The 561,552-nt window shown below is 51.8% G+C and overlaps 23 protein-coding genes and 2 non-coding genes across 42 annotated transcripts in view; 15 read left to right on the top strand and 10 right to left on the bottom strand.

Annotated features, from left to right (window-relative positions):
• cacna1ba (calcium channel, voltage-dependent, N type, alpha 1B subunit, a) overlaps positions 1-52,810 on the top strand; it is a 65,698-nt gene extending 12,888 nt beyond the window's left edge. Inside the window, exons 4-48 of the mRNA XM_051931453.1 lie at positions 5,841-5,932; positions 6,025-6,177; positions 6,927-7,114; positions 17,495-17,598; positions 18,835-18,950; positions 19,247-19,303; positions 19,536-19,625; positions 27,090-27,299; positions 27,749-27,861; positions 27,980-28,092; positions 28,324-28,455; positions 28,650-28,722; positions 29,002-29,119; positions 29,320-29,387; positions 29,729-29,835; positions 30,551-30,613; positions 31,291-31,959; positions 32,061-32,257; positions 32,347-32,473; positions 32,813-32,942; positions 33,019-33,078; positions 33,165-33,271; positions 35,445-35,541; positions 36,376-36,536; positions 36,626-36,763; positions 36,838-37,039; positions 37,659-37,823; positions 37,958-38,068; positions 38,517-38,604; positions 38,863-38,864; positions 40,192-40,308; positions 40,386-40,451; positions 40,530-40,621; positions 40,771-40,921; positions 41,109-41,236; positions 42,374-42,470; positions 47,365-47,470; positions 48,323-48,430; positions 48,681-48,811; positions 48,894-49,003; positions 49,095-49,215; positions 49,295-49,405; positions 50,146-50,362; positions 50,587-50,819; positions 51,649-52,810. Of these exons, the coding sequence (XP_051787413.1) occupies positions 5,841-5,932; positions 6,025-6,177; positions 6,927-7,114; positions 17,495-17,598; positions 18,835-18,950; positions 19,247-19,303; positions 19,536-19,625; positions 27,090-27,299; positions 27,749-27,861; positions 27,980-28,092; positions 28,324-28,455; positions 28,650-28,722; positions 29,002-29,119; positions 29,320-29,387; positions 29,729-29,835; positions 30,551-30,613; positions 31,291-31,959; positions 32,061-32,257; positions 32,347-32,473; positions 32,813-32,942; positions 33,019-33,078; positions 33,165-33,271; positions 35,445-35,541; positions 36,376-36,536; positions 36,626-36,763; positions 36,838-37,039; positions 37,659-37,823; positions 37,958-38,068; positions 38,517-38,604; positions 38,863-38,864; positions 40,192-40,308; positions 40,386-40,451; positions 40,530-40,621; positions 40,771-40,921; positions 41,109-41,236; positions 42,374-42,470; positions 47,365-47,470; positions 48,323-48,430; positions 48,681-48,811; positions 48,894-49,003; positions 49,095-49,215; positions 49,295-49,405; positions 50,146-50,362; positions 50,587-50,819; positions 51,649-52,143 (6,334 nt within the window). The 3' untranslated portion in view covers positions 52,144-52,810. The remainder of the gene's footprint in view (positions 1-5,840; positions 5,933-6,024; positions 6,178-6,926; positions 7,115-17,494; positions 17,599-18,834; positions 18,951-19,246; positions 19,304-19,535; positions 19,626-27,089; positions 27,300-27,748; positions 27,862-27,979; positions 28,093-28,323; positions 28,456-28,649; positions 28,723-29,001; positions 29,120-29,319; positions 29,388-29,728; positions 29,836-30,550; positions 30,614-31,290; positions 31,960-32,060; positions 32,258-32,346; positions 32,474-32,812; positions 32,943-33,018; positions 33,079-33,164; positions 33,272-35,444; positions 35,542-36,375; positions 36,537-36,625; positions 36,764-36,837; positions 37,040-37,658; positions 37,824-37,957; positions 38,069-38,516; positions 38,605-38,862; positions 38,865-40,191; positions 40,309-40,385; positions 40,452-40,529; positions 40,622-40,770; positions 40,922-41,108; positions 41,237-42,373; positions 42,471-47,364; positions 47,471-48,322; positions 48,431-48,680; positions 48,812-48,893; positions 49,004-49,094; positions 49,216-49,294; positions 49,406-50,145; positions 50,363-50,586; positions 50,820-51,648) is intronic.
• Positions 52,811-53,566: 756 nt separating this feature from the next.
• Positions 53,567-90,517, top strand: LOC114657725 (collagen alpha-1(I) chain-like). Its single transcript, XM_051932260.1, has 69 exons — positions 53,567-53,670; positions 57,027-57,171; positions 57,253-57,411; positions 57,547-57,742; positions 58,095-58,214; positions 58,858-58,935; positions 63,183-63,321; positions 63,838-64,355; positions 64,900-64,944; positions 65,036-65,155; positions 67,323-67,361; positions 67,476-67,529; positions 67,794-67,847; positions 67,987-68,094; positions 68,176-68,229; positions 68,309-68,362; positions 68,448-68,492; positions 68,846-68,899; positions 68,980-69,024; positions 69,113-69,166; positions 69,253-69,297; positions 69,468-69,521; positions 69,673-69,717; positions 69,809-69,862; positions 72,520-72,564; positions 72,649-72,702; positions 73,775-73,882; positions 73,962-74,015; positions 74,095-74,148; positions 77,962-78,006; positions 78,085-78,138; positions 78,269-78,313; positions 78,772-78,825; positions 78,933-78,986; positions 79,133-79,186; positions 79,749-79,802; positions 79,894-79,947; positions 80,047-80,091; positions 80,689-80,733; positions 80,816-80,923; positions 81,010-81,063; positions 81,149-81,202; positions 81,291-81,344; positions 81,432-81,539; positions 82,179-82,232; positions 82,330-82,437; positions 82,523-82,576; positions 82,657-82,710; positions 82,951-83,004; positions 83,093-83,146; positions 83,253-83,360; positions 83,443-83,496; positions 83,657-83,710; positions 84,300-84,353; positions 86,425-86,478; positions 86,582-86,635; positions 86,718-86,771; positions 86,853-86,906; positions 87,580-87,633; positions 87,870-87,923; positions 88,444-88,497; positions 88,583-88,600; positions 88,678-88,731; positions 88,811-88,873; positions 88,945-89,110; positions 89,186-89,289; positions 89,457-89,537; positions 89,613-89,795; positions 89,869-90,517. Exons 1-69 carry the CDS (start codon positions 53,568-53,570, stop codon positions 90,022-90,024), a joined length of 5,430 nt encoding a protein of 1,809 aa, XP_051788220.1. The 5' UTR covers position 53,567; the 3' UTR covers positions 90,025-90,517.
• Positions 90,518-96,647: 6,130 nt separating this feature from the next.
• man1b1b (mannosidase, alpha, class 1B, member 1b) lies at positions 96,648-104,629 on the top strand. The gene is made up of 13 exons (XM_028808829.2): positions 96,648-96,865; positions 98,520-98,659; positions 98,740-98,848; positions 100,272-100,366; positions 100,652-100,832; positions 100,910-101,095; positions 101,889-102,037; positions 102,136-102,324; positions 103,022-103,212; positions 103,326-103,446; positions 103,528-103,722; positions 103,808-103,939; positions 104,018-104,629. Exons 2-13 carry the CDS (start codon positions 98,555-98,557, stop codon positions 104,219-104,221), a joined length of 1,857 nt encoding a protein of 618 aa, XP_028664662.2. The 5' UTR covers positions 96,648-96,865; positions 98,520-98,554; the 3' UTR covers positions 104,222-104,629.
• Positions 104,630-104,676: 47 nt separating this feature from the next.
• Positions 104,677-113,703, bottom strand: dpp7 (dipeptidyl-peptidase 7). Its single transcript, XM_051931513.1, has 13 exons — positions 113,540-113,703; positions 112,031-112,160; positions 111,561-111,700; positions 111,114-111,277; positions 109,902-110,037; positions 109,704-109,785; positions 109,464-109,630; positions 109,314-109,374; positions 105,476-105,602; positions 105,223-105,380; positions 105,070-105,134; positions 104,914-104,984; positions 104,677-104,818 (listed from the first exon to the last, which is right to left on the bottom strand). Exons 1-13 carry the CDS (start codon positions 113,666-113,668, stop codon positions 104,731-104,733), a joined length of 1,518 nt encoding a protein of 505 aa, XP_051787473.1. The 5' UTR covers positions 113,669-113,703; the 3' UTR covers positions 104,677-104,730.
• Positions 105,598-109,020, top strand: LOC127529076 (kelch-like protein 13). Its single transcript, XM_051931512.1, has 4 exons — positions 105,598-106,806; positions 107,985-108,237; positions 108,326-108,486; positions 108,577-109,020. The coding sequence occupies exons 1-4, from the start codon at positions 105,766-105,768 to the stop codon at positions 108,961-108,963; spliced, it is 1,842 nt and encodes a 613-aa protein (XP_051787472.1). The 5' UTR covers positions 105,598-105,765; the 3' UTR covers positions 108,964-109,020.
• Positions 113,704-119,558: 5,855 nt separating the features above from the next.
• Positions 119,559-131,526, top strand: LOC114657080 (dual specificity testis-specific protein kinase 1-like). Of its 2 annotated transcripts, none has more exons than XM_028808840.2 (10): positions 119,559-119,731; positions 123,154-123,295; positions 126,273-126,457; positions 127,376-127,497; positions 127,595-127,643; positions 128,773-128,922; positions 129,592-129,765; positions 131,032-131,115; positions 131,203-131,289; positions 131,385-131,526. In XM_028808840.2, exons 2-10 carry the CDS (start codon positions 123,265-123,267, stop codon positions 131,481-131,483), a joined length of 981 nt encoding a protein of 326 aa, XP_028664673.1. In that variant the 5' UTR covers positions 119,559-119,731; positions 123,154-123,264; the 3' UTR covers positions 131,484-131,526. The 2 variants fall into 2 exon arrangements, with proteins under 2 accessions (XP_028664673.1, XP_051787539.1); XM_051931579.1 differs by having other exon boundaries at positions 119,697-119,739; positions 123,163-123,295.
• Positions 131,527-133,959: 2,433 nt separating this feature from the next.
• On the bottom strand, positions 133,960-191,807 carry LOC114657062 (tenascin-like). The gene is made up of 23 exons (XM_051931874.1): positions 191,498-191,807; positions 179,778-180,322; positions 178,381-179,694; positions 177,859-178,122; positions 177,656-177,771; positions 175,631-175,784; positions 174,852-175,121; positions 173,746-173,931; positions 165,328-165,417; positions 164,406-164,669; positions 154,879-155,151; positions 140,394-140,666; positions 139,318-139,440; positions 138,252-138,395; positions 137,204-137,323; positions 136,333-136,476; positions 135,813-135,943; positions 135,594-135,726; positions 135,362-135,513; positions 134,726-134,822; positions 134,484-134,645; positions 134,187-134,350; positions 133,960-134,106 (listed from the first exon to the last, which is right to left on the bottom strand). The coding sequence occupies exons 2-23, from the start codon at positions 180,235-180,237 to the stop codon at positions 133,996-133,998; spliced, it is 5,145 nt and encodes a 1,714-aa protein (XP_051787834.1). The 5' UTR covers positions 180,238-180,322; positions 191,498-191,807; the 3' UTR covers positions 133,960-133,995.
• Positions 191,808-214,362: 22,555 nt separating this feature from the next.
• LOC114657073 (TNF receptor-associated factor 2-like) lies at positions 214,363-234,517 on the bottom strand. Its single transcript, XM_028808831.2, has 11 exons — positions 234,383-234,517; positions 229,817-230,013; positions 226,063-226,141; positions 224,870-224,968; positions 220,292-220,453; positions 220,112-220,186; positions 219,954-220,028; positions 218,281-218,730; positions 216,566-216,743; positions 216,321-216,469; positions 214,363-215,272 (listed from the first exon to the last, which is right to left on the bottom strand). Exons 2-11 carry the CDS (start codon positions 230,002-230,004, stop codon positions 215,054-215,056), a joined length of 1,674 nt encoding a protein of 557 aa, XP_028664664.1. The 5' UTR covers positions 230,005-230,013; positions 234,383-234,517; the 3' UTR covers positions 214,363-215,053.
• Positions 234,518-234,784: 267 nt separating this feature from the next.
• ndor1 (NADPH dependent diflavin oxidoreductase 1) lies at positions 234,785-251,145 on the bottom strand. The gene is made up of 15 exons (XM_028808830.2): positions 251,060-251,145; positions 247,706-247,841; positions 247,529-247,606; positions 247,328-247,425; positions 247,144-247,242; positions 243,593-243,694; positions 241,932-242,129; positions 241,707-241,828; positions 241,405-241,622; positions 239,618-239,725; positions 239,419-239,533; positions 239,181-239,327; positions 238,978-239,096; positions 238,804-238,898; positions 234,785-237,136 (listed from the first exon to the last, which is right to left on the bottom strand). Exons 2-15 carry the CDS (start codon positions 247,838-247,840, stop codon positions 236,992-236,994), a joined length of 1,779 nt encoding a protein of 592 aa, XP_028664663.1. The 5' UTR covers position 247,841; positions 251,060-251,145; the 3' UTR covers positions 234,785-236,991.
• A 204-nt stretch (positions 251,146-251,349) lies between these two features.
• Positions 251,350-270,382, top strand: LOC114657065 (FK506-binding protein 15-like). 4 transcript variants are annotated; one of them, XM_051931843.1, is made up of 31 exons: positions 251,350-251,633; positions 257,641-257,750; positions 257,848-257,926; positions 258,004-258,073; positions 260,070-260,144; positions 260,241-260,339; positions 261,929-262,078; positions 262,249-262,317; positions 264,914-265,057; positions 265,135-265,271; positions 265,358-265,406; positions 265,510-265,629; positions 265,702-265,789; positions 265,877-265,986; positions 266,058-266,145; positions 266,225-266,337; positions 266,424-266,522; positions 266,647-266,741; positions 267,290-267,392; positions 267,482-267,514; positions 267,802-267,973; positions 268,051-268,187; positions 268,275-268,433; positions 268,510-268,662; positions 268,737-268,799; positions 268,864-268,965; positions 269,042-269,149; positions 269,224-269,670; positions 269,722-269,783; positions 269,857-269,941; positions 270,025-270,382. In XM_051931843.1, the coding sequence occupies exons 1-31, from the start codon at positions 251,584-251,586 to the stop codon at positions 270,100-270,102; spliced, it is 3,447 nt and encodes a 1,148-aa protein (XP_051787803.1). In that variant the 5' UTR covers positions 251,350-251,583; the 3' UTR covers positions 270,103-270,382. The 4 variants fall into 4 exon arrangements, with proteins under 4 accessions (XP_051787803.1, XP_028664648.1, XP_028664650.1 ...); XM_028808815.2 differs by having other exon boundaries at positions 269,224-269,783; XM_051931842.1 differs by lacking the exon at positions 251,350-251,633 and adding an exon at positions 257,009-257,070 and having other exon boundaries at positions 269,224-269,783.
• Positions 270,383-272,688: 2,306 nt separating this feature from the next.
• Positions 272,689-289,795, bottom strand: lrsam1 (leucine rich repeat and sterile alpha motif containing 1). 3 transcript variants are annotated; one of them, XM_051931845.1, is made up of 26 exons: positions 289,647-289,793; positions 282,169-282,213; positions 281,749-281,908; positions 281,558-281,614; positions 281,433-281,477; positions 281,261-281,338; positions 281,080-281,148; positions 280,907-280,991; positions 280,708-280,829; positions 280,539-280,629; positions 280,327-280,457; positions 280,210-280,239; positions 280,011-280,133; positions 277,349-277,488; positions 277,207-277,251; positions 276,447-276,517; positions 276,259-276,358; positions 276,091-276,178; positions 275,800-275,874; positions 274,258-274,338; positions 273,905-274,000; positions 273,721-273,819; positions 273,514-273,645; positions 273,356-273,431; positions 273,136-273,269; positions 272,689-273,053 (listed from the first exon to the last, which is right to left on the bottom strand). In XM_051931845.1, the coding sequence occupies exons 3-26, from the start codon at positions 281,818-281,820 to the stop codon at positions 272,931-272,933; spliced, it is 2,163 nt and encodes a 720-aa protein (XP_051787805.1). In that variant the 5' UTR covers positions 281,821-281,908; positions 282,169-282,213; positions 289,647-289,793; the 3' UTR covers positions 272,689-272,930. The 3 variants fall into 3 exon arrangements, with proteins under 3 accessions (XP_051787805.1, XP_028664656.1, XP_051787806.1); XM_028808823.2 differs by having other exon boundaries at positions 281,749-282,213; XM_051931846.1 differs by lacking the exon at positions 274,258-274,338 and having other exon boundaries at positions 281,749-282,213; positions 289,647-289,795.
• Positions 289,796-290,112: 317 nt separating this feature from the next.
• On the top strand, positions 290,113-297,059 carry rpl12 (ribosomal protein L12). The gene is made up of 7 exons (XM_028808842.1): positions 290,113-290,280; positions 294,303-294,376; positions 295,799-295,897; positions 295,996-296,077; positions 296,341-296,427; positions 296,684-296,796; positions 297,015-297,059. The coding sequence occupies exons 1-7, from the start codon at positions 290,244-290,246 to the stop codon at positions 297,018-297,020; spliced, it is 498 nt and encodes a 165-aa protein (XP_028664675.1). The 5' UTR covers positions 290,113-290,243; the 3' UTR covers positions 297,021-297,059.
• Positions 295,564-295,691, top strand: LOC114658311 (small nucleolar RNA SNORA65). Its single transcript, XR_003717358.1, has one exon. It is a non-coding gene; the product is annotated as a small nucleolar RNA SNORA65 (small nucleolar RNA).
• LOC114658312 (small nucleolar RNA SNORA65) lies at positions 296,488-296,614 on the top strand. The gene has a single exon (XR_003717359.1). It is a non-coding gene; the product is annotated as a small nucleolar RNA SNORA65 (small nucleolar RNA).
• Positions 297,060-301,944: 4,885 nt separating the features above from the next.
• Positions 301,945-314,139, bottom strand: pole3 (polymerase (DNA directed), epsilon 3 (p17 subunit)). The gene is made up of 4 exons (XM_028808843.2): positions 313,975-314,139; positions 306,332-306,417; positions 303,294-303,412; positions 301,945-302,389 (listed from the first exon to the last, which is right to left on the bottom strand). Exons 1-4 carry the CDS (start codon positions 314,038-314,040, stop codon positions 302,196-302,198), a joined length of 465 nt encoding a protein of 154 aa, XP_028664676.1. The 5' UTR covers positions 314,041-314,139; the 3' UTR covers positions 301,945-302,195.
• A 62-nt stretch (positions 314,140-314,201) lies between these two features.
• On the top strand, positions 314,202-320,760 carry LOC114657074 (uncharacterized). 5 transcript variants are annotated; one of them, XM_028808833.2, is made up of 12 exons: positions 314,205-314,415; positions 315,590-315,754; positions 316,022-316,148; positions 316,663-316,747; positions 318,525-318,643; positions 319,019-319,085; positions 319,268-319,699; positions 319,777-319,918; positions 320,015-320,086; positions 320,172-320,266; positions 320,347-320,410; positions 320,487-320,760. In XM_028808833.2, exons 1-12 carry the CDS (start codon positions 314,334-314,336, stop codon positions 320,660-320,662), a joined length of 1,626 nt encoding a protein of 541 aa, XP_028664666.2. In that variant the 5' UTR covers positions 314,205-314,333; the 3' UTR covers positions 320,663-320,760. The 5 variants fall into 5 exon arrangements, with proteins under 5 accessions (XP_051787809.1, XP_051787808.1, XP_051787811.1 ...); XM_051931849.1 differs by having other exon boundaries at positions 314,202-314,415; positions 319,271-319,699; positions 319,777-320,086; XM_051931848.1 differs by having other exon boundaries at positions 314,202-314,415; positions 319,777-320,086.
• A 10,150-nt stretch (positions 320,761-330,910) lies between these two features.
• LOC114657081 (LIM domain transcription factor LMO4-A-like) lies at positions 330,911-335,899 on the top strand. Its single transcript, XM_028808841.2, has 5 exons — positions 330,911-331,044; positions 332,555-332,801; positions 334,157-334,253; positions 334,334-334,492; positions 335,326-335,899. The coding sequence occupies exons 2-5, from the start codon at positions 332,563-332,565 to the stop codon at positions 335,332-335,334; spliced, it is 504 nt and encodes a 167-aa protein (XP_028664674.1). The 5' UTR covers positions 330,911-331,044; positions 332,555-332,562; the 3' UTR covers positions 335,335-335,899.
• A 26,449-nt stretch (positions 335,900-362,348) lies between these two features.
• On the top strand, positions 362,349-368,206 carry LOC114657724 (sodium-dependent phosphate transport protein 2B-like). Its single transcript, XM_051931847.1, has 13 exons — positions 362,349-362,365; positions 363,285-363,421; positions 363,510-363,617; positions 363,699-363,827; positions 363,917-364,060; positions 364,144-364,255; positions 364,350-364,545; positions 365,332-365,427; positions 365,504-365,621; positions 365,714-365,881; positions 366,879-366,995; positions 367,274-367,398; positions 367,486-368,206. Exons 2-13 carry the CDS (start codon positions 363,349-363,351, stop codon positions 367,999-368,001), a joined length of 1,902 nt encoding a protein of 633 aa, XP_051787807.1. The 5' UTR covers positions 362,349-362,365; positions 363,285-363,348; the 3' UTR covers positions 368,002-368,206.
• A 4,849-nt stretch (positions 368,207-373,055) lies between these two features.
• bcl2l16 (BCL2 like 16) lies at positions 373,056-373,793 on the top strand. The gene is made up of 2 exons (XM_028809601.2): positions 373,056-373,531; positions 373,636-373,793. Exons 1-2 carry the CDS (start codon positions 373,070-373,072, stop codon positions 373,774-373,776), a joined length of 603 nt encoding a protein of 200 aa, XP_028665434.1. The 5' UTR covers positions 373,056-373,069; the 3' UTR covers positions 373,777-373,793.
• Positions 373,794-374,988: 1,195 nt separating this feature from the next.
• LOC114657078 (tubulin beta-4B chain-like) lies at positions 374,989-380,862 on the bottom strand. Its single transcript, XM_028808838.2, has 4 exons — positions 380,673-380,862; positions 378,014-378,122; positions 377,815-377,925; positions 374,989-376,311 (listed from the first exon to the last, which is right to left on the bottom strand). Exons 1-4 carry the CDS (start codon positions 380,727-380,729, stop codon positions 375,251-375,253), a joined length of 1,338 nt encoding a protein of 445 aa, XP_028664671.1. The 5' UTR covers positions 380,730-380,862; the 3' UTR covers positions 374,989-375,250.
• Positions 380,863-392,187: 11,325 nt separating this feature from the next.
• On the bottom strand, positions 392,188-410,257 carry LOC114657077 (tubulin beta-4B chain). Of its 4 annotated transcripts, none has more exons than XM_051931852.1 (5): positions 410,090-410,257; positions 408,151-408,259; positions 407,381-407,491; positions 406,699-407,168; positions 392,188-392,879 (listed from the first exon to the last, which is right to left on the bottom strand). In XM_051931852.1, the coding sequence occupies exons 1-5, from the start codon at positions 410,144-410,146 to the stop codon at positions 392,289-392,291; spliced, it is 1,338 nt and encodes a 445-aa protein (XP_051787812.1). In that variant the 5' UTR covers positions 410,147-410,257; the 3' UTR covers positions 392,188-392,288. The 4 variants fall into 4 exon arrangements, with proteins under 4 accessions (XP_051787812.1, XP_051787813.1, XP_028664668.1 ...); XM_051931853.1 differs by having other exon boundaries at positions 392,188-393,180; positions 407,000-407,168; XM_028808835.2 differs by lacking the exons at positions 406,699-407,168; positions 407,381-407,491; positions 408,151-408,259; positions 410,090-410,257 and adding exons at positions 395,091-395,201; positions 395,292-395,400; positions 396,443-396,608 and having other exon boundaries at positions 392,188-393,349.
• An 18,621-nt stretch (positions 410,258-428,878) lies between these two features.
• glipr2 (GLI pathogenesis-related 2) lies at positions 428,879-445,664 on the bottom strand. Its single transcript, XM_028808824.2, is given in 14 exon segments — positions 428,879-430,922; positions 431,006-431,083; positions 433,476-433,694; positions 433,797-434,027; positions 434,155-434,232; positions 434,318-434,530; positions 434,793-435,005; positions 435,093-435,114; positions 435,116-435,139; positions 435,141-435,172; positions 435,261-435,554; positions 442,629-442,787; positions 445,154-445,231; positions 445,370-445,664. Coding segments are annotated over 14 exon segments (2,106 nt in total). The 5' UTR covers positions 445,650-445,664; the 3' UTR covers positions 428,879-430,737.
• Positions 445,665-449,994: 4,330 nt separating this feature from the next.
• On the bottom strand, positions 449,995-479,253 carry ddr2l (discoidin domain receptor family, member 2, like). Of its 2 annotated transcripts, XM_028808819.2 has the most exons (17): positions 479,067-479,253; positions 467,274-467,402; positions 467,086-467,188; positions 466,752-466,980; positions 466,524-466,671; positions 461,705-461,810; positions 461,379-461,565; positions 459,681-459,927; positions 459,467-459,583; positions 459,047-459,204; positions 458,763-458,967; positions 458,171-458,478; positions 457,971-458,098; positions 457,687-457,884; positions 457,369-457,603; positions 452,713-452,862; positions 449,995-450,650 (listed from the first exon to the last, which is right to left on the bottom strand). In XM_028808819.2, exons 2-17 carry the CDS (start codon positions 467,332-467,334, stop codon positions 450,519-450,521), a joined length of 2,712 nt encoding a protein of 903 aa, XP_028664652.1. In that variant the 5' UTR covers positions 467,335-467,402; positions 479,067-479,253; the 3' UTR covers positions 449,995-450,518. The 2 variants fall into 2 exon arrangements, with proteins under 2 accessions (XP_028664652.1, XP_051787804.1); XM_051931844.1 differs by lacking the exon at positions 452,713-452,862.
• Positions 479,254-488,413: 9,160 nt separating this feature from the next.
• The window catches only part of LOC114657054 (lactose-binding lectin l-2-like), a 561,576-nt gene continuing 488,437 nt past the window's right edge, over positions 488,414-561,552 (top strand). Inside the window, exons 1-7 of one of the 4 annotated variants that reach the window (XM_051931858.1) lie at positions 488,747-489,142; positions 490,164-490,236; positions 492,074-492,391; positions 494,551-494,651; positions 499,570-499,704; positions 499,835-499,946; positions 501,644-501,835. In XM_051931858.1, coding sequence (XP_051787818.1) covers positions 490,176-490,236; positions 492,074-492,391; positions 494,551-494,651; positions 499,570-499,704; positions 499,835-499,946; positions 501,644-501,714 — 798 coding nt within the window. In that variant the 5' untranslated portion in view covers positions 488,747-489,142; positions 490,164-490,175 and the 3' untranslated portion in view covers positions 501,715-501,835. Of the gene's footprint in view, positions 488,618-488,699; positions 489,143-490,163; positions 490,237-492,073; positions 492,405-494,550; positions 494,652-499,569; positions 499,705-499,834; positions 499,947-501,643; positions 501,836-561,552 lie in introns of those variants that run through there. The other 3 variants (XM_051931856.1, XM_051931854.1, XM_051931857.1) reach the window with 3 other exon arrangements.
• The window catches only part of LOC127529150 (lectin-like), a 31,988-nt gene continuing 826 nt past the window's right edge, over positions 530,391-561,552 (top strand). Inside the window, exons 1-4 of the mRNA XM_051931872.1 lie at positions 530,391-530,470; positions 554,755-554,855; positions 560,522-560,656; positions 560,782-560,893. Of these exons, the coding sequence (XP_051787832.1) occupies positions 530,392-530,470; positions 554,755-554,855; positions 560,522-560,656; positions 560,782-560,893 (427 nt within the window). The 5' untranslated portion in view covers position 530,391. The remainder of the gene's footprint in view (positions 530,471-554,754; positions 554,856-560,521; positions 560,657-560,781; positions 560,894-561,552) is intronic.

Genomic DNA, 561,552 nt, shown 5'->3' with positions numbered 1-561,552 from the left:
GCCAGGAGGGGTAGTGAGCGGGTCTGGCTTTGTCTGTCACGGCTGACCGCGGACCCCCAGGGATGCTGCTGACCGAGTTTTTCTTTTCCTCTCCTCAAAGTTCAATACTAACGGACGGACAGCGCGAGGGGGGCTGCGCTTACGTTATTCGCTTTGGAGCCCTTTGTGTGGTTGGGACCCAGAAATGAGTTGTGTCGTGGCGGCTGTGTGTGCCCGCTGAGCCGCCCTCGCTGAACGGCGTATACTGAGAGGAACGCAGCGCTCTTGACGTGCTCTCATTTCACTTAGCACTTGTGTTTGAGCGACTTTTCTAATTACGGTGCCCCCTGGAATGCACCTGTTCAGGGAATGTGGCGCCGCCACTCGGCGTGCTGCCAAGCGGACGCGTCGGCCCAATTTCAGACGTCTCCTGTGCCAGCAGTGGCCTACACAAAGCTCCTTCTCGGGACAGTTGAGAGTTCGCATGTTGAGCTGCGCTCCGTTTTTGCGCACATCGCCTGTCCGCTGCAGTCGACTTTTTTTCATATTTAAGCCGTTATTACTACATGGCACAGTCGATGGGAATAAACAGAATGGCACTTGGCACAGGCAGGCCAGCTTCACTGAGGTAGCCAGGGAGGGCATTGCGGCGTTTTCAGCCATCGCTTCTGTTTAAGGTCAGCTTGGTGGCTCACAGTTGGTCCAGGAGACGGAGGGTCCAACCGGCAGGTCTCCCAAGGTTCTGGACCAGGCCAAGGGGATGCCCACATAATACCTGGCTGTGGCAGACAGAGGGGTGGCACTGGACTGTGTGTCTGCCATGGCAATGCTCTGTACCAGTGAATGCTCCCCAGCCTGACCTGACCTGACATATTGGATATATACGTAGGCTATGCATACATAATTCGTTATATTTTAACATGAATAAAGCAGGATAACGCATCGAAAATGGAGAATTCAAATTAGACGTGACGTCAGAGCATGACGTGTACACGCGGACCGTGCAGCTCGTCGCGACTCACCAGTCGAGGAGGCCGACGACGGCCGAAAGACTTCGCGCATGCGCTTTAGCACTCCGGCGGAGCGCTACTGAATCCGTTCGTCTGATTTCCTAAAAATCGCCGGTCAGCAGAGTCGTTCAAAAACAACGGTCTGCTGGTGACTCGTCCATCACTACACGTTAAAAGGACCTGCAGGCCGCTTTTGTAACAAAGTTCTCGGGCACATGTGAAGATTCCCTAAAGATTACAAAGAGTAAACACAAAAACAACGAAAATGACAACCTGAGTTTAACGAAGAGCACCTCCGAATTTCACGGTAAAGAACCTTCTGGACGCCGAACGCGACTTCAGCTCCGTGCCGCCCGCGCGCGCATTTTTCATGGAGTGGACGTGAGAGGAGACACTTCCGGCTTCCAGCCCGCGCGCGCCAACCTGCAGCAACGAGGCGGGCAGCGGAGGACGCGGCACGAAGGTAACTTGATTGTTTATTGTGTAAAGTTTTATTTATTTGTGTTCGAAGTCCATGAAATAATTAGAGTAGACACACGCGTAGGTATCGAACACTGGAACTTGCAGCGTACGAAACGAGGCCGGTGAGGTGATCCGAGGCGGAGGGGGCTGCCGTCGCTCAGCTCTGATGCCAGCCTCGGAAACTCAAACAGACCCCGTAAAGGGAGCGCCGTTTGTACACAAAGTTTATTAAAGCAAACAGACGGAGATTTGCGTGTTTGCTCGTGTAATACGGGAGGAGGGTGCAGCAGGGCCACTGCAGGGCTCCTTGTTCATTTTGCGGCTTCTTTCATGTTTCAGGTTCTTGTTTGACTTTCTCTTTTCTCTTCTCTGTTCCATTCTGAGCCTTTCAAAGTTTCCAGACCCCCAATGCTTGTGATCTTTCTGTGCTCCATTTTACAAGAACAAGGAAAGACCAAAAAGATCAAGAATCTAGAAACGGGCAGGCTTGAATGGTCCCAGTGCCATCTTAATGGCGTTATGAGCCCCCTCTGGGCAAAGCAGAGCACTGGGACCCCCAACCTACACAACCACTCAGCAAGTCACAACGTACAGAGACTAGCAATGGTAAGACGGTCCTGGGGGAGCGCTGGCAGAATTAGGAAGGGGGCGAGCGGACAGCAGTGTTCAATGGAGAAGGAGGAGAGTAAGCAGTGAGTGAAGCTTTGGGTCGGGGTAATGGAGAGGGGCCTGAGCTCCTAAAGGGACCGAGGAAGAGTTGGCATTACAGTCAAAGCTGGCACAAGGCGTGCCCTTCAAACACCAAGCAAGTCCCGTAACTTCACAAACACAAAGCAGACTTTGCCAGCATGGGCCGCACGTCAGACTGAGCGAGTCCTTTGGTTGGGCGGAATGTCTTCTGCTTTCTGAGCGATTTGCAGCGTTTTGGTTTTCGATCTTCTGCTTTGATGTGTCTGCTTGGCTCTTTGTCGAAGACTAATTTAAACCAGAGGGGCTTCTGTTCCTGGATACCATCTGCCGGCGTGTCGAGGGCCCTGCAGAGGAGACGCATGTTCATTGTCAGTCACACCAGCGGCTCTTTGATAGCACATCTGCAGACATTTAGAAGAGAGGAGCGTGAAGGTACCTGTTAGAGCAGCTGGCTGTGAGTTTAGCAAAGCATCCTAAATGTTCAGACCGTAACTGCAGAGTAACGATGGAGTCCGGCTACGGTGGAGTGCTGGCGTCACTGTGACCCCTCCATGGACTGAGCTCAGCCATATTGGCCCATTCCAATGCCAGGCCTCGGACTGGAGACATTTAGGACTTCAGAAGGACCCAAATCTAATAAAAGTACACTGTAAACAATGGCAGTAAATTTAACGGTAAAAATACTGTAAATGGGGAAAGTAAAAGACCTTTTCTGGAAAAAAGGAAAGTTACTGTACATTCTACTGCAAATCACCTCAATATCTTAAACAATACATTTCATTATTTTTTACAGCAAGTTCTATAATATCGATATTTTTCTACCTTCAAAATATGCTAAATACCGTTTACTGGTGCATTACAATTACACTGAAAAAATCTGTTAATTCTACAGTGTAAAACTGTTAAATAGTGAAGGAAAACAACCGTAAAGCGCCGTTTCAGTAAAGCCGGGTATGACATTTGCATAAGGACACGCCCCCTTTTACCATGTCGTTCCCGGTGAGCCGCAGACCTGAATAGTCGGGAAATAAAACTTAAACTAAATTAGCTGACGGATTTTTCTCAGCGTGCTGAAGGTTTTTTGAGGTTATGGAAGCTGATTTCTGGTGGGTTGTATTCGCTAAGCTGGCACACCAGTAGGACACCAAACACCACCAAAGCAAACTTTACTTCCCCACCAGACAATGTGCCCGGACTTCCTTAAACATTGCATTGTTTTCCGTGTGTGTAATTCAATGGTCCTTGTTTGCTGTTGGTTGTTGTTACTTTACTGATCCCAGCTGTGTACCCTGACGGTACGTTCTGATGGCGTATTGATTGATTGGCATATTTATTACAGTGTGTGAATTTCGGGGTTTGGTTAAACATTCCCTTCTGTTGGAATGCGTTGCAAAGAAAAAACAGTTTTTACTACAAAGTTATACAGCAGACCTAAAAATACTGTCACCTTATTTATTACAGTAAAATTTTGTCAACCCAGCTGCTACTATTTTACTGTAAATTTAACATTTTTTTTTTTACAGTGTACCCATTTACAGTAATTCTTGTAAAACGACCCCAAGACGACTTGTGAAGGTCCATAAAGTCCTCCTGTCTACCTCATTCCACGTGTCTGTGGTTCTCCGTGTGAAGACACCTTCCTAATGTTTGTGTCAAATTGACCCCTAAGTTTCCAACCGTCCCCCCCCCCCCCCACCCCCCATGTTCTTGATGACCTCACTTTAAAGTCACAGTCACTCGATCCACCGGACTAATTCACTTCATCATTTTAAACACATCAGGCAGATCTCCTCTTCATCGCTCTCTTTGAGTCTCCCCTCATCACTCATCCCCTGTAGCCCCCCGTAATCAGCCTCGTCGCTCTTCTCTGGACCTTCTCTAGTGCTGCTGTGTCTTTATGGAGACCAAAACTGCACCCAGGACTCCAGATGAGGCCTCACCAGTGCATCTATAAGTTCTAGGTGGACACGTAGCCACCTGAGAGCCCCTGGACCTCAGACTGGGATACCTTCTGTATTCTTGCAGTGCTCCCCTCCAGGTCTACTTTTAGAAGTTGCCATGGAGACAAAGTGAAGAAGGATGCAGTCCAGGGTGTCCAGGGGGTGTCGGTGGCAGATGTTTGTCATTTGTTCTTCTTAACTGGTTGTAGATAGTGAAGGCCATATGTGCAGCGTGAAAAACGCAGAGAGAAATCCCACGTGCACAGCATGGCACTGATAAACGACCCAAAGTCAGCGAGAAGAACGATGATGGCTGAAGACACAATCGCCGCCCGCTGTGCTAAAGCTAAAGGTGTCAGAAGGTCCCCAGGAGTCATAGCGGAGTTGTCCGATCCAAATCGACTTTTGTGGAGGAGACAAAGTGACACGGTGCAGCATTTTCTAGCTGGGGCCTCTGAAAGGGTCTTTGCTGTGACTGGCATATCTGCCCACAAATGGACAAGCAGTCTTTCTCCTGGGCATGGGGACATGCTTGCTTCCTTAAATAAAGTTATTATAATAATCTGACTTTACCTCAGTCCAGCACCAGTTCATGGGCCAGAGGACCCCCGGGCCGTGTCCATTTGGATACCCCATCAGGCTCGACTGGTTTACAGCGCACTTGATATTCCCACACATGGCTTCTCCACATTACTGATGTCACACAGATGAACATTAATGGCAGTTTTCAGTTGTGCCTCTGTTATCCGTTACGGTGACACGAATATCAAAATGGCGGCCCAGAGCCCGGAGTGTGTCAGCAGGAGTGTTTAATTTGTAAGGACGCCCTTAGTCAGGACACTGCGTGTTCATCCCATCTGCCAACCAAGAGCAGTCAGTGCTGGGAAGGGAGTCAGAAGCCCAAATAACGGGACGCCATCTTAAGAAAGGCAGCCATTGTGTCAGACAGGGAGGACCTAAAGAGTCTAATGAGCTTGAAACAAACTAGATAGGTAAAGAAAAGAAATAAAAGAAGAGAAAATGCCAACCTCAGCAGTGCCAGAGGAGACACTGGGACAGCTCAGTGCAAAGACGCCCAAATGGTGAAATGGTCGCCGCTCTTGCTGGTCAGCACATGGGTGAATAACTGCTGTCGCCTGACCCATTCTGCACTGGGCATCGCTGTGCATTTACCTAAAAGCCAAGTGGGTGGCACACACGTGTCGTAAACGAGTCTGGGATCGCAACCAACCTCAAGGCCAACAGGCTCTAGAAGCGGCACACGCCCAGGGCCGCTTACAGATATACCATGACGTTCGGCGCCCCTCTGCGCTTGAGGTGAACTGAGATGCCGCCTCCACAATTGTGGGCCTTCACTGTGTGGCATGGCACTGCTCTGACACACCAGTGGGCAGACCACCTCCCATGCCAACCCCTGACGCTGTGTGCACCTGAGTCAGGCCTGGCTGACTGGCAGACGTGACCATCATAACCAACACAAGCACATGCTCCTTGCCCAGTGAGAGCGCCCCCTGTTGTTTGGCACCGCCGTGTCATTTCCTTCTGGCCGTTCATCAGCCCTTTGTTTGTCCCCTCGGCCCGTGTGGACTTGCTGTGTAGTCGCCAGTCAGCACACAGGGGGGGTCCCAGCAGTGCCAAGAAGTGGTGGGAAGGCAGGTCATGAGCTGAGGAGGTGAGGGGCGCCACTCTTAGAGGGACACGTTGGTGGCACTGCCCTGTACTGGCTGCCTTCATTTATTTTTTTGTTTCTTCTTTTCAGAATTCTGGCCACAGTTGGGGCAGACTTTGACCTCCGAACCCTGAGAGCCGTGAGAGTGCTGCGGCCCCTGAAGTTGGTGTCTGGAATTCCAAGTACGTGTGACCCCGATGCCACATGTTTGTGGGTGCGTGCGCATATGCGTGCTGCGCGATGAACGTCCCCCTGTCATTTGTCTCCCTCACAGGTCTGCAGGTTGTCCTCAAATCCATCATGAAAGCCATGGTGCCCCTGCTGCAGATTGGCCTTCTGCTCTTCTTTGCCATCGTCATGTTTGCCATCATTGGCCTCGAGTTCTACATGGGGAAGTTCCACAAGACCTGCTTCAGAATCGAAACAGGTGAGAGTCTACATGTGGCGCTGTACTTGTGAGGACCTCCCACGCCCTGGCCACTGTGCCAGCCACCAGGTCATTCTGCCAGCCGTCTCCTCCTTTGGCGCTTTGTCTGGTGGCGACGCTGTCTGTGAAAGGCGCTGTATAACATGACGATCAGACTGATCCGACGGTTTCTGTCTCCCTATGCTGCCGTTTTGTTTCTTTTTATTGCTGCATGCCCGTGGTGGTGCCATGCTGTGCCCGTCTTCTTCTGGCCCTGCGGTTTCTCCCTCTCCTTTGAAGTGCTTTTCATTACTTTGTAGACGACTGCTACGACCTGACAGGCTGCCCACTGGGTGAACTTTCAGAGGCTCCATGGGGCACCTGCATGTTTCATGTTCTGCCGGCCTTTCATAAAGCAGTCTGTGCGCCCCGCTGGACCCTGCGGGTAAACATGTGATGTGAGGAGGGGCTTGGCTGGCTGCCCCCATCTTTCTGTTGTTGATTCATTGCTCGAGACGTCACAGGACAGTCAGAAGTGGGCGACATGCAGGAGTAGGAGGTGTAAACCCTGGCACCATAGCTGGGGTGCCAATCCATTTCCTTGAAAAGCTAAGCCGAGAGACCACTGGAGGTCCATTGGCTGGGCAGTATGGCCAGTATTGTTGTGTGCATTGACTCCTTGTCCTTCAGTATGCCACTGATGCCAGGGGGTGAATGGGCAGCACAGTGTGGCACAAGGCAGCTGATGACATGTCGTGTTGCTGTTACAGGGGAGCGAGCCGTTGACTATCCATGTGGAGTTGAGTACCCGGCACGCACTTGTCCGAACGGGACAGAATGCAGGGAGTTCTGGAGTGGACCCAACTTTGGCATCACCAACTTTGACAACATCCTCTTTGCGGTGCTCACAGTGTTCCAGTGCATCACCATGGAGGGCTGGACTGAAATTCTGTACAACGTGAGTATTGCAACTGGGCCTCTGGGGGGCAGCAGTGTGCGGCATCATGCGTGGCACAGGATGAATGAGAAAGGCGCTATATAACAAAGACTGGCCAATGAATTTAAAGACGTGGGCAGAGTTGCAGATTTAGCATGGAGACACCATGGAGTTGTACAACGTTGGCGTTCGTCACCATAAGCAGGAGCAGGCTGACCTGCCACACTGTGGGACACGAGGGACTTGAGGAAGGAGCTCAGTTGTCCACCACAGGGGTCTGCATTGCATGATCCCGACACCACAATGGTTTGTGAAGCTGGACCCTGGACGCCTGGGCGGCAGTTCACCGAGGTCAGCCATGCTAAGTCTGAATGAAGAATCGAGAGGCGAGGCGGCGGTTAGTGCCGTCACTCGGTTTAAGGGGGCAGTGTGTGTGTGTGTGTGTGGACTTGAAGTGACACGCGGCCTGGCTGAGGAAGTGAAGGAGGCGAGATGTGAATTGACGAGCGCTGACTTTGTGGATTTGAACAACGATATTAAAAGGGGGGATTACAAATCAGACCGCCATAAAGACTGTGCAGATACTGAAGGGGTCTCCTCCGATGAAGACTCGTTAGCAGAGAGGACAACAACTCAACAGAGTCAGCCGTCCATTCACTTATGCAGGACGGCACACGTTTGAGTGCAAGTTGAAAGGCACTATATAAAGATGTGGAAATCTGTAGGCTTTGATCGATCGATTGATTGATTGATTGATCGGCGTGTCGATTGATCTCCAGGCTGCTACATAACACAAAGACCGAGACAGACAGTGCAGTGGTCCTGACCGAGGGTCATCCTGGGCCCCCAGAGGGCTCCTCTCTTCATTCCTTTGTGTCTCACACTGGTGACCATTTTCCCAGTGTGTACGTTTGGCCACTTCCTGTGGATTGCAGCTGTTCTTTACATTAATGCTCAAGATTCTGGAACAATCCGTCTTGTCAGCACATCACAGCCATTTCTGTGAGTCCAAGAATCCAATTACTTTCCCGTGTCCCTTCTACGCTCACGGAATTCCGTGGCACACGGAATTTCAGTCAAGTTCTTCCTGGCAGCCGCTGGCGTCTGTAACGGGCAGAGGAGGGCTGAGATCTCAACAGCTGGGTGACACTTCTAGACAGGCCTGGTGCAGCTCAGATGCCACACCACCTCCCGTGGGGCGCCCTGCTGTGCCCACAGTAGCGGAGCTTGAGAGACTGGTACCTTGGACAATGCAGGCACATAACACGTGATGCCCCTCGAGGAGGACTAATGGTTAGTGAATCGTAGTGCTGAAGCATGGCATGGGCTGGGCACCCTTAGAGGATCTCCAGGCCCTGATTGTGACCCCAGCCTGACATGCGTCTCGACCGGACTGGCGCCGACTGGGGAGATCGAGAGAGTGAGCAGGGATGGTGGGATGGCTCACGGTGCCTTTATCCTTGGACTGCCACCATTCACATGGAGTTTCCTCCGCTACTTGTCTCTGCTATTATTGTGGAGTGGGCCCTTGGGCCGCGTCATTGTTAGCACAAATCACGGGGAGGGCTGAGCAGAAGATGCACTGCTGTAGAGATGGGACCCTCGAGGGAAGGACAGGAACAGATGATGTCATGAGATGTCATCTGAGCAGCTGTCACCAGAGACCTTCTATTGTTCATGTCCTACTCACTGCTGTGAGACGCTCCACACAAAATGTCTCAGCGAGCCTGTGATTCGTGATGTCACAACTTCTCTGGTGCTCAGGCGGCCCTCCAGTGCTGGTCTGGCAGCAAAGGGCTGGTGGTCAAGGACCCCGTGTGTGAAGGGCACAAGCAGAGCTGAATAATCAGACAAGCCACGTAATGGCACCCGTCCTAGAGGCCAGAGCTAGTCCCGTGTGCCCACGTCCAGTGCCCTTCTCGTTGAGCGAGTCCAAACCCCGTGAAGTTAGAAGGCGTTACTGTCACATCTGTACACCATATGGCAGCAGACAGTGGCAGCGGTGTGACACCTTACACAAACACAGGACAAGTGGCAGACCAGTAAAGAAGTACGCTGTTGTAGATCAAAAAATCAATCAATAATCAATAATGTATAGACAGTAATTCACTCAAGCAGGCTGTGCTGAGCTGCTTTCTGATTGGCTGCTGCCCCTCTCTCTGCATGCATTTCCTGTACGTTGGCATCACCCGTTGTCATGACTTTATTTTCTGTTTTCTGTTGTTTCTGATTCTTATTTGATTTCTCTTATTGTTTGTCTGTTCTTTCACTAGAGCAGCGATGCCATTGGGTCGACATTGTGCGTCACAGTCACGTGTGCTTCTCCTGACTTTAGCCTATTTGTGTGTAGCGACGGCGTCGATTGGCACCCCATGACTGCCAGCGTTGTGACGCATGATTGGTACAGGAGCTCAGTGTGTTAGCAGGTTGTTTCTAGGGACTGAGGTGGTTTGACCTTTCAGATGTTTGCTCCTTGTGGTCCGACTTGCTGCCCACTCTTCCCCTTTGCTTGGCTCCAATTCCTGCTCTCTTACACTCCGCTGCTTTTACTCTTTAGCTCGTCTCACTCTGGTGACTGACGTCTTGCTGTCCCCCATAATTGATGAACACTCGTGGGAGGTCTGGTTTTAACTGAACAACCTGCAGGTCCCCAGTTGTCACTTGGCTGTGTTCACCTCTTCATAGCTGTGGTCACATGTCCTCAGGTCGGTCACCTTGAGTGTGCTCTCCTGGTCAGCTCTGTGGCCAATTAAAAGCCACCATGTGACCTTCTCTTAGAAGCACGGTGCCCATTCAAGGGTCTTGTTCAGGATCTTAAAGACGTGCCACGTCACGATGCAGGGCTCTGGTCATCTGTGTCTGTCACTATGACAGGTACTGTGGTGTACAGCTGAGACCCCTGGGCTGAAGACCACAAGTCTGGCCTGAGTAAGTCGCCTGGGCTTGAGGTGTAAAAAAGATGGAAATACAAGTAAGAAGTCTGTGTGTGTGTGAGTGTGTGTGTTTGTGTGTGTGTGTGTCTGTGTGTGTGTGTGTGTGAGCACTGAACATAAACCTTTAGAGCGAAGAGGGCGTCAGAAAAACATTAAACATCAGCTTACAAGGAAAGGCGCACACCACACTTAGGCTTAGGCTTTCTTTTTCTTTCTTTCTTTCTTTCTTTCTTTCTTTCTTTCTTTCTTTCTTTCTTTCTTTCTTTCTTTCTTTCTTTCTTTCTTTCTTTCTTTCCGCATGTCTTGTGGTTATTCACTTTTAGGGTTTTCAAAGTAGGATTTGTACTCATGGAGCTGATTCAGGCACAGGTGGTAGCCTTGTGTGCCCAGTGCCCGAGGCAGGAATGTGGCAGCTGACATTAGGCCAGACGTAGGCACTTGGCGAGGGCACAGTTCTTGAGGTTCACGTGTGAATCTGACTTGAGGCTCACCCGCTGCTGTTAGGATGCAATTTGCAGTCTCAACCTGGCAGCCTCTCTAGGTTGTGCGGTGCCCTTCCTGCCCTCGCATCAGGCGGCATGCATGTCAAGAAGTGTGAAGGTACCAGTGTCTAGCTAGACAAGGGCACTTGCCGCCTATCATCCCAAATGAGGAGTAACAGGGGAAGTGAATGCTGCGGCCCCTTCATCTCCTGCGTGCAAGGCTTGTGGGTAGCCTGTGCCAGGGCTGCCTTGTGCACGTGCTCGCTGATCTTCTCCTAACGAACGGATGCCAAGGATCTGTCTGACTTCCCGGCCTCGTTACTCGCCTCTCAGCCCCCTCTCGTCCTGGTCTGGTGAGCATTTTTAATGAAGGCTCAATAAGAAAGGCGATGCACAGAGAGCTGCTGTTGCCGGCGGCCCTTGCGGCACTCGCTGAGCCCAGCTAATCGCGCTCTGCTCTGAGACGCTGCCAAGCCAGCGAATGAGAAAGGAAGCTCAGTGGCCGCAGCCTGCAGGGCTCCTCTCCATCCGGCGACGATTGTGTCCGCTGTGCCCTGCTGGTGCCCACGTGACGTGGCTGTCACTTTTGCTACCTCATACTTACTCTTTTCTGTTTCCCCCCAAGTTCTCCCCCTCACTGTAGTCTGGTGCCCTCCTCTGTAGAATCGCTTTACTCTGATTGTGTTTAATGCCCGCCACACAAGAGAAATGCTTTTTGTTGTTTGTTTCTAATTCCTGAGAGATTCGTCCGAATCTCACCCACCTCAAGGGTGCACGATGAAGAGGAGTGACACTGAAATCTCGTCGTTTATAAATGCACCATAACGTACAGTACACACGGCGCCAGCGCTCACAGGCACACATTCCCAAAATGACCCTGAGCTAAGCGACAATGAGCTTTGAGCTCACTGGTCCCATTTCCTAATATTCAAAGCAGGCAAAGCCAGCAGCCGCTTGTGAAGTAGTGCCAGCGTGCCATTGTCTTCTGTGTTTTAGGAGTCGCTTACAACCATAGACTCAGACGCTTCAGAAAGAAAACGCTTACGGCAGCACATCGCGACGCTCGACACCGGCGTGCATGGCGGGCCGTGAAGCTGTGGACCTGATGGGGGTCTCGCCTGTGGCTCAAGGCTCTTAAGGTGGTCTGTAGAGGAGGAGATGTGATGAGTTCCATCTTCTCCTGCGTCAAGCTAAATAGAGCAGCAGCAGCAAGGCAGCGTGGGAGGTCACATGGTGGCCGTGAGTGGAGTGTGCAGCTACTTGGCAGCTCTTACTGGACCGTTCATCTTTAGTTTTTATCATTCGTATCAACGTCCAGGTCTTACAGGGGCTCGAATGTTCAAGGTTTGCTTTCTTTCATTTGAAGAAAATGACAAAATGACTGTGAGAAGTCGGACATTTCTGAAGAAATCTCAGCGTAAGCAGCTCTTCATGTGTGTATCGGACAATTCTGATGGGCACCTTAAGTCTGTCCGTCTGTGTGAATGTGTGGCACAAAGAGGCGGTGATCTCGCTGACCTGCTCATTGTCCACCATTGGCGAACGCGCCAGCGCTGTGTGACGTCTACGGCTCGAGGAGTTCATGTAAGACTGACGCCAGGAAGCACCCCTTCATGCAAAGGACTGTGGGAGTGTGCAGATGAGGCAGAGGTCTTGACAACCTCACAGGCGTGCCACTCTGAACAAGATGGCCGTACAAACGGGCAGGGTGGACTGATATATTTGTTATGCTCTTCTCTTCAGGCCGACCAATCAGGAGCCTCCTCGCACCATTTAGTAATTTACTGAGCGGACCACCGGCCTCCACCAGGGGCCGGCCTGGTGAGCCTCCTTGGTTTACTCAGCCGTCACTGCAAACCACATGGGGTCATTAAGGGTTCAAAAAAAAAATCAGGGTGGTCTCCCCGTGACCTTCTCGTGTACTCCGATATGGGGAGGGATATTTGAGGAGCAAACCGCAAGACGATAACTAATGTACAGAATATAAAAATCAACTGTAAATCAATCGAATCAAATGAATGAAATATCAAACAATTATTAGAAAAGGAAAGTGGAAGAAATGGGACAGTGCAGCACCAGGAATAACAGGAAGGGGAGCGGAAAGAAAGAAAGAAAGAAAGAAAGAAAGAAAGAAAGAAAGAAAGAAAGAAAGAAAGAAAGAAAGAAAGAAAGAAAGAAATCGACGTTTGGTACCACAGACCTGTGGGCAGAATTTGGTGGACTTCAGTGAAAGTGAACTCAAGGTATCGTGTTTACACACAGACAGGGAGAGACAGACAGACATAGACGAACAGAGACACACACATAGACACACATACACACACACACACATAGACGCACAGATGCACACACAGACTGGGAGAGACAGACAGACAGACATGCACACACACACATATACACACACACAGACAGACATACACACAGACGGAGATACAGACAGACACAGACACGCAGACAGACACACACACACATACATAGACACACACACACAGACATGTAGACAGACACACATAGACACAGACAGAGACACAGACACACTCACGTACACACACACAGTCACGCAGACAGGCAGACAGACACACATACATAGAAACACACACAGATGGGGAGAGATGGACAGACAGACACGCAGACACACTCGCACACACAGACAGACATACACACATAGACACACATAGACATTCAGACACACACACAGACAGGGAGACAGACAGACATAGACACAGACGGACAGACAGACACATAGACGGAGATACAGACAGACACACACACATACATAGACACATAGACACACAGACACACTCACACACACACACATACACACACACAGACAGACATACACACATAGACACACACAGACAGGGAGACACAGACTCACACACATGCATACACACACAGACACAGTTCCTAAAATGGCGTTTTTCGGACTCCGGGGGTCTTGAACATCGAGTTTCATCCAAATCTCGACATTGGATCTTCGGTCGACTCCAGTGCTCTCCCCCCACTTGGTGTACCAGAACGTCAAAGCCGCTCCTCTTCCCTCTAAGGCTGATAAACAAAGCGCTTCGTGAAGTGGCCAGGCCCTTCTGCCGAGGACACAGGAGAACGTAAAGCTCTGGGGGTCCCGGGCCAGCCCTCTTTACGTCAGGGCTTATTGATTCCAGCAATATGAGAACAGCTTTGCGTCGATTTCTTCATTCGTTCTTCCCAGCCTCCCATGTGGCCGCCCTGTGCTTTAACCAGCTGGCAGAAGATACCAGGGAAAGAAAACACCAAAAATGTGATTGATGACGGAGCAGAGTGGGACCAGCGCATTCGTGATGAGGGTCCATCGGCCCAACGCACTGAGAAGAAAGAAAGAAAAGAAAAGGAAAGCCCGGCGATTTGTCGTTGATGTTTGTTTGCTGCGATGCCCGCTGCACTTCTCTGCTGTCCCTCCGTCAGTCCATAAAAACCCAAAGTTGCCGCAGCAGCTCTTCACTCAGGGACCCTCGGGCAAGCCTGTGGTGGAGTTTGGTGGCTGTACGCCGTACCCTTCACGGTGGCTGTGTGTGACAGTGTGCTGCTGGCCCCATGGCATGTGGACGATGGCCGCTCACAGGATTTGTCACTTGTTCTGTGTTGCTCTGTGCGTCTCGGTGTCCTGTACTGGACGATTGTGCCGCTGGGTGCCACTGGTGAAACTGCACAAGCAGCAGCACACGTGTAACTTGTCACCGGGGGTCACCCAGATATGTCTTAACAGTCTGAGACCCTTTACGGCGAGCGTTTCTTAAACTCGGTGGGTTGTGACCCATTTTGGTCCTCGTCCTGAATAATAAGGGTAAAACAATCCCCCCATTCGGCGCTCAGTGGCGCTTCTCCATGGGGGATGCAACGGGCGATCGGGACACGACGACACACAAAAGTGGGTCACAAGAAAAAACCCCAGATTTCGATTATCCTGAGCATCCAGAAACTGCGACTGGCATCCCGAGGGGCCTCTTGTAGTTGGGGGTGTTTTGGAATTTTCTCACGTATTTTCTTACTTTTCTCTTTCCTTGTGGGGTCTTTGGAGTGTGTAGAATTCGGTTCTTTAAATTGGTTGAAGCGTTTAGTGTTGTTATTTAATGCCTGCACCCGATGGGCGTGTTGGTCCCCATTGCTGCCTTGTGACAGCCGCGATGTCCCCTGTCGTGACGTCACACACTTCCTGGTTGTCCAAGATTCCGCCTCTCAGACAAGTCAAGTTAGCGTTGGTGTGTCTCGTCGTCGTGATTTCCAGTTATTTCAGTTAGGACCCTCGCCTGTGCCTTTGCCTCGTCCGCCTCCTGGTCCTGCCAGATGTGAGCGAGGGGCATCGACAGGGCGGGCAGGCAGGCAGGCAGGCAGGCAGGCACAGAGCAGATCACCACATGCCAGGTGAAGACACACAAGACGAGCCGTCATGTTGCGTGTGTCACATGGCCACTGCGTGTCACTCCCCGTCTCCAAGCATCCAGACCCCCAGTTGGCCCTCCTGGGACTCGGTCCGACTTCCTGTCTTATAAGGTGACTTCAGGGCCCATTGGCACGACGTCATTAAAACATCCAAACCACGACATGCCGACACTCGGAGAGCACATCGTGTTCACCCCTTAAACAGTTAAAAGCAGAGAATCTCGACCAAAGCCAGGGGGTCTCGCCTCTTGATTTACACCCCTCTCGGGGCCGCAGCTGTCGAGCGCCACTCCCTCCAAAGTTTGGGGCGCAAGATGAGCTTCAGCGGGACGAGGGGCTCTGAAGGCACCACCGAGAAACTCAAAGGGGGGGGTCACATCTTAAACATCTGGAGGAACTGGGGGGGGGGGGGGACACACAGTGAAGAAGGACACCATCTGCAAGTTATGTGCTGAAAACCACTGAAGACTACCAGACAGCACGAGAAAAAAAAAACAGAAAAGGTCAAAGTCACAACGTCCCTGCAATCCAAATGGAAAGGCGCCACTCATGAGTTCACAGTCGGACCAAATGGAGATCACATAAAGACGAGCGGCTGTACAAGATGTCTGCCTGCGACACCCGAGACGTTTTCATGTTCAGATGCAGAAAACCCGGAGGAAGAATCCAAAAGTAAGAAAGAAATCCAAGCCAAGAAAAGCGTAAATATGAGACTGCAAAACTTTAATTCTGAATAAAACACAAGTAGACCAACATGGGCTACCAGCAGGGGGCGTCTTAGTGAGAAACACAACGCTTCATCCGCGCAAAGTGAGGCAGTAAGGCGAGACCACCAAATGTAAATGTCAGGTGGGCTACCGATCTCAATGTCTTTAGTAGCAGGAGTTTGGGGGTTGACTTCCAGAGGTCCTTCACGACCAAAGTGCTCGTTCTTGTGGCCCTTTGAAGCCCTGACTTTATGTAAGGCCCGTCTGTCAGTCACTTTGTATTTCATATGGCGCCTTTCACAGAGCACTTTACACACCCGCCAAAGTCGAAGGGGGCCCAAAGCCAGACGTGGCCATCACCGCGTAATGCAAAATGGAAATAAATATCGAAGAAAAGTGACGGGTGGCATTAAAGTGACCTTACAGGCCTGGACTGGCATGTGACGACTGTAAGCCCTCGGCTCGGCTCCATCTTGAGGTCATTAAAGCCAGAAACGGCCCCTGAGATTCTCCAGCTCTTCGTTGTCTCGTTTGCAGTGGTGTTGCTCATCATCATCGCCCCCCCATACCCCCCCCCGACCACACAAGCAGTAACTGACACCTGTCTGGTCAGGCTGTCCTGTAAGTCACTGCATGACACTTCACTTGTTAGCCCCTGGGCACAGACTGTGGTGTGTCACAGGAGGCTGGGGGTCAGACCCAGCCGGGACGCCTGGAAGGACTGGGAGGTGGTTTATATGTCCCCCGGGCCACGAAGGGGCAGCCGCCCTGGATGTTGAGGGGACCACGGGAAAGGAACAGGGAGGCTCAAGCCCACTGGGGCCCATGGCCACCGCCAGGGGGCACCCAGAGCGTCGTGGAGCCCAGGAGATTCCTGGGAAGGTGGAGGGAAGGACCTTCCAGGAACGCCCAGAGTGCTAGTGGGTGCAAGGGCAGCACGTCCTTCACACCGCTGGAAGGACATCATCAAGCACCTGGAGCACAACCAGGTGGAAATACAATCGGGGAGCGAGAGTCGGGAGCAGGATGAAACTCCTGTGAGGAGAGGACAGGTGACAGGTGGCCCACGGAAACTGAGACGGAAGCCCGTGAGGAGGGTGATTGGTACTGGGAGCACTGGGTGCCGTGTCGGACGTATTTATTTAATAAACCCGTGTGTTTTGTGTAAAGTGCTGGTGTCTGGTGGTGGTGGTGGTGTTCGGACCCGTGTCTCACAGGTGCCACCTCTGGCCCCTTCCCTGGAAGACCAGCTGTCCACATCGGCCAGTGGCTGTGATTTGGCTCGGTCGTCATCTTCATCTTCTTATTTAGATCAGAGGCTTTTCATTTGCTTGCTGGCTGATGTGGTGAGGTGACATGCCCAGGGTTCGTTCCACATTTGCTGATTTGTGACGACGAGGTCACCCTGAGGGGGCTCTTGTCGGCGGCTGCTTACTTTGATTTGCCTTAACTTTCACTTCCTGGTGGCCATTCCACTTTATGCCAGGGCTGCTAACATTCATGAGGACTCGGCCTGTGGTCCGTCCAGTAGCCTGGCAATGATGTTAAGAGCGGGCTGTGCCCCAAGTGCGCCTGGCAGGCCACTGTCATTGGCTGCAGATCGTGTCTGTCCAGCATGAGGTGTGGCCTGGCAGCGGATATGAAGTGGACACTCCAAGGGACTACCGGTCAGGTAGATATCCAGGCTTCATTTACATAATAACCTTTGCTATATAGCGCCTTTCTGCTTGTGTACTTTTAGCCCCCTTTTGCCCCCTGGATTGCCCTCTGCCATCCTCACTTGGTGTCTGCTTCACGTTGTTCTCTTAGTATTTGTTTGAAAGGCGCTATATAGTGATCAGCTGATTATTTTCCCTGCAGGCAAATGATGCTGCTGGAAACACTTGGAACTGGCTCTACTTCGTGCCCCTCATCATCATCGGCTCCTTCTTCATGCTCAATTTGGTCCTGGGAGTTCTGTCCGGGTAAGGCTCTTCTGATCTTCACTCTTCTGCCTTTCCTAGCCGCCTCTGGCAGGGGGGCCACCGAGTGACCTTTCTGTCGTGGGCCCACTTCCTTGCTGCTCAGTGCCTGTAGGTGGCAGCAAAGGCCCTCGATCCACTTGTGTGCCCACTCCTCAGCGCTCTCCGCTCTGAAGGACACTCTGTGCTGTGCCCGTTGGCCTCGCTGCTCACAGAGATAAGAAGGAAGACCCTCAGGGCACAGGCCAGTGCAATGGGACTTCATTAGGAGGGGCTCGTTGTAAGATGTGGGGTATTGGATTAGTTACTGGCACAGGAGCAGTAGACCCCCACTCTGAGCGGTGAACTGAATGGAGTCCTGTCTGGGAGCGGCAGGCTGACCAGGAGGGGGCACCAGGACCCCCCCCCCCCCTTCTAGACCCACAAAAGTTTGCTCAGTTCCTTAGTGCGACGGTGGGTTTGAGTCCTGGCCTGGCCGCTGCATGTCCTCCCCAGTCTCCAGGTGCTCCTGTTCTCCTCCCACCTTCCAGACACAGGCAGGTTTCATTACCTGACATCTTTAAGTTGTCCAAGTGTGTGCAAGGGTGAGTGTGCCCTGCTGTGGACTGGCACCCTCCCTGCTTTGCGCCTTAACTCGATTAAGCTGATTTTGCACCTGGATGCGTGAAATGGGTGAACTGGCAAATTGGCAGCTGCTGGTGTTATCAACTGGAAGCCGCAGGTTCAAAATCTCACTGTTGCCCCCAGGTGAGAACTGAATGTAGTGCCAACGCCTGTGCCACATGACTTTCCATCGTGGCACTTGGCGCTCTGGCTGATATTTGATTCTGACCCTTTTACCATCTCTCGTTTGTCACGATCATTGAAACCTAAAAGGGACAACTAGAAGTGAGGTCCTGGATCCATCAGATGGTCCTGGGCTCTGAATTACTCACCATAACGTAAGGCAGGTGGCTGAGAACCCTCTTGGCACTGCCACCTCACAGAGAGAGCTCATGCCAATGACAAGTGAGCCTGCAGCGCAAGGGCAGACTTGGTGGCTTCTGAAAGCTTTCACTGCCAACCTGTACAGCTACATGCCAGGGTGGGGTTGGCACCAGATAGTAGGTGTATTTCTGTTCCTTGCTGTGCCCGGTTTAATGAGCCTTAGTAGAAGTTTAACCCCTTTGGCCCGGTCACTGGAATCTGTGCAAGGGGCGGTGATGGCCGACTAACGGAGCCTCTGTTGGTTTCTTCTAGAGAGTTTGCCAAAGAGCGAGAACGCGTGGAGAAGAGGCGCGAGTTTCTGAAACTCCGTCGGCAGCAGCAGATTGAGAGGGAGCTCAATGGCTACCTGGAGTGGATTTGCAAAGCAGGTGAGTGGAGCTGAACTTGATCACTTCATGGACCTGCTGCCAGCGCCTGCCTGCCCGCCCTTCTCCATTGTGTTGGCACCGGGGCAGTGCTTTAAATGGGCTGCCACTTTTCTTGAATTTCAAAAGTAGAACTATAAGGACGCCCTGGGCACTGCTGAGTGCCAGCTTAGACTCTCAATAACTCTATGATGAATTTTGTGTTGCCTGCACTCCCCCTTCCCATGTTGATCACATGGTGCCCTCGGTGGGCACTGCAGGCCCCGCTCCACTCTTAATGTGCTTCTTGTTCATTCCAGAGGAGGTGATGCTGGCAGAAGAGGACAAAAACGCTGAAGAGAAGTCCCCTTTGGATGGTAAGATGGCACTTACCCACTGCTGAGCCCCCCGGTGTCTGGTGTGCTCATTGTTTGCCAGCTTTGGCCACCCCAGGTTGTCTTGACGTGCTGTCGTCCTGCACGGGGCCCTCCTGAGACACACACCCACACACACACATCTCAGGGAGATTCCTACAGTTCAGAGTTACAACTGTGGTCTGCTGGGGTCTTCTCGGGGGGCTCACACTCATACGTGTTCTTATTTCTGCAGTTCTGAAAAGAGCAAAGACAAAGAAGAGCAAAAATGACCTGATCCACGCTGAGGAAGGAGAGGACCACTTCACTGACATCTCGTCTGTGGGTGAGTAGCACTAGTGGGGGGGGCTGGCCGGCTGGCTTCAGGGGCGTGAAGTGTCCAGTAATACTGGGTACTTGGTGCGGGTGGACTCACCATTATGTCTGGATGTCACGGTGCGTGGTGGAGGCCCATGGTGTCATGGTGGCTGCCTTGTGTTATACACGTCACTTAGTGCCCGGCGGGTACAGGTGTTTACTTCTGATCTTTGTCTTTGTTATGTTGCTCTGATCTTCTTGTTCCAAGTCTCTTTTGGCTTTCAAATTGCAGCCTTCAAGATGAGGCATTGCCTCCTGATATCTGGGCTCAGGTTGATCCAAAATGGACTCTCTCCTTAAACTATGAGCAGGCTTTGGCCTACATGGGCACATAGAGGGGGAAAGCCCAGTACTGAACCGAAATGAGCGTTCAAAACATACAGAAGGGTCTAAAAAGAGGGACAGGAACTGAAAAACCTCCGAGTCTTAAATGACAAAATTAAGGACCTTGAATTTCAAACGTTCAGTTTCACAGTATAAGTGCAAAACAAATGAAATCAAACAAAAAGGTATTGTAGTCTGCAGTTCAGTAACGCAAAACCATCAAACAGCAACAGTAATAACGGCTCTCTGAAGGACCGTCACCGTGTATAGGATGAGGGCGGTCCTTCCACCGTGATGTCATGCTGGACACACCTCCTGAGGGCCCGCCCACAACACACAAGTCAAGTGGCTTTATGGTCAAAGTGGCCATACGCAGCATTTCAGTGGCACCAGCTAGCGTGCCCAGAGCAACACATGCAGGAGCAGAGAAGAGCTGGACTATAACTGGAGTGACAGCAGCAAATGTCTTCTATAGAAACGTCTATGTGTGTGTGTGTCTGAGGCTCTGTCGCCAAAGGGAGACCACCCAATAGACAGAAACTCACGTAGCCACTGATAGACAACGGGGGGCAAGCACATCGACAAAACGAGACCACTGACTCGGCGTTTCAGTCATTTCTAGGACCTCGGGCTCACACAGCTGGTATCAGCATCCAGAAGTTGATTTAAATCCAATATGTGGGGCAGCACGGGGTTCAGACAGCCCAGGGGTAGAAAGAAGTTGTGGCAGAACTGGTGCAGGTGCTTTGGCATGGTGGCAGGACATAGAGACCACCATGGGGGGGGGGGGGGACCCCCAGAATGCCGTGGGCTCTTTAATGGAGGGTAGGGAGGTCCCAGCGATGTCTTCTGATGAGTGGCAGGACCGCAGCAGCTGGTCAGAATGTGCCCCCTGGGATGACAATGGGGGGGGTGTGGAGGAAGTGGAGATGCTGAGGGTCCTTCTAGACTTTGGAGGGGCTGTTCATGAGTCACAAATGAACATTCAAATACATGAAAATACAAAAGCAGCCGGCAGTGTGATATGCGAAATGAGACAGAAATGACGACAACAAAAGAAAAGAACTGGCGATGAGGGAGGTGTCTGTCCTGTAAGTACACAACAAAAGACCTCTGAAAGACCCCTCCGAGCAGAAACTTCTGTCTGGGGGTCTGCATATTCCTCTCGTTACAGCTGAAGAGTTGGCCGACGTGTTTATTTCAGACATCTGATTGACCTCCCCAAGTTGGGTGGCATGCGTTTACTTTGCTGTCCAGTTGGCACCCTGCATCATAGAGGGGCTTAACTGCGATGTCCTGGACGATTGGCATGACGTGTGAGCACCGGGGGGATTTGCTCCTCGTGTGTTTGTTTTATTCTCCTGTCAGAAGGTCTCCTTTGGACGATGATGTGGCTATGATTTGGCCTTAGTGTCTTCATCGGTGCCTTCCTACGTTATGTGCTACTTATTGAAAGACCACCGGTACCTGTGCTAAGTGGTCCAACAGTTTAGGGTTTAGGCACAAAAAACCAAACAATAAAGATGAACAGCTTTGTTTGTGGCTCTTCCCGCCCCGTGAATTTCAGTTACTGACCTTGTTGCTTCTGTTTGGTCTGAAGATCCTCCTGATGAGCCCTGAAAGGAAAAGCAAATGAGATCTTTGCCAGTCTCCTTAGAACTTGTATGGAAAGCTCATAAATCGAGACCACCACAAACTTTAGCAGCCCCTCAGCCTCGACTCTCTAAGAAGACAAAGAAAAGACCCTTTTAGGGAATAAAAAATGGAAGAAACCTCAGGAAAGGCAGTTCAAAGAGAGACAACCCTTGTCCAGATTGGGTGGGTGACAAAAAAGGAGGTCAATACAACACAACTCACAGGACAGGACAGAAATGTTACAAGTGCAGGAGATGAGACCACACAACATGATTTGGATAAGGTTAGCAAAAGGCGGGCACAGATGCACCAGGGGGGTCCCTGCTGCCACTACTCCTACGTTAGAGAGCCACACCCGGCACGTCGATCAAGTCCTTAGTTGGCGTCACCGATGTCACCGACGTTCAGAACTTCAGCTGCGTTCTTTTGTGGCAGACATCACTGGAGTTGTTTTTACATTTTCAGTTTAATTCCGGAATCCTCTGGAATGGGCAACTGAAGTTGGTGCCAGCAGTCCATTATAGGAAAATGTGTTCTTAAAATTGGGAATCTCTATGTATTAGAAAAGTGGGCTCTTTATTTAACGAGGCATTAGGATGGAAGACTTAGAATTAAAAAGAGTTCTGCCTGCATCTTTTTCTTTATTCTGTATGAGCCAGAGACCACCGATAGTTCACTGAGCCAAAGGTCAGAGGTGCAGGAGAGCTGGAAAGGGTGGGCATGTGGACTGTTAGGCTGTAAATAAAGGGAGCGAGTGAAGAGCTGGGAGGGACAGAGAGGGGCTTTGAGACCCCCTCAGGTAAGACATATTGGTAGAATGAAGTGGAGTCAGACGAGGATGAGTAGCGTGATAAGATGTGTAATGACAGATGGCTCACGTCGTCTGAACTGAGTCTACATGTGCGCCGTACAGTAAAGTCCGACTCTGCCGTCTGTCCCGAGACCCTTCACTGGGGCTGAGGGGGGTCTGCATCAACCTAATTCAGGAGGACCCCTTCAGTGATTTGGCTCAGACTCTGACGCCCACTGAGGTGAGAGTCACGATCAGGGAGTGTCCCAATGTGTCCGCTGACTCGGGATGGCCCCCCACCCACAAAGCACATGGGACGTTATCAAATTAATACAAAAAATATTCACAATAAACAAAAGAAACTTGAATACAAATAAATGATACAAAACCGGACAAGAGAGACAAGTTTGAAATGTTGGCTTCGACGTCCCTGGGACATCCTGAAAATCAAGATCCTGGTGGTGCTGTGGGTCCCTGGGGGGCCGCAGTTACAAATCGCTCCGTTCCCACCTACTAGAAGGCCACAGCCTGAAGGGGACGAGTAAGGGGGGCAGATCCTTCAAATCAGGAGGACTTCATGAAGAGGGTGGTCCGGCCTTGCCTCTGTGGCTCATCCCCTCAGTGAAGTGCCCGGGGGGGCCTGTTCCCAGATCTTATCGTTTGACTTGGAGGCATTTGAACGGGAAGTCCCCACTCTTGCTCGCCCTTCGGGTCGGACATTAGCTAAAGCTGTGCTGCTGAGTGGCCGGCAGAAGGGCTGATGGGAGGACACACACTCTAAAGGGGGGTCAGAGGGAAATGCAGGGGTCTTGTACACAGAGTGTCTGTGTGTCCTGGTCACCTTGCATGGTGATGGTCAGAACTACGAGGTGGCTTAGTCTTTAGATGGCTTTAGTTTGCGTCTCTTCGCTTGCTGTGATTGGTGTCCTACCTGATCGCATTCTCCGTAGCTGACATTCCACAATACCAGAGGAAGATCTGGAGTGCCAACAGGACCCCCGACTACCGCAGAGGGTTTTGCCTGCGGCTCATAATCCATCATTTGTGTTCCTGCCAGCTTATATAGAAGATACAATGACAGTAGCGTCCTCTTTGAACTGGACAGCTGAAAGAACAGCAGTATGTGTTACAGCAGGGGGCGCCAGCGCCGTGTTGGAACGAGTTCTTTTGTAATTGTGGCGTGTTACATAACTTGAAACAATATAGATATGATATTAAAAGGCGAGACCCCTCCCTTAGTAACAAATCACTCCGCATGACAAAAACCCAGACGTTATCTCCCATTTGTCCATCGTCTTCAAAGGTGGGCCGGGCAATGTTCCAAGGTTTTATGCCCTTTCTCCATGTGCGGACCCCCACTTAGGTGAATCCTGCCATTCCAAACAAGGCCCAGAGGGTCCAATGTCATGCTGACTCTGCCCATTTCGTGTTGTCCCCATCTGGTCTTCTAATGCTGGATGAGCCCCCGTGTGCTAAGCCTGGCCTTGTGTCAGCTGTACATGTGAGTGGATTTATAAAATATAAAATATATAATACACTGTGACATATTAAACTTTTATATTTATTACAGTATAATAGAAACATGCTTTCAACAAACTAAGAATACGATACACATTGCTCAACATGGCGGGTAGGGGGGCATATTGGCTCTGGGGTCACTGACTGTGTTTGCTGTGCCCCTTAAACTGACCACTGGACGACGAGTCCATCAGCTGGTGAATTCCTTCCTCCTCCTCCTCCTCCTCCTCCTCAGTTCAGGACCACAAGAATTGTCCCACCCGCTCCATCTGCCGGCGCCTTCTCCATCTCCAGCATTCCCGAGGAGATTCTCTGATTTTTCTAAAGCGTTCAGCAAATAAAATAAAACAGCAAACCAATCCCTAGGACGACCCCCCAGCAGGCAGGCCCCCTTTTAAGTGGCGCAGTTCACCCGAGGGAAGACGGCCTTCAAAATAAGGCAGCGGAAAACTTCTATCAGGGAAAATCTGGCTAATGGTCTGGCTTGTCTGTCAGGCGATGCCACTGGGGGGTCTGGGGTTCTCTCTGTCAAGACGCTTCACGCAGTTAACCAACCGTAAGACAATCAGCCGCTCACCTTCTGAGTCCCATCAGTCCCTCATACTCTGCAAAGTGCCCACCACCTCCTCAGCTCTTAGTTGGGATACCCCTGGACTTGCACCATTCGTCCCGGCCAGCGTCCCAAGAACTGAATGTGCTGTCCTCACCTGAAGCCCCCATACGCTGACCATTGGTGTGCCATGTTGGGCTTTGGTGTCCCGAATGTCTAGAAGAGGATGGCATGTGGGCACAGCAGCAGGTTACTGCACTAAAGAAAGTTCAGTGGCTTGCCAGCCATTCTCAATATTTGATGAAGAGTTCTGAGTGACCATCGCCGCTGTCCGCACAGTCGAGTAGGACTTGAGCTTGAGGTGTGTGGGGACAACGTGTGGGGACACTGAGCCTGGCAGAGCAGACAGGCATGTTGGCCGGCTTGTGATGCCCAGTTTCTTGCACTGTTTCAGGTTACGTTTTGTCACCGTGGTGCCATTTTATGTCCCTGTCAGTGGCACCGGTCGTGATTGTGTGATGTCGAAATTGTGGAGACAATTTAAGTGGTCCACCATCCACGGGTCAATGGTGGACTCTCACGGGCAGCCGACTTATTTAGGAAATACCTCATTTGCACATGTGACGATCGATTTTTCACCCACCGTTTCTCTTTTCTTTCGACGATTCGTCTGCCTGCCCTGCCAAGCACTTTCTCTTCCGTGCCCACATATCGGGTAAGCCTTCCACCAGCTTACAGCAGCTGCAGGGTACAGAGGTGCCATTTCTGAGATTCACTGACCGTAAAATGAATAAATGCCAGGCAGGAAAGAGGGGCTTTGCTTTGTTTTCTCTTAGTTGAATAATTCAGACCTGGGGATGAGAATATTAAGGCGGCTGCTTTTCACCATCTCTTTGGGGTCTCTGAATCTGTAGGCCGCCAGCGCCAGTGGGGTGCCCCCCAGACGGAGTTTCTGAAGGTCTGGCCCTGTTAGTTTGATTTCTTATTGTCATGCATCTTGAGGTATTGGTGGTGGTCTTCAGTTTATCAAAATGTGCTGCTGAGGCTTGTGAGTCGTGTAAGGAAGCCTTTTATGGGCCTTGGGGACACGTGAATGTGGGTGTCATCGTGTTTAACAGCCATAGCGGGGTGGTAGGTGGGCACCCCAAGGGGGCACATTTTATAGCACTGAAAAAACAGAATAAGTGTTAAATGTCAGTTTAATTTTTCTGTGGTGTGAAGGTGAAGACTTGAAGTTACTGTCCTGAGTCTGGTGGTCCGGCCTGTCAAGCTGCAGTTCGTCCCTTGTCTGAATGCTCACGGAGTGTTCATAATCCACGTGAATGTCGTCTTTCCTGTGCCTTATGGTTATAAACTAAGCCCCCCATATCGTACGTGGCCCTCACCTCAGATACTGGAACCCTCAGTCAAGAAACCCAAATATCATGTGGGACCTGAAGTGGGGCTGTCGACTGGTGGTCTCCCTTTGAGGGTCCCACGCGTCCTGTGCTATCATTCAATCAATTGGATTCTGTGTCCTGCTGGCAGGATTAGTTCCATGGGTGGACCAGGGTCACTGCTGGGTAATGGGTGGCGGGAAGGTCACTCTGCTTATGCCACAATGGTCACCAATCCCAACAGCGATGACCACCACTTTATACTCAACAAGGGTGGTCCGGACGCTCGATCTCGGCCTCTCTCCGTGGCTCCGTCTTGGTGCTCGTGCCCGGGTGTGCTGGCACTTTTTAGAACTGTAAGGTGTCATTGTTTACTACAATGGAAAACAAAGGAGCCTCCAGACGAGCGGCTGAGAGAACGTAACGTGCTGAAGACAAAAAGACAAAAGACAAGGAATGGAAACGGAAAGGGAGGAGCAGACAAGATGGCGAAATAAACACGAAAAGGTCGCCTTTCATAAGCTGCTCATCAAACACGCCAGGCCAGTCGCTCATCTGCACTGCTGCCCGCAGGCCCCTTACACGTGGGCCACTGTATGGCGCTGTGGTGCCCATTGTGCTCGAGACCGTTTTGTGTTCTTTAGGAGAGACGTGGAACTTCTAATTCTGGCTCTGGCTTGGCTTTGATTTCATCTTTCATTTCGTCCGCTCGCCGAGCTCAGCTTCCTGATACCCCCTTAAAGGGCAAACAAACCCGATGTCTGTCAGCCATCTTAAAACTCACCAGGGAGCCCTTGACTGGCATGACGTGTACGGTCAAGTCGAGGGTTGGCACAACAGTTGGCAGCCAGCAGTGTGCTGTGGACATTTTCTCGCATGTTCCAAATCTTCAAGCCAAGAGGTACCCACATACAAAAGGGCACTCCCAAGTGCTGCAGACTGGTGGTGCCACTCCTTTGGATTCTCACCCTCTGCCTGCCTGCCGCCTGCCTGTTCTCCTCCATCACGTATTTAGCTTGTGTTTCTGTCAGGTTTTTTAACGGTCTCTTTGTTTGCCCTGTTTGTGTGCCACTCTTGCCCTGGCACTGTACATTCCTATGTATGTCTGCAGGCCCTTTGTTTTTTCCAAGCTGGCTTTGATGCCCTACAGAGGTGGTACAGACCTCACCTTCTCAGTGCTCTCCTGCCATGTCGGTGGAGTTTGCCAGGCTCATTGTAATTATCTTTGTGTTCTTGCAGGCTCCCCCTTTGCTCGTGCCAGTCTGAAGAGTGGGAAGAACGACAGCTCCTCATACTTTCGGCGCAAGGAGAAGCGACTGCGCTTCTGCATTCGGCGTATGGTCAAGGCGCAAAGTTTCTACTGGATTGTGCTCTGCCTGGTGGCGCTCAACACCCTCTGCGTGGCCATCGTTCACTACGACCAGCCGCAGTGGCTCTCGGATGCCCTCTGTAGGTGCCATTGTGCTTGTAGTTGTGCATGTCTGCGTGTAGTCTGAGCAGAGGGCTCCCTCAGTGGTCCCTTTAAGGAGGTGCCCATCACTGGTTCAAGAGATGAAGATGAGGTCAAGCTGCTGCTCGCTAGAGTTAGTGCCAGATAAATGAGGGGCCAGTGGGACTCCCCATTGCTGTGTGTGTGACTGTAGGGGTGCCATTGTGTGACAGGAGTGCCCTCCCCTCCTTCATTACCAGCCGCTGTCTGTGCCCATTCTCCACAAGGCAGCGCCAGATCACCCTCCGTTGGCACATTCTAATGTCAAGTGCTTTGTTGGTGGCGCTATATGCACAAGCGTATGGCAAAAAGCCCAGTGAGTGCCAGACGGGTGCCCACCTTCTGTCCCAGGTTTCCTCTTTGACATTTTCATGCCAGTCCTCACCTGCCATGCTTTTCCCTTTGCTAGATTTCGCTGAGTTTGTCTTCCTGGGCCTCTTCCTTAGCGAGATGGCACTGAAAATGTACGGCCTCGGTCCTAGGAACTACTTCCACTCCTCGTTTAACTGCTTTGACTTTGGTGTAAGTACAGAAGCCCCAGTGCCACCCTGGAACTCCTGCGCAGCCTGCCTGCCTGGGTGGGATTGGCTGGGACTTGCAGCGCTTCAGTCCGTCTGTCCCTTTTCTTTGTGACCCCCAGGTCATCGTGGGCAGCATTTTCGAGGTCATCTGGGCGGTGGTGAAGCCGGGAGCCTCTTTTGGAATCAGCGTCCTCAGAGCACTGCGATTGCTCAGGATATTTAAAGTGACCAAGTAAGTAGGACCCCAAGACTGGCATGCTGGGGCAGAGGGCCTGTCGTGGCAGCAGGTAATGAGCGCCGCCTGGGGTGAGAGCTGGGGTCCCCTTGCGTTTCACACAGATATTCTGGAATTGCACATGACACTGTGACCTGTGCCTGGGCACTGACTGGCACACGGTCACCCTGCGATAAACAGCCAGTGTGTGTGACGTGTAATGCTATGTTTCTTATCTCTTGTTCCCAGATACTGGAATTCTCTGAGGAACCTGGTTGTGTCACTGCTCAATTCCATGAAGTCCATCATCAGCCTCCTCTTCCTGCTCTTCCTCTTCATCGTAGTCTTTGCCCTCCTGGGGATGCAGCTCTTCGGAGGACAGTGAGTGTCGTAAGGCCACGTGATGGCCGCTCAGATTCGGTCCCCCCTTTGACAGGGTTTGCCTTGTCCACCACGTGTAGGAGGATCGTACCCTCTGCAGATAGACGTCTAGCATACAGACTGTAATACAAGTGGACCCCCAGAGTGGACTCCAATGGCCGCACGTCTCATTGATCCTTTTCTGCCCTCTCCAGGTTCAACTTTGCAGATGAAACGCCAACGACCAACTTTGACACGTTCCCAGCCGCCATTCTGACTGTGTTCCAGGTAAGAGTGTGCGTGATGTGCCCAGCCGAGGGGAACTGGAAGGGGGGCACGACAGGGAATGCAGTCAGTCTTAGGGTGGGCATCCTGCTACTCCAGCTACGGACTCACTGAGGTGATCTCTGCACCTTTTGGGGGCCGCAGTCTTGGTGAGGTGAAAGGTGGGGTCAGTTGCCAGCTCTTGTTTTGAGGTTCAGCACCATGCCAGGTGGAGCTCAGCCATGCCACAGCTTGTATGAATTTTGCTCTAACTGGCCCACTTGTCTCCCTCTCTTTATGAAGATCCTGACTGGCGAGGACTGGAATGCAGTGATGTATCATGGGATTGAATCCCAGGGTGGCGTCCAGCGAGGAATGCTCTCGTCCATCTACTTCATTGTCCTGACTCTGTTTGGGAACTGTATCCTTTGAGAAGACGCGGTGGCCATTTGGCACAGCATTTGGAGACATTGTGGCACTGCAGAATCCTGCCAAGGCAGAGCTTAGTTCCACATGGGAATTAAGGGGTCATGCTGAGCAGGAAGTGCCACGCCGGTCTGCCGTGGTTGGAACGGGGATGTCACATTGTTCGTCCAGTTTCCTCAGCTGCCGTCTGAACAGATACTCTCCTCAACGTCTTCTTGGCCATCGCTGTAGACAACCTGGCAAATGCTCAGGAGCTGACAAAGGTAGGAAGGATCGGCCTGAGGCTGGCCCATTTATTCTGCCCACTCTGGCATGTCTCGGCTGCCCTACGCCCCTCTGCTTTGTCGCTTCGTCCATGTCCACCTGTGTCCATCCATCCTCATTTCACTCCTTCAGTCCTTGTCTGTCGCCTTTGGTGGTCGGCACTGTAACTTGTGAAAGGCGGAGGTTGCTCATTCTTGCCCCTGTGGCCGTGGGTGGGTACTGTAACATCCCGGGCACCCCTCTCCATTTGCTGGGGTCATTGCTGGCTTTGCCCGCCGGGTGACTGGTAGTGGGTGCCCTGCCCTCTCCTCTACTCACATTTCATGTTTCTCCTGTTAAGGATGAAGAAGAACTTGAAGAGGCGACCAGTCAAAAACTTGCCATTCAAAAGGCCAAAGAGGTGGCTGATGTGAGCCCTCTGTCGGCAGCGAACATCTCCATCGCGGCGTAAGTCAGAGTGCCCCCTGCTGCCATGCCTGTTCTTCCCCCATGTCTCGCTGGTCAGGATGTCATGTTTTCTTTTTCTGTGTGGCATTGTCTTCTTCTGTTGTCTGTGGCTGGGATCTTAAGTCCAGCCTGATGGCCTTGTTCCATTTGTTGGTCCTGCCCCAGTTTCCTCCTCAGGTGTGGCAACCCCCACCCACCCCACCCCATCCCAGGCCCTTTGAGGAGCTTCAGAAAGGCAACAAGGAGAGCAGGACACTGGTCGGCACTCAAAGGCGTCACTGTCTTTGACCAAGGCTGGCATGGAGTGGCCTGCCTTGGCTTTCGAGATCCGGCCGCTGCACACCTGGTGGGACAACAAGTCCAAGGCTTCCGAGGAAAGCACCCCCTGTGGGCAGCATTCTCTCACCCTTTTCCTCCCAGTCTTCCTCGATCGCTTGCTCTGTTTTGCAATTGTCTTCCTCCTCCTCCTCCTCTTCCTCTGCCTGTCCCCACATGCAGTTGCAGGACAGTGCCCTCTGCTGGCTGCTCGTTGTTATTCTGTGTCAACTTGTCACTGTCTCTTATCTCACTAGTTTTTCTTTAGCAGTTTGGCTGCTGGGAGGTGCCCGCTGGGAGGCTCAGGACCATTTGCTGGCGCTGCCATCTGTTTGATCTCTACCCAGATTTTGTTTTTTTTTTTTTTTTTGTCTCATTCTTTTTTTTTTTGCATGTGCAGTTTTGTAAAGCAAACTCGAGGTGCTGTTTCTCGCAGTTCGTCAATCTCCAGCGTTAAATCACCGTGAGTTGGATCTGTTATTTTACTAAGTCATCCTCATGCCATGTGCAGTGCCCTCTGTGTGGCAGGCATCGTCTGTGAACATCAGCTCATCTCTGTGTCTCCCCACGATGACTGTGCTTGTGTGTCCGTGTCTGTTAGCCTGGTCACCAGCTGTCCCGCTTACTTACGCCAGTGGTCCACGGGGTCAGTGCCACGTCAGACTGGCTCTCATGTCGCTTCACAGCTCGCCGCTAGTGTTGGCTGCCTGTGCTTCTGCCCCCCGTGACCTGGTTGCTGGACGGACGGACGGACCGACTGACCCTCTCTGCCTTTGACTTCTCCATCTCTTCACTGACTCTTCTTCCCTCGAGCCGCATAGAGCTGCCTGACTTGTGACCACACGCTCATTTCTCCGGATTCAATCCGTACCACCCAGCCAGACCTTCCTTAAGCCAGCTTTGCCCAAATGACTTGCCACGTATCTGGATGGCTGTCATGTGTTTTGCTTTTCTTCTTTACTCTTCTGCTTCTGGGGGCCTGGCTGCTGAAGGGTCCACCCATTTCACTTCATTCTGGGGAGCGGAGTTGTACTGTCAGGGTCACATGGGCATCTCCATCCAATGGCAACGGTGGCACTGCCTACTCTTCCGTCACTGCCAGGCCCTGTTGATGCTGACACGCGTCCTTCCTTTTTTCAGAAAGGAGCAGCACAAGTCCATGAAGATGATGTCTGTGTGGGAGCAGCGGACCTCCAAGATCCGACAGCAGAACCTGCGTGCCAGCTGTGAGGCGCTATACAGCGAGCTGGAGCCGGAGGAGCGTCTGCGCCTCTCCTCCATGCTGCACATCCGACCCGACATGAAAACGCATCTGGACCGCCCGCTGGTGGTGGAGCCCCGCGACGAATCGCACAACAGCATCGACGACGACGCTCAGCCAGCCGACCTTCCGCCTCCGCCAGACGGCCAGCAACCCGCCCCCCGCAAGCACCACCACCACCGAGACAAGAGCGGAGATCCGCTGGCACCCGACAACGCCAATGGCAAGCACCGGTCGCACCATGGCAGGAGCAAAGAGCACGAGGGCAAAGGGGAGCGCAGCAGAAGTCGAGAAGGAGGCAAGAGGCACCATCACCAGGGGGCACCGGAGGAAGGCGGCGAGAAGGAGCATCGGCGCCACCGCTCTCACCGCCACGTCAAGGAGGGCAACGGCACCCTGAATAATGGGGCGGCCAAGAGCGAGAAGCGCACCAGGCATAACCGTTCGGGTGAAAACGGAGAGCGGCCTGAGAAGAGGCACAAGCACCGCAGCAAGGCTCTGTCCACCTACGAGGACAACTGTGACAAGGACGGAGAGCGCCGGGCAAAGTAAGGGGGCCTTGGCAGCAATTGGCACACTCCACGCCACTGTCCACCTGACTCCTTTCTTTCTGTCTTTCTTTTCTTTTTTCTTTTTCCACTCTTACCAGAGAGAGGCAAGCCAAGCCAGAGAGCGTCACCCAGGAGGGCACGGCACTGCAGCAGTTAGGGGGTCTGGAGCCAGTGGACGAGAAGCCCGAGGACTCGGACAACCAGAGTAACATGACGGGCATGGCGGGCACCACCAACAGTATCGCCATTCCGGTCACCGTCACTGCTCCGCCAGGGGAGACCACTGTCATTGCTAGTCAGTACCATTGGGGGGCACTACGGGGTGGGGGAGCCTCACAAAGCATCCGTCCGCCGCCGTCCAATCACAGCCTGCTTCTGTTTCAGTTAACAGCGTCGACTTCTCGGCTCCGGCGCCCACGGAAGAGAAGAAGAACCTGGAAGACCTGAGCAGCAAGGGGCCGCGGCACATCCTGCCCTACAGCTCCATGTTTGTGTTCAGCCCCACCAACCCGTGAGTAGGGGGCACCAATCTGTGGAATTTGGGTACAAACTGAAATGTGTGCGCAGTGAGGCCTCGTGCGGGAGGCGTGTTGAGGGAGTGTCCTTCTGTGAGTGTGTGTCCACTTGAGTCTATGTGTGTGTCTATGTGTGTGCGTGTGTGTGTGTGTGGGGGGGGAGGACGTCATCATGTCTACGCGTGCACGAGTGTGTGCGTGTGTGTTTTGACGTGTGTCTACATTTGCGTGTCTGTGTGTTTCCGTGTAATTCCGTTCACGTGTCCCTCCGTGTGCGTCTTCGATGTCCCAGGGCCCCGCTCCGTCACTCCATGGGTGTCCTTGTTTTCTCCCAGGGTTCGAAGGCTGTGCCACTATGTCGTCAATTTGCGCTACTTTGAGATGTGCATCCTGGTGGTCATCGCGATGAGCAGCATCGCCCTGGCTGCAGAAGACCCTGTGCAGGCGGACACACCCAGGAACAACGTAAGTGTCCCGGGACCTCTCGAGACGGCCCTCTGCCACTCTGTCCCTCCGTTGATCTTCGTGGTTGTCTCGGCAGGTCCTTAAGTACCTGGACTACATCTTCACTGGCGTGTTCACCTTTGAGATGGTCATTAAGGTCAGTGGCGGTGGTCCGGGGGGGGGGGTGGTGCTGTTTGGCCAGCGTAATGGCCTCTCATCTGCTGCATGTCTCCACCTTTCCAGATGATCGATTTGGGTTTGCTGCTCCACCCGGGGTCGTATTTCCGTGACCTGTGGAACATTCTGGACTTCATCGTGGTCAGCGGTGCTCTGGTCGCCTTTGCCTTTTCGTAAGTGATGCAGTGGCCCATTCAGTCCAACAAGTGCATTCTGGGGTGTCACCGTGGTCACAGTCCTGCTGCCCCAGGGTTAGATGTGCTAGTGCAGGGGATGTTGAGTGGGGCGGGGTGGTCTGAGGTGGTGGATGTGTGGACTCGTATGGCACTGCTAGGGGGGCACAGCTGAGTTCAAGTGGTGGTGTGCCATAGCCACTGGATCTGTTTCATGGGGAGGCGGGGCCTGGTGCTGGACGACACTTTGACTAATCACGTGACCTCTTGCTCTGTTTGTTTGTTTATTTGTTTGTTTGTTTTGTTTTTTTTTTTTTGCCCGGATCTTTCCAGAAGCTTCATTGGGTAAAGCACTGGCATCATCGTCTCTGTTGTTCTGTGAATGTTGATGCACGCCGGCTCTGCGCCCCTCTGCCACCACTGTTGGGGCGCGTGGCCCGTCTGTGCATCTCACGCTCATCCGACTGCCCGTCTGCTTGTCTGTCTGCGTCTTTCTCACTCGGGGGGCTCATTTCTAAAAGCACTTTGTCCATCCGTCCGTCTAACTGTCCATCCATCAGTCCATCCGTCCGTCCGTCTGTCTGTGTGCTGAGAAGGAGCCACGTGGCTCTGGGGCCTGAACCTGAGACTTGCATGAACGACATCCACATGGAGCCCGTGGGGTGGGCGTCTCTTCAGCTATCCTGGGGGGTGCTGGGGGTCCTGTATCTGACATGTCAGTGACAGGTAACTTGTCTGTTTTTCTTACCTCCACTCACTAGATCGCACCAAGGCGTTACCAGGTGGGGTATCACCCTGTGACACTCGTCTTTTCTGCCTTTGCAATCTGCCCTGGCCACCACCACGCTGTTTCACCTGCAGAGTGGCACTGCCACCGCCTTCCTTTCCAGTCCCCCCCCCCCCCCCCTTTAGTGCCTCACCTTCGTGCTCCCCTGGAAAGAAAGATCCACAGTCGAGAGCAAGAAGGAGAAACAGCGGCCGGGTCCTCATTGCAAAAGTCGTGTGTTCCTGTGTCCTTCACTCGGCCATCTGTGCATGCCACACTAACGGGGAGCGCAAAAGCATGGCGCGCCTGCATGACTTGTCCTGCCATTCCAGTCCCTGTCCGTCCATCTTTGGGCTCTGACCACACGTCAGGGTCTGCCATCCAGCACGCAGCAGAGTCTCTGCAGTCCCCGGGCACAGCTGACCAGCGTCTGGGCTCCACACTCCCTCTCTGGAGCAGACGATGCCCAGATGGCTCATGCCAGTTCTCCTTTCTTAAATGTATGAGTGCCCTTTGTGAATCCTCTCCTCTTCCATTCGATCTTGACCATGGTGGGATTTGCCCGGTCACATCAGTGGCAATGGACCTGAGTGCATTTGAGTGGTGCCGCCCAGAGCACCATTTTGAGTTGAACCCCAGATGGCGTTTCTGGAGTCAGTAATAAGCGTCCTTTTTCATGACCTCCCTCAGGCTGTGCCAGTCCCTTAAGGCATATCGCACACAGTGGGCACCCCACACCATCCCACCAGGTCTCTGGTCCTCTTTACTTTTGATTCTGGTAGAGCTCTTATGATGATTGCTCTTCAATTGGAGACCATCTGCCCAGTGGCAGGCACTCACCTGGTGCCATTCCGTGGCACTGGGCAGTTCTTGATTGATGGACCAGAAGCACAGCAGCCATCAGGTCAGAAAAGCTAATCAGTGTGAAGAGTATGGCAGCTTGAACTGGCACCTGAGCTGGCACTGCCACACACATCAAGAAGAGCATCACTGTAAATGAGGGCACCCGCCATGCCCTTTGAGGGTCGGGCCCAGTCGCCTCCCAGCTGACAGGTCTCAGCTGGTCTTCTGCATGCATTAACAGTGCCATGTAAGATGGAGCCCTTACATGTGCATGCTTACCAGCATGGGGCGTAACGGCCCAGAGAGCCACACGGTGTCTGGCAAACTTTGCCCTGAGTGCCAATGGACGGCTGCCAACCCTGCCTCGTTTCCCAATGTCTCTCCCGCACCGGCCTGCACTCTCAGTCAGGCTTGCTGGTTCAATGTTTGGCCGCTGTGGCTCCGGCTGGCATCACCAACCACTGTGCCATACGATACTTGGCACTCACCTGTCCGCTGCTGGACACTCAACATGGACGTGGGCCAGTGGGTCAGTCTTGGCTTACCAGTTCTTCTTCTTTGCAGAGGAAGCAAAGGCAAAGACATCAACACCATCAAGTCTCTGCGAGTCCTCCGCGTCCTGCGGCCCCTCAAGACCATCAAGAGGCTCCCCAAGCTGAAGGTGCGGCGTGCTGTGCTGTGACCAGTGTGTGTGGGGGTGGGGGTGGGGTGGGGGGTGTGTGTGTGTGTGGGGGTGGGGGGGGGGGGTGTGTGTGTGTGCTGTGACCAGTGTGTGTGTGTGCTGTCACCAGTGTGTGTATGTGTGTAAGTGTGCTGTGACCAGCGTGTGTGTGTGTGTGTGAGTGTGTGTGTGTGCTGTGACCTGCGTGTGTGTGTGTGGGGGTGTGGGTGTGTGTGTGGGGTGGGAGTGTGGGTGTGTGTGTGCTGTGACCAGTGCGTGTGTGAGTGTGTGTGTGTGCTGTGACCAGCGCATGCGTGCGTGCATGTGTGTCTGTGTGTGTGCGTGTGTGAGTGTGTGTGTGTGTGTGTGTGCGTGCACTGTGACCTGTGTGTGTGTGTGTGTGTGCTGTCACCAGTGTGTGTATGTGTGTAAGTGTGCTGTGACCAGCGTGTGTGTGAGTGTGTGTGTGTGGGTGTGTGTGTGTGTGTGCTGTGACCTGCGTGTGTGTGTGTGGGGGTGTGGGTGTGTGTGTGGGGGGGGGGTGTGGGTGTGTGTGTGGGGTGGGGGTGTGGGTGTGTGTGTGCTGTGACCAGTGAGTGTGTGTGTGTGTGTGCGTGTGCTGTGACCTGTGTGCTGTGACCAGCGTGTGTGTGAGTGTGTGTGTGTGGGGGTGTGTGTGTGTGCTGTGACCAGCGCGTGCGTGCGTGCATGTGTGTGTGTGTGCGCTGTGACCAGCGTGTGTGTGTATAGTGGTGTGGGTGTGTGTGCTGTGACCACCGCGTGAGTGTGTGTCTTGCGGTTCCCGCCCTGACGATGTGCCCCTTGTGTGCCCAGGCGGTCTTCGACTGTGTGGTGAACTCGCTCAAGAACGTCCTGAACATCCTGATCGTCTACATGCTCTTCATGTTCATCTTCGCTGTCATCGCAGTCCAGCTCTTCAAGGGCCGCTTTTTCTTCTGCACGGACGAGTCCAAGGAGCTGGAGAAGGACTGCAGGTAGCCCTCCCTCGCTTGCGTGGGGTCTTAGCCCCCCTGGGGCGCTGGCGCTGCATCCTTCTGATGCTCTCCGCCTTTGTGTCTTTTAGGGGTGAATTTCTGGATTATGAGAAGGGGAACGTGGAGGCGAAGCCCCGCGAGTGGAGGAAGTACGATTTCCATTATGACAACGTGCTGTGGGCCCTGCTGACCCTCTTCACCGTGTCCACTGGAGAGGGCTGGCCAACGTGAGTATTGGGTGATCGGGTGTGCCAGGCGAGAAGCGCCGTAGGTGACTCTGTGTCTCTTGTGCTACGTGCAGGGTCTTGAAGCACTCTGTGGACGCCACCTATGAGGATCAGGGTCCGAGTCCCGGCTATCGCATGGAGATGTCCATCTTCTATGTGGTCTACTTTGTGGTCTTTCCCTTCTTCTTTGTCAATATCTTTGTGGCCCTGATCATCATCACTTTTCAAGAGCAAGGAGACAAAGTGATGTCGGAGTGCAGCTTGGAGAAGAACGAGGTAGGAAGGTGGCTTCGGGGCGATGATATCAGGACAGAGGGGTATGACTTGGTCTAGATGGGGGGGTATTGCCCTGTTTGCGGAGTGCTGGGGGTTCTCCTATTGCCCTCCACAATATGACCCAGATTGGGACTGGTGACTGGCACTTAGCTGGCAACACCACACAGCGAATACCCAGACTGGTGTGATGTGGGTGGAGCTAATGTCTAACTGTGGTATCCTCCTGGAGAGATGGGATTGGCTTAAAGGGTAAGGCCATCATTGTCATCATCGTCTTTAGGGCCTGCAGGGTAGGAATATTAATATGTCTTTACTGAAATCAGTAAAGAATGGGTGACAGGAGGGGGACTGAGAGGTGAAGGGACAGACACTAGAATGTGTGACAGGAGGGGCTGAGAGACTTCAGGAAGTAAAGGAACACGTGAGGGAGTGGCCAAGTGTAGAATGGGCGGGGCCAATCATGTGTGCTGGTGTCTGAGTGACATGGAGGCGGGTGGGCGAAGCTATAAAGGGGCCGAGGACAGGCTGGGATAAGAGGGCTGATGAAGCGAGGGTCCCAGCAGAGTGGGCAGAGGGGATGCCAAGTTATCTTTCTAATCGCCCCCTTTGTGTTTTGCAGCGAGCCTGCATCGACTTCACCATTGGCGCCAAGCCTCTGACTCGCTTCATGCCTCAGAACAAGCAAGCCTTCCAGTACAAGATGTGGAAGTTTGTGGTGTCGCCCCCGTTTGAGTACTTCATCATGACGATGATCGCACTCAACACCGTCGTGCTGATGATGAAGGTATGGCACATCCAGTGCCCGCTCCTTTGATTGGACATGGCACACAGTTGGTGAACTGGGCTGGGTGGTTGGTGGCAGTGTGCCCTGGCGGCATGACGATTCTGTGTCGTTTCTCCATCTTTTTAACCTTCCAGTTCCACGGAGCTCCAGAAATCTACGAGTCCATGCTGAAGCACCTGAACATCGTCTTCACAGCTCTCTTCTCCCTGGAGTGTATCCTGAAGATCATCGCGTTTGGTGTCCTGGTAGGTGGCGCTCTCTAGAAGCAGCCGTCTTTGTCACCACACACCTTCCCGAGGGGCCGGTGACATCGGTAATTGAGTCTGTCGTTTTCAGCACAGCGCTCTGGCAGGCGGCCAGCGCTTGTCCCTTGGATTTCTCGCCCCAGAACTCGTGGCAGAGACGGAGATGTAATCCAAGGAGACGCGCGCACATGCCCAGGACTCGCTCGCTTCACGCTGCCTGCTGTCCTGTCTGGCTGTTGGATGAATGGGCAGACTGACTGGCAGTGCTGGCCGGTCCAGTCATGCATGCCTGCCCAGAGGAGCGCCAGTGCTGCCGCCGCAGTAAATTCACATCGGTGGCCATCTCGTCACCGTGACGGACAGGTTGGAAGCCTGTCCCGATAAGGTGGCCGCTTTACTCGGTGACAGTGTGAATGTGTCACCTATCATGGTGTCTTCTTTTGAACAGAACTACCTGAAGGATGCCTGGAATGTCTTTGACTTTGTTACGGTGCTGGGAAGCATCACGGACATCGTGGTCACCGAAATCATTGTGAGTAGCACAGAGGGTCGTGCCAGGAAGCATGGCGGTGGCAGCCTCCTGGCATGATTTCAGCTTGACAGCCACCACTGTGTAGACCAAGTTCTAGTGCGGCTAAGAAGTGGCCCTTAGGGTCCCCCGTGTCCCTCTCTGATGTTTTTTTCTTTTTCCCCACTTTGCTCTTCCCTGTTTGGGTCGATTCCATCAAAACCGTCCCCTGCTGATGTGGATGCCGTGGCCCACTTGACTGGTGACATCATTTCCACACAGACAGCGGTAAGTGGCTGCCGTCCCTCCCAGTGGCACTGGTGTACTGTCATCTGAGTGCCGTGGCCGCTCCTGGGTCAGCTTTGGGGTCTTCGCTCTTTATTTCAGTTGCATACATTTTTCCATGTTATCCCATCACGCCACACTTAGTACCCCATAATGACAAAGTGAAGGCACGTTGCCAGAGAGGTTGGCACATTTAGGAAATCGCCTTCCTAGAAGTATTGAGACCCCACACTGCTGTTATTACCCTTGAGATCTTTCTAGGACTTAACTGGAGACCACCTGTGGCAAAATGAGCTGACTGGACATTGTTTAGAAAGGCACCTGGGTATGGGGGGTCCCACAACTTACACGGCATTTCAGGGCAACGGGGTCAAACCAACTGTACAGCTTCAAGGGTCCCCAGGAGCACACTGGCCTCAAGAAGACATTTGGAACCACCGGGACACATCTTAGAATTGGCCATCCAGGCAAATTAAGTAACCGGGCAAGAAGAGCCCAGCGGTCACTTTAACAGCTTCAGGGCTTCTCCGCTGAGCAGGAGGACAGTCAGGTATGACAGAGGGGCTCGACGGGTGGCACTCGGAGAGTACCAGCTGAGAGAAGGTTCTGGTCTGGTGAGACAAAAACGAAACTCTTTGAGCGGAACTGCTAGCTGAAAGTCAGGCAAGGACCTGGAACTGCTCATCACCCACCTAATGCCATCCGTATGGTGAAGTGGCATGCTGTGGGCACCCGGAGTCTGGTCAGAATCGAGGCAGGAGTGAGTGCAGCCAAATACTGAGAGGAGTAAACCAGCTCCAGAGTGACCATAGAGTGACCTGAAGATGGCAGTTCACAGGCGCTTCCCACCCAGTCTAATCGAGCTTGAGAGGATCTGCCCAAATCCAAGTGTGCAAAGCTTGTAGAGACCACCCAGAAGACTTAGAAGCTGGAATTGCCGCCGAGGGGCTTCTACAAAGAACTGAATGAATGGATGGTGGGCGTCGGTGGGGGGGGTTTCAGGTTGCAAATTTCTGTTTCTGAGCAGCTCTTCACTTTGTCAGTACGAGTTATCGAGTGTAGATTGATGGGCACAAAGTAAAGTGTGCAGAAGGTGAAGGGGTCTTCTCAACCTGCGCCCTCCTTAGTTAGGGGGGTGTCGTGAGAAGTCGAGCACAATGACCCCTTTTATTGTTCTAAGTGAACAGATTACAATATGCCAGGCTTTGCGGCAGCTTCTGGCAGGATGAAGAAGGGGCCCGAGTTGCAGTTAAAGGGGTCATTTTGCCCGATGTGTCATCTCTTGCACCCTCCTTACAAAGTCCCCCAATGCCCGCTCTTCTCTCCACAGAATAAACTAATCAACCTGAGCTTCCTGAGACTCTTCCGGGCGGCTCGCCTCATTAAACTTCTTCGGCAAGGCTACACAATCCGTATTCTGCTGTGGACGTTTGTCCAGTCTTTCAAGGTGGGCTCGGCGAGCTGGTGACGCCTTCTCTGGGACTGGCGGGCCGACTGACCCAGCGTCTTTTTATTTTTTTACAGGCCTTGCCCTACGTCTGCCTGCTCATTGCTATGCTCTTCTTCATATACGCCATCATTGGAATGCAGGTGAGGCACGGGGCACTCAGCTGGCACTTCCCGACGGTTTGGATCAGGGACTCACTTGCCCCCCATCCTTGTTTTCAGGTCTTTGGCAACATTGAGCTGAACGACGAGACGGCCATCAACAGGCACAACAACTTCCAGACATTTTTCCAGGCTCTGATGCTGCTGTTCAGGTGAGAGGGTGGAGGAGCGCCAGGAAGACCCTAATGCCAGTCACTGCCCATTTGGGTGGTGATGTTCACTAAAGGGTCCTGCTCTGTAGAGTAAAGATCAGTCGGCTGACTACAAGCCAATAGACACGTGTGCCATTCTCTTTTGTCAGGAGCGCCACAGGTGAAGCGTGGCATGAGATCATGCTGGCATGTCTGGCCAACCGCATGTGTGACCGGAATTCGGGCTCTCATGGCAAAGAGTGTGGCAGCGAGTTTGCTTATTTCTACTTCGTTTCCTTCATCTTCCTCTGCTCTTTCCTGGTAAGACAGCCCTGTGATGGATGGGCATGCAGATGGGCACAGATGGCCACTGGATCCCGAGCATTTGTGATACTTGGCTGTGCTCGAGTCCATGGCGCCTTGTGATGCCATTGGGCAGGCTGTCTCTCTCCATGCCAGGAGTGGGCACTGGGTCACCGTCTCTTGTACTCTTGCCCCCCCTCCCCAGATGCTGAATCTCTTTGTCGCTGTCATCATGGACAACTTTGAGTACCTGACGCGAGACTCGTCGATCCTGGGACCTCACCATCTGGACGAGTTTATTCGGGTGTGGGCGGACTACGACCCGGCAGCCTGGTATGTGTCCACTCTGCGCTGGCCGGGGCAGAGCCTTTGTCTGTCCGCTGTGCTCTTGTAATGTCTTCTGCAGGTTAGGCCCGGGGTCTCGCTGTTAAAGACCGCTGGAGGATGCTTCATTGCTGGATGTTTGCCTCCTCCTCTTCCTCCTTGTCTTGCGGTCGATCACTTGGTGCTGAAAACCTGTGATGGGCACAGCAGTTGCCCGCTCCTCTCTCTGAAGAGTAGTCAGCAGCTTCTTAGCTTTATATAGTGCCTTTCATAAAAATAGTGAGATCGTGTGGGGGGCCGGCTCAGAGGTGAGGTTACCCTCCAGGGCCCAAGTGCTTAGCCCCCCCGCCCCCCATGTGGTAGGTATCTTTGAGTTAAGGGGGCTCTGCTCTGCTACTCTTGTCTGCTGGTGTCTGCCGGCCCAGCTGAGGAGGGGTGGTCTTTACCCCCTCGGTGTACAGGGTGGGCCGCTGCAGTCGGGTTCTTCTCTCTCTCTGTTTCTGTTGAGAGGTCGGCAGCTGCTGCACTTGTGGACGGACGGACGGACGGGTCAGCAGCTGCTGGCCGGCGCTCTCCCTGAATGTCCTCTAACTCCTCGCCGTGTTCTCTTTCAGCGGCCGCATTCATTATAAGGACATGTACAATTTGTTACGTGTCATCTCGCCGCCCCTCGGCTTAGGAAAGAAGTGCCCTAACAGGGTCGCCTATAAGGTTTGAAAGCCTCAGCTGCCTTGGAATGAGTGACCACGTACTGGCTGGCACGGCCGGGCTTGTGGGCAATTGCATCGAAGCAGAAAAAAAGCCTTCTGGGTCTTTGTGCAGCGTGGGCATCGGTCGGCAAGTGGGCATTCGGTCCGCTTTTGGGGGTCTGGGAAGAAGAAGTCTTTGTTTCTGCCTTCCACACAATTGCCCCCAGATGCCTCCCTCTGGCATGTGAAGCTAGGCATCTGAACCCGAGCAGGCCTGCACCCCCCCCACTCCCGCTCACTTGTGTGTCCGCCATTCCCATTGCTTCTGGGAAATCTCACTAACACGGATTTCTCTTCTCTCTCTCCGTCACTCACCCTTCCCCAATCCCACTCTTCATCCCCTCATCCTTCCGACTCCACCTGCGCCCATCTTTGTGGTCCTTCCATCTCTCCCAAGCGGGCGCATCACTTACCTCGATATGTATGAGATGCTGAGGCACATGTCTCCACCTTTAGGCCTTGGGAAGAAATGTCCAGCGAGGGTCGCCTACAAGGTAGCTGGACAATCTTGGTGGCCGATTTCTCCACCACCACGGTGGCTTCTGTGCTCTCTGGTGCTTCTGTCTTCTGCTGTGCTGTCTGTGCCATGACGTCTGTAACAGCGGGGGGAGGTGGTGGGGGTCTCCCGGTGGCAAGTGATTGACCCGGGATGGGGGGGGGGGGGCTGTTTTCCAGAGATACACAGCTGCTGTCCCCCAGATTCTGTCCTCCTTGCTGGGCTTTCTTTGTCCCTTTGGTGGCTCTGTGTCCTCCTGTGCCTGCTGTATGCCTGGTGACCTCTGCATTCCCCGATGTGTCCATGCTGCGCAGTGAAGAGTCCGTCCTCGTGGCCGACGGCCCACCCTAGTCCTGAGTCTGGTGGGGTCATTACGCCTTCACAGTCCACAGCTACGTCTTCCCAGTTCAGAAATCCCAAACCGCAGACGTTACAATCCCAGCATCCTGCTCCTTCCTCACCTCGACCTCAGATGTCCCACTTTGGGGTCTCTTTACAGACTCAGTTGTCACTTTCCACACCCTTATTCTCAGAATGTAACTACAAGATAGTTAGATAGATAGAGGGGGTGTGAAAGGCGCTCTATACATAGAGATGGAGTATATTTAATATAATATAATGTGTGTAGAGCAGAGGGGTGTGTGTGAAAGGCGCTATAGAGGACGCGGGAGCAGCAGAGCTCAGTGAAAGTCTCCAGTGCAGTCATAAACAGAGAGGTGAACTGGAAAGCCCCTCTAAACGCACTGTTGCTTTAAGCAGATGATGAAGTCCCCTTTGCCACATCTGACTGTGACCTTTGGCACACACTTGAGGGGTCTGCTGCCAAGTGTGCGGCAGCTGGGATGAAGATCCGCACCTCCAAGGCTGAGCTCATGTTTCTCTCTCAGAAAAGAGGGGCTTGCTCTCTCCAAGTGAGGGGGCACAGCTGCCCTTAGGAGAGGAGTTTGAGTGTCTCGGGATCTCGTTGACGAGTGACAGCTAAAGGGAGCGTAAGCTCAAAAAGTGGGTGGATGCCCAGCCCTAACCCTAATGAAATCGTATCGATGGATAGATAGAAATGTGAGAGAGGCGCCACAGGTTGGAAAGGCTCTCCACCACAGATTAATAGGCAGATAGGTGGGAGCACGCTGTGTCTCTAGACGGGTGTGAAAGGCGCTATACAGTAATCCCTGTCCTCCGTGCCAACTGCAGTTAAATTCTTACATCCAATTTCATATGCAGGGTTTTTTTAGTTCAGTGTTTTATAAGAGAAGAAAAAAATAAGAAAAGACATCTGCATGAGACTCTAATCAGGTGGTGGGCATTAGCAGGGCACTCCTTACAGCATTATAAGGGGGGCAAAGCAGTGCAGTGGGGCCCCTGCCTACACAACCACTCTGCCACTCACTACATACGTAGATTAGCATAGGGCCCCTATGGTTGTGGGGCCCCTGAGCTGCTGTCCAGCATGCCCATGCTTTTAACTGGCCCTGGGTGGCAGCACAAAATGCCACCAAAGCGAAACCGGAGAAGAGCAGAGCTGAGTAATGACTGGCAAATCCATGAAGAGTACCACCGGTCTGTGCACATGTGATCTGCAGAAAACAGCAAGGAAACGAAGCCAAGTGAACAAAGTGGGCAGTGCCAGCGCTGTGATACCTGAGCATGGATTCCATTTAATTAAGACAGGCTGGCATCATACTTTATAATACCTGTGAAGCAGAGCGCAGCGCAGCACCCTTTGCAGTACAAGCAGCTGTCGTAACATGCAGAGCCCGGTGACCTTTGAGTCCCACCGATGTGCCACTGACGTGCTGACCTTCATGTTATTAAATTGATGGCGGTGCCCCCTCGCCCGCTCCCACTTCGACTTTGTTGCTCCTGAACATGAAATTCCTGATAAGCTCCTCTGTTAAAATCCCCGTCTTTGTTACAGTAACAGCGTCGTCTTCACAGACTGGCGGTCGCGGTGCTGCCCTCTCCTTCAGATTAACAACACTCACTACTAAGGCTACCGCTTTCCATCTCAAGCACATTTCAAGGCTGCGTCCGTTACTGTCGGGTGCTTTTGTCACCTGGCGACTCGACTCTTACAAGGCCATGCTCTTTGGTATCCCTGCTAAATAAGTGACAACCTGTTGAGCAGCTGGAGTGGTCACCCCCTTAGGCCGCATCACCCCTACACTTGTAAAACCGTGTCGGGCACCCGTGCCCATCGGTATTCAACCCAAACTCCTCCTTTTAGTTTCTGAAGCTCTTCATGGGTGTCTTTAATCTGCCCCTGTGCTCCGTCCTGTTCACTTTGCTCTTCAGACTCCCCTCCGTCATGCAGACTGCGAAGGGTGGGTGGCAGGGCTCTTAGGGTGATGGGGCTGTTAGGGTGGCAGGGCCCTTGGGGCTCACTTTCTGTTTTTAATTCTAGACGTCTCGTTTCAATGTGGCTTTTTGTCATTTGGATGTTTGCTGTGCCTTGGGTACCTTTCAATAAAATGTCTTCTTCTTCTTCTGGAGTGGGTGATTAGGTGGCACCACAAACCAAGTGAGGAGTTGCTCGGCTCCTTCTCAACATGCTGAAGGCTCCTTTGCCAGCACTAAGCCCAATATGAGGTTGGCTGAAATGGAAGCCCAGTGGACCCCCAGCTATGGTTAGGACCCCCTGCCCGTGTCCTGTGCTTGTTGGTTTCAGGTGTTGCGCTGCTGGCTTCGTGATCCTAAAAGCGACTACTGATGTCATTTAAAGGGCGCCTTTCTCAGCACTCGAGGTCACCTTACACAGAGTAAAAAAATCAAACGAAATACCAATAAAGGCCAAAAAGGGTTCAGTGGCGAGGTCACAGTCTGAGGACATGTGGTATGGGGTCCGGCTGATGCAGGGGTGTGACAGGGAGGTGCCAGCGTCCCTCAGAGCAGAGTCTGGTGTGGGCTATGACAAGTGGAGCTGCAGGGGACCGAGGGGACATGTGAGGGGGGCATGTGCACCGATGGCCACACCCACCACACGACTGGGACCCGAGGGCAGCATGTGTCACCTCAGCACCACACTGTAGGTGACAGTAGGGGGTTTATTATGGTGGCTGTAGGGACATCTTTAAATGTGTGTAGACAGGGAGAGAGTGGGGGGGGGCAGTCAGAGGGGGCTTTTTAGGAGCTGTAGACGTGTTTTGGGGGCATCACAAAAATATAATGTCAGGCGACTCGGGCATCGGCCAGTACTGGCAGGACGGAGGAGTAGGGTTAGTTACGTGGGCAGAACAAGAGGGGCTGCTGTCTGCAATGAACCCCACGGGGATGAAGATGGAAGCCCCGTGAGCCTCAGCAAGCGTAGATTTGGAGCCAACGAGGGTCTCCTCGGCTTTATGGCTGGTTAGCTGGAGGAGAAGATTAGGAGTCGTCCATAACTTGAGAACATCTGGGGGGACAAACGGAGTTAGGGGTAGTGGGCAGATAAACTGAAACTGGATGCCATGGTGCCCGAAGATTCTGCCCAATAGAAAGATGAGGAGCGACCCCAACACAGAGGCCGTGTCACTACTGCACTCTGGGACTCGCACAAACTGCCCAATCCCCATCCATCCCCCCCCCTTGGTGCCCAAGGCCACACAGTGTCACATGCGGAGCGGAGGTCAAGCGCTGGATTGTCTGTTCAGTGAGGCTCTTTATTTTAAGAGGGGAGACTGGAGGTGGGCCGACGGTCACTGAGATCATTGGGGTCCAAACCTGATTTTTTATTTTCAGAACTGCTGTAATTGAGGCCGTTTTTCAGGAGTGGGGGGCCGTGCCAGGGGAGGGGTTAATGATGGCACTTATCCGATATCTGCGGACGCTGGCTCCAGCTGACAGGTGGGATTTCGTCCTAAGCTGGGTGACGGGTGGCATTACACGCAGGTGCCCCCGTGTCCTCCTCTCTCGGCTCCATTTAGTTGAACCTTCTTAGTTTGGAAGTCCTTGTTGATCCGTTGCCAGTGTTAGGGGTCTTCCCGCTCGCCAGCCCCCCGTTCGATGACATTCCCAGCTGCTAATGTTCCATGTGACTTCAGTGGGGTCCCTCGGCGCATTTCCTGTTTTCTCTCCTCACAGCTCAGCTCCGTGTTCCCCTCTTGACCCTTCGTCACGGCCCCCCTGCTGTTGTTTTTTTCCCACAATTCCCACGTTGTCCTCGTCTCTCGTTAATCGCATTCCCATCTCCTAATTGTCCAAATGATCTCTAAGAGTTCACATCCCTAGCGCAGCCTTCCGCTGAGGTCAGGGGGTCCCATTCCCAGCTCCTCCTCTTCCTCACAGTCCCAGCACACCTTCTTTAAAAGCCATTTCAGCGAGGCTCTTAGCGCCACCCCCCAGCCGTGACTCGAGACCCCCATTGGCGGGTGAGCCTCCAGGCCGGACTCTTCCTCTCCGATGGCGTCACCTGCTTGTGACTTGTCATGCTCTGTGTGTTCTTTCTCTTCCTGTCTCCCGAGGTCTCAGTGCCCCTCTCAGTGGGTCTCTGATTCCGTTTCTCCATCTGCTCATGAAGCGGTCTTAGCCTGGCACTCCCTGGCATCACTAAGGCCGTTTCGTGTCCCCTCCCCTTGGCCTTTGCTCTCCTTCATGGTCGTGTCGAAGGCTTTTGTGTGCCAACCAGCAGGCCGCATTGTGGCAGTGGAGGTGGCCAAGTGTGCCAGGCCTGTCACCCTACTGCCATGCTGCTTAAGAACAAGGGTGGGCTAAAGGGGGGGTGGTCAGATGATTTTGTCACTTATGCCCTTTAGGCTGACGCCATGTCCCCAGGCAGAGAGTATGTGTTGGCATGCCGTCAGGCCTTTTGGCACGTCCAGGCTGTGGTGATTGGCGTTGTTGGCACACACAAGGCTTCCTGCTGCACTTGGTGCTCCCAGCACTGCGCCCTCTGACTCTCCCTGTGCTCCTTCCCTCAGCGCCTGGTAAAGATGAACATGCCCATAGCGGAGGACAACTCTGTGCACTTCACGTCCACTCTGACGGCTCTCATCCGCACCGCCCTGGAGATCAAGCTGGCATCAGGTATTTGTAGAGTGCCACCTGCCTGCCCTTTGCTGTAAGGGGCTCTGCCAATTTCCAGCTTTCTGCCCCCCCCCCCCTTATCCCACCCTTCCTCCTTTTGGTCCCGTCTTTTGTTTTTTTCTTGCCCTTCAATGTTCTCCTTCTTCCTCCTTGTGAAGTTCCTCTTCCTCCTCTTCTCCTTTGTGTGAGGCCGAGCTGCACCCATGTCTGCCCCTTTACCGCCTGCTGTTGAGATGGCGAGGTGAAGATGGAGTCGAGGGAGCAGGTGCCCCCCACTGTAACACTGCCCTCTGCTGGCCACCTGCTTTTTTTTGGACTCTCTTTATCCCGGGTGATCAGTGACATCAGGAGGTGACGCGCCTCACTCAGGGTCACACGGTGACAGTCGCAGCGTTAAGACTGGCAAGTCCAAAGCCTTAAGCCCTGTGCCACCCTGCCTGCTCCATCTGTGGGGCCAGCAGCTTGGACCTTACAGGCCACCAACCTAGGAGCTGAAGGCACAGCGCCTGCCATTTGGGGAAGTGGCAGAGTGCCACACGGACCCCCGAACCCACCTGCTTGGCAGAAACGGGCCAAAGACGAGTGTCTGCCTCCAGAGGGTGCCAGATCTGCCTCATGTAGCGCCAGGTCAAACACAGACGGACACGACAGAATGGACCCCCAAGTGCCCACTTCAGCGCTCCTTGGCAGACTGTGGTGGGGTCCGTCCAGTCTTGGTCAGGTGGCAGGACCACGTCGGTTCCTAGCTCCTTGGTGATGGCCCACCGGCCCCCCTCTGGGTCTCTTCACATCAGTGCCCACCCGCCTTGCCTCGGTCTGCTCTCTGATGCCCACCCCTCCATCTCTCCTCAGGAGTAGCAAACCAGCAGCGTTCAGATGCCGAACTCAGGAAGGAGATCAGCAACGTTTGGCCAAACCTGTCTCAGAAGACGCTGGACCTGCTTGTGCCCCCTCACAGACGTAAGTAAAGCGGGTGGGTGCCATCTCCCTGACCCTGCCTCCGTTAGACTTGATGTTGGCTGGACTGTTGGGGGTCCACGCTGTCCCCTTACATCACAGTAGTGGCCTTCATCTTACATGCCCACTGCCTCCATCATCAGCCCGTCCTCTGAGCTGCGGGTGCCCAGGTGACGGGCCCATCGCAGTGTCTTGTCACTCCTCCAGACCCGATGTCGGGTGTCCTTCACGTTACTATTTTGTGCCCTCATAGCGAACGAGCTGACGGTGGGCAAGGTGTACGCTGCCCTGATGATCTTTGATTACTACAAACAGAACCGGAGCAAGCGGGTTCAGCAGCAACAGCAGCAGCAGCAGCAGGCGCCCCCCGGTGGACTCTCGCAGGTAGGACCTCGTTCTCTGAGCTTGGTGGACAGCCCTGGTAACGCGGGCTGCTGTGCTGAGCTCCTCCAATGTTGCCCTGCAGAGCAAGGTCGGCGCCCTCTTCAAGCCAATGCTGCCCTTGGCTCTGATGCAAGTCCAGGACCCCACCCTGAAGCCTGGTGGAGCCGTCCCCCTCAACAATGGTGGTGCGATGTGAGTGCGGTCGTCCTGCCACACGCCAACGGGTGTTTACTGGCCTTGTGGTGGGCTCACCTCTGTCTGTCTGTCTGTCTCTCTCTCTCAGTCCCAGCCCACAGTCTCCTCCAGGTGCCCCGGACAGCACGCAGGGGGCAGCACGTCGCAGCGCCAAGAAGCCAGTAGAGCGTGGGCGCTCAGAAGAAGTGGCAGGTGGCACCAGTGCCCAGGTACGCCAGTGTATCGGGAGGGCGTACGGAGAAGGTGGGCCATGGCGGAGCCTGACCCTCTGTGCCTTTTACTGTGCAGGAGTCCGTGGAGATGAAGAAGATGGAGCCGGGTTCTAGTGGGCACCAGCAGCCAGTACTGGAGAACCAGGGCCGCGCCGCTTCGATGCCCCGCCTTAACACGGAGAGCCAGGTGAGCTGCACCCCGGGGGCACCGCTGTTGGTAGCGGCCCCTCTTCTGCTAGTCGGCTCCTTTTAGGGGTCCTCGGCACGTCTAACGGTCGGTGAGGTCGGCTTGGCAAAGGCACCCACCACATGTGCCTGGCGCTCCGACGAGGCATTTTGACAGATCATCTGACATCCAAGTCCAAGCCAAGGGGGTTGCAGGGGTAGCGGGGCTCGGACCACCCTGTCACATGTGGCCCACCGGCCAGCTCGAGGTCAGAGCAGGACCAGCAGCTCGGGTGGTCCGTCCAAACGGTCAGCCTGTGGCACGCTGGGCCCAAGCCCCAGACGACCAGCTGGCAGACAGGCTGTAGGAGTTGCCAGCTGGTGTGAAGCCCACCTGTGGTGTGTCCCCCCTTTGTCTGTCTCACTGTCCTGTTTTCTCAGGTGCTTCTTCATCTTGTTCATTGTCTAACGATGTCCTTCATGTCTTGTCTCGCTCTGCTCCCCCATCTTGTCTCCCGCTTGCCCCCCCCCCGTCCCATCGCCCACCTGATGTCCTCCATGGCTGCTTTCCATGTGTCCCGTGTGGCTGTGAATGTTCCCAGAAGAGCAGGCCACGAGCGCCGGGGAGCCCCCTAGCCGTACGTACCGTGTGTGTGTCGTCCGTCCACTCGCGCGCCCAGCAGCAGTAGAGCCCGCCCGGTCAGAAGGGCACCTCCGCCCCCACCCCGTCTCTCACCCGCCCCTGTCTTGTGCCCACTGCAGCCCATCCCGGACTCCAGCCCCATGAAGAGGTCCGTGTCCACCCTGAGTCCGCAGCGGCCGCAGGAGGTCAGCCTGAAGGACTACTCCCTGCAGCGGGCGGCACCTGACCGCGCCCACCATCACCATCATCACCACCGATGCCACCGCCGGAAGGACCGAGAGAGGAAGCAGCAGTCGATGGAGAAGTCGCCAACCCGCCAGGCCAGCACGGACGCAGGTCAGCATGGATCTTCAGGGATCCCACCTCAGTCATTCCCGACTCCTCTTTGTTCTGTGGACCAACCCCCCCACGGAATGAGGCCCATTGGGGACCACCCTAAGCTGAGCCCCTCTCAGACCCCATTGCCTCTGGGGGTGTCCCGCATGGTGGTGGTGGGCTGGTGGGTACTGAGCCCAATGGGTGCCACCTGCCACGTCTCAACGTTTCTCCCCCAAATTCAGGTACGCCAGGTGAGCCCAGTTCTTCAGCAGTCCCGGGTGGACAGATGGCACGAGACAGGGGGCGCGAGAGGGGGCGCTCACACGAGAGGAAGCACCACTCGTGTTCGTCGGAGAAGCAGCGCTACTACTCATGTGACCGCTACAGCAGCCGGGACCACCCCAGGCCAAAGTCCAACAACCCCAGCCGGTCAGCGTCTCCGAGTGACGGACACGAGGGACACCTGAACAGACAGGTGAGGGGGGGGGGCAGGAGAACAGTGGGAGACAGACAGGTGACAAGCAGGACGACAATGGGAGAGGACACAGGTGAGGGTGTCAGGGGGACAATGGGAGGGAAGAACAGACGCTGACAGGTGACATGCAGTATGTGGGCGGCTCCAGTGACGTCTAGTAGATGACAGGAGGACATCAGTAGAGCTGGAGAAGAGCCTGGCAGGAGTGTAAAGAGGAGGTGATGTGAACATCCTGGGCAGGTTGGTGCCAGGTGGGCGGTCACCTGCCCAGTAAGGACGTAGGAAGGTTCAGGTGACCCACGCATGGAAGCTGCAGTCTCTGTGGTGCCACCGGGGTGTCACTGGGGTGCAGCAGGTGAGAGAAGATCGGCTGGCAGGAGTGGAGTGAAGGCTCACTGACAGGACTAAGTAGCAAAGATATTTGGTGGCAGACATTTATCAGCTGAACAGGTGGTGGGCACACTGAGTGGCACGAGGAGAGAAGGTGCACCAAGAGGTGTGGAGCAGGTGGGTGACATTAAGGGACGGTGACAGAAGTGAGCTCTCGGTGCGGATTGTCAGGTCAGCGCGTGGCCAGCAGTCAGGTGTGCAGCTGTGGGGGGGCCGTTAGAGCCAGTGTCACTAGTCAGGGGGGGCTGTGGCGGTGGGCCGTGTCCTCGTCCTTTATCCTGCTCCCCGTTCTTCACTCTCTCTCTCTCTCTTTCTCTCCCCCCTTACCCCTCTCACCTGTCTGCCCGCTCCCCTTGTCGTTTCTCTTCTCAATGGCGCCCCCTGTCTGCTGTGTGTGTTTCTGTCTCGTCTCATCTGCTCTGTTCCCATTTTCGTGTAGGGCAGTGGTTCGGTTAGCGGGAGTCCTGTGATGCTGACCTCCGGTGCCAGTACGCCCGGGCGAGGGCGCCGCCAGTTGCCGCAGACGCCCACGACCCCTCGGCCAAACGTGACCTACAGGACGGCCAACTCGTCGCCCGTCCACTTCGGCTCGTCCGGCGGCTTCTCTCCGGGCCGGCTGAGCCGAGGCCTGTCGGAGCACAACGCTCTGCTCCGCGGCGGGACGGACCCTCAGAACCACGCCAGCGTCCTGGTCAACCGCATCAGCTCGGACCCCTACCTCGGGCAGCGGGACGACTACGACAGCCTCACCGAGGACACTCTGACCTTCGAGGACGCCGTGGCCTCCAACGCGGGCCGCCACTCCCGGACGTCCTACCTGGGCCAAGGGGTCCCCAACGGCTACCACTACAGCCTGGGGGTGAACGCCGGGCCCGGTCCCGGCGGCAGGGGGCGCCACTACCGCGCCGACGCAGACGAGGAGGACTGGTGCTAGCAGATGGCTCTCCCGCGTCAGGAGACATTGATGAGTTTTATCATCGGGGGAGGGGGGGGTGGGTGGCGGGCAGTGCCCCCCCCCCCCTCCTTCCGCTCCCCTAGCGGGCAGAGACAGCGTCCAAATACCAAGTGCCTAAACTACTGGGGTGTCAGCAGGGCGGCGAGGCGCGGGCTCTGGGGGTCTCGCCCGCTGACTTCCCTCGCTGTGGGCTCCAGCGACAAACCCGTGACCAAATGTTTTGTAGAAAGCCCCCCCTGGCTGGGGGGGGGGGGCGTACCGAGTGCATGCGGGGGCGGGCAGGTGGGCGGCCGCCGCGCCCTTCAGTGTTTGCATGTCCAGGAACTCGGCGCTGTGCATGGGAGACAGCCGACCGACGACTGTTGCGCATCCTCTTCGTATTTTTTGATATTCATCACTTGTTCATTTTTAAGGATCTTTGATAAAAAAGGAAATGGAGTTTTGTCGGAAGCTTTCTACTTCAAACACACCGTGCTGGGCGTGTAGCCGGCGGGTCCAACAGGCAGGGCGCCCGCACTGGCCGCGCTCTCGCCTTGCCGTCTGATCCCGTTACTCCGGTACTCCGTCACTCGGCTCTTCACTTGTTTCTAAAACTCCATTTTTGTACCTGAACGACAAATGAAATAAAAGCGAACTTCAAACGTGACTCTCGGCTGTGCCGCCTGCTTTGTTCTGCACGGTGGCGCCGCCCACAGGCCTGAGGGGGAACTGCGAGCACACGACCACATTGGGGGGGGGGGGGTTTGGGAGTTAGCATGGCAGGAACCAATCAAGGAGGAGCACAAGGCAAGTGACACAAGTGGTCCTCAGGTGGTCCTCGGCCCCTCACTCTGCTCATGTCCGTCTCCCGTCTCTTTGGTGCTAGGAGATCACAAGACCCCCCAAAGATGAAGTGAACAGTCTGAGGCCACAGCTGCTGCCCATTGTCGCTAATTGTTCCCTCCAGCAGATGACCGCAATGAGGGGCTCCTTGACAGCGGGTGTTCTGTGCCAGGGAGTCGTCCTCACAAATCACTCGCCCGCTCCTTGGGGGTCTCCATGTTACACTGGTGGGAGGCACAGTCAAAACTCAGGTGAGGTGGTCGAGGTAACCACGACAAAAAAAATAAAAAAAAAAAGACCTGGGCGGCGGTGCCCGTGGTGTGCCATACGACCCCTCACAACACGACCCCTCCCGTGACCCCCGTCAGGTGCTATACAGACTCCTCCCCGCGTCCACTGGCTGCGCTCTGAAGACCCTCCCTGCCCGGCCCAGGGGCTTCGACTCTGCGGCTCAACGTTCATTTCTCGAGTCGGGACGTCACGACCCTCGGGGGAAGGAGGAGGAGGAGGAAGAGAACGGCGACGGGAAGAGTGAGGAAGGGGCGGCCGAGGCGGACAGGAGCGCAGCACAGCGGGCAGGCATGGAGCGGCGCACGGGGCTGGTGATTCTGCTGTTCGGACTCGCCGTGGCCGCGCCCGGCCAAAGAGCCGCTGAGCCCACCGAGGAGGGCTCCGCTGCGTCGGGTAAGTGTGGCGCCTCGGCCGAGCGCGTCGGGTCTCCTCCGGGGTGCGCAGGTGAGCTGAGGGGACCAGGGGTGGCGGGGCTTGGCGACCTGCGCCACCGATTATGTCCACGCAGGACGTCCCGTCAGCACGTGGGCTCGCACAGGTGACCGCCGAGCGCGCTCACTCGCCCCCGGTGCACGCGCCGGGCTGGGGTCTGGAGGTGGAGACGCTGTGCAGCGAGCTGGAGTACCTGGTGGTCGGAGGTGGCACGGGGCGGGGGGCAGTAAAGACCCCTCAGGAAGCCGCCTGGCTGGCCAGCGGACCTGAACTTGGAGGGAGGGCTGCAGGGCTGGCAGGTGGTGAGCCGTTCACTGCTGGCCTCCGTCCCAGTTTTCCATGAGGTCCTCCCTCAACATCTCGAGAAGATCGCTCTCTGGAGGAGCACCAGAGCAGATGGCGTCTGGACGGCGGAGTGGCCGCAGCTGCGGGAGGCGCCCCCTGAAAGGAGCTATATGTGGGGGGTGTCGAGCAGGAGACGGGGGTCGTGGGATGAGGGGTCCAGGTACTGAGAACTGAAAGGGTCTGATTTCAGGGCTCATCAGCCGGCTCTTTTTGGGGTCCAACCCTCAGAGAGTTCAGTTTGGGGTTCAGTCTACTGACATTCGGAAGGTTCTGATTTGGGTGGTCCATTTTTGACCAGGTTGGCCCAGACTGAGACCCCCATATCCCAGCCATGAGATGTGAGCCTCCAGCAGCTAAGGAGAAAGGTTTTCTTGGAGGAGCGTCCATGTTGGGTCCTAGTGGGGGTCTGCACTGCCCATCCCTGTGCATGTCACTTTGGTGTAGCCTGGCACTCTCACACTCTGTACCCATGCAGGCTGATGCCCTGTGTTGTTTACCCCAAAGTCATGCCGATTCCAGAAACTCCAGGGTGGCCACTACCTTGTGCCCAATGCTGCCAGGGTCTGCCCTGCTGCCCCTAACTTGGATTAAGTGAGGTCTATGACGGACAGAGAGGTGTAAAGTCAATGCCATGGAGTTGGCACTGCAGATGTCTACCCTGGCATACAGTTTTGAGGTCACTGGCCAGCCGCCCACCTGCACCCTTCTGTCCAGCCTGTGGTTCATCCTTTTCCAGCACCTTGGTGGTCTTGGGTCAAACCTGGCATGTGGAAACCTCACACTGCTGGAGCAGTTCGGGCACAGCCCCTCAGTGCCACCTGTGCTGGACCAGAAGGGGTGGTGCTTGACCTGCGTGTTCTGGTCAGCCATCACCTTCAGAGGAGCCCCCCCCCATAGAGATGCCACTCATCAGGTGTTTGGTGGCTCGTATTCCTCCCCCCCACCGACGGGTTGGCGCGTGTGCCGACAGCTGTGACGGATTGGGTGCCGTCCTTCCTCCTGAACCCTCCTGGAGAAGCTCGTAAAAGTGGCCAGAAATGCCAGGAATGCACCAATCATGTGGGGGGACCACAGCATACGCACCTGCCTGTCTGTTTGCCATGCCATGCGCTAGACCAGGCAGTGCCCATGTCCGGAGGATGGCTGACCGGAGCGTCTCACTTGACCCCAGCTGTGGTGTGAGGACGATTACGAGTGGGCGGCTCAGGGTGCTGAAGACCTGGACACGATGGTCCGGAGGCTTGTGATGGCTGCACGATACCCAGACAGCTGGCACCTTTACCCGAGTTCACAGTTAGGGAGCAGCCTGGTCAAGTGGCTCCCAGGCCCGATTTGAACCTGTGCAGGGTGCAGGGGGCCATAGAAAGGAGGGTCTCGGCCATTTCTCGTGTCCTCACGTCGGCCCGCCTTTCATTCTTCCATCTGCTCACATCTGGCCGGTGACCGCGTGGCCTGACCCTGAGTGGACGGGGTGCCACATCCGCACGTGATGAGCCCCTTCTGGCCGGCCAGTGCCCGTGGGGACAATCCGTCACTTGAGCAGTTTAATGGCAGCACAAGTTTCCTGCCTGAAGGACCCCAAGCACAGCTGCCAGCCCCCTTAAGGCCACTGGCCACTCATTCACATTCTTCACCGGGGGGCCGTTGGGATTTTAAGAATTAGGGGCTTGCAAGTGTCTGAGTCCTGCAGCTGGGAGGGGGCGCCACACCAGGATGACATGAAGATGGGTTGCATGGCTTGATTTTCCTGGTGGTCTTCGAGCTGATGCCCCCCTCCTCTCTGGTGCCCGGGTAATGTGCTGCTTAGTCCTCCACACGAGGGCACCCTGCTCAACATGCAGCACTCTGGTGACACTTAGTGGCTCTTCGGTTGCATTACTGCACCACACCGGCAGCTCCCCCCTTGGGACACTTTATGCTGGTGGAGTCTGAGGTGGGCGTCCCGTGAAGGGCAGTTTTGGGAAAGGATTCAGCTGTCCACTTGTCACCTGCCTGCCCTCCAGCACCCCCTGTGTGGCCTCCTGGACTTCAACCCTACACGGCAGGGCACTGGGCAGCCTAACATCTCGGAGATCTCCTTTATCAAGTCACTTGTGCCCATGGAGTGCCCCCCCCCCCCCCCAGTCCTTCCCTTGCCATTCCAGATGCCCCTTTGTGTCATTTTCCCACTTATCTGCCCAGTTTCAGGGTTTTGCAGACTGGAGACCTGATAGCCATTTGGCCCACTGTGTGACACAGAGAAGCCCACTAAGAGCCCCTCCAGTGGACTCCTGGCTAAGTGGTGACTTGTGACTTGCCCACCTCCTCCTACTGCTCTGCCAGGACCGCTGCTGGTGACACCCATGGCTAAATGACCAAACCTCGATGACCTCCTCGGCCTTCACTTCCAGGGCTGAGTGGGGGTCTCAGATGGCCCCTCTGTCTCGTCCCCCCAACCACCTCTCAGAGTGCACTTGGCTTGAATCTTTGTGCACTTTTGCCACTTTAGCTTTTATGGCATCTTGAGGTCCCTGAGCGTCACGCCAGGTCACTGTGGCACAGGTGGCTCATCATTCAGTTTCCACTCAGGTTGTGCTTTGATGCCATCGGCCTCGTGCCATCTGCTTTTAACATCACAGGGTTATGAGGGATGAGAGGTGGCACCACCCGGTGGCAGGGCCATGGTCACTGCACTTGTGGACGGTCTTTTTTCTGTCACTGTTCCCAGTGAGTGACAAGGGACATGTCACTTTCACTTGTGTGCCACACAATAGTGGGCACCACAGAGGCGAGAAGTTGAGTTTCTAGAACTTTCTATGCCCATCACTGAGTTGCCCTACCAAAACCTGAGTGATGGAGGGCCAGCCACCTCGGGGGCATGGGGTTGTCCATCAATTAACTTAATATCCATGGCTGACCAGCAGTGGGCACAGCTCCTCAGACCAAGCAGGTCGCCCCCTACAGGATGGCTCATGGCCCCCTTTATGTTCCAGGTGATGTGGACTTACTGGATTTGATCTCCACACACGTGCCAGCTCATGCCAACTTCTCGCTGTCCTCTGAGCGGGCTTGCCGTGTCCTGCACATCGGGCACTACTCCACCCTCAGCCTCCCCGCTAACACGGCCTTCTTGATGGGGTAGGTGCTTCTGCTTGGCACTCCATGTGGTGAGGGCATACTGGGCACATTGTTTGCTCTTTCTCTCTTTCTCTTTCTCAGATTCTCAGATGAGTTCAGCCTGCTGATTCACATGCGGTGTGTGCCACAGGACGATGCCAGCCTGCTTGCTATCCTGAACCCACTTGGCACAGTGCTTCTGCAGATCCGGCTCAGCCCCAGTGCTCTGACCTTCATCACCACTAGGAGGCGGCATTACGAGTGAGTCATGCCACCTAGTGGGTGGAGCCAGTGATGAGTGGCGTTTGCCACAGTGGGCACTAACCTCTCTGACTCTGGGTGCGGGTGGTTTCTGGTTCCAGGCATGCCTGAAGTGTTTTTATCCTCTTCTGACAGGTTTCCAGTCTCCATACTGATGGATGGCTCCTGGCACCGTGTGGCACTGGCTGTGACCTTGGGAAGGCTTGAGTTCTATGTGGACTGCCAGCTGGTAGAGACCGTAGACTGGAAGAACTACATTGGCATGGAGATCTCACGTGAGAGCCTGCTGGTCCTTGGTGGGATTATTGAGACATTTGACGTACCCTTTGAGGTGAGAGTGGCATATATAATGCCACCATGTTCAACTACTGGCACAACTGCCCCTTCAAAGACCTTCATGTGGATGCTGTGCCCAGCTCACCTGGTGACACTTAGCACTGCCAGTCTGGGCCTCATTCCACAGAAACACCCTAAGAAGTCAGGCACTGACAAATTCCTCCAACAGATGGCAGCAAAGTGCCATCCTGGTGCCTGACCAGAGCCTCTCCCAGGCTGGCAGCTCACTGGTTTCTCATGCAGCATCCCTGGGTGCCTGCTTGGTTTTCACCAGGTGAGGTGCAGGCTGGCACCACTCTGCTGCCAGCTCAGTAGACCCCTTGATTGTATGTATCTTTCCTTCCCAGGGATCTCTGCAACAGCTGACCTTTGCCCTCGGGGACCCCGATGCGGCCCGCCATCAGTGTAGATTGGGCAGTGCCCGCTGCGGAGGAGCCGCCAGGAGCAGCCGATCCCAGACGGATGAGGTAGGAGGCGACGGGCACGGGCGCCGCTTTTCTGTGACTCAGAAGCTGTGGGGCCTCGGGGGGCCGTCCTGTTGATCAGATGATAAACACAGGGTGCCGTGTAATACAAGAGCTTAATGTGCCCCCGAGGGGCTGCTGCCAGCGCACAGATTTATTACGCCAGCCTGTCTGGGGAATTTCACACTTGCCATTTGTCAAAGACGAGAGACAGGCGGCACCCGCATCTGCCTCACGTGGCACTGGACCCTCGGGTCACCACCCAGAGTTCAGATGGCGAGGTCAGAGTGCTGCGTGTGCGGGAGGTGGAAGGCACTCTATTAAGAAGCCAGAGGTGGCATCTTCACTGGCACCTCGCTTTTTTGTGCAGTGACCTGAGAACGTAGGCATAATATAGTGCCTTTCATTACAGAGAGAGCATTCTGAATATGACATAAGAGCATGGCAGGAGTTCAGTTAGGCTGTGCCAGTGGGCATGAAAAGGGCACCACAAAGGGGGGAGTTCATCTGAGCTGCACTTTAACAGGGGTCTGATGTCACTGAGTGGGTGACTCGAGAACTGGGCAGCTGGCCACACACACACACTGTGACCCCTGCACTGTCCTCCTCTGCCCTGTCACTCAGGTCATTCTCATGTCCCCTTTAGGGTCTCCTGCCCTTGTCCAATGACCTTGAAGACCTGCTGCGCCTCCCGGTGGTCACCTCTGCGTCTGCCCAGACCACGGTGAGTAGCCCTGAGCTTCTTGGATCGGGGACTTCTGCTGCCCCATCGGAGTCGTGATGCCAGGCGACCAAACCGCCGGTGAAATCGTGTCTCAGAGAAAGGCGCTATATCAGCGGCTGCTCCAGAGGTCAGGCCCCCTGTGTCAGATGCCCCCATGCCCCCCCTGCCGTAAATCTCGGCCTGCTGTCAGCCTCTCCCTGGCCTGGCGTGGGGGCTGCTGGGTGGAATGATAAACACGGCGAATTCCTTTGAATTGTGTGTCATCAGCGGGCGAGTGACGCATCGTGTCAGGAGTGAAGCCTCGGCATGTGGCGACTTGCAGCTGGTGGGCAACGCGCACACACATGGAGCAGAAGGGCTAAGACCCCCATGTGCCCGTGCTGTGGCGCCCTCTAGTGGCCAAGGGGTGGCCCACCCTGGGCTCCTCGCCCGCTGTGCTGGCAGCCCCTCAGCGCCGCTCTATTTTAAGTCTGATAATTGCTGGCTTGAGGTCGGTGACTTTGGTGGAAGTGACAACAGTGGGGAGGACGAGGCGCTGCTGTCACGTAGAAGGGGACGCACTGACTGACTGACTGACTGACCGACTGACTGACCGACTGACTGCCCAGGGGTCCGACTGGGCTGGGCTGCCATTTCTGGACCTCACCTGGCTGCCTGCCCACCCGCCTGTCCACTCCTCAGCTTGACCCTGGTCCAGGTGGGCACGCCAGCCAGCGTTCAGCACCTCGGTGGGCACTCAAAGACCGGCCAGCAGCCGTCAGCTCATCGTTTGGCAGTGAAAGTGTTAAGAGGGGAAGCTGAGGGTCACAGGAATTCCTTGTAATTGCGGAATGAGCGACGTTGACAAATGAGCCCCCCGGAGCGGCCAAGATGTTCCGTCATTTGTCAGCTCGAGGAGGGCAGAGGAGCAGGAAGAGCTGCAGGGAGGAAAGGAAACCGGCGGGCCTCGGCCTGCTGAGGCCTCTACAGGCAGATGGCGAGTCCAGCGCAGACCCCCAGTGTGTCCGTACCCCCCTCTCTGTGTCACTTTGGACTCCCTGGCGTCTCACAGCCCCCTCTCACTCCACATAACCCCCCCCCCAGCCTTTCACTCTTAATGTCACAATGTCAGTTTCAGAGCCCCCAATGTGTCCCCCATTTCAATCTCGGAGTCCCCAGTGTGTCAACAACCCTCACTTTGACCTCTGACCCCCCCCGCTCAGCAGTGTGCCCCAAAGTCAGCATTGTCCACTCTCGTCGTGACCTTTGGCACTGCTGGACAGTCCTGCCCAGAGGGTCTTTGTCTGGGTCTTCAGGACCACCAGCGGACATCAGCAGAGTCCTTGTCCCCTGAGGCCTCTCGTGACTCCCGTCAGCCTCTGATCCTTCCGTCTGTGTCCATCTCAGGGCGCGGCCCTCCTCAGACGGCCGTGCCAACTCCTCAGGCCGCTCGCTTGTGGCAAGTGGGAGTGGCCGGCCCACCGCGATGCTAAATCGGTCACTCTGGCCATGCCAGCACCTCGCCCAGCGGACAGCCCTTCTAATTAGGTGCCCTCAGCGGAGGCGGCTGGCTGCTGGCCCGTGTTGAGGCTGTGGTGGGTGGGACCGCCATTAATGCGCTTGACCCCAAAAGCTGACTGCGTAATTACGAGCGAGCGAGATGAGCTGAGGGCGGCCGCCGAAGTCGGGGGGCTCGTCCTGCTTCGCTTTGAATTATCTCTCTCGTTTCTGTGGGAAAACGCGGCTGATTGGAAACAGAGCCCGTCTCCGGGGACTGGCCGGTCTGGGAGTGATTAGCCCCCCTGCATTCCAGTACCGGGCACGAGGGTCTGCGTGAAAGGATCTGGACTGGGGTCCTGAGAGCCCACCTTCATTCTGGTTTATGAATAGGTGGATGTTTGACTATGTAGCGCCTTTCCTATCGAGCCCCATCATGAAGTCATTCCCAGCTGATTACAGGTACTGGGGTACCAACCGATAGGCAGGGCATCAAACGGCACCCGAGGTTCAAGTACGGCTCCAGTTAGGGGGCACCAGAGAGGTGCAGAGAGGTGGAGGGTTCAAATTTATCCCGGACTGCATGCCAGCACAATACGGCAAACTCATGCTGGGCATGGAGACTCGAGACCACCTGGCCATCAGCTTGGCAACAGATCTGAATTAAGAACGGGAGAGTGAATGGCCCTCAGGATGAAGAAGATGCCCACGGCCTGACCCCAGGACCACCATGGTCAGAGGAGCCAGCTGGACAGCCACCAAGGACACCACGGCCATCCCGTCCCCAGAGCCACGTGAAGATGAGCGGTAAACCCACACAAGCCTGGCCAGACAAGTCGGGGTTAATAATGGGAGGGCAAATCAGAATGGACAGACGCCCCCTTGTGGCTGCAGGGTGAACAGCACCAGTGAAGTCTCAAGGGGGCTTCTGCTGGGACGCCTGACCCCCACCAATGAAGCTGCAGCAGATACAAATGACAGCCCACCTCAAGCGGACCCCAGAGACCACATGACAATGGTGGAGATGACCGCCCACGTCGAGAAATCCAAGCACAGCCATGTAAAGTGGGCACTGAGGGGGTGCCATGGAGCCTAACAAACAGAATCATCTGGCGTCAAATCCCAAGATGGAAACTCCAGACTGGCACACCACCTGGACAGGATCTGAACTGCCCGGTCAGCACTCCGAGGGATCACAGTGAGTGCCAGGGTGTCACAGGGGGGCTCAAAACATGAGTGGTGGGGGTCATCAGGGTCAGTCTTGAAGTGGGGGTTAAGCTGGCGGTGCCAGACATCAAACCCGTAATGTGACAGAAGGACGACAGCCAGTGGGCTCAGGCTTCAGGCAAGGGGTCAAGCTGGTGACATCGGTCACTCGCCTGTGTGAGGCTGCTGCCCACTCCAACGGGCTCAGACCTGACGTCACTTGGCAGCGTCCAGCGGGGTCAGAGGTTCTGTATGAGTGCCATGGCCAGGGGCCGAGTGACGTGTCCAGCAGCTGCCAACCCTCTGTGCCTCCTCTGAGCTCACACTTGGCCGCTGTCCTCGGCGGTCTGCTGTGTGTGTGTGTGTGTTTGTGTGTGTCTGCACCCGCCTGCCCATCCGCCCGCCCGCCCGCCTTTGTGCGAGTGAAGCGCCGATGGCAGCCCAGAGCAGTGGGCAGGGCTTACTGACGGCCGTCTCTGTCTCTGCCTGCCTGCTTCGCTCTTCAGACATGTGGGACCCTCGCTGGATCGTCTGCTGCTCTCTTCTGGTGGTCTCGCGGTCAGAGGCCGACACCCAGGTAAGGTCTTGGATTGGTGTGGGGGGGGGGGGCTCTGTCACGTGCTGAGTGTGATGTGAAATGGGCTGGCATGCCGGGGGTCCGCTCGTGTCCGGACTCGACTGGACTGGACTGTACGCTTTGCCTCCAGCTGACCACTTTCCTGTTGTTTCGCTGTTTCCTGCACTTTCACTGGAGGTCACCCGGGGGTCGTGAGGCTTGACCAGACCGGGGGGTGGGGGGGGGGGGGGGTTTAGGGCTGAGGGGCCGTGTCAGCACCTGTCCAGGTGGGGGCAGACCTGAGCACTCGCTGTGCACCTGGTGGCCCCGGCATTGTGATAACAACTGAGCAGCTGCAAAAACAGCAAGGCGGCGGCGGGCAGGCAGGCGGCGGGCAGGCGGGCAGGCGGCTGATTTATGGCACGCTGCCTTTGTGTTGACAGCTCGCCATTCGGGGCTGCGCTAGAGCTGGTGGTCAGCTCAAAGTCTCCTGCCAGCTATCTGCGTGTCCAGGGTGGCACTTGGGCACTGGAGGAAGATACTGAGTGACCAGCTGACACGGGCACTGGCCTTTATAGCCCTGAGAGTGACCAGCTGAACGGGTGGCCTCACTAACCTCACTGGCACACCCACTTAAGCTCAGCTCAGCGACTACGGCAGAGCAGCTGATAGCTCAGAGCTGAAGTGACCACCACTGAATCACCCTGGGGGTCCAGCAGATGCAGTAAGCTCTTTGAATGACTGCCTGCCCTGAGAGGGAGACGGGATGCAAATCACATCCAGTGCCCATCCCTGTGCCACTGTCCAGTATGACTTCTACCCCCTCGTGCCCAGTGGTTGAGCAGTAGTGGACGCCACTAGCATGGGCTACAATCGACCACCCATTGCCTTCCTGCTTCACACTCTGAGATTCATCAGGCTGGTCGCATGGCGTGACCCTCCTGTCCAGCGGGCACAGCCCCACCAGCCACCCTCCCAAGGCCACTGACTCTATGTGTTCTTCTTCCAGGATTCTGCAGCTGAGTCCGTGAAGCCGCACATCTGGCCGTCACCAGACTCGCAGACCCCAGAGGGACATGAGGACATCTTCACTGAACAAGACACTCCAGTGCCAAGAGGCCGCGGGGACGTATTTGTCCTGGAAGAAGGTGCTTAACCAGTCTGCCCCGTGGAATTGTGAGGGTCCCCAGTCCAACCCCCCTCACATGTCTCACTCCCACTGCTGCCCCCTGCTGGGCTTCTTGCTGAACTCTCACCCCAAGCAGTGCCCATCCCACCAGCACATCAGCCCTAACGAAATTGGACTGTGGCCAACATGGAGGAAGTCTGCCCTCCGGTGGTTGTGCTGTGAAATGCACGTCGTTACCGAAAAGCCCTGCAGCCCCCGGCTTTGTGTCCAGTGTTACTGCTGCCCCCCCAGTGCCATGACCAGTGATGCTCCTGCTCTTCAGTTCCTCTACACAACTTCGCTGCTGTCCCCTAGTGGTCCTTTCTAGTATAATTAGTGCCCCCCCCCCGTGCTTCTACCCAGTTCATCTGCTACCCCCTTACACCTGTGCCCAGCAGCACTGCTGCCCCCTAGTGGTTGTTTGTGGCGTTACTGCTGCCCCCTTGTGGACGCACACTTAGACCATCGCTGCTCACCGTTTGTTTTTCTGTTTCAGACCAGACTGAACACACCCGCCCTTCCTCTGCGGGCACCGGACTGTCCACCTCCACAAAATCGGACCCTGCGTCCAAACTCCTCGACGAGAACGTCACCACTGACAAGCTGAAAGGTGACACGCGCTCCTCACCCAGCAAACCGTCTGGCAGTGTCCTCGATGCGGACAAGCAGCTGTCCAGCACTGGCTTCACGGGCAGCAAGACGGCGACGGAGGACTTGGGCCACAAACTGCCCCCCCAGGTGCCTGACACCTCGCTGCTACTGGAGGAAGAGCTCCTGGTGGCACCTCTGCTGCCCAGCACCCCAAGGCCGACTGCCAGGGAGGCAGAGCCCAAGAAGGGCAACTTCAGCCGCGGTGGCCAGCAACCTGAAAAGGGCAGAGTGGCTCCCACCGGGGTGCCCAAGAGCATCCCCTACCAGCAAGGCAGGAAGGACATGATGGTTGAAGGGGCCGATGGCAAGATGTACCACCTCAGGCCAGGGCCGCCAGGGCCAATGGGATCAGCAGGAAAACCAGTAAGTAGAGCTGGCAGTGCCATCTGGAGCACCAACTCTGGCTGGCCCAAGTGTCTGTCAAGCGCTCCATGAGGGCGAAAGGCGCTATACAGCCTTTGTGTTGCTCATTTTTCTGCTGGTGTCCCTCCTCTCAGACCACCACTGATGCTTGTCACTCTAGAGGTGGACAGCAGTGGACAGCAGTATGCAGGCTCAAGTGAACATGCAGGCCATTTAACAGGACAATAGTGTGCTGACCGACTGGCTGGCACAAAAGGTGGGCACAAATGTTAGGGTAAATTGACTCTCGCAGTCTTTAGGTTGGGCAGAGTCCAGCTCAAAAGGGGTCACTCTGGAGTGTAGCATCTGCAATGGTGTGTCCAGTCCATGTCCACTTGGCTTTTCCTGGGGGGCAGCACCTTGTACAGCATGACTAGTCTGTCCATAGAACTTTAAATGGGGGCAACACCTCTGATGATGTGTCCGGTCCGTGTCCCACCAGTTCGTGTCCCGCCAGTCAATGTTCACACTTCAACTCCCCTTCTTCTCACTCTTCTGATTACAGGGCTGCCGAGGCAGGAGAGGCCATCCAGGGTTCAAAGGCAATAAGGTGAGTGGACCCTGCAGGACCCCCGGCCTGACTGACTGACCAGCTATGGACACTTCCTGTCCTGTCCCTTCACATCTGCTGTCTATTGTAGGGAGACCAAGGGATGATGGGGCGACCAGGGGCCCCTGGAGATCCTGGCCCCCCTGGTCCAGCAGGACTCCCGAGTTTCTACCTGTGGAGGAACACCGCAGAAGAATGGCTGGCCTTCCAAGTGAGTAAATGAAGGGGGGGGGGGGGGGGCGTTAAGATGGCAGTGGGAGCCACCTGGGCATGGCTGAAGTCTAATTACGAGATATGGCAGCTGAAGGGCAGCCGGGTATGAAGTGAGCACTGCCACCCTGCCAGCTGTTAAATGGAGTGCGTTGCACTCTACGTGGCTATACTGTATAGTGCCTTTCTGATTTTCCCCCTGCGTTCTGTCGATGTGCAGTGGGACCACTGGGCCTGGCAGTGTGGCGTGTGATGGAGCCACCTGCTGGACACTTGTTGTAATTACATGTATTTTTGGTGGGACGTGTGATCGACATGACAGGCACGCAGGGTCTCGGTGGTACAGCCTGGCAGGAAGGAGTGCCAGTCCATTGCAGAAGATGACCATGAATGTCTGGTGACATATAGTGCCTTTTATTTCTTAAGTGTCTGTGGGTGGACAGTGAGGTGACAGTGAAGTCTTGAGATTTTCAGTGCACACACCGGTGGCTGGCTTGTTGGCACTCAGCTCTGATACTTTGGTGTAAAAGCCCTTGTGGGTTGTGCCTTGGAAGTCTGCTTTGAAAGGTGTATATCATGCACTGTGTGCCATCTGTGTGCCATCTGTGTGTCTTTAGGTGGTTCATCTGGTCTGCCCATCATATAGCACCATGCCCTCATGCTCTACAATCAAAACATCTGGGGAGAACACTGGGGCAGCAGTGCCAGCTGCTCACATGTCCACTTTTGGTCTTGGCTGTTGAAAGGCGCAATATAAAGAGTTGGATATGAGAGGCTCTGTCAGTCTGTTATACAGAGTCCTTCATACAGGCTTTGACTTCTATATTATATTATTATATAGTGCCTCTCATGTTAACAATCTTTGACTTATAACAATAAGATAACAATGGAGCAACATTAGCCGTGATGAGACTCCTGTCTGTCCATCTGCCTAAATATATTTACCTGTGTTGTATTTAATGCCTCTGTCTGTCTGTCTGTCTGTCTGTCTGTCTGTCTGTCTGTCGAAGACATCGATATGAAAGGCACGTTAAGAATAACAATCATTTATTTCTATAGCGCCTTTCCCATGTGATCAAGAAGGCTCCGATAGGTAACTAGATAAGAAAGGCGCTATACGTATAAGACATGTAATAAACAGCTTCATAGACAGAGCATTTGTGGGCCCTCCAGCAGCCATCATCCAGTGACAACTCAGAACCTTTGAGGGGGGTCAGCAATGTTGCCCACCCGGCTGTAGGCCAGCACTTTGCCGCACCCACGTTGCTCAGCCTGTTGCTGAAGGCGTGTCTCAGTGTCCCCGTGGGTGGCCACCAGTGGTCCTTTTAGTGTCCCATCCCAGGCCTGAGCCGGCCGTCCTCATCTGCGTGAGTGTACTGGCATCCTTGAGTGTCATGCCGCTGCCCCATTGAATGTGCCACCTGCCAACAGACTGACACTTCTCACCCTTTTTGTGTGGCGGTCCTGTCCCTGCTTCCAGATGCACCCCCACGTACTTGTTGGGTCCTCAGCATCTCTGAATAGGGGGGGCTTGTGCTTCATGTGGGCAGCAGCTGGTCTAATTTGCACCAAAGTCCTGCCCACCATCACCATGCCAACAGACCTTCCTGCAGGTGATGCCACAGAGGTGTACAGCTTGAACGGGGGGTGTGGGTGGTGAATCAGACTGTGCTTTGGACACCAAGGTGGCTTCTGTCCCAAAACACAAGATTGTCACCATGCTGACCGCTTTGTCCAGTTTGTTGTTGATGTGCTTCTGGAGTGTGGATGGGCCTTCAATGAAACAGTCTGGGCATCGTCTGAGCTGCCAGTCCAGTTTGAAATTATTTAAAAGGGCAAACAACAGGAAATTAAAACCAATGTAAACATCAGAGTCACTGGATCAGTGGGCACCATGCCAGTCTGAGCTCTTGTCACCCAGGTGTTTTGGGGGGATGTTGAGCTCCCTTCTACTTATTGCCATGTGTCAATGTCAATGCTTTTCTTTGTGTGCCAGTGAGTGCCCATCCCCAGATGCATCATCATCTGGAGCTCCTATGCCCATATGCCCATCCATACACTCCTGATCAGCTGCTGTTCCTATGCCCGTTTGCCCATCCCCAGACCAGTTACAGTGCCCATGTGCCCTATGCCCACCCCTAGACTCACGTTTCTTCTGTTTCTTGCAGCGCACCTCTTTCTTCCAGCTGTTACACGCAGGCTGGCCGGTGAGTATCTGAGTCAGGGAGATGTCGATGGGTGACGTCATGTGTGTGGGATGGCATGGGGCCATTTGGGGGTCTCCAGAAGCTCTTTATTTTTGTATTTTTTGTCTCCCGAAGAGGACGCAGGGGCCAGCTGGCCCACCGGGTACCATGGGAAGACCTGGATTGCCAGTAAGGAGCCATCATCACTCTCTGCCCATATGACTACTTGGTGACAGCTTTACCCAGCATGCAAAGAATGGCATGGAGGACAAGAGTGTGGTGCCTGGGGTCAAGGGTCAATCCTCACAAGCACCCCCTAGTGGCATGGCCAGGCATTGGGGACCCTCTGAAGATGAGGAACCCACACACAAGGCCAAACGCAGGCACCTCATGTATGCCAGCATGCAGCCCTCTTGCAGTTGGCAACTTTTCTGATTTTTTTGTATTTTGCAGGGCATCCAAGGTGATCCTGGAGAAAGAGGAGCCGCTGGTCACCCAGGACCCCCGGTAATTCATTTTCCATGGGTGACATATGTGAGGTGGGCCTGGCTTGGTGTCCCTGGCTTGGTGCCCCTTTGCTGTCCTTGCCAGCCATAGCATAACCCTCACCCTCACCAGCTCTGCCCTTTTCCTTTGTTCTGTCCAGGGACGTCTGGGCCCCAAGGGGATGTCAGGACGCCCAGGTTTTCCGGGTGCTCATGGAGATCATGGAGTGGATGGACAGTCAGGACCACCAGGGAAGCCCGGGCTGCAGGTGTGGACTCCACTGCCCACCCTATGAAACAGCCTGCAGACCACCACTATCTACTAAAATGTCTTCTCTTTACTGGCACAGGGCCTTCAGGGATACAAAGGGGACAGAGGAGCCAGCGGGGAGCGAGGAGATCAGGTCAGGCGGGCACTTCCTCCTGCTGCACCAGCCCTTGTGTGCCAGCTGGATGGTGACGCCTTATACTCTTTGTTGACAGGGCTTCACTGGGAATGCTGGTGATCCTGGGGACAAAGGGGAGAAAGGCCCCAAGGTGAGAGTAATGCCCATGCAGATCCCTCAGTGGGCACAGTGCCACTCTCTGTGAAGCCCTCTAATGCTACTCTATTCTGTTTCAGGGGACAAAGGGAGAAGCTGGCACGCCTGGCCTGCCTGGTGTACCGGTGGGTATTGCAGCCAGTCCAGCTGGTATCTCAATGGGCCATTGTGCCCACTGAGGGGCCTCAGACTGGGAGCCACCTGAGTGGGAATATGACTCACGAGTGCCAAGTGAGGGCAAAGGCCTCTCATTAGTGACCCCTTCTGATGGACCAGTCGATTCAATGCTGTGACTGTCCACTTATAGCCCACCTGAATGGCCCCTTAGACTGCCCTCTGTAGCAACTGAGCACTTGTGACATATGACAACTGGCCACTCATGAGTGACCCCTGTAACAGATGACTACTTGTGCCAACTCAGCCCTCCAGACACCCACCTCAGTTTTCAGCCCCCAATTCTCTTCTTCTTTGGTTTTAGGGGCCGCCAGGAGCCAGAGGCATGCTGGGAGTCACGGGGCCCAAGGGCCCACCGGTGAGTCTGCTGGGGGGGGGGGGGTTGTTGAGTGGGGGTCTCAGATCTGCCATCTTTCCTGACTTTGATCTTGTTTACAGGGTGCCACTGGCTGGATAGGACCACCTGGACCACCTGGCCCCCTGGTACGTTTGCCCCCAACATGCTTGGCTTCTGTGGTGCCAGACAGTCCAGTTGCAGGTGACTAAGCTGCTGTGCTTTCTCTGTCTGCAGGGTATTACTGGCATTCCAGGACCACCTGGCTTCCAGGGGGCTAATGGCTCTCATGTGAGTATGGTGGGCTGTGGCCAAGCAGGCTAGATGGCCACCGGATGCCCCTCACACTATGACGGCTCTTCTTTCTCTTTGGACAGGGTGATACTGGACCAGCAGGCCCCACTGGCCCAAGAGGCCCTCAGGTAGCAGTTTTCAGTCTGTATAGTGAACACCACCCCAAAGCCATGCCTTGGGTGGTCCTCTAGACCCAAAGTCCACCAATGTGGATTTAGTTGGCACCAATCCACTGAGGGGCTCTGTGCCCACCATTGGAGGCCCACCAACACCACTGGCTCTTTGCTCTTTCTTCCAGGGGCCCACTGGTTTGCAAGGAGTGAGGGGGTTGACGGGACCACCAGGACCACCGGTGAGTATCCCCCTGTAAGTGGCCGTTTGTCCACCACTGTCCAGTTCTGCTGTTCTTTCGCCCGTGCCACTCGCTTAGCCATCGACGGGACCCGCCATATGTGCTCAGGTGCAGACCAGGCTGACCACCACCTCCTGTCCTTCTCTTTCAGGGCATCCCTGGCAAGGACGGTAGTGCTGGACCCAAAGGAGACCTGGTAAGAGTGGGCCGCGGCCCTCCAAGCACATCTGAGCATTGGCACCTGTGCTGGTCCTCACCACCTTGTTGGTTTTTGCATTGCCTTTCAGGGTGAGATGGGCCCAGTGGGTGCCAGGGGGGACCCCGGATTTGAAGGCACGATGGTAAGCAGCTGCTGTGGGTACTGGGAGGGTGCAAGGCGTAACTTTGTGGTCAAACTGTAGTGAGATCAGGGGCTGTACTGGGCACCATTGGCCTGACGACCCACAATGCACTTCTTCCTAATTGGCCCCCTGCTTCAGTGTTTGGAGTCTGGCGCCCCCTGCAGGGTTGGTTTCGTTTAGTTATGCATGTAATGTCTGTCTGAAGAGGGCGCCCACTCACATGACAAAGCCACATGGAGGAGACCCTCAAATGCACTGAATTGCCAAGGACCCCAGATTGGAGTTCAACGTGGACCCATAAGCTGTCTTGCCATAACTGTGCCAGCTGTGCCACCGTGCTGCTGGGCCCAACAAGACTCCTGCCTTTAGCGTGGGACTGAGGAGCAGCAGTCATCCCTTGAAATGAGTTGATGACAGGATGAGTGACGGACACAGGGGGGGCCTGGAGCTGAGTGACAGGTGCCACAACCTCAATGGGCAGCCGTCAGCAAAGCTAGATAATAATGGGCAGACATTTACAGCCAAAGCAACTTACAAATGCCAGAGGCAGGACAACTCCTGGTCTGCGTGTATTCAAGGTGGTCACTCACAGATGGTCAGCCTTGTGCTTTACATGACTTTCTCAAGCCCATGCCATCTAACTAAGACTCAAAGGGGCATCACAGGACACATTCATGAAAACACCTGGACTGGCCAGTTTAGGGTCACCAGCTGACCTCTAGAGTGCCATTGGAGACATGAGAAGAACATGCAAACACTACATGGGCAGGGCCTCTAACCCAAGAGGTGGCAGCTGTGCCACCCACTTATGCCAAGTGCTCGAGCAGCCTTATGCCTTACAGTCCAAAGCCCCAAGTGTATAAATGAGCTCAGATGGATTGTCTGATTGGCGCCTTGGCTTTGTGCTGTCATTTATACAGTAGGTCATGCCAACACATGGCCCTGGACTGCAGTACTTGCTGCATTCCTGCAGGTGGCATGGCTAACTGGGGCCGCACTTTTTTTGTCACTAATGGGCCCCCTGGTGTAATTATTGTCTTGTTGTTATCTTTGAAATGAGGCTGTGCAGTGGGTTCAAATCCTGCCCTGTGGACCCTCGGGGTGCTCCAGTTCCCCTCCCACACCCCCAAACTGCAGGTCAGGTGAGCTGGCGAGCCCATATTGGACCAGCATGGGCGGGTGGGTGAGTGGTCCCAGTGACAGTCTGGCACCCTGGCTAGTGGGTCTTACCAATGCAGCACACTGGCACAGCGCCCCCTGCAGGTGGGACTGCTTCTCCCCTGAGGCTGAGCACATTGTGCCAACTTGCCCAGCTGAACGGTGCAGGCAGCTGTCTGGGGCTCTGGACGGGACGACTGCCTGCTTGATGCCCTTCGTGTTTTTTCCTCAACTATTTGCATCTTTGATGGGATTTTGGGGGATTTCGACTTCCAAATGTGAAGACCCCACGTGTGGTTTGGTGCTGTGAATATCTAAAAAGGTAAAAGCAGTCTGATGAGGGGCGGCAGCTGACTTTCTGCACCACAAATATCCCGATCACATAAACCAGAATCGAGGGTTCAAAGAGGATCAGGGCGCCGCTGTCCCGTCTGTCATCGATACGAGACCACCTCGTTCACTGCCGAGGATAACCCGGGATGGAGTGGAAGGCCAGGACATGGGGGCAACCGGAACGATGGAAAGGAAATGCCACTGTCTGACTGAAGGGGGCGGTGGTCCGTCACACAGCACACACACACACTGTACCTCAGGGATGTGAGAGCAAAAGCACCCGACACAGCACGCTAGGGGGTGCCCTCGGATTTGAACCTATGAAGCCCACTAGGGGGCACCCAGGACCTGAACCTGGTCAGGTGTAGCTGTTAGCTCACTCCCACTGCAGCGGCCATCTGTAATCCCTCAGAGACCCCCTAAGGCTCCAGATTTGTGTGTCACTCCAGTGCCAGTTTCTACTGGGCACTACTGGCATGGAATGTCATTTCAATGGAGAAGGCACCAGCAGGTGTAAAATCTACAAACAAGTGAAGGACCCCCCGGGTTCTCGTCGCTTTTCTAATTGCTTTGGGGCCCAGCAGTTAAAATGGCCGCTCCAAGGATCAGAGCTCGAGCCCCTGTTACCTCTGTGCCACCTTAGTTGGCATCCCGGCCTCATTGTCATTCTGTGCCAGGCTTGCAATGTGGTTCAGAAAATGGACAGACCTGAAAAACACGAGGCAGCAGGGTCACACTGTAGACGAGCCCACCTGACCGTCCGTGTGCCCCCGAGGATGGGGGGGGATTTGAATTCTTCACTACTGACATTTAAGCGAACGGCATGGCTGGCCTCCCCGGCTTGTGCCCCCCTGACTTGTGTCCCCGCTGCCCAGCACGTCTGCTACCTGCTGCGAGCCTCGGCCTGGGCGCAAATCATCTGCGGCCCCCCGGCCTTGGCAGCCTGACAAGGCGCTTTGAAGCCGCCGCGGCGCTCAGGTGCATCTGCTTTATCGGCGCGGAGGAATTCATCCTGTAAACGGCGGTTCAAAGAGCCGAGGTCAGACATCTGCGCCACATCTTTCACGTTCCATCCCAGAGGTGTGGAGAGACGCAGACTCACAACAGACACCCACCCCAGACCCTTGGGAGGCCCCCACTGACTCGTCTGATGTTGTGTTTTTTAGGGGCCGGCTGGGATCGCAGGACCGAAGGGGGTCCCTGGAAATCGGGTGAGTCCCTCCCTGAACCTCCATGTTGTGCGCCTTGGCGCCTCTGCTGCTTCACACTACAATCCGTCTTCTCTGTTCCTACAGGGGGCTCAAGGGCGCGACGGAGACAAGGGGGACCCCGGAGACAAAGGAGACCCTGTAAGTAGAACCCTGAGCTCTGCAGATCGCTGCGCTTGCATAGCTGTATGTGAATGAACAGAAACACTGCGGGGGTCTTGGGGGGGGGAAGATGAGGCAACATCTACTAATGGGGAGACAGCGCCACCTACTGCTCAACTGGCACTGTGTGGGGAGACAGTAACCACCAACTACTAATGTTAAGGTGTAATGCCCTCTGACTGGAGAGACAGCGCCCCCTGCTGTTAAAGTAAAGTAACCCTAGAGCAGCAGACACACCACTGGTATAGTAAAATAACTGTAGAGTAGTAGAATAGTGCCCCCTATTGTCAGAGCAACATAGCAGTTGAGCAGACCGTGCCCCCTACCACTAAAGTAAAATAACCCCAAAGGCAGCAATGGGTGCCAGCTACTGCTATGGCAAAATAATCTGAGAGGGAAGAAATGGCAGCATCTACAACTAACATAGAAACCTCTAGAATGGCGAGACAGCGCCCCCTACTGTTTAAGTTAAACAACTCTAGATAGGGGAGATGGTGCCTGCCTGGTATTGGGGGGCAGCACCGCTTCTGTAAAGTAAGGAAGACACAGTGTATGGAAACTGCCCCCCCCCCTACTGCTAAAGTAAAATAAACTCTGAGAGGGGAGACAAGACCACCTACAATTAAAGCAAAACTCTGCTCGAGTGGGCAGACAGTGCCCCCTACTGCTAAAAGAAAGTAACCTCAAAGGGAAGACATGTCAGCATTCTAGCTCCAGAATAGGGAGACAGTGCCCCCTGCTGTTTGGGTGACACAGTGCCCCCTACCACTAAAATAACAAAGGGAGGCACAGCAGCCCAGGGTGCCAAAGTAAAACACCAGTGGGGTGACAGAGCACCTGAACCTCACCATTGCCAAAGTGAGATATACCCAAGGTGGGCTCAATAACCCCTGACTGCTAAAATTAAATGCCAAAGAAACATGGCACACAGAGACAGGGCATAGGGTTGAAGGACATCACCCAGCTGGCTCCCTGCCCACTTTGTGCCATGATCCCTGGTGCCTTTTGCCCTCATGCTCAGTTTCTGTTCCCTTCTGTTTTGTTCTTGTAGGGTCCTCCGGGTCTACAGGGCCGAGCAGGTGTGCCTGGGGTCAGAGGTCAGATTGGTTTTCTGGGATTTCCTGGTTTGAGGGGACCCCCAGGTGTGTCAGGATCCCAGGTGAGTGTGCCGGCTGACACTGCGGTAAGGTGGGTACCCCATGGGCTACACTTCATGCTTAAAAGCTTTTTCTTTACAGGGTGAAGAGGGTCCAGCAGGAGTCCAGGGACAGGCGGGCAGCGAGGGGCCAAAGGTCAGTACCCCTGCACTTGGCATCCTGCAGATGCCCCGTGTCCTCGAGCTTTACTCATTCAGCTGTTCTTGTGTTTCAGGGTGACCGGGGTACCTCAGGGAGTAGCGGCAAACCCGGAGTGCGAGGAGAACGGGCAAGTAGACCTCTGGGTATCCCAGTGCCACTGTTAGCCTGCCACTCATGCCAATGAAAACCCCCACACAGCCATCTACAGGCTGGGTGCTGACTCTGCAGGTTGTGGGCTTGTGTGCCCAGTCTGATCCATCCATGTTTTAAACCATTCTGTCTGCTCAGCCTGCCCTCGTCAGACTCGAGTCTTCTGCATCTTTGACCTCTGAGTCTGAGCTGTGCCAGTCCTGTGTGGCGACGCTCCTCTTTGCTTTATGTGTGTGCGATTGCAGACCCCGGTCCTGGCCTGGCCCGCTCTCCAGCGGGTTTGTCTGCTTTGGACCTGGCAGCCATGGAGGCTGATCTTGTGAGGCTTATCTGGCTGGCAAGTCTCACCTCTGCTGGTCTGATCTGCAGACCCCTACTGTTGGCCGGACCCTGCAAGTCCATCAGCATCTCCAGGAGCCTGAGCCTGTCAGATCAGAGTATTTGGGACGGCGTAGACGGGGTGTGGTGGTCTCTCAGATTTCCTCTTTTCATCCTATTGTCCCGCTTTTTCTCCTGTTTGGCCCTGCCCTGCCTGAACATCTCGCCTTCTGCTTTATAAAACGTCGCCCTACTGGACGTGCCATCCTTCTCTAATGGTCCTTTGGTTTCTTCATTGTCTGCCCCTGAACTCGGTGGAGTCGGAAACCCGTGCCGTTTCTGTCGTACGCTTCTCTCTCTCTCTTCCTGCTGCTGCCTGATCCTGTTAACCTGGCAGATCTCACCCTCCTGTACGTTTTATTGTTAACCTGTTCCTGCTCAGCCCTCCTGTTGCCCTGACCCTGCCCTCTTCTTGGGCCTGACTCTGCCCGGCTTTTCTTCCCTCTCCGTGTTGTTTCTGTATCTTCTGCATTTCATTTCTTTGTTTCCCACTCCATTCCCCCGTGGGCCTGATCTCATTTGATCGTTTACTTCCCAATTATTCCTCTTCTTGGTCTGACCCTGGCCAGCCTCGGTGTCACAAGCTTTGTCCTCCGCATGGCTGATCCTGTCGGATGGGTGTCTCCTGTGTGTATCTGTGCCCGCTGGCTGCTCATTCCTCTCCTGCTGGCCTTCAGCTTTATCTTAGAACATTTGAACCATCCAGTCGAGAAGAGGCCATTCAGACCAACAAAGCCCACCGGTCCTATTTACTTAAACCCCCAAATAACATCAAGTCGAGCTGTGAGGGTCCCTAAAGTCCTGCAGCCCACCACACTACTTGGTCACATATTACACGAGTCTGTGGCTCTCTGTGTAACATGCTGACGTTTCTGTGACATTTACCCTTAATGTGTTTCACTATCCCACTCCACCGGACTGATGCCCTTCATCATTTTAAACACGTCAGTCAGTCAGGCCTCCTCTTCATCTCAAGGCTCCGCTCTTTTACTCTTTCCTCATCACTCATCCCTTGCAGCCCCCCACGTTGCTCCTCTCTGGACTTCTTCTAGTGCCGCTATGTCTTTCTGGAGACCCAAACTGCCTGGCAGACACGACACGTCAGACTTCCACCATCACGGGGAGATTGCTGGCTTCATTCAGGGTGCTCACTGGTGGCTTCTAAAGACTTGAGCAGACCCTCCTGTGACTTGTGCTGCACACATCATGGCGCTATATGACCTGACAGTCTGTGAGCTTCTGAACACGTCTGGCAGTTCAGTCCTCATGAGGTGGGCTCTCCATTTTCAGACCCCCCACCATCGTGTATTCAAACCTCACATTTTCACTTCCTACCTGAAATTCTTCACATTTGCTGACGTTCAATCTCATCGTCCACAGATCTGCTGTCCAAGTCCCTCTGTGATGACTCAATGGATTCTCGATTATCTGCCAGTCCACCTGACTTGGCATCATCTCAGACTTCACCAGCTTGCTCTTATATTCCTGTCCAAATCATGTATTGATAATAAAGAGAGCAGCGGCCCCCTCACTGACCCCTGCTGGTCACCACTCTGAGAAGGTTCTTCACCCCATCACCCTCTGCTTCCTGTGTCTGTGCCACTTGTATACGCCACACCCTGATGCCCACCCTTCTCTCATGGCAATGCTTTCAGAGATAAATCATCTCATCCGCTCCATTCTGGTTGTATGTGTTGCTTCCTCACAGAATTCCAGCGTGTTAGTAAAACTCGACCTCCTCTTCTGAGCTCATGCTGACTGCCCAGTAAAACTCCTGTGCCCGCCGTGTGCCACTCAGTCTTATCCTTAATAATTCCTTCCATTCATTTTCCTGTGATGCTCGTTAAGCTCACTGGCTTATAGTTGCTTGGATCTGCTGGTCACCCTTTTTATATTAATGGGATGATATTTGCCATTTTCCGGTGCTTTGGCGTTTCTCCAGTGCCCAGTGACTTCCTGTACGTTTGTGCCAGGCGGTTCTGTGTGCCCTCGCCAGCCTCCTGTAGTGCTCTGTGGTAAATCTGATCTGGTCCTGCTGACTTGTTTGATGTCAGCCTGTTTCATCTCTCTTGAATTTCCTTAGTAGTCCCTGTTACTGCTGTGAGGTTTTCACGACAGTGCGGGTTTAGGGGGTCTGCCGTCTTTGAACTGCTCTTTGCTGTTCTGATGCACTTCACCTCCTCCTTGGCTGGTCTGTTAATACTAAAGAATCTCTTAGGGTGGTCTTTCGCCATGTCTGCTATGCTCCTCTCCAGCTGTCTTTTAGCCCCCCTGATATCCTCATACGATTCACTTTGGAGTTATTTGGCTGTTTTCTTCTTTTTTAACTCTTTCCTAACCCACTGTGGTGTTTGTTCTTTTGTTTTCATTTCCAGCCGTTGGTCCCTTCCTGTCCTGCATTCCCTGTCAAACGTTTCTTACCTGCTCCTCGACTCTCTCCACACCTTTTCTCAGTCCATCCTCCTTCGGCTTTGACACATCTGCTCATCATTTGTCCTTCCAAAGTTAAACTTAACATCTGCGCTCTTCTAAAACACTCAGATTTGTGGAGTATTCTGGTCACGTGACCCTCACCGTCCAATCACCTCGAGACCCTCGGTTCTCTCCTGATTATCCAGAGAGTCGGTGTGTTAAGAGACGGTCGCTGATTACGTCTGTGAACTTCTGCTCTTGTGCTCCACCGTTTGCCAGGCTATCCCAGTTCACATTGGGTAGTTAAAGCCCCCCATGACTGTAAACTTGCCTTTTTACTATTACTAAATTAAAGAACGTCTTCGTTGTGTGGTCTGTCACACACTCCTGAAATGAGGCCTCATTCCTTAATGCTTTCCAGATGAAGCCAGACGTCCTCACTAAGGTGGGCTCATCGTCCAACTACAGAGGACTTGTGTTTAAATTCTGCTTGACGTAAACAGACCCCCCCCCCCCTTCTGTCCTGTCTGTCAGTCGTGTGCCCCTCCATGATTTGCTCGTCCTCATCTTTGTTCTTCATCCCGGTTTGCTCCTCATTGATTTCCCGCTCATTGCTCTCATCCTCTCTTCTCCCACTAACTCACAGCTTGGTCGTGGTCATGGCCAGCCTTGGTGGGCTTTGTCCTTCACAGGGCTGAGCCCATCAGAAGTTGCCTCCTTACCCACTTACTCCTGCTTTTCTGGTTGGTCCATTTTCGGCTGGTTGACCCCGTGTCCATTGATCCCGTTTTTGTCAGCTGATCCCGCCCAATGCCTTGTAGTTTTCACCCCGAATTCTGAATTTTGGTGACGTCTCGGCTCTGTGCCTGCCAGATGTCCCTCACATGTTGCTTTGCCAGGCTGTCTTGTTCATCCAGTCCTATGTTGGTATATAGCGCCTTTACTGGACAGCAGGACAGGCTTTGGTGGGCCTATTTAACTGGTGCACTTTACCTTCCAGGGTCGCACAGGACAGAGAGGCCTTGTCGGACCACCGGGAGTGCCGGTAAGTGACCTCCTCTGGCTGCCCACTCAATGAGAGTGCCTCGGCCTGTGGTGGGTGACCCCTTGTGTCTCTTTGCAGGGTCTGTCTGGTTTGCCAGGGGCACAGGGTCCAGAAGGAAAGCCTGGTACACAGGTTCCCATTGTATCCATTCTCATCTGATTGCATGCTGAAGAGACGTTCTTGCCACAGGCTGCTGTGCCCGCATTGGGAGGGCACAGAGTGTTTTTGCTTTGCTTTGACTGCCTCATCTTGTCCTTCACAGGGTGGCATGGGAATGCCAGGAAGCCAGGGGGCTAAAGGTCCACAGGTGAGTGCCACTGCTCTGTGTTACATTTCAGGGTGCTCCAGATGCCCATTGCCTACTAAACTCTGTCGTGCCCACTGCCCATTTTGTCTACCATAATTTGCAGATGGAAACTATCTGCAGTTTCTGCTGCTGCCCATTTCCTGCCAATTTCTACTATGTCCAGTGCCCATTTTTGTCTCTAGTTGTTCCAGGGGTTTGTTCTCAGGTGGCCAGTTGTGTGGTGGCACCTTCCATGTGACCGGCTGATCAGGGGCTGGCACCATGCCCTCCTGAATTGTGGCAGGGAAACCAAGAGAGGCTGTCCTCCCAGAATGCCACTTCAGCCAAACTGAGTCACATCATGGCAACACTTCACTCATGGGCTGAACTGAAAGCAGAGCTTCTCAGCGGGCACATGTGGTGCTGCCAACTGACCACCTGGTGAATTGCCCCTTATAAACTCATCTTGATTTTTCTAGGGAAACCAGGGATCCAGAGGAGAGCCAGGCGAGGCAGGACCCCCAGGGGCTCCGGTAAGAGTGCCATTCCACATGATTTGGGCACCAACTGGCACAGAGGATGGGCTGGCTGGCACATCATCTCTATGTACCCTCTCAGTGCCCTCTCTTTATTGTTTCAGGGTGTTTCAGGAAAACCTGGACAGGATGGCGAAATTGGACCACCTGGAGAGCGGGTAAGCGAGCATTGGCATCATTGAAGAGGAATGCTGGTAGAAGTGGCACAATGACATGTGCAGCCACAGGTGCATGGCAGACCAAGATGGACCCCCAGGTGTTCTGAGATTCATGTGGGCATCTTCTTGTCTTTGTTTCTTGGCAGGGCTTTAGTGGGAAGCCAGGACCAGAAGGACCACAGGGGCCAGTTGGCATCTATGTAAGTACCACCTTCAGCTTGGGCGACGTGCAGGGCTGTAGGAGGGGATGAGGAGGGCAGATGTCGAGGATCAGGGTGAGTGAAGTCTGGTGGTCTTCTGAATCAGCATGACAGTCAACATTATAGCGCCTTTAATGATGCAGACTGTCACTAAGAGAATGAAGGACACTTAAAGGGCATGAAAGTGACAGAGGGGAGGAGCAAAGGGAGAAAAGTGTCACCACCTCCAGCTGGCAGCGTCATGGCAGTACCAACAACAGAAGGAGCCTTAACCATCCTCAAATGCTGAAGAGCAGGCGGGCATCAACAGGATATCCAAGTGACCAGCTTCCACAAAGAGGGCATGGTGCCCACTCTCCCACTCCTGTGGATATCTGCCTTGTTCTGATCTCTCTTTGCTGCCACCTGCCAGTTAGACAAGCGCTCAGTATTTTATATAGTACCCTTCACTTTGTACTTAAGTTGGCACCATCATTTTATATAGCTCCTTACACACTAACTGCATGCCAACTCTACACCTTTAGCTCACTTGACTGCCTCATCTCTTCTTTTCCCTCCACAGGGTTATGCTGGTTCAGTTGGCGAGCGTGGCAGGCTAGGTCACATGGGGGAGAGGGTGAGTGACACTGCCAGCTGCAGCACACCCTCAGGGGTGACATGCTGCCCCCCTCTGCCACCTCACACTCTTTGGTTGCCTTTCTTCTTAGGGTGAAGCAGGTGTGAGAGGAGTTCTTGGTCTTCAGGGCAAAGCGGGCACCAAAGTAAGTGTGAAGTGAGATGGCAGGTGGGTGCAGTGCCAACTCTGACTGTTCGGGGGGTATCACTCTACAGAGAATACAGTGCATGTGTTTTATCTGCAGGGACCACCTGGACCTCCAGGGGAAAGAGGACCTGAAGGACCACAGGTAGGGGGTGCAGAGGGCACTCAGTTTAGCCACAGCTCCTTAGCAATCTCATGCCATTCACCGCCCTTGTCCACTCTGTGATCCAGTGGTCATTGACCTCTCCCAGATGGGTTCAGCTCTCGGTTAAGCAAATGACCACTAGGAGACCCCCAACTCCCTGCATTTCACAGCATGGCTGACCTTGACCCTGACCACCAGGTGCCCACCCTGGCTCTTAGTCAAACATTTCCAAGTGACCTTAAACCTTCTGAACTTCACTCGAGCCACTGACCTCATGTGACCCCAAGACCACTCAGTTGCCAGTGCTACCACTGACCCTACTTTGCTGTTATTTCATTTGTCCACTTCCTACCTCCATCTCTGGACCACCATACAACCCACCATCACCTCACACTGCTGTCTGGTCACTGAATGACCCCACCTCTCAGGTTAACCAAATGACCACTGACCCCAGGGCTGAGCCTTCATTTCTCAGCTCTACCATTAATGTGTGTCTCACCCTGACCATGCCCACACCTCACTATATCGTGCCCGTGCTGAAAGGCACTGGATGGCATCGCCACTCCTGCTCACCATGCTTCTCTCTGGCTCTCATAGGGTCGGCGAGGAGAATCTGGTCCGAAGGGAGAGCAGGGCTTGACGGTGGGTACGGGTTGTGTCTCTGGGTGAAGGGGTATCAGGTGCCCACTCCAGTAATGCAGACTCTTAACAAACTCCTTCACAGGGCTTGCCAGGTCTGCCAGGCACTGAGGGAAGAGTGGGTGAGGTGGGCCCCTCAGGAGACAAAGGACCACTGGGGCCTGTCGGGGAGTCAGGGACGAGCGGATATCCGGTGAGTGTGCCCTTTGACCTCCTGTGGTGACCACAGTCAGAGAAGATGTAAGCCGTGACGGGCAGTTGGGTTTCTTGTCCCTGTAGGGTCCAGATGGCTTACGAGGTGCTGAGGGTCCTGCTGGAGACAAAGGCCAACAGGTAGCTGGGTGTGCACTAGGGGGTGCCCTAGGGTGGGCACTGCACCTGCCAGTCCTGATGACAACGTTTTGTGACTTTGCTTTAGGGACTTGTGGGGTCAGAAGGACAAGAGGGAGCTGTCGGTCTGGATGGACCACAGGTAAGGGTCTGTCTCTTGGGTCATTTTGTGTTCTCTTTAAGTGGCAGCATCAGAGATGTGACAATTGAATGAGCTCTTTCATTCTCAGGGGCCACCAGGACCCTCAGGAACAGAGGGGCGTCCAGGTGCCAAAGGAATGCAGGTCAGTAGTAAGAAGTAGAAAGGCTTTGGGTGACCTCCAGGAGCAGCAGTGGTCAACCAGCATGGCTCTCCCCATTCTGTCTTCTAGGGGGACCCAGGACCACCTGGCCATGAAGGACACCAAGGAGTTGCTGGGCAGCCTGGAGAGGAAGGACTTAAGGGCCTGATGGGAGAACTGGGAGAGACGGGCAAAGAGGTGCGAAGGGCCAGGGTGCCAAGGATTAGATGTCAGATAGCGTCATTCAGCTGGCTGTGGTATGCCAGGAAAAGCGCCAGGTTGTGGAACGGGACCTCTGGGCTGTCCTCTGGTCACTCTGTGTGACAATGTCAGACATCCTGCAGTTTCTAGGGCTCTTTGTCCAGTGGCAAGATGACCGTTAGGTGTGGTGCCCAGTGGGCTCAGAGCTCCTATCTTGTACCCCAAGTGGTCTACACTCTGGAGCAACCAGTGTGACAGAAGGTGGGCTTAGACCTGAGCCCCCGCAGACTTGCTATTGGTAGTCAGACTCCACAGGATCTGGGCCTGTTGGTCACATGGCCTTAGATGACCACCTTAGGAGTCTTCATGTCTCAAGTCTTGTCTCATGTCTCTTCATGGCTGTCCGTGTGCCCTTAAAGTTCTTTACATCCTGATGGTCACACGGTCAGTCTGCTCTGGACATGCTGGCCATGAAGTCAGGACCTTTGCCAGAGCTGCTCCTCTGGCCCCTCATGTTTGTGTTTTAAGGGCTCGACCATGTGGTCACTCAGTGACCCTCTCCCATTAGGACTCCAAGGACCAAGAATGTGGACATGTGGTGTCCTGGTCTTAAGTGCTGTCCATCTCTGCTCTTAGGGGGATGTTGGAGACCCCGGAGACACAGGAGACCCCGGACCTCAAGGAGACAAGGTGAGTCCAAACCTGAGGCCACTTGTCCATACTTTCTTGGAAGTGACTCCAGCAACAGGTCACTGCACACTCTGGGTATCTCTTTCTTGTGAGGCAGGGTGACATGGGTGCCATTGGACCTCCTGGGCAGCCTGGACCACCTGGAATTCTCGGAGAAAAGGGCCAGCGGGGCCAAAAAGGGGAGAAGGGGCTCACAGGTCAACTGGTAGGTAACCACCGGAGTGTTTGTGGCCCCTGCTGGACGAGGCTGAGGGAGGCTTTGAGTGAAGTCACCTCCTTCCTACTTGCAGGGACCTAATGGGCTGCTGGGTGTCGCTGGCCGTATGGGGACAGTGGGACACAAGGTGAGTGCTGATGATTGGCATGCCCGTGGGCGTGGCACACACCCTGGGATGGTCACTCCAATGCCATATCTCTCTTTCAGGGCACAGAAGGTGCTGTGGGGCTTCCTGGGCCAGACGGTGTCCAAGGTGAGAAGGTATGTGCTGACCACCCCTTATACAGGCCTAACTCCAAAAGACCCCCACAGCAGACACACAACGAATGGGGGGACGGCGAGGCTTGTGCTGCGCACTTGTGTGTCTTGTGAAGCTCCGTCAGCAGGGTCACTGTGAAAGGGGCTATACAAGGCAAAGGCGGGGGTCACATTCTCTCATGACCATGTCCTCCCATTGGGGGTCTCCACTGTTCTTAGTCTGACCTCGTCTTGCTTTTGCAGGGAGACGCTGGACCCTTTGGTGCCCCCGGCCCAGCTGGACCTCCTGGACAGCAGGTACCGGCGTCACGCCATTGGGGGGTGGGGGGTTTTGGGGTGTCCACAGGCTGTGTCATCAGATTCCTCCTTTTGCTGCCTCCTGCAGGGTGTCCCTGGTGAACCGGGAGGGAGAGGTGACCCAGGAAATCCTGGAGCCAAGGTGAGAAATGCCACCATCTACGTCATTTCCTTTAACGGGGGTCCCTAGGCAGACAGGTGCTGTCACTTGATACACCTGGGCAGCCTCATTCTATCTTCTTCGGCAGGGTGCTGCTGGAAATCTGGGACCCCATGGTGATCTGGGGCCACGTGGGCTTCCTGGCCCTGAGGGAGAGAAAGGTGAAGGTGGCCTGCAGGGGGAGCCAGGAACTCAGGTGAGGGTCCATGGACTTGGCTCATGGGGGGTCTTTTAGTTGCTTCGTTGCCATCGAGGACTCAGCTGTGTTTGTGTTGCAGGGAGCAGAAGGTCTGCCTGGCATCAGAGGGCCGCCTGGTCTGCCAGGAATTGAGGTGAGTAAAACTTGTGCCAGCCATGTCTGCAATCTGCAACTCTGCCATGCCCAAGTCACCAGTGCTAAAAATAATTGAAGTGGCACTGAGTGTGCCTTGGGCATCACAAACAGCACTGCCAGTGACTGATGCCAATATCACTGTGTGCTACCATTTCTAGGGACAGCCAGGGGACATTGGGAAGCCAGGGGAGCCAGGAAAGCCCGGAGGGCAGGTAAGCCTGGCATCAGTGTGGGTGACTGTAGAAATGATGCCATGCCAACATGAGTGAGGGTGTGTGCTGTCAGTGCTGAAGATGGTGCCATCTAGTATGGGCATGTATTTGTTGTGTCAGTGGCACAGGCAGTGCCACCTGGTGTCTGGGTATGTCTATGCACTGAGTAGCCTGTGCCAGTTGTGCCACTCAGTTTGCATTGAGTTTACAGACAGCATCGCCTCATATTTCTGTGTATATGTTGTATCAAAAGATGCAAACAGCACCACCTGGTGTCTGGGTATGTGTGTGTGCCAGTCACAGGTGTAAACAGTGCTGCTTAGTGTGTGTGTTGAGTCTCCGGACAGCAGTTTCCAGTGTGTGTGTGTGTGTGTGTGTGAGCTGTTGTATGTTGGGTCTATGGCACAGACAGTGCCACCTGGTGTTTGGGTATAAATGTGCGCTGAGCCACTCCTTGTGCACAGCCCACTGCCTCAATATCACCAGTACAAACGATGCCACCTTGTGTTTGTATGTGTCGTTGCAGGTGCTGCTTCGCCAGGTGAGCTCTGTCTTCTTTAACTGATTTCAATTTCTCTTCTCTTGGCAGGGGCCACCTGGAGAGTGGGGTACTGAAGGACGAGTGGGGCTGAAGGGACAAAAGGTACAGTCACCACAAACATTGCACCCAGGTGGACCCCAGTGGTCAGCCTCCTCCCTGTGGCTCGTTAACTCTACCCACATACAGTATGTGCCCTAGAGGCTCTGTGCTACCCGGCTAGTTTACTGCCCACCTTATCAGTAAACTCCTCCCACTAATCAAATATTATAATGAGTTTGGCACTGTGCTGATGCTGCCATGCCAGTTAAGTCAGTCAGTCATAATGCAACCCGCTATATCCTAACTACAGGGTCACGGGGGTCTGCTGGAGCCAATCCCAGCCAACACAAGATGCAAGGCAGGAACAAACCCCGGGTAGGGTGCCAGCCCACCACAGGGCACACACACACACACACACACACACACACACACACACACACACCAAGCACACACCAAGCACACACTAAGGACAATTTAGGATCGCCAATGCACCTACTGTAACCTGCATGTCTTTGGACTGTGCGAGGAAACCCACGCAGACACGGGGAGAACATGCAAACTCCACGCAGGGAGGACCCGGGAAGCGAACCCAGACGGGTCTCCTGACTGCGAGGCAGCAGTGCTACCACTGTGCCACTGTGCTGCCCGGCCAGTTAAGTTCATCCAGAATTTAAATTTGACTCTGAGCCCCACCCACTACTTCTACTTGGCACTATGCCCCACCCACATACTGATGGTGATTGGTGTTGAGCTCCACCCTGACACAGATTAAACTCCGCCTGCACATTCTTTGACTGTAAGCTCCACCCACACCGTCTCCGTACACATGATAGTGTCCAGGAGGGTCTGCTGCCACCTAGTGGTGTAAAAGAGGCACAGCACAGGCTGTTGAGGAGGGCGAGTGGATGGTGCCATGTGCCTCAGCTTTGGTGGTGGGCAGCGGCTATTTGCCACTCAGAACATCATCCAGCTGTGCCACGCTGGACCTCTCGGCCATTTGGTTTGTATGTTTCAAAGTTTCAGTTAACGACTTCTTTTCTTGGCTGACTTTTTGGTGCCAGCGTTCTGGCACAGCCGTCGATGATTCAGGTTCAAGACCACCCTTCAACTGAAGGACTGGCAGCTATGCTCCAGGTTGTCCTCAAACCTGCCACTGACCTTCCAGTGCCCAGTCCACTGACATCATTGACTGGCATCAGCTCGTGAAACATGGTGCCATCACTGCCAACAACTTTTTTTGCATTTTGTGCCCCCAAAGCCTGAGCTTAAAGGTCAGCGGCATTTCAGAGACATGTGTCGCTCATGGGCCTGTAGCTGTCCTGGACCATCCAGGTCACTAGGTGCTTCAAGTGGTCCTCAGCCCTTCTCATCCAGAACTCACTGACCCCGGAGGGCCTTGCTGGTGGTGCCGGGATGGACAGAAAGAGGGCCACCATCAAACAATGCCATGAGCTCTGACCCCACATGCCACTCACTGACCACTCGTGGCTCCTCTTGACTTTTGGGACTGATGCCGTGAACTGGACTGGTCACTCCTTGTGACGCGAGTTGTGGCTGCCACTCCCATCATGCTGGTGCGTCACATTGTGAAGGCACTATATGGCTTACACCCTGGCGAGTGCCCCACTGACTTTACTGCTGCACCCACCGCTGATGACACTCAGTCCATTGTTCAGAGGGTGGTCACTCCTGGTCACTAAGAGGACTTCAGTTTCACTTTGATTTTACTCCATTCAGCCATGTTGTCATGTGGGGGCTTCCTTGACATTTTCCTTGGCAGAAGGAAGCCACCAAGGCAGATGTGCTGCCACCTGATGATGGCAAAGGAGAAGGGCAGACATTTGTGCTAGCCAATGATCTTGTGTCCACTTCAGTGGTCTGCATGGCGCCCCTGGACTGGAGGGGTGCACCCTGGTCATAGTAATGACTTTTCAGTTGGCACTGAGTGAATTGCCTGGCATGGCTCTGTCATGTTGTGCTACGCTCGGGTGGCAGGCGCCTTGACCACAAAAGCCCAGCCTGCTGTCTCTTTTCTGTGGTGGTCATGTGGCCCTGGGGTAGTGGAGTGTTTTGACGTTGGAGTAGACTGGCATCAGGGTCCGAGTCCTGATGCTGACCGATGCTCTCTTCACAGGGTGAAGACGGGGGCCGCGGTGATCCGGGGGCGCCTGGCCGTCCTGGCCGGAAGGTGAGCGTCAGCTTCCACTTGCCATTGGCTCTGTTTTTGAATACATTAGAAATTGTCCAATCAGGTGCTGCTCAGCGCTTTCAAAGTTCTGCTTTGCTTTCAGGGCAGAAAGGGCAAAGCAGGTGTGAGGGGGTCCCGTGGAGACAGGGGTCTTAAGGTAAGTGCTTGGCTTCACCCCCTAGTGGCTCCATGCTGCCATTGCATTGCTGCTTCACTCTCATCATCTGTGGTTTCTTCAGGGTCCCAAAGGGACAGAGGGCCCCTCAGGACCACCGGGCCAACAAGGACCATACGTGAGTAAGCATGGCATTGTGGGCAGTGGGGTGTCTGCGGCACCAATGACCCTTCTCATCTGTCTCAGTTTTCTTCTACAGGGGGTGCCAGGACTGCGGGGTGACAAGGGAACTCCTGGAACCAAAGGATTAAAGGTGAGGACCTCTGTGGTGGGCACACAAGTGACAGTGACTCTGGCACAGCAGCACCCTCTGGTGGAGAGTCTGAGTCTGGCAGGCCCTGCTATGCTGAGCCCCACACAGCTGCCTGCTTCCTTTGTCACTGTCACCATGCTTGTGTCCCTGTCCCCATTCACATCCGTGAGCTGCCACCACCCACACAATTGGCTCTCCGCATCATTCACTGCAGTCATTGGCTTTGATCACGGGTGCCAATCCCACTGCTGACAGTCACTAAAAAGGTGCCATAATGATTGTGTGACAGCGAGTCCTTATGCCAGCCAGCCAGGAGAGGGCGCTCAAGCTGCACCTGAAACTCCAAAGCACAGCAGAGACTGCTGTGTGCCACCTGGGGAAGCCAGCAGAGGGCACCCTGCACATGGCAGCCATTCATCCTGGCGTGGACGCTAAATACACCTGTGCCCAAAGTTGGACCCGGGGAGAGGTGACAATGTCTGCAGTCCAAAGGACAAAGTGGGCGAGGAGAGCCACCACAGGGTGATGCCAGCCTAACTGCACAGGCTGTGAATGCTGCTGCCCTGAGTGACCACTTGCTGGCCTCTCTTTATGTCCATCCTCCTGCCAAAGGCCACTGTGACCCCTCCAGCCATGGCCCATTTCACGTCTAACCTCCTCTTCTGTCTCACAGGGTGAAGATGGGGACAAGGGACCCTCAGGCCCCTACGGAGATGAAGGCTTTAAGGTACAGAGAGCCTGACGTGCACCTGACCACCACACATGGGGTGACCAAACCTAGAGAGTCCCAGCAGACCTCTCCATGGTCACCAGACACAGGCTGGACACATGGCTGGACATTCTCAGCTGACCGCCACATGCAGGGTGACTACAGCTGGACAGTCCCACCTGTCCAGTTGGTGCCCCCAGTGGTCTGTTCAGGCTGGCGTGATGCTGTAACTGGACTCCTCTGTTGCTTTGCAGGGACACCGTGGACCTTCTGGACCACCGGGACCCACCGGTGCCAAGGGTGAGCAGGTAAGATGGAAGGATTGAGCGGTGGGCCTGAGGGGGCCGGCCATTGTGGGTCCTCGTGTCTTGTGGACAGTGGACAGAGGAGTGCACCCTGGTGCTTTGCTTAGCCAGCTGCCCCCCTAGCTGTAGGGACCCGGGTTCAAGTGCAGACCACCTCCTTTGTCAGTTGCAGTGATGGTTGACTCCAAACTGGCCACATGGCTGACAGACTGGCGTCCTGTCCTGGGTGGGCTCCTGCCTTCTATTGGTGTGCCCCACAAATAACTGGCATCCCGTCCCGGGTTTGTCTCAGCCGGGCTGAGCGAGACGCTTCAGACACAGAGGGACACTGCTGTGACACATGACTTTAAGTGACATCCAGGCAGGAGCACACTGGAAATCTGCATCTCCTACAGCGGCGTTGAGGGGGCATCACCTTATGTACGATGACTTTCACCCACAGACTGGCCCTGTGAAAGGCGCTATATGTGCCCCCCCTGAGGTCCACTCCCACCTTCTCACTTCATCTCTTTCCTTTATACAGGGAGACATCGGTCTGTCCGGACCACCTGGACATCCAGGACTCCCTGGTCTGCCGGTGAGCACCTGTCCTCTGTCACCACCCTGTCCCCAATATTTGTCACAACCCCAACTGACTGCTCCCTTTCTCCTTTTTTCTCCAGGGTCTGTTTGGAGGACAGGTAAGTGATGTGGGACATGGAGACGACATGGGGGGGTCTGCCCTTCCCCTTCACCCATCTTCATTCTTCTCCTTCAGGGTCCCAAAGGCTTTCAGGGGCCACCGGGCATCCAAGGGCACAAAGGACAGCAGGTGAGTAGTGGCCTGACTGATGTGGCCAGCGCACCAGCGTCTCGTCCCTTACTAATGATTGTCTTGTCCCCAATGTCAGGGCACTCCTGGCCTCCCTGGACCTCCAGGTCCCCCACTGAACATCAGCGCCGCTCAGTTCAAGGTACGCCCCTCGCCCACCAGAGTGCCACCTGCCCAGTGGGCACACAACCTTAAAGCTTTTTGTGCCCTTAGGAGTTGATGTCAGCCTCTGACGGGCCCAACTACCCGCTGATCCGACACGTCCTGGACACGCTGAACCGGGAGGTCCGGCTGCTGGTCGACCCCCCTGACGGTACCAAGGAGCACCCGGCCACGACATGCCAGGAGCTGCAGCTGTGCCTCCCTGACCTCGCCAGCGGTAAGCCATGCCACCGTGGTATTGCCACCAGAAAAGGTGACCATCAGAAGGCTAAAGTGCCCCTCTGCCCCCCAGGGTTCTTCTACATTGACCCCAATCAGGGGAGCCCGGCTGACGCACTGCTGGCGTACTGCAACTTCACCACCGGAGAGACCTGCCTGAGCCCCGTGAAGGAGCGGGTAAGCAGCGGGCGACCCAGTACCCCCTGTGTCCCCTGCATACTCCTGCCTGTCCCTTACGTGCTCCACTCTGTCCCTTGTGTTCTTGAGTCTGTCCCTTGCGGCCACCTGCCTGTCCCTTGTGTCCTGCCCACTTCGTCTCCTCCTCTCCATCTCTGAACCCACAGATTCCGATGCAGGCCTGGCTGAAGCGTGACTCGTCCAGCCGCTTATTTAAGTGGCTCAGCTCCCTCGACGGTGGCCCTCAGGTATTGTCCATCAGCGTTGTGTCCATGAGACCCCCAAAGTGGCCCCTAGCTAAGCCCCGCCTCCTCTCTTCCCAGTATGACTATGGCCTCAATGTGGTGCAGCTCCGCTTCCTGAAGCTCAGCAGCAGACGTGCCAGCCAGACGGTGACCTACTCCTGCCGTCCAGACGCCGACGCCCTTCGTCACGCCGAGGAGGACATCAAATTCCTGGCCGACACTAAGAAGCAAAGCTTTGTGGGCGCTCTGCCACCCTGCCTGGTAAGTGTCCCATAGTGTCCCGGCGGGCCGATGACGGGGGGCGCTCAGTGGCTGACCTCTCTTGTCCCCACAGCCCCGGCATGATGGTGACCTGGTGGTCCAGGAGATGACCTTTCAGTTCGCCACAGATGACCTGTCCCTCTTGCCCCTGCGGGACCTGGCAGTTCTGCACCACGACGGTGTGGCGCTCGAGTTCGGCTTCACGATCGGCTCGGTCTGCTTCAGCTAAGGGGGGGGGGAGCACCACCCGCCGGAGACCTCCGCCTCGCCAGGGGGCCAGGGTCAGCCGCAGCTTGATACACCACTACGGAGGGACGACTGGACACTGGTCCTGAACTGACCACCCAAGCAGGACTGGGTGATCGTGTCCAGTCTCCGCTTTCATACTCTGGGGATGGCCCAGTGAAAGGAGCTATATAAAATAAAGTATCCGCTAGCAAGCTCCTCTCACGGAGCCCATTGTCACAAAGCACTTTACCTTCCGGGGTCGAGAGAAGATGAACATGACGCCAGTGACCGGGACCACACTGGTCACTAAGAACAGGACGACGGGCACAAACGAAACTTCAACGAAAGTCCCCGAGTGTCACTTTAATAGGCACAGCAGCCTATATGAAACTGCAGAGGTGACCGTCACATCGTCATTCCTGCTGCTGCCACCACCTCTATTGTCCACCATCTGTGCTGCCCGTTGTGTTATATAAAGCAGCTCATGCTGGTCACTCCATTGGCATCGACTCGTCTGTGTGTGCGGTGAGTGAGCGGCGCCTGAATGAACGTAGGGGTGAAAAATGAATAGCTTGGGCTCGCCTAGGGTGCCCGCCATGGGTGACAATGAGTGGGGGGGAGGGGGGGTAATTGGAATGACGTCTACAACGACTTAGAAAATGAAACCTGACCTTACATAACGAATGGACCGCATGGACGTGAACTGCAGGGATGGACCGGCCGTTGGCACCAACGGGGCAGGCGGGCCCGCCGAGCGAGCGAGAGAGAGAGAGAGAGAGAGAGAGAGAGAGAGAGAGAGAAAGAGAGTGTGCGATGTGATTGGCCCACGCTGCCTCCTCCTCCTCCTCCTGCCGCCTGTCTGTCCAATCACATAATTCCACTAACTCTCGACAGCCCCGCCCAGACGCTGAAAAAGTAAAGGACAGCGGGGACTGGTGGGAGAAATGACGAACTTCATTGGTGTGAGCGGCGACGGATCAACCGAAAGATCAGCGAGGGCTTCAGACGACGCCTCCTTGGGTGTTCACATTTTAATCTGCGAGGACGCCGACTTTCAGAGCTGGCATGCCATGGACAGACGTTTAGTTCGGACGACAACATCACGTGTCTATGTGGACCCTCATCCATTCAGTTTGTATAGTCAGGTAGAGTGAAAGGCGCCATATAACAGATAGATAGATAGATATGAAGGGTGCCATATGAAAGATCCATCGATTGTGTGTGTAGCCACGTAGGACAGTCTGGCACCAGGGGGGTGCGTCTTCAAATAATTCCACAGATCAGATGTCTTTGTTTTAAAAGTTTTAGTAAAGTTCAAAGCAAAACGGTTCACACAAAAACGGATGACAAGTCCTGTTTAAGGCTCACTTCTCTGAGGTTGGTGACACTTTGAGGTGCTGCCAGCGACGCGCTCAGAGGACTGGATGCCAGCCTCCTATCTGCAGGCTCATCTTTCTGGCACTGCTGGCAGTGAGACGATTTCCTGCCCGCCTGGTGTAAGGAACTGAGGAAGTTCTTATTTCATGTCACTTACGGGGTGTGGACAACTACACCATAGTTCAAGCAACCAGGAGAGACTGATCCTCGATTACTGAAATGAAGCAATTGTAACGTTCACATGAAACATTCTAGGACTGGCTCTTACAGCGTGAAAGGCGCTATATGATACATAGATAGATAGATAAATAGCGTAGTTGGCAGGATTAGATAGATAGAAAGGTGCTATATAATAGATAGATAGCATAGTTGGCAGGATTAGATAGATTGATAGATAGATCTGTGAAAGGCACTATATGATAGATAGCGTAGTTGGCAGGATCATATAGATAGATAGATAGATAGATAGATAGATAGCGTAGTTGGCAGGATTAGATAGATTGATAGATAGATCTGTGAAAGGCACTATATGATAGATAGATAGATAGATAGATAGATAGATAGATAGATAGATAGCGTAGTTGGCAGGATTAGATAGATAGATAGTAAGGTGCTATATAATAGATAGATAGCATAGTTGGCAGGATTAGATAGATTGATAGATAGATCTGTGAAAGGCACTATATGATAGATAGCGTAGTTGGCAGGATTAGATAGATAGAAAGGTGCTATATAATAAATAGATAGATAGATGTGAAAGACACAATAGAAAAGACAGAGAAAGTGAAAGGCACTATATAGTGGACAGATAAAGCATTGACGCCAGTCCAGCTTGTTGTGTCCACAAGTCCACTTGCCCTCTCCCATCTGTTCATTCTGATATCCCTTGGCGTCCGAGTGCAGCATCTGTGGTGGAGCGGAGTGGAGCTGGGAGGATGAAGGGGTCAGCGTGCCAGGGGGCACTGCCCATGTCCTTATGGCAGTTAGTCAATGGCTATCACTCCCAGGAATCCTGAAGGACTTTGCTGCACAGGACAGCAGAACATGTTGGGGCTGACTGGTGTAGTCATTTTATTAAAACACGTTGAGGAAGACCTTAGTGAGGAAACGACATTTAAAATCTGAATGACGTCTGTACCCGCTTGACAAGTGGGGACCTCAGATAACGGGAGGTGGACGTCACCGAGCTCATGGCACAAAGATGACGCAGTGTGCTTTGGTGTCACCGCCACATTTTAACAATTTCTATAGCGCCTTTCTCAGACGGTGTGGAGCCACTCCAACCACCAACGTTGTGCAGAGCCCACCTGGACGAGGGCACGGTAGCCATCCTTGTGCCAGTCTGAACCTGAGATGGTGAAGGGCTGTGAGGGGCAGTTAGGGGCGATTAGGAGGTCACAATGGATGAGGCTGTGGTGGGCAATTCAGCCAGGGCATTGGGGTGGGCTACTTTCACTTCATTTTATTTTTATATAGCACCTTTCACTGAGTGCCAAGGATCACACAGACGACTAAATACAGAAGGGGTGCACAAGATGACATCGAACTGTGAAAGCACAACAGAAGTGGATCACCGGAGGAGACGACCACCACAGCGAGGCAGAGCTGCTCTTTTCAAAACATGTCCAGGGGTCTTTGTGACCACAGAGAGTTGGCGTGGGGGGGCTCAGCTTTACATCTCATCCTAAGGACAGTGTCATACTAACAGCTCGGTGGCCCTGTCACAGCACTGAGGCATTGGGGTCCTCACACAGACCACCAGATAAGTGCCCCCCCCCTGCTGACATCACCCACATCTCTGAACAGCAGTGACCCAAGCGTGTCCTAGGTGGTCCCTTGTCACAGTACTGGCCGGGCCCATGTGCTGAGCTTCAGCTGGATTGTCACAGTGCCACCTGTACACATGACGATAAGGACCCCACAAGCCCACTATATAGTGCCTTCCACATTCCCCCACTCCACCCTTCATGTCTATCTTTAATCATGTCATCCGCGAATGGTGAGGTGTCTATCAGCACATGCAAGTGACAATTTGACAGGACAATAAGGGACACATAAGCCCCCGTCGTGTATGACGGAGGGGACTTTAGCGTGACATAAAACTCTTCAGAATCGTAAGCCTAACAGACCAAATATTGACAACAGAGACGGACTTCTAAGAAGAGTAAATCTGCACTCCACGCTGTGTCACATGACACTTGAGCAGAAGCTTCCAGAACTTCTCTGTGTGGGAAAAGAGGACCATGAAGACGTCACGGCACAGTAAAACACAGCAAGAAAGAACAAGTCAACACCTCTCGAGGTGGGAAAGAATTCCCTGGAAAATCAACAGCAAAGATAAAAGGACAAGCGTCTGTGTGTCCATCCAGTGGCTGTGTCTGTGTCATTCCAACAGATGGCACATCACAAACTTTGGCACTGCTTTCAGGAATCCCACGGAGACGCACCCAGCTGCACAGCTGCACCGCGAGTCTGCACCACACGCTAACAATACGGACCCCAACCTCAAGAGACCCCCAGCCTGCACAGTTTATACTGCACCGGCCGTGCTCCGCGTCTAAGACAGCTTCAAGTCCAAGTAGTCAACGGGGACCATCTACTGGAATGTGCGCCCTAATGCATGTGGTAATGAAGAGCATTGGTACAAAGGTGTGTGATGCACCATCTGTTGGAATGACAGACAGACACTTGTCCTTTATTTAAGGTGGATGATAGCCACACTAACCCCTGCGGTGACAGACGGTGCTGCGGCTCTGCAGTTGGACATCATTGACACCAAAGGGCGTATAGCAGACATGGCGAGCGGGGGGACACGCTGCACTCCAAACGTCCAACAGCTGCCAGACAGACAGACATCAGCTGATCCACCTTAACTAACGGACACACGTCTGGCCTTTAAAAACGGAGTTAAAACGCAGCCCCGGTGCAACCCTGGAAAATCGACGTCTAACCCTAACCCCATCTCCAAACGGGACCTTGCAGCAGAGAAGACCCCCATCCAGCTCCTATTACAAGTCCGGGTCTCTGCTGTCCCAGTGCTCCCAGCAGGACCCCCATTCCAGACCGCGACTTGCGAAGGCTCTGTGGCCATCTGTGACCCCAGCTGGGCTCCACTCCGAGACCCCCGACTCTCGCTGCCTGCCCAAACACAGACGATGGGTGACACTGCCAGGTGACAGCTCCCAAGTCATTCAGCTGCAGCAGCCTTCTGCAGCCCCTGAGTGTCGGCCACATTCTCCTTGGGGGGCTCTCCTCCCTTTACTGTCCTTTCTTCTGATCTGTCCCCTCTTCTGTCCCATGCAGGCTCCTTGACCCTCTGCTGTCTAATTGGGTATGGGTACGATGAACTGCGCCCTCCGTGGCATCAACGAGGCACCTGACTGATCGGCCCCCCTCTGTACGTGTATGTGGTGCAGCCAGCCAGGGTGTCAATCAATCGTGGACCAAAACACAATCACACACTCGCACACACCCGAGCGGGCACGATTATTTATTTAAAAATTGGCCACCTACTGCTCAGTCGTGCACCCGCTATTCCACAATGGCATTTGGTATGGGGTTTGTACAATCAGGGCTAATGTTTGTGCTGCGCCATCTGTTGGAATGACAAATTCAATTTTTACCACCCACACTCCAAAACACATTCCAGCCGATGGTGCACTGCAGATGTTACCACTGAATATGTGGAGGTCTGCGTTGACCTACTTGGCACGGCTGGCATGGCTGGATATTTATACAAAACTGTGACCAGCTGACCTGGAAAGTCCCAATCAAAGTCAATGGCCTAACCTGTCACCAGGGGTCTTCTTTAAATTGCAGGTCCTGTCCCAGCTTGACTTATTGATAGCATTTAGGACCCCGCTGGAGATGGACAGAGAAGGCTGCAGCTCTAATTTAGTTACACAAATGCCACCAAAAAGAAGAGACGTCCTCTCTTTACCAAAATGGTGTGACGTTCTTTACGTTTTAAGAAAGTTCAAGTTGTACTCCTGTGATGAAAAGGAAAGAAGGTCCAAGTGTGGCCTTCACCAGGTGAGCAACTGAATGGAAAAGCAGGTGACAAAACTGAGGAGGTCAAGGATGAAGAGTGACATTAAAAAGTTAGCCGGAGCTGAATGGAAAAGCAGGTGACAAAACTGAGGAGGTCAAGGATGAAGAGTGACATTAAAAAGTTAGCCGGTCATCGAGACGTGGAGGAATGGGACATCTCAGGCTGAAGTCCTGTGGAGGAACACAGACGGAGAGACCAGCGGGGCTGTGATCAGGGATGTGACGTGTTCTACAGTCGGCCTTGTGAGGACTGCAGTGCTCCCGCCGGTGGTCCCTCAAGTGGTCACCTCCCTGGGTCACCTCTGTAGACGGCTGGACATGTCCTACGAGAAAGGCGCCAATCAGATTTTAGATGTTTAATATTGAACTCAGCAGAGGGACCAGATGCAAGGACGTGCTTGGTGACACATTTACAGGTGACAGTGCCACCTTCAGTTATTGGTTACCAAATCTGATGATCTACTGATCTGATGCTCAGTTTTGGTCCCCCCTTTATTTTCACTGATGACATGTGACATGCGCACTCCCAACTGATCTGAATCAGGGACATCAGAGGTTAATCGTCCTCCCCCAGCTGCTCATGAGTACTTGGCGTGTGTGTGCTGTATGTGTAAGAACAAAGCCACCCAGACATTTATGTACCAATTGTTTCCATTTCTTTTCTTTTCCCAATTGGAGCACCGGCGGGTGAAGTGACCTGCTCAGGGTCACACAATGTCAGGGGTGGGATTTGAACCCACAGACGCAGGGTTTGAAGTCCAAAGCCTTAACCAGTACACCACACCACACCACAACGAGAGATGCTGTGGACGGGCAGTCAACTGGTAAGTCCGAGATGTATTAAGGCGCCCCCACGTGACTCTGCGTTCGTTTTCTTTTCTTCACTCTTTAAAGAATCGAGCAGTGCGCGCGCGCGCCGCTGACACCTGAGACTGGGCCGCGGAAACGCGCGTTCTCCTTGCTGTGGGCGGAGCGTTCGTGAGGGCGAATCGCTTTTCATTTTTTTAAGAGAATAGAGTTTGGATCTTGCGCTGATCCGTAGAGAAGGGCGTGGTTTAATATTGGTTTCTGTGCGAGCCCTGATCGTGAAACGTCCCTGATTTGGGGGGTTAATTGGCATTTTTGCCAGGGGGGGGATAGGGGGCTAAGGGGATAAGGGGTGACCGAACTGGATAAAACACCTGCCAAAAAAACGGGGGAAGGAGGGACATCACGTCTCACCCTCACAGTACACGTCATCGCATAGTGCATCACGTGGCCCGGAAGCGTTCGCGTCGGCGGGCGGCCACAAGCAGAGGCGTCTCAGTTTGCGGGGTGACGGCGAGTGGCTTTCCAGGATTTCGGGGGCTCACCGAGTCCTCCTGCTCAAGGAGGCGGCGGCCGCTGCCACGAATTTCATGACGCCGCGTGGGCAGGTGAGGCAGCTCGACGGGGTAGCGGAAGGGGAGACGACGGTGGCTTTTTAAATGTCCGTCGTCTGAGGCCCTTTAAGCGTCACCACGAGCTCCGTATAGCGCCTTTCATGAGGAGCGTCACTAGTGCTGGGCGAGTCTGCGGGGACAGTTGGGCTCCATGGGGGTGCACCGCGGCTTGGCTTTGTCCTGCCGGGCGCTTAGGTACAGCTGAGGGGACAAATGACACGATGTGGGCATGGGGCTGGCACCGAGTGGACCGCCATGACGTGCGGCTCAGAGGTCAGTCCGCGTGTCCGTGCAGTTCAACACGCAGGACGATACGGAGTCGTGAAACGGCAAGAAGAAGAAGAAAATGACGCTAAACGGCAACCCACGACTTTATAGACGGGAACGATATGCGCCATCTTACGATGATGATCAAAATACCAAATAAAGCCATCGGTACCCGAGCACGCGACCATCCGCTCCATGAAGTCGCCGTCCTCGTTCAAGATGGCCGTGGACTGTGAGTGGACTGTGGACAGAAGCGACTCCTCGGGCGGCTCAGCAGGCAGCCATGGCGCCGGGGCGCACGACCAGCTCTCGGCAGAGCCCCGTGGTGGCCCCCCATGCCAGGCGGTGACACGTCCTGTCAGGGTCCTTTGGATGGTGGACTGGGGAGCGGGGTGACCATGTCAGGTCCTGCCCTCTGTCTGCCCCCTCCACCCGGGTGCTGTTAATTCTGATTGTCTTGCTGGCATTATGGGGAGGGCAGCAGTGTCGCAGACGCCCCCAGTTTTAGATCGCTACTCCCATTTTGGCTCTGGTAAGGACACTGGCCTTGTGACCCCCACCACCCGTCTCACTCTAGCCTGCCCGGTGTGCCATGCAGTTGCACACTTAAGTGTGGCATCACCCTGCCTTGCCGGGGTTTGGTCACAGAGTATTTTGTCCCCCATTGGGTCCACAGTAATGCCAATGGGGGGGTCATCCCAGTGAAGTCTCTGGCAGGGGGGCATTGGTTGTTGGCCTGTGGCGTGTCGGAGAGCAGAAAAACAAAGCGCTGGGCACAAAGACATTTAAACCCAACGTTTACTTTCCACACCGAAAGTCTCAAACAGCTGGTACTGCACCAGTTTAAAAGTTGGGGTTGTCAGTGCCAGTATACTGGTACTTCTTCAGGATCCGCGTCCCACTTGGCTTGGGAGATCAGGCCCACCACTCCTGTGTTTGAGTGATGTGCAGCCATGCTAGTCGGAGGGGCTTGGCACACATCGCCCCATGGATCCCCCGTGTTGAGAGATGGCGAAGCGTGGCCACCCACTTGAGCCACCTGGGCTCTGCCAGTCAGGAAGTTCAAACCCAGCTGCCCAGTGAAGCGTTCAGATTCAGGTCGCCAGGCTTGGTGATGAGCTTTGAAGGGCTTATTGTCTTACTGGCAGAGGTGCCACGTTGGCAAACTTTATACAGAGTGAAGGTGTAGTGATGGAGGGCAAGTAACCATAAAATAAGCTTAACCACAGAGGGGCAAAGCAGCTGGCCGAAGACAAAGTGCGTGGGGGTTGGTAAGGAGTGCTATTGTGCCAACCAGTGAAACAGCTGGTATCAGGAGGGAAGGGCACTTCTCTTTTTTTTTTTTCACAACTCCTTTTATTTATTTATTTTTTTCTTTTAGTTTTTGCTTCAAGCATGCCAGTCTGAGTGCCAGAGATGTACCCACCGGCCAGAAAGGAGTTCATCTCTCTGACCCTGCCAGAGCAGGACCCTCGTAGCTACAACAACAACAAGAGCTGGCGAAAGCAGTCCTGCTGGCGGGTACGTCTCCCGGGGCCATGTGGCGGGGCCTATCGTGCCAGGCGTGCTGACCTTTGCGGTGTCCCCTCTTGTCATTACAGAAATGGAAGCAGCTGTCACGGCTCCAGCGCAGTCTCATCCTCTTGCTGGTCGCCTTCCTCCTCATTTGTGGCATTGCCACCTATCCGAACCTGTCTGAGCAGTGGAAAGGTAGAGTGGGACCCCTGGGGGGGACGGGCCCTTTAGAAATGCAGCACACATCAACCCGGGCTGTCTGGGGGGCAGCCCTGACCCACCCAAGTGGCCCACTTTATGGCCTTTCACTTTGTCCACTAAATTGTCAGAGCTGACCCTTAGATTAGGGTCCTTGTCATGCAGGATCTGCCCGTCCATCGATTAAAGGGTGCCTGGCAGCAGGCGCACCCATCTGTGTTTTTGGAGACGTGGGGAGCAGTAAAAGTGGCATCCCGATGGCCTGCAGAGGGCGCCAAACCCACAGCTACCTTGTCCAGTGGCCCAGGCTGCAAGTCCCCTTTGGTGGCTTTCTGGGAGGATTTATTAAGTAGGGCTGAGTGACTGATGTTGTCACTTTAAATGTGCCCACGGCCCTGCCCACTCAATCTTACCATTGTCTTGTGCCCGATGTGCTTGCGTGGCCTACTGTGTTTCTGCAGTGTATTTGCCGTTGGGCACCAGGGAGTTGCTCGTGATTCTCAATGAAATGTCTGCCATGCAAAATGTGATCCGTGCCATCGTGGACTGGCTGTCGGGTTTGTTATGTGCCACTGAGGATGCCACGTAACGAGTCCAGTATTGTCTGTGTCTTTTGGAGAATCTGGATACTTTGGATGGGAGTGGGCCATTGAGCCCCCTGAGCTCGCCAGTCCAGCTGGCCCACGACCTCTGGTGTGCCATCTAGCCTTGGCACGTCTGGATGTGGGCACTGACCAGTTCGACTTCCAGGTTCTTTGCACATTTTTATTTCTTTACAGGTCATCGCCCGTCAGTGTGCCCGCCTTGTGTTCTGCCCACGTCCCCCTCTGATGTTTTGGCTGATTCTTGATCATCTGCCATTGCGCTTAGTTTGGTGCCCTCGTCAGACTTCGCCAGCCTGTTCTTTATGTTCTTGTCTGCTCATTTAGGAATAGTAAAAAAAAAAAAAAAAAAAAAGCCCAGCAGCCCCCTCAATGACCCCTTTGACGTCACCCGCTCTCCCCATAGCCCTTTGTTTCTGCCGTTTACGCCAGTGCTGTGCCCACCTACACACTATGCTGCAGTGCTGTAAAGAACACCGGTGGTCTTGTGGAAGTAATCCTGTCCCAGTCGCTTTGTCATGTTAGGGTCTCGGGTGACCCCTTTAAGACTCCCATAACGGGGTGCCCCAAATCCCATCCTCGCTGCTAAAAAATTGCCGTGGACCACGAAGCATCTCAGCTGTGGTCAGCAGTGACCCCACAATGTTTGGCTCCAAAGTGAGACCCCCATCTCGTCAGCTGAGCGGAAGCTAAAGAGCGCCCCCTGGTGTTGCCTCAATTGATTTTCTGCCATGTTGATGAAGATCATGAGTATCGGCACAGGTGGGCACTGCCCCCTGTTCAGTGAGATGACGTGTGCCACTCTGCTGTCATTCCAGCTCTGACTGAGACGTCCCCAGATGAGGGGGGGAGGCCAGTTGCCCCCCGAAAAGCGGAGAAGAGACTGGAAGTGGAGCGCACCGCATCCCGGCAAGTAGGTGTCACTCTGCACTTGTTCAGCTTTTTCGGTTGTTGCTTGTGGCATTGGCTGGCATCCTGCCGGGAGGTGAACAGCAAGTGCCAACGTGGACGTCATGAAGGTGGGCTACATGCCGGGGAGACACGCTGCTTTTGGTGTGCATGCTAATCCCGTCGTGCTCTGCCGCCGGTGGCTTCTGGGTAATCGTGTGGATGTCTAGCACCCGGGCAGTGCCTCTCTTTCATCTGGGTGAGGGTGGCACCTGGGCTGCTGACCCGCTGTTCATTGCTTCCTTCGCAGCTGGGGAAGAAACGGGGTCCTCCGAGCCTGAAGCTCCAGAAGAAGGAAAACGTATCCGAAGTGCAGGCGGGCGACGGCCTTCCTGTCCACAGCTGGCGGGGAGCGATGATCGAGGCCGACCAGGTGACCGAAGCGCCGCCCTCGGCCGCCGAGATCGAGGTGGTGCCAGTGCAGGTGCCAGGTAGGTGCAGCCCAGTCTGGAGGGGGGGGGGTGGTGCGAGCCCGGGTTTCACCCCCCGTGTCCCTCGCCTCTCGCAGGAAAGCTGACGGACCGCCAGCGGGCCGTGACCGAAGCCTTCCGCCACGCCTGGGGGGGCTACAAGGAGTTTGCCTGGGGCCACGACGAGCTGAAGCCCATCTCCAAGTCCTACAGCGAGTGGTTTGGCCTGGGGCTGACCCTCATCGACGCCCTGGACACCATGTGGATTCTGGGCCTCAAAGAAGGTGGGTGTCGGGGACTTGTCTAGTGTCACTTGCTGACCCCGAGGGACAGAAACTCGCTGACCCCGAGGGAAATGGCCGATTTATGGGAGCGGCCCGCGGCGGCTCAGATACGGGGGGCAGCTTGAAACACGCGGACCCCACAGGGACAGGATGGGGACGTGGAAATCCCGATTCATAATAAGGATGCGAACTAAAGGATATCTGGGCATTATGGGGGGGGGGGGGGCACTCAGATTTCATCTGTGCAAAAATGTTGGCACCCCCAGTCAGCACAGTTTTGAGTATTTAATCAGCCTCTGCCATCAACCTTGAGGGATGTGTACCCGCTGCTTCTGACGGTACCCTGGCACCCAGCACGGGATGCTGTGATGTGACCCTGGTGGGCAGACTGCAGGGCCGCTGCTGTCCATCAAGAGCCCAACAGGACAGGCGGGCACACCGGAGAGTAAACTAGGGTGGCGAGCTCCTGTGTATCCCACCGGGTTTGACCGGTAAAGGCTGTTGAGGCCAAGATAAGCTGACGAAGTCTGTGATGGCAGTGTGGGGCACAGCCACCCAGTGCTGACTCCCACCAGGTACACCACTTAATACCCGGCCACTGCTCCACTTGTTCCTCATCTTCATCTGCTTAGCCCGGGTGCTCTTCTTCCTCAGCCCATTGTATGACTTTCCCTCTTATGCCCTTCTCTTTTTCTTGGTGGCATTCCCATCATCTGGAAGTCCTTACAGCCCCCCCAACCTGTCCCTGGTCACAGGTTGCCAGCCCGGATGACGACGTTCTTGTTTGTTGCAGAGTTTGAGGATGCCCGCCAGTGGGTGTCGACGGAGCTCTCGTTTGCCAAGAATGTGGACGTCAACTTGTTTGAGAGCACAATCCGCATCCTCGGTGGTCTGCTGAGCACCTTCCACCTGACGGGGGACGGCCTGTTCCTGGAGAAAGCCGTAAGGGGCTCCTTTCTGGGGCGGCCTGTAGTGCCCCCCACCGGTACCCCTCTTGATTCATTGGCAACTTGAGTGCTGGAACTTTGTTGTCATTTCAGAAAGATATTGGCAGCAGGTTGATGCCAGCCTTCAATACCCCTTCCAAAATCCCATATTCGGACGTAAACATTGGACGTGGCACTGCCCACCCACCACGGTGGACGTCGGACAGCACAGTGGCTGAGGTGACCAGCATCCAGCTGGAATTTCGAGATCTGAGCCGGCTCACGGGAGACATGAAGTACCAGGTGAGTGGGTACAGTTGGTGCCCTTGTTCTGTGTAATGGGTGGGTTTTTAACAGTGCAAAAAAAATGAAAACTGGTAAGTATGTGCCAGGATATTAGAAAAAAGCAGAGATGGCAGGTGCCAGTCTGTGCCCCACCCACTGAGAAGTACAATTGGGCATCCAGGACAGGAGGGCAACAACCCTGTGCCCCTGGTGGAAACTGTCTTGATGGGGCACCAGAGGTGGCACAGTTAACTAGAACACACTCCCATAATTGAAGGCCTTGAGGGTCAGTCAACACTTGTGCAAGTTGGGATGTAGCTGTGCCAGGCTTGTGCCAACCTCATTCTTTTTTTGTACTGTACCCATTTTATGCCAGGACTGTGCCCCCTTTTAATTAACATGGTTATACCCACTGTCATTTTCATGCCAGGCTTGTGCAGCCCTGTTCTTTATAATGCCAATGCCTGCTGACAGCAGGTAGCTGTGCCCTTTTTTTTTTTTTTTTTCTCCCCTTGAACCCACCGTCATGTTTTCACTTTTGCCAGCTGCTGGTACATCTAAAAACTGTGGGTATTATGTTTAACCTACTGATTGCTGCCCGCTTTGGCAGTCCTCACAGTCAAAGGGCTGGCAGATGAGCCCGATGCAGCTCTCTGCTTGCTTCCTCTGTGCCCGCCTAATACCACTCACCCACTTCTCTGACCGCTCTCCACAGACGGCCGTAGATGACGTCATGAAGCACATCCACTCGCTGGGAGGGAAGCACGACGGCTTGGTGCCCATGTTCATCAACACCAACAACGGGCAGTTCAGCCACCTGGGAGTGTTCACCCTGGGTGCCCGTGCCGACAGCTACTACGAGTACCTGCTGAAGCAGTGGATCCAAGGCGGCAAGAAGGAGAGCGAGTAAGAGCTGGCAGCCCACAGGGGGCACTGCGTGGTGGTAACACAGCAACCGGGTAGGTGGCAGCAGGCTTGGCGCTCAGCAGGTTTGCCCAGTTCTTGCCTTGTCGTCGCAGGTTGCTTGAGGACTACCTGCAGGCCATCGAGGGTGTCAAGAAGAACCTGCTGCGCAAGTCGGAGCCCAAGAAGCTGACCTTCGTGGGTGAACTGGCACACAACAACTTCAGCCCCAAGATGGTGAGCACTTGGAGGGCCCCAGCCGGCCTTGTACTTGGCAGTGCCCAGTATGTGAACACTCTTGTCTCTCCCTCTCTGCAGGATCACCTGGTGTGTTTTTTGCCAGGGACCCTGGCGCTTGGGGCACACCATGGCCTGGCACCCGATCACATGGAGCTGGCAAAGGCTCTGATGGAGACCTGCTACCAAATGTATGCCCAGACGGAGACGGGCCTGAGCCCCGAAATTGTCCACTTCAACCTGTTCCCACGCCAGGGAAAGGACATCGAGATCAAGGTGGGCAGGCGTGGCGGATGTAGGGGTGGGTGGGCATTTGATTGGGCATGGAACATCCCATAATGCTCTTGTGATGGCCTTCCAGCCCGCTGACAAGCACAACCTGCTGCGCCCCGAGACGGTCGAGAGCCTCTTCTACCTTCACCGCCTGACGGGCGACAAGAAGTACCAGGACTGGGGCTGGCACATCTTCAACAGCTTCATCAAGTATACCAAGGTGAGGCGGTGCCAGCAGTGCTGTGCTGCTCGGTGCCCACCATCACGGCTGACGACTCTTCTTAATCCCCCACCCCAGGTGTCATCGGGCGGCTTTACCTCCATCAACAATGTGGACAGCGCGTCCAACCCGGACCCCCGCGACAAGATGGAGAGCTTCTTCCTGGGCGAGACCCTCAAGTACTTCTTCCTCTTGTTTTCGGAGGACTTCAGCCTGGTGGACCTCGACCGGTTTGTGTTCAACACGGAGGCACACCCCCTGCCAATCTGGCCCACTGCGTAGAGGGCAGCGGGGGGACACCTTGGACCTCTCGTTGTAATGGTCAGCCGGTCTGCCTCCTCCTAGTTCCTTTGCCCTGAAGAAGCTGGCACGGCAGTGATCCTCTTGTTGCCCACTGTGCGGGCGTAGTGGCAGCAGGGGTGCCAACTACTGCAAGGACTGCCACCGTCCAGGACTTGGCGGGGCGGTCAGCATCTCAACTGTGAATGACCACTGCACAATCCTGAGAGTGAGTCTCCTCTTTGTCTGGACGAGGCACTGCCAGTGGGACCCGCAAAGCTCTCGCCAGTGCCCCACTACATTCCCATGATGCCTCTGTGCTTCAGTCTACTGTGAGTTTTGTGATTAGTGACTGGCATGGCTGCACCCGCACTCCTATGCCACCCAATAATGAAATGTAAATAAATTTTTATAGAACATGTCCCCCTGTGTCCACCACAACCTGAGACCACCCCAGCTTGGCTTACATGGTCACTTTATTTGAAATAAATGCTCCTTGGAAATGGGCACAGCTAGACTGTGCCCACCCAGCTGGCAATGATTTGGGCTTCCAGTTGGCGGGCTTTTGTGACAGAGGCGGGGTCGGCAGCATTGGAACCCCTGTGAGAGAGGGGAGAGGGGGGAGACTGATGAGCCACAAGGGAGGTATGCCAGGCATTTAACTCAAACATGCTGGTGCCAAAATAAGTACCCACCTCAAGTCCAGGTGGTGGGCTGCACCCTCCATGTTGATCGCCACCAGAGAAGGAGACAGACTGGTCCGCACCTGCCACACACACACACACACAGTGTAATTAAAGCTTGGACCTGTGGCTGTGGACCCCCCGCCAGTGACCTTGTGCCATACTCACCCCACCGTTGGCCCATGGGTCGAGGTCACCATTGGAGAAGATGATGTTGGAGGCCGAGGTGAGACCTGTGACAAAGCAGGAGGGTGTGGGCATTGACCATGTGAGACCACCAGTGCTGGCCCAGGTGGTTCTAGAAGGCGGCGGGCACCTTACCGTCAGCCCAGTACTGCAGCCTGAGCCAGTCGGGCCTTGGCGTGATGCCCCACTTGGCCCTGCAATATTCCTCCCGCTGGCGCTCGCTGAACTCCATGGCCGGGAACATGTCGGTCTCGTTGTTACTCTCGAAGCACAGGTTGACCTCGGTGCAAGCCGGGGGGGGAGGAAGAGGAGGGCAGTCAGGTGGGCCACCTGTTGTCGCCAGGCGTTACCATGGCAACACCCTCTCTGGGCCACGTGGTGACTCACCTGATAATCCCAGGCCTGGCTGTCTCCGCCCAGTCCGCAGCCCGTGGGGTCCGCACACTCCACAAACAGCTGGTAGAGGTCATAGCAGGCGCGCTCGCCTCGGGCACCACTGGCGTTGTAGAATATGCCTGTCCGAGAGAGAGAGAGAGACACTGCTGAGCTGTCACGTCCACCTCACCCACTGTTGACACCGCCGGCCGTTGCCTGGCACCCGGCTGGCCTGCGTGTCCAGACTCGCCCCCTGGCAGTGACTTCCCCTCACGCTGCTCGTCGGCCGCACTGTCGCTCAGGATGGAGCCCGAGCTGGAGCTGGAGGCAGAGTCCCACGCCCGCACCCTGCTGGACAGCGCCAGCGCCCTCAGAGGCCAACAGCTCCTCTGTGATGTCACGCTGGACGCCCAGGGCCAGGCCTTCCCGGCACACAAGCTCATCCTGGCATCGGCCAGCGGCTACTGCCGGGTCCTGTTTTTGGGGACATCTGGGACTCCAGACGACGGCGTGGTCAAGCTCAAGGACGTGAGCGCACGGGGCCTCGGCCTCCTCTTGGACTTCATCTACACGGGCAAAGTGCGCCTCAGCCTCGCCACCGTCGAGGACACGTTGAGGGCCGCCCAGACGCTGCTGGTCCGGGACGCCATCAAGCTCTGCCTGCAGTTCCTCGACGAGACCCTCGGCCCGGAGAACTGCCTCGAGGTGCTCAGAATCGCCCAGAAGCTCGGACCCGGTGAACTGCGCCAGAAGGCGGCCTCTTGCCTGGCCAGGTCGGCACTATCCCTGCCACGGGACCCCGAGTGGCTGCTTCGGCTGGACGGGGACACGCTGTGCGAGACCCTGAGGGCCGGCAACCTGCCAGCCCACACCGAGCTCGAGCTCTTCCAGTACGCAGTGGCCTGGCTGAGCCGTGAGGTGGGCCGGAAGAAGGACGCATGCCACGTCCTCGGGCACATCCGCTTCCCCCTGATCCCCATGGAGGAGCTGCGGGCACACGTCCAGGAGGCGCCCGTCGTGAAGACCGACTCGGAGTGCTTCAGGCTGGTGCAGGAGGCCCTGAGCTACCACTGCCAGCCGTATGCCCAGCCCGCCCTCCAGTCCCCCCGCCCTCAGGTCCGAGCAGACGTCCAGCATCTGCTCGTGCTGGGGGGCCGCACGGGGGATGACGATGGCGTGTGTGGCCACATGTGGGTGGCAGAGAGTGGCGGGTCAGAGTGGAGGAAGCTAGGAGAGCTGGGCAGGCCTGTCTACAACCACTGCGTAGCTGTACTGGGGGGCTTTGTCTTCATCATTGGTGGTCAATACACTTTTGATGCGGCAGGGAGACAGCCGACCAATGAGGTAAGTGGCCGAGGGGGCACTCCTCAACATCTGCTATACTGGGGTGGCACAGCGGGTAGTGCTGCTGTGGAACTAGAGTGTGAAACGCAGCCTTGGCGTCTATCCTCCCTGTGCCCAAGTGGCTTTCTCAGGTTTTTCTGCCCCCATGAGTGAGTGTGTCGCCCACCTTGACCGCGTGCCCAGTGCAGCCCAGAGGGGCTCCGCGCCGTCAGGCCTGGCATGTTCAGTCACCTACTTCACATTTACGTGTTCTCCCCGTGTTCACACCTGGGCAGGTTACCTTGACTGACAGCTCTAAACTGACTTGGCAGGAGTGCCCATGTGCCCCTTGCCAGACCAGTGCCTCATACTGCTCTTCTCGACCCAGCGTTTGATTATGCAGGTTTTAGTCTGTCGTGTCGTACTGGGCACTGGTGGCACAGGTGCCCAGGTCAGTGTGTGTGAGGGCAGCCTCTAATGGCTGGGCATGGAAAGTGCTAACCAAGCGCCCTCTTTGGCATCGCTACTGCATTACACTGGCAAGTGAGGACACTCCCAGAGCTGTGAGTAAGTATGTGCCCCCTGTCAGCTGTGGTGTATTTCATTTGTTGGGGAATGGGTTGCCATAAAGATGCCCACCTCAGCCCAGCTGTAGGGGCAGCTTAGCTAGCAGACCCACTGAGTAAAGGTGCCAGCACATGGGTTCAAGAGTTGTGTCATATCAGGAAGGACCAATGCTACAGCAAAGCAGACCACCAGGCAGCAGGCCGACACCAAATGGACGGTGTGCCAACTCTGACCTGTGCTTCGTTTCAGTAGGGTGCTACCCACTTGGAGCTCAAGCAAGCAGAGGACAAGAAAATGGGGGCACAGCCTAAAACTAACACCCGGGGCCAAAGTCAAAACATTTTGTCTCACAGGGCACAGAATTGGGCACAGCCTTCTGGCTTGTGCCTGCTTCAGGGTAGGGGCTGATGGCACCCAGACTCGTCCTTAAGCTCATTCAGTAATGGCTGGCAGAAGGTTGGGTGAAAGTCAGTGTGGGAAAATGTGTGCCAAGGGATGGGCCATGGTGTGTTTTAGCCCTCTCAGGTGGCCGATTGAGAACTGCCCGTCAGTCCCATTTAACACTCGCTCTTAACTTGGGGCATCATTTTTAGGACCCTCAAGATGATAACCGTTGCCCGCTTTGCCCCCAGGTCTTCCGCTTTGACCCCAGGAATGGTTCCTGGCTGCAGGTTTCCGGGATGTTGCACAAGAGGACGCGATTCCATGCCGAGGCCCTGGCAGACAGCATATTCTCAGTGGCCGGTGGTACCCTGCTGGGCACACTCACCAACACAGTGGAGGAGTATCAGCCCATGGAGAACAAGTGGAACCTCTGTGCCCCCTTCCCAGTGGCTGTGGCAGACCATGCCGGGGCCAGCCATAAGGGCATCCTTTACATTTCAGGTAAGGTTCAGATGGGCACTGCTGCCAGGGGCACACAGAGTACTGTAGGTGGTACCCCACCCACCCGACTGTTTTCTTTTCCCCAAAGGAGGTTTCTCTGCGGGCAAAGTCCTCAATGAGCTGCACAGTTACCTGCCCCGGTTGAAGCGATGGGTGGTCAACAGTCCAATGGTGTGTGCCCGCTGTGACCATGGCATGGCAGCACTGCATGAGAGCATCTTCTGTGTGGGTGGCCGGACGTTAAACTCAGTAAGTCAGTCAACTGCCAACGTAATGGCGACCAACACCCTGCCAAGGTCTCAGGGTGCCAGCCTAACCCGCCTCTTTTGTGCTTTGCAGCTGCAGGAGTGGGTCCACGTCAACGAGACTGAGTGCTACTGCCCGCTGGCTGATCAGTGGACCACCCTGACTGTGTCGCCCTTCGAGTGCTGCCAGTTCAGCGTTGGCACGTGTGGCACCAGGCTGTTCCTAGTCGGGGGAGCCTCGCTGCGCCACAGACTCAAGAAAAATGACGTCTTCATCTATGACAGCCTGGAGAAGAAGTGGCAGAAGGCGGCATCTCTGCCCCTGCCGCTGATTGACCACGCCGCATGTGTGGTCAAGCTGGACAGTAGGCTGCTGCGGGACTCGATGCTTGGGGAAAAAGGGGTCTCGGTGGTCAGCACCAAGAAGTCCACCCTGCAGCTGTTTGTGAGGGCCAAAGGGGTCGAGTCTGACATACGGTGAGTTGGTCCTTTAGCGGACCCCTGTTGTGGATGACCAGAATAAAGAAGGTCAGAGAGACTGCTGGGTAATTTGTAGTAACGTCCAGTGACTGGGCTGAGCTGAGTGGGCTGGGGGGTGCCATCTCAGTGACGCCAGTCGGCTGTGGCTCGACGATACCGAGTGTCCAGTGACGTCCAGCGGTGGGTCATTATTGCTTAGGTCAAGGACCGCATCACATCCCCACGACACACTGGTCCATCATGTGCCCTGCCCACTGACCCTCACTCCCTCAGCCACACCCATGGAAAAGGGCGTGTGCCCTACAGACTGACCACACCCCAGCTGGCGCCTGGCACATCTCACGTACTCACCCACTGCGTCCCGCATGCCCCTCAAAGCGTCTTCTTCAGACAGCAGTAAGTCACAGGCCACCTTGGGAAAGGCAAAGTGTGCAGAATTAATAAACGAGGCCAGCGTGGCATCCAGCAGGGACAATGAACGAGTCAAGGAGTGGGGCTCACCTGGACGGGGTTGGCGGGCAGGTGCCCGCTGAACTCGGTGCTGTACGGGTAGTCCAGCATGGCCATGAAGGTGAAGGCGTTGCGCACAAAGCCGTAGAGCTGGTGAATGTCTTTTCTGGATGAGATGGCATCGCACAGGGAGAGTCCGTCGGTGATCTTCTGGTAATCTGACAAGGGAAAAAGGGACATGTGTGAGAATGCCAGTAGTCAGTGTGCCAGTCTGGGTGTGTGCTGCCATACCTTGGGCCTCGGCAAGACTTTGGATCAGCAGGAAGGTCTTCTTCACAGCCTCGGCACAAGCTGGATTGTAGCGCCGGTAATCCTGCAAAAGGAAGCAGGAGAATGTAGGGCACATGCCCAGGTAATGCCCCACTTCACCCACACTGGCACGAGACTCCATCAAGAGACATCCCACACTGCCACTCACACAAGCCTTACCTCCGTCACATCGTGGAAGAAGCGCCACGAGTCTCCGATTCCAGCTGTTGAGAAGATGGGCGCGCTGGAGGCAAGGGCACCTTTCACCACGTTAGGGTATCGGATTCTCATGTAGGCACTCAGCATCCCGCCATAGCTGAAAGGGCACAAGAGAGCAGCATGAGGTGACTGGCAGGAGAGGGCAGCAGCTACTGACCACTCTGAGGATCAAAGGGGTAAAGGAATGGCAGCCGAGAGCTGAGCCATCCATCTTGCGGTGCCAAACGTGTAGCCCTATGCCAGTCGCAGAATCCACTACCAGCTGCATGGTATGTTACTTGGCAAAGGTCTACCGATAAGACAGATGGGCAACTATTGGCAACACAGCACAAACACCCACCAGCCACACATCAAGCAATGACAACTTAACAGGAAGACTGTGGGCAGCATGGGAGATGCGAACATCGCCAAAGGGGAATTGCTGGTGGCACAGCTCTACGATGCCCTTCACATGCAAAGCTAGAAAAACCAAAGGAGAATGTGCAGAGGAGCTGGGGGGCACTGGGCAGGAGCCCACCTGGAGTGGACACACAGACACCGCGACAGTGGGAGAACATGCAAACAGGACCCCTTTATATAGTGCCTTTCACCATGTGCCAGCTCACACGCATGGGGCAGCACAAAGCGCCGGCCATGTCGAGTCCAGCCGGCTGACCAGGGAGGGAGGGAAAGTCCTGGGGGTCCGCAGTCAGCTATAAGACCCGATGACCTACAGCGTCACCAGTCAAGCCCTGGCCAGAGTCCCTCGTCTGAGGAGATGCCCATCTGCCACTCCTAAAGTGACCAAATGCACGTCTGGACAGGTGTGGAGTGACCGGCCTCAGAGATGGCAGAAGTGCATCAACATCAATCCTCTAGAATGTCAGGGACACCTTGGCATGGGCATGGCTTTCACGCAGGCCCCTGAACTATGCAATGGCATAGTGTCCATTAGGTGAGGTGACCATAACCAGTGGGCAGTCTCTTGGACAGAACCTGAACCATTCAGAAGATGGCAGATCCGATGACCAGATGGACTTCATTTTCAAATGCCCCCTGGCATTTCTGGCAGCAGTGTGTATGTCTCTCAAGTACTATGGAAGGCGCTATATACGCTGACACCACCACACAAGTGGGATTGACCTCCACTGACCCAAACCAGACCCTCAACATCCAAACACCAGAGCCACTGACCTGCCACCGAAGCAAATGACAGGAGAGCGGGACGCGTTCAGCTGCTTCTTCAGCTCCGTGATGAGGATGGCGTAGTCGGCCAGCGCCTGCTCGATGGTCAGCAGCCTCATGTTGTCCGGCTGGAAGGAGGCTGCGCCGAACGGGAGAGATGCTCCATAATAGCGCTGGCAGAGAGAGAGAGGGCAGCTGTGTGACTGAATGGTGACGGACAGACAGACAGACAAGCTGATAGGTGGACAGATTGTGACAGATGGACAGGCAGGCTGTCACCAGGTTTCACTTTTCCCAGGGTTGTCACTCTGGCCATCCATCCAGAAACACACAGTTGTTGCAGGACAAGACCCCGCAATGACCCACAGGGTGAACCCGCTATTGGTCATGTGAACCCAAACCGAAGTCACTCGTCCACCGAGTCCAGCGTGACACAAGCGAGGTCCCCAGGCTTACGTGTTCAGCGAAGACGAGCAGCGCATGCAGCTCCTGCGCCAACTCCAGCAGAAACAAGGAGTTCTGGGCAAACTGCCAGATGTTGCCTTCATTACCAGTGTAAAAGAAGATGGGGCCGGTGCCTCGTGTCCAGTGGTCATCTGAAAAAGACGAGGGGATCAAAGCCATGGTCAGCAGAACAGGAAAAGTCATCTGAGAGATCAAGGAACAGAGGGAGAAAGGGCAGTCCAGTGGGCGGGCAGCGACTGGGCAGTCCAGTGGGCGGGCAGCGACTGGGCAGTCCCACAGAGTTTGGGCTTCATTGTCCATCTGGACCAGACAGCCTTACAGAGGGATGACCCCCCGCTGTGTGCAGCAAATGACAGGAATGGGGGGGAACAAACTTGTGAGTTGGTCCAAAAGAGCAAACTGAGCAGGAGGAAGCCGAGTGGCCGGAGGTGTGACCTCGACACCCAGTGACCTTGACTCACCTAAAATCAAGTAGCGCTGCTCAAACGTGTCCACGTCATGGACCTGGAAGCTGAAGTGGTCCACCACTTGTGAAAAGTACTTCTCCTTGAACTTGGGTGGTCCGGCGAAATCCCCTCGGGTCAGATTCAGCTGTGGTCAAGTCAAAAAGAAAAAAAAAGATGGGGTCATTGAGAAGTGGTCAAAGGTCAGAGAGGGTCACTCAAACAGCAGAAGCCACAAAGCATCGACAAGCAACAGGCTGACCTGCTGGCCAGCTTACACACAGGCCATGATGGCCACTTCATGACGTCAGGATTGGGTGAATAAAAGTGAATGAGGTGTCCACCTATGGTCAGCTTGTCTCCAGTGATTTCTACTGCAATCCCACTATTGGGGTCCAGATCCCCTGTGCATGTTGGCCAGCTGGTCAGGAGGTGCCTGCTCACACTGGCCTTTGGTCTTTCCTTTGGTGTCGGCAGGTCAGCAGGACATGGACGCTTGGGGACTGTCCACCGAGTGGCGTTTGGACTCCAAACAGAACCGTCCATCCACCTTCCTACCTGCTCATTCGGTGCCTGCGTCTGGACCACCTTGTCACCACGTGACTTTATGGTGTGGGCAGGAAAACCCAGCTAGATGGGGGGATGAGTGACCTGAGCACTGGACACTAGAACTGCCAGTGCAAACCAGAGGGACGGCACGGCAAGGTCAGCCACCCTGAGTATCTGGAGAAAAGTGGCAAAGGGGACAAAGTGAACAACACCAAACTGCTCATCAGCTCCAGTGACACATAAAGTGGTCAACAGACATCAACAAAGAAGCAACTGCAGCCACCCCATGCACTGGACACGGTGGCCAGACTGTGTCCACCTCATCTTAAAGACCCCAAATGGCCATCAAACTGTCCTTGACTGTTCAGCTCAGCAGGCCTGTCACCTGGTAAACAGACACAGAGGACTGTGGTGACGGTGCAGGGACACAGCAGTTATGGATGCCAGTCAGTGCTTTAGTCTGGGGTGCCGCCTTGAGCCCAAGTCCAAAGTGCTCAAGTAACTCACCTTATGCCAGCCCTGGAATTTCATCTTTTTATCTACAGCATGCTGGGCAAACTCCAGAATGGTCACCGGCCACTTACTCCCACCCTCTGGAGGGCTGGCGTCCCAAAAAATAGGTACTGGCAAGGCCGCATCAGTCCACAGGGAGAGTGCCCCGAGATAGACTGGCACTCCATCCACAGCTGGCACAGCTGGCTCAGCTGACCGCTCGCCCAATTGACTGCACCACTGTAAATGCCACCATGCGTTTCAGTTTCACAAATTCTTCAGCCCTCACTTTTTTGTACGTGCGCCATGACCCGAACTGAACCGAACTGGCGACCTGGGCACAGGGCCGGACTGCCACTACCACGAATGGACACCGTGACAAGTATAAGATGCGCAGGTCATGGGGTGCTGGACGTCAACCACCGACCTACCGGACGATCCGCCCATTCACTCGACGGCACTGTCCCTCAGCTTTCATCTTCCTACCTGCAGGTCCGAAAACCGACGACCCGCCGAAGGCGACAAATCACCGCCAGTCATCGTCACGGCAGCCATCATCATCAGCTGCAGCAGCAGGAGGAGCCGCGAAGGAGTGGACGTGACGGGAGAAGCCATCCGGGCGCAGCAGCAGTCGGCCCGAGCGGTCAGAGTACTAAAGCGCGAGTGGACACCCGGGAAGACTGTTAGCTCGTCACGTGACGGGTCAGGTGACGCGAGGCGAGGCACGTGACGGTGAGGCGAGTAGGCGGGGCAGAGGCGGCCAAGCGAATGGAAACTCCGCCCGCGCTTTTCCAAAGAGGACGAGGAGAGAAGAGGAGAGGAGAGGAGAGGAGAGGAGTTTACTTTACTAACACAATTAACGAGGTGACAACATGAGCCCCGCACACTTCGTAAGGACGGTGCGCTGTGGAGTAGAGGTAGGAATATGCGACGAAGAAAACGCAGAATGCCATTCGTGAAGTGTAGACGGCAGGGCGGTCTAATCAGCGCTTTAAAGGACATACGTAGTCCTTCAGAGAGTAACGTGACGTTCGGTAAATGACACCAGCATTACTGGGAATGTGGACGGTCAGAAAAGTGACATGGAAGGTACGCGTGAGTAAACGCCTAGAGTGTCACTTAGCTCTCTGAATGTCCCCGGTGCTGAGGTGGGTGCGACTCTGAAACAGCCGTACATTGAAGTAATGAGGGCGGCCGCTCAGCGTCACTGGCAGAACGAAAGCCCCTGACAGCACTGAAGGCCGAGCTCTGAGAGTGCGCAGTGCGGCAGACATGGCGGAGGTTCCTTTATATTTACGGAGATCGCTCTGCTGGATTGAGGTAGCAAGCCGGTAACGTGGCGGGCACCACGGCAGTACAGCCGCCCGCTTTGGGTGGTTGGGAAGTGAATGGGCACACGAGCCTGACGTGGCTCCCAGTGCCCCCCTTTGTGGTGTCCCCGTTACTTGTGATGGAATTAACTATTCAGAAAAAATGAAATAACAGACAGAATGAATTTCACCGGTTTGAAAATCGCGTGTTTTACAGTATGCTAATGAAGACTCCTAATATTTAATTTGTGTGTTTTTACTTTAGAACTGTTGAGACTATGACTGGTACCTCGTGGGCTCAGAGCTCAGGTGGGAGACGCTGTGCCACTGGCACAGCAGGCAGGTACAAATGAGCTCATTAGATGATGAATATTCATGAGGGCCTCTTCCAAATTCCGGGGTGTATCCGAAATGGACATGTAGCAGAGTGAAAACTTCAACTCCCAGCAGTCCCTGCGGTGGCTCTGATTGGCCGTCTGCTCGGGGTGCAGGGGCTGCTGGGAACAAGGAGGCCAGACAGACCTACACAGGAGGAGAGGTTTGTTTGTTTGTGTTGTTCCGTGTCGGAGTCGCCCGTCTGTTTGCCTTCCCGTTCAATGCCAGTGGATTCTCGTCTTATCCTGGAGTGTCTCCTGTTTTGCTGTATGGACTGTCTGGTGTCTTCCTGCTGCATGAGGGCTGTCTGAGGGTTTGTTATCGACCCATGAAGATAGGAGGAGCGCTCCTGATCCCATCACATGTTGTCCTCTCATCCAGAGTGACCGGTAGGACTGATCCGTACATTGATATACGGCGAGCTGATCTCTGGGCGGTGCGTCTCCATCGTCTCATTCCATCAGTTGCCGTTTTTCATGGACTTCACTGTGTGGGGTTTGTGTTATTGTATAACCTGGGTGGGCTCGTTGTAGTTTGTATATTCGTCTGCTATTGTTTAATACACTTTCTGTTTTATTACCCGCTTGCTTCTCGTCTCTGTTGTGACGTCGGCCCGAGGCTGGGTGCATTCCTGGGATCCCCAATGGCGGTGGGAGTCTTGGCTGGCTTTTTTAGTCAGCTACAGACCTAGACGGGCATTCTGGTTATAAACCTGTTAGAGGAGCGTCCATGTTTGTTACGTTTAAACTGCGCCAACGTGACCCGCGTGTGTGTAAGAATGGAGCCCTGGGACTCTAAAAGTAATGTAATTAACAACCAGTCAGACCAGTGCAACACAGCAGTCATCCTGGATTTTTGACTGGTGGAGACTCAAACAGAAGGCAGCCAGCATGACCCGCTAAATTCAAAGGCGAGGGGGGAGAGAAGCAACTGGCCGGGAGAGGACCATGCGGGCAGACTTTGCCCCCTACAGACGACCCCTTCGGCCCCAAGCATCACACCTGCTTTACAAAGACAAAGACTGCAACACCCAGTGCTGGCCGTGTGACCCTGACTTGAATCGTTTGTGTAGCGTCACATGAACAAACACTCGAAGTGACTTCGAGGGACACACGGCGTTCATTTGGGTGACCAGGTTAGCCCTGGGCCTCTGCTGCAGTGTGCGGCCCTGTCAAAGGCGGCCATCGGGATACGACGACTAGCCATTCCTGCCTCTTTCTCGGTTATTCTGAAGTGTGGAGAAGACAAATCCCGACTGGGACGCCTCCGGACCCTCCGCTGAGGCCTCGACGTTGAGGTAGGTGGTCTTGAGCGGCTCTGCGCTGAGTGAATGCCAGCTCTGTGAGTTTTGTGTGAGTCAAGCCTAACAGTTCAGGCCTTTCCAATGTTGACTCGTCCACCAACATAAAAAGAACTTGAGGGGTCAAGGAGCCTTTGGTGGGCACTTCTACACCACATCAGTCCATACATGCAGAGACAATATCACAGCTTCTTACAGACGGCCCCCATAGGACCCCAGGACTGCCCATACAGGGGCTTCCGAGGTCGTGCCCGTGTGCCAGACTGGCCTTAGGAGAAGACTGCCAGATAAGGTGCGTGTATTCGCCCCAGAGGGGCTTGAAGGGGTCCGCCCAGACCGCTGCCCTCTGCTGGTCAGTGCTGGTGTGATTTTTATCTGCTGATTTATCGAGTATTGCAGTTTCTTTGGAAGCTACGACGCTGTTCATTAAATAACAACTCCACGGGTCCCCTAAACTATCGACACAATTTTTTCAAAAGCAAACGCTTGTCTGTGCCAACCTAAAATGCCCGTGTCCAGATTAAATGTAACTTCCAAAAACAGACCATGGCATCATCTGGCAGACTCTGGTGAGGACCATCAAACATCAGAAAAAAATCATCAAAATCACAGCACTGCAGCACGAGCCCGTCATGTTCAGGCCACGGTGACGTCATCAGTACGGGCGGAAAAGGACAGGGCAGTGACGAGGTCTTCTGAGGCAAGCGCTTTATTTACACTGTGGAGGGCCTGCACACACACACACACACACACACACACACGCAGGGTGAGCCGAAACTAAAGCAGCCCGGGTGTGTGCCAGCATTCCAAGGCACACAGTTCACTAAGTCGGCTTCATCCGCTGCCCCTCTTTGGGACGAGTCAGGCCACCCAACCTGATCCACGTGACATTGAATGGAATCACTTGACACCCCGCGAGGGACACAAACACACGTGTGTCACACTGATTGAAAGTGTAGCCCTTAATGTTGGCACCGCAGACACAAAACGCAAAAGTCCGGCCATTGTCCCAATACAATACAATTTATTTATGTGTGGCTCAGAATCGCACATGGAGGTCCGCAATGGGCTTTAACAGCCCCCCAGCACTGACTCTCTAAGAAGACAAAGAAAAGCTCCCAAAAAAAAAAATGGAAGAAACTTCAGGAAAGGCCGTTCAGAGAGAGAGACCCCCTTACCAGGTAGGTTGGGCGTGTAGTGGGTGTCAAACAAAGGGGGGGGGGGTGACAATACAGGACACAAGTGACACAAGTCATCCTCAGTACAGTATAGTAGTGCAATAGAAATATGGCAAGTACGGAGCAGAATTCAACTGGCGATGATATCCCATAATATGACTCGGAGAGTCCTGGAGACCTCGGCCATCAAGCAGCCTCCCCCCTTGGCCATTCCACAGCTGAGTCAACGCTGGACCAGCCAATCCGATGAAAGGACCCCTCTACCCGACGATTCCTGCGGTCCCCCATCAGAGATGACTTCACCTTAGGCGGGCAGAACAACTTGGCACGTTGGCCGCAGGCGATCTCTCGTCTGAAAGTGCCACTGTGTAGCCATTCACATTCCAGCCTCTGAATCAGTACATTGTGTGGCACGAGTTTCATCCATCTCAGTTAAAGGACAAGTGCCTGTGCATCTGTGTGTCCATCTGGTTGCTTGCTATGTCTTTGTCATTCCAACAGATGGCACTTCACAAACGTGTGTAGTATTACCACAAACATTAACACTGCTATTAGGACTCAAGTAGCAAATTCCAAATAACAGTCCTGTCCATTACATTTGTCACTCCAACAGATGGCGCATCACAGACATTTGGGGTAATATAATGCATGCATGTTTAACTCCAACAGATGGCGCACCACGAAAATGAACACTGCTATTGCCATATAACAGACATATGCATTGCATTTGTTGCTCCAATAGATGGCGCCTCAGACTCCGTTGTATTGCTACAAATGCTCGGGGGGTGGCAGAGATACACCTTTACATTGGTCTGCCAGCCTCCAGGAAAGCTTAAAGGAAGAAGATGAAGAACAGAAGAGAATAGGGCAGTGCTGGCAATCATGAAAGCAGCTGGCAGAGGTGCCCAGCAATGGACATCCAAGGACTGGACGTTTTACAGCAGCCATCCAGCCTCCAGCATTCAAAGCCAGCGCCAAGTCGCCATCCATGTGGGCACTCACAGTATCTCTGGGGGCTTTTTGACTGGCCAGTCAGAGTGAGTCCTGTCGTTGGCCTAATTGCTTGAGGTGGGTTTAAGAAAGTCAAGTGACATTTTCAAGTAGAATGTCCCAGAGGCCGGCGTCCATCTTCTCCCTGACTCCGCCTCATTCTGTTTCTTATAATGGCTGCCAGTGTTCAGCTGCCTTCAGGACTGGCGGCTCTCGCTCCCCTCTGTAAATTAACTGAAGTAACTAACGAAAAACGCCAGGAGCAGGAACATCATTAGGCCTGATCAACAGGGGGTGCTAAGGGTCCTCCTCACATCGTTTAGTCTCATTTCACATCTGGTTTAAGAGGGACTGCACTGTCATGGGGTGGCAGAGGTGTCTGTACCTGGCATCACCCCAGGAGACCAAGGGTTAACAAAATGGTGAAGCAACCACATTACTGGAGGGGTACGCAACAAGACCCCTAATGACACTCTGGCCCACCGCCTACAGCTTAGTCCCCTGCCTATTTAGTGACCACAGGTGGTCTGAGGAGTTCCATGTGGTGGGCCGGAGCAGGAGGCGCCCCGTGTGGCCAGCCAGGTGCATATCCTGATGAGCAGGGGGGTGGGCTTCTTTATTTCTGTATTTTTTGGTGGTTCATTTGCTGCCATCTGCTTCTCCTTCCTTGCCTGTTTAGTGGTCCATTTCAACGGCACCCCCAATGTCCATAGTGTGGACGTCTGGAAGGTTATGTTGCTTGAGTTACATAAATGTCCCCCTCGGTGTCCGTAGTGCGTACCCCTCAGGTGTCAGTGCTCTAGGCTGCCATCTCTGTCACCTAATGAATTGATTCCCACCCCTTCTCTCTCTCTCTCTCTTTCAGGACCCCCACATTTCTTCTTTACACCAGTCTGCCTGTTAACTTGAGGCTCAATGGGCTTCTACCCATCAGGTGCACCTGAGCACATCTGGACGTCCCCCAAATCACTTCTCAGGTCACAGGCTGGTGGAGACCCCAATGTCCCTGAGCCTTCGGTCAACTACGTAAGTCCTCTTTCCCCGATGCGTCCTCTTCGTGTGCCCTCCATGAATCAGAAGGCGTTGGCACCTCGCTGGCCACTCCCTCTCGTTTCAAACAGAGAACCCCTTGGGTCGCCTGCCCTCTGGTGTCCTGATGGAGCATTGAATGCCTCTAGTGGGACTCTTCTGGGCCGGCTGCGCTGTCACCTCCCTGTCCCTTTTCGTGCCTTTCCGTGTTTATGTTGCACTCCGTTACTTTAACTCATCTTGTTGTTCACGTTATAAAGCGCCTTGTGGTGGTCTGAGGGACTAACTGGAGCGGCCGCGCATTGTCCCGGCGGTCACCGCCCTCCTCTTAGCGCACTTTCAGCGTCGACCCCGTTGCTCGGGAAGTTTTTAGCGCGCAACGCGCGCTCCCTGACCGCCAGCCTAACGCGCAGTCTCGGCACGCGCGCGCCCCCGCACACCAGATTGGCTGCACGGCGACTCCGCTCGGCAGGGACCCGCTGTCACCGCGGCGCAGGTGAGTCAGTCCGTTAAACGAGGTGCGGGTGCCGCGTGGTGTCCGAGGCGCGGGGCGCATTATTGTGCGCTAAGAGCTGTCAAGAGACCCCCGGTGGACGGACCCCGGCGCATCGCCATTAGCGCCACATCACAGACCGCGTGTGACCCGGCAAGACGAGCCTTTCATCGCTCGTGAGACCGGAGCCCCCGCACTAAAGCAGGGGCCTCCAGACGGGAGAGGGAGCCGAGTCCACCAGTGCTGCGGACCACCAAGACCCATTAGCCCCCCCACCCGTCGGACTTGCGATTTCCGAGTTTACGGCAACTTTAAGCCCACATGCCGCTGAGGCGCACGGGGGGCTGTCGGTGCTGTCTCCGGTTGTCGCGTGTGCTCAGATTCTGGTGCGTGTCACTCGGTGACTCATTTGCGAAGTGCACGAGCCCCCATAATTAACGAGAAAATTCAAAAGCCAAAGCGGCGCCCACATCCGCGTACTGTGACAAGTCTCAGGCGGCGCAGTGGCACCTCTTCCCGGTTTGTCACAGTGCCGCTCATTTTGGCGTTTGCCTGGCGTGCCGAGGAGGACGTGTGGCTTGGCCTCCGCTCATAGTCACCGCCTGGCACCGCACAGCTCTGCCCTGCCGTCGCCCTTGACAGACGATCTTCAGTTCTGCTGACTTCCATTTTCCAGTCCGTATTGACGGGCTGATCTGAGAGGTCACCGCTGCCGCCCGTCCCACCACCTGTCCGCCTGTCCTTCGTGTCCGTCTGTCTCCTACAAATTAGTCCTTGAAATTCAATATAAACGGAGGTGGAGGGCAAAGCAGCCGGGCGAGTCGATTTACACCAAGCGGCCCCTGGCACACAGCGTGTAACACCAGCCCTGGCGCTCCTGTCCCGGCTCCATTTATTATTAATCGCCGCTCCTCGTCTGCATGTCATTTCAGGGGCTGGCGTGTGACGGTCTCACAAACACCAATTGTCCTGCTGGGTGTCATCGTCACGGTCGGCAGGCCCTCTCTGGTCTTCATTGTGTCCTGGTCAAGGCTCACTGTTGGTGTTCATGGCCACCTGCCAGGCTCTCATGTGCCACTTGGCTACCCCACCTCGTCTAGTCTGCCAGTGCCAACATCTGGGCATTTTGAGGTCAATGACCTCAGCTTTCCTCTCTCCTGGTGTCCTCTCCTCTTGTTGTGGTCACCTGCAGACCTTCAGCAGGTGGCCCCCCCAGTTCCTCTGAGTGCTCTCATGGTCTCCACTCACACACTTAAGCTCTCGCTGAGTGCCCTACACTTACTGTGGCACCACTGCTCAGCCCAGGCAGGTTCTGATGTGTCTGATTGCCCGCCACCCTGCTTGTATGGTGATTGATCATCTCCAGCTTCTCCTTGTCCACCACTGGCCTTTCTGTTTTTGGCTGACAGTTTTTAGGGGGCTTTGCCCAGAAGGTGCCCTCACTAATCATCTCACCTTTCCTGGAGTTTGCTTTCCTATATTAAACTTCACCATCTTGTTTCTCGGCTGTCCAGCAAACATGGGTGTAGTTAGTGGGCCGCCATGGTGCTCTCATTTTTTATGGCCAGGGACACCAGGAGTCCTCGTGTCCCCAGTTCACAGGAAGACCCCGACCCAGAAGTGAAGCTGAGGTGGGTTTAAAGGCCCCTGTACCCACTTGGGTGACTGGGGTGGTCTTGATAAGGTCTGGCAGTAGAATGTGGAGGATTTGGCACTCCTATGTGGTCAGCCAGGGTCTTATCCTGATGGGCGGGCCGGTGGGTTTTATTTCTCAGTGGTTTACTCATTTGCTGCCACCTGTTTCTTCTCCCTCAGATGTCTCCTTGCCCAGGCTGGGGTGGGTAGGCAGCTGGGTGAGGTCACCAGAACTGTGACCATGGGCCAGTTTTACTGTAGTGGTCCACTGACTGCATCACCATTCTGGACGGCTCCATCTTGAATCTGCTGTCTGGGGTTGTGATGTCACCTACTTTGCATATAATGAATGTAAATGATCTCATTTGCATGATAGCAGTAAGCTTGTTTTGAGCTCGCTTTGGGGGGCCACAAGGTGGTGAGAAGAGGTCTGTGAAGTGGTTTGTGGGATTCTTTAGAGGGGACAGAAGCCACACCCATGGTCCACAGAATCTAGGGAGCCCCCTGGGGTTATTTCTGATGGCTCTAGTCAGTGACTGGCATACTGATGGTCTTCATGGGTGCAATGTACTTGTCTGATGTGGCAATGCAGGGTCCTGAATGGACTGGAAACTTTGGTCCTCTGTCAGCCGACCCACCTGAGTGACCACTGTGCTCCTCAAGTCTAAGGGTCCTTTTAATCAAAGAGCTGGTCATCTGGACGGCGTCTTCACTTGGGCTGAAAGGCCGAGAGTTCACAAGGTCTTACCCTGCCCTGTCTTCCCGCTTGGAGCTTGGGCTTTATGCATTGGCCGAGGCCTGAGGTGACCAATGGTCACTTTAATAGTGCTGGTGTCACTCATGCCACAGTCTTCATGCCTCAGCTCCACTGTCTTCCTGACATTTATGTGGCCTCACTGAGCCATCAGCTGCACCAAGAGGTCCTCGTTGGCCCTCATGGACATGTGTGACAGGCAGTGTGTGTCACCGTCACGTGTTTGAAGCCTACAAGCGAGTGCTGGTCTCCCCATTGCTGAGAGATCACAATGAATAACTTGACCTTAAACTGGTCAGCTATGTGAGTGACCACCCTTTGTGGGGACCACCTGCTTGATCCTGCTCAGGGTCATAGGGGAGCATTGGGCACAAGGCAGGTGCCAACTCTGGATGGAGCAGCTGTCCACTCATGCCCACAGGGTCAGTTTGGAATCCCGGACCAACCTAACTGGCACAGCTTTGGGTCTTGGGAGGGGAACTGAGGGGGAGACTTGGCCTGACATTGGAACTGAAACCGTGCCACCCAGGTCCATAGGTCGGGTCCTACCCAATCAACTTGCTAGGCAACGTTAAGTAGCAGGAGGGCCAAACCAACGTGGGGAGCAGCTCAGGCGAGGAGGTCAGTGTGTGACCAAATGGAGCGTCTTTTGTTACTGGACAGTGACTTGGTGACACTTTTAATGGGACCTAAGCTGGAGGAGCCAGGTGACCACTGGGACTTTGGACTTGCTGTGTGTCAGTGCAGTCTGCCCAGGCAAGTGACCGTAGTCAGAGGTGCATTTTGTTCTGTCTGGTGGTGCGGGCAGCTTGGGGTGGTGAAGGCCGCAGTGTAGGGACTGAGGACAGCGGTGGGCAGGACCCAAAAGTGCACTGAACTGTGTAAGGTGGGCCAGGTGATGGTGGGGTCAGCGGAAATCGGACAGGAGGAACTGCACCACAGGGCCCCTACTGACCACTTTTAACAAAGAACTGGACCCCCACTGCCCCAGTCTCAGTGCCCACTTGAGTGCTCACCCCCTCTTCTCTCTTGGCAGGTGTCCCAGGATGGCTGCGCCCGCCTGTCCACTCTTCTGTCTTGTCATTGCTGGTCTCATCTCCTTGGCTGACCCTTGACGTCTGACCAACTGAAACACGGAGCCGCAGCGATGCACATGGATGGTCCACTCAGCCTATGGAGTAAGTGGGGGGTTTGTCCTGATCAAGTGACCAGTGTGATTTTCAGGGGTCACAGACTGGCCCTCACATCACCTCAAAGTCCGTGGTGTGGCCACTCGCTTGGCCATCTGTTCACCTGCAGGTAAAGCGACTTGCCACACTGTAAGTGGGACTGACCTGAGTGGCCAAGGTGCCCACTCGATGCCACATGTGGCCAGTTGTTGTCGGCGTGTCACTCATCGCGAGTTTACGGGACGTGCACAGACTTTGTCCTCGTGTCACATAATGTCACAAATGCCCACTGATGGCTGCCTGCTCGCTGGTCCAGGACTCGGCTCAGCTGTCTGTTGTCTCCTCTAATGGCCAGTAGCCATCTGTCCAGCCCAGTGACACAAGCCTGATGTTGACCACTTGGTGCTGCCCGCCTCTGAAAGTCACATCCTGAGTGCAGGTGACCGCGAGTCGGCCTGGCCTGGGGTCTTCACCTTTGGTAGATGTCCACTACATTGGCTGATTGTCTAGTGTGCCATGTTTTGTGTCAAGTCTGCTAAATCCAGCTAGGTGAGGCCACCAGCCAGCTGTCACTTTCTTATTGTTGTTGCTATGACACTGACATCACAGTGCCACCATTTTGTATCAGGTTTTGACTTGGCAGTGCCCATATTATTTACTGCTGTGATGCCAGTTGTTACCATGGGCGCACTAGTTAGTGGTGTCATTTCACGATGGCCGTTTAAGCTGGCAGCGAGGCACTCTCGGTGTCACAAACTTTCCATGGGCTTCATTCTTCCCGTTTCTGCTGAGGTTGGCCGTTGGCTCCAGGATTTTGATGATTGACTGGCGCCTTTGGTTTGTCCTTTTCCTTGCCCTCCTCTGCCCATCTTCTTGGCACTCCAGGACTTTTAGCATTCATCTTACCACCCTCTGTTTAACTCCAAGTGCCAGCCTGACACCAGGCACCATGCCCATTGCAGATGCTGGCCCTCGATGGTCACCCATCTCCACTGTTCACCTCCTCCATCGCTGGGCAGGACATGGTGGTGGCCGAGTGAGAAGGACATAGCTGGCGTTAATGAGAGCTCTGGTGTGTCTGTTGATGTGCAGCTGGTGCCCGTGTGCTCTGCCATTAGCCTCTTGGTGAGGTGGTGGTCTGAGCACATCAGGGTGCCCACTACATCACACTGGACAGATCCTTGAGGGCGATTTTGAGGGCCTATTTGTTGTACTTTGAGTAGACCCCCATGTTTCATGTTCCTGGTCACTCTAGATGTCACCCTTCAAACTGGCATCCCTGGACCCTGAGAAGTGGACCAGTGGGCAGACATGCTGCTGATTTCAAAAAGTGCCACAGAGCCCATTGTCACGTTGTGCCTTGGAGTTTGTTGGTGTGCCCATGAGAGCTACACTGTGGGGTGACCTCCGCATGCTTTGAGGATGGCACAGCAGGCAGCCACGTCTAAGAGCAGAGCAACTAAAATGTCCAATTGTTAATGGGCCTTTGGGCATGCATGTGTCATGGTGGGCACAGCGGCACAGTGAACCACACCATCATGCCAGTTTGTGTCTCATTGCCTTTCTTGGTTGTGCAGAGCAGCCCTTCCTCATCTTATGGGTAGCGCCACAGCTTCCTGTGCCGCCCACAACGTTTCCTGCCTCCTTTGTTAAGAATGTGTCATCGTCATCCTCGGTATCTGATGGCAGTGCCCTTGTGTTTGTCACTGCAGATCTGCAAACACTGATGTGTGGACAGGGCAGTAGTGGGTGAGGGTTTACCAGGGAAGAAGGATGCCACAGGTTAGTGCTAGAAGATGGGCAAGCACCATTAGTGCACTGGCATCAGGCTGGGCATCAGGACAGGATAGAGATACAGGTATGAGTAGAGGCATCCTCTGGATGGTAAAGGGGCAGAAATACCACTTGTATGACAAAGGGAGGGCAGTTTATGGGCACATCACGTCACTGTGCTTTTAAAGGTGGCAGTGCCAGCTGGGACCTTGTGATTGTCCCTGGTGCTGGTAGCCGGCTACCTTATCAGCGCTGTGTTTTCTTTGTGATTGTGTACCACGTGCTGCCTGGCACAGTGATGGTCCCGAGGTGGCCCCCACTGTGAGGAGGTGACTGTTCCCTGACCCTCGGGTGGGTGACCCGTGATGGACATCAGCCGGCCTGCGCTGGTTTTGCCCTGTAAGGCGGTCACGGTGTCACCCGAAGCCGTCCTACCCTTGTCGTCTTCATTTCTGCCTCAGCAGCATTTTGTCCCCCTCGGGCCTCAGATGGACAAAGGGTCTTTTCAGCCTGTGGTATGCGCCAGCGAGATGTGCTGACATGGCACGTGTGTCCGGTCATGACAGGCGGCCAGTGGCGCTGACATGTGGATTTATTGACCCCTAAAAGGTCTGTAATGAGCGTCTCATCCACTGGGTCATGAGGCACCGTGTCCCCCTAGGTCACCGTCCACTCCGACCCCCCACCATTGGCTCTCCTCGGTCCAGTGAGTGGCCATCGGTCCTCTTCCTGGTTTCTCGTCACCTTTTGTTTCTCTTTGCCCTGCCCACTTGTTTTTCACACTTTGCTGCTTTACATGAGAGGGGTACTGGGTGAGGGTGCCCACTTCCTCCTGGAGATGCTGACCACCGCACATCAAAGAGACGCTGACGATGAAGAGGAGGCACTGTGGCTGCCCCTCGCTGACCGTCTTTTCATGTTTCTTCACGACCTCCTCATGCAAGTGAAATGAAGGCGGCTGGCACATTTGATGAGGGGCTGAGGGGCTCGTGCCTGGCGCTCTCCACGCGCACATAAAAGCGGGCCGGTGGGCTCCACGTGGCTCTCCTTTGTTTGTCCTCCTCCTCCTCTTTGGTCAGGCAGCATTAATGCAGTCGTCCAGAAGAGCGCGGCTGGCCCTTGGGGAGGTGGGCACTCTGACGCCGTGCCACCTACTTGGCTGGTGCTCTGCTTCACTGACTCCACTCACATCCTGTGCACTCCTTGTCTGCAGCCGACCTGGCCGAGATGGGTGACACTGAGGCCGTGGCATCGGGGACACTCAGCGGGGAGTCATCAGACCGCTACTGCCAGGTGGACCGTTGGCAGAGGCTGCGCACTGCCGTCAGGAAGCTCGAGTTCTGGGAGAACTTCAGCGCCAACCTGATTGGAACGGGATTCTTCTCCAGAGTGTACAAGGTGAGGCACCTGGCATTGGGGGGGGTGACAGGGTGGCACCATGCGGGTGAATAAATGAGCTGAATGGATGAATGAGCGGGAGGGTCCTTGAATGAGTGGCACAGTGGTGGCTCTGCTGCCTGGCAGTAAGGAGACCACCCTGTGTGGAGCTGGCATGTTCTCCCCAGGTCTCTGACCAATGACACACAGCTCTTTATGGCCAAAGCATCCGGGAGTCATTCCTGCCATGTGCCCTGTGCCCGCTGGGATGGGCTCTGGATTGAGTGGATGGTACGGAATAATGGAGTGAATGAGTAAATGAACGGGTGAGCGAGCGAGGGAGGGAGGGAGTGGAGGGCTTAATGAAGGAATGAATGGAATGGGGGGGCTGAGCACGTGGAGGGACGAATGAGGGCGAGGGGGAGGGTGAGGGGGGGAATGGCTGGGTGGGACAGGGGAGGAGTCCGGGAATGAGGCTGAGCGAGCGAGCGAATGAAATTAGGAGTCCTTAAGTCAGGGAATCACATGACCGAGGGGCAGAGCTAATGAACGAGTGAGTGGACGATGTTGTGGACGTGCGACACCCAAAGCCCCCACATTAAGACCGCAGACCCCAACTGTCCCTGTGGTCCCCCCGACTCCACTCAGTTTTTGCTCTGAGGGATCTCCTCTTTGTTTTTTTCTCTGGTCACTTTACTGCAGTGACCAATCAAGTCAGGCCGCTCGGTGCCCCCCGTGGTGCTCACCTCATTGTCCCTCATTGTCCGCTGGCCCTCACGTGGCCTCCATGCAGGCGCGGTGGGCTCCCGCAGACAAGAGCCCCTTTGTGACAGACGACAAAGCGCGTCAGTGACCTGGAAGGGAAGTGCGTGTGACGATGAGTGGGGCTGGCGATGCAGCGGACTGACCGGGGGTCTTCCTGCCCTGTGTCCTCACTAGGTGGTGCACAACATGACTGGCAAGGCCATGGTGGTGAAGATCTACAAGAACGACGTGGACCAGGACACCATCGTGCGCGAGATCAGCCTGCTGCAGAAGCTCTCGCACCCCAACATCGTCAGGTAGCCCCCCACCGTGTGCCCCCCTTCTGCCTGCCGCCGTTCTGTGCCCCCCTCCCTACAGCAGTTGTCTCCGCCGCTCTTCTTCTTCTTCTTTCAGGTACCTCGGCGTCTGCGTCAAGGACGACAAGCTGTACCCGCTGCTCGAGGTAAGCCACCCGCCGAATGAAAGGGGCAGCAGGGGGGCTTCACACCTGTACTGGTGGGCTGATTTTCGGCTGCTGAGTCCACAGACGCTTTTGTTAAAGTCATCGAGAAATTAAAAACCTCGCATTGACCCGCGTGGCAAGTGCCCGGGTGTTCTGGAGGTTCGATACCCGCCTTGCCAGTTATCGATGGCAGTCATGACCAATGCAAGCCTAAAGGTGCATCAGAGACCACCTGGGGGGCACGTGGTTAGTGGGAAATGGCGGTTGCTAGGAAACACCTCGGGGAGCGAGTCCCACATTGTGCCGCAGCGTCACCTGCTATCCAAGGTACACAGAAATGTGTGTCACTGTCTATTGTCACAGTTGTCACTGTTGTGACGAGACATGTACAGAAGACCCTCATTGCACTGCTCTGGCATAACTGACGAGAAACTCCCACCAATCGGAAAGGCCTGCGTTTCCATTTTTGTCCATTAGATGGTGCCCTGCACATGCCCGAGTTGCGGCCCACCCTCCAGCAGTCAGCGGTCTGCCACATCGCTCATCTTGGGTGACGCCGATTGACAGCCTCGAAGGTTTTGGCCCAAGGGTCCGCATGCCCGTAGGCACTTTGAGTGTGCTGCTTGATTTCGTGTCACTTAGGACCTGACGTCTTGTCCCCGAGTGGCACTTTGGTGATGGTCACTCGCAGGTCTGCTTTGTTTTTAGACACAGAAAGTCTCCGTGTAGAGCAGAACTGGTTTGGTGGGGGCTGTCGGGGGGACACAGAGGTGTGAAGGGGGCCTCAGGGGTCCATAGCCCCCCACAGACCCCTGTCCATCTCATTTATCCCCAGTAGCCCAGTGGTAGTCCAGACTGGCAGAGGTGATTTATGGGCCCTGGCAGAGGTCTGATGAGACTTTATGGATCTGGGCAGCGGGCATTGAGCTCAGAGTGTGTTGGGTGTCAGGAGCCGAGAGTCACCTTTACTAGGTGGGCAGATGTTAACTGGCAGAGTCTAACAAGGTTGGGACCATGGGCACAGGGCAGGAGGAAAGGAACAGAGCCCACGTAGAGTACCAATGGTTAACGGATGGCACTGCAATGCCAGGCCTTTGTTCACCCCGCCTGTTCTCTTGAACCCCCACAGTACGTCAGTGGCGGCTGCCTGGAGGAGCTTCTGGCCAACAAAGATGTCCCGCTGTCCTGGAGGGAGAAGGTGCGCCTGGCGTGTGACGTCACTCGGGGGATGATTTACCTGCACGCCAAGAACATCTACCACCGGGACCTCAACTCCAAGGTACCAGGGTCTGCCCTCAAAGCCCCCGCGGGGCCCCTGCCCGCTTGTGTGTGTCTGGATGGCCGTTTGTGTGGCACCTCTCTGTGCTCGAGGTCATGCCCTTTGACCTTCATTTTGCCTTTGCTGTCCTCCGGTCGCCCTGCCCATGCCGATGCCACATGTCAGCTTCTGTGGTGGGTGACCCCTGAGTTTGGCGCCCTTTACAATGGTCATTGTCCAGGAGGTGTGATGGGTGGGCATCTTTAACATGGCCTCCCTCTACTGACAGACCCTCATATGTGGCCTGTGACTTTAGTGGCCTGACGATGTGACAGTTGTGGGCACTCCCTTAGAGGGACCCAATCAGCCCCCTTAAACAGTCAGCGGGGGGTCCCACAAGCCGCTGTCCTCAGGAGCGAGACACACAGGTGAGTGACCGGTCCACTCCCGACAGCACACCTTAGGTCACTTTCAGCAGGCAAAGGGTTGGGCCCACCTGAGGGTCATTTTTCCCACCTGCCTGCCAGTCTCCACAGTTTCCATGACGTCTCCCAGATGCCCCTTTGGATGCCCACCTTTCTCTGGCCAATCGGAGGGTTGCTGCTGTTGAGTGTTTGTCTTTTTCCATTTCTGTTGCGTCCTCAGTTACTTAAGACCCCCGGAATGTGTGACCCTCATGTGTCTCTCCAGAACTGCCTGATCCGGGTCACCTCGAGGGGCAGAGAGGCCCTGGTCACGGACTTCGGGCTGGCCAGAGAGGTGGTGGAGCTGCCAGTCAAGGACCCTGAGAGGAAGCTGTCCCTGGTGGGCTCGGCCTTCTGGATGGCCCCCGAGATGCTGCGTGGAGAGCCATATGACCGCAAGGTGAGCAGAAGTCACAGGAGGTATGCCACCCAGAGCTGGCACTGTGTCAGGATCGGTTGCCCACTCGTTTGGTGTCACTTTGTCATCACATCGCTCGTCGCTTGTTACTTTGGTTCTCTGGGGATATTTTTTTCCATTATGTCATATCCATTAAATCATGTAAAGATGAAGCCCGGACCCCCTCGGCCCCCAAGAATAAAGCGCCTTGTGCTCTGCGCCCTCAGCCTGATTTCTGGAATTCCATCCCTGGCTTGGCTTACAATTCCGACCTCCGTGTTTGTGTTCCCACCTTGGCTGCCCATGAAATTAAATAAATAAATGAAGCTGCTTTAATGGAAGGGCATTGGCACGGCCACAACACCCCAGTGCCCGGGTACAAACCTGTAAGGTCTGATGGGCTCTCTCTCTTGCGCCACTTTGCCAACACGTCCCCCTTTCCTTCACCCTCCATATGAACTGGCAGCTCATCTCTATTTGATGGCTCCACTGGGACACTACGAGCCACCTCTGGTGATGGCAGCCACTCCAGTGGGTCCGGCGACTTTGTGCAGATGCCAGACAGAAGCCACTGCACCCCTGCCAGGTGCCCGGTGCCACTTGTCATTGAATGCCATTCCCTGTTACATCACATACTGTAGTTTTCAGATTTATTTCAGGTATCTTATAACAGCTGGTTTGATCCCATCTAAAGTTAAGAGTTTATGCCATGGCAGATGAATGCCCCCTTGGCATTCCATTAGTGTTGATGTTTGACTCGTCCCTGCCCCGTCCCCTCTGATGGTGTTATCTGCCACCTCTCACCCTCGTCCCGCTCTGATGCCCATATCTTTGTTTCCCACTGCTGAACTCCATCTTGACTTGCACTCTTGAGTGGACTGGCACTGTGGAAGGCACTATATAAAATCTGGAAAACACGAATGGCGCATGGGTGGCATCCTCAAGAACCTTGAGTATCTTCTCTTGACTGGCAGTGGCAGCAGTTCAGCTCTGGTCCACAGCTGGTGACTGCAGTCAAGTGACTGTCCTATTGTGCCCCACCAGTCCATTGGTGAATCTCGCCATCCTCCATTCTGGGCAGATGCCACCAGTCTCTTGTAAACATCAGGCTGTGCCATGCCAACACGGTCACTGGCATCCCATCTCCAGGAGAAGCCGTGTGTGGAGATTACTGTGACGCCCCAATGACGTGCATGTGGGTGTGTGGCCCTGCGGGTCGAAAGGCGGGCAGCTGGGTGAGGGCACTCATCAGCGGGCATTGTGTTGCAGGTGGACGTTTTCTCCTTTGGGATTGTCCTGTGTGAGATCCTGGCACGCATTCCTGCCGACCCGGAGGTACTCCCTAGGACCCAGGTAAGAGTGGGTGTGCCCATGTCAGGGCCCCGCTTTGTCGCTCCCTTCCAGTAAATGCCCACTTTGTGTTTGAACCCTAACCCGCAGGATTACGGCCTGGACGTAGCGTCCTTCCAAGAGATGGTGAGCGAGTGCCCAGAGAGTGTCCTTCGGCTGGCAGCCACTTGTTGCAGGGTGAGTCATGGTATAAATTTTAGAGCGGGTGGAGAGGGAGGTTGGGTGGCATGCTTGGCGCCGTTTCGCTCACCCCTTCTCGTCTCCTGACTCAGGTTGAAGCCTTCAAAAGGCCGTCTTTCACGGAGATCCTGGAGGAGCTGGAGGAGGCGGCAGAGCGCCTGGACCCTCTTGATGCCGGTGGCATGGACTGACGGGGCGACCGGCCAGATGACCACACCACACCGCCACACCCGGGGGACAGGAATTAAAGAGCCTGAGAGGAAGACTCCAGCAGTACGCCCCCTAGCGGTGAAGATCATGTAGTTCTCTCTGACTGTCACCTCCCTGCCCTTTGTGTTTTTATCTGGGCTCAAATCGATGGGCAGAGGATGCCAGCCTTGATATTTTCTTATCTTCAGTTTTCTCTGGGGGTCCTTAAGAGGACTGGGGGCACTGTGGACAATTCGACAGATGCCAACATCGCCAGCTTCAGACTCAAATCATATAAAGTTGGTGGGCGGATGTTTTAGTGACATTGTAGTACCCTGAGCCACTGGTGTCACCTGTTGGATGTGGCACAGCCTGGTGATGCGGTGAGGGTACAGACTTGCCCCGCTGGTCGCCATCGCCATGGTGGGCGCGGCCCCCTTGTGCCTGAGCGTTATGTGCCTCTGTGTGAGGGTGCTGCCCACTTTGATGGCCTGGTGCCTTTACGCTTTGCGAGGACTGAAGGCACTGGAGTGCCACACGGCTGTGCCACATGGCTGGGGGGCTCCACGTGTCCTCGATTTGCTGTTGCCCTTGTTGGCTTTTCTATTGCTTTGTGGTTTTTTTATGATGAATCTTTAAAAATTAAATCTACTTGGGGACTGTCACAAGGACCCCACTGTCATCGCATGGGCATCGGCTTGGCTCACGATTTACAATGAAGCCCCCACTTGAGTCTGAGTACCTGAATGAATGGCACCGCTGAGCTTGAGGTGCCACCTGAGGTTGCCAAGCGCTTAGCCACATGGCACCTCTAGTGATGCCTGCCACTTTAAAGCTCATTTTGGTTTAACTTCACAGTTTTATAATTTGAGAACTGGAGCCCAGGCTGGTGCCACAGTGAGTGGGTGGCATAGACTTTACCCTTTGAGGGCAGTAGATGGACTTACAGACAGATAATTGGCATTTGAGTGCTGCTTACACAACCCTGCCAGCCTTCCCTGCCAAGTGTACCCATGGACCACCTGCCAGGTGCAGCTATGTGCTTTGGCCCAGATCTTCAGGTCTTCACTCTCTGCCAGTCTGAGCCTGGGGTGGAGGCAGCATTTCTGGTGGCCGTCTTGCCCCATTGTTCAAGTCTGGTGTGCCTTGACTACTCCCAAACCCCAAAACTGGAGGTTATGACACCAGGGTCGGGTGGCACTGCCCCAGAAGACTGGCACCAGTGGAAATGAGACAGGCAGCCCTTTTGTTTCCTTGTCCATCAGATTCTGAGTCAGTGATGCCAACATGGCAGCAGATGTATGTCAAGGAGCTGGCAGTGGGTTGTGTCACAAAGCGAGACACGCAGGTGTGGGTGTTCAAATAATGAGTTCCCCTCCAGTCAAGTACAGGCACAGAGTAAAGAGGGGCACAACATGTGCCACTCACAAGTCACCAGAGGGTCCCAAGTGCCTGGAGCTCACAGTGTGAAAGGCGCTATACAAGTCAAGGCAGATGAGCTGGACAGAGACAACAAGGTGGTCCCTTCCACCCACTGCCACCTTAAGACATCCTCAGCTGTGCAACCCATCCACGCAAACGCTGATTGGGGGTGGGGGGGGCACATGTTAACATAGTGGCTGCCATCTTGAATCCAGAGGGGTAAAGAACAGATGTGGGCAGAATGGCGCAAGGGTGCCATGAAGGGGGCTTTCACACCCTAACCCATACGGGGACAGTTAAAGCAGTGCCAACTGTGCCCACTAGAGGGCGATAACCACAGACAGACTTCTGAATTGGGGGTGTGCGCCGTCCTGGGAGGCTCCAGCTGTTTTGATCCCCCGTACACCTCAGAGCAGCAGACCCCCACAATGTACCCGCACTTGTTCAAAGACCCCAAGTCATCGTCCCACCTGACTTTTACTCCAAACCCTCGCACAACGGCAGGCGTGAAGGACTGCAGCTGGCATCGTGGCGTTAGCAGTGCCCCCCAATACACATTACTAGCAGCATAAATGAGGTGCCAAGTGCGGCCCGCCTGTGGGGGTCCTGAATGAAGGGAGACGGCAGCAGGCGCTTTAAACAAAGTCGGTTTTATTTGAATAAGGGTAACAGAGAATCGGCTTCTCCTTCACGTGAAAGTCTCTCGACGCGCGCGGGGGGCTCCGTCGGCCACAATGCTCTGCCAAGGGGGGCTCTCCTTGGGCAGCCCCCGTCCCGTCCCCCCCCGCCCTTTACGTTTTGGTCAGACTTTTTTTTTTTTCTTTTCCCTTTTTAACGTTTCCTCCCCCGATAGGACGACCCCCAAAAGGATGCAGACAGAGAAGAGAAGGCTACAGAAACCCACCAAATAAAACAGAGAACAGCCGGCCTGAACACAAACAGCAGAGTGGGTGGGCGGACAGAGAGCGCCCCCTGCAGGAGTGTGTGTGTGTGTGTGTGTGCGCGCGGGGGTCTCTGGGCTGTGCTATTGAGTTCAGTGCTGTTGCTGTGAGCTCGGGGGCCCTGCCGCCCTGACTTTGGTGGTGGGCTCCCCTAAGACCGCTTCCTCCTGCCTTCTAAATTTCGGAAGTTCGATGGCCTGATCTTCATGTCGGCAAACTGGATTGAGTACTCGTGGCCTTTCCAGTGGAACCAGTTGATACCCTGCGGAGAACAAGGGCCACCGGTGAGGGCCACGTCCTGGCCGCCTAGCCCGCCCTCTGCCCCGCACCCTGACCGCTTACCTGGCTGTGGCTGTTGTCACCATAGCGACCCATCAAGTTGACGCGGTGGCAGTTCTTGTACCAGAAGGCCCCCTTGTAGGAGAGGGCGCAGTTGGTGACGGCCACATCGTTGTCCTTGTCGTAGGTGGAGAAGGGCCGTCCCTGATGGTAGGTCATGGAGTCACCTGTGGAAGAGGAGACAGTGAGAGGACGGGCCACCACCCAGCCTGTCACTCTACGGTGTAGGACAGGACATGGCACTGGGGCACCACGGGCCACGCCACCTGGCAGCGCCACCAGTGAGCTACGCGCACTCACCTGCCGTCCCGCTGTATCCCCCCACCGACACCTTGTAGCGGCTCCTGCCGTCCGAGACGGAGAACTTGTCGTAATGGGCGTAGGCCGTCTCCTCGCCATCCCGCAGGTCGACTCGCAGCTCGTACTGCCCGGAGGAGGTGATCTTGTGCAGGTTATCTAGACCTGTGCGGTGGGAAACGCGGGGGGTCAGCGTGCCACACCACATCGCCGCCACGGGGGCCGCAGAGGACATTTGTACTCACCCAGCCAGAACTCATCGTTGAGATCTCCGAACCCGAGGGAGTAATTCTTCCAGTTGCGGTAGAAATCGAGCTTCCCGCTCTGGCGCCGGAGGAACAGCTGGAAGAAGAGGGACACTGCTCAGTCCCCGAGGACGTCACGGGGTGGCCGGTGTCCTGCTGTACCCACACAGAGTGTCGCTCAACACCTTGCAGCGGCCATATCTGAGTGAATTCTCGCTCTCGGGGTCACACAACAGGAACCTCTGTCACGTATATAGTGCCTTTCATATTGAGGGGGGGTCACACTTTTACAGTGTGGGCACAAACACTACAAGTGGGGGGGTCGGTGAGCTTGGTGCTGTATGTAGCGCCTTTCATGCCAGTTTATTGTCTAACACGACTTCACTCTCAGGGTCCCACTAGGAATCGACACTTGGATGTTAACTCTTACGAGATTCACCCAGTTAGGTAGCTGGCGACGTGTTGCATGCTGAACGGCACATTTCACCGGACCCTCTAAACCCAAAAACGCGAAGCCCACCCCAAAGCCTCATCCTCCAGCCATCTTTCCTGCACCAGTGGCCCCCAGTAACCCGCCTGTGCATGAACTCTCGTCGGTGTGATGCGAGGGGCCGCTGTGCCCGCTCCGATGCTCACCATCCACCCGCCTCCGTCCGTGTTCATGTCACAGTACACCTGCACCGGCTGGCTCTCGTCTCCGTTAAGGTAGATGGTGTAGATGCCCGAGGTGGTATCTCCATTCAGGAGGGCCTGAGAGCAGTCCCTGGGATGTCGGTACAGGATGCCAACTGCAAAGATCAACACAATGAAAACCGAGTCCTCGCCAGCCCGCCACCCTCTGCCCAGGCCTGGTGTGCCTCCCACTTACTGGTGGTGAACTGAGTCTGCACCACTTTACTCCTCTCAGGATCAGCAATGGCCTGCAGTTTGACGGTGTACTGGGTGGACGTGCTCAGCTGTGCCAGGTTGTAGGAGATGGCATTAGGGCTCAACACCACTTCCTGTGGAGATGAGAGAGATGTGGGCGTCGTGGCATCACAGCCCAGCCTGCCGCCACGCCCCCTTACCTCAGCCAGTGTGTACGCACCTTGACAAGGCCATCGGCAGACTCGAAGATCAGGATGTACCCAGTGATGGTCGCTATGGGGGCCTTCCACGTTAGCAACGCGCCATCTGTCTGAATGTTGCTGGCCGCCAGGTCCTGAGGAGCATCGACCCCTGCAGAGCACCGACTGGTTAACGCCACGTATGTGTCCTCCTCCAGAACCAGCAGGCAAAGTAATTCCTGCCGCTCCCAGTTAAACCGATGTCACACCACACCCCACCTGCCCCGTGAATTTGGGGGCCGCACTACTCACTGTCTGTCATCTCTACTCTCAGCCCCCCATGTTCAGGCTTTGTCCCACCCCACCAAGGACTGCTTCTGTTACTCTGCCTCACACACTCCGCGCTATACCTTCATCTTCCTCAGCACTCCATGGTCGTGCGACCACTCCAGCCACACCTGAAGCCCCCCATACCCTCTCCTAATCCTCATTGGTCACCGTGGCCTCCTTGTCCACTCGCCAAACTCTTCCTCATTAACATCCCCCTCCTCGGGCACTCACCTGTAACAAAGTCTGTAGTTGCGATGGCACTCTGCTGGGCACCCCTGACGGCGTAGATCCTCACGATGTAGCGGGTGGTCGGGCGCAGAGCGCTCAGGTCAAACTCCACGGTGTTCCCAGAGACGCGCTCCACCACTGGGGGCACTAGAGAGGGGCACATTGGGCTGGTTATTTCACAAGGCTAAATGGGTTGTTCTTCCGGCGACCTAGTGGCACCGCATTTGCATCCATGCCTCGGTTTTTTGAGTCTGCTTAATCCCGATGGACCCGCGGGCACACAGAAGCCTCCCCCCCACTGTTGTATCTGATAGAAGTGAGGTGCACCTCAGAGCTGGACTGGCATTCAGAGCAACCAGTGAAATAAACCAACACTGGTGAAATGATAGAACAGGCATTGGTGCCCTGCAGTGGGCACAAGTCCTTTTGGTTGAACTTTCTTTTCTAGTTTCTTGTTTTTGGTCAAGTCGAGTTTTGACTTTGCGTGCGTCTCTCGTGCTCCGACAGTTAAACCTCAGCACTATGAGGGGCTCCACGAAATGGCTCATCGTCTTTTGTTTATGAAGTGCGTTCCTTAAAACAGAATTCTGTGGCACCGAGACGTTTCTTTGAGTCTTTTTTGACCAACACTTTGTGGAGATCCCAGACTCCCAGTTGAAACGGGGGACTACGTTTTGGGCTTTTTGCACGTGTGGCGTGATACAAATATTCTAAACTCCATGAAGTGTTATCAGGGGATGTCTTGAGACTAAATGTACGAGTAAAAGCTGACTCTACGGTCCAGGACAAACGGGTGTGTGTGCGTTATGGGAGTCTGTACCTGTCTAATGTGTGGCCCGGCCTGCCAGTCCGATGGCCGCAGGTTGGCACTTACCATTGTCAGCGCTGTAAGTTATGACGTATTCGTCGACTGTGGCGATCGTGGGCTGCCAGTGCAGCAGGGCTTCAGAGTCGGTGATGTTGATGGCCTCCAAGCCGCTCGGTTTGTCCAAACCTGTCAAAAGACACAAAGTTTCAAGGGAATCGCACCTTAGAGCCCGCCGAGCGAACCCCGAAGACCCAGCACGGCCATCCCATTCACGTCACAGCAGGCCCACTCGGCCTCCCAGTACGACCCTGAGCCGCCATTTTATCTCAAACTGCAGCAAGTTTACTTGTGACATCTACAAATGTGAAACCTTCACCAGATATTTGATAGATACAGCAGTGCCCACCGGGAGGCTGGCACAGCACGTGACTTGTCCTTTTATACACAGCAGGTTAGACTAATCTGTAGCTCACGTGTTTCATTGTATTTGTCTGTTAGACGTCTCTTTGTGTTTTTGTTTCGGCTCACGTGAAAGCCCACGACGGGGTCAGTTATAACTACAAGGTCAGGCCGCACACGTCCACCCCGAGGGAGCAGGACGCGGTTCAGACGAACACAAGCACTCGTAGTCCACCATCCTCTGAGGCTGAGCCGTTTATGATCAGGGTGGGCAGTCAATCGTGGGGTCCATCCATGTGCGCTTACTCCTTTTTTGAGAGGGTCACTTTCTACTAAACTAACGTGAGGCCTTTCGACTTTGAGGATGGGCTGTTTGCTTATAGGGGCTTCTTGCCCACACTCGGCCCTACTCTGTCTCAACAAGAACGGCTTTGTCTGCACATCTTGGGCGACTGCAGTGGTAAAGTAAATGTGGGGCACCTGCTGTCAGTTCTCTGCCACGGGGTGAGGGGGGCACACGAACGAGTAAGAACCCTAGGTTTGTTCAGTAAAAAGTGCAATGGCCTCCAATGGGCTGCTTGTCAGAAGCAGTAATGGAGTGGCAGGCTGTGCCACTCTAGTCAGTGCTAACGTGGGCTCTGCGTGTGTGCGATTTAAGTTCAGGGTGCACAAGAGCAGGCCAGACCATAACAAGCGTGCCCACAATAACACATACCTGTAGCCACAGTGCCTGAAGACGGCTCGCTCTCATCGAGGCGCTTCACCGAGACGATGGACACGTCGTACAGCTGCCCAGGTGTCAGGTCCACCAGCATGGTCTTTGATTTGGTGCCATCTACTGTTAGTATTTTTGGGGTGCCTGTTGGAGAAAGAGAGAGAGACGTCAAGAGTGAGGAGTGGATTGGCTTTACACCGTGTCCTGAAATCAGCAATCAGATCTCAAAGGCCCTGTGCACACACGTGTCCTGCTGTAAGGACTGATGAACACCTAGCAGCATTTTAGCTGAGATTCGAAGATGAAGAAGAAGACGCCTTCAGCCAATCAAAGACGCGCACAAGGCGCTCCCGAAATTCCAGTCTTCCCAGTGCCGTACGGCTTTTGAATAAGGAATTTCAGAGATAATAAAAATCCAAGGAGCACAGAGTTGTTCTGCGTATTCTGTGCTGGTTTTCAAATTTCACAAATGTTTGGGACCCTTTAAGATGTCTGTCTGTCTGTCATTGGAGGCAAATATCATGTGACCTAAATAGATAGATAGATAGATAGATAGATAGATAGATAGATAGATAGATACTTTATTAATCCCTAACCCTAACCCTAACCTAAACCTAAAATAAAAGATCTAAAGCATTTGAAATGGCCAGTGAGCAACGGCACTCAGGGCTACGCAAACACATCGTGTAACTACACATTCGTACACAGCGAGACCCTGACAGGAATGTCCACTCAGAAAGAGGAGGACGAGGAGGAACGGGACGGACAGACGGCCATCTTGATTAAAGTTACGTGAGCTGCCTCAGAACTCGGACACAAAGGAGCAGGCATGCCGAGAGGAGGGCCCCAATTGTAGCGCGTCTGGACTGGAGGGACGCCTGCTGCGATGAAGATGAGGATGGTGATGCACGATGTGTTTCTCTAAACTGCAGGCACTTTGCTTCATTTCTTCCCTTTTCGAGGTCTGAGTGTGGACATGTTAGCTGAGGGGGCACATAAACAAATACTTCCCTGTGGAACGTGGGCACAACTGTGCGGCTGTCACACTTACAGACATGTCACTCACCTCCTTCTGCTGGGACATACGTGATGCGGTAGCTGTCCACTCGGGCCCTTGGGATGATCCAGTGCACCACTATGGTGGTATCTGTAACATCTGAGAATCGTAGACCTTTGGGGGATCCCAGACCTGCAGAAAGATGGCAAACACAGCAGGAGTCAACCGAGGTGCCACCCATAACTCTAAGCTCTGGTCAGACTGGTGCCAAAGCGGCCGAGCCTTTCACATCCCAGGGGGACTTGAGCTGTCTCTCAGCCTGCACGTCCTTCTGAGGGTCAGACGCGAGACTTGGGCGCTGCCACCAGGACACACACAGTCCGTCCATCCACACAGTAGATCACAGCTGATCTGCATAGCTAGAATATTTACTTAGCAGAAAGAAGAAGAAGAAGAAGAAGAAGAAGAAGTGCAAACAGCCATCGCGTGTGCCAAAGTCACGTAAACCCAAGCTCCACAATGTCTTTTAAAGATGTTGACGTATGTCTCCAGGGTGCAAGAAGCAGACAAACAAGCGCTGCGCAGACGGACCCGAGCCAGTAACTCAAAGACATACGATGGCTTTCTGGTTACTCGTCAGGATGTGACGGAGACAGAAGATGGACGTCAAGCTGATGCCGCGCGCTGGCAGGTCAGCGGCACAATCTCTGCCAGGATTCCTCATGCACCTTCAGGACCGCGCAGCCTTCAAATAATGGCAGCCTCAGCCAGTCACCTCACACAGCCCAGGAGCAACTGGCACAGGGGAGCCAAGGAAGGGACAGCGGGAAGGAACTCGGGTACACACGGGTACAGAGTACGGAAGTGGCAAGAGGAACGACGTCTCGGTCGGTCACAGCCCTCCGCATGCATGGAGCTCTCTAATGTTCAAGGCAACACGGGGCAAACCTAGAAGAGTGGATGACCGTTAGTAGAGCAGCTTCATGCTGGCCGGTGGCCATTCTGTCGAGCAGGGAACAGGTGGCAAGAAAGATGTCACTGCACGTGCCAGGGTCATCTTCAAGGCAGCGTAAGGGAGGAGGTGGCACAGCAGCAGGAAAGACTGAGAATCGCGCCATCTGGAAACAGAAGGGTTAGACGAGTACCTGTTGTCGCCACACCGGTTATGGGCTGCGAGCGATGTCCCTTCGCTACCCCATACAGCTCAATTTCATAGTCAGTACCCCCTTCAAGCCCCGTGATGTCCACGTTGCGGTCTTCTCCTGGCACCATTATCTCCAAGGGTTCTGCCTGTCTTTTGGAATCCCTAACTTTAATAAGGAAGTTATCGAAGAGTTTCTCCTCCGCCATCCACGAGAGCCGGAAACTGTCCGTGGTCAGGTTTGAAACCAGAAGGTTGTCCACCTCAGGCTCTGCCTCTGGAGGGAAAGGGAGATTTTTCAAGGAATTTAGAGGTAAACCCGAAAAACGACGAGAGATTAAAAAGAGGGTTAGCAGAGGCATCGTGCGCAAGTTAACCGAGCGCCGACACGGGACCAGGCACGAGGACGGGCACACACGACCCTCCACAAGGCTTTAGTCAGGCTCCTTAGGTTCTCAAGGAGGTTCCATGCAAAACGGCCGTCTCTGCAAAAACAAGGAAGGAGAAACAACGAGATGGCATGCTGTGTTTCCAGTAGCGGAGGCCCACTCTCGGCCGGTCGTCACAGATTTATGCAGGAGCAGACCCTACTACAGGAAACACACTGAGATATGTCAAACAGGAGGCTGTTGGCTCATCTCTGCAAAGGGAGAAATGAAACAGAAGTTTAGATGGCGAGAGCAGCCCGGGGCGAGGAGACGAGCCGCAGAGAAGGCCCGCGTGGAGTACCTGTCACAGCCACTGTGGTCAGGGGTGTCGCCCGGTACCCCATCTTGGTGACGCCGTACACTGACACCTCGTAGCCTATGTCTGTGATCAGGCCCGCAATGTCCAGCGCCCGCCGCTCTCCCGGCACCGTGAAGTCATGGGGCTCCAGCAAGCGCCCCGAATCTACGACCACAATCTCAAAGCGCTCAAACTGGTCAGGCCTGCTGTTGTGGCCATCGTCTGTCGTCGTCCAGGAGACCCTGAAGCCGTGTGGGTTTAGCTCGGTAATGTTTAGCGACTCCACCTTTGGCAACTCCTCTAAGAGAGAGCAGTGGGTTTGGGAAGGAGGACAAAAGGTGGAAGATGAGTACACATTGACAAGCAGAAATGGCAAAATCCATCCAGTCCCTGTCTCTGATCTCCTACGACTGAGGATCTACGTGAGATCACGACTCATATAACCACCACCCCCCCACCAACATCAAAACACAGTAGAGGCTGGGGTCCCAGTAAGTGGAGATGGTGAGCGAAGGTCCCTGGCAGCTGAATGCCCCCACCCCAGTAACGCACACAGTGCCCCTCACATTGACCACACTGCCTAGTGGCTCCACAAACAGGGGAGGTGAAGGATGACGCGAGGGGCCAGTGGTGACACACACCAAAGTGTCATACGGTGACCGTGTCACTTCACACAGTTGTAAAGTTAAGTCTCAGAGATCTTTCAGGTAAAGTGACTACCTACTGCAGTGGCTCTCAAACTGTGGGTGTGAAGTAACAAAAAGGGGGGCGCGAAGATGTGAAAAAAAGAAAGCAAGAATCGAAACAAATGAACTTAAACTACACTCTGATACTAGAAAAATAAATCTAGAGTTAGATAAAGGTCGATAAAAGTTAAGTAGGTATAATAAAATATGCATCTATGATACGTCATTAATTAAAAAAGAACAAATTGGTATTAGTGGGCTCCTTTCAAAAAAACATTAGGGGGGGCGCGATTAAAATTATTATGAAAACTCGGGTCGCAAATACTTAACGGTTGAGAAACTACTGCATTACACGACAAGGCCAGGATATCTGCCACCGCACATGTCCGATGTGGCCTCTAGAGGGTGCCATTGAGCCAAACTCCAATGTTGTCTGGGAGATAAAGAAAAGAAAAAGAAAAGAAAAAGAAAAGAAAAAGAAAAGAAAAAGAGAAATCGGTTTGTTTACACAGGAGCTTTACTGGATCAGCAAGGATGCCTGCCAGGTACCTCCGTATCAATCACAATCTGCAGGTGTGCGTCACTAAAGGGGGCATCCTGCATCTCGCCTGAGGAACGTGGGCACGTAGAGCGACCAACGGCACTAATTACACAAGCGGATCTCAGCACGAAAACTTCATCAGTAATAAATCAGCATGGCTGCTGCCGGCAATAAGCACATCTCACAAGAGTCAGCCAGGAGTAATCACACCACAGTGGGAACTTGGGGAAGGAGTGATGGGCTTGTTTCAAAATGAACACCTCCACGGCGCTGGCTTTGTGCCCCCTGCTCTCTGTAATCTTTGGCATTCAGAGGACGCCTCTGCCATATAAGTGTAAGTGTGGGCATGGCATTGGAGGCATGTGGACCACCATATGCAAGTAAGAATTTCACTGGACTGTACCCACGAGACAATAAGGGGCCTGTGTGTGTGTGTATATGTGTGTGTATGCGTTCGTGTGTGCGCGTGTATATGTGTGTGTGTGTGTATGTGCGTGTACGTGTTCGTGTGAGCTCCCTAGACAACAACATAACCTTTCACAGAACAAAAGGACAATGCCCACCTTTCTCCAAACTCTGTGGCTTATTTTGCAGACGGACCTGAGAACTTCAAAAGGAGCTGGAGACGTGTGACGGTGACTTAATGACTTAACGCTGTTGGAGAATGACGACAGCCACAGCAGAGCTCTCAGCTAATCGACTCACAGACAACTGCTCATTCAAAAAGAACGGCAGCTTTTTAGGAGAAATTAGGGAAAAAAAGAGAAAGAGCAGAGTTGTGATGCCCATCTCTGTGGCAGCAAAGAGAGACGTGTGGAAAATGCAGAAGGCCGCGAAAAGAGATCTCCGAGACTTCAGACTACAAGGACAGCAACGACATTTACTCATATAGCGCCTTCCAAAACAGAGTGGAACTCAAGGTGATTTACAAACAGCAGTAAGTGGAAGCCAAGAGGAACAATCGTCACATACAGTAATTGTACCAAGGGTCAGATAGGCAGTGGGGGAAACCAACCAAAAAACCTCTGGGGTTCTGCAACCAACTGCCTGCACAGGACCTGCTGGGCCTTCTCTGAAATAGCGAAGGAACAAACAAATAAAAACCGCAAGTGCTCTCACCTCGACCTTCTCGTATACTCAGATATGCATGGGGATGGATATTTGAGGAGTAAACCGCAAGACAAGGATTCAGTTTGTACGTTATGTACACTATGTACTTAAATAAAGTATCTATCTACTGTATCTATCTATTGTATAGTGCCTTTCATATCTATCTATCTATCTATCTATCTATCTATCTATCTATCTATCTATCTATCTATCTATCTAATCCTGCCTACTATACCAAATTCTATCTATCTATCTATCTATCTATCTATCTATCTATCTATCTATCTATCTATCTATCTATCTATTGTTTAGTGCCTTTCATTTCTATCTATTATATAGTGACTTTCATATCTATCTATCTATCTATCTATCTATCTATCTATCTATCTATCTATCTATCTATCTATCTATCTATCTATCTATCTATCTATCTATCTAATCCTGCCTACTATACCAAATTCTATCTATCTATCTATCTATCTATCTATCTATCTATCTATCTATCTATCTATCTATCTATCTATCTATCTATCTAATCCTGCCAACTATACCAAATTCTATCTATCTATCCATCTATCTAAAGAAGCATCCGCAACAAATCAAACCAAATTAATAATATACTGAACAATTATTAGAAAAGTTAAGTTGAATACAAAAAATGCAGAAATAGCCCAAACGTCTGCGTTTTGTACCCAATACTGGTGTGCAAACTTTGGTTGACAGAAGTGAAGTGAAGAGTGTTCACACACAGACACACACAGAATTCCTAAAATGGGATTGTTGGACTCTGGGAGGTCTAAAATGTCGAGATTCATCAAAATCTCAAAGTCGAATTTATTAGACGATTCCAATACGTTCCTTATACAAGAAAGTAACAAAGAATAAGAAGGCGAGTCTTGGGCCCCAGTACCGCACGTCCTTTCCAGTTGTGTCCGTCCCACCGCATACGTGTCCTGTCGCCAGTTTGGAGTTGGGTATAAGGCGCGTATCTTCACATGCTGAGCCCACTGTTTGAATGGCCTCCTGTCTTTTGTCAGACTTCCGCTTTGGCTCCAAATGTTCTCCGGCACATGTGGCCCCCTCATGCGCACCTCAGAGCCCTTCCCGATTAGCTCCTCGCTCCGGCTGGCGGTGCCCGTTGGCCCAGCGTGAGAACGCGGCAAGTGCCAAGCAGGCCCACTCCTCCCTACTACACGCCGCCTCTGCCCGTGCAGCGCACTCCTTCAGCAGGCCTTAGCACACGGGACCCATGCCAGCATCGGCAGCTTTTACTGCTAAAATGTGCTTTTTGTTCAGCTTGACAACAAATACAATTTGTCAGAATTAAAAACATCTTCCAGCTCCCCCTGGCCTGTCAGCCCCCATTAGTGGAGCTCCCTCTCCCTCTAACTCGGCTGGCTCCTGTTCGGCCAAAAGCAGACGCTGACTGTGTGGGAACATTCAACAGCTGCTAGTACAGTAGATGTGAGTCAGAGCGGGCACAAAGGAAATCCACGCTCGGCGCCCACTTCTGGACTACTGTGCACGGCGCGAGAGCGGATGGGGGGGGGGGTGGATGGGGGGGCACTGCAGGACCCCGTTTATGAACAACATTACCATCACTTGCTGGGGGGCCGAGAATGAAATTTTCACTTTAAGAAACGCTCACTAGACTGAGAGGCGTCCCACCACAGCATTCCTACTGCCGGGTGTTGAAGCCGCCCCGCTGTTTAAATCCCTACAACGGACCCTGACCTGCAGTACAGACACAAACGTTCAGAAAGGCAAGCGGGTGCGGTAAGAAGGATGGGCTCCAGGTTAGTGGGACAAATGACAAGTCTAATCTGGGACTTAGGACCCTTTAGGACCCGATTCGCGACGCTCGACAGTGGACACGGATTTAGGGTGGAAGCCCACACGTAATTATGGTGTGTGCCTTTTTGGACCACCGGCTCAACTCCATAGCTGGCGCTTTTTCTTTTTTGCGTTCATGATGTACAGAGTTGAAGTGGGCAGCACTGCCATCTCCCAGGGCCTGAGATCTGACGAAAGGCGTCCTCGTCTGTTCTCAGTGCACATGTGGTAACGACTGGCGTCCTCTTCGGGGAGCTTCCTGCCTTGTGCTGGCTGCGCCAACACCCCGAGCTGGCCTAACTGTGCCCATTTCAGCGCCTGGGGTTTGTGTGCACAGACATCTTCCTGTTTCTGATGGCACTGCATACTCGGACGACGCTCAGCTCTTCTGATTTGCCATTTCGTTCGTCGCTCCCACTGCAGGCCTGACACCATTCTTTGTTGTTGGTGCCCATTCACACAAGTACCCTTCAGATGCTTTTCTCCATCATGGCACACGCTTGGATTGTGGAGAGCGGCCTCAGGAACTGCAGACAGGGTGAGGTCGCCCACCAGTCTGAAATATTGAAACCAATCTGTAACTGAGGTTATGCTGACGAAGAGTAAACCTCAATGATTGCTTCTCCATTGAAAGGGTTGGCCTGAAAACACTTTATGACGAGCGCCACATAACATTAAGTGAAGATTGATCGGCCCGTTTCAGCTGACCTCATCACTTCACTTGGAATATCCTGCTCTCCTCAGCACTCTTTCTGGCCCAGTGGAGTGGCTAAGACCACCTCTCCAACAGCGATTAGAGACAATCAGCCAGGACTCCATAAAGTGCTTACAACATGAAAGGCACTCTCAGGTTTAACATCACAAGGTGAGCAGTTCAGTCTCCACCACGGACCTCCAACGAGCGCTCATTTGGGGGGGGTCTCTGCAGTTTGGTGGGTTTTCTCCAGCACTTTGCGCTGGCGTCAGGCTGCTCTCGATGACCCTGACGTACTGTAAGTGGGCCTGCGTGTGCATGACTGGCACTTCTCCATCTTGAGTCTGATGCTGCTGAGATAGGCTCCAGCTCCCTGTACGTTCAGACTAAAGAGGCACATTTAGGAAACACAAGGATAGATGATGAGGCAAACAGAGCTCAGAGCCATCATACTGCAAAAGTAAGGAGCAGAAAATGATATGCTGGGCAAGACACCAGAAACAAGGACCCTACATGTGGTGAAGGTGACAACCGCACCGGCGGCCACGGCCATCGTCACTCCTCCCCTGCTGATGGCTGGACGCAGCCACACCAAAGCTTTCCCACAATTCCAGTGGTGCACCACCACCTTCTGCCTTAAGTGGGGTGACAGACGTCTGTGACCCCGGAGTACACGGCGACGGGGTGCTGCGTCCGATTAGCGGCCTAAGGGGCTCAAAGTGTGAACGGCGATCCGAGGGCTCCGATTTACCGGCTGCTAAGACGCGTCGGCTCGGTACCTGTGGCGCTAATCTGCCGCTTAGGGCTTTTAGGCACCGTCCTGGTGCGCCCGTGTCACTCCACTCCACTCCACGTCACGTCACGTCACGTCTGTGCCGCTCAACCGCCAGGCTGACATTTCGGCGCGAGGCGCGCTCTTCGCGGGGGAGGCGTTCAAAGTGAAACTTTCTGGCGGGAGACTCGTTGGCGGGCTTCGAATTGGCGCCATCGTGCAGTCAGCTGAGCCGCCCGGACACTTCCGCGCAAACGCCGCGCCGCACGTGGGAGGAAAAACCTAAAAAAGGAGGCCGGGGATGTCGAATGGCGAGGCGAGTGGGCCACACGCGATTTACGAGGAGCAGAGCGAGCAACGCCGGGGGCTCGACAGCAGCACGGCCGGACCCTCGATCTTCCAGGGTCAGCGTCACTCAGTTACGAAGCAGCACAGCAGACAGCAGTGCCATCTTACGAGGCTGCTGACGGTCCTGGCCCGGCGAGCTCAAGTGGAGCAGCGACATCACTGGCTTTTAATCTTATTCTTGTCAGGAACCTCCGTGGAACACCGACAGGCCTTCCCTAAGACACGCTGGCCGCCCGTTGACTTCATGGTAAGTGATGTCTGATTCATCGTGTCGCGGGACCCCCATCCCGCAGGACAGTTGCCTGCAGATCGGCACATGAAGTGAAATGTGATGACCTCAGAAAGACGAGTTGTGATCCGCTGGGAGCATCGGGGTGTCGAGTGGAAGGTGCAGGACCGTAACGGCCGATAAAGACGAGCGGGGCCGAGCTGTCAAAGTCCCGCAAGGTTTGAAATGCGACAGGCGGCCAGACGATTTAATCAAAGCAGAGGGGTGGCATAAAACAATAAATAAAATAATATTAATAATAATAATAATAATAATAACTTCTCAGCTCAGAATAGCGAAAGGAAGTCAGTCAGGACATAAAACTGCGGAAAAGATCACTTTCTGTTCGTTTGGTTTTCTGAAACCAACTCAGAGTTAACGGTGTGAAATGCAAAGGCTTTTAGAAAATATTGGCAGCATAGGCTAAGTTTACATGTTCCGTTATTTTAAGCCCATTAAGCAGCAACTCAATTCCCAGGATATTTTAACCGAGTTCTTCTGCTTATTACCTTTCTCTCAGTTTACTTCTCTGTCAAGATGCTCATGTAACCTGTATGTGTGTGCGAGACCATCAATTATGTTGTCTGTTTTTTTTTTCAGAATTTACTGTCTTAATCTTCTTTGTTTATTTATCTGGTTTGTACAATGCTATATACTGTATATTCTGCCGTTCTTTATTATATTCTGTAAGTGCCTTGAGCATGGGAAAGGCGCTATATAAATAAAATGTATTATTATTATTTATTATTATACACTTTGTGTGTTTCAGCAGTCAACTAAACAAATACTGACAGTTTAATAAAAAAGGAATATTTTCAGCTGTAGGACACTCTCCTGCCCCGTGACACCCATAGCAGCCTGCAGGTTTTTTCCAGCAGTAATTCAGAATCACAGCGAAAAACGCAGAGCCCTGCCTGCCTGTAATGGTACTGTAAGTGAGAGCTTTGGAATTTACTGAGATGTTCACCTGTGCATCCCAGCTAATTTAATGGAAGGAACGATTAAGGTTGAGACTGGGCAGCACATGGCACAAGCAGCAGTTTGACTGGGCAGTCAGCGTGGGGTCAGACCAGGCAGTCGTATTCTACCAACATGCTGGAATTCTAGGATACAGCCGGAGAGGAGCAGATGAGATGAATAATCTGGGCATCTGATAAGGTGCCACATGAGAGGTGGGCATCAAACTAAAAGAAGTGGCAGCTTGGGGAGTGGTGTGTAGAGGGGTGCAGAATTGGCTCAGACACAAGAGGCAGAAGGTGATGGTGCCAGGAACCGTCTCAGAATTGGCTGATGTTAAGAGTGGTGTCCAGCAGGGGGCAGTGCTAATTTTAATAGATTTATAAACCAGCTGAAATACCCAGCGTTGGAAAAGAAAGTGTCGTTTTAATCCGTCCATCCATTTTCTAACCCGCTGAATCCAAACACAGGGTCACGGTGGTCTGCTGGAGCCAATCCCAGGGCACAAGGCAGGAAACAATCCTGGGCAGGGTGCCAACCCACCGCAGGACACACACAAACACACCCACACACCAAGCACACACTAGGGCCAATTTAGAATCGCCAGTCCACCTAACCTGCATGTCTTTGGACTGTGGGAGGAAACCCACGCAGACACGGGGAGAACATGCAAACTCCACGCAGGGTGGACCTGGGAAGCGAACCCGGGTCTCCTAACTGCGAGGCAGCAGCGCTACCACTGCGCCACTGCGCCACCGGTCATTTTAATTGTTTGAGAAAAACATAATTAAAAAAAAAAAACAACTTTAAAAATAGAAATAAATTATCAAACAATAAACACTCACTGATGTCCTTGTCTTGTGGTCTGGTATGTATGTTATCATCCAGTTGACACTCAGAACCGGCCAACTCTATTTAATTTAAAAAGTAATGGGGGGCGCGGTGGTGGCGCTCAAACATAACGAATGCTGGCAGTCGCCTGCTATAAACTAGCTGTGTTAAAAGCACGGGATCCTAGAAAGTACTGAAATCGTCAGAACGACTTGGGCATCTCTCTGCTAGGAGGATTTGTGTTACCAACGTGCTCTCATCGTGTGTGCATTCGCAGCTAAGACATTGTCTTTATTAGGAGTTTCCTTTTGCCGGTGTGCTGGCGTCGCTTGTGTATCCTCGGAGCTCGAGCCCTGACCCCGACTATATGTCTCACCTTCGGGCTGGACAGACACACACGCACGCACTTGCACACATAGAACTCGATTTAATCTATCTATCTATCTATCTATCTATCTATCTATCTATCTATCTATCTATCTATCTATCTATCTATCTATCTATCTATCTATCTATCTATCTATCTATCAAGACAGAGAAGTCCAGAGGAGAGCGACTCAGCTGATCTGTTGACAACATCTCATGTCCTAACAATCACAATTGTCCCTTTTCTCTCCCTCAAGGACATTTTCCACACCCGTCTTGCCCGTCTCGCCTTCATCATTGCTGGTGTCTCCTCCCACCCCCCCTTACGCTCCCTTTTTAGACCCCCAGGCCCGCTCCACGAGACTGTCTAGCAGCTTCATCCGCCAAGCTGTCAGGATGCTGCACTCTGTCCACTAGCTGTCCCCTTGCCCCCCTTGCCCCCTTGCCCCCTTGCCCCTATCTCCCAAGTGCCCTACCTCAGCTGGTGTTCTATAAGGACGCCACATGACATCTGCTGCTCACTGTCTGTCTTTCTGTACATCTCCTAAGCTCCTCTAGAAGGCACCTTCTCATTTCTTACTGTAATTGTCTTTTGCACTACTGACTATTGCACGTTGTACACCGGGCTACTTTACAAGTTCTAATGTTATACTTTTGTTTTTCTTTTTTATATTATATTATATTGTACTACGAAGATGAGATAGAAACGGTATTTCGATTCTCCTGTGTGTTCTGAACTTATAGTGAATTGACAATTAAAGGCTATTTGATTTGATTGATTGATTGATTTTCCATGGGACCAGAGATTCATATTTCTGGTCAGGACATTCACTTAGAGAAATCGTAAAGGCAATGATAAAGCTCAGAAGAATTTTGTTCTTTATTTCACATTATGCAATTTCTCGTATTAGGAATGTGTTCGTTTTCGCATACCCCTTGGGGGCAGAGCGCAGGGTCAGCCATTGTACAGCCAGCGCCCCTGGTGCAATTGCAGGTTAAGAGTCTTGCATAAAGGGCCCATCAGAGTAGGATCTCTCTTGGCAGTGATGGGGATTTGAACCAGCAACCTTCTGGATACCAGCACAGATCCTTAGCCTCAGAGCCATTGAACATCCAAATTGACACTGTATGCCAGTCCTGAGGGTGTGTGTCATGTCACTGCCCTCTCGGGCCTGCCCGCTACAGATCTTTGCCTCCTGGCCTACATTCTCCATGAATCCTCATTTGACTCCGTCACGTTTAAACGGTGACACCAGCTGAGGACGTGCAGTAGTTAAAAGTTGTGTTTGGAAAAAGGAGGCTAAAGGCCAAAGTGCGATGAAAGGTGGTCATTAGCTGAACAGAAAAAAGAAAGAACTAGAAATGAGGGAAGTTGAAAATATGGGGTCAAAGGTCGGCTTAGAAACAAGAGCAATTCATGTAAACGCAGGCAAGGTTAAAGGTCAAGGAAACCAGACATTGTAGGTGAGGAGCCTGTTTAAAAAGCCCAGCAGAGGGACAGCATGAGCTCAGGTGAGTGTGGCCACATGTAAGGGGTCTAAGTCAGGGGGTCCCCAACTCCGGTCCTGCAGGTTTTCATTCTGACCCTTTTCTTAACGAGTGACCTGTGTGTTGGCTGCTAATTCACTTCTTTTGAATTCATTTTATTTGATTTGCTCTTGAAGCCTCGGACCCCTTCATTGTTTCTTTCTCCTTAATTAGCAGCCAAACTGAGATACAGAATGAGCCAAAACAACTGGTGCCCATCGTATGACATCTGAAGTCTTAGGAATGTCGATCTGCTCAGGTCCTCAGTGCTCTTAGTAAAGAGAAAATCAACAGTTTGGGGAAATGTCTGCTAAATAACGAGCCACGAGAGGAGCAGCAACAAGCCAAGGAATTAAAGAACAACAAGAATCGGCACCTCTGGGTGGAGTCGGAGGCCCTGACTTAGGTGGTCTTCTGTCGGCCCCCTCACTTCACATGTCAGTTCTGTTTGGGTGACACTTGAGGAAAGGAATGAAGCAAGTCAGGGGAACAAATCTTCAAAAAGCAAGTCAATTAAAAGGAATTCACCAGAAGTTAATTAGCGAGACAAACCGGGCACTCATTAAAAAAAGGGTCAGAATGAGGTGGGACAAGTCTGATGGCACACTGGCATTTCGGGGACATAGCAGATGCATGTAATTGCAGACTTCCCCGGTGACGATGGCACCTCCCGTTGTGACACGTACTGTTTAGGGTTTGTGTGCAGATCTGGGGGTCATCGGCTCCATAGGATAAGCGGGAGTCGCTAATAGAGTGAACCACTCGAGCCCGCCAGGTATTACACTCTGCTGAGTGGCTGATCACTGGCTTTGTGACGCAGGACATGAGTGACGTTCCGCTTCTGTGAGCTGTCTGCCCAGCTCTTCAAATCCGAATGTCTGCCATGTTCATTGGTGGAGTTTTCAGAATTCATATCACAGATGGAGTTGGCAAAAAGATGGGAGCCAATGCATTGATTTGTCTGCGTGTGTCCACTCAACTAAAACTTCAGATCTGCATCACGTACCGTGAGACAAATCAGAGTGGCGTCCCTTTCCGGGAGTTGTGTTCAGAGTTACGTGTCTGCGTAATTCGCTGCTCGTCGACACAAGCCTGCTTACTGTGGGTCGTGTCTTAGCTGGCGCACGTTAGGCTCAACTGCGTGTTCACGAACTTCACACTCGTGACAATCGGGGTAGAAAGTCGGGGAGAGTTTTGACAAATTTGTTGTCACACCCTAACTACGAACTCCAAAAAAAAAACCGGCAAACCCAAACTGGACCCAATCAAGGAGTTCGGCCACAATGAGCCTCCAATTACATGGAAACCCGCAGACCCTTCTGGAATGAGTGAAGTAGCCCTGACTCACTAGGCAACCCTCAGCATAAGTAGAAAGCACCGCATACTGTACCTGTGGTGGCCGACACAGTTAGCACGTCATACCGAGTGGCCTCTTTGAGACCGGGGATCGGCACGCTGCGCTCTGAACCGGGCACGGTGTACATCGCCGGCTGCGAGGCCGTGTCCGCCTCTCTAATTTCTACCGTTAACGTGTCGAAGGCTTTCTCCCGGGCTGTCCAGGACAACATTATGTTCTCTGAGGTGGCATTACGTGCAGATAGCCTGCCCAGGTCAGGTTCTGCGGCTACAGGAGAGAAGAGAGGTTACGTGTCACAGGCTTGAAAATATTTGGTGTCATTTGCTTTTGTTATTTATACAAATCTGTTTGCCTTGCTGTTTGTAGTGAAATGCCGTGGAGTTGCTCAATCAGAGAGGACGCTGCAACCTCATCGCCAGACTGAAGTTGATTTACAGGGCGTCCAGAAAGTATTCCCAGCGCTTCATCACTCTTTCCACATTTTGTTATCTTACAGCCTTATTCCAAAATGGATTCAATTCATTTTTTTCCTCAGAATTCTACACACAACACCCCATAATGACAACGTGAAAAAATTTTACTTGATATTTTTGCAAATTTATTAAAAATAAAAAAACTGAGAAATCCCATGTCCATAAGTATTCACAGCCTTTGCCATGAAGCTCCAAATTGAGCTCAGGTGCCTCCTGTTTCCCCTGATCATCCTTGAGATGTTTCTGCAGCTTCATTGGAGTCCACCTGTGGTAAATTCAGTTGGTTGGACATGATTTGGAAAGGCACACACCTGTCTATAGAAGGTCCCACAGTTGACAGTTCATGTTAGAGCACAAACCAAGCATGAAGTCAAAGGAATTGCCTGTAGACCTCTGAGACAGGATTGTCTCGAGGTACAAATCTGGGGAAGGTTACAGAAAAATTTCTGCTGCTTTGAAGGTCCCAATGAGCACAGTGGCCTCCATCATCCGTAAGTGGAAGAAGTTCCAAACCACCAGGACTCTTCCTAGAGCTGGCCGGCCATCTAAACTGAGCGATTGGGGGAAAAGGGCCTTAGTCAGGGAGGTGACCAAGAACCTGATGGTCACTCTGTCAGAGCTCCAGAGGTCCTCTGTGGAGAGAGGAGAACCTTCCAGAAGGACAACCATCTCTGCAGCAATCCACCAATCAGGCCTGTATGGTAGAGTGGCCAGACGGAAGCCACTCCTTAGTAAAAGGTACATGGCAGCCCACCTGGAGTTTGACAAAAGGCACCTGAAGGACTCTCAGACCATGAGAAAGGAAATTCTCTGGCCTGATGTGACAAAGATTGAACTCTTCGGTGTGAATGCCAGGCGTCACGTTTGGAGGAAACCAGGCACCGCTCATCACCAGGCCAATACCATCCCTACAGTGAAGCATGGTGGTGGCAGCATCACGCTGTGGGGACTGGGAGACTAGTCAGGATAAAGGGAAAGATGACTGCAGCAATGTACAGAGACATCCTGGATGAAAACCTGCTCCAGAGCGCTCTTGACCTCAGACTGGGGCGACGGTTCATCTTTCAGCAGGACAACGACCCTAAGCACACAGCCAAGATATCAAAGGAGTGGCTTCAGGACAACTCTGTGAATGTCCTTGAGTGGCCCAGCCAGAGCCCAGACTTGAATCCGATTGAACATCTCTGGAGAGATCTTAAAATGGCTGTGCACCGACGCTTCCCATCCAACCTGATGGAGCTTGAGAGGTGCTGCAAAGAGGAATGGGCCAAACTGGCCAAGGATAGGTGTGCCAAGCTTGTGGCATCATATTCAAAAAGACTTAAGGCTGGAATTGCTGCCAAAGGGGCATCGACAAAGTATTGAGCAAAGACTGTGAATACTTATGGACATGGGACTTCTCAGTTTTTTGATTTTTAATAAATTTGCAAAAACCTCAAGTAAACTTTTTTCACGTTGTCATTATGGGGTGTTGTGTGTAGAATTCTGAGGAAAAAAATACATTTACTCCATTTTGGAATAAGGCTGTAACATAACAAAATGTGGAAAAAGTGATGAGGCGCTGGGAATACTTTCCGGCCGCACTGCACTTCAGACTTGTCTTGTGTTGTATGGCGAGGCCTTGAGCAGCTGTGGAGCCGACAGCTACCTGGAGTTGTAAAATGAGAGACCAGCGCTCTCTGTGTGTCTCTGTGTGTGTGAAACAAAAGGGGGCTCAGCTGTCGGGTTCAAAGGAACACCTGTGTGACAAAGCCGAGCCACAGAAGCCCTCCTTGTGCTCATTTACGTCTTATCATGCAAGTGCGAACAGTGACTGTTAGACTGGAGAGGTTCAGGCCTGCCTCCTAATGAAGCCTTTGAAATTCTGAGCGCAGAGTCACTGAAGCCTTTCCAGATCCCTTCAGAGCAAATCGTAATTACTGTCGGCTCTGCGGGCTTGACGTGCAGTGGCGGTGGTGCGTTTGACAGGTAGGTAGGTAGGTAGGTAGGTAGGTAGGTACCTGTAGTTGCCGCAGCACTAATAGCTGGGACTTGTCCGCTGGGGGTGACCCCGTAGAGGTAGACTATGTAGTCAGTGCTGGCACTCAGCCCTGTGATATCGACAGACAGCCTGCTGCCCGACACGTTGTACTCTGCCGGCTCCAGTAGCCTGCTGGAGTCTATAAGCTCGAGCACAAATCCTTCAAAGTGGCCTGGCGTTGCATTCCACGAGACAGTGAAGCTGTCAGAAGTTATGTTAGATACAAAGAGACCGGTGATGTCAGGTTCTGGGGCTGAAGAAAGAGAGAATAACTCTTAGTGCGGGGTGAACGGGCACCCACCTGGCACGAGTACACAGCCTGCCTTTGTTTTTCTGACTCCCTGGGTACCACACAGTTATGCTAGTACTAATAATAAGAATACATTTGACTGATCTAGCGCCTTCCCCATGCTCAAGGTGCATGATTACACATTTATAAAAGATTACACTTTGGCAATGAGCTGCTTTCTTATCTCGTGGTACGTGACTTGCTTATTGCCCTATCACTGCCCTTTTTAATCCTTCTTATCTTTTAATAGCTGCTGTCTGTTTAGACAGATTCCAGCAGAAAACAATTTCAGTTAACCTCCGAACTCAGGATCTAAGGAATAAAATAATCACAGAAAGAAGAACAACAATACAAAATAATCCTGTCGTTTACACCCTCTGGTTAGGGCAGGGCAGGCCTGGACAGTGTCGGTCCTGGGGGGCCGCAGTGCAGGCTGCAGGTTTTCATTCCAACCCAATTACTTCATTAGAAATAACAATCGTTGTCAATCTCAGACCTTCTTTAGTTTTAGGGCTTGTTAGTCTGCAATGTCAGGTTCTCATATCCTCCATTTGTTTCCTTTCCAAGGATCTCCATCCATCCATCGATTATCCAACCCACTATATTCCTAACTACAGGGTCACGGGGGTCTGCTGGAGCCAATCCCAGGCAGCACAGGGTGCAAGGCAGGTAAAATAACGCAGTGGTAGTGCTGGTGCTTTGCAGTAAGGAGACTGTGGAAGATTGTGGGTTCGCTTCCTGGTTCCTCCCTGTGTGGATAGGGCTTTGAGTACTGAGAAAAGCGCTATATAAATGTAATGAATTATTATTATTATTATTATTAAAAAAAACCCAGGCAGGGTGCCAGCCCACCACAGGGCACACACACACACACACACACACATGAGGGCCAATTTAGCATCGCCAGTGCACCTGACCTGCATGTCTTTGGACTGTGGGAGGACACGGGGAGAACTTGCAAACTCCACTCAGGGATGACCTGGGGCACGAACCCAGACGGGTCTCCTAACTGCGAGGCAGCAGCACTACCCACTGTGCCACTGTGCTGCCCTCCAAGGATCTCATCCAAACAATTTGAAACCTAAAACGGATCATTTTCAGCCGGTCCCATTTTCTATTAATTGTTTTATCAAATCCAACAGTGCATGATGAACACACAGAGGTGGAAACAGAAACTTCTGACTGCTTCGTCTTTTACATCTTAGTGCTAATAAGGAGCCATTAAGAAGGGCGAAAGCTGCTCTTTAAGATTGAAATAAGCAATTCAGGGTGGGGAGCCTTAGCAAGTGAAGCATCGAAATGTCACTTGAGCAGTGAGGGCTTCTTCATCAGCAGGAATTGACTTGTCATTGAGAAACAGGGCTGGAACAAAAACCTGCAGCCTGCACTGCGGCCCTCCAGGAGCGACGCTGCCCACCCTCTGCTGAGGGCATCTTGAGAGAACCAAACACAAAGAGAATGAACCAAGCAAAACATTTCTAGAAAGAGAGACAAGAGAGGAATATAAAGGACATAAAGTGAAGGGGACGGGTCACACTCTTGGGTCCGCTGTCAAGGAGCGGACCCTCGGAAAAACAACAAACAGCGTGTCCGAGCTAGCAGCTGAGAAGGTGGGTTACTGGAAAGTGTGGCTTCAACAGCAAAGCGAGAAGGTGGCAGATGACAGAGCCTCATGCGAGGGGTAGCTGTGCATGCTCATTCAAGGAAAGAGAGCAGTGGCAGGTGATCAGTCGGTAGGCATGGCTCGCACGTCAGACGCTAATGCTGTTAGTCTAATGAACCTCCCTCTGTCTCGCCTGCATTACTATTACAGCATGGCACAGCTGCATGCTGTACCTGTATATAGTGCCCTTCAGCAGATGGCGCTGACTGCTTATGGTACAAGCAGGGATGACTGCACGTGGTTTAACTGTGCCAGTGGTGCCCAGCCTATCAGGCGTCACTGCCAGTCGGCCTCCAAGTGTATTTACCTTTTTAGTTTGTGCCACAGCTGTCACCTTCGTTGTGTTCTTGTAATCTGAGATTTGATTTATTAACTTTTGTAAATTTGCATTGGTATTTTAGTTCAGTATTTGCTGCCAAAATAAAGATTTACGGATCTTTAGAAATTAACTTGCCCAAGAGTCATCCCCTTGGATTGGGGAGCGGCACGGAACAAGAAGGTGCTTGTGGCTGGGATGTTGCCCTGGGACGGTACGGGCATGAAATCCCATTTAGTTTGGGGTGTAAGGATTTAGCATTTTCGACATTTGGAGTTATTTTCCACAACATTTGTTAATGATTCATGTTTTGGGCTTGAGTGCAGAGTGACATGAATATGAAGTGAGACACAAAAATGAATAAATACGAATAATAAATAAGTAATAATAAATAAAATATGAATAATAAATAAAGAATAATAAATAAATCTGAATACAGAGTGACACGAATACGAGGTGAGACACAAAAATAAATAAATCCATCCATCCATCTATTATCCAACCTGCTACATCCTAACTACAGGGTCACGGGGGTCTGCTGGAGCCAATCCCAGCCAACACAGGGCACAAGGCAGGAAACAAACCAGCAGTATGCCAGCCCACCGCAGAAAATGAATAAATAAATACGAATAATAAATAAAATATGAAGAATAAATAAAGAATAATAAATAAATCCAAATACAGCGTGACACGAATACGAGGTGAGACACAAACATCACTGGGCTGGGCTTTCCTAGAACACGGTCTGGAGGTGTGTGCTGTGGTGGGCTGTGAATCCTGGCACTGTATCCCCCCGATCCTACACAGCCCTCTCAAACCAGTCAGGTGTATCCTGTGAACGGCCCACTCAGTATTAGCACGACAATCGCTACACGAGTTACTGCGATAATGTCGGGTGAAAAACTCAAACAGCAAATCAACATCAAATTTCTCGTGAACTTTCTCTTTTTCCATTAAGTAGTTTTTGACTGACTAACATTCCTGTCGTCCGTCCCTCGATCCTCCCCCCCATTCGCCTGATTTAGCTCCCTGTGATGTTTTACTTGTTCCTGAAAATCTAAAGTGACCTGAAGGGAGGACGTTTTTCTTCAATGGAGGAAGTGAAGACAGAAGGCGAGCCTCAAGCAAGTCAGTCAACGGGAGATCCGTCTGGAGCGGCGTGGAGATCACGAGGGGGACTACAGAAGTTCAGAATGCTGTAAGTCAGAAATCCAGTTATTTTTGGGTCTCACCTCGTATACCGCATATCCGCACATGATTGGTCAAAGCTGTACACGGTGGGGGGGGAAAAAAAACGTCCGTCATGCTGAGAAAGAAATCTAAAAAACAGAAGCAGAACGACAGGAGAGCAAGTGACATGGAGATCAGAAGTGATGCCAGAGGGGATGCATATGGTGGTCATTAGTACTGTGATGGAGGCAGCTGTGCACCTTGGCCTGGAGTCACACAGGTGCTCCTCAGTCCACACTGTGGCAACTTTGCCTCCAGAGACTCGGTGGAGCAGAATGTAGTGGGCATTGCCAACTGTGCCACATATGAGGCGGGACAAGTCTGCGGACTGTGCTGATGTGACAATGGCATTTCGGGGACATAGCAGATGCATGTAATTGCAGACTTCCCCTGTGGCTGACTATTTGCAACACATGTTGTTACGGGTCTGTGTGCAGATCTGGGGGTCATAGTCACTCCTAGAGTGAACCAAGAATGAGGCGCCCACTCGAGCCTGATCACTGGCTTTGTGACACGGGACACTTCTGTGAGCTGTCAGCCCAGCTCTTCAAATCCGAATGTCTACGTGTTCATTGGTGGAGTTTTCAGAATTCATGGATGGTAATCGCAGATGATGGTGATGAGGACAGCGATCTCGGTGACAGGAGGTGAGTGAGGTGCCTTTGGCCCACAGCGTCAAAGCCGTTAAGGGCGGTGTGTGCCCATGAGTGACCCAGTGTGTGTGTGTGTGTGTGTGTGTGCGTGTGCGGTGGTCACAGAGTTTAACTTTGACCCGAATTCTCATTTTCTCCTACAGGCCCCCGAGATGAACGATTACAGTGAGCAGCAGCACAGGCCTCGGGGACGCCTCAGCAGGAGGGCCGGGCCTTTGGAAACGGGCAGCGCAGATGAGGCACTGCGGCTCATCTTTGACCCCCAGCAGTTTGTAAGGATGCCATTTGATTTTCAGTGTCATTTATTGTGTGAAATTAGCAGAGTAATTGCTGAATGTATTTTTGATGAGAGAATATCCGTTTGAATTATGGAACTGGGTGAGCGACCCAAACAAACAAACAAATCAGTCGAGTGAGCCTAATGGCCAATTCCTTCAGTTGCCTGAATTGTTCCCATCTGTGCATTCCGTCGGTGCCGCTCCACTGGTACGCACTCACTGACAGAGCCGTGCCCGCTGCAGACACCTAATTATTCTTTTGAAGATGTTTCATTTTGCTGAAAATAGTTTGATGAGCTGTAGGAATGAAAGGAATTGGCAGAGCTGCTTCTCGTGGACGTACGCCGTTATTGATGGTGTGACACGTTTTTTTGCACCGCGTCTTCTTGCTAGCAGATGTTCACTTTTCACGTCAGTTGTTGCAGCGACGTTTATGTGGCTGAGACTGAGTGGTAAAATGGCAGACATCTCCACGTAAAGCGTGTGACGCTCGTGGAGAGACGATGACACCCAGCTAACGCCGTTCTTCTTCAGTCAGGTCTGCTCTCTGATGGGTGTGACTATTTCACCAGAAGCGACGCGTGTTTCAGTAAATGTCTTTCCTGGTAATACTGCGTGTCTTGCTCGGGCTTGCCGACTTCCTTTGCTTTAGCTAGAGCGTCGCGAACATAAAAGCACCGCGGCGTCTGCCATCTGGCCATCATAAGGGCCCTCGAAACACGTCCAAGGTGCTAGAGCAGAGGGTGAGAGTCGGAAAGAGCTGACATTAGGGAGAAAGCGTCAGTTTGACACACACACACGGAGGGCAGGCGTATTAATTGGAGGGCCACGTGAGACCCCGGCACATACAGACTGCTAGGTCAATGGATGGTTTTGCAATCTCTGCAGAACAACAGGAACTCACCAAGATGCACTTAATGGGTAAGACAGGCCTCATGCACTCGAAAGGGCCGTGAGCTGCTCGCTCGCTGGCTGGTTAGAGTCATGAAGGTGGGACCACGCTTGGGAAGACAGCGGCTGGAAGGTGAGACAAGTAGGCGTTATTAGAGGAGCAATGGTGAAAAGGCAGTCAGCCTGGGTGCGTGTGTCTTGGCATGAACCGTGCGATGGAAGGAGTTTCAAGTTGATGCTGCTGCTGCGGCTGCTGCTGCTTGACACAACGGGACTTTCTGGAAAAAACGAAAAACAAAAAAAGAGAACCCCAGGAAGAGGGGAGGAAATAAAAAGAGAGAAGGCAGGAGTCGGAGCAGACTGGAAATACCTGTGCTAGCCGTGGCATAAACTGGTCCTGAGGAGGAGCCATTTGAAAACCCCAGAAGGGTCACCCTGTATGTGGTAGCAGCGTTAACATCGGTGACACTGTGGCCACGCAGATCGCCGGCCACACTGTGATTATGTGGCACAGACAGATTGTCCCGATCTGCGACTTCAAGCACGAAGCTGTCGAAGGCTCCATCAGCGGCTGTCCAAGAGAGGCTGAAGCGGTCCCAGCTAACACCTGAGACGGTTAAGGCGCCCAGCGCAGGCTCTGCCTCTGGATAACAAAGACACGTCCGTTAGAATTGGCAGAGCCGCTCGGAGAGATCACTTCAGCCAACAGGAGTGACGTTGCTCTGCCAGCAGCTTTGCTCAGTTACGTCAAGAGCGAGACGGCAAACAGCTGACGGGGACAGAAACGTACGGTTAAGAGCCAGCTGGCCATCAGAAGAGCAGCGCTGGCCCCTCAGGAGGTTTGTGTTAATTGTCACCATGCCCCCCCCCCCCCCCCCACTTGGTCATGCTGCTGACCGTGTCCTGAGGAGGCCTGCACTGCGCCCAGTATCTGACCAGATCCTGGGTAGTCAGCGTCTGCCTTTCTCATGCTTCTCATGCGCAGTCCCAACCTGCTCTTGGTGGGGTAGGACGACATGCACTTGCTGGTACATCGCTTGGCATTCCTGTTCAGGACATGCACTGGCACAGGCATCCCACTTTGATTAGAAATTCATTCCTTCCCTCAACAAACAGGCGGCAAGGCACTGGCAATGAGCAGATAGTCAATGGTTTGGATGGTATACCTGTGGTGACCAGGGTCTTGATGGCATTTGACCGCCGTCCGTCCACCTCTCCTTGCAGCGCAACCTCATAAAGCGTACCTGGTGACAGGGCGCCTACGTCGGCACGTCGAGCGTCTCCCGGCACTAACTCTGAGGCGGTCTGGGTGGACAGCACTACGTCTCTCACGGTGATGGTGAAATTGGTGAATGGCCCGCCGTGTGCCACCCACTGTAGGCTCAGGTCCGTGGCGGACACCCTTGTGACTGAGATATTGCTGAGCCAATCGGAATGAACACCAGTAGGGGGCATAGTGGGCAGCCTAGGGGTCGCCGTGGAGGATGGCATTTCTGCTGTGAAAGCAAAGTGTGGCGTTGTCGAGTGGGCCAGGAATGGGCGCTCTGTAAAACGAGTGGCGGCCGACTCCACAGATGGCGCAGCAGATTCAGAGGCTAAACAGAAGTACAATCAGATGGTTAGAATAATCCCAACGGGCAGCAGCCCTGGAAAACTCTCAGCTAGGGGGAGCCAGCACTGGGCATGAATGGCAACTCGGGTGGCTTTGCAGGACCTCGTGAAGGCGGGCAGGCCGTGCTGCTTGTACATTAATGGCCGTCACTGAGCCATTAATATCTGAAGGCTCCGTGTAGTCCGAGGGTCAGATGTACACGGTGCTCTTCAGAGGATGAAGAAGCCATGCGCCGCTCGAGCTGCATGCACAGGTGATGGAGGGAGCGCCTCTAGACGGGGGCCTGACAATGGAGCCGCAGAGCTCTGTTTCGCTGTGTTTTTGGTTACTTTGGTTCGTCTGCCGTGCGGTTTGGCTCTGCCAGTTCAGGACACAAGCCATTCACTGAGCGTCAAACTCCGCACAGAAGATTGTATGATGCGACCAAACTGCGTTACAAATGAAGACGTTTGACCCGCAATACTTGCACACCACTGCTCACGTCATTGGCTCCGTTGTCAGGCCTGTCCGAGGGCACCAGCCACATCGGGAGGGTGTGATGCCCCCGAAGACCCCGTGTAAGTCATGCCGTGCCTTCAGGCTGAGCTCACGTTAAACATGCTGTGATCGAGAGCTCGCCCGTGTTAAATGTCTTGTCGACACTTCGGTCAGACCGAGCGTTAAGCAGGCCAGGCTGGCCGGTCACATTCACGCCGCGTCAGGTGGAGGCCTATAAAATGAGCTGGGGGCACAGAGCGCATCTGGGCTTCCGATTGATGCCCGCCTCCTGCGACAGAAGCAGTGTGCTGCCATGCCGCCCGCCTCCCAGTAGCCGGAGTTCATTCCATACTTGGCACGCACCCCGATCAGGTTAGATACATGCCATGCTGCAGGGCTCATATCGCGTTACACGCATGCTTGTGCTGCCGATGTTCACTCCTGAGCCCCACGGAGCAGTTGGGCTCCTGCCAAGCCAACAAGTAGCCATTTATTGTTTTTCTTTTCTTTTACAGAATTGAACTGCGCTTTTATCTGCTAATGTTGTCGTATGTTTGAGCTTCCGTATCCTAAATATTTCTAGAACTTTTTCACAGAAGTTGCTTTGTGCCACATCTGCTGATGATAAAGTGGGTAGCTAGAAGTGAAGCAATGCTGGCCCCGCTGCGAGGTGGACAAGAGAGGCATGATGGCTGGCGCGCAGCCCGTAAAGCGTGAATTACCTGTAGAGGCCTCAGGTGCCCTGCTGCTCGGCTCCATCGTGTTTGCTGGAAGTCTTGTCCCATACGGAGGGGCCGAGGCGTCGCCTTGCCAGTGGGTCTCTCTATAAGTTACTGTGTGACTAGCGTATGTGCCAGGGCTGTCTGTGCTCCACGCATCCGGAGCCGAGTCCTCCTGCATGCCCGAGCTGTCAGGGTCTTTAACTTGTACAGACGTTGTTTTAAAGCGCGTCGTGACCTCGGGGGCCGAATCTGCTAAATACCGCAGGTACGAAGCTATGGAAACAGATTGAAATGAAGGAGAGCTTTGTTAGCGGCGAGGGGGACGAGGGCTCTGCTGTCTCTCATCACCTCCTGGCTGGGCAGGATGAACGTGAAGAGTGACATGTAAGTGACACGGCTGGTAAGTGCCACCTGGGCCGGCCGCTGTCTCGGGGGCCTCCTCCCCTCTCCATGTGCCGCTCGTTTCAGAGGTGATACAAAGACGTGTTCATCGGGCTTGGGGCGGGGGGCACGCTTTAACAATTATCTCATGAATCAGCATTGTGCACAATGGCATTGGGCTCTGCGCTTGGCAGCGAAGTGAGCTTCCAGTTGAAACCCTAGCAGGGATTTATTCAAAGTCATGTTTGTGTTTCCCTCGAGACGGATTCGCTTTCAAGCAGCATGTTATCCGGTAACTGCTGCCAGACGCCATTCAAGTATAGAATTTGTTTTTCCTCGGCTTTGTATGCTGCGGGATGGCCTCGGATGCTTGCTTTGCTTGGCTCTGTGGCACTTTGCCACCCCGTGCTTCACACTTGGCACCTCACAGAGCCTGACTTTTGTTTCGCTATCCCTTTGAAGGCCGAGCACATCGAAGGCGCGCTGCGCTGTATGTTCTGAGCTTACGGATGCAGAAACTACAGTTGTGTCAAGAGAAGACAAGCCAGTGGGGCGTATGGGGGGGGTGGGGTGGGGGTCCCAAAGACTGACCGGCCTTTGCTGTTTTTTATCAACTCCCTGCGCGGGGCCAATCCGAATGAGTCCCACACAAAAGGCAGAAAATCTGAAATTGAAACACAAGGTTAGAGTCAGGCTTCCTGTACCAGGCGTGATCCAATGGGCAGACCATTCTGTACCCAAACACAGGGATGGCATCCTCAGTTCTACAGACGAAGGCTGAAACAGAAATCAGAACATCACAGCGGCATGATGCGGGCGAGCAACGCGTCTCGTGTTCCCCACCCCACTGCACTGAGGCAGACAAGGGCAGAAGGGGCACACTGTATTGGAGTCTTGTTGAGGGCACTCGACACTTGTGCCCCGCTGAGGCCCACCCACAGTAACAGATGCCCAAGCCATTAACGTCCCCAGGCGTAATAGAGAGTGCCACCCACCTGTCGTAGCTGTAATGGAAGCTGGTTTGCTTTTCTGGCGACCTCTTTCTGCAGTGAGCGTGATGGTGTACTGCATCCCGGGTTCCAAACCTCCCAGGGTGTATGTGGTGGCATCTGCTGGTACCTCCACCTCTTGTCTCTTACCGTCCGCCGACACGTACGCCAGCCGGTAGATGTTGATCTTGGACAGGGGCCTCTTCCAGCGCAGAGACAGGCTGTTTTCAGATTTCCCACTCACTTCTAGATCTCTTGGCGAGTCCAGTTCTGCAGTGGGAATGCAAAGAGGGCAGGAGGTGATGGCACAGCATGGCACATTACTGCAGCCTGGCCTTGAGCCGCATGCTGGTGTGTTGGCTGTCGGTGACAGTGGCACTAAGGAACTGCTTGGGGTTTAGCAGCAGTCAGCCAGGGAGCTCTGTGCCCCTCAGAGGAGATGGCAGCCTCATCCACCCACTCCTAGTGACCCCTTGGGTCCTGACTGGATTGAAACTTCTCTCTTGGGTTGAGCGCCTCCATGACTTTCGTCACACTGGCGCCATGTGTTGGATGAGGCTGACTGCAGTGGGCAGATTGGGCTCTCTAGTATAGCAGGTACCCACTCCCCCCCGCCCCGAGTCGGTGTGTTATCAGTGTGTAACGACACGAGTGCAGCTTGTCAGAGGGCCACCCTTATGATTAAGTACCCTGAGGTGCCCCCCAGTGATGGCGTCTTCGCAGTCTGCCTGTCTGAAGGAAGGTCCTGAGGGGTTGATTTGGACTCTCCTATCAAATTCTTTGTGTTCTTAAACCCGTAATAATGTAGGGACACGTTTTGGAAGCCCAGGGAGGGTGTCATGTTGAGGGAAGTTTGAATGTCCCCTATCGTCATTACCAGAGGAACAATACAGGCCAAGGCAGGGCAGTAGGAAGTCGCAACACTTACCAGTGGCCGCATTGATGGTGGCTGGCATGCTCTCTCGATCGTTCTTCACCGCGGTGACTCCGAGGCCGTACTCAGTGCCAGGTCTTAGACCTAAAATAAAATAAAATAAAAGGTGAAGTTTGTGAGTCACGGGCAGCACGAGGGCTGGACACTGTGTGGTGAGCGGAGGTGAGGCGAGGGCTCCATTCACACCACAGCACAATAAGGTCATGTCAAGAGCAGGGGAACCAAGGAGGTGACGAGGGGTGGTCAGTCCTGTGGAAAGCGTGTCCCCGAAACCCCTGCAGTGTGACGTTCAGGCTTTAATACGAGGGGCACTGCGTTATGAACAGGACCTTTCAGGCTCTCTTCTTATAAAGACTCACCGGACAGACGCACACGTCGCTAGTAGACATGCAGTGTTATGAGTCCGTTTTTGACAGTCCTGCCGGTTTGAGGACGAGTGTCTCTCTGTGCAGAGCAGGGGTCTTCGACTCCAGTCCTGGAGGACCACCGTGGCTGCAGCTTTTCTAACCCTTTTCTTAATTAGTGACCAGTTTGTGCTGCCAATTCACTCTTTCCCTTTATTTTAATGGACTTTTCTTGAGACTCGGACCGCTGAATTGATTCTACACATAAATTTGATGTGACGTGAGCCAACAGATGAGCAACTCAAACTCCAACCTTCATTCAGTCTCTTCTCGTTGCTAATTACACCCGTTATTTCATTCCACGGTGCCCATTCTGCCATGGCAGATATTCCCAAACCTGTTGATTTTTCTTTTGTAAGATTGCAGTCAGAATGTTTTGGTGGCCTGAGCAGATCAGCGTTACTGAGGCCTTCACCTTTCTTGATTCTCAGTTACAGTGTGACGGTTGCAGCTTGTTGTTTATGTGTTGGTTCATTTTCTGTCTTAATATCGTTGGGTTGCTAATTAAGGAAAAAAGAAATAATTACCTAGAAGGTTGACGGTTCAAATCCCCGTCACTGCCAAAAAGAGATCCTACGCTGCTGGGCCCTTGAGCAAGACCCTTAACCTGTAATTGCTCCAGGGGTGCTGTACAATGGCTGACCCTGCGCTCTGATCCCAAGGAGTATGTGGAAACTAACAAATTCCTAATACGAGAAATTATATAAGGAGAAATAAAGAACAAAAAAAAAAAAAAAAACAAGTTGTTCATCAATTAAAATGAAGGCAAAGAGTTAATTAGCAGCAAAACCAGGTCACTAATCAAGAGAAGGGTTAGGGTTAGGGTTAGGGTAGGGGATATTGGCTATAACTGAGCCATACGCTGGTACACTAGTCCAAGAATTTAAACTTCAATTAATCATGTCCCTAATCAATTGCGTGAGATCCTAGCTAACAAAACACTTACATTTTCTTGTTTAAGCCATTAGGATATATTGTCCCTAAGGCTTTAATTCCTTTTAAGTCTATATGTTCTTGTCCAATAAGGCTGATGTTCCAGACCAAAAAATAAGAGTGTATGTCGTGCCTGATTGAAGTGTTTATACAATTCTGTCTGCTTAGTTTGATTATCAATTAATCTTAAATGTTACACACACCTAGCCTTAATAGAATTCTTGGTCTCACCAATATAAATCCTTCCACATCTTTTGCATTGTATGCCATATATGCAGCTGATAGCAGTTTTCTGCAAATCTTGGAATATTATAATTATTCTATAATTCTATATTTGCAAATGGATTCCTAATAATTTTTTTATTTTCAAACGGGATAACCCATGCACATTTATTAACTTTTTTCTTTTTTGTGCAGGAAGCCCTCACTATTAGGTTCCTCAGTGTCTTATTTCTACGGAATGCTACCACCATTCTCCATTCCCACAGATCCTCATCTTGTAACTGGATCTCAAGAAAATTCTGCCTCAACTTCTCCACCACCATACGAGCTCGTCCAGAAAATGTAAAAACCATAGGTAATATTTTGTCACTTTTCCCTCTCACCACTCCTCTATTATTCTCCTGTTCTGGTTGTCCCCTTTCTATTGGAACCTCCTCTGTGTTTCGTATTTCCAATACTATCTCCCGCCTCTGTTGTACATCCAGATTTTCAAAATATAACACCCATCTCCTGTCTACCTCCACCTCCAACCAAAAATTGCCTAGATCATATTTCCACCTTATCCCAGTATAAATATTCAATAGGGAATTACCCCAACTGTTGGATAACGGGTTGCCCAAAACCTCTATACTCCTAAGGGTATTGTTAATATCCAGGCCCCTCCCAATAATTTTAAGTTCAGGGTCAGGTGAGGGGTTCCCCCTATCCTCTACATTAACCTGGATAGCATTAAAAGAGATATTATTAACCTCAGGGTCCCCCCCACTGACATTAAGTTTAGAGTTGGGTAAGGTGTTGCCCCCATTCATTTTTATTTATCCAGCTATAAGCTAAAGGGGGATTATTTCTTCCTCGTTCCTCTGAGTTGTTTCATTTCTTTCCTTAAATGGCAGCCAAACAGAAATGAAATGTGACGTGAGGGGGCCGACAGAAGACCACCTAAGTCAGGGCCTCCAACTCCAACCAGCTGCTGAATTAGGCGCTGATTCTCGTTAATTCAACTCATTTCTTTAATTCTGCGGCTTGTTGCTGCTCTCACGGTGATATTTTGGATTTCCTCTTTTCTAAGAGCAGAACTGTTGAAATGTTTTGTGGACCCGAGCAGATCAGCATTCCTGACACTTGTATCTTGTATGATGGACACCGTTCGCTGGTCCTATTTTGGTTCCTTTTGTATCATTTGGCTGCTAATTAAGTTTAAAGAAACAAAGGATCCGAGTCTTCAAGAGCTAGTCAATTAAAACTCAGGTCACTGATTAAGAAAAGGGTTAGAATGAAAACCTCCAGGACCGCAGATGGAGAGCCCTGCTCTAGGGTGTAGGATTGGTGCATGTCATTCAGAGGGGGACCATCATCTCTTCGGTCCACTTCAGGAATTTTTAGGAGGTTACTGAGAATTGGTCAACATGCAGTCTGCGGGATGAAGACGACACGTGGACTGCAGTGGCCGGAGACCACACACAAATGCGGGGTGCGAGTCGTTTCTTTGTATTCAATCCATAAAGCAGAGTTCCTAAAGTCCTGTTTATATTTGAACTCCCCCCTCGTAATAAAAAGTGCGCTTGGGGGTCAAACATCTGAGCTGCTGCTGCTCTCCTTGTGAATTTCACTTGAGTTCTCACGCGAGACGCGCCTCGCAGGTCCCACAAGTCTGCCCGTGGGCAGTGGGCTGTATTGGCCAGTCAGCTGACCACCATCTGAGAGCTCATGCCAGTCATCCTGCCACAAATGTTCGTTTGGGCAGAGAAATAAGAGATTTTCTGCTATTAATATTTTTTTACTGCAATTAGCATTTAAGACTCCGCGACACAAAATGAGCTGCAGACAATTTCCAGATGAATGGGTGCCGGCGCGGTGTGCCCCCTGAACAGCGTGCCAGAATGACCTCAGTGTGAATCTTCTCATCATATCTAACTGGTGTTTGCACAGACTGTGCGGTTGCACTCCTACTAGTCCAGGGCTGGCATTGCCCATGCAGAGGGTTCATGTGGCAGAATTGTCATCCCTGCCAGCGAGCGCTGCGCTTGCACACTGGAGTTCACTTGGACTCTCGAGTCTTCTCAGAATGCACTTTAGGTACCAACTGACCCAAACGGTGGGTGTAAGTCAGGGATCTCAAACTGCGGTCCTGGGGGGCCAAGTGGCTGCAGGTTTTCATTCTCCCCCTTTTCTTAACGACTGTGCTGCTAATTCACGTCTTCCATCCATCCATCCATCATCCAACCCGCTATATCCTAACTACAGGGTCACGGGGGTCTGCTGGAGCCAATCCAGACAACACAGGGCTCAAGGCAGGAAACAAACCCTGGGCAGGGTGCCAGCCCACCGCAGGACAAGCACACACAAATACACCGAGCACACACAATAGGGACAATTTAGAATCGCCAATCCACCTCACCTGCATGTCTTTGGACTGTGGGAGGAAACCCACGCAGACACGGGGAGAACATGCAAACTCCACGCAGGGAGGACCCGGGAAGCGAACCCAAACAGGTCTCCTTACTGCGAGGCACTGTGCCACCGTGCCGCCCACATTCACGTCTTTTGAATTCATTTTAATTGATTTGCTCTTGAAGACTCGGACCCCTTCATTGTTTCTTTAAACTTAATTAGCAGCCAAGCTGAGATACAAAATGAACCAAAACAGGACCAGCAAACGGTGTCCATCATACAATATCTGAAAATAAAAAGGGCGGAGGTCTCAGGAATGTCGATCTGCTCAGGACTCCTGAGCTCTTAGAAAAGTAAATCAAAAACAACAAATGTCCAAATGTCTGCTGTGGCACAATGAGAGCAGCAACAAGCCACAGAATTAAAGAATCGGCGCCTCTGGTTGGAGTCTGAGGCCCTGACTTAGGTGGTCTTCTGTTGGCCCACTCACTTCACATCTCATTTCTGTTTGGCTGCCGTTTAAGGAAACAAATGAAGCAACTCAGAGGAACAAATCTTAAGAAACAAGTCCATTAAAATGAATGGAAAAGAAGTTCATTAGCAGGTCACTAATTAAGAGAAGGGTGAGAATGAACACCTGCAGCCACTGCGGCCCACCAGGACTGGAGCTGGAGACCCCTGATGTAAGGATTACAGGAGATGGCTTACTGGCTACTTAATGGTGAACGTCTGAGCCTGTGAGCGCCCGCTACTGCTGGTCAGGTTCCCAAAGTGCACTGAGGATTGCCAAGACCAATGGCGTCCCAGCGAGTCGGCCCTAATGCAGCATACGTCAAACGGACGGGGACGTCGCTGAGATTGAGTTAGGATCGAATCCCGGCCCAGCTCCTGTCATTCTGACGTTTTCATGTTCTCCCCGAGACCTCGTGGGTTTCTTCTGGTTACTCGTTTTAAAGTCAAGCCCCCTCTAACCTGATCGAGTCGGGGGGTTTTGTGAGTGTGCTCTTCATGAACTGCCATCCTGTCCAGGGCTGGTTCCTGCCTTGCACCGAATGCTGCAGCTCCTGGCTCACACTCCCTTGTTTGGATTTCACGTATACGTCTGTGCCATTAATTTAAGTTTGTCTGCTGACTATCAGCTCGGTAGGCGGAGTGGGGACTAAAGGACATTGCGTGGTGACAAGAAACTGACCAAAGAGGTCATGGATTAGTCACCGCACGTAATCGACGTGGGGGCCCTAAATGCCCCGTGTGATTAGATTGATTCAGTCCCCAAGATCTAGAAACGAGGCCTGGCCATGAAAGAACGTTAGCCGTGTCCACTAAACCGTCGTCAAAGTTCATGTAACATGAGCGGACCAGTTGGACCTGCCAAGGGGCTGCCCACGTAGAGGGTGGGATTGGACCGCGTGTCTGCCTGGGGGGTTGCCAACCGGGAACCGTGTGGTGGGTGCGGCAACACCCGGTACCAGTGCAGGCTCCCCATCTTGACTTGGACCAGTTTGGTCAGGCACAAACTCCACGGTCGGCCTTCAGGAACGTCAGCCTTTAGCACTGAAGAGTCGCTCCTCTTTGGCCCTTCTGGTCTCTCGGTGGGCATATGGGCGCTTGGACCCTGCATATCATGGGCAGCTGAAGTTCTTAGCAAAATGAGCCGCTGATCCCGTCACTCCGCCAGCCCAGCGAGTGTCACTGGGAGAGAAAGCGCAGTAATAATGACCCCTCCACTGCTCAGTGAGCTGATTGATCATGAAAAGCAGAGCTCCCCCTGCTGGTGGGTGTGTGTGTGTGTGTGTGTGTCTCCCTGTCAGGCCTGTCGTCTCTTCCTCCTCCTCTTCCTCTCTGATTGTGCCCCCTTTGTCTCTCCGCTCGTCTGTTTGTTTCCTCGTGCTCCGTCTCGATTTCGTTTCCTAGGCATTGCTTCATCCCAGATGTGCTCACTCGCTAATCTTGTCTCTGATTCTCCTGCTTTGACTTTTCCTCTGGGATTTCCTCGGCTTGCAGTTGCTTCTGAATTGGCAGCCTAACCTTTGTGTCTCTGCCTTTCTTTGTTTTAGTCCGTCTCCTGTGCGGACGGCGCGCTTGGAGCACCGCAGCTCCCTAAAAACACTTAAGTGGGTAACGTGAGCTCTGACGGAGCAGGGGGCTGACGAGAGGATTACCAGCTGACACGCTGGAAGGTGAGCTGCCGGGCCTGGAAATATCACATCCTCTCAGAGGAGGCGTCTTTGTTCTCCATGTTGCATTTGATCGATTCTCCATGTTAGGAAACTCGCATTCTTACGCTGACTGCTTGAGTCGCTTCAGAAATCGGAAATCTTGGTCACTGGGGGTCTCTTTCCTCTTTTCCAGTTTGAGGCTACCCTTGGGATTCCTTTAGTCAGGTGGTGGTGGCACAGGTGGCACTGATGCACTGTTGATGTTCCACGTCCTTCATGGGACACTCGCTGTGCCTCTGAAGCTGAATGCCTTGTCAGGTCAGGATGGGGGTCCTCCCTTCACACACACGCACACACACAAGTGTCCCCAAACGATCATGAAAGGCACACGAGATCATGTCACCTTTAAGGGTAACATTTGGCCAAGTGAGAGTTCCAGTTTTCTTTCGTAAACTGGCCAGTTGTGGACCTTGAAGAGTGACTTGTGGCCTCCGCTGCCACATAAAACCTCACCTGTGTCACTCCAGCTCAACAGTGCAGCAGGTCAACGGCAGGTGGCACTTACTGGCGTCAGACTGTGCTTGGCACTGGCGCTCATGGCCATGTGAACCAGGGAAATGGTGGACTGATAACTAGAAATGCAAAGTGAAGAAATATTCAGTCAGTGCGCGTTTGTCATGGCCTCCATTCTTGGCACATGGTGGCCGTGCCACTCTGACTGACTTTGTGGTGGCGAAAGGTGTAGTATAAGCGAGAGATGCTGGTGCCCTGCTAAGCTGCTTCAGTCCGAGTGGCACGTTCACATGCGACTCTGATAATCCGTCAGTGGGCCTTCTATCTAAATCAAATCCTATTATGGGATGTCATCTACTGTGCAGTCCGGCTCTGCATTGACGATGACTTGGGTCCTGTTCTGTGTGTTGTGTTCTACTGACCCTCGTTATTTGACGCCCACTGAGAATGGGGGGCCTTTCCTGAGGTGTCTTCCATTTTTTTCCCTTCTCTTCTTAGAGAGTCACGGCTGGGGGGCTGCCAAGAGGTGGGCGGGGCCTGCTTGTGTGACTTTGGGCTACACAACAATAAAGTGTATTGTATTGTAATGTGTTGTGTACGAGTGACAGCGCACTGCTGTGACAATGACGTGCGGTGAGTCCACTTGACTGGAGCGCTCACAGTTCTCAGACTCTCTGTCTGTACGTTTAGCATTCGTTTGCTCAGAGGTTGATGTGTCTGCTCTTCTTCTCTCCACCCTAGCGCCCCCTTCTTCTCTTCATCAGTTTTAACACGAAAAGATGATGATGAGAGAAGTGCGATTAGTTAGTACGTGTTCTTTAATTTTTCACTTAAGTCTGCCTCAAGAATGATTTAAGATATGAAGAGGTAGGGGAAGAGACGGCGAAAGTGGTAGGGGATGAGAATGGCGCCCGTACACATGTGCCACCCTGCTGGCTGCTGCCAAGAGTTGATTGTACAATAAAATAAAAAGAGGAATAACCTTGGAGGTCAATCATCACCCCGAAAGCCGTCACGTAGTACATGTGCACCAAATTTCAGGTCAAACGGTTTGTGAGCGACAGGGGATTTCAAATCCTGGACATCCAGCCACGCTAGCGGATTATAGAAGACCAGCTGTGTAAGGCCGTGCTGTAAAAAGCCCAGGGTCCTGGAGACAACTGAAATCATCGGAAAAGAAACTGAAATGTCGAGCTGTCCGGTAATCGAAAGGAACGACTCTGGGTGTCTCTCTCCGTGGAGGATTCATTTGGCCGACGTGAGTTTGTCTTTCTTCGGAGGTTTCGTTTTGCCGACCTGCTGCCATCGAATCTGTACTAGCAGTTAAGCGAGTTTGTCTTTCTTCGCAGGTTTCGTTTCACTGACGTGCCCGCCTCACTTGTGCTGTTAGCGGCTAAGCGAGTTTCTGTTTCCTCACCCGACTGCGCCGCCCACTTCCACGCGTAGACCTTTATATACACAGAGATCCTCACAGTTTGTTCAGGGTGACCGTCTTCTGAACAAGCAGCTCACCCCTCAGTGCTGGCGTCTGCCGAATGCCCTCTGCTACTGGCGATGGGCTTTACGCACATGAGGGCGCAATACAGGATGACAGGATTGTGATGCAGGAGGGCTCACAGGTCCATTTCTCACAAACCTTTCTCCTGGCACCTTTGCCCTGGCTCCTCTGCTTTACCTGGCAAGAGCAGCCTTTACAGAGCACCTCGGCAGTTTCCAGGGGGCACATGTGCTACGCACCCCTCTAAATGGACTCTTTTCAAAAGAGCACAGTGAGAACTGGGGGGTCTTACCTGTGATGGTTGCCTTGGTGGTGGCTTGCCTGCTCTTGGGCACACTGATCTCGGCGTGATCCCCTCCTGCCAGCGGAGAGTACTTGATCCGGTAGCTGTCCACGTTGGCCTTGCTGTTCTGCCACTCCAGAGTGACGGTGTTTTCTGTCTGGGAGACTCGCTCCAGGTTCTTGGGGGCATCCAGTTCTGAAATGAGAGATTTGTACACGTGAGGTCAGGGGCACATCTCGCCCGCAGGGTTAGGAGGGCACACACGCTGGCCTCTCAAAGACGGTGTAAGACGATGCCGCTTCTCAGGGATGCTTGTAAAAGCAGCTGTCATTTCTGGAGCGTCTCGATGAGCGGCCGCATCGTCTCACGTCTCCGTGGGGTCAGCAGGCAGGATCCCGGCTTGATTTGGGATAAGTGTCTCGGGAACATGGATTTGAGTGGATGTGTGTCTGCCTGCCCGCCTGCCTGCCCCACGATGTCAGCAAAGACACACACACACAAGCGTGCCGTGTCGCTGGCTGGCTGCGTCAGCTGTCGCTGGCACGATGCCCGAGGGTAGCCAGGCGGAGAGCCCTGCTGCAAGGTTTCTGTTATCGTGGAGCGCCCCAGGTAGGGGATTAGTGGCAGAGAGGCTCTGGGCCTTAATGCCATGCTCTTTTTTTTTTTGGCTAGATACGGTGACATTTGCTGTAATTACATCAGAGGAGAGGCTCAGTTAGCCAGCAGTGGCTTCATCGTGGGGCAGCCGGCAGACCACCTAAGCAGAGCTGCTCCTCGTTCCCAAATGTAAAGGGAGTTGGCAGCACAGGGAGTAACCGAAGGTGAGAAGTGGCCCGTTATTCTGCTCATCAGAGGCAGATTGCGTACAGTATGTAGTTCAGCGGGTTTAATGGCCAAATTGGGACCCCCACATCCCTGCCAGTGTTTCCATGTGCCCCTCGTATGCCTTCTACCTGACAACTTGGAAGTGTGTGTCGCTGTAAACACCACAATGCCAACAGTGCCATCATTCCAGGAGCTACTGCACATATGTGACATGCTCTTTATGGATGGCGCGCCCCAGCTCTGCCCACCCTTCTGCCCACTGAAGTAACCGACAAGGTTTATTTTGGCACCTGTGGTGAAAGTCCTGGAGACGGGGTCACTCATCATGCCGCCTCGCCTGGACACCAGCGTCACTTCATATTCTGTGTCCGGCCGCAGGTTGCCAAAGCTGTACTGGCGGTCATTTGGTGACAACTCGATGCTCCTGCGCTCCGCGGGCTCTTCACTCGGTCCGTATGCCAGGCTGACGCCGTCCACGTGAGCGATGGGCTTGAACCAGGTGACGATGGCCGTGGAGTCCGTCACATCTCTCACGTCGACTTGGCTCGGCGCGTCGATTCCTGTAAAGATTGCACACTGGTGAGCGGCCCGCCGAGCGGCTTTCTACAGCACCGAGAGCGCCCCCCATGGCAGAGAAGAGTAATGAGAAACTGAAAGGAGACCTCTGCCTCCCAGCACGGTCACCCTGAGCAGTGGTTCGCCGATCCTGCTCAACGTGGTGAAGCCCCTGGCCGGCCTGACACTTTGATCTCACTGCGTTTACGGGCCAGTAAAACCATCACACTTTTTTTGTTCCAAAGAATGTCAGGAAGGCCCCACTGCTGCTTCCATCTAGCCTGTGGTGGGCGCCTCCGGTCTCCATATGTGAAGGGGCTGCAGGGGTCTCAAGCCCGCTGCCCTCCCCTCTGCTACTCAGGGAACATGTGGAGCCGCTTATGCGGACACACTCCCTCCGATTTGACTGCCTCGGAATTCTCGGCCATAAATGAGGCCCTGGGTAATGGGCCTGTCCTTCCTCTCGGCCCCCCTGGCACGTCTTAACTCAGACTCGAGGTCCGTTGGAACTCACTTGTGATGACGTTCTTGGTGGCGCCCGGACCTCGGCTGCTGTTCTTGACCACATGGAGCGTCACCTCGTACTCCTGGCCAGGCCCCAGACCGGGCTGGATGTAGGAGATCTCTGGACGGGTCAGGCTTTTGGTCACCTCGCCGTTCTCTTCTTTCTGAAATTGGAAAAGAAGGACTGAGTGTGGCGTCCTCCCCACTAACCCCCCTGGCCCGGACACGGTTCAGCTGCCTTTTCTACAGTTACGGTGGGTTGGAAAAGTAATCGACCCCCCAGTTTACATTTCCTGTGAAATTTTTCTTTTTCGTTTCCTACTGTCTGCGGTGGGTTGGCACCCTGCCCGGGATTGATTCCTACCTTGTGCCCTGTGTTGGCTGGGATTGGCTCCAGCAGACCCCCGTGACCCTGCGTTCGGATTCAGCGGGTTGGAAAATGGATGGATGGCTGGTTTCCTACTGTTCCATTAAAAAATACATTTGCACTAAACAATCCAGAAAATCAAGTTTCGATAAAGAGCTCATCGGTGAAATGTGCTGTTGACTAAGTAATGGAGCCCTGATAGCTCAGCTGGCGCATGGCATGACTGGTAACAACGCAGTAAGGGGATGAGAACTGTGAAGCCGGCAAGCCTCTGACAGCAGGACACAACTTCAAATTGTGATTGAGAACTTTAAAGGTGGCAGTGGTGCCAAGAAGACTGTCAAGCTCCTCAGCCTCAATGTGTCCACCGTGAAGGCCATCATAGTGAAGCACAGCGAAGTGGCCGCCCTGTCAAAGCAACAAAGAAAACGCCCAGAAAACTCGTCCGAGCAAATCCTAAGGCACCAGCAGACCCCCGTGACCCTGTAGTTAGGATAAAGTGGGTTGGATAATGGACCCTCAGCAGGACTACAACAGCGAAGGGGCTGGATGGCACCACTAAAAAAAATGAAAAGCTCGACTCGGATTCGCTAGCAGACATCTTGACAGGAGTCCTGTGCTTGGGTCTGACGAGGCCACAATTGAACATTTTGGCCTCTAGCGGATGGAAGGGAAAACCCCATACCTACCGTCAGGCATGGTGGTGGGGGGGCATCATGGTTTGGGGGCTGCTTCTCTAGGACAGGCACTGAGTCCCTTATCTGTATTGAAGGAAGAATGGAAGAATGGATAGGAAGAAGTAGGTCCAGATTTTGGAAGAAAACCTTCAATGGGGACTCGGATGACGCTACCACTTTCAGCAGGACAGTGACCCGTAAACACTGTGCCAAAGTAACCACAGCACGGTTTTGGAGACTCCACATCTGATCTCAGAGTTACAGTTCACACTTTGCCCAGCTGGAGCAGTTCTGCAAGGAAGAATGGGGGGAACAATGGCCTCCATTCTGGTGTGCCAAGCTTCTAGATCCAAAGCGATGGCAAGCAGTTATTGACTGGGTGCCATGTGAAGGGGTCCATTACTTTTTCAACAGCATTCTTCACAACATGACCGTCAGTTTGCATTTGTTTTGTTCACCGAGCCCTAAATGTTTCAAAATGTGCACACAGAGAAATAAAAGGTCACCGCGATGCTCTGCATTTGTGATTCTTGTAGGTGGGAATGAAAAAAGATGGAAGATACGGTGGCTTTCCAGAGGGGGTCGAATACTTTTGCAATCTTCTGTAATTGTTACTGTCACTAGCCTCAGATTTTGTCACCTGGGTTGACACTGGGTTGTGACATTAGCTAAGAGTGGCCATTGTGTCCTGCTCAGAGATCAGCCTTGGGTGGGGCGCAGGCCTACAGTGTGGCAGGTTCAAAGCGGTCAAGTCATGATGCAGGAGGAGTGCCACCAGTTATTAGCGTTCAATGTACTTACTGTATGTGCAGCGAACAGCAACCACGTGGCGACACACGTTAGAAAGAGCAGGCCTATCTGAATCAGGTGCCAGTCTCTCTGTGTGTGCCCTTTTTAGACGGGCGCGGCCCAGTGATGCCCCAGTATGAGTGAGCGTGTGCCCCATCCATGCCCGCTCAACTTCCCAATCGGGATCTTGCAGCTCTCTTACTGTGTTTCTGAAAATGAGGTCCCATCCGTCAAAGTTGATCTCCAGGGGGTCCCACTGCACCTCAACTGAGGTCTCGCGTACCGATTTGAACCTCAGACCTTCAGGCTCCGGGAGATCTGCAGAAAGGGAAGCAGCGGGACAAAGTGAGCGTGGTGCCAGAGGCGCAGGCCCTCTAACTGTCACGTTCTGCCAACTAGACTTACGTGTGGACACGCGGGCGCTGACCGGGATGCTCTTCTGATTGTTCAGAACGGCGTAGACCTTCACCAGGTACTCAACACCAGGCTCTAGCTCTTGTATGGTGGCAGCCCGCTGGTCCCCAGGCACTCGGAAGTCCAGCTCCAGACCCCCAACGGCAGTGGGCACGTAGGTAATCAGGTACTCTGTGACTATCATCTCATTGTGCCACGTCAGGTTGACTGTTTCGGGGGTCACTTCTGTGACCAAGAGGTCTTTAGGAGGGGACACTGTATAAACAGAATGGGACAGGTTACTGACCTGGGGCACATAAAGAGCCCTAACCCAGACCCTTGTGCTGCCAGTCATCCTGGGCTAAACTTGTGTGGACTGGCAAGTGGGAGGAGGTAGTCCTGGCAGCCAAGGCTCTGGGCGGGTGTCTCTGTGAGAGCGGTGTCACTTTCTGCTTTGCCACTCAGTCCGTGCAGGGCACCAGCGGGCAGCTCCTCAAATCACAATACTCGCATCTCGAGTCATGGTGTCCTTACCTTCAGCACAGCTCAGGCCAACGTAGCCTTCGTCACACACACACTGGCCGTTGACACAGCGCCCCCTGTCGTTGCAGTTGTCAGCACAGGCCAACTCGCCGCAGTCCTCTCCAGCGAAGCCTTCGTCGCAGACGCACCGCCCGTTGACGCAGCGCCCCCTGTCGTGGCAGTTACTGGGGCAGGTCAGCTCGCCGCAGTCCTCTCCAGTGAAGCCCTCGTCGCAGACGCACTGCCCGTTGATGCAGCGCCCCCTGTGGTTGCAGTCGTTGGGGCAGGTCAGCTCGCCGCAGTCCTCGCCGGTAAAGCCAGCGTGGCAGATGCATTGGCCGTCCACACATCGGCCACGTCCCAAGCAGTCGTTGGGGCACGTCAGCACACTGCAGTCTGGGCCGCTGAAGCCGGCATCGCAGACACACTGGCCGTCGACGCAGCGCCCCCGCCCGAAGCAGTCGTTGGGGCAGGTCTTCTCGCCGCAGTCCTCTCCGGTGAAGCCCTCGTCGCAGACGCACTGGCCGTTGACGCAGCGCCCCCTGTTTTGGCAGTTGTTGGGGCAGGAGAGCTCGCCGCAGTCCTCGCCGGTGAAGCCCTGATCGCAGACGCACTGGCCGTTGACGCAGCGCCCCCTGTTGTTGCAGTTCTCCGGACAGGTCAGCTCGCCGCAGTCTTCTCCGGTGTAGCCGACGTCACAGATGCACACTCCATTTTCGCAGCGGCCCCTTTCCCTGCAGTCGTTGGGGCAGGTGAGCTCCCCGCAGTCTTCGCCGGTGTAGCCGGCGCTGCACACGCACTGGCCGTCGACACAGAAGCCGCGATTGTTGCAGTTGCCCGGGCAGGTCATTTGGCCGCAGTCTTCCCCCGTGAAGCCCTCGTCGCAGAAGCACGTGCCGTTGACGCAGCGGCCGCGGTCGTAGCAGTCGTTGGGGCAGATGAGCTCCGAGCAGTCGTCTCCGGTGAAGCCCTCGTCACAGATGCACTCATCATCGACGCAGCGCCCGCGTCCCAGGCAGTTGTTGGGGCAGTTGGTCTGGGAGCAGTCATCACCGGAGAAGCCTTCGGCGCAGACGCAGACCCCTTCGACGCACTGGCCGTTCTCTCCGCAGTCCACCGGGCAGGCCTCCGTCCCACAGTCCTCCCCGGTGAAGCCTTCGAAGCAGACGCAGCGCCCGTCGACACAGCGGCCCTGGTCCTGGCAGTCATTGGGGCACTCGGCCTCCGTGCAGTTGGGCCCCGTCCAGCCCGGGTCACAGACGCAGCTGCAGCTCTCGGTGCTGTAGTTCCCGTGGCCGTTGCAGTAGGGCTTGGTCTCCAGCGCGCCTGGAAGGTGACAAGAGCACATTAGGGAGTGAGCGCCCTCGGAGGTCCGCCGGGACCCTACCAACCCCAAGGGTCCTCCTTACCTATGGCCGGCGTCCCGCAGCAGCCCGTGCTGCCAGCACACTGCTCCTTCAAGGCGGACACCTGCCCTTCGAGAAGTTCCAGCCGGCTCAGCAGATCCTTGATGCTGGGGAGACCCTCACAGCCGCAGGCCTGTCGGGGGATGTTGATGCGGTGGGTGAAGACGATCTGGTTCTCCGAGTCCAGCGTGTGCTCCGTGGACTGCGCCGGCGAGGCGGCTTTCGGGTTGAGCTCCGTGCTCCCGGGGGAGTCGAGGTCAACGGAGCACAGCGAGCCCTGAGGAACGTTGATGTTGTACACGTGGTTGAAGACCACCGGTTGGTCCGCGTCGGGCAGGGTGACGTTCTCTGCTGTTAGGGACTCTCTTCTGTGCCGCAGGACTTTCTTGATCAGTCCGGCGTGGGCCCAGCCGAGCACGGCGAGGGTAAGCAGGCATGTCAGGAGGCACCTTGGCGGAGCCATGCTTCTGTGAGTGGTGGAGGCTCTCCGGGAGCGACCAGCAGCGGCTTCGGCACTCGGGCACACTCGGGGGCAGGGTGGAGGGTTCCTGAAAGATAAGGAGACGGTGACAGGGACACAGGAATTAGTGTAAGGTGAGACGGGGGATTATAGAGGAGCTCAGGCCTTCACAGGATCGCCTTTCACGGGTGAGAGAGGGAGGAACGCGTTTAAAGGCAGGGAAGGAAGGAAGGAAGCGGCTCGAGACACCTGAGGAGGCGGGGCCAAGAGTCGGGGCAGGACAGTTGAGGAGGCGGAGCCCAGCGTCTGGGCAGGACACCTGAGGAGGTGGAGCCCAGCATTGGGGTAGGACAGCTGAGGAGGTGGAGCCCAGCGTCAGGGAGGACACCTGAGGAGGCGGAGCCCAGCATCAGGGAGGACACCTGAGCTGCCAGTCTTAGGCCTGCCAATGGGTAAAGCGATCGCACTCTGCCAAGGCAGCTCTGCTCCTCGTTATGTCTTGATAGGATGTTCCTCTGCTCGTTCTGTTTAGTGTGCCCACCTGCCCCGGGGCTGGGGGGGGGGGGAGCATCGGTCGGGACTCCTTTTATAGCTTCCAGCAGCTGCTTTTGGAGAGCTCCCATGCCAGATAGACATCTGTTTGCCGGCTCCTGTGAGAAGACGGCAGTGGCATCCCTGCACCAGGCCGCCCTCGCCTCTGGACGTAAAGGGGGGGGCGCTGAATTGAGTCATTTGTAGGTAATGAAAGGATTTGTGCCGCCGCGGCAGACGTGGAGTGAAGGGGCAGATTCCTGCGTCCCTGTCTGCGTGTCCAGTCTTGTGGGTGCAGTTGACTTTGAGAGTCTCCTCCTTTCATCTTACCTCGCACCCGCATGCCCAGCCTGGAAGGCCTGCTTTTCGGGAAATTCCGAGGTGGTCCTCACCTGAACTGTACCTCACGGGCGTACGGGTTTACATTTGTCAGGACTTCCTGGTGCAGACGCCATGGTGGTTTACCATCCACATGGGTGCAATTGTCATACCTGTGGGTATTCATTTTTCTTTTCTTTCCACCTGCCAAACTCTAAACTGGCACGATGTGGGTGAGTGTGCCCAGTCCACCTGGGATTAACTCCAAGGCTGCTGGGATTGAGTTACACGGGTTCTGAATTATGGAGGGATTCACACGTGTAACGGGGGGTGTTGCTAGAGAGGGTAAGGGGGCACTGAGTGGCACTCTTGCCACGCACTGCACGCCCACCCTACCTGCAAAGGGGTCTCTCTTTGAACTGCCTTTCCTGAACTTTCTTCCATTTTTTTCCCTATGAGGTTTTTGTTGTCTTCTTAGAGGGTCCGTGCTGGGGGTGGGGGGGCTGTTAAAGCCCACTGCGGCCCACCTGGTGTGATGTTGGGCTCTCCCTCTATAAGTAAATGCTATTGTGTTGTGTATTTGGGTTCAGGTGTCCATCCCGTTTCACGGTCCACGTCTCCTCGTGGCGTCCTTCGTTTCTTTATGAAATTCCAGTTCTGGAGTTGTAATTTACACGGTGACGGTGGCCCGCAGGTGACGATTAAGGACACTTCTCGGGGTCCCAGAGCACACAGGCCTGTGGGCTGTAGAAGAGCCTTTCCTGTTCCTAAGGCTTCCTCACGCTCCTTAGTTCTTTCTTCTCCTTCTTCTTTCATTCCAAGTTTTATTTCCATGGCTTTTAGTGTTTTTTTTTTTGGTTTTGTGGACTCCTATCTGGGTATCTTTTGGGCACTGAATCCAGTTCCTCGGTTTGCTTTCGTGTGTAACTTTGTGTTGAAGGTGTTAAAATGTTTGAGTGTCTTCTTGTGAGCTGATTGCCCCCCCACTATCCCAGAGAAGATGCCAGCCCACCCATGTGCTCCATTTGAGCGTACAGTCATGTGGAGTCCCCAGCGAGTGCAGAGACTGGCACACGCCCTCTGTTCATCTGGGTGGGGCAGAGCTGTAGGTGGTCTTGATAGGTTTAATGGGTCACATTGATATTAAAGGATACGTTTGACGCTCCTCGGTGATCCCTCCCAATAATTTTCCCGTGATGCCCGTTAGTCCTACTGGCCTGGCGTGACTTGCATTAGCAGGTCTCATGGTGGCTTTTACCACACAGCATTTAGTGTCAAATGTCAACGTTAAAGCAAAAGGGGACTTGGAATGAGCGAGCCTGGCGCCGTCGCCCTCTTGCCACAGTGTAGTAATGCCAGTATGTACCTCTTAGGTTCTGCCGTATTCACCTGACATCACAGCTCTTACCCGTTTCGTGGTGTCACCCTGACCGAGTTCTGCCCCTTCTGTTTCTCCAGCTGCTTCCACACCCGTTCATTCCTCCATTTTGTAAACTTGTCTCATTTAAGTTTAATATTGTTGGGTGGTACCCGATTTAGGCAGGAACCCTCCTTGGGCGCGTGCCAGTCTGTTGCAGGGCACACTGTTGCACACCAGAGCTGACAGATAACATGACATGTGTCTGTGGAAGGAAGAGCAGCCATTCTGGAGATGAGACCCCGACTCCCTGGAGCTATAAAAGAGAAGGGTGTACCCCAAACTGCCCATTCTGTGCCCCTTCTTTCTCCTACCTACAGTATGTGTGGTGAGTGTACTGGCACAAGAACTGGTGCCATCACATCACACCACTGCCTGGTTCCACCACTTCTCGTCTCGATGATTGCAGTTCCCTTTTCTTTGGACTTTCTCTTTCTCAAATCTCTTTATAAGCTGGTCCAGAATTCAGCTGCCCACCCTCGTCATCACTAGCGCCCCCCTGTTCACCACATCACCCCTGTCTTGCTTCAATGGCTCCCACTCAAAATTCTCTGCACAGCCTCGCCCCTCCATGTCTGTCCGACCTCCCGCACCCTCAGATCCTCTTCCTCCATCCACTTGACTGTCCCCTTCGTCCGCCATGGGGGGCTCTGGAAGTCGCTGCCATCTGAGCTTACAAACGTTGACTCCTTCTCACTGTTCAGATCTAAACTTTAAACTCCTCTGTCTGAGGCGGCTTTTCTCTTTGATTGTCTGATTTTAATTTTTGTATTTTAGTTTTATTTATAATCTTTTGTTTGGTGTCCTTGAGTGTTTAGAAAGGCGCCTACAAATAAATAAAATGTAGTATTATTATTATTAATCACCCAGTCTAAGCTGCACATTGCCGGGGGTTGAAGTGGCACAACGCTGTCCGTGCCAGGAAGGTGCTACAGAAACATAACTAATTGTTGCTGCTGTCATCGTCACCTTGGTCACCTTGGTCACCTTGGTCACTAGGCAGGGACGGACACTCCTGTCTTAAGGGAGCCCAGCAGTCAGGGCCGCTCTGCAGTGTCTCAGAGAGACCACTGAACATGAAGTGCCAGGCAGAGCAGCAAATAAACAGAAGAGTGTGAGGTCAAAGCCAAGGTGGTGACCCGAAATGTGCAACCCAAGTTGTCCCCAAACCCCTGGAATCTTCACAGAACCCTTAAAATGTGCAGACATTGCAAGTTCAAGTGGGTACAAGCCTGGCAGAGAACTGATGTGGCTACCAATGTGAGCCCAAAGTGGCAGTGCCCATAGTAAGACAAGATGGCATAGCGTATTTACTAAGAAATGATCAGACACAAAATCTACTAAAAGCTGAGGTACAATAAGCAAAGCCTGAGACAACTGTGACAGTGGCGTAAAGCGAGGGGTCCGGCTGGGAGGGCACGGCTGACAATGGTGAGGGATCAGAAAAGCAAAAGGACCCAAACATGACTCGGACATCGAGGGCACAAAGGTTCAAAGTCCTGCCAACTCTGTGCAGACTCCCACTCGCCCAAGAAAGCACAAGTCCAGCGTCTCGGACCCCTGGAGCACCATGATGACGTCACCGTGTGATAGCAGTGGCAGCGACTGGCAGTGCCGCGGTGTGCTTAGCGTTGTCTTTGGTGTTTTTAGTGTGACGTTTGTTCAAAATGTTTCATTAACTTCATTCTCTGGTGGTCTTTTATTTTGTATTATCGTTTATTCTTTTAAAGTTCAACAAAAGGCGGGGAGCCTCGTGATGCCAGAGCTGTGTGTGGGGGTCTCGCGCTGGTGCAGGCTGCTCGTGGTGCCCGTCTTTGGAAGTCATTTAATGTTTGTAAAGGAATAGTCACCCCCCGAGCGTGGAACTTATGTAGTGATGGGCCAGAATTCTTTTTGACTTTACGTCTTCACGCAGCTGACAGAGTGAGGAGGGAGTGAGGTTGGGGGGGTGCACCCGCCGGACCACCTGGATTGGGAGCCGACACCTCTAAGGTTATCGTTAAAGTGAAGCGGGCAGCAGGTGATGCTGGACAACGAGAAACAGCATGAGAGTGTTGACAGCATTTGGTATTTTGAGCGTACGACTAGGTGACGTGACAAGGACTTTGGTGACTTTGCAGAGCTGGTCGCCGAGTCGCCTGTTCTATCGGAGACACTACGCGACCCAAGGGGTCTGTCACTTTGAACTGTCAGTCAGTTTCCAACCAGGGTCACGGGGGTCTGCTGGAGCACAGGGCACAAGGCAGGAACAAAACCCGGGCACCCGCACACCAAGCACACACACCAAGCACACATGCTAGGGACAATGGAGGACCACCAATCCACCTGACCTGCATGTCTGTGGACTGCGGGAGGACACAGGGAGGACATGGAAACTCCACGCAGATGGGTCTCCTAACTGCGAGGCAGCAGCTCTACCCACTGCGCCACCGTGCCGCCCTGACTTTGAACGGGTATTTCATTTCTAGCTGGCCGATTGTACTTTTCTCATTTTTGGGCCAGGGGTTTAAATGCCTTCCCTCTCCCAAGTCAGAGTTTTAGGCCTACTTGAGGATTCGGGCCTGTTTTGAAGTGTGGCCTTTATAGAGTTAGTCGTGTAGCCGCCCGGCGCTGTGATCTTCTCGAGTTGGTCGGAGAGGGGGGTCTGCGTGTTGGACAAGCGCAGCTTTACAGAGGACTCTGAGGGTCGGACTCGATTTGGGCCTTCAACCCCAACTGAAACCCCTTAATATGCAGGTAAACAACAAAGGCCTACAGGAGTAACCAGTAGAGTGGGCACACTCCCAGAATCCCCCCCGGCAGGTGTCATCACGTCTAAGGGACACACCTGTTCACACCTAGCCATGTGACCCCGTGGGGCAGAGGGACGCCTGGTGACCATTTGAGCCAGTAGTTGGCCCAACCCGAGCTTTACAATGACGATAGCCCCGTAGCCAATGAGCCTCTGATGAATCTCTGACAAGGAGTTTATTGCGGTGGCATTGCCAGTGCGGGGGCAGTGCCATTCACTGTCGTGCAGTAAAGCTGTTTTTTGAATTTGCCAAATTCGCCTTCCTCTTCACAGCTGAGGTGCGAGCGCGGCTTTGATTCTTAACTCTCTGCGTCTGTGCGCTGCTGAAAACGACTCCTTGCTGCTGGACGGTGGTGCCGCCATCTCGACTGTCCGGGCTGTGGGTGGCACCTGAGCTTCTGTGGGACACAGGACCCCCTGAGCCTGGTGATATTCAGGTTAAGAGTTGGATGTGGGTGGAGGGCAGTAAACCTGGAGAAGGAGCTACCCAGACAGAACCTGTGCCACTATGCCCATGTGCTGCCCTCTTTCTCCTTTTGGTCGTGTTATTGATTTTGTGGGTTGGTTTAGGGGGCCATCTCAGCATGGTTTAGTCTGATGTTCCCTCTGTTTGCATCTGCCATGCCATCTCCCTGTGCCGTGCGCGTAGCCCCCATGTTAATTCATGTGTGTCATGTCTGCCCATCGGTAGCCTGCACTGATGTTCTACTGGAATGAGATGCCATGCCACCGTATTCCGGTGTGATAACAAAGCCTGATTAATGATCTCATTTTGACACGGGCGACTGAGGCCTGGCACCTCTTCACACTCGGGTAGCCTTGACCCACTGTATTTAGTCTCCTGGCAGGCCTGCTCTTTTCTCAGGACGTGTTTCAGTGCCACTCGGGCACATTCCGGAAGGGCACGTCGGACGTGACGGCATAACGCCAGGTGTCTCCCCAAAGAGCAGTCCGCACGTTAGACATTACTGGCCTGACCCGATCGACCATTAGGACGGTGGCGGGTGGGAGGTCACTGGACTGGCTGCTTACTCACCCTGGGGGACCCCCCATCATTCAAAGTGAGGTACGGGGCATTGTGACTCAGGGTCCGGTCCTGACGGCTGGCAGGCAGAGATTAGGCCGATGAATCACTGGCAGATTGCAGAGGAGCGCGCCGCCCGCCGACTTAGCGCTGCTTGGTTGAGCTCGTTTCTCATTACTTACCGTGTCAAAGGAGGCGGCCGCGGCGGACGAGACGCTCATTTTTGGATCATCATTTTCTGCTCCTCTGGTCAATCATCAGTGAGCTGAATTGAATGAGCCCCTCAGCCTGACATTGGGACAGAAGTGGGGGCTGGGGGGCTCATTATTCACACACACACACACACACACACACTCTTCTAGATCCTTCCTTCCAGCCGCTGCTGGTTAAAGCTCAGAGGGATACGGTGACACTCGGGGGGGGGGGGGGGGGGCACATCTTGGCTCACTCTTAGCCCCCAGAGTCCGACAGGCAGCTGCGTGACATTGTCTCAAGTGCAGCTGGGACTCGGGCCGTCAGTGCCACCGGGGCCATCGCTGTGCCATTTCAGGGTTAACTCGACTCGTCTGTCTCAGGCTCGTAAATATAGGCCACCGTTCAAATTAGCACCCTCGTGCGGCACTGGTGGGCACAGGAAGAGGATGCTGCCTGCCAAGGAGATGAAAGTGGGGAGGGAAGAGACGTGCATGTGTGTCATCTCCTTCTCCTTCTCTGTCACTTTAGTGGCTGTCCTCCGAGCGCGTCCAGGTGGGCCAGGGGTCCACTGCCAGTTGCTTTGCGCTGCTCGTTTCACGATGGACAGAGGGACAGCGACTCTGCACAGATCTTGTGGGTATGACGTCTGGCGGCCACTGCCAGCGGCCTGTGCCCACTTGATGTCCTGAACACCGCCGCACGTGCAAACTGGCCCATCCTGACCCTGGGGAGCCACCAGCATACGTCTGCCTTCCGCCTCGGGGCAGTGCCACGCGATGGGGTTAATGTGCCAGCTCTTGGCCTTGGCTTTCACGTAAAGAACGGTAAGAAGTGGGCGAGGGAGCCTCCCTGGGCCGCGTTTCTGCTGACGCGAGGACTTCCCATCCCAGCCTAATAACTTCATTCCTGAGTCCCTGACTTTTCCACTCGCCGCATATTGCAAACAGCTTTCCGTTTAATTGCTTCCCCGGGATTTTTGCTTGGCAGATGGCGGCCTTTTCTGCTCCCTGCGTCTGTTCGGCTTGTGAGTAAAAGCTCTGGTGAGCCACGGCTGCGGGGGAAGTGTGGAGTGCGGCCGTCGCCCCGCTTCTGTCTGCTTGGCTGTCTGTCTGTCTGTCTGTCTGCCTGTCTGTCTGCGTCCCTCTTCCTCCTCCTCCTCCTCCTCTTTCTATTCTTTGTCTCCCTCGTCCATCTCAGGATGTCATTTTTGTTTCCCTCTGTCTGTCTTGCTTGTGTTCTCTGCTCTGCTGTGCCCGACTCTTTGTTGTCTGTTCAAGGTTGGGTGCCCACATTGGCACTCCCAGTCTACCCCAAGCTCTTTCTGTTTTCTGGCATATCCTGCACATTGAGACTCGGGAGGGATGAAGTTCTACAAACATCTAACGGTGGCATCGGGTGCCGAGCCTTTCATGTGTCATCTCAGCCACCCCATGTGAGCCCTTCACGTGTCACACGTAACCAACCTGAGCCGTACATGTATGAGCTTTGACACTTCAGCAGTCACCTCAGTCACTTTGTGTGCCCCTGAGCCCTTCACGTGTCATGCCTACTATAAAACTAACATCTGACACTATGTAGATCATGCCTGGCACTCCACACGTCACGTCAGCCCCTTTAGGTGCCTTGCATCACTCGAAACAGTCACCAAGAGAAAGACGTCACACGAAGCGGTTGGCGAAATTCAAAACGCCAACCACGAACTCAAAACAAGAAGTACGTCCCCGATGCCCGCACCACCCAAGGGAGTCAATCCTTTGAAACATCCACAATCTTGGACTCCAGGAAGTACAAGATAGTGCCAGGCGACTGGCACTGCACACTCCCGCTACCCAAGCATGGCAGTGTTGCAGCAGAGGTCACAAAATGACGACTTCCATAATAAACCCAATATGGCGTCCTGTAGGACATGAAGAAGATCTGCGAATGCCATTAGAGTCACCGGATAAATAAAGCCAAAGATGGAGCAGAGGCGCTCGACAGTTAACATCGCAAATGAAGTTAAAACACGTAAGAGAGGGGCAGCACTGCCCCTCCCTATGTGCCAGCCGGTCACTTTAGGTGCCCCCTTCACCCAATGCAGTTACAACTCACAGCACAGACCCTCCATGTGCCACATTCAACATCAAACATGTCCGAGAGTGCCAGCTGTGCCCAACGTGCCCAAGTCATCTGTAACTACATGCGGAACATCTGGTACGCCACATGTCACCTTTTCATGCCTCGTGTCACACTTCACATGTCAGCTCTAACATACAACATGTCAAAGTGTGTCATATAATCTGTGGCAACATAAGGATCATACCTCTGTATTGCCACCCCAGCCCCTTTTTGATGACATGCCACAGTCCAGCCGTTGTCTAAAAGCACGTGCCACTACCTGCAACCTCAGAAGCTTCATGCCCATCACCCCAGGAGGGATTGTATTGCGCCAAGCAATCGGCACATCAAGTCAGGTGCTGTATATCAGGTGAGACAAGACGCCTCAGGTATCGCATGGCACGCCTGGCACGCACTTACTTGTATAACAGACACCGCTGTACCCAGACCACCATGTGCAACATGCAAGAGCAGCGGTGAGTGGTACAATGGAGCATCACCTTACCCGTGACATACAACCTCACCGCCATCCGGAGCAGCAGTCCCTTTATGAAGTGTAGCGCACCGTGCCCTGGCGGGTCACACCTAACGTGTACGGGCATGAGACCCAGTCGCTCCAATGCCATTCCCTGACGTGATGCTTATGTGTGACCCGCTCACCTGATTGAGCGGGTATCCACACCTTTTATCAGAAGGAGGCCTTCACCCTTATGAAGCCGTCACCACACACAGCCCTTTATGCAGCCTGGCACCCCTCGGATCTGCATGGGCACCTGGTGGTGGACCCTTCAGGTATTGCCCGGCTCCCACTGTGTGACCCCAGAGACTAACAGCTCAGGAGTTACTGCCGCTGGGCTCAGCTATCAGCCTGGCGCTGTCTCTGTGTGTTCTCCCTGTGCCCATGTGAATCCTCCAGACATGCAGGTTTGGTGAGTGTGCACTGAGATGGACTGGCATTCCATCCGGGGCTGGCTCCTGCCTTGTTTCCAGGATGGCGAGGAGCGAGTGTGCCACCACCCTAAACTGGAGTAAGCAGTACCAGAGCGGCCATTTCAGCTACCCACCGTACTACTGGCAGGTGACATTTGAAATGCTGGGAGCTGCCAGTTCCACAGGGCACCAGCCCCCCGTGTGCCCTATCAGACGTTACGCGTGTCGTAATAATCAGCCGGCGCCCTGAACTTGTGCAGCACAGGACACCGTCAGCCTTGGAGTGACCCAAACCACAAAGGGCCTTCGATTACAGTATGGCGCCCGACTCCACACGTGTGGCACCACCTCATGTGGCTCTTTCAGCAGACATGTCACTCCTGTCCCTGCCACCTTCCTGTCCTTTGCCTCCGTCTCGGCAGACTTTAGGACGCTGTAGTCGAGTGGACTGACCAACGGCCATGCGGCTTTTGTGCACCTTATGGGTGGTCAGCGTGTGAGCCAAGTGACGGTCACAAGCATCCTGGCGTGTGTGAGTGATGTGTGCCGCGCCCCGGGACCACCTCCCAGGAGGCCTGTCCTGCTTTAGCAGTGCCCACTGGGGGTTAAGGGATTTGCTCGCCGTCTCCCCAGACGAGTGCCGACAGCGGCTGATCGGCTTTGTCATCCGATACGTTGCCATTTTCGGTTTTTAGCGCTGAAACTTGAAGAAGCCCCTGGAGTGAGAAGAAAGACCCTTTCATGTGCGGCCCCTGCCCCCTCAAAGAGACAGCCTGGCTTCTGCTGAAACGCTCAATTTCCCTTTCTAAATGCGCCCTCTCAATGCTGCTGGCCGCAGAGGAAGCCACATTTGTTACTCATTATATCGGTGGCGCTCCAGCCCCTCGACTCGTCCCCTCCCACCGCGAGCTGTCTGCCCGGGTCGTGAGTGCCAGCAGCAGAAATGCTGAAAGATGGGCACCGACGTGCACGTGAGACAAAGCGGGAGCGGGTCAAGCTGTGCCACCCGGCGCAGAGCGACCAGACAGCAGAGCGCTCGGCCAAGTGGCACGGCGGCTCACCTGGATTGCCGCGCTCAGCCGTCCCCGCGCCCGCTCCTACGCTGCCTGCCTCTGTCGCTCATTTCAGGTGTTTCTGCCCAGGTGTGCGCTCTACGCTGGGTTTCTGTGCTTTGTCTGTTCTGCAAGGCGCTATACAGCAGATAAGACCCCCCTGTCCCTCCTGCACCCGCTGAGGAATGGACTGGTGGTCCCCCTCGTAGAGGTCTCTTCTGCAGAGAATTCACCTCTGGCCAGCCTTGGGGGGCTGACACTGTTTAAATTTAGGACTGGGTGGGCAGCCCTGCCAGGTAAGAGTCCAGCTTTCTGAAATAGGCCGTGGGGTTGGGGGTAGCTCACCACATGTGCCTCTCAAGTCTAAAAATACAGACGCCAATGCCAAGTAACCAATAGCCAGGCGGGTCAGAGGGCACCTCTGCTCACATTCTTTCAGTCCATACGTTCTGCTTGACCCCGTCAGACGGCCGCAGGGCGGGCAGACAGCTGACGGCTTCTTGCCTGAAAGTGATGGAGATGGGCAGAGTGCCTAGCGGCACCATATTGATGGCGGGGCTTGGGACCCCTTGGACAGACGGACCGACGGGTACCACCATCCAGTCAATACGTTTAGATCTGTGGTGTTGTAGTACCAGTGCCCGATGTGACCCACCACCGATATGCAGGCACTGCCATCAGCCCCGTTAGAGTACTCTGTGTGTGTTTGCCCTGTTGGTTAACGAACTTTGAGACACCATCAAGAAAAGAGACCACTGGGGTCTACGAACGGGGGGCACACAAAGCCATAGAAGAGACAACAGAGAGAAAACGAGAGCCAGAGAGAGTCAGGCAGCGTGCATTCAGCACTAATCCCCCCGCTGGCACACAAAAGAGCACCCCCCGCCCTGAACGAGAGCCGCACTCACCTGAACTCGCCTCAGAGGTGGCAGTGCTGGTCCCAGCTCCGATCCCGACTCCAAGCAGCGGGCTTCCCAACACGGCAAGTGGAATGGCACGGAGGAAAGGCGTTCTGTAATGAGCCGCTTCGGGGGTCAGGACTGCATGGCTGCAAGGGGGTGAGTGACAGCGGAATCCCTTTTGTGAGGACGGCTGAGTCCACCTAGCCACTTTATATAGCCCCCTCCTGATTGTGCGCTCAGGCTTGGCAGGGGCTCTGTAATGGGATGCCTTCAGGCTGACTCGCTCGCCCGCCCGCTCCCTCTCTCTCTCTCTCTCTCTCTCTCTCTTGCTCGCTCACTCGCTCACTCTCCCTCTCCCCCCCCCCTCTCTCTCTCGCTCGCTCGCTCGCTGGCTGCTGAAGCCCCTCTCAGTTCTGCTGACTTTCGCTCGGGGAAGAAACAATAAAAGGCAAATTAACATACCATGTAAGGCAGAAGAAGCAGCCGGAGGGCCGAGGAGGCTCAGGGTGTCAGACTGGGGCAGACACTGCCAATTTAAGATGACCCCCGGCACACCAGGGAGGCGAGCGTCCATCCAGAGCAATCAGATGGAAAAACAAAAAAAAAACAGTGAGACGGGGCGACACTAAAAAAGTCATCCTGTGCTGTCTGTCACGAGGCCACCGCCAGCGTCCATGTGGCTCTGCTGCAGGGTCACTGAGCTGCATGGAGGATCGGTGAGAATACCCCCTCATGGGCCCACCTGTCCGGACAGTACGGAGGGAAGGCTGACCCCACTGTGACCCCACTAGTGACACCCACTGTGTGCTCAGCAGACACCCTCGTGGGTCTGGTCAGTGCAGGTCCCCCAGTTAGTAGAGATGTCCCACCCTGTAGTGTGTTGCTGACCCCTAGATACCACACTCGCACCCTTTGAGTGGCTGGCCTATACGTCCAGTCATTCCAGACCGCCCGCTGACCCCCAGTAGTGTGTTGGTGACACTCATCTTCAGATAGCCAGCTGACCCCCAATAGTGTGTTGGTGACACTCATCTTCAGATAGCCAGCTGACCCCCAGTAGTGTGTTGGTGACCCTCATCTTCAAATAGCCTGCTGACCCCCAGTAGTGTGTTGGTGACTCTCATCTTCAGATGGCCCACTGACCCCCAGTAGCCCTCATCTTCAGATAGCCAGCTGACCCCCAGTAGCCCTCATCTTCAGATGGCCCCACTGACCCCAGTAGCCCTCATCTTCAGATAGCCAGCTGACCCCCCAGTAGTGTGTTGATGACCCTCATCTTCAGATGGCCCACTGACCCCCAGTAGCCCCTCATCTTCAGATGGCCCACTGACCCCCAGTAGCCCTCATCTTCAGATAGCCAGCTGACCCCCAGTAGCCCTCATCTTCAGATGGCCCACTGACCCCCAGTAGCCCTCATCTTCAGATAGCCAGCTGACCCCCAGTAGTGTGTTGGTGACCCTCATCTTCAGATAGCCCACTGACCACCGGTAGTGTGTTGGTGACCCTCATCTTCAGATAGCCAGCTGACCCCCAGTAGTGTGTTGGTGACCCTCATCTTCAGATTGCCCACTGACCCCTGGTAGTGTGTTGGTGACCCTCATCTTCAGATAGCCCACTGACCCCTGGTAGTGTGTTGGTGACCCTCATCTTCAGATAGCCAGCTGACCCCCAGTAGTATGTTGGTGACCCTCATCTTCAGATAGCCCACTGACCACCGGTAGTGTGTTGGTGACCCTCATCTTCAGATAGCCAGCTGACCCCCAGTAGTGTGTTGGTGACCCTCATCTTCAGATGGCCCACTGACCCCCAGTAGCCCTCATCTTCAGATAGCCAGCTGACCCCCAGTAGTATGTTGGTGACCCTCATCTTCAGATAGCCCACTGACCACCGGTAGTGTGTTGGTGACCCTCATCTTCAGATAGCCAGCTGACCCCCAGTAGTGTGTTGGTGACCCTCATCTTCAGATGGCCCACTGACCCCCAGTAGCCCTCATCTTCAGATGGCCCACTGACCCCCAGTAGCCCTCATCTTCAGATAGCCAGCTGACCCCCAGTAGCCCTCATCTTCAGATGGCCCACTGACCCCCAGTAGCCCTCATCTTCAGATAGCCAGCTGACCCCCAGTAGTATGTTGGTGACCCTCATCTTCAGATAGCCAGCTGACCCCCAGTAGTGTGTTGGTGACCCTCATCTTCAGATGGCCCACTGACCCCCAGTAGCCCTCATCTTCAGATGGCCCACTGACCCCCAGTAGCCCTCATCTTCAGATAGCCAGCTGACCCCCAGTAGCCCTCATCTTCAGATGGCCCACTGACCCCCAGTAGCCCTCATCTTCAGATAGCCAGCTGACCCCCAGTAGTGTGTTGGTGACCCTCATCTTCAGATAGCCCACTGACCACCGGTAGTGTGTTGGTGACCCTCATCTTCAGATAGCCAGCTGACCCCCAGTAGTGTGTTGGTGACCCTCATCTTCAGATTGCCCACTGACCCCTGGTAGTGTGTTGGTGACCCTCATCTTCAGATAGCCCACTGACCCCTGGTAGTGTGTTGGTGACCCTCATCTTCAGATAGCCAGCTGACCCCCAGTAGTATGTTGGTGACCCTCATCTTCAGATAGCCCACTGACCACCGGTAGTGTGTTGGTGACCCTCATCTTCAGATAGCCAGCTGACCCCCAGTAGTGTGTTGGTGACCCTCATCTTCAGATGGCCCACTGACCCCCAGTAGCCCTCATCTTCAGATTGCCCACTGACCCCCAGTAGTGTGTTGGTGACCCTCATCTTCAGATAGCCAGCTGACCCCAGTAGCCCTCATCTTCAGATAGCCAGCTGACCCCCAGTAGTGTGTTGGTGACCCTCATCTTCAGATGGCCCACTGACCCCCCAGTAGCCCTCATCTTCAGATTGCCCACTGACCCCCAGTAGTGTGTTGGTGACCCTCATCTTCAGATAGCCAGCTGACCCCCAGTAGCCCTCATCTTCAGATAGCCTGCTGACCCCCAGTAGTGTGTTGGTGACCCTCATCTTCAGATGGCCCACTGACCCCCAGTAGCCCTCATCTTCAGATGGCCCACTGACCCCCAGTAGCCCTCATCTTCAGATAGCCAGCTGACCCCCAGCAGTGTGTGACTAAGCCACGGCCCCAGTCAGTAGCGCTGCCCCACTCGCAGCCCACCCACTCAGTTTTATCCGGTTTGCTCCCTGAGGTTGTGCCCCCTGTTGACCGGTCCTGGGCACATGCCATGTCTTTTCTTTTCCGTCATATTAAGCAACGTCACAAAAATGGAATGTTAGTCTTAATGAATGGATGACAGTCTTCACCAGGCATTTACAAGGATGCCAGGCTGCCCCCCGAGATGCATTTTTACTGCCAGTTTGGCTGCCAGCTTGCAAATTAGAGAGCCCCTCTGGTGCTCCCCAAGGAAATCAAAACGCAGATCCGCTGTGAGAGAAATTCAACCGCATTTAATAAAAGGGGATCAGCGGAGAAAACATCAGAGCTGATTACTGAGCACAGGGTCCGCTAGCGGGGGTCTTGTGCCACCCAGGGCCAGGCACGCAGACATACCTGTCAGTAATTTTCGAGGTCTGGAGTGAAGTGGGCGGTGGGAGAAGACAGGCAGTAAAGGGGCGCTGGCACTAAAAGAACACTCTAGAAATGAGGAGGGGTGCCCATTCAGTCCACAGGGAGAGAGCTGGCAGAAGAAACCAGACGGGACAACTTGGCACACTGAGCTGGGCGGTCTTGGGATTTGATCTGATTTTCAGACCCCCTGCCGTGTGTCCACTTGGGCCTTCATCACCTCGTGTGTCGCTCCTTGGGAGGTCAGCGAGCGGGTACCGTGAGTGGCACCCCATCTGCTCTGCCGCCAGCGCATCGGGCCCATACGTACGTTGGTGGGCTCGCACACACACTCTCTCGTCTTTCCGGCACTGGATCATTCAGGACGCAGGGTGGGAGTGCGGAGGTCGAGGTTTGCCTTCCTCTGAGAGCTCAGCGGTGGAGAGCACAAGGTCAGAATTCCTGTCCCGTGACGACATGAACCTTAGACCCCGGGACACACCAGAGAGTTTAGTCCTGTGAAAACATGAGAGCGGGACCCCCGTTGTGCAGTGCCCCTCGGAGGGAGGCCAGGTGGAGATTGTCAAAGTAGGAAACCTGATCCCAATGTAATCACAAGTCTGCGCTGTCACTCAGACCTTGGTGACCTTTCACCTCTGGCCATTTACTCCTGAAGGATCAGGACAAAGAGCAGCACTCAATGTTAAGGTTACCTTCCAAACGTCTGCTGTCCTCCTCCTCCTCCTCTTCTTAAAAATGCCGTGTGACATCTGGAAAGTCGGAGACCTCTGCCGCCGTGGGCACACTGATAGGCCAAGTGACCACTCGATAAAGCTGATGGTGGGCCTACTGAGGTCTCTGCAAAGTTGACCCCAAGAGCCGTGGATGTGATGGACACCCTGGTCAGTCGGACTTTGAGGTTGAGGCGGCTCACGTGTGAGGAGGGAATGGGCAGAAAATCCGCCTGCCAGCCTTCTGCTCAGCTCCATTCTCTGTTTGGTGGGGGGTTGGGGGCCTCGATGAGACCCCCCCCCGTGTCCCCCTTTATCAGTGGCTCAGCAGCTGGCGCTCGCCATCGAAGGGCAATTGAATTCTCTTTTTGAGGTTTTGTAGACGGGAGATAACCAGCGGAGACTGGTGGACCGGCGGCCTGCTGGCACGACATGGTGGTGTAGGCAGAGTGAGGCGGATGGGCACCTCTCGTAGTGGTCCTGCAGCCCTGTGATTGACCCCTCGGGTTCCCATTGTCTGTTTGTTTGAATTAGCGTGACGCTGGCCTTTTTGCTGTCCCTACCTGTCCTGGTGTGTTTGTCACTTTCTGTGCCTTGAATTCTACATTCTGTCATTGGCTCTGCAGGCCTCCATCAGCACAGACGCTGAAGAAAGAAGGGCCACCGGGACAAAAGTGTGCCAGGTTAGTCGTTGAGCCACCAAAACACACAGACACACGTGAAAGTGGAGAGGACACCAAACTGTCAGGTGTAGACACACAGCGCGCTCAGACGGACGGGCACACCCACATCAGCGGGCACAGACATACAAGACACAGACTCGGACACGTAACACCGACTTTGACATGGTGTGTGTGTGTGTCTGTGTGTGCGTGTGTCTCGATGCCCGCTTGTCTACTGACACACGCACACACAGACACACACACACACACACACACTATATCAAAGTCAGAGCATTTGTGTGTGTGTCTCGATGCCCGCTTGTCTTCTGACACACACACGTGCACACGTTCCACTCTGCCCACCCCCCCGATTGAAGTGTGCCCGCCGCTCTAATTAAATCGCGCTCGCTCCCTGCAGCCCCTCACTTGCGCTGCTCTCTAATTGCGTCGTTCCCGGTCCTCATTAGTACCTCAGCGGCTCCTTCACACCTTCCTGGCAGAGGAGAGGAGAGCGTGGCGCTGCAGACAGGAGGACACCTCATCCTTGTCAGGACGAAGATGTCTGAAGTGCCACTCCGCCTGATTAGCAGAGCAGCCTAACGAGGAGGGGACTGTTTTGGAGATGCAGTGCCTTCGGTGACGGACCCGTCCCTCGTTACCATCAGACGCGGCTAAGCTGGGGGTCAGTGGTGAGGCCAGTGGCACTGAGCTTGGCAAGTCGGTCGGTCGGTCGGTCAGGCCGAGTCTCCTGCAGGTCTCCCCCTCGTTGTCACGTCGTGATTGTACAGTATATGAGACGGCCACAGAGGTGGCACCGGTGACACAAATGGTGCATTGAGACTTACTGGCGGTGGACAGCTGGCCAGACCGCCTCACCTCTGCTCCTCTGCCCCCCGTGTTTTTGGACGTCTGTTTCTGACGTTGTGTTTTGCTAAAGCAACAGGACAGAAGACCTCAGGAAGCGAGCGCCCATCACGTGGGTAGAGACGTCTTCCAATGTGTGAAGGAGACACTAAGCAGAGCCCGCTTAGAGCTTGGCTTTGTAAACATGAGCAAATATGGGCAAGAACACCGAGAGTGGACGGTGCCAGCGGGCAGAGGTGGAGGAGGAAGTTGTGTGTCTTTACCCCTCGGCTCCATCATCCAGCCAGCCCCTCGCGCGTCTCAAGTCTGGTGCCAGGGTGGCACCTACTGTAGGCTCGCCCGCCCGCTCCCTGGTGCCAGGCTTTCTTGATTGCTCATTTGCTGGTAGTCCTCGCTGCTCCTCTCCGGCTGGGTGACATCTGACTGTCCTCAGAGCCGAGTGAGGAATTCACGAGGGGGACCTGAGGTCTGAGGCGAGATGGCAGGGGGCTCTGGATGTGTGTCTGTGGAGCCTGTGACCTCGGGCAGCGCCCCCTGCCATCTCTGCTCCTCGCTTTGTGCGCCGTTCTCGGCCCTCAGGCTCCGTTTATCATTTTTATTTCCAGCTCTCCTCAGATGACTTTCATTTCGCTCCAGTCTGAGACTGTGATAAATCTCGGCCCCCGGTAATGGGATCTCCTCGGCGCGCTGGAGGGTCTTAAATCTCATCGGGCCGGCGCTTTATCCGTTTATTTCGTGTGAGTGATGTTTGCTCTCACCTGCAGTGTTATTAGAAATGCATTATTGAGGGCCGTGGCCAAGGAGGGTCCCCTGCCCGCAGTACCCGTTGGCTGCCAGAGTTGGATTAAGGGCAGGTTGTGCCACTGCGTTTGGATGCCACTCTGATAGTCTCCTTCACCAGCAGGCCCCCCGGGGTGTGAAATCCGTGAGGGGATTGTGGGCTGCTAATTTTATATGGTGCCTTTCACAGCGAGCGCAGCGCCAAGTCATTGGGGGTTTGGAGTGACAAACAGGAGGTCTCGGGGGGGGGGGGGGGGTGGTGCAGTGCATGCTCCTTTAGATTGTTGAGCGCTTTGTTGGGCATCGTGGGCACCGCTTTACGCCACCCTGTGATGATTATTACACACAATGAGCCCATTTTCATTGTCTGTGGATATTTGTTATGTTTCTCTGTCGTTATGACAGTGACGTCACCGTTCCGCCATTTTGTTTGCGCCTTGACGTGCTGCCATTTTGCGTACCTTCAGGTGGCTGTGTTGTCATTGGAGACAGGGTGACGTGGCTGGCATGTGGCTCCCAGAAGTCACACTGCGTGATGCACCCAAGATGGCCGCGAGGTGACGTCACTCTTGTCACAATAGAAACAAATCAAAAAAATCAAAAACACGGAAGCTCAGAAATGGGAATTAACCCCTTGTTGCCTGAATGTATTGCCAGTCATATAAAGCGCAGCTCGTTCATTTGAGTTGGGCACACAAGCAAGCAGGGGGCCGGAGGGGGGGGGGACTCCATGTGCACGGCCACAAAAAACACTTCGCTTCCATCAGGCGGGTGTAGTGCCCACTACAACTGTTAGATGGCGTGACCAGAGCTTCCAATACGATCCTTGGTACGCATCGAATACGCCTCACCTGGCACTGGCGGGGTACATGTGCCAACCTTGGCTGCATTCGCTTTGAAGTGATTTGGTGACAATCAAAACGGAACGGAACACGACAGATGTATTCACACCTCATCCCCTGGCAACTGATGGGCTGGCATAGGCCTGACTTGTGTGTACCCGTGTGCTCCGTCAAGTTGGCACAACGCTGAGAGACAGTCAAGCCGACAGACGCCTTCTCAAGTGGTGGCTTACGGACTCGCATTTCTCTGACCCGTCAATTCAGGAGCGGCCATCGTGAGCCGATCAGGTGACAGAAGACGTCTGACCAATCAGGAGGGCACGGGCAGGCAGGGCGGGGACACAGCACAAGGCGGACCCTCCATTGTGTGAGATTTCGCCATACAAGTGCCACCGTTTGGTCTTTAAAGAAGAAATTCTGAGGACCGTCGGCCAGCAGCCACAAAGTCCTGGTAGCCTTGAACGAGTGAGCACAGCCATGTGCCAGTAGCCATGTGCCAGTAGCCTTGTGCCAGTAGCCTTGTGCCAGTAGCCATGAGCCAGTAGCCATGTGCCAGTGGAGCTGGCTGTGATCGTCACCTCCAAGGTCTCATTTCATGTCACACAGGCTCCGCTGACCTGCCAGCTGCCACCCCCAATCTGCCTTGCGCCACTATGAGGGGTGTGTGTGTGTGTTCACCTCTCATGGTGGTCTCGCTTGAATGTGAAGCCATTAATGTGACCTGCTGGACATCCTCTTTAGCTGCCAGCGTGCCAACCCAAGGCGTTTCCAAGTGTCTTCCTTTTATTTGTCACCAGAGCAGGCTGTTGTTATTATGGTGGCAGAGCATTTCATTCTAGTTGTATCTTTTTATGGGGTCCTTCATGTCACTTGTGCGGAGGTGACATGGGGCCGGACGCTCTCACTTCATGTCACGCTTGTGCAGGTCTCTCAGGCATTAAGGACATTACTGGGGAGGCCTGAGGGGGGATGTCTGTCACCATTGGACCTAAAGGACGTGAAGAGGGGGCTAACACCACGAGGGGAGTCCACTCGGTCACAAGTGACTGCGGTCCACCCAGTTTGCTTTAGACTGGGGGTCACCGTGTAGCGCTCAGTCGTTTTTGACGTCGCTGCCCCTTTTTTATTGTCTTTGCCCCCACGTGGTGTGCTTTGGTTGGCACAGGTGGTCAGTCGGGGAGTAGCACTTGTGATGTCAGCCCTGCCACTCCGTTTAAGCCAGCAGTGCGCCTCGTGTGTCCTTTCAGAATTCTTTACGTTTATATGGCGCTTTCCTTACCACCACACGTGTAGCACCCACCCAGATGATGCGATGGCAGCCATTTTTATGCCAGTGTGCTCGCCACACATGAGCTGTTAGGTGGGGAAGTGGTGAGAGCGAGCGAGCCAATCAGAGACAGGCGATGTTTAGGGGGCCCAAATGGCCGAGAGGCGTCCCGCTGCTGTCAGGACAGTCCTAGGCCTCGGACACTGTGAGGTCCATAAGCTGACGCCCCCTTCTGAAGCCCCTCCCCTGTTTCTCTGCTGACCGACGCCCCTCATGACGACTGTCGAGGGTCTCTCAGCTCTCCATCCGCAGAAACAAACTGAACAGAAATCCTCACGTGATGTCCTGCCTGGAGTGCGTTTGGCGCACTTTATAGGACGTCAGGTAAATGCTGCGCTTCACGGGGCAGCGGCTCGGTGGCTGAGGGTCTGCACTGGCAATCAGAAGGCTGACCCCCCGACCGTAGGGTATAAAAATGGCAAATGCTGAGGAAGAAGACGAAGAAGAAGAAATGATAAGCTGCGATTAACACTCCGTGTTCTCATAGAGAAACAAAAAGAAACGAACGGCCAAAATATGAGACACGACGTCTAGGGGGTCCTCAGGGTTACTATTACTGGGGTGCATCATTTGAATATTTATATTAATTAGGGCGGAGCTTATGCTCCAGGACTGACGCATGAAGAGGTGTAAAATAGTCGCCCAGCTAAGACCTCTGTGTGCCCACTGGGCATGGTGCCACGCGACCTCACAGACCTTTATTACCTCAGCACGCCAGTTTATCCTGGTGAAGCTTTTTCTTTATTTCTAATAAATATTTGTTTTGCACACACGTTCAGTTTGCCGCCATTACTATAATTGGCGTACCGCTGACGTCGTGGAAAGTGGGTGGAGTCAAAAGAGACGCCGCGGACGGGGGCCTCAGAGTGTCACAGGTCACTAAAACTGTCCTGACTGCAGCGGGACTCGACTGGGATGAGCGGGTCAAGGAGGGCACTTGGGGACGTTGGGACTTGGGGGGGTGTGTGTGTCTGTGTGAGGACTCTGAGCTCGGTGTGTGTGTGTGTGTCGGTGTGTGTGAGGACTCTGAGCTCGGTGTGTGTGTGTGTGTGTGTCGGTGTGTGTGTCTGTGTGAGGACTCTGAGCTCGGTGTGTGTGTGTCTGTCTCTGTGAGGACTCTGAGCTCGGTGTGTGTGTGTGTCTGGGTGTCTGTGTGAGGACTCTGAGCTCAGTGTGTGTCTGTGTGAGGACTCTGAGCTCGGTGTGTGTCTGTGTGTGTGTTGGTGTGTGTGAGGACTCTGAGCTCGGTGTGTGTGTGTGTGTGTGTCGGTGTGTGTGTCTGTGTGAGGACTCTGAGCTCGGTGTGTGTGTGTCTGTCTCTGTGAGGACTCTGAGCTCGGTGTGTGTGTGTGTCTGGGTGTCTGTGTGAGGACTCTGAGCTCAGTGTGTGTCTGTGTGAGGATTCTGAGCTCGGTGTGTGTGTGTGTGTGTGTCGGTGTGTGTGTCTGTGTGAGGACTCTGAGCTCGGTGTGTGTGTGTGTCTGTCTCTGTGAGGACTCTGAGCTCGGTGTGTGTGTGTGTGTCTGGGTGTCTGTGTGAGGACTCTGAGCTCGGTGTGTGTGTCTGTGTGAGGACTCTGAGCTCGGTGTGTGTGTGTGTGTCTGGGTGTCTCTGTGAGGACTCTGAGCTCAGTGTGTGTGTGTGTGTCTCTGGGTGTTTGTGTGTTTCAATCCTTGACGCTCTTTTCTCCTTCCATCTTTTCAGGCCGTTGGGACCCCCACTTCAGGTGCCCGTGTCCCCCCCCCCCCGTTTTTGGCTTCCAGGTAAGTTGGGGTCTTTGGCACTGAGTGTGTTGACCCCCCAGATCGTGACCTTTACTTTTTTAGTTCATTTCAGTTCATTTTTCAGGACACAAATATCTTGATCTGTGGTTTTGTTTTTTTTTTTTAACCTTTGACCTTGAGCGGGCAGCACGATGGCGCAGTGGGTAGCGCTGCCACCTCACAGTTAGGAGGCCCATCTGGGTTCGTTTCCCGGGTCCTCCCTGCGTGGAGTTTGCATGTTCTCCCCGTGTTTCCTCCCACAGTCCAAAGACATGCAGGTCAGGTGGATTGGCGATCCTACATTGTGCTGTGTGTGTGTGCCCTGCGGTGGGCTGGCGCCCTCCCCGGGGGTTGTTCTTGCCTTGTGCCCTGTGCTGGCTGGGATTGGCTCCAGCAGACCCCCGTGACCCTGTAGTTAGGATATAGCGGGTTGGATAATGGATGGATGGATGACCTTGAGCCCTGCCATTAGCTGTCTTTTTGCCTGGCCGCGCCCACGTGGTCTGTAAGGTGGCACCCTGCTTGTGCCAGTCAGTGCTGTGAATTCTTCTCTAGTCTGCACTCCTCCGGTGCGCCACCTCACATCTCCAGCTACATGAGGTGAGACAACAGAAAAAGAAAAGAGGACAGCAAATGTAGAAATGAAGGGTAGAGGAGCGGAGCCACGTGGGCGCCACTCTGTTACTGCGACCTGAACTCACACGTTGTGATGAGACGCGTGGCGATATGCAGGCCATTTGAAAATGGGGCACCATTGGCACAGTTGGCACATGCGGTATGGACAGAGAGCTGATTGCTTGCTTGAGTAGCCAGTTGTGTCACTTTGGGGTAACAGGCCTGAACAGGACAGGGGGTCTCGAAAAGGAAAGAGAAAGACGGGAGGTGGAAAGAGAAGATAAAGTTGTGACAGAGGTGGCCGCTCAGGTTTGGTCCCCAAAAGGAGCCAACATGTGGCATCCATGCTGATCAGAATAACGCTGTGTGTGCAGGGGGTCCTGACGCTGCAGAGGTAGGAAAGGCACTATATAACAGAGAAAGAATAGAACAGGCAGACAGACCCCCTTGACGTAGCACCATATGACAGTAGTGTCCCCATCTGTCACCGCAGTCCAGGGCCCCAACAACTCAGTCCAATCTTTTGACCTGCGGTGCCCCGGACCCCCCTGCCATCCTACTTGTCCCTTTGTGGAAGCCTTTCGGGGTCTCGACTGTTCCCGTGTAAGTGCATGTGCCCCTCCACCAGGATGCTTGTATGTAAGCCACCACATTCGAGGCTGAGCGAGGGGTGCCATTCAGGACCCTCCATTGTCCGTGTCATTCGTGACTTGCATGTCACCTGCCTGGCACTCAGGTTTTCATTCACTGTGGAGCCTGGCATAACAGGCCTGGCTTGGCTTCTGGTCCTTTCATTGGCGTGCGGTGAGAGCAGCGAGTGACTATGAGGACCCCACGTGACGATGGCAGAGGAAGGTGCCCACCTCATCAGTCTGCGTAGCCCTTGTAAAACTGATGGCTCTGCGCCAGACGTGTGCTACCTCAGTAGTCCTGCTGGTGGCGCCGGTGACCGTCTAAACAGACTCTCGTGCCAACAAACTCCAGGCTTGGCATCGTCAGGTCAGGTGACCGTGGTCCCCATGAAAAGCCACCGCACTGGACGAGGTCTGCTAACGAACGCTGCCAGGCTCCTCCCACCAGCATGGCTTGCCTCCCAGCATTCCCTGCTGCTGTGCCCCATCTTCCTCAGAGTTGCTAGTGGTAACGCTGGCAGTGGTGCTGTGAATTATCACACTGTGTGGCGAGCATGCGGGAAATGTGCAACCAGTTACCCACCAGGGTGCCAGTAAAGCTCAATGCTTTTCATTCAGTGCCAGTGTGTAAGTGAATGGCGCCAGTGCCCATGGTACACTAAATGCGGTCTCGCTTATTTACAGCCCCACTGGCATCCTAATACCTCTGCCAGTCACAATGTGGGGAAGTATGGCCATGCCCTGTGCCAACCTGATGCCCAGCCTGCCAGAGGGCTCTTGTCTCAGTTGCACTGCATGCAAAGCAGGGCTCCAGTTTGATGAGCCCCCATTGATGCTGAAGCGATACGATGCCAAGGTGGGCAGCCTGCCACACTGAGGTGAGGACACAGGCCATTCCAGTAGCTTACCGGACCACCGTGCCATATGTGACCCCGGGCTCGAGGCAGCCAATGACCCACATGTGACCGTCCACTGAGCGCCCAGCAGTGGCTCCAGGCTGGCAGACGTGACCAACAGGGGACGGCCCGTCACCTCAGCAGTGAAATAAACGGAGCGGTGGTCCCAGCCCCTCAGATGGCAACATTTTGAGTGCATTCAAGGACTTCAAATGGGCCAGTAATGAGCCTGCAGACACACACGGCGTGCAGAAGACCCCAAAGGTTACCCTCGTTCACAGATCAAAGAGCCCCTCATCACATGCGTGACACGGCCGCGCCCCCCGAGCAAAAGCGAAATTACAGAAGAACTTTAGGGAGGAGAGGAAGAGATAAATCACGGGGGCGTCACGAACACTTTGATGCTCCTCCGCCGCGCCACACTGCGCTGCCCCCTCACTCGCCTCCCGACGTCAAGAGGGGGTCTTGAGTGGCAGGCCAACGAAGAGGACAACAAGGGGGTCACCCCGGTGCCCGACAGCGCCACCTCGTGAAGCCCCTCACTACGCCACATGGAGATGCCAACCAGTCCAGTGGTGCCACCTAATCAAACTGGGAGGTGTGACAGTGTGCGACCTGAAGAAGCCACACTGCAAAAATGAGGGTGACACTCGCCACGGGACCTCGTCATGTTAGTGTCCTCCACGCTGGAGAAGGCGAGTGACCCCCTCGGTTAGATCTTTATGGAATGAAAACAGCCCTGGGCACAAATGGAGTGCGTCACCCACAGGGCAGGGCTGGCGGGTGTTGGCATTGACTGCAGTGTGCAGGGCGGGAGAGCGCCATGCCGACCACCAACACCACCAGTGGACCTTCATCGTGTAGCCCGCCTGCCAGCCGAGGTGATGGGCACTGTGGCCGTACTCCGAGGTGACTCCTATGCACCCACAGCCCCTCTCTTGGTGGGCACCGAGCCGTGCGGCTTCAGGATGGCGGCACCGTGGCGGCCGGGGTCAGGCAGTGGTCAGCGGGGCAGGCTTTATGGCTCCTTTGAATAGACGAGCTGCGGCCCCCCTGACCCGACCAGCCCACTCGATTACACACATAAAAAAGACAAGGAGTGTGGACAATGCCCGCCAGGGTGCTGCTGTTAAAGACCACATGAGGATGGCATTCCTGGCTGGGGTCGCTGGCCACGCCAGTCCTCTGTGTTATATGACGCCATTCATAATGACAAAGAGGCGAGAATGTGACACCGAGGTGACTGATGAGGGGACAGGGGTGCTCTGGTCTTCTCTACGATGTGGCCAGCTGGGCAGAGGTCAGTTCTGCTGTGCCAGTCGTGATGGGGGTCTCAGCTCTCTAGCAGTGCCCCCAACCTAAGGAGGGTCAGCTTTCGCTCAACAGCTCCCCCGACTCAGACCATCTGCAGCCCACCTGAATAGCCAGGGTCATCTGAATCCTGACCAGCTGGTAATTGCTTGCAGTTGCCATGGTCACCAACGGGCCACACTGTCATCTGCCACCAGCCAAGTGACCTCAGAAACCAGACTGCCACTCATACGTCACAGGGGGTCACGGCCGTAATGTGCGGTTGGCATGGCATGTGCCCGCTGCCTGTGACCCCCCCCCCAGTGCCCAGGAGCCCCTCAGCTATCTGCTGGCCAGTGGTCTCCTACGAATGGCTCCCACAGGGTGGTCAGGTAATTTATGGCACTCTAGGCTTTAGCCTGGGAATTCAAAGGGTGGTCTCCATGGTGGTGGGGCTGCGCCAGGTCACTGACCAGCGCCACACAAATCATCCTAATGACTCGGGTGAGGAAGTCACCTTCAGTAGCCTGGGCCATCCAGGTGGCCACCAGCAGGCAGTCCTTATATAGCGCCTTTCTCATCACACACGCTTACACGACTTGGCATGCTGGGCACCGGACCCTGGTCACTTGGGCAGTGTCTGGGCAGAAGCTGCGCTGCACCATCCAGGGTCTCAACACCACTGGGCAGCCTTTAGACGGGCCATCTGCTAAGGGGTGAGGCTGGTGAAGTGTGGGCATGGGACCATCCATTGGTAAGCCAGTTCAGGGTGGATGAGATGCCAGTCCACCACTGAGCCTGCACACTCAGTCAGGCCATGCCAAGTGCCTTTGCAGTGCGGCAGGAGAGAACAAGTAAACTCCACACAGATGGTAGCCGGGCATTGACTTGATCCCAGGTTTCAGGGTCTGCGAGGGGACCATGCTGTGGTTGTGTCTGGTAAATCGTGTGACAGTACAGAGAGAAGTCGGGCAAAACAGGCGAGCGCTGGGCATAGGAGCGAGGAAGACGAGGATTGGAGTGCCAGGTAGGTGGCCATTTAGACGTCACCACCATCTCTCAGGACCCTCCATCAGCATGACCCACTTGATGGACCCCAGTAAGGAGTCGAGATGTCTTGGAGAGCTGGTCAGCCTGGCACTTCACCACATCATGCATGCCCGCTGCCCCTCAGCCACTGCTGGACCAGCCGGACCTGAAGCCGTGAAGCTCGTGTGACACACGTCATGTGACGGTGACCGGCCATCCACCGCTCAGTTGTGGCCACGTCTGAACATGAACAGTGTCACCAACAACTGTGACAGCACTGCCATGTTGGTCCCCTCCATTGAGGGCCTGTTTGTGCACACAAGCCCACTGGGGTCACAGGAAGTAACTGACCTTCCTCGCCAGCCCGCCAGATAGTCCACTGGTGCCACGTTGCCCACCGTTCAGAGCAGAGGGTGCCAGTTGTTCTCTTTGCCTGATTGGGTGCTCGCCCGCGGGGGTCCTGAAGCCCCTCTTAGCCTGGTGTCAGTGTGTAGGGATCAGCACAGCAGCACCTGCTGGAGAGTCGGGCAAACGCAGCACGGCTGTCATCGCCAACGCCAGCTAACGGTTAAAAGGTGACAAACATCCAGGAGTGCCGGACCACCGCCTGGCTAAGAGAGACGACTGGGGTCACCATTAGACCCCCAGTGGGAAGAGGAAGGCAAACATGTCAGGAGGCCCGTGAGGAGTGACGTGAGGGGCAGAGAAGTTGAGTGGTGGCCACTGGTGGGCTTACCTGGCACCTCTTTAAGGTGGTGCTGCAGGGGCGACAGCCAGGAGACCCCAAATGAGCGTCTGTGGGGGGCGACTGATCTCACCCTCTCCTCCCGCTTCTGTCAGAGCCTTCAGGTGTGCAGGTGGTCTCAGGTCAGCCGTTGTGGGGGTCTCAACTGGCGATACTTTGGCAGAGCAAACCAATCAGAGTTTAGCTAGGAGCTCTGCCCCCTCCTGCAGTGCCCTGCGCCGTTCTGGGTGCCCGCTCTTCACTCCGCAGTCCTTGTTCTTTTTCCTCCTCCTCCTCCTCCTCTTTGTTTTCATGACCTGGAACCGAAATTGTCATGTGCAGCGGCCCTGCGTGCCCCCCCTTTGTGCGTCTCCGGGGGGCTCCTAATTGCTGTTCTCCTAAACGCCGAGATCTGCACTGTGAACACAAAGCCCAGGGGCTCCTCTCAAAAAGTGTGCCAGGGCCGCTGATTGGCTGCCTGCGGACAGCCCCGGGACTAAGAGGGCCATGCCCACGTCCCACAGTGCCCCCCTCTGCTCAGCGGGCCTCGGCTTGAAGGATTATTGGGGTCACAGCTCCATAGGTGCTTGTGCCAGATGGCACTCTGACCTGGTATCTGCAGTGGGGCATTCTAGGCATGAGATTTGCCCGCCCAAAGACGGTGCCCCTCTGAACAGACTGTGACCCACCACAGCCATGCCCGGTGGGCCGTAGAGTCTTATTTATGTTTTCCATTTTGCCTGCTCTCCCCCATCCTGGCACTTCTCTGGGTGATCCCAGACTCGGAGGGTGGGGGGCAATCTGGGTGCCATGGAGGGGAGAATGGTTGGTGGGCCTGTCTGCCACCAGAGCCTACTCTAATAGCCACAACAGCTCCACTCACCCAAAAAGGAGTGCCAGGTGTGGCCTAGTGAGTTGCCCTGTCCCTCGTGTTTGTGCCACCATCCTCTGCTCTAACCTTTGTCTTCCACTCTTGTGCCCTCATCCCGGGCAGCTGCAGCTTGATGCCACATCTCTGCCAAATCAGTGTCTTCCGTTAGAGGGCAGCAGTGAGGGCACAACAGGAGACAGCGAGTTGGCAGTGCCCATCAGGAATGCTGGCACCAAGCTGTGGACTGGCAGTACGAGGGTCCGGACATCCTCTAGTGCCCCCCCAGTCCCCCGTCTCTGATCCATTTACATTTTTGTCCAGTGAAGCAGTGGGGCAGCCGAGCCAAGAAGTGGCGAGAACAGCTGGACACAGTCGTGTGGTCAGTGACGTCACCGCGCGCCTCGGCCGCTGATTCATGTCATGATGGCCAGAGTGGGCGCTCGCTCTGTTTGGACTCAGCGGGGGTCTTGTGTTGCCAGCCTTTGTCTCTCTTGTGTCTGGGGGTCCTGCACATGCGGACCCCCAGCCCAAGCTCAGTATTGGAATTTCTGCTGTTGGCCGGAGGGTGGGCTGGGTGCCCTCTTGGCAGGTGGTGCCACCCAGTTGACCAGGGCTGCATGTTGGTGCCCAGTGGTGGTCGTGCAGCGAGGATAGTGGGGGCGGGGCCAGGCTTTGTGGCCCCGGGTTCAAGCCGCTCCTCGTGTTCCGGGCTGATTAAAGAACAGAGTCGCTGGCACGGCGGGCGATGACATCGTGCAGGAAGATCGCATCCATGCATCCGATTAAATATTTGGATTTGCCGAATATTATTTATGTCCTCACGGTCCAAATATTTGTGCGCCTGACGGATTTGTTTATTCCATGGAAGTCAGTAGCTGGGAGAGCAGGGGGGCCGCCCCACCGGGCACTGACCACATACGCACATCAGTGTGCCTGTCAGCCCTACTGGCACCTGGGCACGGCGGCAGGCACCCCCAGTCGGCTGGAGACCACCAGCTGTTCTCTCAAGGATAAAGGCGGCCTGCCAGCCAGTGCCAACCTAAGACACCTTGGAGGCCAGTGCAGTCCTCGTGGCCACAGGCCGTCCGTCCACTTTGTACTCTGGTGCCCCAGACCCGGCCGTGATACCCAAGGGTCCAGAAGTGGGTGAGGGGTCCCCGTTGGTGGGTTGTGTTTGCCCACCAGTCCTTGTGGCTTCTCAGCTTAATTTGGGGTTAGGCAGCTGTGGATACCAGAGATGAACGGAGCCACCTTCGGGGGGTGCCACCCGTGGGCTCTTCACTTTACCTTTGACTCTGGTGGGCATTCAGGTAGAGGACTGGCCAGGTTATATGGCACCTTGCGCTGCCCCTCATTCTGCTTTTGATTTCTTTTTAATGTTAATCTACTTGGGTTTCGGCTGCCCAGTCAGGGTCTACCCAGGGGGCACCAGCACACCCACACCCCCTCATACTGTGCTAGGGAGGAGAACCCACACAGACCACCAGGACTGTGAGTGCCCAGTTTGGCATAAGTGCTCCTTATGTTCTGGTGAGATGCCACCTTGCAGCTTGGCACCCTCTGATGGGGGATTTGCCCGCTGAGCCTGCACTCCCTTTAGTCTGAGGGTCTCACAGCAGGATACGTTGCTTAAAGTTTGTTCTTTCGGCCTCACTTGGGCACTGGTTGGCTGGCACATGTCGTTATGTCATTGGGAAGTCACCCATTGAGCCACTTTGTCATATTGGCACTGCTGTGGAGTACCTTAGACATGGTGCCCTCCCTGCAGTCCTGAAGCAAACTGACCAGGAGCGACGGCGGGTGACCCTCTGAACAAATGGTTGTAATGCCCACCCCACCCCTCAGTGCTGAACCCATGCATCATTTGCTGGCCCCCCACTGTCATCGTCACCTACTGCTCGCTGGCCCCCCAGTCACCTGTCAGCACCTTTCATTGAGAGGCACCCGCTGATCTGAATGGCTGCCAGTGCGCCAAGAGGGGCACCTGACTGAAGCCGGGGGTCCCAGCCAAAGAGCAGGACATGGTCATGGGTGTCACCTGATGGTCAGCTCTAGGGGGGTGTCTGCCATATGAGGGTCACAGTCACCCCCACTGCCTTGGCACACACTCTGCCCACCTGTGCGCCCTCTTCAAGCGCCTGACTGTCGGTTTCCTTCTCGGAATTCCAGCTGTCTGAGGCAGTTGGGGGTTGCGGTGGGGGGGGGCCGTTGGACCACCGATGACTCTGAGCTCACCAAACCCCCCAACCCCCACCTCCCCATCCCCCCCCACCAAGCTGCTCATCCTCCAAGCCTTCAAATATTTGGTTGCCATGGAAACTGCGGCCAAACCACAAAGCTGCCGTCCGTCAGCCGCTCAGGTAAGAAGACGAGGAGGAGGAGGAGGAGGATGAAGAGCCCATTAGAGTCGGGCCAAAGCTCCAGTGGTCACACGGCTGCCCCCCAGGTCCTCGACTACGAGTTCTGCCTCAGATGGGCGAAGGGTGCCACCTTCAAGTGGCCAGCGTGGGTGACTCCCTGATGGCACATGTCCTCCAATGGTCCGCGGCGTTTCGAGGGCCTCATGCCAGACCCCCTTGAGTGGGGCACACTCTGTCCTCATGTGGACAATTCGCTGAAATCGCTGCCTCGCGAGACGCCGGCCTTCCTCCGCGTGTTGACTTTGGCCCGCACCGAGCTGCGCCCGTCCAGCAGGTGGGCGTCTGATGGATCCTCCATATGGCATCAGAGGAAGGGAAATGGAGGGGCGGGCGCTGAGCTCTGGCTGGGCCTCTAGGGGGCGCCGCCACTCACCTGGCGCGAACAGAGAGCCGTTCAAGTGCCCGTGTCGCCACTCTGACCTCCTGGAATGCACATTGGGGGGGGCACAGGTGGGTGACGCCAGGACCACCCAGTAACAGCATGAGGTAGGGGGGGTGCAGGTGGCAACTTAGGAGCCTCAATACTCCCCACCCCGATGGGCTACTGGACTGAATGGTTCACCCAAAACTGGGTGGATGCCCTGAAGTCCAAGGAGGAGGAGTCGAGGGGGTCTTCTGCATGCCCACTGTGCCGCCGGGCACTCCTGTCAGATCCGCTTTGTCTCCAGCCAGCGTGAGCAGCTTGGCGGCACCACGGGTGGCTGCTGCTAATTGGCTATTGGATTGGCCCTGGGGCCCTGACCTAATTTAAGGGGGCACAAGCGCCGTCTGCTGGCAGCGGGGGGACACACATGTGGCACCGAGCCGCACTCCCTCCTCACACACACTTCGAGGACTCGCCCGATGAGTGACGTGCCGTCCAGACTGATCTCTTCAGCAGATTTCCAGCTCCGTATCTCCAGGAGTCGCCCACACACCAGGCGGCCGCAGCAGGCACAAATGAGGACCACCGGACCCTCAGTCATCACCGTAATCAGGAATGTGTGCCAGGAAGGCCGCTGACTAAGGGTCTGCCAATGTAAGGTGACGAGTGAGGGCTTCCCCGCTGAGGTCACCATGCGTGGGCCGCACCTTCTTCAGAAGTGGCTCCCCTCATCATCCCGGATAATCAACTCCAAGCGGACGTCCCGCCGTGGACGATTCCGGAGGTGACCTTCAAGACAACAGCTGGAAAAGCAGGCACAGCCGACATGATGGATGGCAGGATCTCGGCGCCCATGTCACTTAGCACAGCAGCGGTGGGCTTCCCACACAAGGGGGCTTCATGGAGGAGAGGAGCCCACAACCTTGGCCTGAGAGCAGCCTGACCAGCGACAAGACCCTCAAGGTGTCACCCTGACCGGACCCCAGAGATGACCCGGGTTGGCGCCCTCTGTTGGCACACCTTATGGGTCGTTACCCTCGGCGCAGCTCCCGTGTGTTCTGGTGGGTGGGACACCCCAAGTTAGTGGCCTGTGCCAGGCCCTGACTGGACGCCACCAGTGAGATGGCCTGAGTGGGCGCCCTCTGCTGGCACTTGATAGACCGTCAGAGTGAGGGTCCCAGTAGGCAGCTCGTGGTCCATGCCCTGGCCGTTCAGGTGGCACAGCCTGCGTTGGCACCCTCTGGTGATGCGTGCCCCCCCTCGCCTGTGCTTGTTTCTGGGGTCCTTCCCCCATCTTTTGTTCTCCGGCGTACTTTGCTGCTTGGTAACGTCTGGCTGCCACGCTGTGAGTGATGGGCGCTCGGCCCGCCAAACCAGCGCATGTGTTTTCAAGTGGAACGACTGAGTAAAACGTCTGCGCTTCCCATAAATAATGACGGGGGGCAGCGAGGGGCTCGGCCACAGCGGGCTGATGAGACACAGCCGGCACGGCTATTCCAGGATCTCGCTGACCTCATCCCTTTCCTTCCTTTGATCTTGGAGGAGGAGACATCTGTGGGGGGGGGATGGACCCTCACAAAAGGCGCTATATAAAGCATTGTGCTGAAAGCCCACCGTTAACGAGCCCCCGTGAGTGTAAGTGTTCAACGTCTCGATGTTGTGCCCCCTCGGTGACCACTGCCAGGGGGGGGGCACACATGCAAGTCATTTACTTCAAGCAGAATTCAGGTCACACCAGTGGGCCGCCTGCCGGACCGTCGGCTCACTCGGGGACCCTCAGCAAATTGGCTACAATTAGACGCATTCCGTCTCTGCAGGCCTCGCTGCCCTGATGGTGCCCACATGTGCACGGCGGGGGGACCACAGGCCCGGTCCGAGGGGGTCTCGGGTGTCCCTCCCTGCATTAAGCAGGTTTGGTTAACAGATGGCAGTGCGGACCACTGTAGTGCCCCGACCTTCATAATGCAGGGCTGCTCAGAGTGCCAAGGTCGCCCATCCAGGACCCCCAGCTGGTCACTCTCACCTTCCATTGGCTGTCAGAAGGTCCTGGTGGTCCTCCAAATAGCTGCTGTACAAAGGGTGACTAAGGTGGGCACCCCACTGTCTTACATTGTGACCATCAGGAGGTGCACAAGATGGCTGACAACTCCTGGGGGTCCACCGTCCCTCTTCTCCCCCTCGTCTTTAGTGGGCTGCAAAGAAAGGAGTCTTTATGTGAAACATCTGGAAGCAGTGAATCCCACCGCTCCGACCTCACAGGGCTCACCTCACATAAATCACGGAAACGGGGGAAGGAGCACGGACGGGGGGGGGGGGGGGGCTATGCGGAGTGAGAGTGGAGCGGGGGGCACCCTGGCTGGACGTCGCCTCTCGTACCCCAACACGCGGACCCCCGCCGTCTGCTGGCCAAGAGTTAAAAATACTCGAGAGAGGCTGGAAAAACAATAAAAGGGCGAAAGAATGAAGGAGCAAAGGAAGGAGCGGGCAGGCGGGCGGGCGAGTGGCGCGATTGCCTTTAATTTGCCGCCCCCCCTTAGTCATATTTTCCAGATTCCATGTAATTACATGTGAACGACGCGACTCCACATCTGCACCGCATTAGCGCCCATCGGAAGTGCTGCCTGCGCGGAATCTTAACGAGTCCACTTAGCAGCCGAGCCGCCGGTCAGGGCTTCAAGTGGCTGCGCCAGCAAGTGTGCCAAGGGCCTGAGCAAATGGCACAGCGGCCCTGATACGGTATAGAGGGTAACGAGAATGCCCGAGAGAACCACAGCTGGACGGAAAGACCCCCGTCGTGCCACTCGTCTCTTTTTGGGGCATTGCACTGGCGGGAGCCCACCAGAGAGATGCAAAGTGGCAACCCAAGAGGGGCACTGGCGGATGGATAAGTCAAACATAGAGGACAAAATGGGGGCGAAGGCACAAGCCAAAGTCCTGAACCCTGAAGTGACTCGATGCCAGCGCTGGGCATATCCACAAACCTGGACCCCAGTGGGGGGGGGCGCAGTGCCATCTTATATGCTGACCGGACAAGTGTACGATACAACTGACCAGGTGTCCGTGTGACACGACATGATGCCACTTCTAGTTTGCCCCCCTCTCTGCCCGGACGTCTCGTTTTGTGTTCCTAGCGGTTGCCAAAGCGGCCATGTTGTCTTAACACCCATCACGTGACCCGCAGTGCCAGCATCAGGGCTTCCTGTATAAAATGCCAGGGAGGCTCAAAGACCTGTGAACAGCAGTGCCAGTCTGTCAGTTTGACCCCTCAAGATCTTGATGACCTGTTTGGGGTCTCCTGCTGCTGCCCCAGTAACTCTGCCCATAACAGATATGGCACTGCCAGGAACGGCACCATCTACAAAAATAAACCAAAACTGACCCAAAATAAGCTCAAGATGGGGGCAGTCGTCACCCGTGTGACGGTCACTCGGGTGGACGCGAGGCATGAATGGCGTCGATGGGGCACACAGCGCCCCCCCAGACGGATGACACGCACTTGGGTGACAAGAGGACACGTTTATTAAAGAACAAGCGTCACACGGCACAGGAGAGTCACATGACACCAATACACATGCAGCTGCGGGCCACGCGGGGGGGGGGGGGGGGACCACCACACTCACACGCACACTCATGACGGCCTGAAGTCCAAAGCCCCCCGATGGCGCAGGGGCCTGGCACAAGACGGCATCACTATTATAATCGTCGTTATTACAAATAATATCAAATATCTGCTCAATATCTCCACGCATTGGAACTTAAAGACGGCTATGAATCACCTAGACGGGTATCCGTTTATATCACTTAGAACCGGGGGGGCCGGGCGAGGACCCCGGAGGGTGGGTACCAGTGCCCGCTGCTAGAGTGACCCCCCCCCAGTCCTCACACACACACACACACTGGCAGGTGGTGCCCCCCGCTGTTCAGTGCATCTTCCACAGATTGAACCACACGCACACACACATGCACACACGCACGCACGCGCCCCCCCCATGCCCGCTTCCACTGACACCTTAGGCAATGTCCACCATTACACCGAATGACACACACAAAGCTTTGGCATGCACGTGGCAGGATGCGCCACCTGCTGGCGGCGGCCTGGACTCATTGCGCATGGCAGGCCAGCCAGACGTTTTGTCCCCGTCACTCAGTCGGTGGCCCCTCCCCTGTCCCGCCCACCACCTAATATGGCCGACTAGAGGCCGGTCAGATCCACGATGGCTTTGATGAAGATGGTGTCATCACGAATGTAGGAGTTCTTGGAGTCGAGTTTGGAGAGCGGGCAGAAGAGGGGGCAGCCGCTGGCGATGTTCATCTCACTGCTGGGCCTCTGGAATGACGACGAGGTGACATCTGGACGGAAGGCATCGATGATGTGCTCCCGGTTGTTCTGGTCCAGCAGCATGAGGGTCACCTGGAAGAGGCCGAGAGAGAGAAGGTGAGGCACTGGTGGACTGGCACAGGGGATTGTGGGGGTTTGTAAACCGAACCCAAACCTCTGAAGGGCCCGACATGGTGACTTGGAGGAAGGAAAGTGGGGCATCACGGGGCACCCCGACAACACAAGAATCAAAGGCTTATGGGGAGAGGAGCCGTACAAGTCCATCAGTGGTCAGCACTGGACCTCTGCTTTCTCTGCCATACAAGGAGGTCCGTCTCTCTAGCAGTGGGCTGTCCATGGATTCTCTGTGATGCTTCATCTGCAAATACAGTGCCACGGGCAAAGCCGCGTGTCGCCGCCCAAAACCCCTGCCACCTCACCCCAAAGACGCTCGTCAGGTGGAGATCAGGGGACTGCGCAGACCACCAAGGCCACTGAGACTGACTTTCACGGGGGTCACTAAGTGAGAAACAGGAGCTGCTGGGCATCAGGGATCTCGTGTGTGCCACCTGTCACACTGCCACGCCAGCTGGCTTTTCTCTGCTGCTCTCCAGTGGCCTTCACGATGGTCTGATAACAGATACCATTCGTGCCCGTCTGTTTGCTTGACCCCTTGTCTGTCGGTGGTCATTTGTTTGGGTTGTAGATAAAGATGACTGTTTGGGAAATGCCAGCGTCAACCGCCAATGTTCCAACATTAGTGGATGCCAGAAACGCCAGTCCGCCTGACTTATCGTGCCCACCACAGTGACTTGACCTTTGACATGGTGGACAATTTGGGTGAAGGAATGGGGCATACCTCATAAACCATCAGTCCTGTGCCCACCACCAAAAAACAAACAAGCTGGTCAAGACGGACAGAGACACCAAACTAAGAGGGCAGGGCAGGGGGGCCTGGCGCAGCACTACGGTGGGCAGAAACATTAAGAATCAGAGGGGCCGGTAAAACGGGAGGGAGTCACAGTGGACCGGTCAGTGGCCACAAGGGGTTATATAGCGCCCTACCACTTGTCACGGCACATCGGCCACAACTGCAATCGGACGGACCCCGCGCGCTGAGACCTTCGGCCGTCCCACTCACCTTCTGGTTGAAGGGCCACTTGAGCAGAGCGTCACAGGGGCCTCTCATCACGACGAAGAACAGCGAGAGGTGCGTCCCGCGGCCCGTCCCGTCGCCGTTCAGGTAGATGCGCAGGCACATCTTGTAGCCGTACTTACTGGTGTAGAAAGCTGCAGAGGACAAAGGGGGGGGACAAGGGACGGCTCAAGCAGACATCAGGATGGCCCACCCACCTACCCCCTCCCCCCACCTCACACTCGGCTCACCTGGAGAGAACATGGCTGGCGCGCGGCCGGCGACGGCGTCTTGACGCTTCTTGCTGAAGTCCGAAATCTTCCAGATGAAGACCCCGTCGTAGGTGGCGGACGCCAACTCCCGCAGGCGCCCTTCGCTCTCGGCGACGGCCAAGTCCTTGAGACTCACGCTGCGCTCCAACTGCCGGACCTTAGGGAGACAGAGAGGAGGAGAGGTGAGGTGGTCCGGAGCCCGCCACGTCCCCTGAGCCCACCTTGTGCTCCTGCTTATGGCCGGAGTTTTAAAAACGTGAACAACGCGGGTGGGCTGTGAGGACAGCGAGGCAAGTGACCATAAGTGGACCATCAGGAGGGACCCCTAACAGAAGGTGCGTCTTCAGTCCAAAGATGGGCACCTGCGCCATGAAGACGGTACAAATAAAGAAAACAGAAGACGACAGCCCCTCTTTGCAGGGACCACTCACACGTATGACGCCACAGATGGTCCCGTCTGCCTCGGGTGTCACGCAGTGACCTCTGCCACCATTACTCTGCTCTTAGCACCTCACCTGACCACGTCTGGTGTGACTGGCCTGGGGGTCCCGTTAGGAAGGGAAAGCCGTCACTTCAAGGGCGGACTGCTGTCACCTCAATTTTCTCGTCAGGTTTTTAAGCTTTCAGACTCCGTAGGCCCAGCGTGTCAGTTATGTGCTTTGGTTGTGTTTGTCCTTCAAGATGTGACAAGACCCCACGGCACGTGAGGGACGAGGACACCTGGGGTCAGTGGTCACATGACTTGGCATGACGTCACACTACGCTTCACTGCAAGGATGGAGTTGGACGGGGCGGACGTTGGGCAGAACCCTGAGGAACACTAATTTTACGGGCAGTAAAGCCCCCACACCTGCGGGTTGGCTTCCCTGCGTGACACCCACCGTCTAGTCGCGCTTATTCACGTCTGTAAAACACGAGACAGAGCAGTGACCAGTCTGTGATGCCCTCAGATGTGAATGGACCACTGAGAGGCGCCAAGACAGGTGGCTCAGAAACTGAACCAACGAGAGCAGACCACTCAGTCCGCCTGCTTAGCTGAGCCAAGCCGTCCCAGACACGCTGACCGAGCCCCTGCCCTCGTGCTCCGCGAAGTCCTCGGAGACCCCCTGCTGTGGTCACTCGTGGCCCCTGGTGGAGCGCCTACAAGACCATCGGACCGACTGCAGAGGAGGCAAAAGGTGTAGGTGAGCCTGCAGAACTGAGCCTCGAGGGCCGGCGGGACCACCAGACAAGCAGAACCTAACTCTCTTTGGTAGCCATGTAGCCCACCCAGCATGTCCTAACTTGTTACGTTACTAGAGATGTCCTGAGAAGTCAAGAGGTACTGGTGGTCCCGATCCCCTCCTCTGGGAGGCGTTAGGGTGACCACACTGAGCCCAGTCAGGCCACTCAGTTCATTTGACACAAAATCCAAGTCAGTTTCCTCGTGCGGTACAAACTGAACCCCCCAAACGCTCCACTAGACCATTTTATTAAAATTGCCATCTCGGATGACTCGGCCGCAGTCACAAAGGGGTTGGGGGGGCACAGGAGCCCACGTCGGCACTGATGATACAAAGCAGCTGCTGCCACCTGTTGGCCACAAGGCGCCATGACAAATGCCTGGCTCAGCACACTGCGCCTCACTCACAGCCATTTGCCTGCCACCTTTAGGTGGTGCGATGCCCTCAACTGGCAGATCTCCCAAAATGTACCTTGGTGCTTAAGACCTCAATCTTCTCCTGGTCCAGCCGGTGCTGCCTGCCATAGGCGTCCAGAGTGCTGCACGACCGTTCCACTTCACGGTTGAGGACACACACGATGTTCTCAAAGGTGCTGATCTTGAGCTCGAGCTCCTGGACCTTGCGGCCAAGCTCTCCCACCCGGGACTTCTCACTGAGCAGCTGTAGCTCCACGCCGGCAGCGGGCATCAGGGGCACAAGCTGAGCAGCTCCCTGCACGGGAGACAGCGCCAGCTGCCCCAGCTTCTGCTCCAGCTCTTTCATGGACTCATTGAGTTTATGGATTTTTAGGCTGGCATTCTCCAGGCTCTGAGGCTGCAGGCCTTCCAAGTTGACCTTGATGCCCATGATGTAATGGAGGAGCATGTTGAGGTGTTCGTAGGCACACGCCTGCTCATGTTCAGGGATCTTCTCGTTTTCGACCTGCAAGGGAAGAAAAGAAAGCACATGGAACAGACGTAAAGACTGGCGTGAAGTGCACAAGGGAAGCCCACCGGGTAGACTGCCCTTGGTAGGCAGGCCCCTGCCCACAATTAAAAGTGAGTGTCAAACCTGGTTGGATAACGCTGGGTAGGATGCGGGCACAGACGTGAGCAACAGGGGGCCATGTTTGCCCGTCTATAATAGGATGCCCAGGTGGAGAGACACTGGCTGAATGCCCCCGTGTGCCGTGAGGGGCCAGCAACTTGACATGATGAAATGTACGGGGGGCTGTCAGGGATGCCAAAACATTAAACACACCCGTCTCAAGTGGGGAGGCCCAACAGGAAGACAAGCTGCCTCTCGAGATGTGAGGGCCCCAATGTGGAATGGGTGACACCTCGCGGGCTGCTGCCTGATGCTGGTGCTTCTGTTACAAATATACAGGTTGCCCCCATCAAGATACCAGGTCATTGAAGGGGCACAGGCCAGCTGGGTTTAGCACCATGTCAGAACAAGCAGGAGGGGGGAGACAATGGGAGTGCCCCATGCCTGGAGGCTGGTGGGTACCCCCAGACACACAGGGTCACAGACCCGGGTCAGCAACCAGGCTTTGCCACTTCAAGACCCATCTGTGTGTTTCAGCTGTTAGATGGCACACAAGGCAGGCTTTACTCCCCCCAGTGCCCAGTTTGTAAAATAACAAGAACTATAGTGGGGGCACTGGTATCTGGAGAGCCCTTGGCCATGCCATGCACAAATGAGAGAAGAGGGAACTAAATGCCAAATGACGTCTAATATGGGATGCCTTTGATCGGCTCAAGGAGAGGGCAGCACATCTGGACAAGAGCAACTCCAAACCCCCCAGACTGGCAGCGTCCCACCGGTGACCTGAGCACAGCCAAACCTCTTAGTTCCTGACAAGAAAGACACTGGCATGGGATGGCCAATCAGTGTGAGAGACTGGCAACCCAAACAGAAGGCCATATGCAGAGGAGCAGGATGAGGCTGTTGTGGCGGGTGGCAGCCCCCTGGACTAGGCTATAGAAGGGGCTTCATCGAGACCGACCGAGACAAGCGTATGGACAACTGGCCCCAAGGCAGCAAAAGGCAGACGTGCATCATATAAGAGAGATGGCATGGAAGTGGGCACCAGGACAGCAGGCTCCGAGGCCACACAAGCAGACCGCTAGGACTGAGGGACCCAATAAAAGTGAACTTCTTACCGAGGTGACGCATCCGACAACATGGAAGCGGCAGGGGGCCCGGAATTTACTGCAGAACTTGATGTGCTCCGCGTACTGAAAGGGAAGGCAAAGCAACACGTGAGCCGAATGAACCAGAAGGTGGCACAATGCGAGGTGGTCTGTGCCCGTCCACTCACCTTCTCTCTGGGGATCTTCTTCTTGGCACAGCCTTCACAAACCATGGGGAACTTGGGGCAGATCTCATCATGGGCCTAACCAAGAAAAACAAGGGGCAGGGTTACTGTTCATGCGTGCCCAACACCTGTAGCAGATCACAAGGCCGTGCCCGGTGAGGCCTGGCAATGGAGCCCACGTACCTTAATGCTCTTGAAGTGGAACACCTCTTTGCAGTATTTACAGTTGAGGGTCCTCTCAGGGCACTCGCGCTCGTTATGGCGCTCCGTGTCGTTCATCCGGATGGTCTGTCCACATGCTGGGCACTGGGTGAGCGCAAACTCGCATTTGCCTTCATGCTGCGCCTGCGGAGAGTCAAGTCACATTTCAGGGACACTTATGTTGGCACAGGGCAGACCGCTGCTCCTCTCCTTTCTTGGCACACACCCTGCAGTTACGTTTGAATAAAAGCACTGCGCCACCCTGACCTGCTCACAGCTTCATGCCCACCACCCTGGCGCAGAGGCACCGGCATAACTGAGTTCAGACTGCTGGAGGTGTGGTCAAGGTGGAATGCCAGGCTTCTGCCATCCCTGGGTGACCCCTCTGTGAGACTTCCTGGAATTGGCTCATTCAGACACCCAAACGCAGACACATGAAGGGACTTTGGGCATCACGGCTACGAGCAAACGGCCTGCAAAAAGGCTGGCGAGGACGCCATAGGCCAACGATGAAGCTGCGGCACTCATATTGTTCCTCCAAGTTGTACAGGACCTCGGCGTCCCCCAGGTGTGCCCCCCTTTTACCACAGTGCCACGTGCTGGGTCTGCCAATGCGGTCAGCGGTTTCCTCCCTGTGACGAGTCTCTCCTCACCTAACCCTACAGAGCAGCCTTCCACAAAATGGCCGAAGTCGGCGTCAGAGTCTGCCCAGCAGCTCGCTTTGGAATGCTGGACCCTTTCACACGCTTTATAGCTTTGTGAGCAGAGAAATTCCAGGGGGTCACAGCAGGTCCTCGTTTGGGAAATTACAGGACACTCGACTGCCGCTTTGATCTCAAACTGGCGATTTACGGTCGACTTCCTGGGACGGCCTGCCTGTGGAAAGGTGGCGCTGGCCTTAATGAGGGTCCGGCACTTAAGTGCGCTGTAAAAGTGGAATGTGCATCACATGACCAGGCGACGATCCAAGTGACCACCTTACATTAAAGCCCCCCCGTATCCTGACAGGGTCCTTGTATTCAGAGGATTAACAGCAATAAAGTCTGACAACAAATTCAAATAAGAAACGACGCCCCAGCAGACCCACAAAATGCAGCCCCCATGAGACCCCCATGGTCCGCCACCTGGCCTGGCAGAGCTGCACACCACCCCTCAACTGGATGGAAGAGCCAGCAAAGCACCCGAGACCTCGACAGAGCAGCTCTGCTTAATGGAGGATGAGGAGGGAGGCGAGCGGCCAGGCAGGACGGGGACGTCACAACAACCTCTGTCACTACTCGCTTTTATACTGCAAGTAGAGGGCACAACAACATGTGACAAGAGTGGGAGGAAAACTTTACATGGAAAAGATGGAGAGCGGCGATGATATGGCAGCACGTGAGCACACGGTAAAGTCCTGTCTGGGGGGCAGCAGGATGGCGGCGCGTCACTGCACAAATCGTACCCGTCACTTAAAACAGCAAAACACACACAGGGGGTGACGGTATTGACACTTACATTCAGATATGAAGTTGGCTCAGAAACCCATTTGTGCCTTCCTCACGTGTGGAATGACGTTCAGCGATGAGGCCGTGACCGTTTAACTTACAAGAAGAGATGATTGGCCGTCCACAGCGTCCCCGACAGCGCAGACACGTGAACAGAGGCGTCACTCGCACTTCTACAGGCGTCCATCAGTCGGAGTCAGGGTGGCGCTGGCGTGAGACTCACGCGGATCCACAGCTACGCATACAGGGCGGTGGGAGGAGGACAACGACGGCGAGGTGAGACTCGGACCACGGGGCGCATTGGCTTGAGTTCATGCATTTAGGGTTTGAAAGGACGAGGCACCTCTCCCTATTAGTGTCACGCGTCATCGCCGAAGCACACAGGACAAGCCAAACAGCAAACTTCATTACTAAATACGAATCTGCACACCTTGAACTCGTGTCACTCGATGGGCTGTCCATGGGTAGAACCCCCGCAAGTGTGGGCACACGTATCACGTATGTGGACAGAACACCAAAGAGCGTAACGCAGGAACGCACGACGGGAGCCCAAAGCACAAGAAAGAGCAAAGTGTCGTCAGCCAAGTAAGAAACACGAGCTCAGAGACGCCTGAATTGACACCGCAGCTCAAAAGGGGACACGTGGACAACTAAAGCCCTAGGAGTCTGTGACATTTCAGATCTGAGCGGGTAACCGAGGGGGTCTCTGGCCGCAGTCGGACACACCCGGAGTCACCTTGGACCCCACGGACGCGGCTTTTTAGTACGCATCTCAAGCAGCACATTTCAGTTATTGAAGAGAAAACGTCGGAGAAGAAACGGAGAACAAGCCGCTGCCGCGATGAATCAGGAGTTTAATGTTCTTAAAAGATTATAAAGAGCCTGTTCAAACTGGCAGGGGGTCTTCATTGGTGGCACACATTAAAGTTCAAGCCCTGCTAGATAGCTGGGTGAGCCACTATTTGAAAGCCGTGGGTTCCGGTTGTATTTATGTAGTATTTTACTACAGAAAGAGGCTCAATTCTGTTCACCTCAAAAATGGACGCACAAGGCCATTGAACGGGACTCTCTTTGTACTGTGGCACTGAAAGCCATCAAGTAAACTCTCACTGGCATCAAATACAAAACGTCTGGTATCGGGACATCAAGACAGTCAAGAGAACAAGAAGTGACAGCCATGTGAGACTGGGGACACTCTCTTTATCTTCTTTCATCTTGCCGACTACGCCACTTCTCGTCAGCGTCATTCCCCGCGTCTCCTGGGTTTTCTTGACGTGAACCTCTTAGTGAGTCGCTTTGATATCCCTCTTCAATGGAAGGACTGGGAACGGACCAGTCAGCACTGGAGAACTTCAGGAAGGAGGTGCCATCAATGCAGGAAATAGACGAGCAGAGAGTGGCACCTTAAAGGACCAGGGAAAGTGGAGTGGCCTACAACATCGGCCGTCGTCACGTGTCAGCCGGGGCTTCCTTTCTGGCTTCAGCGGCTTTTATTTTTATTATTTTTCACTAACGGTTGCCTAAATGTCCCTATAGGTCAGGTTTCTGTTGTGTGTTGATGATCGCTGTGCTTATTAATTTGAGATTTATGGATAACGTGAGTTCTGTTGTGTATGCCTTGGGTGGAGCCACCAGATGCTGACCCCGCCTCCAGGGGTATATAAGCAGATAGTGCGGGTGAAGTGGCGGACGGCGGCTTTATGTTTGATTGTTGGATTCTGTGGTTTTGGCTCCTGATCTCGGTTTCTGATTGGTGGGTTTTGTTCTCTTCAGGTTCGCCTACTTAGTTTTTGTATTTATTTTTGCATCTTCTGAATAAATATTGAAACATTCAAGTTTTGACTTTTTACCGTTTTTTTTTTCCTCGCTCCCTATGGTATTGGTGACTTTAAAAGCCTTTGCCCCATTTCTGGGTCTGCGCAGGCTATAGGCCGGCCTGTTGAGTTTGGGGCCAGGCTGCCTAAGGTGGGGTCTGGCTTTTGTTTTCGTTAGGCCTGCTCCATTTTTGAAAGGCATTATCACAGCAGCAGTGCCCACCAGGTGACCCCGATGCCGTCCTCCAGGGTAGCGGTAGTGTGAACAGCTTCCCTCAGCTCTACCACCTCCACTGTCACACGCAGGTTAAGCCACAGACTGGACGCATCTCTCCTACCGCCATTCACTGCTGTCGTGTCACTTGTTGTGTGTTTATGACGCTGCCTCGAGTCAGAAGGAGCTGCAGAGCCCCAGACTTGTGTTGGTACCTGACATCTTACCATCTTGTGCCATGCCAGTGGGCTTGTGTGCTGCTTATTTAACGGGGGGGTGACAGTGTGTCTCCTTACACATCTGAAGACCACTGCACTGGCATCTATGGCCCATCTGCAGGATTGGACTGACCCCCGCTCACCCACCCACCCTTCTCTCGGTCCCTCAAATGCTCTGCCGCAGGCCTCCCTCAGTTAGACGCAGACCCGAACAGCTGTCCATTTAAGGTTCTGTCACTTGCTCAGCTGCCCCATGTCACAGTCCCCATCTAAATGGACTCTCTGGTGGTCCCTCACGCCAGCTCGCCCGCCACCCACATTCAGACTGAAGCCCCCCTGTATGGCACTGCCACGTAAAGGCCTGGTCAAAGGGGCACGCAGGTCTTTTGTTTGCACCCTGATGCAGTCGTCTCTTTTTATTTTCTGTTTTCTACCCTTGCCACTCTAACTTTGTTGTCCATTTCTTTGTAAAGCACAACGTGCGACCAGACAGATCAGAGCCTGGAGCTTTGGACTGGGATCGATGACGTGGTGTGACAGCCTGCCAGCTCCCATCTCCTCCTCCTCATCAAGAGGCCTTTTAAAATATCAAAGAGCCCATTGTGATACACAGCAGAGCTACGCCTGGTAACTTTCCACAGGGCCTTTGTCTTCTGCCAGGGACTTTCCAGATCTCCTCTCTGAACTTTCACGGGTCTGCTAATCGGCAGAGAGAGGAAACAGGAGAAGAAAGGCAAGCACACTCCACGCAGCACACTGGGACCCAGACACACAACGCGACGTGATGTGACATGCCACTCGTGGTGCCCCACGGGCACGGGACGCACCTCATACTCTTTAATGGTTCCTCTCCAGCTGCAACCCTCGTTGGGACAGACAGCAGCGAGGCCCTCCACTTCTCTCCGGGCCGCGTTGTCAGGGAAGGCCTGGAACAGAAGGACAGAAACAAGTCAACACACGGGCAGCAACAGACAGTGGCATCAAACACAAAGATGGCCACAGAGGGCCGCAGGTTCATAGTCCCTCATCTTCATTAAACCCACCGCCATCTGCCACTTTCTTTTAAAGGATTTCAACAAGAAGGCCTAAGCCGTCGTGATTTTTCTCCTTAAGATTTGTCCGTTTTTTTAAACCAGATGCTTGCTAAAGACCACCGAAGCAGAAATTGTTACCAGCGGGCCCTGCATTTGCCCCCGTGCCTGCTCCATTACTTTTAGAGTATTAATGGTCTGATTTAAATCCTGGCGCCACGTCATTAGCTGGCCTTTTCCTTTTCTCGCTTTGCACGATGAAAACATTTCATAACTTTCAGTAAACAGGAGTCTGATTTTCACTTTCGTCTCTTATTCCACTTGAACTCTCAATGGCACCCACATTAAGGACAAGCGTCAACGACAGGCCATGGGCACCGGAAGCTGCAGAGAAGCCGCCATTTCAGTAACATTTGAACCTGGCAAATCCTTAGCATCTGGCCAGGCCGTCACCCGCAATGAAGGCCCAAGGCGGTACATTATTGCAGGGTCGATAAGGACTGGCAGCCCTCGGTTGGCACAAACACCCGCCACAGCCCCCCCATGGGCGCCAGGCCTAAGGTGTGCCTTATAACTCAATCAGTCCTTCACTCACTCGTTCAGGTATCGGGGTGCCAGTCCATCATGGCGCTCACCCACAGTTTGTCACACAGCCCTTGGCTGGCACTCTTTAGGTGCTCCAGTTCAAGCCACCTCCTTGTTTCTGGATTCAAGCTGTGCTGCCATTTGTCCCTGACACCCGCTTTCTTAAGTCAAGCAGTGTTTCCAATTTCTGCATTCAAAAGCATCTCCTGGAGTAGCTCACAGGTAGAGTGGTCCGCCTGAGACCGCCCTATCGTCTACTTCGGTTCTCCTGTATGAATTATCCAAGCGACTCGGTGCTCCTAATTCTCCGGTCCCGTTGTGTCAGCTCACTGCCAGTTTGTCCAGGATTGTGACCGTGTCACAGGGGACACACTTTCTAAAATAAAGGCCGACTCATTACTTACGCAGCCTTCCGTGAGAATAGAGGTGGGCTCTTCAAACATGTCCTCCTTGATGCATGCATTGCACTTCTGGGGGCCGCAGCTGAAAACAGAAAGCACAAGGGACACAGTTAAGCTTGTCACTAGCAGGGCCACAGGTAGGCCACGGCGGGTGGCGTCTTTTGGCATTTATGGTTTCAGTTCAGAGCCTGATGGCTTTTGGTTTTGCTGGATGTCTGAGAGAACAACATCTGGAACATTAAAGACTTGGGCTAAGACGTCTCTAAACTGCCTTCTAAACAAACGAGACAGATGCCACCATGAAGTAACACAGCCTCTGGCATGAAGAACGTGACGGGCACCCCCTCTGAGACGTCCGCTTTTAGGCCAAATGTCCCAACCCAGCACACCCTGCAGGCGAGGGGTCATCTGGTATGAACTTCCACTTGCAGATGGCGTCACTCAGATGACACTGCCGTGCCGTTTCATCTTTACAGTTCACACCATTTTGCAGGTTGCCAAGGGGCCTTGCCCACCTTTACAACTTTCAACTGCTCTTCAATTACACAGAAACAAAGCTTTTGCCCCCGGGCAGGTGGGACACCATGAAACATGCAGGCAGCAGCAATGAAGGTATGTAAGGCTCCCATGTCAACATGCGGGGGTCTACTGACAAATCTGGGTGGGCAAACAAGGAATGTCGGGCACCTCAAGACCAAACTTGCCAGCCACAAAAGCAAATCAAAGAGAGAGGGCAGGGTAGAATGAAAGGCGGCTCAAAACACCTGGGCACTACAGGCACATCTGCCCCAGTGACACAGACACTCCAACCGAGGTTATGCTCAGGTGGGCACCTGACAGCCGAGCAAAACTCTCCACTAATGGAGCAGATGAGACTGGCGAGACGTGGCAGGCCTGCTTGTGCTGCACCCTGGCGATCAGTGGGTTTCCACGAGGTCACCAGTGCGGTCAGCCCTCTTGTGGCAAACCGAAATCGCTACAGAGTTCAAAATGGGGCAGACGCCTGCAGAGGAACGTTTGTGTAAAGAGTGTGCTGGAGGTGCCAGGATGGGCACAGCCGGCCTAATCTCAGTCCATGTGGCGGACGCTCCAGGATTGTCAAGGACTGGAGCACCAGGGCCTACAGGCCACACACCCTGAGCTCTCAACTCAACGCCAGGAGTTCACTGGACAGACCTGGAAGACCCACACAGGTCACCGCCTTGGTGTTCGGGCAGAAGAAGGAACTGCCCTCTGTATTATGGTGCCTGTTTAAGACCTCGGCGGCGGAGGGGTCCGTATCTGTCATGGTGGCACTTCCAGGTGCCAGTAATGGATGCTGATGGTGAGGGAGAGGCTTTCGTGCAACACGACCTGGACATTTAGATGTTGGGCGAGGAGAAAAGCGCAAGTGTGGTCAGACCCTGCAAAACGACTCTCGTGGATCATCTAAGGGGCTTTATCAAGCTACCTGATGACTTCACATGGGCACATCACCCACCCTTATTAAGAGTACAGAAATGGTGACCTCATCTTGGACAAGGGACCCTTCTTGGTGGAGGCAATGCCGGCCCACCCGTGTTTCTCAGGGCCCCACGGCTGATCCACTGGATGTTGCCCAGACTGCCTCTATGGTACTGTGCTGAAGTTGGCCAAACGCGTCACGGGCCGCACACGGTTGTGCTGTCCAATCATACAAAGGAACAGAAGGGGCTTCAGCGCTAGAGACTTCTGTCCTGGCCATGGGATGGGCACCGGACCAGCTCTCTCTTTGTCCATGCAGAGATATGACAAGACTGGTGGGGTTTTACCAATCCCACCTACATGTAGTTTGAGGACTTGGGGAGAGGCTGAACGACGAGGACGATGGAGGCCATTGTGATGTTCAGTGTCAGGAGACGGCAGGAAGTCAAATTCATCTGAAGTGGACAGAGACCTCCGCCAACGGGCTGTGGTGTCTCGTCACTCACCTGTTTGTGACCTCACTGAAGAGATGTCAAGGCACAGCCGAGGCCTACAGAGAGCCCAATGCTAAGCCCCGAGAAGTGAACCTCTGACGCTGCTGGACGACGTCTGCCACATAATGGAGCCCAGTAGCAGGCTTAGTGGGGGTGGGCGGCCAGTTGGCGGTGGTCTCCAGGACTGTGACCACGTTATGACTGACTGGGGACCCCCTGAGGATGGTCTTTCTCTCTGATGCTGCTGAAAATAAAATGAATTGACAGATACGGTAAGAATCCATTGATGGCGAGCAGTCTGGGCCTGCTGTGAGTTACGGTGTGTTCCGACTCGTGCGTATTAAATGTGTGGGCACAACGTAATTAACAGTTTGCAGGTTGCAGCCTACACTTAGTTTGCAGTCTGTGAAAGGCATTATAGAGAAATACACTGAAATCTCGCCGTTACTCGCACGGAGATGCTGTTGATTTTTTGAAGCCAACGGTGTGCCAGTCAGTAACGAGCAACTCAAGAGTGAGAACAGAGTCTCCAAACAGCCAGACACACATCTTTGGGGTGAGGGAGGACAACTGGAACCTCTGGAGTGGGAGAAGGTGACACCTCCACAGAGACTGCAAGCGGGCACAGGATTGGAATTTCGAACACAGCATTTGCGTGACTGCAGTGCCAACTGCTTCTCCACCATGAAGCTAACTGGACATTCAAGAAAAAGCAGCGCCAGAGCATCAGAGAAATTCTGACTCGCATGTCTAACCAACTCCAGTCAAAGCACAAACCCGCTGCTCTGGGCTGCAGCCTCATGGTGGGTTTGGGGGTCCTCGCCGGTTTACACGTGGCAGCTGATGTAACGTCGGTCACACTTTTAAACAGACCTGCTGCTTCTCAGAAAGTTACTGAATTTTTTGGCAGGACCCCTGAATTCTGCCATTACACCTACTTATGCCAAGTCCCATCAAGACCTGAATTCCGACCCTATGCCCACTTTCACTTTGTCAAGACGTCCTTTCTGAATTCTTTGGCAGCACGCAGTTATGCACCGAGATTTCCAGAATTGTTCCACTATGCCCTTCTTCATCCAGTCAAGACAAGTGTTGAGCATGGCACTGCCCGTTTGTTCTCTATTCCAGGAATGCCAGATCTGTAAGGTGATGCCCATCTGCACTTGGCTCCACCGGTGACCGAGTTCTGACACTAAGTCCACCTTCAAAAAGATAGGACAGCACCACCCACCCTATGGCAGTGGCTACTTAGTGCAGCTCACCCCGTGTGAGTGTGTGCAGGGAAGGCACCCCGCTACAGACTGGCACTCTGTCTTAAGGCAAGATGCCCCCTTGGGACAAAGTGAAATGTAAATTAGGGAACACAGGCTGAATGGTGCCAACGGTCAAAACAAGCAGCCCACTTTTTTTTTTTGTACGGTACAGGACTGGTGCTGCCAGGAGAGGCTCCAGCCCACTTAACTGCACAGCTTTGACAACTAAATGCCCAGTATGAGTGCCATCTGACTGGCTGCTACTGGGCAGGTGAAGACGACTCAGCAGTTGCCGCTCATTCTCATTTATCAACAAGTGGCCGCTGTGTGACACCACGTTATACTTCACAGGAGGACACAGATGAAGGGTCCCGCAGGAGGATGCAGTGGCATTGTAATCGCCGTTCACGTTGTACAGCACCTATCACGTGTGACGCAAAGCGACATCGGTAACGCCAGAGCTAAAGACAATAATGAGGAAAAAAATGTACTGCGTGACAAAGTGGGGTTTATTAAAATTGGAAGGTGCAGCACGCGTCCCTGTGACTGAGCAATGATGCAGCTCACCTGACCAGTCTCTTGAAGCAGTAGGAGCAGTAGCGGTGCCCACACTGGGCCTGGTACGGCCGTCTCAGCAGCAGCAGGCAGGCGTTGCACAGGTGCTTGACCTCCAGCTTGTTGGCGAGGACCTGTCTCGGGAATCCCGGCTGGACACTTTCCAGAGACGTAGGGGGTGAGGGGTCTTGAGCTGCCATGCTGAAGGCCTGCAAAAGAGAAAGAAGGCCGAATGAGTCAGAAGGTAGGGGGCGGCACTGGGCCCACGTACCCAGGTTGGCACATGTGGGAAACGCTGACATGGTGAGTTCATTCCAGCTGCACAGTAAAACTTCAAAGCTCTGGAGTGTCATGAAAGGGAAAACCGAAGACAAAAGCACAAGGAGGAACAGACACAGGGGGGTCCCACGGGGAAAGCAGTCGCCAAAATGAATTTAAAACGTATCAGCGGGTATAAGGTGGGGGGTGTCGAGGCGTCTCCTTATATTAATGATTGGTATTTGATAGCCGGAAGCAAGGCACCCTGGGAAGACGCTACCTAACGATAAGTGGAGAAAAAGTGGAAAAGAACTGCAGAGACACTGAAGCAGAAAGCAGGACGTTGATAAAATGAGCGTTACGTTTCAGCCATGGCTGGGGATCAAATGTCTCTCCGGTGTCTGCTTTGATCACTTTTTATGTTAACGTTGTTGTTTATTAAGTTTCTTTATGTCTGAGTGTCTTGTTCATTTGTGGCACGTGTTCTGTGGGTGGTCACTCAGGACCACCCGCCCATCTCCATCAGGGGACGGCGCTTAGCCCAGCAAAGGCGGAGAAGGAACTGCAGTCCCCTGTGGTGCACTGAATGTGCTCATGGTGGTGGTGGGGGGGCTTTGTGTCTTTGACAAACTACCTGACCTTTGACCCCCGGCTCTGGTTTGTGTATTGCGTTATTGTCTGTGGACAGGTGGGCTTCATACACATCACGAGCGGAGATCAGGAGGATCTGTGACTGACTGACTGTAATCTGTGGGAGACAGACAGAATTCTGGCTGGCTTGTAGCGGGTCAAATCCTTCTTTCTCTCAATGTCATGCAAATCAATTTATAACTTCTACGTAATGAGTTTTTTTCTGGATTTTTGGTTGATATTTTGATGGAGGGCGACAGAATGAGAGACGGTTCGTTTCTTAGAAATTCAGCTGGGGATCAAACCCTTATTTCCCCCCACTGGAATAGATAAGTTTACTTGTCCCAAGTGAAAACCGTAACCTTGGACAGAAGCTCAAGAAATCTTATAATAAGAAACGGTAAGAGCCCACCTGCACTTCTGGACAGGTCACCCACCACTCGGACGGGAGACCATCTAGGACAGGGCTGGTGAACTCCGGGCCTGGAGGGCCGCAGTGGCTGCAGGTTTTCATTCTCACCCTTTTCCTAATCAGTTTTCACTGCTAATTCACTTTTTCCTCATCACTTTAATTGCCCTGTTAGAAGAGTTCAGTCCTCTGACTTGATTCCTTTCTTCATTAAATGCCAGCCAAGCAGAAATGAGATGTGAAACAGCTAAACTGGGGGCTTCAAACTCCAACCCCCTTCTTAATGAGAAGCCAATTCTTGCCGTTAATTAAACCCGTTCTTTAATTCCACGCCTGGTTGCGGCTCTCATTCTGCCACAGCTCACATTTCTAAAGCCATTGTGTTTCTGTTCTAAGAGCACCAATGTCAAGATGTTTTGGTGACCTGCGAGATCAACCTTACCAAGCCCGTCACCTCTCTTTAATTTCAAATATTGTGTGGTGGGCACAGGGGAGCTGGTCATGTGGTGGCTTGTCTTGTGTCTCATTATTGTTTGGCTGCTAATTAAAGAAAAGAAACAACTAAGGGGCCTGAGTCACGCGAATTAAAAGACGTCATCAGCAGCAAAAACTGGTCACTAATTAAGAAGATGGTAAGAATGAAAACCTGCTGCCACTGTGGCACTCCAGGCCTGGGGTTTGCCACCCCTGATCTAGGAGAAGCTCAGGTTGCAGGAACAGGTGTTGGTTAGGCCAGCAGAGGGCGCTCACCCTGGGGTCCAGGTGGGGTTCCCAAACTGGCGCCGTCCTTTAGGTGAGGTGTAAACCGAGGTCCTGTGGCTCTAAAACATCCCTGGGCATCACTTGAAGAGAGTTGGGTCTTTCCTGATGTCCTCACTCTCATCATTCTAGCCCCCTGATCATGCCATTCTTTATTGTCTCTCTCTCTCGCGCCCCTTTATCATCTAATAGCCAATGTGTGGTGGGTGTAGTGACACAAGAATGGCTTGCGTGGCATCATTTGGGTAGATATTTCACATTTGTGGTGGTCAAAGTGGCTCCCCGCGGTCTATGTGAAGCACGCTGAGGGGCTGGAAAAGTGATCTATAAATAATTAACACATAATTACAAAAAAGAAGAATGACACCTTTTATTGGCTAACTAGAAAGATTACAATATGCAAGCTTTCGAGGCAACTCAGGCCCCTTCTTCAGGCAAAGGGGCCTGAGCTGCCTCGAAAGCTTGCATATTGTAATCTTTCTAGTTAGCCAATAAAAGGTGTCATTTTGCTTGGCTTTTCTCTACATTCATAATGGCTAACATGGTACAACACCCTAGTACTACTGTAAAAAAGAAGAAGAAAACTTGTGCCTTGGCTAAAAACACGAGCAGTGCCAGTGAGGCGCTATAAAGGTGTACTGCTGTAGAGATAAAGGAGATAAAAGAGGGGACTGGGTGGTCTCGTGGCCTGGAACCCCTGCAGGTTTTATTTTTTTCTCCAGCCGTCTGGAGTTTTTTTTTTTTTTTTTGTTTCTTCTGTCCCCCCTGACCATCGGACTTTATTCTTATTCTACGTTAACTAATGTTGTCTTATTTTAATTTCTTACTTTGTCTTTTACTTTTCTTCATTATGTTGAGCACCTTGAGATACATTTTTTGTATGAATATGTGCTATATAAATAAATGTTGTTGAGTCCCAGCAGAAGAATCACACGGACTATTGGAGTTCTAGGACACATAAAGGACGTCACGACCCCAAGTCCCCTCTGCCCCTTCTTCTGCAGTTCCACTGTGTTACTTACTAGACCAGTCCAGCCAGCCACTAATGTGGACCCCCAGGAGTCTGTGGCAGTGCCAGTCCCTATTAGGAAGCTCTCTGGTGTGGCATTTTCTTGGTTTTGTGGACGTGGAGTTGGATAGATATGAAAAGGCGCTATATTAGAGACAGATGTTGCAGTCAACTCTCCAAGTTCTCCCGCTGACTGCCATCGTCTGTGTACATCCCAAAAGTGCAGAATCGTCGAAGAATTTACTCAAGCATTCAGACCTTCTGTTCTATTACTAGCCCAAGGGGTAGAGAGTGACACTAAGAGGTGACAGGCCTGTCCCTTGTGGTGTCCACACAGTCTTGGGGCCTCACAAACCTGCGGTGTGCTGGACAGACAGTCCATGACCAGTGCAGACCGTCACACCACATCAAGGCGCAGAACAACACAAAGGAATCGGGCCTGTCGCAACCGGCTTGGCCAAAGTTCTGCTGTGCTGCCAGGCCCGGTCTTAGGTATTATAGGGCCCTAGGCGAAAGGGGGGTCCAGGAGCCCCCCTGGAAGCTCTGTGAAATGCGTGAAAATTAGACCAAGGAGTCGATCCGGGGCCCCCCGGACGCCAGGGCCCTAGACGGTCGCCTACTTCGCCTATGCCTAAGGCCGGGCCTGATTGGGACAAATAATGCTGTAGTATATTTAAGTATATATGACAATTGCTCACTCGGACAATTTGTTTTGGGGGCCCTAAGCAATAGCTTGTGTAGCTTATACGTAAATCCTGCACTGTGTGCTGCCCTCGCACTCTTTTCAGTTCATAAAATAAAACATTTTATTTATACAGCGCCTTCCCCATTCGGAAAACACTTCACAAAGTCTCAGAAGGAACTGCGGGGTACAAAGAGTTACAGCACAGAAGAGATACAGAGTATACAAAGCAATAAGCAGACAACAAAGCAGAATAAAACACTAAAATGTAATAATACTACAAGTAAAATACCGAGTGACACACACACACACACTCCTGAACGTCTCAACTGGGGGGCACGGGGCACAATGTCAGGTCAAGTTAAACGGCTCAGCTGATGTCACCCATCCACGGAGGTCGTTTCAGTTTCCAGTGCGCATGAAGCGCCGGTGTCTCCCACCACAGGACAGCGGCCGGGGTGGCGCTTGTGTCCCCAGCGTGCGGGGCTCAGTCGGCCCAAAGACTCACACCGCCGTGGTCGGGACGCCGGGTCACCGCACCACACTGTGCCAGCGCAGCCGGACTGCCCCCTGCCGGAAGCTGTCACAGCCCTTCACCAGCCTGAAGGCCCTTCCTAACCTGCGCACACCGAGCAGCTATATCGCGCCTCTGCGTGTAGCGCCAGCGGGCCTCCTCGACGCCCCCCAAAACGCGAAAGCGGCGCCTGCTGATCTTGGGAATCCCCGCGATAGCCCGCCGCCCCTTCGTGCGTGGGCTCGCCGCCACAGCCAGACGGGGCTTGGGGGGCCTCGGGCTACACCCGGTCGAGACTCGGAGCGCTCGCCACTAACCTTCTCATCCCGTCACGCCGAGGCCCTGGCGCCCGAATACGGCGGGACACCCCACGCGGCTCGAATAACAGCGCCCCTATCCACTGGGCGGTGAAATGATGGCGGCCGCGGTGTCTCTGATGAGGTGTGGCGGAAACAAAGGAGAAGCGCCAAGATGGCGTGTGTGCGCGCGCACATATCCCTCACTCTCTCGCACAGCGCCCCTAGCGGTCAATTCGGGTGAAATCCCAGTACATGTGTAGAAATAGGCACACCATTATAATTATTAATATTATTATTGGTTATAATTCTATTATCTTAAAGCCGCTCAACACGAGTAATACAAGTAAATGGCAAAAACACAAAAGACTTTGTTTCCACAGATCCCAGGGAATTTAAACTTGGGGGCCCACAATCAGAGGAAGAGGAAGGAAGGGAAAAAAAAAGTCAAGCCAGCTCACTGGAGCAAATCCAATGTAAGGACAGCACAGATGGTGACAAGTCGGCCCTGACACCTCGTCTCCAGTCTAAGCAGCAACGGCACCAAGAGGCAAGTCAGGAGAGGAGGAAGCAAATGGGAACGATGCAATGGCCGCCAATGACGAGCAGTGCCGGGACCACTCGGCCCCCTGGAGAATATTCAGAGTGTCAGCCATTGATGCCATTGTTTTGTACGACTAGTGAGGTGTTGTGACAGGGGACAGTGCTGTGAGCTCAGATTCAGGAGAGGATCAAGATGGGTGACAAGTGGCTGACTACCTCATTCATTCATTAGCCAGGCCCTGTGGTCAAAGTCACAGTCATTGTGGCCTCTGAAGCCCAAGGTGGCCAGTTCAGTCCCCACCAGACATGCGCCGAACCCCCAATGACTCCCATTTATATTTAGCAGGTCAGCATCACCACGAGGGTGCATGTGATGTGAATGGCATCAGCAGTCCTGGAGCGCGGACCCCGATGTGGGTGACCACACAGGCTCAGTGCAGAAGACACTGTGTGAATTGTCGCTACACGAATGGCACACAGCGATAGGCAAATGGGCACAAACGCATGGTGGGAAATCCCCCTGACTTGGCAAAGATGGAAAAGGGAACGTCTGCGAGATTGAGAAATCCTGCTACCGTACCACGCAGCGGCGGGCACACCCTCCGTACACCCGACTGCAAACGGGCCTTCAGTCACCCGACCTCGTGGACAGCCTTGGACGAGACGAGCAGTCAAATTGAAAACAACTACACGAGGCCATCAACAGCCAGCGCCGGGGCATCACGAGGAGCAGGCAGAACCTCCAGCGACCAGCCGTGGAGTCTGCGGGCATCAAAGACAATACTGTAACTTCGACTGGCAGCATTCCAGCTAGACAGACACACAGCGATGATGTGGCGCCCTGTTGGCACCGCCTGTGAGCCGAGGTAGGAATACGCAAAGAACGTCCGTCGGTGAAATGGTGGGCCTGCTGTCAGCCACCTGTCATTCAGCGCTTTACACCTGCAGTGCCCAACATGCCGGGGTGGGCTCAATGTCCCTGCCCGTCACTGATTTAGGCCCCCATCTGCACACATCCCATGGGGTGCAGGTGCTGCCCCACACAGTAATGATGAGGAATCGACTCTCACCACTCTGTACATCTTATGGAAGTCCAACTCTGAGCACAGAAAGGTGCCATATCAGTGAGGCGCATCATCAGGCTGCCACTGGAAAAGGCGGCACAGGCCCCACGTTCCCAGTGCCAGGAGCAGGGCATACATTAACAGGTTTGGAAGGAGGGGTGCCAGCCTGACAGAGGGCACAATCGCACACTGCCCAGGTTAATTAAGAGGCAGCCATATTTGGGATGTGCCGTGTGGAATCCAAAGTGTCTGCTGGGACCACTGCATGCCACCCATTGAGAAGACGGCTGAATGGGCATTTCATTCCAAGTCTCTCTGTCAGCGTCAGGTCTGGTGCCAGCTTCGTGCTTTTCATGTCTCCTCCACATCTTGGGGATGGGGTGGCACCGCTGCTTGGGCTGGCTAATGCTCTTCACCCCTCACCTTTGCTCCCTGCCATGTAAACGTTGATCTCCCTCTATAAAGAACTCTGAGACAGCAGGAAATGTCCGAACTTTCCACGCGCGCACTTGAGGGTCACGGCGGCTCACCAGCTGCTCTTCACGACATCAGGACTGTGTAATGGAGAGACTGGCACTCCAGTGCCAGCCATAAGAGCGGTCACACAGGTGGCAGGACGGCCGCGCCTTCTTAACAGCATTTCAGTAAAGTCTCGCTTGGGGGGCCCTCCTGTGTTGCCCACCATCGTCAAGTCACTCGGTAATCCGGTGAAGAGCCCATCAGTTCTCACCCACCGTGACCTGGGCATAAAGGGCAGCCTCACTGCGGCTCTCACGCCTCCCACCCTATCACTGTGATCCCCAGTCTACTGTGTGACAGGCAGGAGGACCACTTCATCCTCAGGTACGCTTTAATGTTCTCAGAAGGCACGAGGAGGGAACCCCCTGGCACCTTTATACACAAGTGGCAGAAAAAAAGGGACCAGAAGTGGCAGACTGATGGCACTCGCCAGTCTCCACTATGAGATGTGGGCTTCACAGAGCCAGAGGAGTCACAGGGTACCAGGGGGGCCCCACCACATCATCAGGACCACGTCTCCGACTGGAAGCGGCCCACTCTCTCCAGCTTCGCCAGCAGCTCTTCACTGGCAGAGGTAGAAAGTCCCCCTGCAGACTCAAAGATGGCCCTGAGTGCATCAGTCACGGCAGCGGGCATCAGCTTGGCATTCCTAAAAAAAACAAAAACACAAGATCATTAAACTTCAGGAAAACGAGAGCCAGTGGCCTGTGGTCAGAACTAAGACCCCCCCTCGGGATCCCCCCCATCAGCTGGTGCTTTATTTCTCCACTCACTCCCTGTGCTGCTCTAGGCCTGTACAGGCAGGTGGTGCCACCCCAGTCAGCGTGTCTGATACCTCATTACCACTTTTAGTCGAGGGGTGTGCAGGCAATCACACCCCCAGTATGTGAAAGGCACTATATAAAATGGACGTCACACATTCGAGGCAACCTCAGAAAGAGCTTGGCCATGCCACCCAACTCACCATCTTTCATAAATGACAAAACTAATGGAGCAGCACTGGCAGGCATGTGGGCACATGCAATGTGCTCTGTACGTGGCGCCTTACTCGGACCTTGCTTGCCTAACCCTTGACCTTGCTGTGATGTAGGACTTCATGCAACTTGGCCACCAGGAGACTAAACTCGGGCACAGACACTAAAATGGACCTGGGGGAGGGGCACCGTGGCAATCAGGGGGTCCCGCTGGCTGAGCACTGGGTAGTACAAAAAACATAACGGAGACATGGAGATTGAGTGCGAATCACATCATCCAGAGAGACAGTGCCTGCAAAGAGCCATGCCAGCGTCACCCAGAAAAGCCACTTTTCAGGACAAGTACACACTTGTACCTCCTGCAGCTCCGCTATAACCGTTCCCACCCACTCCCAATGCCAACGAACTGTACAATGGGTGCCAATCGAGGTCTCCTCCCATCAGCCCCTGCACATTCCTGCTGAATGCCGAGAACTGAAGTCCTCCTGGTGGTGGCAGAGGCACAGGTCACCAGCAAAGGTACATGCAGTGACAGGCTTGTCCACTCTGCAGCACTGCGTCTTAAGAGACCGATGAGAAAACGGCTTCACATACTCGTACCTCTAAAACACGGCAGGAACAGGAGACCAGCCGCACCTGGTGGCATCACGGCATCAGCGTTACGCTCTTCATCATCACAGATGACGTCCCTCAGTGAGCACCGATGACTGTGGACTGCCGATTTATTATCTTTTTAGGAAAGTTTCAGCCCCATTCCACAAACCCTCCTGATTCATAGGATGCGCTCTCCTTACTTGGGGGTGAGACAGCCGCCACTCCACCACCAAGCCCCGCCCCACTCCACTGCAATGCCCCGCCCCTCCAGTGCGGCCCATAATGAGCTCACTGTTCCAATATTTTTTTCAGACCCCCAGTAACGGGTGCCGTGTCATTCAGTACACTTTTAATGTGTTTTTTTTTTTTCTCCTTCTTATGGGTGACCCGTCCCATCAACTTTTTGGATTTTCAGGCTCTTTGGGGAGTGATTTGGGGGTCCCACCATGCAAGGATATCCCGATACTTCACACCTGGGGTGCAGTCGACAAATCCCATAGGGCACCCTTGGGTCCTCACTCAGCTCGCCCCTAATTTCTGAGCAGTGACCCCGACCTGCTGCTGCCCATAGCTGCTACCTTGTGATTGTCCCAGCAGGCCTCCTTCATTTCACTATATCGAGGGTAGGTTCTCTAACTTGGCGCAGTCTTTCCACCAATAACACAATCCTGCCCTCACCACCCCCACCCCTTCACTGAGTGAGGGGCCCATCAGCCTGCAGCAGAAGATCCCAACGTGTCCAACTCACCCGGCAATGTAGAGGTGCCCAGTGTTGTTGACAAGGAGATCCCAGAGCAGGGGGCCCTGCTCTCTAAGGCGGTGCTGCACGTAGATCTTCTCTTCCTGGAAGACAGGACATTGTACTTCTATAAGTAAACTGGAACACTAAACGGGCAGCCAGGGTGACTCCCCACATGCCTACCTGGTCACGCGAGAAAGCTGTAAACAGTGCCAACGACTGGGCCTTCATTAGCTCTGCCCACTCTGCCTCAAAGTAGAAGTCCCTTGACTCCTGGCGGCAGCCAAAAAACAGGTAATTTCCTAAGACAGAAGGGACAGGCTGCAGGGTTAGTCCCCTCCTATGCCCCCACCCCCTTCCATTTAATTCAGCGGTGCCAACCTCACCTCTTCTGCCAAGGGCCACTCGCTCCTGAATAGCAGCTCTGAAGGGGGCCACTCCAGTTCCTGGTCCGACCATCACAACAGGAACCTCGGGGTCACTTGGAAATGTTAGGCCCCCTTTCTTCACCCACAGGGGGACACGCTGCTCCCCTGCCCAAGGGGGGGGGGGGGGGAGGAAGAGATGAGAAGTTAACAGATGCCCACAAGCCGAGAAAGTCACCCATCCAAACGCACCACTCACCAGCCTGTGGGTCTAGGGATGCCAACCAGGTGGAGCAGAGCCCCTGTCGAGGTTTGTGAAGCCGTGTCTTGTACTGGACCACCGCTAGCAGGATGTGAATGCGCCCGGGGTGAGCCTGGGAAGAGCACAAGCAGTGAGTAGGAGGGATCGGGGTGGGGGGGGTTGGCGAAAGTGTGGGGTGGTCAGGAAGTCAACTTACATGTAGGGAGGAGGCAATGGAGAAGGCGCGAGGACTCATCTCCGGGATCAAATCCAGCAAATAGTCAACCTGCAAAGCTGCAGTGGTGTGTGGGAAATCCTGGAGGACCTGTAGGACCAAGAGAGTTGGGGGGGGAGTGGCACAAATGCATTCAGCGGACCCCGGGAGGCTCATCACTACACAAGTACCACCAGAGGACAGCGTTAACAGGACTGGACAGCCACCACCTCTAGTGCTGGGGCCCCAGGCCTTCACTTTGGCCATTTTATTCATTCGTAACACAGACGGACGGATGGACGTCTTTCCCATAATTTGACTTGACTCGCTTTCTAAGGTTCAGACCCCTGAAGTGCTTTCTGTTACCCTTAAGAACAGCAAAAAGGTGCAAAGCAAGCCGGCAGAAGCGAATCTTAATAATACGTTTTCTTTTTATAGCGCCTTCCCCATGGCTCTTATTGGTGGCAGTGCTCCGATTTGCCACCAACCCAATGGAATCGACTGCATATCACACACAATATGCAAATGGTGGATCAATCAGAGTGTACCTTACCAATCACGGGCCACTTTTAGGATTGGGCGGGGTACGCACTTCTAGGCAGTAAAGCATATTACGTACATCATCTCCAGTGTGGAAGTCCTTTAAAGGATCAACCTCTGGCCATCATGGAGGACCCAAAGGGAAGACGCTTGCTTGGCACTACTGATCTGCCAAGGGGGCACCCCCTTCACCCTCGGGCGTACATTCAGCATACCCCACGTTTGTTAGTCGTTGGTATAAAATACAAGCACTACAGTAATGATAAACTGCTACTGGCCCTCCTTGGTTCTGTTTCTCTTTCCAGTGTCCTGCTGAGTGGCACTTGGTGACATCCTCGTCATGTTCCACAGCTCTGATGGCCAGTGTGGTGTGCTGTGCAGCTATGGGGCACATTCTGGGCCTGCTGCAGGTAGCTGTGGAGGTCTAAACAGACGGCCATCATGAACAAAGCTGCGCGTCCAGCACGGTGGACTTTTAGCCAACGCGTGTCTGAGGAGATGACTGGGACTCCTTCATACCGACGGCAGTAGGACCTTATGGTGCCTCACTGGGACTTTGCTTTTATTATTTACTAAGAATTCTTTACATTCTCACTACTCAAAGCACTTTACGCCGTGAGTGTGGAGCCACTTCAACCAGCACCAATGGGCAGCACCCACCTGGATGATGTGACGGCTGCCATTGCTGCACCAGTACACTTGGCACACATGCGCTGTTAGATGGTGAAGTGGTGAGGGAGAGACAGCCAATCAGAGACCGGCGTCGGGATACACCCTGCTCTTTACGGGACCACGGAGAGTCAGGACCTCAGGTGTACATCTCCTTGGCCAATAATTCTTGTGGGAGTGGGCGCTTTTTATAATAATTTATTAATTTGTGTTTCTGTCAAAAGGTTGATGTCTCCCTTGGGACCAATAAAGTGTTATCTGTCTGCCTATCAAGAACGAGAATGGACTTCTAATTGGACCGTGAAAACGGGAGCCCTTGAGGGGTGTTTGAGACCCCCCAACTGAGCTGGTCATCGGGGGGCTCACTTTGTACCCCACTGTTGTTTGGCTGCTTGTGAGGGGAAAAAATGAAAACACCACCAACACCAGCACATCAGGGCTCAGAAGACCCAAGAAGGGGTCTGCTCCGTTAGCTGCATGACTAATTAAGGAAGAGGCTGGAATGGCCCCCCAGGGTCTCTCAGTTTGACAGCCCCTCCATTTTCTGTACAGGAGCCCACCGTCCCCCCCCATTCTCTCACCTCCAGCAGCGTGCGTCGGGGTCTTGTACAATAGTCATGGAGCTCCTCTTGTCCCTGTGCCGATGCAAACTCCCGTAGCTTCTCGTCCTCCAGGTCACTGGCGGCAAACCCTGCCAGCAGCTCAAAGATGGAGCGGCGAGGCACGCAGGAGATGTCCAGGTACCGCTCCACCAGGTGACGCACCGTGCAGGGCTGGGGCAGGCGGGTAGGGAGCGGGGCTTTAATGGAGCAGGAAGCAGGAAAGTGGATTATGTACTTTACATCGACTCGGACCCCACTGGCACCCACCACCCCTTACATACCTGAGTCCCGGGACCGAAGGGTGAAATGCTGGTCGGGGTCAAGTCGTAGTAGCCTGCAGAACAGGTCCACGTTCTCCATGCTGTTGCGTGGCGAGATCATGACGACATCTCCTGCTGTGAACCTGAAACCCAAACTCAAAACGGTGAGCAGGCGTTGTTGCCCGGCGGGAAGAGCCCAGAGTGGTCATTCCGAGGTCCTGCCCCTGCCCAGAGATGGGTACGCACTCGATCGGAGAGCCACCGATGTCAAATTCAATCAGCCGCACATCCTGGAAATGAGATGGATGGGTCACTCTCTGATTGGTCACCATCCGGGCAAGAAAAGGGTGCTGGCGAGAGGGCTGAGGTGTCTCACGCTGTGCCACCTTTTCTGGTCCATCGGGGGTGGCCTCGAGGAAGTCAAACACGTAGCGTGATGGCAGCCTAAGAAACAACACGTGAAGAATCACACAGTTAAAACAGAGGGCACCCGTGCCAGCGTGTAGCCTCAGGCCAGCAGCACTCTCAACTGTTGTCCCTGACCCTGGGGCTGAGGCCACAAAATGTCCCCAAATCTACAAAGAAGCAGTAGGGTAGGGTGAGAGAAGCTAATGGAGAAACACCAGTATGGGGGGCTACATAGTGAAAGAGAGAGGAAGAGGATGGGAACATGCATTGCTGCAACCCACCACAGGCCGAACCTCCTGGATTGGGACCTGAGTGACAACTCAGGTTTTCCTGCTTGCAGGGTGGGTGCCGATTAGCGTCACACCCATGATGAAGTAATTGCAGGTTAAGGGTCTTCCTCAAGGGCCCAAAGCAGTAGAGTCATTTTTGGTGCTCACGGGATAACACCAAAAGGTGAAAGCTGGACTTAAATGGGGGTCCCAAGACTGAGCAACATGGAACTCACCATACAACGCGGGCACTGCCAGGAGAGGGCAGAGCTACACAAGTAGGAGAAAAATCAACAAGAGAGGAGCTTTCAGAGTGACACCAGTAGAGTGGGCAACGCCATTAGTGAACAAGCAGACTGAAGCGAAAACGTAGTGACGTCAATCTGTACTGCTAGAGATCACCAAAAGATGGCGCTACGCCAATGGCTTACGTTTACATCTACCAAGACCAAAGCCTTGGCCAGGAGTGGAGCTGCGTGTACCTTGTCAGGTACGGTCTGACCTCTTACAGAATCACACAGTCAGTGAGTGACCACCACCCCAAGGTTGCATACTGACTTGGCGGGTATTGGTGATAACAAGCCAAGCCGAACAGAGATGGAGTGGGAAGTAGATGGTCCAACTGGGATAACATGGTGGTCCCTCTTTACCAGGATGAGCTGGAGATGGCCCTCCTTCATCCAGGTTACAATATCAGTGAGACTAGCAGAGATTCCAGCTGATACCGTGTGGTCCTCTGGATGGATGATAGGTACGGCCACCAATCACTGGCACAGATTGGCATGAGAAGCCAGCGCCCAGTGAGGCGTACTGGGAGAAGAGGAGAGGACCCCAGCACCCCGGTGCACCCTTGACATCTCTCCTCATCAGGGTATACGGTAGGGTCTACTGAAGAGGTGGGATTCAAAGCAGCCGAGGACCATCCCAGTGATGCCCAAGTCCGAGAGAGTGGAAGGAGGGTCTGATGGACCACTGGGAGATAACAGGTTAGTAGCTCTAGCCAGCCATAATGTGGTGGTGCATTGGGGGGCGTATTGTGAGACACAATGCCAAGTGCGGCGCCAGAATTAGCTTACAGCCATGCGGAAAACTGCACATCCCACCCAGGGGGCTCCTTGCTTTGTTAAGATGCCATTTAGCTGTGCTTGTCCCAGGCAACGTGTCAAACTAAACGCAAATAAATAAAGCAAAATGGTCACCAAATGTGCAAAGTGACCACTGAGTACTTACAAAAAGTCGTCGCTTTGAGCACTCCAGCCAGCAGGTAAGGGGTACATCTCACGGACCCTCAGCCAGAACTCGGCGAGCCAGGGGTCAATGACAGCGTCGGGCCTGACAACACAAAGGGACATGCAGAGAGAGAGAGAGCAGGACATCAAAATTAGAGAATCGTGAACTTCTGGCGCCCCCTTGTGGCCACTGCTTTTTGGTCCTCCTCGTTCCCCACTCAGTCGGTCAGCTTTTTCTCTAATTGTGACCCTAAAGGGCCACACTTTAAGTAAGTGACCAGTTACTATTGCTAATGAAACAGACGTCCTGTGCCGTCACTTCTTCTGGCTCGTGTTTTATGAGGCTTTCTTTATAAATTTTCTATAATAGCAGCCAATCGAGTAGAAGATGTAATGTGAGCCAACGGACAGCCTGCTAAGCTCATGGGGGTCACACTCCGTACCCGTGGGCTCCAGCTAATTTGGCCATTAAGTGAAGCACATTCTGCAATCAGACTCGTGAACAATCAGTAACCTTGTGTCACCTCCACTGCTACCTACACATACACTTCTGTCACTGTCTCTATGTATTCCTAGGATTCTGCTTTCATTTATTTACTTATTATATTCATTTATTTATTGGGGGGGGGGGGGTATGGTCCATGTTCACTGTCTGCGGGGGCACATGCAAGCAAGCATTTCATTGTACATGGTACTTGTACACACAACAATAAATAACTGAAATATGGCACACAACATAGCGATGACTTGTTTTGTAATATTCAACTGAAACAGAGAGTGGATGAGGGACACGTGGGGGTGAAAATGGGCTCAAGTCATCTGGCCGTCTGCTGGCTCACTTTGCACCTCCTTGTTGTTTGTTTTTCACATTCAGATCCCTTCATTGTGGTGCAGCCAAAGTCAGTTAGCCGCAGGTGCCAAGTGAACGAGGACCCACAGCCAGTGTGGAGAGTTTGACCCCTGGGTTCTACCCGAGCTGGGCCTTTGGTCTTCTCTTGTTCTGCATGTAAGATTGGAGTCGAGATGTACTCTCACGTGGAATTCAGAAAGATTTGCATTTCTGTCCATTGCTTGAAGTTCCTAACACTCTCTCATCGTTTTCCTATTCATGTGCTCATTGCATCCTAAAGACGACAATTCATTACAAGGGGAGCAGACCACAGGACTCTGAACGATGAAAGCGACACCAGGAATTTCAAAATGAAGTTTGCTAAATTGCATTACAACATAGCAGTGCAGTCGGCCAAACGTCCCTCCGAGTGCCTCGGCTGCTTGAATGGCCAGTCAAGGGGTTCTACCTTGAAGTCCCCAAGCGACTGTGTGACACTGTGCGGAGAAAACGACCCGAATCTGACCTTACTCCATTTCTATGTTAACTAATGTTGTCTTATTTTAATTTCTTATTTTGTCTTTTATTTTTCTTTTCTTCATTATGTAACACACTTTGAGCTACTTTTTGTATAAAAACGTGCTATAGAAATAAATGTTGTTGTTGAAATGTGGGGATCCGGCGAGTGGCTTCTGCAGCATCGAGGGTGCGGCAGTTTCTCACGAGAAACCGGATGACATCGACTTCCCACTCCCCGGACTTTACACCCTGCAATTTTTTTCTTACTTCCGAGAATGAAGAGGGACCTTAAAGGTAAAGGTTTTTGGGACTTCGAGGAGGTCAAGTAGCAAAACGACGGAGGCCATCACTTTACAAGAGTTTGGAACAATGGAAAAAAAAACAAAAAAACAGAGAGGGACAAGTATATTGTGGGGGGGGGGGGGGGGATTCAATTTTGGAAATGTTCAGAGAAATATAAAATACCATATTTACTCATGTAAGACGTGCACCCTAATTTTCACAAAGAAAATCACGAAAAACATTTTCCCTGTGTACAACGCGCGTTGTGATTGTATAGGAAGAGTTTAGGGCACGTTTTCCGCGAAATGCCCTTCTGTCTTTGTTGCATAACGAAAGAGCGAGTGAATGAGAGGGAGAGAGAGAGGGAGAGAGAGAGAGAGAGTGAACGAGAGAAAGCGAGCGAACAAGAGAGAGAGAACGAGAGAAAGCGAGCGAACGAGAGAGAGAGAGAGAGTGAACGAGAGATCCCAAGCAGAAGAAGTAAACATTACAGAAAAAAATTTCCTGGTGTATGACGCACACCTGATTTTTTAATGCTAATTTTCTGGAAAAAATGTGCGCGTGGTGCACGGGTGAATACGATATATAAAAAATTCTTGTTAATCTGAGTCCCCCCCCCCGCCCCATACTGATGTCAGAAAACAGGTCAGTGTGCTGCGGTGCAGTGGTTATGGCTTTGGACTACAAACCCTGACCTGACAGCCAGTTCTCTGAGAAGTGACAAACGTTCAGCGCTGGCCTTCTAAAAAGGGAACTAAAAGACAGAAGTGACAAACATGAGGCAGAGACGGAGGAGCGTCAACACACATTGTAACAGGAGCTCATGGGTGTCCTTTATAATCACAGCAGTGTGGATGAGAAGAGGCCATTCGCCACTCCTCCCATGTAACATCAGGGGGCGTTCTGAAGGCACTGCTTGGCCACTTACTCCACATGTCTGTGGCTCGCTGTGCGACTTTCACCCCTTGACGTCATCTTGATGAACTCCCTGTCTCGGTCCACTGCGCCGATTCCCTTCATCATTTTAAACACTTCGGTCAGGTTGCCCACTAAGGTCTGGTTTGACGCTCTTATGTGCGCACATCATGGCTGCCAGACCTTCTCTTGACATGTCCTCTTAGCATGTTGTCAGAAATTAAGCGCCACGCTTGCATGAGTTGCAGCACCAACAAAACATACGGGTGGCATGTATGTTCAAGTGTCGGTACGCGTCGTTTACAGCAGGATACATCTGGGAGCTCCGGTGGTGAAGCAAATCATCAAACTTAAATGCTGACACACTAAAGTATCTCTGGTGCGTTTCTTCACCCATTTCTCGCAAAGGCAGTACAAGCGTCGCCTATTCACCATCGCACTGACGTTTACAGGTCTCACGTACTATCTTCGGTATCACGTCATCTTCTTTTTATTTTTTAATTCTGCACCTTCACAGCAGCATCAGAATGCAAACAAATTTTAACATCTTTCTTCCCTAAACTCAGAGCACAGTGAAACTGGATGTTATTATCTCACTGTGAGGACTTGTCACACTGCCACCTGGTGGAGTCCTCCATACACGCACAGGTATAGTCGGTGCACTGCCAGTGCTGCAGCAGCAGCGTCCCCAAGCACACACGTCACATTAGCGTAGCATTAAGTAAATTCTCGCCCTTTGGTCTCCTTTGGCTTAACTGCAGTAGTGTGGGATTTTAAATTGTATATTTAGAGATGTTTAACTCCGTGTGTCACTTTATCTAAATGTAATACAACACAAGAAAAAAAAAGACCAGTGAGAGAACAAACAACTGAATGAAGAGGGAAACATGAGAGACCAAACAGCCAGCAGGGGGCGCCAGCACTGGTTTAACTGAGCAGGCAGAACACAGAAGCGACTCCGTGCGACTGAGCAAATCTCACTTGACAGACAGACAGACGGCTCTCACCCCAGGTCGTGCTGGTCATCCCCCAGGCCCACTGGCACGATGGCATTTGCCCCCAGCTGCATCAGCCTCTTGTGCAGTTTCTTAGCAACAAAGTTAAACCTGTAGAGGAAAGTCAGACATCGAAGCTGAGGCTGCGTCTCACGGCACCACCACAGATGCCAGCAGCCCACGTGCAGATTCTTACCGAGCGTAAGATGAATCGCCCAATCCCAGCACAGCACAGTCCAGGCGGCAAAGGGCAGTGGATGGCAGAGACTTCCGGAACAGGAAACGCCAGAAATTCTGCCAAAAATAAAGAAAAGGAATGACCTCCAGGAGAGCCCGGGGCGAAGAAACAGAATAATACGATGACAAAAACCCACACTGCAGGGGGCACTCACGTTACCTTCATGTTGTCCGGTGGCTCACCCTGTCCTGTTGTGGAGCAAACAAACACAACCAGCGGCTCCGAGATCAATCCGGCCTGCGAACAGGAGCAGAGAGACAGGGCAGATGGCACGTGGGACTGCAGAGAGGTTCACCCCTCTTCCAGTCGCCCACCGCCAGCCTCATGTAAACTAACCACATCGTAACTGTCCAGGGCCTCCACCCGAACACGAAAGCACCTCCTCTGGGCCTGCCGCCCGATCCTTTCGGCTGTGTCTTGTGCTGTGCCAGTCTGACTGCCATACAAGACCAACAGTGCTGGAGCCGCCATCCTGCAGAGCAAACAGAGACAATGAAATCATGGAGTCCACCCCGGCGGCTGCCTCGACGCTTTGGGGGACCATCTGGCACCACAAGCAGGTGTGTGTGTCTCACCAACGTCTGTCAGCGGAGTGGAGGTTTGGGTTCAGTCCTGGGGGACCGCAAGGTGACGCTCTTACTTCGACCTGCTCTCACGCTTTTGTTGTTCAAGACGTTCGGCGAGTTTCCTGTTGTTTGTTTGCCTGCCAGCCATACCTTGAAATGCTCAGCTTCCTTTGGCCGTGTTCTTTGTAGAGTTCACCCCCTTAATTGTATCGAGATGCTGAGGACGAAGTGCGGGTGCAAACACAACTGAATGTACAGAGGAGCGACGATGTCAGCCGTTTTCACAGCAGTCGATATGGCGCTGAACTCACGGCTCCCTTTAAGCACTCCCATAAAATGAAGGAAGAAACAAACTAAACACTCAAGTTTTGTTTTGCCCTTTCAAACATTTCATAATCAGAGATAAAAAAAAAAGGGCAGTTCACTAAATGACGAGATCCGTTAAAAACATCAAGGAATTGGTTAGGATAAAACGCCACAGCCAAGAGCAGGAACAAATGACGTGAAAAAATAAAGAGCTACAAAGACAGACGATGGCACACCGGCCTCTCGGGACTGGCGTCTGAGAGCTGGCAGTCAGGCCAGCACCCCGTGTGACAGGCAGTGGGCTCCGATGGAGTCAGTGCCGCCTCTTTTAGCTTTTTAAAAAACCTCCTATCACCGTTCTCCCTATTATATAAAAAAAATAATAATTTGACACGCGCAACTTTTTGGAAAAGCGTTTTTCAAGTCCCGTGAGACGAGAATATTGCCAAAATATTTTTAAAAGTCCTGCCCTCCTAGCAACCATATTCACCCACGGCCCTCTCACCTCTCAGTCTTGTGAATGCTTTTGACAGACACACTCCCGGCGCTCTTATAAACGTTTAAGTTCCCAATTAAAGAAGACGAATTCTGTCCAAATCTTAATGAAGAATTTCATCCTGATGGGTTATCAACAGAAGAAATGAGAACACGGGCAATCCTGGCACCGTGAAACGATGAAGTCAAACGAGTTTACGCCAAAAATGTCGATCAGTTACACGTCAAATTGCTGAAATGCGTATCAATAGACTCTGCTGAAACAGTTGGTGGTGATGATGATGTGGAAGATGAAGACATCAACTTACAATACCACAAAGAATATCTACAAGCGTTAACACTGGCTGGTCTTCCACCACACAAATTACTGTTGACGTAACCAAGATAGAAAATGAGGATAACGTTACACAACAAAGGAGATCTCGATATGCCATTCGTATTAACGCGTTAACCGTTTCCTGTTAGAAGAGATTTTGCAAAGACAACAAATCTCAGAGACAAACAATCGAAAAAGTCAGTTGATTTGTTAGAGAGAAAGAAACGAAATTCAATCACATGCAGTTATACGTCGCCTGGATGCAAACGTTAACACTTCACGTGAAAACTAAAATGTTTAAATTGTACATCCGGAGCAGAACTGCGAAGAGGCTGGCCAGGGGCTTGGCAAGCAAAGCAAGCAGGAGGCAAAGCCCCCTAAGTTTCTATATACAATCTCCTTTATAAGGTTATAGTGTTAGTTGTAGGCACCATCTGTTGGAAACACTACAACGTAGCTGGGGAGGGTAACATATAAAACCAAGTTTCATTTTTGGGTGTCATACTTCTTTAAACTCCCTTTAGGACATAAAAAGGTGTAGTTTAATTATTCCTCCTCAATCTCACTGAACTTCAGAATACTAACAATCTTTTCTTAAAATTCCAAAGATTAATAAACTACAGTAGAAACTTGTCAGTCTATGGCAGAATTTGGGCTCCCTGTAGCTACCTGCCACCTGGCTGAAGGCTTTCATGTTAGTGTAATTCTTACTGGAGCTGCTCACAGGCTGATGGGGGGGGGGGGGGGGGGGGGTCGCTTTGATCAGCTGCTACATTAGCGAAAAGCCCTAAAAGTTCAACTCTATGCACGACGTTCAGTAGATAGATATGAAAGGTGCTATATGATAGATAGATAGATAGATAAATACTTTATTAATCCCAAGGGAAAATTCCCATATTCCAGCAGCAGCATACTGCTAATAACAATATTAAATTAAAGAGTAGTAGGTTACTTTAGCTTGGCAGATGAAGGACCAAAATGCTGAGTCACTCCCGTCGTTTGCCTTTCTTACTGCACGGCTGTACTGACCAAGTCGACCCCCTCGTCGTGGGATGGGACATCAGAGCAGATGACACCGTGACACGGGACTTCTGAAGCGTTTTTGGTCGCAGTCTCTACAATTAAGGTCCTGCAATACGTGGAATGAGATTACTTTTACACACTCCTTTATTCATGTCATAAATGTCACAAGTTAAATAAAGTCCTTCTGCTCACTCTGATGGTCGTCATCAGGTGGTGACTTCGGTTACAAAGCTCCAGACATCATTACATTTAGTCCGACTGAGAAGACCAGGACTGCTGTTCACGGCACTGTAGGGACCCCCACGTAAGCCAAGCCCGTTCATTCCATTTTTTGTTTCTTTTTTTTTATTTTTTATGTCAGGTGTCTTCGCCAAGATGTTAATGTTCTATAAAATGTCAACCGACGTGAAGCCGCAACACCGGTGGTGACCCAGTTAAAAACGTTCGCTTTTCTGCGGCCCTATAGCGCCTTGAGCCTTCGCGTCTCGGTCTCATTCGTGCACAGTTCTCGTTAAACCACTCAAAAAAAAAAAACAAAACAAAAACGGAGCACATAAAGAAGAAGAGCGCGGAGAAGCCTTCGCCATTTCACCCACCCATACCGGCGCTGCCCCCGGCTTACCTGCGTAAAGCACACGCATCCCCCACGATCCTTCCCGGCTTCATGCAGACTACGACGTCGGAGACTTACGGCTGTGATTCACACAGAAAGCGGTGCCCCCCACCTCCTCGTATTCTTTATAAGCCCCACTGACAAAATCAATTCGTTTACTCGTTCGCAATTCTCAACTTGTCCCCGACTGTCCATCTTAGGAAAACAAGTCACGCTACGAAGATATCGGTACTCCGTGGAATTCAGTGTCCCTTGTGATTCACCTTCGGGTCACCGACAACCCATAATGCTCACAGCTCAATTTTCATTTATATAAAGTAGAAATATACATACAGAGTGAGATAATAACCATAAACTAATCGCACACTCACCCGGCTAAACGCTCGACAGTCAGGCGTTCTGGCGGCACTTCTTACAACTGAAGTTTGGCGCGACAGCTGATTTCCGGTAGAAGGTCACTGGTGTCCCACGAGCCTCTAATCCGGTTTACGGTAGAAGGTCTAGCTGCGACACTCTGGACAGGCGGCTGGTTTTCTGTAGACATACTGCAGTAAAGCTGACCCTGCCGCGTCCAGATTCCCACTTTTAGCGACTTTGCACCGGTAGATCTGATGGAGCGCCCAGGTTTTAAGACGAGCCGAGTACTTAAAGCCAACTCCCCCTTAGTCCGTCCGTAGGCACGATTTACGGCGGCAGCTGACTAGTCAGCTGATCGGAGCCCAGATGGGAAGTGCGCCCATTGATGTGTAGCCGCCGCGTTTGTGCGCCTGTAGGGTGGGACGATCGGTCTGTTCGTAACTTTAGGGGGTCACCCCTGCCCTGCACGTGTCATTGGCGAGGTGTTTGGCCTCCTGTGATTTTTTTTGGGTGACACGGAGCCCGCGGACGGGTGGAGATGTTTGGAGCCGACGACGATGAAGGGGACTTTCTATCCCCCACCGGCGGGTGAGTTCAGGACTGGATTGCTTAGAAGTAGCGGCCCCGGGAATGGACGGCGGTTGCCTGGTTTAGAGAGTAAGGAAGAGAACGAAAGCGCCAGAGAAGAGCGAGGGAGGCCGGCGTTCGGGGGGTGGACTTCCAACTTTGGCCTTGAGAGACCTCATTGGTCTGCTTGGACACATGCGAGGCGTCCCGAGGGACCCGTTCACCGGATTCGGCTGCAGGATTACCACATGAGACCTGTTGCTGCAGGGCTGACTGTGGGGTGGTCCTCCTGGACTTACCCCCCGTCAATGCCACTGAGGTTTCTCCGTGGACCTCGTGGTGTAGGACAGGACAAACTGCCGGGCGGACTCGGGGATGTCTTGGTGGACTCAACTTCAAGTGCAATGCCGGCGACGTCTCCGTGGACTTAGCTGAATGTCTAGCCGGATTTGGTGTCTGGTGGCTCGGCGACATCTCGCCGGCCTGCTTGTGGAGATGGAGGTCTTACGAGATTCTCGTCCAGGTCTTTAAGCCGCACTGATTTTCAGAGTCACATTGGACACATCTAAAAACCAAACACCGTCCTGGAGAAATGAATGCAAGGTGTTATTAAGGAAAGATCCAGCAGTACGAGTGGATAACAGGAGCCTTAGATGGGGAATTAGAGGAGAAAAGAACAAAAGGGGGCACTGATAGAACAATGAAATAGTAGCAGAAATAATTCAATAACGAGAAGAGAGCCTTAAAAAGCAAAGCGCACGCATTTTAATTGAATAACAATAAACGCAGAGGCCTCCATGACATTTTAAAACGGACTCCTTGTGCAGAAGGAAGCCCCCCGTCGCCCCCTTGATGTATGCCAATAATGACACAATTGAGAGAAGTTAACATTCAGAGGTTAAGATGACCTCGGGTGGGTGGTAGATAGATAGATAGAGTGAAAGGCGCTATATAATAGATAGACTATTAAATTCACATACTCCAGCAGCAGCATACTGTAAGAACAATATTAAATTAAAGAGTGAGAACAATGCAGGTATACAGACAGACAATAACTTTGTATAATATTAACGTTTACCCCCCAGGTGGAACTGAACAGTCTCATAATGTGGGGTCTCCTCAGTGTGTCAGTGAGCAGGACGGTGACAGCAGTCTGTCGCTGAAGCTGCTCTTCTGTCTGGAGATGATCCTGTTCAGTGGATGCAGTGGATTCTCCATGATTGACAGGAGTCTGCTCAGCACCCGTCGCTCTGCCACAGATGTCAAACTGTCCAGCTCCATGCCCACAATAGAGCCTGCCTTCCTCACCAGTTTGTCCAGGCGTGAGGCGTCCTTCTTCTTTATGCTGCCTCCCCAGCACAGCACCGTGTAGAAGAGGGCGCTCGCCACAACTGTCTGATAGAACATCTGCAGCATCTTATTGCAGATGTTGAAGGACGCCAGCCTTCTAAGGAAGTATAGTCGGCTCTGTCCTTTCTTGCACAGACCATCAGTATTGCCAGTCCAGTCTAATTTATCATCCAGCTGCACTCCCAGGTATTTATAGGTCTGCACCCTCTGCACACAGTCACCTCTGATGATCACGGGGTCTATGAGGGGCCTGGTCCTCCTAAAATCCACCACCAGCTCCTTGGTTTTGCTGGTGTTCAGTTGTAGGTGGTTTGAGTCGCACCATTTAACAAAGTCCTTGATGAGGTTCCTATACTCCTCCTCCTCCTGCCCACTCCTGATGCAGCCCACCATAGCAGTGTTGTCAGCGAACTTTTGCACGTGGCAGGACTCCAAGTTATATTGGAAGTCCGATGGCTGAACAGGACCGGAGAAAGTCCAGTCCCCTGCGGCGCTCCTGTGCTGCTGACCACAATGTCTGGTCTGTCGGGGCTCAGTTTTTGGATTGCTTGATTTCACGGGACGGCGCTCATAAACGCACTCTACTGACGTCCCCCTCTAGTCCATCTGTCACATCCTGTCGTTAGTGACCTGCCACTCTCTCCTTAATAAATGAAATGAAAACTGAAAACGCTGCCACTGTCAAACCCCTCAACTAAAGTCCTCAACAGCAGAGGGGAGCAGCCCAGGTGCATGATGGGACACGATGGGGACAGGCTGGGCATTGGGGACCTCCTCGAGGCGTCTGTGTCGGAGATCCAGCAGAATTCATTCAAGTTAACGACAAATCGAGGACACCGGTGGACGTTAAGGGGGGCCGGAGCCAGGAAGGACTAAGAGTTGGGGGAGCTGAAGCAGTGACCACCTTTAAGAAGTGTCTGATGAGATGTGGAGACCACTTAGCTGAACAAGTGCGTGACGGATGGACTGAGTGGTCCACCTTGGCCTAGCGGGACTGCCGTTTGTTCAATTCCTTTAAAGGGGGTGAGGATTGAGAGGAGGCGTTTGCTTTGAGGGGCTTAAAGGTCGTGTCCGATTCACATCTTGAAGGGAGCTGGCACTACTCGGGCACAGCTGCTGCAGTTAAACTGCAGCACAGGGTGAATTTCAAGATTGTCGTAGAGTTTGGGCGCAGATGCCAAGTCACTTATTGCAGGTGACACCAGGTGGAAATAAAGTGGGCAAAGAAAGTTGGAGTGAGAACTGGAGCTTTGGAAATACGCAGCGGTTTAACAAATCAGACGAACTTCCTCCAAGGCCCTGCAGTGCCCCCTACTGGAGTCACCCCTCGTAGGAGTTGGCATTAATGGATTAGTAGGCGGCCCACCTGCTAGTTACAGTGGTGGTGGGGGGCACAGATAATGAGTGGGGACTCAAAAATTCAATGACTTGCTAAAAAAACAAAAGTCGAGGTCACCGTCCAGATACTCCCGTTGAGACGCAGTGCCCTTGTCCTGGCGCTGTTTCTCTGCCCGTTTCCTGCCCTCCCCTTCTGCTGTCACGTCGAGACCCTTCAGAGTTGCTCTTTTTTCTTTTTTTCTTCTTCTTTTCTGCCTCAGTTTTAATTTTGAGAACCAAAAGGAGTCACAGGGAGCCAAGAGGGTGCCAAGCATCAACCAGTCCCAAACTGGCAGGGCGGTGTGTGTGTGGGGGGCTGCCACGGTGCCGCTGCTCCGCATTGTTTATCTGATTTTTCTTGCAGATGCCTGTGCTGCTCAGGGTCGTGTTGCTGGTGGGTGGTCTTTTCACAGCGGACCCTCATTATTAACAAGTCCGTCCATCTGCTCTAACACAGTCCTTGTGGTGGTGGTCTCCTCAAGGTTTGATGTGACCTGACGTGGGTCCCGGGGTCTGCCGGAGCCCATCCCAGCCAGCACAGGGTGCAAGGCAGGAACAAATCCCGGGCAGGGCGCCAGCCCACCGCAGGGCACACACACCAAACACAATTTAGGACCACCAGTACACCTCACCTGCATGTCTTTGGACTGTGGGTGGAAACCCACGCAGACACGGAGAGAACATGCAAACTCCACGCAGGGAGGACCCGGGAAGCAAACCCAGACGGGTCTCCTTACCACTGTGCCACCTGATAAAAATCAATGAGGTCTGAAACAGTGGCACTCAGCGGACTGACTGACTGACAAGACCGTAGTCACGTGACGCCCCACCCACTGGCCCCAGATGACTGCACCCCACTCCTGTGCTGCTGGCCAAATCCACCAAGTTTTGCCCGTAAACCCCCCCCCCAATTTGCTGTTATGTGTCTGGATTTTCAGAAGGTTTTTTGGGGGCAAACTAAATAAAGTGGGGGGGGGGGGTTCAAGGTGCAGTGCGGAGACAGGAAGCAGGGGCTTATGGGAAGGGGAGCCTTTCAAGATGCCGTGACCATCAGTGACAGCGCCAATGCTCTTTTCCACATATGCAGCTGATGTGATTAGAACTGAAAATGCCAGCTGGTCAAGTCAGATGGTGACACTTGTGACCAAAGAAAGGAACGAGGGTGACAAAAAAAAACGATTGTGGGGGCACCAGCTGGGTCACCCCCTTTAATATATTCATAAAAGAAAGCAATAAATCATCTCCTGAGAAGGGCTTGGGTCCGAATGAGTGCCCTGCCAATGCCAATGCCCAATTTTAAGGTTGCTAGTGTGGAAGGGGGCGGGGCCATCTCAGGCATGGTGGGCGGGGCTGCGTCTGCAGTGGAGGAGAGAGAAGACCTCATTAGTGACCACGCCCCCTCTCGCCCCAGAGTGGCTGTGCTGGCAAAGGGGGTCCCAAAGCACACACGGTACTCGGCTGGGTGGGATGGCAGGTTATCAAGAATCGGGCGAGTCGTTGTTGAGGGGTCTGGATGGGAGTGGGCAGACTTGCAAACGTAATGGGAATGAATGTAAAATATTAGGGGAGTCTGTGACTTGTGAGGGGGGCCTGGCGCTCCACATGGATCTGTCACTTGCAGACAGGGGACAGAAGCAGTGGGCTGATGGGAGGTTTGGTTTTATTGCGCCCTGGTGGGTGCCAAGCACGTCACGGTCGTTCTGAAGTGAGGCCTCCGCCCGTGTGTGCAGTTTGGGCTGATCGAGCAGCGGCAGCAGAGAAGGGCCAGGCGCTTATGGGGGCTAAGAGGGCATAGTGCAGGGGACCCCGGCTTGTACTTGGAAATAAATTACACCACCGGGTCACAGATTTCATGCACATGTGACAAACAGAGAGCCGCAGACTGGTGGGATACGTAGTTTGGTGGACGGTGGGACTTCAGGGATGGCGCAGGATTGGCGAGGGTTTGATTTCCAAATCGCCTCCTTGGCCTCAGCCCTTTAACGTGCATCATGACGTCCCCCTGTCCCAGTTACCCTCCGCTCCGCGGGCCCACCCCACCTCAGCAGCAGGATTGACCTTTGACATTCCACCTTGGACTCGACTGCAGGACCACCTCAGAGGTGTCCCACCGTCACTGGAGTTGCTCTTGGATGGCCGTCGTGTCCCTTGACGTTCCTGAGCCGTCTCCACAGACATAGCAGCAAGTTGGGGGGTCCGAAATTCCCTCCTGGCTCTCCTCAGACTGACGCAGAGGTGTGACGTGGGGGCTCAGCGGTGGGATTGCCATTTGGAGACGTCAGCCTGGGCCAACTCTTAAGGTGTCTCGGTGGCAGGACAGGCTGTCTTTGGGGGGGCTTCATCGTTTTAGGACTCCTAGTGTAGATTCAGCCACAGAATGGTGGTTTGCCGCATGGGTTTCTTGTTGGGTCAGTATGGTGGATGGGGTGGGTGCGGCCCCCTGTGCCAGCCTCAGAAGTGTGTGTGTGTTCTCGAGACGGTGGGCTCCTCCCGGGCTGAGGGGTGGAGTCTCATGTTGGTCTTTAATTCCTCTCACATGCTCGCCTGCTCCAGAGTGGCCGTCCGCTCCTCTCCTCTCCGCTGCGCAGGCCGTTGCCAGTCGGCTGTAAATTCTGCCACTTAGTTGTGAGCCCCGGGTGTGTGGCAGGCTGGCCGGCCGCGTCTTAAGATTGAACCCGCTGGTCATGTTGGCGTCGTGGGATCAGGATTACCTGTGGCAAGAGGTTCATGGGTAGGGCGGGTGGTCTTATCTTCAGCCAGACAGGGGAGATACAGTGGGCTAGGCTGGTGGGGGGGTCTTTGTCACAATGTCTGTCCCTCTGTTCACGTTTGTTTGAATTCTTCAGGGCTGTCAGTGGGGCCCATTGTGGTCTTAAGTGGGCTTCTGTCTGTCTTCATGTTGTGTGACCGGAGGCTCTTCAGGAGCCCCCCAGAAAGGCAGTGTCTCTGTGCGCATGTCTGCCCGTCCATCTGTCTGTCTCTGTGCCCGTCTGTCTATCTGTCTCTGTCTGTCTGTCTGTCTGTCTCTGTGCGCATGTCTGCCCATCCGTCTGTCTGTCTGCCCATCTGTCTATCTGTCTCTGTCTGTCTGTCTGCCCGTCTGGCTGGCTGGCCGGCCATCTGTCTGTCTCTGTGCGCATGTCTGCCCGGCCATCTGTCTGTCTCTGTGCCTGTCTGTCTGTCTGTCTGGCCATCTGTCTGTCTGCCCCCTCCTGCCATTCAGGCTCATGGCTGCAGGTGGGCCGTGTGCTCTGAGCGGGTCTCCTGTGTTCAGCTTGTCTTGCCCGTCTCCCCTTTGCAGGGCGAAGCTGGCGTCTTTGTTTGGCATGGACCAGGCATCGGTGAACCAAGGGAACGAGTGCTTCCAGTTCACGGCACCAAAGCAGCCCAAAAAGGGTCCCGTCCAGACAGGTAGGCACCAGCCGTCTGTGGCACTGCTTGATTCTGCATCTGGCTCAAACACAAAACAACTGCGTACCCGCTGAGACCACCAACTTTTTTTTTGTAGCCCCACCTTCCCAAAAGCCACCTTCTGCTCCTGGAGCTCCTGCCATCCTGCTGGCCACGGCGGTGACTGCCTTCCGATAGTGAGTATGGCCGACATCGAGGTGTGGCGCGCATGCAGAGCTTTTGGGGCTCCTCCTCACCCGAGTGTCTCTTACAGTGTGAGCGGGCAGTACGTGAAGCAAGGCAAGCTGGGAGCAGCCGTACTGGGAACGCACAGCACACACGAGGTGAGCCACGCTGGGCGTCTGGGGGTGTGCGTTAGAGCAGGCTTACTAAACGTGGGGGCCGTCGGGTGTATGCAGCCCTCTGCACAGAGTTGATATTTGTGATTTGCTTGATGCTCAGCAGATGTTGCTGCTCTTTTTTTTCCTTCCTGCTTTGTCACCTGTTTCTGTGACCACTGTGCCATAATAAACACAGGACCACACGTGACTTTGCTGAGGTCGCCACTGCCTCAAATATTTGGAATGTCCAGAAGCTCTTGATGAAGACCAAGATGACGGTCCTAGCCCCAGTAGTCTGCGAGTCGCCACGTGACAGGCCTTCCCATTTCGTGTAGACATTCAGACGACAGACCCACTCGTGCACACGAGTGCCGCTTGACCGCTGTGTGCCACCTGAGAGGTGGGATGAAGAGGACGGTGGTGATGAGGTCTTTATGTGAGGCCGACGGGTGGGATTGTGGCGAAATACATCACCGTGATCAGCTCAGGGCCACCAGGGTTTGTGTCCTGTGGCCTTTAGTTTGGAGTTTTCAAATTTCATTGTGCTGGAGGGAGAAACAAATGGCATGCGTGACGGGCAGATTTGTGGGAAGTGAGCGCAAAAGACGGGCATTCTGCTTGACGCTCTACCAGTTGTGTCATCTTTTTAACCATAAAAGTGCCAGCTTGTATGGCGTCGAAGTGTAGAAGAAAGGGGCACCGTGAAGGTGTGGGGTCCATCGAGGCCTTGGTGGATAACATTGACATGACCTCAGTGGCACACGATCTGATGATCTCTGTAATACAGGAGTGACCAGGCGGCACAGCGCCAGCACCTTTAGCTTGAAATCGAAACTCGCCATTGGGTAGTCCTTTCAGAATTGTAAGAAATAGGAAGTTCGGTTGGCGGTGAACGAACAACCAAAGTTCAGGTGATGCCATCTGAGCCACCACAAGACCCTCTGGGCGATGCCATCTGAGCCACCACAAGACCCTCCGGGCTCCGTTTTCATCCACGGGACTTGGTTGTGCTTGACGTGAGCGACTCGCCCTTGGCGTTACCTTCTCCTGTCCCAGCTGTTTGTTGGTACGACTTATTGTTGCAGAAATTTGTGCCAACTAGAAAATGTGAAAAGCCCCCTGAATGTTCTGCCATGCAGCCCCCCCTTTCTGACGATTTTCCATTTCGACTCCAGGACTCGCTCGCTTGTTCACCGTCTCCGCACCTATTTGTGGGGTCGAGTTCATCCTTCCCCTCAATGCCCACTAGAGGTCCTCGAGTACATGGATTTGATACTTCAGTTGCAGTCCCCCCCCCCGGTCAGCTGTCTTCTCAATGACCTCTCAGAGTTTTGCCCACACCCCGCAGCACGGACCCTTCACACCTGCCATGGGTTTGGTTCTTCGTCTTTTCTATAAGAAACTTTATCAGAAGTTGTTGGGGGTCCCACAGGGGTCTCTACTGTGGCTGCCGCTTTTTTATTCTACGTAAAATAAATTTAGCGATTAAATCAGATATGGGGGGCTCCAAGTCATGCAGCGAGTCCCACCAATCCAAACAGGAAGACCCCAAAGGAGCTGCGAGTTTAGCAGACAGCATTCAGCGTGAATACACAATGGGGGTCCGGAGGCCATTCGAGAGGGTGGGAGGTTATATAGCGCCCTTGCTGCGCGGAGGTCAAGTCGAGGGGCATCGGTGCCCGTGTGACACCCCGTCTAGAGCACTGGGTGCAGGTATAGTTGCCGCGTCACTAAAGGACTTGATGGAGCCAACAGAAGGACCACCAGCCAGTGAGAGGTCGGGTTAAGGAAGCGCAGCTCACGTGGTGATGTGATGAAGCTGAGCGGACGTCGGGCGTTGAGATCTTTAGTGAGAACTCGGGGCACAGGTGGACGTGCAGACGTGTGAAGTTCGGGACCACCTGGCGTAGTTTAGACCCTTCATCACCTTTGCAGCTCAACTTGCTGCCGTTTTCAGGGCTGGGTGGGCCGCTCTGATGTTCTTCTCCTGTTGTCTCAGTACAAGATCCTCCTGTATGCCAGTCCTCAGAAGCCCGTGGCAGCTGCCAAGATCCACCCCTCTTTTGTTTTGACGGTAAGCACCTCACCCACGGGGCTGGGGTGGGGAGGTTGGCTCCGTGTGCCATTGTGCCTGCTCTAAACCACTGCACCCCCCCCCCCTCTCCATTAGGTCCAGCCTGGCAGCTATGCCACATTCTATGACGATCAGCAGCAGAACTGGTCCCTCATGTTTGAATCTGAGAAGATGGCGATGGACTTCTCCAAGGAGGTGAGTCCAAAGGGGGGGGGGGGGGGGGGGGGCGCTGAGGGGGGTCTGTCACGATATGCTCTTTGGGGCAAAATCAGACCTGTGGTGGGGGGGTTAGGCTGTAGGACCCCCTAAGAAGTGACCGAATTCAAGCCATAAGACCCTCAGGGGGCCAAGCCCCACCATTGCTGTTGAGTTCTAGCTGGCCCCATGTAGAGGGGAGGACCGGTGACCTTCATCATCATCATCATCATCAGTTTATGTAATGTGCACTTGACGTGAACACCCTGACTGACTGCCCTGCCAGGCCTGCATTGCACTTCTGGACTGCCACCCTGTTAGGTGAAGACCCCCACCAAAGCACACACCTGAGAGGCATGATGGCGCAGCACAGCGCAGAAGGTGCGCGTGTTTTATGGATTTGTGTATTTGATGAGTTAGGAATGCCAGTCCTGTCCTGAGTGGCAGGCAGTGAGATGTGTGCCACCCACTGGTGATGTGGCATAATAAGCCCCTAAAACAGGCTTTAGTGACGCCACACCCACAAATGGTGGGTTTCCCTATTTGCTGCTTGTGCCTACAACAAGCTGAATTAACATTTAGAGTTATGTGAATAAGTAAGTGCACCCCAAAAAGTGACACATCTGCGCTTGTAACAGAGGGGAGTCAGGGTGGGGGGGGGTGATGAAAATTTGACTCTGCAGTCATTTTACACGAAGAGATACGCAGTGTGCGTCCATGGAATACGTAAGCCCACCCTTGGCTCTACTAGCTGGCATTGCCCCTCAAGTCAGCATTTCAAGTCGCTGACGTTGATGAGGAGGAAGTTTTTCCCAGCTGCTCCCCAGTGGCGCTGTGCGATGTCTGAGGGGTGTCTTACGTGCACAGCTTGGTGCCCCCAAAAGCATCTCAGACGAGGTTTTGATGCGGCCCTTCCAGACGTCTCCATTTCATCCTTGGTGACTTTTCCGCCATGCTTAGGGTCGTTGTCATGTTGCCAGGTCCACTGCCAGGCTGAGCTTCATCCTTGTGACTAGTGGTCTCCCTCAGGCACAGTGAAGACGGTGAGCTGCCCGGGCCCTGACACCGGTTAGCCACCCAGACCCCATCAGGTCCTTCTAGTCAAATGAAAGCGTGTCCTCTTGGGGGGTCCCAGAAGTCCGTCCTGGCTGTTAGTGGGCAGACCTTGGCCTTGCCCTGATGTTCTTCCCCGTTTTCTGCTCCTGCCTTCACGTGTGCCACCTCTCTCTAATGGCTGACTCCTGCACTTTGACTACCTGGGCCCCTCGTGACCAAGTTCAGAGCTTCTTCAAGACCCTCACCATATGTGAGACCACACCAAGTGCAGAGGCTCCACAATGACATCCTTTAGATCAGGCGTAGCCCCCCATCTCTGGCCCATCTGGAGTGGGTCCTCTTTGTAAGGTGGCGGGTCACTCGGACTTTTAGGATCACATACAGACAGCCTACTGAATTTTGACCCAGTTGACCCAAAGTGGCAAGGTGACAAGTTAGTGGCATGGGAGCTCTGGAGGCCACGTCATGATGGACACCAAGATCTTACAGGACGTTAATGCCACCGTTCCTGTTACACTCTTTGCCCTTCACAGGTGTGCCTTGCCAAAGTGAACGCAGCCCCCACTTTGGACGGCGTGGTGGTTCAGGATCTGCTCCTGGGAGAGGGGCCGGCTGTGGACAACGGGGACTTGCTGGAGGTCGCCTACTCCGGGTGGCTGCTGCAGAATAACGCCATAGGACAGGTATGGCAGCGTTTGGTCCTCGGCCTGGCATTGTGAGTGCTGTCGAGGGTAGCGGTAGGTTGGCTGGCACTCCCTGTGTCACATGTCACCTTGTGTTCTCAGGGATCGGCCAATCAGTCACCAGTGTGACACAGGTGGCCCCTTCACCCCTCCCTCTCTTGTCTCTGCAGATGTTCGACACCAACGTGGGAAAGGAGAAGCTGCTTCGCCTCAAACTGGGGGCCGGGAAGGTGATCAAGGTGAGGTGGGCTGGAGTCCAAATGAGGTGGTGGGCTCAGGCTGCAGACTTGTGACAAACTTCAGCGTCCATGACAGATGTGCACTTGAGAGGACTTCTGAAGATGAGAATACATTTGGTTTATATAGCGCCTGTCTTCCCTCAAGGTACTGAGTGCAGTTTTGACCAGATAACTCAATGAGTCGGCCCGCTTTCATCGAGACCACACGCTGATGTTAATGAGAGAGGAGCAAGTCCTGGTCCGGGGGGGAGACGAGCGTGAGAATCGATTTTAGAGGACGCAATTGGCAAACCCCAGCTGGGTGGGGGTCTGGGTTTGGGTTTGGGGTATCCCATGAGACACGAGTCCTGCTTCAGTGCCATGTCCTGGCAGTTTCTTCCTGATTCCTACAACTCTTCCTGGCTACAGTCCGAAATGCACTTCCTCGAGTCGCCACTAGGAGTTGACTTAGAATGAAGAAGTAAAGCTGTCTGGGATGTAAAGGCGGGGCTAGAATAGAGAATTAGATATGTAAAGGTGGGGCTAGAATAAATAGATATGTAAAGGCGGGGCTAGAATAGAGAATTAGATATGTAAAGGCGGGGCTAGAGTAAATAATTAGATATGTAAAGGCGGGGCTAGAGTAAATAGATATGTAAAGGCGGGGCTAGAGTAAATAATTAGATATGTAAAGGCGGGGCTAGAGTAAATAATTAGATATGTAAAGGTGTGGCTAGAATAAATAATTAGATATGTAAAGGCGGGGCTAGAATAAATAATTAGATATGTAAGGCCGTCTGTGACTGACAGAAAGATACGTAAAGATGGGGGTCCTCGAGCGCAGGATTCACTCTTTAGTTTTCAGAAGTTGAATGTGCCCCCCATGAGGGAAGCCCCCCCCCCCTTATTAATGCGTTTCCACCCTCATCGGACTCGGCCCCCACCCCCACGTTACACGGTTTTCCCGTTTCTGGAGCCGTTTTGTGGAATGTGGCGTTGGTCCCGTGCCAAATTTCCTATTGTTTGAAATGGCCAACCTTTCAGGGCAGCGGACCCTCGTTTCATCGCCTGCTGTGACGCGTTTCAGAAAGCGACGTGGCGGTGACGCGGTTCGCTCTTTCAGTCAGAATGATGTGGCGCAGACTTCTAGTGACACCGAGTCAGGCGTTGATTTTTCGTCAATCAAAGCACACGTGATCTCCATCCATTCGCTCAGAATTTCACTCTTCAGGACCCCTCAACTTGCCAAAAAAACACCAAAGGCACCGGAGACGCGAATTCACCCGCCTTGTGTGTGCGATGCCTGATGGACACGACGTGACCGAGTAGGTCAGGGTCACCACTACACACCAGCACTGTCACCGGCCTGCTGTGACGCTCATTGGCACCCGCTCCGTTTTGGGCAGACCTTGTATGTTTGTGTACAAATGTTAAATTTGGAGGTGTGGCCATGCGTGTTGTGACCACCCGGGAGCGTGGCAGCACCCCAGACCCAAGTGCCAGTCTAATAACAGGGTTTATTTGCACATCATGCCCATAATCGTCTCCTTCACCTTCCGCTCCTCCAGGTGAGCCTCATCCCATTCCACCTGACTCAGACTGGGCCCAAAGTGACCCGGCAGTAAGTCCAGGAAGTTGGCACTATGCATCCCAGCAGGGCACCCCACACTGTGTGGGAATCCCAGGCCAGGGGTGCTGCCTTCTGGTGTAGTGGGGGAGAAAATGTTCAGCCGCAAAAAAGAGTCCTTCCATTGCACTTGAGAGTCCTTGTTCAATCCCAGTCAGGATGCCAGTCCAGGTGTGCCATCCATTGTGTTGTCATTTGCTGCCCAGTGTGCCCCACATTACCGTTGAATGTGCAGTTGTTTAAATGCCAGACCTTTGCCAGCTGGCGTGTTGCTCTTAATGTTTAATACGCACGCCACAAATCCAGAGCCGTGATGGACTTTGGCATTGAGTTGGACGGCTGTAGACTGCCACGCGGCTGGTGCCACATCGTTAATGGCAGACATGTTTCCTTTCTGTGTTGTTTTGGACCAAGGGGTACTTCTTGTTCAGCGGCTGAAAAGACCACCACTGCCACTACGTGTTCTTCTGTTCTACATGAGGCTCTCTTGTGCCACCTCCCCCATGCCACGCATCATGTCCCTGTCGATTGTGCCCGCTCTGTTGTCACCGATGTTCTTCAGGCCATTTAAGTATGGCTAGAGCAGACTCTGCCCGCTAACGGGTGACACCCCCAGCACAGCCACTGTCACATCAGGTGCCTATAGTGCCATGAGGGCAGACCCTGACTACTAAAGGGTGGCACTGCAGGCCCCACCTGCTGAATCATAAAGCCGACTCTCACGTGGGTGGTCTTTTGAGGTTTGTGATCCCAAGTCCCCGCCAGGCCACTCGTGAGTGACACCGCAGGCCTAATGTTACTGGCAGGATCAGACCCCTAGGCCGACTCCCAGCACGGCCACTTGGTCACCGCTGACGTTTGTCTCGCCCACCTCTCACAGGGTCATTCGGACAGAGGCAGACTGGCACCAGACAGCTGTTTGTGGTAAAGCTGGCGGCCCCTCGGCCTGGCAGCCGGATGTTCGCTGACGCGCCTTATTGTTACTTTTAGGGCTGGGAGGAGGGAATGTTGGCCATGAAGAAGGGCGGCCGCAGGCTCCTCGTCATCCCCCCTTCTCTGGCCTATGGAGCGCAGGGGGTGCCCAGCCGCATTCCCGCCGACAGCACGCTCGTCTTCGAGGTGGAGCTCCGGCGGGTGAGTGGGTGCTATCTTCATTCTCGGGGATGGTGGGACGGGCAGAGCTGATCTCGCGGCTCCTTCTGTGCCCGCAGGTGAAGTTCTTGAAGGACGGGGGGTTCGACAGGACCAGCACGGGCTCACGAGACTCGAGTGCGTCATCTCCGGCCCCCAGCCTGGAAAACGTTAGCCTCGAGACTGGCATCCAGTCGGGTGTACCAGTGGCCAGTAGGTAAGGGCACCAACAAACGGGGGACTGGGTGGAGCGGGCACCAAATGCCAAGTTTTTTCCTGTCTGTTTTGCTCATTTTTTTCCAGGGAGCCGCCATTGCGAGCGAAGTCCAATTCTCTGAGCGAGCAGCTGGCGGTAGGTGCCACGCCAGTCAGATCCGTCTGGTTGGGTGGGTAGTGGGAGGTTCTGCTTGGACCCCCTCATCTTTTTTTTTTTTTTTTCTTTCTTTGCAAACAAGAACCCGGACTCTACCAAAGCCAAGCTGATCTCGCGCATGGCAAAGATGGGCCAGCCGATGCTGCCCTTCCTGACGGGGCCGCTGCCATCCCAGATGGACTCGAGTGACTCTGAGTTAGAGGTGAGCCCTGAATTGTGCCCGCCTGAGATTTGCAGAGTTTCAGATACCTGACCCCTTTGTTGTGCTTGCCAGGATGCCAACATGCTCCGAGTCATTGAGCAGCCCAGAGGCCCGAGTCCACCTCATGCCCAGATGCCAGCACACCCGGTGATGACACAAGGTGAGATGTTGGCAGACAGTCTGGCCAGCTGGTACTTGGCACCCCTTTTTCATGTTGTGACCTTTCTCTTCTTAATGCCCACCCCAGTGCCCCAGGCTGTAGCAGGGCTGCCTGTATCCTCTGCTGCCCTCGTGCCACTTTCCATAACGCCGGCCCAGCCACAGCCTGTCCTGCCAGCCAGTGCCCACACGTTCCAGGTGAGTGCCTTATTGGTGGGCACATTCTGGGTGAGTAAGGGTCTTACTGAGTTGTGTTGTGTGCTTCACAGCCGTATCCCTACCCACAATCCTCCTTGGTGCCCTCGCCGATGCAGACAGCTGGGCCGATGTACAGCGCGCCCACAGTGCCCTTCCAAGGTAAGGGGTCAGTCTGGTCAAGTCAGGACGCTTGTGCCAGGCCAGACCACAGCTTAGCCACCGCCATGATGTCTTTCAGCGCCTCCTAGTGACGTCACGGCCTTCCTGATGACCGAAGCGAGGCAGCACAACACCGAGATAAGACTGGCAGTTGGCAAGGTGGCTGACAAGGTCGAGCAGCTGACCGCCAAGGTGAGGGTCTGCCGTGCCAGCAGTGCCGCCAAAGCGGGATGCCTTGATGCCGTCGCTCTTGACCTTTGACCCTCTGGTGTTTCCAGGTGGACGAGTTACACAAGCAGGGAGGGGCGCCCCTGGGGCTGGCATCGGTCTCCATGGAGACGGCAATGATCATGCAGAACATTCAGAGGATCATTCAGGTAGGACCTTGGACAGAATGACCTCACCAGGTGGCATGTGCTTGACATGCAGGACAGGGGGGGTACGCTGGCACCAAGGAGATTACCTGGCATCATGCCCTGCCATTGCTTGTGTCCTTCGCAGGAAAACGAGCGGCTGAAGCAGGAGGTGTTTGAGCGAAGCGTGCGGATCGAAGAGCAGAACACGAAGATGAGCGAGCTGATCAAGCAGAAGGAGAGGTGAGGGGGCACCGCGGGCATCCAGCATCCTCGTGGGGAGTGCCAGTCTGTGCCCTTTGGACCTGGAGGCGTAAACAGTTGGAGTGCAGTAGGTACAGAGGTGCCCCGGTGTGGTCAGTCAGCCCGACATGAATGGTGAGTTGTCCATTTCACGCAGGACTGGTATCTGGGCCGGGCAGGTGATGGCACCCCAGAGCACAGTGCCAGTATGTGGCAGGCATACACACAGTACTTGACCCTGGCACACTCGGCAACAGACCTCCATTCTGTGGCAGTGACCACAAGTGAATGGCATTCGTGCCAGGGAGTGGGTGACCACAGTCCTGCTTCTGGTAGCTCTGGATGCCCGCCTCTGGCCGGGTGTCCCCTTTCCCTGTCGTCGCCAACACTGACGTACTGCCATTTCTGAAGGCTGACGTAAGACCCACCACACAACTCCACGCAGACGGGTACGATGATGCCTGCCAGCACAACTTGCTGGGTACGCAGTTGGCGCTCCCGGCCTTCACCAGGTTGCGTTGGGCTGACTGGCACGCTGTCCTCCTCAGGTACACGGAGCAGATAAACCTGCTGCTGGAGCAGAGGAACGACTCGCTGAAGTCCAACGCCTCGCAGACTCAGGCCCGGGTGCTGCAGGCCGAGCAGGACAAGGTGAGGTGGGCACAACCTCTGCCCTCGGAGGTGCCCTTTGCCAATGATGCGCCGTGAGGCTCTTGTTACTGTCTGCTTTCTCTTCCCAGCATGCTTTGCCACAGGAGGGAGATTGGGACCAGGTGAGACTCCGTGCCACGCCGGGGCTGCTCGGCCAAAAACTGAGCTGCCATGTGGCCTTCCTGTGACTTTCTGTCACTGCCAGGCAGAACTCTGTACACCCAACCCCCCCATCCAGGCTGGCATTTCTGCCCTCTGATTTTATTTAGTTCTGCTTTGCAGTGGCATCCCAGTCATGGGCGGCAGGTGGCCCAGAGTGCTTTTGTGTTGCATGCCAGTGTCACCAGGCTTCAAGCGGGCACATGTACCAGTGTCACCAGGCAGCTCTCACTGTCTTCTCTGCCCTCAGGCCAAAGTTGCCCAGGAACTGGCAGCCGCCATGGCGCAGATCAGCCACCTCCAGCTGGAGCTCAGCGCCCAGCAGAAGAAGGAGACAGAGCTGCAGGTCCAGCTGGGCAAGACTCTGAGGGAGGCCGAGGCGTGCCAGGCTCAGATGAGCAGCCTGCACTCGCAGGTGGGCGGTAAGTGGGGGGGTGAAGGTGGAGACCTACAGTGGGCAGTGTGGCACCCTGATTCATCCACGCACTTGTGTCTCCAGAGCTGCGGCAAGAGTTGGAGCGGGTACAGAGCCTGGCGCGGGCAGACAAGCAAGGGCAGAAACAGCTGGTGCAGAGGCTGAGGGGCTTGGAGGAGGAGTTGGGCGACCTGCGGGCCGAGAAGGAGGGTCTCGAGAAGGTGGCCACTTTGAGACATGGATGGGGGGGGGGCTAAGTGGGACGAGGCAGACCCTGTGGAAACCCACCGTCCACTCTGTGCTCACAGACCCTGGCGGACAGAAAGAAGAAGTGGGCAGCCGAGCGGCATCGCCATGATGACGAGCTGGAGGAGCTGCGCAGGAGCGGGCAGCAGGAGCTCGAGGGGCTACGGGTGCTGTTGAGGCGGGCCAGGAGTAACACTGACCAGGCGGCCAGCGCCGAGCAGGTACCCGGGGGTGTGGAGTTGGGGTGGGTAGGGGGTATGAGCCTTACCACAGGTCCTGATGGTGCCCTTTACCCAGCTGGCACTGGTCCAGGCAGAGCTCGAGTCCGAGTGGCAGAGCAAGTGCGATCGGCTGGTGTCAGCCGCCCAGGAGGAGCACAGCAGGGCGCTGGCCGAGCTGACCGAGCAGAAGGACGCCCTGCAGGAGAAGGTCACTCAGCTGCGGGACAAGGTGGGATGCCAGCTGGTGGGCTGGGTGGGTGGTGAGGTGGCATCACACTAACTCTCTGTCCTGTCACCCATCAGTTATCAGTTAGACAGTCCAGGCACGAGGAGGAGGAGGAGCAGCTGCAGGTCCTGAGAGAGAAGGTGAGGAAGGGCAGGCTGGTGGGTGCCAAGGTTTGCTTGGCACTGACTCCTCCTTGTCTCTCAGTATTGTGCCCTGCAGGAGAATGCAAAGGCCCAGCGGGCACAGCTAGAAGAGCTGCAGAAGAGCCACACGCCAGGGGCGAGCCAGCCAGATGTGGCAGGAGAGGTAGGTGGGTGGGTGGGCACTGGCAGCCAGCCAGCAGGTGACTTGGCACCCTAAGTGACCTCCTGCTGCTCCTCAGGTGAAGCGCGTGATGAACGGCGTCTTCCAGACTCTGCGCCGGGAGATCCAGCTGGACGAGTCGTACGGTGGCACTGCTGTGTTGGCCATCATCATGGACACCATAAAGGTACCAACTCGGCCCGAGGTCTCGCAGGTTAGTGCCAGGGGCCCAGCTTTGAGGGTCCCACCTTTTTCTTTCAGACGGTCACCTTGCAGATGCTCACCCAGAAGCAGGACGCGGTTCAAGAACGGCCACCGAGTGACGAGGAAGAGGAGGAGAAAGAGGAGCAGACGGAAAAGGAAGTGGAGCGGCCTGCAGAAAAGGGGGATGCCCAGCACGAGGAAGAGCCCACCGAGCTGGCAGCAGCAGACATGAAGGACATGGTGGACGAGGAGGAAGAGAGAGGACCCTCCACAGAGTGTGGGACTGAGGAAGAGGAGAGCAGGCCACTGCCGGAGGAGGAGGAGAAGAAAGCAAAGGCTAGTGAGCAGCAGGTGCCCACTGAGCTGGCAGCCCCTTGCCATGAAGCGGAGTGTCCACTGCAGGTGCCCACTGAGCTGGCAGCCCCTTGCCATGAAGCGGAGGGTCCGCTGCAGGTGCCCACTGAGCTGGCAGCCCCTTGCCATGAAGCGGAGGGTCCGCTGCAGGTGCCCACTGAGCTGGCAGCCCCTTGCCATGAAGTGGAGGGTCCGCTGCAGGTGCCCACTGAGCTGGCAGCCCCTTGCCATGAAGCGGAGGGTCCGCTGCAGGTGCCCAGCAGGTGAGTTTAGAGAGCCTGGCATCGACGGACCTCCACTCGCTCGCTCCTTACGGCTTCTCTCATCTTGCTGCAGGTCGTCTGAGGAGGATCAGCGAGTGTTTCGAGGGGCTGCACCCACCAGGCCACCTCCCCCGCCTGAAGAGGAAGACGAGGAGCCGGTGAGTAAGACGGGCAAGTCTTGGCACCCAGGGGCCCGTCCCAAGGGGCTTGCTCAGTAGTGCCATCTTTTCTGTCTGTGCAGAGCTTAAAGGGCCGGCCCCCTCCCGCGCCACTCTTCGGGGAGGATGACGATGAAGAAGACCTCGACTGGCTCGGCTGAGGACCCCCGTTTGCTGACCCGCTGGGTGGGTCTCCAAGTCCCCCTGCCCACCCCAATGGGCTCTTCAGTGGTGGTGATGTGATGGACCTGCCAGGGGGCGGCTGTGACCAACGGGGAGCCACGCGGTCAGTCAACACCTGGCGGGGGGGGGGGGGGGGGGGCAGCCTTAAAAGTGGGTGGGAGGCAGATGTGTCCGTGTGAGCCCCGCCCCCCGGCCCCACTGTCCAATCACGGACAAGCTTCTTAACTCTTTTTACTAATAAAAGGAAAACCCGCAAAAGCACCCGCAGGTCTGGTTCTTGTGGGGGGCTCAGCTGAGGTGACGTTTGGTAGCCCACTGGCTAGGAGGTCGAGCCGTCAAGGACATGTGACAGAAAGACAAATGGAGTGCAAGTGAGGGGGCGGCCCGAGAGGGAGAAGAGAGCAGTCGTGGCACAAATTGGCAGCCAGGTGCCACTAATTGGCACGGCTGCAGCCGGAAGGGCTTGACAGGGATTTGTCAAAATGGGGGGCATTGCTACAGACTGCACCCCGTTATATAAAAGGACATCTGGAGAAGCCATCAAACACAGGTGGGACTGGAAGAGCGGGCACTGCAGTGGTGCCCTTGTCAGCGTCGTCTGTGGTTATGACGGGTCGAAGAGGAGAACACGCATGTTCAAAAGCCATAAAGCCCACCGAGACTCGGGCCTTTGAAGAGGTCACTGAATGGGCCACGCATCCCCACTGCAGTACTGAGGAGTCAATGCCAGCCTCAAAGATGGGCAGCTACCTCCATGGCAAGGTCAGCGAGTGGGCGTTCAAGCTCAACTGCATGCCATCACACCAAGGAACACGGAGGTGAGAAGGAGAAACTGCCGAGGATGAGGGGCAGACTTGTGTAATTGGTCAGTGTCGGCCACACCAAAGACAAGGTGGCACAGTGCCCACCTTCTGGCTGCACGAATAGCTGAAGTGAGTTTATATATGCTGATGGACCACCACACTGGCACATATAAAGAGTACCAGGCGGTCTCGAATCTCCTTGGTGAGACAGCTGGGGGGGAACGCTCTCCTTCATTCCTGAAAAGAGGGTCCCAGATCTCGTCACAACCTGGGGGTCCGGCAGCTCACCTTACCGGGAGTCCAGGGGGCTCCAGATGTTGTCGTGTAGGGGCCGACTGCCACTCCCGCCTGGGGATGACTGGTGGTCTTGAGGCTTGTGGCAGTCCAGCGTGGCTCTATGGCCGGTGCTTGCGTGTGGTTTGGTCGGCTGGGGTCCTCAGGTGCCCCCCATTTCCTCCCTCAGATTACTACATGAACGATAACTGAAGAGCCCAAGTCTCCTCAAAGCCCCTACGTGTGCCAGTTATGAGTGTCGTTCAGTGCTGTCCCCCCGTCTTCTACAGCAGTGACCCCCAAGCAGGCCAGTCAGGCGTTTATTCACATGGCATTGAGAATGTGCCCAAAATCTGAGTGGCACAATACGACCAGACAAGGAGCTAGCAGCTGGCTCTCTGGTCCCATGTGGTCCGGCGTCGGCTGGCACGGCCCCCGGAGGGAATGCTACAGACTGGCAGTGGGGGACGAAGCCTCTGTTGGTCCTTGCCACGCCCACCCAGCTCGTGTCCTTTCAGCTCTGCCCCCCCATGTTCCCCAAGTCCAGCTGGTCAGTCACTGCCTGCTTTGGGGTCTCAGCTGGGGGGCTAAACCGGTACCATCTTAACATTCTTATCCCGTCCGCTACTTTCGAAAGCTGCCACACGTTTAGGGGGCTCTGGGTGCTGCCTGCATGGAGTCTGCGTGTTCGCCCCGTGTCTGCCATTGCCAACCTGGCCCATGTGAGTGCGAGTTTGTGGGTGGGTGCCGAGTGGTCCGGCCTGCAAAAGCCTCCAGCTGCCTTGATAAGTGGGCTAAGAAAATGGACAGGCGTGGAGGTCCTGATGTCCAAGCAGAACACACACACACGGTCACTAGCAGAAGTTGGTACTTCTGTGACACATGCTGGCTTGTCACTGTCACCTCAGCTCATCCTGCCCGCCCTCGAGCCATCACTTCACTTGGGTCTCTCTGCTCGTCTGCTGAACGGCTACTGGGGGCTGACGGGAGGTGGGCTTAGGCAGAGACCCCCATGTGGGTGGAGCCACCACTGTGGATACCCAGCATTTCAGGGCGTGGCCACCTGCCGTGTCTCCTCCACCCAAGACCCCAGCATACAGCAAGTCTGGCAACGGGCCAGCGGGGTGACAGGAATGGAACTGCTGTCCCCTAGAGAAGGCGGCCTGCTGAGTGACACCCCGTTGCTCCGCCCCATGTGCCGCCATTTTAGCACCGGAGCTGTCGCTGCCCGTCCGGGGAGCCCCAGGGCCGAGGGGCACTTACAGTGAATGTCTGCCAAGTGTTAAGTCCGTGCCCTGAAAACCAAAGCAGTGCCAGCTCTGTAAGGAAGGGACAGGTGACAAAGTGACCCGCAGCTTGCCCTTCTACAAATAAAAAGAGAGAGAGAAGTGAAGGCCCCAAGCAGGCCATAAAAGTAAATTCCAGGCATGGGCAGCCCTCCCCCTTGGCACTGGTGCCCACTCTGACTGGCAAGCAGAAGGCCCAGCGTGAGGTTCAGCAGCAAAGCAGCTTTTATTTGTCCGCTCGAGGACTCGTGTCCGGGCGCTGGCACACACATGCTGGCCCCCATCGCCCCCGTTCATGCAGACACGGACTCGGTGCCCCCCAGACACCATTAGACCTGAGCGTCCAGTTTTAAGGCGGGGGGGTGGGTGCCCCAGTCCAGTCCAGTCCAGACCATATAAAGTGCAGTGCGTGATCAGACGGAGGGGGCAGGACGGGCGCCCCTGCTACAGGCGGTAGATGCGGATGTGCTGGGCGATGTCACTACGGCACAGCGGGCAGCTTCGCAGCACCTCACTGCACACCAGGCAGCAGCAGATGTGTCCACACGGGAGGAAGACGACCTGAGACTGAAAAAGAGACAGTGGGCATGAGAGGTCAAGAGGCCCGCTGACTGGCGCAATGCCATCTGCGGGCACAGGGCCACCGTACCTCGTTCTCCATGCACACCACACACTCCATGTGTTCGGCTTCTGTGTGCCGTGGCTCCTGGGCACTGGGAGGCATCAGTGGGAGCGGTGGGGCACTGGGCACTGGAGTGGGGACTTCTTCAGGCTTGACGCACTCTGACAGAGAGACAGATGGGCAAAAATTGATGCCCCCCAACTCTGGGTATACCCCACCCCCAGCTCCAGTATACGCACACACATACCTGCAAGCGGAGATGATGGAAGGGCACGGGCCCATGCCAGCAGGGAGTGCTGGACTCCCACCTCGACGATACCCAGCTAATAAGGGAAAGCAAAAAGAAAAAGCATGAATAATGGTGACCGGGGGTACACAAGTGCCAGCCAAAGGAATGCCACGCACCTTGAGGAGGTCAGCTGGCGTCATGCCACGCAGGGTCTCCTGCGTCACTCTGTGGTGGGCCAGAATGGGCAAATACTGATGAGCAGAAAGTTGGCGGAGCAAGTTGACCAACTCCTGGGGAAGGCCGGCTTCCTGCAGAGACAAGAGTGCCAGTTTAGCCTCAGGATTGTGCCCACCACCCCGCAGCCTCCGGCGGGCTGCAGTTACCTGGACCTGCAGGGACAGCGGCTTGGAGTCCAGCAGCCTCTGGTACTGAATCAGCCAGTAGTTCTCCTGGGCAGCTTCGCTCTTCAGCTGCATCTCCACCTGGACGGACAGATAGACGGGCAGCGTTAGGCCCGCCAGCAGGGCACAGCCCCAAAGCCACGGCAGCGGGACGGGGGGGCCTTACCAGGATGTCCCGCAGCTCCGCCTCGCGCTGGTCTTTCTGTTTCAGCAGCTGCTGCAACAGGTCACTCAGAGCGCGCCGCTGCTCCGACAGGACTTCCTGCGGGTCAGACACACAGCCCGGTCACTTGCTGTGCCAAGTGTACCAGTCTGCTGCACTCTCCTCTACTCAGCATGGAGCAAATGAGGCAAATGACAATCTGCGGGGGGCAGGCGGGGTCCCCCCGGCAGAGGCCAAGTGATGGGTGAAAATGAGGAGCTGAAGCAGCCAAACAAAGAAAAGACAAAGTGATGCCACAAAATGGCGAGGGCACCCCGCTGCCCCCCGGCTGGCCAGGCTGTCCCCTCAACACGTACCTGCAGGGTCTCCGCGTCCAGCTCACGTCTCTTTACCTCCAGCCTTGTCAGCTGCATTAATTCCGACTCAATTAGTCTAATCTAAAAACATGAAAACACAGGCCATGAACGGCTGGAAGGGGCGGCGCGGAGAGCGCGGGCGCACATCACGAGCATGGCACTCGCTGCAGCCTGTCATCTGTGAGGCCCTCGGAGCTGCCAAATGGGGGTCTCTAGCGCGTGTCAGGAACACATTTGGCTGCCTGTTCTGCAGGTGTGGCTCTCTAGAGTCCCATTACATCTGTGCCACCAAGTGCATGGGTCTCCGGTGGCGGCTTATTTTGGGGCACTGTCGAGAGAATGGATGGCACTCATTACGTGTAGATCTCAGTTGACTGTGTGGCACACGTGAGGCTGCCTCAGGTGACACGGAGACTTAGCACACGGGTGGCACGACATCAGCACTAATTCGAGTTCCAGTCTCTCTTAATGGCTGGTGGCTTTTGAGTGGCACAGTAGTTTGTGTTTTTATGCATTTCATGGTATTCTCCATTCCACCGTAGGTGGCACAGCGGGTAGTGCTGCTGCTCACAGCTCCTGAACTCGAGTGCCAGCTCCTCAGATGTCTCCTGGCTTGCACATGTTGTTGGCATGATGGGTGGCTTTAAACTGCCTCAATGAGAGGGTGAGTGTGCCATGCAATGGGCTGGCACCCCGATCAGGTTGCCGCCTGCTTTGTAACTGACCCTGCAAGGACTGACTCAAGGCCTCACCCCACTGAACTGGACTACGCCAATTCAGTTTACCTTCGTATGGCACCCTTCACTGAATGCCCCTCTGGGTAGCTACCCAAATGCCCATCACATACGGCTGGTGCTCCGAGGGTAATGGACACACCCCTGGGGTCAGCCCATCCTGGTATAAATGGAAAGAGGTGAAGTACTCTTGTGTGCCAGTCCAAGATGTGGCTACTCTGGTCACCCACGTATGCTAGTGTGGCTCCACGACTACCACAGCTCACTATTTTTGAGACCTGCTGGCTCCTGGCACGCGTCTGTTTTACAGATGGAGCTGTGGACACTTAATGGTGGGCAGGGCCATCCTGGCGCTCCAGTGGGGGCACATGACAGAATGCAGGGGTCCCTGGTGACATGTCATATATGCTTTATGCAGAGATGTTAGGCAAATGGGGTCACACATGGGGCTCAAGAGTGGCGGATTAGAGTGCCATGCGCCCCCATCTTCGTGTACTGACATGCCAAGACATCTTTGGTGCTGTGCTATGCCAGTGTTTGTGCCCCACACCTTTGCCTACCCACACTGGAGCCCAGACTACAAAGCACAGATGAGTGGAATGGCCGGCTGCACAGAGTGCCATTAGTGAATAAAATAAAAAGTGCTGGTGCCAATGAAGTGCCACCTGTTGGTGCTTTGAATGAGAGATGGTGGATGAGTGATGGCTGGGAAATTCATGTTACAGGATACAATAAAGCATGGAGTCAGGGTCCTGGTCCCCTTTTGTTAAGTGCCACCGTGCCATGTCCACCTCGATTCGCCTCGTACCTGCCGCCTGATGTATCTGTGTGTCCCGTCTCGCTGAAGCTGCAACGCTTCAAATGCCACCTTCTGCATTTCAGCCTGTGAAAAGAGCAGACGGGTTACTCGGGTGGCACTGAGCATGGAGGGCTACAACAAAACAGGGTGACCTGCCCGGCTCAGCACAAGACCTCCTAGAACTGTGCAGGCCTCAGACTCTGCCGTCTGTCACAGAGGGTCCCAGCCACCAGGTGACACCAAACTGGCAGGCTAACACTGGCGAGAGATTTCAGGGCACACCAGGTGACAGCAGCGTACCTCCTGCAGGATGCGACTGATGGCTCGGCTTTGATCGAGGTGCTGCAGGGACAGAACGCGCTCAAAATTCTTGTCCAACTGCTCCATGCTGGAAAACAACAGTTAGAAATGTACCACCACACAAGCCTCCATGCCACCTGGCACGCTGCCCTCGCCCATCTCAGTCACCTGGAGTAAGTCTCGGAGACGAGCCTCTGCCGACGGGACTCACACGCCTCCTGGATGAGTTGGATGGAATAGCTTTCAGACAGCATCTGCTGCATGGCCGCTGCAACGAGGGTAGACGGATGGCCTTTATAGCTTGGCACTAGAGTGCAAAATGCCCGCTTCCCCTGACAAAGGCCTCAAAGACTCACCTGCCACCTCCTTTCTGCGCAGTGACTCGGCCTCCTCCTGCGTGATTGCCATCAACCTCTCGAGTCGCAACCTGCAGAGGAGGATTACAGCACACGGAAAAGCTGGTCACCGTCCCTGGCACATGAACAAGCATGGCACTGGCCTCCTGGCACACCAATGTGCTCTACATAACCAACTGTACTGTACATCACAGGCTGAACTCCGACTTCAACTGAGCTTAGCATCACCAGGGTCTGCAGCCAGAAATGATGACCAGCAAAGGAAAGTGCAAGGTGCCGGCACATGCGTGGGTGATGCCAGCCTTGCTCATGTCTGGCAATCATGTTAAAAGCAGCTGCCTATGGTGGAGGCAGTCATGGTGACAGAGGAAGGCACATGGTGCCCACTCGGGGATCATTTTAAACAGGTGGCCCAACATAAAAGAGCAAGTGCCCAAAGAAATAAATGGCATGCCCGCGAGTATGCCCAGGACAGAGGCAAAGGTGCTGCATCTAGAAAACAGACACTGCATGGTCTTGTAGGACTGTGTGTGTCATCTGGACTGCCAGTTCCAGTCTGGTACCATGTGATACAATCACCAGCTGACGCCCACTGACCAGCTTTGGCTCCGTTCAGACCACCTTACAGTGTGGCATGTGAGGTGGGCAGACAGTGCCAATTAATGCCATCACGTCACAAACTAAGACAAACCTGTTTGATCTCTACAGTAGGGCCATGAGTGGGGGCTGGTGGCATCAGGGTGCCCTGGCACACACTCACCTCTCATTTTCCAAGTCTTGAAAGAGCGGCGACTCTTCTCTCTGCCTGCTAACAAACACACCAAGCGATTAGCACACGAGACTCAGATGGCAGCACTCAGTAGTTTGCCTCGCTGACATACCCACACAAGCCAACGCCTCACCTCTGACCCTCCAGCAGCAGCAGCTCAATTCTCTCACCGATGCCATCCTCTGCCAGTCTGAGCTGCTCCAGTAACCTCTGCCGCTCCACCTGCAGCGCCCTCTGCTGTTGCGACACTCCATTCTCCAGCCGCTGCTGTTCCTAACGGTCAGCAAAAGGAAAGAAAATTCATTTATTAAAGATTCTGCCAAGTGCCACCACGGGTAGCTTGCCAGAGTGCCCCCCTCCGACTGGACCTCTTACTAGACGCAGCGGATTTCCAGCCTCTGTCTGGTGGGCCGTGACGAGTTTGTGTTCTGCAGGACAGCTGCCCCCCCGGTGAGCAGCGTCTCAATAAATTCTCCAATGGAGTCACCGGCCTGTCTGAGGTAATCGTGAGCAAACTGGCAGCGGGCATGAACAGGAAGGGGCGACACCTGGCACTGCCTGACTGAATCAAGTCACTACAGTAGGTGCTCCGGGTCAAGGATGAGCCCAACAACCCGGTGTGTGATGGCACAGGCAATGCACCCCCGATTCACCAAGTGGGGTACAAACAAAAAGGGGGCAGGCTTCTAGGCAAATGGCATGGCGGATGGCAGTTTCAGGGTGTTGCCAATTATGGTGATGAACCAGTAGGGTGGACTTCAGTTTTCCAGGCCCAAAACATTTTAACACACACACAATAAGAGACTCCATGATGGCATTCGTTGTCATCGTTTACTCCGCCGAACTGTCAACACCGCAGTCGGCCTGTGTAGGTGGGCACCGTCATTCAGATCCATTTTACGAGCGATGCCCGATGTGTGCAGCGCCTCCACATGGCCAGGCAGTCCCAGGCGTGCCTTAAGGATGCAGATGTGAACAGATGCCAGGCGCTTAGGGGCTTACTGTGTAGGTCAGGGGTCCCCAACTCCGGTCCTGGGGGGCCTCAGTGGCTGCAGGTTTTCATTCCCCCCCCCTTTTCTTAACGACTGTGCTGCTAATTCCCGTCTTTTGACTTCGTTTTCATTGATTTGCTCCCGAAGACTCAAACCCCTTCATTGTTTCTTCAAACAACAACAACGAGATACAAAACCGGAGCAGCACACTGTGACCGTCACACGATATCTGAACATAAAGAAAGGTGGGGGGTCTCAGGAATGTCGATCCGCTCGGGACCCCACTTAGAAAAGAGGAAATCGAGAACGTCGGACACGTCTGCTGTGGCACAATGAGAGCCACGGGATTAAAGAACGAGAATAACGAACAGCGAGACTCGGCGCCTCATTGAGCAGCTGGTTGGAGTCGGAGGCCCTGACTTAGGTGGTCTTCTGTTGGCCCCCTCACTTCACATCTCATTTCTGTTTGGAAAGACATGAAGCCACTCGGAGGAACATTCACTGAAAACGAAGGGAATTAGCAGCACAAACTGGTCAGCAACTAAGAGAAGGCTGAGAATGAAAACCTGCAGCCACTGGGGTGTTGGGGACCCCTGGGCATCATGGGAGGAGGCTGTGCCCGAGCAGGTGACGAGATACGCAGCACCTATTAAAGAGTAGTCCCCCCCGTCATGCTGTTGTTAAGTACACTGAACGAGTGCAGACTTATGGCACCGACTGGCAGAACTCTTAAATGTGAAAACAGACCTCTGAGCCAATATGGTGCCCTGACCCACAAAGAACATGCCAAGCAACTCAAGAAAATGGGCAGGTCAGCGAATGACGGCGGGCGGGGCAGACGAATTGGGAATACGGGTGGCGGTCTGCTGGGCCACCATGATGCCACTTTATATATCGAGTGGATGGCGGCCTGCTGCCAGTTGGTATCCTAGAAGAGGACCACGAGGTGGCAGGCTGGCGGCTTACGTCCTGCTGCTGCTCACAACAACATTCAACAGTCGGACGCTGCATTGGCACTGCAGGCTCAAACTGAAGTTCAAGGTTTTTAAATGTGACGTCCTACACAAAGGCGCTCGTGTAAGGAAAGTCTTTTTACTGGTGGTGTTGGTTGACCTTCTGCTTCTTCTGCCATGTTACTTGAACTTTGTCGTGTTGGCATCTTGGGATTTGTTCGTCTCTGGTTAACGACTCAAGCAGGAGACATGGATCATCCTTTGTCTTAATCTAGTAACTCCTGACAGGGCACATGCCACTAGGGCACATGCCACTTGGCCACCATGAACACCGCTCTATGGACCCGTCGCTGCACCCGACATTCTCGACTCCTCCTACGAGCAAACTGTAAACGGCAGACACGTCAATGCACAGCGCCAGCACTGCCATAGCACTTCCACCTCTAATCCCATCGATGCGTGGCTCCAAGAGGGCGAAGCTCGATTACCACAGAGGCAGCAGAGCCAAGATGGTGGACACGGCCAACAAGAGAGCATCTTCAGAAAACTCAACGGACTGTTCTCTCAAAATGTTCTGAGCTGCCTGAACACAAAGACCACGCCAAGCAGACAGAATCCAATGACGAGGTCGGAACGCACAGCGAAAGACACGAGCGCTCGGCGATTCCAACGCCAGGAACTGTGGGAGACCCTCCAGACTTGTAGGGCGGGACCTCTCTGTGATTGGCAGGTCCCCCCGCCTCTTGCTTTTACCGCGTCCAAGGGACTAGAAGGGTGCAGTGCGGCTCCTTCCTCCTCGTATTCGTAAACACGTGATGTGGCCCCATTCCGAGGACGCCGTCACCCCTACCTGCTTGATGGACTCCAGCACGTCTTCTTTATGCGAGCTGCTCAGCAGAATAAGTTGGGCCTGCTCCCTCTGCTCTTCCCCCAGCCGCCGCTCAAATTCCAGCTTCTCCTGCGTCTTCTGCTCCTGTGGACAAAGCACATCTGGGAAGCACAAAGGAAAAGGGGACGGGGTAGGAGAGGTGGACCGACTGCACTCCTACCTTCTTCTTCTCATAGGCCTGGAACTTGTTCTACAGGGAAAATGGAAGGGGAGGGTGGGGGGTCAGAGGTCACTCTAGAATGCCTTTTGGTCAAAAAGCCACCACAGTGAATGCTACCTGCCAACCAGCATCCACCTGGTCCTGAACTTGTCTGATCTGTCTGTCAATGTCCTCCTTAGGGTCCACCTCCTCGTTCTCCAACACAGGCAGCAGGTACTGGGAAGGGGGGCAGTACTCGGTGCCCAGCTCTGGAACAGATGCCACATCAGTCCTTTGTCCCACTGACCACCTCACGTCAATCCTCCTCCACCACCACCACCTGCTCTCACCTGCGCACAAGAACCGCTGAATGCACTCAGTGCCACCAGAGCAGACGCCAGCCGGAGGGAAGGCCATGAGAGTCGCGTCCAAAGTCAAAGTCTGCAAAGGAAAACCAAGCGTCAATCAGCTGGCACTCCTGCCAGCCAGCCAGCCCATCCACGGGGAGGCACCTCTCACCTCCAGGGTCCGGATGTGGCCTAACTCCACGGGCAGCTCCCTCACTCCATTTTCACTGACGTCCAGACTCCGCAGGCTGCCCAGACGCCCCACAGCAGGTCTCAGCTGGGACAGGCAGTTCCCTGTAAGAGTGAGGAGGTGAAGGTCACGCTGCTGCTGCAGAACGCACACCAGCTCACAGTCCCCGGGGGACCCTCACCTCGGACATTAAGAGTCTGCAGTTGGCCGAGCTCCCCAATGGACTCCGGGAGGTGCTGCAGCCGATTCTTCTCAAGGTTCAGGATCTGCCAGGGCAAAGGACACGGCAAGCTGCTCAACGGGAGGGCAGAAGAAAAGCGAGGACCCTGAAGGAACCGACGGGCAGAAACCAACCTGCAGAGAGCGCAGCTGTCCAATGTCATCTGGCAGCGACGTCAGGCTGTTTCCGTGAATGTCCAGGACCTGCAGGGAAAGGAGAAAGACACGGGTGATGGACAGAGGAGTCGATGACAAGGAGGCTACTGCACATCACCGGCAGGAGTGCGGCCCAGATGGGCAAGAGCCTGCTGCCCACCTTCAGCGTTGACAGATCTGTAATGCTGCAGTTCCGCGGCACTAAGCTTCTCAGCTGATTGTCATGAACGATGAAGACCTGTGGGAAGAGTTGGTGACACAGCTGAGTGGAGGCCCGCCGACATGGCCACTCCGCATACCCAGCGCCAATGCCACCCTCCACAGCAGCTCACCTTCTTCTGTAACACCTTACAAGTGGAGAAGACGCTGGCGGGAATCTGTAGGGCACAAAACGGAGCCACAGCTGGTCACTTAGCACCCAACGGGTCGCCTTGCAAGAAAACCATCAGCCACTTACCTCTGAGAGCTCACAAGCAGAAATGTCCAAAATGTCATCGGCACCCGCCTCCCTGGCCTGCAGACAAACCGAGTTTGAGATGACAATGTGCCACTCGTGGAAAACACAATGCCAAAGACATCACAAGGAGTGGTAGGATGGCAGAGGAGCGAACTCCACTGCCCGCCCGCCCGCCCACGCGCGTGACCCACCAGGCACAGCTGATACTCCAGCCTCTTCTTTGCATCCTCACTTGGCTTCTTCTTTCTGAAGAACAGCGGCATGTCCCCGTGCTGCACCCTGCCCGCCCCCGCCGTGGCGTTGCATTCACCAGTAGAATATTCCGCACTTTCTTTGGGGTCTTCTTCCTGCCTAGGAAAAGAAAAAAAAATCACGGGCCAGTCGTTAGAAGGGGGGTCCTGTATTAAGGGCCAGGGGGGGCACAGCGCCACCAGATACTGTTTAACAGAAGGGATGAGCTTCCTTCCCTCAGTTATTTAAAGTCTTCACAAGTTGATGCCAATTCTCAAAGGCCTTCTGCAGTTGGTGAAAATGTCTTTGTGCCAGGTGTCACCAGCCCACATCTGGCTCATGGTGGCATCTCCATTGGCCCTGCAGTGTTCTCGGTTTACCTGGTGGTGTGTGTGCTCGAGTTCAACCGGGACAGCTCAGTGTATCTAAAACACACAAAGAAAGCAGAACAATAGGATAAAAAAAGACACGAGAGGGGTGGGCATCACCCGCGGCACGTGATGTCATGTTGGAAGACGAAAGCCTTACTCTCAAACAGGCTGGCATGTCCTCCCCACAGCCCCGGTGCAAACGCACGACAAGTTTGCAGCAAATCAGTGGTCAGTGCTGTTACCAGATGTGCAGTTCAAGCTGTGCCCCCCACGTGTGTCGTCCGTGTGCCACGCCTGCGTTACTGCGTCTTGTCTGATTCAGTTCTAAACCTGAAGGGTTGCTGTTTCCACTCAGGCACTTCATAGCCAGGGCAGCGGACGGCTCTCGCTTTACTGAACCCTTCAGTCTTTGGTGCTCTACTTGATATCACAAGGACATGATGCCAGTCAGGCACCGGCCTCCCAGTGTTCACCCCAGTTTGGCGTTACCTCAGCTCTTAGTGGTATAGAAGAAAAGGGCAGCCTTTAAAGAAATAATCGGCGGTGTGCTAGTGTGGCTGGAGCGGTGCCCGGGCGTTTTCACACTCAAGTGCACAGGTGAGGGATCGCCCCGTCTCTGATCGATGCTAATCGCCACACCTGTGCCACGTCCCCAATACAAAAAGGAGAAGCGCGAGTGTGGAGGGGAAGAAAAGAACGGAGGTCAGGGGAGAAGGCAGGAGGCGAAGGAGCCCAAGAGTGTGAGAGAGAGCAGGCCCACCGCATTAACGACAGGTCCTTAGTGGAGCGCCTGGCCGACACTCGGGGGCACAAACAGGTGGTCTCACACACACACACACACAGCAGGAACACAAGTGACCGGAAGGTGGGTAGAAGGTGAAAGCCCCTGTGTGAGCCCCCCTAGTCGTTGGGGAACCCGAGTCTCGGCCTGGCAGAGCCCTATGGAGTCAGGGTCCAAAAGGCTACCAGACTACAAGGTGGGCCGACTCCCCTGGTGCGGGGTCCAGGTGGGAGCCGCCAGCTGAAGAAGGCAGCGGGTTTGGATTTTAAAGGACTGCTTCCTGCCCCTGTTTTCAACCTCCACTTTGGACCCCTTGTGTTTAATGGATTACTAGGGGGCTTCACCATACCCCCCCCCCCCCCCCCCCGCCCTGCCCTGCCCTGCCCTGCCTGCGCTACACTTCAGCAACTTCACGTCTCTGTCGCGGAGAGGCCTCTTTATTGGGAAGCAACACTAATTGGACGACTGCGACTTAAACTTGATCGCCTTACAAGATCTCCATACTTCTATCAGATCACCGATGTCCAGATATTCCAGCTCTTTTCGCTTTTACCCTTTCGTCTATCGCATTGAATTTTCATTCCGTGTTCGGACTTACATCGTGACAATGTGACGTATCAGTGCCGCGAGTTCATTTAGTTTCTTTGTCTCTACGCAAACTGTGTCTGCCAATAGCATTGACACAAATGAGAAACGACTGAGCTGCGTGCGCGGCTGTAAATGTTCTAGATGTGGGCGGGACTTTCCAAATCTCTTTGCATAAAGTCTCGTCTCGCGGGATTTCACTTTCACGACAAATCTTTGACTTCTCGCTGATACGCCTCTTCACTGGACAGAAACACGACTTTCCCCCGATGGCAACCCGAGTTAGATGATCTACAAGTCTCCGACTTAAACTTTATTCACTCTCTTCTCGCTGTTCTGTTATTTCACTGAGTGATCATTTCCATTTGTCAGCGCTAATGAGATTTTTCCGATCATTTTCTTGAGCCTTTTGAATGTTCGTCCTTCTATTATCTCTAATCTGCTCTCACATGTCCCGTGCCAACGTTTCTGAATTCTTTACAACGTTCTACTTTGTCTTCTGCTCTTTGTCTTTTATTTCTGTGGTTACATCTCTTAGCACAAAGACTCGTCTCATGAGACATGAAAGTTTCTCTGAGAAGTCACGTCTCGTCTCATCCCAGGATGTTTTTATTATAATAGAGAGATGTATTTATTGACTTTTGATTGCACGGCACTATCTATCTATCTATCTACAGTGCATCTGGAAAGTATTCCCAGCGCTTCATCACTTTTTCCACATTTTGTTATCTTACAGCCTTATTCCAAAATGGATTCAATTCATTTTTTTCCTCAGAATTCTACACACAACACCCCATAATGACAACGTGAAAAACGGTTACTTGAGATTTTTACAAATTTATTAAAAATACAAAAACTGAGAAATCCCATGTCCATAAGTATTCACAGCCTTTGTCATGAAGCTCCAAATTGAGCTCAGGTGCCTCCTGTTTCCCCTGATCATCCTTGAGATGTTTCTGCAGCTTCATTGGAGTCCACCTGTGGTAAATTCAGTTGACTGGACCTGATTTGGAAAGGCACACACCTGTCTATAGAAGGTCCCACAGTTGACAGTTCATGTCAGAGCACAAACCAAACATGAAGTCAAATGAATTGCCTGTAGACCTCCGAGACAGGATTGTCTTGAGGCACAAATCTGGGGAAGGTTACAGAAACATTTCTGCTGCTTTGACGGTCCCAATGAGCACAGTGGCCTCCATCATCCATAAGTGGAAGAAGTTTGAAACCACCAGGACTCTTCCTAGAGCTGGCCGGCCATCTAAACTGAGCGATCGGGGGAGAAGGCCTTAGTCAGGGAGGTGACCAAGAACCCGATGGTCACTCTGTCAGAGCTCTAGAGGTCCTCTGTGGAGAGAGGAGAACCTTCCAGATGGACAACCATCTCTGCAGCAATCCACCAATCAGGCCTGTATGGTAGAGTGGCCAGACGGAAGCCACTCCTTAGTAAAAGGCACATGGCAGCCCACCTGGAGTTTGCCAAAAGGCACCTGAAGGACTCTCAGACCATGAGAAAGAAAATTCTCTGGTCTGATGAGACAAAGATTGAACTCTTTGGTGTGAATGCCAGGCGTCACGTTTGGAGGAAACCAGGCACCGCTCATCACCAGGCCCAATACCATCCCTACAGTGAAGCATGGTGGTGGCAGCATCACGCTGTGGGGAACTGGGAGACTAGTCAGGATAAAGGGAAAGATGACTGCAGCAATGTACAGAGACATCCTGGATGAAAACCTGCTCCAGAGCGCTCTTGACCTCAGACTGGGGCGACGGTTCATCTTTCAGCAGGACAACGACCCTAAGCACACAGCCAAGATATCAAAGGAGTGGCTTCAGGACAACTCTGTGAATGTCCTTGAGTGGCCCAGCCAGAGCCCAGACTTGAATCTGATTGAACATCTCTGGAGAGATCTTAAAATGGCTGTGCACCGACGCTTCCCATCCAACCTGATGGAGCTTGAGAGGTGCTGCCAAGAGGAATGGGCCAAACTGGCCAAGAATAGGTGTGCCAAGCTTGTGGCATCATATTCAAAAAGACTTGAGGCTGGAATTGCTGCCAAAGGGGCATCGACAAAGTATTGAGCAAAGGCTGTGAATACTTATGGACATGGGATTTCTTAGTTTGTTTATTTTGAATAAATTTGCAAAAATCTCAAGTAAACTTTTTTCACGTTATCATTATGGGGTGTTGTGTGTAGAATTCTGAGGGAAAAAATTAATTGAATCCATTTTGGAATAGGCTGTAACATAACAAAATGTGGATAAAGTGATGAGGCGCTGGGAATACTTTCGGGACGCACTGCACTTATTTTGTTTTGTTCGTTTTTAATAAAAGCCCCCTTTGCACTTTGCACCTTCCCCTCGATTCGTTTGGTGTCCTCGTTGTTCATTACCGACGGCGTTGGGTTCGAGAGGCTCCCTGAAAGACAAGTGGGAGCAGAACCCGCATCGCCAGGTGTGCCACTTTCTCAGCTAACCGGACCTTTTCTGATTGGTCTCTTCGTGGCACCACAGGGTGAGGTTTGTAACCCTTCGGTATTTTGGGTGATTTTTTAAAAGTCCGCATAACAAAGCTACGGTCGTGTTGAGCTCAGGCTGCGTACCACAATGCACTTTAGGGATTACCGCTAGAAAGCCCCAGCCAGTCCCGACCTCAAGCCAATCAGACACGTGGCAGACATTGAAAAGGTACAAACGTGCAGCGGGGCCGGGGACTGGCAGGTTAAAGTCAGCAGAAGAAAACAGGAAAGGAGAAGGAGAAGCTCTCAGATAATCAAAGACCTCCAGGGCTCAACTAACTGACAAAAAAGGGAAACAATAAGGAACAGAGAAGGAGGAGAAAATGGAGTGTTAGGTGGTGTCCCAGATGGATGGGGACCCTACCCAGCCGGGATGCCTGGATGGTCCCCGTGATGGACAATACCTCCCCTGGGCCACGAGGGGGCAGCCGCCCGGGTCTGCTTAGGGGCCGCTGGACCGGAGGTGGGACACTCATCTCTAACAGAGGACGTGGCCACTGCCAGGGGGCACCCAGACAGCTGTGAGGTCCTGGATGGCAGCACCTCCACCACACCAGGAAGTGTCGTCAGGGGGAGCACCTGGAGCTCCGGGTCGGTATATAAGGGAGTTGGGAGGAAGGAGACGGAGCTTGTGAGGAGGTCAGTGTGAAGAGAAAGAAGAGAGCTGGTGGATGAAGGCATCGTGGTGCTGAACAGGAGAATAAAGAAGTGTGTTTTGGACATTCTGGTGTCTGTCTGTCTGTCTGTTTGTCTGTCTGTGTTCGGGGTATGCAGTGGTCAACAACCCAAGTGCTGACTCTTCTGTGCCCCATGTCTTTTTAAAGCTGCCTACACAAAATGAATTGTGACTTTGTTGTCATGAGAAGTTAAGCAAAATGAAACCTTTTGTTGGCGAACTACAAAGATGACAATATGAGAGCTTTGGAGGCAACTCAGGCCCCTAATCACATCAGAGCTGTGTGACAAGCCAAGGCTCAAGCCGTTCCACTAGAGGGGGTGGCCAGCCAGACCCCCAGCTAGACAGAAGGGCAAACACAGCATCTATCCATCCATTATCCAACCCTCTATATCCTAACTACAGGGTCACGGGGGTCTGCTGGAGCCAATCCCAGCCAACACAGGGCACAAGGCAGGAAACAAACCCCAGGCAGGGCGCAAGCCCACTGCAGGGCACACACCCACACACCAAGCACACACTTTAAGAGCACCAATGCACTAAACCCACATGTCTTTGGACTGTGGGACCTTTAGAAAATTCAAAGGATTGTTTTCTCCAAATGATCTGTGGCACAAAAGGCAAAAAACGGAGCTGCCGGAGCACGAAGACAACGCCAAGCAGACGCAGCCCACCACAAACACACAGCGGCAGCACAGAGAAAGACGATCAGCGAGAGCTCAGCGGTTCCAACGCCAGGAACTGTGGGAGACCCTCCAGACTTATAGGGCGGGTCCTCTCGGTGATTGGCAGGTCCCCCTACCAACAGCGCAGCGAGGCTCCTCCTCGTATTCTTAAACTGGGAATCAACCTCATGTGATGCTATCAGCCTTAAACTGATATGAATGGACACCTCCCTCCCCAATGATGACAAGGACACATACAAGGGGACAGAAGGTGAATGTTAGACCTGGCCTGTCCCTGACCAGTGTGCTGTATAAGCTGCCCCTTTCCTGCCACGTCTTCTTAGAGCAGACAGGAATGGTGAGCTGAGCTTTGCTGGGCTGAATGGTCCGCTCTTGTCAGAACTCCTGTAATGGTCGAATGTTCAAAAAGACACCGCGGAGACTGGGAACAGAACAACGCTACAGAAAGTGGTGCCACCCTTAAAACCTTAAGGTCCTTTAATACGCAGACTTTCTTATCCAGGGCTGGATTAAGACCCCCACAGACCCCTGGGTGACTTCGCTCCTTAAACAGAGAGGGGATCATACCTTTAACAGGGCAGTGCCCGGACATCATGTCATTCAATCTGCTGTGGTATTTCTTAATTTTGGCAAAGACCCTGACACCCCCTTGGTCATCGTAGCACGTGGATAATCAATCATTTCATCATGAATGGGGGGGGGGGGGGTAAACCTTGACCATTTGACCCAGTGTGTTGGTAATAAGGCCCCTCGGGTCACAAGACTCCTGAGCGCACACCCAGAATGCCCTGACGGTAGATTCCATCCCGTAACTCAGTGGTTCTCAAACTGTGGGGTGGGCCCCCCTAGGGGGGGCACAAAGATGTGAAAAAAAGAAAACAAGAATCGAAAATATGAAAAATCCATCTACTGAAACCAAAACAAATTGAATTCAACTACATTCTGATACTAGAAGAATAAATCTAGAGTTAGACAAATGTCGATTAAAGTTAAGTAGGTATAATAAAATATGCATCTATGACACATCCATCAATCCATTTTCCAACCTGCTGAATCTGATCACAGGGTCACGGGGGTCTGCTGGAGCCAATCCCAGCCAACACAGGACACAAGGCAGGAACCAATCCCGGGCAGGGTGCCCACCCACCGCAGGGCACACACAAACACACACACACACTAGGGCCGTTCGCCAATGCACCAGACCTGCATGTCTTTGGACTTTGGGAGGAAACCCAGGCAGACACGAGGAGGACATGCAAAGTCCACGCAGGGAGGACCCGGGAAGCGAACCCAGACGGGTCTCGTGACTGCGAGGCAGCAGCGCTACCCACTGCGCCACCCTCTATCATTAATTATCACTAATTGGTATTACTGGGCTCCTTTCAAAAAAACGTTAGGGGGGGGGGGGGGGCGCGATTAAAACGGTTATGAAAACTCGAGTCGTAAATACTTAAAGGTTGAGAAACGCTGCGTAACTCAAACCCCCCCCATGGTATGAAAGTTAGACGTTCGGTGAGGGTCAGCAGTAACCGGCAGCACGTTCGTTCTACCAGCGTGCTATGCTAGTGGGGGTCACTAAGCCCCCTGCTGTCTCCCGTGAACAGTCCGCTGAAATGCTTACTGGCTTGTGCTAAACAAAGAGCGACACTTCGTACGTGGAAAGGCACTGTAAAGATGCAACTTGAGGGGCAGAGAGACACAAGCGTGCCATCGCATGCTGGCACAAAGTCACTGGCAGCACTGTCCGTTTCAATCGCGCACCTTTCTTTTTTTCTAGTCTATAATTCCAAAGGCAGTCTGGTAAATTAGGGGTCAGACATGACGAGTGTGACAAGCTGATGAGATGAGATGTCTGCACGCGGAGAAGGTCGAGTCTGGCAGGAGCACCAGCAGGTCGAGTCTGGCAGGAGCACATTCCACGGTTTCAGGTAACACTCCATTTCTACTGCTAAATCCCACGTATCGTTCCGGGAACAGAAACAGTCGGTCAAGCAGTTGAACCCGCGCAGTGCGGTGGATCTGCCGGACCGCAACACCCAGGAAAGGCGGCTGGCGCAGCCTTGGTCTCACTGGCACATGCCGACGCGCCCCCGAACAAAGTGCTGTCCCTCCCTCCACACACAAAGGCATCCGCCCACCGCCGGACGCGAATGACCAGGCTGAACCGACCAGCTCCAAACGCCGGAAAGTCGCGCCCCGCGTGAAGGAACAAATCATTTTTGTTTAGTTGCAGAAAAACTTACCAAGGAATTAAATACGAAAGAGACCCGCAGCGAGGTCAGGTCGGGTCCAGCGGCAATCTCGTCGGTTCAGGACGGCAGAGCTGTAGTGAGGAAGAGGAAGAGGAGGAGGAGGACGGAAGACGCGCCAGTCGCTGCTGCTGCTGCTTTCTGTTTACTAGCAAAGGCACAGCTCACCATCGAGTCCCGCCTTTGCCTAGAGTGGCGCATTGGCACCAGGGCTCTAGAGCGCGGTCCATGCGCCAAGTGACAAGGAGGGGAAAAATCACAAATATTTTCAAACTAAGTCATTAAATAAATGTAACTGCCACGGTGTTTTGGTAGGGAAAAATATATGTCCACCAATAATTAAAATGATTCCACATTATCCCCATCCACTATGGCGGATTCACTACAGCAACTCTGTTAACCTCGGAACTGATCTCTGGAATCTCGCGATAGTTTACTCTGCTATATAAACCAATTCACGCCATTTGCTGACCCCTTTCCTTTGCTCAGCTTCGCGGTGAAGGTGCAGCAGTAATTCGGTCGTCCCGAACTCGGGTTCATCCGACACCATCACCAAGCTACGCTGAACAGAACCTCTAAGAACACAAAGCCATGCCTCCTAAATTCGATCCAACTGAAATAAAAATCGGTATGTTTGAGCGGAAGTCAAGCCATACGAAAAGGCCATCGCCAAACAAACGGCGTGCGTGACGAGCAGGTTGTCGTCTCTCCGGTTTGTATGGCGGTGTGAGGTTAGTTTGGGAGGGATTCGTGTTTCAGGTGGTTCTACTTGACGGGATTCAAGTCTTGCTGATTGTGGCTTCTTCGCTGCGGTTACCGGCCACGTGGGCGCCTGCGGCCTTCCAGTTGGGCCTCGCGGACTGCCGGACTCTTTAGAGCGTATCTCCGTGATCTTCGGACAGAGGCGGGTTAATTCACTTCTAAAATCGGGACCGAGGCCGGGCGTTTGCTCTCCTAAGACGAGCGCAGCTGGTGTGGTGATGCGTGCTGGTATCCTACCTCAGTCGCTGGCTCGTTGGCGCTACGGAGAGGACTGGCGGGGTGTACAGAAAGATGTTGAAGTGAATGGCGTTTGAATATCGCGGTGGGGTCGTATCTCTGTGTTGAACGTTTCGGGATACGAAGAGCGCTGTCAGTAGATGGGAATGAGCCTTAGTGGGTCAAGTTGGCAGCTAAGATTTAGACGAATTGAGTCAATCCGCTCAAGGTGGGACTCGAGGGTCTTCACGAGAGCAGAAAGAAGAACAAATTGACCAAATCTGACTTGTGGTGGTCGCGAATTTCAACAGGCTGTTGACGTGAAGTTGTCGAAGTAAAACCTTTTATAGTGGGGACCTGCAACCGTTTTATGAGGTGGCACAGTGGGAGGAAACACCACGTGGCCACCGTGCCTTCAAGCTGCACTGTTGTCCCCACCACAGGTCACTTCTCATAGTGCAGTTAGAAGTGTGGGCTGAGGTACCCAAGTTTTGTTGGGCTGATAACCGGGATTCAAAAAAAGAGTGAAGTGTGTGCCCCTGTAAAGTATGTTGGCACTGAGCAGGTCTAAAACACCAAGTATTGACGTGAGTCAGGTGCTGCCAATGGAGTGGGGATTTCTGTGAGCGGGCAGAGCTTCACAATTATTACAACCCCTTGGGATTAATAAAGTATCTTATCTATTCATTTTGTAAGAGTTCCGGTCTGTTGGGTTCAGAAGTTTGAAGTCCTAGCAATTCCATTTTTCAGTCTGCCAGCAAGAAAGGGCACCGTTGATGTTGAATTGGGCAGAATTCAAAGTGATGGTGTGCAGAGCAATCTATAGGATTGAGTTTTAGTTCAGACTTGGCTTGTCTCTTGACCTAAGAGTAGCCGAGTTTAGCTTTCAAGTGGTGGCACTGCCAGTCTTCAATTCTTTTTCCGTATGGAAGTATGATAGTGTCAGGATATGAAAATTAAATTCAAGTAGGCTTCAGATGATGTGTTGTGCCCATCCTAAGGAAATGTGAATGTTGTTAATCTAACTGGTGACACTTTAAAGTCCATAAAGGAGTGAAGGTTTAAACTGTTGCTTCTGGGACACGATGCCAGTTTCCCCAGCATTACTCCATTATGGAAAGTACACCATTTAAAATGAACAAGTCCTCCAGTGGTGACATTTGCCAAGGCTGTGACCAGCTGCATTTTACATTTCACACAGTGCTTCACGGCAGGTGATGACTCTGAGGGGCTTTATCAAGTGTCGTCATTTTATTTTCCCAAGCAGGTCACATTGCTGGCACCTGTCCAGCAGGATGAAGCGTGGCAGAGCAGATTGGCACATGTTGGCTGCTGCACTTCCACTCTGTGACCTGAATTTGGTTTTTTTAACCCAAGTGGATGCAGATTTGACTTTGGTGTAAATGCCAAGAGACTCCACGGGATAATCATACATGTCACTAGAAAGGCGGTGTGGTGGCTCTGAGGTTAGGGATCTGCACTGGCAATCGGAAGGTTGCCAGTTCGAATCCCGTAGATGCCAAAGAGAGACTCCGCTCTGTTGGGCCCTTAACCCGCAATTGCTGAGCGCTTTGAGTAGTGAGAACAGCGCTTTGTAAATGCAAAGAATTATTAAAGTCCTTGTAGGTTTAAACCGCTTCAGTTCAATGCCTGGTTGGTAAGAGTCCGCGTGATGGCGAGTGACAGAATTTGTTCCATTTTTACAGGGTTGCGTTTTCGAATTCATTTTCAGCTTGTCCACCGTCTTCATGTATTCAAGTCGTGACGCCATTTTGGTGCTGATGTTTGGTAAAGCCCTGAACCCCATTAGTTCTCGTAGTCCGCAGTTCAGCTAAAGAGTGCGGTGTGGTTGTGTGGGCCGCCAGGCGTGTATTGGATGGCAAGTCTTTGCACTGTGATGACCAAATAAGCACAGGTTACGGTCAAGTGGTGGGTCAGTCATTCGTCTGATAACAGTAATGAATAACGAAGCCCAGACGTGATCAAGTAGCCCTTCACACAGGTGGATTCTCTCCTTTATTTCTGCACACGGATGGCTGTGTATAGCAGTGAAGTTTTTTTGTGGCCGCTGTCTTCTGATACCCGCTCAGTTCTGATCACCCACAGCAGTCCAGTCGGGTGTTGCATCATTTTTGTGCGACGCGTCTCTCTCCCTGCCTCTCCTTTTAACGGTTGCACAGATACTTGCATGTTTGTCTTTTTCTAAAGTCCTTACTAAGCTAGCGGGGCGTCCCACCATTATTGGCTCCTATTGTTTATCCTGCCCCCCCCCCTTAACAGAAGCACACGTCCAGGCAGACGATGATGGGCCACAAGCCTACCTGTGCTGGCGCAGCATATTCAGAAAATGAGCCCTGCCTCTGAAATGAAGGAAACAGAAGAGCGGCAGCAGAGAGAACGATGTGGGCATCCATAGTTAGGCCTTCCCGTCATCACGATGGCACAGACGTGGAGCTGGCTGTGGTGTTTCAACGTAGTCTTAGCATTTAAACTCAGACTCTGATACAGAGAAGGTAGTGTGAATTTGGCCTCTGTTGGGCAGCAAGTGTACATGTGCCACCTCAGACACTCTGCCCACCTTGTGTACCACCCTGGTACTTAATGGGCTAGTAGTGGCTTCACTGTGGCATCTGAAAGGCAGGTTTGATTGAAATGTGTGCTGTTTTGGCATTGAATGGCGTGCCAGGCAGCAGTTGGTATTTGATGAGCACATTTTTGGTGCCACTTAACATTGTGCATGTCTTACAGCAAATGAGATTTGGGCAGCCACAAATGTACAAACCAAGCAGGGCAATGCCACTTTAAAAAAAGTAAGGAAAGGGCACTCGCTGGACTGCAGGAGACACTCTGGGCAAACGTGCCGATGGGGGCTCTGCACACACACCGTGGAACCTGACGGGAGAGTCGGAGTGGGTCCATCTTGACCTGCTGTATGCTGGCAACGCTACTGTCACAGTAGGCAGGGGGCAGCTGTTGGCTCCCACGATCTTTGGGGGTCTTCAGAATGGTCATCTGAAGTGTCTTTTCAATCTGCTTTATAAGCTGCCATCGCATTCATCCTAATGTAGCATGAGGATGTTGGCGCAACTTCATTTTCTTTTAGTGTGGCCCCCCCCAGTATTCACAGGGACGGGAGCGAGTGCCAGTGAAACTGAGCTGGGCCTCGGTGGCCTTGTGATAGTTAATCCTGCTTTCAGATTGGCATGAGCAGGAGATTGGCATTGTCATCCTGCGTACCCCCTTGATCCACTCGTTGCCAAGGTGAGTGATGATTGGCTCACCCACTGACCAACGGCTGGGGTTCAGCCGGTGACCTCGAGGCTCCGCATTCTGGTGGGACGTCGGATGGCATGATGGCCTCTTTAGGTGTTGGCACCGCAAGCCTCTGTTCAGGTGTGCCATTCTGCACCACCTCATGAGTGGCGTCATTTAATAATTAAGGTGGGCGAAGTCTCCGCTACAGTCCAAAGCTGGTGTCTGCCAGCAGCCTGTCTGTGCCACACCAGGGAGATACGCCAGGGCTGGAATCATAAAGTGAGGTGTGGCACCCAAATCGGGTCTGTGCAGGTGCCTGCCATGGGCTACGACTGTGGGTCGCCCCCTTTGGTGCAGGGTCTCTGTGGCTTGCCAGCCTCTGACCTCCGTGGTGTAATTGATGGTCTTGTCTTGCAGTGTACCTCAGGTGTACAGGAGGAGAAGTCGGTGCCACCTCTGCCCTGGCCCCCAAGATCGGCCCTCTGGGTCTGGTAAGTTTCTGTTTTTGCTCCTTTCGACGTGTTAACATGGTGGGCTTGTGCTGTTGGGGTCTGTTTTAATATCGAGATTGGGTGGAGAAGCCAGCAGTATCCCTGAAGAAGGGGGTCCATGTTCAGTTGAGACAGACCATCGTAGTTCAAGACCTCCGTCAGTGGGCCGCGAGACCCCTGCAGTATTAACTCTGGGCTGTCTTGTCCAAGGCCCCCAGTGTCTTCTAAGGGGCAGGTAGCCCCCCCCTCCCCCCAGGAGCTTCAGCAGTGGCACCAGGTGCCAACGCAGGATACTGAGTGGGCAGAAGCAGGGCAGTGGTGGTGCAGAATTCCTGTAATTCTTACTGGCAAGTGGGTGCATTAAGCTCAGCCAATCCACAGCTGTAATTGGGGTCAGCTGACTCGAGTTGTCCGCCTTCAGCCGAGACCAATGCTGGCGTTGGGGTCCAGGAGTTGAATTCAACTTCAGCAGGGGGGCCTGTTGAGCCCTTGAGGTGAGTGGCCGGGGCCTCGGTCATTTGAGGGTCTCAATTAGGGACAAGGATTCTGAAGTGGCAGGACTCCCGACACTGGGGCGTTGTGCTCAGAGCTTCTCGTTCTTCCTGGAGCGCCGACGTTAAGAGGCACTGCTGACGTCTGATGCCAACCCCCAGTTAGTAACATTTTGACTTTTCCAGTCGTCGTCCATTCACTCTTAACTTACTGATGTGATGAAGACCACTGTTCTGGGGGGGTATAGTGGGCTGTCATCTGAATAGTGACACTTGTCTTTCTGTTGAGCTCACCAAGGGGCAGTGGGTAAGGTGCTGTGCCCTGGGGGACATCAGATCTAAGGTGACTGGCCGCACGTACAAAAGAGCCTGCTGTCCAGTGGAGTTAAACCTAACAGGGTGGCATTTCCTCCATCAGAAGATCCTGAAGGCCATTTGTGACCCGTTTTTGTGCCATCTCCACGCTGTGACCGGCCAGTAAGCCTAAAACTCTGTCTGGTCAGTGTCCAGTAGGCCTCCAGTTCGTGGGCACATTTGGGTGCTGCTTGGACAATCGTGATATGACCAGTGGTCTGACAACTGGCACTTGATGTCAGGAGGTCATTCTTGACAACTGGCACTTGATGTCAGGAGGTCATTCTCGACTGGCACAGTTCCAAATGGCATCGGGACCAAGTCGGGGTGGGTAGTCAGCCTCCTGCCACTGTGCCTGTCTGAACTGGTGACTTGCACGATCCAGTGGTGGCTGAGAGAAATGCCAGCCTAAGGAAGCAGGGTGAGCCTCTCCAAGTAGGTCACTCTGTGCCAACAGGTCTGGGACATGCATGCAGTACATCATGGGTAGTGGTGCCCACTTAGCATGCCACTGTCAAAGCTGCTGCGAGGGAGTGCCCGCCGCGGCCCTAATGGAGTTGTTGTTCTTGTCTTCAAGTCCCCCAAGAAAGTCGGAGATGACATCGCCAAGGCCACCGGTGACTGGAAAGGCCTGCGAATCACCGTGAAGCTCACCATCCAGAACAGACAGGCTCAGGTGAGGGCGCCATCATGAGGCGAGCGGGTGTCTCCGCAGACCGTGGGCACCATCGTGGGCCATCTCAGTGCCTGATGTCATTCTGCTTTTTCTGTTAGATAGAAGTTGTGCCCTCCGCCTCGGCCCTGATCATCAAGGCCCTGAAAGAGCCCCCTCGTGACAGAAAGAAGGTCAAGAACAGTAAGTGGCCATCGGGGGGTTCAGGGCAGGGGAGCCTCTCGTTTTTAATGTCGGGTCTCAGCTGCCCGCGCCACTGGTACCCGTCTGTGCCCGTGACTTGTACATTCCAGTGGTAGCTGACAGAAATACCAGCTCTAGGAAGCAGAGTGAGCCTCCCTCCATAGGTCACTCTGTGCCAACAGGCCTGGGACAAGCTGCTCGCGGTATGGTGTGGCATGGCTTGGCAGTGCCCACGGCTCACGAGTTCTGTTTTACTTCTGCAGTTAAGCACAGTGGGAGCATCACTTTTGATGAAGTTGTGAGCATCGCCCGTCAGATGAGGCCTCGATCGATCGCCAGGGAGCTCTCTGGTAAGTGAAGTGCTTGTGGTGCGGGAGTGCCAAGCGTGGACATGCAGCTTGGCGCAGCCACCCGCCACTGTGCCGGCCTTAACTCGTGGCCTGTATACTCCAGTGGTGGCTGACATTAACTCCTTCCCAAGGAAGCAGGGTGGCCCTGACCAGTGGGCAACTCTGCGCCGAAGGGCTCGGAACAGGAGCTGTGCTGGGTGGAGCCCACCCTGCCCAAGTGGGGGTGCAGCCCGCTGAATGCTCGTCTGTCTTTCAGGTACGATTAAGGAGATACTTGGCACGGCCCAGTCGGTGGGCTGCATGATTGATGGCCATCCCCCTCATGATGTCATTGATGACATCAACAGTGGCAAAGTGGAGTGCCCAACAGTAAGTAGTGGGCGATGCCCGGTGTAAAGTGCAGTCGGTGGTTGATGTGGGCTCATGTTTGTGTGTGGTGTTTAATTTTAACATTCTGGGCAAATGATGCCAAAGAAAACTGGCAGATTACTACAGATAGGAGGGAATAGTGTACATTGGGTGGGCACGGTGCCAGCCATTAGAGGGACTAACGCACTTTTCTCTCTCTCTCTCTCTCTCTCTCTCAGGAGTGATTGGGCTACAAGTTAAAATAAAGAACATTAAAAACCAAACCAGAGTCTGTGCCCAGTCTGTGTCCTGGTGGCTAACAGTGCCACCTCATTTGCCAGCTGCCCTGCACTTTAAAGCTGTAGCTTTGTTGTAAGTGGTGGCTGTGCTGGTAGCTACTCTCGCCGCTGTGGTGCCCGTAGCTCGCCCGCTCGCTGGTGTGGTACTTCTGACTACATCTGCACTACAAACACAGATGGTGGTCTCCAGGGCCACCCAGCAACTTGAGGTCTCCATCTTCAGAGGTTCAAGTGGTGGTCGGGGGTCCCTGATTTATGTCCTGCTTTGAGGCTCATTCTAGCGTCACGGTCTGTGTGTTCACCCCTCGCTGAAGCAGCCCACTTACTGGTGGGCACTAAACCCTGGGGTCCGCTCCATTGTAGGAGTGTAGGTGGTCCCTGTACCTACTGTGGTGGTGGGGGGGGGGGTAAACTGCAGGTAGGCTTTGCTGGGCTGGGATTCTGACACCTGAAAAGCGGGGGGGGGGGGGGGTCCTTGGCCTTTATTGCCACCTCACATTTCACACCAGGGTTGTGTGCCTTGGGTGGTGGGCTTGGAGGACCCCTGAGGCTGCAGGTTTTTATCTCAATTGGTTTCTGCAATTGCAATTTTGGCAGTGCCAACTAAACCAAATGCTTAGAGTAAAGCGGGGGGGGGGGGCCTTAACAAAAATAAAAAGTGGAGGTTTGAATTTTTTTTTTTTTTTTTTTTTTAAATTGTAATTTTCTGACCCACACGTGGCTCGTGGTGAAGATCCTGCTGCCCCCCATGTGCTCCCCTGGGTGTGCTGTGCTCTTCACCCTCAGTTACTGTGATGAAGAGCAAACGCCCAGGGAACTGAAACTGAGAAAAGTTCAAAAGTGAAAGGAATGGAAAACAAAGGCGGGGGGGCTAAGGAGCGGCGGACCCCTCCAGTGACACAGAACTGTTAGCTGAAGAGGAGGAGGAGGAAGGTGAAGAGTGGAACTGGGGGGGTGGGCTAATGGAGAGAACAAAAGGCGATATGTGAGTGCAGGAGGATGGGGGGGGGGGGAAATGGGGTCAGAACAGAGTGAGGATGATGATGGTGATGAAGGTTGTTAGTGCATATGCCCTACAAGTTGGGTGTGCAAAGGATGAGAGTTAGATGGAGTGGTGAAGAGGACAGGAGGTGATGGGTAGGTATGAAGGTCAGAGGCTAGGGTCAAAGGATGGACATGGCTGTGGTGAATACGTATTTTAAGAAGAGGGAGGAACACAGGGTGACGTACAAGAGTGGAGGAAGATGCACACAGGTAAGTGACATCCTGTGCAGAAGAGTCAATCTGAAGGAGATTAAAGACTGCAAAGTGGTGGCAGAGGAAAGTGTAGTTAAGCAGCATAGGATGGTGGGCTGTAGGATGACACTGGACATCAAGAAGAGGAAAAGAGTGAGGGCAGAGCCAAGGATCAAATGGAGGAAGTTGAAAAAGGAAGACTGCAAAGTTGAGTTTAGGGAGGAGGTGAGACTGGCACTAGGTGCCAGTGAAGTGTCACCATACAGCTGGGCAACTACAGCAGATGTAGTAAGGGTGACAGCAAGAAGGGTGCTTGGCGTGACATCTGGACAGAGGAAGGAGGAAAGGAAACCTGGTGGTGGAATGAGGAAATACAGGAGAGTATACAGAGGAAGAGGATGGCAAAGAAGAAGTGGGATAGTCGGAGAGATGAAGAAAGTAGACAAGAATACAAGGAGATGAGGCGCAAGGTGAAGAGAGAGGTGGTGAAGGCTAAAGAAAAGGCGCATGATGAGTTGTATGAGAGGTTGGACACTCAGGAGGGAGAAAAGGACCAGTGGGACTGAGCTGGGAAAAGGGAAGCAGCAGGGTAGGGTGATAAAGGATAAAGATTGAAACACACTCCTAAGTGAGGAAGAGTGTGATGAGAAGATGGAAAGAGGACTGTGAGAGGCTTATGAATGAAGAGAACGAGAGAGAAGAGGTTGGATGATGTGGAGATAGTGAATGAGGAAGTGCAATGGATTAGCAAGGAGGAAAAAGGACAGCGAGGAAGAGGATGAAGAATGGAAAGGCTGTTGGTCCAGATGACATACCTGTGGAAGCATAGAGGTGTTTAGGAGAGATGGCAGTGGAGTTTTTAATCAGATTGTTTAATAGAATCTTGGAAAGTGAGAGGATGATGAGGAGTGAAGAAGAAGTGTACTGGTGGGCTGATATTTAAGAATAAGGGGGATGTGCAGGACTGCAGTAACTACAGGGGGATAAACCTGATGAGCCACAGCATGAAGTTATGGGAAAGAGTAGTGGGAGCTCAGTTAAGAAGTGAGGTGATGATCCGTGAGCAGCAGGATGGTTTCATGCCAAGAAAGTGCACCACAGATGAGATGTTTGCTCCGACGATGTTGGAGAAGTTTAGAGAAGAACAGAAGGAGTTGCATTGCGTCTTTGTGGACCTGAGAAATCAAATGACAGGGTGACTGAAATGAGCTGTGGTATTGTATGAGGACGTCAGGAGTGGCAGAGAAGTACGTAAGAGTGGTACAGGATATGTACGAGGGGAGTGTGACAGTGGTGAGGTCTGTGGTGGGAGTGATGGAGGTGGGATTACATCAGGGATTGGCTCTGAGCCCTTTCTTATTTGCAATGGTGATGGACAGGCTGACAGACGAGATTAGACAGGAGTCCACATGGACACATGCTAATGACATTGTGACCTGCAGGGTGAGGAGTCCCTGGAGAGGTGGAGATATGAGAGGAGAGGAATGAAGGTCAGTAGGACCACCAAGACAGAATACATGTGAGTGAATGAGAGGGAGATCAGTGGAATGGTGAGGATGAAGGAGTGGAGTTGGTGAAGATGGAGGAGATGAAGTACTTGGGAGCAACAGTACAGAGTAATGGGGAGTGTGAGGTGGAGAAGAGTATCAGGAGTGATTTGTGACAGATGGGTATCAGCAAGAGTGAAAGGGAAGGTCTACAGGACGGTAGTGACACCAGCTATGTTATGTGGGCTGGAGACGGTGGCATTGACCAGGAAGCAGGAGACAGAGCTGGAGGTGGCAGAGTTAAAGATGCGAAGATTTGCATTGAGTGTGACGAGGATGGACAGGATTAGAAAGGAGGACATTAGAGGGTCTGCTCAGGTTGGATGGTTGGGAGACAAAGTCAGAGAGGCGAGATGGTGTTGGTTTGGACATGTGAGGAGGAGAGATGAGGATGCTAAGGACAGAGCTGCCTGGTAAGAGGAGAAGATGAAGGCCTATGGATGTGGTGAGAGAGGACATGCAGGTGACTGGTGTGACAGAACAAGATGTAGAGGACAGAAAGAAATTGAAGATGATCTGCTGTGATGACCTCTTAACTGGAGCAGCTGAAAAGTGACAGTGACACTTGTGTCTGTCACCATCATCTCCAATGCTCTCCTGTCACACTTTGTGCTCTTAATTGTATCCGTGTCACATGTCCCCCACGACTGCTCCACTTTTCACTAAGTGACACACACGTGAGCCACTGCCTTTGCCCCCCATACCCACCCCTCTTGGCAGTAAGAGGATACCAGTGAGGGAGCAAACCCTGCCAGCCCCCCTGCGTTCTCCGTTTCCCTTGCCCGTTTGCCCGCCCTCCACATTGTAGCGATGGCTGCATCAAGTGTTGGCGCCAACAGCATGTTTGACGTAATGGGGGTCTATGGTGACCGATGCTATGGCAGAAAGTCCTTCAAAAATCCCCCAGTCCACGTCAAGCCGTCCAGTCAGCAAACAGCGCATGGATTCCCCCCCAAGATCACCACTGGTAAGGTAGCCCACAGAGCCCTTCACAGGCCGGGGGTCCGCGCCGCTGATTCTCTGGGTGAATTTTACATTTTTTATCTTCCATTGTCCTCGTCTGCCAGTGTTGATGATGAGTGACGCATGGCGCCAGTGGCGGCCCCTCATTCAAACGCCCGACTTTGTGCCCATTTTCAGAAGTGCCCTACTTGACCCACGGGCTCACAGGGTGGGATGGCTCGAGGTGTTGGTCACCACAGACCCCTGTCAGATCACACCATTCGTCTGTTACCCTCACGTGACCCTCAACAGACCAAAACGGCTCCCAGGCATCACGGCAGACGACAGCGGGCAAGTAAAACAAACATTTGGGGCGTTAAATCCTTCAAGCGGACGCGGAGAGCAAACCGAGCAGCGGAATCGAAGTGCCGTGGGGGTCCCCCAAACACATCAAGGAGCTGGCAGCGGCTCAGCGAAGCACACGGAGTGGAGTCAATGGTGAGGAAATGTGACAACAGGGTGGTCTACAACACACGCGCAGACCCCCAGCTCGAGCAGGCTGGCCTTGGGCGGTAAGCAAACTGAGAAGACCCCTGCAAAGTCCAGGTGACTTCTAGGCTGAAAGAAAAGGTGACCACCTGATGGCCATGGGCATGAAAGCCCACAGGGTCAGCCCTACTTTGGCATTGCCATCTGCACAGGGTGATCTGTGCCAGGTGTAAATCCAGCAGAACAAAAAGTAAAACTTGGGCTATGGTCTGTGTGCCCATCCGCCCACCCACAGTTGTGGGAAAGGTGCAGTGATGTCCCCAATTCATGCAGCCAACAACTCGTAGGGGGTTAGTGGGTGCTGGCATATGCCAACACTGATTCAGGACTGTGGGCACCACCTGTGTGCCTCATTTAAACAAACCCAAACCGGCCAAGAGGGCACAGAGGCTGGTCCGTCCATGCTTGTGCCAGCTAGCACCATAAGAAATGCCCCTGCACTTGGTGATGTATAGCGCCTTTGTAGTTGTGGTCAGTTTGCCACATGACATCGGTGCCACGGCCACCACTCCAGACTGTTAAGTTTTCAAGATGGACAACCTGTGTGGGTAAAAGGGGACACGAGGAGGAAGTGGCACCGGCCGTTCAGAGAGAACACAAGAACACGAGGGGGCAGCAGCGGGCAGCGTTTCTAATTGGCGTTTACTTCACTAAAGCTGCTGGGAACAACAACAACAGCGGGGGCTTTCACAAAGTGGGGGTCTCAGTCCTCAGTGGCAGTCACTAGTCCAATAAAGCCACCCGTCCAAAATCGGGGGACAGAGCCGTTGGGCACACACAATGCCAGGGGGTCTGGGCGGGTGGGCTGGCAGTCTCAGTCTGGGGCTTTTCTGCAGCCCCGTCTTCCTCAGTTCGCTATGTCCTCCTCATCCTCCTCGTTCTCTCCCTCCTTCTGCTCCTCCTCCTCCATTCGCTCCTCCTCCTCTTCCTCGTTCTCTTCCTCGCGGCTTCTCTCGTTGTCCTCCACGTCGCTTTTCTTTTCTTTGTCTTTCCTCTTCAGCTCCGAGGCTTCCTTCTTACCCTTCTGGCCCTTTTTGTACGCTGAAAAATAAAAAAGGAACAACTTGTCACTTGTCACCCGTGTGAAGACCCCCTCGGCCCGCCAGGTCTGCTCATTCACGAGGGTGAGGGGCTTTACTGCTGGCATGAAGCAGAGAGGACGTGGGCACAGCAGGGGGCCGGGGACTGAGATTTGTGCATCAAAGACGAAGACAAAAAATAGAAAAAGTCGGGGAAAAAAAGCGAAGTGAAGCCGTAAAGAGAACGGCGGGCAAAGAACTCGGTGGGCCGAGGATTCAGAAACCTAAACGTCAGACGCCAGCCTGTGTATGTGCACCGAGGGGTGGGCATCACACACAGTAACTGCTCGATGCCAGCCTTTGGGGGAGCCACTGGCACCCACCATCGTACCATTCAGCCACCACCAGCAATACGGGTGTTGGGACTTCGACACCACTGGCCTGTGCCAGCGGGCAGTAAACGGCGGCTCATTACAAGGGTCCACATCAGCCAACACACACACACGGGTGGGTCAGCAGCATCACCCCCTCCACGTTGTGGTGTGTTGAGCCCCCCCCACCATCTACGGCTGCCAGTACCACTGACAGGGACACGGGTGGAAAGGGCCAAGATGCCAATCAAAAGTGTGTTGTATTCCTGGCACAATGGCCTACTACTTCAGAACGGGATAAGTGGCGCGCACAGCAACACGTCTGGCGAAGCCCCCCACTGATTTCACCGACATAACCGTAGCGAGTTGTGGACGCCCCCCACCCCAACTTAAGTCATGGGGGCAGCTCCCGTGTGTGACAACCGATGAGTGCTCACCCAAGTGGGCCGAGGACAATAACGTGAGCGCCACGCGGGTTTGGGGGGTCAGCAGTGCTTGCCAGTGTGGCCCCCCCCAAATCCACACGGACCACCAGGCCATGCGGTGCTCACTCACCTTCTAGGGCTTCTCTCAATGGCGGGAGGAATCTCTGGAACTCCATCTCCTCCATGGCGGTCAGGACGTCCCCAGCACTCAGGGTCTTCCTCTTGCCCTTCATGGCAAAGTTATTGGCACTGCAAAACACAGCAAATAAGCTGAGAGAGAGAGAGAAAGTGGGCACCTCAGGCTCGGGGTCTCCTCTTCATTGGCACTCCACAAAACTCCATCTGTCGCGTCATTCACTAGGCCACCGCCAGTGGTCTCACGTAGCGTCTCTCAGAATGAGCGCCCACACCAAGTGGGCACCCCATCACAGAAAGGGCATTTTATCTCTAAACTGGCCATGGGGAGCAGGAGAGGGAGGACTGGCAACCAGCAGTGCCAGGGCAGGTGCTGGCACAGTGTGACCTCCAACTGCATCACATGGATGAGGGCACACCTGTGAAATGAGCGTATGCCACCCAAACCAAATCAGTTACCAGGCATGGAAAAAGAAATCCAGCGTGAACCCCAAAAACCCCCAAGTGACACCTCCATGCTGTGAACATTGACAACGACCCCAAAGACGGCTCCACGCTGCCAAACTGCCCTGCCAGTGCCATCACCAGACGGGCTCATTCTGCTCCCCAGTGTCGCGGGCACAGCGTCTCCCAACAGCAGGCCAGTGGACTTTGCTGTTGTTTCAATGAGCCGCTCAAATCCACATTGATGTTGGTGGAATGCAAAGTTGTGTGCCACTTACCACCTTAGTGCCACCTTAGGCTCTATGTGGCACCTCCTCCCTGCGATTCGTCACGTCTTCCTTCCCATCATTTTGTTGCTTTGCCTGCTGTGTTAATGTCAAACTCGCCAGCCACTCGCCCTGTCGTTTTGGTTGTCAGTGGCTTACTGACCTGTGCCCGCCCGGGTACCCACCCTGAAGTGCACACTTTGAGGCGTTTCTCGCGTTTGTGTGTTAAGCAGCACGACTTGTGCACTGGATGTTGACTGCGCTTCCGACTTTTTGGACTTTGCCCTCCAGCTGTGCCAGTCATGCACTGTTTGGCATCAACAGGGCACCTTACATCCTGAATGTTCTTCAATGCGGTCGTAGATCACTCAGTCCTATAAACTGCTTGGCACGGGAAAGAGCGGGGGACTGCAGATCTGCTTCTAACACGCGAGCCGCCCGCCAACCCCACTTTAAGAGGGGTACACATGAGGTACGGGCCAAAAACAAATCCAAAGCCAAACAAACTGCCTGGCAGCACCGCGCCCGAGATGAGGGGGTCAGGCCTGCTGCTTAGTCGCTCGGTTAGCACTTGCGTTAACTCACTGACCAGTCAGAGGCCCAGCGACCGGCGAGGTCTTCAGCTGCGATCCTCGAAGACAAGGAGCGAGAAGGCCAAAGTGAAGAAGCGTCTGCCGCCGCGGCCCAACCTTCAGAGGAGGACCCCCCAGCGCTGGCGTTCACCAAGTCTGTCGGTAGGCTGAAGTAGAAGGACCAGCACATGACGTTTAAGATCTGCAGTGTTGGCGCTGGCAGGCTGTCTGCCAATCAACTTCTGGGCCCAATCCTGACAGGGGTCCTCCGCCACAATGAGGGCAACTTCGGAGCAGACAGCAGAATGGAGTTTTACTGTGCGGCGGCGCACATCCGGAGTCGCTCAAGATGGAACACGGAGCCAGCGGCTCATCACACGCGTCGTCGCTCATCCTCACCGCACTCCCAGCATTCCAGTGCTCCAGTCCAGCCTCTAATGCAGGGGTCCCCAACTCCCCAGTGGCTCACCCTTCTCTTAATTGGTGACCAGTTTGTGCCGCTAATTCACTTCTGATCAGTCAGGATTTGGCCCAGAAGTTGACTGAAAGACAGACAGACTGCCAGGGTGAATTGCGGAGGTCTTGAAAGGGAAAGAAGGGCCAACACTGCAAATCTGGACGCTGTGCCACATAACCGTCATGAACTTCTTGTCACTCTACTTCAGTGCACCAGAGAAACGTCAGACACAAAGATCTGAAAACACTGAAGCAGCAGACTTGGTGAACACCAACACCTTCTCAGAACGTTTGGGTTACCACTGTACTGCCACCAGAGGGCAGCAAAACCCACGAGATGAGCCGAGGCCCCAGGCGACTCCGCCCTCACAGTACCACGTCACACGCCAGCCATCGTGATCTACAGGATGACGCCTGGTACTCTGGGGGTGACTCGGGTTCTGCTCGGTCGGGTCGTGAGGTACGCAGGTGGCACCCATTAGGAACACTGAGCTCGTTTTCCAGACGTCGCCCCTCACAAAGTCTTTAGGCCTCCACTATTTTTAAAATTCGCCATCTCTGCCATTTCCCAAAATGTGGCGAATGTTTCTCTTGGTTAAAACCGAGACGTAATAAAAGGGCACGGCTACTAATCAATAAAACAATAAACGTGTTGGCGAGTATTGTAATCACCGTATGCCACTCAACTCGGCTCCCTCGCTCCTGGTTCTTAAAGCTGTGACCTTACACGCGTAAGGCTGCACCCGCACACCCCTGTTTCTGTGGTGCCCGGACGCGCCCACCTGACCGGTCATGTGCCCCACTTGTGTGTGGAAAACGAGATAACCGCGACCCACCCAACAGCAGGCCTAACTTCCAGCGCACCATTCTAAGCCAAGGAATGATTTGTGCCCTCAATGTGGGCAACTGTGGCCTGCGGTCTCTCAAATGTGCCACAGTGTGCCTTTGTCACTAATTTTGGTGGCTGTGCCACCTTATTTCCCCATAGTGTTATTTGCTCATCATCAGCCAATGCCAGTCACACTGATGACTGCCCACAAACACAATACTCGACACGCAGGTCAAGCGCCTGCCACCTTCAGCACGGCGTTCCTACAATGGCGGCATCTCCTGCACAGGTACAAACTCGAGGAGTCCCCACGTCTGCCCCCGAGGCCTGGCACTGGTCTCCGCTCTAATCCTCAAGCTCAGCTTTACCTGAACGTTCTATCACAGCGAGTCTCGTGGGTCAAGATGTCCGACACGGCGCCAGTCACCCCAATATTAAAACAACACTTCAAAATGTCGTTTCTCACCATGATGTGGCATAAAGGACAAAGACGCTGGCCGCCCTCGAGATGGCACTGCGGGCCTCTTTGGAGATGTTGACACCTTCAGGAAGCTGTGGAGAGAAAGAGAGAAACGACACATGAGCCTTAAAAACGTGACAACTGCATGGCGGTCACCCTAGAGGGGGCTTCATCAGGCCAGTCTGGTAAGGGGTCCCAACAGCCGTGACAAGTGTGCCAAATAAACAGAAGTGCAGAACTGGCACCAGGGACCACCCACCCCAAATTATACTCACTTTCTGTATAAAACTTCAACTACTGGTAAGTGGCAGGAAGAAGTGCCCTTGTGTCTGCCCACTCTGCTAGTGTCACCCTGATCCTGGTGCCCCTTTACCCCCTCTCATGGCACAAGGAGTTTCTCTTACACACAACAGTTTTAGCGATTGTCGTAGCTTTGCAGCACTTCACGGTTTATTACTCCGTTCCATTTCTATTAGGACTACGTGCACAAACGGCAGCTTCGACAACCCCCTAAGCCCCCTTTGCCAGTTTCATTTTGACACCGCAATGACCCCTCTGGATTAGTCGGTGCTCATCTTTTAATATCAGGACAGTTCTTGTTCCTCCTGTGCCCATCATGAGCTGCCTGCTGGAGCCCACCACAGTCCTGGGCACACAAGACCCTCAGAGATACGAGACCCTCAGGCCAGCCGTGGACTCGCGTCTGTCTACAGGACACGGGATCAAAGGAACGAGCCGCCGTTTTGACTTAAGTTGAGGCCCTCGATCCAAAACTGTTGGCTTTCATTCACTCCGAGACCACCAAGACCACCAGCCACACGCCTGCTGGACCAGAGCTGACCAAGGCTGCCCATACCGTCACTTTTGTTCCACTATTTTATTAAACCCCATTGTTTCTAACAGACAGGCGGGCACAAAGGAGAGCACCTTACTGGGTCAAATGGGCACACCTTGGATTGGCTGTGGGGCAAAGAAAAGAGCAGGGGGCTCGGAATCTGAAAAAGGGAGTCAAGTGAAAGCAAAAACGGGGGCTCTGCTTTAGCCACAGTAAGAAAGAGGCTGCAAGCGCTGGCCCCCCATTTAGGAGAGGTGCATACAGGGGGGGTCCCGAGTGGGCCTCAAATACAAACTTGGTTCAGAGGAGTCACTTGTCACCTGCAGGTCAAGCTCAAGTGTCCGGTAGTTGGCTCTCGCGCTTCGACTGCTCTGCTCCTTCTCGAGGGCCGGGGGGGTCAGCGTCCCTTCTGTCACTCGCGCTCTCCATTTTATTTAATTTAGACGCTCGATTGTGTTATTGCTGCACAGCCCTGAGCCTCCACACTACATGAATTGTTTTCCAGATCCTGAGAGTTTGTTTTGCCAGTATTGTCTAAGCCGTCACCGACATTTATGGGTTATTATTGACACGATTAGCCGGCGTAACCTTCAAACACAGAGAAATGTCCAAAACGAACAACGATTACAAATGGACAGCAGCGTTTAAAGGACACGCAGGGAACGGGAGCAGCCACAGCATCTCTCATCACCTCATCAACACAAAATGAACTGGAAATTCAAACTCAATTCAAGGGCACTGAAGATGGAGGCTCCTCTTCACACAAAGAGCTGAGGGACCAGAAACCTCACAACCTTCAAGGAGGACCTGGACGAGGAGATACTGGGACAGCGGAGCCATCGGCTAAGCAATCCAGCGACCTTTTGGGAGAAATCACTAACTAATTCCCTAAGAGTCGGCCCACTGGTTCTCGAGTTTCACCACAGGCACACATACAGAAAATGGACAAACTGAAGATAAACACAGCAAAGTGTCCATCTGACCACAACATGAGTTCAGCCTGAAGCCTCATTCATGAAGGACATGCACGGGTGACAAATGACAGGCATGGCCACTGCTGTGACAAGTGCACTTTTAAACATTAAAACTATCAAGATCTACACCGTCACACACGTGTGTCTGAGGAGCTCCTCGCTGGCTCATTCGAGGTAAACGGTGACCCACCTGAGCGAGGGGGGGGGGGGGGGGGCGCCACCGCTAACTGGGCTTCCCAGAAACCTCCCAGTGAGGGAAATTAGCTCCGCCCCTTCTGGTCCTCCCCGCCTAAAAAGCCCTTTTCGAGAGCAGGCCAAGACGAGCAAGAGCTCTACAGAAGACCACCATAGGGTCCTACGGCTGAAGTTAAAAGCCACGTTTAGGTTCGGTTTTGTACCCTGCAGGGTTATGCTTGCCATTGACAGAAGGCACTTGACTAAGCTTCTAGGAGAAGATCAGGGAATTAAACGGTGCTGGTGTCCCAAATACTCGTTTGTTCCAGTTCTGTGCTCCACCAGCTCACAACATCTACACTCTCTCTGTCTTTAGATCTCTAGAGTTACATACAATACGCTAGCGTGGCTGGCTGGCCAGGATTTTAAATCACCTGTCGCTCGCAGACCGATTGACCTGAAATTTGGTACTCATACACTACGTGACGTCTACTGTCCACTATTGGAGTGATGATTCAACAACAAAATAAAAAGAGGAATAACCTTGGAGGTCAATCAACTCTCGGCAGTGGCCAGCAGGGTGGCACATGTGTATGGGCGCCGTTCTCGTTCCCTACCACCCTCACTTCCCCTAACTCTTCATATCTTAAGTCTTCAATCTGCCTCAAGAATGAGTTAAGTGAAAAATTAAGGAAAACGTACAAAGTAATCACAACACAAACGCGGACTCAATCAGTTTTAACGAGAAAAGATGGCGGACAGAAGAAGAGAAGCAACGGGACGCTAGGGTGGAGACAAGAAGAGCTGCTCAGGAAGGAACAAACGCATTTGTGAATTTCCCCTTGGGATTAATAAAGTATATCTATATATCTCTCTACTTCTGAGCAAATGAATGATAAACAGACAGAGAAAGAAAGAGGAGGAGAACGAGGAACGCTCAAGTCAAGTGGAGTCACTGCACGTTCTCGTTAGAGCAGCGCGCCGTTACTGGCTTATATAGAAAATCCTAAACCTAAAAGTGCAAGGATTTTATGGGACGTTTTTATGTGACGTTATGTTACAATTTAAATCAGGCTTATTTTAAAACCTACACATATATGTTTGGTATCAATCTTTTCAGAGTTTATCAAACTTTGATGTGATGTTGTTAGATTTTCAGGTTCTTATTCGGTTTTTAAATTATAAACTAAAAAATATCAAGAACTCATATCCTGCGAGATGAGACTTTGTGCCATGAGAGTTGACCACACCTGGTGCCGGAAATAAAAGAGACAAAGTAGGAGAGCTGCTGTACAGGCTTTTAAATGTTTGAAGCGGCGTGCGAGATGAAGATCACACGGGACGGCAGTAGCTGATCGAGCAAAGAGGAGGCAAAAAAAAAAAAAACTGTTTCCCATTGTGTCACCCACCGTTTAAGAGGAGCGATCGCGTCTCCTTCACAACAACACGAAGTGGCTGGCACATAGCACAGGCTTGGGGTAACCTCCTAGTATATATGTGGATATCTGCATATCCAAAAGGTGATTCATGGAACAGCTAGAGACTTCTGGGTGCTCAATAAAAGGGGACAGTTGTCACATCTCAGGGACAAAGCCTGAGGAAGAGAGGAGGGAGAAGGACTGGCAGCAAGGAGGAGTGTTGTGTGGGTGATGTGTGCACAGAGTGTTTTATTGTAAATAAAGCGGGCGTTGTGTCCTGCCTGTGTGTATCGGGGTTAGGGCAGCCGTACACACCCTGGTGGCTCATACTATTATATATAATTCAACGTCTGTCTGCTTTTCACCAGAGAACGACTTAACTGATTTAGATGTTTTTTTTATTTTTTTCTAGAATTTGCTTGAACATTCCAGTTGATTTTGCGACTTCTCTCTTCATGCCAACTATCAGAGTTCTCTTACGGCACAGATATATTCCTGTGAATCTGAGAGAGAGGCTGCAGGCCGAGGGAGTGTGACGTCAGGAGTGGGGAGCTGTGCAGGACCCTCCTCACTGTCCTGTGTCACCATTACGTGGGCAGACAACAGCTAGGAGAGACAGAGAGAGGTCACATTTGTTAAATTCCTTTAAAAAGTGAATCCTGGCTGTTGTCAATTTCTGGATGGACACAATAAGGCTAAAACACGAGCATATTTATGTATTTAAGATCAGAGTCCAATTAACGTCCAGAAGCAGATGAAACAAAACCTGCTGACGCTGAGGCCCTTGTGGATGGAGCCGAGCAGCCAGGCCTTTGGTCAGTTTAGCAAGCAGAACGACTCGAGTTAATCAAAAGCTGTGAAGCCCCCCATCTGTTACTTGATGATTTCTGGGTTTTGTTTGAATGATCCTGGGACACTTCTCACACATACTACTTTGGATTTTAGTGCTTGATTTCCATAGCTAAACCTGTCTTTATATACATGTAGCCAGAAGTAATTAAATGTATCCCAATATTTGTGGCCTGTTTCTTTATGCATTTAATATTTTTTTTAATTTAAGTGACACCGCATTGCCCTGAAATGAAAGCTGCCACTTTTGATTGGTGAATCGTCTGCGGAGTGGACATATGCACTTTGCCCGACTTGGTCACCCTGTGGCTCCTGCGAGCGCTCAAAGCTGCGACTGTGTACCTCAGACACGAACACACAAGACAAGCTGGCCAAAATTCCTGTGCAAGGCGGCAATTTGAAATTCAAGAAACTCTGAGCTCATCCTTTGGAGCCCACGGCTGAAGGGTCTGCTGAAAACGTGGCATCTGATAAACCTTCGGCCATCAACGGCTCACCAGTCAGAAAGCAGGACCTGCCAGAGCCTTCCGTCTCACCTTTGATGAGTGAAAGTGACAGTTTTCATTTCAGGGCTTGTTTCATGCTGTGGGTGACACTGAAATAAATAAATTAGGGGATAATTAAACACACACATAAATATTATTACCAAAAACAGACAGTTTTGTGACATTTAATGACTTCTATTCCCAATTCAGGATGCTATTATTTACCTACTGAGACCTTTCCATTTATCCATTTTCTACACCCACTTTATTCTGGGCAGGACCACAGGGGTAGCTGGAGTCTGTCACATGTCCCAGGTCTTCTGTTCATTTGTGTATTTATTTAAATGGGTCCTAAAGACTCCTCCATAAATACAGGTGCTGGTCATAAAATAAGAATATCATGACAAAGTTGATTTATTTCAGTAATTCCATTCAAAAAGTGAAACTTGTATATTAGATTCATTCATTACACACAGACTGATGTATTTCAAATGTTTATTTCTTTTAATGTTGATGATTGTAACTGACAACTAATGAAAGTCCAAAATTCAGTATCTCGGAAAATTAGAATATCAATTAAGACCAATGCAAAAAAAGGAAATGTTGGCCAACTGAAAGGTATGAACATGAACAGTATGAGCGTGTACAGCACTCCATATTTAGTTGGGGCTCCTTTGGCCTGGATTACTGCAGCAATGCGGCGTGGCATGGAGTCGATCAGTCTGTGGCACTGCTCAGGTGTTATGAGAGCCCATGTTGCTCTGATAGTGGCCTTCAGCTCTTCTGAATTGTTGGCTCTGGTGTATTGCATCTTCCTCTTCACAATACCCCATAGATTTTCTATGGGGTTAAGGTCAGGCGAGTTTGCTGGCCAATCAAGAACAGGGATACCATGGTCCTTAAACCAGGTACTGGTAGCTTTGGCACTGTGTGCAGGTGCCAGGTCCGGTTGGAAAATGAAATCTGCATCTCCATAAAGTTCGTCAGCAGCAGGAAGCATGAAGTGCTCTAAAACTTCCTGGTAGACGGCTGTGTTGACCTTGGACTTCAGAAAACCCAATGGACCAACACCAGCAGATGACATGGCACCCCAAACCATCACTGACTGTGGAAACTTTACACTGGACCTCACGCAACGTGGATTCTGTGCCTCTCCTCTCTTCCTCCAGACTCTGGGACCTTGATTTCCAAAGGAAATGCAAAATTTACTTTCATCAGAGAACATAACTTTGGACAACTCAGGAGCAGTCCAAAGGCGAGACGCTTCTGACGCTGTCTCTTGTTCAAGAGTGGCTGGACACAAGGAATGCGACAGCTGAAACCCATGTCTTGCATACGTCTGTGCCTGGTGGTTCTTGAAGCACTGACTCCAGCTGCAGTCCACACATTTTTCAATGGGTTTTGTTTCACAATCCTCTCCAGGGTGCGGTTTTCTCTATTGCTTGTCCACTTTTTTCTACCACATCTTGTCCTTCCCTTCGCCTCTCTATTAATGTGCTTGGACACAGAGCTCTGTGAACAGCCAGCCTCTTTAGCAATGACCTTTTGTGTCTCACCCTCCTTGTGCAAGGTGTCAATGGTCGTCTTTTGGACAACTGTCAAGTCAGCAGTCTTCCCCATGATTGTGTAGCCTACAGAACTCGACTGAGAGACCATTTAAAGGCTTTTGAGTTCATTAGCTGATTAGAGTGTGGCACCAGGTGTCTTCAATATTGAACCTTTTCACAATATTCGAATTTTCCGAGATACTGAATTTGGGACTTTCATTAGTTGTCAGTTATAATCATCAACATTAAAAGAAATAAACATCTGAAATACATCAGTCTGTGTGGAATGAATGAATCTAATATACAAGTTTCACTTTTTGAATGGAATTACTGAAATAAATCAACTTTGTCATGATATTCTAATTTTATGACCAGCACCTGTACACAGTTTGTAGAATGTTACAGCCAGAATCAGGATGTAAGAAGTGCCAGGTCTTTGGCGATTGATGTCGATACGGTCATCTCATCTCAACCAGTCAATGGCACAAGCCGAGGCTGTATGCAGCATGGCAAGACCCCCGCTGAACTTTGGGATGGGACGCTCATTGGTTTGCTGTTGTCCACAGGAACAGAGCGGCTTGTCAGGGTTACCCCCACCCCACCCATGCATGTAGGCTGACATCTGCCAGCCCCGGTTCGGCACGACTGAGTGCAGCCTGGAGGGTCACTGATCAGGACCCTGAAAAGACTTTGCGGGGGTCTGCCTCCCATACCTTTTTTTTTTTTGGCGATAGGGGGCTGTTAGCTGCTGAATTGGCGGCCCCTGCTGGTGCATCCAGTAGTTCAGCAAAAGAGAAACGAATGGGCACCACTTTGAGAGGTCTATTCTTCGTATATAAACGTGCTACAGAAGTAAAATGGTGTTGTTATTGGCGGAGTTCTTGTCAGTTCAAACCATTTTTGCGCTTACAGGTCGAATTTAAAGCTCAAACTTACATTTTTCTTTTTCCGTTCATTCCATTTACCACGTTCAACTTTAAACGAAGTAACGCGATTTTCCATACAAGTGTACTCGTAGCAGCTTTACTGTGGATACGCCGCGCTTGGCAGAGTCTCTTCATTAGAATATATACTTTTTATTTTTTATAACCGATCTGTGTTCGGCTCTGGGCTTTCTCTCATTGGGAATCACTTAGCAGATTAAAATAATACGCTGCATTGTTTTAGCCCAAAGTAAAAGTAGCATTTGCCCAAATTATTCCAGCATCTCGAAAATTCCGTAATGTGTGGAACGCTACGTATCGAACGTTAACGTGTTGGTTTTAACCGAGAACTCGTTATTATTTCTGCCACTCAGAACGAACCGCCTTGTTACCGACTCTTCCGCCGAGTTCGAGCCATGTTTGCCGTCCCCGCTTGAGCCTTACCGCCTCCTTGATAATCCTCGTGATGACCGCGTTGGGCAGGTTCAGGTCCTCCGGTCTCTCCGCCATGGTCACTCCGCTGTTTTGTCCGCTCTGATCTTACCGTCACCGCTTTCAAGAAACCGCGCGCATGAAATATGCCGCCTCGCCCTTTGACCTCTTACCCTTGACCCGCTGGCTTCGTCTTCCGGTTCGTTCTCGGACAGGAGGTGCATTTTTGTGCGCTCTTCATCCCGACGGACTCTGACAGGCTCAATCGGTTCATTCGAGACTGTTCCCCTCAATTAGCTCTTCGTTTTATTCCTTCAAAATGAATACATTTCCCAGCTTGCACCGCGGGCAGTCCATAACCCGCCAGGAGAATGCGCATGAGGGAAGCGTCCCGTTACCTGGCAACAGAGAGACGAAGGCGGGGACGCAGAAATCTGCGAGTGAGAAGCTGCGGTGATCGACACAAGTAAAACTTTACATGTTGTGTTTTTAAAGTTTAAGTAAAATACGCGACTGCTTTGTTGAAAGAGACGTATGATGAGACGCATTGAGGTTGCATTCGCTGGGCTGAGTGCTCGTTTTAGCTTCACTGTCATTTTTGACTGACCCCCAGTCCCTGCCACGCCATGACACTGATTGGCCGTCAGTGTGGCAGAGTGGCCGGGCCACCGAGTTACCTCCGCGTCCTTTTTGTGTGATTGTGGCCTTTTACCTGTCACATCCCCACGCTGTGTATGGCTGACTTGTAACTCAAAGTCGGGGCTGCGACAGACAGGCGGCCAGTCCAAGGGTGGTCCTAGCCTTGAGACCATGCCTCGTCTCTGATGTATGATTAATAAGTGACTAACAGCGAATACTGTGCACATGTAAATGGCGCTCCTGCTTTGAGAGCAGACCGGTGGATAAACGAGTGGGACAGTAAAGAACAGTAGAGTAGGAGAACCTGTCAAAGGTCAAGGTTTGATAAGACCACCTAGACGCTACTATATGTGAAAGAGATAACGAATTTGTATAAACTGTTTACAAGGGAAATGTTCTCCAATTGGAAGGCTAGTTAAGTTGTGTGATGTGTGGTGAAGTAAATTGTGTAGCAGTGAGTACTCTGTACATGTGACGGGCACAGACCTGTGGATAAACAAGAGGGTGGGCAATAAAGACTGTCGTTGGTGGCAGTAACTATTTAACTGTGGCGCTGGCACTGTGTTTGGCCTCACAGCCATAGCATCGGGGCTTGGCACACTACCCAGTGGAGTGCCCATGTTGAGGGACAGCTGCCAGTCCATATACGATGAGCTCTGCCAGTTAGAAAGTCCAAAGTCCAGGTCCAGAGAGCGTGGCACTGAGTCCTAAATTGAGGGCTCTGGTGGTCCAGCAGTGTTAAATGCTGAGTTGTAGTCTGTAAGGCTGACCCTGGCACACCAGTCTTTATAATTCAGATGTGCCAGGGTGGTATGGCATCCTGTGTGAGATGGCAGTGAGGGTGGTGCAGACTATCTGGAGTATCCTCTTGAGTTGTGTTTTTTACGACAGAGCAGTGCAGTCAGGTGGAGTTCTCGTTCAGATCTGCTGTGCTTTCTCCTTCTCGCCTCGTATTTTAAAATGTCCGACGTGCTGTCTTTACATGTAGCAATGATGAAGAGCCCAGGCGAGCGAATCGTAGATGAAACGTGTTGCTTCCTGGCTCTGTGCCAGCACCCGTCCTGCTGGGAGGCAATGAGGCGCATTGAAAGAGGGGCACCACGGTACAAGACACCAAAAGCGGCCCACCAGGAGCTGAAAGAAGCTAAAGGAGGTGAGAGCGGTCATGTGATACACGAGATCATGTGAGGACCTCCTCACGGGTGGGCACAGACAGAGTGCCGGAGTCTAAAGAAGAGGAGGTGGGCCCATCCTGTAAATGCAGCGCCCTGGGGCCATGTTACACGTACTATTTGGGAGTTTGGTGGTGGCACAGGAGCGACGGGTGCTCTTGGCACACCCTCACTCACCAGTCCTCCTCTGTTTTATGGCAGTTGGCATCAACTGTTACTTGAATGGCTTTCCACTCTCGTTTGCACAGATCCTTTGCCCACTCTGAAAATCTTGAACATTGGGAATGACGAGCTTGGCTGCTCCACCAGAGCGATGACTTCATGGACTGCTGAGTCGCCACCAGCTCAACCCAAAGATCACACGACCAGCGACAGGTGAGCCTCCTCGTGTGTGTGTTCAGAGAAGATTTATAGCTAAGGAGCTGGATGGGGCACACAAGGTCACCAACTCAGTGCCACCCTGGGCAAGTCACTTTGCATTCCCATCTGCTAGAATGTAAAAGATCAACTTGAGTGGGACAGGAGGAACTCCCCCGGACCTTCATGAAGAGATCCTGTCCAGAATTTAGGGCATTTGGCCCTGATGGTTCCATCTGGGGTCCTGGAAATGGCCCCATAAAGGCTTGAAAGTGGCACAGTTGGGTGGGCCGGAGTCCATCTGAGTTGACTGAGTTGACTGGGGTGGATCTGCTGGTATTGTGACATCTGTGGTTCATTTCCGCTTTGGTATCCCGCCATCACCAGAGCCCTTCTTGTCTCTGGCAGGTACGACGGAAACCACAAGTACGTCCTCAGCAGTTTGGGACAACGGGCTCGGGGCAATGCGAGCGGACGCCCCCCAGTTCAGGCCTGGCAGACTGCTTATTCATGTGTTCTTTTGGCCCTACAGAAGTGAAAGTGTGTGGTTTCCTGGGTTCAACACGCCACATATCCTGTCCCACAGAAAATGGAACCTTGGCCAGACTAACGTTAAGGTCAGTGTGGCGCCCGCGTGCTGCGCGGTGGGTAGCAGAGTAGGATGTGCGTCAAGTGGCCAGGCGGATCCGAGGCTTTTTTTACCACCACAGGGACTTCGTTTTTAAAGGAACCGGCGAGTTGTTGTGTAATGGAGGCCCTGGCCACTTTCATGTGTCGCGTTCCCACTGAAAACAGGAAGTGGAGACCTTTATGTAAAATACGTGACGTTTTGGGGGCTCCTAACCGTATCGCCGCATCACACGGGACATTAGTGCCTTGATGCGCCCCCAGGGAGGTGGCTATGGAGAGTGACGCGGTGGGAACAACTACTAACGGATTTGTAAGACGGAAGTCCAGCAGTCTGCACAGTTCAAGGCCTCAGCCTCATCCTGGTTGAACAGAAAGTGCTGTAGGACTGAGAAGAAAAACCACAAGGTGATGATCCAGAGAGGAGCAGAGGAGAGGGTTTAGGGTCGAGTGTACGCCTTCTGTTTCCCAGCGCTGGGGTACCCTGACATCTCTCCTTGCCAAGGCACACGGTAGGATCCCCCCTAAACGTAGAACTCGGACCACCTGAGGGCAGCCAAAGTGTGGCTAAGTTCAGAGAGGGTGGCAAGGGGGACCTGCTGCTTGGCAGTACTGAAGACAGAGGAGACATCTAGCGATTAGTCCATTGGATTGTGGGAGCCTGACGCTGTCTGTAGTGCTGGGCACTACCATTAGGAGGCGATGGAACACACGGGAGAACATTGGTGTCGGTTGTGACCAGGACCATTACCCAGCCAGGATGCCAGCCGAGTGGAAGGGTCGAAGGGAGAGAACATGTCTGGGACTTTATCTCCCCCGAGATGCTAGAGGGCAGCCTTCCTTGAGATGCCACAGCACCACGGAGTCCCGCAGGGCATGCTGGGACTTGTAGTTTGGAGCAGCCCTGTTGGGTTTCCATGGGAAACACCTGGAGCACTTCTGGGTGTGCAATACAATGAGGGAGTCAGAGTCGGGTGGTGGAGGACAAAGCTTACGAGGAGGAGGAGAACTGAGAGACAGACAGACAGACGAGGACGGTGATAAAGTTGGGGCGTTGTACTGCGCTGTAAAGTGGGGAGCCTCCCCACTGAAGAATACAAGTTTGTTGTGTCTCAGCCTGTCTGTGTCGGGGTTTGGGGAGCGGTACGCCCCCTGGTGGACCACGCGGTACAAAGAGAGAAAGGCTGACCCTGGGATCTGAGGGTAGGAGGTGAGGTGGTCCTGAGCCCCGACCTGCCCAGCTGCAGTTAGTTAGTGTCGCTAATGTTACCGAGAGACCGGTACTGGCAGTGGCATTGTGACCTCCTACATGGGATGGCACATCAACAGCATGGTGAGGCAGACCTGTCATCATCTGCAAGCCAGTGCACAGCGGAGTCATTAGGGGGGTGGAGCGGCAGAAAGAGGGTATTGGACCTGGGTGGTAACTTTTAGCAGTGCCGAGTGATTAGCCCTGCCAGTGTAGTCTAAATGACAACTAAAGAGCCTGCCCTGTCAAACCTGGTCACACTGAGGTACGAGGCACTGCTTGGTGACAAACACTTGGGAGGATTAGACAATGGCAGCCGGACCCTGTCAGCAGGTGTTGGGCATGAGAACAGCAGTCAGTATTAACACGTACACCGAATGTGTGTGACACTTCCAAGAGCTGGCAGTGTTGGCACCTGGGCATACCACCTAATCCCATTATCTAGTGTTTGAAGGGTCCCGCCACTGGCCAGTGAACTCTTGGCCGCCACTCCTGATGCTCTTCTGGTCTTCTTTCAGGCTCAACCCAGCGTGAATGTGCAACGATACCCGCCCTCCGAGGACGTCAGCCCCTCCAGCTCTGTCCTGATATGGGTCCCGGGTCCCCACGCCAGCTCCGTCCACACTTCACAACCTGGGTAAGGCACTGAATTGTGAGCGAGTCCCCCTGGCATGGATTGGTGAAGACCCCAGAGTGCTGACTGGTGCGTGTGAGTGTGCTCTCTCTGTTTCATCCATCCATCCATTTTCCAACCCGCTGAATCCGAACACAGGGTCACGGGGGTCTGCTGGAGCCAATCCCAGCCAACACAGGGCACAAGGTAGGAACCAATCCCGGGCAGGGTGCCAACCCACCGCAGTCTCTCTGTTTCTCACCCACTAATTCCTCTGTTAGCTTAACTAGACTGGCACTTTGAACCTGGAGGCTGTGGATGCTGCCCCCCCCCCCACTGCCAGCCAGCAGTTAAGTGGTCAGAAACCCCGAATATCAAGATTTGTGTGTTCTCTTTTAGGAAAGTGTGCACTAAGGAGCTGATCTTTGCCCTCCCTCCTCTGCCAGCGGATGTGCCACGCCGAATGGTAAGGGAGGTTATTCTTGTCAGTCCGCGGCCTTCAGTGCTCTGTGATAACGGCACTGGTTATACCCTGTGCCAGTCATGCCGGCTGTACCTCTTTGTTGCTTGGCATCAGTCTGTCAGGCATATGAACCACACTGGCCTGCCCAGCTAATGCTCAATTTTTACTTTCCTGTCCCTTCCTAGAAGAGAATGCCCACAGCTGAAAGGAGAACTATTGGCACCTTCAAGCTAAATGAACCAATGGCAGATGCCAACCTACTCATTCAGTCAATCCGAATCAGCGTAAAAAAGCCTGCAGATGATGGAGAGCCAAGCTCAGAGGATAACGGTGCCCAGCTAAAAGACCAAAAGCTGGCACACTTCAAGGACATGAGAGTGTGGTCTCCACAGGAAGACGGGCATTGCCAGGCCCCATCGCCAGCTCTCTCCTTGCCCTCAAACAGAGCCCTCCAGAGGAGGCACCCTAAGCAGAATGAATTTTGGTCATCGTGGCTCCATGCGGATCGGCCGCTCCTACAGAGCAGGGGGGTGGTGTTCCAAGACGCAGGGGCACGGCGGGCAGAGGCGGGCCGCAGCAGAAAGCCTGTGGGCTCCCCATACAGACTGGATAGCCAGGTAGGTCTGCTCCCTCCTCGACTTGCTCTGCCCCCCGCTGCCCATTTCTCACTTTGCTTCTTTCTCTCTGATTGAAGGCTAGTGGCCCGGCGGGCAGCATTTATCCCGAGTGGCAGAGCGCAAGTGGCACCCCACAGCTGTGGGTAAAGTATCTAATGACCGTGACCCAAAAGAAAACCAGGTGTGCACCCCAGTCCAGCGGCCTTACTGGGAGAACAGGTAAGGGTTCCATATCTGAAAAGACAGGTAGATATCTAGGATGGGTGGTCTCCCGGCACACAGGACCACTGCCCACGGGTACTTTGTCTCATACAGGTGAGAAGGTGACACGGCGGGTTGTGCCGGTGGCCTCAGGAATTGGGCCATGGAGCACGATGTCCCCAGCAGGTAACTGATGCTCAGTCAGGTGGATGGTCTTTTTGGTGGTCTTCGCTCTTCATCTGCTAAAGGCGTCTTCCTTCTTTACATGCAGACCACGGCCTGCAGCACTTGAGAGGATGGACGGCCTGCTTCCCCAGCCTGCGGGAGCCACCATGGGCACCGCCTGAGGGCACACAGAGCAGCCCGGTAAGGCCCACCAGCGAGACTCGCGTGGCAGAAGTGACCAAAGCCGCGTTCGCCGCCTCATTTCTTGTCTGTTGATGCAGGGAGCCGCGGTGAGCCGGGCAGAGGAGCTGAGGCAGCCAGTCACCGGTCAGCGGAGTCCAGGCGGTATGTGGGCCTTCCGACTGGGGGCCAGTTGGGATTGACCCTCAGCTGCTTAACGTTGACGTGCTTCCCCCTGCAGGTGGGGCAGATGAGCGCAAGCCGGAGCCCATCCCGGTAGAGGAGCAGCCCCGGGTCACTGAGATGAGTGTCGGGGGCACAACGCCCGCCGTGGCCACTCCCTGGACTGAGAGCATGTCTGTCCCTTTGCCACCACCGCCTTCGCCGCAGTCGGAGCAGCTGCCCAGCCGCTTGTGAAGAGAAGTGGACAGCGAAAGCGAACGCCAACCCACCCTGCAATGCCAGGAGAGTGTAGGAAGAGTCTGGAAAGATTAATAAAGGTGCTATATATAAAACATGGGCTACACGAGTCCTCTGTGTGACCAAGTGAGGGGTCCTGGGTCAGATACAAAGTGCCCGTATGTGGGCATTCACTTTGTGTGGCATCACAGGGGCGCAGACCACCACCCATGAGAGCTCAGGCATTGCATTCTGGGAGGAGTAAGTACACAGTTATTACACATTAGAAATGCCCACTGCAGTTAGTACACCCTCACTATGCCCACCGGACATGACATGCCCTTGCAGAGCTCTAAAGTGGGTGCCAGCTGGGCCTGCCAGAGTCACCCGACCGGTTGGTCTGCTGCGTGTCACCGTCACCTGCAGCCTCACGACATCATGAGATAGCAGGAAGAACAAAGGGAGGCTTTGTGAGGAGAGTGACGCCAGGGACGACGAGGCCACCACAGAGGACGCCACCGCCACTCGGGCCTCCATGACGATGCCGCGTGCCCCACTGCTGCTCCTCATGCTGGTGTTGCTGTCTGCACAGCTCTGCCCGACCACCACCCACTCTGAAGGTAGGGGGTCTTTTGGCCTGACCGCTGGAGGGCCTCGCTGGACTCTTCATGCTGGGTTTTGGGTGGGGAGGAGGATGAGGGGGCACTGAGAAGGATGGTTTCTGTGAAATGAGCCCAAGGGGGCTGCTGAGAAGGATAAGGATGAATGGGGGCCGACAGTAAGAGGCTCTTTCAAGTCCCTCATTTCTCCCGTGGGGGGATGCGTTGACCACACGGTTACAGTGAAGGTCACTACCTGGACCAGCGCCCACCGGTGGCCTTGTCCGCAGGAAGCGCTGATTCTGTCCACTTTCCACAGGCCTGGATGCCACTTTGATCTCGGATGAAGACCAACCCAAGGGTGAGTACCTGTGACCCTGAGGGTCCTGCCGCTGACCATTATGTGACAGTGGTGCTAACTGCGTCCACTTTATTTCAGACATCGCCGAGGTCAGGCGTGGACAACGCGGGTCCAGACACGGTGAGTACATCGTTAACTGGGCTCTGATGCCACTGCTGTCCAGGGGGTCCTCGTCTCTTATGGTCAGACAGCAACTCATTCTGCTAATGCGATGGCACTCAGGAGTGGCAGCAACTGTCTGCCTGAAGGAGCTCACATCTCTGGGGCGTCTGACCACCTCCTGCACGCTGACCGCCTGGCAGACCCTCTCATGGCCAGATAGCCACTGCTGTCCAGACTTATTGATTATCGGCCCCGTTTGATTTCTTCTCTCTGAATCCACAGGGCTCTGGAGGCTCGTGAGGAAGGGCTGATTAGGAGCTCTGCTGCCCCCTGCTGGACGGATGACGTAGGCTTAATAAAAGGATTGTAAGAAGTCGCCCTCGTGGTGCTGCGTGTTTATTGATGACCATCCTGCTCCGGCGCAGGACCCACGGTGTCCCCCTCTGCTGTGGCCGTCCTCACTCTTGATTGTGAGGTGCTGCCCCCTAGTGGCACAGACTTGAAACCAAAGAGCGTCCATATGCTGTGTGACCTGTGCCAGACTGGCCTGAGTTTTCCTGTGGTGAAAGGCGCTATATCAAACCACATTTCCCCCTGTGGTGCAGCATATTGCTGTCAGGTCTGATCACTTTCAACTCCACACCTTTTGGGGTGAAGGGCTGGTATGCCCACCAGGAAAGCTTTTATTTTTGAGCGCCTCATTGATGCCGCTCTTTAAAATCTTTATCTGTATATAGCGCCTTTCAGTGTAAACAGCATGCCAACGTGTACCCAACTTATCTGCTCTGAAGTAGGGTACCTGTTCCTCATGCTCTCCGGTCACCTTTGGTGACGCATTTGATTCTGCCTTACAGGCCGACACGGCCAGTGGAGCCCCCTGTGGACACTCAAGGAAAATGAAAATGTCCAGCGACGACAATAAGAGGAAGGAGACGGGCACATGTTGTTTGGGGTCGCTCAGCTGAGACGAGGGTGCAGCAGCCCCCCAAAGAGCCCCCAAATAAATAACAGAGAGGCTATTCAAGGGTCCAGCGATAAAAATCGAAAATTGTTCAAATTAACTAATCAGCCGTGAATGCCGCCATCAGAATCTTTTGTGTAAAAATCAACATCAAATGCCAACGAAACTGCTAAGCAACAAAATGGAAAAGCGACTTTCAGTGCAGCCGTCAGGCCAGCAGGTGGCGCCCGCTCGTTACAAATCGGCGCCCAGAAGCTCGCGTGTCAAACGGCGCGCAGTTCGTTCCTCCGTCTCCGTCCCGGCCGGGCAGCTCCAGACATCACACTGACACACGGGACACGTTAGGTGACACCCGATTTTTCTGTCACCACTCTCTGCTCAAGCAATAGGCGCTATAATGGGATGCAGCGTATGTGCAAATGAACATCAAAAGGTCGGCTTTGGGCTTCGGGAAACACGGCGACTTCTACCCCCCTCCAACCCCCCACACTCCCCACTGTCTGTCGGTTCAGGGAGGCTCGGTTGACACAAGTGACATTCGTGGCACCGCCTCGGCTTTATGGAGTTGTAAAACGTCCACTGATTGGAGGTGACATTGAGAGGCGCTATATCAAATGAAAGGCGCTATAAGCTGTAATCACTTCGGCTTGCGGATTCCAGAAATGGCGTCCAGTCAGCTCTTCCGTTTTGAATTTAATATTTAATAATTTATTTGCGGGTTTGAGAAGCTCGCTGCTGCTGACGGTTGGCCTCAGAAGACTTCACGGAGACGACAGACAGACGGACAGCCCAACGCTGAGCAGGTGATCCGCCTGACGACCCTAAAGTCAAAGGTCAAACAGTGGGGGGGCTTGGCGGCCGTAGGTGGCCCGTCCAGAAATGCTTCCCACCTCGCGCCCCACTCTGCCGGGATTTTGTCTGACACCTCGAGACCCTCCACTCATTAATTTGCTTAGGAAAAATGGCCGCCCACCAAGCGCAGTGAACCCTTTGCGCTCCTCGTCCCACTATTTGGCATAACGCGACCTCCAGATCGACTTGGGGGGCTTCTGGCCGTCGCTTGAGAGCACATCGTAGGCACGGCCTTATATAGCGGCTTGACTAAAGAGCTTTAGCGTGCATGGGGGCATCAGGGGGTGACCATCATGACTGGACAGCACCGCCCAGACCCAAAGCGAGCCCGACTTGGACTTGGAGGATTCAAAAATGGATGGACGGCCGCACCTCCTCAGCTTGACGTGATGGCGTTTTAGATGAAGTGTAAGGCGATAAATCTTAGAAAAGTGAAGAATTGCAGGGGCGCCTGACACTAAAGAGACCCCCACGCCATCAGCCAGGCGCCTTGGACCTGCAGGGAGACAGGAATCTGAGCGGCCTTGTGTCGCCCCCTGCTGGCTAACGTCTTGGACTGCACGGCGCAATGTCCGCCTCTTTGGGGCTTCAGCTGTTAAACATCAACAGTGAAAAGGGAGGACCTTCATTTAGGGAGGGGGGGGGGGGGGGGGCAACGTGTTACTTACAAGGACGGGGTCTTTACTTCAGTCCCGCCACTCACCCCAAGAGGTGACCCTGAGGGGGCCACTGTCGTGATTTGTAAGTCGCTATGGACGAACCTCAGACAAATAAACAGACTTAAATGACGTGACTGTCACACGCGAGGATGCAAGGGACAAGGACGTCAGTTCAATCCCCGCCACCTCATCAGATGATGTGTGGAAAATATTAGAAAGGCACTATATACAATCACGTGGTCTCGGGGTGTCACCTAAACCGGGGAGTACCCGTTAAAGTCTAAAAGCTTGTAAAGTACCCCACTGACAGGAGCTATAAAGGGGGCGGCACATTGCCAAGTCACACATTCGTTTTTCTGGTTCTTTAATAACTGAATGGGTATGAAGGGGGGTGGCGCTATACAGCGGTATAAAAATGTGCTCTAGAAATAAATGTTGGTGTTACTTTTGTCCACGAGACTAAAATAAAATCGCGGACTATTTGTATGGAATTCCTCTCATTGTTGCTATGCCGGCCAATAAGGTTTTTTAATTTTATTTTTTAATTTCCATTCTGGGTGTCAGGAGCCTATCCTGACGGCGAGGGGGTGCAAGGCAGGACTGACAGGGACGGAGCGACAGACCCCTGGAGTGAACATCCGGGATTTCAAACCCAACCTCTTGGAAGGAAATTCTGAGCCACCGCGTCCCGCGTCCCGGCCGGGGGTTCAAGGCCTTCCTTACGCGCTGCTTTTCTTTTTCACAGCTTGAGCATCGCAGCGCATGCGTTCAAGTCTCATCAAGACGGCGTATGTATATGTATGAATTTATACTGTATATATATATATATATATATATATATATATATATATAGCGCCTTCCACAGCATTCACCTCCAGAGCTTCACGTCGCGTTTAACGCTCCACGAGCGGCAGTGGACGTGGACTTCCAAAGCGATGGCGCCCGCCAGAGCCGCGCAGCTCCTCCGTTGAAGCGGCTCATAATGGGCGGTTGTGGGTGAATTCGCCCACCTGCTGCCCACGGGCACTGCGCTAGGGGTCCGCTCAGCCTCAGCCATTTCAGGGCGACTCGTCGGAAGCCAACCGGCAGGGGGCGCAGCGCGGGCGGGAGGCCACGTGACCACGGAGCAGGCACGCGCACGTGCGGACGCGGGCTTGGCGTTCTTGGGGCTACCAAAGCTGACCGTGAAATTGACTTATAAAAAGTGTAAATAATAATAACAACAATAATAATAATAATAATAATGCACAGGAATAAACACATAAAGTAAGAATAATAATGGAAAAATCAATTGGCTTTGAATCCTGGCAGCACAAACTGAGCCCAGCACTGCTGATCACTGTGCCCCTCTGCCACCCCACTATTATTATTATTATTATTCTGTCTCTCCAGTGTTTCAGTTCATTTTGCCCATTCCCAGTGCCAACAAAGAACTTGACAAGATGAATGTGGTGCCCATCGCCATATTCAGATGATGTCCCGGTGTCTGCCACCTCTATGGCACTTTAATCTTTGTGCTCCTCCTCCTCCTGCTGAAGTTGGTGTCTATAAGTCTCACTGACTGGGAGTTTTGTGTCCCCTCAGTGGTCCTCTGTTTTGTGGATGGCACAGGCTGGCTAGATGGGCATGTGGCACATGTAAATGTAACGTTAACCTTGATGGCCTTGTTGGCACGCTCTGACGCCACTGATCTCGCTGGCCTACACTGATGGTCTCGGTCTGTGGCAGCCATGCCAGGCCCAGGTGTGAATGAGCCTGCTGCCAAGATGTAGTACCAGCGGGTGTTTTCTGGGTGCTTTTCCTCTACCACAGCCACTTTCATTCAGAAGCTGAATAGTCACTTGCTGGATTGTCCCTTGTCGATGAGTGGTCTTCATGCCTAGTTCTCCATGAGCCGGGCCAAGTGGTTGAGCCCGTGGGCACCGACTCACTCCTTACTTAGCACCTCTCCTCGCTGGGTGGGTCTTCCTCTCCTTTTGGAGGCTGGTGTGGTGGTCCAGGTTTAGAAGTTACTCGACGTCTTGGTGATGTGTGTTGCTCTCTTTTTCTCACCGTGGGTGTGAGGGGCTCCTGCTTTGGTCCACACCAGGGTGCCTCACAACTCCTCCAGTTCCGTGTTTATGTGTCTGTCTTCCAGAGGCAGCGTTTGCCAGTCTGCCAGCTCTCAGTACCACCATGGCATTCATGACGATACAAGACTCTGCTTTGAGTTGGCATCTGAAGGACTTTCATGTGGTAAGCATGATTTATTCTTCTCATCATCATCATCATCATATAGAGCTGGGCCACAGTAAAACTTTGGGATCATCGACTGGAGAGAGCTGGACAGCAGGACCAGAAGGTGACTGACTCAGGAGGGTCTCTTGCACCCGAACACTGACGCTGAGTGAATGTCCATCCCCAGAAGACGTGGTGGCCATAGACTTACTGGGCAGGAGTCAGAATGTCAGCCTCCATGAGCACATCAAGCCTGGCACCTTCAGACATGGCAGCCTCATAACGAGACAGGAGAAACACCAGAGGTGCTCGGTGATTCCTGTCAGAATCGGTGAAGAACTCAAGCGCTGACACTTGAAGCCCAGTACTTGTCCCCAGACCACAGCATCTTGTCTGAGGCCATCAAGAGCAGGCCAGCTCTGAGGACAAGTGTGACGACGGGACCCCGACCTGTGAGTGCCGTGAGGATTTGGGCTGAAGGGCCACACCTCATGGCAGCTCAGGAGCCCACACTTGGCACACACTGCCAGCAGAAGAAGAAAGTCCTCAAGATGGAGGCTGACAGCAAGTGCAATGACAAGAGCACATCAGTCATATTGTCGCTGGATGCCCAGTGATTTAGTGCCAGCAGGACACCCTCATGGACTCCATCAGATAGCAAGCCGTCTGCTCTGGTCAATGCTGCATCAGCCTGGCCCCCCAGTGCCTGATCAGCAGCCAGAGCGGGTCATGGAGACGGAGACCACCACAGTGACTGCGCCACTGGAGTCGAGTGACCGGACAGGAGTGTCAGGGAACATCTGCTCATTGATGGAGCTGCAAACATCTCAAGTCAAAGAGGCAGAAAAGCTCCTCAGATACAAAGACCCCCCAGGACTGGAATGCTGTGCCCCGGTGGCACTCAAAGGATGTGTGATTCTGGTGGCAGTCGCAGCCTGAGGTCTCCGAAAACATCCCAGTGAACTGGCAGGTGCCAGCCAGGAGCAGAAGATCGACCTCCTCACACCTGCCATCATACGTCATACAGTCCTGAGCATCGGGCAACGAGAGCTGAGGGATCAGGTGGGCTCCTGGCAAAGAGCAACGGGCATAAACTGAGGGAAAAATAAGAATAATAAGAATAAAAATAATGAAAAGTCCAAGTGAGCTTCAGCCACCCCAAGTCATAAGAAGTGTGATGATTTACGTCATGAGCGAGAAATATGGAAGAGAAGAGGAGAGCTGGATCAGCTTCAGGGCCCGCTGGTCTTTATTCCAAAGACCCCAATTGGTTTCCATTTTTATCATAAGGGTTCAATTGTCTGTACAGAATAGGACCTACAAATAAGGGGCTTTCAGCTCTAGGGGGCTAAAATTAGGGGGAACCCCAAAAATGCTCAACGCCTTGCATAACTCAACATCGGGACGATTTGAATGGGGTATCATATGTGGGGGGTCTTCTGATACCAGTGAATCAGGAGGTGCTGGACGGAAAAAACTGAAGTGACTTCAAAGTGTTCAGAAGTGACTCTTATGATCATCATCATCATCATCATCATCATCATGATAGTGTTTATTTTTGGTAATAGTAGTTAGTAGTAGTTTGACCAAATCCACAAACCCGTTTTAGAGTCGAGGTGTGCTGGAGCCTCTGACAGCAGCATTGAATGAAAGGGCTTGAAAGGGGCGCCATGCAGTCCAGGATGCTCACCTTTACTCCTACTAGAGTTATTATTATTATTATTATTATTATTATTATTATTATTATTATTATTATTATGGGCCAGTATGACCGCTGCACTTCAAATGTTCGTAGCCAGGCTCGCTCGCGCGCTGTGGTCCATTGACGCTCACCCTCAGTTCACAGCTCATGAGCGCATCACGCTTTTGGTCTTTTTTTTAATTCTTTTTGTTGTCGCTTATCACAAACCTCGCGATATCCGCTCAGTTTAACGTTTAAACAGCCACTGCGGCTTCACAGGTCCAAATGCCGAATGGAAGACAGAAAAGAAAGAAATCAAGTTCAAGAAATCCACAACAAGTGTCTGAGCCATCCGGGCGAGAGTGCAAACGCGGCGGCCACAAAAAAAGGCAAAAGGCTGCAGAAAAAACAGTCAGGTCCAGGTGGGCGACACTCGTGTGGGCACAAAGACTCGACTGGCGATGAAGTCTGCCAAGCCGTGACAGGAGAGAACATCACACGAAATCGAATTTTTTAGATGTGTGTACATATGCGGATATGTCTGTTATATAGCGCCTTTCCTATCTATCTATCTATCTATCTATCTATCTATCTATCTATCTATCTATCTATCTATCTATCATCGTAATAATGAAAATAATAATAATAATAATAATGATAGTAATAATAATAATAATTATTATATAGCGCCTTTCACATCGCCTATCTATCTATCTATCTATCTATCTATCTATCTATCTATCTATCTATCTATCGTAATAATGACAATAATAATAATAATAATGATAATGATAGTAATAATAATAATAATTATTATATAGCGCCTTTCACATTGCCTATCTATCTATCTATCTATCATCCATTATTATTATTATTATTATTATTATTATTATTATTATTATATAGCGCCTTTCACATTGCCTATCTATCTATCTATCTATCTATCTATCTATCTATCTATCTATCGTAATAATGACAATAATAATAATAATAATGATAATGATAGTAATAATAATAATAATTATTATATAGCGCCTTTCACATTGCCTATCTATCTATCTATCTATCATCCATTATTATTATTATTATTATTATTATTATTATTATATAGCGCCTTTCACATTGCCTATCTATCTATCTATCTATCTATCTATCTATCTATCTATCTATCTATCATTGTAATAATAATAATAATAATAATAAAAATGATAATAATAATAATTATTATTTTTATATAGCGCCTTTCACATTGCCTATCTATCTATCTATCTATCTATCTATCTATCTATCTATCTATCTATCTATCTATCTATCATCCATTATTATTATTATTATTATTATATAGCGCCTTTCACATTTCTATCTATCTATTATCATCCATTATTATTATTATTGTTATTATTATTATTATATAGCGCCTTTCACATTTCTATCTATCTATCATCATCCATTATTATTATTATTATTATTATTATTATTATTATTATTATTATATAGCGCCTTTAACATTGCCTATCTATCTATCTATCTATCTATCTATCTATCTATCATTGTAATAATAATAATAATAATGATGATAATAATAATAATTATTATTATATAGCGCCTTTCACATTTCTATCTATCTATCTATCTATCTATCTATCTATCTATCTATCTATCTATCATCATCCATTATTATTATTATTTTTATTATTATTATATAGCGCCTTTCATATGATCTATCTACCTAACTGTGAAATCTCTCCAATAGCGCCTTTCAGTCTATTATATAGCGCCTTTATATCCGTCTATGACGTCGCACATCTCTTATCTGTGTTTTATCCCGCTCGGCTGTGTTCCCTGCTGCCAGGATCGGTGCAAGCTGAGGCTGACCCTGCACCAGAGCGAGCGCCTGGTGGTCGTTGTTAAAGGCAGTGGTCCGACATGCGCGTTTGTTTTAACTCAGCTTATCTTTCATTTCAAAAAGATTTTTTTTTTCCCAACGAGACAAGCCGTCCCTGTGACCGGCGACTTCCCTTTCTCGGGAGTTGTGCCTGGGCTGGGTGGCAGTGTGTCCACTAGGGTAAGGCGCTATATGACGTAGTTTATTTCCTAGTTTATATGGGATGTCTCTTTTGGGAGTGTGATATGCACGACCTCTTTGGTTTTTGTGAATGTCTGGGTGCACGGAGGGGCAGTGTGCCCATCACGGTAAGACGCTGTATAGCGTAACTCGTGGCTCATTCAGTGGTCTGCCCTCCGTGGGTAGTCACCGCTTACTGTACTATGTAAGGCTGCTCAGCGCCATTCTCCCACCAGACATGCCACTTTAGGTCAAGGTCCAGTAGGCGCCCACCGTTATGTCAACGCCAGGTGACCTGCCCCCGGTTAATTCCAAGTGACCCCTAAAATGCATGTCCCGGTCCTGCGTGTTTTGTTTTTTTCAGTTCCAAGCCTCGTCCTGGTGGTGAGTTTAACTTTTTTATTCTTTTTTTTTATTCCCTTTCTCTCCCCAGGCTGCCCCCTCTCTTCTATAATAAGGGGAGCCTTTTTTTTTTTTTTTTTTACACAGAAGCAATTATTGCCCCGAGAGCGGGCCCCGCAGAGATGGCAATCTTGTAAAATAATAAAGCCATAATTGATCGCTGCCTCCTCCGGGGGTATCTGTGATGGCAAATGAATTGCTTTTTCCCCGCGCTGAAGCTACTCAGCGGCAGTAATTACTGGCCGACTAATGAGGGCACGGACGGACAATAGTTCTTTAAATATCCATCAATCATTCTGTCATCGGCCACGCCTCTGCGCGCTGAGTGGCTGCGCCGCGTGACGTCACGAGGCAGTACATAACGGCGCGGCGGTCGCGTAGGCGGACAGAAACGCGCGGAGAGCGGAGTTTTAGGCAGCGTGTGCTCCTTCCGGAGCGGACATCTTCGAGGCGCGCTCGGGATTCTCGACGTGGGACGCTTCGTTCTCTTCTGACCAAACGGTAGGAGGAGAGCGGGGAGGCGCCGGCGTGGCAGGGGGACTTGGGCTCCTGCTGGTCGCGGAGTGTCGCCGCGCGCGCTTTACCTGCCGTCACGCGGTGCCGCTCCCCAAAACGGCCGGGCGGGCGGCACCCTTCGAAGTCCACTGGAGCGGCGGGTGGAGGGCAGCCCGGGGTCGCGAAGAGCTGCGCGGTTGGGGTTTCAGGGGGCCCGCGGGGACTTTTACCGCCTCTTTAAGATCCCTGTTGGGAATTGAAGCGACCCTCCGCCCGGTGCCCATCTTCTCCGTCCCCAGCCGAAGCACACAGGCTGCAGGGGCTTCCTTTCTGCCAGTACTCGGGGGGTCATTTCCAGGCGCTTGTGTCGATGGCTTCCAGCTAGGGCTTGCCGGTGCCTTGGCAGTCCGTGCCAGTGGTGGTTGAAATGTTGGCATCACTCCGCACTTAAAGTCCCAGTTGCCTTTGCTTGTGCGCAAACTCGTGTGGAGTTGAACTCTCCTGACAGCAGAAGAATGCCAGGGTGCCCCCCGCACTGCACCAGTTTGGAGTGCCAGTCAGTGGTGGTTTGTTTGAGTTGTGGCTTTGAGAAGTGCATATGCGAAGTCACCTGGGCACACCAAGAAGTGAGGTGGCAGAGCCCCGTCTTTGTTTTCCTCGGCTGTTTGTGTCTTCTTAGTAAATTTATTAACACAACAACCAAAAGGACAAGCGGCGTGAGGGGGGGCTTCCTGTCCACTCATCTGTCACTTGAAGCCCCCTCTTCTCGGTGGGCTTCGGTGATGGGGGTGTGTTTGTAGCTTTGCCATATGTCACACTGAGGCCCCCTAAATCGTGATATGCTTTAATTCCCCCGGTGCCCAGCCTGTAAATGGTGGGCTGCCATGGGGTCCTGTCAAGTTAAATGAGTCCGGTGCCCCTTCGTGGCTTTGACCCTCGATTTCTGTCACATCTGGCTCGGTGGGAGCTTCAGTTTACAGATGCACTACAGGGGGGCACTTTAGCCCTGATCATTGTGTGTGATTGGTGGGCTTGTGTTTTGTGCGGGCGTCGTTCATCCACATGACTGGCACTCTGGCAGCGTGCGTAATTAATGGCACACATCTGTGGATTGCATTAAAGCCGTTTGACTTCACCGAAGGAGCCTCTGCACGTCTATGGCGGGCTCTTCTTCTTCTTCACAGCGCTGTGGGCACCAACGCCATCACAGCAGCAGGTCAGGTCTGTGGTTATTGTGCCCTGTAGATTGTAGGCTGGCATCACCACATTGCAGTCTGGTGGGGCATCTCCATTTCAGATGGACGTCGGAGAGCAGACTGGCGTTGTGATGGGTGTCCCAGGTGTATGTCAGTTATTTGGGGTCTCCTGTCCTTGTTGAGCACTTTTAAAATATTCAAGGCCAGGTCTTCAGTTGTGCCCGGGTTGCCCCTTTGTCGGCTGTGGCTGACAGGGTGGATGCCCAACCTGGACATTTGCCCCATGTTTTGTGTGCCTAACCCTTCCGTTTTCCTTGCAGTTGGCATCATGGTTAACAGCCGCTCGGCGGAGTCGTCCACCGTATCTGTGGCTGGCGGGGGCTCACCCACGCGGTCCTGTGCGGGCTGTGGAGGGAAGATTGCAGACCGCTTCCTGCTGTACTCCATGGAGCGATACTGGCACACCCGCTGCCTGAAATGCTCGTGCTGCCAGGCTCAGCTGGGGGAAATTGGCACGTCCTGCTTCAGCAAGGGAGGCATGATCCTCTGCAGGAACGACTACATCAGGTATGATGCCCGCTGGCTGTCTTGTGTGGAGAACGAGGCTGAAGTTCGGGGGTGAGACTCCTTCTCTCGTGTCCCCGACCCTTTGGGTCTCGTTTCTCACTTTATTGACAAAGTCGCAGCAGTTGGGGGGGGTCCTGTGGTGAAAATGAAAGCAGTCATTGAAAGTTTATTGTGGGCACACATAAGGGTGCCCACTCATGTAGCAGTCAAGCAGCTCAATGATTGGCAGGAGAAAGTCTCCAGTTTTACGCCAGTAATGCTGTGACCCTCACCCTGTTTAGATCTTTGAGTAAAGTGTGGTGGGCACGTCAGCTGGGGTGGGCAGTCTGAAGAAGCCCAAAATATCAAAAATGAATTCTTCCTGTTGGCTCCTTTCTGAACACCCATCTGCGTCTGGTGGCCTCTCCATTGGATTAATCGCTCACTGGCACAGGGATTGGCGTTTACGGTTGGTTAAATGGTGGACTGGGATGTCTGTTGTGGTCTGCTGTGCTCAGATATTTGAACGTCAAACAAGAGCCATCAGCAGCTTGTATCATCGCCGTGTGCCATGTACAACAGAACACAAGTAAATCAATGCCAGGGGTGAAGAGTGGGCATCCAAAGTGGAGAGCAGTGCCCATGTGTCACAGGTAAGGCAATGATGGGCACTGTGAGAGTTAATGAAGGGAGGAGTAAAGAAGCCGTGGAGAGGAGCGTAGCAGTCCACAGCCGGACGAGGGACGTCATGGAGTGGTGGGCCAGTGACTCAGGTGGCGATAGCTGGGCATCGGGCACCATCTGCATGCCATGGAGTAGCAGGGTCTTGTATGTCTACGGAGTCCTTCGGCCTTCCGGTGACATCTGGTGTGTGTGGTGGGATCCCGGACTGAGGAGCTCGTCTGGCAGTTGACGTGTTCTTCACAGTTTGTCCCAAATGACTTTTCTGTACTTTTTGGGATTTGTTGGAATTCTGGGTCTTCTCAGATCAGGAGGTGCCGAGTGGTCTCTCTACTCGCTGGAGCCCCTTGACGTCTGCAGAACTCTGGGCTCTCGTTGATAACCACTGGACAATCGCACAGTGTCCCCCATAACAAGACTTGCTGTTGTCGTTCAGCTCAACCCGCTGGGCGTCCCAACAAGAGCGAGAGACGGGAAGGTGCGACCCAGGGAGGTCTAAAGGGGGCCGAAACCGAAGCAGGGCTCTTTTTGGTGGGTGAGGCCATTCTTCAACGTTTAACCTGCACGATGGCATCAGAGGCAGACCCCCGAGTGTGTGTGTGAAATGAGGGGGACCAGGGTGGGCGCTGATGGCTCGTGGGTATGGCGTCGGCTCTTTCACTTCCTAACCTTGTCTTCCTCCTCATCCTCGTTAGACTTTTTGGACACAGCGGAGCTTGCAGTGCGTGTGGTCAGTCCATTCCAGCCAGTGAGATGGTGATGAGAGCCCAGGGAAATGTCTACCACCTTAAGGTCAGTATGGGGTGGGGTGGGGGGGCAATGTGTGACGAGCTGTGAGGGTCCGCCTAACCGATGGCATGTTCCCTCTGCAGTGTTTCACTTGCGCCACCTGCAGGAACAGGCTGGTCCCAGGAGATCGCTTCCATTATGTCAACGGCACCATCTTTTGTGAGCACGACAGGCCATCGTCTGGACTACTGGCCAGCCACCTTCCGTCTCTGCAGCCCAACCCGCTCCTGCCCGATCAGAAGGTACTCGACGCTTGGGTGGCCAAGTGTGCCAGCCCAGGGTCCTCTCTTTGTGCTTTTGGGAGTCAAGCGTTGCCCGGGTGGAGGTTCTCGGTTCTTGTGTGGGCAGGATGGCATAACGGCTGGCACCTCTCTCGCAGGTGACTAAAGGAAGGGCATCTAGCAGTAAACATGAAGGGGCAGCGGCAGGCCCGAGCATTGTGTGTGTTGGCACTGTGTGTGTGTTGGCACTGTGTGCACCTCACTACCAGGCAGTACACTCAGCGGTAACAAGCACTCTGAACTGTGACCCCCCTGCCTAACCTGTAGTGGGTGACGTGTCGCTGTTTGGGTACAGCAGAGCTAAGGGGGCTTTGGGGGGCACTGCCTGAAGCTTTGATACCTTAGTGGGGGGTGGGGGGCCTTCGTGATGGCTGTAGTAACCCTGAAGTTCCTCCTGGGGGCGCTGCTGATATGGACGGTGGTCCGCTTGGGCCCACCTCGAGCATTTGAATGGCACTTTGTGTAGGAGCCTGGCATTTAGTTTGGTCCGCTGCCCCACTGGAGCTCACACAACACTACTGGACAATGAGTGCTCTTTAGTTTCTTTTTGATTTTAAAGCTGCCCACCGCTGACCAGCTGCTTCCTGTGCTGTGATGTCAGATCCTGTGGCACCTCGACAGCTCACCCCTCGGCCTGTCGTGTGCACTCGGCTCTCTAATTCACGGGTCGCTTGTTCACCCAGTGATGCCCACCTCGCCGTCATGGGGGAGGGTACCGTGTTTAAGGGGTATTTTGGCTCTCTTTGAACCTCCCTTGGCTTGTCCTCGATTTGACTCTTCTCTGTTTGTTGCAGGTCTGCTGAAGCCCACCCATGTTGAGCCCTCGCACCCCTTTGTGCCTTTTTTCCCCTTTTGCTTTTCGGCCTTTTTTTGTTTCTTCATCTTGTTGGCACCAAATCACTTCTGAACAGAGCGGGCAACTTGTCATCTGAGTGGCAGAGGACAGAAGTGCTTCGCAGGAGGCCGCCTGGCGGGGTGTGCTGGACCACACCTGTCTGACCTGCGTGACGACGGCGGTGGGCCGAGGTGGGAGTGCCATGTTGCCTGGTGGCGTGCCCAGCAGGGTCACCGACTCGGCCCGCCGTGCTGTTGACTCTTCTTCTCTTTCGGTTAAAGTTTCTTTTGCTCTTTACGCATGTAGCTTTTTATTTTTTTATATTCTTGTGTCACTGGATGGGGTAGGGGTGGGGGGTGCCCGCGGGTGGCATGAGAATCTCTCTGTATAGCAACATTGAAGTGCTTTTGTATTAAATTTTATTTTGCTGTTGTGGATGTACAGCTTGGTGAGGTTTGTAAATATTCAGAGTGTTGTCTTCCTCGCTTTGAGGATTTCTTTTCAGATTGTTCACAATAAACTTGTTGAAGTACTGAGTTTGCCAGCTGATGATGCCAGCCTCTTCTGCAGTGAGGCGACCGCCGTGCCCACCTCTGGGGGGTTCAGTTGTGGTGGTGCAGCCAGACGGCCCCTCTTTATCAATCCAAATCCAGGGGGTGACGAGAATGGGTACCACGATGGTGCCAGTCATGGGGGGGGGGGGGGGGTCTCACTGCTTTGGCATTGCATTCCATCACCTGCCTCTGTTGTGCCTTTTTAAGGTGGCACATCTGCGTCACCCATTTTACTCTCGTGGTGGGAGTTTCATTGGCAGTTGCTGGGCTCTTGTGACAAATTTCCACTGGCTGGGCAGTTGCTATGCTTGTGTGCCACTTTGGGTTGGCACAGCTCCGCTAGTCGTCGTCTTCTGTGCAGCCCCTGAGCTTGTCCTTATGGAGAATGGTGTCCTCACCTCAGCCTTGTCTCCCCCTGTCCACCTCCCGATGGGAGAAGACCATTGAGGCCGTTTCAAGGGGGTCCAGTGGTCCGTCCAGCTGATGGCAGCGAGGTGCCACGTGTGCAGAGTATTCTGATCTCATTGTAACGTCCGGGCCTACGCCGTCCGATTGAGCGCTGCTGTCAGACCACTTAGCCAGCGAGACCCTTGGCTGTGCGTCCAGCTATTGGATGGAAGGAGGAGTTGGGGGCACACTGGGTGGCACTGTGGGGGTCAGTCGAGTTGGGATGCTCGTGCCCTTCGTCCGCAGCTCTTGAAACTCCTTGTCTACACGATGGAGGCCTGGTGCCCAGGGATTTGTATACCAGTCTGCAGAGGGCACAGAGAGAGAGGCATCTGCTGGAGGTGACAACCTTAACAACATGGCACCTCGAGGTGCTCCGCAGTCAAGAAGACAAGTGTTGATATTTCTTTAATTAACTGCTCCATGTTTGTGACTAAAACGCGTTGGGCGCGCGCTCATTAACGTATGCAAATCATCATAATTGCATTTATCTTCATATCCTGATAAGCATTTTTTTAAAAAAAATACAATTCTAACCAACGCCCCCCCCCCCCCCCCCACACGTTCACTTCCATTTGGTATTCAAACAAAAGCGCCGCTCATCTGCATATTGCTAATTAGCTGAGCAAACTCAATTGCCAATTAGCGGGTGTCTCAAATAGCTTCTCAGCTGTAGGTTTTATCTTCGTGGTACGTTTACAGGTACGTCTTGGTGCCCGGCGCCCGTCACAGAACGCCATCTTTATATTCACTAATGAATCAAATTAGCACCTGGAAGTGAGTGTAATTGCGTCGACATTCCTTACCACGTTCAGAGCATGGCTACGCCATCTTACTGGAACGTTCTGGGCGACGGCCGCATCGCCATCCACACCTCAAAGCCTAGAAGGCCAGGGGGATTGTGGGGTTTGGGAGGGGGGGGGAGCTTTTAATTAAATGGCGGAACGAGAAATCTGAGTGGGGGGTGTCAGGGGACACATCTGATGGATCGGACTGCCGGGCGAGGAATATTCGGGGCTGTCGAGGAAACCACGGCCTGACTGGGGGGTAAAGTGGTCTCAGGCGCAGGCCGGACAGGACCCCGAACTTGTGGAATACGTCGTGTGGCGACCTCTGAAGATCAGCTTGGTCATGTCCTGTACGACAGATGATGGCCTGGCATCCGTGACGACTTGTATTGAAACCCATCACTCTGTCAGAGCTGAGGATGAAGCCCACCGGGGTGAGGTGACACATTGAGGGCCAACGTGATTGGACAAATCTGAGGACTGAACTCCACAGCGTCAAAAACACACTGTGGTTAGGGGTCTGGGGGACGGGGGGGTTGGGGATGTGAGCAATCGAGGAGTTTAGTTCAACTTTAACATGGCGGACCACTCGCCACGACTCGATTGTCACAAATGGAGAGTCGGAATTGAAATGTCGTGTTCTGAGCAGCCTGGCCAGGCTTACCTGTGGTACTCTGACTGAGCGGTTAGGGGGCACCGGTCAGGGGGCACCGGTCAGCGCTGCACATTCCTACGTCTCAGCTTAACTTTCATACTCGGACCGATGGGTCGCAATTTCAGTCTCGTACTCTGAGTGGCGACCCTCAGCTTGACTTTCATACTCTGAGAGCCTGAATTTCAGTGAAGGTCTGCTTATGAGTCGTAATCCAAGTGACGCGTCTTGTCTTCATTTTCTTATTTGGACCAATCGCTTTGTTTCCACTTTATACTCCAAACAACGGACCCTGACATTCATTTCATATTTTAAGTGATGGGTCTTAACTTTAGATAGACAGATAGATGTGAAAGGCGCTATATAAGATAGATAGATAGATAGATAGATAGATAGATAGATAGATAGATAGATAGATAGATAGATAGATAGATAGATACAGTTCATCCAGAAAGTATTCACAGCGCGTCATCACTTTGTCCACATTTTCTTATGTTACAGCCTTATTCCAAAATGGATTAAATTCATTTTTTTCCTCAGAATTCTACACACAACACCCCATAATGACAACGTGAAAAAAGTTTACTTGAGATTTTTACAAATTTATTAAAAATAAAAAAATGAGAAATCCCATGTACATAAGTATTCACAGCCTTTGCCATGAAGCTCCAAATTGAGCTCAGGTCCATCCTGTTTCCCCTGATCATCCTTGAGATGTTTCTGTAGCTTCATTGGAGTCCACCTGTGGTAAATTCAGTCGACTGGACCTGATTTGGAAAGGCACACACCTGTCTATAGAAGGTCCAACAGTTGACAGTTCATGTCAGAGCAGAAACCAAGCATGAAGTCAAAGGAATTGTCTGTAGACCTCCGAGACAGGATTGTCTCCAGGCACAAATCTGGGGAAGGTTACAGAAAAAATTCTGCTGCTTTGAAGGTCCCAATGAGCACAGTGGCCTCCATCATCTGTAAGTGGAAGAAGTTCCAAACCACCAGAACTCTTCCTAGAGCTGGCCAGCCATCTAAACTGAGCAATCGGGGGAGAAGGGTAACTCTGTCAGAGCTGCAGAGGTCCTCTGTGGAGAGAGGAGAACCTTCCAGAAGGACAACCATCCCTGCAGCAATCCACCTATCAGGCCTGTATGGTAGAGTGGCCAGACGGAAGCTACTCCTTAGTAAAAGGCACATGGCAGCCCACCTGGAGTTTGCCAAAAGGCACCTGAAGGACTCTCAGACCATGAGAAAGAAAATTCTCTGGTCTGATGAGACAAAGATTGGACTCTTTGGTGTGAATGTTTGGAGGAAACCAGGCACCGCTCATCACCAGGCCAATACCATCCCTACAGTGAAGCATGGTGGTGGCAGCATCACGCTGTGGGGACTGGGAGACTAGTCAGGATAAAGGGAAAGATGACTGCAGCAATGTACAGAGACATCCTGGATGAAAACCTTCTCCAGAGCGCTCTTGACCTCAGACTGAGGCGACGGTTCATCTTTCAGCAGGATAACGACCCTAAGCACACAGCCAAGATATCCAAGGAGAGGCTTCAGGACAACTCTGTGAATGTCCTTGAGTGGCCCAGCCAGAGCCCAGACTTGAATCTGATTGAACATCTCTGGAGAGATCTTAAAATGGCTGTGCACCGACGCTTCCCATCCAACCTGATGGAGCTTGAGAGGTGCTGCAAAGAGGAATGGGCCAAACTGGCCAAGGATAGGTGTGCCAAGCTTGTGGCATCATATTCAACAAGACTTGAGGCTGGCATTGCTGCCAAAGGGGCATCGACAAAGTATTGAACAAAGGCTGTGAATACTTATGGACATGGGATTTCTCAATTATTTTTATTTTTAATAAATTTACAAAAACCTCAAGTAAACTTTTTTCACGTTGTCATTATGGGGTGTTGTGTGTAGAATTCTGAGGGAAAAAATGAATTTAATCCATTTTGGAATAAGGCTGTAACAGAACAAAATGTGGAAAAAGTGATGAAGCGCTGGGAATACTTTCTGGATGCACTGTAGATAGATAGATTGAGTCATGTGAAAAAGTTTGGGACCCCCTCTTAATTCCTTGTTTCTCATTGTCTGAACTTCCTTTTAATATCTGACATGCCTTATGGACACAGTCGGATTTCAGCAGTGACATTAAGTTTATTGGACTAACAGAAAATATTCAATATGCATCATAACAAAATTAGACAGGCACATAAATGTGGGCCCCCCAACAGAGATATGACCTCAATATTTAGTTGAGCCTCCTTTTGTCCTCTAGACGCTGTCCTCCTATAGCCTCTGATGAGTGTCTGACTCTGGATGGAGGTATTGCTGACCGTTCTTCATACCAGATCTCTCCAGTTCAGTTCAGTTTGATGGACAGCCTGCTTCAAATCATCCCATAGATTTTCGATGATATTCAAGTCAGGGGACTGCGACGGTCATTCCAGAACATTCTACTTCTCCCTCTGCATGAATGCCTTTGTAGATTTCCAACTGTGTTTCAGGTCATTGACTTGTTGGAATATCCGACCCCTGCATATGTAACTTCAACTTTGTGACTGATGCTTGAACATTATTATGAAGAATTTGTTGATATTGGGTTGAATTCATCCGACCCTTGACTTTAACAAGGGCCCCAGTCCATGAACTGGCCACACAGCCCCACAGAATGATGGAACCTCCACCAAATTTGACAGCAAGTAGCAGGTGTTTATCTTGGAATGCGATGTTCTTCTTCCGCCATGCAAAGTGCTTTTTGTTCTGACCAGATAACTCCATTTTTGTCTCATCAGTCCAAAGCACTTCATTCCAAAATGAGTCTGGCTTGTCTAAATGAGCATTGGCATACAACAAGCGACTCTGTTTGTGGCGTGAGTGCAGAAAGGGCTTCTCTCTCATCACCCTGCCATACAGATGTTTGAATTGTAGAATGATGTACAGATACACCATCTGTAGCCAGATGTTCTTGCAGGTCTTTGGAGGTGATCTGTGGGTTGTCTGTCACCATTCTCACAATCCTGCTCATATGCCACTCCTGTATTTCTCTTGGTCTGCCAGACCTGCTGGGTTTAACAGCAACTGTGCCTGTGGCCTTCCATTTCCTGAGTCCATTCCTTACAGTTACAGAAACTGACAGTTTAAACCTCTGAGATGGCTTTTTGTAGCCTTCCCCTAAACCAGGAGACTCAACAATCTTTGTTTTCAGATCTTTGGAGAGCTGCTTTGAGGATCCCATGCTGTCACTCTTCAGAGGAGAGTCAAAGGGAAGGAAGCCCAACTTGAGATTGACCACCTTAAATACCTTTATATCTCATGATGGACACACCGGTCTGTGAAGTTCAAGGCTTGATGAGCTCATCAACCAATCAGCATTGAGCAGTGACAGGCATTCAAATCAGCACAATGACAAGGGGACCATATTTGTGCACAGCCAGTTGTTCACATTTGATTTCATTTCATACAACTAAATACTGCGTCACTAAAAATCTTTGTTCGGAAAACACCGCAGGACTCCTAGGAAATGACAGACAGGCCACTGATATCTTTATTGTTGAAAGGAGAGTCAGTTATTATACAGGCTGTAGACAGACAGACAGACAGACAGACAGACAGACAGACAGACAGACAGACAGACAGACAGACAGACAGACAGATAGATAGATAGATAGATAGATAGATAGATAGATAGATAGATAGATAGATAGATAGATAGATAGATAGATAGATGAAAGGCACTATATTACAGATAGATAGAACTTTATTTGTTCCTATTGGGCAACTAGATTTTTACAGGATCTCTTTAACCAAACACACACACACACACACACACTATGGTCCCCACAGACCCCCGAAATACTGAAGAGTGAAAAGAAAGAGACACTTCTCCCTTAGCAGGCCCAGTCCCAGTCCCAGTTCCAGTCCCAGTGGGGCGCTATACAGGTCCCCCATTGCACCTCTTGACACACTTAATTGGCTGGAAGCCCTCAGTGCTGGTGTGTCACAGAGAGGATGAGCAGCTTTGGTCATAATGGCACTCGGCTTTGTCTTCATTCTCTCCTCCTCTGCTACCTCCAAGGGGGTCCTGAGTGTGTCCCCTGGCAGAGTCTGCCCTTTTAACGAGCTTGTCGATTCGGGGGTCCTCTCTTGAAGTGATGTCACGAGCCCAGCACACCACGTTGGCCAGCACAGAGTCGTAGAAGACGTGAAGGACATCACTCCCACATTAAAGGAGCTTGGTCTCCTAAGGAAGCAGAGGGCTGTGCCCCTTCATCTCCAGTTCAGCCTGTCATTGCCGTGGACCTCCGCTATATCCAGACTCTTCAGAGTCACTCAGTGTTTTCTTTGGCACTCGCCATACGACCTTCAGAGCCTCTTTGTCACCAGATTTGAATGTCTTCTCTTCTTCTCATTCCAAAGACCCTTTAGCTCCTGAGTAATCTGAGGCTTGTGGCTTTGAAGGCAGCACACCGTCTTTGAGGGGACCACTGTGCCAACACACCAGCTAATGCAGTCTGTGACGTGTCTTTCAGTGTCACCCCATGTGACTCGCACATCGTGTCCCAGTCTGTCCTCTGGCACCAGTCAGCCAGGGCCGCTCTTTCACTGTGCAGGTGGTAGCAGGCTGCCGTCTAGTTAAAGAAATCGGGTTGTGGTCAGAACTGCCCAGAGGTGCCAGAGGTTTACACTGTAGGTCATCTTTAAAATGTAGCAGCTCTACTGAAAACAGCCTACATCTCCCAGCAGCCCCGGCGGTGGACCACTATTGGACAGATTTGGAGGAGGCAGGGGTTGTTGGGAAGGAGATTAATGAGGCCAGCTCTTTAAATAAGAAACCAAAAGACACCACGGGATGGCAATCATCAGTGACACACGCTGTTGGACTGTTGTGCCAGTTTCGGTCTGGGTGCATGTGCTGCCCTGTGCATTCATCTTGTTTGGCTGGATCCTCCTCTGGGTGGCGCTCCCAGTCCCTTCCAGTCTCACAGGACTTTCATTTGGCCCATTCCTCGCCATCGTGTGCTGGACTGCGCTGGACGTCGCGGTTTGGGTTTCTTGTTTATGTGTGCTGTGTGTGTGATGATCACGGTCAGGGCTTTTGTTTTTCTGATATTGTTTGTTCGTTTCCATTGTCTGATCGACATATTGGTTATTGTTTATCAGTTTATTGTGCTCCTTGTCGGGGTCTGGCTGTGTGTGGGTCTCCGTCTTGGGATGGTGTGAATCTGAGCAGAGCAGCTCCAGCTTGGTATTTCCTCAAAGTGATGGTCCGGTCAGAAGGTGGGCCTGAGAGGAGACCCACACGCTGGCCCACCGGTCTCCTATTCTGGCCGCTGACCTTGATGTGAACGTCCGACTCCCCCTGACGGCTCCGGATTTGAATTCCATGAGTTCCCAGTCAGCTTTGAGCTCGGCAGACGTCTCAGCGAAGCTCTCACCCTCGGACCGGTGGGCCGATATTTCAGTTTCCGGCTCTTAGCTCGACTTTCACTCTCTGAGTGGGGTTGGATGGGTGGGCCTCCCCGTTTTGAGGGGTCCCGAGTTTCGGTGCGAGTCTCTCGACTCCAATGGCAGCTCTTCCCCGGAGTTGACCTCTGGCCCTCCACCGTCTAGGCGGTGGGCTCTCGCTGGTGGGTTCGCCCGTCGTGTTGTTCCACTCCAGATGCCCGGTGTCTGCTTTTCTTTGCATGGCCAGGTAGACAAATGAGAAACGAATCTCCATGCTTGGCTTCTCTGTTCTTTCCTGAAGAAATCCGGGAGACGCGGAGGCGGCGGGGGTGGGGGGTGGGGGGGTTGGGGGGGGCCTACATGACCGTGAACTTTAAAGAAAAAAAAAACAGAAGCTCCCTACCCAATCAGAACGCTTTGAATAATTAAACTGATCTGCTTAATTAGCTTAATTAAGTTAATTTGACCACGGAACATGGCCATATGGCGAGAGGAAACAAAAGAGGGGGGAACTAATTAAAAGTAAAATAATGAGGATTTTAATTAACCGGTTCCCCAGACGTCAGCATGTAGGGATCTGGTGCCCGGGACCATAATTAAAAAGCGCTGTAATGCTGGCAACATTTTTTTTTTTTAATAACTGCGAGGGGCTCCATCCATCTAATTAAATCTGTAAATGAATTAGCAACGCGGTGCTCTGCCGGCTTGACTTTGCTCCTCTGCCGAGTCCCCGAGTCCCACTCGTGACCACACACACCTGACACAACAAACCGAATGAAATACCTCCGGCCTCGGGGGGCACGCCTCGGCCCGACTGCAACGAGACTGGCGCGTGCTGATGCCCACCTCAGAACTCCAGCGCAGACCACCATTTGTAGCTCCCACAATGCGTGCCCATTTCAGGCTGGCTGTCTACGCTCACTGGTGACGAGGGGTGGCACAGAGCTGACGCTGGAGTGGCTGTCGCGGGCACCTTCAATAGGCACAGCCCAACTGTGGTACGGGTCAGCATCAACATCAGTTACCGAGACATGGCACTCTGTCAGTAACCTCCATCCACTACAGACATGTTGAGTCAGACCACATGGGTACACATGGCACTAAGGTGGTGCCCTGTGGTTTAGGGTGGTGGTGGTGGGGGGTGAGGATGGTGCAGACTACTGCAGATTGGGCATCTACAGTCCGTGGTGATGGCTTGGCGTCGTGCTTTGTGTCGGTGTTGTCGTCTGACCCGCTGGTGCCAGTCAGCATAGGCACGCTAGGTTCAGTCATCTGGTGTTTCTTCTGCTGCTGTCCTGCCAGTCAAGGTGGGCACCTTAGTCTGGGTGTCTGCACTCAGCACTCGTGTGGCACAGAGCTGATGCTGGAGTGGCTGTCGCGGGCACCTTCAATAGGCACAGCCCAACTGTGGTACGGGTCAGTATCAACATCAGTTACTGAGACATGGCACTCTGTCAGTAGCCTCCATCCACCACAGACATGTTGAGTCAGACCACATGGGTACACATGGCACTAAGGTGGTGCCCTGTGGTTTAGGGTGGTGGTGGTGGGGGGGTGAGGATGGTGCAGACTACTGCAGATTGGGCATCTACGGTGGTTTGGTGTCGTGCTTTGTGTCGGTGTTGTCGTCTGACCCGCTGGTGCCAGTCAGCATAGGCATGCTAGGTTCAGTCATCTGGTGTTTCTTCTGCTGCTGTCCCGCCAGTCAAGGTGGGCACCTTAGTCTGGGTGTCTGCACTCAGCACTCATGTGGCACAGAGCTGACGCTGGAGTGGCTGTCGCGGGCACCTTCAATAGGCACAGCCCAACTGTGGTACGGGTCAGTATCAACATCAGTCACCGAGACATGGCACTCTGTCACTAGCCCGGTGTGACACCTCCATCCACCACAGACATTTTGAGCCAGACCACATGGGTACAAATGGCACTAAGGTGGTGCCCTGTGGGTTAGAGTGGTGGTGGGGGTTTAGGATGGTGCAGACTACTGCAGATTGGGCATCTACGGTGGTTTGGCGTCGTGCTTTGTGTCGGTGTTGTCATCTGACCCACTGGTGCCAGTCAGCATAGGCACGCTAGTTTCAGTCATCTGGTGTTTCTTCTAATGCTGTCCTGCCAGCCAAGGTGCTGCTGCCAACTTTCTATACTTCAACCTCCGAGACGTGGGCACCTTAGTCTGGGTGTTTGCACTCAGCACTCGTGTGGCACAGTCCGCATTCTCTAGCTCAGTCTACATCTGGTCCAGGCTGCTGGTGGTGCCCGTGGTCCCACGTGGCACTGATGTGGAGCTTCTGTGGTGCAGCCTCTGTTCAGATCAGGGCTAGTGCCCTGAGGTCCAGGGTGGTGGCTGGTGGTCCCACCAGGTGGACGTCTGCACTCAGGACCGATGAGGTGGCCCTCGTGACGGTGGAGAGGCTCAGCCTGGTGGGTTGGCCTCAGGTCAGTCTGGACGTGGCACTGGTGGCAGTCCCCGGTGGCGTTGCTGTAATTGCTGGCTGCTGGCCTGTGGCTCAGCCATGAGGGGGCACTGTGGACCCCTGGCACTGATTTTTTTTTGTTTCCTCCCCCACCCCCACGCTCTCTCAGCTGAATTGCACCTCCCCCCTCTCCTTTCAGGAAACACGTTTTTAATTAAAAATACATTCAGATTGACAACAGTGTAATTTGCATATTAAATTAACAGCTACTTAAGTTAGTGCTGAATGTACTGCAACGCAGCCAATTATATGTGCAACATCGCCGGCTCGGCTTTTCAGACAGATTGCAGATTTTTCCGTGACTGCAGCAGAAAAGGAGAGGACGTCTGTGTGAGACCCCGCGAGGGGAGCTGCGGGTCAAGCAGGACCCTCCACACCGACGGGCCGCGTCGGCCTCCCCGGGTGGGCACTGCAGAGTCCGGCAGCCACGTGACTGGCGGGCCACTAAGAAGTCTCAGCTCTCCGACGCCCCCCTAAGGCTGGCACAAGAGCCTGCAGCTATCTGCGTGTCACACTCAGGCCTCTCTCGCGCCTCTAATGGGAGCTAATTATGGAGCTAATCTCACTAATCCGCCTTAATTAAAGATGATGCTGCTGCTGCTGCTGCAGGAGAAAGCGAGATGGAGAGCGCGGGGTGTGGGCACCGAGACCCGGGACCTGAGCAACCGAGCCGCTGTGCCGCCAGGCTGGGCTCCCAGCAGGTGACGTCACCGGTCCCTTCAAGCTCCCCGCGTGCCAGCCAGCTGCTGCCAAAGCTGGCAGGAGGCGCCGCGTCGCTGCTCCGAAAGGGTCTGACGATCAGAGTGGCGCCCCCCACGGGCCGAGAGTGGCAAGTGCGCCCTTTCGGACTCGAGGTGCCCGATGGTGGATGTGCTGCACGGTTTTGTCTTTCTTTCATTTTTTCAGCCCCCCGTCCGCCGAGTGCGGCTGCCAAGTCGAGTCTCTGCGGAGTGCAGCAGAACACGTGCCTTCATTAGCACTCCTTAATTAGGAACAGATGTCATTTTCAGCACGGGGCTTCTAACGAGCTGCGCAGACGGCTCCTCGCCAGTCTCTCCACCTCTCTTTGTTTTCATGGCCGCCCTCCTCCTCTTCTTCCTCCTTCTGCGTCCTCTCTTTTCTCGCAGCCCTTCATCCTCCTCCTCCTCCTCTTCCTCGCCCCGCCCCACCCCGCTAGCAGCCTCTCTGACCACCTGATGACCTCTGACCCTTCCCACATCGGGAGGAGGGGCTTTGTTTTATTTTTACTCTGCTCGGCTCCTTTGGGACAGGAAAGGAAATTCCTGGGATTTTTATCTGGGAAAGGGATACGCAAAGCCAGGAGGCTGCTGGGAAAGCTGGCAGGGCAGGAGAGAGTCAGTCTGCAGTGGCAGCGCCAGGCCCGGGCCCGACTGCAAGGAGGTGGCACGAGGAAATGGGGGGCAGAATGTCACTCCCAAGGCCGTCTGTCACATTAGGGGTAGTGGTCCTTCAGGATGTCACCACCTAGGCTCCTCTCCTGTCACCTGGGGTCACTCACAACGCATCCTTAGCCAGACAGGAAATGACATCACTCCGTGAATAGTGTCACTCACAAGGCACGCCGTGACATCACAGTCAGCCATAACGCCACCAATGCCATCTCCACCAAGGTGACCTGCTCTGACATAACTAACCAGGCTTGGGGTGACGTCACTCTATCTGCTGTCTGTCACTAAGGCCACTCCACTGGCTCTGTGTTGTCATTAGAGTCTCTCACAAAGCTCAACTTGCAGTGACATCACGGTGTCACCCACTACTACTGTCACCTACAATGACAGCAGTCAGCCATATGGCCACTAATGACATCCCTGTGACGTGGCGTTGTCTGCGGTCATCGGGGTCACTCACAAGGCCATGTGTGTCATCACTCCTCCATCTTGTCAGAGTCTGTCCATAATGTCACCACCTAGGCTCCAAGTGACATCATTTCCTCCCAGTCCACTAAAGTCCATCACTCCTGTGACATCATGACCTTGTGTCATGGAGTGACACTCTTACCTTACCTCTGTCCTCAGGGTCGTGTCCCTGTCATCACCTCCCAGTCGGTGGGTGACGTGATTGAGACAGCGTGACTCCTGAGTCGCTGTGACGTGTGTGGCACGAGCGGCTGGCTCTTGACGCCGGGCTTGTCACCGACACGTGCTGGCCGTCCGTCCTGCCTTCAGCTCTGTGTTCCCCGGCCGTCCTGTCTCTGCAGCGTGACTCCCTCTGATGGGACGGGGTGTGCGTTCAGAGAGGCCACAGCAGCGCCTTACTAATTAGCCGAGTTCTGGGCTCCCCGTGTCCCTGGTCTGCCTGGCACTGACCCTGCGAGGCCCACATCTGATCTCGCCAAAGCCAAGTGGCCTTCGAGTTTGTGTTCCTTTAGAAGCCTTCTTAGGTGGCTGCATCTCCACTACCACAGGGTCTCCTGATGCCAACACAGGAGGTCCTTCAGTCTCAGCTGCCTGCCCGATTCTGTTCAAACTGAAAGGCTCACTGGCAGCAGATGCCCCTCAGCTTAATGAATTTGGGCGTCTGACCCTGAGAGAGGAAAGACGTTGATGTCCTCGGATGTCTGATCCTGTCACAAGTGAGAGGTGCGCAGCTTCTCGGCTTTACGCTCTCAGGGGTCTCCACCCGCCCTGCCCGGGTGTGCCCCTCACAGAAGCTCAGCTGCCAGAACTGAGGGTCTGATGCTGCCGCGAGTGACTTGGGGGGGGGGGGGGGGGAGGTGAGAGGCCGGCGTGTCGTTAGCTTCGCTCCCAGCTGTCTATAAACGGCCGTTCACTGGTGCTGACCTCATTGGTGAGGTTGCCACCCCAGCAGGCCTCCACAGTGCCACTCAGTCTGGCCGCATGCTTGGCTACTTTTAGCAATTTCAGTTGAACGATTGAAGAGTTGTTGTGGTCGCAGCACTAAGCAACACAATGAGAAACAGGGAAGAGCGAAGAACGAGGAAGAGCTCACGTAGGGCAGGGCATGGGCTCAGTGCTGCCACCCACAGGGGCAGTCAGGGTGGCACACACACACACACACACCAGGACAGACTGGAATTCTACTTCCGACTCGCTTGTTTCTGGTGCTCATTGACAGTGCCCATCATCACCACCCCCCCCCCCTGCCCCGTGCCCCCCCTTGTTGGCACGTCTTTTTCTCCTCTCCGAACGCCTGGCGGTCCCATTGTCCCATCTGACAGGTGCAGAGCTGCTGATAACCTGCGGGTCCCGGGGGTGGGTGAGCACTGAAAGGTCACTCTCTGCCCCTTGCTCTGACATTTTCTGCAGTCCCCAATGTGGCCACTGCTTATCTGGTTGGTACGGCATGGGCAAGGTGCCCAGTGTGTGAGACAGACAGCAAGAGGTGACGTGGGGTCACTGAGGCGCACGTCTGCCGGGATCTGCTCGTCCCTGCCGTCTTTGTCTCCAGGATTCATTTTCTGTCTCTCTAGTTCTGCTGGTGATGCCAAGCTACCAGGGTAGGCTGGGGGCTGCCAAAGCTGGCATATCTGGTTACAGAGCCCACACTCACCTGTGGGGTCACCACTAAGGAACAAAAGAAACGCCATTTCCATGGGTCTGTTTTTAGGGAAGTTTGATAAGAAGTGGCAGTGACGGCCACCGGGAGGCTGCTGGGCCTGCACAGGTGACAGGAAGTAAGAAGGAGTGGCAGGGCGAGGGCATGAGCCAGAACGGGCATGAGGAGTGCCCGTGTGCACCGGGCACCAGCAGGGACAGCCCCCATGGTGGTAAGGCCTCAGCAGTCTGATAGGATCAGCCTCTCGGCCTCACATCCAATCTAAAGGGACTGTCACATGCCTGTCACTTATCAATGTGGCAAACGTGCAGGGTCAGTGGCCAAAGCGGCAGGTCCAATCCAAGTAGATGTATTAGGAGGCAGCCTGACGCTGTCTAGAGGGACACTGGCGCGCATCTGAGGTAGCGGAAGAGAAGAGCATCCGTTACTGAAGGGGTTAAACAACGAGACCAGTAAAGCCCCAGACGCGGGCCTCTGAGGTCTCACCGAGTCAACGGGCAGAGCGGCGAATGTCACATCTAACAAGCACGAGTTTGAAGGCAATTCATGAAATGTCAATTACCAGAAATTAAAAGAGAACTGCAGGCCCCCGCGGCCCCCAAACTGGAAATAAAAGAAAACTGAAGATCTAAAGTCCTGCAGCGTCAGACGCCCACACGTGACGTTTAAAAGAATGAACCCATCAGACGTAGGCCACAATATCAAGGACAGAACTCTGGTGCAGTGGTGGGTGGTTTAAGGGGTCAAGCAGGATCAGCCGAGCTCGGGGTCGTTGAGTCCACCGTCCAAAGAGTCACAGATGTGAAACCTTTGAAGAGACCATCAGCAAGGCCTCGGCCTCCTAACAGGCTCAGCATTCAAAATGGCGGAGCAGCAGATCCCAAGCCTGAGAAATGCAGACCTGCAACCCTCTGGAGACTCTGATAGGGTGCAAGAGCGGCGGATTTGTCAAGTTATATCCTCCAGTTGGATTTTGATCAAATCTGCGTTTTATCTCGCAACAACGTAGCTGAATACGGTAAGAAGAAAAGTCTTTTAGCGATAAGTTCATAGAGTCCACACATCGTGGTGCCCACCCCTAAGGCCGCCTCTGATAGGCTGAGACGTCTATGGGCACCTTGAATCGACAGGGGGACCTCGGTGTCCAAGTGGTAAAGGCCTGAGAATCCATACGGGACGTCTCCCAGGATCAGCCTCCCGCACCGATCGTAGGCTGAAGGGCTGGACGCCATCGGGGTCGGACTCCAAGCAGGCCCCCCAAAAGCAGGCCGTGCCACCGCTAAGGGATGAGAAATGTGTGCCCAGCAGGAGCAGCGAGTGCTGATAAGGCAAAGGGAGCCAGACGGCAGAGACTAAACAGACAAGCCAGTAGATCGGGAGTCAGATAGCGAGAACGCTGACAGATGTGGAGGGTCGGACGCGGGGGCCCCTGCACTCATCAACCAGGCGGCAGGAAGCAGCCCACCGAGAAGCCAAGCAGGGGGCAAATGGTGAGAGAGCTGAGGAAATGGGAGCTGAACGCAGAGGCCCCGAGGAAAAGAAGCCACAGAGCGAGGTGTGGGCGCGGAACACATGCACACACATGCCGGGGGTCTTGGCCTGGCGGGCACGCCGAGTCTGAACGAGCCCACTAATAAGACCCTCTCTGCACAAAGATGTATTGCCAGACAATGACGCTGTTGGCTCCGGCGACCAGGGACCCTCACGAGACCCCGGGGAGGAGGAAGAGGAGGAAGAGGAGGGGGACCCCGAGGAGCCTAGCTGCCGGGGGAGGGGTAACGGCTGCGCTCCATTTTCTGCTCTCGTAGTAACACGAAAATTGCTCGACTTTCCGCTCTGCTTGGGATTGCATGCGCTGATTAGCATTGCAGGGACAATTAGAGGCTGTCTGAGTGAAGTGCATTGAAATTAAAGTGTACCCTCATTATCGGCCGTACACGGGGACACCAAGCAGAAAATTGAAAAGCTTTCCAAAAAAAAAAAAAAAACGTCTTCAAACAACACAAAAAAAAAATAAACACGTGAAGAAAAACTTTGGGCTTCCCAGCATGCACCTGGACGAGCGCAAAGTGAAAACTCGTCAGTTGGAGGTCAGCTCTGTGTCAAGCGAAAATGCCGAAGGAAGGAAGGAAGGCATCGAGCAAAGTCGCCGGCCAGCTGGATCAGGCCGGGCATTGGTGTCAGACGTGGACGTGATGCCGACAGGCCACCAGCGCAGGCCCTCCTGCAGAAAGATCAGACGTTCACAGGCCGCCTGGGCCTCACAAGGTCAGTCTGCATGGAAAGCCGCTGGCCTCTGTGATGTGACAGGAGCTGCGCCATCTCAAAATTACGTGACGGAATGAGGCTGAGAGCTGGCGTGATCGGCCGCCTAATGAGGGGCACGATATGCTAACAGTGAAACCTCATAGGCTCACTGGATCAGACCAGCTGAACGTAACACTGCAGGACATCTGAATCATCCTGCCCCGACAGAGATTTAAATGGGGAGCATTTAGCACCTCACCAGGTCCATCCCATAGTAATGCAGAAACTGTGGAGCCTCACTGGATCAGAGCTCAAGAAAGAGGACAATGAAATCTGACAGGGTTAGCCTCTACAAGAATTCTCCTCTTAGATCTAAGTGGACCTTGCCCAGGTGGTCTCACATGTCACAACTGCAGTGTGGTGCCATCACACACGATCAGCTGGAAGGGGAGTTACGTGCCAGTACCAACGTCACTTGCATGTGCTGCCCTGACCTAACAGGATCATCAGCAGGCCTCTCAGGGTCAGGCGAGTCCTCAAGCCACTAACCTCTGTGACCAGACAAGATTAGACCAGGCAGAGAGCCACCAGAAATGGATGACGTGTCAGATTTGTGTCATGTGGCAGCCTCCAATGTCACCACACCTTATCAGGTCACCCTGACCAGAATCCATCCCATAATAACATAGTGACAGGGAGTCTTTATAGCTCTACTGGATCAGGAGACATGTGAATCTGACGAGGTTAGCCTTTCCAAGCTGTTCACTTCTTAGAGCCCAGCTGGTGGAGTGCGCCATCAGTGCCAAGGACAGCAGGCGTGTGCCAGTGCTAAAGCTATGGACCTGCCTAACCTTACAGGATGAGACATCATCAGGGGAATTCACAGGCCACTTGGGCCTCCCAAGGTCAGTCACGGACCTTTATGATGTGACACGATCAGACTCCGGGGGGCTTTGATCACACTGGGGCATGATGGGATTGTCATCGTGGGCAGTCCGCACTTCCACCTCTGCCGAGCTCCTGCTCTCGACTCCGAGGGGTGTCTGACCGTATGGCGTTTCTTCCCAGCCCTGTTTAATGAACGTTAATAGAAAGCTGGCGCTCCCTCTCTGCTGATAACACCAAAGGATGTGCCATTCTTCCACTGATTGACCCTGCAGCTGGGGGGCGGTGGGCTGTTTTTGTGCCAGGTGAAGCGGACCATCACAAGAGAGCATGGCAGTCGGAGCGTTCTGAGGAGGAGGAGGTGGAGGAGGAGGTGGTGGGCCTCAACGGATGCCATCAAAACTCAAAGAGGGAAGTCGAGGCAGAGATTAGACCACAGCCAGGACTCCCCACGACTGGGTGTGCCCCAGGAGGTGCCCCCTAATTACTGAGAAATTACAGCAAAATTGAAAAAATGAGCAATGCGGCACACACCAGTGCCAGGACTGGCTGGTTCTCTTTTGTCATCCCGGGGCCCAAATTCAGATGGCCTCAGTGTTTTGGGGGGGATGATGAGTGAGGGGGGGCTCTCTGGTGCCCGTAAGGGCTTACTGTAACTTACAGCTGGCACGGGGCATGGCAGAAGCAGATGCAGGGGACTAAGCCTTGCCTTGGGACATGGCGGAATGAGCAAGGTGCCCCTCCAGATTGACCTGCGGCGCACGCTCAGCTCCATTGCTGGCCTCTGGTCTGGTCAGGTGTTTGGACAGGTGACTTGCCCTTGGAGATGGGCAGACCTGACATTCATGGCCTTGCCCTACCAGTCTTTGTTCTCCTGTGTGTTGTCTGGGTGATTCATTTGGAGGCTGAGTCTGCGAGATTTCATGTTCTTCTGCACGTCCAGGGGGTCTGATCCTGCTGGACTGGAATGGCCACCTGTCTTGGAGGCTGACCCTGCTGGATGGCTTTCTGTCCTCCATATCCAGTATCTGATCCTGCTGACCTGAACTGTGTGCCCAGGAGGCTGATCTTGTCAGATTACAATTTCTGTAGCGTTTCTGTCTTTTTATCTCGCTGAGTTTGTGTTCCTCTGTATTTGTAGATCTCAGCAGTGCCCATTGATCTGGTCAGGTGTGTGGACAGCGGGCTCGGAGGGTGTGAAGTGAGTTCTGCAGGCCACGACGGTCAGGTCTGTACCTTCAGCCTATCGCACCTTGAGTCCAGGAGAGGATGGCGGGTCAGCTGACTCGCAGGGTGTGAGGGGTGTCCACACTGACCACTCACGCTGACCACTGCTCTGGAAGATCAGCAGGAGAAGAGCTAAGAAGATCAGCAGACCAATGTTTCAGGGTCCACCATCAAGAGTGTAGGAAGTCTGTGGTCTTGTGTGCCAGTCCGTATGAACTGGTCATGTGACTTCTAGGTTACAGTTCACTGGATGCCTCCAGGATCAGACAACAAGCACACATGTAGCAGGATCAGTGTAGGCCACTAAGAGAAGCCGTGTAGACTGGCACTGTGCAGACATGGCGCTAGAGAACAGAGAAACCCAGCAGGACCAGCCCTTACAATGTGGCAGCCTCAGCCTGGCAGAGAGACATCCGTTGAAGTCTGCTGAAGCCCTACAAGATCAGACACCAGACATGCAGGACACCACATAAACCGGTAACATCAGCCCCTGAGATCTACAGATACAGACGGACAGAGCAAAAGAAAGTGTCATCTGCTAGACACACAGTTCAGGTCTTAGATCATCTTATTCCATGACGTTTGACTCCAGACACGTGAAATCCACAGGATCAGGTGTGCAGGAAAAAGCAGCCACCGACAGGATCAGCCTCACAGACACTCAACTGAAGTCTGCGATCACAAGAGTTGGATCAGCGTCTGAGATCTGCCAAACCCACAGAAGAGAATGGGACCCGGTCAGGGGAGCCTCCCAGACGCACAGGTAAAGAAGTGTTAGGCAGGGAGAGGCGAGGCCACAATCGGGCAGACCGCCCTTCAGACAGCAGGATCAGACATGAAGAAGACGATGGAAACTGACAGGGTCATCCTCCTGCTCAGGCCCTTCAGGATCAGACACCAGACTCGCAGAACACAACACAAACAGGCAGCGCCAGGCGGCGAGATCGACAGACACAGAGACAAGATAAAGAGACAGGAACACCAAATGAACGGTAATCTGCTGGGCAGGATCAGATACTGGATATGGAGGACAGAAAGCCACCCGGCAGGGTCAGCCTCCAAGACATGTGGCCATTCCAGTCCAGCAGGATCAGAGCGCCTGGACGTGCAGAAGAGAATGAAATCTCGCAGGGTCAGCCTCCAAAAGAATCACCCAGACAACACACAGGAGAATGAAGGCCGATGGGGCGAGCAGAAGTGGACCTGCAGAACGACACGTGGGCAGGCAGGGTCAGCCTCTGAGATCCACACACACAGATAGCTCAGGAGCAACAGAGACGCAGTGTGACAGGATCAGCCTCCTAGGCAATCTGGTCATCCGCTGGGGTCACCACTCAAGATATCTGACTGTCGACCCTTAAAGTCCAGCAGGACCCCCAGAAACACACAAGTGAAGGCTCCACGGATTACAAAGCCTCCTAGAAGAAGGTTTGGGAAATTCGACGTGCTCAGGCCTGCAGGAGGGTCCCTCTCCCTTCTCAGGAGCAGAAGAATTCCTTGCTTCTGGAAATCTCCCTGTAATGAGATGCAGTGTCACACGGCGCAGACCGAGCTGGGGGGCTTTCATAAAAGATTTAATTGTGCAGGTGAGGCTCCACTTCCACGACTCCATCTAATGGGCTGTAAATGAGTCCATCTGGTTTAACTCCACGCTCGCAGGCTGCAGGAAGTCAGGGCCGCTAACTGTTTGAGGGCCACAGAGGACAATTCAACTTTAATTCACGGGGTCACCAGGGGGGGGGGGGGGGCAGAAACCTGCTGGAAAAGGAGCCAGCAGGGGGCGCTGCTCAGACTCACTGTCACCTTCCTTTAGCTGACAGGATCACCTGTGTGGACCCCTGTGACGGACGCGTCCCCCAAACTGACCAGCTGGGCAAAAAAAAAAAAAAAATGGACCGGGGTGGGGGGGGGCTGCGGAGAGGGGGAGCCAATTTCCTGCCGTTGTTTTTTTTGGCCACATCTCTTTAACATGGTGACCGGACCACCTGGGGGGGGGGCAGCTGTGGATATCTGGTGGAGGAACTGCAGTTGTAAGCCATTAAGGACCCACAAGAGAGGCTGCAAGAAGTAGCAAGAAAGAGATGGCCCGCCACACTGGGGGGGGAGAAACCTAAATCGACAAGTGAGCCGGACCACCGAAGAAAGAAAAAGAAAGAAAGAAAGAAAGAAAGAAGACTGTGTAACACAGATGTGAAAGGCGCTATAATAAAATGAAAGAATAACACCAAGGATGAGAAAGGCGCCACATCAGATAAAAAGCAGGAGAGCACGACGTCAGGACCAGGATTCGAGTACTCAGAGAGACGGCAGAGGAGACTCAGGACAGGCCACTGAGACCCTGCTACCTCAGGCGACTATGGATGGGGGCTCCGGATGAGCCCAGGAGGAGAGCCCCGTATGTAAGAATGTGGGGTGCTGATATCTTCTGAAGGTCACACACTGAGCTCTGACAGGGTCAGACTTCAGAATGTAGAGACTGAGCCCTCTACTGCATGTGAATGCATCCCTGGGGGTCTCAGCCTTTCGACAGTCCACCATTTTGGCTTCTCACAGCCACCCCAAGTAGACACGCCTGCAGAAGCTCCAGATGCCCACTGTGCCCTAGGACCTGCCATTTGACCAGTCGTCTCCCCCAATGGCCCCAGTGACCTTTCCTAATTGTCACATTGTGTCTCTTCAGCTGACCTTCACTGGTCTCCTTCACTGACTGGGCGTTTCTCTCCATTGTCTTCTGGTGCTGGGCAGGCAGCGTGGCACAGCAGTGTAGGCACTGGGCCAGTTCACATGTGACCCCTGAATTACTGAGGGACCCAAAAAAGAAAGAAAAAACCGCTGGACAGCTCTGTAGTGTGACAGCTCTGGGATGGCATTCACTGTTGCAAGGCGCTATATAAAGGGGAGGAAATCAAACAGGGCTGTCCCATCTGCTGTGTACAGTCGTGCCCAGCGCTTTGTTATTCTTTATAGAAGACATTTTAAAGTTGTGGGCAGCAGGGGGCACTGTTGATCAAGGAGACACATTGACCAGAATGACATCTGCTGCTGTGCCAATGACATCAAAGTGCTTAGTGGGCAGAGAAATTCCTGGGGGCTGTGAGCTGTCAGTCCAGTAGGTGGCAACAGGTACGCCCCGGCTGTGTGTCATGGCAGGCAGGCAGGCAGGCAGGCCATCAACTGGGACCACCGGGCAGAATTCCAGGAGATCCTGAGGTCATTCCTGACCTCGGAAGTGCCCACCAGGACCATTCAGAAGTCATTCCTGGCTTGAGTTTACCAGCTGCTTCTGTCCAGCACATCCCTGACTGGGGAGTCTGTGAGCGGGCAGCACAAGGGCTCAACTGGGAGGAGGAGGAGGAGGAGAGGAACTGAAGAAGGAGGAGTGACTGGACCCCCGACACAATAACAGGAGGCCTGGTGAACATAACAGCACAACAAGAACTGGTGTGACGCCACTCGATCCGATTCATCTACCAATGACTTGTCACAGCTGCACTTGAACCATCTAAGACGGACCCCGTCAGGCAGCCAAGGTCTGCTTTGACTCATCTCAGGCTCTCTGTGGAGCTCAGGCGTCCCAACGTCCCAAATGGATTCTTTTAAAACGTCGTCAGGGTTTCCTTTGCCGTTTCCCGCTGTGTGAAGTCTGAAGAAACGCCTTCTGGCCTTCTGACCTCCCATGCAGTCCCTGTGGTCTCCACCAGGTGTCCTCACGTCCTGCAATTTAACTGGGAGGACTCCGCGGGATCAGCTGTGCTGATGACTTTTGGAATTCTGGAGACCTCGATTTGGACTTCACGCAGCCTGCTCTGGTCCTGAGGTCCGAAGTGACTCCGTCGGTCCGCTACTTCATTAGTTCCCTAACCCATCAGCCCGTCGGTGTGCCGCTCTGTCCGTTTGGTAGTCCATTAGCCAATTAGTCCTTTTGTCTCTTCAATAGCCCGCTAGCCCTGAACTGTATGCCCTCCCTGTGCCCAGGACTGTAGATGAAGTACCACCAGTGCCACCTGCAGCCCCTCCACGTCCTTTCATTTGCCTTTCTAGTCGTCCTGCTCTTTGGGCAGACGCTGACACTGTGGTGCCATCCTAACCCGCTAAGCCTGGCGTGGACAGTAGGGGGTGCCAGAGGGCGTTCACTCTGGTGACGTAGGTGGGTGGGTGAAGGAAATGGCCAATCAGCCGAATGTGCCAGCACGGCGGCTCTGGGTGCTAGAGGTGCCCTCTCTTTATCTGGAGGGGATGCGCTGAGGGCAAGTCCTGTCAGACCAAGCCCCCCACCAGCCGTGTTTGACTGGCCTGGTCTGTCTCAGATGGTTCAAGTGCTGCATCTTCAGGCCGAGCCAAATCGTCTGAGATGAATCGAATTCCCGTCGGAGCGCGTGGTGCCACATCAGACTGATCTGAGGGGGTTCCGGTGCTCCACCATCAGACTGGTCATCAAACTCCACTGTGCCACCTGACTGCCGTGGTCCTCGTGTGCCAACACGTCATCACATAGCCCAGGGTGTGTGAGCTGGGGAGCCTGAGCAGCTCCATCTGAGATGGTCCGAGTGCTGCACCTACACGCCGAGCCAAATCGGCTGAGATGAATGGCATGCTCTTGAGTCCATGTGAGTCGGATCATGTGGCACGGTGCCAGCCTGATCTAGGCCATCGGCTCAAATGTTACACCATGAGACTGACTACAAGCCCTGCGAGGACTTCATCTGACTGAGGCGGATCATGCGGTGCCACGTCTGCCTGGTCCTGACCACCTGAATCATCGTCCCTCTAAGGTGGGTCTGATCTGGCTCTAGTGCTGCATTGCCAGGCTGACCTGGGCCATCAGTCCAAGACAGTCCAAATTCTCCTGTGTCCAGCACACATGGGGTATTTTCCATGCCCGCCTGATCGAGGCCCCCTGAGGTGGCTCCTGCTGTACAGCACCGGACCGCTCCACACCGTCTGACACAAACCAAGTTGTCCGAGTGACCAGTGAGACACATAATAAGGGGCCGTGCCAACCTGAAACAGCTCCAGTGCTCCAGTGCCACACCATGTGACTGATCCAAGTTCTGTGAGAGTCTACTGTGTCAGGCTGAGCCCCCCGTTGGAGATGGGACGAGTCCACTTGTGTCCCACTGGCCTGGGTCGTTCGGTACCATTGTCTGAGATGAGACAAACCAGACCTTGGCTGCCTGACGGGGTCCGTCTTAGATGGTTCAAGTGCAGCCCCTTCAGACTGTGACAAGTCATCGGAGATGAATCGGATGGAGTGGCGTCACACCAGACACGTTCAGGTCCTGCTGCCTCACAGTGACCCCTCCAGGAGCCGTCATGTGACAACACGGCCTCGGCTCAGGTTTGGTGACCGGGCAGTCGGTCTGCCCCAGGATGTAGCGCCTTTCTCTCTGTGTGACTGGACGGCAAGCCGTGGACCACAGGCTTCGGCTGCAGGGTCTTCTCAATAGGCCTTTATAGCGCCTTTCTCAGCCCTCTGCTTGCCCACCTGCTGCACTCTTTGCACTCTTCTGTGCCATCCCCTTCTTCTCAGAGCCCACTTGCGTCAACAGTTGTGTCACAGCAAAGACTTCTGGGAAAGACACGGCTGGCCAATTCAGCAAATTAAAATCCTCTTAAAAAGGCATCAGAGCGCCGCCTGCCCACCCGCCTCCTCCCCACAGGCCTCCCCGAAATCCTAAAGCGGCCCAAATGCCGGCCATCAATCCCGCCGCCGCTGACGGGAGAAATGAGGCCTGACAACGCCGCGGCAGCCGCCTCGCTTGATCTCCAAAGGGGGCTTCCACGAGGCGGCCAGCAGGCTGGACAACCCCACCTCCTCCTCACGGCGTGCCCCCCTTCGGCGACCTTTATAGCGCCCCTCACAGTTGCAGTGAGAGAGCCCGACTCTGAGGGTCAGACGTCTGCGCTGGTGTTCTGAGTGAGCCCACCTAACGCACAGACATCAGCGGAGGAATCCTCATTTGATATAGCGCCTTTCAGGGGCTAGCCCCGCAATAAACAGGACGGGCGGTGGGCTGCTTCATACTGGCATACCGGCCAGCTGAGGCCCACCGGAGTGCAAAGCGGACACCATCTCCACACGCCTAGGCCTGGCATCCCAGCTCAGACTGGTTTCCATGGCGCTCACGATCTCGGAGATGGGGCGGCCGCCAGCTCCCCTCACTCCGACAGGCGAGCCGCTGGGGGATTGATTGATGAGCCCATTCCATATGTTTTTATTGAAATCAGTGGGAGTTAAGTTGCCTTTCGCATTTTAATACCAAACAAAACATTAGACTTGGAATCCTGGCGGGCTCAGCCGACGAGGCTCGGGACTCCATTAGTCATGGGGGAGGGGCGGCGGGCAGCGGGAGACACGTGACGGGAATGGAATGCGGATCATCGGTTGGCGCGGAGACTCGCTTGGTCTGGAACGTCCGCAAACGTCCACCTTGGCACCGTCCACAGCTGGAATGCGAGGGTCGTAGGCGGGACCAGGCCAGCACGCCCAATAGTGGGTCCCAGTCTGCAGCGTCAGTTAGGGAACAGATCATTGGCACGTCTCAGTTCTCACAGTCGCCACATCGACACTCATCTCCCAGTACGCCCAGTTAACTTGGATACAGTCCCATTAGGTGTGTCCCAGTCCAGCATAGGAACTGGAATGGGGATCACTGGCCTGTCCCAGTCCACACCGCCAATTCCAGAGCAGATCATCAGCAGTCCACACATTCTAACCACTAACCTCCCAGTCTACCCAGTTAACTGGAGCAGATATCTTTGGGGCTTCTGAGTGGCGCTATATCTATCTATCTATCTATCTATCTATCTATCTATCTATCTATCTATCTATCTATCTATCTATCTATCTATCTATCTATCTAAATGCATTATTATTATTATTATTATTACCATCATCACTGTGTCCCAGTCCAGCACTGGAAGATGAATGCACATCATTAGGATGTCCCAGGCATACTAGCACTTAACTCCCAGTCTACCCAGTAAACCCAAATGAGCCTCACCAGCATGGCCCAGTCCACAGCAGAAACTGGTACTTAGATTTCCAGTTCTTCCTGTTCCTCACAGCTCACTGGCGTGCAACATCACCAGTATCCCCAGTCCACAAATGCATATGTCCCAGTCCAGAGCAGACACTCGAAATCCCATCGACAGGAGTGCTGACCAATGGCATGTCCCAGTTCAGACAGTCAGCGGGAGTCTCCACTGGAATGCACGTCTCCCCCCATCCCAGTCCTCAAAACTCCAGTTACTCCCAATTCAAACAGCCAACTGGAATGTCCATTTCCGCAACACCCTGGTCTACATCACACCCCTGTCCCTTGGTGGTCCTCACTGGTCCTGAAGTGCCCCCTTATCTTCAAGCTGACCCCCACAGAGCTCAACCTGCTGATCCCCATCACTGTGCCATTGCTCCATTTGGTCTGCAGGGGTCTCCCTTTGCCAGTCTTTGCCCTCTGCTGTCCCCTTCCTACTGCACTCTGCTTCTCCACAGCCCTCCACACCACCCCCCACCCCACCCGTCCCACCATGCCTCTCCGCTCGCCCATTCCCGGCTAATCAATCACCGCGCTGCGTAATGATGTCCTGCTGGCACAATAATATTTTCTGGCACAAGAGGCTGCTGCTGGCAGCGCCAGGCACGGAGCTCACGCCAGCAGACATATGGCCACCGTGGGGAGAGTGACAGGCCCCCCATGCTCGGCATGCCGACGGCAAGGAAAGATGAGGGAGGGACGTGGAGATGCGGCTCGCTGAACTCAGACTTGTCAGGCTGCACGGGAAGATCTGCGTTCTAATCTTCTCACACAGCGTGCCACCCACTGTGGGCAGGAGCTCTCTGCAAGGCACTGGTGCCAGGCAAGCAGGCACCTAGCCATTGCACCTTCTGGCCTTGGCACAATAAGCAGTCTTGGAAGAGTCCACATTCCATCCGAAGGGCCCTTTGTCATTCACCCAGTGACGATGACATGCTTGGCAGAATGTTTATGTGTGCCACGTCCTGAAGGGAAGAGGCTACCGTTTCAGCCTCTGATGTCTCTGGGGGTGGGCAAATTACACTGGGCATGCCACATATTTATGCAGATTAATGTGGTGTACTGTCACAAGACAATTGTGTGAGCTGCTCCAAGGGTCATCACAATTGGGCATTTGTCAAAGCTTGCACAGGTCACCCAAGTCACTGGCACATGGTTGGAGGTCACAGAGACAGAGTGGCACGTAAAAGGTATTGATAGAGATAACACTGAAGGGGGAATGGCACTTAAGGAGTCACAGTCACTTGTCACCATCTGGGAGCCACAGGAGAGTTGGGGGTTAGTGAGGCCATGGATCCCACCATCAAGAGCAGAGGGCAACACTGGCAGGTGCCAAGCTCTGGAATGAAGCTCCACACACCAGCTTAACAGACTCAGTGGGCATTTGCTGCCATCAAGAGGTGAACAGCTGACACTGCAGGCTCCACCGAGCCACTCTTGGCAAAATTTGAAGGTCCCTGGCACTCAGAAGTTAACTCACCAAGGGGGCACCTGTCATGCCAGTCATACAGACTGGGTAAGGGCAGCTGAGGATGTGGCTGGTGGTCTTCACCCCGTGGGAATCAGCAGCTTTCTTATTTATCAAGTGCCAACATCTTACCGTTCTGCCAAAGGGCAATAGGCACGGCATGATACTTTGACCCCAGGGGTGGGTATAAATGGGGGGTGCGGCCAGACGACTAGTTCTCAGCCTGCCGCCTACGATCAAGGTAAGTCGCTCGCCTTAAGCCGCTTCTCAAATGCCAGCGTGCCAGCCTGTAGCTAGGGTGAGGGTGGCAGGGAAGGCGCTATATTGGGCTCATCCACTCCTTAGCCACAGCCCCGCGGCCCTGTGTTTGCTGTTGTGTACATTGGCCCCCTCGCCAGTGGACTTGTGCCCAGGACCCTGAGAGTGTGGCAGAGTGAGGCTGGAGTGACCTTGCAACCCATTCAGGCAGGGGTCCTGACTTGAGTGGGTGGGTGGATTGGGGGGCTCTGCTGGGCTCACTTATTCTGAACACCCCCAGGTCTGCGCTCACCAGGAGTTTGCTGAAGCCCCCTCTTACCCTGGGGGTCTGAGCTCAGTGGTCACCACTGGCTGTAGGTTGTTTATTCCACTGTGGACCACCACCCCCCAACCCCAGTTTGTGGTCACTAATATTTTTGTTTCCTTGGTGACCCCCCATTTTTTCCTGCTTGTAGACCCCCAGTTGGTGGGCACTACTTGGTTTATATGTGTTTTACGGCAGATCCCCCCCCAGTGTGCTCGCTGTTGGGTTTACTTTTTACCATCGCAGACAGGTGGTCAGTGGTCACTGGCCTGGCCGGCCGGCCCCCCATTTACACTTTTTATCACCCCCATCGTGTCCAGCCAGCGTAACTTCAGACCCCCGCTTGTGGACAGTAGTTTTCCACTGAAGACCCCCAGGTGTGGGGTCACTTTTCTTCTCTCTCTGCAGACCCCTAACCCCCCAGTTTGTGGTTACAGTTGAGTTTCTTCTTTTCCATTGCAGACCCCCCAGTTTGTGGTCAGTGGTCACTATTTTCCATTGCACACCCAGCTGTCCTGTGGTCACTGTTTGATTTGCTTTTTTTTCCCAGCAGCCCCCCCAGTTGGTGGTCACTCTCATAATTTCTTAATTCTTTTAGCCCCTTCCCGTCCAGCCGGTGGTCCCAAGAAGGTTTACAGATCTTACTTCCCACTTCGGACACCATGGTACTCGTCAACAAGTTGTCCACCTCTTCTGTGGCCCTGAAGGTGACTGAGGAAGACTCTCATGTGTCTGGTAAGTGCAGCTGAGCCAGGTAAGCCCCCCTATCCCGGTGGTCTTCACAGGTGACCCCTCTCACAGCCTCTACTAACCCCCACCGCAGACGGCCCCGTTGCTGACCCTGATGAAGTGGCCATGGAAGAGGAGGAGGAGGAGGACGAGGACCCCTGGGCTCTGCCCGCCCTTCACGACGCTGGCCCTGCCTGGAAGGGTCAGTAAGTGCAGTTATGTGTGCCCACGCCGCCCAGCGCGCGTTGCTCTTAATGACCTGTGTCCTCCTGTCCTGCCGCAGAGCTCGATGGCATTGGGAAACTGCAGCGAGTCCTGCTCGCCATCCTGAGGGGCTTCCTTCTGCTCGTGCTGCTCTACGTCTTCGTCTGCTCCCTCGATGTCCTCAGCTCGGCGTTCCAGCTGGTGGGAGGTGAGACGGCCATTGAGGGAGGTCAGAGGGCACAGAGAGGGCAGTTGACCTACCTGGTGGGTTCACCCGTTCTCTCTGTCTTTGAGCAGGAAAGGCAGCCGGTGACATCTTCAGTGACAATGAAGTGCTATCCAACCCGGTGGCAGGACTCGTCATTGGTGTGCTGCTGACTGTCCTGGTGCAGAGCTCCAGCACGTCCTCCTCCATCATCGTCAGCATGGTGTCATCAGGCCGTGAGTGTCACCTGCCTTTCCGTCTCCGAGCAAAGAGCCACTGAGCTGTCAACCAATCCGTCTGTCTGTCTGTGTGTCCACAGTGCTGACCGTCACCACGTCAATCCCCATCATCATGGGCGTCAATGTTGGGACTTCAGTCACCAGCACCCTGGTGTCACTGGCGCATTCTGGGGACCGGAACGAGTTTCGCAGGTATGGTGGTGTGTCTTGTTGGGGACCGGATTGTCCATCTCTGTCCTCAAGAGTCACACCTGTCCCTGTCCTTGTCCCCTCTCTCTCTGTTTAGGGCCTTTGCTGGCTCGGCGGTCCACGGCCTCTTTAACTGGTTAACTGTGCTCATCCTCCTGCCAGTGGAAGTTGGCACTCACTATCTGTACCACCTGACCAGCGCCATCGTGGACACCTTCAACATCCAATCAAGCGAGACGGCCCCGGACATCCTGAAGGTGATCACCGAGCCCTTCACACATCTTATCATCCAGGTGAGCTTCAGCTGGGACAAGGGGACGATCACACAGACTCAGGCTGTGGCCCAAGGCACTAAGGTGACAGCTGGGTGTCAAGGTCAGAAACCCACTGCCGCTGCCCCCCTGTTCAGAGCTCAAGATGTCAGTCATCAGCTCAATCCTGGAACTCCTGAAGCGCTCCACATATTGGGCACCTCGTGCCCACCAGACGCCTTCACTCACGCCCAGCTGCAAAGTCACAGTCCCAGGTTGTTGTCCCATTCAAATGACAAATGCAGAGAGCAAAAGGTTAGCACTGGCATCCCAGATGAGAGTGGACATAACTGGCAGTAAGATGGCGCTCAGGGGTCTCATCACGGTATATAATTGGCAGGGTGACCAGTCCACTTGAGACTAGAAATGGTACCTCTGGGGTCCTCAAGCCCCAATTGGCATCAGAGATGAGCAGGTGACTTGAGGGGAGATGTCACTACACTTCACTCTCTGAGATAACTGGGGCACACCTGGGCAGATGCCCGTCCAGTGGGCTGAATGGGGCAGATCTGGGTAGATGTCTCTCTGGGGTGACCAGTCCACTTGAGGGTAGACGGGCCACTTCAGGGTGGGGCTCTCTTGTGATGACCAGTCCACAGGTGGCAGACCAGACCCCCCCTTCTCTGGGATGACCAGCCAGCTCCAGGATGGCACCCGCCTGGGTTGGCTCATCTGGGTATACATCTGTGTGCTGACCGCTCCTCATCCATGTGGCCGTGTGTGCCAGTCAGCCTGTTGAGCGTCTTTGTCCCTTTTCTTGTCCCACAGCTTAACAAAGAGGTTATCGCCGGACTTGGCACGGGCAGCCCGGAGATTGGCAATCAGAGTTTGATTCTTCACTGGTGTTTGACCCAGAATGTCACGGTGAGTGTCCACTGCATGGCCAGGCCCCGATGTTCTCACTTGCTGCTCCGCCTGACGTGGCTTTTGTGTTGTGAAGCTCCTCAAGAACGTCACGGTGTCCAACGCTACCGAGTGCACCATCTATGAGTGCTTTGGGTCCGATGACAACCAAGTGGCTCTTAAAAACGTCACCGAGATAAAACCCGTGAAGGCCTGTGAGTATCCCACTTGTGTGATGCGGGGACACGGTAGCCACGGAGGTTCTCAGGTGGGACTCGTGACGGCCGTCCTTCTCTTTTGCCCTCAGGTACCCACATCTTTGCCCACACGACCCTTCCAGACATGGCGGTGGGCTTCATCCTCCTCTTCGCCTCCCTGCTGGTCCTCTGTGGATGTCTCATGCTCATCGTCAAGCTGCTCAATTCGGTGCTGCGGGGGCAGATTGCGCAGGCCATCAAAAAGGTCATCAACGCAGGTACACGTCACACATGACAAGTGAGTGGGCAGTAGAGTCGGTGCCAGTCCAGTGCCACCCACCCACTGTAACATGGACCGTGTGACATTGAAGGAAACAGCAAGGCTTGGCGTGTCTATGGCATGTCATGTCATTGACCCTGGGATACTGGTGAGGTCACTGGGTGAGACCCTGGAGGCCACTCTGTGGAGACCACCATACATGTCAATTGAACTCCCTTAGGGGGACGCATCAGAAGCCATTAAGAAACAAGTCAGCCTGGACAGGCCAAGCATTAGAGACGGGCAGCAGCGGGCAGCACACTGATGTTGTCCATAGGAGGACGGCCAGCGGACGGCACAGCTGCAGGTCAAAGTGGGCAGTACACAGGGTGGCCATGGCAGTGGGCCACAGGACACATGGCAGGCTGGTGACACTTTAGGCCTCAAGTGCAGGCTCATCCACATTGACTGTCAATAGTGGGCACGGGACTGGCAGCACTGCTGCATTGTCAGTAGTGGGAATGTGGCTGGCCACTGATCCTTGTGTGAGTGGGCATAATACCAGCCAGAATGACACTGTTGGCTGTGATGTCAGTGGTGGGCATGGGGTTACCACACACACTCTAGACATTCATAGTGGACACCGTGCTGACAACGCTGACCACCACCACTCTGACTGTGTGACTGGCAGGCGCAGTAATGTGGCATTTGTCATGGTAATGGTGGGCATACAGCTGGCAGTATGATGTCATTAGCATACATGCTGGTGGACGCACTGAGCCTCTTGATTGTGATGCCATTAGTGCGCATGGTACCAGGGTGACCCGCTCACCAGTGGTCTCAAGCATTAGGGTGGTCCTCCAGCAGAGTGCCTGGCAAGAAGAGCACAAACCTCATGACATGGAGACCACTGTGTCCCCTGAGTGGATGGATTGTCAGAGTGACAGCTGAAGGTGAGTGGCAGCTTGTCCCCTGAGACCACTCATGTGATGTAACCATGTGTTTGGGGTCCACAGATCTGCCATTTCCCTTTGGCTGGGTGAACGGCTATTTGGCCATCTTGGTTGGCGCCCTGATGACCTTCATCTTACAGAGCAGCTCCGTCTTCACGTCTGCCATCATTCCGCTCATCGGTGAGTGTCCTGGCCACCGTGCCCTTGCCATGCTCTCTTGGTTTCCCTGGGTTTCTGATGCGCCAATCGGCGGCCCCTTGGCTCTGCCATCATTGATTCTGTGGGTTGACTTACCAAGATCGATGAGCCTCCCTGAACGGTGGGCTTGTCACTTCTGGGGTCAGTGATGGCTGAGACGGGACAGGTGGCACGGCATGCTTTTGGCTCTAAGGGTGCCGGCCACTGTGCCCCTGTGCCCCAAGTCCTCATAGTGTTAATGTCACTGTCTCTATTCACAGGAATCGGGGTCATCAGCCTTGAGCGAGTCTACCCTCTATGCCTGGGGTCCAATATTGGCACCACCACCACTGCCATGTTGGCAGCTCTGGCCAGCCCTGCTGACAAGCTGCGGAGTTCCCTGCAGGTAGTGTGCCCGCCGCAGGGGTCTCAATGAGCTCGCCAAGGCCTCCCGGAGGGGTCAAGATTGATCTTCTGTCCTTCTGCCCCTCAGGTTGCCCTAATCCATTTATTCTTCAACTTGACTGGCATCGTCCTTTGGTACATCATCCCTGTGCTGCGACTGCCCATTCCTTTGGCCAAGAAGTTTGGAAACATCACTGCCAAGTATCGCTGGTTTGCCGTCCTCTACCTGCTCCTCAGCTTCTTCCTGCTGCCCGCTGCCATCTTTGGCCTGTCTATAGCGGGCTGGCCGGTCCTCGTGGGAGTGGCAGGTCCCATCGTTTTGCTGGCTGCTTTCTGCTCTGTGGTGACACTGTGCCAGCACAGATGCCCGCAGTATCTGCCCCACTGCCTCCGGACCTGGGACTCTCTGCCCATCTGGATGCACTCCTTGGAGCCTTGGGACCATCTCTTGTCACAGTGCCAACGTCACTGCTGCTGCTGCTGCCGCTGCTGTAGGGAGAAGGTGCCAGCCGTTGTAGAAGATGGCAGTGACAGCAAATGTGAAGGCACCGAGCTGCACGCCTATGACAACCCGGCGGCAGAGCCCAGCGCAGAGGGGGTCTAACCGCCCGCGGGCCTTTGAGGGGATCTGTGACAGGGACAAAGCCCCTCAAGGACCTGGCCCAGGACACTTTTGACATTCAGGCTGGCCCATGTGTGACCCTCGGAGATGGGGGGGGGTCTTTGGGTTCTAAAAAGAGGAATGTCAGTCTGGGCCAAGTGGACAAAGGACAGGGGGCCAGACTGCAGTGTGTGACCACAGACGGGTTGGGGGGGGGGGCACCAATTGAGTAGGGCTGATAAACTCTGAGGCGGCACCGCTGGGCACAGGACCTCAACTAGCAGGGGGCAGAGAAGTGATAGAGTGGGGGGGGGCTCATCTGTCGAGTGGGGACCCTTGGGGACCTCCGGATGACACCCACACTGTGACACACTTCATGGCGGATGTTTCTGAAGAAACGAAACACCAACGGCACGCGATTCGGCCATTTTAAAAGCAGACCTGTGTGTGCACGTGTGTGTATGTGTGTGCCATCTCCCCGCCATCTCACCTTTGACCCTGAATGACCCAACCACAGAAGACGGTTTGTGCCACGTGGCGGCTTTGGTGTCAACTGACTTGCGTATTTAAGAGAGAATTGAACAGAAAACGAGCAAAATGATCCGAGGACGTCCAGGGCCCTCCCGTTGTCACACGCATATGTTGTCATTTATTGAAACTCTAAGGGGACATCTTTGGTAACTTCTAAGAATACATTTTATTGATAAAGTGCCTTTCTCGTGTGTTATGCGTTCATTTCCGGTGGTGCTTGGTGCCCTGATGCCCCCACTGGAAAGCCACGGGCTGGGCAGGGGTCTTTTTGAAAATGTCTAGAAAATTCTGGAACCCAACACAGCATCCCGTGTGTGACAACACAACCTGGAGAACGACAAACTGGTCCTTCAACCTGTGCGTCAGGTGGTGAGGAAGAGCAAGCGGGCACACATTGGCATCTCCGTGCCCCTCGTGCCCGACCATGTGATCGCTCCATTGTCTTCACGTGACGTCCAGTTCAAGTTCCACACTTTGACTTTATTCTCAGCGTTGAATCTTTCAGTGTAATAATCAGTAATCACGTAGTGAGTGTGGAGCCACTTCAGGCACCGCTGATGCGCAGCACCCACCTGGGTGACACGACGGCAGCCATCATGACGTCAGTGCGCTCAGCACACTTGAGCTGTTAGGTGGCAAAGTGATGAGAGAGAGAGAGAATTAGAGACAGGGGGTGCTTGGGGGGCCGCAGTGGGCATCAGGATACCCCCTGCTCTTGACCATCTTTAATGAGCACAGAGAGTCTCACCTGAAGGATGGTGTCTTAGTCACTGCACTGGGGCATTGGGATCCGCACACAGACCACCACAGGGTAAGCGCCCCCCCCACTGGCCTCACCAGTACCATCCCCAGCTGGCATCCCATCCAAACAGCGGCGGGGCCTGAACCTGCCAAGCCTCAGGTGGGTGACGTGTTGTGAGGTGCTGGTGTGACCCGCCACCTTCAACGACATTCTCAGCACTGCCAGCTTAATGCCAAGATGCCAACTTGACTCACATAATTAAAGTCCCATTAAACCTCGAAAGACTTCAGTGTCCCCTCTGGGTGGCTTCAGCATGTCACTGGTCCCCCTGCGCCCCTTTCGTTATCCATTGATACAGGAATGTTGGCTTCATTTCTGAAATTCAATTTCAACGCTCAAAATTCAATTTGGATTTTCATTGGCACCGCTCTGACTTTATGCCCAACCTGCCCTTGAGATTTTGTGTTTTGTCACAAATGCACTTCATTCGCCCCCATGTGACGGATTTCGTGGTCACTCGAAGTCCAGTTAATTCTTATGAATATCTCGAGGTCTCAAGTTCAGTGCCACCATCTTCACTTCACTCTCGACATTTCAACATCATTGTCGAAATTAAAGGTGAGACATCGCGCTGGGGCCTGAGGTGCCCACCTTGTGGTGGTCCAAATGGGCATCCATAGGAAAACAAAAATTAGGATCACATGACAACGGAGACGCATGCCTATCGAGAATTGTCATCTTCAACCACCGGGACACCCACCAGGTGCTAATCAACCAACAGGGGGATGCACTGGGCAGACCCCTGGGGTTCAAAACTGACAGCAATTTAAAGACGGGATTGATGGCCTGGGGTGGTAGGCCGATGTGACCACCTAGATGATGATTCATGATGACCCCCCCCCCCAACTCCAGTTCAAAGGTCACTGCTGTCCTGGCCGCACAGACAGTCTGGACACTCGCTGCCCTGTAAAACAAAATGTCTTGTAGAGACAGCAGAGCTGAATAAAGAATGAGACCCGCTGGCACCACTTGGCTCGTGTGCTTCTTACCTGCCCGTCAGGACGAACCCGAGATCAGACGAACAGGTCAGGCCGGGGGAGACAAAGGGGGGCCGCCGCCAGGGCGATCGGGGTCTGTGGCAAAGGTCAACGGTGGGCAAACAAGTGACAGGGAAACGAGGACAACGCTGAAGCAGTGGCAGCGCATTGAGACCCCAAAATAACAAAGCGAGAAGAGGATGATATTAAAAATAAAACACTGAATAACCCGCATGACACTGGACATCGGCCTCGGGGGCGTGTCATTGATCCGTCCTGAGATGTCCGGGGTCCACTGAATTAGGTGGACTGATTAGGAAAGGCACCCACCCGTATAGAGGAAGCAAGCCCACCCACTGGACAAAATCCAAGCGGAGCTTCAAGATGCAACGTGTGTCAAGGAGGAGATCTGCGGATGGCTGCAGAACCAAAGACCCCTAAGAGCACAATGGCCTCCAAAGTCTCTCTCTAGAGCTGGCCATTTAAGGAAGAAGGGCTTTGGTAAAAGAGGGGGCCGCGAACTCGACGGTCGCCCTGGCTGAGCTTCAGAGAACACGTGTGGAGACGGGAGGAACATCCAGAAGGACAACCATCACTGCAGCCATCCGCTGGCCAGAAGACCCACGAGAGGCCCTCTGGTGTGACGATGGCCTCAATTGTAAGTGTCACATCTGGAGGCCACGACGCTCCGCTCACCACCTGAACAACATCAGGGACTGGCAGAGTTGAGATGTTAGACCTCCCCCATGAAGACTCTGCTCGCAGCACACAGGACCTCAGAGGTGACACAGGAGTGGCCGAGGGACACACCTGTGAATGCCCAGCCAGAGGATGGCACTCTAACGATGGCCTCCATCCAGCCTGACAGAACTTGAGAGGACGAGCTGAGAAGAACGGCACAAAGCCAGGAGTCACGTCAAACCAAGAGGCCTCCAGGCCGCCAAAGGGGCTTCAACTATCTGCTGAATGAAGGGCCTCGTCAGTTTTTCCTCTTCACGCATTCACAAAGATTCATCCTGGGGTGTTGAGCGTCAGTTGACGAGGGAGAAATTGAATTGAAGTGACTGTAACAGGGGGCTACGATAAAACAAAATGCCTGGGGGGGCCAAGAGTGGAGATGAAGAGCCTGAGAAGCATGTGGAGGCCATGGAGCAATCAACGAGGAGCCACCCGGTCACCTGATGAAGCAGCCATCTGATCAGTTGTGCCAGGAGATGTCCAGACGGTCAGCTGGTGGTTTGATGGCCCATCGGCCCCCCACTCAGTCCAGCAGGTAGCCGGCCCCTCAGTCAGCGCGCGCCTTTCCATCTGGACGCGTATTCAGAGGTTTTCTTTCCTGTTATTCCTAACACAGAAATGGGACACGGCGCCAAAGCGGGCTCTGCCCGGGTACATCCAAGGCCTGCCAGCCTCGCCCACCTAAAGAGACACCGCAAACCGCTGGCCCTGCTGCTCAGGACGTCTTCACCGAGGCCCACCATCTTTCACCTCCCACCTACAGAGCTCAGCCAGGGTTCACTGCGTTCGTTTGCGAGGGGACATCAAAGCAAACGTCAGGACGGGAAATCAAAGGAGGAAGACGAGAAAGAACAAGATAAGGGCGGCCGAGGGGAGAGGAGTCGTCACGTCAGCACCCGGGCAGGTGAACCGGTGGGGTTGGCACGATGAGGCTAGTAGCAACAAAGTGGTGAGGGCACCAACACTGGCGTCGGGGGGGGGCCACAGAGCTGACAGAAGGGCAGATGCCATCTTATCAGCAGGAGGACACAGTCAGCCAATTAAAGCGGCACACTTTCACCGTGCTCATCTATTTAGTAAAATGTCAGGACGAGGCCTGTGCCCCACACTGGGCCCCTTTAGGACCCTGGAATAAAGATAAGCCACATTAAGCAACGGAGATAAGCAAAGAGAGCACCCACTGAGCACCTGGGCATTCCTACGTGGTGCCCTTGCTACTCCATCACCGAATGCGAGTGTGCCAGCCACAAGAATAAACACGGGCATTCTTGTGACTGGCTCTTCTTTGGAGGGGTCGGTGGTCTCCTTTATAAAGTGCCCACCGATGCCATCGCGGCACCACTCCTCAGGTAGCACAATTCAGACGGAGGCTTACAGGTGGCAGAAAGTGCTGTCATGGCAGGACTGCCTTATCAGGTCCACGTGCGCCGCCATTCATCAGCAGCCAGCTAGACGGACATGCTGTCCACGAGGAGAAAAGGCGAACGGCAGGCCGGACAGTGGGACTGACGTCCAGTTGTCATCCACAAAAAGAAAAGAAGTCAAGAGGCCAGCAGAGCAGATTGGGGGCACTGCCAGCTAGTGCCCCGTCCTGTCACCCATCAGCCTCACTAATGACTGGCTGATCCTGGTCAGGGTCACAGGGTCCTTTCTCTCTTTTACTGTTTTATGGCCGTCCTCCTTATCTGTTTTTCTTTCACCGCACAGCACCACGAGGCTACTAACCTTTAATAATTCTGATAAAGCTGACAACACAGAATGCTTGCGTCTGCCATGTCCATAAAGCGCCTAACCCGCATGAAGGACTTGCTGGGCTCAGCAGTGGGCAGCACACTAATGGTCTGCTCAGGTCACGGCCCCCACCGACCTACCTGTTCAGCAACCCCCCTCGTCAACAGAGCTGCCAGCTGGAATTAGAATGGCACTGCCATGTGGCTCCAGTGTCGGCTTGCAGAGCTGCTAAAATTAGACAGGTAGGCACGTGAAGCACAGAGGCGACCTCACATAGACACAGAGAGCCACCATGGAGTCTGGGAAGCACACGAGATCACAAGTAGACCCCACCGTGCGGGAAGCCTACCTGATGGCCCACGATTACATCGATTATGTGACCAAGGCCCCAGGGGTCTCAGGACGGCCACCGTCAAAGGCATGTGCAGCGCTGCGACATGCAGGGGACACTTTGATCCACAGGTTTCCTCTGTTCTTCAAGCGCTGGCCTCGACTCTTCCAGGAGGTGACCGAGGACAACGCTGCCACGACGCTCATCCAGATCCTGGAGGAGCACTTTGGGCCTCAAGTGGCCGGAGGCCGCACTCGGGAGCTGCCCTGGAGTGCCATCCTCTCCATCTACATGCTGGCTGGTCAGATGGCACAGCACTGCCAGGAGCGCGGACTGCAAGGCGCACTGCCCGTCCTAAAGGAGAGAGTGGGCGAGTATGTGGAGAGGACCGTGTGCCCGCAGCTCAGACAGAAGGGAGGTTGGGTAAGTAAGTAGCTTAAGCCTAGAGGGCACCAGCAAGGCGTACGAGGATGGAACTGTCACATGCAAGGCCTTACCGCTCTGTCTGTCTGTCATCTCTTTACCAGTCTGGCTTTGAGGCCCGCTACGGTGAGAAGGAAGACCCCGAGAGGATGGCCATCAGAGTCTGCTGCGGGACTCTCGTCTTGCTGGCTGCTGCCATTCTAACCTACTTCTTCTGGAAGCGTCGACCACCTTGGACATCCTGAAAGGTCAGTCAGTGAGCGGCACTTTGTATCGATACTGGCAGCCCAGGTCTGACCATGACATTTATAATGGAAGGCTTCACGACTGCCAAGATACCCCAGCATAGGGCATTTGCACTTCTGAGGCACCCTTGGTGGTGGCAGTGAGGTGTGCCAACACAGCAGGTCCATACTCTCCTACAATTGTAAAAGTAGCCAAGAGATTTGTTTCTTGTGGTTGGACAGAACAGCAGCAGCAATCTGGGACTACCAACCAGACATCTCACCGTGGGGTGGACAGGCAGACGGGCAAAGGAAACTCTCACGTGATCAGGTCACTTGTGTAAAATGAGACGGGCACAGAGGCAGCCCTCCTGTCCAACCGCCCGTTTAGAACAGCAGCAGCTTAGTTTAACTGGCCACTTGACTCATGTGGACTGGCACCCTGTCTGCAGACGATTGCTTTAGATGGTTCAGGCAAGACAGAAAAGATTAAGAAAAAGCAATTTCATGAATAGTGAGGGCAGAGCATGTGCCAACAGGCCCAAGTGATCAGGATGGCCAGCGATGCGACTTCAATTACCTGCCAGCTCACAAAAGGGCAGAATTCAAGTCACTGCGCCCTCTAGTGGTTTCAGAGAGGACAAGTTTACGACTTACTAGGACGGGACCCACCTTCACACACAACACTTTCAATGAACTGAACCAGTGTGGGCACAAGTACCCCTCAAGGGCAGGCTGCCATAAAACAGATGAGTGACGAAGGTGGGCTTTAAAATGGACAAAAAGTAGACACAAACCCCAGAGGCGACCAGCACACCTGGTGACTCATTTTAAAAAGAAAACCAAACCCCAGCACACCCGGCAGAGCAAACCCACCACCTTCACTCTTTACTGAGATGGCATAAAACAAAAAAAAAAATTAAAATACGAACGTGAACCTAAGAAGGAAATTAGCAGCCGTACCCGCTGGTCCTCAGAGAGTAAGTGATGAACGGGACAAGCCCTCTTACACACATTTGGAAGTCCGTTTCTAGGTACCAGATTACAAAATGGTGGACACAGAGGCTTCACGTTTCAAGTGAGGGGATGTCCTCCGAACATCAGAGGACCAAGACGAAGGCACACAGTCAGCCGACTGACAGCAGTGTCACCACGTCGTGGTCTCCATAGCAACGCCCAGGGCACAGAACAGTCCAGATGTGTGTGTGTGAAACAAACTGACAACCGGAGAGGTGCAAGTCAAACCTGGAGACATTTATTAAGAGAATATTTTACACCACGATCCCAGTATAAAGAGCAGCTCGGGCCAAACACCAAATAAATTCTTTACTGCACACGTTACACAATAAGAAGGAAAAAAGTGAAAAGACAAACAAACAAACAGTGACTTTCAGGTAAACAAACACTTGCATGGCTTCACTTTGGACAGGACAAAGCAGAAGATACACACATGGAAAAGCCCTGACTGAACCAAGAGGTCATACGTTAAAATTCCTCAGGCCGCCTCCTCCTCTCCCTCTTCCTCAAACTCTCCTTCCTCTTCTGCGGTGGCATCCTGGTACTGCTGGTACTCAGACACCAGGTCATTCATGTTGCTTTCTGCTTCTGTGAACTCCATCTCATCCATTCCTTCTCCGGTGTACCAATGCAAGAAGGCCTTGCGCCTGAACATGGCCGTGAACTGCTCAGAGATTCGCTTGAACAGCTCCTGGATGGCAGTGCTGTTACCAATAAAAGTAGCTGCCATCTTCAGCCCTCTTGGTGGTATGTCACAGACTGCGGTCTTCACGTTGTTGGGGATCCACTCCACAAAGTAGCTGCTGTTCTTGTTCTGCACATTCAGCATCTGCTCATCCACCTCCTTCATGGACATGCGGCCACGGAACACAGCTGCCACCGTCAGGTAACGTCCATGGCGAGGATCGCATGCTGCCATCATGTTCTTGGCATCAAACATCTGCTGGGTGAGCTCGGGCACTGTAAGAGCGCGGTACTGCTGGCTTCCTCTGCTGGTGAGTGGGGCGAAACCAGGCATGAAAAAGTGCAGACGAGGGAAGGGCACCATGTTGACCGCCAGTTTGCGCAGGTCGGCATTCAGCTGGCCAGGGAAGCGCAGACATGTTGTGACCCCACTCATGGTGGCAGAGACCAGGTGGTTGAGGTCCCCATAAGTGGGTGTGGTCAGTTTAAGTGTACGGAAACAGATGTCATAGAGGGCCTCATTGTCAATGCAGTACGTCTCGTCTGTATTCTCCACCAGCTGATGTACAGACAGTGTGGCATTGTAAGGCTCAACAACAGTGTCCGACACTTTGGGCGAGGGGACAACGCTGAAGGTGTTCATGATGCGGTCAGGGTACTCTTCTCTAATCTTGCTGATCATCAAGGTACCCATACCAGAGCCAGTGCCCCCACCCAGGGAGTGAGTGAGCTGAAATCCCTGCAGACAATCGCAGCTCTCTGCCTCCTTCCTGACCACATCAAGAACAGAGTCCACCAGCTCAGCCCCCTCTGTGTAGTGACCTTTGGCCCAGTTGTTACCAGCACCACTCTGACCTGCGAATGACATAAAGGGGAGACTCAACATACATCATCAAGTAAGTGGCCTGCTAGGCTCAGGACCACCACATGATATAGAAAAGAGTAACGAGCCAATCCCCTATTGTTAGCACTTGAGATTTAAATCACTTGTCTATTCAATTTAAGAGCATTTACTGTCACAATATCACCGCACAGCCATCCAGCCCCTGAGCTCCACCGTCACTTGTTACAACCGGTGGCCACTTACCCTGAAACTGCGAGGGTCTGCTGTGATCACCTTCTAGAAACTTCAATTACTGTCAGACTAGGATTTTGGTGTGGACTATCGGTTAAACAGATGGATAAGGACATTCACACCCAGGGCCTGGTGCATTTCTGAAGGTCTCAATAACGACGGCGATCATATTGTTATCGAGCACCAGACACCGTGTCCACTTTCGGCCATTTTAATACTGTGGTCATCCAGTAGACTGACTGGGAGAGCATGGGGGTCATGAGATCACTGAAAAGGGGTGTGTGGCACTCCTTATATCTCTGCAAAAGGACGAAGGTTTTTATAGAGTCCTGGAGCTCCCTGAATGTGACACATGGACACCATCCAGATAAAGGCTGGACTCCTTCATGTGTGTCACTTCAGAGAATCATTGGGTACCACTGGTGTGACTTTGTGTTGCTCACGGAGACTTGAATGAGGCACATGACCTGCATAGTGAGGGAGCGTCACTTATGGCCACGTGACGGGATTCCCCGAGAGTGATCCGGCTTACAGGATCATCATTGTTGGGGACCCGAATGGCTGGTGACCCATGTAACACCAGGCTGTGGCAGATTGAAGGTCATTTCTGGAGGGTGGGACTGGGCCGCGTGTCTAACTGGGGGGTCACCAACTGGAATCCCGTGCCACTTCATCATGTGGTGGGTGCGGCAATGCGCTGTACTAGCACAGGCTCCAACTTGACTTGTCACCCATTCCATGCCTTATTTAGCACACAAAGATGACAATCGATCCGTGTGGCTTTTCAGGTTGGTCTTGATGGGCAAATCTAATCGGACACCCGGCCCTAGAAAGGACTTAAAAGGTTGGCTTGGTGGTGAAATACAACACATCTAAGCCTTCTTCAGCCAGGTTTAAAATTACTGAGGAAGCAACTTAAATAGTTGTCAGCAAGCACGTTTCTGCACCCACCACATGATAGACCACCTGGATTAGAAGCCAACAGAGAACAACTAAAATATTAAATTAAAACCAGTAAAATGGCACCCTTTAACAGCCAATGCAGACCCAAATTTCTGTTTAACAGCTTAATTGTCATTTGTGGGGTTCACTCAGGTTAGCCAGTTACCCTCCATCAGAGAAGAGGGTTTTAGTGCTCAACTTGACCCAAAGGATAATGAAAACAGAGGACAGGGTACGCTGGCAGTGCCCCCAGGTAAACAGCAGCCGAGCAGAGGACAAGCAAAGTCAATTGAGAGCAAGAAAAGAAGCTTCATGAACAACTGAAACCCAAACAGTCTTACCAAACACAAAGTTGTCAGGTCGGAAGATTTGGCCAAAAGGCCCAGACCTCACAGAGTCCATGGTGCCAGGCTCCAAGTCCACCAGGACAGCACGAGGTACATATTTGCCACCTAAAACAAAGAAAATATCCATTTGGTAAACGAAGGCAAAGTCAAAAACAAACAAAAACCAAAAGCCACACATCTGACTCCCTTATACCTGAGGCCTCATTGTAGTAAACGTTGATTCTCTCAAGCTGAAGATCGCTGTCCCCATGATATGTGCCTGTTGGGTCAATGCCATGCTCGTCACTGATGACTTCCCAAAACTGCAAAGAAAGAAGACTCTCAGTACATACAATCACCTCACTGGCGTTGGCAGAAACTGTCCTGATGCGTTTGAGCAGAACCCCAATTTGAAAATGTGGCTCATGGAAACGCACTTAAAATAAACCGCTTGAAAGATTCACTGCTAAATCTACAAATAGGTTGTCAATCTCCTATGAACAATTCTCCCAGTTAATCCCTCGATCATAAAGGCTGACGATGATGTCCACTCTTCTACTCCGATGACAACCACAAGTCTCATTCTGCAGACTGCACTCAAGCTGATGAATGTCTAGAATGGTGGATCAGAAGTGCCAACCTCGGGGGACCCCATGGATGCAGGTTTTCTATTAACTGCAAGCTGCTAAGTCAGTTTTGTTTTGTTCTTTTTAATCAATCCAGAAATTATAAAAAATGGATGTGCTACATGTCTACAGAATAAAGCGAGAAGTTGTGTGAGATCAACAATTAATTCTTTTTAATTAATGTGGCTCTTTATAATATCTTAGCGGGTAACAGCAGAATAGCTGCACATTAGCAAGCTGTGTTTGCACTTGTGTCTGTTCAGTTAGTCATGGATTGTCAAATATGATTAAGAGAAAATTTCAATGAAAAAGTGAATTAAGAAGAAACGATAAAACAGTGTAAAACACTGAAAAATACAGCAGATATTTCTTAAAATGTAAAATTTTAAACTACTGCACTTTACTGAATACAAAATAAAAGAAAAATGGCAGATAAACAATGAGACCAACTGTGGAGTTGGGTGAAGCAAAAGCACGAGGGACCCCCAGGACATAAGTGGGCACCATGGCTGAAAGTTTTAATCTCAGCATTACACAATCAGTCCTGCTACCTTGATCTCATCATTTAATAAGCTTGTCCTACTTTGAGCTACTTTTTTGTATAAAAATGTGCTATTTAAATAAATTGTTGTTGTCATTGTACTTGTCTTCCTCCAATTCTGAATTAAAAAAAAATTGCGAACTTTATCATAAATGTGTGAATTTGTGCACTTCTTTCTTTGGTCGTATTAAATTCACCCGTTTTGCTTGTTTAACTGCATCCTAACAATGACAGTCAACAAAGAATGAAATTGGACACCAGGACAGACGACACAGGATGGCGAAAGGCTGCAGCCACCTGACAATCAGACCCACTAGTGTGGTGATCAGGAAACAAGAGCCAGGGCACCTGGAAAACTAGAATGAAAATCTTACTGTAAATAAATAAAAACATTAAAGTACCTAAATACTTGAAATCCAGTACTGTAATCTTTAAAAACTCGCAGACCTGGAAATAACCGCTTGTTCAATTAGGAGCCCAATTAAAAGTGACGTTGTATTGGGGTGAAAGCCTGGGGTCCTCCAGGACTGAACTTGGGAACCACCGGTGCAGAGCAACCACTAAAGAACCCTTAAAATGAGCTGCTCTTTTTGTGATATTATAAAGCTTCAACAAAAAGTGCTGAAAATAAAAATCTGAACTTAGTGGTTTATACGCTTACAGTTCAACAAGTCAACGTGTTTAATGAAAACGCCTGAAATCGTTAATATCGCCAGAGGTTTACAGCCATCTGGGGCCCCCTGCTGGTAAAAGCACCGAACTTTATGCTGTAAACTCAAACTGCACGTAGTGAGCCCCTTTAAAATGTTATTATCATCACATAAACATGAAAATTAAAAGGATCTCCGCTCCTTTATCACGCAGCCTGTCCCTTCCTTTACCCCCGAACAGCACACGTGAAAGGTGCCCGCAGCACACAAAAGACGCCTTGGGACTTTAATAATCATAATCACTTAAATAAATGCGACTGGGTGTCTGAAGAAGCCGTTAATACGGAAATTCGCTGAAATTAAACGTGCAGGAGATACATTATACAGAAAGGGCGATTAAATCTTTACAGAAACTCAAATTACCCCCTAACGCTCGAAATCGTATACTATGGATATCAGGATAAATGCCGGAGGAATATTAAGGTGTACCCAGATTTCAAACTAAAGTGGATCAGCCGCATCGGCAGAAGAAGAGGCGGCTTCAACCGGCCGGGTGCAGGTTTAATAATAAATGACGCCGCCGTGGCCCTGGCACGAGAGCCACAAGTTCAAACACGTCCATCTTGACACTTCTTGGCGGGCGGACGGGCGGCGGTTGAGCAGCCGCTGGGGAATTCAAACTAAGCGCGCGAGCGGAATGGCGGGCTCCCGGAAGTGAGGGCGCGCCCGCCATTTCCTCACTTCCGGTGAAGCCTCGAAACCCCAAAGCCAAGTTTTAATCTAAAAATGTCGAGCCGATTCGAGTAAAAGCGTGTCGGGAACTCACCAGGCAGGCAAAACAAAAGATCACGCGTCTCCGGCCTCGGCGATGAAAAGCCATTCGAAACTATACACGAGTGCGACACGGCACAAAAGTTAACTTTCCGCACAATGCTTCTCTGCGTTTTAAGTGAATTACGGAAATAGCAGGACAAATAAATACCCTTTAATAAATAACATCAGAGACTGGTTCGGAAAACGAGCAGCCGTGCCAGATTGAACCGTCCAAATACTCACCTTTGCCCCAATCTGGTTTCCGCACTGCCCAGCCTGTAAGTGCACAATCTCCCTCATTTTGTTTTACTGTAAATTTTCACCCAGACGCAGACACTTCACGATCTCCGCTCCTGACCTACAGCTCGACCAGCCGCAATTCAAACACTGAGTTGCCAGGTACGACAAGAAGAACCCGATCTGTGGGGCGTTGGGGGAAAGGCCACCCTCCTGGGGAGGGGTGTATGTGTGTCAAGGGGAGGTGCTGCGGAATGGACCAATCAGGCACAAGTATGACCGGGAAGAACACGGCGATTGGCTTGTTTATTGTTCAATCTGTTACGCAAACTCAGGTTGCCGACGCTGAAACACAGAGGCTCATTTAAGTAACATTACGTCAATGGCGAAAGAGAAAAGAACTACCGGAAAGCAAAGCAATTCGAGGCACCACCACCATCTGGAAAAGCGTATCAGCTTTACAGTTATTATAGGAATTTATTAGGGAAACAAGCGTAACTATGTCACCGATAAATAAATGAATTTGGCAACAAGTACAACACGGCCATGAAGAATTCTTAAACATAATGTTGTTCGTGCGAAAATTAAAGCGACTGTTAAATCAGCAAACTACGCCTCTCGTCATCGCCTGATCGGAGCTGAATTCTAATTCGCCGAAGTAGCTGTCAAACACTACTGACTCAGCCCCGCCCCACTCACTAGCGCGCTGCTCAAGCAGTGGCTGTCGCTCATTGGTCAATTTGAATGGCAGCGCTTGCCGCGATTGGGTGCTCGACTCGCCCGTCGCAATTTGCTCAAATAATAACAGCGCACGCACTCTGCCGACCTCTAGCGGTGCTGCTCAAACTTTGAAAGTGGAGAGTGAGGCGGTTCTGCTGGTTTCAGTCACGCCATAAGACACACGAAGATTATGATGGTCTCTCTCTCTCATTCTCTTCATGTCCAGCAGGCGTCGCTTCAGAAATAAGCAGCAAAAGAAGGCAACCGCCATCCTCTACTCAGCAATGTGCCCCGACTGCAGCTGCGTTTGTCCAGGGTCTCCAAATTTCTGCAGCTTCAGTTTGCTTCAATGCAATGAGCGAAAGAATCAACAATGCACGTGTCCTGCTTTTAAAAACTTTACTAAAACACAGGAAAAAAAGTCTCAGCATAAGCTGCCCTAATTCGAGGTGTTCATAAGAAATGTAAAGATTTACTTCATGACGTAAATCATAAACAAGAAGAGCTGCGTCCATATTTGAAAGATTAGATTAGATACGCTTTATTAACCCCAGGGGACATTCAGATGCATAAAGCGACAGAAACATAAAAATACAGACTCACAGGACTAATAAATACATATCAATAAATGTATATTGTGCAGATCATTCAAAATGAACGCCAGGAGCACATTGGGGGGAGCACTGATAGCAGTGGACGAAAGAGACCCCCAGAGGCGCTTCTTAGCACACCGTGGTGGAGTGGGCCTGTGGCTAAAAGTCAGTCAGGTAATTTCAAACCCGCTTCGTGCCAAACAGGGTCACAGGGGGAGATGGAGCCAATCCCAGGTAGCACAGGGTGCAAGGCCATCGAAGGGCGATCACACACACCCACTTGGGCCAATCAATTTAGGAAATTAATGAGATCAGCTGACTCCACTCATTCTTTTTAAAAACAACTGAAAACTCATCAGTTTAGGAAGGCTTTTAACTTCACGTCACATTCTGCCCTTTCTTTCAGTTTACCTCTCTGTCCAGGTGCTCAGGATAGTTTGTGTGTCTGTTATATCACAAATGAGCTTATCTGTTAGGCTGTTCTCTTTGTATTGAATTTAGGACTTGACTCTGGTTTATTGTTCTTTATTCTATTTAATGCTTTGTTATCTGTTTCATTGTTCTACTCAGGGAAACATTTGTATCCAATGTGACATACTGTATACCCTGACTCTGTGAAGCACCGTGAGCCTGGGAAAGGCGCTATATAAATAAAATGTAATATTATTATTATTAAGTTAGTGATGCCAATCCACCTAACCTGCATGTTTTTGGACTGTGGGTGGAAATCGGACCACCGTGGAGAAACACACGCGAACACGGGGAGAACATGCAAACTCCACGCAGAGAGGACTCGGGACACAAACCCCGGTCTTACTGTGAGGTGACAGGGCTACCACTGTGCCACCGTGCCACCCTGGGCTAAACATGCTCAAATAAAATGTGCTCTCTGATGGAGGTCCATGGAGGGTAATTGTCATCCATCCATCCATTGTCTCCCGCTTATCCGAGGTCGGGTCGCGGGGGCAGCAGCTTGAGCAGAGATGCCCAGACTTCCCTTTCCCCGGCCACTTCTTCTAGCTCTTCCGGGAGAATCCCAAGGCGTTCCCAGGCCAGTCGAGAGACATAGTCCCTCCAGCGTGTCCTGGGTCTTCCCCGGGGCCTCCTCCCGGTTGGACGTGCCTGGAACACCTCACCAGGGAGGCGTCCAGGAGGCATCCTGATCAGATGCCCGAGCCACCTCATCTGACTCCTCTCAATGCGGAGGAGTAGCGGCTCTACTCTGAGCTTCTCACCCTATCTTTAAGGGAAAGCCCAGACACCCTGCGGAGGAAACTCATTTCAGCCGCTTGTATTCGCGATCTCGTTCTTTCGGTCACTACCCATAGCTCATGACCACAGGTGAGGGTAGGAACATAGATCAACTGGTAAATTGAGAGCTTCGCCTTGCGGCTCAGCTCCTTTTTCACCACGACAGACCGATGCAGAGCCCGCATTACTGCGGATGCCGCACCGATCCGCCTGTCGATCTCACGCTCCATTCTTCCCTCACTCGTGAACAAGACCCCGAGATACTTGAACTCCTCCACTTGGGGCAGGATCTCGCTACCAACCCTGAGAGGGCACTCCACCCTTTTCCGGTTGAGGACCATGGTCTCGGATTTGGAGGTGCTGATTCTCATCCCAGCCGCTTCACACTCGGCTGCGAACCGATCCAGAGAGAGCTGAAGATCACGGCCTGATGAAGCAAACAGGACAACATCATCTGCAAAAAGCAGTGACCCAATCCTGAGCCCACCAAACCGGACCCCCTCAACACCCTGGCTGCGCCTAGAAATTCTGTCCATAAAAGTTATGAACAGAATCGGTGACAAAGGGCAGCCCTGGCGGAGTCCAACTCTCACTGGAAACGGGTTCGACTTACTGCTGGCAATGCGGACCAAGCTCTGGCACTGATCGTACAGGGACTGAACAGCCCTTATCAGGGGGGCCGGTACCCCATACTCTCGGAGTACCCCCCACAGGATTCCCCGAGGGACACGGTCGAATGCCTTTTCCAAGTCCACAAAACACATGTAGACTGGTTGGGCAAACTCCCATGCACCCTCCAGGACCCTGCTAAGGGTGTAGAGCTGGTCCACTGTTCCGCGACCAGGACGAAAACCACACTGTTCCTCCTGAATCCGAGGTTCGACTATCCGACAGACCCTCCTCTCCAGGACCCCTGAATAGACTTTTCCAGGGAGGCTGAGGAGTGTGATCCCTCTGTAGTTGGAACACACCCTCCGATCCCCCTTCTTAAAGAGGGGGACCACCACCCCGGTCTGCCAATCCAGAGGCACTGTCCCTGATGTCCATGCGATGTTGCAGAGGCGTGTCAGCCAAGACAGTCCTACAACATCCAGAGCCTTGAGGAACTCCGGGCGTATCTCATCCACCCCCGGGGCCCTGCCACCAAGGAGTTTTTTTGACCACCTTGGTGACCTCAGTCCCAGAGATGGGGGAGCCCACCTCCGAGTCTCCAGGCTCTGCTTCCTCATTGGAAAGCATGTTAATGGGATTGAGGAGGTCTTCGAAGTATTCCCCCCACCGACCCACAACGTCCCGAGTCGAGGTCAGCAGTGCACCATCCCCACCATATACAGTGTTGACACTGCACTGCTTCCCCTTCCTGAGACGCCGGATGGTGGACCAGAATCTCCTCGAAGCCGTCCGAAAGTCATTCTCCATGGCCTCCCCAAACTCCTCCCACGCCCGAGTTTTTGCCCTCAGCAACCACCAAAGCCGCATTCCGCTTGGCCTGCCGGTACCTATCAGCTGCCTCCGGGGTCCCACAGGACAAAAGGGTCCCGTAGGACTCCTTCTTCAGCTTGACGGCATCCTTCACCGCCGGTGTCCACCAGCGGGTTCGGGGATTGCCGCCACGACAGGCACCGACCACCTTACGGCCACAGCTCCGGTCAGCTGCCTCAACAATAGAGGCACGGAACATGGCCCATTCGGACTCAATGTCCCCCACCTCCCTCGGGATGTGGTCGAAGTTCTGCCGGAGGTGGGAGTTGAAGCTACTTTTGACAGGGGGCTCTGCCAGACGTTCCCAGCAGACCCTCACAACACGTTTGGGCCTACCACGCCTGACCGGCATCCTCCCCCACCATCGAAGCCAACTCACCACCAGGTGGTGATCAGTTGACAGCTCCGCCCCTCTCTTCACCCGAGTGTCCAAGACATGTGACCACAAAGTCGATCATCGAACTGAGGCCTAGGGTGTCCTGGTGCCAAGTGCACATATGAACACCCCTATGCTTGAACATGGTGTTCGTTATGGACAATCCGTGACGAGCACAGAAGTCCAATAACAAAACACCGCTCGGGTTCAGATCAGGGGGGCCATTCCTCCCAATCACGCCCTTCCAGGTCTCACTGTCATTGCCCACGTGAGCATTGAAGTCTCCCAGCAGAACGAGGGAGTCCCCAGAATGTATGCCCTCTAGCACCCCCTCCAGGGACTCCAAAAAGGGTGGGTACTCCGAACTGCTGTTCGGTGCATACGCACAAACAACAGTTAGGACCCGTCCCCCCACCCGAAGGCGAAGGGAGGCTACCCTCTCGTCCACCGGGGTAAACCCCAATGTACAGGCTCCAAGTTGGGGGGCAATAAGTATACCCACACCTGCTCGGCGCCTCTCACCGGGGGCAACTCCAGAGTGGTAGAGAGTCCAGCCCCTCTCAAGGAGATTGGTTCCAGAGTCCAAGCTGTGCGTCGAGGTGAGTCCGACTATATCTAGCCGGAACCTCTCAACTTCGCGCACTAGCTCAGGCTCCTTCCCCTTCAGAGAGGTGACATTCCACGTCCCAAGAGCCAGTTTCTGTAGCCGAGGATCGGACCGCCAAGGTCCCCGCCTTCGGCCACCACCCAACTCACACTGCACCCGACCTCCTTGGCCCCTCCCATAGGTGGTGAGCCCATGGGAAGGGGGACCCACGTTGCCTCTTCGGGCTGTGCCCGGCCGAGCCCCATGGGTGCAGGCCCGGCCACCAGGCGCTCGCCATCGAGCCCCACCTCCAGGCCTGGCTCCAGAGTGGGGCCCCGGTGACCCGCGTCCGGGCAAGGGAAAACGCCGTCCAAAATGGTTTTTCTTCATAGGAGGTTTGTTTAACCGCTCTTTGTCTCCATGGAGGGTAAAGGATCACAAATCACATTTGTAATCACAGACCTTGAGAAAGTCGAAAACGATTCCCTGCACGCCGTCATTTTTCACCATCTGGGAGTGACTGTTAGAGGGCCGGGACCACCAGTAAAGAATCAGATATCAAAAATATTCTCACATTCATAGTCAGGTGGCATCAAATGACGCTGCACATGCCAGTGTCACCGATCCCCATTATTCTGAAGTTGTGTGTCCCCCCGGGGTCAGCTGATGTGGTCTGCACAATTTCAGGCCATTCTGGTCACTTGTGCTGAAGACACCTAAGAGTTACTTTTTATCATAAAGGTCTCCTGTCCTGCACAAACTATGGTCCAATTGTGGCCCAAATGTGAGAGTTCTTTGTGTCTAAAGTAGGGGAGCCCCAAAAAGCCTAACGTCTTGCATAACTCGACAGTTTGTCACGGGGGGGGTTTCTCATACCGTTGAGTCAGGAGGCGCTGGACGACAGCATCCATCCATCCATTTTCCAACCCGCTGAATCCAAACACAGGGTCACGGGGGTCTGCTGGAGCCAATCCCAGCCAACACAGGGCACAAGGCAGGAACCAATCCCGGGCAGGGTGCCAACCCACCGCAGTGGACGACAACAACAGAAAAAATAATGGATGTGATTTCAGAGGGTCTTCTTCAGTGATGTGACAAGATGTTTCTGCTCAAGGCTCACATGTCTTGTTACATTTTTCCCTAAATTCCTTTCCTGTACTTCACTTTCAGGCCTTATGGTCAGAGAACTGAGCGCCATTGTCCTGTTTGAAAGCAAATCTGACAGTTGGTGTTTCTGGTCCACAAGTTCTGATTCCTCCATACTCTGTTATTGCAAATCTAGCTGAGAAAGTTCTGTGACCCATCAGCTGATGGGGTGGAAGACCACCCCACTTTTTAAGAAACTGTAGCAGTAACAATATGAAGTCACCATGCCACTAATATGGACTCTCTAGGACTGCGGACACCTCACCTTCACACCTCGCTGGACGTCCTGATCCAAACCCACGGCCATTAATAGCTCTTTCCTCAAGATCCCAGAGTGGGTCTGTGGGCTTTTGTGCCCACTCAGCCATTTGTCAATGCAGGTACTGCTGTTGGACGAGAAGACCTGGCTGACAATCGGCGTTCCTGTTCATCCCAAAGGTGTCCAGTAGGCTTGAGGTCAGCGCTCTGTGCAGGCCGCTTGAGTTCCTCCATGTCTTTATGGAGCGCAGACCTGCTAGAATATTAAAATGGAACCCTTCACCGGCCCGTCTTTTTTCTTGACACCTCAGCCGCTTTAATTTGTGTTGTACAATGAAATGTGAGGACCATCCTGCGTCTGTAGATTTCTTTACGGGACTCTGTACTTTTTAGTATTTGTCATGAATGGGCCGGGATGGACCCCAATAGTTTCCCTTACCTGGGTCATCTGAGACAGAAGCAAGGCATGGGATGTCAGCCTGGTGGGAGGAAGACCCTGGAGGCTGGTGTGATGGATAGTTTGGAGGAGACGTGTCCCCCGATACACCAGGTGGCAGCATTTTTGGTCCCCTCTACACACCCACAGAGGGCACTTTTGTCCCATTGGTCAACCCTGCTGGGTTCTGTGGGGGCATGGAAGGGCTGCACGCAATGTCCCAGCACCAGACGTGGGCCAGGGGTCCTGTGTAAAAAAGGACCACCTTACCTGCCTCGGACTCCCCAAATGAAATAAAGGAGGAGGACAAAACTCAGAAGTGGCGAGAGAGGAAAAGCAACGGCGTTTATGGATGGAGGAACAAACCTGACCAAGGTATTCTGAAAATAATCATTGGGGGTGGGGGGGTGACTGTCTGGGGGGTCCGGGACTCCCCTTAATGACAAAGCATTATCTCAGGACGATCAGGCAAACCTGAGATTTCAGGGTAATCTGCAAGAAAGGTGGTGGGCTTGACTGCAAGACATAAAGCTGGGTGTCATTCTAATGTACAGAATGCCATTTGTTCAGTACCCAGCTGTCTTTGCCACGACTGGGATGGGCATGTTCAACTAAAGGCTCACCAAGACCACCCACAGATTACCAATGGGGCAAACGCAGGGCCAGATGGCACAGAAAGAGTCCGAGCATTATGTGGCACCCACCGATTTGTGTGGTTTCTGTGAGTTTGTTCTCGATGGTCTTCATGTTGCCACCTCAGAGTGGGCTAAGAATCAGACGGCGCTGCATTGCATGGAGGTGTCAGTCAAGAAGCTCAAAAGGGACGCATCACACTTTCAAAAAAAAAAATGGGGATGGCAGCACAAAAAGTTTGACTTAACAGCACCCAGTTAGTAACAAAAACTTCAATGAGCCAAGTTAAGGTTTACTGCCATCTTGTGCCAATCTCTGCAGGTCCCAACAAGGTATATCAGCATCCATCCACATTCAAGCTCAGTGTCAGAGAGCTGAAGGTCCATTTTGTAAACCTGAAAATTCTAAAAACAAACTCCCCATAGAGAAGAATGTAAAGATTTCGGAAACAAGTATGAGGACATCTACTGACCACTGGCAGCGACAGAGCCAAGACGGCCACACTTGAAAAGAACCGAGGAACTCATGAAATTCCAACCGTCCAGGTCAGGCCTGTCCTCCTAGTTAACAGAGTGCCAACTTTAGAAGTGCTGTCCAAAAATGACCTCCGTGAGCTGACCACACTGCCACCTGCAGCCTTACATGTCTTGGCAAAAAGGAAACTCCGCATGACACACTGCTGCTGTCCCCAAGGCGGCTCAAAGGGCTCCACTGCCTTAGAGCAAGTGGTGGAGTCTGAACTTCATTTGATGTGCATACAAACATCATATCGTCATGTAAACAAATGAAAACTCCGTCACATGTCGAACCAACAGGCCACCATAAACAGGCAAATAGAGGAGCACGGTGGAATCCATCCTCCCTGGCACAGCGCCGGCTCAAGAGGGTGATGAAGGTGGCACAGATCACCACTAGCACCCAGTAGTCATCTGTTCAGGACACGTCCAACATGCAGTGCATACGAAAAAGTCAAACAGGATTAGTGAAAGCCTCATGGACCCGTGCCACGTACACCACCACGTTTATAAAACGCTGCCATCCAGAGACCCAAGAACTGCAGCATACCCTGTCATAAAAACACACACAACGATCATCTACAGTACTTGGGTTGTATTTCTGAAGTCCGTCACTCACAAGACATACAAATGTCATTATGGGGTATCGGTAGAAGCTTCAACTGGACACTAACTAGAAGGGTGACAGTTATGGCCTCCGCTCCTGTACTGAAGCAGCCCTTTAGATGCTCCTCTCCATAAAACAGCGAGTGCTCTACTGGTGCAGCTCAATAAAGTTCATTTATTTCAGTAATGCAGTTCAAAAAGTGAACCTCCTATATTACTCCATAGATTCACTACACACCTGCGGTGGGTTGGCACCCTGCCCAGGATTGTTTCCTGCCTTGTGCCCTGTGTTGGCTGGGATTGGCTCCAGCAGACCCCCGTGACCCTGTGTTCGGATTCAGCGGGTTAGAAAATGGATGGATGGATGGATTCACGACACACAGTGAGAAGTTTCAAGTGTTTGTTTCTTTTCATTTTGCCGATTGTGGCCTACAGGTAATGAAAATTCGGTATCTCCAAAAATTAGAATATTACACAAGACAAATTAAAAAAATGATTTTTAATACAGAAATGTTGGCCTCCTGAACAGGCTGTCCATGTAGGCACTCAATACTCGGTCAGGGCTCTTTTGGCATGAAGGACTACAGCATGGCATGGAGACGATCAGCCTGTAGCACTGCTGGGGTGTTATGGAAGCCCAGGATGGTTCAGCTTGTCTGCTTTGTTGGCTCTCTCATCTTCATCTTCCTCCAAGATTTTCTATGGGGTTTAGGTCAGGCGAGTCTGCTGGCCAGTCAAGCAGACTGATACACGCCATGGTCATTTAACCAGGTCTTGGTACTTTCGGCAGGTGCCAAGTCCTGCTGCAAATTGAAACAGGCACCTCCATAAAGCAGAGGTATGCATGAAGTGCTCTGAACTGTCCTGGTAGACGTCTGGCTGTGCCAACTTTGGACTTAATAAAATACAGTGGAGCAAAACCCAGCAGGTGACATGGCTCCCCAAATCCACACACCGGACCTCAAGCCACTCGGATTCTGTGCCTCTCCACTTCTGCAGAACCCTAGGACCTTGATGTCCAAATAAAATGCAGAATTGGCTTTCATCTGAAAAAGTGGACTTTGGACCACTGAGCAACAGTCCAGTAAGCCCAGTTAAGACACTGGACATGGGCTCTGGTTGACACAAGGGATGTGACAGTTGTAGCCCACGTCCCTGCTACATGTGTGTGGTGGGCTCTTGCAGCACGGACTCCAGCTGCAGTCCACTCCTTGTTAATCCCCCACAAATTCTTCACAATCCCCTCAAGGCTGCACTTATCCCCGTTGCTTGTGTACCCTTTCACATTTTTCCACCCACTGAACTTTCCATTAATCTGCCCAGACAACGCACTCTGAACAGCCAGCTTCTTTAACAGTGACCTTTAGTGACTTGGAAGGTCTCAATGTCTGTCAAGTCAGCAGGCGGATGGTGTGGCCCCCCCATGAGACCATTTCAAGGCTCAGGACCCCTTTGCAGGTGTTTTGGGTTTATTAGCCAAGTAGAGTGGGACACCAGGAGTCTACAATATTGAACTTATTCACAATATTCTAATGTTCCGAGATACTGAATTTTGAATTTAGCTGTAGGCCAAACATCTGCAACAAGAAAAAAACCCTTGAAATACATCAGCGTGTAATGAATCTAAAGGAGTTTCACTTTTTGATTTAAATTAACTGATATTCTATTTTAATTGAGATGCACCTGTAATTGTAGAAATGACCAAGGAGTCCTGACTGGGTGGGAATTTCAGTAAAGGAATATTTAGTGCCAACAACTCTACACTTCAGCCATCACATCAAGTTCACTTACCTCAATTCATTAACGGCAACAAAGATGAAAGCAGGAATACTTCAGAGATGGTGTGCCAGTCCACAAGTCTTAGCATTTCTGGTACACTTATTGTATGGTGTAATGTGTGTACTGGAAGAACAATGCCAATGGATTATTTCCAGCATAGGGGAGAGAAAAAAAAAAAAACACAAACCACACCCCACCTAGTCACCTGGCTATTTGATCCTACAGAAGACGAGCCTATAGGGGTTACCCTACTACACCAGTGAACTGCCTCCGAAGTCACTGGATACGTAACAGCATTGGACTAATTAAAAGCCTTTGGGTGACTCATCTGGTGCCAACCTAAATAAAAGCTGAAACTGATCCTATTGTCCTCATACCAAGTAAAGAGTAACAGGAGCGGCTTTTGCACAATAGTGACAAGAGATGAACTGTGCTGCCACTATCACCTCCAACCCAACTGACTAAAATGAGTGCTGCTTTTTTCACTCCTGGTTTCTTTACAGGGTATAAACTGAACAGGCAAGGCTAAACCTACTAGCTAAACTAAATACCCCAATAACACGGAGTTCAAACCAAGAATTGATGGAGCACAGAAGACTTCATTTCAGACCTAACTGGCCGTTTACATGTTATTCAAACTGAAGATTGCACTTTCAGCACATGACTAGGCCAGTCCAAACAGCACATTAACTCCATTTACAGGCACACTAGGCAAGAAGTGATTAGCTGATGTGCAGCTGGCTTCTACAAATAGCCTGAAAAACTGAAACGGGTTAAAAGGACACATGCAACCCAAGATCAAATGAAGCTGCAGTTTGGAGTGTAATATACAATCGTTACTCTGAAAGGGAAGGAAACTCATTAATCTCCTGGAAACCATTTGTCAGAAGAGCATATCAGCATCTCCTTGGGGACTGCAAACATCTCCAACACAAAAGGCAAACACCCAAAGCGGCCAGAAAGCCACACCTGTAATGTTACTTGAGCAGCGCAGCCCCAGGGAAGGCTAAGAAATGCAGGAGGCACTCCATACAATCCCCACTATACAGGCTTGTCTCCCAGCAACCACCACATACCCACCTAAACAAATGCAAGATGGGCCTGTCTAATGTAGTCCTTTCCAACTGGACAGCAGCCACATTTAATGCAATATAAACTTTATTTTTAGTGCAGCCCACATACACAGAACACACTGAAGATAAAGTAAACAGTTTAACAGAAAGTCAGTAATGGTGACCAGATTAAGCAATCTCCTCCTCTCCCTCTTCCTCAAACTCTCCTTCCTCTTCTGCGGTGGCATCCTGGTACTGCTGGTACTCAGACACCAGGTCATTCATGTTGCTTTCTGCTTCTGTGAACTCCATCTCATCCATTCCTTCTCCAGTGTACCAATGCAAGAAGGCCTTGCGCCTGAACATGGCCGTGAACTGCTCAGAGATTCTCTTGAACAGCTCCTGGATGGCAGTGCTGTTACCAATAAAAGTAGCTGCCATCTTCAGTCCTCTTGGTGGAATGTCACAGACTGCAGTCTTCACATTGTTGGGGATCCACTCCACAAAGTAGCTGCTGTTCTTGTTCTGCACATTCAGCATCTGCTCATCCACCTCCTTCATGGACATGCGGCCACGGAACACAGCTGCCACCGTCAGGTAACGTCCATGGCGAGGATCGCATGCTGCCATCATGTTCTTGGCATCAAACATCTGCTGGGTGAGCTCGGGCACTGTAAGCGCACGGTACTGCTGGCTTCCTCTGCTGGTGAGTGGAGCAAAGCCAGGCATGAAAAAGTGCAAACGAGGGAAAGGCACCATGTTGACTGCCAGTTTGCGCAGGTCGGCATTCAGCTGGCCTGGGAAGCGCAGACATGTTGTGACCCCACTCATGGTGGCAGAGACCAGGTGGTTGAGGTCCCCATAAGTGGGTGTGGTCAGTTTAAGTGTACGGAAACAGATGTCATAGAGGGCCTCATTGTCAATGCAGTACGTCTCGTCTGTATTCTCCACCAGCTGATGTACAGACAGTGTGGCATTGTAAGGCTCAACAACAGTGTCCGAAACTTTGGGCGAGGGGACAACGCTGAATGTGTTCATGATACGGTCAGGGTACTCTTCTCTAATCTTGCTGATCATCAAGGTACCCATACCAGAGCCAGTCCCCCCACCCAGGGAGTGAGTGAGCTGAAATCCCTGCAGACAATCGCAGCTCTCTGCCTCCTTCCTGACCACATCAAGAACAGAGTCCACCAGCTCAGCCCCCTCTGTGTAGTGACCTTTGGCCCAGTTGTTACCAGCACCACTCTGACCTGTGGGTGGGAGGGAAAAAAAAAATTTAAAAATAGTGAAGCTGAAACCCAATTCCTATACCCAGGCTTTAGATGGGAATAATAAAAGTATCTAAGGGGAAATTCACATACTCCAGCAGCAGCATACCGATACAAAAAAACAGAACATGCAGGTAAAAACAGACTTTAAATAATATTAACGTTTACACCGTTTATGAAACAATTATGAGCCTGCTGTTCTAAAGCAAAAAGATCTTCCAATAATGCATGTCCCCTTTTCATTGCTGACTAAAACCCTTCCATTTTAGAGAATGCAAAAATCTCCAATTTAACTGCCACTCACCACCTAGTCCTCCCTACATGAGTAGGTCACAAACATTAACTGTGGAATGTCCTTACAGTTGACAAAGCACTCTGAAGACTAATCTAGTCAACACATTTACCGATTACATATTTAGAGTGAAGTCACAGGTCAAAAAACTAACCTTATGCAATGACCGTGGCAACAGAACCAGGCCCTGAAGCAAATTAAGTTAAAAATTTGGACGCAAGGATCAGTAGGCTTTGCACCTTAGGAACCAAGTCACCCAAACGATAACATTTCAGTAATTTACTGCTCTGATGCTGATCATAATTAAGACATTAGGAAAACTGACAAGAACTCCATTGTAAAAATCACGGCATTTCCCACAATTCCTGTTATCACATTGAACAGGATATCAAAAACAGTATGCTGAACATCTCATGTCTTTACAACCAGGTTTTATTTTAAAGAAACTACTTGTGTTACAGTGAATTAGTATGCAGGAAGATTACTGATCTAGTTATGAGCTTTTCAGAAGCATACAAAAATACAGAATAAAGTCAAATCAGACAACTAAAAATCACTGAATACTATTGTATTGGGTGAAGTGTTGCAATACACAGTTAAAATCTATATAACCAGCTGCCAAAGTGACTAATTTACTGATTTGGTCCAAATGCTTCATTATGCACGCTACGAGGTTTTTCTGGACTACTTGCAAGTGACACTTCATCTTTGTTCCACTGCATTCAAATAAGTCTGGTCACATTTCATAAAGGATTCAGCTGGCTCTTTAATCACTTTAACAGATTAAACACCACGTATATGGCAACATTTGAAAATTTCACAAGGCGACATTTCTGGCTGAACAGGCTAATTAGCAGAGGTGAACAGTCTGCATTGCATCACAACTAACAATTAGGGATGCTTTTCCCAGAATTAAATTGGAGCTTCTACTGTAAGGGGCATTAAGAAATTTCCACCTTCAGTCCCACAAAGCCTACAGGATAAAGAAATATTCTGCAAGTTTCAGCTGGGCTTGGCTTCATTTGATTTTTCTGATCAGCATTAAAAACACCAATTCTAATGTTATAAACCATTTCATGTGTCATTTTTACTAATTTGAGTAAGCCAGGCCAACAACATTTATAAAAACGTTCGCAAAATTCACATCAAAAGAACTACATAAACCAAATGTTTATTAGTAGAGAACAAGATTTTGGGTGGTGTCTCATTCCTCACTGGTAGCAGAGAGCAGCTGCTTGAATTTCAAATTTTTACGCAGTGACACACCCCAACGTGTAATCATTCCAAGTTATGCCAGTGAATGCAAATCACCAGCATTACTAAATGACTTAATCATACTTTAGCTGGGAAGAGTACACAGCCTTACCTTCCCTGAGCTTGTATTTGATGTATTTTGACAGCTTAAAATTGTAAACCCTTAAGTCTACTTACCAAATACAAAGTTATCAGGCCTGAAGATCTGCCCAAATGGTCCAGACCGTACAGAGTCCATTGTGCCAGGCTCCAGGTCCACCAGAACAGCTCGAGGTACGTACTTGCCACCTAAATGACAGGTTACAGAAAAACCTCAGGATGGCTGCATAGTTGGCACAACGATTAGTCAACGGGTTTATACAAGTTAGTGCACGTCACCTGTGGCTTCATTGTAGTACACGTTGATTCTCTCCAACTGGAGATCGCTGTCCCCATGATACGTTCCCGTGGGGTCGATTCCATGTTCGTCACTGATTACTTCCCAGAACTAAAAAGACAAAAATATGATCGCGTCATTACTGTTCGAATGCAGCAGCAACGGTACACAATATAATTAGCCGATATCTTTATCCAAAGCGACTTACAAAACTTGATACAACTGGATAAATACAAGAAATAATTCATTGGAGCAAAGACAGGTGAAGCGACTTCCGGTTCTGACACGGACCGCCGCGGAACTTGAACCCACAACCTTTAAGGGTTTAGCGTCAAAATCCTTAAGCACTACGCCACATCGCCTCCTCTATAAAAAAAAATGGGGGGCGCTACAAAAAATCGGAAGAACAAAGAACACGGAAGGAAGCGAAAAATCGATTTTAAAACCCCACACCCCCAAACGTACAACGCGTATATAAAAGCTTTACCCGCCACAGTCCAGTGCCAGATACTTGCAGCCTTATGAAGCGACTATTACGGGCACAAGCCCGTAGAACAAAGCGCTGATAAGACGCTTCAAAAATAGCAAGCTGTTCTAATTCCGGAAGTCAGACCTACGATTCCCAAATGGAATCTCAAGTGACGCAATGGCCGATACTCCACCCTGCCAGCCGGGCCTCGGCCACGTGGGCCTATGGCGCATTCCGGCACTCAAAGGGCGCCTTCATTAATGTGCGGCTGATTGCGCGTCTCACCAAGCCGCAACTTTTCATTTGCCTTGTAGAGGCGTTAGTTTACTTCTACTTGACCTACATCATCACAATGGACCTCCGACTAAATAACCCAAGTTGAGTAGGGCGGTCTTTGAAAGATTTACTCTCGTCCGCCATTTAAGCCGCGCCCGAGCACACCACTCTCGACGGAATTACTACCCTCACAGCTCAATATACTCCTCGCACCGCACTTTCCGAGGTGCCAATCCAGTAGTTCCATTAAGGCAAAATAAATAACACAATGTAAAGAATTATCGTACTTAATCTCCAACTTCCCGGCCTTCGACTCGGGCGTGTCTTTATTCAGGAGTCCGTTAACCGCAGTCCCACACGCCGCTCATAACTCCCCCATCAATGTAAAGGGTCTTAGGCTATACTGACCTTAGCTCCGATTTGGTTGCCACACTGCCCTGCCTGTAAATGAACGATTTCCCTCATTTTGCTTGTCAAAGGTCCCACGAAACTACACCTTTATTAATCGAGCAAGATATCTCGCTCTTTCAACGCCTAAGTGCGTATTATACTGCACCGGACTGAAAGGAGGTCTTATTTATACCCTAAAGTAGACCAGCCCTCAGTGCACGCTGACTCGCTGTCTGAACTGTCACTCGAAAGCAGGCTACGCGCCCGCCACAAAACGAATGCTTTCTATTGGCGGGCGATTCTCCCGCCCACGAGTGAGCGAGCGTCGCCGGAAGCCGTGCCGTTAGCACCCACCGAGTGAGTTGGCGAGTAGAGAAAGTGCCCTCAGTGAACGAAGGTCCGGGATTGCGAACGTGTCGTTTATTTAGCGCGACCTGCTGATTTCTTGTACAGTTGTCAGTATTGCTTTGATTGACCGTAACGTCTGAATAGATAAACTCAATAGGAATGCGAATCAGTTTTATTTCTTTATCCAATTCGTTTTGTTGGCACTATGCGGCATATGGAAGTGTATTTTACAAATCCCAAGTACATGAAGGTAAATCCCAGCGCTGATCTACATGCATTGGTGATAAGAGCTACCTGAGGTGCATTTCATTTAGAGGCAGGGACACAATTTGACACACGTTGGTACTCATTGTCTGTCATCACACTTTTTAGGACCTTCAGCATTTTGCAAAACACGAACAATGCAGAAGACGAGCCTGTTTGTTTTTAGCAAGTAGAAAGGATCACGGTAAAGATTTATTGCTGGGCTGCAGAAATGATTTAGTTAATACTAAACAGCTCAGATGGAGTAACAAGAAATGTTATTACCTGATTTGGCTCATGCCTTTATCTAAGGTGACTTACAACATTTGACGTACAATTAGTAACATTTCTTTTTCTATTTGGAGCAGAGGAAGGTGAAGTGATTTGCGCAGGGTGAGTAGTGTGATTTGAACCCACAACCTGAGTGTTTGAAGGCCAAAGCTGTACCCACTACACCACAAGTCAAGCAAAATGATACCTTTAATTGGCTAACTACAAAGATTACAATATGCAAGCTTTTGAGGCAACTTCAAATAATAATAATAATAATTACAAATGCAACTGAGCTATGCAGCGAAATACCAACATCCATCAGCTGTCCAGTTTGCTTAATCCAGTTCAAAGTTTTGTGGGGATGCCATCCATCCATTCGTTTTCTTCTTCTTTCGGCTGCTCCCGTTAGGGTTTACCCTAACATCTTCTTCCATATCTTCCTGTCCTCGTCATCTTGCTCTGTCACCCCCATCACCTCGCCACATCCATAAACCTTCTCTTAGGCCTTCCTCTTTTCCTCTTCCCTAGCAGCTCTATCCTTAACATCCTCCTCCCAATATACCCAGCATCTCTCCTCTGCACATGTCCAAACCAACGTCCATTTTTCAAACTTGCTTATCCTAAGCAGGGTTGTGGGGAAGCTGGAGCCTATCCCAGCAACCATCAGGAACAAGGCAGGAACAATCCCTGGATATGGTGCCACTCCATGACAACAGAATGTAATTACAGACCACAATACCTCTGACGTCAGACACGGAACGCCCTTGACAGCACAACATGTAGAGCCTTCTCCTCCATGACGACTGTTGTGTTCTCTGTTTCTGCATTTTGTTCTGTAGCTTGTACCATTCCTGTTGTACTATTGTATTGTATTCCTCCGGTGGCCGTGACAGCTTGGCCGTCTAGCTTTGTGAAGAGGATTACTTGTGTTCTCTTTTCTAGGTTGTATTCACCCCATTTTTTGACACCCGTTTCTCAGCCAACCTACCTGGAAAGGGGTCTCTCTCTGTTTTGCCTCTCCTAAGATTTCTTCCATTTTTCTTCCCTGCAAGGGTATTTTTTGGGAGTTTTTTTTCTTGTCTTCTTAGGGAGTCAAGGCTGGGGAGGGGGGCTGTCAAAAAAAAACAGGGCCTGTTGAAACCCATTGTGGCACTTTTGGGCTATACAAGAAATAAATTGTTATTGTTGTTGAATATTGAGTATAAGACAGGAGCCAGCAGTAGATTTGGTGGCCGTCTGTTACAGCACACGGTCACACACTTAATTACAGACTGGTCGGTTATCCCAACTCTGCTAAAATGTGCAGGCAGTAACTGGGCTGGGATTCTCATGGCTCCAGTTCTTAAATGAATTCATTTACGTCCAGTTGTATTCCATGTGGGTGGCGCAGTGGTAGCGCTGCTGCCTCGCAGTTAGGAGACCTGGGTTCGCTTCTTGGGTCCTCCATGCATGGAGTTTCTCCTCTCCTCTCCGGTTTCCTCCCACAGTCCAAAGACATGCAGGTTAAGTGGATTGGCGACTCTAAATTGGCCCTAGTGTGTGTGCTTGGTGTGTGGGTGTGTTTGTGTGTGTCCTGCAGTGGGCTGGTACCCTGCCCAGGATTGGTTCCTGCCTTGTGCCCAGTGTTGGCTGGGATTGGCTCCAGCAGACCCCCGTGACCCTGTGTTTGGATTCAGCGGGTTGGAAAATGGATGGATGGATGTATTCCATGTTGATTTTCACACGTACATTTGTAATGACTTTGGAATAATAATAATAAATAATATATTTTATTTATATAGTGCTTTTCCCATGCTCAAGGCGCTTCACAGAGTCTTAGAAAAAAAAACAGCAGGGTATATATCACGTTGGATACAAATGTTTTCCTGAATAGAACAATGAAACAGATAACAAAGCATTAAATAGAATAAAGAACAATAAATCAGAGTAAAATACTAAATTCAATACTAAAAAAAACCTAACAAATAACCTCATTTGTGATATAATAATAATAATAATAATAATAATAATAATAATTCATTACATTTATATAGCAGACACACAAATGATCCTGAGCACCTGGACAGAGAGGTAAACTGAAAGAAAGGGCAGAATTTACGTTACGTTGAAAGTCTTCTTTAAGTAGATGAGTTTTGAGTTGTTTTTATAAAGAATTCATGGAGTCAGCTGACCTGATTAATGTCGGGAGGTCATTCCTGAGTCTGGGCGCTATACAGCTGAAGGCCCTGCTGTCACCCATGCAGTGTAGATTAGTGTGGGGCACAACAAGATGGCCAGAATCAGAGGACCTTAGTGGGCGGGCAGGCACATAGTGATGGAGAAGGTCACTGATGGAGTTTGGCGTGAGGTTATTTAACGCTTGGTAGGTTATTAGTAGGATTTGATATTCGATTCTGTAGGACACAGGGAGCCAGTGAAGACGGAGCAGGATGGTGTGATGTGCTCGCTGCTGGTCCATGTCAGGACTCTTACAGCCGATTTTTGAATTAGATGGAGCTGTGATATAAGATTAGAAGGGACACCTGCCAGTAGAGAGTTACAATAATCGATGTGGGATGTGATAACAGCAGGGACAAGTGTCTCAGCATTAGAGAAGAAGAGGAAGGAGCGAACACGGGATATGTGACGGAGGTGAAAGTAAGAAAGTTTCTTAATGTGATTTATGTGGGCGGAACAAGAAAGGGAGGAATCAAAAATGACACCAAGATTCTTTACAGTAGAGGCAGGTCTGATGAGATCACCGCCAAGATGGACTGGGAAGGAGCTCATTTTATTAAGTTGTGCTTTAGTCCCAATTTGCAGGAATTTAATTTTAAAGAGTTCTGCTCCATCCAGGTTTTAATTTCACTAAGGCAGGTTGTGAGCTGAGAAAACTCTGAGGAAGTTGCACTTTTGACATTGAAATAGAGTTGAGTATCGTCTGCATAAAAATGATAACCCAGTCCATAGCTACGAATAAAATGGCCAAGGGGAAGCACATAAATACAGAAGAGAAGAGGGCCGAGGACAGAGCCCTGAGGAGCTCCTTGTGTGACTGGCGCTGAGCTGTCTGTATTCTTCCTTTAGTTTCAGATAATGAAATAAAACTCCTGCAGGTTTTGGGTATGAAGTCTCCAATCTCTGGACTAATCTACCCCCCCAGCCATAGAGAGGCTTCACAATTTTAAAAGATATTTGAGGACAGCATACTGCTAGGGCTGCTGCTGCTTAAGCAATGCACAAAGCTCTTTAGTAAATGCAGCAGTCGTTGTACTTGACCAGCGCTGTGCCCATTTCCCTTTCTGTTCATCGTGGTCTCCAGTACCCCTCGATATTCCTTCCATTTTGATTTTGTAATCCCTCCTGACACTGAAGTGGAACGGTCAACCTCGTTGGACTTGATACTTGAACTCTGGCGCATTTGTCTGGAGGCATAGATAGATAGATAGATAGATAGATAGATAGATAGATAGATAGATAGATAGATAGATAGATAGATAGATAGATAGATAGATAGAGTGCATCCAGAAAGTATTCCCAGCGCTTCATCACTTTTTCCACATTTTCTTATGTTACAGCCTTATTCCCAAATGGATTCAATTCATTTTTTTCCTCAGAATTCTACACACAACATCCCATAATGACAACGTGAAAAAAGTTTACTTGAGGTTTTTACAAATTTATTAAAAATAAAAAAATTGAGAAATCCAATGTCCATAAGTATTCACAGCCTTTGCCATGAAGCTCCAAATTGAGCTCAGGTCCATCCTGTTTCCCCTGATCATCCTTGAGATGTTTCTGCAGCTTCATTGGAGTCCACCTGTGGTAAATTCTGTTGACTGGACCTGATTTGGAAAGGCACACACCTGTCTATAGAAGGTCCCACAGTTGACAGTTCATGTCAGAGCACAAACCAAGCATGAAGTCAAAGGAATTGTCTGTAGACCTCCGAGACAGGATTGTCTCGAGGCACAAATCTGGGGAAGGTTACAGAAAAATATCTGCTACTCTGAAGGTCCCAGTGAGCACAGTGGCCTCCATCATCCGCAAGTGGAAAAAGTTCCAAACCACCAGGACTCTTCCTAGAGCTGGCCGGCCATCTAAACTGAGCGATCGGGGGAGAAGGGCCTTAGTCAGGGAGGTGACCAAGAACCCAATGGTCACTCTGTCAGAGCTCCAGAGGTCCTCTGTGGACAGAGGAGAAACTTCCAGAAGGACAACTATCTCTGCAGCAATCCACCAATCAGGCCTGTATGGTAGAGTGGCCAGACGGAAGCCACTCCTTAGTAAAAGGCACATGGCAGCCAGCCTGGAGTTTGCCAAAAGGCACCTGAAGGACTCTCAGACCATGAGAAAGAAAATTCTCTGGTCTGATGAGACAAAGATTGAACTCTTTGGTGTGAATGCCAGGCGTCACATTTGGAGGAAACCAGGCACCGCTCATCACCAGGTCAATACCATCCCTACAGTGAAGCATGGTGGTGGCAGCATCACGCTGTGGGGACTGGGAGACTAGTCAGGATAAAGGAAAAGATGACTGCAGCAATGTACAGAGACATCCTGGATGAAAACCTTCTCCAGAGCGCTCTTGACCTCAGACTGGGGCGACGGTTCATCTTTCAGCAGGACAACGACCCTAAGCACACAGACAAGATATCAAAGGAGTGGCTTCAGGACAACTCTGTGAATGTCCTTGAGTGGCCCAGCCAAAGCCCAGACTTGAATCTGATTGAACATCTCTGGAGAGATCTTAAAATGGCTGTGCACCGACGCTTCCCATCCAACCTGATGGAGCTTGAGAGGTGCTGCAAAGAGGAATGGGCCAAACTGGCCAAGGATAGGTGTGCCAAGCTTGTGGCATCATATTCAAAAAGACTTGAGGCTGGAATTGCTGCCAAAGGGGCATCGACAAAGTATTGAGCAAAGGCTGTGAATACTTATGGACATGGGATTTCTCAGTTTGTTTATTTTTAATAAATTTGCAAAAACCTCAAGTAAACTTTTTTCACGTTGTCATTATGGGGTGTTGTGTGTAGAATTCTGAGGGAAAAAATGAATTGAATCCATTTTGGAATAAGGCTGTAACATAACAAAATGTGGACAAAGTGATGACGCGCTGGGAATACTTTCCGGACGCACTGCACTTCCTCCAGTCTAATATGGCCAATTCAGGCATCCAAAATGGGAAAACAAACAAACAAAGATGAAAACCAGCAGAACTCCACGTGTCCAAATACAAGATGCACATTTCAATACTCTGCATTGCTAGCAAAAACAGGAAGGAGTAAGAAGAGCCTCGTTTGAACAAAAAGAAATTCATTTAACAGGAAGCAAAACTAAAACGTCTTACAGCGGTGGGAGAGCCGTACATCCGGGGTAAGGCAGCTGCTCGGTGACAAAAGGCTCACTTAGATACTGTGAATGAGGGCCTGGTGACCCCCTGAGTGCAAGGACACGAGCTGCCCAGAAGGCCCCTTGGTGGCAAGGGCACCAGCAATGACATCGGGTCACCACCAAGGGGGTAACCTGTTGTGTTATGAGAGGGGGGAGCTGAGAGATTGTTACTCCTGGGGAAGTAAATGCAAATCAAGCTGCTAGGTGGCAGTAGGGAGACCTGATACTCTACAGGGGGGTACAGCCAGGTGACTCAGAGTAGGGGACCTCCTCAAGGAAGATGTCGGGCTCAGGACTGCATGAACACTACAGAGAGTTCTAGAAGGAGTTTCCAAAGTCAAGTGCTAACGTCTGAAGTGCTCTCAAGTTCTTCTCTGGTTAGGTAAGCTGGATAGGGCTTAAAAGTCCCCCTCCATAAACCGGACAGGGGTCTTTAGAGTTGGCAGGAATGTGACCAATAGGATAAAAGGACGTCAAACCACATTAGGCTTGCTTGCTGTTTTCAGTTACATTTCTGCTTTTTCAGTAGTTCATGCCCTTTGCTTTACTCTTAAGTTTTGTCATACGTTTCTTTTTTGTGTACAAAGTGTGATTAAAAAATACGGTGAATGTTTAAATAAAAAAAAAAAAAATCATCACACTGACCAGAAAGCAGGAGACAGAGCTGGAGGTGGCAGAGTTAAAGATGCTAAGATTTGCATTCGGTGTGACGAGGATGTACAGGATTAGAAATGAGGACATGAGAGGGTCAGCTCAAGTTGGACGGGTGGGAGACAAAGTCAGAGAGGTGAGATGGTGTTGGTTTGGAGAGATGCTGGGTATAATGAGAGAAGGGTGCTAAGGATAGAGCTGCCAGGAGAGAGGAGAAGAGGAAGGCCTAAGAGGAGGTTTATGGATGTGGTGAGAGAGGACATGCAGGTGGTGGGGGTCACAAAGCAAGATGATGAGGCCAGGAAGATATGGAAGAAGATGATCTGCTGTGACAACCCCTAACGGGACTAGCCAAAAGAAGAGGAAGAAGATGCATTGCCATTTATCCCCCTCAAAATACTTCCTATTGCTTCAAACCATCATATCCCATCGTACTTGCCACTTTCTGAAGCAGTTCTGGACGTCCTCTGTCATGAGTGTCTTTAGTGGCGCTGTCATGGTTGCCTCAACGTCCCGAATTGACTCAAAACATTTTTACTCTTCATGGTCATTTAGGCTTTGGGGAAGAGACCGAAGTCACACGGTGCCAGATCCAGTGAAATTAAGTGAATGAGGACACACTGTAATATTTTGATCTGACAGAAATTTCCGTCCCAGAAGTGATGTGTGACACGGAACATTGTCACGATGGAGGATGAAATAGTTTTCCCATCTCTCAGGTTGTTTTCTATGCACATAACAAGCCCTTAGAACATTCAGAGTTCACCGTAGTGTTCCTGGGTACAAATTCCATCAAAGTCAAACAACACCATCATCATCACTTTGATGTGGGACCTTGACTGATGTGCAGAACATCGAGGCAGCCATGACAGCACAATTAAAGACACTCACGAAAGAGGACGTCCACAACTGCTTCACAGAGTGGCGAGAACAATGGGATACGTGTGTTTGAAGCGAGGGGAGTAACGGCAAGGTGTCTTTAACTGTAACCATTATTTTATTTAAATATTCACCATATTTTTTGATCACACCTCAAACTTTGGGTTCCTAGGGCTCATTTTTGGATTCAAGGTAAACACGAGAGACCCTAAAGGTCACAATACAGACAAAGCATTACTAGAAGAATCACGTCTTGTAAATAGTGAAACAAAATGATGAAAACGAGTTCAAATTAGTTTGTAAGGACATTTGGATTTGGTGGTTGTTTTAGAAAAATAAATGAAGCACCTCAGAACGACAAGATTCTAACTTTAATGCTTTAAATTTAAAAACCAAATTTAAATGTAGTGATACTTGCACTTGGGTGGCTACCAGCCTAAGCCCCCACTGGCATGAAGAACAACAGACAAGAGCCACACATTCAGGGGGACAAACTTTACTGAATCAATTAAGAAGTCCTCGGCTTTCCTCAGTCTTAAGTTCGATAAAAGCAGTGGTAATAATTTGGGTCTAATCAGGCCCCTAATGTGAAGACGCTGCATCACTAGTCGTAAGTAATGTGGAGGAGTTATAAATTGGCTTCATCCTCTCTGGCCATTTTGTTATATTACTCTCCGTAGGTTTGGTGACTGTGGCTGCCGTCGAGTAACATTTGTGCTTACGATTTTATTCTTCATAACAACGTCACCTTCTCTTACTGTTCCATTAAAAGGTCTGATCCATCCAGTAGTGTGGATGTGCTGGACCAATCTGAACACAGAATTATTTGTGAAACCATTAGATTATAGATCTATAACACAGAATACAATTATGAATCTTGTACTATGGCAGGTGGTGCCCAGAGGATTCCAGACAGACGGGGGTCTCCTTTCAGTAAGACATTAGGGCCACTGGAGCTTCACACTTGATGATCTGGTTGTATGAGGCTTTGCCGCACTGCCTTCCATTATATTTTACATCTGCAGTTTCCAAGTGTTGAGCTCATTATGTACAGAAGCGCTCCACCCTGGAAGAACTCAGGCCACAACGCCTTGCTTGGCAGGCTCAGCCTCCATTGAAGTACATTTTTGTAGCATTAATGCACCTCAGGTTGTAACCTTTTCTTTTTCCAGTGTGGGCTTGTTCAGACAGCACTTTCCATTAATCGGTGATATCCTAAAACCCCTACAAGCACTACATGCTGAAGCTCATCACCACTTTACTGTGGCCAAGAGTGGACATTACAGTGAAGAGGAACGAGAAATCCGCAGAGCTCATGCATGCAGGCCCACCCTGCCCCTTCAAGGACTCGAGATTCTAATCCACCAAAATGCCTTCAATCAGCACAAACATTAACACTTGGAATGGTTTGGAAAGACAAAGGGAATTAAGGCTTTTATTTAGTAAGGCAAGAGGAGTACATGCCATATACTGGGACCTTCCACAAAGATCTGTCCCTTTGGCATAACAGAACAACATAGACAAGTGAAAACTTCAATTTACATATTTGCTGGACGTGCCACTACTTACAGAGCAAATCTAAATAGTTGACAGACAGACGGACCTCCTGTTCAGTTGCCAAGTGCTTTACGTGCAGTAACTGATATTGGGGCATTTTTTGTGAAGCATATAGCAACTGTGTTACACTTAAAACGACCGTTTCATAAACCTGTCACTAACTGTAATGCTATTAGAGATTAAAGACCACTGGCCTAGTTGAGCTCCAAAACTAAAATGAACTCGCAGGATTTATTTTTATTTTTTATTTTATTGCATTTTCTGTACAGCTTCAGATGACAAAACGCAAAATGACAAAAACACAAAGAAAACCAACAAGATTCCCAGGCAAGTCAGAAGACACTTAACACATTTTTTTTTTATGCAGCATCCTCCTCTCCCTCTTCCTCAAACTCTCCTTCCTCTTCTGCGGTGGCATCCTGGTACTGCTGGTACTCTGACACCAGGTCATTCATGTTGCTTTCTGCTTCTGTGAACTCCATCTCATCCATTCCTTCTCCGGTGTACCAATGCAAGAAGGCCTTGCGCCTGAACATGGCCGTGAACTGCTCAGAGATTCGCTTGAACAGCTCCTGGATGGCAGTGCTGTTGCCAATGAAGGTGGCAGACATCTTCAGCCCTCTTGGTGGAATGTCACAGACTGCGGTCTTCACGTTGTTGGGGATCCACTCCACAAAGTAGCTGCTGTTCTTGTTCTGCACATTCAGCATCTGCTCATCCACTTCCTTCATGGACATGCGGCCACGGAACACAGCTGCCACCGTCAGGTAACGTCCATGGCGAGGATCACATGCTGCCATCATGTTCTTGGCATCAAACATCTGCTGGGTGAGCTCGGGCACTGTAAGAGCGCGGTACTGCTGGCTTCCTCTGCTGGTGAGTGGGGCGAAACCAGGCATGAAAAAGTGCAGACGAGGGAAGGGCACCATGTTGACTGCCAGTTTGCGCAGATCGGCATTCAGCTGGCCAGGGAAGCGCAGACATGTTGTGACCCCACTCATGGTGGCAGAGACCAGGTGGTTGAGGTCCCCATAAGTGGGTGTGGTCAGTTTAAGTGTACGGAAACAGATGTCATAGAGGGCCTCATTGTCAATGCAGTACGTCTCGTCTGTATTCTCCACCAGCTGATGTACAGACAGTGTGGCATTGTAAGGCTCAACAACAGTGTCCGACACTTTGGGCGAGGGGACAACACTGAATGTGTTCATGATGCGGTCAGGGTACTCTTCTCTAATCTTGCTGATCAGTAAGGTACCCATACCAGAGCCAGTGCCCCCACCCAGGGAGTGAGTGAGCTGAAATCCCTGTAGACAATCGCAGCTCTCTGCCTCCTTCCTGACCACATCAAGAACAGAGTCCACCAGCTCGGCCCCCTCTGTGTAGTGACCTTTGGCCCAGTTGTTACCAGCACCACTCTGACCTGCGAATGAAAGAGACAGATAGCGAGACTTTAGAAAGATCAAACAAACATCTTGAAGGTTAGCCGGTATGGCAGACTTGCACATATAGCCACAGCGTTTCTTCCCATCTCTTACTTTAACTTTAAAATACATTTTGTTATGAGCAGAACAAGCTCTGGGTGTCCAGACAGCTTCCAGTGTTTACTAGAATGGAAAAGTGCCAAAGCCTTACCAAACACAAAGTTGTCTGGTCTGAAGATCTGCCCAAAAGGTCCTGATCGCACAGAGTCCATGGTGCCAGGCTCCAAGTCCACCAAAACAGCACGAGGCACATATTTGCCACCTGAAACAAAGTAAAAAATGATTTCAAATATACTCTGGGATACAAACAATGATTTCAAATATACTCTGGGACATTGTCCAATATATTAGCACAAGTCAAAAATAAAATTTAAATCAAACTATAAAGTCTAAAAATGGTCACAAAACCAGACACCAAACTACTTTGCTGTATGCAGCAGAATGGACACCTGCAGGCGTTCACTGGACTGTTAAAGTATAAGAGCAGCAGCAGCCACTTATCTCATCTGAATTTTAACACCCAGAGGATCACAGGGGCTCCGCTCCACTGCTGCTGTTAAGACTTGCAAGTCACACCTTCTCATTTTCACTAAATCCAGTTCAAGACTCCTGGGCAGCATAAAGCAAGAACTGACTCTGGAAAGGGCACAGGTCTGCTGTAGGGCCCCCTTGCCAGGACTGTCAACTAATCCAAGAAAAAGGAGTGGGCCTGGATCAGAGGTGCCTGCAGGTTTCACAGCCACAACATTATCGATATCTTGGCCAATGTTCATTATTTACTAAAATATAAATTATGAAACCGGTTGAGGTTTTCTGGCAATTTAAAACTGATGTATTATTCTGTTACAAAGCTGCATGATATCGCTGTGATCACAGGCCTGTAGGTTTAACTTTTCTGCCCGTCTTGCTTCATCTTTTTACCTGTAGCTTCATTGTAGTACACGTTGATCCTTTCCAGTTGAAGGTCACTGTCCCCATGGTATGTTCCAGTTGGGTCGATGCCATGCTCATCACTGATGACTTCCCAAAACTAAAACAGTGAGAGAGAAAAGAATGGGAAGTCAAACTTGTGCTAAAATGTAACATCACAACATGGATTGAATAGAGACAAGGAGTTTTATGGCCAGGTATGAGGATTGTTGGCATCTCTCCGACTGACACAGACAAACCCGTCTACAGATCCACATTGTATTGAAAAACTCAGAAACTTCAAAAGACTTTGTTGGACAGTTCTCTCATCCAAAGATCTTGACCATACATTGTTCTTCTCTCTTGTTAAATGAACCCCTAACCCTGAAGGAGTCTATTAGTTTTTTTTACACTTAAGATTCCTCACTTGGCGGCACAGTGGTAGCGCTGCTGCCTCGCAGTTAGGAGACCTGGGTTCGCTTCCCGGGTCCTCCCTGCATGGAGTTTGCATGTTCTCCCCGTGTCTGTGTGGGTTTCACAGTCCAAAGACAAGCAGGTTAGGTGGATTGACGAATCTAAATTGGCCCAAGTGTGTGCTTGATGTGTTTGTGTGTGTCCTGTGGTGGGTTGGCACCCTGCCTGGAATTAGTTCCTGCCTTGTGCTCAGTGTTGGCTGGGATTGGCTCCAGCAGACCCCTGTGACTGTGTTCGGATTCAGCGGGTTGGGAAATGAATGGATTCCTCACTTAATGGTTTACCAATGTTGTTTCTTGTCCTAGTGTGTATATAAACACAGGGAACTCCAGTCTCTGTATTCCATCTTGCCTGAAGAAGGGGCCCGAGTTGCCTCGAAAGCTTCATATTGTAATCTTTTTAGTTAGCCAATAAAACGGGTCATTTTGCTCGACTTTTCACTACATCCATAATGGCTAACACGGCACAACACACTAGTACTACAGAACTAAAACATAAAAATGATAGAAAGTTCAAGTGTCTGTGAAGCTTGGGTACTAAATATGCTGTGATACTTCGGCAGTGCATTTGTTACTGTGCCACACTGTATTCAGTTCTACCAGAGGACGAATAAGGGAGACGCACTTTAGTTTGGTCCGCTCCTCACACCACGCTCAAGATCTATAGCTTCATTAGCACACTGGCGCTCGTGCTGTCAGTTAATCATTTTAGATCAAACTGCGCGCGATTGCTACTTCGCCATCCATCTTTCCAGAGATGAGAGACGCAAGCCCGCGGCACGGAATGTTTTCATAGTCGCCACAAGCGGGCTGACATCTCGCGAGAGTCGCTAGGAAACGTAAGGAGCGTGCGCAAACCCCCTCCCCCACCAAAAACAGACAGACACGTGACCAGAAGACGCCGAGTGAAGCGGGAAGCTCTCGCATTCCCCCGCAGTCTAAGACGTCTTGCCAAGTTGCTGCGTTCACGCTGACGAGAGGGTTTAACTTGAGTCTCATACCCACCAAGGGTAGCCGGGTGTTCCGACAGCCTGTTGCCTCATTAAAAATGCAGCAAAAAAAAATTCGGAGCTAATATGTGTGGCACTAACAACATGGCACAGGCTGATGTGGGCAGCCGCACTGCTCTGCCCTGACATAGCATGGACTATAAGGTCCACAGCCGAAACCCAGTGTGCTCATTTTAATTAGTACTGTGTACTGCGCGGTAACTTTGCGAACATGTCATTATACTGCCACTTCACGGCTTGTGAAATATTAAGGGATACAATGAAGAATGTCGTCCAATAATGAAGTGTCATCCACTCATCCTCCCCCATCCTACTATGGAGTACGAAGTAAAACAAAACACTTAAAATAATCACAACCGCAACATATGTTATCCAAATAAAATAATCACAACCGCAAGATATGTTATCCAAATTCCCTTGTTTTAAACTCCTGAACAGTCCTTTTAGGCGCCCCCGAAGAACACCGACCTTGGCACCGATCTGGTTGCCGCACTGGCCTGCCTGCAGATGGACGATTTCCCTCATTTTCAATGTTAATGACGATGTTGCTGCTTCACCTTGACCAAGCCAATCAGTCGGCACTCCTCCTCGGTTCAAACTTCCAACCGTCACTGATGCTCCGCGTTTATATGCTATTCTCGAGAGCACGCTTCTCGCGTCTCGCGCAGCTACTACGCTGACTCCGCCCCATTGCAACGAGGTTACCACTGGCAACTGTCAACTGACTCGGACTTGCTAATTGGTTACACGATCCGTCCATTGCAACCCCCCCCCCCCCCCCCACTCGTCCCCGCCCCATATCTTCGCTTGTGTTTGTACAATGGTGTGAGCTTTTACACAATTGCTAATGGCCATGGAAATTCGTATGCTTAGCGGCTTGCCGGTTTGTTAGAGGAAGTAGCACAGCCGTTCTTCAAAGCAGCCAGCTTCCGATGTTTACCCGCTGCGGTCGCCAAGTAACCGGCGTGTCAGGGCACGCAGGCTTGAGAGTCGCAGTCACAACTCCACGTTAAACACGTGCGTGTGTACAGTTGCTCGGAAACTCGGCGGGTGATCTGATATGCCGAGGACCCCTCGAGTCGCGTGAAACGGTACGCTAAAAAGGGAAGAATGGGGGGCAGCGCGATCCACCACCCGATCAGTATGTTATTACTGTGGCGGTCACAGAGTGCGTTATAAGGTTCCCAAATCACAATGACACTTGTCAAAAAGGACACAGAACCGTTTAAGTTCATTTTTGGAATTCCTGTCTGTGTTTGTTGTTGTTGTGTATTATAAAAATTCTTGAGCTTATGCAAAAAGATTAACATTCCCTCAGAACAAATAAGTACTATCTATTACATGGATTGATAGATGTGAAAGGCACTATATATTATATAGTGCCATAGTGCCTTTTACATCTATGTATTATAATATGCCTATCTATCTATCTATCTATCTATCTATCTATCTATCTATCTATCTATCTATCTATCTATATAGTGCCTTTCATATCTATCTATCTATCTATCTATCTATCTATCTATCTATCTATCTATCTATCTATCTATCTATCTAGTGCCTTTCATATCTATCTATCTATCTATCTATCTATCTATCTATCTATCTATCTATCTATATAGTGCCTTTCATATCTATCTATCTATCTATCTATCTATCTATCTATCTATCTATCTATCTATCTATCTATCTATATAGTGCCTTTCATATCTATCTATCTATCTATCTATCTATCTATCTATCTATCTATCTATCTATCTATATAGTGCCTTTCATATCTATCTATCTATCTATCTATCTATCTATCTATCTATCTATCTATCTATATAGTGCCTTTCATATCTATCTATCTATCTATCTATCTATCTATCTATCTATCTATCTATCTATCTATCTATCTATCTATCTATATAGTGCCTTTCATATCTATCTATCTATCTATCTATCTATCTATCTATCTATCTATCTATCTATCTATCTATCTATCTATCTATCTATCTATCTATCTATCTATCTGTCTGTCTTTCAGCTTCTTTCACTTCTGTCTCTCAGTCTAAGGTGCTTTAAATTTGTCCAGCGCCGTAAGGGTGGTGTCCCCCTGGGGTCAGTCCTGGGCCCGCTGAAGGTATTCAGACCCCTCCATGTTTCTCAGGTGTTACTGTGCTGCCACCTTGCACTAAACTCCTTTCATTTTGTGTTTTTTCCCTCATCAAGTGGCACTCAGTGCTCCAGCATGACAACATGAAAATGGGATTTCAGACATTTTTTTAAATGCATTGATAATAAAAAGCCATTGACACAAGTGGTCAGATGTGTCACTCAGGGTTTAGTTGAAGCCCCTTTTGGCAGCCATTCCAGCCCTGAGTCTTGCTTGAGTTTGACTCAACAAGCTTGACACTCCTGCTGGATTTGGGGATTTTCTGCCATTGTTCTCAGCAGATCGCCCCCCTGCGTGGAGTTTGGATGTTCTCCCCGTGTCTGCGTGGGTTTCCTCCGGGTACTCCGGTTTCCTCCCACAGTCCAAAGACATTTCAGTTAGGTGCATTGGCGATTCTAAATTGTCCCTAGTGTGTGCTTTGTGTGTGTGTTTGTGTGCGCGTGCCCTGCGGAGGGCTGGCACCCTGCCCGGGGTTTGTTTCCTGCCTTGCGCCCTGTGTTGGCTGGGATTGGCAGACCCCCATGACCCTTTGTTAGGATATAGCGGGTTGGATAATGGATGGATGGATGTTCTCAGCAGATCGTCTCCAGCTCTGTCAGGTTGGATAGAGACGGTCAGTGGACAGATCTTTTCAGGTTTCTCCAGAGATGTTTGACTCAGTGCGAGCCCGGGCTCTGGCTGAGCCACTCGAGGACATTCCCAGAGTTGTCCCAATGCTACTCCAATGTTAGAAGATGAACCTTTGAGTCAGTCTGATGTTCCAAGTGCTCTGAGCAGGTTTTCATTTTCTGTTCTTTGCTCCATTTAGCTTTCTCTCAATGCTGACTGGTCACCCAGGTCCAGACGCTGCCACCACTGTGCCTCATCATTGGAATGGTGTGGCTCTGGTGATAAGTGGTGCCGGGTGTCCTCCAAATTGAGGCCACACACTTCAGTCTTTCTTTCATCAGACCAGAGAGTCTTCTTTGTCACAGTCTGAGGGTCCTTTAGGTGTCGTTTTGCAAACTTCAAGCAGGTTTCCATCGGCCCACTTTGTCATAAAGCCCAGATCCACAGAGAGCTGGTTGTCCTTCTAGAAGTTTCTCCCATCTGCACACTGGTCCTCTGGAGCTCAGGCAGACACAGTTCCGTCTCTCAGCTCTGCTGGCAGTTCCTTCAGTTTTTGCTCAGTTGTGGGACTTTCTGTCGACAGCTGGCTGCCTTTCCTAATCAGTCCAATCAACTGAATTGGCCATCGGTGGACTCCAAACAAGGTGTAGAAACGTCTCAATGACGATTACTAAGGTGGGACGCACATGAGACAAATTCCATCTGTCATTGCAAACGGGCTCAATACTATTTTTTAAATAAATTTGTAAAAGTTTCTAGAATTCTGCCTTTGCTTTGTCAGTCTGCGCTATTGAGTGTTGCTTGATGTGGGAACAAACAAATGAAAATGATTTCAGGGCCACAACTGAGGAACATGAGGCACAAGTGAGGAGTCTGAGGACTTCGGTAAGGCGCTGCATAAAAGACATGGATGGGAATAACGAGCAGGTTAAGGTGGCAGATGACACCAAGGCAGGTGGGAGAATCCACTGAGTTGTCACAGAGGGACGTGGACAGCAGGCATGTGGACGTGAAATGTGAAGAATTACAGGCAGGGAGTGGAAATGTGAGCTTTGGGTACACAACAACAACATTTATTTCTGTCGCACATTTTCATACAAATGATGAGCTCAAAGTGCTTTACAGGATGAAGAAAGAAAAGAAAAAGACAAAATATGTAAGAATTAAAATAAGGGAATAGCATAGAATAAAAGTAAGGTCTGATGGCCAGGAGGACAGAAAAAACAAAAAAACTCCAGATGGCTGGAGAAAAAAAATCTGCAGAGGACCACGAGACCACCCACCCAGCCCCCTCTAGGCATTCTACCTAACATCAATGACCTCAATCAGTCCTCATGGTATTCAGGGTTCTCATGGAAGAACTTGATGAAGACGGTCATGTGGACTTCTGGGCTTCAATCCATCAATGTGGGGACATCACGGTGTTTTGATCAGGTGGTGGAAAAGGTGTTCTGGAAAAAGAATAGAAGAGAAAGCAGGAGTTAGTAGGGATTACACAATGGGAAGTCTGAAAATCGAGAGCCCACCTTATCAGAAGGATTTAGGAGTCACAGAGGACTCAACTACCAGGCAGTGTTCAGAAGCCATTAAGAATGTCAGGTTATATAGCGCCTTACAAGTCACAGGAGCTTTATAACACACTGGTGAGGCTTCATCTGGAGTACTGGGGCAGTGAGGATCTCCATAAAGACATAGCAGCACCAGAGAAGGTCCAGAGAAGAGCAACTAGGCTGATTATAGGGGGCTACAGGGGATGAGTGATGACGACGATGAAAAGAGCTGAGATTGACACTTAAGCCTTAAGTTTAGGTTTGAATGCATAATGAGAGGTCTGAAGATCGAAAAGTCCACCTTATGAGAAGGACTCAGGAGTCATAGTGGACTCAACTAGCAGACAGTGTTCAGAAGCCATTAAGAAGGCTAACAGACTGTCAGGTTATATAGCACCTTGACATGTGGAGTACAAGTCCAAGGAGGGTCTGCTCAAGCTTTATAACACACTGGTGAGGCCTCATCTGGAGTCCTGGGGGCAGGTTTAGTCTCCACAAAGACACAGCAGCACCAGAGAAGGTCCAGAGAAGAGCGACTGGGCTGATTCAGGGCTACAAGGGATGAGTTATGAAGACTTAAAGAGCTGATCCTTCACAGGGGGATGAAGAGGAGACTGAAGTGCGTAAAATGATGAGGTGAATCAGTCCAGTGGGTCGAGACGGTGACTTTAAAATGAGTTCATCAAGAACACCGGGGGGACCCAGTTAGGAACTTGTGAAGGGTAAACGTCGCACAAACACGACATCACCAAAGAATCCGAGACACAAGTAATACGCGACCACGGAGCGTGGTGGACAGTAGGACTCTGAGGACCTTCAAAACCCGACCTGATGTTACATTGGAGGAATCGGGTGAATGGGACTGGCGAGCTTGGCGGGGCTGAGTGGTCCGTACCCATCCCAGTATTGCAAAGACCCGAAAGCCAGCCTGCTTGCAGGGTGAGTGCAGATGAGTAGCAGAAAGACATCTCGTTGTGCTGAGCTTCCCGGGCCGTCCTGTGTACCGCTGGCATTACAGACTGGGCTGCACTCCTCCATCGTTCTGTCCATTTTCATTCCTTGGCGTTAGAAGATTTCTGCTCTGCTCCTGCTTCACGTATCACTGCAGGCCCAGTTTGGTTCAGTTGAATTCCTGGTGAATGGACAGACAGAGAGATGGCTGGATGATTTTAGATTTTTTCTTTTTCTTTTTCTTTCATTTTCACAACAACAAAGCAGAAACGGGCAACTGATGCTTCCAAATAAAAATTGCCCCTTTTCCTTCCTATCCTCCCGCTCCATTATGAGAGTCCCCTCCCCAGTTTGTCCGGGCTTTTAAAGCGTTCTGCGTTGTGCTCATATCAAGGTGTCCATTTTCTGTTCCTTTTGATGAGTTCCGGGTCGTGAGGACTGGCGCCTATCCTGGCTGCACTGGCTGGCATTGGGGGCACCAGTCCATCGTGGGGCCAGTTTAGAGTTGTTAATAAACGTGACGGCTTGTATAAACGGAAGGACAGAGAGATCAATCTGCACAGACGCGGGACGAACATACAAACAGCAGACAAGCAATGAGCAGTCTGAGATTTGCAGCCTTGGCATTGGCACTCTCAAGCGTCCTCTGAACGTGGTGCCAACTTTCTTCCCGTTTACAATAAATAAAACAACATCTTAAAACGCCATCCCTTTCATGTTAGAGGTCGCCTGTTTATTTCACATCCCTACATTTGTTGCACTTGTTTTGTCCTTTCAGGGTTGTAGCAAGCTGCGTCTTTCTCAGCAGCACTAGGAACAGAGCAGGAGGCAACCCTGGGCAGAATGCCCGTCCGTCACAGGGCACACTGGCTTGGGCAGGATCGTGACAGAGTCACTGAGATGTAAGGAGGACATGTAGGCTGACACAGAAAATGACCAGGCTGGGCATCCGGTGTGTTAAGGCCTACAAGAAAATGTTACAGAGGGCGTGGCACTGCCCGTGTCCCCGTATCGTTCACCCGTTGTTGTGCTTTTTCCAAATCCTAGAAAGTTTTTTTTCTTTCCCACTTTATTTGTAAGATTTGTGCCATTAAATCTACGAGGGGTGTGTAACAGGCTGCGCGGCAGTGTTGTTTGTTCCTGTTTATTTGCTGTTGATATGGTGACGTTTTAGGATGGGAGCAGCGGTCACCTCTCACCGCGCCCAGCCACCTCGGCTCCATGGTGACAGAGAGAAGCCTCCTTGAGGACTGAGATTAGTGGCCTGGCGTCTCCATGCTGGACTGGCCACTACGCCGCAGGGCTCAGAGAGTCTGTGGCTGAACTGCCATTAAACACACGACCTGTGTGGGTACCCTCAGTGGGGCAGAGAGGTCTATGCCAGCCTCAGGAAGTACTAATAATAATGATGATGGTACATTTTATTTATATTGAGCCTTTCCTGTGCCCAGGGGTTCATTGCTTATTATCTTTTCAGCTGTTTAAGGTAAATTCAAAGGCAGATAATAATGGAGTCATATCCACCGCTGCTTGGTTGGGGTTCGGGGTTCCCATCCTGGACATTGTGTGCAGTTTGCATGTTCTCCCCATGTATGTGTGGATTTTCCACCTGCACCCCAAAGTTGGTCAGATTGGTTTCATTGGTTATTCTACGATTGCCAGGCATGAACACAAACTGAACCACAATGTGCCTTGTGCCCAGTGGGACAGACAATGGAGGGACGAGCGATGGACTAACGTGTCGTAGACAATGTGCTCTGAGTGCGTTGTGGGAGTTTTCATGCAATCCACGTTTATTTTACTCAATGGGGACGTAACTTTACTGAAGTCCAATTTAGGATTCTTTCAACATTCCAGTGGCATTTGGAGACGAGTCTTCTCTGTATGTGTTTGAATTAAAATGAAAAGAAGGCATGAGCAAATCATCCTTGGCTTGGTCATTTTAGAAAATATGTGTGAATTAGGGGAAGCAGTTAAAGATCTCCGGGATAAGACAACAGAAAACGAAGGAATGTCATCTGTGATTTCCCAAAGTTCACAAACGGTGAGAACATCTTTAGTTTTATTTGTTTCTCCGCATATCAAACACAGACAGGGTCCTTGTCACACCCCACACGTCAACCGTTATTGCAAGTCAGGTCACCTCCCTGCCAACTTTAGACCCCTTTGTGGTTTTAGTTGCACTGTCGTCTTTCCGGACGCTTCTTCCTTCTTGCCATATTCCATAAAATGATCAGAGCCTGTGCTGTCCTCTGGCTTACTGAACACAAGCCGAGTTAGAAGTCTAGTGGGCTGCCTGTCCACTCTGGAGCCCTTTTACTTTAATGGTGGATGTCCTTATTACAAGAACAAGACAATACAAACACATAACCCCTGTCCTCAAGTCCTAGCACTGGCGCCCGGTTAAGTTTAGGGCAGATTTCAAAATCCTCCTTTTAGCATATAAAGCATTAAATGGCCGAGGTCTGGCTTACTTGTCTGAACTTATCATGACTTACAAACCTGAGTGCACATTAAGATCTCAAGATGGCGGTCTGCTTGTGACTTCAAGGATTAATAAAATAACAGTAGGAGGTCGAGCTTTTAGTTACAGGACCCCCCTAAACTTTCCCTTTGGGATTAATAGAGTATCTATCTATCTATCTATCTATCTATCTATCTATCTATCTATCTATCTATCTATCTATCTATCTATCTATCTATCTATCTATCTATCTATCTATCTATCTATCTATCTATCTATCTATCTATCTATCTATCTATCTATCTATCTATCTATCTATCTAAACTGTGGAGTGGTCTGCCTGCTATTATAAGAGATGCCCCTTCGGTCTCAGCTTTCAAATCCCGGCTGGAGACTCACAGCTTCAGTTTAGCACACCCTGACTAGAGCTGCTGATTAACTGGTCATTAGCACTAAAACATATAGTGGGGCAAAAAAGTATTTAGTCAGCCACCAATTGTGCAAGTTCTCCCACTTAAAAAGATGAGAGAGGCCTGTGATTTTCATCATAGGTATACTTCAACTATGAGAGACAAAATGAGAAAAGAAAATCCAGAAAATCACATTGTCTGATTTTTAAAGAATTTATTTGCAAATTATGGTGGAAAATAAGTATTTGGTCACTAACAAAAGTTCATCTCAATACTTTGTTATATACCCTTTGTTGGCAATGACAGCGGTCAAACGTTTTCTGTAAGTCTTCACAAGGTTTTCACACACTGTTGCTGGTATTTTGGCTCATTCCTCCATGCAGATCTCCTCTAGAGCAGTGATGTTTTGGGGCTGTCACTGGGCAACATGGACTTTCAACTCCCTCCAAAGATTTTCTATGGGGTTGAGACCTGGAGACTGGCAAGGCCACTCCAGGACCTTGAAATGCTTCTTACGAAGCCACTCCTTCGTTACCTGGGTGGTGTGTTTGGGATCATTGTCATGCTGAAAGACCCAGCCACGTTGCATCTTCAATGCCCTTGCTGATGTTTCCACCCCCATGCTTTACAGTAGGTATGGTGTTCTTTGGATGCAACTCAGCATTCTTTCTCCTCCAAACACGACGAGTAGAGTTTGTTTCATCTGACCATATGACATTCTCCCAATCCTCTTCTGGATCATCCAAATGCTCTCTAGCAAACTTCAGACGGGCCTGCACATGTGCTGGCTTAAGCAGGGGGACACGTTTGGCACTGCAGGATTTGAGTCCCTGGTGCGTAGTGTGTTACTGATGGTAGCCTTTGTTAGTTTGGTCCCAGCTCTCTGCAGGTCATTCACTAGGTCCCCCCGTGTGGTTCTGGGATTTTTGCTCACCGTTCTTGTGATCATTTTGACCCCACGGGGTGAGATCTTGCGTGGAGCCCCAGATCGAGGGAGATTATCAGTGGTCTTGTATGTCTTCCACAGTTGATTTCTTCACACCAAGCTGCTTACCTATTGCAGATTCAGTCTTCCCAGCCTGGTGCAGGTCTACAGTTTTGTTTCTGGTGTCCTTTGACAGCTCTTTGGTGTTGGCCATAGTGGAGTTTGGAGTGTGACTGTTTGAGGTTGTGGACAGGTGTCTTTTATATTGAGAACGAGTTCAAACAGGTGCCATTAATACAGGTGACGAGTGGAGGACAGAGGAGCCTCTTACAGAAGAACGTACAGGTCTGTGAGAGCCAGACATCTTGCTTGTTTGTAGGTCACCAAATACTTATTTTACACCATAATTTGCAAATAAATTCTTTAAAAATCAGACAATGTGATTTTTTGGATTTTCTTTTCTCATTTTGTCCCTCATAGTTGAGGTATACCTATGATGAAAATTACAGGCCTCTCTCATCTCTTTGGGAGAACTTGCACAATTGCTGGCTGACTGAATACTTTTTTGCCCCACTGTAAGTAACATGATAGTTCGAATTTGTTACTAACCCTCACCTATTCTGTTTCTCTTCTTGGTACTCACATGTGCCACTTGGTGCCCCGGCCCACCTGCCTACCTAAAGTAAAGTCATCTCTGATGGATGATCACAGGAATCGTCAGGTAGAGGGGTCCTTCCATCAGATTGGCTGGACCGGCGCTGACTCAGCTCTTGAATGGCCAATAGGGGGAGGCAGCTTGATGGCTGAGGTCTCCAGGACTCTGAACAAATCCAATCCTATTATGGGATGTCATCTCCTGTTGTCATATTTCGATTGCATCGAGGATGACTTGTGTTCTCTTCTGTGTATTGTGTTGTATTGACCCCCATTCTGTAACACGCCCAGCCCACCTGGAGAGGGGGGGTCTCTCTTTGAATTGCCTTTTCTGAGGTGTCTTCCATTTTTTTCTTTGTCTTCTTAGAGAGTCAAAGCTGGGGGGCTGCCAAGAGGCAGGCAGGGCCTGTTAAAGCCCATTGTGGCACTTCTTGTGTGATTTTGGGCTACACAAAGATAAATTGTATGTATGTATGGATTTGTAATTGTAGTTGTCTTTATTTTTTGTTAAGCACTTTGAGCTACTGGGCAGCACGGTGGCACAGTGGGTAGCACTGCTGCCTTGCATTAATTAGACCCGTCTGGGTTCGCTTCCCCGGGTACGTGGAGTTTGCATGTTCTCCCCGTGTCTGCGTGGGTTTCCTCCCACAGTCCAAAGACATGCAGGTGAGGTGCATTGGCGATCCTAAATTGTGCTTGGTGTGGGTGTGTGTGCCCTGCGGTGGGCTGGCACCCTGCCCGGGGTTTGTTCCTGCCTTGCGTCCTGTGTTGGCTGGGATTGGCTCCAGCTGACCCCCTGTGACCCTGTGTTAGGATATGGCGGGTTGGATAATGACTGACTGACTGACATTGAGCTACACGTCCTGTGTGGAAATGTCTAACAGGAATAGAGGAAATCTTACATTTATCACATGACGTAAATCGTCTTCACGCTCTGTCCTGCCACACTACCACATTTGTTACGACGTCTGTAATTCAGCTGCAGTGCAGAGCTCACCTAAAAGCGACTTCGTATTCTCCGACGAGACTCTTGGATCTCCAGCCGGGCTTCTCTAGGGCTTAACGTGGGCTGCAGCCCAGGGCTGTGCGGACTGCAGGGACCCCCAAAGTGAATCAAGTGAATTGTTGCTTGATTTTCAGAAGAACAGTAGACTGGCCAATCGAGTCCTCTGTAACCCCTTCACGTTACCGCCAGTCGTCTCCACAAGTCTCCAGCTATCTGCAGGTAGTGGTGGAGGGTGGGCAGATAGCTGAAGGTGGGCTGTCAGAACAGAAAGTCCGTGACAATAAAAGCGATCTGTGATAGTGAGAGCTCTTCTGCAATGGCCAGCGATAGGGAAGTCTGTGGGAGGATGATTTTACATGAACGCTGACGCCACCTTTAAATGAGGTCTGGGCGACTTTCAGAGCTGCCATGCACTGATCTCCAGGGTCAGAGGGACATTTCATGTACAGATGGCACCTCACAGAAGGAGCCGACGAGCTGCTAATGTCACTGAGCGCTTGGCTCTATTTTTGGTTTTGACGAGCTGCTGGTTTTCTTTGTTGTTGTTGTGTACTGTGGAACAATTCACAAGTCCGACGATCATCAAATCCATTATCTGAAACGCCTCATGGACCATCCTGGACGTGCTTCAGCTCACGAGTCAGGTGTCTGCATGTTGTTGACAACATCTTGCTTGTTAGTTTGCACAGGAGTGAGAAATCCCTTTTGAAATCCAAATTGTTGTCTAAGCCTTACATACCTGAGCACAATGTCTCGTTGACAAGTCACATGGTTGGCACAAACAAACAAGCGGGACGTCGTACAGTTAGTGACGGGGCTGGCAGCTCTCTGCTGAACAACACGCACAGTTTACTGGTAGCCTGACAACGGGGCCAGACTCCGGCTCATCGGTTTCTTTCTTAGTTTTATCATAACAGCTGAATATTCCTGACATTGTGAAAATAACTAAGTGGCGCCTCTCGCTTTCTCTCCGCTTCTCTGTCTAAATAGACGATGGACGGCTCAGCCTCACTCTCTGAAATGTCTGCCACGGCTCACTGTGGTCTGGATGATAAAACCTGTGCCACGCACGATTAGCCGCGGCCATCTTGTAACCGTTGTGGCGAGCTGTGCCATCTGACCTTGTATGCTGTTTGCTATTCACTCCTCCTGGGGGGGGGGGTGAGGTCAGGGGGGTCTCACTGGCACTTCCTGTGGGGGGGGGGGGTGAGAGGTCAGGGGAGTCTCACTGGCACTTCCTGGGGGGGGGGTGAGAGGGTCAGGAGAGTCTCACTGGGCACTTCCTGTGGGGGGGTGCCAGAGGTCAGGGGAGTCTCACTGGCACTTCCTGTGGGGGGGGGGGGGGGGGGGGGAGAGGTCAGGGGAGTCTCACTGGCACTTCCTGGGGTGGGTGAGAGGTCAGGGGAGTCTCACTGGCACTTCCTGTGGGGGGGGTGAGAGGTCAGGGGAGTCTCACTGGCACTTTCTGTGGGGGGGGTGAGAGGTCAGGGGAGTCTCACTGGCACTTCCTGTGGGGGGGGTGAGAGGTCAGGGGAGTCTCACTGGCACTTCCTGTGGGGGGGGTGAGAGGTCAGGGGAGTCTCACTGGCACTTCCTGGGTGGGTGAGAGGTCAGGGGAGTCTCACTGGCACTTCCTGTGGGGGGGGCGAGAGGTCAGGGGAGTCTCACTGGCACTTTCTGTGGGGGGGGGTGAGAGGTCAGGGGAGTCTCACTGGCACTTTCTGTGGGGGGGGTGAGAGGTCAGGGGAGTCTCACTGGCACTTTCTGTGGGGGGGGTGAGAGGTCAGGAGAGTCTCACTGGCACTTCCTGTGGGGGGGGGGTGAGAGGTCAGGGGAGTCTCACTGGCACTTCCTGGGGGGGGGTGAGAGGTCAGGGGAGTCTCACTGGCACTTCCTGTGGGGGGGGTGAGAGGTCAGGAGAGTCCTCACTGGCACTTCCTGTGGGGGGGGTGAGAGGTCAGGGGAGTCACACTGGCACTTCCTGTGGGGGGGTGAGAGGTCAGGGGAGTCTCACTGGCACTTCCTGTGGGGGGGGGGGGAGAGGTCAGGGGAGTCTCACTGGCACTTCCGGGGGGGGGGGGCGAGAGGTCAGGGGAGTCTCACTGGCACTTCCTGGGGGGGTGCCAGAGGTCAGGGGAGTCCTCACTGGCCACTTCCTGTGGGGGGGGGGTGAGAGGTCAGGGGAGTCTCACTGGCACTTCCTGTGGGGGGGGGTGAGAGGTCAGGGGAGTCTCACTGGCACTTCCTGGGGGGGGGGCGAGAGGTCAGGGGAGTCTCACTGGCACTTCCTGGGGGGGTGCCAGAGGTCAGGGGAGTCTCACTGGCACTTCCTGTGGGTGGGGGGGGTGTGAGGTCAGGGGAGTCTCACTGGCACTTCCTGGGGGGGCGAGAGGTCAGGGGAGTCCTCACTGGCACTTCCTGGGGGGGGGGGTGAGAGGTCAGGGGAGTCTCACTGGCACTTCCTGTGGGGGGGGGTGAGAGGTCAGGGGAGTCTCATTGGCACTTCCTGGGGGGGCGAGAGGTCAGGGGAGTCTCACTGGCACTTCCTGGGGGGGGGGGGGGGGTGAGAGGTCAGGGGAGTCTCACTGGCACTTCCTGTGTGGGGGGTGAGAGGTCAGGGGAGTCTCACTGCACTGGCACTTCCTGGGGGGGGGCGAGAGGGTCAGGGGAGTCTCACTGGCACTTCCTGTGGGGGGGGGTGAGAGGTCAGGGGGGGGGGGGAGTCCTCACTGGCCCTTCCTGGGGGGGGGCGAGAGGTCAGGGGAGTCTCACTGGCACTTCCTGGGGGGGTGCCAGAGTCAGGGGAGTCTCACTGGCACTTCCTGTGGGGGGGGGGTGAGAGGTCAGGGGGAGTCTCACTGGCACTTCCTGGGGGGGGGCGAGGAGGTCAGGGGAGTCTCACTGGCACTTCCTGGGGGGGGGCGAGAGGTAAGGGGGAGTCTCACAGGCACTTCCTGGGGGGGTGCCAGAGGTCAGGGGAGTCTCACTGGCACTTCCTGGGGGGGTGAGAGGTCAGGGGAGGCTCACTGGCACTTCCTGGGGGGGTGCCAGAGGTCAGGGGAGTCTCACTGGCACTTCCTGGGGGGGTGCCAGAGGTCAGGGGAGTCTCACTGGCACTTCCTGGGGGGGGGCGAGAGGTCAGGGGAGTCTCACTGGCACTTCCTGGGGGGGCGAGAGGTCAGGGGAGTCTCACTGGCACTTCCTGGGTGGGTGAGAGGTCAGGGAGTCTCACTGGCACTTCCTGGGGGGGGCGAGAGGTCAGGGGAGTCTCACTGGCACTTCCATGGGGGGCGAGAGGTCAGGGGAGTCTCCACTGGCACTTCCTGGGGGTGGTGAGAGGTCAGGGGAGTCTCACTGGCACTTCCTGGGGGGGTGCCAGAGGTCAGGGGAGTCTCACTGGCATTCCTGGGGGGTGAGAGGTCAGGGGAGTCTCACTGGCACTTCCTGGGGGGGTGCCAGGGTCAGGGGAGTCTCACTGGCACTTCCTGGGGGGGGGCAGAGGTCAGGGGAGTCTCACTGGCACTTCCTGTGGGGGGGGTGAGAGGTCAGGGGAGTCTCACTGGCATTCCTGGGGGGGGGAGAGGTCAGGGGAGTCTCACTGGCACTTCCTGGTGGGGGTGCCAGAGGTCAGGGAGTCTCTACATTTGGGGGGGGGTGAGAGGTCAGGGGAGTCTCACTGGCACTTCCTGGGGGGGGCGAGAGGTCAGGGGAGTCTCACTGGCACTTCCTGGGGGGGCGAGAGGGCAGGGGAGTCTCACTGGCACTTCCTGGGGGGGGTGCCAGGGTCAGGGGGAGTCTCACTGGCACTTCCTGGGGGGGTGAGAGGGCAGGGGAGTCTCACTGGCACTTCCTGGGGGGGTGCCAGAGGTCAGGGGAGTCTCACTGGCACTTCCTGGGGGGTGCCAGAGGTCAGGGGAGTCTCACTGGCACTTCCTGGGGGGGGCGAGAGGTCAGGGGAGTCTCACTGGCACTTCCTGGGGGGGGCGAGAGGTCAGGGGAGTCTCACTGGCACTTCCTGGGGTGGGTGAAGGTCAGGGGGAGTCTCACTGTGCACTTCCTGGGGGGGGGGGCGAGAGGGTCAGGGGGAGTCTCACTGGCACTTCCTGGGGGGGGCGAGAGGTCAGGGGAGTCTCACTGGCACTTCCTGGGGTGGGTGAGAGGTCAGGGGAGTCTCACTGGCACTCATCCTGGGGGGGTGCCAGAGGTCAGGGGAGTCTCACTGGCACTTCCTGGGGGGGTGAGAGGTCAGGGGAGTCTCACTGGCACTTCCTGGGGGGGGTGCCAGAGGTCAGGGGGATCTCACTGGCACTCTTTCCTGGTGGGGGGGGGGGTGAGAGGTCAGGGGGGAGTCTCACTGCACTTCCTGGGGGGGTGAGAGGGTCAGGGGAGTCTCACTGGCACTTCCTGGGGGGTGCCAGAGTTCAGGGGAGTCTCACTGGCACTTCCTGGGGGGGTGAGAGGTCAGGGGAGTCTCACTGGCACTTCCTGGGGGGGTGCCAGAGGTCAGGGGAGTCTCACTGGCACTTCCTGGGGGGGGGGTGCCAGAGGTCAGGGGGAGTCTCACGTGGCACTCCTCCTGGGGGGGGGCGAGAGGTCAGGGGAGTCTCACTGGCACTTCCTGGGGGGGCGAGAGGTCAGGGGGAGTCTCACTGGCACTTCCCTGGGGTGGGTGAGAGGTCAGGGGAGTCCTCACTGGCACTTTCCTGGGGGGGGGCGAGAGGTCAGGGGAGTCTCACTGGCACTTCCTGGGGGGGGCGAGAGGTCAGGGGAGTCTCACTGGCACTTCCTGGGGTGGGGCGAGAGGTCAGGGGAGTCTCACTGGCACTTCCTGGGGGGGTGGCCAGAGGTCAGGGGAGTCTCACTGGCACTTCCCTGGGGGGGTGAGAGGGTCAGGGGGAGTCTCACTGGCACTTCCTGGGGGGGTGCCAGAGGTCAGGGGAGTCTCACTGGCACTTCCTGTGGGGGGGGGGGGGAGAGGTCAGGGGAGTCTCACTGGCACTTCCTGGGGGGGTGAGAGGTCAGGGGGAGTCTCACTGGCACTTCCTGGGGGGGTGCCAGAGGTCAGGGGAGTCTCACTGGCACTTCCTGGGGGGGTGAGAGGTCAGGGGAGTCTTGGCGGTGTCCCTTCCTGTACACAACAACAACACCATTTATTTCTACAGCACATTTTCATACAAATGACGGAGCACAAACTGCTTTACAAGAAGAAGAAAGAAAACATATAAACATCAAATCATCCCTCCATTATCCAATCCACTATATCTTATCTAAAGGGTCACGGGGCTCTGCTGGAGCCAATCCCAGCCAACACAGGGCACAAGGCAGGAAACAAACCCCGGGCAGGGCGCCAGCCCACCACAGGGCACACACATGGGACAATGTAGGATCGCCAGTGCACCTGACCTGCATGTCTTTGGACTGTGGGAGGACATGGGGAGAACATGCAAACTCCACACAGGGAGGACCCGGGAAGCGAACCCAGACGGGTCTCCTTACTGCGAGGCAGCAGCGCTACCCTCTGCGCCACCGTGCCACTCACTTCATTAATCCCCAAGAGGAAATTGTCTTTATTTCAAAAAAATCAGCAGAGAGATATTTGTGAAGAATAATAAAAACACATCCTCGCGACCAGATGTGAGCGGGCAGTGGCGGCGGGTAGAGCCCCGGCGTGCAGACTCGTCAGGGAGCCACTGAGGCAGAACCTGTAAGATGAAGCCTCCTCTTTTATTCATTTCTGTAATTAAACTCACAGACTCAGCCGTTTGACGTCTCGTTTGTATTCGCTCCTCCGTCCCTTTAACAGAAGTCTGCAGGCACAGACTTGCACAGCACACAGATATTTATTAGAAGAAAATGTGGCACCGACACACACACACATTCACACGCTTGTCAGCACCTCCATTCTCTACACGATGTATTATGGGATGTACTTTCTGGCACAACTCGAGTTCATGCCCAGGGAGCCTTGGGGCCTCGTGTCTCCATTACACGTCTGCTTTGGGCTCGGATCACCGGCCATAGGGAGAGGCTTAAGGATAATGTCGGGTTAGATAGCAGGATATTCGTAAGCCCACTTCATTCAGTTCAGGGTCACTGGGGTCTGCTGGAGCCAATCCCAGCCAACACAGGGTGCAGGGCAGGAAACAAACCCCGGGCAGGGCGCCAGCCCACCGCAGGGCACACACACCTCACCCGCCAATTTAGGATCACCAATACACTTAACCTTTGGACTGTGGGAGGAAACCCACGAAGATGCGAGGAGAACATGCAGACTCTACACAGGGAGGACCCAGGAAGCGAACTCGGGTCTCCTAACTGTGAGGCAGCAGTGCTACCTACTGCGCCACCGTACCACTCTGACGATAGACAGTTAGATATCAAATGTTCTGATTAAGGACACCAAATATAACAGACAGATATGCACAAGTCTACAATACAAGCGGGCAGGCGTATCTGAAAGGCGCTATATAACAGCGTTCCAGATAACTGGGCAGGTCCAGTCCCGTGTCCGACTGACTACAGGCGTCGTCCCCAAGTCCACTCAGACTGAGTCGGCACTTCTTCATGTCGAGGATCATAAAGTGCCTCCTCAGAGCCTCGTCATCCTCATTTAAAGGCTCAGATGCACATTTTTAAAGGCTGGCTCATCATGGAGGGCTCCAGCTGTGTGGAGACCGGGGTCCTAAATGGCCAGTGTGCCCACTCAGATTGTTTCGGGTGTTCTTGAGTGTCGGCCTGTCACTCTGTCGTGTGTTGTTAATGGCACCCTGCCTGAGTCCGATGCAGTGGGCCTCTCGGTCATCTGGATGTCCCCTTCCAGGCTGCCCAGCTTTCAGAGACGCTCCCTGCTGATGGCGTATGGCGGGTTGTCCACTTTTATGACCTAAACCCCCCCACCCCATATCCATGCCCCAGTGCTGATTTGTGGCTCAGCTGTGTTCTGACTAAAGCTCTCTCAGGTGGCCTGTGGGTGATTATATGCCACGTGGTTCCCAGCATGCTGAATGACCCGCCCCAGCACTGGCATCACCGTGCCATGTTTGGTGCCCACGTCCTAATCCAGTTGGATTTTTTCATTTATTTCAGGTATCTCATGTCCCTCAGAACCTGTCCATCTCCATGAAGTGCTGTCCCCTCACTAAGCCTGCCACCCCTCTGTGACTTTTTTCAGTCACTCTGCCCCTCACTTTTTCTTCAATGGCGATTTCCGGTGCCCCCTCAGCTCAGCCTGTGGAGTGTCCAGAGAATGGGTGGCACGGCGCAGCACAGAGCCCCGGGGCTGAGAGCAGCAGTGGCCATCGCCATTGAATAGCAGGAGCGTTGCTATGGAGTTTGTTTATCTTAGCAACAGCGGCTCCCCGGACACAGGACTTCATGCCATCAAACAAACAAGGTGGTGTGAAGGACACACAAAGGAAGCCACCAATTAGCAGGCAGTCCTCACCTGGGGGTGCAGGCAGGCAAGTCCGAGCCGCTGTCTGTGCCCAACCCCACCAATGGCCAGCAGAAATAACGTGCAGAATGAAAGACCCTCAGGCGGCCGAGCCTGAAAGTCGCCGAGCAGCCAGGGCTGCAGGAAGTGGGCCAACACCAAACACCCACCCGGGCCCTGGCATATCCAGGCAGGGGGGCGCAGACAGACACTTAGCCCACCTTATCACTTTGGACTAAGCAGAGATACTCGTCCCCTGGCAGCCATTCCTACTGATGGCCCCACGTAGTTTATGAGCAAGGACATTCATTTATATGCGCCTGCCAGGACCGAGTGAAATTCAAGGTGCTTCACAAATGGCAGTCAGTCAGTGGAAAGAAAGAAAAAGAACAATCAAGGAAACGAATTACACGGGGGGGGTCTGATGGGACAAAAACCTCAAACATCGGCCGATCGAGGGACTGTGGCTTAAATACCCAGAATGCCTCAGTCTCATCAGCCGACAATGAAGGTTGTGCCCCCCCAGTGTGCCTCAGTCTGATTAGTCGACAATGAAGGTGGTGCCCCCCAGAATGCCTCAGTCTCATCAGCTGAAAATGAAAGTGGTGCCCCCCCCAGAATGCCTCAGTCTCATCAGCTGAAAATGAAAGTGGTGCCCCCCCCAGAATGCCTCAGTCTCACCAGTCGACAATCAAGGTGGTGCCCCCCCAGAATGCCTCAGTCTCATCAGCTGAAAATGAAAGTGGTGCCCCCCCCAGAATGCCTCAGTCTCATCAGCTGAAAATGAAAGTGGTGCCCCCCCAGAATGCCTCAGTCTCACCAGTCGACAATCAAGGTGGTGCCCCCCCCAGAATGCCTCAGTCTCATCAGCTGAAAATGAAAGTGGTGCCCCCCCAGTATGCCTCAGTCTGATTAGTCGACAATGAAGGTGGTGCCCCCCCAGAATGCCTCAGTCTCATCAGCTGAAAATGAAGGTGATGCCCCCCCAGAATGCCTCAGTCTCATCAGCTGACAATGAAGGTGGTGCCCCCCAATCCCCAAGGGTACTAACTGACCACAGAACATCCAGGATGAATCCAGATGGCAACAACAGAAGTGGACTGATGGGTTGATCTTTATTGTAAACAGTGCAAGAACAAAAGGAGCGAGACAAGTGAAGAAGAAGACCAGCGCTATTCGACACATAAAGCTGAGAGACAAAGCACGCTTAATATAGCGCCTTTCCAGCCTGCAAGGGGTGAAGATCATGGCCAGCAGGTGAGGGGGGGGGGGGGTTGGTGCCCATCACCGATGACGAGGCCCACATTGGACTTTGGTTGTTTTTGCTTCTCTTCCTCGGTTTAGGCCTCGTTCAGTTCTGCAGTTCACCAAGAGGGGGCACCATCACCACTTTCTGATATGAAGGAGCGCAGCAGGCAGCTGATGGGGTGCCAGGGCCCACTCACACGATAGACCACCCACTAATCAAAGATGTGTCTCTTTTGTCGTGAGTGAAGTGGAAAACGGACACAAATGCGGGGACAACACGTAAACCCCTGGGCACAGGAGTCAAACCCGGATTGGTGACTCTGGGAGGCAGCAATGATAACCAGTGTGCCCACATGCCAGCTGTAAACTAGCCACCATTTTACTGTTTCTTCACTCAGCTCCACAGACCCTCGCACTGCGGGCCATTGAGACATGGCAGAATGCCCTGATCACGACCCCTTTGTCATGACGTGACTGTCACACTGTCATGAGTCTTATAGAAAGCAAGGAGCTCTGAGTGTGCCCTCTTCAGAATGGTTACCCTTTATTTTATATAGCGACTTTCACAGGATAAGGTGCCCTCAGATGCACACGAGCTGCGTGCTCATACCCTCCTGGTAACGGTACCACTTAGGTGCCCTGCCTCTCGTCTCCTGCAATATGCCACCACAAAACACACAAGGAAGAGTGATGCCAGTCAGAGGCCAGCTGACCACAGGGCAGCCATCAGGACCCTCAAAAACACGACTGACCGACAATTCACCAGACGTCTGGGACTCCTGTCCACCTCAGCTGCTGGCGTCCACTTGGCTGACAGGGTCCATGAAAACTGGGCAAGGCTGTCAGCCCGAAATAGCCTTCAGTACAGCGTGGTGGGCAAAGCGCATGCAGCAGCACATGGGGTGGCACTCAGGTTACAGCACAGGCAGGGGGACGTCCATCCGAGAGGAGGGGGCACGGGGATGGGGGAGGGGCACGGCTTCACCTGGCGCATTCATCTTGGTAAACAATTTCATTCCCTGTGGCGAGCAGCACCCTGCTGCCCCAACCTGCTGGATGGCATTCCAAAGGCCTCACCCCTCTGCATCCCCTACACAAATGTGGTGTCGTGGCATAGCTGGACCGCATAATGCCAGCACCTGCCCCTGGCTTTCCCTGTCCCTATTGATCATTTATGTGTTTGCTGCTCCTCCGCCTTTTCCAGGAGGTTCAGGAAGTGCAGCCAAGTCCTTGGGCTTAAGGTGTGAGAGCCATTTGTGTGACTCGCTGCTGCCCCCAGGTGACCGTGAGGAGGTCCTGCATTTGGTCAGAACTGCTGGAGGGGTTGAGGGGAGCCTGGTATCAGTGCATCAGACCAGGAAACGGACAAGCTGAGTGACCAGCAGCGATGGCTCTTGTGTTGGCACCTTCACTGTGCTTCGTGCCAGGTAGGAATGCTGCTAGCAGGACTGAGGGCAGAGAGATAGGGACATCACAAACACAGGGGTACTTTAGAGGGTGCTGCTGGCATGCAACAGAGTGTAATTGCAGCCCACAATACCTATGCAGCCAATCATGCAATGCCCACAACATCAGCCACGAAATGCCCATCAAATGCCCGATTACACTGTGGTTAAGATTAGGGGGCATTATGTGCCCGTCGTCATAACTATTGTGGGCTGCAGTTAGACCCGTCTCCTGTCGTGGGCAGGACTTTTGGTTTAAAAATATTAGGGTAACTTGATGGAGAGCCCCCTAGTGGCCGGGGCCTGCACGTTCTTCTCAAAGTAGCCCTGGTTGGTGATGTTTCCCGCAGGGTCAAAGAAGGCTACAACTATAAACAGGCCATCGCCATCCTGTGCCAGGCCAATGCCCATCTGCAACGAGGACTTCCATACCATCTGGGTGAAGTTGCCTGCAGGGGAGACACAAGTCACATCAGTGCCACTGTCGGGCACACCCACCCTCTCCCCAGCCACCTGCGCAATGCCAAATTACCTGATCCTGACTGGAAGCCAGGGGTGCTGAAATTGTACTTTGTGTTCTCACTGTACCAGGCCTCGGCCACCTCTGTGCCTGCAGGAGAGAGCAAGAGGGAGAGTGTCACCTTGAAGCAGTTGGCATTACTTCTGCCACCCCACAGGGCAGCAAGCTCAAAGATGGCAGCGATTCATGTCACCCTGTCCCCTCATTGTGGTCACATCTGTTTGACCTTAAGAGGACGTCAACCCTCACAGATATGGAACAGCTGCTGTGTCTGAGCCCCTCTGCTGGGCACCCAAAATGGGAAGAAGCAGCTTGACTGGGAGATATGTGGCACTGGTGCCCATCGCAGACTACGGGTGCCAGTTTACATCAATTCTAAAAGGGATGGAACATACGGAGCCCATCGGTGGGCTGCATTTGGCCCCCAGTACCCTTACTTTAGAACAGGGGATTCTCAAGTCCAATTCTAGCGCCCCCTTGTGGTGGCATGTCATCCGTCAGTCGCCTTTCTTTGCAGTCATTGTTTCAGTCGCTCGTCTTTAGTCCTTTAACAGCAGTGGGAGATTTAAATTTATAAGAAACTGGCTGTGCTAGCAATTGGAGAAATCTATGTAGTCCTCAGCGTTAACGTGTGCAGTGCACCGTGTTTGTCTCGGTCATAAGTCATTTGTAACAACGGTATTAATGTTTGAGTAGCGCCATCTGTTGGAATGACAAATGCAATGCAGACATCTCTGTAATGTGCCATTTGGTATGGGATTCATGGAAAGCAGTGGTAAATGTTTGTGATTCGCCATCTGTTGGAATGACAAAGATGAACACACACACACCCACACACACACACTTATTCTTTCATTAAGGTGGACTAAGAACGTATCACCACAGCTCCACATGCTTACCTTTGCTATTCTGAAGTGGCTAACACTGGAATAGCTGCAGCCTTTTAGTGCTTAGTGCCATTTGCACCCAAATCTACAGCATTCATCATTAATTAGTATTCAGATACATTCACCATAAACAATAAACATCAAGAATGGCAGCACCTAGAAATGCCCACTCTGACCAGTAGTCGCTGAGCTGCACCAGTCTGACACAAAACAGAGACTGGGAAATGGCAGCTGACGTTAGTAATGGAGGAGTCTAATGAAAAGAGGGGAGACCCTGGCTTTCTGAATGGAATCCACATAGCGACACCAGTTGTGACCAGCAGGGGGCACCACTGGACAAAAGCAGAGCCGTACTGGAACCTGAGCAGAGGGGGACAGCCATTAGTATACTGCGAGTCCCCCAAGACAGCAGAGGGCACTATGGGACACCCGTATGTTGTGCTTGGGGTTCACCAGCACCTCTGCAGTGCCCACTAGGGGGAGCCCCAGGCAGCTGGCATCAGGCCTTCAGTGATTCTGAGCACAGAACGATCTTGGGTCACAAGCACTGTGGGTACATTTGGGGACCCCAAAAAGTGATTTCTGGGAGCACCTGTTAGGATTAACTGGGCAGGCCATGAAGACTCCTTCTGGTCTTGGGGTTGCTTAGCTTGGAGTTGGGGGGGGGGGGGGGTGAGCATTGGGTTCATCTAGCAGGAGGGTGGGACGTCTTGATGAAAGGTACGCTGCGGTGGGCTTGTCTCTGTGCCAGGCTCTGGACTCTCCCTGGCACGTTTAACCTTCCATTTTAGTGAAGGCCTTCCTTTCAGTTTTCCTTTGGCCTTATTTGGGCTCAGGCAGCTCGTGGGCGCCCCCTCCTGTCCACAGGAAGTTTTCTTCCATGTATGACTGAAGTCAATGCCAGGTAGTGTTGTGTTGTCAAGGCTGGCACTGGGACAGAGGACTTGTTATCCCCTGTGGTGAGAGTGCCCCCTTGAAGATGCCCATGGTTTGAAGGAGCAGGACCACAGCTTCATATTGGCAGTGACTGCCCTGGGTCAAAGTGAGAGGGTGGCATCTTGGTGGTGCCAAGCTGGTGTAGCTGTCCACTTAACACAATATACTTCCTGCATGGTCACAGGTTCAAGACATCAGAAGCGGTTCATTCAAGTGTGCCCCACACATTTCACATGCCACTTGCTTTGTGCCACTGACAGGTATTCACCGTGACATCATTGTGTGTGGCATTTACAGTGAAAGGTCATCCTGAGCCTTGCCTATGGACGGGTACTAGACACAGTTTGGTGACTGCTAACTGGCACAAAAGAGCAGTGGATGGCATCTCTGCCAGGAAGTCAATGAAATGTTGAGCATGGCAAAGGTGCTATTAAAATAAAATGAATTATACTGCAGACTTAAGATGGCCTGCGTTCAAACCCGAATGGCCAGTGACACAGCAGAGTGCCCGACAAGTGTCACCACGCTAACCGCTCACTCATCCGGGCTTCCAGTGCCCCCCATTGGATCAATAAGCTCAATTTGCAGCTCAACATCTTCTGCCCCCTAATACCATGTCCCCCAATGTCACACCCTTGCTTGGTGCTCCACCGACTTACCTGTGGGCAGAGTGAGGCTGTTGCCCTGGCGATACCAGAGGTTCTCCCCGTAGTCCATCCCACTGCTCTTCAGGGCCCGCATGCCCACTAAAGCTTCAGCCCACTGCTGGGCCTTCCTTGAGAGAGAGCTGCTGCAGATCAGTGGTGCGGCGCCATGCTGCTGGCGGAATCGGTTATGAGCGTCCACCAGGGAGGATGAGAAGAGCTGTAGCTGTCCAGCTGGAGGGCAAGAGTGGCAGACACTGAGTACCAGCAGCGGGCATCCAGACCCAGCTTGGACCTCTGAACCCCACCAGTGGCATCCAGTACCCGGGGCCTCACCTGCAATGGGAACCACCTGGTTGGTGAGCTGCAGCTTTTCCATCTCCTTCTCCACGGGCTCGTCTGTGACCTTTGACCCCTTTGGCAGGACGTTTCGCTCGTGGTAGCCCCGGTTGGTGATGTTCCCCGCAGGACTAAACTGTGCGACGATGACGATGAGCCCCTTCCCATCAGAGGCTTTCCCGACACCAACCTCGGTAGAGCTCCGCCACACCAGCTGGGTGAAGTGACCTGTGAGACGGGAGGAGCGGGCACAGTTATCTAAAGTGAGGCAGTGACCTCAGCAGACCACTCCAGACATCACATAGGTGCTTCACCCCATGGGGAATGGGAGAAACCTGGCACCACCGTGCCCTACCTGTCCTCTCCTGGTGGCCCGCTTTGGAGAAGTCATAGTTGTCCACCTCCTTGTACCAGGCCTCCACCGTCTGTGCCCCTGAAAAGCAAAAGTCACAGCAGTCAGCAGCTCACTCCACGGGCCTGCAGCCTCACTGAACGGTGCCAGCTGCGAGCCTCCATACCTGACACGGTGGCTTGCGGGGGTCCTCTCTGCGCCCAGATGTTCTCCCCGAGTTTGGTGTCCGAGTGCTTGAGGGTCCCCAGCTTGACCAGATGCTCGGCCCAACTCTGGGCGTCTCTGCTGATCTGGGAGTTGAGCTCAAGGGGCTTTGCGCCATGCCAAGCCCGCCGTTCATTGCAGGCTTGAAGAAAGTCCTGGGCAAAGTTGTCACCACCTGCAATGACAGAGGAGAGTGACAGGAATGTCACACCTAACAGAGAACACAGTGCATACACGAGGGGGCCACAATGCCAATGGTCTGGGCAGGTGGCCTCCGCATGTGAAAGTAGAGCAGCAATGCCCTCCTTTGAGAGTATGCCCGTTTACCTCAACCAGACCAGGGGAGAATGCCCATCATATGTGCCCATCATGGCAGTCATTGACACAATAGGATTGGCTGCTTATTTGCCAAGTTGGGTGCTGTGGCCCTAACTCACCTGGATTTGCCATCTTCTTGCCACCCTCTGGCAGGGTATCATTGGAGGCTGGAGCGGCTCCTCGTGGGCGCACATTCTTCTCAAAGTACCCTGGGTTGGTGATATTCCCTGCTGGGTCATAGTGTGCCACTGCTATCACCATCCCCTTGGCGTTTACTGTCTTGCCGATGCCCAGGTTGCGTGAATCTTTCCAGACAACTTGAGTGAAGTGGCCTGTGTGAAAAAAGAAAAGGAGGAAGTGGCAGAGCAGGGCAGAGACATAGCAAGGACATGCCACCCTCAGGGTGCCTGCTGCTCTACCTGTGTTGGACTGGAAGCCTGGCGTCCTGGAAATTGTAATCCTTGATTTTCGCTGTACCAGTAGTCGACAACATCCTTACCTGTGGAGAATAGAAGGTATTGGTAGAAGTCAGGGGGCCCTAGGCTGGGCAAAGAGGCTGGGCAGAAAGGTGGGGCACAGCATCTCACCAGTGGCATCGGCTTTGTTCGAGCTCCACTTGCAGTACAGATTCTCTCCATAGTTGCTGTTGCTGTGCTGGATGGTTCCCAGTGATGCCAGGTGGTTGGCCCATTTCTGGGCATCTTGGCACAGCTCTCGACTGAGGCTGAGGGCTGGCACTCCATGGAGCTTGCGGTATGCGTTGTGACACTCAAGGGCTTCCGTCTCAAACTCCGCCATGGAAAGTTTCCCTGCTGCCAGGCTGTTCTTGTCTGCCAGTTTCTTGGGGGCCGAGTCTGGGTTGTTGTACTTTGGTTGCCCACCTGCAGTGACACACACAAGACAGGAAATGGGACAGAGAGACACAAAGAGAGCAGTGCCTCCTTGTGGCCAGAGCCCAAATATCAGCCCAGACAACCAGGCCACCCAGAGAAAATCTGAACGGGCATCACTGGTCAGAAGGCAGACTTTTGGGGTAGCTGGGTGTGCTGGGGACTCGGGTCCAACTGTCTACTGCTTGCTTACCCAGCGTGGATCTGGATGGCACCCTGGTGTTCCTATCAAGGACGTGCGGCTTAGTGTGACTCTTAACTGACCGATGTGAGTGTGAATGTATCTTTGAGGTGGGCTGGCATCCCATCCAGGGTGGGTTCCCACTCCCTGCTTCTCACAATCCTGTAATGGAAATGTGGCTTCAAAAAATGCCACTGGACCAAGTGGGCACTACTGTGGCTCACAAGATGAGAGTCAAAGGGTGAAGCACAAAAGAGCAGCACTTTAATGGTTCATCGCTGGGTGGCTCGATGACCAGCTGGCCAATGGCACACAATGTGCATGGAGCCCAGAGTATGGCAGCCCCCATTTAGGGCGTCTGCACCTCTCCCATTTCATTCCAAGTATCTACTAATAAAAACGAGGCCTGTCGCTCATGTATGCCCAGTGTCCACCCTGCCCGGGGCCTTCAGCTGAGTGGGTCACTTCTGTGTTCGGCGTGAGCTCCATTGACCTGAAAGCTGAGAGTGTAATTCCAGGGCTTGGCCACACGGTGTCACCACAACAACAGAAGTGCCCTGTGAAGGTCAGAAGATCACATGGCGTCGGTGTGTGAGGTGACCTGTGACCCCACAAATCACCAGACACATTCTAAAGGTCCAGTGAGAGGCGCTGAGCTGTCAGACCTCCACGAGTGACGGCCATCAGGTCCCCCCGGTCCTCCAAACCGTTCAAGCACTTCCTCATCCGGACAAATCCACGGCACGCAGGTGGGATTTTATTCTGAACCGACCGGGACTGCTTGTGTTGTGCCAGGGTGACCCCTAACGGGCTGGCCTCCGGTCCAGGTGTGGTTCCTGCCTGGCAGCACTGGATGCCACCTCTTTGTTCCTCCTGAAAGCTAGAAATGGGACAGACGGTGTTTTGTGAAGAGTGACCAGCAGGTCCTTCAGGCCCAAAACGGTCAGCGGTGGAGGAGTACGAGATGTTAACAAACCATCAGGCCTCCAGGGTCAAACTGCATTTCAATTATTATGTGTCCACTGAGTGAGTGACCCAGACGGCAGCTCCTCATTGGTGACATGTCATTGATCTGGGACAGGAGCAGGACACGTGTGTCCGTCGAGACTGGGGGCACTGCACTGAGGTGGACACTCTAAGGTCGGGGTCTCGGGTAGAAAATGACTGGATGTCATTTCCTCAAGCCATGAAGAGATGGCACGTGCCTACTTTACAGCTCAAGTTGTGCCACTTTGATGTTGGTGACGACACAACGATGGGCTTGACACACACATCCTGATGGTGGGCACCTCAAGCTGAGGTTGCTGGGGGTCCACTGGCCCTGCCAATAATCAGCACACGGCGTGCAAAACCTCTGGTGACCCCTTTGGGCTCCAGCGTGGGCTAAATCCTGAATCTTACCTGGCACTGTGGCATACCTATGGAGGAATGGCCCACATAAGCAGCTCATCACCCTGCAAACTCCATGTGCCCTCTAAGGAAGGACAAGTTTCAGAGTCGCTAATGCCAACAAACGTTCCTGCCCTCCGTACTGGACATCGTGGGCACTCAGCGCTGGTCCTGGCGGTCCGTGGTTTCGTAATCAGAAGGCGCGTCTGGCAGATCGTGACACTTGGATTTCATTCGGTAGCTTGTTGCCGTTTTCATTCTTCCAAGACAAATCTTTGTCACATTGGAGATTTTTCATTTTCCGAGAATGTTATCCATGTGCTTTGTGGTCCGGAACAGATTTGTACCCTTTGGTCCATCGCTTGTCTCTCGTTTATTTCAAAACTTTGTATTAACGTGGATGCTTCATGAGGCTGGCGTGCAGGTCTACATGGGAGCATGTGAGCAGGAGAGCTGCTGGAGGCTCCTTTGTCATCTGCACCTCATTATGAACCCAATGGCCGGCAACAATGGAAACGTAAAACTCAAATAGGCGGGTAAGGCTTCTGAATCGTAACCAACGAGTTAGCCAAAGCAAACCTCAAAAAGACGTCCTGCTTTAGCCATCTGTCCATTTTCTGATGCTTATCTGGGTTTTGGGGCAGCAGTCTAAGCCAAGATGCCCAATCGCCCCTTTTACTCGCCACATCACATCCTCCGTCCCGAGGCCAGCTGAGACGTCTGATCTCTGCAGCATGTCCAGGGTCGGCCCTGAGGCCTTCTCTGGGTTTGACATGCCAGACACACCTCGCTATGGGGGCGCCCTAATCAGACATCCGAACCTTCTCAGCTGGGCTCCTTTCAGTGCAGAGGAATGTATGGCTTTAGTGCTAAATAAACGGACTCCCATTAAAAAAGAACTGGTTAGAGCAAAACCAGCAGCCATCGCGGACCTCCAGGACCAGAGTGCCGTGGACCGCTTTACGTCTGCGCGCCCGCCATATTGGGGCGGTCAGGAGCGACACGTCAACTCGTAGGCAGGTGTGGAGAAATGCGAGTCCTACTGTCCAAATCAGCGGTTACGAAATGTCTTTTGTTATTAGTGTGAGACATGTCAGCATTTGTGTGCCTAACGTCCAATACACGCGGTGTGTTATTTTAAAAACATTTGTTATTTTTATAAGTGCAGGAAGCAACGATGCTACATAAAATATGTTCAGTTTTGTCTAAAGAATCGTACAGATAAATAACGTGAAACCTTCACAGCATGCAAAAAAGGGACATCTGATACAGAGTATATACTGTATAGTAATAAATAACAACAGTAACAACAATAACGTAACGGCCAGCGCAGACTTCCTTAAAAATACGCGCCGAGCAAGGCTTCCTCCCGTCGGCCCCTGCGCGCTCCTGCAGCGTGCTGGGAGTTGAAGTTCTCCCGGCAGCACAGCCTCCGCTTTACCTCCGTATTTAAAATAAACGGCAGCGCCGCACCGACCTTAAAAACCTAACGGGACCGTCGAGACGACGCTGCACGGGAGACAAGACGACGCGACTCGCCTCGCGCTGTCACAAACCTCAGCACTGTCGGCATCAGCGCATCGGCACTCGCCGCCTCTCTCTTCAGCATCACTCGGGGATGCCCGTCGGTAAGGAGCGCCAACGCCGGCGCGGCACACCCGTCGAAGTCCCCGCCCTCCTTCTGGAATGTTCCTGCTTTCGAGGACGCGCTCGCTGACCGCTGACCACAAGTCCGGCCGTAATGGGCGCCGAGTGATTCACAACACTCTGGCATCTTTACATTTTTTTTTTTCCCAGTAGACTCAATCACGCAATTTTGATTTCCAGAGTGTTAATTAGGGGGTCAGAGACCCCCACCCCGGACCCCATAAGTAAAGCCTGTGGGACACAGCCACTAGAGGGCAGAAGGTCAGCTCAGCCAGAGGCTGGCAGCGGTCAGTGGATGCCCACTCACTCCGCTCATGTCGGGCTTACTTGACTCTCCGAAGGGGGCTACTTTTGGGCAGTGACACCCCCTTCAGCCATGTCAATGGCCTGGGCTCTGGACATCCAGGGTGACCAGACGCCAGCAGAGTAACATCAGAGGGTGGCAGGTTGGTCAAATCTAAAAAGCCACTTGTTGTCACAGAACTGTGGGGTGTATCAGTCCTGAGAAGCGGTGGGCAAGCAGCCCCCCTCCCACCAGTTCAGGAAGGCCCTTTATGTTGCGCTCCTGCAGTTCTCCCTTGGCTCATCCCTTCGTTATTTGATCAGATTAAGAGATGCTGTTGGATTTCGGGTTGGTGTCGTCACCCTGTGAGATTTGCTTTTAACTTCTGGCAGTAACAAAGTGCCACACTCTGCATGCTGACCCTCTAATGTGCCCATGCTGACCCTGTGGCCCTTTTTATTTCTTTATGTAGCATTGCAGCCACACAGTGCTTGAACCCGTGTTTGATTTCTGGTCCAGTTTGCTATCTGAAAATGTGTAAAAGGAGGAAGAACTCAGCGAAACGAGTGTGACCACAGGAGGTGCCCATCACTCTGGTGGGGCTGCCCATCTCTTCCATTACGATTCTCTCAGTACATGGAGAAGACAGACGACTGCCGGGTACATTTAGGCCTGGCATTTACTTATCTGTCCTACTACTCCAGAGACCCCAAACCCCCCGCAGACAATACATCCTGCCTACTACCCAGTATGCCTTATGCCTGCCTGGCAGTCCCGTCCAGAATTGGCTCCAACCCTGACACAGAGTGGACATCAGGAGACCCCCAGATGTAAAAAGACAATAAAGGATGGACCGGTGGGCGTATGGGTCAGTCATTTTACAAAAAAAGACAAACAAATGATAATGGAGGTCACTGCCCGCGCTAAGGATGCACTCTCTCAGTCCGCTGCTCATGTTCTGTACCCACTTAGTTCAAAATGGGCACAAGGTGGTCACCAGTCCTGCCTGGATGGTTTCCAAGCTGCTTATCCAGCTCAGGGTCACACCAGCCACACTCAGAGCAGACAGTCAGCCCGACTTGAATGTCTTTGGGATGGGAATGCCAGGAGAAATCATGGCAGCCATGAGTTGAACCCGAGTCTCAGGGACTGTGGGGGCAACAGCACAGAAAGACGCCGCTTATGCGGGTGACGAGAACACAAATGGAATTCAGTGAGCTGTTGTGTTTAAAGGATTGTTTTCCTTGTGCTTGGTGAAAGGCGCTGTATAAGATTCCCTTTGTACAGACAGTCATGGTTTTATATTGCACCTTCTCACACACTTTACACACACAGTCCCACCTTTCCCATGCTTGCGTTAGTGGAGCAGCTCCCCGAGTCACACATGGGCATTGAGTCCAGTGTGCCCTCCACTGTAGCGTGAAAGGCGATGGACTCACCACACCCGTTTAAATGAATGCTACAAACACCTCATGAGCGTCTTCAATCAGCTCAGGGTCTGGGAGTCCGGAGCCCATCCCAGCAGCACTGGGTGTGAGGCAGGACTCAAGCCTGGAGGGGATGCCAGTCCTTGGAAGGGTCTGCTCACACTCATGTGCCATTCAATGACCAATCAGCCTGACCTGTACATGTCTGGGGTGTGGAAACAATTAGAAGACCAGGAGAAAGCAAGGCAGCCACGAGTTGAACCCGGGTCTCAGAGACTATAGGGCAACAGCATGGGCTACTGTGCCACCATGCCACCCAGAAATGGACTGCCCTGTAGTGGTGTAAGTGATGAAAACACAAATAGAATTCAAAAGTGAAGGGCGAGCTGCTGGAGAGCGTTGAGTCTGGAATGAGCCGTTTACTGTGCTTGGCGAAAGGCGCTATATACAGTAAACACAGATACACTGGGCTCCATTAAAGATTGGCACACACGGTAAGGCACTGTATGAAAATCAAGCATAAAAAAAGACCCCTGAGTCACAGGAGGGAACTGAACCAGAAGCCTTGTGACGTGAAGTCCAGCACCCCCTCCACTGTGCCTTATGGAATGAAAGGCGCTATAAATGCACCAGCATCACATGAGACTCTCACGGCCCCTACAACCATTTCAGGATCTTAGGGGCCTGGAGCCCATCCCTGCAGCAGTGGGGTGCAAGGCAGGAGCCGAGCCTGGAGGGGATGCCAGTCACAAAATATGCGCCAATCACCAACCAGCCCGATGCCAACATGTTTGGGATGTGGGAGTAGAAGAGCAACACGGGGAGAACACACAAAGTGCACACAGGGAGCGTCAGGTGAGGTTGTGACCCCCGGACAGCGAGGCAGTAACCCCTCTGGCGCTCAGTAGGCGTGGACGAGCTGACGGCCATAAGTGAGACGACAAAAAGAAAAGACCCTCAAACACAGAGTGATGAAAGGCGCTATATAGCAGCAGAAGATGCATATAGCAGTCCTCATGATGAAAAGCACAATAGAAACTTAAACATTGTCTTCTTTGACTTCGACCCCCCGAGACGAAAGGCGCTGTATTCAGTCGAGGTGACAGCAGACGTGTCCGCATCGCGCCGGTCGTGTGACATCGCCTCAGGAGCTCCAAGTCGACGGCTCACCTGCTTAACACGAGTCAGACAGGATCCTGCGGCTGGTGGTTGAGTCACACTGACACTCCTTGGGTGCAGCCTGGCAGAGGTGGCAGCTCTCTGGTGGTTAGAAGCATTTTTACCCCCCCCCCCCCCCCAAATGGCTATGTCAGTACAAAGCCGGAGGACACCGGCTGGGCCAGGCTGAATGGTGCAGGAGTCTGAGCAGCAGCAGCAGGGTGCCGAGGGCGAGGTGGCGGTTTGAGATGCGACACCTTCAGGCCAAGGGTCGGGTGGCAGGATGGTGGTGGCATTAGGTGACCTGCCAGCTGTGAGAGACACTATACTGTACAGCCGTCCTTATGATCCCCTTCACCCTGGTGGTCCACACTCCGACGTTTTGTTCTCGTTACCCCCCCACGATGGACAGTGACCCCCGAGAGGCTCCATTAACAACTCGGGCACTCAAGGCTGGTGGCACTGTGGCTCAAAGCAGATTTTATTTGTGACTAATGTGAAGCAGATAGAAAAGCGCGAAGCACGAATACAAAAAGCAGAGCAGACAGGAAGCTGCTGGACACGGCCGTCTGTACCCTCTGGACGCGTCGGCTACTGCAGAGGCTCATGGGAAACGGGCCAAGCTCTATATGGCGCTGCCCGCTTAGTGGACTGTAGAGAAAAGAGATAACATTGAGGGGGTTGTCGGGAACTCGGAGCGGGTGGTGATATGAAGTGCCGACCACATGCAGATTCAGGCAGGGGGCCGGTGACCGTCCATCCGTGTTAAAGGCAGGCTGTGGCCGAGTGGACACTGGTCATTGGTCACTATGTTAATGGCAGGCGGTGAACGAGGCTCCTGGTCAGTGTGTGTTAATGGTGGCAGGCGCCACATTCATGTCACAGGCACCATGCAGTTTAATGCCGGACGACTGCCCACCTGTCCACAACGACATGCTCAGCCCACCACCCCCACCAAGACCCCAGGGTGCAATGCTCACCTGAGCTGTTGGCCGGCAGGACGTTCTTCTGGAAGAAGCCATCGTTGCTGATGTTGCCGGCAGGCTTGTACTGGCCCACCACGTAGATGGTCTTCCCATCGGTGGCCTTGCCCACTCCGACTTCCTTGGAGTCTTTCCACACCACCTGGGTGAAGTGGCCTGCAGGACGTATGAAAGGAAAGTCATCAGTCTCTGCACACTGGCTACTGCAGCAGACGGGGGGCTCTTACCGGCTGACCAGGGGGCTGCAGGCTCGGCCTCAGAGAGTGAGCGGCACGTCCCACCCACCGTCTGATCACACCAGATCCTGCTGGGCCCACAGACCCCAGAACGTTATCTGATCGTAACCATCGACTGATCTGATCAGTTCTCTTCAGGGGTTCACCGTGTCTCTCGGGGGTCCGCAGACAACTCAGCCTCGTCTAGGGTCGGCGTGCTCACTTCACCACTTACACTTGTCAGCTCTCCTCCGAGGGCCTGCAGGTCCACTTCGGTGTCTCATCTTATCATCTCTGATCCACCTCAAGCCCAGCTCTTGTCAGGACCCTCACAGGCCGTGCTCCTCAGTTTGGCGTCTGATCCTGGCGGTGACGGCTTCAGAATCTGACACATTGTGTGCGGACCTGTGGGTGTCTGACCCTGTCAGGGCTCTCAGTTTAGAGGTCAGTGTGGTCAACTCGTTTGGTGTCTCCTCTCACCAAGGCTTCTGCTGGGCTGCCAGACTCGTGTCTGCCATTCGATTGTCCAGTCGCCTGATCTCGTTGGCTCTCATGGACCTGCAGGTCTGACCCTGTGAACTTTGAGAAGGCCGCAGAGCCGTTCTTACAGCAGCTCTTCACGTTCTCATTGTGGTCCCTCATGCTGGTGGCTCTCGTGGGTCTGTGTCACAGTTTGATGCCTTCACCTGGTTTGAGTTACGAGAAGCCCGTTAGCCCATTTCGACATTTCGTTTTATTAGTTCCTCAATGCGATGTCTTATCTTATCGGCTTTCATTGGCCAGCAGGTTTCTTTGGCCGTTCAGAGGTCTTGCATGTCTGAACGTGTCGGCTTTCTTAAAGGCGCACTGACCCTCTCATTTTAGTTCTGTGGGCGCCTGATCTTGTGACCCTCAAGGGCCTGCAGGCCCACTTTGGTATCTCATCTGACCTGCAGACCCACCTCAGGACAAGGCTCTTACCAGGACCCTCAGATTAGTGCCCGAGACTGTCAGCTTCTTTGGGCACTCAGGGTGGCTTCAGGATTTGACAAATCCAGTCCCTGAAGTCACTGGGCACGGGCCGGCCCCTCGGTGTCTGACCCTATCAGGGTCCTCTGAGGCGTTCAGTCCCCTTTAGTCCCTGACTTCATCAAGTCTCTAATGGGGGCTCGTCAGCTCTGGTGGGCCTGCCCTGGCGTTCCACTCTTTCATTTCTGGTCCTGTCAGCTCCGTTGGCCTGATGCCGTTAAGCTCTCAGGGGTCCGCAGGCTCACTGCAGACCCTAAACACTAGGAGGTCTCGCCTCTCTTACCAGGCCAGTCCTTTGGCCCACAGACTCCTTTTAGTTTCTGGCCTGAGCTTGTCCCCCGTCCTCGGCCTGTTGACCCACCTTAGTGGTTTGCACTTCTAGCGCCTGCTCAGATGGGGGGTCTGTCACGGGCCCCCTGGCCTGCTTTAGCCTTTGACGTATTCAGTTCTTACATTTATGGACCCATTTTAGCTCCTGATATTGTCAGCTCTGTAGTGTTGGACTCAAGTCCAGACGAGGACCCCCATAGACCCCCCAGGTGGCTTCCCTCCTTTACAGAGTGCCGCGTGTGGACACTGAGTCAGGTTTGATTTCAGTATGAGACTTGATCTCAAGTGCCCCCCTTGATCATTTCGTTGGCAGGGGGGTTAGTGCCCACACCCGGTCATTTCAAAGTGCAGGTGTGGCTGGTGAGGAGACCCTTTGCCCCTCACGCACCCAGAACGCCCTGATGGTAGATCTGTGCCTGGTCTGCTGGCTCACTGTAGCACCTGATCTCGCCAGCTTTCACAGACCCGACAGCCTACCTGAGTGCCCACCTGTCTTCTGCGTCTGCCTGATCTCGTCAGCTCTTGTGGGCTTGCAGGCCTGCTCTGATGTCACAAGGGGGCTGCGCATTCATTTGAGCGCTTGATATGGTCTACTGACTCCGTCAAGTCCCCTCTGGGCCTGCAGGCCCACCTTAGTGTGTGGCGTTTCTGGTGGCACCTCAGATCAGGTCTGCCATGGGCCCTGATGTGGTCCGGTCGCTCTGACCTGCTTTAGTTCTGGGGGTCCTGCAGAGCAGGTTCTGTGCCCCACCTTACCTGCTGTCAGAGCTGACATGATCAGACGGTGAAGTGGGTCTGCAGACGTGTCAGCCACCTGATGTGCCCGCGCTCACAAAGCATTAATAATAATAATAATAATTCATTACATTTATATAGCGCTTTTCTCAGTACTCAAAGCGCTATCCACACTGGGAGGAACCGGGAAACGAACCCACAATCTTTGGGGTCCTACTGCGTTTTGCCACTTACCCGTGTTGCCCATGAAGCCCGGGTTACTGAAGTCGTAGTCCTTGATTTCACTGTACCAGGAATCCACAGCCTCCTTTCCTAAAAGAGAAGACAGCAGGGGGTCTGAGAGGAGGCTGCGGTCACCACAGGACATGGGGGCACATGCAGGGCACAGAGCGGGAACACACCACACACACACAGTGGGCACATGTGGCGCTCCGGACCAAGCGTCCTCACCTAGGATCTCCTTGGGCGTTGAGCTCCAGGCGTAGTAGAGGTTCTCGCCGTTGTCCGTGTCGCTGTGCTGCAGGGACTTGATGGACAGCAAGTGGTTGGCCCACTGCTGAGCCGACTGGCACAGCTCCCGAGTGAGCTGCAGGGGGGGTGCGCCATGCAGTTTTCGGTAGTTGTTGTGGGCCTCCAGGAATTCCTTCTCAAACTTGGATGAGTGACCATCTTTCGAAAAATGGTGGAAAAGAACAGTGGAATCAAAGAGGGCACAGACACGGCATGCCATGGGCACGTGTGGCAGAGGACAGAAAGGGACAAAGGACAAGCTGAGGACCCTCAAGGACCACTACGCAGATCACTCACCTGCCATTTTAGTCGCTTTGTAGAAACCTAAAGGAGAAAGAAGAAGAAAACAAGACCGGCATGAGGCTGTGCGAGGTCACTCTCAAAGCGTGCCACCACACACTGGCACCTTAGGTAGCACTGAGGGACGTTTGCCACCAAGCACAAACAGGATGTCTTTAGAGGCGAGGTGGGGGTGTGGCCAGAGACTCTCAGTAGGCGGGTCTGCGTGGGTTCAAATGAGAGAGCAAACACAAGGTGTGTAGTGTGTGTGTGTGTGTGTGTGTGTGTGTGTGTGTGAAGAAGTATGCGGGCGGGTCGGCGGGCAGGCGGCGGTCACACGAGTCCACTCGGTTATCAGTGTGCTGTTTGTTTAATGGGCGGAGTGTGCCTCATGGAGGGTGAGCCTGACCTCTGCCCTCAGCTGAGCGGTCACAGAGTGGACACAGAGTGACCAGTGTGGCCAGAATGTCAGGAACAACAGAAACTGACTGGCCAGCGAGCTCGGACACAATAAAGGCAGACTGGCTTAGGTGGTCCGGGTGTCCGAGTACAGACTGACCGGCAGTGTCTCCAATAATAAATGCGACTACGGTGGGCTCAGTACATGAATACACACTGACCGCTGTGGTCCAAGTGTCTAATGACAGACTGACCATTGAGATCTAAAAGAAGAAGCAGAGTGGAATGAGGGTCTCTTTCTGACTGCGCTGGTCAGCATGTATGCAGACGCTCAGGCCACACTGGTCACTGCTTTACACTCCAGCGCTTAGTCTGCCCATCTCTTTCTGACCACGCTGGTCTCCACTGTTTCAGATTGTGGTGGCCACTGGCCAGTGGGCTCAGACACAATAAATGCAGACTGGCCTAGGTGGTCCGGGTGTCCGAGTACAGACTGACCGGCTGTGTCTCCAATAATAAATGCGACTACAGTGGGCTCAGTACATGAATACACACTGACCACTGTGGTCCAGCTGTCTGATGACACACTGACCAGTGTGGCCTGGATACATGCTAACTAGTGCAGTCCAAAAAAGTGAATTCAGAATGACCATTGTGGCCTAAAGCCATAAACACTGACTGAGCAGAGTGGCCCGAGGGTCCAGATGCCATCTGAACAACGCGGTCAGAAGCAATAAGTAGAGAGTGGCCACTGGAAACTGACCAAAAAGAATTCAGGTTTTTGGACCACACTGGTCAGTCCATGTTTACTAACTCTGACCACACTGGTCAGTCTGTAGGCTAATGATTTTGTAGTTAAACAGTGACCAGTGCAGTCTGACACAATAAATGGCAACTGACCGGTGTGATCTGACAGAAGAAACTCAGAATGACTAGCCTGGTCTGAGACTGACCACTTAGTGACCAGGCCACAATACAAGAAATTCAGAGATGGCAACTGGCCATCTCAATGAGAATAAGAACACAAACTGACCGGCCAAACCTGAAATAATAAATAAGAAAGTGACCAGGCAGTGAGTGTTAACAGTAAACCATTGATGAAAATGATCTCGACTGACTGACCAGTGTGCTCTGAACCAGGAAGTCCTGTGTCCACCTGAGCAGTGCCCTCTGGGTGTTCGAGTAGCCCTGACCCGCACTGCCCATCCACCCGTCCAGTGATACCCACCTGCTGCTCACCTGTGCTGCGTCTGCCGTCTGGTTCGTCGTCTCCTCCGCCGTCTCTTGAGCGCGCTCAGTTGCTGCCTCTCTGCTCGTCCTTATAATGGGCCCGCCTGTCCCCGCCCCCTCTACCTTCCCCCCCTCCCCGCCTGTCCCCAGCACTTCATTACCGCAACTAAAATTGGCCGCTGGAGGCGGGTGGCACATCGGGCTGCTGCAGTGCAGGTGGGGGATCAAAGAGCAGGAGGGCAGTCGGAGGTCTCTACACCTCACGTGATGGGCACACATAGAGGATGCCCCTATGACTGGTGTGGCACCCCAGCAAGTCCTTCTAAGGACCCGTTAGGAGCAGCAGGTCCTCCGGATGTTCAGGAAGCTAGAAGCAGGACACGAGGTGACAGTGGGATTGTACCAATGTGGGCACCAGGCTTACCTGAGAAGGCAGAGAAGGCCATGATGAGAGACACCTGTGTTGGTTGTCGTCCACTCCAGCAGCGTCACTTCCAGCGTCCTCCTGTCACCGATTGTGAGGCCTTCAGCCCGTCCTGCTGTCACGTCCAGGGTGGTCCTCGCTCTTTGCCGTTGCCCTGCACCTCTGATTGAGCCTTGGTGAGATTTATTCTCGATGTCTCTGCATCACTTCCTTGGGGGGGTGCATCTCTCTGTATGTCACAACCCCACTATGTCACCGTGTCACTTCCTCAGCTTGTCACAGTGTCACTTCCTCCTGCACCTACCCGAGTATCGGCGTGTGACTTCCTTCCCTGCCTGCTGCCTCTGCGGCGCCTGCCCCCCCCCCCGGGTCACTGCAGTGGTGGACACCCCTGATAAGAGATAAGTGCTGGCAGCCGGGCCTCGGGAGGGAGTGGCACGTGTCACTGACCCGCCAGTGCGCCCAGAGAGCGGAGAACCCAGCACTGGAGCAGCCAGCAGGGGGCAGTGCGCCACAGTGGGCGTGGCGCTGGGTCAGCAATTGAGTGGGGCACGTCCGGCTGGCAAACCACAAGAGGCTTATTTATCTGGAACGCGGGAAGCCCGCTGCTGCCATTAAAAGCTGCCACTTTTATGAGTGCGTCGCTCGTTGTTTTGATGTCGGGCTGTAAAAAACTCAAATGAGACTGGCAGCCGGGCAGTAAAGCAGCGGGCCTTTCATTAAACAGCTGTAGTGTGCCAAAGCGGGCCTGCTGACCATCATCTGACCGAGTGAGCAGTGGCCATGTGTGCAGTGGTCCACTCCAATGAGATTCCCAAATGGCAAATGCCAATGCCCCATGCCCACCTGAGCCACTGACTCAGCCCCCCTCGACAGCTGGAGGGCATCTTTGGTGGCCACTAGAACTACATGTCCATTGCTGCTGCCCTCTGTTCAGCTCACTCCTTCACTTTGTGAACGTATGAAGACGCACGCCAGTGAGGCACCCAGGGGGCCACGGAAACTCCATTAATGTTTACGAGATTTAAAAAGTGCCCACAAGATTACCAGCCAGGAGAAAGAAAAACTGGAAATAACAGACGAGAAGCGCAGTGGACACCACTGTGCCCCCCAGACCCCTGCCTCAGGAGGGCCCACTGCCAGCTCCTAATGAGAAGGTTCAGCTGGCATTCATCCTGTCCCCATCACACTAGGGGTCACCGAAGTGTCACCTGGTCCCCTGCCAGTGCTGCTGTTCATGAGTCGGTGGTAGCAAAGCCTCATGGGACATTTCCACATCACTTTGGCACACGAGCCGATAAACAGGAGGATGGCAGCCGCCCACCGGTGTCGGGTTCAGCAACTCAGGCCGATTCCAAGGAAGAGCAGAAAAGCAAATAAAAGGCGGCAGTGACCGGGAGGTTAAGATGACACAACAGCAGCTGCCACTCATCCATCCTAGTGGGCCACCTCACTGGTGTCCAGCCTCAGCTCTGTACATTGGCACTGCCCACACTCAGTGCGCCCCTCCACTGTCTGCATCCGCACCTGCTGCTCATTTTCATTATGGAGGATGACTGAGGTAACATCTGCGTCCCCAAAGTAACAAGGGGCGCCCGCACGTCCCTCATGTGGTTTCCATCGTCACTTTCATCCTTGGCCCTCCGAGCATCAGGTTTGCATTTCAGCAGGACGGCCCCCCACGCCAGAGAGTCAGCAGATGTGAGAGGCCAGGACCCCGTGGGCCCATCAAAAGCTCGTTATTAAAAACCAATAAAGAGGTGTAGAGAAACAGATGTCAGAACCGGGCGCCCATGGGGGACGGGGCACCTGACAGGGTGACAGGAAGAGGAAGAAGAAGGACATCTGGGAGAGTCCCCCCTGCACCTGCCCGACCAGCTTGGCATCCGCTTGGGATTCCTAGAAGTCAAGGAGGTGGATGCCCGCTACTCAGCTGACCTACTGGCACAGTGCCCAACTTCCAGAGAAAGAAACTAATGAAAACAAAATCAAAGAGGAGGATTGGGTTGCATGTGCACGCGGTGGCCCGTCACACACCTGAATGGGGCACTGTACCAGCTAACTTGTTGAGCCTGTGCCCAGTGGGCACATTTTTAATAACATTCAAAGGTGTCAGTCCCCTTACCTGGTTTGACCAAATAGTGCCTGGTCACAGAGTTCCATGCTATGTGTAGTGGCAGCTAACATCTGGTCCGGGTGACGACACTGCAGTGACTGACTGGCACCCATCCTCCTCGTTCTCAAACTTTATTTGCCCTTTTCTCATATTTTACAATTCTGACCCGTTATGCCAGAGCTCCAGAGTGGCCCCCACGTGGCGAGACCCCCCAGCTTTTCAGTCCCTTGGGCGACGGCGTCCACTCACGTGGTGACAGTAGTTCAGCGTGAAGCCCCATTAAAGTGTCCCTCGGTCAGGGGTCAGCGGCCACCTCTGCCGACCTCACATGTTCTACACATTCACATCAAGGCACAAAACGCAACAAACAAGGAAAGCAAAGTCCAGTGTGGGTGGAGGACGATACAAACAGTGCTTTACAGAGAGACCACGGAGGGCCACCAGCGCGGCGCGGCGCCTCCGTGAAATGCAGTCCCACGACCCGCCGGAGGCGAGACCCTCACGCTCGCGCTCCGGTGCGGCCCTCAGGCATACAGCATCAGTGCCAGGGTGCGTGGCACACGGGCGTCCAGCTGTGGGCCACCCCGTGCCACATCCACCGCGCCTCCACAGCTTCATTTGGCTCCGCGGGAGGCCGGCAGCTAGGGGGCGCAGTCCCGCAGGAAGCGGTGCACTTGCTCGAAGGAGGGCCTGTCCTTAATGTCACGACTCCAGCAGCGCAGCATCAGCTCGAAGAGCAGCTGGGGACAGCGGGGTGGCGGGGCAAGGAGGACCTGCAGGGGGACAAAAGGACAAAGTCAAAATCGGCAGCACTGGAGGAGGGTGCCACAATCAGACAGGTGACAAAGACAGAAGGCAAAAAGGACAGACAGACAGATGATGACCAGTCAGGTGTGGCATCTCCATTCTGTTGGGATGCCACAGCGTCACCGTTCAACTGTCCCCATTGGTAGTCTGGCTGTTGAGATGCCATCAGTGCCCATCACCTGACAGACCGCATGCGTTTCACTTACGATGGACACCACGACCTTCTGACCTGAAGGGCCCCCTGACCCCGCCTCCAACCTACCAGTAGCACCACCCCTTCTGAACAACCCACAAGATGGCATCAGAGCGGACTGGCAGGTGACACGACCGCGAGCCTTCACTTTGGTTTCTTTTCATTCTTTAGCCTACTGCGGTAAACGGGGGCCTCGGAGGTGGACCCCCAACACTATGACTTTGTGTTCAGGACAAATGTTCGCTGCAAGACCTCAAAACGCTCCGCTCAGAAATGAAGGGGACAACAACTGAAGATCGGTTGGGGAGCAGAATGGTCAGACGGGGGACATGGCACCGAGTGCAGGGACAGGCCATTTCACCATCCAGATGTACCCATCAAGTGAGAACAAACCGTCCAAAGGGGTAGAACTGTGGCAGTGGGTGTGCTAACTACATTTATTAACAAGTAAGCGACTGAGCAGGAGATGACAAACACCAAAAGGACCAAGGAGCCAAGAGGTCAAGCAGGTGGTCAAAGTGCCACCCGCCATGGACTGCACCTACCAGCTAGTCCTTTGACCCTTCAGCGCCATACTCCGTCATCACATCAGTGGCAGTGTGGCACCAGGTGCAGCTCCTAAGATCAATAGTAATGACGTTAGCTCTCCGTGACACCAAGGCCAGTTTAGGCAGCAGTGGACATCAGTAGAAGTGCGCCAAGGCAGTCTGTTAACGTTCATGCCATGGGTGCACCTGCCAAAATATTAAAAGCTGAGAAAGTCCAAAGCTGCACCCCTGTAATATTAGAGAAGGTGCAGAACATCACTTTGAAAGGTCTGAGCAGGCAGCACCAGCGTGTGCCCAGCCAGGAGCTGAAAGCCTCGTTCACAGGGAAGGCCAGCGCCTCATTTCTTGCTCAATTTATCGACAACGATAAGTCTGAAACGGCCTCCTTATAGAAGTCAGGGGCTTATGGGCTACGGTTGGGACCTGCAAGACAAAGAGAAGAGGAGCGGAGAGGAGTCACCCGAGGGGCTACAGGACACACCAAAGGACTTGTGGGCCAGCAACTCATACACAGGAAGACATGGCAGAAATAGAGTCAGCTGGCGAGGAGGACATTGGGGCATCGGCCCAAACCCTCAGTGGTAGGGCAGAGATGGCAGAGGCACTTGGACCCCTGATGACCTCACACAACAGGAAACTCGTGAAAATGCAACAGTGGGGGCACCAACCCCAAGTCACCTCCTAGGTCACCATCCATCTCTAATGCCCCAGTGTCACCTTGAAGGAGGTGGCCCAAGCTGTTTGATTTAAATGTGCCCAGGAGGGCCATAAAAGACCTGATTGATGTCATAAAAAACAAATAAATAAAACTCTGAGGACCATAACGTGTGCTTTGTACCTTGTCCTGGTCCTGATAAGCAGCCCCTCCTAAGTCGGGAAATGTCACCCAGCGTCAACAGATACGGGAAGACCCCTAAACTCAGTATGAAGGCCTTGGTGTGTGTGTGTGTGTGTGTGTGTGGAGAAGTGGCTGACAGGACAGGCCTGTGGTCCTCCATTCTCTGCCTGATGCTGTGCCCCCGTGGTCTGAGCTGCTGGTGGGATGCGGTGGGCCGTCACAAAGTGACGGTTCTCAGTTCTATTTTGGATTTTACATCCAACTCATTTATTAAGACCTCCCACTTCTCTTCTTTTGGGGTGTGTTGTGTGCCCCCCCCCCCCCACAACTGGTAGCCACTACAGTCCAAACTACAACTAGGGTGGGCTCTGAGACCTGGCGCTGGTAGTTTAGGCATCAGTCGCTGTTCTTCGGGGGGTTGCTCTAGTGACGTGGCACATGGTGCCTACCTGCTGGCCCTCATTCCTGAAGAAGCTGCCGGTGTTGGCGATGACCTGCTCGTCGGACAGCTGGCTGTAGGGCTGCTCCTTGCAGAGGGTGAAGATCTCCCAGAGGGTCACGCCGAAGGCCCACACGTCGCTGGCGGTGGTGAACTTCCCCTGAGGACAGACAGAGAGGACATTAAAAACTTGTAATGAGCCAAGTGGGCCTAAAGGGGGCAGCACTGGCTCGCTGCTGGAATGATGCAGCCTGTCATCCTGACAACACAGGAAAGCCCACCTCATGCAGTCCCCTGGGGGATTGTGACCCGTGCCAGGTGTCTCAGGGTTAGGGTTAGCTGCCCGCTTACAATGGAGTTCACTCCCACAGAGCCAGCCAAGAGCTAAAGGGGTACAGCTTTGGGACTGGAGAAGACACGAGGAGAGCATGTGGCATCACACAGAAGACGACTGGGCAGCCGGCCAATCACAGTGCTGCGCTGAAGACATCCTAGAATTGTACCGCAGTTACCCAGCATGCACTTCACATGTGGCAACAGGGAGTTAAGCAAGTGCTGAGTGGCTTTTGAAATGTCAGAGTCTTCCTCTTAAGTCAGCCTTTCTCAACCACTGGGCTGCGGCCCCCAGCTAGTTGGTGTGACATTCCCTCCCCTTGCTGTGTGACATTCTTGTTGCAGCAAGAAGGCTCCGCTTTTCTAACCGTGCTCGTTTGACCAAGAGAAGATAAACTGCTGCCCGCAGGTTTTGGGTGGGGGAGGGGGGGGTAGGTCAGCAGGGGTCCTGAGGGCATAAAGGTTGAGAAACTCCATCTGAAGCGAGAACTGCTGGTCATCTCATGGCAGCCAATCAACTGCACAATGGGGATGTGGTCTTAGACTGGCCCTTCACGCCCATGCCAGCCTTTGATTCAGGAGGTGCCAGGCTCATTCATACCCACAAACAGCTGATGGTCAGCAGGTCCACAGACCTTACAAAATGGTAACTGGACACGTGGATTTTACATTGGCAGTGCCCAGCAATGAACGTTTGAGGTGGCGCCCACTAGCAACACCTACATGGAGAAATACATTGAAGCAAAGGGAGGAGGACAACAGTAGGCTGGTGACAGTCCTGGGACACTTGTGTCCTCCAAGAAGGCGAGTAATGGAGCAGAAGGTAAAGGAGGACACAACGGTGGATGTGAGCTCAAGGAAACTGAAAGGAGAAGCAAACACAAGACTACAAAGGTGAAACTTGTGAAGGCGCTTGATTTATTCTCAGAATGTGCCAGCGACGTGACCAGGTAGAGCAGGTGGCACGAGAACAAAATACCAAGAAACACAGAAATGAAATCGGACACCAAAAATAGGAGGAGCAGACAGGCAAACTGAGCCGAGTCCAGGAACTGCGCCAGCAGGCGCCCAGCAAGTCATTAAAAAAAGAACCAGAAAGGCGAGATGTGCGGAGTGATGAAGAGGAGGAGGAGGAAGAGCAAAACCTCCTGCTGACAAAATCCACACGGCCTTCTGGGAAAGACAGAAGTGTGAAAGGTGCTGTAAAACTGACCAGGAGATACGGCAGGCACAGATCGATGGATGTTTATTTGACCTGAGGGGGACGTTTCGGATTAAGAGAAGCTCAAGAAACACGAGAACAAACGACAAGAAGCCCAGAAGCCCACACGAGAACTGCAAATGGAGGAAAAGCTCAGACTCGGCCCACCGCACAGGGGGGGAAGGAGCCTCAGCCACCCCCCTTGACACGCATCGGCCGAATGTCCTCCATGCTGCTGTGTGATGAGAGGATGTGCAGCTTTGATCACAACGGCACTCGGTTTTATTGTAATCCTCTCCTCCACTTCTACCTCCAGGGGGTCCCGAGTGCGTCCCACCACTGAGCCTTCCCTTTTACTCATCTTGTTAATTCAGCGGTCCTCTCAGTTTGTGACATGACAAGCCCAGCACTCTGCATTGGCCATCACAGAGTGCAGAACATGAAAATCAGGGGTCTCCACCTCTGGATCTTGGGGGGCCACAGTGGGTCATTCCAACCTGATGTAGAGGACGTCACCAGCCACGTTAATGGCATGCAGTCAGTAAGGAGTCTGCTCTGCCCCTTCTCTTCTGCATTCCCTCAGGGCTGCTTGATCAGTCCGGCCTGGCGCCAACGTGGACCCCCAGAATCCCAGAATGGTGGGCTCAGGGTGTAGTGGCTCTTTGGTGTGGTGAAAGTCAACAAGCAGCTTCTTGCATCAATGTGAGAAATGGAGTCCACAGAGCATTCAGAGCTGAGCTCACTTCACCTCCCCACCATCGATGTGGGGGTCCCTGCTCAGGCATCCCATTCCTCATCTGTAAGCAGGCTGGTAGGACAAGAAAGCCGTGGCCTCCTTCACTTTTGTAGTGACAGGGCAGCCATTCCGCACTGTTGGACCCAATGCTACAATTCCAAGGAGAACCCAATCAGCGGGCCAAGAGTGGCAGGGCTGGGGGTCTGGAGTCACAGAGTCAGAGGTTTTGTGTGTCAACAGAAACACAAGACAGACAGGCAGCCTTCAGAAACTTAACACACACCAGCCTCACATCCAAACAAGATGACTGTGGAGGAGGACTACGACACGAGAACATTGCGATGACCCTCTGGAATATCAAAACAAGAGGAGGGAGGAGATGAAAGGGGAGACACGTGGAGGGGAGTGGCAGGCAGCGGAGGGACGTGGACAGTCACTTTTTAGTTGGACCTCCAGTTTTGTTTCCATCTTCTTTTTCCAACCAACAGCCATTGAGGGTAGAAGCGGAATCTGGGAATTCCGCGTTAAGCTAATTGAAGACAACGAGGTCAAAAGAGGAATTTGTGTAACATTATGAGGTCAGAAGCCTTCACAGGCTGTCAAAGTGCAGAGCAAGTGGTGGGATCGGCCATGAGAGGTGAAGACAGCATTTAAAGTTGACCACGTTAAATTAGAACAGCAACAGATGCTGGGAAAGGAGGCCAAAACTCAAGACGTTCAAGACAAGATGGCGGACGTTTACCAGATGCACGCAGAAAACATCAAATGTAAAGGGCAATTCAAGAAAGAGAAGAAATGCACAGGTTCCTTCTCCTAAAAAAGTGAAACATTACAAAGATAAAGGCAGTGCAGGCATCCTAAAGGACACAAAGGACCACCTACACAGGGAAGAAAGAGGAAAGTTCTGGAAGTAACCCACAGCCTGCTAGCAGCTGACGGAGACAGTAATTGGGACACAATGAGACACCAGGAATGACTTCAGAGGGTCCCAACCAAGAAGCAACCAACGCTTTCAAGAAACGCACACAAGCAGAAGTCCAGCAGCAGGCCGCCTTCCAGCTGAACTTTTGGGGCCCACAATCTCCTGAAGGTGCATTAAGACCACCATGGAAGCAAGGGATTCATCCTCCAAACCCCCTAAAAGGCAGACATAGAAGAAATAAAACACTGGAGGCCAATCACTCTCTTAAGTGTTGGATCACAAAATATGGAGTGGGAAGAGGAAGAGGAGCAGTAGAGCTGTGCAGCCCCCCAGAAGGGCACTCTTATATAATTCAGCCCTGCTGTGGGATACCCCGGAATATGCAAAGGAGGGGGGACACATGGAACTGCAAGGAAATCGGACCATCAAAAGGGGGTCTTAACATATCAAAGGTCAACGCTAAGGCTTTCTGGACACAAGAGTTACAGGGGGCTATCAAGGCACAACAAGTGTAATTCAAACCTGTGGGCACCTTGCAGAGGAAGTTAAACTGGAAACTGGGTACACCAAGGACCCTCCTGGTCTGCACATCGTTTTATATGTAATAGTGTGAGGACAGGAGGAGGGTGACCTTAGGACTGAGAGCGCCATGTCAGAGTCACATGACTGAAACACAACATCCTCGACAAGGTCAGTGGAGAGAAACGGGGAGATGGAACAACTCACGAGGCCAAATATAACAATCCTGGGAATAAAATCTGGTGAAGCCAAGAGGACTTCAAGGCGAGCAAATGATGGAAACGGACTTGTGAGGGGGACGTTCTAGCAGTGGATCCTCAAATCCCTTTTTTTAAGTTTTCACCACCATGGAATACTGAAGCTCAGGCAGAAGCTCGTGTGCCCAAGATGGCACCATACGGAGCAGGAAGCTTCAGGGCATCCAGTAACAAAACACAGATTACAAGGACATACTGGGGCTGCTCCAGGGAAAGGAGAACAGAAAGCACTGAGCAGATGGGAGACTTTTGGGGGGGGGGGATTTAGGTGCGGGAAACAGAAAATGAAGACACCCAGGGGCCCCAATCAGGTAAAAACCTGGGAACTGACTGGGGAGCCAAAACATCAAACATCACGGAGATCAAAACATCCGTGTGCCACGCGGGCATCCGGCAGCCTTCTAGAGAAGCTGTGTGTTCCTCTGGTTTGGCTTTTTGTTTCTGAACTCGTTCTGCTAGTCACTAATTCCGAGCGATGTGAAGATTAGATCTGATCAGCCTTCTGGCGTTGCCAGGTCATTCTCAGACGCCAAAGAAATGCATGTCTAACAAACAATGCCTTGATAAAGAAGGTGCTGAATCTTCACGATTTATACAAATCAAGGTAACTGCTGCCCACCGGGGGGCGCCGAGGAGCACAGACCCACCAGCTTGTCTATTCACCCCAGCTGACCCCTCAAAAGTGGCCCCACACTCACCAGCAGGATGCTCTCCCAGGCCATCCAGCGGATGGGCAGCACGGCGCGCCCCTGGATCCGGTAGTAGTCGCAGCTGTAGAGGTTGCGGCTCATGCCGAAGTCTGCAATCTTGATGGTGAGTTGGTGGTCCACCAGGCAGTTTCTGGTGGCCAGGTCACGGTGAACGAAGTTGAGCGAGGCCAGGTAACGCATGCCGGATGAGATCTGGACAGCCATGTGCAGCAGGTCGGTGAGGCTGTGATGGGAGCGGGAGAAGAGGTTAGCTGGAGAGCGGGCCGAGGTTGGCCACTTCATTGGCCAGGCGGGTGACCTCCTTACCTGACCGATGGGATGTTGTTGGCGTGCGTGAGTGTGCTCTCCATTTCACGCTGGCACAGGAACTGGTTGAGGTCTCCGTTCTCCATGTACTCAGTGATCATGCACAGCGGGTCCGAGGTGATGCACACCGCCAGCAGGCTAATGATGTTGGGGTCCTTCAGGCGGGACATGATCTTCACTTCCTTCAGGAAGTCATTCCTCAAAAGAGCAGCACAAGACAGTTTGATTCCTTTACACCTGAACCTGCAAGACCCCACTCCAAAAAACCAGGCGGAGACACTCACTTGGCATTTCTGCTGGCATTGTCCTGAAGTTTCTTCACAGCAACCAACACTGGCTGGGCATTGTCATCCAAGAGGTGACAGTCCCCCTGGAGAAACTGCTGCAAGCCGACTGCTTCACACAGGTGGACCTGCAGGGAGAGACGTGTGGCTTAACAGACGGCAGGGGGCTGATGGGATACTGGGAGACGCACGAGGCCTACCTCTCCAAACTGGCCCTCGCCAAGCTTCTCGTGGAAACGCAGGAAGTGGCGCGGGAACTCCCCCACTGAGACCTCCTTGCGTGTCAGGGACTCCACCGTCAGGGCCGGGATGGCATACATGTTGCTGCCGGTCACCCCTTGTAGGCTCACGATGTCCGTCTCGGCGTAGTGAGGGGCGCCGGCCTGGGAGCCCTGACGGGGGGTGCACTGCGTCAGGTCTGGCTCAGCGTAATGGGGGGTACTGCGGGGGGAGGCCTGGCGAGACGTGCACTGCGTCAGGTCCGGCTCAACATTCTTTAGTCGGCGTCCTGCAAAAAAAAAAAAAAAAAAAACATCGTGGGTACCAGCGCCCCCAGTGGAGGCCAAAGGAACTACACAGCGGATCTCCACACTAGACGCTCCCAAACATCATGCCAATTGGTGATGTGATTTAAAATCTTTGATGACTTCCTGGGTCACAAGGCAGCTACTGTAGTATGGGAGCTTGGGGTCAGAGGATAGCAAGCCCCCCCCCCCATGACACGTGTCACTTTGCATAACCTCAGCAAGTGCAAGTTGGAAGGATTGACACACAAACTCCACATTGGGGTACCTGAGTTGGCAGATTTCACAGTTGACTTTCTCACGTGGGCAGGAGGTGCCATTGGGGGGTCTTCGCCAGTAAGCGGGAAGATCCTCTCGTATTCAGAGGTAGTCTGGGCATCACGTGGTGGAACGGGTGGGTCCTGGGTCACAAAAGCGGAACCGCAGGGTGACAACCACATGGTCGTCCCTTCTTCCAAGATCCGCCGTGGGGCCTGTGAAGACAGGGTGGCACCCAATGGGTTGGCTGGTGGGCTCAAAGCCTGGCATGAGAAACTGGGCTCACAAACGTACCTTGTGCACTCCTCCATGGACACACTGGCACCACAGAATGAGGAAGATGATGACAAGCAGCAGCAGGATGATTGCGACGAGGCAGCCAATCAGAATTGAGGTGCCCGAGTCACTGGGGTGCTCCACAGGCCGGCTCAGTACAAATGGAGGTGTGGTCTCTGGAGAAAGGAAGGATAAATTAGATTGGGTGGGCCATACTGCATGAGAGTCCCGTTTCCCTCCCACATCCCCAGACTGATGCCCACTGGGTAAACTGGTGACTCCAAACTGGGAAAGCAAATGCCCTGTGATGGACTGGCACCCTGTCCAGGCTGCTTCCTGCCAGGTTCAGCCCCTCCCTAACCCTGGAATGGATTAAGTGGGTTTGAGGACCACTACATGTGCTTGGTACAGGTCTTTGTGTTCATGCCACATACTCACTGACTGGTATACTTGGACTCTGGCTGGTGGTTGACCCCACAGCGGGAGCCGACGTGCTCAGCCGAGATGGCAGCCGCGTGTTGACAGGTGCAGCTTTGCTCCTCGACTCATCCGCGCCTGCAAAGACACAACAGGGGACACCCAACTGCAACTCCATCAAATGGCCACCAGGACCCCCTACACCCCCCCTAGGACAAGTCGGCCAGCTGCTTACTGCACTGGAAGGAGATCTCACTCAGCATCATCCAGGTATCTGCAAACCAGAAGCGGCAGCGTGCCGCCCGGCCCAGCTGGCCACCCAGGGGCACGGTCACAAAGCGGGCGCTGGGGTTCTTGTCGTCCAGGACGGTAGTGATGCCAACCTCCTCCTGCTCCCAGTTGGAGACCAGCTGCCGCTTGAAGACGCAGGAGACCTGCTGAAAGATCTTCACGCCTTTTGTGAACATGTTGTTACAATGAACCTGCCGAAAGATGAGTGAAAGTGAGAGCGGGCCCAATAAGTGACACCCGGGCGCCCACCAGGTCTGACATGGTGCCAGCTGCTGCCATGGGGGCATCAGGGGTGTGAGAAGTGAGCTGACCATTTAAATGTTCTTTAAATTGAAGCTCTAATGGCAAAGACGTTTGCTTGCTTTTTCAATGCTGGATTTCCCTTTCGTCCCCCGAACCCTTCATGCATCATTTACTGGTTTTACTGGTTTGCTAATTTACCCCAAAACAACTGTAGTACACTTAAAAGATGATTTTAGCATTGGGGTGGCATAGGGGTTAGCGCTGCTGCCTCACAGATCCATCTGTAAAGGTTCTCTCCATCCCCAAAGACAGTTAACTGGTGACTATAAACTGGCACCAACCAAGCATAGGTGTGTGGGCACTGAGGTGCAATGATGCCCAATGCTGCCAACAGCTCAACAGAGCTGTAGAGGGTGAGCCGCTCAGGGCTGGGACTGCGGGCACCTTGGCACGGTTTGGCCCATACAAGGCTTTTGTAATGGAGCGTGGGCAACAACCACTCAGGTCCCTCTTGTGAGGTTGTGGGGGCACAGCCACGGGGGGTGGTAGGGGGTTTAAAACAAACCTTTGAGGTTATTAGCTCATTAAATTCAAGTTTGCACTTTTCCTCCGTGAACTTTGCCTTGTTGATTGACGTCGCCTGCCCTGGTGTGCCCGCTCGAGTGATTCACAGCTTGTTCCACTGGTTCAGTGGCAACGAGTAGGAAACTGCGGCACAAAGGTAACCTGGCAGGAGAAGCCCCCCGGCCTTGATGGAGTTTGTCCTGCATGTCTGTTCAGACGCAGGCTCTGCTCGCTCTGTGGGGTAACGGAGTGGTAGCCACTGCACTGGAGCCAGCTTATCTGGGGAGTCCCAGTAGTAGGGCTTCAGGTGGAGTTACCCAGGGCAGCGACAGACCCTTGGGCACTGCAGAGGTCTTCAGGTTTTGTATTTGATCTGTGACTCAGAAGGGGCAGTGACAGGCCCTGGGCCACCGTTGTGATGACATGAGTGGGTGTCACAGCCATAAGTCCTGTTAGACATTTCCAGTATGAACTGGTCCACCAATACGAAGAACCTCAGAGGTCAACGAGCCTTTGGTGAACAATTGCTGCTCATCAATCCCTGAAAGACGCTGATGCTGCTCCTCTGACGTTCTTCCACTGGAGGAATTTTGATTTAAGAAATAAAAAGAGCAGCAGATCAGCCATTTGAAGGTCACCCCGTCCCGGCAGTGTGTGCCCCCCAGGTTTTAAAATTCACATCAAATCCCAAAAACTAAAACCCCTTCACAAACACTCTGGCTCTGCCTCTGTGGATGGGCGCCGTGCCACTCCCAGAGAGATGCCGGCATCCTGGGACAAATGAAGTGCCACCTAGCTGGCTATTTTGAAAAGCACCACTGCCACCTGCTGGTACCTTCATGGAAGTGAAGTTTCTCAGGCGATTGAAGACGAAGTGCAGCTCCACGTAGCCCTCGCTGAAGCTGTCGTTCCTCCAGCCCACGTAGTCGTAGCCCGGCCACACGCGGTACTGGTGAGTCTGTACAAAGTCATCAAGTCCAATGAGCCCATCGGTCAGCTGCCCAAGTCCACCATGTAGCCACCTGTAATGATGATAAAAACTACATGCCAGCTTGATAGACGAGGCATGGCCACCACTAGGGGGCGACAATTACAGGAGAAATCAACAGGCTGGAGGGGGGTGAGGGACCCAGAGGCCCAGAGGCCCCCCCCGACACCTACCTGCGCTCCAGAATGCCATCGTAGGTCGAGTCGTTGAGGTACGTGCTGGGATAACCCGGGGCAGCTATGGTCTGACCTTCCGGAGCCTCGTAGGACGTGAGCCCATCTGAAACGAAACAGCAAAAGTGAAAATGAAACGAGTGACCGAGGACAACACTGAGCAGGAGTGACAAGTGAGGCCATCAGGGTGGTCCGGTCAGATAAAAGCTGATCAAGTTGGACACCCACAGTGTTCATAGGTGGGCACTGCCTCACTACCATTACTGTAAGTGAAGCTAGGGGCACGCATCTGGTGGCTCTCAGTGCCCAACCATGAGCCTCTGTGTGAGTAGCCCACCAATGCCCTGACCCATGGTCTCCATTTCATCAATGCCTTTTGAGGATCCTGTTGAGACCCCTATGTCACTCGCTCTGAAGTGTCCTCCCCTCGGCCCCTCTTCTCTGCACAGTCTGTGTGTTTCATGTGGGCGAGGACCAGAACTGACCACAGTACCCCCAGTGCCACCTCCTGATTTAAATCAAAGCCTGACACACAAGAGGAGCCCCCTCAGTCCGCGGGTCACGTGTTTCGTCAGGCCATCTGATGTGACACGACTTTCAGTCATTTCAGCTCATCGTGAAAAGCAAGTTTGGCGAATGCAGCAGAAATGCCTGAAAAGTTCTGGGTGCTTCAAGATGGATGGACTGGCATCAGTGGGTGAATATCCTGCTCTGATCAAAAGGGGCTCAAATCAAAATAAGTAAAAACAATCCCACTCCCGTCACTTTTGTGCAGTGCCTTAAGCCAGCGGCACATGGCAGGACCTCTCGCCCGAGGGGGCGGCGTCTGTGATCTGGTGGTCTTGAAGATGGCCGATTAAGGCCTTGTCACATTGTGCGTCTTATCTAGCGATTTCAGTCACAGGCTTCACAAACCTCATTTTAGAGTTGGTGGGAGTCGCCACCTTCCTGCGACTGACAGCCAATCAGCAGTCGCCAGAAAATGCAAAGACACGTGGGTGTGTGGAGCCTGAACTGTACAGTGACGATGACGATGATGATGATGATGGTGATGCTAAACTGGCACACATGTGCACGTCTTGGTTTCCTGGTATGAAGACTTGAAAGCCACGCTTATGAACTTGGCCTGCTCTTTGACGCGCGTTTCTTTTAGTGGTCCCTTCGTCGCTCCTTCTGCCCCACCGGAGACGCAGCAGAGCATACTGGGAAGGCTGAGAAGAGGACTTGCTCTCCACTGCTGGGGTGGATTCCAATACTTTTTTGTACAAACATCTGCTCTCCGGTTTCTTACCCGCCACACTAAAATGGAGCCGAGACACGGGAGGACCAGAGAAGCATGTGACTAGCGTTCCAGGAGGGCTCTGACCGCATCGCTGCCAGTGTGGCCCACTGCAGCCCACCAGTCCGGTCAGGCCTGAAAGATGGCGAGATGGAGAAGAGCCTTCATTGGGAATTTGCAGGCCCACCACGTGCAGACACACTTTTCAGATTTCCACACATAAACACATGGCAGCGATTTTAACGAGGCCTGCAAGCTGATTTACACACTGGCAAGGGGACCCCCGCCTCCCAGATGCTTTGATGGAGGGTGTGAAGGGCTGGAAAGTGCAGGGACGCAGCTCATGAAAGAAAGGCCCCCCCCCCGTACATCCAAAATATGCTTTTCTACTTGAGGATTTGCAGAGCTCATAAAGCTATAAAGAGTCGGGTGGGCAGCTGCACCTGGACACAAGCCCCCCGGGATCAGACTCACAAACAAAAATGAGAGGTCAGGCAACCCGATATGGAAGACGCTGATGAAAAGGGATGGAGGAGAATCTCCCGAAGCCCCCCAACACAGGACAGGACGGGACCCCGGTCCATCACAGCTGCGTCTTCAAACCTCACGCTCACGTCAGGCCATTGCTCAATGCTTACAGTAGGATTAGAGAGGCCAGTCAAGGAGACCCCCAGGCTGGACAGACATACATGGAGGGGGCCCAAACACCACAGAGATGCACAGATCAAGAGTGTGGTGTTACATGGCAGCAGCGCGTACGACTGTGCCAGCTGCAGATGATAAATGTCCCCAGAGTGTAGACATGTCCCCTTGAGTGACAGCTGCAGGGCCGAGATCCACTTGGAGGCAGCGGTGGGATTTCTCAGCATAGCATAACATTACATTACCTTCAGACTGGCACCCTCACTGCTGTGCCTGCATACGACTGGCTGACTGAGGTCAGTCACTTCAGCTGCCAGGTGTAAAGACAGCCCACCCGCCCCACCACTAAACGCCCCCCCCCCCAAAGCTTCAGGTAACCGAGGCATACAAACAGAAGTAAGGAGCACCTCGGGTTTTGGGTTCTCTGTTCAATAAAAGGACTTTTCCAAAATGAAGGGCGCTGCTCTGACCATCCGAGATACGCAGCACAGTGGCACTGCCGTTGTCCCCCATCGATGACCTGGCGTACGCCAAACACGACACAACGAAACCGAACAGGGAGCGAGGACCACGGGAGCCAAGTTTCCCGTCGTAAACAGTTTTGCGAAATCGACACTAAAATTCATTTCACAAATCGTAAAAACTCACTCAGCGTTTTTTTCCTCCGTTTTTCTTTTTGGGACGCTTAGCAACGGCGCACCCCCATTGTGGACCTTCTCGGAAACACAAAGTCAACCCACGACGAGGCAAACAGGCGGGCAGCGAAACACAAAAACAAAAAACCTCAAAACTCTGAGCGCGGCGCGCTGACCCAACGGGGTGCGACTGCGGCCTGGCCGATCCGACGGCTTCCCATCAGCCACTGTGCACTCCTGCTGCTTCATGGGAAGTCGGCACCGCTACCAGGATAGAGACGAGAACAACAAAAACATTAGGAGGGAGAAAGGCCATTGTATCACAGTCACCCGCCGATTTACGGCCAACTGAGTTCAGGCGATTTGTCCTTCTGGATGGTAAGAAAGTTCTGGAAATCGCCAGCAACTCAGCCTTCGTTGTTCTTCTTGTTCTCGTCTCGCAGGGTCTCCGGTGTTTTCTGACTCGGTTCGTTCAGATGGGCGCCGCTCCACGTGGCTAATTCTCAATCACACGGCCTTCCTTACCCCCCTGTTCCTCAGCCGTTATGGTGCTGCACCCCAGTGTTGCCTTTTGAAATTCAATGACGGCCCCCCGGTGAGACGAGCTCGCTTAGAAATGGGGCAGCGCTGCCAACGGCTTCGACCCGCTTACGGACCAACGACGGTGAGACGTGACCCACCAGCACCGCGATCCACACCGCTTTATACTGAACCAGCATAGTGGCAGTTCAAGTGTGCCCGCCGGTGACCCACACCAGACCCAGTGACCTTTGTGGCCGACATTCTCACATTAAATGCCAGCCTTCCTGGCTCCATGGCGCCCACCTTCAGCTCACTAAAAAGCAAAGCCAGTTCAGTTTCTCTTGGACTGCTGGCACATCATGAACATCAAGCTATAGGTAACCCAGACATGGGTGATGCCCCCCAGGCCCCAGTCCTATGGTCCATGCTAGGGGGAGGCACGGGATTGGCAGACGCAGGCAGAGGGGGGGCCTGTGAGGAGTTTGGATTCTTCTCTTGTTCTTCTCCACGTAGTTCTGCCAGCTTTTGGACTCTTTTATTAACATTTAAAACATTTAGAGATACCTGCAATAATGTCACACCTTGGCGAGCTGCTGTGTTGGTTGGCATTTCTTTACTGTCGTTAGCTTCGTTGTCACCACACGACAGCCACTGTGACGTTAGAAAGGTCAGCGCCGCACATTTCTTGGTTGTCCAAAAGTCAGTCAGGGTACAAATTCAAATGAAGAACGTTTTGTGGTGCCCATGCTGTGTGTGCATCTTTGACTCAGCGTTTAGTAGCACTCAGTGGGTTGGTGGTCTTCCACATTTTTGACCCCCCGCTAGTATTTCTGATTATGCTGCCCGTCCTCAGTCCACGTTTCCATCGTGTGTGGCAGCAGTCAGGATGCTCTCGTCAGCACACCACACAGGAGGTTCATGCCCACCACCCTCTCAACAAAGGCGGCCCCCCCCGACTGTACCCAGTGCCATATCAAACACATTCATTCATTCATTTCGTCACACTTAGTAAAGCTAAGCAAACTGGAGGAGCGGCAGATGTGAGTGAGTTGGTGGGCCACAAATTCGCCAAGAGTGCCACCGCATTGGATGACACTGCTAATGGCAGGGAAATCACCAATGCAGCCTGGTGCCAGCCTCCTGGTGAGCGGCGCCCAATGTCGTAAACTCCCTCCATGTCTGACCTCAAGCTGGTGGTCGGCCACTCTGCGGACCCCCTCTGTACTGTAGACTTTTCCTAAGTTGACCTGCTGGGGTCGGTGAACCTCACGAAAGCAGAAACGTCAGCGCAGACAGAAGGACGCACAGAGGGGCAGGCGAGTCCAGCAGATGAAACGGTGCAATGGGCTCCAGTGGTGGATCCCCAGAGCCCCACTGCATTGAGGAGGCTGACGCTTTCTGTGATACGCCAGTGAGAGGCCCGGATGCGATTGATTGATTGATTGATTGATTGATTGGTCTGTTTATAGGGCAGCGTACTTCTTTACTTGTCTTGCACTTGCCCCGTGTGTATGTGAATGCTGCACTGCGGTGGTCCCGTGACTTTGTGTCACTTCACGCTGCAATGCACTGTCTGCATGGTGTGACGATTTAGCCACTTGATGTGACTTGACAACGAGAGCAGAGGTGGAGGACACACGTGAGGGTCTACGTACCGAAGCATTAAAGGACTCACGACAGACCCCTCCATGATAAATACGACGCTGGACCCCCCCGGCTCTCGTTCGGCTCCCCCACTCACCGCTCCAGACGCAGCCGTAGATCTCAACACGCAGACACACCGTGGTGGGGATTTCTGTGACCGGGATGATCCGCACGTACTGGGCAATGATGGGTGGGCCAAGGTCCTTCAGGACCACCTCGTAAGGGTTCTCGTTGCCCTGGATCACCTAGAAAGAGCAAGCAATCATGAGGACACGGGTTTAGGGTGCCCGGTGGGGCAGCAGCTCCCTTCACTCTGGCATCGTACCTTTTTACCGCTGCGGTCCTTCCAAGACATCCATCGCTCTCTGTCTCTGCTGTAGTCCATCCGGTAAATGCGGGCAAACTCATTCCCACTTCCCCTGGCATCCCGTCCCTGCGTCCCCACCAGTGTCACAAAGTAGAGGGCACCGAGGTCAATTTGGAGAAACTGCATGTCTGAAGGTTGAAGGAGGCCCGCTGGGCACCAGGCGCCATCCCCCTCATCCCTGTTGAGCCTTCAGGTGAGGAAAACAAACAAACAAACAAATAAATAAATAGATAAACGCCAGATTAAGAGGACCTAACTGCTCAGCAAGTGGCACAACCTGGCAGGCCCTTACCTGGCGTAATGTGGTCCGGTGCTCTCATACCACTGGCTAGATGCTGTGAGGTCATCATCCTTTATGGTGCCATCCTGCATGCCCAGCGCGTAGCGGCAGTGCCCTAGAGAGACACACAGACAGGGGGAATTGAGGCCTCACGGGGACAAGAACTCAAGTAAAGTGACCTGGGCATGGCGGCTTCTTACGTGGGTCAATCTGAGAGGACACGTCAGCTGGTATGAGCAGCAGCAGGAAGCACAGCATCATGGGGAGGGCGTCTGCTACTCCAGCCTCAGGTCTACATTTCCAAAGGGGTGAAGATGAGCTCCGTGTACCTGGAATTAAAACAGCAGGAGGAGAGCGGTGAGGGGTCAAAGACAAAAACCAGGGTAGCGTGCACCATGCTAGAGAAGACCACCATGTAGGGGTCTGCTCATCTCAAACAGCAGACAGTTCAGGGGTCATTCAGCCCTCACGGTTTCACATTCGGGTCCCTGGCTCCCCGATTCTCCCCTCAGCTGGCTCCGCTACACTCACCTCCTGAACAATTCTGCCTTCCAAAAGCGTCCTGTCACCTCACAGGGTAGTGACAGGTGACCCGCGATCTTTAATCTCCTCCCACCAACTAGCCAGACGGCGGAGCTCCACTGGTGGGGACGCTCATTTAGTCTCCATATTAGAAAAAGAGACATTGCAGCACTTGGAGGTCCAGAGAAGAGAGCAACGGAGAAGGAAAGACAGAAGGAGGTGAAGATGTGGCAGGACTGAGGGGTTAAATATTATGGAACAGGATTAGGATGGTGGATCCCAGCTGTTAATTTAAAACGGACAAATTATTAGGGACCCCCGCTCATCTATTCAATGACCTAATCAGCCGATCAGGTGGCCCCAGCACAATGCATAAAATGCTGCATACACAGGTCAGGAGCTTCAGTTCATCTCCACATCAGACACCGGAACGGGGACAAGATGTGACCTCAGTGATTTGGACCGTGGCATGAGGAGTGTTGGTGCCAGATGGGCTGCTTTGGGCATTTCTGGAACTGCTGAATCCTGGGAGTTTCACACACAAGAGCATCTGGAGGTCAGTCAGGATGGTGCCAGTGAGTGGCAGTTCTACTGATGGAAAGGCCTTGTTGATGACAGGGGACAGAGGAGAATGGCCAGACTGGTCCGAGGTGACCGCTCCGTACAACTCTGGTGAGCGCAAAACAATCTCAGGATGCACCACACCTCAGACCTTGAGGTGGACGGGTTACAACAGCAAAACACCACGCCAGGTACCACTCCTGTCAGCCAGAAACAGAAAGTGGTGGCCGCGGTGGACACAGGGTCTCCAAAACTGGACAACACCCTCTGGTCTAAAGAGTCTCAGTTTCTGCTGGCAGCCTCAGAATTCTGTGCCAACATTACAAATCCACTGTGTCAACAGTCCAGGGTGGTGTAACTGTGTGTGAAACTGGCACACTCTGTGCCTATCAATGCCAATCACTTGAATGCAACGGCCTGTGTGAGTGTTGCCTCTGACCATGTCCATCCCTTTATGACCACGTACCTTCTAATGGCTACCTCCAGCATGATGATGTACCGTGTCATTTAAGAGTGGTCTCATGATGGTGACCTCAGTGTCCTTCACTGGCCTTCCCAATCACCAGACCCAAATCCATCTTGAGGGTCTGGCAGAAGGGCAACATGGATGGGCAGCTGAAACAATCTTGTCAATCTTAAAGAACACCTGGAGGGATCCATGCCATGAAGGTCCGAGTCTGTTTGGTGGGCAAAAGGAGGCCCAACCTGAAATGAGCTTGATGGCCCTAAAGCGAGTGTTCAGCGAGTGCTGATGGAAACGGGAGAAGAGGACCCTTAGGTACAAGACAAGGAGGCCGTGCTCACCTGGACGGCTGCGGTGGGCAGCCGAGACCTCCAATTCACAAAACAGACACAGAGAAAGTGCTGAGGAGAGCAACTGTGCCAACTGAAGGGTGGACTCGTATCGACAAAGAGCAGAGACAAACAGAGATGAAGAGCTGGCCGCTCTACGGTGGTCTCCTGCCCCTCTTCTGGCCCAGACATGGCAGTTTGCTGTGAGGCTTTCACCTGTGAAGAAGTCAACAACACGCCAACATCTACAGAGACGAGGGGGCTTCACGGCTCAGCCATCTGACCTGAGAAGTGGCAGACGTCAGTCACAGCACGGTGTAGCGTCCTGGTGGGCTTTAGGACTTTGTTGACTCTTTTGAATGTCGCAGTATTTTCCATTTTTTCTCTCCAATGATAAAACAGATTTTTACATTTGCTCTTATGAAATATTCTTGTAACGTTGAGTCATATCCAGAAATAACAGCAATAAAAAATGTAAACACGTGCACTGGCGGCGCCCATCCTGCCCGTGTTTCTGATGGCACTTCACAGTCTCAGACGCCGAGCCCACATCGGCGTGCGGCACCCAGATGGCTTTAGCAGACGGCCGAGGCTGTAAAGTGGCATCTGCTGATGGGCGCCTGGGACGTGCTGGCTGAGGAGACCCTGGAACTTCGTGCTTTTCAAAGAGCAGACTTCGGCGTTGAGGTCTTGGACCCTCGGGAGGCTGGTGAAGACGTGCAGATGAGGCGTTGGTGCTCTGTGCTCGTGTCGCTGTGCTCAGCTGCTTTCACCTTCCAGGACTTGGTGATTTTCTGATCTTTAAGATTAACTGGTGGCCACCAGAACTGAGCTGGGACTTAACTTGCTCTTTGTATTCAGTAATTCAGGGTTGGGGGATTGTTTGGACCCATTTTGGACACCATGATGAGTTTTGTTCAACGTCGCTCTTAGACCTCCACCTGTGCTTGGACCAGTCTTTGCTTTGCCCCTTCATCTCCCAGCCCATCCTGCCATTATGAAGTCCTTTCGGATGCAACCATCTTCAACGGATGCCAGCACTCCTCCATGTGCTGCTCAAAGTGGTGACAGCAAATGACAAAAATAACAAATGAACACGAGCCACACTAAACTTCATCTCCTGGATTCCGCCTGGTGGTCAATCTGGCGTTTCCAGCTTTGGTCACAACATGCAGAAGTTAAGACAAAAGAGTCAGATGTGCTTCAGGACCCCGATATGCTAAAGGCTAACAAAGCCCCCCAGACCTGATGGGAGTTTACCAGTTGTATCAGAAGACATGAAGGACGTCGTCTCGAAAGCCTCATTAGGCACAGCTGAGCTGTCACCTTAGGAAGGCGAAACACCTGAGGACTGGAAAGGTGCAAATGTGACTCCAGTCCTCAAGAACGGAGACATAGAGGGTCCTGGTCAGTGCAGACCAACAAGTCTTACAATAAGAAATAAATGAGAGAAGCCCCAACATGAGAATGACATACTAAATAAGAGCCAGTGGGGGCTCATGAGGTGAGGGTCCCACCAAACTGAAGAAGCAACTGGAGCAACTGACAAAAGTAAACCGAACACCAGAACTGACGTCGACCTTCAAAAGCCTTTGACACAGTCGGACTCCAAAGATGAACTCTGAGATGAGAAGCTGCAGGCGTCAGAGGTGACCCCCAAAACTCAAGTTGGTTAACCAGCAGGAGACAAAGACTACAGATGAGAGGAGAATGGAGGAGGTCACCTGTGGAGACCTTCGGGGGTCTGCCCTTGGACCCTCCTCACTTTTTCTGTGATGTGTATTAATGACCCTGATTTCGGTGCGGTTAATGGGAGACACCAAGCCACAGGAAAGGATTTAGGGGACACAAGGCTGTCCTCACCCGAGCGATGTGCAGATGTGATTAAAACGGCACATAAAATGTCAGGTCACGTCGTAAAAAGCGTTGAATATAAAAGGGAGGGGCGTTCTGCTCAGACTGTGTAACTCGCTGGTGAGACCCCATCTGGGGTCCCACAGGCAGGTCTGGTCACCCCAATATGAGAAAGGCAGAGCAGCACTTGAAGACAACCAGGTGCATCATGGGATTGAAGGACATGTCCTCCTGGGACAGACCATCGGGGGTCCTCATCCAGGCCTCGATGAAGTCGATCCGGCAGAATTCTCTCCACCCAACGGTGAATCAGGTACTCGAGGACACCGGCGGGCACGAAGGGCAAGCGCACGGAGGACTGACGCCAGGAAGCACTTCATCACACTAACACTTGTGGGAATCTGAAAACAAACCACCGAGACGTGGAGCTGGACCTTCAGACGGGGGACAAATGGACCGAGTGGTCAGATGACTGAGGGCTGCCCACCCACCAGTCCATCCAGGCCTTCGACTCGTCACCTCACATAGAAGGCTGAGGGTCTAGAGTCCAGTTAGTGCCGCTCTGCCCACCCTTCTTACAGAGGAGACGCCTAGACGGAGATGGGCGCCCACTGCAGCAGGACGAGAGCTGGCGTGGCACACCTCGGAGGTCTCATCTCAGCGCACGCAGACCCCTCGCTTTCGGATTCTTCTTTGCTCGTATGTTGATATTCAGAAGGTCCTAATTATTGTTTGCAGAGGCCGTCAAAGCCGATTGTGAATTTTTAATTGACTTTTTATGGTTTATATAAAAGTGTGAAACAGGCCTACTTTTTTCCAGGCGCTCTTCCTGTTCTTTATAGACGTCCCTGGGTGGCGTCACTCGACGCGCCCGTAATTTGATCTCAAACAGCCGTTCGGCGTGCACACAGACCCCCCCAAAATGCACCGCTCCGGGCTCCTCGCCACGCCAATCCGACTGCGGACGCCATAATCAAATGCACATTTTTTATTTATCACTTTTTCTTCTTCTCCACTCTCAGTCCTGCTGATCTCACCATCACTGCCACTCACAGTCGGACCACCTGTCCTGGCACCCCTGCCCTCTTTCCCCGCCATGTTATCCTGGTTTGGTGACAGTACATCAAAGACCCCACTGGATGGCGCTCTTGTTTCTCAGCTCTTTGATGGACTCAGTGGTCTCCCCTCTCATTTGTCCAACCAACTCCTCAATTTCTTTACATTCAGGGTCTGATGTCAGGCCACCTCAGGGCCAACTGCTTGTTTTTAGGACCGACGGGCATGAAAGGCACCACCAACAACAATGGCAGAGTTAAAGTCACAAAGATGACATTTAGTTTCTGTTCTCACTCTGAGGAGAACATTTAGAGATAACATGGCCAACAAGCCGGGCCTGGTGGCTCCACAGTGAGCCATGCTGACCAGCAAAGCCCCACCTGGTTAAATGCTGAATCTCCCTGCTGCCAGCTTCTCTTGGTGTCCCTGTGCCTTCATTTTATAGTAATGTTCATGGCTCTGATTTCCTTTCTGATTTTAAACTCTTGTGGCAATGCCACCTGTGACTTGGCAGGGAAAGACTTCAGAGTGGCAAGACACATGGCCAGGAGTTTTTTCTCCCATCCAGGAGTTGGCACAGACCGCTGCCCATACTGGCATCATGGAGATGGCATGGTCAGCTGTAGATGGGATGCCAAGGAGATGCACACAGTTACAGGTGCCTGGCTCTCCCCGAGGGGATTTGAGAAGTCCTGGAAATTCTGAAGGGTCCACCTTTCAAAGGGCCTCTGAGTGTTGGCAGGGGCTCAATGGACAAGGAGGTGGACGAGCATTCAGAAACATCGTAAGGTGGGAGACTGAGGAGGAAGGTGGGCAAGTGCCAAACGGCCGAGCAGCAGACAGATCCTCAGGCTCGAGCGCACTCATGTTTGCCATTTCCCCCTGGTGTGCCCCCGTAATGCCAGGGAACCAACAAAAGATTTAAAGGGCAAACTGGGAGAGAAACATGAAACAGCAAAGAGGCGTAACGACGTAGGCAAAGCACTCGGCGAAAATCGAGGTCAGGAGAACGAAGTGAAAATCGATTCAAAAACAAGGAAATCGAGGAAGGTTTGTAATCTGCAGCTCGGATAAAGAGACACAGAAATGGGTGGCCACTCACACCCGTCATGGCCGTCACCTGTGGGTTACAACCTTGGGACACTCGCCAACTAGTGACAGGAAACGGGAACAAAAACACACAAACTGGCCGCCAGCACAAAATAAAACCCACAATATAAGAGTCCCCCTGTGTCCCCAGACAGTGAAGTGGGGAGTCTACTGGGGAGTCCAAATGTCACTCTGGCACAGCAGCGCCCCATGCTGTCAAGACTTGGTGCCAGCAGTTAGAGGTCTGCATGGCATGGAATTCTTTGATCTGCTCCAGGACACCATTGACAAAATTCTGCCCGCTCCTAACTCACGTCCCTGACGTCCCCTCTGAAAGGCACTTGATTTGGGCATTCAGCCCGACTGGATTCTTAAAACAGCAGAACTGGGACAGAAATGTCACCCGGGGTGGGAGGGAATCCGTTTAGGGAGGTTTACCGCTTTTCAAAAAACAATCAGAGGAGGTCTGCTTCTATCATTTTCAAAAAAATAAAAAGCAGACAGCTAGATGAATACGCGGTAATGGTGCCCAGACTGGGCAGAGCCGTGCCAACCTAGAAGTACAAAACGTGCCCAGAGGAAAGTGTGCATCTACAGAGGACTTAAAAATATCCCGACTAACATCTGTTTGATGAGCACATAATGAGTGCCACACGAGTGTACGGCTGCAGTGCGGGCACGTGCCACTTGACTGTGCCAAGCATTAAACTGCTGCAGGGCTTTGGGGTGCCAACAGAGGGGCCATATTGTACACAGAGGCTCGTCCCGTTACAACTGCAGAGGACGCCCTCAGCTTTCCCGCATGTGGCTTTTCGCTGCGGTGTCAGATGTTAGGACTTTAACATTATGGCAGGGTGGTACGCTTGTGGGTTTCTCTTTTGCATTTAGGGAAATAAAAAAGGCAACCCGGTAATCATTCAAAACGTTTACTACAGGGGGCAACATAAATGAGGACGGTTCCGTTGGGCAATTTATTTAAGCAGAAAAATGAAGAAAGAGTCAGTTCATACAAAGGCGAGGGTCGATGAATTCAACTGCTGCTTTGATGACCAGAATGTGCCCAGCCCTGCAGTGTCCTCTGTCGCCACGCGCGCCACGAAGGCCAATTTCTACTTCTGAGTTACGCGCGTCATCGTGATGCACGGAGACTTCGCCGTCGACAGCCTTTTCTACTTTGGAGTCGCACTGCATCGCTGGCACAGACCTGAACACTAGTTGGCGGTGTTTATAGCGCACAAGAAAAGCGAGGGAGCTGATAAAGTGCCCACCAGGACTGGCGCTCCCCCCGCTACACACCTCCTTCAGTATTTGTCCATCACATTTACATACAATTGGCAACTTCCACCATGTAAGACGAGTTTCAGGTAATGCGTAGTAACCCAAGACTGGCCAATCAGAGCCGAAGGGGTCTGCTTAGAGTTTGTGTCGACATGACATGCAATCACATTTTTGGGAGATGTGCGTCACGCTACGCCATTGATAAGTGACACGGACGCCACACAGAAGTAAAAATCAGCCTTTCAAATGTGCCACGAGCGGCCTGTGAGCACCTGGCAAAAGGCGAGTTGGCACCGAGGAACACAAAGCTAACACAGCTGGGAATTGCAGCCCTGTGGGACAGCCCTAGCGGGGTCCTTGGGTGCCACCAGGGGGAGCTACAGAGGACTGGCCCCCCTACTTTGAGGGACGTCTGAGTGCACTGCCCTGGCACTGGAACTGTACACGGGTCTGAGGTAAAAGATGACACCACTGGGGACCGGGGGTGGGGGGTGTGTAGGGGGACAGGGGACAAAGCAACTGGAGGAGTGGCATGAGAGGGGCCTGTGAATTATCTGTGGCTGTGCGAAGCCATGACTGTGCTGGGTGTGATTGTGCCAGGGGTCTGGGGCCCAGTGGAGCCCCCTGCTGGTTACACCACATAAATCTTTATCTCAGGTGGTAATATGAGGTCTTCGGATTTTGTGCACCCATAGAAAAGAGCAGATTTCAGAGCTCCAGACATTTGATTTGAGACAACAAGACACACGTAGATGTCCTGGAAGAAGGAAACTCAGCCCGCAACAGGGCACCTCACGATCCGAGGTGTTTGTCACCACGCAGCTCAGTGCCTGATGGAGCCGCTGATGATCGGTGCCATCAAAGTGATCACCTTAAAGAGAAAGAGCTGAGTGGAGAAATAAAACTGCACCAGGGACCACTAGACTGAAGAGGTGAACTTCTGGAGGATGTGACAAAGTGTCAAAGTGACAAGGAGCACAAAGTGTCACCCAAGCGACCTGAACGAGGACTTCACAATTTTTAATGGTGCTGACAAAACGGCTCCAGTGGGGTCTTCATGAAAGTCACAAGCACATAATGGAGGGAAGTGCATTTAAGATGGAAGACAGGAGGGAGGCGGAAAATCACGGGAACAACCAGCCGTGTCATGGAGTTTAAGCATCTGGGTGGGTCAGTGGCTAGATGAGCCCTGTGGACTGGACGGGCACACTTCTGGTCTTCTGATCTCCTATCTCCACTGACAAGTCCACCACGACACCCATAAGATGTTTGTTCAACTTTCAGACCCCCTTTAGCGTAATCACAGCTAACATTTCATCCATGAGATTTCATTTGCCAAATGTCTGCCCAGGTCCAGTGTGGTGAACCTGTGGATTTGAGGGCACCCGCCTTTCCAACTCATGTAGTGCCAGCTGGTCCATCACAGTGGCATCTAATCGCTGGAGAGCAGCAATGCCGGACATGTTGGCAACACACCAGTGAGGATCTCAGAGCGTTTCGCATGTGGGACGATAACCCAGATGGAGGATTAGATATTAGAGGCGCTATATAACAGAGAGGAAAACAGGACCTGCAGTTGACCATGGCTGGATGTGAAAGGCACTATATAATACATAAAGAGAGCACGACATTACTGAATCGGAGATAGAGAGACATGAAGAGCACCACACGGTAGAAGAGATGGAGCTGACATGACGGGCACTTTCCAGTCCCAAATGAAGCCGTCTCACTTGTCACGGTGTCACATGTGGGTCAGACACACACTGAGGTCCCCCACTTGACAGCATGAAATTCAGTAAAGTTTTGGTAAAGGCGCTATATCACTTAAAGACCACCAAGTCAAGTGATGAACAAACACGAGTGGCTAAACAGCACGTTGGTACAGCTTCACTCATTTAATGGTTTCCCCAGGAGGTTCAGCACCTATGCCCACCATTGCCTCTTGCTGCCCACTGAGTCTAACCACCCTACCCTACCCTACCCTACTCCTCCTCTTCCTCAGCAGGTATCAGCTGAGGTTTTCACGGCTGCCTTGGTCAGTCTCCAATTGTTAAAGTGAGGACCCCTGAGACACAGAGGTCCCCGAGGACCTCTGTGCAGGTCACTAGGAGAAGGAGGTCACCTGTGTAGGTGACACAGGAATTAAGAGAAAGACCACCTGGTTGGGAGCTCCTGCAACAGAAGGGAGGAAAAACAACTTTAGCCTGACAAGGAAAAAAATTGAAACAACGGAGTAGAACACAGGTGGGATTGCAGGACTGACCCCAAAACCAATGCGGCCCACCCTCTCCATGGCACACTGTCCAAGGAGTGCCAGGTCTGCTAGGTGGTCCAACTGCCACTCTAGAGCCATCAGACTGCCATTTTTTACTCAAGCCTAGTTCAGGCGACAAAAGAAAAGACAAGTAAGTGTTGTGTCCTTAGTTTTGGGGGTCTTGTGCACTCGTGTCACGGTTTGGACTTTACTGTTAGCCTCTGGCACTTTGATGTCATGTTTTATGTAGCTGCTGGTCAAAGTGAATTCCCCCTTCAGGATCAATAAAAGACTAACTAACTATATTACAACTTTCACACCCATCTATCACTCATATAGTGCCTTTTCCATCCAGCTAATTGTACTGCACCTTTCACATTTACCTACAGTGGCCTCCGTGGGACCCCACCCTATGGACTGGAACAGCTGCAATCTTCACAGTCGCCACTGGAGGGCGGCAGATGCAGCCTCAGATCCTGCAGCTCCTCTCCCAGTGCAAAGGCAGGCCCATCAGCACCCCGCCTACCTGCCCCCCCACTTATGTCTTATGTAATATCTGGCTCTGCCGCCTGGTTGGACGACGTCCAGGATTCGCTAGCTGAGGAGGTCATGTGACCAGCTGGAAACAAAAAGAGTCAACAGCACGGCCACAAATCCTCACAAAGATGACATCGAGCAAGGCGCCCAGCAGCCTGACCTCTGACCTCAGGACTGAGAACCAAAAGAAAAGAGGGGTGAGACCACCAGCTGGCACAGACACGGGTTCAAAAGCTCCCGCAGTCCTCAAGTGAGCAGGCTGTCACAGTCAAGAGGCAATGAGAAGGTAAGAGACGTGCAGAGAGCCACAGGCTGTGACTGACAGGCGGACAGAAGGCACTCTTTATGTGACAGAAGGCACTATATAAGTGACAGACAGGCACTATGTAACAGATTGACAGGAAAAGTACAATATAACCAACAGTTATCAGAGGCACAACATATATAACTGATGGATGGGTAGATAGGAAAGACAGACTGGCACAATGTAACATTGAAAGACAGATAGAAAAGGCGCTATATAACAGACAGACAGACAGATGGATAACAGAGTGACATGAAAAGGCACTATATAACTGATTGATAGAGAGAAAGAAAACATCTCTTTGGTAAATGGGACATTGTCTTTCTGTCTAACAATCACTTTTATAGTGCATTGCTCTCCATTATATAGTGCCTTTCCTAGCTATCACTATAACACTGATTAATAGACTGACAGACTGAAAAGGCACTATACAGTAGAAACAGACAGACAGACAGAGAAGGCACTAAATCACTGGCATATAGTCATGAAAAGGCACTATATAATAGAGAGGCACTCTAGAACTGGTCAACAGAAAAGGCACTATATAACTGCCAAAGAGGGTCCTCTTGGCCACTTGTCAAAGGTGACCCACTACGTCCCTGTGCCACTGCTCAGCCCCCAGATGCCACACAAGGTCTGTTTGAAAGCCACAGGTGACCCTCGGCAGCCATGAGTGTACAGTTGAGACGAATAAACGACAAAAACAACCAAAGTGATGCGCCATGTGGATGCCCCGTCCAGAGTACAAGGCGCTGTATAGCGCCATGACACCTCCACCTGCCTTGTTCCGACTCGGCTGTCTCCTGTCACTGATCATCACCAACACTTCACCATTAAGAAGCCAAACCAGGAAAAGCTGACCAGACGATGGCTGCCCACCAAGAGCTCATCAATCAGCAGAAGAATGAAAAGACGAGAAGAAATGCCTGCCGTTTGCTCCTTCGGCCAGGTGGCGCAGTGGTAGTGCTGCTGTAAGGAGACTGTGGAAGATTGTGGGTTCGCTTCCCGGTTCCCCTCTGTGTGGTGTAAAGCGCTATATAAATGTAATGAATTATTATTATTATCAGTGCCAAGTCTGCAACGTCAGGTGTGTGTGTCGGGCAGCTGGGCGGTGCCCGGACATGGCAGGAGATGCCAGCGCCCACTTTTGGCTCGAGCTTCTTCTCTTCTTTACACGGGGCGAAGGTTCAGGATCAGCGCGCGAGAGACGTGGACACGCGACAGAAACGCCGCCCCGCGAGTCGTGTAAGATTGTGCCACCGAGACGACACAATGGCCTTTTCACCAACATGTCTGCGAAGTGGCACACACGGCGAGGGTCCCGTCGATTTCGGGCCTTCACGTCCGGAGCGCCGTTGGTTTCCAGCGCGATGGCAGCACAGGCTCGTCGGACAATCGGCGGCAACCATTAAATAAAAAAAAGGCTTTGACGTCACACGCGGAGGAGGCACCACACATCATGAGGTCACACGAGGGGGGGGGGGTCGAGTGCTCCAACTTGTGACGTCACGCTACCCAGGGGCTGCGGATATGGGGGTTACATCGTTCTTGGGGTCGAGGACCCCCGCGCCCGGCTTTTTGTGTTCACTTCTGGGGGAAGCCTGCCAGTCTGCCCACCATACGAAGGAGTTTCGTAAAGGGGGGTAGGGGGGAAGGTTGATCGGGTAGGGGGGGAGCCTACAGATGGCCGTCCCGTGAGCTCCTCCGCACTCGATGGCCTCTCCGCTCGGTCGCCCGTTCGCTCACCTCCAGTCGGTGCGCCTCAAGTCGGCGATGAGCCGCTCGTGAACTCCGCTGCCCCGTTCTGTCCCGTCCCGTCCTCCACTCTGCGGCGCTTTTCCTTTTTTTTTTGTCCGCCAAACTTCCAGAGTCCCGGAGAGCCGCCGAGAAAGTTTCTGTCCGAGTTTACATCACATCCCCCTTCCGGCGCGGCGGCGCCCCCCGGGAGAGTCGCTCTTAAAGGGACACGAGCGCATTAGCGACGGACGAGCGGGGCGAAGCTCGGGTGAGAGATGGGCGAGCTGGAGGACGGGGGGCACGGGGGGCACGCGTCAGGGTATGATTGCAGTGGGGTGGGAGCTGGACGTCAGGGCACCGTGAGGTCACCGTGAGGTGGGCAGCCGGGTGATCAGCCAGCCTGATGTGCACGGCTTGGTCGGAGGGGCAAGCGGAACTGGGGAGGGGAGGGGGGGGCGATTGTGGTGTGTGGAGGAGACAGGGCGCTACCTTAAAAAGAGGGATAGAGATGGGCAATGCCATGACTATGAAGGAGCTGGGCACATTCTGGGGCATGGACCACAGCATTTGAAACAATGACGCATGGGGGGTATCATACATTTCAGATACGTCGAGGTCTACTTCTTTTAATTTTCTCTTGATTAGCTCAGGGGAGCACCATGTTAGTCGGGATGGCACTTGCTTTAAAATTAATTAGGAGCTTAACCACCCCCCCATGATGCTGGTATCCAATATATATAAATATGTGTACATTAGATGAAAAAGCGGGTGGGGGTCCGAAGTGGGGTGAGGGGGTCCCAAGCTTGGTGGGGTCCTTTGGAGTCAGAACACAGAATGGGGGTCCTGGAAGTCTAAGTTCATTGGACTGGGTAGGGGGGCTTTCAAAGATATGGACACCTGGGATTGGCGCTAAAGCCCTGGGAGACCCCCAAATGGCTCCACTGGTGTCAGTAGTGGGATTTGAACCCAGAGCCTTGGGACTTGAAGTCCCAAACTTTCGCTGCTATGCCACTGGCTGTAATAAATGTCATTTACTTCATTTTATTTTCTTCAGTGATTTTCAATAAAGTCCGTCCAAGGAATGGCATGGCAGGTGACGAGTCCACATTGAGTTCACCACCCTGAGTTGGTTTAATTAAGAGTTTAAAACTGAAATGCCATCCCAGTCTTTTGAGGTGGTGGGCAGTGGAAATCCACATAAAGCTCATTGTGGTTTTCAAACGTTTAAAGATTAAACCATCTGAGCTGCACAGACCCCCAGCCACTTTGACAGGACCCCCAGAGCCCTCCATAGGTAGCCGACTGCAATGTTTTGGGTATATTGATGTGGCAGGGTGTGCTAGCATGCCAACCAGCATCACGCTTATGTCAGCCCCCCAGTGATAAATGTCACGGTTCTTGAAATGATGGGGAGACCCCCACCCCCCACTCTTTTAAAGATACTTTTAGAAACTCCCAGGGAGACCCCCATTGATCAGCACAGCTCAGACTCCATGGGGGTACTGCCCCCTTTTTCATGTATAAATGACTGTGTTGTGACATTCAAAGCTGCTGCTCCATGCAGCTCTAAACCATGGGCATTGCCATCTGTGTGTATCTGCTTCAGGTACTGTGTACAAGCCCACCCTGTTGGGCCCCCACTCTGCTAACCCCACATACAAGGACATGCAGACGTCCCCAACCCTGACAGATCTGACAGTGACACATCAAAAAGCAGACCCCCACTGGACTGGATGATAATCAGCTCTGACACATTCGTTTGGATTCCTGGGCACAATGACATGCCCAAATAGGTGCCAGCTGCAGTAATTGAGCCACCGACTGAACCTCAGAGTTTGGATTTGAGTTCATAAAATGAAACTGGCAGGACATGACACCCCATAATCAGTTCTGTTAAGGCTGACCATTGAGTGGGCCACAGCACACAGAGGCTATAGACTGGCATGTCCATCTGTAGTGAACAGGGGGCATCACCTGATGATTGGTATGCTCACCACACACACCTGGTGACAATTAAGTGAATGTCATGTGTCACCAGCAGACAAGCCACAGCAGCCCCTGAACGTCACAGCTGGTCCACTGAGTGGACGTCTTTAAGTGGTGGAGGACGGCTGAGGCGCGGACCCTCGTAACACAGACAACTGCCAGTGTCTCAGTACGCTCTGTCAGGGGAATCAGATGGCATCTCCTATGGCGTGTCACCCACTGCCAGGCAGTGTGGCATAAGAAACGGCTTCCTAGTCAACTTGTGTGAAGAGCCTTGAGATGGTGTCCACAACAGAAAGGCGCTATATACAGTGGGAAAAATGAGAATTGAACACGTCAACGTCTTTCTCAGTCAATATACTTCTAATGGGGGCACTGACATGAAATTTACACCAAATGTCGGTAACAAGCCAAGATATCCACAAATACAACGGGTCGAGAAGAAGGGCGCGTTTGAACACCGGAATATCCACAGGTGGGATACAAACTCAAGCAGGTCTCAAGTGACAAGAGGCAAACTCACTGGAAAAAGGGAATGGCAGGTTGTTACATTTACAAGAATGTATTTACTGTCTATTACATGTACTGTAACTCGATCACGATTAGGTTATTAAATCTTGTGGGATGTGCAATACACTCATGTCACTCATTTACTGTATGTATAGAAGTCAAAATAGTTCTATGTAGTCCTCACCGGAAATTACGCACCAAGCGGACTCATCACGTAGTTCATAAACTACTCGAACCCGCGTCTGGCCCAACTACCTCTTCTACTGAAGTCTGTGAGGAATTCCTCCACTTTTACTGTAACAAAATTAAAGATCTAAATAATTCAACTAACATAAACACATCATCTGTTTATATCTCTCCCTGTTCTCCCACTCCATCCAGCTCCTTCTCCAAGTTCTCACCAGTCACATCTGTGGCTGACTACTTGTGTACTTGACCCCGTCCCCAGCACACTACTTCAATCCTGTCTTCATGCCGTAACCCCGACTGTTACCACAATAATAAACTCAGCCCTCATCACTGGCTCTGTGACGCTCACTTTTAAAATCACTTCTGTAACCCCAGTGTTAAAGTCTGGTCTTGATGGTGACGATCTTATTAATCTCCGGCCTATTTCTCACTTACCTGTCCTGTCAAAAGTTCTCAAGCGTGTTGTAGCCTCCCAGCTCACCAATTACTTAACTTCTAATAACTTGATGGACTCTCTCAGTCTGTGAAACTGCTCTGCTACGGGTCACCAATGACTTGCTTATGGCAGCAGACTCTGGGCTGACCAGCATATTAATTCTGTTAGACGTCAGGGCAGCATTTGACACTCCGGTCAGACCTGACATTCTACTGTCCAGAATGGAGAACATGCCACTGGGTATCTCTGGCACTGCCCTCCAGAGGTTCAAGTCCTATCTGACTGACAGCCCAAAGTTTGTTAGTGTTGGTGACCAGCAGGTCCAGCTCAGCGCCAGTCACACAAGGAGCTCCTCAGGGCTCTGTCCTCAGCCCTCTTCTCTTCTGTATTTATGTGTGTCTCCTTGGCCATATTATCCGTAGTTATGGACTGGGTTATCATTTTTATGCAGATGACACTCAACTCTACTTCAGTGTTAAAAGTGGAACTTCATCAGAGCTTTCTCAGCTCACAACCTGCCTCAGTGAAATTAAAACCTGGATGGAGCAGAACTCTTTAAAATTAAATTGCAACAAAACTGAACTCCTGCAAATTGGGACTAAAATGCAACTTAATAAAATGAGCTCCTTCTCAGTCCATCTTGGTGGTGATCTCATCAGACCTGCCTCTACTGCAAGGAATCTTGGTGTCATTTGTGATTCCTCCCTTTCTTATTCCACTCACATAAATCACATTAAGAAACTTTCTGACTTTCACCTCCGTCACATATCTCGTGTTCGCTCCTTCCTCTCCTTCTCTAATGCTGAGACACTCGTCCCTCCTTTTATCACATCCCACATTGATTATTGTAATTCCCTCCTGGCAGGTGCCCCTTCTAATCTTATATCACAGCTCCAGCTTATTCAAAACTCAGCTGTAAGAGTCCTGACACGGACCACCAAGAGCGAGCACATCACACCATCCTGCTTCGCCTTCACTGGCTCCCTGTGTCCTACAGAATCGAATATCAAATCCTACTAATAACCTACAAAGCGTTAAATAACCTTGCGCCAAACTCCATCAGTGACCTTCTCCATCACTATGTGCCTGTCCGCCCACTAAGGTCTTCTGATTCTGGTAATCTTGTTGTGCCCCTCACTAATCTACACTCCATGGGTGACAGCAGGGCCTTCAGCTGTATAGCGCCCAGACTCAGGAATGACCTCCCGACATTAATGAGATCAGCTGACTCCAACACCAAACTCATCTGATCAGGAAGGCTTTTAGCTCCACCTGACTTTATTACCCCTCTCTCAGTTTACCTCCATGTCAAGATGTTCATGTGACCTGTGTGTGTGTGTGTGTGAGACCATCAATTATGTGGTCTGTTTTTTTTTTCTTTGAAGTCACTGTCGTAATCTGATGAATTTCCCCTTGGGATTAATAAAGTATGTATCTATCTATCTATCTATCTATCTATCTATCTATCTATCTATCTATCTATCTATCTATCTATCTATCTATCTATCTATCTATCTATCTATCTATCTATCTATTATATAGTGCCTTTCATCTATCTATCTATCTATCTATCTATCTATCTATCTATCTATCTATCTATCTATCTATCTATCTATCTATCTATCTATCTATCTATCTATCTATCTATCTATCTATTTAATCTTCTTTTTTTATTTATCTGGTTTGTTCAATGCTACTGCATATACTGTATACCCTGCCGTTCTTTCTTATATTCTGTAAGTGCCTTGAGCATGGGAAAGGCGCTATATAAATAAAATGTATTATTATTATTATTATTATTAAAAGAATCAACCGGCGTGTCACAAACCGTTTGCTGCTTATAACATCACATAATTATTTGACTGCTGCTGGTTAAAACACAAACAAATATAAAGCAACAGCAAACAGTTTTAGAAAGTTGGGTAACGGAGAGTAAGATTTAGGGAAAGTTTTAGCGCAACAGTCAGATAGTCGTCGTAAGCAGCGGCGGGGGGCAACGCGCTGTGCGTCTCAAGTGCCGCTGAGAGAGAGAGAGAGAGCGCATGCGCCGGGCTTCCTAATAGGAAACACTGAACCCTAACTCCCGGCGCTTTGGTGTTAAATGAACCAGCAGCGCACACGCGACACGAGTGCTGGGGAGAGACTGACTCCGGGGAGCCGACTGCAAATTATTTTTTATGGAGATAAAAGTATTGTGACGTCCCGTCGAATAAACACACTTAGGAGCCGCTTGTCCGGGGGAGTCTTTCAAAAGCTGACTGGCTTTTTATTGAATATGCCGAGATATAAACGGTTCCCTACCGCCGCCCGTTGTCTGGGTCACGGGGACACCTCCAAAATAACAAAGATAATTCACCTGCGTCCTATCTATCTCTTTAACTGTTCCTTCCGTTCCCCACTTGGTAGTTGTGGCTGGAGTGAAGGAAGACAGCACCACTTCCAGCCACCACCTCTCCTTTTCTTCACACACCGTTAATTAACCCTGATCCTTGTCACTCAACTCTCTCTCTGAGGTGCCCCAAGCCCTTACGAAAAGTGTTCCCCCAATACTCCATCCCAACACGGCTTCCACTCCCTACAGCCCATGCAATGGCAAGATATGTCACAGTATTCAGTCTATAAACCACGGGTGTCGAACTCCGGTCCTGGAGGGCCGCAGTGGCTGCAGGTTTTCATTCTAACCATCTTCTTCATTAGAGACCAGTTTTTTGCTGCTAATTAACTTCTTTTGCCTTCATTTTAATTATCTTGACTCAGGCCCCTTTGCTGTTTCTTTTTCCTTAATTAGCAGCAAAACAATAATGAGACACAAAACGAGCCGCCCACACGACCAGCTATATCTGAATATATCTGAAAATAAAGAAAGGTGAAGGTCTCAGTAAGGCTGATCTCTCAGATCACCAAAACACTTAGAAAAAATAGAAAATCAACAATTTTGGAAATGTCTGCTGTGGCAGAATGAGAGCAGCAACAGGCCATGGAATTAAAGAACGAGTTTAATTAACAGCAAGAATAATCAGCTTCTCATTAAGAAACTGGCTGGAGTTTGAAGACTCAGTTTAGCTGGTCGTCTGTTGTCTCATTTCACGTTTCATTTCTGTTTGTCTGTGATTTAATGAAGAAAAGAATCAAGTCAGAGCACTGAATCCTTAAAAACAGGGCTATTAAAACAAAGAGCAAATGAGTTAATTAGCAGTGAAAACTGGTCACTGATTAGGAAAAGGGTGAGAATGAAAACCTGCAGCCACTGCGGCCCTCCAGGCCCAAAGTTCGACACCCCTGCTATAAAGCATTCGGTATTTCATAAAGTAATTGTATTCTTGCATACATCTTTAGAAATGTACCGCGAGCTCAATCAGTAGGTGGAGTGGTGGCTCTGAGGTTAGGGATCTGCACTGGCAATCAGAAGGTTGCCGGTTCGAATGCCAAAAGGGACTCTGCTCTGTTGGGCCCTTCAGCAAGGCCCTTACCCTGCAATTGCTGAGCTCTTTGAGTAGTGAGAAAAGCGCTATATAAATGTAAAGAATTATTATAATTAATCCTTAATATTTACTTTTGTACTCTGAAGACGTAACGCTGGTCTTTGTAAAGTCCTGCTGAAGATTCTACTGAAGATGAAGCACACGCTGCAGCTTTTAATGGTTATACGTGCGGTGGCTTTGTGTTTCTCTGCCCCCAAGTTGTTCGTTTTCCGAGTGACGGAGTCTCCGCTTACCACGCTATACACGCACATGCAGCTCTTTGTCACGCGTCATAAAGTTGGAGGTCGCCATCCCGTCAGTAACTGCAGTCGCACATGTCATTCAAACTGCAGTCCGCTGTTTGTCTTCTACTCTCAAACTGTCAAAGCCACAGGCGAGCAGACCGTTCTTACTGCCCTCTCCTTCAACGGTCGCCGTTTACGTTGAACTCCTCAGCTCCGCGCTGGCCTGCTGACGTTCACGTTTATCGCCTATCTGGGTACCCCCGCCGTTCCTATTGCCCGACGCACCGCTCCAGGGGCTTCCCATGGGACAACTTAGGATCGGTCCGAAAGTGCTGCATCCCACAGGACATTCAGGAACAAAAAAGAAGATAAAGGGAGCTGAGTTGTTGTTTTTTATTTTTTGCCTTTGGGTGTCAATTCAAGTTGACAAGAAGGGGCTCAGGTATGCAAATGTGTGAGAGATCAGCAAGAGGGGACGGTGGCCCAGCAGCTCCCAGTTTTTATACCTGTGACCCCAGAAGCAGCCTCAGGGTGGGCTTACAAAGAAACCCCTGTGGAGTGTGAGGTGCCAAACACTGATATCAAATATCACCTCAGATACGTGTGGTGGGCACGACTTGTGTTTACACAAACCAAGTGTTGGGTCTGCCATGAGAACAAGCTGGGCACGGAGTCCTCAGTGTGCCAAAGTCAACAGGACAGCGCCAACCTGCTATGTTTGACAACTGGGAGGACCTCACAAGCCAAAGGAGAATGAAGTGCCAGCACCTGGCTGATGAGGACCCTGTCCCATGAAGGAAGGCCGCACGGAAGAATTTAAAATAAGGAACCATTTACATAAAATACATATATATAGATAATAAAACTCCTAGTGCCCACACCATCATGGGATTAATGACTGACCCACTAGAAGGGCACTTCTGGACAGGAAGGGTGTCACATGGAGCAGGGACAACAGGACCCGAACAAAGACGTCACTGGTGGGCATCCAGCCAACCAGCAAAAACAGGGAGCCCATGAGTACCTGGGGGTCCACTCAGACCCTCCAAAGCCCACAGAAGGCTCTCCATTTTCAGCAGGCTCACATCCTTTAATGAAATGGTGGTTGGGAATGTTCTAGCAGGCCAAAGTAACTGCTGTGCTGGGGTCTACAGAGGGGAGGAACATCAGATGAATGAATGGAATGACCAAGTGGACCTGCTGCATTACAAGATGGACAATGGCATGAAAGGGCATGGGGGCAAAATGTGAGGCCATTGCAACAAATGCTGCTTGGTCCCTTCATGACACTTTGTCCTGCAGTCACAGAGGTGGGCCAGGGGGTGCAACTGGGGCCTGCAGACATCAGCCTGAGTAGTGGTGTCCATGTTCATCCTAGTCAGTGTGCCAGATACACTGGCACAGCCATGAGAGTTCTGTAGGGGTTTAAAGTATAAAACACACACACCTGGCATATTCTGTGGGGGCCTGGCAGTTGTGTCTGTCTATTATATAGTGCCATTCATCTATCTATCTATCTATCTATCTATCTATCTATCTATCTATCTATCTATCTATCTATCTATCTATCTATCTATCTATCTATCTATCTATCTATCTATCTATCTATCTATCTATCTATCTATCTATCTATCTATCTATCTATCTATCTATCTATCTATCTATCTATCTCCACTCATGTCTGCCATATTCTTCTCTCCCTTTCAGCTTTAGTTGCCCTCTGATTCTCTCCTTCCTGATCTTATGAAGTTTTCTTACGCCACACATAAATCTGAAGATCTTCATTTCTATTGTGCCCGTTTTCCTTTTATGCCCCCGTTTTCCTGCCCAGGTTTCTGGTGCACACAGCAATGCCAGTCTGGCCCCTCGCTCTTTTGTACACGTTACCACATTCACTCCTGCTCTGATTTTCCGGTCACATGACACTCTTGATGCCTCCTGATTCCCACAAAGGCCATCTGTCAACGGTTTATGCTGAAGTGACAGTGGATTGTCCAACAGAGGATGACCAAAACACGAGAGCAAATCCACGAAGAATGTTTCACAAAGAAGACGTGGAGAGTTTCAGAATGGATGACTCAAAGCAGACTTGTAATGCCAATGCCACATTATGGCACTTCTAGTCGAGAGGTGTCTCTGATTTGCCCACCGCAGTTGTTGATCTTATCACCGGACCGTGTCAAATTGTCAATTTAAATGACTAAAAATTGCCATCTGTGTCACATTTAACGATCAGCCAATAGTGTGTGTCCTGGTGGAGTGGGTGATGTATGAAGGGTTAATGGCTGTGCGGAGCTCCCTGTCCTTTTTCTTCTTTTCTATGCGTTGAAATTCTGGATGAGCATTCATTGGTTGTCTGCTCCCCGATGGCTAAACACAAAATCAAAGCTGTGTGAGGGGACAAGTGGCACACTAGGGGGTCTCAGACATTGGGTGTATTAGACTAGGTGACTGTCACTGGGAAGGTCAAATAATGTGATGCAGTAGGCAGTGGACACCAGAAAGCATGAGGGCACAGGTGGATGCTCTTCAATAACGGAGTGTTAGAGTGCCAGGCGGGGTGACAGCGGGTGATTTCTTTCCATGCCCCAGTAAACTGCGTTCCTAATTTCATGGACAGCCTCCATCTTTGGGTGCCATTTGGTGTGTCTGGTTACCCCAATCCTCTAAGAGACCCCAAAAGCAGACAAGGCCAGGATGGCGCAGTCAGTGTCACAGGTTGGAGATAAACCGGTTCCTTGCTGTGTGGATAGCGCTTTGAGTACTGACAAAAGCACTCTATAAATGTAATGAATTATTATTATTTATTTAGGAGGGCATCAGGTGAGTTGATTTGCATGTTCATGAGTTTTGTTTTCTCACTTTTATTACTGCAGGCTGCTGACCAGGCTGGATGGCTCCACACCCAAGTTCTAGAAAGCCTTATCTCTCTGGTGTCCTGGTCGGGTGTTTGATGCTAAAAGACTTCATTGTTCTTTATGGAGAGCAGCAACAGTAAAATTAATCCAAATGTAAGGAAAACAAAACATTTAACAAGAAGGCCGTGCTGGCAGAATGTCAAAGCGTTCGCCTCACCGGTGGACATGTTGATGATTAACCGAAGCTGCAGCCATCCTCCAGGATGTTCATGTTGACACCTGCATATGACATCATGGACCCCTCGCCCCTGCCACACCATAAAAGCTCCCAGCTAGCCGAGGACCCCAGACTGACCTGAGAGGGCAGACCCACCAGACCACTGCCAGTCGAGCGCCACAGGTAAGGAATCAGCTGAGCACATCCCAGCTGGTCAGGAGATGTGGACGTCACACTCGTCACGTGAACTCATCACACGCGTCTTTTGTGGGTTTTCACCTGACGTTTCCATTTCTGTGGTTTATCTTAATTGAACCTGACAAAGTGTCTGTTTGTTCACGTCTTGTGTTCTTTGTTGATCGTGACATATAAACGTGGTGGTCTCGTCATGCACCACCCCTCGGTGGGTCTCTCCTGGTGTAGTCTGTTTCTGAACACCACATTTACATTTCTGACGTTTTGCTCACCTCTTCTTGTTAACGTCGCCCCGTTCGCTGTGGTTTTCGATTATTTCACATTTCATGGCTTTGACCTCTTGCTTTGCTGGGCTGCGTCTCACTCCTGGTTGACCTTCTCCAGGCCACAACAATCCTTGGACATGCCTGATGTTCCTGCAGCTCGGCCTTCAGATACGTTGGGCCACTGAGGTTCATGATGGACACTCGGGATGTAAAGTGCCGCAGATTTCTCAGTCAATGCATCCTCTCTTGTTCTTAGGGCTCTCTGTGATGAATTGAGTAGGAGGTCATCATTGACGTCACTTTTCTGTCCCTAGACAGATGACACTCTTTGATCCCTGAGGTTCATTTTTCTACGTTTTCTTTGTACTTTTGGCTTTTATTTCCACTTTGACTTTTGATTGTTGACTGAAAGTTTTGGTTTCAGCTCTCCTCCTCAACACGTCTCTTCTCCTGATCTTCTCCTCACCTCCTTTCTTATTAATCCCACAACGCTATCAGCGTTTTCTTGCTTGTGTGTTCTTTGTCTTCTCTGATCATGACGGTCACCATCAGGCTCATCAATTCCATTTCACCGGCCCACCATCTGATGGCAGCTAACTAAGACCATCAGCTGACAGACCCCTCTGGCTGGTCAGAGGTGAAGGACCAGCCGCGTGTCTTCTCACAGGTCCAGCTGTCCTTCCCCTTTCATCTCTCTGCTCTTCCACATTTGGGGGCTTCACTTATTCTTCTCTCTTTTCCAGATCCTGAGCACAATGGCTGCGATGCTTTCACTGCTACTAGTCGGGTTGATGGCGAGTCTCAGCACAGCTGTAGGTGAGTCGGCTAATTAAAGTGCTTCATGTTGTCACCACACCAGTGCCAGTGGTCTCACTAAACGAGGGTCAGGGGACTGGAGACAACGTCAGAGGGCTGAGGTCATGTGATGTGTCGCAGAGCCTCATGGGATGGAGAGAAGGGCGGTGGTGGTGGCTGGTTTGGGTGTCAGAGGGATGACATTTTGAATTTTCTGCTGTAACTGACATTAGAGTGTAATAAAACGCACACCCGCATTAGCACTTCCTGTACTCACGATGACGATGACGTCACCCCACAGAGCACAGGCTTGAAATAAACGAGTCAGAAATGTCACTGAGCTGTGAAGTACGAGAGCACAAGTCCTAAATGTCCCTCCTGAGCTGCTCGATGTCCCTCCTTTGCACACACCGCAAAAGTAAGATGTCTGACACGCACAGGTGAACCACAGCACATCTGATTGGTCAGATCAGAACACAACTGGCGTCACTGCTGTGCCAGTTTAGAGCTGGTGGAGGTCCATGAGCCACTGTCACCCCAGGAGGAGTTGGCAAGCCACAAGTGTGTGATCAGAAGGTGACGATCCTTCAAAAGGAGAGTCGAGGCACAGGCAGCAGTTCAGACCACCAAAGACAAACAACAACATCAAAGTCAAAGTCACGAGCGCCGGGGACCAAACGCTAAATGAAAGTCCCCCCCGTAACTGACGGAGAAGGCGCCCCACCATCTTAAATCACACAAGCATTGTGATGGGAAACATGGTGACGCTGAAGTGCTACGTGATCAGCAACTGCTGTGTGTGTCCACACGGTGAGAGAAGAATCAAAATGGCGGAGCTTAGGAAAGAATCAAAATGAATTCACGAGGCAGAGAAACTAAGGTGACTCATGGCAATGTGCCTGGGCTTTAAAATGGCTGCTTACAGCGCCCTACGTGTTCAGCGTTACCTGCACATGGACAGCTGCTTCAAGCAGACAGACTTACTAGCTTGGCACAAAGCTACACCTGTGCCAGTCTCCAAAGCAGATGCCCGCTCACCGCATGGCTTTCCATTGGAGACGTCTCTCCTCGGCCGCTGGCAGAAAGGCAATCAGGATAACAACATCAGCTGTCTACTGCCATAAAGCAAAGTCCATAAACCAGGAATAGCAGGAAGCAGGAGGTCACACGTGTCAGGACAAGGGTGACACTGAGATGAGTCTCTCAAGCCTCGGTGTGGCGCTGCGTCAGAGGTTGGAATCTTGCTGGCTTCCTTCTTGTTTCTCTTTTCTCATGCAGCCCACTTAAAATGTCCGCCAGCACATGAATTTAACAAAAATGATATGAGTAACCAGTGACATGTTGGCATTACGTCAGCATTTCGCAGGCTGCTGAGCTCCAAGAGTGTGTCCAGCAGTCTGGTGTTCTGAGGGCCTTACAGGTTCAAGTCCATCACGTCTGAGAGTTCAGATTGACATGCGTCAGTTTTCAGAGTTTGAACATTTATTAAAATAATCCTCACTCGGTGTGTTTCTACCACCATACCATAACTAAGAGCAGGAAGGTGGGCTCAGCACCAGCCAGGGGTACAATGCGATGGCCCCACAAGTCGCCTGATAGAGAACTCAGTCGCGTGTGGCATGTGGGACACATAAAGACCTCCTGTAATCAGTGGGGACACAAGACTGGGAAACAGGGGACATCTGGTGACCCTGCACACTGAGGATGACCGGCACTTGTGACCTGGTCTGATGTCACATTCAGGTATTTGTGGTCACCAATCTCAGAAGGTTAGCTTCTTATTTTGAGTTTTGCTAATAAAACAGCTCTTCTTTTAAGCTTGTGGCCAACCAAGTGCATTTCTTTGGTTTAATTGCAGATGCCAACGGTCAAGTCAGACTTGTCAATGGGATCAACAGGTGTTCTGGCAGAGTGGAGTTGTTTTATCAGGGCCAGTGGGGAACCGTCTCTGATGACGGATGGGATTTGAACGATGCTGAAGTTGTCTGCAGGCAGCTCGGTTGTGGCAATGCCTTCTCAGCACCAGGAAATGCCCACTTTGGAAAAGGCAGTGGAAAGATCTGGATGGATGGTGTTGCTTGCAAAGGGAATGAGTTGTCCTTGATGCTGTGCAAACATAATGGAATGGGAGAACATAACTGTGATTCACATGAAGATGCTGGGGTCGTTTGTTCAGGTAGGTGTAACATGTCTGCCTCCTCAACACAAACTGTCACTAACTCTGAGGTTACTGATTGAAATGCAAAATTCAAAATGAAGATCTGCTGAATACGTAGAATCAAAGAAGCACTTCTGCAGATCAGCAGAGGACTCCAATTTTAAAAGTATATCATTTGTAACATCACACGTTTGTATTCTCACAGTAACATTTACAGAATTTGATTGAAAATGTACTTTTTATATTTAACAAGTTACATCTCTGCCACACAGCAAAGTGACTCAGTGGTCAGTGGTGCCACCTCACAGATCTGGTGCTCTGGCTTTGAACCCTGTGCCAATGTTCTGTTGGTGTAGAGTTGGCATGTCTGTGTATGTTGTTGTGTTTTTTTTATTAGGTATTTTGGTTTCCCTCTCATATTCCCAAGAATATGTATGTGTGTGTTTGTTGTCAGCCCTCTGTGACCCTGAATCGAATCATGCAGGACTGAAAATGCACACCCAGGTTTCAAGTGAAGATTCAAATATTCATAACTTGTGACAAAAGAAGAAGACAATATTTGTCAAAGCAAATCAAGGCAAGCGCCACTGTGCAGCCAATCAGATTCACCCTCCAGCGTTAACCCTTGAATACACAGGACTTCCAAGCACTATGACATACCTGGGGTCTTTAGGGACCCCACATATGTACATACACAAATCAAACCACAAATGGCCATAGCTGTCCAAACCTTTACTGAAACCTCTTGTGTGAAGACTTAGTTTGTTTAAAACACATTCTAAATATATAATTACCTTTAATTTGTAATTTTTCTATCTAATTACACCCTCACAGTGTGTTACTCAGCACAGTAACCTCAGACCAGATTGTCGTTTTCGTGATTGTTGTGACGTGACTCCTGGCACACTCTGCAGTCTTTATCTGTTTTGCAGTCCAGGGGTACTGAGCCCGTATGGCGCCTTCCTTGTTTTTGTCCACTTTTGCTTTTTTTGAGTGTTGTCACTTGTGCTGTTTCACTCTGAGGGGCTGCTGCAGCTGCCTGCCCCCTTCACCTTCATCCTCCTCCTCCTCCTTTGGTCTCTGCCCGTCTGCAATGCCCTGCCCTGGACATTTATGATCCGATGGCATCAGAAGTGTCACCAGTCTGCAGGGTGTTACTCTGTTGTTCATCGTTTGTCTCCCTGCTGCGTCTGTGTGCCTCTCTGACTCGTCTTCTGCTATTAACGACTGGACACTTCCAAGGGTTTGCTGTGTGTTAAGTGTCACGGCTTTTCTTTTCTTATCTTTCACTTCTCTAAACTCATAAATATCTAAAGAATAAGCCACAAGACAGAAACACAGCTGTGGTGAACATACAAAGACACAAAGAATCCTGAAAAGCAGGTTTTGGTCGAGCGCCGTTCACAAACACAGCACTTAAAATGCGCAAGTAAAACTCCTGACACTTTACCACATTCAGAGTCTCTAGAGACCCCATGTGTTTTAGGTGAGTTAATGATCATAATTAGAGGATTGGAAACTATTTGGGCTTATTATTGGTAGTAAATTGTTACAGATGACATGGAGGAGTGACACATCACACTACATCATGTGACCCCCATGACATCCGTAAACGTGATGCCACGGGCTGCTAGTGGTCAGCCAATAAGGGTGCAGCTGGCCAGTACATTATGTGAATGAAGGACACCAGACAGGCCTTGTGGTCAGGGCTGGCACTACTGGCACATTCACATGGCACAGAACAGAAGATGATGGTTAAGATGTCCTGGTGGATGGCACATGGGCACAAGCATAGCTTTGCCAGTTTGATGAGCTCTGTCAAATAGGGATCAGTGACATCTTTTCAGAGTGAGAGGAATGAGAAGAACATTGGAGGTGACCTTTTTAATGAGGCCAAATTTTATGTTTTGCTGCAGACTTGAGGGCTCACCATTGTTCTCTTCTCTTTGTTGCCCTTCTTCATATTCATTCTGCCTTTCAGATCATCTGGAGAGCACCCCTAACTTACACAACACTCTGTCCCAATGCCATTCTGGTGCCACCCATGAACCCAATGGGGTGGCAGCAGCCCTCAGTTAGCATGAAAGGTGCCCACAGGTCAGAAGATTGTGCAGATGTGTAGAAGAGTCACACAGCCATCTGATGGCCGCCATTAACCAGTGATGTCTAATTTACAGATATACTCTCTAGTCAATACCTCTGCCAAAAGGGATGGGAGAACCACTCCAGCCAGTGCTACCAATTCTTTACAGAGAAGAAGTCCTGGATTGATGCGGAGGTACTGTACCATCTGGAGGGCTCTGGGTGACATTGTGGGAATGATGTGGATGAGTGGGGTCACAGCTTTGAAATGAGGTCTGTGCGCCATGGGATGAATGGCAGAGACGCGGCAGGCAGGTGATGTAAAGCCTCTCATTTTTATAAGCATGTGACAGATCCTTGTGACAGACTGGCACCCCACCTACTGCTGAATGAACAGCTTCAGGCCCCCCATGTCTGAAAGTGAAAAGAAGACACAGTAGGTGACAAGCCCACCAGGGTAGTGTTTACCATGAAAGGCGCTATATAGAATCAACTGTCAAGCTGTAAAATGCCATACAACATTAGGGACTACAGGGGGCACTCCTGAGCCATCCATGAACCCAACAAAAGGCCAATAATCAGGAATAAAAGTGAAGAAGAGATTAACAAAATGGAGGAAACACAAAATTACCACAGGAGTGAAGCCCCCACCCCGCCACTCATGAATTAAAGACTTGAGGTAGAGCAGCTTAACACTCACATATCAAGACCACCTGCAGGATGACAGTGAGAGCTACTTCTAGGGTCACAGACCCTCAATGAAGCCCTGGAGCCCCCTCATATTCAAGTTAAACTTCTGAGCCCCAGATAAGAAGCAGGCAGGCAGCCCCTCGTCAGCCATCCCATCCTTGAATTTGCTTCTCCTGGGTTGGCCTTGCTGACTGCTCCTTGATTCCTTCTTCTCTCCTTCGAGTTCAGCCTGTCAGTTTTGACTCCATGTATTCCTCTTGGTCCCCATTACAGGAGGTCAGCTGATCTGCATGCCTCAATGTATATAAAATTATGGGGTCACCGACCAAGACACATCAACTGAAACACCAAATCCACAGCACCACTGCAGGAAGGGGCCTACTCAGGAGGACGTGTGCCCAGCACAGGGGCCATGGACAGGGGGATCAAATGAGCCACGTCTACTGGGACATTCTGTGACTCCAAAGATCTTCAGGAGAGACTTAAGCATATTTTAAAAATAGTGTAATTACAATATGCCCTGTCAATGCCAGCTGCTACAGTGCCAGTCCCATGAAGACACCACACAGGTTTTCAGATGCAGGCGTTCACTGGCCATCTTAGAGCACCGCCATTTTAGCTAAGAAGAAACGTCTAGCTGCTTTCAAGTTGTGCAGCCTTTGTGACAAGCCCATTGGTGGCACCTCAATTTATTGTGAAAAGGGACAGGCAGTGACACTGCTGTGACACAAAAACGCCAGCTTTAGGTCATTACCAGACTTTCAAGAGACCACCACCCAAAATCCTTTAAGAAAGTTCATCCAAAGCAGCGTTCAGCGGAGCCATTGGGGGTCTTGTGAAACCACTATGGCTGCGCATTCTTTTGGTTACTTGCTGCCCTTCACAAATGACGATGCCACGCTGGCCCTCTAAACACAGTGCCAGTGCTTTGGACTCACCAGTGGAATGTAAAAATAAAGAAAATCTTTAAAAACTCCATAAAGTCATTCGATTGCTCGCTGCTGTGATTGCAGTACCGTGCTTTGCCATCTTGTGTGCCCGACAAGGAATCCTGGCAGGTTGGAACAACTGCAAACAGCTGAATGGTGTGAATGTGAAAGAAGGAGAAGCGTTATGATGAAGAGGAGTCCTCAGCACGGGGGTCTGCTATTGTCTGAAACAGAATAAACAGACGGTGGGCTACGACTCACCTTTTCACGGTGACTTTGATATCTGACCACTTCTTTTTTATTTCAGACCAAGGTTATTATAGTTTTGTCTTTTTATATTAGTTTTTATTTTTATATTTTTTCACATGTTACTTGGAAATTCAGTTTTGTTTTAGTTTTCCTTCACTGAATATTTTTAGTTTTAGTTTAGCTTTTATTTCACAAAGACATTTCTGTTTTATTTTTATATCTATTTGTTTCAGTTTTAGTTTTAGTAATTATAGCATGGAGCTACTATGGAGTTTAGTTTTAATGTCTCAATGACACAGAACTGTACACTTAATGGATGTGCATATATTATGAGTTTAATGTCTGTGGAAGCTGACTGCACCACAAGGTTTACTGTCTGCTTTTGTTTTTATCTGATTAATAACAAGCATAATCAAAACCAGATATTGAATATGAACAATTTTATACAGTCAGTCAGTCATTGTCCAATCCGCTATATCCTAACATAGGGTCATGGGGGTCTGCTGGAGCCAATCCCAGCCAACACAGGGCGCAAGGCAGGAACAAATCCCTGGGCAGGGCGCCAGCCCACAGCAGACAATTTTATGCAATTTTATAATTTTTAAAATATTTTCTATGTCATTTGTGCTGAACAAATGTGTGCTGACTGTTGACACTTTTCATCTTTTCCTTTTATTGCCCAGAAATGGCCAATTTGTAATGAAATGTAGATGAATTATAAGGTGTGAGGATTTTTAACTCTTAATGTCTACAGCACACCACATATCCTGCTCCAAGACAATGAGCTTATAATGAATGCCTTCAATATTGCATTCAAAAATCTCCCATACTGGGCTTTGTTATTTTCTACCTGCCATATTGATCTCTCATTCCGTCTCAGGCACTTAAATTTAAAGTCAGAATTTTGCCACCTGCAGGCCTGAAAAGAATCAAAAATCAGAAAACAGATTCTACTGTGTCCTGACCAGTGTGATCATGAAAATCATGGGGGCTTATGAAGAAGAGGACTCTTAGCTTTGAATGAGTGTGCCGACCCCACCTAGCTGTATGGACAGAAACAAAGAAAAAGAAGCATGTAGTGTGAAGGTTAGGGGCAGTGAGACTTGAACAGCCCACCATAAGAACAGTAAACCCTTAATGAGCAGATAAAGAGCAGGTAATAAGAGTATGGAGGGGCACAAAATGACAGAGACAGCATCTGAGATTAGGAGCGATATAAACGACACGATCTAAACCTGTTTATCCAGAGCAGGATCACAGAAGCCTGGAGCCTACCCCAGCAGGTTTGGATTCAAGGCAAGAAATCCCTGGTATGCAATTTGAATGATGTGGCTGATGTTAAGAACATAAAGAGTACGATATTTCAACTATCTGTTTTAAGACACAGAGAGAAAAATTGAAAAAGGGGGACAGAATTTTAAAACATAATTCTACTACTGGATTAGGGGATTCACAATATCCGTTATTTTGAGCTGTGAATATAAACTAAAAAAAAGATAAAGTAATAAATATAGAATAAATACAAAAACACATTAGTATGTTTAGTTGTTCACCAGTTGGCAGACTCTCTTCACCTACATACCTGTAGTTCAGTGGAGACGTTGCCAGCTCAGGAATTTGACAAGGTTTGTATCGCTGCGTTGTTAAACGACTTTTTAAAGAAAACAAGTGATTGGTCAGCAACAATACGCTGATCTTGTACGATGAAGGAAAGGATTTCTTGTGTGCGAAGTGGCAGGTGAGTTATTGTCAACAAAACACAGCCAGCTGAGACGTAAACTGAAATGCTACTCACTCGTGATTTTTCTGTCCATACGGTAAAGGTTTTGTTGGCCGGCACATTCTGATTTCAGGCATTTGAATTACATCTTGATATAAAAGAAGTGCAGAGAAAGGCGGCACGTAAATCGTTTCTATTCCACAGAGTTTACGCGCCCGGAAATGCAGTGTGAAGACGCGTCCTCAGGCCTCAGTCGCCATTCAATGTATAAAAAGATGTGGGCGGCTCGTGAGGGATGAGCTTCTGTTTTACAGTTAAAAGTTACAAGAGCTAAAGACTAACAGCAAGAATATTCATTTAAAGACAAAAACTAAAGTTATTTTTAGTAAATTATTATTTTATTTCAGTTAGTCTTTCAGCTACTTTAATAGTTTCATTTAGTTTTAGTTTTGTTAATTATTTTATTTCAGTTTACAAAAATGTTATTTAATAATAGTTTCAGTTTTGATTTTAGTTTTCGTTAACTATAATAACTGTGTTTCGGACACTGTGTGACTGTGTGAACTTGAACTTTCGAGATTCCCCGCCACTCTGTATCACTCCATCAACTTCCTTTTGTCGTTTACTCCGCTGTTTAAGCCCACAAAGAGTGTGTTTTTCTTTGCCTCCACTTCACTTTCACTGAAATTCTTTTTTTCCATGTGCAGCTTTTGCCATTGTCTTTTAACAAAGCACTGAAGAAAAGGGGCTAATTATATTGATTTACATATTCAAATAGGCAAAATTCTGGGAGGAGTAGGGGTGGGGCTGTAGGGGCGTACACGTGACTTGCATTTCAGTTTTGTTGAGATTTATAAAGTGGACTTGTGTGGAACTTGGTGTACCCAAAGTTTTGTGCATTTGGATTTTTTGAGCATACGCACATTTCCAGTTTTGTCCAAACGCCATGTTTAGTGTGAATTCTACATTCTACATCTACGGTGATATACATGAGACCGCAGAGCAGAATTGGGCTGATTGAATGAGTAAAGATCTGAGGGATGAAAGTCAAATGGGAACAAGTATGAAGGTGGTGGAATGTGGAGAAGTCTGCTTGAAAGTAGCGACCCCCCATAAAAATAGGAAAAGCTGAGGAAAAGGAGGATGGACATGCTGTTGGGGCTCCTTTGAAAAATAGAATCCTGTTGTGTGTGCTTCTCCAAAACAGTAAAGCGAGACATGTCATCTGGAGATGTCACCTGGAGATGTTTCAGAACGTTTTGTTTTTATCTGGTTGTTCCTGACACTTTTCACGTTTGGTTGCTTCCTCCAACACCTATGGAAACGAGATTAACGTTCAAAGTGCATTTTTGGTCAAAACGTTACTGAAGTTTACAAGTCATTCATCTGTAAAGTGTGTGTGTGTGTGTGTGTGTGGGGGTTCGGGCTATGGTCTGATTTCTGAGTAAAGCACGATGAGCTTATGGCCAGTAAAGTCAAATTGGCAGCATTTTTACTTACCATGGACCCCCTGTGTCATCCCCCAGTTACACTGCCTCAGCCTTGGAGGAAACCTGGCGTCAGTGAACAGCTTCGATGACAACAAGTTCATCGTCAATCTGATTAAAAGCAAGGATGTCAACAACCCAGTCACCTGGCTTGGTGGCTCTGATGCTGTGAGGGTAAGTTGGCCTCCTTGTCCTTTCTCTGAGGGTCCTAAGTGGGGGGTGCAGACCATCCAAGAGTGGATGAGAAATGAAGTCCTGATGTCATGCAGAGGCCACAGCTCACCTCAGTGCTTGTGCTTCCTAGGAAACAGCGTGGCTCTGGACAGACGGCTCCAGGTGGGATTTCGTCAACTGGAATAGCGGTGAACCCAATAAAGCTGATGGCAACGAGAAGTGTATTCACATCAACTTTCAAGGTAATCTCTTGTTTTTCTTTTTGTGTCAGGGGTGGTGTGAGGTGGGCTGGTTGTTGTAATGCTGGTTAGCTGTCACTTCAGTTCAGTGCGTTGTGCCAAGTTAGGACTGGACACCACAGCACGGGTCACCTGTGACCAGAGTGTCTCACAGGACAGGGGTGTTGTGTTAGTGGTTGGTGGTCTGTGAAGCTCCTCAGGAAGTAGAAATAACTGAACTCACCACCACTGGACTGCACTCCACTTTGAAGCCAGTGTGGTGGTCAAGGGAGGAAGGGTCGATAAACCAAAAGCAGTTTAGGGTGCCAACACGGCCTTCCCTGTTTAGTAAACTGATCTATTAAAGAAAAATGACATATGATGGCGTGAAAATAGCAACAAAGTGATGGCAGGTGGTGCCACTGTCTCCCCACTTTCAAATTGGTCCCTGGCAGAGTCAGTTTTTTTTTCTCACCTCCCAAAGTCAGTAACTTGAAGACTCTAAGTGTCCCGAGGATGAGGATCTGGCGGTTCAATCACCCGCCTGTCTCATTCTCTCTGCCTTGGCCATCAATGCCACATGTGTCACCTTAGATGACAGACAAATCTTCACACAAAATGAATCAAGATGTAGTGGTCACATCCACTGTCCCTGCAGAGTGAGAACACACTGAGTGTGTCCTGTGAATCTTCAGGGCATGCTCAGTACTTCACTTGGTGTCAGCAGTGGGATACTCTTTATCAGATGTTTCACGTGTTCTGGCAGATTTAAATTCACATCTGCAATAAGCAGCCATTATCTCCTTCCACTCTTCTTTATCATCAGTCACATTCCATGTTTTTCAGTTCATTCTCTGGACCTTCAGTTCTCTACAGCTGGAGCCCACAGATTGCTTAGAGGCACTGATCCCATATTATGCCCAATACAATCCCCCCAGCGCAGATGAGACTCTGTGTTGGAGAAGCCCACCTGACTTCTTCCTAGTTCAAGTTTTTGTGGTCAGGTGTCCTCAGTGCGGTGAAAGTCCTACTTGCGTTTCTCCTCAGAACAGTTCACAATAATCCAATGGCAACCAAAGGCCCATCAGGACATGTGACATACGTACGGTTTGTTGGTTCTCCTGTTGGTTCGTCCTGAAGAAAAGGCAGACCTGTACCACCACCCTCACCACCCTCCACGGCGCGTCACACTCTTGAGCTGAGCAGGTGCCATCCCATGATGTGATTCTGCCAGTCAGGGTGGGCTCTGCTTTGCACCTGGAGAACTTCACTGTCTCCCCTCAACTCTGGTACCTTCATTTAGGCCCCCTCTACCACAGTAGAGCTTATCAGTGTTACTTATCAAAGGGGCTCTTCAGTGATCAGTGGATTTGTCTTTCTACACATGGCCATGTCACAGACCACCTCGGTGCTCCTAGTAGCCATGGAGACAGCTTGCTGACCTGTTGAATGGTCACCCTGTCCTTATTTACATGGTGTACGTCTGCAATGCTTCTTCATATTTCGTGTTCTTGTCACGTCACCTGACTGGGTGGTGACCTCTCGGTCTTAAATGTGAATCTTGCATTTTGAGGTCCCGCGGTGGTCCTGCCAGCTCAACTGTATTTAGGGAGACATGACAAGAGAACATTTCACCTCCACCTCACTTTCTGGATTGGAGATTTGGCTGGCAGGCCCACCACTGGCGGACCCCTCACCTCCTGTTTTGTGTTCTCTTTCAGTCCAAGGCAGCTGGAATGACGCAGACTGCACTGTGGTTCACCCATTTGTGTGTGCAAAGAAACTCGGCTGAAAGTGGGGAAGGCTGGAGTGACGAGTGGCCGCTTCGTGGAATCAATGACGTCGATGGCACTCTGAGGTGACCTGGTGACCCTAATAAAAGTGATTTGTCATTCAAGCTGTTGTTGTAAAGTTGATTTGATCCCGAAACGCATTTTCTTTGAGCAGGTTTTCTTTTGTGATGGACAAGCTACAGTACAGCAGATCAAAAACAACAATAACATTTATTTCTAGAGCATGTCTTCATACAAAATTTGCAGCTCAAAGTGCTTTAAAAGATGAAGAAAGAAAAATGTAAAAATATATATATGATTAGGCAATACTAAGTAAAAAAAGAATAAAGTAAGGTCCGATGGCCAGGAGGACAGAAATAATAAAAAAAAACAACTCAAGAGAGCTGGAGAAAAAAAACAAAATTTGCAGGGGTGCCGAGGCCACAAGACCACCCAGCCAGCCTGCCCCTGGGCATTCTACCCACCATCAATGATCTCAATCAGTCCTCAGGGTTTTCAGGCTTCATGTGGAAGAATTAGATGATGATGATGATGGTCATGTGGACCTCTGGCCTTCAATCCATCAATGGAGAGACTGCATGGCGCCCTGATCAGGTGGTGGGGGCACAGATTGGCACCACAAAAAAATGGAAAAAAAACCAGCAGAGAAAGTAGGGATTAGTACAGACTATGAAGATATGATAAAAATGAGCATTCAATGAATATACAGAATATCAGGGTCACACTAAATGAAGCCATGAGAGAGCCATGTCAACATAACGGGGTCTTAGCAGTTTCAGTTTCATTCAGTATTCATTTTTATTTTTTGCATCCATACTTGTGCTGGAAATCCTCCTCATGATTTATAAACATGGAGCTGACATGCGAAACTCTATGACGTTGAAGAAAACCACAAAAACGAGGCCACCTTTGTGACACTTAGGGTCCTGCTGTGAAATAATCTGTGAATTAGACGGGCGTTTAAAGACAGGTCTGCTGATAAGTGCACTGGAAATAAGATAAGAACGAGAGAGACATTACACATACAAAAATGTCTTATAGTTCATATATGAGTGTCACGTGTAATTAAAATGAAAAAGAAAAAATGACGAAATCCTGGTAAATTTGAACGGATGTTCCGTTTTCTTTGAAATTGAGAGATAAAATCTCAGAAAAAGAACACGAAGAGCTGAGCTGAGCAGAGGAGGAGCGGCCGCGGAGACACACGGACTGTAAGGCTTTTGCTTTTCTTCATTATTTATACTTGAATGGCGTTATGACGACGAGCTAACGTGTGGCTTCTGCTGTTCGCGGCTTTTCAGCTTTAATTATTGCAGTTTGCTTTGCGCTTTAATGAATAAGAAGTTAAACCTTTTAACACAAAGCTTTTTGTCCACCACAAGGACCCCCTGACCTCTGAAAAGATGACATGAAATCAGACCTCCCAAATATGTGCCAGCTGACCAGGGACAGTCACAGGACATAATGGCCTGCTCTTCAGGAGGGACTTGTGCCACCAAACTCAGAAATTCCACATTCTAACTGGTGACAAGTCTTGGGGACAGTGGGGACTGACAAATAGCCAGCATGTCACCGCAGTGTGCTTTGAATTAATGAACTCCCACCGTGTCCACAGTTTACTTACATAATAAAGTCAGGTTAGTGGGGGGGAGTAAAGCACAGGACAAGGGGGTCCGCATTACACCTTCTAGTGCACTTAGGACTGAGGAGAACTCCCTCTCTGTTAAAGGCAGAATGACTGCAGGGGTCAAGTGGACATTTCTTTATCGTGTTTTTTATTGTTTTTCATTTCTTTATTTTATGAATCGCGTTGTATAAAACTAAACCCGCAGTCACAGACAAGAGACGAGAGGAAATCAGAAAGGCGCAAGAAGAAGATGCAAAAAAGTGATAAAGTGAAAGGAGAAACACAAACTCGGCTCAGAGAGTAAGACATGCTGGCCGATCACAGCATATTGTCACATGGCAGGGGACCTTCATAGGAAAAGGAAAGACCACCATCTCAAAGAGCAACAGAAACTCCATTAAGGACATCTGGGAATTTGAAAATGTAGAGCTAGAGGCCACGAGTCTGTGTGTGCTGCGTCACCTGTGTGACACGCTCCAGCATAATGTCCCTGTTGGTGACACTTTCTAGACTCCAACTCTCCAGCTGGGTGATCTTTCCACACTGACCACCCTGGCCACCCTCTTTCTCTGCCTGTTTCTTCTCCTTTCTTATCTTTGTCTTTATGGGGTCCACATTTGACGCGTTGTCCCCGTTTGCGTTGCTTTATCGTATTCTGTTGCTGCCCCTTCACACTTTCACGTGGCCTCACTTTCTGTGGAGTTTTTACTAACGACTTGACATCATTGACCATTCGATTTTACTGCACAGGCTAGAAAATGATGTTGGACTCACAGGCAGTGACTGCGCTCGCTTGGTTTAGTTCTTATTTATCAAATTGATTCCAATACGTACAGAGATGTGCTGACAGGACTCCATCATTATACACAGAAGTGAGATATGGTGTCCTGCAGGGCTCAGGACTGGGACTGTCACTGTTGTCACTTCACAGATTCCCACTGGGCTCTCTCATTAGGACACATCATATTAATTTTCACTCGTACGCAGATGACACCCAGTTCTACTTTTCTTTCAGATCAAATGAAGTTTCTCTGATGTTGTCTTTAATTAGTTGTGTTAGTGAATTAAAGGAGTGGATGGATGAGAACGACTTGTCTTTAAACTCAGTTGGAGTCTCCATTAATTTTAATGAATCAGCCCACAATCTCGGAGTTCTCTTTGACTCTAGCAGGTCATTTAAAGCTCATATTACAAAGTTGTCCAAATCAGGTTTCTTCCATCTTAAAAATGTTAGGAAATTAAGGTACTTTCTAAATAAACAGGATTCTGCGAAATTATTTCCTGCATTTATCTCTAGTAGGATTGACTACTGCAATGCGGTGTCCACTGGATGTTCAAACTGTTCTTTATACAGCCTCCAGTTAATACAAAATGCAGCTGCAAGAATTATTACAAGAACAAGAAAATACGAACACATAACTCCAGTTCTTAAATCCTTACACTGGCTCCCGGTTAAGTTCAGGGCAGATTTCAAAATCCTCCTTTTAACGTATAAAGCATTAAATGGCCGAGGTCCGGCTTACTTGTCTGAACTTATCATGACTTACAAACCTGAGCGCACAGTAAGATCTCAAGATGCTGGTCTGCTTAGGATTCCATGGATTAATAAAATAACAGTGGGAGGTTGAGCTTTTAGTTACAGGACCCCTAAACTGTGGAGTGGTCTGCCTGCTACTATAAGAGATGCCCCTTCGGTCTCAGCTTTTAAATCCCGGCTGAAGACTCACTACTTCAGTTTAGCACACCCTGACTAGAGCTGCTGATTAACTCTGCAGACTGCATCTCTGTTGTTAGTCATTAGCACTTAAACATAAGTAACATGATAGTTAGAATTTGTTACTCACCCTCACCTATTCTATTTCTCTTCTCGGTACTCAAATGTGCCAGTTGGTGCCACGGCCCACCTGCCAAGTTGTTTTGCCTGCCTAAGATAAAGTCATCCCTGATGGATGATCGCAGGAATTGTGGGATAAAGGGCTCCTTTCATCGGATTGGCTGGCCCAGCACTGACTCAACTGTGGAATGGCCAATAGGGGGAGGCAGCTTAGAGTCTTCAGGACTCTAAACAAATCCAAATCATATTATGGGATATCATCTACTGTTAAACTCTACTCCATACTTGTAACATTTTTATTTTTATACTGTATTGAGTATTTGTTCTGTTCTGCTCTGTGTATTGTATTGTATTGACCCCCTTTTTCTTTTTGACACCCACTGCACGCCCAACCTACTTGGAAAGGGGTCTCTCTTTGAACTGACTTTCCGGAGGTTTCTTCCATTTTTTTTCCATACAAGGGAGTTTTTCCTTGTCTTCTTAGAGAGTCAAGGCTGGAGGGGTGGTGGGGTGGGGGGGCTGTGGGGCGGGTGTCAAGAGGCAGGCACACTTCTTGTGTGATTTTGGGCTTTACAAAAATAAATTGTATTGTATTGTTAGCTCAGAGCCCATGTGCTGCTGTCCCACCCCACATCTGAGCTCCCCTCTTAGCGCTGTGATGATCGACTCTATGCATTTTATAGATGAGACCCCTGGATGTGACACCCATGACATTGACGGCCCACTTCAGCCATGTTGGGTTTCAAGTGAACACCACGACCTTCAGGCAGAAAACGAGCCGTCCGACTCCAGAAGAGTGTTGTGGAAATTCTGTGTTTGATGGTCCAGAGCTCGCTGGCGCTGTCTGTCACTAACGTGCAAACGGCCTGATTTGGTGGCTGCTTGTTTGTCATTGTCATTGGTTTTTGGTGTGAAGCAACAGGGGGGGCCTAGGGGGCTCAGGAAGAAGCCAGCTGCTCACCCCAATGTTTGATTTATGTTAAGTGTCAATTGTCAACCATCTGAGTCTGTCATCTCCAATCGTGGATTAGTCGAGCCAACCCCAACACACCGCCTCCAGACTCACCTCCAGTCCACAAAATGTTTTCATCTTATAGATAAACGTCTGCGCGTGGAGGTCAGTCAGTCAGTCAGTCAGTCAGTCAGTCAGTCAGTCAGTCTGTCTGTCTGTCTGTCTGTCTGTCTGTCTGTCTGTCTGTCTGTCTGTCTGTCTGTCCGTTTGTCCATTTGTCAGTCTGTCTGTCTGTCTGTCTGTCTGTCTGTCTGTCTGTCTGTCTGTCTGTCTGTCCAGCCGGCCGGCCCGGCAGTGAGAGGTGGAGTCAGGGTGAGGGCTCCGCCTCCGAGGATACACAAGCGAGACGAGCGCGTTGGCCAAATGAATCTTCCTAGCAGAGAGACACTCAGGGTTTTTCCTTTCAATTTCCTGACATCTCGACATTTCTGTCTTTTTTTGTGACGAGTTCAGTAGTTTCTAGGACCCCCGGCTTTTTACAGCACAGCCTTACACAGCTAGTATTTAATAAAGGCTTATGGTTTGCCCACCCAGTTATTTCCAGGCCCCCCATTTTGCCATTCCTGGCTTTGCCGCTGGTTGGTTTGACGTACGTGTCACATTGTCTATCGTGCATTGATAATGTAGCTGATGTGATCTATGGGGGTCTCATTCTAGCTCTGTGCTAATATAAGTGAAATAAAGCAGGTGTTAATATGCAAAATAAAGTCCTGTCCTGTCCTGGGCCTGGGGGTCACCCTACCTGAAAATAGTAAACAATACGTGGAGTGTAGACCCCACATCCCAGAGAAATGAAGACTTTCTGCCATCCTTCTTCAGTACTTGCCATGTCATGGTGCCTTTCTCTGTGAGGAGCTTCTGCTTACAGCTGACTACGGGCGCCGGCTCCTGACCTGGAGAATCGTGACAAACATAGAGAGCCGACCCTGCTCAGCCGGACCCCACCTGCTCTCTGTAGATATCTGCCAGAATCACGTAAGCACTTGGGACGCCATCAGGGTGCAGAGGTAGGTGAACAGCATTGGGCCCTGATGGGCAGTTTAGCAGAATTCCCTCAGACCACTAGGGGGCAGTAAGTATGGAGGTCCAGTAGATCAGAGTTTCTCAGCCGCCCACTTTTTTCCATGTCAATTGGTTTACGACCCACCATTCCCCCTTGGGTGATCGTCAGAGTGGGAGAAGGTGTCAGGCATGATTGTCGAAGTGGTGACCTGCCATGACCCACGGTGACCCACTGTGACTCACTGCCAAGAGACGGCCTAAAAGGAGCCACAAGTCACTTCACACAGCCTGGTCATCTGAAGGGCTGCAGCTGCCCACCAAGGTAAAGGTGACCCCTCCGCCTTATCCTCAATAGGATGACCACCTGCTCTTCTCCAGGACGCTGACTCACATGTGTCAGAACTCACATTTCTTTTTCTCTTCTCTTTTCTAGATACCTTAAGCACAATGGTCACAGCGTTCCCTCTGTTGCTGGTCAGTTTGGCTGTCAGTCTTCAGGCTGCTTCAGGTGAGTCTGGACGGCCATTTGGCCAAGTAAAGTAAAGCTCTTCATGCTGTCACAGCCTTGGTGGGCTCGCTGAACGAGGCTCGGAGGTCTTGAGACAGCTTGGGCAGGTTGGGGACATGTGACGGCTCACAGGACCTTAGGAGACCAAGTAGGGTGTGGCATTTGTTCATCTGCGTCTTCATGGGGCGATCGGCTGGTCATCTTAGCGTGAGTCACACATTTAATTGCATCTTTCATTTTGTTTAATTCTCTGCTCATTGGGATGTTTGTAAAGGACCCCGACATTCACACTTGTCACCCAGAATTCGGACGAGGCCCACACGGCTCCTCAAGGCTGACAGGCTGTGCGATCACCGCCCCACACACACACAAACACACACACCCACACACACGTCAAGGAGCACAAAGCCAAAGTCCAAGGCAGTCAGAAATGTCCCTGGCAGCTGCCCTGTGGTCTCCTAAGCCCCATTTCTGGAGGTCCTTGCTGAGCTGTCAGTTCTCTGCCTCCATCCTTTGCTATGGTTTGCCGACTGACATGGCTGTAGACCTCACAACACCGCCAGACATCTGATCGGTCAGGTCTCTGGGTCTGTTTTGACCCAAACCGACGTTATTGAGTACTAATGGCCACAGTGAGCCAAGATACAGATCAGAGGGTCATAATGTGTGACGTCAGCAGCACTGTGACATCACTGAGGACACCCACATTGGGCTTCACACTGAGGATGACCCCAAGTTGTGACCTGGCCGTGTACAACCACAGGCCAACACCTCCATGACGAGTGTGGGCACAAACCTCTCGGCACAAAGGCCTTCATTTTATTTTAGGTACAAAGTTTCTGTCATTGTGGCAAATGGAGGAAAGCAAAATGTCAAACACAAGAAGTGCCACAATGGGCTTTAACAGGCCCTGCCTCTTGACAGCCCCCCAGCCTTGACTCGCTAAGAAGACAAGAAAAACTCCCAAAAAAACCTTGTAGGGAAAAAATGGAAGAAACCTCCGGAAAGGCAGTTCAAAGAGAGACCCCTCACCAGGTAGGTTGGGTGTGTAGTGGGTGTCAAAAAGAAAAAGGGGGTCAATACAATACAATACAGTACAGTACACAGAACAGAACAAATCCTCAATACAGTATAAAAATAATAATTTTACAAGTACGGAGCAGAATATAACAGTAGATGATATCCCATAATATGATTTGGATTTGTTTAGAGTCCTGGAGACCTCGGCCATCAAGCTGCCTCCCCCTATTGGCCATTCCACAGCTGAGTCAGTGCTGGGCCAGCCAATCTGATGAAAGGACCCCTCTACCCCACGATTCCTGCGATCCTCCATCAGGGATGACTTTACCTTAGGCAGGCAAAACAACTTGGCAGGTGGGCCGTGGCACCAACTGGCACATTTGAGTACCAAGAAGAAAAACAGAATAGGTGAGGGTTAGTAACAAATTCTAACTGTCATGTGACTTATGTTTTAGAGCTAATGACTAACAACAGAGATGCAGTCTGTACAGTTAATCAGCAGCTCTAGTCAGGGTGTGCTAAACTGAAGTAGTGAGTCTTCAGCCGGGATTTAAAAGCTGAGACCGAAGGGGCATCTCTTATAGTAGCAGGCAGACCACTCCACAGTTTAGGGGCCCTGTAACTAAAAGCTCGACCCCCCACTGTTATTTTATTAATCCTTGGAATCATAAGCAGACCGGCATCTTGAGATCTTAATGTGCGCTCAGTTTTATAAGTCATGATAAGTTCAGACCAGTATGCCGGACCTCGGCCATTTAAGGCTTTATACATTAAAAGGAGGATTTTGAAATCTGCCCTAAAGTTAACTGGGAGCCAGTGTGAGAATTTAAGAACTGGAGTTATGTGTTCGTATTTTCTTGTTCTTGTAATAATTCTTGCAGCCGCATTTTGGATTAACTGGAGGCTGAATAAAGAACAGTTTGAACATCCAGTGAACACCGCATTGCAGTAGTCAATCCTACTAGAAATAAACACATTAATTAATTTCTCAGAATCCTGTTTATTTAGAAAGCACCTTAATTTCCTAACATTTCTAAGATGGAAGAAACATGTTTTAAACAACTTTGTAATATGTGCGGGGGCGGCACGGTGGTGCAGTGGGTAGTGCTGCTGCCTCACAGTTGGGAGACCTGGGGACCTGGGTTCGCTTCCCGGGTCCTCCCTGCGTGGAGTTTGCATGTTCTCCCCGTGTCTGCATGGGTTTCCTCCGGGTGCTCCGGTTTCCTCCCACAGTCCAAAGACATGCTGGTTAGGTGGTTGGAGATTCTAAATTGGCCCTAGTGTGTGCTTGGTGTGTTTGTGTGTGTTCTGCGGTGGGTTGGCACCCTGCCCAGGATTGGTTCCTGCCTTGTGCCCTGTGTTGGCTGGGATTGGCTCCAGCAGATCCCCGTGACCCTGTGTTCGGATTCAGCGGGTTGGATAATGGATGGATGTAATATGTGCTTTAAATGACCTGCTAAAGTCAAAGAGAACTTGTAGATTGTGGGCTGATTCAGTAAAATTAATGGAGATGTTAAATGAGGACAGAATATTGTTGTGATCAGCGTCACTCACTCCAACAATTAACATCTTGGTGTTTAAAGACAAGTAGTTCTCATCCATCCACTCCTTTAATTCACTAACACAACTAATTAAAGACAACATCAGAGAAACTTCATTTGATCTAAAAGAAAAGTAGAACTGGGTGTCATCTGCATGCGAGTGAAAATTAATATAATGTGTCCTACTGAGAGAGCCCAGTGGGAGTCTGTGAAGTGACAACAGTGACAGTCCCAGTCCTGAGCCCTGAGGGACACCATATCTCACTTCTGTGTATAATGACGGAGTCCTGTCAGCACATTTCTGTACGTATTGGAATTGATTTGATAAATAAGAACTAAACCAAGAGAGCACAGTCACTGCCTGTGAGTCCAACGTCATTTTCTAGCCTGTGCAGTAAAATCGAATGGCCAATGGAGTCAAACGCCGCACTTTAGTCTAACAACATCATCACAGTGGAGTTTCCTTCATCAGAGGATATCAGAATGTCGTTTACACCACGCGTTAGTGACGTTTCTGTACTATGACCAGTGCAGAAACCAGACTGAAATTTCTCAAATAAATTGTGATGTGTAAAGTGTGACTGAAGCTGACTGGCGACTACTTTTTCTAGCATTTTAGAGAGAAACGGTAAATTTGAAATAGGCCTATAATTATTAGTATGTGTGGGTCGAGGTCTGACTTTTTAAGTGATGGTTTAATGACTGACACTTTTAGTGCATCAGGTACTGTGCCATACAATAATGAACTACTGATAATGTTTAGAACTGGCACTGAAAGAACATCCATTGCACTTTTTATTAGTTTTGTTGGCATTGGATCAGGAAACAAGTAATGGGCTTCATTTTAGAAATTAAAGTTAAGACGTCCTGCTCAGTTCCAGTGTTAAAATGACTAAAGTGCTGAATACGATGTGAGGGTCTGCTAAGCTAGTATTTGGTTTGTACTGTGACACTGAGATCTGGGATCTTATATTTTTAATTTTCTCATTGAAGAAGTTCATAAAGTCTGTCCTGCTGATATATGTTGGTATTTTGCACTGTTGATCTGAATTTCCATTTGTTAATTTAGCCACAGTTCTAAACAGTACCTGAGGAGTTTTATTATTGCTCTCTATTAATGTAGAATAGTATTCTGAGCGAGCTTTAAAGAGAGCTTTTTTATATTTATTAACACTCTCTGTCCATGCAATTTGAAAGACATGTAGCTTTGTTGTTCTCCATCTGCGCTCCAGTTTTCGACACTCTAATTTAAGAGCTCGAGTGTTTTCATTAAACCAGGAAGAGTTTCTATGGTAGGAAATTACTAGAATGCTGAGGTGGAGACGGTGGAGCGGAGAGCCTGCTTTGTGGACCAGCCGTCTGCTGGACACCTGGCCCTTGTAAAGAAAAGCAATGACACCTGCAGCCACAAGGTGGAGCTTTAGTCATGGTGCCATAGGGGACAATCCTGACCACAGACGGGCCACAAAACTGCTGAAAGGACTCAACAACCTTGGAGTCATGCGGTGATAAAGGATAAGGGTCTTACGGGATAAGAGAGGAGAGAATAAGGTGGGAAGGTGACATTATGATGGGGTCTCTGGTGTCACTTGAGACACAAAAAACACCCATTAGGCCAACAGGGTGCAAGTCCTGTCACTCCTCGGCCCTGCAGGGTGGCAAGGGTTTTGTTCCTTCCTTCCTTGTGCTCTTACTTTTATTAATAAAACATTTTCTTTGGTCCCCTTGGCATTAGCTCTGGGCTCAGGGACAACTTGAGAGGCCCCCTCATCATCCACGGGACCAGCAGAGGTTGGGGGCAGATGAAGTGGAAGCTCAGAATACTCCTGGTCACTCAGTAATGGCAGGAGTGTCACCTGAGGTCACACTGAATCTGCATGGCGACGGAGCAGCAGCTGTCCGCTTGCAGAAAAGGTGGTCTCAGGTCAAAAGATGTGTAGGACTGTGAAATATTCACGTGGCCGCCACTAACCAAGAATGTCTCTTTTTCAGATGCGTCCGTCTGTGATCAGGGCTGGGCGAGCTTCTCTGGTCAGTGCTACCGATACTTCAGAGAGATGAAGAGCTGGGCAGAAGCTGAGGTAACAGTGGCCTGAGCGACTGAATGAGTTCACGGCTTGGTGCTGCTCAGCTTAGGGGGCTCCACAGGGTTAGGTGGGCAGTTCTCCTTCTGCTATTCTGCCTGGAGGTGCGAGATGGAAAGGAGCAGAAGACAAAACGTGGAGTCGAAAAACTGGCAAAAACTGAGAGATCAGACAGCAAGCACCCGAAACAAAACCAAAATCAGTCAGTCAGTCGGTCAGTCAGTTGGTCAAATCATCGTCAGAAATTCATGTTAGGCAGAAGAACACATTCAGGGGTCGTCTTTCATGTCTACAAACCCGACCAACCCAGAGCTCATCCATTTGCCTTGCCTGATTTTATGTTGCATTACGGGTGGTCCGTCATTTCCTTTTCCTTTTCTCTTCTTTCTTTCTTGATCTTCCTCACATTCACACACACTAAGAAGGAAAGCAAGAGATGAAGGGAGCAGCAGGCATGAAGCGCATTCCCCCTGCAGGACGCCTGGCCCTTTGTAGGTCCTGGGATTCTTTTTAGCTCCTCCCACTCCACAGTTTGGACTTTCTGTTCAGCTATGGTGGGTGGGGTCTGCGCAATGAACTGTGCTGATTGGTGGACCACAAGCACCGAAGCCATCGTACAAATCTGTTAGTAGTTTGGACTTTGGAGAGTTAGTGATGAAGATGGAGCGCCACACTTCACACCGTCACACTCGTCATAGCCGCCTCCCTGGTGTGTCACACCGTGCACCTCATCGAAGTCATAACCTCCTCCATGAAACTGCAGTCACTTTAAAGCCATAAGGTGCGGTCGTCTCCCATGAACTCCTGATTGTGCTCCACTTCACAATGCGTCACTCTTCTCAAATATTTTTCACAAAGGTGGCAGGTCCTACTGAGCGGTGGGAACACAACACACAAAAGTGGCCAAGGACCACAAGTGATGACCCAGGGAACCACCTCACTGGCTCCTGCGGTGGCAAAACATCTCTTAAGATAGGAGGAGGCAGCTGGCAGCCTGTAAAGGGTGTGATGGTGACGTAGACCACTAAGTGTAGGCTGTGTTTGGTGACATGGGCCTGCTGGAGGGAGCTGTGTGAGCAATAATAGGTCTGAGGGGACACACAGAGGGACCCCAAGACCACCCAAATGAAGAAATGAGGCTGAGTGGCACTGGGGGAGAAGGGCAGATGGTGTCACACCCAGCCAGCCAGCTAGGCACAGCAAACGGGGAACTCAGTGCAGTACCCTGGGACTCATGGCCGTCACCGGGCAGCGGTGCTGAAGTGCTGGGTGAGGTGAAGCCTCTGGTTTGTGACCAGTCAAGGCTCTCGGCTCGGCTCCTGATCACGGACTGGCACACCACCGGCCGTACAGATATGAACATGAAAGGCACTTCACTCTAAAAGTCACTGCACTGAATCAAGAGTAATGGGGACAGTTGGGGACACTCCAAAGCCACTACTGAACCCAAGGGGTCAGTTCCATTCCGCTTGTTTTGGTGAAGCCCTCCTCATTGAGTGTGGGCTCAGGACGCTGAGACTAATTGATACAAAATGTACCAAAGTGTCACAAATGACTAAATACACAAAGCATACAGATGAACGTACGGAAAAAATCAAACTGCCAACATTACATGCCAGACTGTGTGCCTACGCAGGGGGTGCATTTTGTAGGGTGGCCATACAGGACCAGACCATTTTTGGGTTACAGTGTATCCCAGCAAGCACTGGGTGCAACACTTGGACAGCGTGCCAGTCTATCTCAGTGTGGGCACCTTTACTCACACACACACACACACGCCAGCCACGGCCAATAGTGACGCCAGTCCACCTCACCTGTGTGTCTTTGGACTGTGGGAGGAAACCCACGCAGACACGGGGAGAACACGCAAACTCCATGTGGGGAGGACCCTTGGCCTGAACACAGGTGTCCTTACTACGAGGCAGCAGTGCTACTAGTGTGCCACCATGCCAAGTAGGACACCCATCATTCCCAGGACAGACGCACTTATCAGCTTTTTAAAAAATCTCCAAAAAACAACTCAAGGGTATGAAAAAATCCCATCAATGCACGTTCTGTATAATCAAGAAAAGCTGGTCACCCACAGTCAGACCCCCATGTCTCAGGTGTGTGCCCACCACATGCTCCATCTATCCCAGCAGGCACAGATTCTCATGTGCAGATGGGCGTTCACTGGTCCCCTTACTGTGTTGCCAGCTTTGAAGTTGTGCGGACCCCACGCTGAGCACGCTGACACCGTCTGTGGTGGGGGGTCTACCTCACTTTCACGTGAAGAAGGAGAGACTGTCCAGTGGTGTAGACACATCAGACCAGCAGGTGGCTGTCATCCAAAACCCTTCAACAAATGCCACTGAAAGTGACAGGCAGGAGAGCCCCTGCTTTGGGGGTCTTGAGGAATCTCTAATAATTAAGATGAAGGCAACACGCGGCTTTCTTTTCTTGCTACCTATGGCTTACATTGAGCAGGCTTAACATGGACCCTCTCTGTGCCCCCCTAGATACACTGCCTCAGCCTTGGAGGGCACATGGCCTCGGTGCACAGCAGTGATGACAATCAGTTTGTCACCAGCCTGATTAAAGGCCAGGCCTCTTCTGACCGTCCCACCTGGCTTGGAGCCACCAAATGTGAGGAGGTAAGCCGTTCTGCTGCCCTGAGGGTCGGCCACCCAGCGAGTCAAGAGGAGCGGGCATGAAGTGCTGGTGCAGGGCAGTGCCCACCACTTACGGCAGTGCTTGTGTGTTTCAGACTCCAGCATGGCTCTGGACGGACGGCTCGGAATGGCATTTTTCAAACTGGTATTCACGCGAACCCAACAATCGTCACGGCGTGGAGAAGTGTCTCAAGTCAACTTTCGAGGTAATGCATGTCACAAGTATTGAAGCCGATGCACGGTGGGGCTGGTGGCTGTCCATTGAGTCCAGACTGTGGGTCACCTGGGGGTCTCGCAGGACAGCCAAGATGTGTTAGTGTTGCTGGTCTGTGTAGGACTGTAGGAGCTCTCATTAAATTATGGAACTTCTCACCACGGTGTCGCTTTCTGCACAACTTGTAATCAGTTTTACTGACTTTACTGTGGCTGAAGTTTAGCATGCGCTATAAATATGAGGGGGACATGAAGACGGTGGGTGTGAAGAGCAAACATGAATGTCACCAAAGACGATTCACTATGGGCAATGGCCTTCAGGGTCACATTTTAGGACTTGAAGCCCTTCATAAACAAAAAAAAATAAAAAATGAAGATCAAGGAATTCTCTAAGGTTTTCCAGTATCCATGTGAGACATTTCCTTAAGCTAAATCATCAGCCTTCACATCAAATTAGAAAAAAACAACCAGTAAATGTGAATACACAGCTATCTTATACCACCTTCTTTATAAGTTTGGTTACGAAAAGGACTGAATGAGTGCTTCTGAGTGGGCACAATGGTGGCACAGTGCTGGCATGGCCTTGGGTGGGTAGGATTTGTTTCCTGCTTTGTGCCCAGTGCTGCCAGAATGGGTTTAGGACCCCCCCCATGCTCTTGAACTGGATTAAGTACATATGATGATGGACGGACGGTGGGGTGAACTTTTATGGAGGGCAAAGTGACACAGCAGGCAGAACTGGCGTCTCTCGGCCACAGGAAGTGGGGATCAAATGGCAGCCTGGTCACCGTTTGTGTCACATCTCAGATGACATTTAACTGAAGACTCTAAATGAGCCCACGTGAGTGAATGAAATTGTGATCAGCTGGTATAGAGGGCTGTATGTGCAGAACTGATGACTGACATGTCAGCGCTACTGGTGATTGATACGTATTCAGACAGACCAAGAGAAGAATTATATTCTACTGAGCACTAGCACTGTAAGGGTTAAACTGGAAAAGGCTTATCTCTGTCTCTGTCTCTATCTACAGTACATCTATATCTATATCTATATCTATATCTCTATATCTATATCTCTATCTCTATCTACAGTATATCTCTATCTATATCTATATCTATATATCTATCTCTATCTATATCTACAGTATATATCTATATCTATATCTATATCTCTATCTCTATCTACAGTATATCTCTATCTATATATCTATATATCTATCTCTATATCTATATCTATATCTCTATCTCTATCTACAGTATATCTCTATATCTATATCTATATCTATATCTCTATCTCTATATCTATATCTCTATCTCTATCTACAGTATATCTCTATCTATATCTATATCTATATCTCTATCTCTATCTACAGTATATCTCTATCTATATCTATATCTATATCTCTATCTCTATCTATATCTACAGTATATATCTATATCTATATCCATATCTATATCTCTATCTATATCTCTATCTACAGTATATCTCTATCTATATCTATATCTATATCTATATATCTATCTCTATCTATATCTATATCTATATCTATATCTATATCTATATCTCTATCTCTATCTATATCTACAGTATATATCTATATCTATATCTATATCTATATCTCTATCTCTATATCTATATCTCTATCTCTATCTACAGTATATCTCTATCTATATCTATATCTATATATCTATCTCTATCTATATCTACAGTATATATCTATATCTATATCTATATCTCTATCTATATCTCTATCTACAGTATATCTCTATCTATATCTATATCTACAGTATATCTCTATATTTATATCTATATCTCTATCTCTATCTATATCTACAGTATATATCTATATCTATATCTATATCTATATCTCTATCTATATCTCTATCTACAGTATATCTCTATCTATATCTATATCTACAGTATATCTCTATATCTATATCTATATCTATATATCTATCTCTATCTATATCTACAGTATATATCTATATCTATATCTATATCTCTATCTATATCTCTATCTACAGTATATCTCTATCTCTATCTATATCTATATATCTATCTACAGTATATCTCTATATCTATCTCTATATCTCTATCTCTATCTACAGTATATCTCTATCTATATCTATATCTCTATCTCTATATCTATATCTCTATCTACAGTATATCTCTATCTCTATATCTATATCTATATCTACAGTATATCTATACCTATATCTATATCTCTATCTACAGTATATCTCTATCTCTATCTCTATCTACAGTATATATCTATATCTATATCTATATCTATATCTATATCTCTATCTCTATATCTATATCTCTATCTCTATCTACAGTATATTTCTATCTATATCTATATCTATATATCTATCTCTATCTATATCTACAGTATATATCTATATCTATATCTATATCTCTATCTATATCTCTATCTACAGTATATCTCTATCTATATCTATATCTACAGTATATCTCTATATCTATATCTATATCTCTATCTCTATCTATATCTACAGTATATATCTATATCTATATCTATATCTATATCTCTATCTATATCTCTATCTACAGTATATCTCTATCTATATCTATATCTACAGTATATCTCTATATCTATATCTATATCTATATATCTATCTCTATCTATATCTACAGTATATATCTATATCTATATCTATATCTATCTCTATATCTCTATCTCTATCTACAGTATATCTCTATCTATATCTATATCTCTATCTCTATATCTATATCTCTATCTACAGTATATCTCTATCTCTATATCTATATCTATATCTACAGTATATCTATACCTATATCTATATCTCTATCTACAGTATATCTCTATCTCTATCTCTATCTCTATCTCTATCTCTATATCTCTATCTCTATCTACAGTATACTGTATCTCTATCTCTATCTCTATCTCTATCTCTATCTCTATATCTCTATCTCTATCTACAGTATACTGTATCTCTATCTCTATCTCTATCTCTATCTCTATCTCTATATCTCTATCTCTATCTACAGTATATCTCTATCTATTGTATATCTATATCTCTGTCTCTATCTCTATATCTCTATCTTTATCTCTATCTCTATATAAAGTCCAACGTCTGTCTGTCTGTCCACTTTTCACGAGAGAACGACTTCACAGATTTAGATCGGGTGTTTTTTTCTATAATTTGCTTGAACATTCCGGTTGATTTTGCGACTTCTCTCATCACGGTCAGTATCAGAGTTCGCTTGTGGCACTGATTTATTTGCACAAATCCGAGTGGGGGGGAGGACCCTTCTCACTCCCGTGCCAGCCTCTGTTCAAGTCGCTGTACCTCTCGCCACATGTTGGAGCGCACCTCACCTCCGCTTAGCTAACAAGTCCTGTTTGACGTTAAGGAGTAACATTTGATGTTTTTGACAGAGAGATCAGAGCTACGTGTGTTTTAGAGGGTACCTGCTGATTGGCAGACATATCACGGCCACATGCTCTTCTCCCTACACGGGGGTCGCTCTCCCTTCAGAGCTGTGCCAACCTTTGACATTAGAGTGTGCCTACCTTTCGCTTGTCCAGAATTACATTTCTTTTGATTGATTTTTAACGTTTGTCCTGTTTTGCTACTATGTGGGCAGAGCCGTGGGGGACAGCTAGTCCTTTTTTTATGTATCTGAATAAGCTAGAAACCACCAATACATCATAGGTCAAAGGTCAGGTATGCACTGAAGGGCAGGGAGAGCGAACTCCTCTCTTCTAGATGGAGAAGGTGAACTTGAGGTTGTAAATATTGGTGGCAAATGCTGGACGGGTACTAAGCAGGAATTGGGCCTGTCAAGTGAGCCTGATGTGTGCTACGGTCATTAAGCTGGGAAATATTAGTGGATCCAATTGAAGTCAGGATGGTGGAGAATGGAATGTTGGGAGTCTTGAGGAGGAAGACAAATTTGCCGCGAGATAAGAAGTGTAATAAAAGTAAGGTTTGCCCACCATTGGGCGCTCATTTCATTTGACTTGGGTCAGTGTGTGCACCACACAGTAAAGCCTGATTCTGCTGCCTTCCTGAGACTCCGTGTGCATTGATTTTGAAGATTGGCATTAGTGACATTAGCCGGACCCCCGGATCCTAAAGTTTGGATGAAGTGATTTTGAAAAATGATCAACAGATGAAACAAACTCCTCCATAAAGGAGCAAACTCACCTGCCTCAGTTGCTCTGCTCTGTCCCATCAGATGGCTGAGGAGTCTTCACACAAAACACATCAAGTTAGAAAAGCACAGCACTCACAGCTACTGTCCCTCCAATCTCCAAAGTGGACCCCCCCCTCCACCCCTTATCCTCAGAAACATCCTCCAGCTCCTCTTGGTGAATTCCCAGAAGCTCCCTGGCCACTCAAAAGTGGTGGACCCTCTAGTGTGTTTGGGGTCTTCTCCCAGGGGGTCATGCCTGCTACACCATATGTGGGAGGTAACACCCTAACTACACGTGCACACCTCCTCAAATGATACCCTCCTGGAGGCCAAGCACTTCTATTCCAAGTTCCTGCCATTGCCCTGAATTCTGCACTCTGATGCACAGTAAACCATTCACCTGTGCTGGGAGCTCATCTTGGCCTCTGGTACTCGATATTCACAGTCACCAGACGTGAGTAAGGGGATGTCGACGAGCTCCCGCTTCACCACTCTGATCCCATACAAGGCCGCTGCGCCGATCCATCAGTCGGTCTTATGGTCACCTCTGTCCTCGTTTGTGACCAGCGACCTGAGGAACCTGAACACCTAAACCTTCACCATATCACAAGTTCTTGTGAACTTCAAAGGCACAAGTTTCTAACTCAAGTTAAACTGCCATTATCTCCTTCCACTATTCTTGTTCATGAAATACTTTTATGTGATTAAGTCCGCTCTGTGGGCCTTCAGCTCTTTATGTTTAAGGCTCTCTTATCACATGTGATGGCCCGGAGAATTCTAATTGGCACAGGTGAGCTTCTGATTTGGGGAACCCCAGTGGATGTGTTGGCACTCGTTGGTGGTCTCTCTGTTGGGCACCCTCTACAACAACAGGGCTCTCCAAGTGGCATTCAAACGGGCTCCTCAATGCCCAGCATAGATTTGAGTTCCTAAATATGGTCCATGCCAGGCTCTTCATCTGTCACAGTTCACCTTAGTGCTCCTTGTAGCCATGGTGAGCACTTGCTGGACTGGTCACTTGTCACACTTATTCACTGTGTCCTCTTCTGCCTGTCACCAGCTTGTCAGTAAAATCTTCACAAAACGAAAAGGAAGTAAACCCTGAGTGGCGGGCGCCTGCCTCCCTTCTGAGCTGAGATGCTTTTTCTTTACCACAATCTCAGGTGTTGAAGCCTCACAAAGGTAAAGATGGCTGTCACTGTCTGTCACTTAGCAGCTTGTCGGTGATTCTTCTCACTTCACCTGACTGGCAGGTCACCTCTCGCTCATGTAAGTGAATACACGCTGTTAAAGGGCCCAAGGTGACAGTAAGGGACAGTAAGAATATGTCACCTACTTATGAGTTTTAGTGACGGTTTCTAGGCCTGGAGACGTCTTCATCTTTGATTTGTCTGCCATTTCTGTGCTGCCGTAACCCTCACCTCATTTCTTGTGTTCTTTTTCAGTGCCAGGCAGCTGGAATGATATCAACTGTGCATCACGGCTCCCATTTGTGTGTGTAAAAGACTAACAAGTAAAAGCAGGAGAAGCAGCGTGACGTGAAACTGAAGATGTGTGTCCTGCAATACGTTTGGCTCTTATAATAAAAAGTTCATCTAGCATTCATTCTGCTGTTTTATAGTCCAATTTATCTCGTAAGTCATTCGCTCTGTCAAGGGTGACAGCAGGTAAAAGATGTCACAGCACACTCACCCATAATCCTCTCGCCACATGAACACTCAGACACTGGCGGGTACTGGAGGAAGTCGTACCCTTACCAAGAATGTTGTCTGTGAAGCTCCTGGAGACGACTCACCTACAGCTAGAAGACGAGAAGAAAGAGACAAAGGCTGCAGCTGAGGCCTACAGAGAACACAGCACAGGTGAGCAGATGTCACATCCAGGAAAGGAGCACTTGGCGCCCAGGTCACTTGTCACATGGCGACCTCGAGATGTGCAGCATATAACTGGTTCAATGTTTCCATTCTGGCAGCCCAGGAAAGTGTTGTGATAAAAGAAATTAGAGGTGGAAACTGAAGCTGCAAAGAGGCCAAAACTGACAACTCCTTTTAACTGGCACCCATAAGATGGGGCAGACGCTTAGTGAAACATCTCATGCCATCTATGATGGAAGCCCTCGACAGTCTGACGTCCAACTCAGTCCCCTGTCGCTAATTTGCATGTGCAGTGGCCCACAATGCCTGGCGACGAGTCTCAGCAAATCAAAGACAGGAGCCTGATGGGTCATCAGAGGACAAGCTGAGCTTCTGATGGCGCTGTGCCCCTCACGGATTTACTGAGTGTGCAGCGTAGCATTTTGCTGTTAGTTGTGCTGCACATAGGAAAAGATTTCTTCGGAGACAAATGATGTTAAGGGAGGAAGTTGACGCTTTTCTTGCCAGCTACAATTCAGATTTGTGTGTCAGGTGAGAATCAAAACCTGTTTTTAACTCAAACGATATGAAATGAAATGTGAATTGCGCTATCTGACTTGTCGCATCATTGACGTCATGCCTTTTTTCCGTGCCTGGGCGATCACGCTGTTCCTAAGTACTACTGAACCGTACCCGGGCACAGCTCTTCCAAGTGGGCCAAGGCCATGGAGTGACCAAGCGAGTCAAATGAACGAGACTTTGGGGGTTACATGTGGTCAAACGTGCTGAGGCAGGGAATGAATTGCCAGTGTGAGTACACCGTCAATGACAGGGACTGTCAACGAGGTGTCCTTAAATAACCCCAGAGCCAGGGAGACATGACAAAGGTGACAAAAACAACGAGAAATGGCAGTAAATAAGAAGAGAAGAGGACCGTAAAGAAATGAGGTGACCTCAATACAACAAGAACAATGCAGCCATATGTTAGAAGAGGTGATTTTAATGAGGCCTTGTAAAGATACACGCCAGTGGCAGACTGTGCCCCTCAGGACCCTCTGTCGTCTTCATAAAGGTGTAAAGTAAACTGTGCTCCATTCACTCATTTTTCTGAACCCACATTATTATTGCAGGACGCCATTGAGCCTCAGACTAGCAAAGCAGGTGCCAACCCTGGACAGAAGGCCACTTCATCAGGCCGAATAGCAATTGGCCTAACAATTAACCCTGAGATGTGGCAGAAAACCAACTGGTCTACCAGGAGAAAACCCACCTTCACCCAGGGACTGCCACATCAGCATGGCGACTAGTCATCTAGAATATCTCAAAATTAATGCCACAGATAAAACATCACTCTCTGTATCAGTGAGCATTAGATGCCATCAAAGACGTCTCCTAAATGCATGGGCAGACAGTTCAGGTATAAATGTAGACCCCCACCTGGTGACCACCACGACAACACTGATACACCTGCCAAGGGATCAGTAAGAAATGTGATGAGAACGTAAAGGACCGGAGAACTGATTGGACCCTCTACCTGTAGTCTCTTTTAAACACCAGTGCCAGGGGCCAAGCTGGATGCCACCTGATGAAGTTGAAAATAAAATTTTGCAAACAAATGTGTGCTCACCCTGTGATGGACTGGCACCCCGTTCACAGATTGTTCTTGATTTGCACCCGATGCTTGCTGGGATAGACTGCAGCTTCACCACAACAATGCTCTGGGTACACGGGTTTGGAAAATAGACGACGACATGGATGAGTGCCTGCTGGGTACCTTTAAATGCCCTCATGGTGTTTCTAATGTAGTGAAGAATTGTGATGGCCTTCAAAGGAGCATCAGCCGTGGGGTGACATCAGTGCTAAGTCCGCAACAGCATGAACTGGCACTCCATCATACAAATGAGCAGCTTCAGTGCCAGCTGCAGGGGAGTCTTTAAAAGAGATGCACCTGCCACTAGTCTCGCTGAAGCCAGATGTTTAATATACACGTCTGGAGATGACCATGAGAGGATCTGCATAAAAGTGGGTGGGCACAATTCAGCAGCTCATTGAGTGTCTCATTTCTAAACCAATCCAACGCCTCATCAAGATGGCACCCAGCGTCACACAGTCTCCAAGGTGGGGCATCTCGCTTTGCTGCTGTAAGGACAGTGGGGTTACCTAAACGAGTGATGAGAGTCCAGCACGGTGCTGTGCTCCAGTGTGACAGCACCACCATGGACCTGAGCCTTAGAGTGGTGTGGGACAGGATGGCTGCTCTGCACACTTTGTGGCTCCCGCGTCGTCTGTGAACGTTTCCTTCATTGCAGACAGGCGCAGGCTGAGAGACAGCAGGAGGTCTCAGTGTGTCCCACCTGTGACTGAGAGAGGCAATGAAGTAAATCCTTGTAACGGGGTGGGCGAGTGCCGGCAGTAAGATTTTTGATTGTTTTGGTTGTGCTCTGTGTGATGTGCAGAGCTGCAGGAGTTACTCTAATTAGGTGACAAATGACGAGTTACGTACTTCTCTCAGAATCTAATGGGATGACTTTATCCGTTACTTCCTGGACAACGTCCTTCCATCACTGATTCCTTGACTTTCATGTTACTCTGTAAAACCATTCAGCCCACTTCTGTCTTTTACCACAAGATCCTCCAGGCCCACTCATCTTCTAAAATTAAGACTAGAAAATCTCACACAAACGGACGACTTTAGCCAACTCACTGGTGGAAAGGCCCAGTGCCACAAAAGAGAAGCTCGGCACGGTTCCAAGGTTTCACTGATTGGAGTCCTTCGTTTTATTTCAAGCTGATCTTGGAGGTCTGAATTGAATTATTTCTTTCACGTTGACTCCTGGAGCTGCCAAAGCACAACAAATGGGGGAGAATGGAATCATTTTGGAGCTCAGTTGGGATTCTGCGGTGCGAGTGGACTTGTCATGGCCAAGTGAGTGATGTGAAAGAAAAATGAACTGCTTGCAAGCTACTGAGGGTTAATAGCTGACAAAGCCGGCAGATTATTCACACAGGCGTCTGTCATAAGACAAGGGTGCAGCAAGCTGACCTCGGAACATTTCCAGTTTCTTAGGAACGCCTCGTCTATTTGACACAAGAGAGCTGACCTTTCCTTCTTTAGGGTCTATCTGACAAGTGGAAAAAATAAGAGCGTACTAAAATAAAATACTTAAGTAAACGATATTCTGTTTATTTTTAAGAAATAAGGGGAAGGGGGACGAAAAAGAAATTATAAAAAGCCAATGGAAAAAAATGTAACTGCTCTTCTGCCTTGCAACGTAGAATCCATGTAGTCATCTGTGACTGAATCAAAATCGAATTGATGAACTTGTCCTGTCTTCCTTGGGGAAGTTGTTTTATTTCCACAGTGAACTGCAGGATCGAATCCCGTCCCGCTGGCATTTATGGTGTCGTCAGGAGCTGACCAACCTGAGTGGCAGTTGTCAAATTGAGGGGTCCGTGCAAAAAGAAAAATTATTACAGAACATCGGAGGATTCAACTCCCGTCAGACATCAGATCTGAACAGCCGTCTGTGTTTCGACTTATCGTATTTAAAGGTCCTGCCTCCTCACGTCATACAGGGCTTTGTTGGCTCGTGAGCTCCCTGGAGAATTCTGATTTGTCAATTAGAGAACGGATTCATTTGTTCTTATCAGACGTTTGCAGGCTCACCTACATAACACAACGCCTTGTTTTGAACCAACATACCCTTGTGAGTAAAAATGAACTGTTTGTCCCGTTTTTAGCTTTGTGAAACACAAAGGGGAGCCCCCCCCCAAACCTCAAGTTCATGAGTAACTTTTAAAAGGTGAATGATACTCCGTGGGGGAATCGGGGTCTTCAGTTTAATTTGTGCCTCACACGCAGCTGGAATGACAGGCTGTGCCCCATTTTGGAACCACCAGGATCAGGTCAGCCTATCCATACTGAATCTGCAAAATGTATTCAGATGAACTCATCAGACAATGCGACCTTCTTTGTGGGGATTGTGGAAGAGAGGTGAAGAAGAGTGTGCAGTGGGTGGAGACGAGTGTCAGGAGTGATTTGTGACAGATGGGTATCAGCAAGAGTGAAAGGGAAGGTCTACAGGACAGTAGTGAGACCAGCTATGGTGTATGGGCTGGTGACGGTGGCACAGGGGACAGAGCTGGAGGTGGCAGAGCTAAAGATGCTAAGATTTGCATTGAGTGTGACGAGAATGGGCAGGATTAGAAATGAGGACATTAGAGGGTCAGCTCAGGTGGGACGGTTGGGAGACAAAATCAGAGAGGCGAGATGGTGTTGGTTTGTGCAGAGGAGAGAGAAGGGTGCTAAGGACAGAGCTGACAGGTAAGAGGAGAAGAGGAAGGCCTAAGAGGAGGTTTATGGATGTGGTGAGAGAAGACATGCAGGTGACGGGTGTGACAAAGCATGATGACAAGGGCAGAAAGATATGGAAGAAGATGATCTGATGTGGCAACCCCTAATGGGAACAGCTGAATGAAGATGAAGAAGACGATGCGACCTTCTAAACATGAATAGCAGCAACAGAACGGATTCTTCAGAGTTTGGGAAGTCTGCAAAGTGCTCAGCACATGATGGCCAACACTCAAAGACACTGCCAGTGGAATCAACACTGCCAAATGCGAATATTAATAGTTAACCATTTATATATCTATATATATCTAATAAATCATACATACATTTATATTATATATATATTTATCTCTCTATATATAAAATCCAACAATTCTCTGGTCTGTAAACCCTAACCCTAACCCTAACCCAAAAGTATTCAGAAGCCATTGAGAAGTCTAACAGGTTATATAGCGCCTTGATGTGTGGAGTACAAGTCACAGAATGTTCTGCTCAGGCTTTTTAACACACTGGTGAGGCCTCATCTGGATTTCTGGGTGCAGTTTGGGTCTCCACAAAGACATAACAGCACTAGAGACAGTCCAGAGAAGAGCAACTAGGCTAATTACGGGGGGCTACAGGGGATGAGTTATGAGGAAAGATTAAAAGAGCTGAGCCTTTACAGGAGATGAAGAGGAGGCCTGACTGACTGAAGTGTTTAAAATGATGAAGAGTATTAGTCCAGTGGAGGGAGATGGTGACTTTAAAATTAGTTCATCAAGGACACAGGGACACAGTTGGAAACTACGTAAGGGTAAATTTCACACAAACGTTAGGAAGTTTTTCTTTGCATAGACACATGGAATAAGTGACCAAGCAGTGCGCTGGACAGGATGACTTTAGGGGCTTGATGTTGTTGTTTTGAAAGAATGAAGTGGGCAGCAATGGTGAGCTTTGTTGGGCTGAATGGCCTGTCTTCATCCAGTCTGTTCTCATGTTCTAAAAAAGCTGAGAGTGAAATGACCGCAGTTCAGAATCCTTACCTACAACGTGCCGTACTCCATCCACATCATCCAGACTCCTGCGTCATTTATCTTTGATTTGCTGCAGCAGGACCTCGATACAGGACTCCTAAGTGAACGGGCAGCCACTGTTGTGCCTCCCTAACCCTAACCCTAATTTTGTGAGACTTCATTGGTAGTTTTTCATTTGGCCTTATGGGTCACCTAGTAAACGGGAGGAAGGGACCAAAGTGTAACTTTGTGGCTTGAAATCCACAAGATGGCAGCATTGAACATTTAAATCAGTGCCAGAGATGTCTGCTCTTCTGCTGTGCTGAGCTGCTTTGCCAGCGTTTGCTCTTTGAGGCACAGGCCATCGCACTTTACTGTACGTGGAGTTTCCACTGATTTGTGTGCACAGGATTTCTCTTCTTATGTTTGCTCTTTTGTAAAATGCGATGGCGAGTGCTGAGGGTGATAAGAGACTTGGCATCAGTGCCTTGTTGTCATTGTGTTTACTTTAATTTCATTGTATTTGGAGATGTTGCTAGATATCGTAATTGTCCAGGCCATTATGAAATAAACTGTGCAAGTAAACACCAACACGTGGAGCCTGACTAGGCCAGCGTAATAAATGGAGAGTAGCAGATAAGGAGAGGCCGGATGTTAATTTCTACCGCAGGGTGCCATGGAGAGAACCTCCACGCCACCATCTCTGACTGATAAGGACCTGACAGAAGAAGGGAGGGAAGGCCACACAGAAGAACTGAGGAATGGCAGAGCCGTGGTGTCTGCCAGGTGAGAGCAGCTGCCAAGATTGTTATAAACCTGGCTGACTTCCCAAATGGGATTTTCTTATCACTTCGGTGAGCCATAAATTCACAAATGTCCTCCTTTGTCACCAAGCACTATTCTGTAATCTGCTCCCGGTGATTGTAGTGCCTGCATGTGACGTGAATTTGATTGTCGGGTATTTTCAGGATGTCTTGGGCTTCTGACTCTTAGTAACTCTGTCCATGTTTGAGATGAGTTCTGTAACGTAATGGTTGACTTTTAAAGTCCAAGCTGCTGTTTCCTTTGCCATTAATGTTACGTATTTTATTCTGAATCTTAAACCAGAATGCTCTTTTGTCAGTTTATGATTAAAAGTACACGGTGATGTTTGGTGTGACGGTTTTCCATTTTTGTGTTCCACTTAACGGCAGTTCGGCCCTCTGAGTTCCCAGCGCAGTCCGTCGGCTGATGTTTCCTTCTCCTTTCATGCAGGAGGACGTTTGTTTGTGTTGCTCAGCATAAGAAGTGGGCTTCATGAAAATCTGAGTACTGGATTCCCTCATGTACATCTGTCGTCGTTGCCAATCCTTGGACGAGGGTGCCCTCAGAGCCAGTATGCTACTGTAGGTGTCCATGGGTTTTGGACACCCCACATGATTTGTTTCCAACTGGTCGGATAGGGTGCTGTTGCCTTGGCCTCCGTTAGGCTGAGTGGAATTCATCTGAGGTCGTCCTCAACTTGACGTGCCCAGGTTTTCTTGGGTGCATTTGGTTGTACCCTCCAAGCTGCTGGGCGGTTTTGCCATAGCAGTTGGTAATGGAGTCTGTTGTCCTCCATTCTGCACTCAAAGCCAAACCAGCGTAGTCTTCTTTGGGCTGATATACTGGCTTGTTGGAGGCATCTGATCCTTATTGTTTTGTTTCGTAGAGAGTCTTTGACTGAGATTACGAGAATTTTCAGCAGGCGTCACATCAGGAACATCTGTGGCCTGTTGAGGTCTGTCAGGGTCATAGAGGAGGACTGGGATGATGAGAGCTTGGAAGAGTCGCATCTTAGCCTTAACTGTGATGTCGGTTGTTCGCCACAGTGACTTGGCCCTAGTTTTGTAAAACTTGACTTGCTTGTATGGAATGTTATTTGATTTTAATTAATTCAATAAAATTATAAAAAAAAAAAAAAAATCAAAATGGCAGTAGAAAAACTGCTCAAATCAAAAATGAAAATCTAAATGAAGTGTAAAGAGAAAAAAAACCAAAGAGATTCCATTAAATTCCTCATGTAAAAAAAAAAAAACAAAAAACCGAAGCGTATAAATCTTAAGACCTGATCCAGCCAAACATCCGTAATAAAATGATGAAATCCCCTGACACCTTCACCCCACAATTTAACTTTAGTTGCCAATTATGAGCACCAGGGCCTAAGTTTTGTCTTCTTAGACCCCCATCTCACTGTTCCAAGTCGAATCTCAGCAGCTCTTCTCACTGTCCATCTTCCAGATCTCTCAGGACCTCCTTAATAGTCCCTGTTACTACTGGAGGTCATCGACTTCTTTATAAGTATAAACTGCAGAGAAGTTCAAGTTTAGAGCATCGGCTATTTCACTGTCTGTATTTTCAGTTCTCCTTTACTATCCCTGATACACTTCACCTCCTCCATGACTGTTCTTTTAATACTGAAAGGATCTCTTTGGTCATCTTTTGTCTTATCTGCTATGTTCCTCTCTAACTGCCTAATATCCTGCTTCATGGTGGCTCTTGTACACCCTACGATTGGCATTGGAGTTTTATTAGCAGTTTATGGAGATCACCAGTTTATCAAAAGGGCTGTGCCCACTGCATATAAAAAATATACGACCCACCTTGATGGAAATGTTTATGATACTGTGAAATGTAAGCTCTCCTCCTCCAGGATGTTCATGTTGACACTTAGCATATGGGAAGCAAACCAGCGTAATGGACCCTGGACCTCTTCTACACGATAAAAACCCCCACGGAGCCGAGGACCGCAGACTAAACCAAGAAGGCAGATCCACCTGACCACGAGTGATCCATCGGCACAGGTAAGGAGTCGCCTCTTTTTATTACTGACTACTGAGTCTGAACGACTCCGTCTGATAAAAGATGCTCTGCATGCAGACACCCTGGACTGCTGACATTCACATTGGGACACCTTAAAGAATTAAAATGTTGGTAATTCCTAAATCAATCCATTGTTACAGTTTTTAGGGCTTTACAGAGGTCAATGTAATGTGCAAAGTGCAGTGGGGTGGTCAGTCAAGAGTCATGGACAGAAACTTTGTAGATCATTCATTGTTGGTTCTAGAGCACCAGGAGAGCCACCTGTTTTCCTAAAAGAAATTAAGGTAAAAAAATGTGAAGGTCACCGCAGTGAAAATAAAATCAAATGTACAAGATAATTCTGAAAGCTTGAATAAAGAGGCCATCTCAAGTGTGATCAGCACCATGATGTCAGGCACAATGTGACCTGCGCCTACCAAGTGAACCATCATCAGAAGAAATATGGCGGCGACCACGAGAAACACAGCACAAAGGGTTAACTACACTATGTAATAATAACTACAGCATAACATTACAAATTCCCAATTCATAACAGTGTGGTGTAGTGGGTAAGGCTTTGGACATCAAGCCCAGAGATTGTCAAATTGTTCAAATCCCACTACTGACACCAGTGTGACCCTGAGCCAGTCAGTTGACCAGCATGTCCTCCAAGTGGAAAACCAAAAGAAATGTCACCAGTTGTATCATAGATGTTGTAATTTTCCTTTTCATAAAGGTGTCAACCAAATAAGTAAATGTAAATGAATAAAACCACAGACCCCCTGAGTGTGGGCGGCCAACTTCACTCAACACAATCACCTGAAGTGCCTGAAAAGTAAAAGTGAGCTCTGACAGAAGGCTGAGGAAGTGGTGATGTGTCACCGTACACACTTGGCTGCTGTTCTTTGTGACATTGGGCGCACTTCAGTGACTCCTCTTTTTTCCCCCTCTGTTTTCTAGACACCGGACCTCAATGACCTCGATGACCACAATGACCTCGATGACCACGATGCTCTCTCTGGTTCTAGTCGGACTGGCTGTGAGTCTCAGTGCTGTTGAAGGTAAGTCTGGACTGACAAGCAGCTTAGTTAAGCAGTTCATGTTGTCACAGTGCCAGCCCGGGTGAGGACTTGGGACCACTGAGGGGGTTGAGGTCATGTGATAAGCTAAGAGTGGGGGTGCGGCGTTTGTTCATTTGGGTCTCAGAAGTTGATCAGTTGCTCACCATATTGTGAATCAAACCTCTTTTAAGTTTTTGCTCCATTTTCTCAGGTTAGGTTAGGCAGACTTTATTATCCCAGAATGGAATTTCTTTACTGCAGAAAAGTACAAAACTCAGAGGACACCATTGTTACTCAGATTCATGAAGATAAGCCGAGACACAACATACGACGTAGTCGTCACAATCAGTACACACTGAAATAAGAACATTGGCCTTTAGCAGAACACGATGCACATTCAGAAGGAGCCCTGCAGATAGCAGAACTCCTCAGAGAAACTCTCTGCACCCTTGTGGACCTGAACATGAAGCCCAACAGCAACAAAGGAAACTCTGGAAGGAGAGGCAGGTGGCTGACGGGCAAAATCGAATCAGCCTTCTTTCTGACTTGTTTGTCATCGTGCTTGGTGACAGAGGGCTGCTGTGCATCAATGTGTTTTGACAGAAGTCTTTAGATGATTTATATTTCTAATGCCAAGGCTGCCAAACCAGCATATAAAAGCAAACGTGACAATGGACTTCATGAAAAACATACAGCAGTGTATTTACAGTATGGTTTTGCCCACAGGTGACCAGCCGTTTCTGCCCTTTGTAGGGGCGTACATGAGATAAGATACATGATCAGTAGAACAGCAGTGTCCTTATATGTAATATCATATCATACGTCTCTACAGATGAGTCTGAGGATGAGGATGAGGGACAGAGAAAAAAAACAAAAAATCTCCAGGTAAGCTGAAGAAAAAAATAAAATCTGCAGGGGCTCAAAGCCAAAAGACCACCTGGACAGCCCCCACTGGACATTCTACCAACATACATGTCCTTAAGTTGCACCTCATTGTTTCCAGGCTTTGTCTCAGTGGATTTGATGCAGTGGGTCCCGACATTCGAGCGTCACGAATCAGATGGTGGTGGTGCAAAATGTCACCCCAGAAGAAGTGGAAAAGACAGCAGAGAAAAGCAGACATTAGTGAAGATCTCTGATAATTACGATCATTCGGTGCCGATGTATTCTTTTAAGACTACAACAACTACAATGGAGTTATGAAAAAGCCAAAGTGAAAGGAGTGCGTTTCTTAAAATGCTCCACAGCATCAGCCTGACGGTTCTCTATCAGTAACGTCTTCCAGAGTTTTGGTGAATAACACCCTGCCACTACCTCAACAAATGTCTCTTATTTTCTAAAAACCTTTCTGTGACAGAGAAATTCCAGTTTCAGAAATGGACTCGGCACACTTCAGTCCTGATTTTTTTGCAGACCAGTGCTGCCATGAAAGATGGACCAGATGAGGCCATTTTGAGTCTGCATGGCAGGGAGCACAAGTGTCAGCTGGCATGAAAGGTGCTAAAGACGTCACAAATGTGTACAACTGTAACGTATTCTGATGGCCGTCACTAACCAGTAATGTCTACCCTGCAGGTGCTGTTCTCCAAAGAGGCTACTGTGGACCGGGATGGGAGAGCTTTAATGGCCGATGCTACATGTTCTTCCCATTTCCAAAGTCCTGGGCTGATTCTGAGGTAATGTCCCACCCTGAGGGCTTGAAGAGACTCTGTGGCGATGGCGTGAATGAATGGAGGGAGTTGCTGCCTTACTAAGAGTTTAGTAACACGTCCCGTATTTAGTAGTGTGCACCGTCAGTGTGGCTGAATGCCTGTGTGCGCCTCTGCCAGGGCATTAGAAACTTAAAGCTCTCTGAACTTGTCCTCCATGGAGGACCGGTGGTTCTACTGGTTCAGCGTTCTTCCTAAAATCAATGAGCAGCTCTTTTGTCTTCCTCTATTCCTGCCACCACCTCTTCCTCAGAATGGGCCACAGACTTAGAGGTGTCAATCAAAGCCATGTCATCTGTAAATGGGACAGCTAAACATGAGCCGTCAGATCCTCCTAAGCTATTAGTATGGGCAGAGAAGAGTGCAGGGCCATCACTGTGCCTTGAGGAGCTCAAATATAATGATCAGCCTAAACAATCTGCTCCTTGTTAAGGAGAACGTCCATAAGCCATAGGGTGAGACAGGGGCCACCAGTAACTCCTGCCATTCACTACAAAGGATATCGGGCTTCACTTTTCAGTGCCCATACAACTGGAGCAAAGCTTGGTAAACACTGGCGGCAGTATGTCAGGCCTTATGTGTGGGACTCCTTTATAGTGTTAATGTGTAGAGTTTCTAGGCGATGCCAAAGAGTGGAGTGTGTCCAGTTCAGTGGCCTTGGGATCACAGCCTGGCTTTGTGCTGATGATGTGGGCCTGCTGGCTTCATCAGGCTGTGACCGCTCTGGATGAGGATGAGGATCAACACCTCCAAGTTCTCAGCCAGAAAAGGCTTCATGCAGTTTAAAGGCTGAAGTAAAGTCAATAAACCGCATTCTCACGATGGCGTGTGCTTTCACGAAATGTGCAGAACTGCTGTGAAGAACAGAAATGGTCCACGTCCTCCATGAAACGGTTCTGTCAGTATGCAGACTGCAAAGAGGAGCAGACGTGTAAAGTAAGCCGAGCACTAATGAGCCCCTGTGGACTTTTTGCCAAAAGCGATGTAAGGGCTGCAGGACGATAATCGTTTAATTTGGTTGGATAACGTGAAGATGCAGTAGGCGGATATCAGCCTTTATCAGCGACTTGCAGGACACTTTCCAGTTCCTCCCAGAGGTGTCCTAATGAGTATAATTAACTGTCCATGCGCGGTAATATAAATCAAATTTTGAGAAATGACACAAACCTGCATCCTTTCTGGTGCTCATGAAGGAGTGTTGGACAATGCCAGCGGTCACCAGGTGACGTGTTTAGATAGCATTGGTGGCGTCACTCCTCAACGGGCTCTGAGGGAGTTGTATTGGCAAACGCTCATCCATTTCTTCCACAGGTGCTTGCTTGCTGCCAGGGGTTGCCAGGCAGCATGACAGGGCACTGCAACTGATCATTTAAGGCTGCATTTGTTTTTAAATTTTATTTATTTATTTTTTGCTGCTTTTGTTGTCAGCAGAGGAGGTGCAGATGAGGAAGCCCTGGGCAGGTGTTGGTCGGGAAGACTAATGCCATCTGGTGGTTTAAAGAGGGGAATGGGTGTCCAGGACCTTGTCAGCTGATTGCTAGGTGGTCTTAGAAAAGCCTGTCGGGAAAGCAGCAGGGGGAGAGAAGGGTAGGCTGGGTGAAGGGTGGGACGTCCGGGGTGGCTTGAGGCCAGGACTCTGTTAATAACAGAAATTTGGGGCGAGTAAAGCACCCTGATGGAGCAACAATTGGGTGGGTGCAATTTTCACACTCATTTTTTGTGGTTTTGTTTCTTTGCCTTTTTGCTAAACACAATTTTTTGGGACTGTTTTAGCCATTTATTGCCCAATAAATTACACGTTTGTCATATTACACTTCTGTGTCTGCATCTCTTACTGTCCCACTGACCTCGGCCCCTCTATCAAGCACTTGGGGTCTGCCAGTTTTATCTGTTAAAGACCCGAGGGCCTGACAGACAGTTAATTAGTGGAATTGCTGTGCTCTTCAAGGGAGAAAAGCTGACCCAGGATTCCTGAGGGCTCCACGCAGCTTTCTTTAAGGACCCTTCCCTTACTTGGGTCACCGCCTGGAGCTCTGAAAGGCGTCACCTGCCTCAGAACTTCTCTCAGCTCTCCTTCAGTGAAAGGACCCGGACCACCGATTCACGAGAGTTGGAACTGCAAACCCTTCACTAAGCCACAGACAGCTCATGAACAAACTTAGTTCCAGGTCTTGTATTTACTCTTATTGCGTCCTGTTAAAGCAGACACGGCTAAAGACCTCCAGTGTGAGTGACTGGCACAGTGGCATCTCAAGATGGCCATTCGGACCACTCATGCCAGGCTAGTGAGTGTCATTGTGCTTGAGGCAGCTGTCCATCTGTGGGTACAGTCATACCCATGGGGTGCGATTTTTTGACATCGAGCGTTCACACACAGCGTAGTGAGCCATAACCACGTGGCATAAGTGAACCAAAGTAATGAACGTGTGAACTTCCATGATTAAACAAACCCTTTTGTGCATGGGTGCCCTTTATGGTGGACTGGCATGCCACTTGCTGCTGTAAAAACAGGCTCAGTCCCCCCAACCTGAAATGTGCAACTGTGCAGAGGGGCACCTTATAAAAGACACAATGCAGGATCAGGAGTGAAGGGCAATTCACCATTGAGGACGGTAGGAGAAGCTCTCAGGCCATCGCTGAACCCAACGAATCAATTCAACTCCCTGTGTTTATGTGTGGCACCACCTCAGAGAGCAGCAAGTCCACGAGTGAAATACAAAAGCTTCATTAAGCATAAAATGCAGACACATTAGTTAAAAAGCCATTTTAATTTAATTTAATTCATGTCAAGTTATATGCTGCAGGAAGGGGCCTACTCAGGGTGTGCCCTCCGCAGGGTGACCACACATCCCATATGTCCCGGGACGGTGCCACTTATCAGCCTCAGTGTACATTTAAAACAATATACAGGAGTGAGTTCAAAAATATGAACAAGCAGTGTAAACACGTGTATAATCTTTAAAAGCAAAACAGATCACCGCCCCCCCAGGCCCCCCATCCTATCTTCAGATGTGTGCCCACCACATGCTCTGTCTAACCCAGAAGGCTCAGTGACAACCCTAACAAGCAGATGACCTTCCAGCAGTGCTGCCATTGTTAATTTCCCACAAATCTAAAGCTAGTTCAAAATTGTGCGGACCCCAAACTAAGCACACTGGCTTTGTCAGCAGTTTGGCTGCCCCTCATTTTAAAGGACAAACAGTGACACGGCCAGACTGTCCAGTGGTGCAAACACATCATGCCAGCAGATGGCTTTTAAGAGACTGCCATCCAAAAGCTTTCAATAAAATCTACTTAAAGTATAATAAAGAAGAGCGACTGCTTTGGGGGGTCTTGTGAAATCTCAATGATGACAACACACAGTTTTCTCTCCTTGTTGCCTGCTGCCTTAACATGGACCCTCTCTGTTGTCCCCCAGGTCCACTGTGTCAGCCTTGGAGGAAGCCTGGCCTCAGTGCACAACAGCTATGCCAATCACTTTATCACCAATCTGATTAAAAGCCAGGACTCCACTGGTCCTCCCACCTGGCTAGGAGGCTCCAACTGCCAACAGGTAAGCTGGGCACCTTTCTGGGTGTCCTGGGCAGATGTTGGACATCCAGGAAGTCAAGTGGGGCAGGATTGAGACCTTGACACAGGGCATGCCCCCCGGCTTACTGCAATGCTTGTGTTTTGCAGATCTCAACATGGCTCTGGACAGATGGCACAAAATGGGATTTTTCATTCTGGAATCCAGGAGAACCCAACAATGCTTACAAGAAGGAGAAGTGCCTTGAAATCAACTATAAAGGTAGTCCCTGATTCTTGTGTGCGGAGCAGTGAAGCTGCTGTGTGATGCGGCTGGTTACCGTAATGTTGGCACAGCCGCCATATCATATCACGTAGCATGTTTGAGCCCAGACAGGACTTGGATGGGAGACCATCTAGGACAAGCTTGGGTTGCTGCTGGAAGAGGTGTTGGTGAGCCCAACAGGAGGCGCTTATCTGTGTCTACCTGTAGAACTCAATGCCCCAGAGCAGTGACAGGGACACTGTGGTACAAAAATGACACTGTCCGTCAGATGAGACATAAAACTGAGGTCCTGACTCTCTGTGGTCATAAATGATCCCCTGGGTATCTTTCATAAAGAGAAGGCTTGATCCCGAAGTCTCTTTTTCTTGTGATAGTCACAATGGCAACATCCTGAGGTAGGCAGATTCAGGCCACCTTATCCTCAGCAACGTCCTCCTGAGTGTCCTGGGTCTTCTCCCAGGGGGTCATGCCTGCTACACCATATGTGGGAGGTAACACCCTAACTACACGTGCACACCCCCTCAAATGATACCCCCCTGGAGGCCAAGCACTTCTATTCCAAGTTCCTGCCATTGCCCTGAGTTCTGCACTCTGATGGGCAGTAAACCATTAACCTGTGCTGGGAGCTCATCTTGGCCTCTGGTACTCGATATTCACAGTCACCAGACGTGAGTAAGGGGATGTCGACGAGCTCCTGCTTCACCACTCTGATCCCATACAAGGCCGCTGCTCTGATCCATCAGTCGGTCTTATGGTCACCTCTGTCTTCGTTTGTGACCAGCAACCTGAGGAACCTGAACACCTCAACCTTCACCATATCACAAGTTCTTGTGAACTTCAAAGGCACAAGTTTCTAACTCAAGTTAAACTGCCATTATCTCCTTCCACTATTCTTGTTCATGAAATACTTTTATTTGATTAAGTCCGCTCTGTGGGCCTTCAGCTCTTTACGTTTAAGGCTCTCTTATCACATGTGATGGCCAGGAGTATTCTAATTGGCTTCTGATTTGGGGAAACCCAGCAGATGTGTTGGCACTCGTTGGTGGTCTCTCTTTTGGGCACCCTCTACCACAACAGGGCTCTGCAAGTGGCATTCAAAGGGGCTCCTCAATGCCCAGCATAGATTTGTGTTTCTAAATATGGTCCATGCCAGGCTCTTCATCTGTCACAGGCCACCTTAGTGCTCCTTGTAGCCATGGTGAGCACTTGCTGGACTGGTCACTTGTCACACTTATTCACTGTGTCCTCGTCTGCCTGTCACCAGTTTGTCAGTAAAATCTTCTCAAAACTAAAGGGAAGTAAACCCTGAGTGGCGGGCGCCTGCCTCCCTTCTGAGCTGAGATGCTGTTTCTTTACCACAATCTCAGGTGTTGAAGCCTCACAAAGATAAAGATGGCTGTCACTGTCTGTCACTTAGCAGCTTGTCGGTGATTCTTCTCACTTCACCTGACTGGCAGGTCACCTCTCGCTCATGTAAGTGAATACATGCTGTTAAAGGGCCCAAGGTGACAGTACGGGACAGTAAGAATGTCACCTCCTTATGAGTTTTAGTGAAGGTTTCTAGGCCTGGAGACGTCTTCATCTTTCATTTGTCTGCCATTTCTCTGCTGCCGTAACCCTCACCTCATTTCTTGTGTTCTTTTTCAGTGCAAGGCGGCTGGAATGACGCAGATTGTGCATCACGGCTCCCATTTGTGTGTGTAAAAGACTAACAAGTAAAAGCAGGAGAAGCAGCGTGACGTGAAAGTGAAGATGTGTGTCCTGGAATATGTTTGGCTCTTATAATAAAAAGTACGTCTGGCATTCATTCTGCTGTTTTATAGTCCAATTTATCTTGAAAGTCATTCACTCTGACTATTGAAACACAAAGAATCGAGTTTTCTTTCAGGGTGGACAAGCTACAGTGCTAAGATAACGCCACTTGTTCTACTTTGCCTGCTTTGTGACAGACATGTCACTTCATGTGGTATAAAGAATCTCCTGCACAGACCAGCTGTGGCCCCTTAAAAACAGCTAATTGGTCAACTGTGACTAACGGGTGGGCATCTGGAGGTGTACAATACAACAAGCAGCCATGCATTTAATTGTAAACTCTGAACAAAAAACTGCTGACCACGTGCTGTAGGTCATCAGAGCCATGACTTCTACAGACAGACCATCTGCCACATGAAGTCACGGGTGTCACATAACTGGCCTGAGAGAGTTCAGCTGTCATGACAGAGTGCTCTGGGCATCAGTTCATGGAGCATTCTGGACTAATGGCCGAGTAATATAGAAAGACATTACACAAGGGTGACACCAGGTAAAAGATGTCACAGCACATTTACCCATAATCCTCTTGCCACATGAACACTCAGACACTGGCGGGTACTGGAGGAAGTCGTACCCTTACCATGAATGTTGTCTGTGAAGCTCCTGGAGACGACTCACCTACAGCTGGAAGATGAGAAGAAAGAGACAAAGGCTGCAGCTGAGGTCTACAGAGAACACAGCACAGGTGAGCAGATGCCACATCCAGGAAAGGAGCACTTGGCGCCCAGGTCACTTGTCACATGGCGACCTCGAGATGTGCAGCATATAACTGGTTCAATGTTTCCATACTGGCAGCCCAGGAAAGTGTTGTGATAAAAGAAATTAGAGATAGAAACTGAAGTTGCGAAGAGGCCAAAACTGACAATTCCTTTTAACTGGAACCCATAAGATGGGGTAGACGCTTAGTGAAACATCTCATGCCATCTGTGATGGAAGACCTTGACAGTCTGACGTCCGACTCAGTCCACTGTCGCTAATTTGCATGTGCAGTGGCCCACAATGCCTGGCGACGAGTCTCAGCAAATCAAAGACACGAGCCTGATGGGTCATCAGAGGACAAGCTAAGCTTCTGCTATGAAGACATCCTGAAGCAATGAAGTGGCCTTCAAAGGTCCTGTTCAGCGGTGACATTTCTGTTTTGGTGACAGAGAAACGTGCTCAGTGACAAAGCCGAGTGAAGAATGGTGCACACCATTAGGTAGTGGGTCGCATGCCAGACACAATCACTGAGGGTCTACTGTTAGAAGAGGTGATTTTAATGAGGCCTTGTAACGACACACAGCAGTGGCAGACTGTGCCCCTCAGGACCCTCTGTCGTCTTCATAAAGGTGTAAAGTAAACTGTGCCCCATTCATTCAATTTTTCTGAACCCACATCATTATTGCAGGATGCCATTGAGCCTCAGACTAGCAAAGCAGGTGCCAACCCTGGACAGAAGGGCACTTCATCAGGCCGAATAGCAATTGGCCTAACAATTAATTCTGAGATGTGGCAGAAAACCAAGTGGTCTACCAAGAGAAAACCCACTTTCACCCAGGGAGTGCCACATCAGCATGGTGACTAGTCATCTAGAATATCTCAAAATTAATTCCACAGATAAAACGTCACTCTCTGTCTCAATGAGCATTAGATGCCATCAAAGACGTCTCCTAAATTCATGAGCAGACAGTTCAGGTATAAATGTAGACCCCCACCTGGTGACCACCACAACAACACTGATATACCTGCCATGGGATCAGTAAGAAATGTGATGAGAATTTAAAGGACCTGAGAACTGATTGGACCCTCTACCTGTAGACCCTTTCAAACATCAGTGCCAGGGGCCAAGCAGGATGCCACCTGATGAAGTTGGCACAGCTTAATAAACTTTTTCAAATAAATGTGTGCTCACCTTGTGATGGACTGGCGCTCCGTTCACAGATTGTTCCTGACTTGCACCCAATGCTTGCTGGGATAGACTGCAGCTTCACTACGACAATGCTCTGGGTAAACGGGTTTGGAAAATGGACGACGACATGGATGAGTGCCTGCTGGGTACCTTTAAATGCCCTCATGGTGTTTCTAATGTAGTGAAGTATTGTGATGGCCTTCAAAGGTGCATCAGCCGTGGGGTGACATCAGTGCTGAGTCCGCAGCAGCATGAACTGGCACTCCATCATACAAATGAGCAGCTTCAGTGCCAGCTGCAGGGCAGTCTTTAAAAGAGATGCGCCTGCCACTAGTCTCGCTGAAGCCAGATGTTTAATATGCACGTCTGGAGATGACCATGAGAGGATCTGCATAAAAGTGGGTGGGCACAATTCAGCGGCTCATCGAGTGTCTCATTTCTAAACCAATCCAACGCCTCATCAAGATGGCATCCAGAGTCAGGGTGAGGATTTTGAACTGCAAAGATCAGAGGTGCTCTCGTTGTTCACGATGTACTGTCTACAGTCAAAACATCTCCTCAAAAACCATAAATGTGAGTCGGGTGTGCAGAGAGCACGTTACACGCTTTAAAAATAAACATCTCTTGTTGCAAAGGGGAAGCCTTTCTGTAGCATCAGAGTTTACATTGGCATTCGATGGCATCGATGGACGAGTGGTAAACATGGACGATGTGCTGTCGTGGGTGCTGTGAGTGCTCTCTGCTCTTCAGCGTTACGGTGACAGTGTAGGAGTCGATGTAAGTGTGGAAGAACTGACGGCTGTGCCTGTGAAAATATAAATCTCAAAATGTGACTTTGAAGTAAACGGTGTGTCTTTGACTGGATTTAAAATAAATCATGGAATAAAGCAACGGTGCCTCGTCTCCTCTCCTGCTTATTACACTTCGCCATTCCCATGAGACACATGAAATCTTTAGTTATTAGTCAGTTTGCTGATGATGCTGACATCTTTGAAAACAACCTTAATGGGTCCAAAGAAAGTCACAGTTTACGTTTATTTAGATATGTGCTCTAAAGCAACTGCTTTAAATCCAAAGCCAATCCATGGGACTGCAGCCACTGCTCTGCTTTCAGCGCCCCATAATGGCCGCCCCACATGACTAAAGGAGATCTGGGAAGACTTGTGAGCAGCTTTGGATGTCACGGGGGCTCCACTTGTGTTTTTGTGACAGTGGGGTCTCAGGGCTGAAGAAAAGGTGCTGAGGAGAATTAGCGCCATCAGGGCCGAGATCACGGACCTTTTACTAAATATGAGATTTGGAGCAGTGGAGGCCTTGGTCTAAACTGTGGTGGCAGCTCATCAGTCTCTATCTCCATCCACGGCCACAGTCTGAGCTCTGAGTAGATTCCAAAAGAATGGCCGCCGTTTTAAGTCAAAGCTGACTGTTTACTTTGCCGTTAATGTTACGTATTTATTCTGAATCTGAAACCAGAATGTTCTTTTGTCAGTTCAAGATTAAAAGTACGCGCTGATGTTTGCTATGATGGTTTTCCATGGCACTCACTTCCACTTAGCGGCAGTTCGGTCTTCTGAATTCCAAGTGCAGCCCTTCAGCTGATCTTTCCTTCTTTCTTCATGCAGGTGGACATTTATTTGTGTTGCTCAGCATAAGAAGAATTCGAGTACTGGAGCGACGGACGTTCTTTATTATGAAATGTTGTCAAAGTCAGAATGATCCTGTGGTGCAGACAACATGTTCTGTGAAAACGAGTGACAACTTTAATATTTACAAAGTTAGGATTATTTACACGATGGAAATAAAGAGAAGAGAAGGAAATGAATTGGTGGTCACCTGCAGGCCATACTCAGTGCCCAGAAGGTGCCAAGGGGTGACTTCATGTCCAATACTTAAAGAGTTTGTCCCTATGGTGGTTTGATATAATTTAGCATCTTCATCCAAAGAAGGTCCATGTCCGTTTGTAGCAAAGTTCTGCAGTAGTCGTCTGTGTGTCCATCCAATGGGCAAGCATCTTTACAAGCGTCTGTTTGTCCTCAGGGTGCTGCTCAGCTCACACCTTCTGGGCTTCCTTATTTCTTCTACAGCTTGGGAGATGTTTTAGAAGTCTGCAGTGCGTTAGTCTTCTTTCTTTCTTTCTTTCTTTCTTTCTTTCTTTCTTTCTTTCTTTCTTTCTTTCTTTCTTTCTTTCTTTCTTTCTTTCTTTCTTGTCTTTTTATTACCTGTAATTGTCAGTCAGTCAGTCATTATCCAACCCACTATATCCTAATACAGGGTCACGGGGGTCTGCTGGAGCCAATCCCAGCCAGCACAGGGCACAAGGCAGGAAACAAACCCCGGGCAGGGTGCCAGCTCACCACAGGGCACACACACAAACACACACACACACCAATCACACACCAGGGACAATTTTAGGATCCCCATTGCACCTAACCTGCATGTCTTTGGACTGTGGGAGGAAACCCACGCAGACACGGGGAGAACATGCAGACTCCACGCAGGGAGGACCCAGGAAGCGAACCCAGGTGGGTCTCCTAACTGCGAGGCAGCAGCGCCAACACTGTGCCACCATGCTGCCCACCTATAATTGTGCCTTTCACTTATTTTGTGTGTGAATTATATTTTTTTCGTAGACATAAGGCCTGTGCGTCTGTGTAAATGCGAGGCCTCGTCCAGCCTTGTAGTGAATGCAGCTGGGATTGTCTGCAGCCCCCTGCTACGCTCAGATGGATTAAGTGGGTTCCTTAATGGATGGATGGACATGTGAATGCAAACCAATGTTTTTTTTATCTAAATGAAGCACATATTGATTCTCAGTTTGTGATTTTCTACTAAATGTCATTTTCTTTGTACATACATGTGCTCCTTTTTTTCCTCATGCACTAAATGTTTCACTTTGTTGTTTTTATTTGCTTTTTTTTCTGACTTGCTGTCCCCCGTAGCTCTCCCCACATAGTAGTGAAACAGTGAATTTTACATTTAAAAAATTCAGTAACATTTTTTGTAATTTGCATTGAGCAGAATTTATATTGATAGCTTGTGTATCCGAGGGCCTCCTGAAATACAATATTTTTGGTTTTGCAATCAGGGGCGAGGACATAGAGGTTCCTTGGGGAACTAACCCGGAAAAAAGTGACGTAAAGCTGAACGTGTGTGTGATGTGAGATTTTGCATATAACGTGATAAATATTTTGTATGTCTTTATTTGTAATTTAGGAAAAGCAATGTAATTTAGTGTTTAACGCCCCCCCCCCCCACTTTAGGAATGGGTCTCTTTCAATTTTACGACCGATATGGGGGGGGTGTGCCTTAAACCAGTTTGCCGAGTGTTTCTCTGCTAAAGTCTTTCAACCCCCTGTGGCACGCTGCTGGGAGTCGCACCCAGCTGGGACGCCCAGGAAGACAGGAGGAAAGCTCATTCCTCCTCCAGGCTGCCAGGGGGCGTCCGCCTGCCTGAAGGACCTGGGCCCCCAGCACTTCTGCCACACCAGGAAGTGCTGGGGGGAAGAAGACTGGGGACACCCGGAGGGCTTCCGGGAGCACAGCAGGCACTTCCGCCACACAGGGGAGTGTCCACAGAGGAGTGTCGGGAAAGCCCCTGGAGCCCATCTGGACATGTATAAAAGGGACCACCTCCCTACAAACGAGAACTGGAGTCGGGCGAGGAGTGGACAAGGTTCAGAGTGAAGGAGAGTGGAGGTGGCCTGAAGGAAGCAGGCACTGGAAGAGAGCCTGGACTTTGAGGAGATTGGTGCTGGAGGCATATGGACATTGTAAATATGCAAAATAAATGTGTGGTGGACTTAAGAATGGTGTCCGTCTGTCTGTGTCCAGGCTACTTCTCACACTCCACAAGGAAGCTAAGCTGTACTTTAACATGTGGTCTTGTGGGGGTGGCAGGTGTTAAGATGTTCTGTTTCCCACATTGGTCTGAAGTCTGGCTGTTTGGAATTGGCTTCTATCATAAGCTTTTAAGTACCATGATGTCCTATTGGCTGTAGGGGTTGGACAGAGAATCTAGAAATCTGCTTGCTCAACCGCATACTAACCTCTGATCATGAAGAAGCATATCTCTCTTACCAAACTGATGAAGACCATCACACCATGAACTGAAGAAGACAACACAATGGAGAACACAACTCGGCAGCCATATTGAGGCAGGCAATGCAGTCTGCTCTGTAGAAAGCTGAATGATGCTGATGCTGAGACATTTTTAAATAACTACAAGTCTGTGTGCCGCCTGAAACTACACATCACCATTTAATCAGGTTGTATGGTTGCCAATACTCAAATGCACTGCATATTGTTATTATTTATGAATATTTCCAGTAATACAGTGTTTTATGTGTAACTTAACTCCTGCTTGTCTTTTACTACACCTATTTGCTTATAGATATAGAAGGGAAGGTGGGGAGGACTTCTATACTATAATACCTTATAAACAGTGGTAAGTCTGTGAGATTAGGTATTCTGACAAAGACTACATATTAATAATACAATAGGGGAAAGTAGAGCAACCCCTGCCACCTTGAGGGTCTGTCCCTGGGTCTCTCGTTTATTGACATTGCAAAGCAAAGCGTCACCGGGAACTGTAATCTCTTCAGTTGAAAGGGCACATGCCAATGCCACATCAGAGCAACTCAAATGGAGGCTGGCACGTGAGGGAGGAGGGCCCCGCCCCCTTTGGCCCGCTGCCTCTCCCTCAGATTCACCTGAATAAGTCGCTGCCACAAGAGATCTCTGATACTTAGTGCGATGAGAGAAGTCGCAAAATCAACTGGAATGTTCAAGCAAATTACAGAAGAAAACCCGATCCAAATCTATGAAGTCGTTCTCTTGTGAAAAGCGGACAGACAGACAGACGTTGGATTTTATATATTGTGTAATAATAGTGCTATATTGTGCCCGACCCGGCACAGACTCACACGTGTGAAAACACAAACAAAGACCTTTATTTTCTTCACCTGTGGGGCGCGTCTTCCCCATGAAACCCACAGGCACAACATAGTCCAGAATAGCACAAGCACAAAAACACACTCCCTTCTGGCACCACCACACCTCCCGTCTAGCTTCATCCTCCTCCTCTCGACTCTGGAGTGGTTGTTGCTGGCCCCTTTTATAGCCCACCAAGGAATGGTCCAGATGCTTGATCACCTGTTTCCGGTTGCACCTCTGAGTGGGGCTGAAGACTCGTCCAGCCATGCTCAGGAACCCATGCAGCGCACCCTGGTGGCCACCCCAGATTCCAACAGGGCTGTAGAGAGCTGCATCTCCCATGGAGCCCTGCGGGAAGCTGAGGCATCACAATCAGCCAGGAAGGCTGCCCCCAAGCATCCCAGGAGAGGTATTGAGCAGCCCATGGTTGCTCCCCCAGAACATATGTCCAAAGGGCGTCCCAGCCGGGCATGGGACCCGGCCGTCCGCTACAATAGATATAGAGCAGCCACACACGCGGCTCCGCCCGCATAGTAGTGAAACATCCATCCATCCATTTTCCAACCTGCTGAATCCGAACACAGGGTCACGGGGTAGTAGTGAAACAGGACAAACTTTAAAGGTCAATAAACAAACTGGTATTGCTAGCTAAGCGGAGGCGAGGTGCACTCCAAAACGCAGAGGTAGACCGACTCGAATGGAGGCTGGTGTGTGAGTGAGGAGGCCCTGCCCAGATCCCCACTCCTGACGTCACGCTTCCCCCTCCCCTCGGCCCGCAGCCTCTCCCTCGGATTAGCGTGATTATATCGCTCCTGCAAGCGAACTCTGATTCTTAGCGCAATGAGAAAGTCACAAAATCAATGGAATGTTCGATGAAATTATAGAAATAAACCCGATCTAAATCTGTGAAGTCGTTCTCTCATGAAAAGTGGACAGACATACAAACGGGTCTAAAAAACTAAAGGTTTTAAAACCGTTTCTTAGTGAGCACCTATGGGCCAAGGGTAACCTACATTCCAAATTTCAAGTCCCAAGTCCTCATGGTGCGGGAGATCTCGTGATGAGTGAATCTGTGGGATTTGGCTTTTCTACAGATATATAGATTGTGGTGTTTATTCAGATTTCATGGCTCTTCTTTGAATAACTTGGTAATGTAGAGTATCTCCCCTCTGCATAAATGATTAGGGTCCTGAAGAGTAAACTAATATTCCATCTACATAAACGTCATAAGGATTTGCTTAGCTTCAGTGCAAATACAGCCGGTAGTCAGGTAGACAAGTCCAAGTGGTTATCAGTGACAGCTTTGTACAGCTCGCCTCCAGGTGGACACGCTGCAGAATCCCCAGGAAATTAGGGGTCATTCAGATTCTTAAGAGATTATGACAGCCACTTGGGAGTCACCTGTTCAGGGTCTTGGGGTCCTGCTCACCTAAACTCCCAAAAGAGAACATTTTATGGAGAAGCAGTCTGAGCAGATAGAATTCCATTGCTGTCTCGTTCCTGGAGACACTTTGATTGCACATTTGACTACACGTCAGCACATCAGAGGGGTGACACGTCCTAACAGACAGCTGCTCCCTTACATCAAAGGGTTAAAGTCTATTGCTAACCTACCAGAGGCCAAAGGCTGCTAATTGGGTACACAAGTTGTCCAAACTGCCTTTCAGCTCCCTGAATAGCCATCTTAATGTACACCCGACGGTTAGCACTGGAGTTTTATCAGCAGTTTATGAAAGTCACCAGTTTATCAAAAGGGCTGGGTCCAATGAATAAAATAAAAATATGAGCCACCTTGATGGAAGTGTTTATGACACTGTGATATGTAAGCTCTCCTCCTCCAGGATGTTCATGTTGACACTTAGCATATGGGAAGCAAACCAGCGTAATGGACCCTGCACCTCTTCTACACGATAAAAACCCCCACGGAGCCGAGGACCTCAGACTGAACTGGGAAGGCAGAGCCACCTGACTGCGACTGATCCATCGACGCAGGTAAGGAACCGCCGTCTGATAAAAGACACTCGGCATGCGGACACCCTGTGCTGCTGACGTTCACATCGGGACTCCTTAAAGAATTAAAATGCCGGTGAGTTCTAAGTCAATCCATCCTTACAATTTTTAGGACTTTTCATAGGACAATGTAATGTGCAAAGTACAGTGGGGTGGTCAGTCAGGGGTCTCTAATTCGTTTAGAAAGAAACATTTGGCTTCTTATACACAAGGGGGATTGTGGATTCTTTGAAACTGGCAGGGACTTTGCATTGAGCCAAAGACTGAGGGGCGACTTCCAGAAATACTGCAGCTAACTGATCAGAATAAAGTCAAAGTGTGGATGGACCAGGAGCTTTATGACATTTCTTTAATCTAAAGTCAATTATAGCATTATGAGAAATCACATAAGACGTCTCAGCCTGAAGGCCTGTGAATTAAAAGTCAAGAAAAATGTGGAAAGCTCTTAGAAATGGAGAGTCAAACGATCAGACAGTGGTGACGAATGAGGACAAGCGTAACGGTACGGACAGAGATACTGACTGATGAAAGTTCGCTTTGTGGACATCGTGTGGAAGTTCACATGAAGGTGTTATGATTAGACTCTTATTTAATTTTGATTTCATTTTCTGCAGCTTTTCTGGATGATCTTGGCCTCCATTCTGCTATTTTTTTAAATTAAGGAATTCATTTCTGCTACCGTTTAAAAGTTGAAAACTATTTTTATTGTTACGCAATGCCATTTTGTTTTGGCACTCCAGCATGGCAGTTTTCTGTGGGGATCATTCCTGTGATCCACCGGGGTTGCACAATAATATTTAGATCTGAAGGCTCTGATAGGAGATTGAATAGAACTTTTATTTGCAGCTTCATATATCTTTTAAAATTTTATTTGAAAAAAATAACATTCTATACAATCAAGTCAAACTTAAACAAAACAGAATTCAACCTCCACCTAAAAGAGCCAACAGCACGGACAGAACATTAAAAACAACCAGGAAAGGAGAACGTCCTTTTACCCAACATAGAGGCTTATTCTACAATGTTATTAATTAAATTTTGCTAAATTAAAAAAAAAAAATTGAACAGTTCCCCTAAGTGAGAATTTAATTTTTTCCAATTTCAAATAGTATAGACCATCAGTGACCCACTGACTTATAAAAGGTGGGCTGCGGTTCTTCCACTTGAGCAAGATAAGTCTACGTGCTAATAGCGAGGTGAAGGCGATTCCAATCAATCCGTCCTTCTCCACTTGAAGGCCATCTGGGAGTCCACCAAGCACAGCAGTTAATGGGATACGAGTGATTGTAACGCCAAGCCATTCAAAGATTATGATGTTAATTTGGTGCACTTCCAAAACATGTGAGGCTGGAGCTTGATTGCAATGTTCACATGTGGAATGTTGGCCTGGACACATATTGGACCACTTTAAATTAGATAAATGTGATCAATGAAAGACTTTAAGTTGAATGGTCATATGCTTTGTGCATATGGAGCTGGAGTGTATTCTATAAATGGCTGCCTTCTACTCGTTTTCTGAGATATTAAATGAAAGATCTTTTCTCCACTGTATACTAGGTAGGATCTCACAGTCTAGAATCTCACAGTGTGTAATGGATCACAACTTATCAGACCCATGGAAACTCTTAAATCCAGACTCAAGAGAATATTCTTCTCACCAGTACATCAAAGTTATTCATCCATCTATCCATCCATTATCCAACCCGCTATATCCTAACTACAGGGTCACAGGGGTCTGCTGGAGCCAATCCCAGCCAACACAGGGCACAAGGCAGCCTACTGCAGGGCGCACACACACACACACACACACACACACACACACACACACACACACACACCCGCACACCAAGCACACACTAGGGACAATTTAGGATCACTGATGCACCTAACCTGCATGTCTTTGGACTGTGGGGGGAAACCCACGCAGGGAGGACCCGGCAAGTGAACCCAGATGGGTCTCCTAACTGCGAGGCAGCAGCGCTACAACTGCGCCACCGTGCCGCCCCCAAAGTTATTCAAAAGCTGATTATTTCTTTATCGATAATAATTTATGGCCTGCTACTAATTCTTGCAAATATGACGCTATTGTTATGTCCGATCAGGCCCCTCTGATCTTGCAGCTCACATCACTATGCTCTACACACTCATTGAGTAGCTGGCGTCTTAACCCCTTATAGTTAGCAGATGCAATACTGGGAAACACTGAAGGCTTTTATTAGGAGGACAGGTTATTTTGTATCTTTACCCATAAAAATAAATCGGAGACCAAGAAGGCGTCAGAGTTAATCAGCGAAATTACCTGAACAGATCAAGAATACGCCAGGTCTCCAAATGAGGCACTTTATATGAAAAGACAGGTTCTACATTCAGAATTTAACTTCTTGACAACAAAAGAAATGGATGAGCTCATGAACACAGAGAGAAGGCTAATAAGATCTTAGCTCAATAAATCCACAAACAGATATGGAGATAAAATCATTGACCATAAAAATATCTAATCTAATGAGTTGTTTGATTCATGACAAATACCAGAGCTGGATACTCTTAGTGCAAAGGAACAGGACAAACCTCTGACACTCTCAGAATCACTAGATGCAATAAACTCACTTGAGAGCAGGAAAGCAGCAGGCCTTGATGGCTACCCAGTGTAATTTTATAAAAAAATATCAAATAAGTTAGCTCCACTATTATTAGTTATGTTTATAGAAGACAGAGACAACAAAATTCTACCTCAAACTTAACACCAAGCATTAATTACTGTCCTTCCAAAGAAAAATAATGACTTATTACACTGTGCATCCTATAGACCAGTTTCACTTCTGAATAATGATGTTAAGATAATATCCAAAGTTCTAGTTAGAAGGACCGAGAAGCTGCTCCCCTCCGTAATATCACAAGACCAAAACAGGATTATTAAAGGCAGACATTAAGCTTCTAATCTTTGGCATTTGTTTAATTTAATATACTTACCCAAAAAAATCGAAAACACCAGAGATCTTATTATATTTGGACTCTGAAAAAGCATTTGGCTTGGTGGAATGGGACTACCTATTCACCACATTGCACAGATTTTTGTTTGGCACAAATATATGTGCATGGATTCAAATTACTCTATACTAGTCCAGAAACCTCGGTTAGTATTAACAACATCATTTCAGACTACATTCAGACTACTCAGCATGGAGAAACATAAGATGTGAACATATTGTCTACCCTCCATAATAATAATAATAATAATACATTGTATTTGTATAGTGCCTTTCCATCTCACATTAGCATGGAGAATGAATACTGTCAAGATGAACATCCTTCCCAAGCTTCTTTTTCTATTACAGAGCATCCTCAGATACATTAACAAATTATTCTTTAAGAAATTAGATTCAGTTATAACCTCATTTGTTTGGAATTTGAGACATCCACCCATTCAAAAGGCGACTCTACAAAGACCTAAACCAGAAAGTGGCATGGCACTACCTAACTTTCAGTTTTATTACTGGGCAGCAAATACACAATCTGTAAAGCCCTGGACATTGACACAAACTGACGAATATAAAGGAGCCCGACTTCCTCATACGATACCACAACTCCTCTCTTGTCACCCTGTCATTTGCTTTCTTTAAGTCCACAAAGACACAATGCGACTCCTTCTCTTTACTTCTCCATCATCACCCTCAGAGCAAACATTACATCTGTGGTGCTCTTTCACCATCCTGCTGCTCACTAATCATCACCTCACTTCTTAACTGAGCTTCCAGGCCTCTTTCCCATAACTCCATGCTGTGGCTCATCATTTTTACCCCTGTGTACTTACTACAGTTCTGCACATCCCCCTTGTAATACATAGTAGTTCACCTTTGGAAAACATTCAGGATTAAAACACATAGAGAACTGTATATAGATAATGTCTTTCTCAACAATTAATGAACAATTTTACTTCAATTAACCTTCCAGAGACACAACTTTTCCACTAATTTCAAGTCAGAAACTTTACTATAAAGAACCTTCCCAATTTTCCACACCTCCCACCAATTTCAGTTCTAGAAGAAATATTGATCAGTCCCGAAGATTCAGGTGGCATCTCAATAATACATAAAAACATTTGAATGTCTCCTCTTCTCAAATATTCCAGTGTGTCTTCATTATTAGCATTTCTCTGGCTTTTTGAACCTCAGCTTTGTCATTTAAAACTTTGATTTGCAATTAAGTTTGGCAAAAGATCAGTTTAGTCTTTTTGATACAAACGTAGAATGCATGTTCACCAAATTTCCTTCTGAGATTGAACAGATTGGCGGCTACCAGTTCTTCTGATCTGGTGGGGTTGTGGGGCCTGCAGTCAGAAGAGGAGGAGTCAGGATGACATCATCACTGCCTATGCACATTTAAGACACGCCCCCCCACCAGTCTGTTCTGTCCTCCAATTTCTACTCTTCAGACGTCTTCTCCAATATCAGCATCAGGCTCATCATTTCCATTTCAGTTTTCTACCATGTGTGTTATGGCTAGAGGTTCAGGTGGTCAATTCAAAATACACCAACAGTAGAAACAGACCAGGAGATGAAGATTTTAAAAGAATACACCAAAATACAAGTGGGGGTCAAAGCCTAAAGAGTCAAAACTGCTGACATCCATAACCAAAATGCAAGACAAAAATCATAGGTCAAAAAAAAGACACAAGCAGGTCCAGAGTACGTCTACCTTACTGTATCCAGCGGGGGCACTAGCTCCCTGGTTGGAATGAGTCCTTTTTTAATTGTGGCGTGTTACATAACCCGTAAAAAGGCGATATCCCCCCCTTAGTGATTCGGCGGTAAGAAATCACAAAGGAGAAATAACTCAGCTTTCTTTAATGACAGCTTATGCTGCATAACAGACGAAGGAAGCCAATGGCATGAACCCAGTTCAGGAGTGGGAGCCCAATGTGTAGAGTGTGCCATTTTCGTCGCTGCATTGGAAGGATTTTTCGGATCGGATGACGTTATCTCCCATCAGTCCGTCGGCTTCGAAGGTGTGCCGGGCAATGTTCCAAAGCTTTATACTCTTTCTTCATATGTAGGCCCCCACTTAGCAAGGCACAGAGGATACAGTTTCATGCTGACTTTGACACACAGAAATGCCCATTTGTCTTGTCTTGTCTTCTAATGCTTGCCTAGCAGTTCTTATGTGGTGAACTACTGTGTGCTAAATCTGGCCTTGTGTTAGCTGTACATTTGTGAATTTCTCCTTGGGATTAATAAAGTATCTATCTATCTATCTATCTATCTATCTATCTATCTATCTATCTATCTATCTATCTATCTATCTATCTATCTATCTATCTATCTATCTATCTATCTATCTATCTATCTATCTATCTATCTATCTATCTATCTATCTATCTATCTATCTATCTATCTATTATATAGTGCCTTTCACATCTATCTATCTATCTATCTATCTATCTATCTATCTATCTATCTATCTATCTATCTATCTATCTATCTATCTATCTATCTATCTATCTATCTATGTGAGTATTGAAAGAAAGTGGATTTATAAAATATTTGTACAGAGCACAGTGACATATTAAACATATACACTTATTACACTTACTAATAACAATTGCGTGATTCTTCATGAAGACTTGTGTTAAATCATAAAGTCTGAATATAGAGGCCATCTCAAGTGTGATCAGTACTATGATGTCATACGCAATATGACCTGCGCTTGGCAAGTGAACCATCATCAAGCAAAATATGGCGGTGATTACTAAAAGAAGCACAGCACAAAGGGGTAACTGCACTATTTAATGATAATTACAACTGCATGATGAAATACCATTAAAAATTCCCAGTTCACAACTATAACAAAAGCCACAGAGTACTTGAGAGTTGGTGGCCAACTTCACTCAACCCAATCACCTGAAGTGCTCTGTTTGCTGGAAAAGTAAAAGCGACCCCTTTAAAAAGATGAAAAAGTGGCCATGTAAGGAAGAATCCCAGCTCACCTCTTTTAAGTCGGTACCACTTGAAATTGGAAAAAATCTAAATCTCACTTAGAGGATCCATTCAAAACATTTCTTAACATAGGCCAGGACCAGACCAATAATATTCTGGAATAAGCTTTTATATCGAGGAGAAGGATACTCTTCCTTGCTTGCTGCTTTAAAGATTTGCTTTGTTGGTTGGCTCTCCTCTCTTTCTTTTTGGTGGCAGTTGAATTTTGATTTGTTAAGTTTGACTTGATTGTATGGAATGTTATTTGCTTCAAATTAAAATCAATAATAATATATATATATAAAAAAAAAGAAGTGTCCATGTGTCACCCACACACTTAGCCGCTGTTCTTTGTGACATTGGGTGCACTTCAGTGACTCCTCTTTTTGTCCCTCAGTTTACTAAACACCGGACCTCGAAGACCTCGATGACCACGATGCTCTCTCTGGTTCTAGTCGGACTGGCTGTGAGTCTCAACGCTGTTGCAGGTAAGTCTGGACAGACAGGCAGCTAACTTCAGCAGTTCATGTTGTCACAGTGCCAGCCCAGAGGAGGACTTGAGACCACTGAGGGGTTGAGGTCATGTGACAAATCGAAATCAGAGGTGTGATGTTTGTTCATTCAGGTCTCACAGGGTGATCAGTTGCTCACCTTATTATGAATCAAATATCTTGTCATTTTTTGTTCCTTTTAGGCAGACTTTATTATCCCAGAATTGAATTTAGTTGATCTCGAATGCAAAGATCAAATACAAAGATTGCGAATACAAGCGGCTGAAATGAGTTTCCTCCGCAGGGTGTCTGGACTTTCCCTTAAAGATAGGGTGAGAAGCTCAGTCATCCAGGAGGGGCTCAGAGTAGACCGCTGCTCCTCCGCATCGAGAGGAGTCAGATCAGGTGGCTCGGGCATCTGGTGAGGTGTTCCGGGCACGTCCAACCGGGAGGAGGCCCCGGGGAAGACCCAGGACACGCTGGAGGGACTATGTCTCTCGGCTGGCCTGGGAACGCCTCAGGATTCTCCTGGAAGAGCTAGAAGAAGTGGCTGGAGAGAGGGAAGTCTGGGCATCTCTGCTCAAGCTGCTGCCCCCGCGACCCGACCTCGGATAAGCACAAGAGGATGTATGTATGGATGGATGGATGGATGGATGGATGGATGGATGGATGGATGGATGGATGGATGGATGGATGGATGAATTTCTTTGCAGCAGTAAAGTACAAGAATCAGAGAGCACTGTTACACAGAAACTCTGAAAAGAGAGGATGGTGGCTGTCGGCCAAAACCGAGTCGACCTTCTTTCTTACTTGTTTGTCGTAGAGCTTGGTGACAGAGAGTTGCTGAGAATCAATGCGTTTACTACGGATTTTGAAGATGTTCTTTAGATGATTTAGATTTTCTAATGCCAAGGCATCCAACCCAACATATAAAAGCAAACATAACGATGGTATTCACAAAAGACGTAACGTGGTGTATTTATGGTTTGGTCCACTTTAAAACAGTTGACATTAACCGTTTCTGTCCCTTCTTACAAGTGTGTTGTGTTATCACTGATTGTCCCCAGACGTGTCCTCGCTCTTAGAGATACTTAGCAGTAAATTAGGAACAATCACAGCATAAAGAAAGTCACCAACAGCAGGTCCATTACTGCCATTCTTATCTTGCAACAGACAAAGACAGATGTCAAGACAGGTCTGCTACCAAGTTCTTGAGGAATGAAATCCAAATGAGAGAGTAAGAAATGAGAATTAAAGACACATTGCACTTCAGTGCTAGGCAGGAAGAGAGCAATGGACCCCAGACAGGAGTTTGTGCCAAGACTAGGACTACAGGCACCTTAATGTGACACTGGACAGGAAAGGAGCCAAATGAAACATGAGTGGAAGGTGCCCAGGCACAAGCAGCTGGCATAGGTCTACCAGTGTACCAAAATGGAACATTTCTGAGAAGTAGGAATTTTTGTGGGGATGAACGTTTCAGTTTTCAGTAAACTTAAATCTGCAAGGTACACGGGAGGATGTTTGCGCAGACCAGTGCCATGAGAGGTGGACCAGGTGAAGCCATTTTGAGTCTGCAGCTGTCAGTTGGCATGAAATGAGGCTTCAGAGCTGAAGATGTGTAGAACTGTAACAGATTCTAATGGCCGTCATTAACCAGTAATGTCTAATTTGCAGGTGCTTCACTCAATAAATCTCCCTGTGAACCAGGATGGGAGTGCTTTCATAACCGATGCTACAAATACTTCCCATTTCCAAAGACCTGGGCTGATTCTGAGGTAACGTCCCACCCCAAGGGCTTGAAGTGACTCTGTGGCCACCGCGAAAACGAATGGAGTTGCTGTAGTAACAAGTTCAGTATTTAGCTGTCAGTGCACGGGGCTGATGGGTTGTGTGCATCTCTGCCAGATGATTAAAAAAGACGACAGGCCTCAAGGACATGATAGTTAGAACAAGAAGACAGAGCAGAAAACAAGTAAAGTTCAAAAGCCAAGAGATAACCGCAAACCAAAGTCCTAGGAAACAATGCTGCAGAGATTCAAGAAAGTGCAAACCCAAAGATTTGTTTAAAATCCACCATCTTGAGCAGAATTGCAGGAGGCTGACCTTTAAACCGCCCTGCTAATGACGTCATCACATGTGACTTCATCGGCTCGTGTGATTGGAAGGACAACGAATGATCAACAACAAAACGGACCTTAAAATGGCAGCTGTCATGGAAAATGAAATGGTGTCTGGTGATAATGAAATTATAACCTGAAAAGCAGAGCAACTAACTGAACATGAAATGTTTGAATTTATTGTGGACTTAACTCTTAGAACATCAACATAAACTAAATCTACAGGCCCCGCTGGACTAAGACAACACCCATGAAGTCCTAACACCCATCAGTTGATCAGTTCTGCTGCTGCTGGACACTCGCCTGCCTGTCACTTTTATATTCGGCCACCCTTCTTGTTGTCTCTCTGCAGATCTCACTCTCTTATGCGCTGTAGCAGTAGAGGGCGCTATCGCTCCCTTGAACCCTCAGGTACCACGCCAAACACCAGGTAAAAGTACAAGACTTATTATTTTGATTATAATAACGTGCACTAAGCACCCTCCACTCCACACTACTCATACAATACTCAATACTCGGTCCTCCTCTCCCAGACACTTAGCCACCCTTCCTCCCAGCTCAGCTCAGCCTCTGGGCTTCCCCAAGGTCCTTTTCTGTCTCCTGACCCGGAAGTGATAAAGAATCATGGACTGCAGCTGGAACCACTTCCGGGTCAGATAAAAAGTCCTTTTCTTCATCCCGGAAGCACGTCATTCCTTCTGGTGATGTGATCAGGACGTACTTCCGGGTTATAGGGCACGTAGCATTCCCCAAGCCTCCCTACAGCGGCTCCTGGTGGTCCCCATGGTATCCAGCAGGGCTGTTTATAAAAACTGCATGGTCCATGAGGCCCTGCTGGAATTCGGAGAACCTCCACACGGCTGGGAGGGCTCCATCTGGCGGCTTGGAGGTGTGGGCCAGAATATGTGGCCGGCCATCCCTCACAGCGCACACAAACTCACTTCAACAAAACAAAAGAGAGACAAAGGGAGCAGCAGATGGAAGATGCCAGCCTGTAAATACAATACCATACAAGACAATTTATTGTTGTGTTGCCCAAAATCACACCAGGAGTGCCGCAATGGGCTTTAACAGGCCCTGCTTCTTGACAGCCCCCCAGCCTTGACTCTCTAAGAGGACAAAGAAAAGACCCTCATAGGAAAAACCATGGAAGAAACCTCCGGAAAAGGCAACTCAAAGAGAAACCCCTTTTCAGGTAGGTTGGGTGTGCAGTGGGTGTCAAAAAGAAGGGGGGTCACTACAACACAATACATCAAGCAGAACAGAAGTCATCATCAATACAATATAATAGTAAAATAAAAATATTACAAGTACAGAGCAGAATTCAACAGGAGATGACATCCCATAATATGATTTGGAATTGTAAATGGCGTGACGGTGACACATTGTGTATGTTCAATGAGGAGCACAGTGAGCCATGTGAGACATGAGGAGGGCTTCATCTGAGGCCCAGGGGACACACAGAGGGACACCAAGACCACCCACATGAAGACATGAGGCCCTGTGAACTGGTAGAGAAGTGGGTGGCAGAGCCAGACGGCCACAATAAATTGGGAACTCAGTGGTGTGCATGGCAGAGACGGGCAGGGTGATGAACTGGTGGGTGAGGTCAGGCAGCGGTTTACCTCGAGTCGTAAGAAGACGAGCCTCTCGGTTCAACCTGGCATGGTGACGGAAACAAGCCATGTTGAAGATTGTGCCCACCTGTCCAACCAAACTGCAATTCACTTTGAGCTTTGAATTTTCCTTGGCGTGGAAGTCTTCATGAACTTTGTATCTGTTAACTAGTAGTACAGGAGTACAGACTGACAGACGTGACTTACAGAATCTGCAAAACAATTCAAATTATTGTGAGCCACAGCACAGGGAGAAGGGCGCAAATATGGAAACCTTGACGAGGGGTTTGAAGATTGTCAGTCATTTGTGAAATTACTGATAACCACACATGGCCTTTACGTTTGGGATACAAGCAGCGCTGAAATGAGAAGATCTACACCACGACCTGACGAGATGTCTGAATGCCCCCGTTAGACCTCCATGGAGTGAAGAAAGCCCTGCACAGCTATGGAGCCAGGCTTGGAGGGGCTTCACGTCTTTACAGTAAATGGTATCCTTTAATCAGATTCTTTTAAAATGTGTTTCCTGCTGCTGGTTTTACTGGGAGTCATTGTATGGGTGGTACGAGTAGTCAGTTTACCTTTGCTGTCCTAAAGGGGATATTTGTTTTAATCAGTTGGTAACGTACGAGAGCGCACAGTCCTACAATGCAATGAAATACAAATGAAAGACATCTATAGAAGTTAAAGAAGAATTCGACGAGAGCTGCTTATTTCATCAAGATTGAATTTGGCCCAATTACAAGTTCTATTACCGCCAGTATAAAACTATTCCTAGTTCTCTTTGTTTAAAACTTTTGCCAAAATGTAATCCAAAGGTAACATTTGGACCGATGATTTAAGTAGTGAGTCTGGTCCTTAACAATCGTATCCGTTTTTCTTTTTAACTTTTCTTATATCAGCGTTTCTCAACCTTTAACTATTTGCGACCCAAGTTTTCATAACAGTTTTAATCGCGCCCCCCTAACGTTTTTTTGAAAGGAGCCCACTAATACCAATTTGTTCCTTTTTAATTAATGATATATCATAGATACATATTTTATTATACCTACTGTGAGACTTTCCTGGACACCACCAGTCGGAAACCACATCTTTATAAAAAGCACACATTTATTAAACATTAATAAAGACAGTGTCACACAGCACACAATGCACACAGCAATAATCACCCTTCAATAACTCTTTTTCTCTGTCCTTGGCCGCCTCTACTCTCCTCCTGGGAGCTTCGTCCTACTCCCACTCCCGACTCTGGCTCCCAGACTGTTGGAAGGCGGCGCCTTTTATCCCTGCCTGGATGTGCTCCAGGTGTCTGATGACATCCATCCGGCAGCACTTCCTTGTGTGGCGGAAGTGCTGCCCTTTGCCCCAGAAGCACTCCGGGCGTCCCTGGCAGGTTCCTCCGCCATCTTGCCGAGTGTGGCAGAAGTAACTATTTCCAAGTCCTACGAGGCTTAAGGCGCCCCCTGGCGGTGGCCACGGTTCCCAACAAGCCAGAAGCTGTTTGTTCTTCTCCTGTGGTACACTCCTGCTCCAGGGCGGTTGCCCCCTCGTGGCCCGGAAGCTATTCCTGTCACCTTCTGGTCCTTTTAGGCATCCCGGTCAGGTAATGACCCCGGCCATCTGCCACACTACTTAACTTTTATCGACATTTATCTAGCTCTATATTTATTTTTCTAGTATCAGAATGTAGTTTAAGTTCATTTGTTTTGATGTATTTTTCATATTTTCGATTCTTGCTTTCTTTTTTTCACATCTTCGCGCCCCCTTTTTGTTACTTCATGCCCCCCTAGGGAGCCCGCCCCACAGTTTGAGAACCACTGTGTTATACAATTCCTGAAGCCCTAATTACAGCTGTCCATAGAAAGCGGACCCCCATTAGGGTTACTTTTTAGTCACAGACAGTCCCCCAAACCAGGCCAGCAATGAAGAAGTCAGTAAGTTCTCAACATGACATGTCTAATAGCTCTGTAGGACGCTAGATGAGATGTTTGTTTTCCTCGGCCTTCTTAATGAATGTGTTGTTGCCATTTTTTGTAGAGGTGCTGCGTATTTTCATTAACGTTCAAGCTATTATCCAATATGGCCCTCAGGTACTTAGAGCTACTAATTCTCTCTACATGTTCTCCCTTGAGGACCTGTGGTTGCACGGGTTCAGCGTTCTTCCTAAAATCAATGAGCAGCTCTTTTGTCTTCCTCTAGTCCTGCCACCACCTCTGCATCATCCTGGCCTCTTCCTCAGAATGGGCCACAGAGTTAGAGGTGTCAATCAAAGCCACGCTATCTGCAGCGGTCAGAACGTCCTAAGCTATTAGTGTGGATAGAGAAGAGTGCAGGACCATCACTAAGCCTTGTGGAGCTCCTGGCGATATACGATGCACTTATTATATTAATATAATTATCTACCTAAACAAACTGCTCTCTGTTAAGGAGAACGTCCATACGCCATAGAGTGAGATTGGGGTCCACCTGTCAGTTATTACAAAAAATATCAGGATAAAGGCTGAAGTAACGTCAATAAGCCGCATTTGCACAAAGGAGTGCAGCTCCTCCAAATGAATATCAGTGCTATGAAGATCAGTAAAGGGCAGCGTCCTCCGTTGAACGGCTCTGTCTTTATACAAACTGCAATGCATTCAAAGAGCCGAACAAGAACAAGCCACTCCAGACATTCTTCTTGAGAGCTTCCCCACAGCTTTCTTTAAGGACCCTTTCCCTTACATAGATCATCCCCTGGAACTTTGAAAGGCTTCACCTTCCTCAGAACTTCTCTCACATCTCCGTCAGTGAAAGGACCTGGGCCACCAATTCACAGGCGCTGGAACTGCAAACCCTTAAAGTCACAGAGAGCTGAATGGGCAGCCGATTCCTGTTGCTCCCTGTTGAAGCAGACACTGCTAATGACCCTTAGCGTGAGTGACTGTCACAGTCCCTCAGGGTTAGCAGCTAGCTGAGTGACTCTCAGGTCTCAAGACAGCCATTTGGACCATTCATGCCAGGCTAGTGAGTGTCATTGTACTTGAGGCATCTGAACAATCTGTGGGTACAGTCATACTCATGGTGTGCGATTTGGGAGAGCAGAGACATCGAGCGTTCACACACAGCGTAGTGAGCCATAACCACGTGGCATAAGTGAGCCAAAGCAATAAATGAATGAACTTCCATGATTATACAAACTCTTTTGTGCATGGGTGCCCCTTATGGTGGACTGGCATGCCACTTTCTGCTGCAGAAATAGGCTCAGTCCCCCCAAACCTGAACTGGACAATCAGATATGAATGAGAGGGGCACCTTGCTGTGCTGTCCATTTTAAAAGACACAATGCAGGATCAGGAGTGAAGGGCTATTCACCATTAGGGACAGTAGGAGAAGCTCGAAGGTCATCGCTGAATCCAGACAATTCAACTCCCCATCGTTCTGTATGGTGCCGCCTTGGAGCACAGCAACAAGTCCACGAGTGACATACAAAAACTTCACTAATCATGTAATGCAGATGCAGAATAAGTGATTTTAAATGGATTGATGTGGAAGGATCCTAAAAATTCTTGTCATGCTAAATCTACCAAAATCTGCTAAAAGTATCATGTAGAAGAGCAACTGTTGTGGGGCTCTTGTGGAATCTCAAACTGCTGGGCACTAATGATGACAACACACAGTTTTCTCTCCTTGTCCCCTGCTGGCTTAACATGGACCCTCTCTGTTGTCCCCTAGGTCCACTGCATCAGCCTTGGAGGAAGCCTGGCCTCAGTGCACAACAGCTATGCCAATCATTTTGTCACCAATCTGATTAAAAGCCAGGACTCCACTGGTCCTCCCACCTGGCTTGGAGGCTCCAACTGCCAACAGGTAAGCTGGGCACCTTTCTGGGTGTCCTGGGCAGATGTTGGCCATCCAGGAAGTCAAGTGAGACAGGAATGAGACCCTGACATAGGGCAGGTCCCCCGGCTTACTGAAATGCTTGCGTTTTACAGATCTCAACGTGGCTCTGGACAGATGGGACAAAATGGGACTTTTCATTCTGGAATCCAGGAGAACCCAACAATGCTTACAAAAAGGAGAAGTGCCTTGAAATCAACTATAAAGGTAATCCATGCTTCTTGTATCCAGAGCAGTGAAGCTGCTGTGTGATACGGCTGGACGCACCAGTAACACCACATACACTTCAGAAGAGACAATCCACTTGAAGCTAAGCAAGTCCTTGGATGAAAGACCATCTAGGAAAAACTTGGCTTGCTGCTGGAAGAGATGTTGGTGAGTCCAACTGGAGGTGCTTATCCTGTGGTCTGTGTCTGGACCCCAGCGCCCCAGTGGAGTGATGGTGACACTGTGCTGCAAAAATGGCGAGATGTAAAACTGAGGTCCTGACTCTCTGTGGCCATAAAAGATCCCTGGGCATCATTTGTTAAGAGTAGGGTTCATCCTGGCATCATGGCCTGGTCATTTGGGCCCCCTAATCATCCCCTGTCTCTAACTGGCTAACTCTCTCATGTGTGGTGAGTGTACTGGTGGAAAATGTTTGTCTTCACTGCAGGCAGATGCTGCCCATTGACGGTGGTGGAAGTGCCCCCCCACTCTCATTTTAACTCAGTTTTTCCTTGTGATAGTCAACCAATATGTCCTTCCACTATTCTTGTTCATTAAATACTTTAATTTGATTAAGTCCTCTTCATGGACCTTCAGTTCTTTACGTAATGGCCCAGAGAATTCTAATTGGCACAGGTGAGCCTCTAATTTGGGGAAAC

This window comes from Erpetoichthys calabaricus, chromosome 9 (genome assembly GCF_900747795.2).
Source record: "Erpetoichthys calabaricus chromosome 9, fErpCal1.3, whole genome shotgun sequence".
NCBI lineage: Eukaryota > Metazoa > Chordata > Cladistia > Polypteriformes > Polypteridae > Erpetoichthys > Erpetoichthys calabaricus.
The sequence above is the reverse complement of the archived record's forward strand: the minus strand, read 5'-3'. Positions and strand labels throughout refer to the sequence as shown.

What these genes read in the sequence shown, in the direction of transcription:
- LOC114657725 (XM_051932260.1), top strand. Translation starts at nt 53,568, where the DNA reads ATGGAGCGGCGCACGGGGCTGGTGATTCTGCTGTTCGGACTCGCCGTG. An exon ending in CGGGACCACCAGGACCACCG is followed by an intron (nt 69,522 to 69,672) that starts GTGAGTATCCCC and finishes CTTCTCTTTCAG; the next exon opens with GGCATCCCTGGCAAGGACGG. An exon ending in CCGGAGACAAAGGAGACCCT is followed by an intron (nt 72,703 to 73,774) that starts GTAAGTAGAACC and finishes TTGTTCTTGTAG; the next exon opens with GGTCCTCCGGGTCTACAGGG.
- man1b1b (XM_028808829.2), top strand. Translation starts at nt 98,555, where the DNA reads ATGTACCCACCGGCCAGAAAGGAGTTCATCTCTCTGACCCTGCCAGAG. An exon ending in GATTCTGGGCCTCAAAGAAG is followed by an intron (nt 101,096 to 101,888) that starts GTGGGTGTCGGG and finishes TGTTTGTTGCAG; the next exon opens with AGTTTGAGGATGCCCGCCAG. An exon ending in GAAAGGACATCGAGATCAAG is followed by an intron (nt 103,723 to 103,807) that starts GTGGGCAGGCGT and finishes ATGGCCTTCCAG; the next exon opens with CCCGCTGACAAGCACAACCT.
- LOC127529076 (XM_051931512.1), top strand. Translation starts at nt 105,766, where the DNA reads ATGGAGCCCGAGCTGGAGCTGGAGGCAGAGTCCCACGCCCGCACCCTG. An exon ending in GGAGACAGCCGACCAATGAG is followed by an intron (nt 106,807 to 107,984) that starts GTAAGTGGCCGA and finishes CTTTGCCCCCAG; the next exon opens with GTCTTCCGCTTTGACCCCAG. An exon ending in GGGCATCCTTTACATTTCAG is followed by an intron (nt 108,238 to 108,325) that starts GTAAGGTTCAGA and finishes TTTTCCCCAAAG; the next exon opens with GAGGTTTCTCTGCGGGCAAA.
- dpp7 (XM_051931513.1), bottom strand. Translation starts at nt 113,668, where the DNA reads ATGGCTTCTCCCGTCACGTCCACTCCTTCGCGGCTCCTCCTGCTGCTG. An exon ending in GCAGCGCTACTTGATTTTAG is followed by an intron (nt 111,701 to 112,030) that starts GTGAGTCAAGGT and finishes CGTCTTTTTCAG; the next exon opens with ATGACCACTGGACACGAGGC. An exon ending in ACCCATGGGCCAACGGTGGG is followed by an intron (nt 104,985 to 105,069) that starts GTGAGTATGGCA and finishes TGTGTGTGGCAG; the next exon opens with GTGCGGACCAGTCTGTCTCC.
- LOC114657080 (XM_028808840.2), top strand. Translation starts at nt 123,265, where the DNA reads ATGCACATGGATGGTCCACTCAGCCTATGGA. An exon ending in AGCTGTACCCGCTGCTCGAG is followed by an intron (nt 127,644 to 128,772) that starts GTAAGCCACCCG and finishes GAACCCCCACAG; the next exon opens with TACGTCAGTGGCGGCTGCCT. An exon ending in TGGCAGCCACTTGTTGCAGG is followed by an intron (nt 131,290 to 131,384) that starts GTGAGTCATGGT and finishes CTCCTGACTCAG; the next exon opens with GTTGAAGCCTTCAAAAGGCC.
- LOC114657062 (XM_051931874.1), bottom strand. Translation starts at nt 180,237, where the DNA reads ATGGCTCCGCCAAGGTGCCTCCTGACATGCCTGCTTACCCTCGCCGTG. An exon ending in CAACGATGAGTTCTGGCTGG is followed by an intron (nt 134,646 to 134,725) that starts GTGAGTACAAAT and finishes CCCACCGCACAG; the next exon opens with GTCTAGATAACCTGCACAAG. An exon ending in GTGACAACAGCCACAGCCAG is followed by an intron (nt 134,107 to 134,186) that starts GTAAGCGGTCAG and finishes TGTTCTCCGCAG; the next exon opens with GGTATCAACTGGTTCCACTG.
- LOC114657073 (XM_028808831.2), bottom strand. Translation starts at nt 230,004, where the DNA reads ATGGCAGCTCAAGACCCCTCACCCCCTACGTCTCTGGAAAGTGTCCAG. An exon ending in CTATTCTCACGGAAGGCTGC is followed by an intron (nt 224,969 to 226,062) that starts GTAAGTAATGAG and finishes CTTCTGTTCCAG; the next exon opens with GCCTTCCCTGACAACGCGGC. An exon ending in TTGTCGGATGCGTCACCTCG is followed by an intron (nt 218,731 to 219,953) that starts GTAAGAAGTTCA and finishes CTTCCCTTGCAG; the next exon opens with GTCGAAAACGAGAAGATCCC.
- ndor1 (XM_028808830.2), bottom strand. Translation starts at nt 247,840, where the DNA reads ATGGCGGCTCCAGCACTGTTGGTCTTGTATGGCAGTCAGACTGGCACA. An exon ending in GATGACCAGCACGACCTGGG is followed by an intron (nt 243,695 to 247,143) that starts GTGAGAGCCGTC and finishes TTGTGTTGTCAG; the next exon opens with GCCCGACGCTGTCATTGACC. An exon ending in CCCGACGCACGCTGCTGGAG is followed by an intron (nt 239,726 to 241,404) that starts GTGAGAGAATGG and finishes TTGGTCCTACAG; the next exon opens with GTCCTCCAGGATTTCCCACA.
- LOC114657065 (XM_028808815.2), top strand. Translation starts at nt 251,584, where the DNA reads ATGTTTGGAGCCGACGACGATGAAGGGGACTTTCTATCCCCCACCGGC. An exon ending in ACACCCGGTGATGACACAAG is followed by an intron (nt 265,790 to 265,876) that starts GTGAGATGTTGG and finishes TGCCCACCCCAG; the next exon opens with TGCCCCAGGCTGTAGCAGGG. An exon ending in GCCCACAGTGCCCTTCCAAG is followed by an intron (nt 266,146 to 266,224) that starts GTAAGGGGTCAG and finishes GATGTCTTTCAG; the next exon opens with CGCCTCCTAGTGACGTCACG.
- lrsam1 (XM_028808823.2), bottom strand. Translation starts at nt 281,820, where the DNA reads ATGCCGCTGTTCTTCAGAAAGAAGAAGCCAAGTGAGGATGCAAAGAAG. An exon ending in TCAGTCGCATCCTGCAGGAG is followed by an intron (nt 275,875 to 276,090) that starts GTACGCTGCTGT and finishes CTCTTTTCACAG; the next exon opens with GCTGAAATGCAGAAGGTGGC. An exon ending in TCCATCATCTCCGCTTGCAG is followed by an intron (nt 273,270 to 273,355) that starts GTATGTGTGTGC and finishes TCTCTCTGTCAG; the next exon opens with AGTGCGTCAAGCCTGAAGAA.
- rpl12 (XM_028808842.1), top strand. Translation starts at nt 290,244, where the DNA reads ATGCCTCCTAAATTCGATCCAACTGAAATAAAAATCG. An exon ending in CAGAAAGAAGGTCAAGAACA is followed by an intron (nt 296,078 to 296,340) that starts GTAAGTGGCCAT and finishes TTACTTCTGCAG; the next exon opens with TTAAGCACAGTGGGAGCATC. An exon ending in GATCGCCAGGGAGCTCTCTG is followed by an intron (nt 296,428 to 296,683) that starts GTAAGTGAAGTG and finishes TCTGTCTTTCAG; the next exon opens with GTACGATTAAGGAGATACTT.
- pole3 (XM_028808843.2), bottom strand. Translation starts at nt 314,040, where the DNA reads ATGGCGGAGAGACCGGAGGACCTGAACCTGCCCAACGCGGTCATCACG. An exon ending in GTCCTTTATGCCACATCATG is followed by an intron (nt 303,413 to 306,331) that starts GTGAGAAACGAC and finishes TGTGTTTTGCAG; the next exon opens with TGCCAATAACTTTGCCATGA. An exon ending in ATTGAGAGAAGCCCTAGAAG is followed by an intron (nt 302,390 to 303,293) that starts GTGAGTGAGCAC and finishes TTTATTTTTCAG; the next exon opens with CGTACAAAAAGGGCCAGAAG.
- LOC114657074 (XM_051931848.1), top strand. Translation starts at nt 314,334, where the DNA reads ATGCGCATGAGGGAAGCGTCCCGTTACCTGGCAACAGAGAGACGAAGG. An exon ending in TTGGCCAGACTAACGTTAAG is followed by an intron (nt 316,748 to 318,524) that starts GTCAGTGTGGCG and finishes GTCTTCTTTCAG; the next exon opens with GCTCAACCCAGCGTGAATGT. An exon ending in GTCCACACTTCACAACCTGG is followed by an intron (nt 318,644 to 319,018) that starts GTAAGGCACTGA and finishes GTTCTCTTTTAG; the next exon opens with GAAAGTGTGCACTAAGGAGC.
- LOC114657081 (XM_028808841.2), top strand. Translation starts at nt 332,563, where the DNA reads ATGGTTAACAGCCGCTCGGCGGAGTCGTCCACCGTATCTGTGGCTGGC. An exon ending in TGCAGGAACGACTACATCAG is followed by an intron (nt 332,802 to 334,156) that starts GTATGATGCCCG and finishes CATCCTCGTTAG; the next exon opens with ACTTTTTGGACACAGCGGAG. An exon ending in GAAATGTCTACCACCTTAAG is followed by an intron (nt 334,254 to 334,333) that starts GTCAGTATGGGG and finishes TTCCCTCTGCAG; the next exon opens with TGTTTCACTTGCGCCACCTG.
- LOC114657724 (XM_051931847.1), top strand. Translation starts at nt 363,349, where the DNA reads ATGGTACTCGTCAACAAGTTGTCCACCTCTTCTGTGGCCCTGAAGGTG. An exon ending in GACCGGAACGAGTTTCGCAG is followed by an intron (nt 364,256 to 364,349) that starts GTATGGTGGTGT and finishes CTCTCTGTTTAG; the next exon opens with GGCCTTTGCTGGCTCGGCGG. An exon ending in GATAAAACCCGTGAAGGCCT is followed by an intron (nt 365,622 to 365,713) that starts GTGAGTATCCCA and finishes TTTTGCCCTCAG; the next exon opens with GTACCCACATCTTTGCCCAC.
- bcl2l16 (XM_028809601.2), top strand. Translation starts at nt 373,070, where the DNA reads ATGGAGTCTGGGAAGCACACGAGATCACAAGTAGACCCCACCGTGCGG. An exon ending in TCAGACAGAAGGGAGGTTGG is followed by an intron (nt 373,532 to 373,635) that starts GTAAGTAAGTAG and finishes TCTCTTTACCAG; the next exon opens with TCTGGCTTTGAGGCCCGCTA.
- LOC114657078 (XM_028808838.2), bottom strand. Translation starts at nt 380,729, where the DNA reads ATGAGGGAGATTGTGCACTTACAGGCTGGGCAGTGCGGAAACCAGATT. An exon ending in GAAACCAGATTGGGGCAAAG is followed by an intron (nt 378,123 to 380,672) that starts GTGAGTATTTGG and finishes CTTTCTTTGCAG; the next exon opens with TTTTGGGAAGTCATCAGTGA. An exon ending in TTACTACAATGAGGCCTCAG is followed by an intron (nt 377,926 to 378,013) that starts GTATAAGGGAGT and finishes TCTTTGTTTTAG; the next exon opens with GTGGCAAATATGTACCTCGT.
- LOC114657077 (XM_051931852.1), bottom strand. Translation starts at nt 410,146, where the DNA reads ATGAGGGAAATCGTCCATCTGCAGGCAGGCCAGTGCGGCAACCAGATC. An exon ending in GCAACCAGATCGGTGCCAAG is followed by an intron (nt 408,260 to 410,089) that starts GTCGGTGTTCTT and finishes TCACTGTTTTAG; the next exon opens with TTTTGGGAAGTCATCAGTGA. An exon ending in CTGGCCAGCTGAATGCCGAT is followed by an intron (nt 392,880 to 406,698) that starts CTGCGCAAACTG and finishes CTGAATGCCGAC; the next exon opens with CTGCGCAAACTGGCAGTCAA.
- ddr2l (XM_028808819.2), bottom strand. Translation starts at nt 467,334, where the DNA reads ATGATGCTGTGCTTCCTGCTGCTGCTCATACCAGCTGACGTGTCCTCT. An exon ending in AATGCCAGCAGAAATGCCAA is followed by an intron (nt 457,885 to 457,970) that starts GTGAGTGTCTCC and finishes TGCTCTTTTGAG; the next exon opens with GAATGACTTCCTGAAGGAAG. An exon ending in TCAGGAATGAGGGCCAGCAG is followed by an intron (nt 450,651 to 452,712) that starts GTAGGCACCATG and finishes GTCCCCCTGCAG; the next exon opens with GTCCTCCTTGCCCCGCCACC.